A 562,681-nucleotide genomic window follows, 5' to 3' on the forward strand; every position below is an offset into this window, starting at 1 on the left:
GGGCCGGCTGAACTGGGGCAGGGCCTTGATTCTGAAGCGCCTGCACCTGTGCCGGATCCTCAGGAGCAGGCACCAGGTGAATCCACTCTGGCTCCGGGGGTGGTTGAGGACTCAGTGCCTACAGGTGAGTCTCCCCCTGGGTCCAGTAACCCTTCAGCCTCTCCTGAACTGCAGAGGCTCAGGGCAGAGAGGCAAAGGGAACTGGTTTCTCCCAGGAGGAGTGCTCGCCTTAAGGCCAGGAGAGGCGGGTCTCCTGGGGGCCGGGACCGCCCCTGGCCTCAGAGAAGATAAAGGCCAGTCAGCCCGGTCGTTGAAGAGCTGTTTCAGCCAGCACCCAGTCCGGTTCCCCCAGAGTTCCTGTCCTTGCCCGGCTCCTTGCTGTGGACCCCGCTTCGCCCGTGGAGGACCCTCGACTCAGGTCCTAGACCTCACCCCATGGTAACCTCCCCCCTGGACCAGCACATTTATTCAGAGGCCAGAACAGAACTGAACTGAAGGGCTCAGTCAGCCTGCTTATATAGAGCTCCAGTGCAACGTTACTGTAGCAACTTTCAAAAACTATCCAATCACTGAACATCACTTTTGATCCTTCATTTGCATAACTATCTACAGTATCCCCCTGCTGCCCCAGGGTGAGAACTTCAGTACATAACACCCCTCCCCACCGAGATAAGGCGTTAGTTACAATCGTAATGCTTTCCTTATATACAGCATGGTTCAATTAGGTGCAAAAGCATTATCGGTTACATTTCACTTACTTAGACCAACAGTGATACATGTCCCACAACATAGTCCTTTAAATAAGTTGGGCACTTGGAAACTCTGCCAGACCGCCGGGGACTGGTAGCCAAGTCCGGGGGGCCACCCAATTCTTGCTGAGGCTGTGGTGCGACCCTAGGTGGCATTGAGACCAAGTCCCCTGGATCCGCTGCTGTGGGTGGAGTGGAGGAATGTCAGGCACAGCAGTGGTCTGAGTCTGTGGTAAGTCTGGCAGACCCTCTGAAGTGGGTAAGGTAATCAAGAGAGGGGTCCTGAACAGCTTGGTAGGTTTCCGGAGGAAACATCGACTTTAGATCCATTTCAGTCCGGTTTCCGTCCTGGTTTTGGGACCGAGACAGCTCTGGTTGCCCTAACAGACGATCTCCGTAGACAACTGGATCAAGGCGGGTCGGGGCTGCTGATTCTTTTAGATCTGTCAGCAGCCTTTGACATAGTCGATCATGATCTTCTGGACCACTGCCTCGCCGATGTGGGAATACAGGGCATAGCCCGTAACTGGCTGTGCTCTTTTATCTCTGGTCGGGGACAGAGGGTGGCACTAGGGAGGGAAATGTCGTCGCGCCACTCCTTGGTGTGTGGAGTGCCGCAGGGCGCAATCCTCTCCCCGATGCTTTTTAACATCTTTATGCGCCCCCTTGCCCAGATTATCCGGAGCTTTGGGCTGGGCTGTCACCAATATGCTGATGACACTCAGCTCTATCTGCTGATGGATAGCCACACTGACTCGTCCCCGGACACACTGACCAGATGCTTGGAAGCTGTGGCTGGATGGTTTCATGTGAGCCGATTGAAACTAAATCCTTCGAAGACAGAGGTCCTATGGCTGGGTTGGGATGGCATGGGGATGAGGGACCAACTCCCTTCTCTTGCGGGGGCCCAATTAGTGCCATTGCCTTCCGTTAAGAGCTTGGGTGTAATCCTTGACGCCTCCCTTTCCATGGAGGCGCAGGTTACAGCAACAGCTAAGGCAACATTTTTCCACCCTCACTGCATCAAGCAGTTGGTCCTTACCTTTCCCGCCCTGACCTGGCCACAGTGATCCATGCGACGGTCATCTCCAGGCTTGACTACTGTAATTCGCTCTACGCAGGGCTGCCCTTGAAGCTGTCCCAGAAACTCCAGCGGGTGCAGAATGCTGCAGCAAGGCTTCTCACGGGGTCCCTGCCATGGGAGCATATTCACCCAGTGCTTTTCCAGCTGCATTGGCTCCCGGTGAAGCACAGAGTCAGATTTAAGGTGCTGGTTTTGACCTTTAAAGCCCTTCACGGCCTAGGACCCTCGTACCTACGGGACCGCCTCTCCCGGTATGCCCCACAGAGAGCCTCAAGGTCCATAAATAGCAACACCTTAGAGGTCCTGGGCCCTAAGGAAGTTACAGTGGTGCCCCACAAGATGAACGCCTCGCAAGACGGAAAACCCACTAGATGAAAGGGTTTTCCGTTTTGGAGGCGCTTCGCAAAACGAATTTCCCTATGGGCTTCCTTCGCAAGACGAAAGCCCATAGGGAAATCTCTGGGACAGCGGGGAAGCGCAGCGCGTCTTCCTCACTGTCCTTGGACCTCCTCCGAAGCCGGGCGGTGGGGCGGAGACAACCTCCCCCCCCTGCCAGGCTTCGGAAGGCTGCTCCGAAGCCGGGCGGTGGGGTGGAGAGACCTTCTCCCCGCGCCAGCCTTCGGAAGGATGCTCCGAAGCCGGGCGGTGGGGCGGAGACGACCTCCCCCCCCCGCCAGGCTTTGGAAGGCTGCCCCGAAGCCGGGCGGTGGGGCGGAGAGACCTTCTCCCCGCGCCAGCCTTCGGAAGGATGCTCCGAAGCCGGGCGGTGGGGCGGAGATGACCTCCCCCCCCTGCCAGGCTTCGGAAGGCTGCTCTGAAGCCGGGCGGTGGGGCGGAGAGACCTTCTCCCCGCGCCAGCCTTCAGAAGGATGCTCCGAAGCCGGGCGGTGGGGCGGAGAGACCTTCTCCCCGTGCCAGCCTTCGGACGGATGCTCCGAAGCCGGGCGGTGAGGCGGAGAGACCTTCTCCCTGGGACGGAGAGACCTTCTCCCGCGCCAGGCTTCGGAAGGCTGCTCCGAAGCCGGGCAGTGGGGCGGAGACGACCTCCCCCCCGCGCCAGGCTTCGGAAGGCTGCTCCGAAGCCGGGCGGTGGGGCGGAGAGACCTTCTCTCCGCGCCAGCCTTCGGAAGGCTGTCCTGAAGACTTGCGGTGGGAGGAGGGTTTTCCTTCCCACCGCCAACATTCAGAATGCTGTTCTGAAAGTTGGCGGTGGGGAGGAAAAACCCTCCTCCCACCGCAAGCCCCGGGAACAGAGGAGAAGCGCTGCGCCCCTTCCCCTCTGTTCTCGTACCTGTCTTGAAGGCTTGCGGTGGGGAGAAAAGCCGTTCTCCGCACCGCCAGCCTGGCAAGCGGTCCCCATAGGAACGCATTAATTGATTTTCAATGCATTCCTATGGGAAACCGTGCTTCGCAAGACGGAAAACTCGCAAGAAGAAAAAACTTGCGGAACGAATTAATTTCGTCTTGCGAGGCACCACTGTAGATAGCTTCAACCAGAGGGCCTTTTCAACTCTGGCTCCGGCCTGGTGGAACGCTCTGCCTCATGAGACCAGGGCCCTGCAAGATCTGATTTCTTTCCTCAGGGCCTGTAAGACAGAGTTGTTCCGCCTGGCCTTTGGCTTGGTGCCAATTTGATTCCCTCCCTCTCTTTCTTTTTTCTTTTCCTTTCTCCTCCTGCGATGAGGCTACATTTTAATATTTTAATGTTTCAATATTTTAATGTTGTATTTTAATTTTGTTTTTAAGTTGTAATCATTCAACTTGTTTTTATTATTGCTTGTTAGCCGCCCTGAGCCCAGCCTCGGCTGGGGAGGGCGGGGTATAAATAAAAATTATGATTATTATTATTTCAGAACCCACCAAGCGTCTGAGGCTGAAAGCATCTCGCTGCCCCCTCAGTCATTCCTCATGCAGCACTGAGGTAAACGCCACTGGCGTGGTGGCAGCTCTACCAATGAAAGGCCAGGTGTTTTCACCTGGGGTCCGTGAAGTGTTGTCTTTTGAATTGAAGAGCAAAGTTGAGGTTGATGGAGGAAGGCAAACTTGGGTCAATTCGGTTTCATTGCGTAGACGTTTACTATAAAGGTAGGAGAAGGAAGTATAGTCCTATTTCTGTGGGGGGGATGAACCAATTCCTATACCCCACAAATAACCCAGAGATGCATTTTAAATAAAAGCACACATTCTACTCATGTAAAAACACCAGGCAGGGCCCATGAATAACCCAGAGGGCATTTTAGATAAAAGGACACATTATGCTCATGTAAAAACACGCTGATTCCCGAATTGTCTGCAGGCCAGATTGAGAAGACGATTGGGCCACATCCGGCCCCCAGCCCTTAGCTGCCTACCCCTGGCCTGGGGAGCCACATTCTGTTTGAAGGAGGCCAGGATTAGTGTCCAAGGCCTGGGATGTCCCTCCTCCCCAGCAGTAGGACTTGGAATCTGGGAGAAAACTCTTGGAATAGCCTTGCCAGGTGCTCAGGGACGGACTCACCTGTCCCCACGTCCTTCTCTTTGCAGATGTGCTGCGGTTGCACATCCCTCTCCCAGGGGTGAGTATTGGAGAGAACCAGAGCAGGGACTCAGATCTGCCCTCCTTGCCCCCCACTCTGCACTCTTGGAGGTGGAGAAACCCTCCCTTCGTGAGGAACTGACAGCCTTTTGCCTTTCACCTGCTGGAGGAAGATCAGCTGTACCTGCCGGAGGTTATTCAGAACTGCCAGGCAGCTCAGCTCAGGGGTCTCTGAACCCAGAAGTGCTCCAAGCAGGAGACGGCCCAAGCCATCCTGGTGAGTGATGGGAGGTGTGGGGGACCCCCATGGGGAAGTGGGGGAGGAAGGGGCTTTGGGGAAGGGGTTGTCCGTCTGCCGGAGAGGAGGACCCTACTGGCCTAGGGTCACGTATCCTGTTTAAAAGGGGAATCATCTTAGGGACTTCCTGTGAACATCTGGGTCAGGAATGCTGTTCCTGCAATGGACAAACACACAAGACGTAACCGGCTGTGCATTCACATAAACAATACTCTTCTATATAATCTTATCACAATATCAAATGTTTATGTTGCACATAAACAACACATAAAGTGCAATAATATAGACGGAAGTCCCCAATAAATCAGTTCATTCATAAAGACCAAATGTCTGCTAATTTCTGTTCCGCATGTGTTCATAAAGTCCAAATTGGAGCCTACTACAAGTTCCACAGTCTTGACAAAGAATCATAACTGTCAACTTTCAGATTTGAAAATAAGGGATCAGCAGCCTCACCTGTCCCAGGGACAGTCTACAGGATACCTACCAATCCGGGATATCAGCGGGAAGCAGCGGGAAACGGCGCTGGAATAAGGGAATTTCCCGCCAAAAAAGGGAAGGTTGACAGCTATGCAAGGATTTTCGGAATAATGCCTTGTTTCGCTCTCATGGACTTCATCAGTAGTACATAGTCTAAGTAACAGAAATGAATATAATGGGACTTCCGGCGAGGCAGCATGGCGGCTGCAACAGCAGAAAAGAGCTCCTGAAGCCAGCCAGAGTAAAAGGCTGTCTGGCCGTTTCCCCGGCTCCCAAGACTGCTGCCGCTAGCACTGCCAGCGGAGAGGAATCGGGGGTGCCCGGGAGTCTATCAAAGGAGCCAAAACACACACCCCCCAGGACTGAGATTGAGCCAGAAAGGCACCCGACCCCCCCCCAACAGCCCAGAGGAGCTCCAAAACCAGGAGAACAGTGGAGCTAAAGCAAAGAGGGAGAGAGGAAGAAAAAGATAGACAGAAAAAGGAGCCCCAAATTTACCGCTGCTGCCCCCATCTCTGCCGAAGGGGAAAAAAGAGGAGAGGTAGGTGAGCACCGGGAAGGAAAAGAGGCTCCGAAAAAACACGTGGCTGAGCCCGACCTGAGCTCCAGCGGCAAGGAAAACAGCGAAAAGCTGCATGACAAAGGAGATCACAGGAAGAAACTACCCTTCCCCCCCCCTTTTTTTTTTTTTAACCCCCTTTTTGTTAACCCCTTCCTCCTCCCCCCCTCTCTCCCTTTTTTTAAAAAAAAAAATTTTAAAAATCTTTTTTATCCCCCCCCCATATACCTACTTTTATCATTCTTCTTTTTAAAAGAGGAGCCACTGCTGCTGCAGCCACCCTTTACTTGAATTTTTATTGTTGTTTCTACCTTTTCTACACTATTTAAAGACACCCTTTCCCACACACACACCCCAACTTAAATCTCATTTTATTTTCACCTCAAACTCCCCTCTTAAGAATTAAAGTGGCAGTACCCAGAAAAGAGCCCTGAAACAACACAGGTCATTTCCTGGGACTGCCACTTCGCCCCAGACTTTCCATTCTCTTTTACCTATCCTCTTCGTACCTTACTCATTTTTAAAAATAAAATAACCTTATATATATATATATACACACACAAAAACACCTTTTTTTTTAAACCTTTAATTCTCATTTTTATCTTCTACCCGTACCACTTTAATTATTATTATTATTTATAAACAAAAGATCATAATAATAATTAGGGGGAAATAGTTTTTTTTAAAAAAACAACAACAACAGTCTACTCATCTTCTTACCTGCCCCCCACCCCCCCGCTTTGGCGGCACCGCTGAGGCAACTACAGAAGCCCTACAGAAGTTCTTAAAACACAGGCAGAAGTGACACAAATGACCACCTAATCCAAACGCTCTGCACAAGCCACCAGCCAGCAACGCCTGATCAGCTCAGCAACCCAACAACACCCAGGAACCACCACTGCCACAACTCCTAACCACCGCTCTACTCCAAGAGGATGCCAAGCCAACCTCAAACCAAAACCATTAGGGAGACTGAGATGACACCAACCAGGGAGATGGCAAACAAAGCTAAGACCGTAACTCCCCTTCAAGATGATGACCGCCCAGTAACGAAACGAGACCTGAGGGAAATGGAAGCAAGATTAGAAGCACGATTAGAAGAAACACTGAAGGCCACAATGGCTCCCATGCAGGTACTAATCAACAATCTAACCTCCAAAGTGGAAGCTCTAGAGAACAAGAACCAAATGCAAGAAAGAATAATAGAGCAATACCGGGAGGAGAATGCACGTGTGAACAAGAAACTGGACGAACTGGTAAACCAAATGGAAGCAGAACACAACGAGATGAAAATTAAGCAAGCGGACCTTGAAGACCGCAATAGACGTTGTAACATCCGCTTCCGCAACTTTCCTGAAAAAACAGAGGAGAAAAGCCCAGCAGACCTAATTATACGCTGGCTGAAAAACACAATCCCAAGCCTGAAACTTGAGGCAGATGACTTGGAGAGGGCTCACAGAGCCCTAAAACCTATGCCAAAACCCAGCGCCCCCCCGAGAGACATCATTGTATGCTTCACACGCTACAAAAAGAAGGAAGAGGTATGTAACAACATCAGAAACTTAACCAACCTTCGATACGGAGAAATCCCCATCCTGGCCTTACAGGACCTATCCCAGGATACCCTAAACCGGAGGAAAAGCCTGCGCCCATGCACCCAGCGTCTCCAACAAGCAGGGATCAAATACCGATGGGGCTTCCCCTTCCGCCTCATTGTAACAACCAACACAACACAACACATGGCTACCAACATACCTGAGGCCCTGCAACTACTAAAGAACCTTGAACTCGACCTCCCACCGGAATGGCAACCGACAAACCCACCAAGTGACAGCCCCAACCACGAGGAAACAACAGCAAACAACTGGACAACGGTACAGAAGAATAAGAAACAACAGAAGCGGCGCAACAACGCAAACCAATACAGGCAAGCATCATGCTCAGAACCGTCCCGCCGGCCATACGACACAAGAAACCAGACCAAGATTAACCAAACCAATTCATCGCAGATGGACAACCCTACAACAACAACAACAACCGCAGCTGAATGAAGAAACCAGGAAAAAACCACAAACTGAAGTACTGGTGATTTCCCCCCCCTTCCCCCCTCCCCCCCAAACATAGATTTAGTTAACACCATCAGCATCCCCCCCAACCCCGCACCCCCACAGAAATCCCCACCCCAACACCAGTCCAGACGACCTCAACCACATTCCCCACCACCCACACCTTCAACACCCCCATACTCCATACTAGGGAAAAACAAATCCTCCAACCTTAATAACACAACCCACAATCAGGCTAAAATCTGATACCCAACCAGCACTATGGTGGCACCAGAGCGTACCAGCACCCACATCCCCACCCCAACACACCAACAATGTTGCCCATAACACTGGCAACATTGCTTATGAACCTTATACCTGACAGTGACGCTACAAAGTCACTTCACACTGTCTCACTGATCACCCCCTATCGCAAACAACAGGGGGGAAGGCCTGTCCTTGAACACGGCCTTCCGCACCAGCTGAGACCTAGGACCAACTGGCTAAATGCCAGATGGCCTAAAATACCCCAAACAAACACCTATATGACTACATATAGGAAACTCTCTACAACTTACCCCCTACTCTTTAACCCAAATCTCACTCTACTCCCATTAGCCCCCCACCCACCACACCCTAGGTCAGCGCAACCCCACTGGTTCTTTAAACAACACGAAGAGAGAGACACAAGACAACCTGAATGGGTTGGCAGGGAATTGCCCCACATAATAGATAAGCAAGATGGCTAACCTAAAAGCAATCACATTAAATGTGAGGGGGCTGGGAAACCCCATCAAAAGGAAACGCATCACCTCATACATAACCACCATGAAACCACACATCACCCTCCTACAAGAAATACACAACCCACCCAAAGGCAGCAAACTCCTGAGTGACCCCCGCTTCAGTCAACAGTGGGTCGCACAAGGCTCAGGGAAAGCCCGCGGTGTAGCCATAATACTCAGTAGAGACCTGAACTTCACTGCCACAACAGTCCTCAAGGACAAAAAAGGCAGATTCATTTTCGCTAAAGGGACACTTGATGGCAAAATCAAACTGACAATCGGCTCCATATATGCCCCAAACACGAAACAACTAGAATTCTTCCAGAAGACACTAAACAAATTCCTCTCCTTCTCTGAAGGGGAAGCAATCCTAGGAGGGGACCTCAATCTAAATATGAAAGGTTTATCCCTGAAAGATATCCACCCCACAACCCCATGGGCAACCTTCCTCCGAAGGAAACCCCCAACAACTAGGAACTCTTACAAGTTACTAAAAATGCTTAAAAGCAGGGGTCTCTACGACATTTGGGGTGAGCAAAACCCGGGAGACATCAGCCATACATTCCAATCGGGACGCCATGATACAGTGTCCAGACTGGACAGCATTCTACTCACATAGGGTCTGATCCCCTCAGTAGAATCAACAAACATAGATAACATTAAAATCACAGATCACGCCCCAGTAGAAGTCATCATTAAAATAGGAGAAGGAACACAAACCACCCCATCATGGTCCTTCAGCCCCATCCTAACTACAAACAAACAAATTAGAGAGAGTCTCACAAAAACCCTCCAAAACTACTTCAAGGAAAATGATGTAAACAATATAACAACCCCCCTCCTATGGGACGCAATGAAAGCGGTCACCAGAGGAGCCTGCATAAAAGAGAAAACATTCCTTAAAAAACAAACCTCCTCAAAAATTAGCAAAATAGAACAAGACATCACAGTCCTCTCATCACGCTACAAACAAACAGGATCTAAAAAACTCCTCAAACTTATAGAACAAAAAAGGAGAGAACTAGACTCCCTAGAAATTAACAAAACAATGATCAACATTCTATACTCTAAACAACGCTTCTACGAATATGGAGGGAAAAACTCCAGATTACTAGCAAATAGATGTAGGAAAAAAGCACTCAAAACAAGAATACACTGCATCACCAAAAAAGACGGCAACATAACATTCTCCCCCAAAGAAATAATTTCAGAATTTGCAGAATTCTACTCCAACCTATACATCTCCCACAACCCACCAGAGAAGGAAATCAGAAAATTCCTAGCAGGACTGACCATGCCTACCCTAACTGATGAGGAACAGGAACTCATGGATAGCCCTATCACCCCAGAGGAAATAGATGCAGTCCTCAAAAAACTGAAACCACATAAAGCCCCAGGCCCAGACGGCTTCACAGCAGAATTCTATGGGAAATTCAAAGAACCCTTGATGCCCTACATGACCCGCCTATTCAACGACATCATAAAAGGGGGCCCCATCCCCAAAACCTGGACCCACTCCAAAATAGTCTCCATCCCAAAACCACTAAAAGACAGCCTCAAAGTAGAATCATACCGCCCAATCTCATTAATAAACCAAGACTACAAGATATTCACATCAATCTTGGCCAACCGCCTAAAAATCTTCCTACACAAGTTAATAGCCCCAGACCAGACTGGCTTTGTCCCTGGCCGCAATATAACAGACCCCATCAGGAAACTACTGAACCTGATCGAACACAGCAAGGCAACCAAACTCCCATTGACAATTATGTCCCTAGACATCCTCAAAGCCTTTGATTGCTTGGAGTGGAAATACATATTAGCAGTACTAACTAACATGAAATTTGGCCCCAACTTCCTACAAATCCTCAAACAAATATACTCCCAAGCCTCAGCAAAATGCAGAACCAACAATATGGATTCTAATACTATAGCTATCCAAAGAGGCACGAAACAAGGATGCCCACTGTCTCCCTTCTTATTTATCCTGGCTCTGGAACCCCTAGCAATCCGCATCCGAGCGGCCACAGACATCAAGGGAGTGGAAATAAAAGGCAGAACCTATAAATTAGGGCTCTTTGCAGATGACCTAATGGTCACAACACCAGACCCCATAAGCACAGCAACCTCCCTAATCAGAGAACTCAACACATTTGCAATGGTGTCGGGCCTACAGGTAAATTTCACAAAGTCAGAAGCTATGTGCTTCAACACCCCTCCTCACACCCAAAAAGAACTCACGAAGGTCACCAAAATAAAACTTTGCCACACCAAGTTCAGATACCTAGGGGTACAAATAACCAGAAACCTCAATAAATTGTACCTCCACAACTACAAGCCCCTGTGGCGACAAATTAACAAAGACCTAAAGAGATGGAATAACATGAATTTCACTCTCTCAGACAAAATAGCCATGATCAAAATGACCACACTCCCAAAACTAACCTACCTATTCCAAACCCTCCCAATCTGGATCCCCTCAACCCAACTTCGCAGTTGGCAGAGAAAACTACACTCTTTCATCTTCTCACATAAAAAACCAAGAATAAGCCCCAAATACCTGCACCTCCCCACCTCAGAAGGAGGATGGGGAATCCCCAACATAGAAGCATATTACATTGCCAACCAAATACGCCATATAATCCCATATATACTAGAAGATGAGACAAAACAATGGGTACACCTAGAGAGGGACACAATTGAAAACACCTGCACCACAACATACCCTCTCCTCCCACAACACTTAACAGGTACACACAGACCATGCTCAAAACATGGAGAACACAAATAGGCAAACTATCCCCAACCCCATCCCCACTAACCCCCCTGGCGTACCACCCATTAACCCACCATGCAGCACAAAACCTCCAGATAAAAACCTGGCGAGCCAAAGGCTTATATCGCCTAATAGACTTTTATAAAAATGACAAACCCCTGTCAACACAAGAAATACAAGACAAACTAGAAGACACCCAAATGCCCTGGTTAACACAACACCAACTACATGCCCTCTTAAACAACCCAACAGTAAAATCAGCAGCAACTAGGCCCCTGACAACCTTCGAAAACCTCCTCCTAACAACAAAGGGAAACGGTAAAGGGATGGTATCCGCAATATACAAAATACTGCTCCAAAATCTCGCAAATCCCCTAGACGCAATCAAAAATCAATGGGAGAATGACATAGGCTATGAGATAAACCCCACTCAATGGACCAGAATGTGGTCTAAACCCCCCTTTAAATCCATATCAACGAAAAGAAAAGAACTCACACTGAAACTCACCTACAGGTGGTACCTAACACCAAGGAAACTAGCGCTAATACACCCAGGAACCTCACCAAAATGCTGGAGAGGGTGCACCTCCACAGGCACATACCTCCACATGTGGTGGGAGTGTCCCAAAATCCAACTATTCTGGACAACAGCCGTACAAGAAATATGTACAATAACTAAGCAAGTAATAGACATCACCCCAGAATTGGCCCTACTAAACATCTTCCAAGACAACAATGCCCATTTACACCACAAAGAACTCATAACCCACCTGCTTTCAGCAGCCAGAAATACCATAACCAGACACTGGAGAGACCTGTCAGGAGTAAGCATGGACCAATGGTACCAAATAGTATGGGAAACAGCCCTACTAGAAAAATTAACTAATAAATTGAAACTGACACGGGGACAAACAGAAGAAGACACCTTCACCCCGGTATGGCTCCCCTTTATCACACACACAGCCCAACAGGACAATGACAATAATCCACCAACAGCATACAAATCAATATGGCTAACCTGATCCAAAGCACCCACCCACCTCACTCACACACAAAAACAAAGATCACCACAGCCAATCACAAGCAAACAATCACACCCTAGGCCAGTGTTTCCCAACCTTTTTTGGGCAAAGGCACACTTGTTTGATGAAAAAAATATCGAGGCACACCACCATTACAGCCCCGTGACGTCAGCGCGCAGCGTCACGCCGGGAGGGACGCACGAAAGTGTAACTTTCAATTTTTTCCCCTCCCCCTTGCCGGGGAACCTCCAAGCTTTGGGGGTGGGGGGGGGAGGAGGCAGCAAAGCGAGGGACTGAGGGACCCTAACCCTAACCCTAACCCTAACCCTCACCGATCACCCGGGAAAGCATGCGAACGAGGAGCCCCCGTGTCCTGCTCCCGGCAGCGGACGGCACAAAGCGAAGAGGCCTGGACAAGGCAGCACGCTCCCCGCTCTCGCTGCATCGGGGCTTTTCTCCTCCAGGCCGCTTTCAAAGTCCCCTTCTCCGCTCCCAAGAGCCGGAGCCGCTGCTTCCAGGCCCTGTCCGAGCCCCGACTTGTGGCCTCACTTCGAGGAGCGCCTGTTGCTGGGGACGGGGCTGCATCCCCCTCAGCCGCCGCCTCGCTTCCTTCCAGGAGACCCGATGGCTCCCCCTCTCCCGCTCGCCCTCCTGCGCCCGCAGCAGACCGAGACCTCCCCGCCCCCGCCCGGCTCGGCCCTACCTGGGCGCCTCCAAGCCCGGCCGGCTCCGCGTCGCGCTCCACGCCGGGCAGCTGCAGCAGGGTCTGCGCAGGGGTGCGCGGCGGCCCGGCTGAGCGCGCCCCGGAGCCGCCGCACCGTCGCTCGCGAGTCCCTCCGAGAGCCCGCGGGACTGACTCCGGAGTCGCGAGGCGGCGCGTCGCCCAGGGAAGGGGCGGCTTCCCACAAGCACGACGACCGAAAAGAGCCCAGCAGAGCGCGCGCCCCGGAGGACTTGGGGGGGGTCTGTAGGGCATCAGTGGCCCCCAGAATTCTGCCCGCCCCTCGCCCCATTTGATCCAGATTTACCCTCTGGGGAGAGCGAGCCCCGGCCCAGCAGGGGGCGCCCTCGCTCCGTCCTCCGGGAAGCAAACGCCCTCGCCCGCCTCCCTCCAGGCAACATCTCGCGGCACACTAGTGTGCCGCGGAACACCGGTTGGGAAACACTGCCCTAGGCCAACCCCAACCTCTCTCACCACCAAAGGAACACAAGTGAACAACACAAACAACGCTGACACCAAACTCTACACACATTAAACATAATAGAAACACCGCCACCCGACCCCACCCCCATCCATCTTCCCTCTCTCCACCCCCCTTTTCTTCCCTCTTTCTTTTTTCTTCTCCCCCTAATGCCTCAACAAATGAAATGGATTTGTAAAAATGTTACATGAAAGGAAAAAAAAGATACGAGGCACTACACTTCTGTAAAACAAGAAAATCCTTAATAAAATATTATTAAAAAAAAAAGCATGCATAAGAAAATATTACTCATTTATGATGAGAATAGGATTAATTTATTTTGAAATTTACTTGGTTCCTCCTTGGCAGCCAGTGCGATTGTTTCAGCAGGACTAGAACTCAGGACCCGCTGCCTTGAGGGACACCTAAGAGCAGTTGGGCAGGGGAAAGGTCTCCCTTGGGAGGTGGTGGACTCTCCTTCCTTGGAGGTTTCTCAGCAGAGATCGGACGGCCATCTGCCATGGATGCTTTAGCGGAGATTCCTGCATTGCTGGGGGTTGGACTAGATGACCCTGGGATCCCCTCCTATCTCTCCACCCCTGAATTCTAGGAGGAGCTTCCTTGCCTCCTGCAAAGCCCTTTTCCCTGCAAGCTTTTCCTCTGGTTTCCGGCCAAGGGAGGGAGATGCTCAGAGTCCAGCCAAGAGCCTCACCCCCAAAAGGATATCTGGGCATGGGCGTAGCCGGAGGGGCAGTTGTCCCCCTAAATCCTTAAAAAATAATAAGAATCTGAGGTTCTGCCAAGCGAGAAAGGGCTGAGCTGGAGGGACTCGGCATGGCAAGGGTTAAAGGGAAGTATGCTGCCTTCCTAGAGAGGACAGGAAGGGAAGTGAGCTGCCTTCCTAGAGAGGACAGGAAGCAAGGGGGGGCAGGTCCTCCAGAGCCAAGGCCCCTCCCTCCCCAGTCCTTTCCTGCTTCAGTGTCTCTCCTGCAAGGGCTGCCTCGCTGTCCCCTCCTGGGATCTGGTGAGTCTCCTCTCTCTCCCCCCAGAGGGTGCAGTGGGGAGACGGGGGGGGGGTCCCAGGGCTGCAGCAGGGGAGGGTGCCTGGGGGGTCTGATCAGGGAGGGGCCAGGTCCGCCATGCTCTCCTTCCTGGAGATCAGAGGATCCCAAACTCATCTGGCCCTCCGCCCCCCCCTTTCTGAAAAAATCTCCCTTCTTTAAACAAAGGAGTCCCTGGGACTTTAACTCTGTGTGACATCGCTCAGCCTCATTGCACAACAGAGGAAACATGTGCAAATGGTTTTGCAAAGCTGGACGAGGAGGTGGACTAGCCCCCCCCCCACCAAGAAAACCCCACGTGGAGGAAGGAAGGAAGGAAAGGTGAGAAAGAAAGGGCGGGAATAAAGAGAGGGATCCCAGCCCATAGTCTGGCTGCTGCATTGCGGACCAGTTTCCCAGTCATCTCCAAGGGCAGCTCCACATGGAGGCCACTGCAGCAATCCCCTCGCACCCAGAGCATGGCATCCCAGGACCACATCCTCTCTGTGCCAAAGGGATTGTTGCTGGCAATGCAGCCGGAAATGCTACTCACTGACCCTCCTGGGACCTTGGCATCAGTGGCTGTGTGTGTGTGTGAAGCTATCTAACAAAATAATAATAATAATAATAAATTACCCGCCTAAATGTCAATGGAGATGTTTTTGGCCCTGCCCACTTGGCCCTCAGGGGGTTGATCAGATACATACCTGGCCCTCAGAGCAAAGAAAAAGGGACCCCACCCCAGGAGTCTGTCTCGAGAGCGGCAGAGAGTCCAAGTGCAAGAAAACGAGACAGAAGCAGGGGAGTGGGGGTGGGGAGCAACTCCTGAGGACACCCAGGTGAGGACCCCACTAGAGCCAAGCATCCGTTTTTCACAAGATACAAATGACTCCCTTGTCAGTCGGTTCTGATTTCATGCATTGACTGGAAGGCAGCAGAAACCATGTTGATTAATCTGACAGAAATCCCTTCAGTTGCCTCCACATTTTGCATTGCTAGAAGGCTAGAGACTTAGTTCTTCTCCTCTTCCTGCTCTTTCTTTTCAAAAAGATAGCTCATGGTCTGGGATGCGGTGCAGTCCAGCCCTGGTTCCCAGCAAGACTCATCCGTGCTTCCTCAGGGAAACATTTCTTTTCCTGTCCTACAAATTTGTAACACAACAATGTATTTGCTTTGTAGGATTTGCTACAGCTTCTCATTTAGAAGGGCAGAACTTGGCAGAAGACCAAAGGGTTCCTTCCGATCTCTCAAAGGCTTCCTGACAGCACAAATGGATGAGCAAGATTCAGCTGGCCCTGAGGCAGGAAGAGGCCATGGCAGCCAAACTGGGAGCAGTGGGGGATTCTGGGAAAACCCAGTGCAGAAGATCCTGGGTGAGGAGGACACCCTCCGCTCAGAGGTGCAGAGTCAGCAGTTGAGGCAGTTCTGCTGCCAGGAGGCCAAAGGACCCCGAGAGGTTGGCAGCCGACTCTACAACTTTTGCCACCAGTGGCTGAAGCCAGAAAGGCACACGAAAGCTGAGATGCTGGACCTGGTGATCTTGGAGCAGTTCCTGGCTGTCCTTCCCCAGGAGATGGAGAGCTGGGTGAGGGACTGCGGAGCGGAGACCAGTTCCCAGGCGGTGGCCCTGGCCGAAGGTTTCCTCCTGAGTCAGGCAGAGGAGAGAAAGCAGGTGAGAGAGACTTCCCTCTGGATACTCCCAAGGGGCTCCAAACAGGACAGAGAACATCCCATAATGCTCTGCTGCTGGCCAATCCGTTTTCTGGGAATGCATCCATGGAATGAGATCTCACAGCCTTCAAGTCTTTGCCATTCTCTTTCTAATATTTCTCACCATTCTCTATTTTGAATCCTAATTTATTTTCAGGGAAAGGATCTCTTTGCAGAAATGGACCTGGATTCCTGTGAGGCAGAGAGGCCTCCGTTGGACACCAGAGAGAGGCCACTGGGTAAGGAGGAAGGTGGTTTTTCTCCATTTGGTCTCATTCTGTTTGTTTTCCAGCTCATCTGTGAGTTGTTTTCATCTTGTTTTGTGGGGAGACAGTTGGGAACAAGGGTCCAGAAGAGGGGAGATGTATTTCTGCACAACTAACATATGAAATGGGCACAAACGTCCAAATGTTCTCAGCAGGTAAAGCTTTCTCAAAGGCCCATCTGTAGTAAGAGATGCCCTGTTTCACCTGTGAGAGAAGCAGGCACTCCTGGCGTCCTGTTTACCTTTTATCTTTTGCAGGTGACAGAAGGATGCCAGCAAGACTTCCTGATCCGTCTTTTCATGGGGACAGAAGAGAAGCAGTGGCTGTGAAACCAGATCAGGTCAGGGGAAGCTGCCTTGTGGCGACAGATGCTGAGGAATGGAGCAATGTCATGGACTGGTTGGGCACAGAGGAATGGTGGGAGGAAGCAGCCGGGGAACCAGGAAGGGAAGACTGCTCAGAGCCGAAGGAGTGGAGGTAGAAGAAGGATGGGTAGTCAGAGGGGGAAGAGGGAGAAGCCTGGGAAGAGGAGGTGTCAGAAGATGAAGGTGTTACAGGGCTTAGTGAGCTGGGAGACTCTGTGGCAGAATGCAGTGCAGAATCAGAGGCAGAAGAGGAAGGAAGCGAGTGGGAGGAGGGAGGTCGAGAGGCAGTGGTGAGTCAGGAGAAGGAGGAGCCACAGGTGGCTCCCTCTCCTTTTGCCAGAAGCCACCCTCCCTGCTTGTCTCTCAGAGCCAGGAGACCCCCTGCAATGGAGGAATCTCTGCTAGATCACTCAAGACAGATGGCCATCCAAACTAGGCTTATTTTGTTTCTAGATTGATCACTGAATGCTCAGATTGGTTTCTAAGCAGTGGACAAATGAGAACAAATAGTGGCCTGGATTTACCTAACCAGCCCCATTGGCTGCAAAAAGGGGCCTGCCCCCCCCATTCCTCCCGCTCTCCATGCCCCCATGAACCCCTGGAATTTGGCTCTAGGGCATTGGGAGGGAACTCCCCAGAACAGCTCAGAAGGAGAGGAGAAAGTGGACCCTTCCATCGGGGAAACTGGAATTCTAGGCAGAATGACTTGGAAAACACAAGGTGGAGTGCCACCTATATGCACAAAGACGAATACCCATAATTAAAACTTAGAATAAAATAAGCATCCAGAATTAAAATGTGCAGCAAAGCAATCCTATTGAAACAACTCCCCTGCGTGAGTGCCTGAGGGCCCTGCTCCTGCCACTCACCACCTGGCCCAGGGCGGGGCCTAACAGGCCTCACAAGGATGGTTGCTGCTGCTGCTGCTGCTGCTGCTGCTGGCCAGGAGGACTCGGAGCAATGTTCTTTTTAAAGTGTTTTAAAAATTTCCTTTTTTCCCTTTTGATTACTTTTTTGTGTGGAGGGTGGCATGGATGTTTTTTTTTTTTTTGGGTTCGGGAATTAGATTTTTTTTTATAAGGGTTTTATTTTGTTCTTAAGGGGAGGGGTCAGGGCTGCCAGGGAGTGGGTCCCAGCCCACAAAATATCTGGGGCATGTTCCAAGGGGGGGATGCACTGGGACAACCGATCTCAGTGATCCCGGGTAGGAGGAGGAGGTAAGCTAAGACCAGACCATGTCATTACAGAGGAAGCAGGTTTAGTCGTTGTTTGAGGACTATCCCTGCCTCCAGGTCTGGTCCTGACTGGACGGATACTAGAATCAGCAAGGGATACATGACCTGAAGGTGCTGCTGTTCAATGCCAGGTCAATGATTCATAAAACCACTGCCATCCATGACTTGATCATGGATGGAGGACTTGACCTGGCATGTGTAACCGAGACTTGGTTGGATGAAGCAGATGGGCCCTCTTCGATTGCATGGAGCCTGGACAGCCCCATGGTTTTCCATGGATCTGAGGGCAATGAAACAATCGCTGAGATGGCTAGAGCGCCGGTGGCAGATAACTCATTCTGAAGCTGACCGGACATGGGTTAGAGCTCAATGTCGAGCCTACTAAGTGGCGGTAGTGACGGCGAAGAAGACTTTCTGCATCTGCAGAAAACAGCAGCAGGAGGCTTTTTCAGGTGGTTTGCAATTTAGCGGAACCACCTGCTACAACGGGGCCCAGTATGGGCCACATGATCTCCTGCAATGATTTTGCAAAGTTTTTTGCAGATAAAGTCGCTCAGATTCAGGAAGAGGTAGACTCCACCGTGGAGCAGGGCCGGGGCGGGAGAGTGCTAGTGTCCTGTCTAGTCAAGTTGCGTGGGATCAATTCCAATCTGTTACCTCCGAGGATGTGGACAGGCTGCTTGGACGAGTGAGACCAACCACCTGTCTCCTTGATCCTTGCCCATCCTGGCTTATAAAAGCTAGCCGGGAAGGGCTGGGTGATGGGCTTTGCGAGGTGGTGAATGCTTCTCTCTGTGAAGGAGCCTTCCCAGACCCTCTGAAAGAAGCGGTTATCAAACCGCTTATTAAAAAAACATCTTTAGATGCTGCCAATATGGCTAACTATTGCCCAGTCTCAAATCTTCCATTCTTGGGCAAGGTGATTGAGCGAGTGGTTTCTGAACAACCATAACATCCTTCTGGACCGTCTTGAGGGGCTGGGAGCTGGGGGCACTGTCATACAGTGGTTCCGCTCCTTCCTCCTGGGCCGTGTTCAAAAAGTGGTGGTGGGGGATGAGTGTTCAGACCCCTGGGCTCTCACTTGTGGGGTGCCTCAGGGTTCTGTCTTCTCCCCCATGCTTTTCAACATCTACATGCAGCCGCTGGGAGAGATCATCAGGGGGTTTGGGCTGGGTGCTCATCAGTATGTGGATGACACCCAACTCTACCTCTCTTTCAAATCGGAACCAGTGAAGGCAGTGAAGGTCCTCTGTGCGTGACTGGAGGCAGTTGGAGGATGGATGGCGGCTAACAGATTGAGATTGAATCCTGACAAGAGATAAGTACTGTTTTTGGGGGACAGGAGGCGGGCAAGTGTGGGGGACTCCCTGGTCCTGAATGGGGTAACTGTGTCCCTGAAGGACGAGGTGCGCAGCCTGGGAGTCATTTTGGACTCACAGCTGTCCATGGAGGCACAGGTTAATTCTGTGTCCAGGGCACCTGTCTACCATCTCCACCTGGTACGCAGGCTAAGACCCTACCTGCCCGCGGACTGTCTCGCCAGAGTGGTGCATGCTCTAGTTATCTCCCGCTTGGACTACTGCAACGCGCTCTACGTGGGGCTATCTTTGAAGGTGACCCGGAAACTGCAATTAATCCAGAATGCGGCAGCTAGACTGGTGACTGGGAGTGGCCGCCGGGACCACATAACACCGGTTCTGAGAGATCTGCATTGGCTCCCAGTACGTTTCCGAGCACAATTCAAAGTGTTGGTGCTGACCTTTAAAGCCCTAAACAGCCTCGGTCCAGTATACGTGAAGGAGCGTCATCACCTCCATCGTTCTGCCCAGACACTGAGGTCCAGCGCCGAGGGCCTTCTGGCGGTTCCCTCATTGCGAGAAGCCAAGTTACAAGGAACCAGGCAGAGGGCCTTATCGGTAGGGGCACCCGCCCTGTGGAACGACCTCCCACCAGATGTCAAAGAGAAAAATAACTACCAAACTTTTAGAAGACATCCAAAGGCAGCCCTGTTTAGGGGAGCTTTTAATGTTTAATAGATTATTGTATTTTAGTGTTTTGTTGGAAGCCGCCCACAAAGACAAATACCCATAATTAAAACGCAGAATAAAATAAGCACCCATAATTAAAATGTGCAGCAAAGCAATCCTATTGAAACAAAACCGCAATTAACAGGAAGGAAACAACAGAGCATTGTGTAGCAGATCATATTTCTGCTGTCTCAGAGGAGGACATTTCCCTTTTTCTTTTAGGGTCCAGTGTGCTTTGAAGATGTCGCTGTTCGTTTCACGGACGAGGAGTGGGCGTTGCTGGATCCTTACCAGAGAGCTCTGCATAAGGACGTCATGGAGGAGAATCGTGGGATCGTGGCCTCTCTTGGTAAGGCTCCCTGTGGGATCGTCATATGTGCCTGGAAATTCCAAAAATACCTCTATGGGACCAACCTCATCTATTTTCACAGAGCTCAACAGCGCCCCCTACAGCACCTGGGAACCTAACACCCCCACAATAAAGAGTAAATTACAGTTTTTTCTTTGAACAGTCTTCCTCAAATTATTCCTTTTTCTACCAGGATTGGGCTGGTCTGAACTTCTGAGGCCATCTTAAATGTCAGCTTCAAAATAGTTAGGAAAGCTAAGTAGCTTAAGGTTTTTGTTTTTGCTCCTGTCATTCTTGGGTTGACCAAAGAGATGACTAACATTGGAGATGGAGGGGATGCCATGACTGGGCCAAACAAAATTCATCCCAGAGAAACACTGGGCTTATGGAATCTCAGGTAGTAGTAGCAGTGATGAGGATGATGATGATGATAGTAATAGTAATACAGTGGTACCTCGGTTTACAAACTTAATCTTTTCCGGAACAGGACAGTTCTTAAATCGAGGTACCACTGTAGTAATAATAATAATAATAATTTTTATTTCTCCCTCCCATCTGGCTGGGTTGCCCCAGCCACTCTGGGCGGCTTCCAACACATATATCATCATGAAACATAAATAATAATAATAATCTGATGCCATATAAAAAGAACATTAATTTTAAAATGAACAACTTCTCCTAGTGGCTGAAATTGTGGAAACCTTTTGTGAAAAGTGTATTTCTGAGGTTTGATGGCTCCTAACACCACTTTTGTGTGGAGTAATACCATAAAATTATATAGCAATGGAAAGATAATTTAATGAAGAATGTAATGCAATGACTTTTATGAAGGAGTATTTATTAGAACAGCAGTCATAAAGAAAAAACGTGAAACCTTTGGTAACCATTGGTAACCTTTAGCTTTCATTACGGCCTTACAATTCCTTCCCATGAAGTGAACCAAGTTTTTAGTTCTTCGTGATCCCAGGGACCAGAGCACGCCAGGCACTTCTGTCTTCCACTGTCTCCCGCAGTTTGCTCAAACTCATGCTCGTAGCTTCGAGAACACTGTCCAACCATCTCGTCCTCTGTCATCCCCTTCTCCTTGTGCCCTCCATCTTTCCCAGTATCAGTGTCTTCTCCAGGGAGTCTTCTCTTCTCGTGAGGTGGCCAAAGTATTGGAGCCTCAGCTTCAGGGTCTGTCCTTCCAGTGAGCACTCAGGGATGATTTCCTTCAGAATGGATAGGTTTGATCTTCTTGCAGTCCATGGGACTCTCAAGAGTCTCCTCCAGCACCAGAATTCAAAAGCATCCTTCGGCGATCAGCCTTCTTTATGGTCCAGCTCTCATTTCCGTACATCACTACTGGGAAAACCAGAGCTTTAACTATATGGACCTTTGTTGGCAAGGTAATGTCTCTGCTTTTAAAGATACTATCTAAGTTGGTCATTGCTTTTCTCTCAAGAAGAGAAGAAGAAGAGTTTGGATTTGATATCCCGCCTTTCACTCCCTTTAAGGAGTCTCAAAGCGGCTAACATTCTCCTTTCCCTTCCTCCCCCACAACAAACACACTGTGAGGTGAGTGGGGCTGAGAGACTTCAAAGAAGTGTGACTGGCCCAAGGTCACCCAGCAGCTGCATGTGGAGGAGTGGAGACTCGAATCCCGTTCCCCAGATTACAAGACTACCGCTCTTAACCACTTCACCACACTGGCTCAAAAAGCAGGCGTCTTTAAATTTCGTGACTGCTGTCACCATCTGCAGTGATCATGAAGCCCAAGGAAATAAAATCTCTCACTGCCTCCATTTCTTCCCCTTCTATTTGCCAGGAGGTGATGGGTCCAGTGGCCATGATCTTCCTTTTTTTGATGTTGAGCTTCAGACCATATTTTGCGCTCTCCTCTTTCACCCTCATTAAAAGGTTCTTTAATTCCTCCTCACTTTCTGCCCTCAAGGTTGTGTCATCTACATATCTGATATTTCTTCCGGCAATCTTAATTTTGGCTTGGGATTCATCCAGCCCAGCCTTTCGCATAATGAATTCTGCATATAAGTTAAATAAGCAGGGAGACAGTATACAGCCTTGTCGTACTCCTTTCCCAATTTTCAACCAATCAGTTGTTCCATATCCAGTTCTAACTGTAGCTTCTTGTCCGACATAGAGATTTCTCAGGAGACAGATGAGATGATCAGGCACTCCCATTTTTTTAAGAACTTGCCATAGTTTGCTGTGGTCGACACAGTCAAAGGCTTTTGCATAGTCAATGAAGCAGAAGTAGATGTCTTTCTAGAACTCTCTAGCTTTCTCTATAATCCAGCACATGTTTGCAATCTGTTCTCTGGTTCCTCTGCCTCTTCTAAATCCAGCTTGCACTTCTGGGAGTTCTCAGTCCACATACTGCTTAAGCCTGCCTTGTAGAATTTTAAGCATAACCTTGCTTATGTGATTTGAGTGCAATTGTGCGGTAGTTGGAGCATTCTTTGGCACTGCCCTTCTTTGGGATTGGGATGTAGACTGATCTGCTCCAATCTTCTGGCCACTGCTGAGTTTTCCAAATCTTGCTGGCATATTGAGTGTAGCACCTTAACAGCATCATCTTTTAAAATTTTAAATAGTTCAGCTGGAATATCATCACTTCCGCTGGCCTTGTTATTAGCAATGCTTTCTAAGGCCCATTTGACTTCACTCTCCAGGATGTCTGGCTCAAGGTCAGCAACCACACTACCTGGGGTGTATGAGACATCCATATCTTTCTGGTATAATTCCTCTGTGTATTCTTGCCACCTCTTCTTGATGTCTTCTACGTCTGTTAGGTACTTACCACTTTTGTCCTTTATTATGGTAATCTGTGTACAAAGTGTTCCTTTCATATCTCCAATTTTCTTGAACAGATCTCTGCTTTTCCCCAGTCTATTGTTTTCCTCTATTTCTTTGCATAGCTTCTCTGAGTTATTCAAGTCCCTTCGCCACGGCAAGGCAGTGATCCATGAAGGGGATTTTGATCACTACTGTGTATCAAAGAAAGCAACATTCAACAATTCATCAGAATCCAATAATAAATTTGTTGGTTAATGACAAACAACACAGGTAATGAACACATACCCAATTTGACGCGCAGTGTAAATTAATAATGCTGAGTTTCTAAGTGAAAGAATAAGCTTTACTGAGTTAAAATAAACTTCTTCATAAAAACATGGTTCCAAACAGTTTGACTGAGATTACATACGGACTCTGCTCACAACTGAGGCGGACTGACTCTGACTGAAATCTTACAGAGAACACAGAGAGAAAATGGCTGCTAAGTCACATGTCAGTTTGACTCAACAGTTAGCAGTTAGACCTGAATGACTTTAGTAGACCCAAATTATTGTGCAGCCCTAGCACCTCCCAGCCTGTTTCCTGCTTCTGCTCTCATGTGTCTTTGTCATATGACACAACTCCCTTCAGTTCTTCTCCATTTATTCCGGAGGCTCTAATCCATTTTTGTCTCCATTGCAGATTCTGATGAATCGGAAATCGAGAACAAAGGTGACCGTGAAAAAATCCCCAGAGAGGAGAAGCCACGTAAAAATTTGGAGTGTGGAGAAAACTGCAGTGAGAGCTCCCATTACACTTACCATCAACAAAATCTTATTGGAAATAAACTCTATCAGTGCATGGAATGTGGAAAAAGCTTCAGTCACAGCCAGAATCTTGCTTCCCATCAAAGAATTCATACAGGGGAGAAACCCTATCAGTGCGTGGAATGTGGAAAGAGCTTCACTGATAGCTCCTCTCCAACTTATCAACAAAGGATTCATACAGGGGAGAAACCTTATCAGTGTGTGGAATGTGGAAAGAGCTTCTGTCACAGCCACAGTCTCACTTCCCATCAAAGAATTCATACAAGGGAGAAACCTTATCAGTGTGTGGAATGTGGAAAGAGCTTCACTGATAGCTCCTCTCTCACCTCCCATCAAAGGATTCATACAGGGGAGAAACCTTATCAGTGTGTGGAATGTGGAAAGAGCTTCACTGATAGCTCCTCCCTCACCTCCCATCAAAGGATTCATACAGGGGAGAAACCCTATCAGTGTGTGGTATGTGGAAAGAGCTTCAGTCAGAGCTCCCATCTCACTTCCCATCAAAGAATTCATACAGGGGAGAAACCCTATCAGTGTGCGGAATGTGGAAAGAGCTTCACTGATAGCTCCTCTCTCACCTCCCATCAAAGGATTCATACAGGGGAGAAACCTTATCAGTGCATGAAATGTGGAAAGAGCTTCAGTCACAGCCACAATCTCACTTCCCATCAAAGAATTCATACAGGAGAGAAACCCTATCACTGTGTGGAATGTGGAAAGAGCTTCAATCAGAGCTCCGCTCTCACTTCCCATAAAAGAATTCATACAGGGGAGAAACCTTATCAGTGTGTGGAATGTGGAAAGAGCTTCAGTCACAGCCACCATCTCACTTCCCATCAAAGAATTCATACAGTGGCCAAACCCTATCAGTGTGTGGAATGTGGAAAGAGCTTCAATCAGAGCTCCCATTTCAGTTCCCATCAAAGACTTCATACAGTGGGAAAACCCTATCAGTGTGTGGAATGTGGAAAGAGCTTCACTGATAGCTCCTTTCTCACTTCCCATCAAAGAATTCATATAGGGGCAAAACCCTATCTGTGTGTGGAATGTGGAAAGAGCTTCAGAAACAGCCGCAGTCTCACTTCCCATCAAAGAATTCATACAGGGGAGAAACCCTATCAGTGTGTCGAATGTGGAAAGACCTTCATTCAGAGCTCCTCTCTCACTTCCCATCAAAGAATTCATACAGGGGAGAAACCCTATCAGTGTGAGGAATGTGGAAAGAGCTTCACTGATAGCTCCTCTCTCACTTCCCATCAAAGAATTCATACAGGGGCAAAACCCTATCAGTGTGTGGAATGTGGAAAGAGCTTCCGTCAGAGCTCCCATCTAACTTCCCATCAAAGAATTCATACAGGGGAGAAACCCTATCAGTGTGTGGAATGTGGAAAGAGCTTCAGTCAGACCTTCTCTCTCACTTCCCATCAAAAAATTCATAAAGGGTTGAAACCCTATCAGTGTGTGGAATGTGGAAAGAGCTTCACTCATACCTCCTCTCTCACTACCCATCAAAGGATTCATACAGGGGAGAAACCTTATAAGTGCGTAGAATGTGGAAAGAGCTTCAGTCAGAGCTCCCATCTCACTACCCATCAAAGAATTCACATAGGGGAGAAACCTTATCAGTGTTTGGAATGTTGAAAGAGCTTCAGTAACAGCCGGAATCTCACTTCCCATCAAAGAATCCATACAAAGGTGGGAAAAACCATTATACAGCTTTAGAATCCAAGCTTTGGCTAATTGACGTGTATGAAGATCAAAGTATTATGGGCCTTAATTTATGATGAGTTAAAAAAAGTGTTTGGAATAACCTTTCTAAAAAGACCAGAGGGATTTCTGTTAAGTATTGTTGGCAGGGACATCCCGAATGCCTTTAGAGAGGTATTTTTATATGCAACGGCCACAGCTTGGACTTAGGTGGGAAAGGGGTGGAAGGAAGAAGAAGTCTCGACAATAACTGACTGGCATAACAAGCTACAAGAATTTGCTGAAATGGTGCAGTTGACAAATAGCCTGAGAGGCACTTCAAAACAAAAAAAAATTGGGATATATATATATGTTCAAAAATACAGTAAAGTTTCGCTATCTATGCTAGTATTCAATTGACGTTGGAAAGAGACTGAGTTGAGAAATAAGACCAAGGGTACATATTGATATAGGAATGTATTAGAAAAAAATGTAAAGAAATATACAATAATAAGAATACATTCATTTGTGAAAAAGGAATATACAACGGGATAGACAGGAAGTCCAAAGTGTTGGTACATATATGATTTTGGAATAATTTTTTGTCCTTGTTTTTTTTCTCTTTTAGCATGTAAACTTTGTATACATGTTGAAAATTATAGTAAAATAAGCCTTGTGATGTAACATGATCATGTTTACCAATGTAACATAAGAACATTAATAAATAATTTTTAAAAAGACATCTAATGCCCTTTTAACATGTGATGTTTTGTGTTTTTATGTTGTGTTTTTTTGTTGTAACCATCCTGAGGCCTTTGGGTATAGGGAATAGGCGCCAACTCTTAAAGGCCTAGGGGTCTTTGACCCATCCCCCAATAAAATATTTGAGGATGCCACCCCCCCCCCCCCCAGTTTTTGGTGTTGTTTTTTTCCGCAAAACAACCTTTTATCCTTCTCTTAAAAAATAAAAAAATAAACTCACAAAGGTCATGAGGAAAACAAAATACAAGAAAATAAAAACGTGGACAGGTCCCATCTTTGTGGGCAAAATGGAAAAGTTGTTTTGAAGGAGGCTTTCCCAAACTTGGGACCCCAGCAGCTCCTGGACTACAGTTCCCATCGTCTCTCCCCATTGGTTCTGCTAGCGAGGGATGATGGGAGTTGCAGTCCAAAACCAGCTGGAGACCCAAGTTTGCTTTAAAGGGAAAGTAGGCTGGCCCTGTGACACCCTCTGCTGGCCAAAAGCACTGCCCCAGAATCTCAACCAGCCCCAGTACTGCTAATTGGAATTTATAGAGCACAAAACTGAAGTTTGATCGGCACGTCAACCTCTTGGGAGCTTCTAGGCGCTTTCTGCGCCACCTAGAGTACGCACAGAATTGTGGCTTCTACTGGCAACACACATAGGAGAACAAATGAAAGACAAACACAAGGGGCAGGAAAAAACCTGGAAAGGGCCATACCAAATGGACATCCGGTGTGAAGAGGTCACTTTCCCCACTGCTGAACAATGCCACAGGTAGAGGAGATGGCATGCTAGAAGTGTCTCCGGGGCAAGGGGAGCTGCTGGGAAACTGAACTACGGGCTCAAAATATTACTTTTTTTAAAAAAATCGCTGCCATTATAGGCATTGCCATTCTAATGGTGTGCATGCATCATGTGATTGATTGTGCAAGGCATGCCTTACTTGCCCCCCCCCCCCAATATTTTATTCAAATCGGCACCACTGGGTCGGGTGGTTTCCAAATTAAATAAATACATAAATCTCCTTCTTTTGCACATGTTCCAGCTTGTCAATATCCTCATTTATTCTTTTTAAAATTTATTTGTGTTCATCTGAAGGTTTTACAATATAAATATACAGGATGAAAGCATTGCTTTCTCAAAAACAAGTCAAGCCAGAGAAACCTCTTTTCTTTTTTTGGATGGAGTTACAAAGTTTGTTGATCAGGGGACTGCTGTGGAAATTGTGCATCTCGATTTCAGTAAGGCTTTTGACAGAGTCCTCTGTGAGATTTATGTGAGGAAGCTGGTAAAATGTGGGCTGAATGAGATTTATGTCTTAGGACATCAAACTGGGAAAGTGTATTTTTTTTAAAAAAAATAATATTTATTAGTTTTCCAACAAATTGAACACAACACTACAAAAAACCAAAAAAGAAAAAACATACAATAATACAATACAATACAAAAACAAACCACTGCAAAACACTAACATACAACTAACAAAACAAAACAAAAACCATTTAAAACACAGTCCAATTTCAATATTTTATCCTTCTTTCACTAATTTCCACGACCTCCTCACACCTCCCTTTTTGTATTCCACTTCTATTAATTGTTTCAGCAATTCCTTTCCATCTTCCTCTATTTTCTATCCTATAATTGTTTTAACACATTCTAACCTTATTTTTCCCTTTAATGCTCTAATAATCTATTTATACTTAATTCCTTATAACATTTCTACTAAAGCCATATAACTTCATTCCAACATTTTTCTAACATTCATTAATTTTACAGTATTTCTGTAAATAGTCTTTAAACTTTTTCCAGTCTTCTTCCACCGACTCTTCTCCCTGGTCTCGGATTCTGCCAGTCATTTCCGCCAATTCCATGTAGTCCATCAACTTCATCTGCCATTCTTCCCTGGTGGGTAAATCTTGTGTCTTCCAATATTTCACAATGAGTATTCTTGTTGCTGTTGTAGCGTACATAAAAAAAGTTCTATCCTTCTTTAACACCAGTTGGCCGACCATGCCCAGGAGAAAGGCCTCTGGTTTCTTCAGGAAGGTATATTTAAATACCTTCTTCATTTCATTATAAATCATCTCCCAGAATGTCTTAATCCTTGGGCATGTCCACCAAAGGTGAAAGAATGTACCTTCAGTCTCATTGCATTTCCAACATTTATTATCAGGCAAATGGTAGATTTTTTGAAGCTTAACTGGTGTCATGTACCACCTATACATCATTTTCATTAAATTTTCTCTTAAGGCATTACATGCTGTAAATTTCATACCTGTGGTCCATAACCGTTCCCAGTCAGCCATCATTATGTTATGTCCAACATCTTGTGCCCATTTAATCATAGCTGATTTCACCGTTTCATCCTGAGTGTTCCATTTCAACAGCAAGTTATACATTCTTGACAAATTCTTAGTTTTTGGATCTAACAATTCTGTTTCCAATTTTGATTTTTCTACCTGGAAACCAACTTTTTTGTCCAATTTGTATGCCTCTATTATTTGATAGTAATGGAGCCAATCTCGCACTTTGTTTTTCAGTTTTTCAAAGCTCTGCAATTTTATTCTCTCTCCATCTTGTTCCAGAATTTCCCAATATTTCGGCCATTTGGCCTCCATATTGAGTTTTTTCTGTGCCTTCGCTTCCATTGGTGACAACCATCTTGGGTTTTTCCCCCTAACAAATCCTTATATCTTATCCAAACATTAATGCTTTTCTAACAATATGATTTTTAAATGCTTTATGTGCTTTTACCTTATCATCCCACAAATATGCATGCCATCCGAATACATTGTTAAAACCTTCTAAATCCAACACTTCAGTATTTTCAAGAAGCAGCCATTCTCTCAGCCAACAAAAAGCAGCTGATTCATAATAAAGTTTAAGGTCTGGCAGGGCAAATCCACCTCTTTCTTTAGCATCCGTTAATATCTTAAATTTTATTCGAGGCTTCTTGCCCTGCCAAACAAATCTAGAAATATCCTTCTGCCACTTCTTGAAACAATCCATCTTATCCAAAATTTGCGATGTTTGGAACAAAAATAACATCCTTGGCAGCACATTCATTTTTATCACAGTAATTCGGCCTAACAATGATAACTTCAAATTTGTCCATACTTCTTTTTCACTCCAGTCCAACATTTTTCATAATTATCCTTGAATAAGTTCACATTTTTAGCAGTCATGTTAACCCCTAAGTATTTCACTTTTTTGACCAATGTTAGTCCTGTCTCCTCCTGAAACTTCTCTCTCTCGTTCATAGTTAAGTTTTTCTCTAGAACCTTGGTTTTCATCTTATTCAACTTTTAATCCAAAAGTTTAATCAACCTGTCCAAATTCTTGAATCAGTTCCAATACCCTTTTAGTACTAGGTTCTGGCTCCTGTAAGGTCAATACTAAATCATCAGCAAATGCTTTCAATTTATACTGTTTAGCTCCCACCTGTATACCTTTAACCTCTTGGTCCTTTCTAATCATATTTAGCAAAACCTCTAGGACCGATATAAAAAGCAATGGAGAAATTGGGCAACCTTGTCGTGTCCCTTTTTCAATCTTAAACTCTTCTGTCATCACATTATTCACAATTAATTTTACCTTTTGTTCTGAATAAATTGCACCTATACCATTTTCAAAACCTTGTCCTACCCCCATCCCCTATAAATTCTTCTTCATAAAACTCTAAGAAATATTGTCAAAGGCTTTCTCTGCATCCACGAATATCAAGACTGCTTTAGTATTGATATTCACTTGTAGTTTTTCTAGGATATTAACTATATTCCTCGTATTGTCAGACAGATGTCTGCCTGGGAGAAAGCCCACTTGGTCTGTATGAATTTCTTCTGCTAACACCTTTTTTAGAAAGCACTGCAAATAACAAGGCCAGTGGAAGTGATGGTATTCCAGCTGAACTATTTAAAATTTTAAAAGATGATGCTGTTAAGGTGCTATACTCAATATGCCAGCAAATTTGGAAAACTCAGCAGTGGCCAGAAGATTGGAGAAGATCAGTCTACATCCCAGTCCCAAAGAAGGGTAGTGCCAAAGAATGCTCCAACTACCGCACGATGTTAGGATATTTCCGTTCCACCTTAAGAGAGAGCAGGCTTGTGAGTCACAGAGTCTGCGTATTTCCTGTTACAGGATGTTTATGTTTGCTGTTTCCTTTCGATTTCAGTCGGTCAGAGGCACTGACACAGAATGGTCATGTTTTTCCTTTGTTCTGTTCAACGCTAAATAAAGTCTGTAAGGAACCAAGGTCATCGTCTTTGCAGAGGCCGGAAGGCCGGAGGTAAACAAAGACAAGGAAGGCTTAAGCAGTATGTGGATCGAGAACTCCCAGAAGTGCAAGCTGGATTTAGAAGAGGCAGAGGAACCAGAGACCAAATTGCAAACATGCGCTGGATTATGGAGAAAGCTAGAGAGTTCCAGAAAGACATCTACTTCTGCTTCATTGACTATGCAAAAGCCTTTGACTGTGTCGACCACAGCAAACTATGGCAAGTTCTTAAAGAAATGGGAGTGCCTGATCACCTCATCTGTCTCCTGAAAAATCTTTATGTGGGACAAGAAGCTACAGTTAGAACTGGATATGGAACAACTGATTGGTTCAAAATTGGGAAAGGAGTACGACAAGGCTGTATTTTGTCTCCCTGCTTATTTAATTTATATGCAGAATACATCATGCGAAAGGCTGGGCTGGATGAATCCCAAGCTGGAATTAAGATTGCCGGAAGAAATATCAACAACCTCAGATATGCAGATGACACAACCTTGATGGCAGAAAGTGAGGAGGAATTAAAGAACCTTTTAATGAGGGTGAAAGAGGAGAGCGCAAAATATGGTCTGAAGCTCAACATAAAAAAAACGAAGATCATGGCCACTGGTCCCATCACCTCCTGGCAAATAGAAGGGGAAGAAATGGAGGCAGTGAGAGATTTTACTTTCTTGGGCTCCATGATCACTGCAGATGGTGACAGCAGCCACGAAATTAAAAGACGCCTTCTTCTTGGGAGAAGGGCAATGACAGGCCTAGACAGCATCTTGAGAAGTAGAGACGTCACCTTGCCAACAAAGGCCCGTATAGTTAAAGCCATGGTTTTCCCAGTAGTGATGTATGGAAGTGAGAGCTGGACCATCAAGAAGGCTGATCGCCGAAGAATTGATGCTTTTGAATTATGGTGCTGGAGAAGACTCTTGAGAGTCCCATGGACTGCAAGAAGATCAAACGCATCAATTCTTAAGGAAATCAGCCCTGAGTGCTCACTGGAAGGACAGATCGTGAAGCTGAGGCTCCAGTACTTTGGCCACCTCATGAGAAGAGAAGACTCCCTGGAGAAGACACTGATGCTGGGAAAGATGGAGGGCACAAGGAGAAGGGGGCAACAGAGGACGAGATGGTTGGATAGTGTTTTCGAGGTTACCAGCATGAGTCTGACCAAACTGCGGGAAGTAGTGGAGGACAGAGGTGCCTGGCGTGCTCTGGTCCATGGGGTCACGAAGAGTCGGACACGACTAAACGACTAAACAACAACAACAACACCTTTTTTAATCTTTTAGCCAAAATATCTGCGAAGATTTTGTAATCCACATTAAGCAGTGATATAGGGCGGTAGTTCTTGAGCTGTGTCTTTTCAGTCTCTGTTTTCGGTATAAGTGTAATGTAAGCTTCCTTCCACGATTCTGGTGCCTGTCTTCCTTCCAATATTTCATTGCAGACTTCCTTCAATGGTTGTATTAACCATTCTTTCAAAGATCTGTAATATCTTGAAGTCAAACCATCTAGTCCTGGAGATTTGCCTAATTGCATGTTTTGGATGGCCCCTTCCACCTCCTGGTCCAAGTAAGAAATTTTGCTCTGGCTCCAGCAAAAGTCAGGCTGTCAGTTCCTCACTGCTGAGAGTGCAGAGTGGGGGGCAAAGAGCCCTGGCAGCGGGAGGAAGGTCTGAGGGATCCTCTCCCTACTCTTGTTTCCTCCAATACTCACCATTGCTGGATGAAGAAAGCCTGTGGCACATCTTCAAGAAGAGAAAAACAATAAGAAGCGAAATAAGAAACTGAGAAAATAAGAATCCACTGATTGCCTCGCCTTGTCCTCCATCAACTGCCAGCAACTCCTCTCTTCTCCACTCACCTCATTACTAACCCAAAATGGCCGCCTGCAAGTCTGTGGTCCTTGTCACCATGGCAACCCCCCCCCCCCACGTGGACCTGGGCCCACCTGGCTCCACCTATTGGGAGATGATCTATAATGAAACGGGGGGGGGGGGGAAGGTTTAATATAACCTTTGTTAAAAGACCAGAAGCGTTTTTATTAGGTTTTTTAGGGCAGGATTTACCAAAAGAGAAGAAAAATCTATTCATGTATGTGACAACAGCCAGAATTTTACTAGTTCAAAGGTGGAAAGGCGATGAAATACCAGCGAAGGAACACTTAAATTTCTTTAATTCAGTTATTAAAAGTGGCTCCTCTTACTTAGGGCCCCAAAGACCTCATGGGACACCAGAGCAGATTCCCTTGTTGCTTTTTTGAGTCAACCAGCAATGGGGGTTGCATTTCCTTATTTACAGGAGGGCTGTTGCTAAAGCACATGACATGCTCTTCTCACTTAGTTATCTATTAGGAACACGGGCACAAATTATTGTGTTTGTATTTGCAAACTACCCCAGTCTCTGAGCGGTGAGATTCCAGGGGTCCCAGGCGCTTCCCCATCTTCGGTTTCCTTGGAACGAAAGTCAGCGGAGACTGTGGCGTCTTTATGATATCTAGTTTATTTACTCACATACACAACCGGAGTGTCGGACGGAGGGGCTCACAGCATCAACACCCGAACAGATCTTGCTTCTCTATTAGTCGCAGCTTTGGCTCCAGCACAGAGCAAGCTGGTTTCGGGGTTTCCCACAACTCTCTCTGGGTCTTGCTTTCCTACCTAGCAGCCAGGTAGATGGGAGGGGGGAGGACAGGCCTCCCCCATTAGCTGCAGCTCTTGCAACCCAGCTCCTTCGTTGGGGATGCTGAGGAGGACACTCTATGGCCAGGAAAGGCCCTTGTCTTGCCAAGAAACTTGTCTGTGGGAATCGTGCATCCATAATGCTATGGAAAGGGTGAATGTCTTCTAGAATTCTCTGGTGTCAACAGAAGAGAACGCCGTTCTTCTCAGTTAGGTCTGTTATCAACTGCAGAGGATGAGTAGCCTTGGGAGCCTTTTGGGGAGATGGAAGTGATGAAAGGACTGAATCCATGAGGGAGAGCTACTTGCTCTGAGATGGGGGAACTTCGGGCAAAGGCCAGCAGAGAAGGGATGCTGTTGGCTGCTGGTTTCTGTTGCTCCCCACTTTCCCAAAGGGCGTAACATCGGAGGTCCTGCGGGAGGAAAGAGCGTCTCGGAGTCAGGGGCCAGTCTGGGCCAAAGCGGCCCCCACTGCCCTCACCACGGAGTCCCTGGCACTCCTGGACCATGAGGGTTGTAGATTTTGGTCTTGGACCAAATTGGGGGCCAAACTGTCAGTATTTCATTCTCCCATTGCTAGTGTAACATAATATCCATGTTTACACCTTCTGTACTGTCTGTGTAAGAATGGAAGTCAGTCTGTAAATCACTTCCATCCTTTCTTCTCTTTTACTCTGACCGAGGAGGAGCCGGCTGTGGAAGACAGCTCACACCATGTTTCTTTGTTATTTTCTGCTGTAAATAAAGCTTGATGTCACATTTTAACACAGTTTGCAGGACATCTGCAAAGAGAAGGACGTGAGGACAGGTGAGTCTGTCCCTGAGCACCTGGCAAGGCTATTCCAAGAGTTTTCTCCTGGATTCCAATTCCTACTGCAGGGGAGGAGGGACATCCCAGGCCTTGGGGCCTAATCCTGGCCTCCTTCAACCAGAACGTGCCTCCCCAGGCTAAGGAGATGGTCAATATCCAGTTCCATTCCACCCTTTTAAAATTTAAATATCAAAATAGATCCCAACTTTTAGAGCATGTAATTCACAGGAGTGGAAAAACCGCTGCACTACTCATCGAAATAGGACTATACTTCCTTCTCCCACCTTCAAAGTAAACGTAAAGAAACCGAATTGATCCAAGTCTGCCTTCCTCCACCAACCTCAAGCTTCGCTCTTCATGCCAAAAGACAACACTTTCCCATCCCCGGGTGAAACTCCCTGGCCTTTCATTGGTAGAGCTGCCACCACACTTGCGGCGTTTACCGCAGCGGGACGCAAGGACTGACTGAGCGGGCGGCGAGATGCTTTCAGCCTCGGACACTTGGTGGGTTCTGAAAAGGCTGGGCAGGTCAGATTCATGACCCTGACAGGCTGGATTCAGGCCAGGGAACATAGATTGAGCACCCCTGGCCTACACTGACTGGCAGCTGCTCCCCAGAGTTTCAGGCAGGGATTTTGTCCGGCCCTTGCAGGAGATGTCAGGGGTTGACCCTGGGACATTCTGCATGCCAAGCAGATGCTCTAGGGGCTCCCCATATTTCCCTGCACTTTCAACGTTATGCTATTAGCAAGCGTGGAGATTCCACCTCCCTCTTTCGAAAGGAGAAAACTCACCTGATTTAATAATAATAATAATAATAATAATATATTTATACCCCGCCCACCTGGCTGGCTTCCCCAGCCACTCTGGGCGGCTTCCAACAAAATATTAAAATACAATAGTCCATCAAATATTAAAAGCTTCCCTAAACATAAAAATAACAACGATCCATTTTCAGTCCATTGAATTAGCAATTGAGCATTTCTGGAAAGGGAAATGGCATACTTTTGTATATTAGCATAAAAAGCATGCATGAGAAAGTATTACTCATTTATGATGAGAATAGGATTTATTTATTTTGAACTTTGCTGGGTTCCTCCTTGGCAGCCAGTGCGATTGTTTCAGCAGGGCTAGAACTCAGGACCCGCTGCCTTGAGGGACACCTAAGAGCAGTTGGGCAGGGGAAAGGTCTCCCTTGGGAGGTGGGGGACTCTCCTTCCTTGGAGGTTTCTCAGCAGAGATCGGACGGCCATCTGCCATGGATGCTTTAGCTGAGATTCCTGCATTGCTGGGGGTTGGACTAGATGACCCTGGGATCCCCTCCTATCTCTCCACTCCTGAATTCCAGGAGGAGCTTCCTTGCCTCCTGCAAAGCCCTTTTCCCTGCAAGCTCTTCCTCTGGTTTCTGGCCAAGGGAGGGAGATGCTCAGAGTCCAGCCAAGAGCCTCACCCCCAAAAGGATATCTGGGCATGGGCGTAGCTGGGGGGGGGGGCGGGCAGCTGCCCCCTAAATCCATAAAAAATAATAGAAATCTGAGGTTCTGCCAAGCGAGAGAGGGTGGAGCTGGAGGGACTCGGCTTGGCAAGGGTTAAAGGGAAGTGAGCTGCCTTCCTAGAGAGGCCAGGAAGCAAGGGGGGGCCAGGTCCTCCAGAGCCAAGGCCCCTCCCTCCCCAGTCCTTTCCTTGCTTTGGTGTCTCTCCTGCAAGGGCTGCATCGCTCTCCCCTCCTGGGATCTGGTGAGTCTCCTCTCTCTCCCCCCAGAGGGTGCAGTGGGGAGACGGGGGGGGGGGGGAGGTCCCAGGGCTGCAGCAGGGGAGGATGCCTGGGGGGTCTGATCAGGGAGGGGCCCAGTCTGCCACGCTCTCCTTCCTGGAGATCAGAGGATCCCAAACTCATCTGGCCATCCGCCCCCCCTTTCTGAAAAAATCTCCCTTCTTTAAACAAAGGAGTCCCTGGGACTTTAACTCTGTGTGACATCGCTCAGCCTCATTGCACAACAGAGGAAACATGTGCAAATGGTTTTCCAAAGCTGGACGAGGAGGTGGACTAGCACCCCCCCCCCCAGAAAACCCCACGTGGAGGAAGGAAGGGAAAAAAGGTGGGAGAGAAAGGCCAGGAATAAAGAGAGGGATCCCATCCCATAGTCTGGCTGCTGCACTGCGGACCAGTTTCCCAGTCGTCTCCCACGGCAGCTCCCCACGGAGGCCACTGCAGCAATCCCCTCGCACCCAGAGCAGGGCATCCCAGGACCACATCCTCTCTGTGCCAAAGGGATTGTTGCTGGCAAACCAACCGGAAATGGGCGCTGCTACTCACCGAACCTGCAGGGACCTTGGCATCAATGGCTGTGTGTGTGTTAAGCTATCTAACAGAATAATAATAATAATAATAATAATAATAGTAACAATAATAATTAATTACCCGCCTAAATTTCAAGGGAGATGTCGTTGGCCCTGCCCACTTGGCCCTCAGGGGGTTGGCCAGATACATACCTGGCCCTCAGAGCAAAGAAAAAGGGACCCCGCCCCAGAAGTCTATTCTGAGAGTGGCAGAGAGTCCAAGTGCAAGAAAAGGAGACAGAAGCAGCGGAGTGGGTGTAGGTGTGGGGGGCAACTCCTGAGGACCCCCACTAGAACCAAGCATCCATTTTTCACAAGATAGAAACGACTAGTTTGTCGGTAGGTTCCGACGTCATCAATTGACTGGAATGATGGAGAAACCAGGTTGATTAATCTTTCAGAAATCCCTTCAGTTGCCTCCACATTTTGCATTGCTAGAAGGCTAGAGACTTGTTTCTTCTCTTTCAAAAAGCTAGCTCATGGTCTGGGATGTGGTGCAGTCATGCTTGCTCAGGGAACCATTCCCCCCCCTGTCCTACAAATTCTGTAACAGAACAATGTATTTGCTTTGTAGGATTTGCTAGAGCTTCTCATTTAAACAGGCAGAACTTGACAGAAGACCAAAGGGTTCCTTCCGATCTCTCAGAGGCTTCCTGAGAGCACAGATGGATGAGCAAGACTCGGCTGGCCCTGAAGCAGGAAGAGGCCATGCCAGCCAAACTGGGAGAAGTGGAGAATTCTGGGAAAACCCAGTGCATAAGATTCTGGGTGAGGAGGACACCCTCCGCTCAGAGGGGCGGACCTGGCAGTTGAGGCAGTTCTGCTGCCAGGACGCCAAAGGACCGCGAGAGGTTTGCAGCCGACTCTACCACCTTTACCATCAGTGGCTGAAGCCGGAAAGGCACACGAAAGCTGAGATGCTGGACCTAGTGATCTTGGAGCAGTTCCTGGCTGTCCTTCCCCCGGAGATGGAGAGCTGGGTGAGGGAGTGTGGAGCGGAGACTAGTTCCCAGGCGGTGGCCCTGGCCGAAGGTTTCCTCCTGAGTCAGGCAGAGGAGAGAAAGCAGGTGAGAGAGACTTTCCTCTGGATACTCCCAAGGGGCTCCCAACAGGACAGAGAACATCCCATAATGGTCTGCTGATGGCCCATCCTATTTCTGGGAAAGCATCCATGGAATGAGATCTCACACCCTTCAAGTCTTTGTCATTCTCTTTCTAATATTTCTCCCCATTCTCTGGTTTGAATCATTGTGGTTTTTTCCAGGGAAAGGATCTCTTTGCACAAATGGACCTGGATTCCTGTGAGGCAGAGAGGCCTCCGTTGGACATCAGAGAGAGGCCAGTGGGTAAGGAGGAAGGTGGTTTTTCTCCGTTTGGTCTCATTCTGTTGGTTTTCCAACTCATCTGTGAGTTGTTTTCATCTTGTTTTGGGGGGAGATAGTTGGGAACAAGGGTCCAGAGGAGGGGAGATGTATTTCTGCACAACTAACATATGAAATGGGCACAAACGTCCAAATACTCTCAGTAGGTAAGGATTTCTCCAAAGCCCATCTGTAGTAAGAGATGCCCTGTTTCACCTGTGAGAGAAGCAGGCACTCCTGGCGTCCTGCTTACCTTTTTTCTCTTGCAGGTGGCAGAAGGATGCCGGCAAGACCTCCTGATCCGTCTTTTCATGGGGGCAGAAGGGAAGCAGCAGCTGTGGAACCAGATCAGGTCAGGGGAAGCTGCCTTGTGGGGACAGAGGCTGAGGGATGGAGCAATGTCATGGACTAGTTGGGGACAGAGGAATGGTGGGAGGATGCACCTGGGGAACCAGGAAGGAAGATTGCTGAGATTGCTGAGAGCCCAAGAAGTGGAGGTAGAAGAAGGATGGGTGGTCAGAGGGGGAAGAGGGAGAAGGCTGGGAAGAGGAGGTGTCAGAAGCTGAAGGGGAAACAGAGCTTAGTGAGCTGGGAGACTCTGTGGCAGAATGCAGTGCAGAATCAGAGGCAGAAGAGGAAGGAGGCAAGTGGGAGAGGAAGATGGAGAGGCAGAGGTGAGTCAGGATAAGGAAGAGCCACCGGTGGCTCCCTCTCCTTTTGCCAGAAGCCACCCTCCCTGCTTGTCTCTCAGAGCCAGGAGACCCCCTGCAATGGAGGAATCTCTGCTAGATCACTCAAGACAGATGGCCATTCAAAATAGGCTTATTTTATTTCTAGATTGATCACTGAATGCTAAAATAGTTTTCTAAGCAGTGGACAAATGAGAACAAATAGTGGCCTGGATTCACCTAACCAGCCCCATCGGCTGCAAAATGGGGCCTGCCTCCCATTCCTCCCCCTCCCCATTCCTCCATGAATCCCTTGAATTTGGCTCTAGGGCATTGGGAGGGAACTCCCCAGAAGAGCTCACGAGGAGAAGAGAATGTGGATCCTTCCATTGGGGAAACGGGAATGCTTGCCTAGGCAGAATGACTTGAAAAACACAAGGTGGAGTACCACCTATTTGAACAAAGACGAATACCCATAATTAAAATGCAGAATAAAATAAGCATCCATAAATAAAATGTGCAGCAAAGCAATCCTATTGAAACAACACCACAATTTACAGGAAGGAAACAACAGAGCATTGTGTAGCAGATCATATTTCTGTCTCAGAGGAGGACATTTCCCTTTTTCTCTTAGGGTCCAGTGTGCTTTGAAGATGTCACTGTTCGTTTCACGGACGAGGAGTGGGCGTTGCTGGATCCTGACCGGAGAGCTCTGCATAAGGACGTCATGGAGGAGAATCGTGGGATCGTGGCCTCTCTTGGTAAGGCTCCCTGTGGGATCGTCATATCTGCCTGGAAATTCAAAAAATACCTCAATGTGACCAACCTCATCTATTTTCACAGAGCTCAGCAGTGCCCCCTATAACACCTGGGAACCGAACACCCCCACAATAAAGAGTAAATTACAGTTTTTTCTTTGAACAATCTTCCTCAAATTATTCCTTTTTCTACCAGGATTGGGCTGGTCTGAACTTCTGAGCCAGTGTGGTGTAGTGGTTAAGAGCGGTAGTCTCGTAATCTGGGGAACCGGGTTCGCGTCTCCGCTCCTCCACATGCATCGTCATATCTGCCTGGAAATTCAAAAAATACCTCAATGTGACCAACCTCATATATTTTCACAGATCTCAATAATGACCCCTATAACACCTGGGAACCTAACACCCCCACAATAAAGAGTAACTTACAGTGTGCTTTTTTAGCAATCTTCCTCAAATTATTGCTTTTTCTACCACAATTGGGCTGGTCTCAACTACCCAGGCCATCTTAAATGTCAGCTTCAGAATTGTTAGGAAAGATAAGTAGCTTCAGGTTTTCTGCTTTTGTTTTTGCTGCTGTCAGTCTTGGGTTGACCAAAGAGACGACTGACATTGGAGATGGAGGGGATGCCATGACTGGGCCAAACAAAATTCATTCCAGAGAAGAGCTAGACTTATTGAATCTCAGGAAAAGTAGCAGTGGTGATGATGATGATGATGATGATGATGATGATGATGATGATACAGTGGTACCTCGGTTTACAAACTTTCCGGAACAGGACTATTCTTAAATCAAGGTACCACTGTAGTAATAATAATAATTTATATTTATACCCTGCCCATCAGGCTGGGTTGCCCCAGCCACTCTGGGCAGCTTCCAACACACATATAAACATGAAACATAAATAATAATAATCTGATTCCATATAAAAGAACATTAACTTTAAAATGAACAACTTCTCCTAGTGGCCGAAATTGTGGAAACCTTCTGTGAAAAGTGTATTTCTGAGGTTTGATGGCTCCTAACACCACTTTTGTATGGAGTAATACCATAAAATTATATAGCAATGGAAAGATAATTTAATGAAGAATGTAATGCGATGAATTTTATGAAGGAGTATTTATTAGAACAGCAGTCATAAAGAAAAAACGTGAAACCTTTGGTAACCATTGGTAACCTTTAGCTTTCATTATGGCCTTACAACGCCTTCCCATGAAGTGAACCAAGTCTTTAGTTCTGCAGCTGTAAGAATGTGAAACCAAGAATGAATTATTGTCTCTGTTAATTGGGCTTTATTGCTGAGTTGCCTCTTATTAACAAGTTTCTTTAGTCGGCTCCAAAGATTTCTGATTGGGTTAAAGTGTGGGCTATTCCCAGGCCATTCCAGCAGTGAAATATCATTATCTTGAATGCTCCTTTTGCACACAGCAGCAACACGACATGGAGCTGAATCCTGTTGAAAATATAAAAATGCTTCGGTATCTGGGAAATGATCACCTGGGCTCACATATTTCGTTTATGCATTTTTCTGCTTTTATATTCCCATTAATGACGCAAATTCTGCCCACACCTTTTGCTGCGATACAACCCCAGATCATCACACTGTCTGGGTGTTTCACGGTCAGTGTAATGCAAATAGGATGTAAATGTTATCTGATTCTTCTCCTCGGGTATTTCATGCCTTCACTACCAAGCAAGGAGATTTGGGTCTCATCGCTGCAAATAACACCGCCCCATTGTTCCACTGTCCAGTTAACATGGGTTTCATCTTTTCAACCTTTGCTTGAGAGATAACAATGGCTTTTTCTTAGAATTCTAATTTAGACCAGTCCTTGCACTCAACTTCCCATTACATTGCGCCATGTCATCTTGTATACACCCAGATGATTTTCTTCTGTCATGTAGGCACAGTCTCTCCACTCGTCCATCGTCACTTTTGTAGTGACTGAGTCTCCTTATACCTCTTCAAAAATATAGAAAGGCCAACTTTGGTTAAGTTTTCCCCAATCTCTCTTCTAATTTCTTCCTAACTGTAGCCTTGCTCACTTAATAGTACAATCTTACATCACTTTCTGGGGACCACTCAACTCCTTGTGCCATTTCTATAATTTTATTATGTCTTACACCCTCACTAAATGAAAGAACACAAAAAACCAACCAACTTGATAGCAATCACATAACACACTGACAAAAGTCAACCAAAGCAAGTTGTGCTTCCTTTTTCTGGTTATTTGGCTATAACGTTTGATAGAATACGGGTAATTGAACAAACTTTCTTGGATTGCATTCTTGATTGCATTCTTGATCGAATTATCTTTCCATTGATATATAATTTTATGACATTATTCCAAATGAAGTGGTGTTATAAGCCATAAAAACTCTGAAATACACTTTTTTCCAAAAGTCTTTCACAATTTTGACCACTGCTTTATATAAACAAAGCAACATTCAACAACTCATCCGAATCTCATATTAAACAAACAACACAGGTAATGAACACACACGCAACTCCCTTCAGTTCTTCTCCATTTGTTCCTGAGGCTCAAATCCCTTTTTGTCCCCAATGCAGATTGTGATGAATTGGAAATCGAGAACAAAGGTGACCACGAAAAAATCCCCAGAGAGGAGAAGCCACACAAAAAATTGGAGTATGGAGAAAGCTGCAGTCAGAGCTCCAATTCCACTTCCCATCAACAAAATCTCATTGAAAAGAAACTCTATCAGTGCATGGGATGTGGTAAGAGCTTCACTCAAAGCTCCTCTCTCACTTCCCATCGAAGAATTCATACAGGGGAGAAACCCTATCAGTGTGTGGAATGTGGAACAAGCTTCAGTCAGAGCTCCCATCTCACTTCCCATCAAAGAATTCATACAGGAGAGAAACCCTATCAGTGTGTGGAATGTGGAAAGAGCTTCACTGATAGCTACTCTCTCACTTCCCATCAAAGGATTCATACAGGGGAGAAACCCTATCAGTGTGTGGAATGTGGAAAGAGCTTCAGGAACAGCTCCAATCTCACTCAGCATCAGAGAATTCATACAGGGGAGAAACCGTATCAGTGTGTGGAATGTGGAAAGAGCTTCAGTCATAGTCCCCATCTCACTTCCCATCAAAGGATTCATACAGGGGAGAAACCCTATCAGTGTATGGAATGTGGAAAGAGCTTCAGTCAGAGCTCCCATCTCACTTCCCATCAAAGAATTCATACAGGGGAGAAACCCTATCAGTGTGTGGAATGTGGAAAGCGCTTCAGTCGGAGCTCCTCTCTCACTTCCCATCAAATAATTCATACAGGGGAGAAACCTGTATTCAAACCAATAAAAAAATACAAGAAAGTTTAGAAAATAAAAAGAAAGCAAAAAAATATTACCATTCAGATGAAAACGAACTTGACACAAAGACATCAGATTCAGAAAAGAATTATTATTAAATAATACAAGGATATTATCAAAACCACAGATTACTACTGGACTAAAAAAATGGGAAAACAATGGAAAAAGGCTTCAAATTCAGCATGTGCTATCTGATAAGTAGAACTTGATGAAAATGACTTTCAACATGTGATGGACATGTCCCCAAAGTAAAACACACACACACACAATGACCTATGAGGAACCAAAAATAAATAAATGCTAAGACACACAATTTTTAAGAAATCTGAAGTAACAATGAAAATAAAAGAGTGTTTCTTGATGTGACAACATCGGCTAGAATGTTAATAGCAAAATACTGGGAAATGACTTAATACCAAGAAAAAAATGAATGGCAATTTAAAGTTGTGCAAGTACCTTGAACTAGCCAAAATGACAGAATTACCATATTTTTCGCTCGATAACACGCACCTGACCATAACACGCACGTGGTTTTTAGAGGAGGAAAACAAGAAAAAAATATTCTAAACGAAACAGTAGATGTATGATTTTTGTGGTTCGTGCTGTGGCCACAGATATGTGATCTGATGGTGAGTTTGGGGTGACCCAGTGCAAAAATCCTGAGGATCCATGTGGATCCATGCTTTGTAACCACGTTTTAAGTGGGGAGGGAAGGAAAAGAACTCAAGGGACAAGAAGCACGCGTGGGGTGTGTGTGTGTGTGGAGAAGGAGCTTTTCGGGGAGCTGAGCGGGGAGGAGGGAGGGAAAGAGCACTGTTGCTTTAAAGGTATACTTAAGGTATTTGCCCTGTGCCTGGGTTTTTTTCCATTTAACAGTTTGCAGCCTTTTCCTTCTGCTCCTTGTTTTGAGGCAGAATAGATTTGAGCAAGTGAGGAGGACTTGGATTGCAGGGGATTCGCCATTAGCTGTGTAAAAGCCCTCCTCCTTGCAGCCTGAATGATAAGCAGCCACCAGCAGCAATAGAATGGAGCACAAAAAAGCGGTAGGGGCACTAGGACCCAGACAATGCTCAAATCTATCCTGCCTGAAAACAGCTGAGAAGCGGGGGATAGCCTTTTCTTTTACTTCCTGCTCTCCGTGGCCCAGAGCTCCAGGTTGGTTTTTTGTTTTTTGTTTGCTGCTGGTTGCTTAAATTTTATCCTTCCTGATCCAAGCCCTCCTGTCCTTCTGCAGCCTCATTGCTCCGTTTAGAGCTGAGGCTGCAGCAGCTGTTGCTGGCTACTTTAAAAGCGCCTGCTGGCTTTGAAGCGCCTGCCTTCTCCCGGCTCGCTATGGCTCCCGTCTGTCCCTCCTCCCGTGTAAGCGGCTGCTGCCCGCTTTGCTGCCATGGCTCTCCTTCCCTCCCTCCACCCCGGCCCCTCCGTAGGTTGCTTTAAAGCAAGCAAAGGAGCCCCTCCTCCTGGCTGTAAAGCAAGCAAAGTTAGAGCCGTGCAAAGCCCTGCAAGCGGCTCCCGCTTTGCTTGACTGACGGCAGCCACGGCTCCAATCCAGTGCATTCGCTCTGTAACACGCACACGCATTTCCCCTTACTTTCTAGGAGCAAAAAAGTGCGTGTTATGGAGCGAAAATTACGGTAATAAGAGATGCTCAGGCAAAAGGTAAACAAGTACCATTCCACAAACAATGTTTGGTTGTGCTTCGATTAACTTCATAGACATCATGGAAAAACAGATAAAATAAATGAAAACAGATTATTTGTAACTTAAAAAGTGTCAAAGCCACAAAGAGATGGAAGTCAGTAATATAGCAGGGATTCAGACTTGTTTCACAGAAGAGAAAGAAAGTTGCTACTATGGCAGGGATTCAGACTTGTTTCACAGAACAGAAAGAAAGTTGCTGTGGGAGGGGGGGGGAAAGGGACAAACACTTTGTTATTGGGGTTCACATATCCTGTTAAAAGGGAAAATTATTTCATGTGAGAAGCCTGTCAGGAAATGCTGTTCCTAAAATGCACACAAACAAAGTATGTGATTTAAATCACATTGAGGGGGGAATGCTTTGATATTTACCTGTGGAAAGAACTTGGCATGTTAAGATTTGGAACCTGGAAAGCTCTTGACTTTTGATGGGCTAGTTTTTTGTTTTTGTTTTTGTTTTTTAACCCTTTTGTCTTACGTAGCCCCTGGAGCAAAGACACATTAAGGGTGATTTCCCTCAATGGTTCTAAGTTTTTACATAGGTCTTGTGGAAACCTCCTCTCTCCACCCTACAGTTCCCCCTCCTTCCTCTCTCTCTCTTTCTCTTTTTTTTTTTTTGGACTGATCTAGCCTCTGTGTATGTGCAGAGTTCATGTCTCAGCAAACCTTTTATACTATTGAAAATGTTGCATCCTTTAGCTAAATTACCATTTGAATAAGGGAAGGGAAGGGTATGGAGTAGATTTTAAAAATAGGGTTAGATTTTTTTATTTTTATTTTTAAACAAAAAAAGAGAAACTGAGTAATTCAAGTATTCAATCAAGTTAGCAATTGTACCCAGGCAAAAAGGACTGCTTCCTTTATGTACAGGAAAGGGCTAATATCCCTCTGGCCATTCGCGGAACAATGCCACGCCCTTCTATATGGGGAAAATGGCCAGAGAGTCAGAATTCATAGGATTTATATATATATATATTAAATATTCTCAGTCATTTCAGCCTTACCATTTGCAGACAAAAAAATTTTCCTGCCCTTTATTTACAGGATTGGTCAAGGCCCCCATATGTATTTGTATGTGTTTAAACTTTGAATTGATTTTGAAGTCTGATTTTTTTCTTCTAATGATAAACACTGTAATCACTCAAATGCTTGATATTACCAGTTGTGCTTCAAAACATCACAGCTTCACCTCTCACCTTTTAAAACTAAAGAGCAAAGCTAGGCTGAATTTCAACTCCATCACCACACCAGAATTTAAGAATTACCCTCCAATGCTTGCAGACACATGTTCCTTCCACACAGCCACAAATTGGGAGAGTTGAAAGAGACCCTGGGGTCATCTAGTCCAACCCTCCAAAATATAGGGTTCACAGCAAGATTTCACAGCAAGATACTATCAAAGAGACATACACATTTAAGTACAGATTTACAACTGGGAAAGGAAACATCTATGCTCCTATCATGTACTAAGGAAGAGGAAAATAAAAGTACCCAACCTTACACAGAACCCTTTTAACAGATCTTGAGATAGTTTGAGTGAGTTTGCCTCCTTTGACTAAAGAATGCAAGTTCCTAGTGAAATGATATTTAAAGGAAGATTGAAGTGAGCAGTTTTTGTTGTTGTTGTTGTTTTTAAGATAGGGAGAGGATCTTTTATTAAGCATAGTTAAAACAGCCATAGATTTGATTTAAAGGGAGCACAAAAGTGAACAATTTTTCCTGAACTTGCAGAGGAATAGTAAGCCTAATCTATGCCCCCCCCTGCAGTTTCCTTTAAAGGAAGCTTACTCGGGAGTAAATGTACTTGGCACAGAAGTAAGAAGGGGAAGAAAAGAGAGAGGGGGGGAAACCTGAAAGAGACAGAATGAAACAAGGGGGGCATTTTCTAAGAAAAGAGGCGAAGAAGTCTTATATAGACTGATATTTGGACTGGACTCATAGAATTTTGCTGGCCATGGAAGCCTCTACATTTAATAACAATTTTCTTAGAAAGAACACCATACTTTCATAGGCATGTGCTTAATGAAATACATACACTGCATTTTAGCTTGAGAGAGCAGTTGGCTCAACTAGGCTTTTGCAGCAGAAACATTAGGGTTTTTTTTCACAGCACATTTCAAAATACTGGAACAAAAGACTGGAACATGGATGTAGACTCACAAACTCAAAAGTTACAACAAAACATCATTTACCACTAGACTTAAAATCACCCTCCTCACTTAAACTAGAGGAAGGAGGTGGGGTAATCCTCCTTTCAGAACACAGGTAGCATGTATACAGGATTTTACCACTTGGGAGGAAAACTCTCTTTTAGAGCTTTTCTCAAATAACAAACATTTGCACACTTCATTGTCCATTTTGTCTTGTTTAAGATTGATAAGGCCCAACATGGCTTCCTTAGATTTAAAATTTTTGAAGCAAGCTTGCAATTTAAAACTATGTGCATTTAAGAACAGTCTGTGGATGCCGAGGCCAATGTAAATACAAACCCTTGAAATATTTCTAAATCTGAGTACATCTCTTATTCATTTATTATTATTATTATTATTATTATTATTATTATTATTATTATTATTATTTTAATAACTAAGATCTCTAATGCGTGGGCTCTCAGGCTGGGCTGTTGTTATATCTACTGCCATCTGAGCACCATTAAGTTTACGGTTTTATGTTCTAGCTTTAGGTTATAGTTTAACAACACAAATTTGATGTTTTCAGCTCTCCCTAAGGGTTCACACCCGGATTTTGTTGAAGGATCCCTGAGGTGGCTGCTGTGCCCTGGATTCCAGGTGGTGGGCCTAAGCCACCCACTAAAAGTTACAACGGTCTCGTACTTTGTACTTGAAAGACCATATTGCCCCTTTATTTTATTTTTTCCCAATTGGAGATGCTGGAGGGGCATATTAGAATCCTCTCTGGGGCAAAAAGGCTTCATGGAAGCTTTGTTGCCAGGAGGAGTCCAGCTAGGGTGTTTAGTGAGCTCCCATTCTCTCATATGTTAAAGATAGAGGGGTAGAGACACACGCGAGGGGAAGAGGTGTGATGGGAAGAAAGGGGAATGGGGGAAAAAATATCCTTTTAGTATTTGGAATATACCTATCTTTAGTCTACAATTTCGTTTCCAGAAAATCTTATAAATGAACTCAAGGCTAATCACGGGTCTCCCTGCCCAAGAAACTTCTGCCACGGGTCTCCCTGCCCAAGAAACTTCTGCCACGGGTCTCCATGCCCGAGAAACTTCTGCCACGGGTCTCCCTGCCCGAGAAACTTCTGCCACGGGTCTCCCTGCCCGAGAAACTTCTGCCACGGGTCTCCTTGCCCGAGAAACTTCTGCCACGGGTCTCCCTGCCCGAGAAACTTCTGCCACGGGTCTCCCTGCCCGAGAAACTTCTGCCACGGGTCTCCCTGCCCGAGAAACTTCTGCCACGGGTCTCCCTGCCCGAGAAACTTCTGCCACGGGTCTCCCTGCCCGAGAAACTTCAATATTTCATTACCTCAGCGCTGTTTTACAAAGCTAGCCCTAGAGTGGGGCCCCAATTTGTGAACCACCCCTTCTACCCTCCACGACAGCCTCCTGCCTATCCTTTGAGACTAAGTTCAGAATTCCCTACTGAACGCTTGCGTAGTGCAATTCCAGATCGGGGTCCGAGAAGAACCAAAGTTTGAAAGGAAGCAAACGACCTTGCGTTCTCACGTACCCGGGTCATCCCTAACAAAGGTCGCCAGGCAGGAGGGGCGGCTTCATTTGCATAAACAGGGAAAGTAGAGAGAGGTTTGTAGGGACGCCCCTAGACGACTCCGAAAAAGGACGTCAGAGAAACAATAAGCACCACGTTTTCCCCGGCCACGCTCCGAGAGGAAAAACGGGGGAGAAAAGGAGAGAGAGAGATTTGTAGGGGACGCCTCTGGCCGACTCCGAAAAAGGACGTCAGAGAAACAATAAGCACCACGTTTTCCCCGGCCACGCTCCGAAAGGGAAAACGGGGAGAGAAAGAGAAAGGGAGATTCGTAAGGATAACGTTGGAAATAAAAGGAAGAAAGGTCTGGCTGTTGTGGGGACGTTACTTTCCACCCCCCTCCCAATGTAATTTATTTCAAACCATACTCACGTTCGTAGATGTCCCTCGCGGATCCCGGGATCCTCCCCCTTAGCCGGCTTAACCTTGCCTTTGCTTCCCCTGGTTGAGCTTTTGGTGACGATTGATTACCGCCCGCAAAGAGGAGGCAGGGAGAGGAAGAAGGATCCCTGGGCTAAGGTTGCCCAGTGGTGCCCGATCCCCTCTATCTCCCCCCTCACCTTCACAGGAGAACCAAGTGTCCCTGAGCATGGTCGCCAAAACTGTTACCGGAAAAATCCGAGGGCTCCCTTGGACAAAACAAAGACACCAACCAGGATAACTTGGAGCAAAACAGCAGCCTGTAGGCTTGGCCTTTATTGAACTGATGCATCAGGGAGTTCCCCTCACTTGCAGGAGAGAGGAAAGACCCAGAAAAAAAGTGTGCCAGGTCTTATAAAAACTTTTGAAATTCCCCTCCTCTAGGTCAAGCCCACCCCCCAGAAACATCATGCATATATTACAGAAAGGAGGGGTTGAGGGAGGAGTTGGTGGTAACCTGAGTATCTTGTCACCTGGCTGGTTCCTCCTTTCCCCCCTCCCCATGAGTCACTTCCAGGAGACAAAGGGGAGTTTGCAGTTTCCTGCCCCCTGAGGGAAGATCTGATCATTGTCCTTTGTTTCAGTCCATGCTGAATCCACTCCCATATGCAAGTTCTTTGTGATCTTGATTGCCTTCTGTCTGGGATCATCTGGGCAGGGCTCCTGCAGATGTGCTGAGATGTGCTGAGATGGTGAAGGCTGACCAGGACTAAGCCACCCCCCTTTGTTAGTTCTTGTCATATGGAGTAAAATAAAAATGGAACAGTGCAAATCTGATGTATGGTTGATTTTCTATGAATTTATAACAGAAATGTGGCGTATGTAGTGTGTGAGTGTGTGTGTGTGTGAAGTTTGTACAAGCAGAATGATTGGGGTGGGGGGGTTCCTGCTACACCTTCCTTCCACCACGTGGGGTTTTCTTGGGGGGGGGGGCTAGTGCACCTCCTCCTCCAGCTTTGGAAAACCATTTGCACATGTTTCCTCTGCTGTGCAATGAGGCTGAGCGATGTCACACAGAGTTAAAGTCCCAGGGACTCCTTTGTTTAAAGAAGGGAGATCTTTTCTGTAGGGGGGGGGGCGGAGGGCCAGACGAGTTTGGGATCCTCTGATCTCCAGGAAGGAGAGCGTGGCAGACCTGGCCCCTCCCGGATCAGGCCTCCCCCCCAGGCATCCTCCCCTGCACCCTCTGGGGGGAGAGAGAGGAGACTCACCAGATCCCAGGAGGGGACAGCGAGGCAGGAGAGACCCCAAAGCAAGGAAAGGACTGGGGAGGGAGGGTCCTTGGCTCTGGAGGACCTGGCCCCCCCTTGCTTACTGGCCTCTCTAGGAAGGCAGCTCACTTCCCTTTAACCCTTGCCAAGCCGAGTCCCTCCAGCTCAGCCCTCTCTCGCTTGGCAGAACCTCAGATTTCTATTATTTTTTACGGATTTAGGGGGACAACTGCTCCTCCGGCTACGCCCATGCCCAGATATCCTTTTGGGGGTGAGGCTCTTGGCTGGACTCTGAGCATCTCCCTCCCTTGGCCAGAAACCAGAGGAAGAGCTTGCAGGGAAAAGGGCTTTGCAGGAGGCAAGGAAGCTCCTCCTGGAATTCCGGAGTGGAGAGATAGGAGGGGATCCCAGGGTCATCTAGTCCAACCCCCAGCAAGGCAGGAATCTCAGCTAAAGCATCCATGGCAGATGGCCGTCCCATCTCTGCTTAGAAACCTCCAAGGAAGGAGAGCCCCCCACCTCCCAAGGGAGACCTTTCCCTGCCCAACTGCTCTTAGGTGTCCCTCAAGGCAGCGGGTCCTGAGTTCTAGCCCTGCTGAAACCATTCTGCTGGCTGCGAAGGAGGAACCCAGCGAAGTTCAAAATCAATAAATCCTATTCTCATCATAAATGAGTAATACTTTCTCATGCATGCTTTTTATGCTAATATACAAAAGTATGCCATTTCCCTTTCCAGAAATGCTTAATTGCTAATTCAATGAACTGAAAATGGATGGTGGTTGTTATTATGTTTAGGGAAGCTTTTAATATTTGATGGACTACTGTATTTTAATATTTTGTTGGAAGCCGCCCATAGTGGCTAGGGAACCCAGCCAGATGGGCGGGGTATAAATATTATTATTATTATTATTATTATTATTATTATTATTATTATTATTATTTATTATTATATTGATCAGGTGAGTGTTCACCTTTCGAAATAGTGTTTTCGAAATAGCTAATAGCGTAAGGTTGGTAATAGCGTTTCGTTAGCGTGGGGAGCCACATTCTGGTAGGAGGAGGCCAGGATTTGCCCCCAAGGCCTGGGATGTCCCTCCTCCCCTGTAGTAGGACTTGGAATCCAGGAGGAAACTCTTGGAATAGCCTTGCCAGGTGCTCAGGGACGGACTCACCTGTCCCCACGTCCTTCTCTTTGCAGATGTGCTGCAAACTGTGTTGGAATGTGAAATCAAGCTTTATTTACAGTGGAAAATAACAAAGAAACATGGCGTGAGCTGTCTTCCACAGCCATCTCCTCCTTGGTCAGAGTAAAAGAGAAGAGAAAAGAGAAGAAAGGATGGAAGTGATTTACAGACTGACTTCCATTCTTACACAGACAGTACAGAAGGTGTAAACATGGATATCATAGTACACTAGCAATGGGAGAATGAAATACTGACAGTTTGGCCCCCAATTTGGTCCAAGACCAAAATCTGCAACCCTCAGGGTCCAGGAGTGCCAGGGACTCCGTGGTGGGGGCAATGGGGGCCGCTTTGGTCCAGACTGGCCCCTGACTCCGAGACGGTCTTTCCTCCCGCAGGACCTCCGATGTTACGCCCTTTGGGAAAGTGGGGAGAAACAGAAACCAGCAGCCAACAGCATCCCTTCTCTGCTGGCCTTTGCCCGAAGTTCCCCCATCTCAGAGCAAGTAGCTCTCCCTCATGGATTCAGTCCTTTCATCACTTCCATCTCCCCAAAAGGCTCCCAAGGCTACTCATCCTCTGCAGTTGAGAACAGACCTAACTGAAAAGAACGGCTTCCTCTTCTGGTGACACCAGAGAATTCTAGAAGACATTCACCCTTTCCATAGCATTATGGATGCACGATTCCCACAGACAAGTTTCTTGGCAAGACAAGGGCCTTTCCTGGCCATAGAGTGTCCTCCTCAGCATCCCCAACGAAGGAGCTGGGTTGCAAGAGCTGCAGCTGATGGGGGAGGCCTGTCCTCCCCCCTCCCATCTCACCTGGCTGCTAGATAGGAAAGCAAGACCCAGAGAGAGTTGTGGTAAACCCCAAAACCAGCTTGCTCTGTGCCGGAGCCAAAGCTGCGACTAATAGAGAAGCAAGATCTGTTTGTGTGTTGATGCTGTGAGCCCCTCCGTCCTACACTCTGGTTGTGTATGTGAGTAAATAAAGCTAGATATCATAAAGACGCCAGTCTCCACTGACTTTCGTTCCAAGGAAACCGAAGATGGGGAAGCGCCTGGGACCCCTGGAATCTCACCCCTCAGAGACTGGGGTAGTTTGCAAATACAAACACAATAATTTGTGCCTGTGTTCCTAATAGATAACTAAGTGTGAAGAGCATGTCATGTGCTTCAGCAACAGCCCTCCTGGAAATAAGGAAATGCAACCCCCATTGCTGGTCAACTCAAAAAAGCAACAAGGGAATCTGCTCTGGTGTCCCATGAGGTCTGTGGGGCCCTTAAGTAAGCGGAGCCATTGCTTTTCTTTCTTTTTTTTTAAAAAAATATAACTTAATTAAATAAATTTTAACATAATCAAACATTCAAATTACATTTTACTATTTCAATTAACACCCCGCCCCCATGCGACTTCCCCCAACTTCCCTTCCTAGTTTATAACACCCCTGTTTCTTTTGCTTATAAATTTGTATTCCTTATATATTAAAATGAAGGTTATAACATTTGTCTCTTCCTTCTCATTTTTACCTCATAATTGAATTTTCTGTTTGTATTTGTCCACTGTAATTGTATTACTCAAATCCTGCCAGTGAGTTCATTTCTATGCACTGTTTCTCTATATACATCTTAAAAGGTTCCCAATCTTTTAAAAAGTCAGTATTGTCATTATCTTTAAGTCTCTCAGTTAGCTTCACCATTTCAGCGTATTTCATCAACTTTTCTTGCCAGTGTTCTTTTGCTGGTTTTTCATCGCCTTTCCCATCTTTGAGCTAGTAAAATTCTGGCCGCTGTTGTCACATACATGAATGGATTTCTCTTATCTTTTTAGTAAATCATACCCTAAAATACCTAATAAAAACGCTTCTGGTCTTTTAACAAAGGTTATATTAAACATTTTTTTTTCATTTCATTATAGATCATCTCCCAATAGGTGGAGCCAGGTGGGCCCAGGTCCAGGTGAGGGGGGGGGTTGCCATGGTGACAAGGACCACAGACTTGCAGGCGGCCATTTTGGGTTAGCAGTGAGGCGAGTGGAGGAGAGAGCAGTTGGTGGCAGTTGATGGAGGACAAGGCGAGGCAATCAGTGGATTCTTATTTTCTCAGTTTCTTATTTCGCTTCTTATTTCATTTATTACTTATTTATTTATTTTTTTCTTCTTGAAGATGTGCCACAGGCTTTTGTCATCCAGCAATGGTGAGTGTTGGAGGAAGCAAGAGTACGGAGAGCATAGCTGACAACGTTTCCCGTTTTTTAAAGGGAAATTCCCTTATTCCGAATAAGATCCTAGCAAGGAAAGGGAAAAGTTGACAGCTATGAGGGAGAGGATCCCAAAGACCTGCTCCCCGCTGCAAGGAAATGACAGCCTGACTTTTGCTGGAGCCAGAGCAAGATCTCTTGCTCCAGGTGATGCAGAGCTGACAGGCAGCTTCCCTGAGAGGCCTCCAGCCCTTCAGGTGTCCAAACACCGGACAGCAGAGGCCGTTCTGGGGAGGGACCCCCATGGGGAGGTGGGGGAGGCAGGGGCGTTGGGGAAGGGGTTGTCCGTCTGCCGGAGAGGAGGACCCTACTGGGCTAGGTTCACGTATCCTGTTTGAAAGGGGAATCATGTAGGGACTTCCTGTGAAATTCTGTGTCAGGAATGCGGTTCCTACTATGGAGGCATGAGCAACACTACTACACTGTGGAACTGTAGTAGGCTCCAATTTGGACTTTATGAACATATGTGGAACAGTAACTAGCAGACATTTGGTCTTTATGAATGAACTGATTTATTGCACTTTATGTGTTGTTTATGTGCAAGATAAACATTTGATATTGTGATAAGAATATATAGAAGAGCATTGTTTATGTGAATCCACAGCCGGTTACGTCTTGTGTTTGTTGAATGTATTTCATGTAACACAAGGTTTGATGTTGTTTTGCTAATTCCTAGAATGGAATCTTGGAAGTTGGACGTCCCTGCTATAATGCATAGGTAAAGGTAAAGGGACCCCTGACCATTAGGTCCAGTCGTGGACGACTATGGGGTTGCAGCGCTCATCTCGCTTTGTTGGCCGAGGGAGCCGGCGTACAGCTTCCGGGTCATGTGGCCAGCATGACTAAGCCGCTTCTGGCGAACCAGAGCAGCGCATAGAAACGGAAGGCGAAGGGATAGATTTAAGAGACCAAATTCCCAAGGGCATAAAACCTCTTCAGTCAGTTTAAAATCCACTTTCCCAGTTTGATGTCCTAAGACATATATCTCATTCAGCCCACATTTTACCAGCTGCCTCACATAAATCTCACAGAGGACTCTGTCAAAAGCCTCACTGAAATTAAGATGCACAATTTCCACAGCAGTCCCCTGATCAACAAAGTAATATTTTGAGCCCGTAGTTCAATTTCCCAGCAGCTCCCCTTGCCCCGGAGACACTTCTAGCATTCCATCTCCTCTACCTGTGGCATTGTTCAGCAGTGGGGAAAGTGACCTCTTCACACCGGATGTCCATTTGGTATGGCCCTTTTCAGGTTTTTTCCTGCACCTTGTGTTTGTCTTTCATTTGTTCTCCTCTGTGTGTTGCCAGTAGAAGCCACAATTCTGTGGGTACTCTAGGTGGTGCAGAAAGCACCTAGAAGCTCCCTAGAGGTTGAAGTGCAGATCAAACTTCAGTTTTGCGCTCTATAAATTCCAATTAGCACTACTTGTGGGAGAATCAGAACCTACAGGGTTAAGAGGTTCTGTGTGTGACGTCTTGCATCATGAGGCGTGGTCACAGACACTTACGGGAGTGGTTTGCTCAGAGTAAGTCTGTCTGCTTCTGGTCTCCCTCTGGTACGCTACGCAAGAGGGAAGAATGGGCGAAGTTTCGCCAGGTCTGATTTATGCTGTTACTCTACTTGATTAAAGGCTAAGAAGATAAGGAAAGCTTTGTGTCTGCGTTGAGTTATTCCCACACGCTGCATTTTTGCTTCAACTGCTGCGTTTTTCTCTGCTACCGGCTGAAGAGGCAGAGGGCTTTTGGAGCGGCACGGAGAGACAGCAGAGCTGCGCATGGAAGTGTGCCGGACGCCATGTTGAATCGTCCTTTCATGGCACTTCTGGCCTCTTAGCCGGCATAGGTCATGGGTGTTTGCCAACGCTTTGAAGCCTTTGCAGCAACGTCCCACGTGTGGGGGAAGCCAGCAACAGGGTGCTGGGACCAGCTGGAGCTCTGGAGCGTTCTTTGAGGCTGGAAGGAGCTAGCCGGAGGAGGCTGGTCTGCTGTACCGGGAGCTGGACGCTATCTATGTGAGTAGCTGGGGCCCCGGGGGAAGATGGCAGATAGCCAGGAGGTGTTTCAAGCTCCGTTTGAACAGCTTGAAGAGCTCACCGCCCAAGCGTGGAATACCTGGGCTAGAAGGGTGAGGGCGTGGTTCTTAGCCACGGAGATTTGGGACATATCCCAGAGAGAACCAGATGCTGAAACTGCAGAACTGGTGGTCAGAGATGACAGAGATGCAGGGGCACTGCAATCTGTTGTTCTGGAGGAGAAAATGCAGAGGGAGAGAGCTGCAAGAGCTGAGATCTGCATGTTAAGGGCAAGTGTGGATGCTAAGCTCCGGCACCACCTTGAAAGCGTTAATTCTGCGTGTGAGATCTGGCAAGTGCTGAAGGGTTTGTGCGATGACTCAGGAGGAGGCCAGGGGCAGGAGGAAGGCCCTGTTTTTACAGTCTTGCGAAGAGCAGACGGGGGGGCAGAGAAGCCCAAAAGTCAAGTTGGAAAAGTTTCCACTGTGTGTGTCGAGGAGGAGTGCCATTTGAGAAGGGGTGGAGCTGGTCCGGGAGCTTTGTTGGCTGAGAGCTCATCCCAGTACATTTCCACTCGTCGGTGTTATGTTTGTGGGTCCAACAATCATTTCAAAAGAGACTGCCCACAGAGAGCGAAGGCAGCTGGGCAGGAAGGTCCCAAGGTCGATTCGCATGGGAACCAGTCTCGGAGAGGAGGCCAGCGTGGGAACGCGAAGGAAAGACGTGACTCAGAGAAGGGAGACTGTTATCATCTCACGGCTTCTCTGGCGGCTTTGAAAAACAACTCCAGCAGGGACACAGCTGGGCAGTGGGTCGTGGATTCAGCAGCCAGTCATCACCTGGCGCCACCTACTGGGGAGCTGCGGAATTGCAGGGCTGTTTCAACTGGAATGACTGTTACGTTCGCAGATGGGACACAAAAATCAGTTTCTGCTGTTGCTAACATATATCTGTCCTTTTTACAGGAGGAGCTAGAAGTCTACGTTGTGCCGGGACTGAATTGTTGTCTGTTGTCTGTACCTGCTCTTGTGAAGCAGGGATACAGGGTTTGCTTTGAAAATGATGCCTGTTCCATTTTCAGAGGGGGGAGACAACTTGTCAACATGGAAAGCAAGAACAATCTTTGTTCTGGAATCACCTCTGGAGGGTGGTGGGAATGCCGGAACAGCACAGGCGCAGTGTGCTAAGGTTCCCAGCCATGATTCATGTGTTCATGTATGGCACAAGAGAATGTCACATGCTTGTTTGGAGGATGTTAAGAGGTTGCCCAGCTGCACCAAAGGTTGTAAAATCACACCATGTGAGGGATCCCTAGAGTGCAGGGTGTGCAAAGGGGCAAAGGTACATGGTTTTCCCAGGTTTGGGAGGATAGCCAAAGAGCCTTTTGAGCTTGTTCACACAGATCTGTCAGGACCCATGAGGTGTGAGAGTCTGGGTGGAGCCAGGTATTTGCTAACGCTGACAGATGACTACAGCCAGGTTGGCTGGTGTTTCTCTCTCAAATCACAGGGGGAGGCGGCGCAACTGATCCAGGATTGGGTTGCGGAGGTGGAACTAAGGTTCTCCACCAAGGTGCAAGGGTTCAGGAGCGACCGAGGGTCACAGTTTACTGGGTCTGCTCTGAAGGAGTTTTTCAAGGAAAAGGGAATACGTCACCAGGTGACGGGTGCAAAGTCTCCTCAAGAGAGAGGCGTGGCAGAGCACAGGAGTGAAACACTGGCTGAAGCTGTCAGGGTTCTACTGTGTGACTCTGGGCTGCCTCAGAGCTTTTGGAGTGAAGCTTGGAAAGCTGCCAGCTTTGTTTTTAACAGGTCCTATAACCACGTTATAGGGGACACACCGTTTTTTCTGTTACACCGGAAAAAGCCACAGGTGCGTTTCTTCCGTTCGTTTGGTTCAAGGGCTTCAGTCCCAATACCAGCAGCACAACGGAAGGAGGGTGGTCCAAGGTACCAGGACATGATCTTCTGTGGGTATGATCCTGCAACCAATGGGTGGAAGTTTGCATACCCAGAGGGTGATCAGACCAAGCTGCTGGTCAGCAAGCATGCTGAGTTCTATGAGCAGGGTGGTTGGTCACGGTCTAGGGATGGTCCTGATTTTCTCTCAGAATGTCTGTCTGATTCTGAGGAGGAAGGAGAGCCAGAGGCTGAACCCGGTGATGGGGACCAGGTCCAGGATCAGGGTTCAGGGCAGGTTTGGGCATCTCCAAGAGTTGTTAAAGGAGTGTCCAGGAGTGAGCCTTCATCTCCTGTCAGCGTAATGGAGAAAGCTCACAGACAGGTCGTCAAGTCAGAGGGGTAAGAGTCTGATGGAAAAGACACACTTGCTGGCCCCAGTGGGTCAGAGAGAAGTTCAGATGAAGCACCCCAGTTTGTGCCCAGGCGTTCATCTCGGACAACAAAGGGTGTTCCACCTGAGAGGTTTCAGGTCACCAGTGCGTGGGTTAGTTTCGCACAGTGTGATTCTGGGAGTGTTGAAGGGGTTCAACAGGTGCCTGGGAAAGATGCCAGGAAGGGGCAAAAGGCAATGGGGAAGGTGTTGAACTCAAAGAGGTCTGTAAAGAGGTGTGCACAGGTCCCCTCAGGATGCAAAACGAGAGGGGGTGTGGGAGAATCAGAACCTACAGGGTTAAGAGGTTCTGTGTGTGACGTCTTGCATCATGAGGCGTGGTCACAGACACTTACGGGAGTGGTTTGCTCAGAGTAAGTCTGTCTGCTTCTGGTCTCCCTCTGGTACGCTACGCGAGAGGGAAGAATGGGCGAAGTTTCGCCAGGTCTGATTTATGCTGCTACTCTACTTGATTAAAGGCTAAGAAGATAAGGAAAGCTTTGTGTCTGCGTTGAGTTATTCCCACACGCTGCATTTTTGCTTCAACTGCTGCGTTTTTCTCTGCTACCGGCTGAAGAGGCAGAGGGCTTTTGGAGCGGCACGGAGAGACAGCAGAGCTGCGCATGGAAGTGTGCCGGACGCCATGTTGAATCGTCCTTTCATGGCACTTCTGGCCTCTTAGCCGGCATACTACTGGGGGTGGTTCACATTCAGGGGCAGCGCATTTGTCCAGCAGAGGGTGTCACAGGGCCAGTCTACTTTCCCTTTAAAGCAAACTTGGGTCTCTAGCTGTTCTTGGATTACAACTCCCATCATCCCTAGCTAGCAGGACCAATGGGGAGTGATGATGAGAACTGTAGTCCGGGAGCTGCTGGGGACCCAAGTTTGGCCCGTAAAGATGGGACCTGTCCACAGGGTCCCCGGACGTTTGACGGTCTATTGATCCCTGTGCCACCACTGTGATCACTTCCCCGTTGCCACCAACCCATTTCTCTCGGGTGCACACTGAGTCCAGACAGTTGTTAACATTAAACCAAATAAAGAAGTTTATTTTATAAGCACTAACAAGTTTATGGTTTCAGATAATTTTTCTTGTCAGTTTCTTAACCTTAGTTTCTTTACCGGCCTATACCTTCCTAATACCTTCTAACTGATTATCCCAACTGTTTAACTGACTTCTCTTAACAGATTCTCTCACTCTCTCATATCAGACTAGCCCAGACTTATGCTCCCTCCTTCTCTAACTCCAAACTCACCTCTTAACAACTCTAACTCCTCCCCCTTGGGTTCCTATTGGTTAATCATTTTATACTTAGTTAACCCTTTCCTTATGACCCAGAATGATGTCACACGCCTAGGAGGGCAAACCCCACAGGCCTAGGTCTTTAAGCATTGGCGCCTATTCCTATACCTACAGGTCTCAGGATGGTTACAACATACAAACACAAAACACCACATGTTAAAAAGGCAGTAGATGTCAATCAGCCAAACGCCAGGTAATAAAGGTGCAGATTTCTTGGCTGCTAAAGCTGTATAATGGTTTTCCCGACGTTTGTATGGATTCTTTTATGGGAAGTGAGTTTGTCCTTCTTACTGAAGCTCTTTTCACATTCTACACACTGATAGGGTTTCTCCCCTGTATGAATTCTTTGATGGCAAGTGAGTTGGTCCTTCTTACTGAAGCTCTTTCCACATTCCACACACTGATAGGGTTTCTCCCCTGTATGAATTCTTTGATGGCAAATGAGATGGGAGCTCTTCCTGAAGCTCTTTCCACATTCCATGCACTGATAGGGTTTCTCCCCTGTATGAATTCTTTGATGGGAAGTGAGACTCTGGCTGTGACTGAAGCTCTTTCCACATTCCATGCACTGATAGCGTTTCTCCCCTGTATGAATTCTTTGATGGCAAGTGAGTTGGTCCTTCTTCCTGAAGCTCTTTCCACATTCCACACACTGATAGGGTTTCTCCCCTGTATGAACTCTTTGATGGGAAGTGAGATCGGAGCTCTTCCTGAAGCTCTTTCCACATTCCACACACTGATAGGGTTTCTCCCCTGTATGGATTCTTTGATGAGAAGTGAGAGTGTTCTTCTTACTGAAGCTCTTTCCACATTCCACACACTGATAGGGTTTCTCCCCTGTATGAATTCTTTGATGGGAAGTGAGACTCTGGCTGTGACTAAAGCTCTTTCCACATTCCACACACTGATAGGGTTTCTCCCCTGTATGAATTCTGTGATGGGAAGTGAGACTCTGGCTGTGACTAAAGCTCTTACCACATTCCATGCACTGATAGCGTTTCTCCCCTGTATGAATTCTTTGATGGGAAGTGAGATGGGAGGTCTTCCTGAAGCTCTTTCCACATTCCACACATTCATAGGGTTTCTCCCCTGTATGAATTCTGTGATGGGAAGTGAGACTGTGGCAGTGACTGAAGCTCTTTCCACATTCAAAGCACTGAAAGGGTTTCTCCCCTGTATGAATTATTTGATGGCAAGTGAGATGGGAGCTCTTCCTGAAGCTCTTTCCACATTCCACACATTCATAGGGTTTCTCCCCTGTATGAATTCTGTAATGGGAAGTGAGACTGTGGCAGTGACTGAAGCTCTTTCCACATTCAAAGCACTGAAAGGGTTTCTCCCCTGTATGAATTATTTGATGGCAAGTGAGAGAGGAGCTCTGAATGAAGCTCTTTCCACATTCCACACACTGATAGGGTTTCTCCCCCGTATGAATTCTTTGATGGGAAGTGAGATGGGAGCTCTGACTGAAGCTCTTTCCACATTCTACACACTGATAGGGTTTCTCCCCCGTATGAATTCTTTGATGGGAAGTGAGACTATGGCTGTGATTGAAGCTCTTTCCACATTCCACACACTGATAGGGTTTCTCCCCTGTATGCGTTCTTTGATGGCAAGTGAGATGGGAGCTCTGAATGAAGCTCTTTCCACATTCCACACACTGATAGGGTTTCTCCCCCGTATGAATTCTTTGATGGGAAGTGAGACTATGGCTGTGATTGAAGCTCTTTCCACATTCTACACACTGATAGGGTTTCTCCCCTGTATGAATTCGCTTATGGGAAGTGAGACCAGAGCTGTGACTGAAGCTCTTTCCACATTCAACACACTGATAGGGTTTCTCGCTTGTATGAATTCGCTTATGGGAAGTGAGACTGAAGCTGTGACTGAAGCTTTTTCCACATTCTACACACTGATAGGGTTTCTCCCCTGTATGAATTCTTTGATGAAATGTGAGAATGCGCTTCCTCCTGAAGCTCTTTCCACATTCCACACACTGATAGGGTTTCTCCCCTGTATGAATTCTTTGATGGGAAGTAAGACTTTCCTTCTTACTGAAGCTCTTTCCACATTCCACACACTGATATGGTTTCTTTCCAATGAGATTTTGTTGATGGGAAGTGGAATGGGAGCTCTGACTGCAGCTTTCTCCACACTCCAAATTTTTACGTGGCTTCTCCTCTCTGGGGATTATATCTTGGTCACCTTTGTTCTCGATTTCTGATTCATCACAATCTGCAATGGAGACAAAAAGGGGTTAGATACTCATGAACAAATGGAGAAGAACTGAAGGGAGCTCGGGGGGGTGTTCATTACCTGTGTTGTTTGTCATTAACCAACATAATTATTATGAGATTCTGATGTGTTGTTGAATGTTGCTTTGTTTGATATACAGTAGTGGTCAAAATTGCAGAAACCTTTTGGAGAAAAGTGCATTTCAGAGGTTTGATGGCTCAAAACTCTGCTTCTTTTGGAGTACTATCATAAAACTATATATCAATGGAAAGATAATTTTATCAAGAATGCAATTCAACAAAGTTTGTTTAATTATCCATATTCTATGAACCATTATAGCCAAATAACCAGAAAAAGGAAGCACAACTTGCTTAGGTTGACTTTTGTCAGTGTGTTACGTGATTGCTAACAGGTTGGTTGGTTTTCTGTCTTCTTTCATTTAGTGAGGTTGAAAAACATAATAAAATTATAGAAATGGCACAAAGAGTTGACTGGTCACCCAGAAAGCGATGTAAAATTGTACTATTAAGTGAACAGGGCTACAGTTATGAAGAAATTAGAAGAACGATTGGGGAAAACTTAACCAAAGCTGGCATTTCTATATTTTGGAAGAGCTATAAGGAGACTCAGTGACCATAAAATCATACCGATAAAGGTAGGAAAAGGTGCACAAAGGCAAGTGACAATTGAAGAATGGAGAGACTGTCCCTACATGACAGATGAATATCATCTGGGTGTATACAAGATTACATGGCACAATGCAAGGTGAAGTTGAGTGCAAGGACTGGTCTAAATGAAAAAGCCATTGTTATCTCTCAAGCAAAGTTTGAAAAGATTAAATAAGAAGAGGAAGAAGAAGAAGAAGAGTTTGGATTTGATATCCCACCTTTCACTCCCCTTCAGGAGTCTCAAAGCGGCTAACAATCTCCTTTCCCTTCCTCCCCCACAACAAACACTCTGAATGTCCGCTCTCTCGCCGGGCTGATTTATGAAGTTTTTCTTTTCATTAAAGGCTGTTAGAGATTAGCAAGAAGCCTGCGTTCAGTCTGATTTATTATCCACACACAAGGCAACACTGCATAACTCTGCTAAGAGCTTCAAAGAGAGCTCAAGTTTTTTCTATCGGCACAGGCGTCCATCGGCACAGGGGAAGTGTGCCGGGCGCCATCTTATCTCAGCATGTAAATGCCCAAAAACACATAAATGAAATACTTTAGCCCAAACTGAAGCCTTCCGCAGGTGATCTTTTCCCTGATACTGAAGCATATATATATATATATATTATCTATCTATCTATCTATCTATCTATCTATCTATCTATCTATCTATCATCTATCTATTTTTCTATTTCAACAAGATTCAGCTCCATGTCATGTTGCTGCTGTGTGCAAACAGTGCTTTCAAAATAATCCTATTCCACTGCCAGAATGTCCTGGGAATAGCTCAAACTTTAACCCAATCGGAAATCTATGGGGCCGACTAAAGAAACTTGTTAATCAAAGGCAACCCAGCAATAAAGCCCAATTAAAAGAGGCAATAATTCAGTCTTGGTTTCACATTCTCACAGCTGCAGAACTAAAAACTTCATGGGAAGGCATTCTAAGGCCGTAATGAAAGCTAAAGGTTACCAATGGTTACCAAAGGTTTCACGTTTTTTCACAAAAGGTTTCCACAATTTTGTTTTTTTAAAAAAATAATTTTTTATTGATTTTCCAACATAAATTTCAAACAATACACAACACAATACATAAACAAACAAACATATAAACACGTATGTCAGGGGTTCAGGGAGAGAGGCACAGATGAGGGAGGAGACTGGGAGCGAGGGGGAAGAATCACAGAACGACCAGGAAGAGGATGGAGATGACTGGAGGGATTCCATGAGTCTTTCAAGTGAATCAGAGGATTCCCAAAAGGGGGCGCCCGTGGTCAGGCCAAGGGGAGTTACAGGGGGGACTCGCCAGGAGCAAGGGAGCAGCAGGGGAACCCCAAGTGGGAGTTGGGAATCGGGACCAGCTTCTCTGCCGGAGCGGAGTGAAGGGGGTGGAGTTTCCAGTGTGACAGGCGAAGCAGAGCAGGAAGCCGAGAGGGGAAGGGGATCGGGGCAAGGCGTCCTCCCGGAAGGGGTGGAGAGTAGTACAGGGAGTAGTGTAACTGTCAAGAGGAAGGTCAGAGGTAGCGAACGCGCGCCAAGTTCAAATGTGGAGGCGCGCGGAAATGCAGAGAGCCCGGAGGAGGAGCCTGGTCCCAAAGCACGCAGGAGGGGGGAGCAGTTGTCTGGGGATTCAGCGTCAGGGGAATCCAGGAGGAGCGAAACCCCAGGGGGCAGAAAGACCCTGCGGAAAAGGAAGGACAGGAAGAGGTGGACCAGCACAAGCCTCTTAAACTGGTGCAGGGGTGGGACTGACTCAGAGGGGACTTCAGCGGTCTAAGCGTAACAGACGTGGGGCTGCGCGCCTCGGCTGTGAACTATACAATGTACTGCAATAAAGACCTTTGTATATAAAGTGGACTTGGCGTTGGTCTCTTGTGAGCTGGGACCTGAGGCGGCCCTGACAACGTATAATTTCATAACCTCTTTTTCATTAACCCTATTTCACCGACTTCCCCATGCCTCCCTTTTCTGCATCCCTATTTAATAATTTTCTTCAGCAACCCCTCACTTCTATTAACTTTTAAACTCTTTTCCTTTTCTTCTTCTTTTACCCAATCATTTACAGCTGGAATCTTATTTCTTTACATTACCCTTGACATTTTAGCATTCATTAATTTTATAATCGTTTTTAAGATAAGCTTTAAATTTCTTCCAATCTTCTTCCACCGTCTCTCTTCCTTGGTCACGGATTCTGCCGGTCATCTCAGCCAGTCCCATATAGTCAATCACCTCCGTCTGCCATTCTTCCAGTGTGGGTAGTTCTTGTGTCTTCCAATACTTTGCTAGAAGAACTCTTGCTGCTGTTGTAGCATACATAAAAAAACATCTTATCCTTCCTTAATACCATTTGGCCAACCATGCCCAAGAGAAAGGCCTCTGGTTTCTTGTGAAAGGTGCACTTAAGAACCTTCTTAATTTCATTATAGATCATTTCCCAGAAGACCTTAATCTTTGGGCACGTCCACCAAAGATGATAAAAAGTACCTTCAGCTTCATTACATTTCCAGCATTTATTATTGGGCATATGATATATTTTTGCAAGCTTGACTGGGGTCATGTACCACCTGTAGATCATTTTCATAATATTCTCTCTTAGGGCATTACATGCCGTAAATTTGATACCAGTGGTCCATAACTGTTCCCAGTCAGCAAACATAATGTCATGACCAATGTCTTGTGCCCACTTAATCATAGCTGATTTAACTGTTTCATCTTGTGTATTCCACTTCAACAGCAAGTTGTACATTCTTGACAAATTCTTAGTATTGGGTTCTAACAATTCAGTTTCTAATTTTGATCTCTCCACCTGGAAGCCAATTTTCCTGTCTTGTTTGAACACCTCATTAATCTGAAAATAATGAAGCCAATCTCTTACCTTGGACTTCAATTTCTCATAGCTCTGTAATTTCACTTTTCCGCCCTCTTGTTCTAAAATCTCACAGTATTTAGGCCATTTAGATTCCATATTAAGTTTTTTCACCTCTTTGGCTTCCATTGGTGACAACCACCTAGGGGTTTTGTTTTCCAACAAATCCTTATATCGAATCCAGACATTATATAATGCTTTCCTAACAATATAATTTTTGAAACCTTTGTGAATTTTTACCTTGTCATACCATATATACGCATGCCAGCCAAACCTGTTATTAAACCCTTCCAAATCTAAAATGTCTGTGTTCTCAAGAAGTAGCCAATCTTTCAGCCAGCAAAAAGCCGCTGATTCATAGTATAATTTCAAGTCCGGCAGGGCAAATCCCCCTCTTTCTTTCTCATCAGTTAATATCTTAAATTTTATTCTGGGCTTTTTGCCCTGCCAGACAAACCTAGATATGTCTTTCTGCCACCTCTTGAAACAGTCCATTCTATCCACAATCTGTAGTGCTTGAAACAAAAACAACATTCTCGGCAGAACATTCATCTTAATAACAGCGATTCGGCCTAACAAGGAGAGTCTCAAATTCGACCATATTTCTAAATCTTTCTTAACTTCTGTCCAGTATTTCTCATAATTGTCTTTAAATAGATTCACATTCTTAGATGTCAACTTCACCCCTAGGTACTTCACTTTCTTTGCTACCATTAAGCCAGTTTCACTATGAAGCCTCTATCTTTCAGCAACTGTTAGATTTTTCTCCAGTACTTTCGTTTTCTGCTTGTTCAACTTAAAACCTGCAACTTGACCAAATACTTGAATTAATTCTAAAACTTGTTAATCAAAGGCAACCCAGCAATAAAGCCCAATTAAAAGAGGCAATAATTCAGTCTTGGTTTCACATTCTCACAGCTGCAGAACTAAAAACTTCATGGGAAGGCATTGTAAGGCCGTAATGAAAGCTAAAGGTTACCAGTGGTTACCAAAGGTTTCACGTTTTTTCACAAAAGGTTTCCACAATTTTGACCACCAGTATAAGTTGTTCATTTTAAGTTAATGTTCTTTTTATATGGGATCAGAATATTATTATTTATGTTTCATGTTTATATATGTGTTGGAAGCCGCCCAGAGTGGCTGGGGCAACCCAGCCAGATGGGTAGGGTAGACATAAAAATGTCAGCTTTGTTCCGGAGCTGTCAGAGGCTGGAATGTATAAAAGCAGGCAAAGAGAGATAAGGACACTGGAATGTGAGATGGAATGTGAGAGAGAGGAGGGGCAGGCGAGTGGCAGAGCTTCAGAGAACAGAGAGCAGGCAGCAGATAGCAAAGATCCACAAAATACCAATCTTAGCTCAGAGACAGAAGGGGAGAGGCCAGGAATAGCTAGCCCAAAAACTCGAAGGCGCAAAAAGGTCAGTGAGATGAGGGGGAAAGAGCGGAAGTGAAAGGGTTTTTCCCCTCTTGGAAGAAGAGGAAGGGGCGGAGTTTAGACTTGGCAACTGCAAACTTGGAAGTCAGACACGGAGTGAAGGAGCTCCGGAGTGATTTATGTGTTTGAGCAATAAACCCGAGATAATTACTGCCGGTGTCTCGCTTCTGTGGGAGAGCCAAGCCATTACAAAAAATTATTATTATTACTGTCGGAAATCAAGCCCATATCAGGAGAAACTGGCAACTCTCCCAGGCACCCGGCTTGATCTCCTGTTGACCTCCCTGGCTGCATTCCCCAGCAAGATCCAGGCTAGGTCGCAATAGGCGATCCTTCTCAGCGTGAGAAGAACACACACCCTCTTTTTCCCTGCCCCCCCCCCCCGGCAGGAGAAAGAGATAGACAGAAACGTATTTACATGCCTTTATTTCTGTCTTTGCAGCGTTACAAAAAACATGACTGCTCTCTTCAAGCTCCAGCAGTCTACTGACAAAGACTTCCTGCACTTCCTGTACAGGAATAAACGGAAGAGCTCATATTACACTCTGAGCTAATCCCGGTGCTTCACACTGTGAATAGACTGTCCCTCTGTTTCCCACGGAACAGTCCTAACATTCCATCATGTTTTGTTTTCAAGCTAGCAGCTCGTAGCTGCATTGCTTCTATATCGTAACAATTACTACAGTGGTACCTGTTCTGGAAAAATTAAGTTTGTAAACCAAGGTACCACTGTATCATCCTCATCCTCATCACTGCTACTGCTACCTGAGATTCCATAAGCCTAGCTCTTCTCTGGGGTGGATTTTGTTTGGCCCAGTCATGGCATCCCCTCCATCTCCAATGTCAATCCTTAGTCTCTCCCACAAATGTGAGAGGACTCTGGCTGTTAATAATTTCAGATTTATTGCTAAAACAACAAACTTGGACGGAGCTCCTCTACTCACCATCCTCCCACAAGATGGAGTTGCCCGGACTGAGCTCCTCCCCCTTCCCCAGCACGGAAGCCCCCACCTTCTCTTCCAGTATCTTTAGAGCCTCTCGACCACTTTTCAGATCCTACGAGATTTGGCAGAGAATGCTTCCTGCATTCCAGCGTCTGACTCACTCCTGTAGCTCTCACACAGCTGTCTGTCACTCTCTCTCTCTTTTTCTTCTCCCCCTTGTTCAGAGCTCAGATGACAGTTCCTCTCCCCCTCCTCTCTGCCTTCCGCTGCTAACTCTCCTCTCCCTAGGCCTGCTTCTTCTCTGGTTGGCAGCACCTGAGCTTCGCTGCCAGTCGTCTCTTTGGTCAACCCAAGACTGACAGCAACAAAAACAAAAACCTGACGCTACTTATCTTTCCTAACAATTCTGAAGCTGACATTGAAGATGGCCTGGGAAGTTCAGACCAGCCCAATCATGGTAGAAAAAGGAATAATTTGAGGAAGGTTGTTCAAAGAAGAAACTGTAATTTACTCTTTATTGTGGGGTGTTAGGTTCCCAGGTGTTATAGGGGGCGCTGTTGAGCTCTGTGGAAATAGATGAGGTTGGTCCTATAGAGGTATTTTTTGAATTTCCAGGCAGATATGACGATCCCACAGGGAGCCTTACCAAGAGAGGCCAATATCCTACGATTCTCCTCTATGACGTCCTTATGCAGAGCTCTCTGGTCAGGATCCAGCAACGCCCACTCCTCATCCGTGAAACGAACAGCAACATCTTCAAAGCACACTGGACCCTAAAAGAAAAAGGGAAATGTCCTCCTCTGAGACAGTAGAAACATGATCTGCTACACAATGCTCTGTTGTTTCCTTCCTGTTTAATAATAATAATAATAATAATAATAATAATAATAATAATAATAATTTATTTATACTCTGGGTGGCTTCCAACAAAACACTAAAATACAATAATCTATTCAACATTAAAAGCTTCCCTAAACAGGGCTGACTTTAGATGTCTTCTAAAAGTTTGGTAGTTATTTTTCTCTTTGACATCTGGTGGGAGGGCATTCCGCAGGGCGGGTGCCACTACCGAGAAGGCCCTCTGCCTGGTTCCCTGTAACTTGGCTTCTCGCAATGAGGGAACTGCCAGAAGGCCCTCGGCGCTGGACCTCAGTGCCTGGGAGGAACGATGGAGGTGGAGACGCTCCTTCACGTATACTGGACCGAGGCCTTTTAGGGCTTTAAAGGTCAGTACCAACACTTTGAACTGTGCTCGGAAACGTACTGGGAGCCAGGCAGATCTCTCAGAACCGGTGTTATGTGGTCCTGGCGGCCACTCCCAGTCACCAGTCTAGCTGCTGCATTCTGGATTAATTGCAGTTTCCGGGTCACCTTCAAAGGTAGCCCCACGTTCAGCGCGTTGTAGTAGTCCAAGCGGGAGATAAGTAGAGCATGCACCACTCTGGCGAGACAGTCCGCGGGTAGGTAGGTCTTAGCCTGCGTACCAGGTGGAGCTGGTAGACAGCAGCCCTGGACACAGAGTTAACCTGCGCATCCATGGACAGCTGTGAGTCCAAAATGACTCCCAGGCTGCGCACCTGGTCCTTCAGGGGCACAGTTACCCCATTCAGGACCAGTGAGTCCCCCACACCTGCCCGCCTCCTGTCCCCCAAAAACAGTATTTCTGTCTTGTCAGGATTCAACCTCAATCTGTTAGCCGCCATCCATCCTCCAACTGCCTCCAGACACTCACAGAGGACCTTCACTACCTTCACTGGTTCCGATTTGAAAGAGAGGTAGAGTTGGGTATCATCCGCATACTGATGAGCACCCAGCCCAAACCCCCTGATGATCTCTCCCAGCGGCTGCATGTAGATGTTGAAAAGCATGGGGGAGAGGACAGAACCCTGAGGCACCCCACAAGTGAGAGCCCAGGGGTCTGAACACTCATTCCCCCACCACCACTTTCTGAACACAGCCCAGGAGGAAGGAGCGGAACCACTGTATGACAGTGCCCCCAGCTCCCAGCCCCTCAAGATGGTCCAGAAGCATGTTATGGTCAATGGTATCAAACGCTGCTAAGAGATCCAGCAGAACTAGGAAACAGCTCTCACCTTTGTCCCTAGCCCGCCGGAGATCATCAACCACTGCGACCAAGGCAGTTTCAGTCCCATGATGAGGCCTGAATCCCGACTGGAAGGGATCCAAATGGTCTGCTTCTTCCAGGAGTGCCTGGAGTTTTTCAGCAACCACTCACTCAATCACCTTGCCCAAGAATGGAAGATTTGAGACTGGGCGATAGTTAGCCATATTGGCAGCATCTAAAGATGGTTTTTTAATAAGCGGTTTAATGACCGCCTCTTTCAGCAGGTCTGGGAAGGCTCGTGAGCTGTGCTGGGGCATTCCCTCCCAATGCCCTAGAGCCATATTCCAGGGGTTCATGGGGGCATAGAGCGGGAGGAATGGGGGGCAAGTCTCATCTGCAGCCAATGGAGCTGGTTAGGTGAATCCAGGCCACTATTTCTTCTCATTTGTCCACTGCTTAGAAACCAATCTGAGCATTCAGTGATCAATCTAGAAATCAAAGAATCCTCTGTTGGATGGCCATCTGTCTCTAGCATGATCTAGAAGAGATTCCTGCATTGCAGGGGGTCTCCTGGCTCTGAGAGACAAGGAGGGAGGGTGGCTTCTGGCAAAAGGAGAGGGAGCCACCTGTGTCTCCTCCTTCTCCTGACTCACCTCTGCCTCTCGACCTTCCTCTGCCACTCGCCTCCTTCCTCTTCTGCCTCTGATTCTGCACTGCATTCTGCCACAGAGTCTCCCAACTCACTAAGCCCTGTAACCCCTTCGGCTTCTGACACCTCCTCTTCCCAGGCTTCTCCCTCTTCTTCCTCTGACCGTTCATCCTTCCTCCACCTCCACTCCTTGGGCTCTGAGCCATCTTCCCTTCCTGGTTCCCCGGCTGCTTCCTCCCACCATTCCTCTGTCCCCAACCAGTCCATGACATTGCTCCATCCCTCAGCCTCTGTCCCCACAAGGCAGCTTCCCCTGACCTGATCTGGTTCCACAGCCACTGCTTCCCTTCTGCCCCCATGAAAAGACGGATCAGGAAGTCTTCCTGGGATCACTCTGTCACCTGCAAGAGATAAAATGTAAACAGGATGCCAGGAGTGCCTGCTTCTCTCACAGGTGAAACAGGGCATCTCTAACTACAGATGGGCTGTTGAGAAATCCTTACCTGCTGAGAGCATTTGGACGTTTGTGTCCATTTCATATATTTGTTGTGCAAAAATACATCTTCCCTCCTCTGGACCCTTCTTCCCAACTGTCTCCCCCCAAAACAAGATGAAAAGAACCCCCAGATGAGTTGGAAAACCAACAGAATGAAACCAAATGGAGAAAAACCACCTTCCTCCTTACCCAGTGGCCTCTCTCTGGTGTCCAACGGAGGCCTCTCTGCCTCACAGGAATCCAGGTCCATTTCTGCAAAGAGATCCTTTCCCTGAAAAAGAAACAAGGATTCAAAACAGAGAATGGGGAGAAATGCTAGAAAGAGAATAACAAAGACTTGAAGGGTGTGAGATCTCATTTAATGGATGCTTTCCCATAAAACGGATTGGCCAGCAGCAGACCATTATGGGATGTTCTCTGTCCTGTTTGGAGCCCCTTGGGAGTATCCAGAGGAAAGTTTCTCTCACCTGCTTTCTCTCCTCTGCCAGACTCAGGAGAAAACCTTCGGCCAGGGCCACCGCCTGGGAACTGGTCTCCACTCCGCATTCCCTCACCCAGCTCTCCATCTCCGGGGGAAGGACAGCCAGGAACTGCTCCAAGATCACCAGGTCCAGCATCTCAGCTTTCGTGTGCCTTTCAGGCTTCAGCCACTGGTGGCAAAAGTGGTAGAGTCGGCTGCAAACCTCTCGGGGTCCTTTGGCCTCCTGGCAGCAGAACTGACTCAACTGCTGGCTCTGCACCTCTGAGCGGAGGGTATCCTCCTCACCCAGGATCTTCTGCACTGGTTTTTCCCAGAATCCCCCACTGCTCCCAGTTTGGTTAGCAGGGCCTCTTCCAGTTCCAAGGCCAGCTGAGTCTTGCTCATCCATCTGTGCTCTTCAGACAAGTTCTGTCTGTCGTAATGAAAAGCTCAAGGAAATCCTACAAAGCAAATAAATTGTTCTGTTACAGAATTTGTAGGACAGGAGGAAAATGGTTCCCTGAGCAAGCATGGATGAGTCTTGCTGGGAACCAGGGCTGGACTGCACCGCATCTGAGACCGTGAGCTATCTTTTTGAAAAGAAAGAGCAGGAAGAGGAGAAGAAATAAGTCTCTAGCCTTCTAGTAATGCAAAATGTGGAGGCAACTGAAGGGATTTCTGGGAGATTAATCAACCGGGTTTCTGCTGCCTTCCCGTCAATGCATGGAGTCAGAAACGACTGACAAGGGAGTCATTTGTATCTTGTGAAAAATGGATGCTTGGCTCTAGTGGGGGTCCTCACCCGGGGGTCCTCAGGAGTTGCTCCCCCCCACTCCCCTGCGTTTGTCTCCTTTTCTTGCACTTGGACTCTCTGCCGCTCTCCAGACAGACTCCTGGGGTGGGGCCCCTTTTTATTTGCTCTGAGGGCCAGATATGTATCCGATCAAACCCCTGAGGGCCAAGTGGGCAGGGCCAAAGACATCTCCCTTGAAATTTAGGCGGGAAATTTATTATTATTATTCTGTTTGATAACTTAACACACACACAGCCATTGATGCCAAGGTCCCTGGAGGCTCGGTGAGTAGCAGCGCCCATTTCTGGCTGCTTTGCCAGCTACAATCCCTTTGCGACAGAGAGGATGTGGTCCTAGGATGCCATGCTCTGGGTGCGATGGGATTGCTGCAGTGGCCTCCGTGGGGAGCTGCCCTTGGAGACGACTGGGAAACTGGTCCACAATGCAGCAGCCAGACAGTGGGATGGGATCCCTCTCTTTATTCCTGGCCTTTCCTGGGGAGGTGGCTAGTCCACCTCCTAGTCCAGCTTTGGAAAACCATTTGCACATGTTTCCTCTGTTGTGCAATGAGGCTGAGCGATGTCACACAGAGTTAAAGTCCCAGGGACTCCTTTGTTTAAAGAAGGGAGATTTTTTCTGAAAGGGGGGGGGGAGGGGGGCCAGATGAGTTTGGGATCCTCTGATCTCAAGGAAGGAGAGCGTGGCAGACCTGGCCCCTCCCGGATCAGACCCCCCCAGGCATCCTCCCCTGCTGCAGCCCTGGGACCCCCCCCCCGTCTCCCCACTGCACCCTCTGGGGGGAGAGAGAGGAGACTCACCAGATCCCAGGAGGGGACAGCGAGGCAGCCCTTGCAGGAGAGACCCCAAAGCAAGGAAAGGACTGGGGAGGGAGGGGCCTTGGCTCTGGAGGACCTGGCCCCCTCTTGCTTCCTGGCCTCTCTAGGAAGGCAGCTCACTTCCCTTTAACCCTTGCCAAGCCGAGTCCCTCCAGCTCAGCCCTCTCTCGCTTGGCAGAACCCCAGATTCTTATTATTTTTTATGGATTTCGGGGGGCAGCTGCCCCCCTGGCTCCGCCAATGCCCAGATATCCTTTGGGGGGGGGGAAGGCTCTTGGCTGGACTCTGAGCATCTCCCTCCCTTGTTCAGAAACCAGAGGAAGAGCTTGCAGGGAAAAGGGCTTTGCAGGAGGCAAGGAAGCTCTTCCTAGAATTCAGGAGTGGAGAGAGAGGAGGGGATCCCAGGGTCATCTAGTCCAACCCCCAGCAATGCAGGAATCTCAGCTAAAGCATCCATGGCAGATGGGCGTCCCATCTCTGCTGAGAAACCTCCAAGGAAGGAGAGTCCCCCACCTCCCAAGGGAGACCTTTCCCCTGCCAAACTGCTCTTAGGTGTCCCTCAAGGCAGCGGGTCCTGAGTTCTAGCCCTGCTGAAACAATCGCACTGGCTACCAAGGAGGAACCAAGCGAAGTTCAAAATAAATAAATCCTATTCTCATCATAAATGAGTAATACTTTCTCATGCATCCTTTTTATGCTAATGTACAAAAGTATGCCATTTCCCTTTCCAGAAATGCTTAATTGCTAATTCAATGGACTGAAAATGGATGGTTGTTATTTTTATGTTTAGGGAAGCTTTTAATATTTGATGGACTATTGTATTTTAATATTTTGTTGGAAGCCGCCCAGAGTAGCTGGGGAAACCCAGCCAGATGGGCAGTGTATAAATAAATTATTATTATTAATATTATTTATTGATCAGGTGAGTTTTCTCCTTTCGAAAGAGGAATGTGGAATCTCCACGGTTGCTAATAGCATAACATTGAAAGGCTAGTGAAATATCGGGGGCCCTAGAGCATCTGCTTGGCATGCAGAATGTCCCAGTCAGTGTAGACCAGGGGTCCTCAAACTGTGTCCTGCACGGCCATTTCAGAACCCGCCAAGTGTCCGAGGCTGAAAGCATCTCGCCGCCCGCTCAGTCAGTCCTTGCGTCCCGCTGAGGTAAACGCCACAAGCATGGTAGCGGCTCTACCAATGAAAGGCCAGGGAGTTTCACCCGGGGACGGGAAAGTGTTGTCTTTTGGCATGAAGAGCGAAGTTTGAGGTTGGTGGAGGAAGGCAGACTTGGATCAATTTGGTTTCTTTACGTTTACTTTGAAGGTGGGAGAAGGAAGTATAGTCCTATTTCGATGAATAGCGCAGCGGTCTTTCCACTCCTGTGATTTACATGCCCTGAAAGTTGCTTCCCAGGTGCTCAGGGTCGGACTCACCTGTCCCCATGTCCTTCTCTTTGCAGATGTGCTGCAAACTGTGTTGGAATGTGACATCAAGCTTTATCAACAGTGGAAAATAACAAAGAGACATGGCGTGAGCTGTCTTCCGCAGCCGTCTCCTTCTTGGTCAGAATAAAAAAGCAAAGAACAAAGGATGGAAGTGATTTACAGACTGACTTCTGTACAGAAGGTGTAAACATGGATATCATGGTACGCTAGCAAAGGGGGAATGAAATACTGACAGTTTGACCCCCAATTTGGTCCAAGACCAAAGCTGGCATCCCTCATGGTCCAGGAGTGCCAGGGACTCCGTGGTGGGGGCAGTGGGGGCCGCTTTGGCCCAGACTGGCCCCTTACCCCGAGACACTCTTTCCTCCTTCAGGACCTCCGATGTTACGCCCTTTGGGAAAGTGGGGAGGAACAGAAACCAGCGGCCAACAGCATTCCTTCGTTGTTGGCCTTTCCCCAAAGTTCCCCCATCTCAGAGCAAGTAGCTCTCCCTCATGGATTCAGTCCTTTCATCACTTCCATCTCCCTAAGAGGCTCCCAAGGCTACTCCTCCTCTGCAGTTGAGAACAGACCTACCGTAACTGAAAAGAACGGCTTCCTCTTCTGGTGACACCAGAGAATTCTAGAAGACATTCACCCTTTCCATAGCAGACAAGTTTCTTGGCAAGACAAGGGCCTTCGCTGGCCATAGAGTGTCCTCCTCAGCATCCCCAAAGAAGGAGCTGGGTTGCAAGAGCTGCAGCTAATGGGGGAGGCCTGTCCTCCCCGCTCCCATCTCACCTGATAGGTAGGAAAGCAAGACCCAGAGAGAGTTGTGGGAAACCCCGAAACCAGCTTGCTCTGTGCCGGATCCAAAGCTGTGACTAATAGAGAAGCAAGATCTGTTTGTGTGTTGATGCTGTGAGCCCCTCCGTCCTACACTCAGGTTGTGTATGCGAGTAAATAAAGCTAAATGTCATAAAGACGCCACAGTCTCCACTGACTTTCGTTCCAAGGAAACCGAAGATGGGGAAGCGCCTGGGACCCCTGGAATCTCACCGCTCAGAGACTGGGGTAGTTTGCAAATACAAACACACATACAATAATTTGTGCCTGTGCTCCTAATAGATAACTAAGTGTGAAGAGCATGTCATGTGCTTCAGCAACAGCCCTCCTGGAAATAAGGAAATGCAACCCCCATTGCTGGTTGACTCAAAAAAGCAACAAGGGAATCTGCTCTGGTGTCCCATGAGGTCTGCGGGGCCCTTAAATAAGAGGAGCCATTGCTTTTCTTTCTTTTTTTTAAAAAAATATAACTTAATTAACGAAATTTTAACATAATCAAACATTCAAATTTCATTTTACAATTTTAATTAACACCCCGCCCCATGCGACTTCCCCCAACTTCCCTTCCTGGTTTATAACACCTCTGTTTCTTTTGCTTATAAATTTGTGTTCCTTATATATTAAAATGAAGGTTATAACATTTGTCTCTTCCTTCTCATTTTTACCTCATAATTTCATTTTCTGTTTGTATTTGTCCACTGTAAGTGTATCACTCAAATTCTGCCAGTGAGTTCATTTCTATGCATTGTTTCCGTATATACATCTTAAAAGGTTCCCAATCTTTTAAAAATTCATTATTGTCCTTATCTTTAAGTCTCTCAGTTAGCTTCGCCATTTCAGCCTATTCCATCAACTTTTCTTGCCAGTGTTTTCGCTGGTATTTCATCGCTTTCCCATCTTTGAGCTAGTAAAATTCCGGCCGCTGTTGTCACATACATGAAGAGATTTTCCTTACCTTATCTTTTGGTAAATCCTGCCCTAAAATACCTAATAAAAACACTTCTGATCTTTTAACAAAGGTTATCTTAAAACCTTTTTTTTTCTTTCATTATAGATCATCTCCCAATAGGTGGAGCCAGGTGGGCCCAGGTCCAGGTGAGGGGGGGGTTGCCATGGTGACAAGGACCACAGACTTGCAGGCGGCCATTTTGGGTTAACAGTGAGGCGAGTGGAGGAGAGAAACAATCGCACTGGCTGCCAAGGAGGAACCAAGCAAAGTTCAAAATAAATAAATCCTATTCTCACCATAAATGAGTAATACTTTCTTATGCATGCTTATGCACGCAACAGAAATATGCTATTTCCCTTTCCATAAATGCTTAATTGCCAGTTCAATGGACTGAAAATGGATGGTTGTTGTTATTGTGTTTGGGGAAGCTTTTAATATTTGATGGACTATTGTATTTTAATATTTTGTTGGAAGCCGCCCAGAGTGGCTGGGAAAACCAGCCAGATGGGCGGGGTATAAATATTATTGTTGTTGTTGTTGTTGTTGTTGTTGAAATTGATCAGTTGAGTGTTCTCCTTTTGAAAGAGGCAGGTGGAATCTCCATGGTTGCTAATAGCATAACATTGAATGGCTAGTGAAATATGGGGAGCCCTAGAGCATCTGCTTGGCATGCAGAATATCCCAGGGTCAACCCCTGACATCTCCTTCAAGGGCTGGACGAAATTGCTGCCTGAAACTCTGGGGAGCTGCTGCCAGTCAGTGTAGGCCAGGGGTCCTCAAACTATGTCCTGTGGGCTGAATCCAGCCCGTCAGGGTCGTGAATCTGGCCTGCACGGTCATTTCAGAACCCACCAAGTGTCTGAGGCTGAAAGCATCTCACCATCCACTCAGTCCTTGCGTCACACTGAGGTAAACGCCACAGGCGTGGTGGCGGCTCTACCAGTGAAAGGCCAGGTGTTTTCACCTGGGAACGGGGAAGTGTTGTCTTTTGGCTCGAAGAGTGAAGTGCAGGTTGGTGGAGGAAGGCAGACGTGGGTCGGTTTCATTACGTAGACGTTTACTTTAAAGGTGGGAGAAGGAAGTATGGTCCTATTTCTGTGCGTGGAGCAGCGGTCTTTCCACTCATGCGGTTTACATGCTCTGAAAGTTGGGATCTGTTTTGAGATTTAAATTTTAAAAGGGTGGATTGCACCCAGCTATTGACCACCTTGTTAGCCTGGGGCAGCAACCTTTTTTTTTTTTTTTTTTTTTTATAATAAATTTTTATTAGTTTTCCATAAGTAAAGAAAAAACAAAACAAAAACATAAACATAAACAAACACAAAATCGACTTCCCCATACCACCCCTTTTCTGCATTCTTGTTTCAAGATTTTTCAGCAACCCTCTGATAATAAGCTTAATTATATTTCATATATTTAACTTCTGTTAGTTATTAATACAACTGTAGTTCTTTATCTCTTATAGCTCTGAGCCCCTAATTTTCCAAATTACAACAGTTTTTGAGATAAACTTTAAATTTGTTCCAATCTTCATCCACCGCCTCTTTCCCCCGGTCTCGAATTCTGCCAGTCATCTCTGCCAGTCCCATATAATCAATCACCTTCGTCTGCCATTCTTCCAACGTTGGTAAATCCTGCGTCTTCCAATACTTTGCTAGAAGAATTCTTGCTGCTGTAGTGGCATACATAAAAAATGTCCTATCCTTCTTTGGCACCATTTGACCCACCATGCCCAAGAGAAAGGCCTCTGGTTTTTTAACAAACGTTCTCTTCAGAACTTTTTTTATTTCATTATAGATCATTTCCCAGAAAGCCTTAATCTTCGGGCAGGTCCACCAAAGGTGATAAAAAGTTCCCTCCATTTCATTACACTTCCAACACTTGTTGTTGGGCAAATGATAGATCTTTGCTAACTTAGCAGGAGTCATGTACCACCTGTAGATCATTTTCATAATGTTTTCTCTTAAGGCATTACATGCCGTAAATTTAACACCAGTGGTCCATAACTGCTCCCAGTCAGCAAGCTCAATGTCATGCCCAATATCCTGTGCCCATTTGATCATGCTGGGTTTCACCATTTCATCTTGAGTATTCCATTTCAACAGCAAGTTGTACATTCTTGACAAGTTTTTAGTATTGGGTTCTAACAGTTCTGTTTCTAGTTTTGACTTCTCCACTTGGAAGCCTTTCTTTCTGTCCTGTTTGAATACTTCATTTATCTGTCGATAATGTAACCAATCTCTCACCTTAAACTTCAGTTTCTCAAAACTTTGCAATTTTACATTTTCACCATCTTGTTCTATAATTTCAAAATATTTAGGCCAATTAGAACCCATATTCAATTTTTTCACCTCTTTTGCTTCCATTGGTGACAGCCACCTGGGGGTTCTACTTTCAAACAGATCTTTATACCTTATCCAAACATTATACAGAGCTTTCCTCACCATATGGTTCTTAAAACCTTTATGCAATTTTACCTTGTCATACCATATATATGCATGCCAACCAAATCTGTTATCAAATCCTTCAAGATCCAAAATGTCTGTATTCTCGAGGAGCAGCCAATCTTTCAACCAGCAAAACGCTGCTGATTCATAGTAAAGTCTTAAGTCCGGCAGGGCAAAACCCCCTCTATCTTTCGCATCTGTTAATGTCTTAAATTTTATTCTTGGCTTTTTGCCCTGCCAAACAAATTTCGATATGTCTTTCTGCCACCTCTTGAAACAGTCCATCTTGTCTATTATTTGTAATGTCTGAAACAAAAATAACATTCTAGGCAATACATTCATTTTGATAACAGCAATTCTGCCTAACAAGGAAAGTTTCAGCCTTGACCATATGTCTAAATCTTTCTTAACTTCTGTCCAACATTTATCATAATTATCTTTAAAAAGATTCACATTTTTCGCTGTCAAATTCACCCCCAAGTACTTCACTTTTTTTGCTATCTCCAAACCTGTTTCATTCTGGAATGTCTCTTTTTCTTCATTTGTTAGATTTTTCTCCAAGACTTTAGTTTTTTGTTTATTCAATTTAAATCCTGCAACTTGACCAAATGTCTCGATCAGTTCTAAAACTCTTTTTGTACTAGTGATTGGCTGCTGCAAAGTCAAAACTAGGTCATCTGCAAATGCCCTTAGTTTATACTCTCTCACTCCGACCTGAATTCCTTTAACCAACTGGTCCTTTCTGATCATATTTAACAAAACCTCCAGGACCAGTATAAAAAGTAGGGGGGAAATAGGGCATCCCTGTCGTGTTCCTTTCTCTATAGCTATCTCTTCCGTTACCACATTATTCACAATTAGCTTTGCCTTCTGCTCAGAGTAAATTGCACCTATACCATTTTCAAAACCTTGGCCTACCCCCATCCCTTGGAGATTCTTTTTCATAAAACTCCAACAAATGTTGTCAAAGGCTTTCTCCGCGTCCACAAAAATCAAAACCGCTTTTCTGTTAATGTTCATTTCCAGCAGTTCCACAATGTCTATTATATTCCTCACATTGTCAGACATGTGTCTTCCCGGGAGAAAGCCAGTTTGGTCCTTATGAATCTCACCTATCAATACTTTCTTCAGTCTTTTTGCTAAAATGTCTGCAAAAATTTTGTAATCCACATTTAGTAATGATATCGGGCGGTAGTTCTTAACCTGGTTCTTTTCAGTCTCAGTCTTTGGTATAAGTGAGATAAAAGCCTCTTTCCACGTTTCAGGTGCCTTTTTCCCCTCCAGTATTTCGTTGCAGACTTCTTTCAATGGTTGCACTAAACATTCTTTCAAAGCTTTATAATATCTGGCCGTCAAACCATCTGGTCCTGGAGACTTTCCCAGTTGTGCCTTTTGAATGGCCTCCTCTATTTCTTGTTCTGTTATTTTCTCATTCAAAATCAACTTGCCCTGTTCTGAAATTTTCGGTAGTCCATGATTTTTAAGAAATTCTTCTATTTCTTGTTCGTTTACTGGCCCTTGTGTGTATAATTTCCTAAAAAAACTTTGAAAACAATTACTTATCTCATTTGGCTTATGAATATTCTTTCCCTCCATTTCCAAACAGGTAACTGTATTCAATTTTTGCCTCTTTTTCAATTGCCATGCAAGGAGCTTCCCACATTTGTCTGCAGACTCAAAAGTCCTTTGTCTCATTTGTTTAATTTTCCATTCTATCTCTTGATTTGTCAATTCCATATATTGCGTCTGGTAATATTTTATCTCTCTCAAAATTTCTTGAGACTTTGGTTTTGACCTCAGTTTCTTTTCTCCTTCCTTCATTTTTTCTAAAATTCTTTCTTTCCTTTCATTTTGCTTTTTCCTCTTGATTGAATTCTGTTGTATCAGGAAGCCTCTCATCACGGCTTTACTCGCGTCCCAAATTGTTCTTTTTTCAACATCTGTTCTCAAATTTATCTCAAAGTAATCTTTCAATGTCTTTAGGGCCTTTTTACAGAATTGTTCATCTCTAAATAAGGAGTCATTCATTCTCCATCTAAAGGATCCAGTTGTTGTCATTTTCATTTCCATCTTTACAGCATTATGGTCGGAGCAGGTTTTTGGGCAGATTTCTACTTTTTTAATCTTTGTAGCCATCACACTAGATACCCAGATTTGATCAATTCTTGTCCATGTCATTTTAGATTCCGAGAAAAAAGTTCCCTCTCTCTCGAGAGGATTCTTTGTTCTCCAAATGTCAATCAAGTCCATATTTTCCGTCATCTCGAAGAAAGTCTTTGGTAGTCTTCCTTCTTTAGATATTGTCTGTCTTTGAGCCTTGTCCATATTTGTAGAAACCACTCCGTTCATGTCCCCCATCATTATTATTTTGCAGTCGAGATAGTCTAGTAAAGTCTCATGCAACTTCTTAAAAAATTCTGCCTTCCCATCATTTGGTGCATATATTCCAATTATCAAATATTTTTCCCCCTGGATCTGTACTTCAATTGCCAGATATCTTCCTTCTTCATCCTTAAATTTTAATTTTGGGTCCAATTTTTCTTTTGCATAAATCACTACTCCTCTCTTTTTTACTTTATCGGAAGATATAAATTCTTGTCCCAATCTTTTGTTCACCAACAATTTCCTGTGTGCTCTGGTTATATGAGTTTCCTGTAGACATATCAGATCCAGTTGTTCCCTTTTCAAAATGTGGAAAACTTGTCGTTTTTTTCTGGGATGGTTCAAACCATTGCAATTCCAACTTAGAAGTTGCAGAGACATTTTGTTTGTTAGATGTTTGATCCTCCGACTGCTCCAAGCTTTTCTTCCTCTTCAGTTGGCGGTTGTGGTAGTCCAAATGATAGATTTGCAATGTCCGTTAGCCCTCTTCCTTCTGGTGTTAATCCTTGTCCTTCTTTTGCCGGATCCACCGTACCTTTCTGTAGGTCCTCTAGGTTTCTCTCCAAAAAGTACTCTTTCTCCTGTACTGTTCTTATTCTTACTTTCTTCCCTTTGTAGTTAAAGGACAACCCCTGTGGAAACTCCCACCTGAAAGGTATAAAGTTCTTCCTCAACAAATTGGCAAGGTCTCTGTAAAAAGTCCTCACTTCCAAGATGTATTTAGGGATGTCCTTAAAGATTTGGACTTGAATGTTTCCAATCACCAAAGCTTTTTGATAGTGAAGGTTCAGTATCTTGTCTCTTTCCTCTTTGGTTCTAAAGGTAATCAGACAATCCCTTGACTTCTTGCTTTGCTTTCTACCAAGTCTGAAAGCAGTTGTTATCTCCACTTCATCTTCCTCCAGATCTCCTTGCCAATTTTCCAGAATTGCCTCTGTGAGAAATTCCGCCAGATTGTCCTCTTCTTTCTCTGGGACCTGTCTAAATTTCAGATTCCGTTCTTTCCGTTGTAATTCCAGTAAGGAGAGGGCCGCTTCATGCTCATTCACCTTTTTCTCAATCGGCACAAGTCTTTCCTGTGTCTCACCTGCAACAGATTTCGCACTCTCTGCAATTTTCCTCGTTTCTGAAGATTCCTGAATCAGTCTATTTATAGATTCTGTATTTGTTGCCACTGATGTAGTGTTCAAGTCCAATCTTGCTGTAAGTTCTGTCAATTTCTTTGAGTTTTCTGTAGATTGCTTTGTTAAGGCCTCAAGGGATTGATTTATTTTAAGCAGTGCCTGTGTCATAGATTCCATTGATGCTGCTGTCACACTATCCGGTGCAGGCACTGTGTTGCCAGAGATTGAACCTCTTTTCTTTTGTGTTAGTTTAGCTTTAGATCTGGTTCTTATCTCCTCTGCCGTGCCACTCATATCCCAAGGCCGTTCTCACAGGAAAAACTTGCAATGGAAAATCCCACTATTAGTCAGTTACTTTGCAATTTTTTCCCTCTTAGCCCTCAAGAGGGAGCAATTAAAAGTTTCCAAGTTAGAGACAACAAAGAGAGAGAAAGCCGGATGTAAGAAATCTCAAGTCCGCCATTAAAGTTGTAAAACTTTTCTCCAGTTTAAATTTAGATAGTCCAATATCAATAACAAAGTCCCATTCAAATCTTAAGAGTCTTAAAACTTTTTCACCATTTAAGGTATAGTCTATATCCACTTCAAAGTTATTTTAAAGAACAGTTTTCCCGGTGTTAAGTCCTGGCAGATCTTCCCCGGGGATCAGAGCAGTGAAAAACTTTGTTTCCCTTTAAATTAAAAGTATCTTCACAAGACTGTCTTTTTTTTCCCCCTTCTCCTGCCGATCTGGAGGAAAGGGATACTTTTGACAGCTCAGGATTGACAGTTCGCAACTAAGTTTCTTATAACTGCAGCGAGGTCTTTCGTTGCTTTAAATTCCTGCAGTCCGGGGGGGGCAGACTTCCTTATTTTTTGCCCTCCCGTTTTCAGCCAAATTTTCTAATTTTAAAGGTTCCTGATTTTTTTCCCTTCTTACTCACGGGAATCCAGTCCAGATTTTCTTTTCAGGAAGGAATCGGCGCTCTCCGCTAATGGCGACGCGGCTTCACTCCGCAGGCTGGGTAGCGACTCTCAGCACCGCGCTCACTCCCGATGCCGCTCCGGAGCCTTTAAAAAGGCTCTTTCACAGTACCGGGGGGCGCAAAGGTGCCCACCGAGTCTCCTTGCTCTCAGGCTTCCGCGCCTGAGATTTTAGGGGTCCCCCACTCGCCGTAGCGGGTAAGACCCGAACTTGCGGAGCAGTCCTTCTCCGGAGCTCGGAGGTAGGACCGCCATTAAGCGCTGGCACCGACCGGAAGTAGCGGGGGCAGCAACCTTTTTCAGCCATGAGGAGGTCCACCATCCCTCAGACCATGTGGGGGGCCAGACTATTTTTTTGGGGGGGGGGAATGAACGAATTCCTAAACTCCACAAATAACCCAGATGAATTTTAAATAAAAGGGCACATTCTACTCAAGTAAAAACACGCTGATTCCTGAATTGTCCGCGAGCCGGATTGAGAAGGCGATTGGGCCGCATCCGGCCCCCCAGGCCTTAGCTTGCCTATCCCTGGCCTGGGGAGCCACATTCTGGTTGAAGGAGGCCAGGATTGGCCCCCAAGGCCTGGGATGTCCCTCCTCCCCTGCAGTAGGACTTGGAATCCAGGAGAAAACTCTTGGAATAGCCTTGCCAGGTGCTCACGGACGGACTCACCTGTCCCCATATCCTTCTCTTTGCAGATGTGCTGCGGTTGCACATCCCTCCCCCAGAGGTGAGTATTGGGGAGAACCAGAGCAGGGACTCAGTGTTTTTGAAGTTACCAGCATGAGTTTGACCAAACTGCGGGAGGTAATGGAGGACAGAGGTGCCTGGCGTGCTCTGGTCCATGGGGTCACGAAAAGTCGGACACGACTAAACGACTAAACAACAACAACAAAGAGCAGGGACTCAGACCTGCCCTCCTTGCCCCCCACTCTGCACTCTCGGAGGTGGAGAAGCCCTCCCTTCGTGAGGAACTGACTTTTGCCTTTCACCTGCTGGAGGAAGATCAGCTGTACCTGCCGGAGGTGATTCATCACTGTCAGGCAGCTCAGCTCAGGGGGCTCTGAACCCTGAAGTGCTCCAAGCAGGAGACGGCCAAAGCCATCCTGGTGAGTGATGGGTGGTGTGGGGGACCCCCATGGGGAAGTGGGGGAGGGAGGGGCTTTGGGGAAGGGGTTGTCCGTCTGCTGGTGAGGAGGACCATACTGGCCTAGGTACATGTATCCTGTTTGAAAGGAAAATCATCTTAGGGACTTCCTGTGAAAATCTGGGTCAGGAATGCTGTTCCTGGAATGGACAAACACACAAGACGTAACTGGCTGTGGATTCAAATAAACAATACTATTCTATATATTCTTATCACAATATCAAAGGTTTATCTTCCACATAAACAACACATAAATTGCAATAATATAGACGGAAGTCCCCAGTAAATCAGTTCATTCGAAAGACCAAATGTCTGCTAGTTTCTGTTCCACATAAGTTCATAAAGTCCAAATTGGAGCCTACTACAGTTCCACAGTGTTGACAAGGATTTCCGGAATACTGCCTTGTTTCGCTCTCATGGGCTTCATCCGTTGTACATATTCTAAGTAATATAAATGAATATAATGTCACAATTCAACATATTTTAACAAATTAACACACCTGTGAATGGATAAAGTTTGTTTTACATTTGTTGATTTACAGGGGTCACTTTAAGAAGAAAACCTTGCAGCTGCAGATTGCTGTCACCTGTAACTAAAATCAATGCTGCGCCTGTCTATATACATTGTAAGACTTGTTGTTCACTGCAGAAACCACTGTGTTAAAAGTTCCGTTATCTGGATACTTCATATATGGTATGTACTTTTATAGCTCAATTGTTTTTATAATTTTAATTTGTTAAATGATCTAGTGGTCGATCCACAACTCTGGTCACTGCTCCCCGAGAAAAGCTCAAGAACTCTGGGCAAAGACAATGGGTAGATCACTGGCAGGATTTTTATTACTGGGAGTAGATCTCAGTCTCTTGGAAGTTCTGGCATTGTGGCCATTTCAAGGTACAAGCACAACTTTAATTGGCACTCATCTATGGTTGATATTAACTCATTTTCCAGTATTTTGCTATTAACATCCTAGCCGCTGTTGTCGTGTAAAGAAACACTATTTTATTTTCATTTGGTATGCTTATTGTAAGAATATAAAATAGGAAAGCTTTGGTTTTCTTTAAAATAAATAGCATTTATTTTATTTTATTTTATTTTCCCTTTGGGGACATGTCCACCACATGTGGAATAAGGTTCCCTCATTTTGTCTGCATCTCCAACATTTATTGCTGATATTTATTTATTTTGACTGATTTGGATGGGGTCAGGTACCATCTAAAAATCAGATAGCATGTGGTGAATTTTAAGTCTTTTTTCATAATTTTCCCCATTTTTCATCTTCATTGGATAGCCACAATCGTGTGCCCATTTCACCACCAGCTCCTTCACCTCCTAGTCCTTAAGGTTCCAGTCCAGTAACAATCTGTGTGGTTTTGATATCTTTGTATTATTTAATAATATTATTTTTAAAAAACAACAACCCGTTGTTGTTCTGTCAAGTCCATTTATTTTTTGTCTGGAAAAAATTGTTTAGCTGGTAATCTATTTTTTTACTTTTGTTTTCCTTTTATATTTTTCTTTTTTGTATTTTTAGCATATAATAACAGTCGTAATTATATGGAAATGTGATAATAATATTGAAATGAATAAAATGCTTAACTCGCCAAGATTTTTATTGTTTGCGGCTTCCCAAGAAAACTCAAGGAGATTCTCTCCTTTTTGGCTTTTACCTCTTACCTTTATAACTGTGTCTTTACGTCCCAAAAGTCCTGCCCCACCCTCCCGCTTACAGGATATCCCTTCTACAGATGTCAACGCAGACCCAACGATGGAAAGCCCTCAGCCCAATTCCTCGTGACCACAAGACTATTTATTACCTGCAGCAACAACAACAAAAGACACCAGAGTGGCCACAGCTATCTCTTTCCAAAGGATATAGACAGGGAGGGGGCTGAGAAAAGGGGGGAAAGTTGAATTGCAAGCACATTCTCTTACCTCTTAAACCTCAAGACTCTGTGCCCCAGGATTGAAAAGATATGTAAAAGATCACGATTGCCTCAAGATATGCAACTGAGATTTCATTAGTATGTTGTGTGTTATTATGTAGGAATGCTGTGTCTGACAGTATGTTATTTCTGTGGAGTTTGGAACTGGCAGGGTTAAAACTCCGTGGTGCCCTGTATCTGGGAGGAGCTTGATGCAGGGAAATGCGTCACAGTGTGTGTCTGTGTTCAGATCTGCTTTCACTTCTGACTGAGACAGACACAGATCAGCTCAGAGGAGCTGTGAGGGTGCTTTTGGAAGCACGGAGAATGGCTAAAGTTTCCGATGGATGTTAATGGATTTATTGCTTTGTAAATAAAGCTACTACAGATAAGAACGAACTGCCTATGGACTTGATTTATCCCTATTCTCACACGGAAGCAGGACCGTTGCTGTTACTCTGCTATCTTGCCAGGTCATCTTTTTTTCCCAGAAGAGTCTGCACAGGGAAGAGTGACTGGACGGCAATTTTATATTTACCCGAAGGTAAATTTATCTTCACACGAAGAGGTTATGGAAGTTCCGTGTCTCCTGATAAGTGTGAGAAGGGAGGAAGGCTGCCAGCTTTGAGTTGCTGTGATCTCCTGCCAGGAAGGGCAGTGAGGAATGCTGGAGATCGGAGCCAAGAGCCAAGAGAGACGGCTGCTTCGGAAGGCCAGCTGCTGGCAAACTTGTGAGTACGTTTGAAGCCCCGGGGGGAGGAGATGGCTGCTCAGGCACAGCAAGACCATGAGAGCTACCCCTTTGAAAGGCTGCATGGAGCCAATTGGGAAGCCTGGAGTACACGCATGTACTACTGGCTGGCAGAAAGGAAGCTTTGGGACTGCACCCAGGCCGATCCAGTCTTTGCCCAGCCCAGTGAGAGGTCTGCAGGAGCAGTGGAAGCAGACGTGGCTGCTCTGAAGAGAGAGCAAAGGGTGCTAGCAATCCTGAGGGCCAGCGTTGCGGCTTGGCTGTTGCCTAAGCTCCAAGGGAGGAAGCCCTGGGTCGTGTGGCAGGCACTGAAAACGGCATGTCAGGCCGAAGTGGGAGCCATTCCAGAGAGAGCAGCAAGCCCAGGAGGGGCTATGGGAAGCCCAGAAAGCCCAGTGGGGGCTGGGACAGTGTTGTAAAGCTGTTTTTATGCTTCAACACATCTGTGTGATGGACTGTGTGCTGGAGAAAGGCTGAGAGCTGGCAAGAGGAAGGCAGTTGCAAGCTGTTCCTCAGGCAGACAGGCACCCAACAGTGGGGGTGCAGGCCAGGCAAGCCGATGCAAGAGCTCTGAGAAAGCGAAAGTCTCCAAGAGTTGTTTGTGCTCTGAGGCGACGTCCAACAGCGCTGGGAAGCATCCGCTGGAAGCCCAGGCTGTCAAGGACACCAGCTGGAGTGGAATGTCAACAAAGCAGGTTCCCAGAGCTAGACATGGGAAAGCTGCAGGCCAGGAGAAAAACAAAGACAAGGCGTCTTATCACCTCACAGTTGCGACGGTGTCTCTGAGAAAAGACAAAAGCCTCAGTCGGGGGGAGGCTGTGGCCATGGCAACCGGAAGGGCAGCAAGCAGCGCCATGGCAGTTTTGGAAGACAGCCAAAGAGACACTTTATCTTTTGTGGTGGACTCAGGAGCGACCCACAATCTCGTGAATTCACGGGAGCTACTGAGGAACTGCAAGACAGTTAAAACTGGACGTTATGTTGTTTTAGCAGATGGGTCAAAAAGACCACTGACTGAATCTGGGTCTTTATATTGTTCTTTTCTAGATTGTGAGGTGCAAGCCTTTTATGTTCCAGAGCTTGCCCATTCTCTTTTGAGTGTGTCAGCATTAATGGCTATTAGATACGATGTTCTGTTTTCTAACAATTTCTGCTCTTTTTACAGGGATGGAAAGAAGATCTACAGTGTTGAGAGAAAAGACAGGCTCTTTCTGGTGGAGCTGCCTATTGAAAATGGGGTTGGTGGAAAAATGGGACTGGTGGAAAATGGGGCTAGTGGAAAGTCCATTGAAGACGCACAAGTGCAGTGTGCTAATGTCCCACCACACAATGATTGTATTCATCTGTGGCACCGAAAATTTTGTCACGCTGGGTGGTCGTCTGTGCGAAAAGCCGCAGAGAACACCATTGGTTGTAGGTTCAAGGCATGTGACAGATACCTTGATTGTCAAGCCTGTAAGCAATCTAAGGTCACAACATGCTCATACCCCAGGTCAGAGAGGCGAACCAGCAAACCCTTTGAACTTGTGCATGCAGATTTGTCAGGACCCATGCCAACACCTTCTTTAGCTGGGTCAAAATGGGTTTTGGTTCGGATTGACGATTTTTCGAGGTTTTCTTGGGTTTTTGCACTTAAATGTAAGTCAGAGGCAGCTGCACTGATCAGAGATTGGATCACAGCGATAGAGCTGCAGTTCTCTACCAGGGTGATTTCCTTTCAATCTGATCACGGGGGGGAGTTCACAGGTTCTGCGCTGCAATCGTTTTTCAGGCAGAAGGGTATCAGTCATCGATTGACTGCCCCCTACAGTCCGCAACAGAATGGGGTTGCAGAGAGAAAGTTTCGCACACTACAGGAATCAGCAAACACAATGTTGGCAGATTCGGGGTTGCCACAGCGTTTTTGGGCAGAGAGTTATCGGACAGCATGTTTTGTACAGAATAGGGTGTACAATTCCAGTGTAGGCAACACACCGTTTTATTTGTTGCATCAGAAGAAGCCGAAGGTACACTACTTTCACATCTTTGGGTCTCAGGCTTGGGTTTTGATTCCAAAGGCCATGGGTAGAAAGGGTGAGCCGAGATCTAGGAAGATGATCTTTGTAGGCTATGAGCCGGGTTCAAAGGCGTGGCGTTTCGCATACCCTACTGGCAACCATTCTAAGCTGCTCATTAGCGGCAGTGCTGAGTTTTGCGAGCAGAGTGGGTGGAAACGTCTTCACGGGAACCCAGATGTTCTGTCAGACTCAAGTGAGGAAGAGGAGGAGGAAGAGGCTGAACCTGTTGCTGAGGTGCACAGTCCACAGCCACAGAGTCCAGAGTCGGGTTCTCCAAGGGAGAGGCTCCGTATCTCTCCAAAAGGGAGTCCCAGGACCCCTCCACAGGTTTCTGTCAAGTCTGAGCCAAGGAGTGAGCCATCCCCGCCTGCAGAACCAGTTGTGAGGCCAAAACGGCGCAGCAGGTCAGAGGGGGAGGTTTCTGACACAGGAGATGGTAGGGTTGATCCAGGTGAATCAGGCGCAGTTCCAGAATTCACGCTGAGGAGGTCAGCAAGATCAACGAAAGGAAAGCCACCTGAAAGGTATGAAGCCACTAGTGTTTGGGTTGGTGTGGCTAGGTGTGAACCTGAATCCTTTGAGGATGTTCAGAAGTTGCCTCAGGAAGAAGCCAGCAAATGGCGTGAGGCGATGCAGAAGGAGATGAACTCAATGGAGTCTCATGGTGTGTTCTCACTCACACAGCTGCCGGCTAACCAGCGAGCTGTTACTTGCAGATGGGTTTACCGATTGAAACCCACAGAAGCAGGAGAACCACAGTATAAAGCGAGATTAGTGGCCCGAGGATTCTCACAGAAAAAGGGGGTACACTTCACGGAAGTGTATTCGCCAACCTCGAGAGCAGAGACTTTGAGAACGCTTTTGGCGATAGCAGCACAGAGAGGTTGGAAGGTGAACCATTTTGATGTAGATGTCGCCTACCTGAATTCAGATCTCCAGGAGGAGTTGTACATGCTTCCTCCTCCAGGGTTTGAAGTCAGTGAGCCAGGCGTCGTGTGGCGGTTGCACAAATCCATCTATGGATTACGCCAATCTGCCAGGAATTGGAATATGTGTCTACATGAAGCCTTAGAAGAGCTAGGTTTTAAGAGATCTCTTGCAGACAGTTGTCTTTACATTAGAGGTTCAGGCTTAAAACAGCAAGTGGTGCAGGTGTTTGTTGATGATATCTTGGCAATGGCACAGACAGGTGAACAGGTGGAGAAGTTTGCTAAAGAGCTTGGAAAACGGTTCAAGCTGAAGCAGCTTGGAGATGTCAAATCTTACCTAGGCGTCCAGATAGCGAGGACTGAGGATGGTAGCTTTTTGCTTTGCCAGAAAGGTAAGATTGAACAGTTGCTTGAGAAGTTCAGGATGAGTGATTGTGCAGGAGTGAGAAGTCCTATGGAGACTAGTTTTGTGAAGGACAGTCAGCAAGTAGAACGCGCTGCGTTCGAAAATACTGAAGTGTTTCAGTCAGCTCTAGGGAGTCTGTTGTATTTGTCCCAGTGGAGCAGACCAGACATAGCATTTGCTGTCAATCTGCTCAGTAGAGAGGCTGCAAGTCCTAGTGTACAAGCCTGGAATGGCATCAAGAGAGTTCTGAGGTATTTGCAGGAAACCAAAGACTTTTGTCTTAGGTTGTCAGCTCAAGGAGAAGTCAAACTGACTTGCTTTGTGGACTCGGATTGGGCTAACTCTGAGGATCGCAAATCAGTGTCAGGCCTAGTGGTGAAGTTTGGGAACTCAGTAGTTGGGTGGAGGTCCCGGAAGCAAAGTCTCATAGCGCTTTCGTCTACTGAAGCTGAGTTCAGTGCGCTATCAGATGCTTGCAGAGAGCTGGAGTTCTATGTGTGTTTGGTCGAGGAAATCTGTGGAGAGAATTGTCTGCCCATTGTGGTGCATCAAGACAATCAACCGTGCCTTAAATTAGCTGAGACGGGGCAATTCAAGGCGAGGACCAAACATTTGGACATACGTTTCCGGAATGTATGTCAGAGCGTTCGTGAGGGGCTAGTTGCTCTGAAATACTGTCCCTCAACAAAGAACCTCGCTGATGGTTTCACAAAACCATTGACCTTCCAGAAGCACGAGGAGTTCTGTGAGGGTCTGTGTATGGGGAAAGCATTGTTGGCTATTGTCCCCAGATGCAGGACAAGAGGGGGTGGGGAGTTTGGAACTGGCAGGGTTAAAACTCCGTGGTGCCCTGTATCTGGGAGGAGCTCTGGGAGGAGCTTGATGCAGGGAAATGCGTCACAGTGTGTTCTGTGTTCAGATCTGCTTTCACTTCTGACTGAGACAGACACAGATCAGCTCAGAGGAGCTGTGAGGGTGCTTTTGGAAGCACGGAGAATGGCTGAAGTTTCCGATGGATGTTAATGGATTTATTGCTTTGTAAATAAAGTTACTACAGATAAGAACGAACTGCCTATGGACTTGATTTATCCCTATTCTCACACGGAAGCAGGACCGTTGCTGTTACTCTGCTATCTTGCCAGGTCATCTTTTTTTCCCAGAAGAGTCTGCACAGGGAAGAGTGACTGGACGGCAATTTTATATTTACCCGAAGGTAAATTTATCTTCACACAAAGAATTTCCACAAAGGGGGGATTCAATTTTTGTGTATAATTGTTTTTATGTTCAATGTATAGTATCTTATTGCCTACACCCCAATGGAGGATTCTCATGCATTTTAAGCTTTCTAATAGATCAGACTATTGTGGAGTCCAGTATTGAGATTAGATCAATTTATGACCACATTTCCTTGTTCCACCTGGCACTCTGCAGTGTGCCAACCTTCTCTATCCATTTTTAAATGGTTTCAAATTCACTTCGCCAAGACAAAGCTTCAGGAGCCATTAAACAGCAGATACATGAAGGTGTATATGCTTTGACTTAGCAGGAATGGTCCCTTATAGAGTTAAAATGACTAATTTGAACAACTGCCCTTTTTAGAATGGTTTTTCACAGACATAAAAGACAGAGTCGGTTTTGTCCTCCCAGACTTTAAATTATATTATGAAGCTGCATGCCTGATATGGATTAGGGACTGGGTGAAGTTGGAAAAGCAAGAAGCATTAGAATTGGAAGGACATGACAATAGATTTGGCTGGCACGCATATTTATGGCATGGGAAAGGGAAGGTACATAAAAGTTTTTATAACCATATAATTTTGAAATCACTAACGAGTGTATGGGAGAGATATAAAGATTTGTTAGAACAGCAACCCCCTTGGTGGCTTTCACCACATGAAGCTTTACTGCTCAAACCACTTGGAAAGAAAGGAAAATGGCTTACCTATGCTGACTTGTTAAAGGATCAAGAAAATGGAAACGAAGAGATTATGAGGAAATAAAAGACCATTTTCAGAGTTGGTTACAAGAAGACAATAAGAAATGATTTCACTACACAACATCTAGATTTCAAAAGGAAGTCGTAGAAGGGAAAGGGAAGTTGCTGAAAGGTGCATATAGTATTCTGCTAGAATGGGAAACAAAAGATGAAGAGGTGAAATCAGTCATGATTAAATGGGCACAAGATATAGGTCATAATATAATGTGGGAAGGGAGGTTTTCTTTCTGGGGGGGAGTGGGAAATGGGGGGAATGAGGATGATGTGTTTTTTATAAATTGCTGTTGAAATTCCTAATAAAAAATATTCAAAAAAAAAGTTGAGAACCAAGGGGCTATATAAATTCTAATTGGAATCAGTTTGAATTGGGCAAGTGTATCCAGGCTGCAATTATCTTTTTGGTCCCTTAGGAACTGTGGGGTTAGGCTCTGCGATCCAGAGCCTGTGGAGTCCGATACTCTTACACTGCAACTCAGCTTCCTGGACTTGTAGCAGAGAAACACAGCTTTGTGCTTGTGTGTGTAAGCATGCAGAAAACAGCATCTATACACAGCCACTTTCTAATCCAAGCAGCTTTATTTATGTACAGAAGCAAAAATAAATCATCCGTTCTGGGAGCGGCAGATATCGCTACTCCTTTCGTCTTGGTCAGAAAACGAAAGCAGAAAGACAAATAAGAGATCCCGGATGTAGGGATCTCCACCCCTCAGTGGGCACAACACAAGACTCTGAGCTGTTTTAACCCTGTAAGCTCTGATTCTCCTCACACCCCCTCTTGTCCTGCACTGCTGGGGCTCGTAAGCATCAACACTTACCCCCAAAACAACCCTGCACAGAATTCACTGTGCCTCTGGAAACTCAAAGGTTTAGTAAACCCATCTGCCAGATTCTGCTGGCTTGGACAGTACTTCAGCATCACCAAGCCTGACTGGACATTCCGACACACATTTTGGAAACGTATGTCCAAATGTTTGGTTCTGGCCTTAAACTGCCCAGACTCTGCCAACTTCATTATTTTTTTTTATAATATGTTTTTATTAAGATTTTCCAATACAAAGCATATTTAATAAAGCAACATTAGTTATTTAGCATCTTTTCAATAATACTTTGGACTCCCTCACACCTCCCGCACACACTTACATCGTTATGAAATTATATCCAAGCAAATTATCATTTTGTTCATAGTCTTAAATTCAGTCATTAGAATGTAATTGAACTTAAATCTAGTTTAGTGATAGACAATTATTTCTGCTCTGGCATCCCTGTCAACATTCAGCCAAATTACAGTACTTTTGTAAGTAAGTCTTAAATTTATTCCAGTCTTCCTCAACTCTCTCTTCTCCCAGGTCTCGAATTCTGCCGGTCATCTCAGCTAGTTGCATATAGTCCATCAGCTGCATCTGCCATTCTTCCAGGGTGGGTAGATCTTGAGTCTTCCAATTCTTGGCGATCAGTATCCTTGCTGCCGTTGTTGCATACATAAAAAATGTTCTATCCTTCTTTAACACATTCTGGCCGACAATGCCCAAGAGGAAGGCCTCCGGTTTCTTAGTAAAGGTATACTTAAACACCTTTTTTAACTCGTTATATATCATCTCCCAGAAGGCCCTCACTCTAGGGCAAGTCCACCAGAGGTGAAAGAATGTTCCTTCATTTTCCTTACATTTCCAACATTTATTATCAGACGAATGGTATATTTTAGCCAATTTAACTGGGGTCATGTACCATCTATATATCATTTTCATTACATTTTCCTTCAGAGCATTACATGCAGTGAAGTTCAGCCCAGTGGTCCACAACCTTTCCCAATCTTCAAACACAATATTATGTCCAATATCCTGTGCCCACTTTATCATTGCCGGTTTAACCATTTCGTCTTGTGTGTTCCATTTCAGCAGCAAATTATACATTTTTGAAAGTACTTTAGTCTTTGGTTCTAACAGTTCTGTTTCTAACTTCGATTTCTCCACCTGGAATCCTAACTTTTTATCATTCTTAAACACTTCTTTAATCTGAGCGTAGTGTAACCAGTCTCGCACTTTATCTTTCATTTTCTCTAAACTCTGCAATTTCCAATTGTCTCCATCTCTTTCTAATATCTCCCAATACTTTGGCCAATTGGCCTCCATATTGGCTCTTTTTTGGGCCTTAGCCTCCAGGGGTGACAGCCACCTCGGAGTTTTATTCTCCAGTAAGTCTTTGTATCTTGTCCAGACATTAAATACTGCTTTCCTAACAATATGGTTCTTGAAGGCCTTATTCATCTTAACCTTATCATACCATAAGTATGCATGCCATCCAAATGCATTGTTAAAACCTTCCAAATCCAACACATCCGTGTCCTCAAGAAGTAGCCAATCTTTTAGCCAGCAGAAAGCTGCGGCTTCGTAATACAACTTTAAGTCTGGCAGGGCAAAGCCCCCTCTTTCTTTCGCATCCGTTAGTATCTTAAACTTAATTCTGGGCTTTTTGCCCTGCCAGACAAATTTGGAAATATCTTTCTGCCACTTCCGGAAGCACTCCGTTTTGTCTACAATCTGCAATGTCTGAAACAAAAATAGCATTTTTGGCAATACATTCATCTTAATGGCAGCTATTCGGCCTAACAATGAAAGTTTTAATTTTGACCAACTATCCAAGTCTCTCTTAATTTCCAACCAACATTTTTCATAGTTATCTTTGAATAAACTCAAATTTTTTGCTGTTATGTTTACCCCTAGGTATTTCACTTTCTTAACCACAGTTAATTCTGTCTCTCTCTGAAACCGTTCCGACTCAGTATCTGTCAAATTTTCCCCCAAAACCTTAGTTTTTTGTTTATTTAGTTTAAATCCCGCCACTCGACCAAAATCCTGGATCAGTTGTAATACTCTTTTCGTACTAGATTCTGGCTCCTGTAATGTCAAAACTAGGTCATCTGCGAACGCTTTAAGTTTATATTGTTTCGCTCCGACCCAGACTCTGCCAACTTCAGACAGGGTTGATTATCCTCCCAAACAGTGACGGGCAAACAACAATCCCCGCAGATTTCTTGGACCAAACAGGTGTAAAACTCTAGTTCTCTGCAAAGCTCTGACAATGCACTGAATTCAGCTTCAGTAGAGGAAAGCGCAATGAGACTCTGCTTTTGGGACTTCCACCCAACTAGAGTGTCCCCAAACTTTATTCCCATCCCAGGCACAGACTTCCTGTCTTCCAGATTCGCCCAGTCGCTATCAGTGCAGCATTTAAGCTTGGTTTCACCCTTAGCCGACAGTTTGAGACAGAAATCGTTGGTATCCTGCAGGTAACCCAGCATCCTCTTGATACCATTCCAGGCACTCAAACTTGGCCTTGTAGCTTCCCTGCTGAGCAGATTGGTAGCAAATGCTAGCGTATGTCTGGTCTGCTCCACTGGGAGAGATACAGCAAACTACCCAGAGCTGACTGAAAGATCTCAGGGTTTTCTAACTCGGCACATCCCCCTAGCTGACTGTCTTTCATGTAGCTTGTCTCCATGGGTGTACTGACCCCTGCACATTCAAACATTCTGAACTTCTCAAGCAACTGCTCAATCTGGCCTTTCTGACTGAGCAAGAAGCTTCCGTCCTGGGACCTATCTATCTGGACGCCTAGGTAAACTTTCACTGGATCTAGGTTTTTGAGTTGGAAATGTTTTCCAAGCTCTGTGGCAAACCCTTGAACCTCTTTCCCTGTCTTTGCCACATAGATTGTATCATCCACAAAAATTAAGACCACCTCTTGTGACTCTCCTGACCCTTTCAGGTACAGGCAGCTATCAGCAAGACTCCTCTTGAAACCCATGCTCTCTAAGGCTTCATTCAGACACAAGTTCCAGTTCCTGGCCGATTGCTTCAGACCGTAAATGGACTTATGAAGCTTCCACACTGCATCTGGCCTATTGCTCTCAAGCCCTGGAGGAGCATGCATGTACAGATCCTCCTGGAGGTCTGAGTTCAAATAGGCTACATCCACATCAAAGTGATGCACCTGATGACCTCTCTGTGCAGCAATGGCTAAGAGCATGCACAGACTTTTACTCCTGGAAGTAGGAGCATACACCTCAGTGTAAGGCAGCAGTTCCACTGCGTAAACCCTCTGGCTACCAGCCTAGCCTTGTACTGCGGTTCTCCAGTTGCTGTGGGTTTAAGACGGTAAACCTGGCAGCTGCTCACGGCCTGCTTGCCTGCTGGCAGCGTCGTGATGGAGAACACACCTAGAGACTCCATTGAGTTCATTTCCTTCTGCATTGCCTCTTGCCACTTCCTGGCTTCCTCTTCAGGCAACTTCTGAACTTCCTCAATACTCTCTGGTTCACACTGAGCCACACCAATCCACACGCTAGTGACCTCAAACCTTTCAGGTGGTTTTCCTTTAGTAGTGTGAGCTGAACACCTCACCACAACCTCAGGTACCCCCTCTGACCCACTAGGGCCAACTAGTGTGTCCTTGCTCTCCCCTCTGACTTACTGCACATTCTGGATTTCTCAACTGGACTTCTGGGTGAGGAGGAGCACTCTTTGGCTCTAGCTTAACAGCTTTAGGAGATGCCCTTTCCTGTTCCTGCTCTGGGTTGGGACTCTGAGCCTCAGCAGCAGGATCAGTTTCTACCTTTCCTTCATCAGCAGAGTCAAGCAGACTCTCTGAAAGAATGTCTGGATTCCCATGTATGCATTTCCACCCACTCTGCTCACAGAACTCAGCACTCCTGCTGACTAGAATCCTAGACTGATTGCCTTCTGGATAGGCAAATCTCCACCACTTGGTCCCTGGCTCATACCCACAAAGGATCATTCTCTGGGACCTAGGGCCACCCTTTCTGTGTTTGGCACAAAGACCCAAGCCTCACATCCAAACACACGGAAGAAATGCACCTTGGGCTTAGAATAGAATCATAGAATCATAGAGTTGGAAGAGACCACAGGGGCCATCGAGTCCAACCCCCTGCCAAGCAGGAAACACCATCAGAGCACTCCTGACATATGGTTGTCAAGCCTCTGCTTAAAGACCTCCAAAGAAGGAGACTCCACCACACTCCTTGGCAGCAAATTCCACTGTCGAACAGCTCTTACTGTCAGGAAGTTCTTCCTAATGTTTAGGTGGAATCTTCTTTCTTGTAGTTTGGATCCATTGCTCCGTGTCCGCTTCTCTGGAGCAGCAGAAAACAGCCTTTCTCCCTCCTCTATGTGACATCCTTTTATATATTTGTACATGGCTATCATATCACCCCGTAACCTCCTCTTCTCCAGGCTAAACATGCCCAGCTCCCTTAGCCGTTCCTCATAAGGCATCGTTTCCAGGCCTTTGACCATTTTGGTTGCCCTCCTCTGGACACGTTCGAGTTTGTCAGTGTCCTTCTTGAACTGTGGTGCCCAGAACTGGACACAGTACTCCAGGTGAGGTCTGACCAGAGCAGAATACAGTGGCACTATTACTTCCCTTGATCTAGATGCTATACTCCTATTGATGAGGCCCAGAATTGCATTGGCTTTTTTAGCTGCCGCGTCACATTGTTGGCTCATGTCAAGTTTGTGGTCAACCAAGACTCCTAGATCCTTTTCACATGTACTGCTCTCAAGCCAGGTGTCCCCCATCTTGTATTTGTGCCTCTCATTTTTTTTGCCCAAGTGCAATACTTTACATTTCTCCCTGTTAAAATTCATCTTGTTTGTTTTGGCCCAGTTCTCTAATCTGTCAAGGTCGTTTTGAAGTGTGATCCTGTCCTCTGGGGTGTTAGTCACCCCTCCCAGTTTGGTGTCATCTGCAAATTTGATCAGGATGCCCTTGAGTCCATCATCCAAGTCGTTGATAAAGATGTTGAATAAGACCGGGCCCAAGACAGAACCCTGTGGCACCCCACTAGTCACTCTTCTCCAGGATGAAGAGGAACCATTGATGAGCACCCTTTGGGTTCGGTCAGTCAGCCAGTTACAAATCCACTGAGTGGTAGCATAGTCAAGACCGCATTTTACCAGCTTCTTTACAAGAATATCATGGGGCACCTTGTCAAATGCCTTGCTGAAATCAAGGTAGACTACATCCACTGTGTTCCCTTCATCTACCAGGCTTGTAATTCTGTCAAAAAACGAGATCAGGTTAGTCTGACATGACTTATTTTTCAGAAATCCATGCTGACTATTGGTGATCACAGCATTCCTTTCTAGGTGCTCACAGACTGTTTGCTTAATGATCTGCTCCAGAATCTTCCCTGGTATTGATGTCAGACTGACTGGGCGGTAATTATTTGGGTCCTCTCTTTTCCCCTTTTTGAAAATAGGGACAACATTTGCCCTCCTCCAGTCTGCGGGGACTTCGCCTGTTCCCCAGGAATTCTCAAAGATGACTGCCAGTGGTTCTGAAATCACATCTGCCAGTTCTTTTAATACTCTTGGATGCAGTTCATCTGGCCCTGGAGACTTGAATACATCTAGACTAGCCAAGTATTCTTGTACTATCTCCTTAGTTATTCTGGGTTGTGTTTCCTCTGCTGAATCATTTGCTCCAAATTCTTCAGGTCGGGCATTGTTTTCTTTATCGGAGAAGACTGAGGCAAAGAAAGCATTGAGGAGTTCAGCCCTTTCTGTGTCCCCTGTTTGCATTTCACCATCTTCTCCTCTGAGTGACCCCACGGTTTCTTTGTTCTTCCTTTTGCTACGAACATACCCATAAAAGCCTTTTTTGTTGCTTTTAACCTCTCTAGCAAGCCTGAGTTCATTTTGTGCTTTAGCTTTTCTGACTTTGTGTCTACACGTGCTGGCTATTTGTTTGAATTCCTCTTTGGTGGTTTCCCCCCTTTTCCATTTTTTGTACACATCCTTTTTTAATCTTAACTCAGTTAAAAGTTCTTTAGATAGCCACCCTGGCTTCTTTAGGCACCTTCCATGTTTCCGTCTCATTGGTATTGCCTGAAGTTGTGCTTTTACTATCTCCCTCTTAACAAACTCCCAGCCATCTTGAACTCCCTTTCCTTTTAGTATTACTGTCCATGGGATCTCACCCAGCACTTCCCTAAGCTTTATGAAGTCGGCTTTCTTAAAGTCGAGAAATTGAGTCCTAGTATGCTTGGCTGCTCCTTTCCGCTGTATAGTAAACTTCAGAAGAGCATGATCACTCGCGCCTAATGATCCTTCCACTTCTACCCCACTAACCAGGTCATCAACATTGGTTAGGACCAGATCTAAAATGGCTGTTCCTCTTGTTGCTTCTCCCACTTTCTGGACAATGAAGTTGTCTGCAAGGGCAGTGAGGAATCTGTTTGACCTTATGCTCTTGGCTGAGTTTGACATCCAACAAATATCCGGGTAATTGAAGTCCCCCATTACTACTATCTCCCTTCCTTTTGCATGCTTGGCCATCTGTTCCAGGAAGGCATCATCTATGTCCTCCGTTTGGCTTGGGGATCTATAGTAAACTCCCACAATGAGGTCACTGTTATTCTTCTCTCCCTTAATTTTCACCCAAATGCTCTCACTTTGGCTTTGAGGTTCTAAATCTTGGATCTCTTCACAGGTATACACATCCCTGACATATAACGCCACTCCTCCTCCTTTCTTGTCTGGTCTGTTTCTTTGAAATAGATTGTATCCCTCCATTATTACATTCCAATCGTGGGATTTATCCCACCAGGTTTCAGTGATTCCTATTATGTCATATTTAGTTTGCTGTACCAGGAGCTCAAGCTCATCTTGTTTATTTCCCATGCTTTGCGCATTAGTGTACAGACATTGAAGTCCATTAATCATTCCCCCGTGTCTCTTATTTAAGGATTTTTTCCTCCCACCACTAGGTCTGCATGCTCTTTGCTCCATTCGGTCTATGACATTTGGATGATCATCTTCATCAATTGATAGACTCCTACCTTCAGGAGCACTGTCTCCCTCCCCCACATTAGTCAGTTTAAAGCCCTCCTGATGAGGTTTCTGAGATTTTTTGCAAAAACATTCCTCCCAACCGTTGTGAGGTGCAGCCCATCGCTTGCCAGAAGTCCATCTTCAAGAAACTGCAGTCCGTGATCTAAGAATCCAAACCGTTCCTGTTTGCACCATTTGCGAAGCCAGTTGTTCACTTCCACTATTTTTCCCTCTCTCCCTGGGCCACGTCGTTCAACTGGGAGGACAGATGAGATGACAATCTGTGCATTTAATTGCTTCAATTTCCTGCCCAGAGCCTCGTAATCTCTTTTGATCTTCTGGAGGCTATTGCTTGCAGTGTCATTGGTTCCCACATGAACCAAGAGGAAGGGGTATTTGTCAGTGGGTTTTATGATTCTTTGCAGTCGTTCAGTTACATCTTGGATCTTAGCCCCGGGGAGACAGCACACTTCCCGAGACATCTTGTCAGGCCCACAGATCACTGCTTCTGTTCCCCTCAGTAGGGAATCCCCTATCACCACCACACGCCTCCTCTTAGGTCTGGTCGGGGTTCTTCTGTGAGCTGTCCGTTCCAAGGTCGCCTGGACATTCCCTGAGGACTGCCTTTGCTGCTCATCTTCATATACCTGATCGACTGTAATGAGGGAGAGATCCTCAAATGGAGTCTGCTCTTCGTCTTCCATGGTAGGGGAAAGGACCTCAAAGCGATTGCGTATTTCTAAACAATCAGAGCGAACCCTGGGCCTCCTACTTCTTTGAGTCACGTTTCTCCATATATCTGGCTCCTGTGTTGGTGAACTAGCCACCTTCTCAGGGGAGTCCCCTGTCTCTTCCTTGGTGGAGACGGTGTGCTCTGTTGCTTCCAAGAAGAGTTCCAGGTCTCTAATTCTTTGGAGCGTAGCTACACGTTCCTCCAGTTGCTGGACTTTGTCTTTTAAGAGGGCAATCAACATGCAATTGCTGCAGGTAAAGCTGCCTGCAACCTTTGGCAAGATGGCAAACATTGCGCAGGAACCACAGGCGACTGCAGCTGTTCCCTCACCCTCCATCTTGAGAACGTGTCGTTGGGGGTGACTACAGGACCCAAGCCTCACATCCAAACACACGGAAGAAATGCACCTTGGGCTTAGAATAGAATCATAGAATCATAGAGTTGGAAGAGACCACAAGGGCCATCAAGTCCAACCCCCTGCCAAGCAGGAAACACCATCAGAGCACTCCTGACATATGGTTGTCAAGCCTCTGCTTAAAGACCTCCAAAGAAGGAGACTCCACCACACTCCTTGGCAGCAAATTCCACTGTCGAACAGCTCTTACTTTCAGGAAGTTCTTCCTAATGTTTAGCTGGAATCTTCTTTCCTGCAGTTTGGATCCATTGCTCCGTGTCCGCTTCTCTGGAGTAGCAGAAAACAACCTTTCTCCCTCCTCTATGTGACATCCTTTTATATATTTGAACATGGCTATCATATCACCCCTTAACCTCCTCTTCTCCAGGCTAAACATGCCCAGCTTCTTGCTGTGCAGCAGAAAATAGGGCGTGTCCCCTACTACAGAACTGTAAGAACGGTTCAGTGAACAATGTAGATTTCCACGCTTCCACCCAAAACCGAAGGGGCAACCCTGTTTCAAAGAGCATGGCTTTGGTTGCCTCCTGCAGCATTCTCTACCTGCATTCTGCAAGTCCATTCTCCTGAGGAGAATTTGCTACAGTCAACCTGTGGTGTATGCCTTTCTGGCAGAAGAAGTTCTGCAACGCAGACCTGGTGAACTCTCCACCGTGATCTGATTGAAAGCCCTTGACCCGCAGTAAGAACAGTAGTTCTCACTGCCGTTATCCAGTCTTTCACCAAAGCAGCAGCCTCTCACTTGTGCTTCAGAAAGAAAATCCACCCATTTCTGGAATAATCATCCACCAGAGATAGCACAAATTTGGCCCCGCCCAGACTGGCAACTGGCATAGGGCTGCAAAGGGCTGCATGGACTAGCTCAAAAGGTTTTGTGGTTACTCTGTCAGACCTAGGATAAGAGCACGTCTGAACCTTGGCTTTCTTGAAGGCACCCTGCATTCCAGGTATTTGTCACATGCCTTCATCTTGCACCCCTCGGTGCACCCTTGGACCTTCTTCACGTACCCCCAGTTGATATGTGACATTCTCTGGTGCCAAACGCCATGATGGCACCGATCATGAATGGGAAGGTTACCACACTGTGCTTGTGCATCCTCAGTGGGACCTTTACCTGCAATAGGCAATTCTAGCACAAACAGCCTGTCTTTGCACTCAACACTGACCAGTTGTCGCCCACCTCTGGAAATGGAATAAATATTATTTTCAAAACACACTTTGAACCCAACATGGACAAGAGAGGAAACAGAAAGCAAACAGCACTGCATCTCTGGAATGACATAGGCCTCAATCTCCACCTGTAAAAAAAAACAATAAACAGAGCCAGACATAGCGCTTGGAACCATCTGCAAGAGTTACACTTCTTCCAGTTTTCACAGCCTTGCAGTTCCACAAAAAACCACTAGATACCGATGACATGAGGTGGTGACTGGCCCCACTTACAATCACCCAGCTCAGCACGTGGCCCTGGTCAGTTTTTCACTGTTGCCATAGCAGCAGCCAAATGATACTGTGACGACATGTCTCTGCCAGTTTCCTTGAGACCTTTTGAGGCTTCCCATACTTGGCAGCTCCTGTTATCTGGTTGCCAAAGAAAACGGCCTTGGAGACATCCTGTGGCTCCACTGGACAATTCCGGACCAGGTAGAATTCAGAGCTGCACCGGAAACGCATCGGGAAGAAAAAGCTTTCAGTCTCTTCACTTCTCCCTTCTCCCTTCACCCCCACTCTTGGGTGCAGCACAGCCTGGGCCTGCTCACCCTCCAGCTTTCTGCCTGTAATGCCTATAATGGCAGCAACTTTTTAAAAAAGTGATATTTTGAGCTTGTAGTTCAATTTCCCAGCAGCTCCCCTTGCCCGGGAGAACACTTCTAGCATTCCATCTCCTCTACCTGTGGCATTGTTCAGCAGTGGGGAAAGTGACCTCTTCACACCGGGTGTCCATTTGGTATGGCCCATTCCAGGTATTTTCCTGCCCCTTGTGTTAGTCTTTCATTTGTTCTCCTCTGTGTGTTGCCAGTAGAAGCCACAATTCTGTGGGTACTCTAGGTGGTGCAGAAAGTTGGCAACTATTCCCTACACCCACAGGTTTCAGGATGGTTACAACATAAAAAAGCAAAATAAAAACTCAAAACACCACATTTTAAAAGGGCATTAAATGTCAATCAGCCAAAGGCCTGGTTAAAAAAGTGTGGATTTGCCTGGCTCCTAAATCTGTACAATGGTTTTTCTAACCTTTGTATGGATTCTTTGATGGGAAGTAAGATTGGCCCTCTGACTGAAGCTTTTTCCACATTCCACACACTGATATGGTTTCTCTCCTGTATGAATTCTTTGATGTGAAGTGAGATTGTGGCTGTGACTGAAGCTCTTTCCACATTCCACACACTGATATGGTTTCTCCCCTGTATGAATTCTTTGATGGGAAGTGAGTTTGGAGTTCTGAGTGAAGCTCGTTCCACATTCCACACACTGATAGGGTTTCTCCCCTGTATGAATTCTCTGATGCTTAGTGAGATAGGAGCTCTGAGTGAAGCTCTTTCCACATTCCACACACTGATGGCGTTTCTCGCCTGTATGAATTCTCTGATGCTTAGTGAGATAGGAGCTCTGAGTGAAGCTCTTTCCGCATTCCACACACTGATAGGGTTTCTCCCCTGTATGAATTCTTCGATGGGAAGTGAGAGAGGAGCTATCAGGGAAGCTCTTTCCACATTCCACACACAGATAGGGTTTCTCCCCTGTATGAATTCTTCGATGGGAAGTGAGAGAGGAGCTTTCAGGGAAGCTCTTTCCACATTCCACACACTGATAGGGTTTCTCCCCTGTATGAATTCTTTGATGGTAAGTGAGACCGGAGCTCTGAGTGAAGCTCTTTCCGCATTCCACACATGGATAGGGTTTCTCCCCTGTATGAATTCTTTGATGGGAAGTGAGACTGTGGCTGTGACTGAAGCTCTTTCCGCATTCCACACACGGATATGGTTTCTCCCCTGTATGAATTCTTTGATGGGAAGTGAGACTGTGGCTGTGACTGAAGCTCTTTCCGCATTCCACACACAGATAGGGTTTCTCCCCTGTATGAATTCTTCGATGGGAAGTGAGATCGGAGCTCTTCCTGAAGCTCTTTCCACATTCGACACACTGATAGGGTTTCTCCCCTGTATGAATTCTCTTATGGGAAGTGAGATCATGGCTCTGAATGAAGCTCTTTCCACATTCCACACACTGATAGGGTTTTTCCCCTGTATGAATTCTCTGATGCTTAGTGAGATGGGAGCTCCGACTGAAGCTCTTTCCACATTCCACACACTGATAGAGTTTCTCCCCTGTGTGAATTCTTTGATGGGAAGTGAGAGAGGAGCTCTGGCTGAAGGTCTTTCCACATTCCATGCACTGATAGAGTTTATTTCCAATGAGATTTTGTTGATGGGAAGTGGAATTGGAGCTCTGATTGCAGCTTTCTCCACACTCTAAATTTTTACGCGGCTTCTCCCTGGGGATTTTATCGTGGTCACCTTTGTTCTCAATTTTCGATTCATCACAATCTGCAATGGAGACAAAAAGGGATTAGAGCCTCAGGAACAAATGGAGAAGAACTGAAGGAAGCTGGGCTTGTGTTCATTACCTGTGTTGTTTGTCATTAACCATCATATTTATTATTATGTTCTGATGAGTTGTTGAATGTTGGTTGGTTTGATATGCAGTAGTGGTCAAAATTGTGGAAGACTTTTGGGGGAAAAGTGTATTTCAGAGTTTGGATGGCTTATAACACCACTTCATTTGGAGTAATATCATAAAATAATATATCAATGGAAATATAATTTAATGAAGACTGCAATTCAACAAAGGTTGTTCAATTACCCATATTCTATCAAATGTTATAGTCAAATAACCAGAAAAAGGATGCACAACTTGCTTAAGTTGACTTTTGTCAGTGTGTTATGTGATTGCTGTCAAGTTGGGGGTTTTTTTTCTTTCATTTAGTGAGGTTGTAAAACATAATAAAATTATAGAAATGGCACAAAGAGTTGATTGGTCACCCAGAAAGCGATGTAAAATTGTAGTATTAAGTGAACAGGGCTACAGTTATGAAGAAATTAGATGAAAGATTGGGGAAAACTTAACCAAAGCTGGCATTTCGATATTATTGAAGAGGTATAAGGAGACTCAGCAACTATAAAATCAGACTGGTAAAGGCAGGAAAAGGTGCACAAAGGCAAGTGACGATCGAATAATAGAGAGACTGTCCCTACATGACAGAAGAAAATCATTTTGGTGTATACAAGATGACATGGTGAGATGTAATGTGAAGTTGAGTGCAAGGACTGCTCTAAATGTTAGAATTCTAAGGAAAAAGCCATTGTTATCTCTCAAGCATGAGTTTAACCAAACTGCGGGAGGCAGTGGAAGACAATAGGACATGGTGTGCTCTGGTCCATGGGGTCACAAAGAGTCGTACACGACTAAACGATTAAAGAAAATCTCTCATGCAAAGGTTGAAAAGATTAAACCCATGTTAACTGGACAGCGGAACAATGGGACAATGTTTTTGGAGGGATGTGACCCAAATCTCCTTGATTGGTAGTGATGGCATGAAATACGCAAGGGGAAGAATCAGAGAAGATTTACATGCTACTTGCATTACACCAACTGTGAAACACCCAGATAGTGTGATGATCTGAGGTTGTATGGCAGCAAAAGGTGTGGGCATAATTTTCATCATTAATGGGAATGGAAATGCCCCCAAATAAAAAATGAAATACTTTAGCCCAAACTGAAGCCTTCCGCAGGTGATCTTTACTCAGATACTGAAGCATTTATATATATTTATATAAATATATATTTATATATTTACTTTTTTAATAAAAATAAGAATTTTTATTAAGTTTCATATTACCGAATTAAACACATCAAACCAATTAGTCCAAATTATAACAATACATATCATGTAATCCAATTATTTTCCAAATTATAATTTTTTGTGGGGGGTACCCATGCTTCTTGATCGGCAGGAGTCCAATCCTTGAATATTTTCTGCTGCTTTCATATTAAGAATATTCCCAGTCCCTTCTTCTAAATCCTTGTCGTTACTCATTTTCCTTTCCATTTACCACCGAATTGCTCCGCAAGTGGGTTGAAAGAAACAGTCTTATCTGTATTTCTGTGTGAGCTTTGTACTGCTCTCTCGTAAATCCCAATAATCCAGGCATTTACGCTCGAGCAAGCAATCGCCATCTTGTTGTTCCGATGAAATACAGTCCAAAAGCTCGCTCTTTAACTTTCCCGACCTGTTGCGTTGTAAATTAGTCTTTTTCCAGGAGGGCTGCCCCTTCCAGTTCACAATCTCATCGAAAGTAATAAATCTTCGGCTTGCCCTCCCCAAGACCAAACCTCCTGCAACACAGGTCTCGTATCAAATCTCCATTCTAACTGCGTCACAAAGAGAGCCCTTCTTTCCAAATCCTTTACAGAGTAAAACCTTTAAATTCATATTATTCCCACACAGTTCCTTTTTAGTCCCATTTGCCAATTAGTTGCTGTGATGGATATTCTAAGAGGGAGGGTTATTAGTTAATCACATAGCGCAAAAAAAGATAAAAAGTCATCCCCCCCCCTTTAGTTCCGTTGCACTCCAATCCACATACCAGCATGTCTGTAGTTCTTTGATGTAATCTTCCGTCTCAGTCTTCTTCATTTCAGTGGTAAAATTGTTAGCAGATAAAAACCTCCTGCCTCTCTTGAAGCCTGTGCATTATCTTTCACCAATTTTTTTCCTTTTAAGTAACACAACTAGTTTCGCTCCTGGAAGTAGCTTCGGAGGAGTTCCGAGGCCCGCCGAGGGTTGTGCACCCAGTGCCTCACCCCCTCCTTCTTCTGAACTCGGGGGTGATTTATGGCAACAGCGGGTGAAAACTGCATCTCTCCCCCCTGGAGAGATGAGGGAGACTGATTTACTCCCCATAATCAGCCTCTAATTACCTCGTGCGAGCTGGATAGATGTTAATATCCGCCATCTTCCAAGGCGCCCCTAGCGGACCCCTCCTACTTATATATTTATTTTCTATTTCAACAGGACTCAGCGCCATGTCCTGTTGCTGCTGTGTGAAAAAGCTGCTTTCAAGATAATCCTATTCCACTGCCAGAATGGCTTGGGAATAGCCCAAACATTAACCCAATCAGAAATCTATGGAGCAAACTAAAGAAACTTGTTAATCAGAGGCAACCCAGCAATAAAGCCCAATTAACAGAGGCAATAATTCAATCTTGGTTTCACATTCTTACAGCTGCAGAACTAAAAATTTGGTTCACTTCATGGGAAAGCGTTGTAAGGCTGTAATTAAAGCTAAAGGTTACCAATGGTTACCAAAAGTTTCACGTTTTTTCTTTATGACTGCTGTTCCAATAAATACTCCTTCATAAATGTACATTACATTCTTCATTAAATTATCTTTCCATAGATATATAATTTTATGGTATTACTCCACACAAAAGTGGTGTTATGAGCCATCAAACCTCAGAAATACACTTTTCACAAAAGGTTTCCACAATTTTGGCCACCAGTATAAGTTGTTCATTTTAAGTTAATGTTCTTTTTATATGGCATCAGAATATTATTATTTCTGTTTCATGTTTATATATGTGTTGGAAGCCGCCCAGAGTGGCTGGGGCAACCCAGCCTGATGGGCAGGGTAGAAATAAAAATGTCAGCTTTGTTCCGGAGCTGACAGAGGCTGGAATGTATGAAAGCAGGCAAAGAGAGATAAGGAAACTGGAATGTGAGCTGGAATGTGAGAGGGAGGAGGGTCAGCCGAGTGGCAGAGCTTCAGAGAACAGAGAGCAGGCAGCAGATAGCAAAGATCCACAAAATACCAATCTTAGCTCAGAGACAGAAGGGGAGAGGCCAGGAATAGCTAGCCCAAAAACTAGAAGGCGAGAAAATGTCAGTGAGAGAAGGGGGAAGGGGCGGAGTTTAGACTTGGCAACTGCAAACTTGGAAGTCAGACACGGAGTGAAAGAGCTCCGGAGTGATTTATGTGTTTGAGCAATAAACCTGAGATAATTACTGCCGGTGTCTCGCTTCTGTGGGAGAGCCAAGCCATTACAAAATATTATTATTATTACTACAGTGGTACCTGTTCTGGAAAAAATTAAGTTTGTAAACCGAGGTACCACTGTATCATCCTCATCCTCATCACTGCTACTACTACCTGAGATTCCATAAGCCTAGCTCTTCTCTGGGGTGGATTTTGTTTGGCCCAGTCATGGCATCCCCTCCATCTCCAATGTCAGTCCTTGTTATGGCTTGGTCTCTCCCACAAACGTGAGACGACTCTGGCTGTTAATAATTTCAGATTTATTGCTAAAACAACAAACTTGGACGGAGCTCCTCTACTCACCGTCCTCCCCACAAGATGGAGTTGCCCAGACTGAGCTCCTCCCCCTTCCCCAGCATGGAAGCCCCCACCTTCTCTTCCAGTATCTTTTGCCAGTCTCGACCAGTTTTCAGACCTCTGAGATTAGGCAGAGAACGCTTCCTGCACTCCAGCGTCTGACTCACTCCTGTAGCTCTCACACAGCTGTCTGTCACTCTGTCTCTCTTTTTCTTCTCCCCTTTGTTCAGAGCTCAGATTACAATTGATCTCCCCCTCCTCTCTGCCTTCCACTGCTAAGTCTCCTCTCCCTAGGCCTGCTTCTTCTCTGGCTGGCAGCACCTGAGCTTCTCTGCCAGTCGTCTCTTTGGTCAACCCAAGACTGACAGGAGCAAAAACAAAAATCTGAAACTACTTAGCTTTCCTAAGAATTCTGAAGCTGACATTTAAGATGGCCTCAGAAGTTCAGACCAGCCCAATCCTGGTAGAAAAAGGAATAATTTGAGGAAGGCTGTTCAAAGAAAAAACTGTAATTTACTCTTTATTGTGGGGGTGTTCGGTTCCCAGGTGTTATAGGGGGCACTGCTGAGCTCTGTGAAAATAGATGAGGTTGGTCACATTGAGGTATTTTTTGAATTTCCAGGCAGATAGGACGATCCCACAGGGAGCCTTACCAAGAGAGGCCACGATCCCACGATTCTCCTCCATGACGTCCTTATGCAGAGCTCTCTGGTCAGGATCCAGCAACGCCCACTCCTCGTCCGTGAAACGAACAGCGACATCTTCAAAGCACACTGGACCCTAAGAGAAAAAGGGAAATGTCCTCCTCTGAGACAGAAATATGATCTGCTACACAATGCTCTGTTGTTTCCTTCCTGTAAATTGCGGTGTTGTTTCAATAGGATTGCTTTGCTGCACATTTTATTTATGGATGCTTATTTTATTCTGCATTTTATGGGTATTTGTCTTTGTTCAAATAGGTGGTACTCCACCTTGTGTTATTCAGGTCATTCTGCCTAGGCAAGCATTCCCAGTTTGCCTGATGGAAGGATCCACTTTCTCCTCTCCTCATGAGCTGTTCTGGGAAGGTTCCCTCCCAATGCCGTAAAGCCAAATTGAAGGGGTTCATGGAGGAATGGGGAGGGGGAGGATTGTGGGGCAGGGCCCCATTTTTCATCCGATGGGGCTGGTTAGGTGAATCTAGGCCACTATTTGTTCTGATTTGTTCACTACGTAGAAACCGATTTTAGCATTCAGTGATCAATCTAGAAATAAAATAGGCCTGTTTTGGATGGCCATCTGTCTTGGATGATCTAGCAGAGATTTCTGCAATAAACAGGGTCTCCTGGCTCTGAGAGACAAGCAGGGAGGGGGGCTTCTGGCATCCTTATCCTGACTCACCTCTGCCTCTCGACCTTCCTCTCCCACTCGCCTCCTTCCTCTTCTGCCTCTGATTCTGCACTGCATTCTGCCACAGAGTCTCCCAGCTCAGTAAGCCCTGTTAGCCTTTCAGCTTCTGACACCTCCTCTTCCCAGCCTTCTCCCTTTCCCCCCTCTAACCGCCCATCCTTCTTCTACCTCCACTTCTTGGGGTCTCAGCCGTCTTCCCTTCCTGGTTCCCCAGCTGCTTCCTCCCACCATTCCTCTGTGCCCAACCAGTGCATGACCTTGCTCCATCCCTTGGCCTCTGTCGCCACAAGGCAGCTTCCCCTGACCTGATCTGGTTCCACAGCCACTGCTTCCCTTCTGCTCCCATGAAAAGACGGATCAGGAAGTCTTGCCAGCATCCTTCTGTCACCTGCAAGACAAAAAAGGTGATCAGGACGCCTGGAGTGCCTGTTTCTCTCACAGGTGAAACAGAGCATCTCTAACTACAGATGGGCCTTTGAGAAGGACTTACCTACTGAGAGTATTAGGACCTTTCTGCCCATTTCATATGTTAGTTGTGCAGAAATACATCTCCCCTCCTCTGGACCCTTGTTCCCAACTATCTCCCCCCAAAGCAAGATGAAAAGAACCCACAGATGAGTTGGAAAACCAACAGAATGAGACTAAACGGAGAAAAACCACCTTCCTCCTTACCCAGTGGCCTCTCTCTGGTGTCCAACGGAGGCCTCTCTGCCTCACAGGAATCCAGGTCCATTTCTGCAAAGAGATCCTTTCCCTGGAAAAAAACACAATGATTCAAACCAGAGAATGGGGAGAAATATTAGAAAGAGAATGACAAAGACTTGAAGGGTGTGAGATCTCATTCCATGGATGCTTTCCTAGAAAACGGACGGGTCATCAGCAGACCATTATGGGATGTTCTCTGTCCTGTTTGGAGCCCCTTGGGAATATCCAGAGGAAAGTCTCTCTCACCTGCTTTCTCTCCTCTGCCTGACTCAGTAGGACACCTTCGGCCAGGGCTACCGCCTGGGAACTGGTCTCCGCTCCGCATTCCCTCACCCAGCTCTCCATCTCCAGGGGAAGGACAGCCAGGAACTGCTCCAAGATCACCAGGTCCAGCATCTCAGCTTTCGTGTGCCTTTCCGGCTTCAGCCACTGGTGGCAAAAGTGGTAGAGTCGATTGCAAACCTCTCGGGGTCCTTTGGCCTCCTGGCAGCAGGACTGCCTCAACTGCTGGCTCTGCACCTCTGAGCAGAGGGTATCCTCCTCACCCAGGATCTTCTGCACTGGGTTTTCCCAAAATTCCCCACTGCTCCCAGTTTGGCTGGCATGGCCTCTTCCTGCTTCGGGGAGAACTGAGTCTCGCTCATCCATTTGTGCGCCCAGGAAGCCTCTGAGAGATTGGAAGGAACCCTTTGGTCTTCTGCCAATTTTTGCCCTTCTAAATGAGAAGCTGTAGCAAATCCTAAAAGGCAAATACATTGTTCTGTTGCAGAATTTGTAGGACGGGGGGGGGGGGGGAATGGTTCCCTGAGCAAGCATGGATGAGTCTTGCTGGGAACCAGGGCTGGACTGCACCAGATCCCAGACCATGAGCTATCTTTCTGAAAAGAAAGAGGAGGAGGAAGAGGAGAAGAAATAAGTCTCTAGCCTTCAAGCAATGCAAAATTTGGAGGCAACTGAAGGGATTTCTGGGAGATTAATCAACCTGGTTTCTGCTGCCTTCCAGTCAATGCATGAAGTCAGAACCGACTGAGAAGTGAGTCATTTGTATCTTGTGAAACATGGATGCTTGGCTCTAGTGGGGGTCCTCACCTGGGGGTCCTCAGGAGTTGCTCTCCCCCACTCCCCTGCTTCTGTCTCTTCTTGTACTTGGACTCTCTGCCACTCTCCAGACAGACTCCTGGGGTGGGGTCCCTTTTTCTTTGCTCGGAGGGCGAGGAATGTATCTGAACAGCCAAGTGGGAAAAGCCAAAGACATCTCCTTTGAAATTTAGGTGGGTTATTTTTTATTTTAATATTATTATTACTATTACTATTATTATTCTGTTAGATAGCTTGACACACACACACACAGCCATTCATGCCAAGGTTCCTGGAGGCTCAGTGAGTAGAATCATAGAGTTGGAAGAGACCACAAGGGCCATCGAGTCCAACCCCCTTCCAAGCAGGAAACACCATCAGAGCACTCCTGACATATGGTTGTCAAGCCTCTGCTTAAAGACCTCTGAAGAAGGAGACTCCACCACACTCCTTGGCAGCAAATTCCACTGTCGAACAGCTCTTACTGTCAGGAAGTAGCAGCGCCCATTTCCGGCTTCTTTGCCAGCAACAATCCCTTTGGGACAGAGAGGATGTGGTCCTGGGATGCCATGCTCTGGGTGCGAGGGGATTGATGCAGTGGCCTCCGTGGGGAGCTGCTCTGGGAGACGACTGGGAAACTGGTCCGCAATGCAGCAGCCAGACTAGGGGCTGGGATCCCTCTCTTTATCCCTGGCCTTTCTCTCCCACCTTTCCTTCCTTCCTTCCTCCATGTGGGGTTTTCTTTGGGGGGGGGGGGAGGTTAGTCCACCTCCTCGTCCAGCTTTGGAAAACTATTTGCATATGTTTCCTCTGTTGTGCAATGAGGCTGAGCGATGTCACTCAGAGTTAAAGTCCCAGGGACTCCTTTGTTTAAAGAAGGGAGATTTCGTGGGAGTCAGGGATCCTCTGATCTCCAGGAAGGAGAGCGTGGCAGACCTGGCCCCTCCCGGATCAGGCCCCCCAGGCCCCCTCCCCTGCTGCAGCCCTGGGACCCCCCCGTCTCCCCACTGCACCCTCTGGGGGGGGAGAGAGGAGACTCACCAGATCCCAGGAGGGGACAGCGAGGCAGCCCTTGCAGGAGAGACCCCAAAGCAAGGAAAGGACTGGGGAGGGAGGGGCCTTGGCTCTGGAGGACCTGGCCCCCCCCTTGCTTCCTGGCCTCTCTAGGAAGGCAGCTCACTTCCCTTTAACCCTTGCCAAGCCGAGTCCCTCCAGCTCAGCCCTCTCTCGCTTGGCAGAACCTCAGATTTCTATTATTTTTTATAGATTTAGGGGGGCAGCTGCCCCCCCCAGCTATGCCAATGCCCAGATATCCTTTTGGGGGGGGAGGCTCTTGGCTGGACTCTGAGCATCTCCCTCCCTTGGCCAGAAACCAGAGGAAGAGCTTGCAGGGAAAAGGGCTTTGCAGGAGGCAAGGAAGCTCCTCCTAGAATTCAGGAGTGGAGAGATAGGAGGGGATCCCAGGGTCATCTAGTCCAACCCCCAGCAATGCAGGAATCTCAGCTAAAGCATCCATGGCAGATGGCCGTCCGATCTCTGCTGAGAAACCTCCATGGAAGGAGAGTCCCCCACCTCCCAAGGGAGACCTTTCCCTGCCCAACTGCTCTTAGGTGTCCCTCAAGGCAGCGGGTCCTGAGTTCTTGCCCTGCTGAAACAATCGCACTGGCTGCCAAGGAGGAACCCAGCGAAGTTCAAAATAAATAAACCCCATTCTCATCATAAATGAGTAATACTTTTTCATGCATGCTTTTTATGCTAATAAAAAAAGTATGCCATTTCCCTTTCCAGAAATGCTTAATTGCTAATTCAATGGACTGAAAATGGATTGTTGTTATTTTTATGTTTAGGGAAGCTTTTAATATTTGATCGACTATTATATTTTAATATTTTGTTGGAAGCCGTCCAGAGTGGCTGGGGAAGCCAGCCAGGTGAGCGGGGTATAAATATATTATTATTATTATTATTATTATTATTATTATTATTATTATTATTATTACTATTATTATTATTATTAACCAGGTGAGTTTTCTCCTTTTGAAAGAGGGAGGTGGAATCTCCACGGTTGCCAATAGCATAACATTGAAAGGCTAGGGAAATATGGGGAGCCCTAGAGCATCTGCTTGGCATGCAGAATGTCCCGTGGTCAACCCCTGACATCTCCTGCAAGGGCCGGACAAAACCCCTGCCTGAAACTCTGGGGAGCAGCTGCCAGTCAGTGTAGGCCAGGGGTCCTCAAACTATGTTCCCTGGCCTGAATCCAGCCCATTGTGAATCTGGCCTACACAGCCATTTCAGAACCCGCTCAGACTGGGGTAGTTTGGAAATACACACACACATACAATAATTTGTGCCTCTGCTCCTAATAGATAACTAAGTGTGAAGAGCATGTCATGTGCTTCAACAACAGCCCTCCTGTAAATAAGGAAATGCAACCCCCATTGCTAGTCGACTCAAAAAAGCAACAAGGGAATCTGCTCTGGTGTCCCATGTGGTCTGTGCGGCCCTTAAATAAGAGGAGCCACTTTTAATAACTGAATTAAAGAAATTTAAGTGTTCCGGGCCACAGAAAGTAATGGACATTGACCGATTATGACTAGTAATAATACCGCTGCTCCATGCACAAAAATAGGACTATACTTCCTTCTCCCACCTTTAAAGTAAACCTTTACGTAATGAAACCGAATTGATCCAAGTCTGCCTTCCTCCACCAACCTCAAACTTCGCTCTTCATGCCAAAAGACAACACTTTCCCATCCCCGGGTGAAACTCCCTGGCCTTTCATTGGTAGAGCCGCTACCATGCTTGTGGCGTTTACCTCAGCGGGACGCAAGGACTGAATGAGCGGGCGGCGAGATGCTTTCAGCCTCGGACACTTGGCGGGTTCTGAAATGGCCGTGCAGGACACAGTTTGAGGACCCCTGGTCTACACTGACTGGGACATTCTGCATGCCAAGCAGATGCTCTAGGGCCCCCGATATTTCACTAGCCTTTCAATGTTATGCTATTAGCAACCGTGGAGATTCCACATTCCTCTTTCGAAAGGAGAAAACTCACCTGATCAATAAATAATATTAATAATAATAATTTATTTATACACTGCCCATCTGGCTGGGTTTCCCAAGCCACTCTGGGCGGCTTCCAACAAAATATTAAAATACAATAGTCCATCAAATATTAAAAGCTTCCCTAAACATAAAAATAACAGCAATCCATTTTCAGTCCATTGAATTAGCAATTAAGCATATCTGGAAAGGGAAATGACATACTTTTGTATATTAGCATAAAAAGCATGCATAAGAAAATATTACTCATTTATGATGAGAATAGGATTAATTTATTTTGAACTTCGCTTGGTTCCTCCTTGGCAGCCAGTGCGATTGTTTCAGCAGGGCAAGAACTCAGGACCCGCTGCCTTGAGGGACACCTAAGAGCAGTTGGGCAGGGGAAAGGTCTCCCTTGGGAGGTGGTGGACTCTCCTTCCTTAGAGGTCTCTAAGCAGAGATCGGACGGCCATCTGCTATGGATGCTTTAGCTGAGATTCCTGCATTGCTGGGGGTTGGACTAGATGACCCTGGGATCCCCTCCTATCTCTCCCCTCCTGAATTCTAGGAAGAGCTTCCTTGCCTCCTGCAAAGCCCTTTTCCCTGCAAGCTCTTCCTCTGGTTTCTGGCCAAGGGAGGGAGATGCTCAGAGTCCAGCCAAGAGCCTCCCCCCCCCCCAAAGGATATCTGGGTATTGGCGGAGCCAGGGAGGCAGCTGCCCCCCTAAATCCTTAAAAAATAATAAGAATCTGAGGTTCTGCGAAGTGAGAAAGGGCTGAGCTGGAGGGACTCGGCATTGCAAGGGTTAAAGGGAAGTGTGCTGCCTTCCTAGAGAGGACAGGAAGGGAAGTGAGCTGCCTTCCTAGAGAGGCCAGGAAGCAAGGGGGGGCAGGTCCTCCAGAGCCAAGGCCCCTCCCTCCCCAGTCCTTTCCTGCTTCAGTGTCTCTCCTGCAAGGGCTGCCTCGCTCTCCCCTCCTGGGATCTGGTGAGTCTCCTCTCTCTCTCCCCAGAGGGTGCAGTGGGGAGACGGGGGGGGGGGGGGGTCCCAGGGCTGCAGCAGGGGAGGATGCCTGGGGGGCCTGATCAGGGAGGGGCCAGGTCTGCCACGCTCTCCTTCCTGGAGATCAGAGGATCCCAAACTCATCTGGCCCTCCGCCCCCCCCTTCAGAAAAGATCTCCCTTCTTTAAACAAAGGAGTCCCTGGGACTTTAACTCTGTGTGACATCGCTCAGCCTCATTGCACAACAGAGGAAACATCTGCAAATGGTTTTCCAAAGCTGGACGAGGAGGTGGACTAGCCCGCCCCCAAAGAACAACGGGGCGATAGGAAGGTAAAGTGGGGAAGAAAGGCCAGGAACAAAGAGAGGGATCCCATCCCATAGTCTGGCTGCTGCATTGCGGACCAGTTTCCCAGTCGTCTCCCAGGGCAGCTCCCCACGGAGGCCACTGCAGCAATCCCCTCGCACCCAGAGCAGGGCATCCCTCGACCACATCCTCTCTGTCCCAAAGGGATTGTTGCTGGCAAAGCAGCCGGAAATGGGCGCTGCTACTCACCGAACCTCCAGGGACCTTGGCATCAGTGGCTGTGTGTGTGTGTGAAGCTATCTAACAAAATAATAATAACAATAAATTACCTGCCTAAATTTCAAGGGAGATGTCTTTGGCCCTGCCCACTTGGCCCTCAGGGGGTTGATCAGATACATACCTGGCCCTCAGAGCAAACAAAAAGGGACCCCACCCCAGGAGTCTGTCTGGAGAGCGGCAGAGAGTCCAAGTGCAAGAAAAGGAGAGAGAAGCAGCACAGTGGGTGTAGGTGTGGGGGGCAACTCCTGAGGACCCCCACTAGAACCAAGCATCCATTTTTCACAAGATACAAATGACTCCCTTGTCATTTGGTTCAGATTTCATGCATTGACTGGAAGGCAGCAGAAACCAGGTTGATTAATCTCCCAGAAATCCCTTCAGTTGCCTCCACATTTTGCATTGCTAGAAGGCAAGAAACGTATTTCTTCTCCTCTTCCTGCTCTTTCTTTTCAAAAAGATAGCTCACGGTCTGGGATGCGGTGCAGTACAGCCCTGCTTCCCAGCAAGACTCATCCATGCTTGCTCAGGGAAACATTTCTTTTCCTGTCCTACAAATTTGTAACAGAACAATGTATTGGCTTTGTAGGATTTGCTACAGCTTCTCATTTAGAAGGGCAGAACTTGTCAGAAGACTAAAGGGTTCCTTCCGATCTCTCAAAGGCTTCCTGAGAGCACAAATGGATGAGCAAGATTCAGCTGGCCCTGAGGCAGGAAGAGGCCATGGCAGCCAAACTGGGAGCAGTGGGGGATTCTGGGAAAACCCAGTGCAGAAGATCCTGGGTGAGGAGGACACCCTCCGCTCAGAGGTGCAGAGCCAGCAGTCGAGGCAGTTCTGCTGCCAGGAGGCCAAAGGACCCCGAGAGGTTGGCAGCCGACTCTACCACTTTTGCCACCAGTGGCTGAAGCCAGAAAGGCACACGAAAGCTGAGATGCTGGACCTGGTGATCTTGGAGCAGTTCCTGGCTGTCCTTCCCCCGGAGATGGAGAGCTGGGTGAGGGAATGCGGAGCGGAGACCAGTTCCCAGGCGGTGGCCTTGGCCGAAGGTTTCCTCCTGAATCAGGCAGAGGAGAGAAAGCAGGTGAGAGAGACTTTCCTCTGGAAACTCCCAAGGGGCTCCAAACAGGACAGAGAACATCCCATAATGCTCTGCTGCTGGCCAGTCCGTTTTCTGGGAAAGCATCCATGGAATGTGATCTCACAGCCTTTAAGTCTTTGCCATTCTCTTTCTAATATTTCTCACCATTCTCTATTTTGAATCCTTGTTTATTTTCAGGGAAAGGATCTCTTTGCAGAAATGGACCTGGATTCCTGTGAGGCAGAGAGGCCTCCGTTTGACACCAGAGAGAGGCCACTGGGTAAGGAGGAAGGTGGTTTTTCTCTGTCTGGTCTCATTCTGTTGGTTTTCCAGCTCATCTGTGAGTTGTTTTCATCTTGTTTTGTGGGGAGACAGTTGGGAACAAGGGTCCAGAAGAGGGGAGATGTATTTCTGCACAACTAACATATTAAATGGGCACAAACGTCCAAATGCTCTCAGTAGGTAAGGCTTTCTCAAAAGACCATCTGTAGTAAGAGATGCCCTGTTTCACCTGTGAGAGAAGCAGGCACTCCTGGCGTCCTGTTTATGTTTTCTTTCTTGCAGGTGATAGAAGGATGCCAGCAAGACTTCCTGATCCGTCTTTTCATGGGGACAGAAGAGAAGCAGTGGCTGTGAAACCAGATCAGGTTAGGGGAAGCTGCCTTGTGGGGTCAGAGGCCGAGGGATGGAGCAATGTCATGGACTTGTTGGGCACAGAGGAGTGGTGGGAGGAAGCAGCCGGGGAACCAGGAAGGGAAGACTGCTCAGAGTCGAAGGAGTGGAGGTAGAAGAAGGATGGGTGGTCAGAGGGGGAAGAGGGAGAAGCCTGGGAAGAGGAGGTGTCAGAAGATGAAGGGGTTACAGGGCTTAGTGAGCTGGGAGACTCTGTGGCAGAATGCAGTGCAGAATCAGAGGCAGAAGAGGAAGGAAGCGAGTGGGAGGAGGGAGGTCGAGAGGCAGAGGTGAGTCAGGATAAGGAAGAGTCACAGGTGGCTCCCTCTCCTTTTGCCAGAAGCCACCCTCCCTGCTTGTCTCTCAGAGCCAGGAGACCCCCTGCAATGCAGGAATCTCTGCTAGATCATCCAAGACAGATGGCCATCCAAAACAGGCTTATTTTATTTCTAGATTGATCACTGATTGCTCAAATTGGTTTCTAAGCAGTGGACAAATGAGAACAAATAGTGGCCTGGATTCACCTAACCAGCCCCATTGGCTGCAAAATGGGGCCTGCCCCCCCATTCCTCCCCCTCTCCATGCCCCCATGAAACCCTGGAATTTGGCTCTAGGGCATTGGGAGGGAACTCCCCAGAACAGCTCAGGAGGAGAGGAGAAAGTGGACCCTTCCATCAGGCAAACTGGAATGCTTGCCTAGGCAGAATGACTTGGAAAACACAAGGTGGAGTACCACCTATTTGTACAAAGACGAATACCCATAATTAAAAGTTAGAATAGAATAAGCATCTATAAATAAAATGTGCAGCAAAGCAATCCTGTTGAAACAACTCCCCTGCGTGAGTGCCTGAGGGCCCTGCTCCTGCCACTCACCACCTGGCCCAGGGCGGGGCCTGAAGCCTCATAAGGACTGCTTGCTGCCCAGGAGGACTCCCCTGCATGAGTGCCTGAGGGCCCTGCTCCTGCCACTCACCACCTGGCCCAGGGCGGGGCCTGACAGGCCTCATAAGGACGGTTGCTGCTGCTGCTCCTGCTGGCCAGGAGGACTCGGAGCAATGTTCTTTTTAAAGTGTTTTAAAAATTTCCTTTTTTCCCTTTTGATTACTTTTTTTTTGTGGGGGGTGGCATGGATGGTTTTGGGTTTTTTTGGGTTCGGGAATTAGATTTTTTTTTATAAGGGTTTTATTTTGTTCTTAAGGGGAGGGGTTAGGGCTGCCAGGGAGTGGGTCCCAGCCCACAAAATAGCTGGGGCATGTCCCACGGGGGGATGCACTGGGACAACCGATCTCAGTGATCACGGGTAGGAGGAGGAGGTAAGCTAAGACCAGACCATGTCATTACAGAGGAGGCAGGTTTAGTCGTTGTTGGAGGACTATCCCTGCCTCCGGGTCTGCTACTGACTGGACGGATACTAGAATCAGCAAGCGATACCCACATGACCTGAAGGTGCTGCTGTGCAATGCCAGGTCAATGATTCATAAAACCACTGCCATCCATGACTTGATCTTGACCTGGCATGTGTAACAGAGACTTGGTTGGATGAAGCAGATGGGCCCTCTTCGATTGCATGGAGACCACTCAGCCCTGTGGTTTTCCATGGATCTGAGGGCAATGAAACAATCGCTGAGATGGCTAGAGCGCCGGTGGCGGATAACTCATTCTGAAGCTGACCGGACATGGGTTAGAGCTCAATGTCGAGCCTACTAAGTGGCGGTAGTGATGGCGAAGAAGACTTTCTGCATCTGCAGAAAACAGCAGCAGGAGGCTTTTTCAGGTGGTTCGTAATATAGCAGAACCACCTGCTACATCGGGGCCCAGTATGGGCCACATGATCTCCTGCAATGATTTTGCAAAGTTTTTTGCAGACAAAGTCACTCAGATTCAGGAAGAGGTAGACTCCACCGTGGAGCAGGGCCGGGGCGGGAGAGTGCTAATGTCCTGTCTAGTCAAGTTGCGTGGGATCAGTTCCAATCTGTTACCTCTGAGGATGTGGACAGGCTGCTTGGACGAGTGAGACCAACCACCTGTCTCCTTGATCCTTGCCCATCCTGGCTTATAAAAGCTAGCCGGGAAGGACTGGGCAATGGGCTTTGCGAGGTGGTGAATGCTTCTCTCTGTGAGGGAGCCTTCCCAGACCCTCTGAAAGAGGCGGTTATCAAACCGCTTATTAAAAAAACATCTTTAGATGCTGCCAATATGGCTAACTATTGCCCAGTCTCAAATCTTCCATTCTTGGGCAAGGTGATTGAGTGAGTGGTTTTTGAACAACCATAACATCCTTCTGGACCGTCTTGAGGGGCTGGGAGCTGGGGGCACTGTCATACAGTGGTTCCGCTCCTTCCTCCTGGGCCGTGTTCAGAAAGTGGTGGTGGGGGATGAGTGTTCAGACCCCTGGGCTCTCACTTGTGGGGTGCCTCAGGGTTCTGTCCTCTCCCCCATGCTTTTCAACATCTACATGCAGCCACTGGGAGAGATCATCAGGGGGTTTGGGCTGGGTGTTCATCAGTATGCGGATGATACCCAGCTCTACCTCTCTTTTAAATCAGAACCAGTGAAGGGGGTGAAGGTCCTGTGTGAGTGCCTGGAGGCAGTTGGAGGATGGATGGCGGCTAACAGATTGAGATTGAATCCTGACAAGAGATAAGTACTGTTTTTGGGGGACAGGAGGCGGGCAGGTGTGGGGGACTCCCTGGTCCTGAATGGGGTAACTGTGCCCCTGAAGGACCAGGTGCGCAGCCTGGGAGTCATTTTGGACTCACAGCTGTCCATGGAGGCACAGGTTAATTCTGTGTCCAGGGCAGCTGTCTACCATCTCCACCTGGTACGCAGGCTAAGACCCTACCTGCCCGCAGACTGTCTCGCCAGAGTGGTGCATGCTCTAGTTATCTCCCGCTTGGAGTACTGCAATGCGCTCTACGTGGGGCTATCTTTGAAGGTGACCCGGAAACTGCAATTAATCCAGAATGCGGCAGCTAGACTGGTGACTGTGAGTGGCCACCGGGACCACATAACACCGGTTCTGAGAGATCTGCATTGGCTCCCAGTACGTTTCCGAGCACAATTCAAAGTGTTGGTGCTGACCTTTAAAGCCCTAAACAGCCTCGGTCCAGTATATGTGAAGGAGCGTCATCACCTCCATCGTTCTGCCCAGACACTGAGGTCCAACGTCGTGGGCCTTCTGGCAGTTCCCTCACTGTGAGAAGCCAATTACAGGGAACCAGGCAGAGGGCCTTATCGGTAGTGGCACCCGCCCTGTGGAGAAAAATAACTACCAAACTTTTAGAAGACACCCAAAGGCAGCCCTGTTTAGGGGAGCTTTTAATGTTTAATAGATTATTGTATTTTAGTGTTTTGTTGGGAGCCGCCCACAAAGACAAATACCCATAATTAAAACGCAGAATAAAATAAGCACCCATAATTAAAATGTGCAGTAAAGCAATCCTATTGAAACAAAACCGCAATTAACAGGAAGGAAACAACAGAGCATTGTGTAGCAGATCATATTTCTGCTGTCTCAGAGGAGGACATTTCCCTTTTTCTTTTAGGGTCCTGTGTGCTTTGAAGATGTCGCTGTTCATTTCACGGACGAGGAGTGGGCGTTGCTGGATCCTTACCAGAGAGCTCTGCATAAGGACGTCATGGAGGAGAATCATGGGATCCTGGCCTCTCTTGGTAAGGCTCCCTGTGGGATCGTCATATCTGCCTGGAAATTCAAAAAATACCTCAATGTGACCAACCTCATCTATTTTCACAGAGCTCAACAGTGCCCCCTCTAACACCTGGGAACCGAACACCCCCACAATAAAGAGTAAATTACAGTTTTTTCTTTGATCAGTTGCCTCTGATTAACAAGTTTCTTTCATCAGCTGCATAGATTTCCGATTGGATTAAAGTTTGGGCTATTCCCAGGCCATTCCAGGAGTGGAATGGGATCATCTTGAAAGCACCGTTTGCACACAGCAGCAACAGGTCATGCAGCTGAATCATGTTGAAATAAATAAATAAATATGCTTCAGTATCTGGGGAAAGATCACCTGCGGAACGCTTCAGTTTGGAATGGAAAGATAATTTAATGAAGAATGTAATGCAATTGCTTTTAAGAAGGAGTATTTATTGGAACAGCAGTCATAAAGAAAAAACGTGAAACCTTTGGTAACCATTGGTAACCTTTAGCTTTCATTACGGCCTTACAACACCTTTCCATGAAGTGAACCAAGTTTTTAGTTCTGCACCTGTAAGAATGTGAAACCAAGACCGAATTATTGCCTCTGTTAATTGGGCTTTATTGCTGGATTGCTTCTAACAAAGAATTTTCTTTAGTTGGCTCCATAGATTTCTGATTGAGTTAATGTTTGGGCTATTCCCAGGCCCTTACGGCAGTGGAATGGGATCATCTTGAAAGCACCGTTTGCACACAGCAGCAACAGGTCATGCAGCTGAATCATGTTGAAATAAATAAATAAATATGCTTCAGTATCTGGGGAAAGATCACCTGCGGAACGCTTCAGTTTGGGCTCAAGCATTTCATTTATGTATTTGGGGGGCGTTTAAAGTTAAAGGGACCCCTGAGTGCTAAGTCCAGTGGCGAACGACTCTTGGGTTGTGGCGCTCATCTCGCTTTATTGGCCAAGGGAGCCTGCGTACAGCTTCCGGGTCATGTGGTCAGCATGACTAATCCTCTTCTGGCGAACCAGAGCAGCACACAACCTGTTAGCAATCAACCAACCAACTTGTTGGAAATCACGTAACACACTGACAAAAGTCAACCTAAGCATGTTGTGCTTCCTTTTTCTGCTTACTTGGCTATAATGTTTGATAGAACACAGATAATTGAACAAACTTTCTTGGATTGCATTCTTGTTTAAATTATCTTCCCACTGATAAATAACTTTATAATATTACTCCAAAAGAAGTGGGGTTATGAGCCATCAAACCTCTGAAATACACTTTTTCCCCAAAAGGCTTCCACAGTTTTGGCCACTGTTGTTGTTGTTTAATCACTTAGTCGTGTCAGACACTTCGTGATCCCAGGGACCAGAGCACGCCAGGCACTTCTGTCTTCCACTGTCTCCCGCAGTTTGCTCAAACTCATGCTGGTAGCTTCGAGAACACTGTCCCACCATCTCGTCCTCTGTTGTCCCCTTCTCCTTGTGCCCTCCATCTTTCCCAGTATCAGTGTCTTCTCCAGGGAGTCTTCTCTTCTCATGAGGTGGCCAAAGTATTGGAGCCTCAGCTTCAGGGTCTGTCCTTCCAGTGAGCACTCAGGGCTGATTTCCTTCAGAATGGATCAGTTTGATCTTCTTGCAGTCCATGGGACTCTCAAGAGTCTCCAGCACCAGAATTCAAAAGCATCCTTCGGCGATCAGCCTTCTTTATGGTCCAGCTCTCACTTCCGTACATCACTACTGGGAAAACCAGAGCTTTAACTATACGGACCTTTGTTGGCAAGGTGATGTCTCTGCTTTTAAAGATACTATCTAAGTTGGTCATTGCTTTTCTCTCAAGAAGAGAAGAAGAAGAGTTTGGATTTGATATCCCGACTTTCACTCCCCTTCAGGAGTCTCAAAGCGGCTAACATTCTCCTTTCCCTTCCTCCCCCACAACAAACACACTGTGAGGTGAGTGGGGCTGAGAGACTTCAAAGAAGTGTGACTGGCCCAAGGTCACCCAGCAGCTGCATGTGGAGGAGCGGAGACTCGAATCCCGTTCCCCAGATTACAAGACTACCGCTCTTAACCACTACACCACACTGGCTCAAAAAGCAGGCGTCTTTAAATTTCGTGACTGCTGTCACCATCTGCAGTGATCATGGAGCCCAAGGAAATAAAATCTCTCATTGCCTCCATTTCTTCCCCTTCTATTTGCCAGGAGGTGATGGGTCCAGTGGCCATGATCTTCCTTTTTTTGATGTTGAGCTTCAGACCATATTTTGCACTCTCCTTTTTCACCCTCATTAAAAGGTTCTTTAATTCCTCCTCACTTTCTGCCCTCAAGGTTGTGTCATCTACATATCTGATATTTCTTCCGGCAATCTTAATTTTGGCTTGGGATTCATCCAGCCCAGCCTTTCGCATAATGAATTCTGCATATAAGTTAAATAAGCAGGGAGACAGTATACAGCCTTGTCGTACTCCTTTCCCAATTTTCAACCAATCAGTTGTTCCATATCCAGTTCTAACTGTAGCTTCTTGTCCGACATAGAGATTTCTCAGGAGACAGATGAGGTGATCAGGCACTCCCATTTCTTTAAGAACTTGCCATAGTTTGCTGTGGTCGACACAGTCAAAGGCTTTTGCATAGTCAATGAAGCAGAAGTAGTAGCGTGTGAAATGAGTGCAATTGTGCGGTAGTTGGAGCATTCTTTGGCACTGCCCTTCTTTGGGATTGGGATGTAGACTGATCTGCTCCAATCTTCTGGCCACTGCTGAGTTTTCCAAATCTTGCTGGCATATTGAGTGTAGCACCTTAACAGCATCATCTTTTAAAATTTTAAATAGTTCAGCTGGAATATCATCACTTCCGCTGGCCTTGTTATTAGCAGTGCTTTCTAAGGCCCATTTGACTTCACTCTCCAGGATGTCTGGCTCAAGGTCAGCAACCACACTACCTGGGGTGTATGAGACATCCATATCTTTCTGGTATAGTTCCTCTGTTTATTCTTGCCACCTCTTCTTGATGTCTTCTACTTCTGTTAGGTACTTACCACTTTTGTCCTTTATTATGGTAATCTGTGTACAAAGTGTTCCTTTCATATCTCCAATTTTCTTGAACAGATCTCTGCTTTTCCCCAGTCTATTGTTTTCCTCTATTTCTTTGCATAGCTTCTCTGAGTTATTCAAGTCCCTTCGCCACGGCAAGGCAGTGATCCATGAAGGGGATTTTGATCACTACTGTGTATCAAAGAAAGCAACATTCAACAATTCATCAGAATCCAATAATAAATGTGTTGGTTAATGACAAACAACACAGGTAATGAACACATACCCAATTTGACGCGCAGTGTAAATTAATAATGCTGAGTTTCTAAGTGAAAGAATAAGCTTTACTGAGTTAAATTAAACTTCTTCATAAAAACATGGTTCCAAACAGTTTGACTGAGATTACATACTGACTCTGCTCACAACTGAGGCGGACTGACTCTGACTGAAATCTTACAGAGAACACAGAGAGAAAATGGCTGCTAAGTCACATGTCAGTTTGACTCAACAGTTAGCAGTTAGACCTGAATGACTTTAGTAGACCCAAATTATTGTGCAGCCCCAGCACCTCCCAGCCTGTTTCCTGCTTCTGCTCTCATGTGTCTTTGTCATATGACACAACTCCCTTCAGTTCTTCTCCATTTATTCCGGAGGCTCTAATCCATTTTTGTCTCCATTGCAGATTCTGATGAATCGGAAATCGAGAACAAAGGTGACCGTGAAAAAATCCCCAGAGAGGAGAAGCCACGTAAAAATTTGGAGTGTGGAGAAAATTGCAGTGAGAGCTCCCATTACACTTACCATCAACAAAATCTTATTGGAAATAAACTCTATCAGTGCATGGAATGTGGAAAAAGCTTCAGTCACAGCCAGAATCTTGCTTCCCATCAAAGAATTCATACAGGGGAGAAACCCTATCAGTGTGTGGAATGTGGAAAGAGCTTCACTGATAGCTCCTCTCTCACTTATCATCAAAGGATTCATACAGGGGAGAAACCTTATCAGTGTGAGGAATGTGGAAAGAGCTTCTGTCACAGCCACAGTCTCACTTCCCATCAAAGAATTCATACAAGGGAGAAACCTTATCAGTGTGTGGAATGTGGAAAGAGCTTCACTGATAGCTCCTCCCTCACCTCCCATCAAAGGATTCATACAGGGGAGAAACCCTATCAGTGTGTGGTATGTGGAAAGAGCTTCAGTCAGAGCTCCCATCTCACTTCCCATCAAAGAATTCATACAGGGGAGAAACCCTATCAGTGTGCGGAATGTGGAAAGAGCTTCACTGATAGCTCCTCTCTCACCTCCCATCAAAGGATTCATACAGGGGAGAAACCTTATCAGTGCATGAAATGTGGAAAGAGCTTCAGTCACAGCCACAATCTCACTTCCCATCAAAGAATTCATACAGGGGAGAAACCCTATCAGTGTGTGGAATGTGGAAAGAGCTTCAATCAGAGCTCTGCTCTCACTTCCCATAAAAGAATTCATACAGGGGAGAAACCTTATCAGTGTGTGGAATGTGGAAAGAGCTTCAGTCACAGCCACCATCTCACTTCCCATCAAAGAATTCATACAGTGGCAAAACCCTATCAGTGTGTGGAATGTGGAAAGAGCTTCACTGATAGCTCCTTTCTCACTTCCCATCAAAGAATTCATACAGTGGCCAAACCCTATCAGTGTGTGGAATGTGGAAAGAGCTTCACTGATAGCTCCTTTCTCACTTCCCATCAAAGAATTCATATAGGGGCAAAACCCTATCTGTGTGTGGAATGTGGAAAGAGCTTCAGAAACAGCCGCAGTCTCACTTCCCATCAAAGAATTCATACAGGGGAGAAACCCTATCAGTGTGTAGAATGTGGAAAGACCTTCATTCAGAGCTCCTCTCTCACTTCCCATCAAAGAATTCATACAGGGGAGAAACCCTATCAGTGTGTGGAATGTGGAAAGAGCTTCACTGATAGCTCTTCTCTCACTTCCCATCAAAGAATTCATACAGGGGCAAAACCCTATCAATGTGTGGAATGTGGAAAGAGCTTCCGTCAGAGCTCCCATCTAACTTCCCATCAAAGAATTCATACAGGGGAGAAACCCTATCAGTGTGTGGAATGTGGAAAGAGCTTCAGTCAGACCTTCTCTCTCACTTCCCATCAAAAAATTCATACAGGGTTGAAACCCTATCAGTGTGTGGAATGTGGAAAGAGCTTCACTCATACCTCCTCTCTCACTACCCATCAAAGGATTCATACAGGGGAGAAACCTTATAAGTGTGTAGAATGTGGAAAGAGCTTCAGTCAGAGCTCCCATCTCACTACCCATCAAAGAATTCACACGGGAGAAACCTTATCAGTGTGTGGAATGTTGAAAGAGCTTCAGTAACAGCCGGAATCTCACTTCCCATCAAAGAATCCATACAAAGGTGGGAAAAACCATTACAGTGGTGCCCCGCAAGACGAAATTAATTCGTTCCGCAAGTTTTGTCGTCTAGCGAATTTTTCGTCTTGCGAATCACGAAATCCCATAGGAATCCATTGAAAATCAATTAATGCGTTCCTATGGTCAAAAAAAGTCCAAACAAAGCCAAATTTGGTACAACAACAGTTTATTAACTGCTTTTTAAAGTCACACATACTGTAAAGAGCAGTTCAAAAATTGAAGGGAAAATAAATTAACTTTATAAACATGACAGAAAAACATTTAAAAATCAACCAAGTGCACAGTACATACATTTTCTAAGACTCTGGGGGACCACTCGAAGAAGGCTCCTCTTCCACTCTTTGCTTCTTGGTCAAGAACCTGTCCATAGTCTGCTGCTTCATCCGCCTTTTCAGCAGTTCCCTGAAAGGCGACATGACCCTCGTATCAAAAAAGTTCCCAACGTCATGTGCCACGTGCTTCTCAGGGTGGTGTTGCTCTGCAAAAGTCTGCACCTCCTACCACTTCAGGCAAATGTCCCTCAGTTTTTCGGAGGACAGCCGTTCCTCAGTTGCTTCCTCCTCTTCCAGTGAGGCCTGCTCCTGCGCAGCCTCTGCCTGCAGTTCGACCAGCTCCACGGTGGTCAGCTCGTCGTCGTGCTCCTCCACCAGCTCGCAGACGTCCTCCTCCATGACCTCCAGGCCCATGGTCCTCCCCAAGGCAACAATGTCCTGCACCACTGTTGACTCTGGTGCATCAGAGTCACTTGGTGCCACACAGTCCGGCCACAGGCTGCGCCAAGCGCAATTCAAATTTCTCTGGCTGATCCCGTTCCAGGCCGTGGTGATCATCTTCAAGCAGGTGACGATGTCGAAGTGGTCCTTCCAGAATTCCCGCAGGGTGATGGTGGTGCAGTCAGTCACCTCGAAGCATCGCCTGACAAGCTCCTTGGTGTAGAGTTTTTTGAAATTGGCGATGACCTGCTGATCCATCGGCTGCAGCAGTGGTGTGGTGTTAGGCGGCAGGAACATGATGTTGATGAAGCTGAACTCCTCCAACAAGTCCACCTCAAGGCCTTTAGGATGGGCAGGAGCATTGTCCATCAGAAGCAAAGCCTTCAGCGGCAGGTTGTTGTCCAGCAGGTACTGCTTGACAGCAGGGCCAAAAGCAAGATTGACCCAGTCCACAAACAGCACACGTGTGACCCAAGCCTTGCTGTTGGATCGCCACATGACACTCAGCCGCTCCTTGTCGATCTTGTGTCTCTTGAAGGCCCGTGGGTTCTCCGAGTGGTACACCAGCAGGGGCTTGATCTTCAGGTCGCCGCTTGCGTTGGCACAGAAGAGCAGGGTCAGACGGTCCTTCATGGGCTTGTGGCCAGGCAACTTGGACTCCTCCTGAGTGATGAAAGTCCTTTTGGGCATCCTCTTCCAAAACAGCCCGGTCTCGTCGCAGTTGAAGACCTGCTGTGGAATGTAGCCCTCCGTCTTCACAACCTCCAGGAACTCCGCTGCAAAGTCTTCAGCCGCAGGAACATCAGAACTGGCAGCCTCTCCATGCCTGACCACGCTGTGGATGCCAGATCTTGTCTTGAACCGTTCAAACCAACCTCTGCTAGCCTTGAAGACTTCTGGCTCGGCTGAGGTTCCTGGCTGTTCCCGGATGAGGTCAGCGTGCAAGGCCTTGGCCTTCTCACAAATGACGGCCTCAGACACTGTGTCCCCTGCACGCTGCTTCTCTTCTATCCAGATGAGCAGCAACTTCTCGACCTCCTCCAGAACAGCTGGGCGGTTCTTCACGATCCTGGTGACTCCCTTGGCTGCATCAGTCACCAGGATCTTCTCCCTCATCTTCAGGATGGTCCCGATGGTTGATGGATTCCTCCCGTACTCCCTGGCGATGTCCGTCACACGCATTCCGCCGTCGTGCTTCCGGATGATCTCCTTCTTCATTTCCAGCGTCACCTTCTCCTTCTTCCTCTCGCCGGCCACCGCAGCAGCAGTCTTCTTGGGTCCCATGGCAGCACAGCTCTTACCTTCGTAAACTCAGAAAAAGAAAAAGAAATCAGTGATGTGCTTCAAATCCAAAAAATACAAAAGCACCCAGCCACCCACCACACAGAAATTAAAACCCAGAACCAAGGCCTTGAATCCCAAACACCCCAACCCAAAATCCAAAACCCCCCAAAAAAGTTTTAAAAGTTTAACTTACCAAATGGATGCAAGAGAAGTTCTGGAAAAGCTTCAACAATCAATCACCGAAGTCTTCAGAAACCTCAAATGGCTGCAAAATAAGTTTTGGAAAAGCTTCAAAAATCACCAATGTCTTCAAAAACCTCAACTGCTCCCACAGACACCCACCCACCCACAACACAGAAATTGCAAACCCCTCCCCAACTGCTCCCCCAGCCCCTCCCCAACTGCTGCAAACCCCTCCCCAACTGCTCCCCCTGCCCCTCCCCAACTGCTGCAAACCCCTCCCCAACTGTTCCCCCACCCAGACAAAAAAAAATTTCAAAAAATAACAACATGGTCCAATGGTCCCAGATTCCTGCAGAAACCTCCCCAACTGTTCCCTCAGCCAGCCAGCACTCAGAAATTCAAACTCAGAAGAAAAAAAAATTAAAAAAAACAACCTTGCCCAATGGTCACAGAAAATCATAAAAATTCCCAAAAAAGCCCCACAAGCTCCCAGATTCCTGCAGAAACCTCCCCAACTGTTCCCCCAGCCAGCCAGCACTCAGAAATTCAACCTCAGAAAAATTTTCCAAAAAAAACAACCTGGCCCAATGGTCACAGAAAAACATAAAAACTCCCAAAAAAGCCCCACAAGCTCCCAGATTATCGCAAACCCCCCCACAACACCAAGTCCTTGAATCCCAAACACCCCAACCCAAAATCCAAACCCCCCAAAAAAAATTTTAAAAGTTTAACTTACCAAATGGATGCAAGAGAAGTTCTGGAAAAGTTTTGGAAAAGATTAAAAAGTGAGCAAAGTCTGAGAAAAGGCTACCAAACCACGTGCTAACAGTTGCTCCTCGAAGTCAAGTCGCAACTGCAGCTGTTCAAGCTAAGCACCCTTGGTTTTAATGGTTTTTAGACAAAGGAAACAAAGTCGCGAGACGTTTTCGTCTTGCGAAGCAAGCCCATAGGGAAATTCGTCTTGCGGGGCAAATTGAAAACGGAAAAACCTTTCGTCTAGCGAGGCATTCGTCGTGCGAGGTACCACTGTATACAGCTTTAGAATCCAAGCTTTGGCTAATTGACGTGTATGAAGATCAAAGTATTATGGGCCTTAATTTATGATGAGTTAAAAAAAGTGTTTGGAATAACCTTTCTAAAAAGACCAGAGGGATTTCTGTTAAGTATTGTTGGCAGGGACATCCCGAATGCCTTTAGAGAGGTATTCCTATATGCAACGGCCACAGCTCGGACTTAGGTGGGAAAGGGGTGGAAGGAAGAAGAAGTCTTGACAATAACTGACTGGCATAACAAGCTACAAGAATTTGCTGAAATGGTGCAGTTGACAAATAGCCTGAGAGGCACTTCAAAACAAAAAAATATATTTAAAAATGGGATAGATATATGTTCAAAAATACAGTAAAGTTTCGCTATCTATGCTAGCATTCAATTGACGTTGGAAAGAGACTGAGTTGAGAAATAAGACCAAGGGTACATATTGATATAGGAATGTATTAGAAAAAAATGTAAACAAATATACAATAATAAGAATACATTCATTTGTGAAAAAGGAATATACAACGGGATAGACAGGAAGTCCAAAGTGTTGGTACATATATGATTTTGGAATAATTTTTTGTCCTTGTTTTTTTTTCTCCTTCTAGCATGGAAACTTTGTATACATGTTGAAAATTATAGTAAAATAAGCCTTGTGATGTAACATGATCATGTTTACCAATGTAACATAAGAACATTAATAAATAATTTTTAAAAAGTCATCTAATGCCCTTTTAACATGTGATGTTTTGTGTTTTTATGTTGTGTTTTTATGTTGTAGCCATCCTGAGGCCTTTGGGTATAGGGAATAGGTGTCAGCATCGCCCTTGAGCCAGTGCACCAACTGGACTCATGCACCTCAACCCCGACTGGGCTAGGCGAGCTGGGTAGCACCGCCAGAGACCTCCTTTCTCACAGGAACAGGTCACAGTGCTGTGGACTCACAGCTTAGAGCTGAGAGCACCGGATTCACTGTCTCAATAATACAGTCGTTGCGCAGCAGAGTTTTGCAGAGTCTTGCAGAGTATAAACCACTCGGAGAGCAGCTCTGTAAAGTATCTTCCTTTATTCTATAACTACAGCTATAATACAAACTATATACAGAGCTGAATATTCTGAGCATACATCAATGCTACTCTGAGAGTCTGCAGCTGCTCTTTGCAGCAATCTTATCTCTAGACACGATCTCTAACACTCTCTCTCTCTCCGATACACTGACTGACTGACACTCACTCACACATACACTGATATGTTGCTGGGCAGAATAAGTAGATAGGCAGGACACGCCTCCTTCTCTCTGGAGAGTCAGCAGAGACCATCAGGAGATGATCAGGAGATTCTTGGGTATGGGAGGGGTGAAATCTCCTCATCCTCCCCCATTTCATCCGACCATTTCAAGAATCTTCTACATAACTGCAACTTGCACATACACTCCAAAAGTTGTTCTCTGCTTACAACCTTGGTTAACATATCTGCAGGTATCTTTTTCCCCCCCGGCATATAACACACTGTGACAATGCAAATGAATAAGCAGCTTCTAGAAAAATCTTCACACACATTTCTTCCTCTCAAATGCAAATTGACATCTCTAATTAGGCAGATTTGAACAAACCACTTTTCAGAACTCAAATACATGCTTTCCTTCAAATATCAGGTAAGGAAATAAATAAAGCGTTTTGTGCTACTACTCTCAACACACTTCATGTCTGGTTTAAAAACCCCACCAGAGTTGCTCGTGACCGCAGTCTTGGCGAACTCTTCAGAAAACCTTTTCGGTGGTAAACCTTTGGTTGTTCTTTCGGATCTGCGCAAAACTCTCTGATCCTCTTGTTCTGGTGCTTCTTCCTCTTTGGGAGAATGGGGAGCTAAAGTATATGAAGCTGCTAAGTCTGAATCAGCGTCAGACTCACCTGAGGCTTTTGTGCTCTGATAATCTGTGCCATCATCTGGAACTACATTGGCATCAGGATTATCACTACCAACAACACTTGCCTCCCTCTTAACTTTCTTTGCCCCTTTTGCACCATCATCACAAATGGGATGATACTGAAAAACGCCAACTTTGTCCCATTGTGGATTGTCATCAATACTCCTGGTCAGCCTTATGGTTTTCGTGTCTGTGATCAGAACACGATAAGACCCTTTCTCATATCCTAGGAAAATACCATGTTCTCCACGCTTGCTCAGTTTGTCACCCTGCGAGGTGTGCACCCAAACCTCCGAACCAAAAATTTTAAAATGTTTTACACATGGCTTTCTTCCGTGAAGCATCTCATACGGGGTGCAATTTACACTAGACTGGTACCTCCTGTTATACACGTGACAGAAAAACGAAAGAGCTTCGGCCCAAAAGGGATTGGGCAACCCCGAATCATGTAATAGTGTTCTGATTCCTTGCTGCAGGGTCTGGTTTACTCTCTCACATAAACCATTCTGCCAGGGTGATCTGGGCATGGCGGTCCTATGCTCAATGCCCTGTTCAGAAAGAAAACTCTCAAACTCTTCTGAACAAAACTCTCCACCCCTGTCTGTGAAAATACAACGTACATTCTCATTATGTACATTTCTGAGCCATTTACAAAACTGGCGAAACTTAGTAAAGGCTTCAGACTTTTTCTGCAACATATAGACCCAAACATACCTCGAATAGGAGTCTATCAAAACCATGAAAAACCTTGAATTGCCTCTAGAGAGCGCTAGAGGCCCCACTAAGTCTGCATGAATGACTTCGTATGGTTTCTTGGCCTCTCTCCCAGACTCTGTACCTTTGGGAGCTTGCCTTGCCTTACTCTCAGCACAAGAAACACATTTCATGTGGTAGGGACATTCTTTCAACTTCATACCCTGAACCATATAAGGCATTTTTGCCACAGCCTGGAAATTCAAATGACCATAAACACGGTGGTAATGATGAATACATTGGTCATGTAACTTCTCATTCTTTTCAACAGATAAATTGCAACACTCTTTCTCAGTTGCTTCTGCAGTACCTGTACCTGTAACAAAAGGCAATTGGTATAAACCATTTACACATTTTGCATATAGAATGAGCTTGCCATCTCTAAGAATTTCACAGCGAGATTTAGCAAACACCACCTTAAACCCCTGACGATCAAGCTGGGAAACACTCAACAAATTGTCCTGAATATCAGGTGCATACAGGACATTCTTAATTGTTGCATTCAGGCTCTTTAAGAACACAGTTCCCTTTGCCACACTCGTGAGAACTGTCCCATCTGCTTGATGAATTTCTTTCTCTTGCTTCTCAAGCTGAACAAAGAGATCCTTATCTTTGGCCACGTGGTTTGAACAGCCAGAGTCGATCACGAAGAAACTCCGCCCACGTTGATTGGAACAGCGAGAGATCAAGGCCTTTGAAGTAGCAGGTGCTTGGGGATTTCTTCCTCCTCCCCCTCTGCCTCTGAAGTTTCCCTTCTTTTTCGAAGATTTCTTGCACTGGAAACTCAAATGGCCTTGTGCTCCACACGAAAAGCACCGCTTCAACTTCAAAGCTTTAACAGCAGCAGTTTCACTTTCACTTCCCCCTGCTGAAGACTCAGGCACATTTTCAAGCACATTTTTAACAGCACCATTGTCCCGGCTTTCTCTAACAGCCTGTCTGCGATCCCACTCATTCAAGAGCACGCTAGACACATAATCTTCTGTTAGCCGGTCTGAAGGCATTGTGGAAATCTGGGCAGCTACTCCATCATAAGACTCATCTAGGCTATTTATCATTAGCATTGCAAACACAGCCTCTGAAATAGCCAGGTCTCACTGAACAAGGTCCTGTCTGAGACGCTTTAACTGAGATAGATGGCTAGGCAAATCACCACCTTTCTCCAACTGAAGTCTGCACAGCTTCTTGAAGAAAATCACACTGGAACCAGCATTCTGCCTCAGATGCATATCTCTCAACTTATGCCAAACAGCTTGTGCAGTCTCTTGACCCTCTAAGTTTACCAGCAAGTGGTCTGAAACACTCAAAACAATTGTCCCTCGGGCTTTCATGTCTGCAGCATGCCACTCAGCCCAATCATCATCATCCTTCTCGGGAGGGTCATCTTCTATCGTGTGAAATAGCTTTTCCCTCTGTAAAAGCGCTTTCATCTTTACTTGCCAAACGGCGTAGGTTTCAGGCGTGAGGAGAGGAAAGGACAGAGCCATCTGGCCAGGATGTGCACAGGCCATGTCTGCTATTACTTAGAGCAAGACACTTCCCTCGTGCAACACAGATAGAGCCTTGACTCCTTCAGCCACTCTCTCTCCCACTCAAAGCGCAATTAACAGGCAAACAGGGATGCTATCTTCTTTCTTTGGCAGTCAGCAACATACCTCCATAAATCAAGCAGCAGCAACAGCAACAGCGGCAGCTTGAACACTCTGCTCCAAAACAGCTCTGCTTCTAGGCACCGCAACTCAGTCCAGCATGCAGCCTCCGTTCCGCCGTCCAGCGATCAGCAACAGAAACCTCTGGCGACTGGGACGACTGGTATGACTGGAACAACGTCAGGTCAGACGACTGGAACAACGACTGGGCCCATAACCGATGTCAGCATCGCCCTTGAGCCAGTGCACCAACTGGACTCATGCACCTCAACCCCGACTGGGCTAGGCGAGCTGGGTAGCACCGCCAGAGACCTCCTTTCTCACAGGAACAGGTCACAGTGCTGTGGACTCACAGCTTAGAGCTGAGAGCACCGGATTCACTGTCTCAATAATACAGTCGTTGCGCAGCAGAGTTTTGCAGAGTCTTGCAGAGTATAAACCACTCGGAGAGCAGCTCTGTAAAGTATCTTCCTTTATTCTATAACTACAGCTATAATACAAACTATATACAGAGCTGAATATTCTGAGCATACATCAATGCTACTCTGAGAGTCTGCAGCTGCTCTTTGCAGCAATCTTATCTCTAGACACGATCTCTAACACTCTCTCTCTCTCCGATACACTGACTGACTGACTCTCACTCACACATACACTGATATGTTGCTGGGCAGAATAAGTAGATAGGCAGGACACGCCTCCTTCTCTCTGGAGAGTCAGCAGAGACCATCAGGAGATGATCAGGAGATTCTTGGGTATGGGAGGGGTGAAATCTCCTCAATAGGCGCCAACTCTTAAAGGCCTAGGGGTCTTTGACCCATCCCCCAATAAAATATTTGAGGATGCCACCCCCCAGTTTTTGGTGTGTGTTTTTCCGCAAACACAACCTTTTATCCTTCTCTTAAAAAATAAAAAAATAAACTCACAAAGGTCATGAGGAAAACAAAATACAAGAAAATACAAACGTGGACAGGTCCCATCTTTGTGGGCAAAATGGATAAGTTGCTTTGAAGGAGGCTTTCCCAAACTTGGGACCCCAGCAGCTCCTGGACTACAGTTCCCATCGTCTCTCCCCATTGGTTCTGCTAGCAAGGGATGATGGGAGTTGTAGTCCAAAACCAGCTGGAGACCCAAGTTTGCTGTAAAGGGAAAGTAGGCTGGCCCTGTGACACCCTCTGCTGGCCAAAAGCACTGCCCCAGAATCTGAACCGCCCCCAGTACTGCTAATTGGAATTAATAGAGCGCAAGACTGAAGTTTGATCGGCACTTCAACCTCTAGGGAGCTTCTAGGTGCTTTCTGTGCCACCTAGAGTACCCACACATAGGAGAACAAATGAAAGACAAACACAAGGGGCAGGAAAAAACCTGGAAAGGGCCATACCAAATGGACCTCCGGTGTGAAGAGGTCGCTTTCCCCACTGCTGAACAATGCCACAGGTAGAGGAGATGGAATGCTAGAAGTGTCTCCGGGGCAAGGGGAGCTGCTGGGAAATTGAAGTACGGGCTCAAAATATTACTTTTTTAAAAAGTTGCTGCCATTATAGGCATTGCCATTCAAATGGTGTGCATGCATCCTGTGATTGATTGTGCAAGGCGGGCCTTAAATGGCCCCCCACCAATATTTTATTCAAGTTGGCACCACTGGGTTGGGTGGTTTCCAAATTAGATAAAGACATGAATCTCCTTCCTTTGCACATGTTTTAGCTTGTCAATATCCTCATTTATTCTTTTTTAAATTTATTTGCGTTCATCTTAAGATTTTACAATATAAATATACAGGATGAAAGCATGGCTTTCTCAAAAACAAGTGAAGCCAGAGAAACCTCTCTCTCTTTTTTTTTTGGATGGAGTTACAAACTTTGTTGATCAGGGAACTGCTTTGGAAGTAGTGCATCTTGATTTCAGTAAGGCTTTTGACAAAGTCCTCTGATATTTATGCGAGGAAGGTGGTAAAATGTGGGCTGAATGAGGTAACTGTTAGGTGGATTTGACTGACCGAACCCAAAGAGGACTCCTTCATGGTTCCTCCTCATACTGGGGAAAAGTGACCAGAGGGGTGCTGCAGGGTTCTGTCCTGGGCCCGTTGTTGTTCAACGTCTTGATAAATGACATGGATGAAGGAATTGAGGGGATGCTCATCACATTTGCAGACGACAGCAAACGGATCATAATGGTGTCCTCTCTCTTCTTTAGCAACAGACAGGGAGACAAAGAACAGTGCAAAAGCACAGCAGAGCAGAAGAGATAAGACTGACTTCTTTTCTGACACTTTCCAAGCCTAGGAAAGTAAACAGGTTCATGTTCAAAATGAACTTTCTTAAACACCCTTTTTGTTAAGTAGAATCATAGAGTTGGAAGAGACTACAAGGGCCATCGAGTCCAACCCCCTGCCAAGCAGGAAACACCATCAGGGCACTCCTGACATATGGTTGTCAAGCCTCTGCTTAAAGTATCCCAAACCAAGAGCTGTCAAAAGAAAAATGGATATTATTTATGTATGCTACAACAGCGGCCAGAATCTTGATTGCACTATATTGGGAGAGGAACATCAAAGGAACAATGGCAAGAAAAACTGATGAACTATGCAGAGTTGGCTAAGCTAACACATAAACTATGAAAGAAGGACAAAAAGGACTTCAAAAGAGTCTGGGAACCATTTACAGTCTGTTTGCAGAAACAACAAAATGGACTGGATTCACTGGCAGGGTTTGAATAAACGTTCACAACTTTATTTCAGTAACAGATACTTTAGAGAAATGATTTGGGAAATTGCTTTTATATAAGAAAAGCAGGATGCAACAAATAAAGCTAAATAACTCAGCAGAGGGGAAGTTGAGGGAAGTTCAGAGGAAGGGAGGGAAAACAATGGCAAATAACATGATGATTGAGATCTGTATTTTTATTTGTTATAAAATTCAATAAATATTCAATAAAAAAAAGTAAAGAGAGACATGTGACATACTAGCCACATATCCAGCAACGGGAGGAGTGAATTGCTAACACAACACACATGATTGCAGGTGTTACGGAAATGACATGGGGTGGCACATCTTTAAAGTTGTCACAATGTGAATTCTGGGCATCACCGAAGGAGAAGGGACGTGTCTGCAAGCATTGGAGAGTGAATTTTAAGTTATGGTGGGGTGGGGTGATGGGCTGAAATTCAGCCAAGCTTTGCTCTTTGGTAGAAAAAGATGGAAGGATTGGTTTTCAGAGTTTGGAATAGAGTGTTAAGAAGTGGGAGGTGAAGGAAGTGATGTTTTGAAGCAGAGCTGGCAATATCAAGCATTTGAGTGATTATCTGGGTATTTTCATCACTTTGTTTGTTATTCAAATCAGACTTCAAATAGGCTAAAGTCAAGCCAAAGTTTAAAGCACATACAAATTCATAATTAGGTGGAATGTGCCTTGACCAAACTTTTATTCCCGGCTTTTGGTGGGAAAGTTGAGTTGTCTGAATGTTGAAGTTCTGATCTATTTAAAGTTTCAGATCTATAAGCCTGCTTGCTAAGCAAAAAGAAACAGGAAAGCATACGTATCAGAAATGTCTTAGGACATCAAACTGGGAAAGTGGATTTTAAACTAACTGAAAAGGTTTTATGCCCTTGGGAATTTGGTCTCTTAAATCTTAAATCTACCCCTCCGCCTTCCTTGAGTCCCTGGTAAGACAAGCCAATCATGGCTTTATTAAAATGGTAATTTAGTCAGGTGATGCCACACTTCAAATGGTATAATAGATTGCTGAATCATGAACCCTGTACATGTACAGTGGCTGCGTTAGTTTTAAAAAAGAAGAAAAGAACAGAAAAAGTAGGTTTAAACCAAGAGGTGACAAAGCTATGCTCTGCACATGAAACTTGATTCAAATTAAGGGAACTGCAGTGAGAAGTACCCCTTTTGTGTGTTTGTGTAAAATGGTTGGTTGCCCCAAATCTTTGCCCCAGGGGGTCCCAAAGGGGAAATAATGGTGAAGTACATCAACAATGGAAGAAAGGTTGCCAAGGTCCAAATCTAACATGCAAGATTCTTTCCACAGGTAAATTTCAGAGTTCTCCCACTCTGAATTGTCTCTGAGTAGTTTGTTTTTTTAATGGATTTTTATGAATTTTATCAGGTTTTGTTTTGTGTGTATATACCTATGCATTATAGCAGGGGCGTCCAACTTCCAAGAGACGCTACTAACTCCCAGTAATAAAAAACCTGCCAGTCACCTACCCATCGTCTTTGCCCAGAGTTGTTGAGCTTTTCTCAGGGAGCAGTGATCAGAGTTGTGGATCCACCAGTATATCGCGACTGACCTGTTGCACATACCTCCATTCTAGGAGCAGCATCCCTGACGCAGAATTTCACAGGAAGTCCCTAAGATGATTCCCCTTTCAAACAGGATACCTGAACATAAGCCAGCAGGGTCCTCCTCTCCGGCGGCCCCAGAACGGCCTCTGCTGTCCGATGTTTGGACACCTGAAGGGCGTGGAGTCTTCTTAGGGCAGCTGCCTGGCAGCTCTGCATCACCTGGAGTAAGAAATCTTGTTCTGGCTCCAGCAAAAGTCAGGCTGTCAGTTCCTCTCAACTGAGAGTCCTGGCAGGGGGGACCAGGTCAGGGATCCTCTCCCTCATACCTGTCAACTTTTCCCTTTTCTTGCAAGGAATCCTATTCAGAATAAGGGAATTTCCCTTCAAAAAAGGGAAACGTTGACAGCTATGCTCTCCCTACTCTTGTTTCCTCCAATACTCACCATTGCTGGATGATGAAAGCCGGTGGCACATCTTCAAGAAGAGAAAAACAAGTAAGAAATGAAATAAGAAGCGAAATAAGAAACTGAGAAAATAAGAATCCACTGATTGCCTCGCCTTGTCCTCCATCAACTGCCACCAACTGCTCTCTCCTCTACTCGCCTCACTACTAACCCAAAATGGCCGCCTGCAAGTCTGTGGTCCTTGTCACCATGGCAACCCCCCTCACCTGGACCTGGGCCCACCTGGCTCCACCTATTGGGAGATAATCTATAATGAAATGGAAAAAAAACCTTTGTTAAAAGAACAGAAGCATTTTTATTAGGTATTTTAGGGCAGGATTTACCAAAAGATAAGGAAAATCTATTCCTGTATGTGACAACAGCGGCCAGAATTTTACTAGCTCAAAGATGGAAAAGCGATGAAATACCAGCGAAAGAACCCTGGCAAGAAAAGTTGATGGAATACGCTGTAGAGTGTGGTGGTTAAAGAGGAAACCTCCTTGTGCTTCGTGCCTGAGGGAGGGACTCCTAAGGGAAGTCAGTCAGGATGTCACATCACAGTCCTTTGTTCTGTGAGTCTGATTTCGATTTCAGATCGGAGTGTGTCGGAGTTATGCTTTGAGATGGAGAAGATGTCTGAATCTTCCGATGGTGTAATTTACTGCTTGTAAATGAAGCTATTAGATTTGAAGAAGCCGTGCCTGGACTATTTTTCACTCCCTATTCTACTTCACGACAGCAAATCTCTGCTGTTCCTGCCTTAGGTGAGGTTTTCCCAGAAGATTGCACTGAGAGCAAAGCAGTGTTTTGTACGCAGGGGAAACGCACTGGACAGGCAGAAGTTCAAGAGGTTATGGGAGCCAACGTTTTGGTTGCTAAGTGGTGAGAAGGGAGTGCAAGGAGACGCTGTGCCAGCTGGATCTCCTGATGTCTTCGGAGCCTGGTTTGGCAGGAGAGTGAGTAGTCCTCTGTAGTCCTGGCAGGAGATCCAGCTGGCACAGCGTCTCCTTGCACTCCCTTCTCATCACTTAGCAACCAAAAGTTGTGAAAGCGGACTCACAGAACAAAGGACTGTGGCATCCTGACTGACTTCCCATAGGAGTCCCTCCCTCAGGCACGAAGCACGAGGAGGTTAACTCTTTCACCACCACACTCTACACCCCCTCTTGCTTCGCGTCTGAGGGGAAACACATACCCACTGTTATCCCAAACCCAGACCTTCGCAGAACTCTCCATGCCTCTGGAAGGTTAGTGGTTTCGTGAAACCATCGGCGAGGTTCCTAGCTGAGGGACAGTACTTCAGCGTAACTAACCCCTCCTGAACACTCTGACACTGGCAAGAAATGTTGATGGAATAGGCTGAAATGGCGAAGCTAACTCAGAGACTTAAAAATAAGGACAATAATGACTTTTTAAAAGATTGGGAACCTTTTAAGATGTATATACAGAAACAATGCATAGAAATGAACTCACTGGCAGGATTTGAGTAATGGAAAAATACAAACAGAAAATACAATTATGAGGTAAAAATGAGAAGAAGAGACAAATGTTATAACCTTCGTTTTAATATATAAGGAATACAAAATTATAAGCAAAAGAAACAGAGGTTTTATAAACCAGGAAGGGAAGTTGGGGGAAGTTGTGTGGTGGCGGGGTGTTAATCCAAATTGTAAAATGTAATTTGAATGTTTGATTATGTTAAAATTTCTTTAATTCAGTTATGAAAAGTGGCTCCTCTCACTTAATGGCCCCACAGACCTCATGGGACACCAGAGCAGATTCCCTTGTTGCTCTTTTGAGTCAACCAGCAATGGGGGTTGCATTTCCTTATTTCCAGGAGGGCTGTTGCTAAAGCACATGACATGCTCTTCACACTTAGTTATCTATTAGGAACACAGGCACAAATTATTGTGTTTGTATTTGCAAACTACCCCAGTCTCTGAGGGGTGAGATTCCAGGGGTCCCAGGCGCTTCCCCATCTTCGGTTTCCTTGCAACGAAAGTCAGCGGAGACTATGGCGTCTTTATGATATCTAGTTTTATTTACTCACATACACAACCGGAGTGTAGGACGGAGGGGCTCACAGCATCAACACCCAAACAGATCTTGATTCTCTATTAGTCGCAGCTTTGGCTCCGGCACAGAGCAAGCTGGTTTTGGGGTTTCCCACAACTCTCTCTGGGTCTTGCTTTCCTACCTAGCAGCCAGGTGAGATGGGAGGGGGGAGGACAGGCCTCCCCCATCAGCTGCAGCTCTTGCAACCCAGCTCCTTCGTTGGGAATGCTGAGGAGGACACTCTATGGCCAGGAAAGGCCCTTGTCTTGCCAAGAAACTTGTCTGTGGGAATCTGCATCCATAATGCTATGGAAAGGGTGAATGTCTTCTAGAATTCTCTGGTGTCAACAGAAGAGAAAGCCGTTCTTTTCAGTTAGGTCTGTTAACAACTGCAGAGGATGAGTAGTTTGGACTTTGATTTGCGCGAAATGTGGTTGCTGCTTGTAGTTATTCAATTGCGGTGTTTCATCGGCTGGTGTCTTGAGCAGCAACCTCTGGAAACGAAGGGCTAAAAACTGGCGCTGCTCTCCAAAATTATCTGGTCCCTTTTAACTTCATATTTCAGCTGGTTGACTAAAATTCCTTATTCTGGCTGCTGGTCCCTTATTTTCAAGGCTGCTGGTCGCTTATTTTCAAATCTGTAAGTTGACAGCTATGGCTTGATGTCACATTTTAACACAGTTTGCAGCACATCTGCAAAGAGAGGGACATGGGGACAGGTGAGTCCGTCCCTGAGCACCTGGCAAGGCTATTCCAAGAGTTTCCTCCTGGATTCCAAGTCCTACTACAGGGATCCTACTACTAAATCACAAGAGTGGAAAGACTGCTGCGCCACTCACAGAAATAGGACTACACTTCCTTCTCCCACCTTTAAAGTATACGTAAGGAACCTCAACTTCGCTCTTCAAGCCAAAAGACAACACTTCCGCGTCCCCGGGCAAAATCCCCTGGCCTTTCATTGGTAGAACCGCCACCACATTTGTGGTGTTTACCTCTGCGGGACGCAAGGACTGACTGAGCAGGCGGCGAGATGCTTTCAGCCTCGGACACTTGGCGGGTTCTGAAATGGCTGTGCAGGCCAGATTCATGACCCTGACAGGCTGGATTCGGCCCACGGGACATAGTTTGAGGATCCCTCGTCTACATTGACTGGCAGCTTCTCCCCAGAGTTTCAGACAGGGATTTCGTCCAGCCCTTGTAGGAGATGTCAGGGGTTGACCCTGGGACATTCTGCATGCCAAGCAGACGCTCTAGGGCTCCCCATATTTCACTAGCCTTTCAATGCTATGCTATTAGCAACTGTGGAGATTCCACCTCCCTCTTTCGAAAGGAGAACACTCACCTGGTTAATAATAATAATAGTAATAATAATAATAATTTATACCCCACCCATCTGGCTGGGTTTCCCAGCCACTCTGGGCAGCTTCCAAAAAAATATTAAAATACAATAGTCCATCAAATATTAAAAGCTTCCCCAAACATAACAGCAACCATCCATTTTCAGTTCATTGAATTGGCAATTAAGCATTTCTGGAAAGGGAAATGGCATACTTTTGTATATTAGCATAAAAAGCATGCATGAGAAAGTATTACTCATTTATGCTGAGAATAGGATTTATTTATTTTGAAATTCGCTGGGTTCCTCCTTGGCAGCCAGTGCGATTGTTTCAGCAGGTATAGAACTCAGGACCCGCTGCCTTGAGGGACATCTAAGAGCAGTTGGGCAGGGAAAGGTCTCCCTTGGGAGGTGGTGGACTCTCCTTCCTTGGAGGTTTCTCAGCAGAGATCGGCCATCTGCCATGGATGCTTTAGCTGAGATTCCTGCCTTGCTGGGGGTTGGACTAGATGACCCTGGGATCCCCTCCTATCTCTCCACTCCTGAATTCCAGGAGGAGCTTCCTTGCCTCCTGCAAAGCCCTTTTCCCTGCAAGCTCTTCCTCTGGTTTCTGGCCAAGGGAGGGAGATGCTCAGAGTCCAGCCAAGAGCCTCACCCCCCCAAAGGATATCTGGGTATTGGCGGAGCCAGGGGGGCAGCTGCCCCCTAAATCCATAAAAAATAATAAGAATCTGAGAGAGGGCTGAGCTGGGTGGACTCGGCTTGGCAAGGGTTAAAGGGAAGTGAGCTGCCTTCCTAGAGAGGCCAGGAAGCAAGGGGGGACCAGGTCCTCCAGAGCCAAGGCCCCTCCCTCCCCAGTCCTTTCCTTGCTTTGGGGTCTCTCCTGCAAGGGCTGCCTCGCTGTCTCCTCCTGGGATCTGGTGAGTCTCCTCTCTCTCTCCCCCCAGAGGGTGCAGGGGGGAGACGGGGGGTCCCAGGGCTGCAGCAGGGGGAGGAGGCCTGGGGGGCCTGATCCGGGAGGGGCCAGGTCTGCCACACTCTCCTTCCTGCAGATCAGAGGATCCCAAACTCATCTGGCCCTCCGCCCCCCCTTCAGAAAAAATCTCCCTTCTTTAAACAAAGGAGTCCCTGGGACTTTAACTCTGTGTGACATCGCTCAGCCTCATTGCACAACAGAGGAAACATGTGCAAATGGTTTTCCAAAGCTGGACGAGGAGGTGGACTAGCCCCCCACCCTCAAAGAAAACCCCACATGGAGGAAGGAAGGGAAAAAAGGTGGGAGAGAAAGGGCGGGAATAAAGAGAGGGATCCCATCCCATAGTCTGGCTGCTGCACTGCAGACCAGTTTCCCAGTCGTCTCCCAGGGCAGCTCCCCACGGAGGCCACTGCAGAAATCCCCTCGCACCCAGAGCATGGCATCCCAGGACCACATCCTCTCTGTCCCAAAGGGATTGTTGCTGGCAAAGCAGCCGGAAATGGGCGCTGCTACTCACCGAACCTGCAGGGACCTTGGCATCAATGGCTGTGTGTGTGTTAAGCTATCTAATAATAATAATAATAATAATAATAATAATAATAATAATAAATTACCCACCTAAATATCAAGGGAGGTGTCTTTGGCCCTGCCCACTTGGCCCTCAGGGGGTTGGCCAGATACATACCTGGCCCTCAGAGCAAAGAAAAAGGGACCCCGCCCCAGAAGTCTATTCTGAGAGTGGCAGAGAGTCCAAGTGCAAGAAAAGGAGACAGAAGCAGCGGAGTGGGTGTAGGTGTGGGGGGCAACTCCTGAGGACCCCCACTAGAACCAAGCATCCATTTTTCACAAGATAGAAATGACTAGTTTGTCGGTAGGTTCCGACGTCATCAATTGACTGGAATGATGGAGAAACCAGGTTGATTAATCTCTCAGAAATCCCTTCAGTTGCCTCCACATTTTGCATTGCTAGAAGGCTAGAGACTTGTTTCTTCTCTTTCAAAAAGATAGCTCATGGTCTGGGATGTGGTGCAGTCATGCTTGCTCAGGGAACCATTTCCCCCCCTGTCCTACAAATTCTGTAACAGAACAATGTATTTGCTTTGTAGGATTTGCTAGAGCTTCTCATTTAAACAGGCAGAACTTGACAGAAGACCAAAGGGTTCCTTCCGATCTCTCAGAGGCTTCCTGAGAGCACAGATGGATGAGCAAGACTCGGCTGGCCCTGAAGCAGGAAGAGGCCATGCCAGCCAAACTGGGAGAAGTGGAGAATTCTGGGAAAACCCAGTGCATAAGATTCTGGGTGAGGAGGACACCCTCCGCTCAGAGGGGCGGACCTGGCAGTTGAGGCAGTTCTGCTGCCAGGACGCCAAAGGACCGCGAGAGGTTTGCAGCCGACTCTACCACCTTTACCATCAGTGGCTGAAGCCGGAAAGGCACACGAAAGCTGAGATGCTGGACCTAGTGATCTTGGAGCAGTTCCTGGCTGTCCTTCCCCCGGAGATGGAGAGCTGGGTGAGGGAGTGTGGAGCGGAGACTAGTTCCCAGGCGGTGGCCCTGGCCGAAGGTTTCCTCCTGAGTCAGGCAGAGGAGAGAAAGCAGGTGAGAGAGACTTTCCTCTGGATATTCCCAAGGGGCTCCCAACAGGACAGAGAACATCCCATAATGGTCTGCTGATGGCCCATCCTATTTCTGGGAAAGCATCCATGGAATGAGATCTCACACCCTTCAAGTCTTTGTCATTCTCTTTCTAATATTTCTCCCCATTCTCTGGTTTGAATCATTGTGGTTTTTTCCAGGGAAAGGATCTCTTTGCAGAAATGGACCTGGATCCCTGTGAGGCAGAGAGGCCTCCGTTGGACACCAGAGAGAGGCCACTGGGTAAGGAGGAAGGTGGTTTTTCTCCGTTTGGTCTCATTCTGTTGGTTTTCCAACTGATCTGTGAGTTGTTTTCATCTTGTTTTGTGGAGATACAGTTGGGAAGAAGGGTCCAGAGGAGGGGAGATGTATTTCTGCACCACAAACATATGAAATGGGCACAAACGTCCAAATACTCTCAGCAGGAAAGGCTTTCTCAAAAGCCCATCTGTAGTAAGAGATGCCCTGTTTCACCTGTGAGAGAAGCAGGCACTCCTGGCGTCCTGTTTACCTTTTATCTTTTGCAGGTGGCAGAAGGATGCCGGCAAGACCTCCTGATCCGTCTTTTCATGGGGGCAGAAGGGAAGCAGCAGCTGTGGAACCAGATCAGGTCAGGGGAAGCTGCCTTGTGGGGACAGAGGCCGAGGAATGGAGCAATGTAATGGACTGGTTGGGCACAGAGGAATGGTGGGAGGATGCACCTGGGGAACCAGGAAGGAAGATTGCTGAGATTGCTGAGAGCCCAAGAAGTGGAGGTAGAAGAAGGATGAGCGGTCAGAGGGAGAAGAGGGAGAAGCCTGGGAAGAGGAGGTGTCAGAAGCTGAAGGGGAAACAGAGCTTAGTGAGCTGGGAGACTCTGTGGCAGAATGCAGTGCAGAATCAGAGGCAGAAGAGGAAGGAGGCAAGTGGGAGAGGAAGGTCGAGAGGCAGAGGTGAGTCAGGATAAGGAAGAGCCACCGGTGGCTCCCTCTCCTTTTGCCAGAAGCCACCCTCCCTGCTTGTCTCTCAGAGCCAGGAGACCCCCTGCAATGGAGGAATCTCTGCTAGATCACTCAAGACAGATGGCCATTCAAAATAGGCTTATTTTATTTCTAGATTGATCACTGAATGCTAAAATAGTTTTCTAAGCAGTGGACAAATGAGAACAAATAGTGGCCTGGATTCAACTAACCAGCCCCATCGGCTGCAAAATGGGGCCTGCCTCCCATTCCTCCCCCTCCCCATTCCTCCATGAATCCCTTGAATTTGGCTCTAGGGCATTGGGAGGGAACTCCCCAGAAGAGCTCACGAGGAGAAGAGAATGTGGATCCTTCCATTGGGGAAACGGGAATGCTTGCCTAGGCAGAATGACTTGAAAAACACAAGGTGGAGTACCACCTATTTGAACAAAGACGAATACCCATAATTAAAATGCAGAATAAAATAAGCATCCATAAATAAAATGTGCAGCAAAGCAATCCTATTGAAACAACACCGCAATTTACAGGAAGGAAACAACAGAGCATTGTGTAGCAGATCATATTTCTGTCTCAGAGGAGGACATTTCCCTTTTTCTCTTAGGGTCCAGTGTGCTTTGAAGATGTCGCTGTTCGTTTCACGGACGAGGAGTGGGCGTTGCTGGATCCTGACCAGAGAGCTCTGCATAAGGACGTCATGGAGGAGAATCGTGGGATCGTGGCCTCTCTTGGTAAGGCTCCCTGTGGGATCGTCATATCTGCCTGGAAATTCAAAAAATACCTCAATGTGACCAACCTCATCTATTTTCACAGAGCTCAGCAGTGCCCCCTATAACACCTGGGAACCGAACACCCCCACAATAAAGAGTAAATTACAGTTTTTTCTTTGAACAATCTTCCTCAAATTATTCCTTTTTCTACCAGGATTGGGCTGGTCTGAACTTCTGAGCCAGTGTGGTATAGTGGTTAAGAGCGGTAGTCTCGTAATCTGGGGAACCGGGTTCGCGTCTCCGCTCCTCCACATGCATCGTCATATCTGCCTGGAAATTCAAAAAATACCTCAATGTGACCAACCTCATATATTTTCACAGATCTCAATAATGACCCCTATAACACCTGGGAACCTAACACCCCCACAATAAAGAGTAACTTACAGTGTGCTTTTTTAGCAATCTTCCTCAAATTATTGCTTTTTCTACCACGATTGGGCTGGTCTCAACTACCCAGGCCATCTTAAATGTCAGCTTCAGAATTGTTAGGAAAGATAAGTAGCTTCAGGTTTTCTGCTTTTGTTTTTGCTGCTGTCAGTCTTGGGTTGACCAAAGAGACGACTGACATTGGAGATGGAGGGGATGCCATGACTGGGCCAAACAAAATTCATCCCAGAGAAGAGCTAGACTTATTGAATCTCAGGAAAAGTAGCAGTGGTGGTGATGATGATGATGATGATGATGATGATACAGTGGTACCTCGGTTTACAAACTTTCCGGAACAGGACTATTCTTAAATCAAGGTACCACTGTAGTAATAATAATAATTTATATTTATACCCTGCCCATCAGGCTGGGTTGCCCCAGCCACTCTGGGCAGCTTCCAACACACATATAAACATGAAACATAAATAATAATAATCTGATTCCATATAAAAGAACATTAACTTTAAAATGAACAACTTCTCCTAGTGGCCGAAATTGTGGAAACCTTCTGTGAAAAGTGTATTTCTGAGGTTTGATGGCTCCTAACACCACTTTTGTATGGAGTAATACCATAAAATTATATAGCAATGGAAAGATAATTTAATGAAGAATGTAATGCGATGAATTTTATGAAGGAGTATTTATTAGAACAGCAGTCATAAAGAAAAAACGTGAAACCTTTGGTAACCATTGGTAACCTTTAGCTTTCATTATGGCCTTACAACGCCTTCCCATGAAGTGAACCAAGTCTTTAGTTCTGCAGCTGTAAGAATGTGAAACCAAGAATGAATTATTGTCTCTGTTAATTGGGCTTTATTGCTGGGTTGCCTCTTATTAACAAGTTTCTTTAGTCGGCTCCAAAGATTTCTGATTGGGTTAAAGTGTGGGCTATTCCCAGGCCATTCCAGCAGTGAAATATCATTATCTTGAATGCTCCTTTTGCACACAGCAGCAACACGACATGGAGCTGAATCCTGTTGAAAATATAAAAATGCTTCGGTATCTGGGAAATGATCACCTGGGCTCACATATTTCGTTTATGCATTTTTCTGCTTTTATATTCCCATTAATGACGCAAATTCTGCCCACACCTTTTGCTGCGATACAACCCCAGATCATCACACTGTCTGGGTGTTTCACGGTCAGTGTAATGCAAATAGGATGTAAATGTTATCTGATTCTTCTCCTCGGGTATTTCATGCCTTCACTACCAAGCAAGGAGATTTGGGTCTCATCGCTCCAAATAACACCGCCCCATTGTTCCACTGTCCAGTTAACATGGGTTTCATCTTTTCAACCTTTGCTTGAGAGATAACAATGGCTTTTTCTTAGAATTCTAATTTAGACCAGTCCTTGCACTCAACTTCCCATTACATTGCGCCATGTCATCTTGTATACACCCAGATGATTTTCTTCTGTCATGTAGGCACAGTCTCTCCACTCGTCCATCGTCACTTTTGTAGTGACTGAGTCTCCTTATACCTCTTCAAAAATATAGAAAGGCCAACTTTGGTTAAGTTTTCCCCAATCTCTCTTCTAATTTCTTCCTAACTGTAGCCTTGCTCACTTAATAGTAGAATCTTACATCACTTTCTGGGGTCCACTCAACTCCTTGTGCCATTTCTATAATTTTATTATGTCTTACACCCTCACTAAATGAAAGAACACAAAAAACCAACCAACTTGATAGCAATCACATAACACACTGACAAAAGTCAACCAAAGCAAGTTGTGCTTCCTTTTTCTGGTTATTTGGCTATAACGTTTGATAGAATACGGGTAATTGAACAAACTTTCTTGGATTGCATTCTTGATTGCATTCTTGATCGAATTATCTTTCCATTGATATATAATTTTATGACATTATTCCAAATGAAGTGGTGTTATAAGCCATAAAAACTCTGAAATACACTTTTTTCCAAAAGTCTTTCACAATTTTGACCACTGCTTTATATAAACAAAGCAACATTCAACAACTCATCCGAATCTCATATTAAACAAACAACACAGGTAATGAACACACACGCAACTCCCTTCAGTTCTTCTCCATTTGTTCCTGAGGCTCAAATCCCTTTTTGTCCCCAATGCAGATTGTGATGAATTGGAAATCGAGAACAAAGGTGACCACGAAAAAATCCCCAGAGAGGAGAAGCCACACAAAAAATTGGAGTATGGAGAAAGCTGCAGTCAGAGCTCCAATTCCACTTCCCATCAACAAAATCTCATTGAAAAGAAACTCTATCAGTGCATGGGATGTGGTAAGAGCTTCACTCAAAGCTCCTCTCTCACTTCCCATCGAAGAATTCATACAGGGGAGAAACCCTATCAGTGTGTGGAATGTGGAACAAGCTTCAGTCAGAGCTCCCATCTCACTTCCCATCGAAGAATTCATACAGGAGAGAAACCCTATCAGTGTGTGGAATGTGGAAAGAGCTTCACTGATAGCTACTCTCTCACTTCCCATCAAAGGATTCATACAGGGGAGAAACCCTATCAGTGTGTGGAATGTGGAAAGAGCTTCAGGAACAGCTCCAATCTCACTCAGCATCAGAGAATTCATACAGGGGAGAAACCGTATCAGTGTGTGGAATGTGGAAAGAGCTTCAGTCATAGTCCCCATCTCACTTCCCATCAAAGGATTCATACAGGGGAGAAACCCTATCAGTGTATGGAATGTGGAAAGAGCTTCAGTCAGAGCTCCCATCTCACTTCCCATCAAAGAATTCATACAGGGGAGAAACCCTATCAGTGTGTGGAATGTGGAAAGCGCTTCAGTCGGAGCTCCTCTCTCACTTCCCATCAAATAATTCATACAGGGGAGAAACCTGTATTCAAACCAATAAAAAAATACAAGAAAGTTTAGAAAATAAAAAGAAAGCAAAAAAATATTACCATTCAGATGAAAACGAACTTGACACAAAGACATCAGATTCAGAAAAGAATTATTATTAAATAATACAAGGATATTATCAAAACCACAGATTACTACTGGACTAAAAAAATGGGAAAACAATGGAAAAAGGCTTCAAATTCAGCATGTGCTATCTGATAAGTAGAACTTGATGAAAATGACTTTCAACATGTGATGGACATGTCCCCAAAGTAAAACACACACACACACAATGACCTATGAGGAACCAAAAATAAATAAATGCTAAGACACACAATTTTTAAGAAATCTGAAGTAACAATGAAAATAAAAGAGTGTTTCTTGATGTGACAACATCGGCTAGAATGTTAATAGCAAAATACTGGGAAATGACTTAATACCAAGAAAAAAATGAATGGCAATTTAAAGTTGTGCAAGTACCTTGAACTAGCCAAAATGACAGAATTACCATATTTTTCGCTTGATAACACGCACCTGACCATAACACGCACGTGGTTTTTAGAGGAGGAAAACAAGAAAAAAATATTCTAAACGAAACAGTAGATGTATGATTTTTGTGGTTCGTGCTGTGGCCACAGATATGTGATCTGATGGTGAGTTTGGGGTGACCCAGTGCAAAAATCCTGAGGATCCATGTGGATCCATGCTTTGTAACCACGTTTTAAGTGGGGAGGGAAGGAAAAGAACTCAAGGGACAAGAAGCACGCGTGGGGTGTGTGTGTGTGTGGAGAAGGAGCTTTTCGGGGAGCTGAGCGGGGAGGAGGGAGGGAAAGAGCACTGTTGCTTTAAAGGTATACTTAAGGTATTTGCCCTGTGCCTGGGTTTTTTTCCATTTAACAGTTTGCAGCCTTTTCTTTCTGCTCCTTGTTTTGAGGCAGAATAGATTTGAGCAAGTGAGGAGGACTTGGATTGCAGGGGATTCGCCATTAGCTGTGTAAAAGCCCTCCTCCTTGCAGCCTGAATGATAAGCAGCCACCAGCAGCAATAGAATGGAGCACAAAAAAGCGGTAGGGGCACTAGGACCCAGACAATGCTCAAATCTATCCTGCCTGAAAACAGCTGAGAAGCGGGGGATAGCCTTTTCTTTTACTTCCTGGTTTTCACTGCTCTCCGTGGCTCAGAGCTCCAGGTTGGTTTTTTGTTTGCTGCTGGTTGCTTAAATTTTATCCTTCCTGATCCAAGCCCTCCTGTCCCTCTGCAGCCTCATTGCTCCGTTTAGAGCTGAGGCTGCAGCAGCTGTTGCTGGCTACTTTAAAAGCGCCTGCTGGCTTTGAAGCGCCTGCCTTCTCCCGGCTCGCTATGGCTCCCGTCTGTCCCTCCTCCCGTGTAAGCGGCTGCTGCCCGCTTTGCTGCCATGGCTCTCCTTCCCTCCCTCCACCCCGGCCCCTCCGTAGGTTGCTTTAAAGCAAGCAAAGGAGCCCCTCCTCCTGGCTGTAAAGCAAGCAAAGTTAGAGCCGTGCAAAGCCCTGCAAGCGGCTCCCGCTTTGCTTGACTGACGGCAGCCACGGCTCCAATCCAGTGCATTCGCTCTGTAACACGCACACGCATTTTCCCTTACTTTCTAGGAGCAAAAAAGTGTGTGTTATGGAGCGAAAATTACGGTAATAAGAGATGCTCAGGCAAAAGGTAAACAAGTACCATTCCACAAACAATGTTTGGTTGTGCTTCGATTAACTTCATAGACATCATGGAAAAACAGATAAAATAAATGAAAACAGATTATTTGTAACTTAAAAAGTGTCAAAGCCACAAAGAGATGGAAGTCAGTAATATAGCAGGGATTCAGACTTGTTTCACAGAAGAGAAAGAAAGTTGCTACTATGGCAGGGATTCAGACTTGTTTCACAGAACAGAAAGAAAGTTGCTGTGGGAGGGGGGAAAAAGGGACAAACACTTTGTTATTGGGGTTCACATATCCTGTTAAAAGGGGAAATTATTTCATGTGAGAAGCCTGTCAGGAAATGCTGTTCCTAAAATGCACACAAACAAAGTATGTGATTTAAATCACATTGAGGGGGGAATGCTTTGGTATTTACCTGTGGAAAGAACTTGGCATGTTAAGATTTGGAACCTGGAAAGCTCTTGACTTTTGATGGGCTAGTTTTTTTGTTTTTGTTTTTGTTTTTTAACCCTTTTGTCTTACGTAGCCCCTGGAGCAAAGACACATTAAGGGTGATTTCCCTCAATGGTTCTAAATTTTTACATAGGTCTTGTGGAAACCTCCTCTCTCCACCCTACAGTTCCCCCTCCTTCCTCTCTCTCTCTCTTTCCCTCTCTCTTTTTTTTTTTTTGGACTGATCTAGCCTCTGTGTATGTGCAGAGTTCATGTCTCAGCAAACCTTTTATACTATTGAAAATGTTGCATCCTTTAGCTAAATTACCATTTGAATAAGGGAAGGTAAGGGTATGGAGTAGATTTTAAAAATAGGGTTAGATTTTTTTATTTTTATTTTTAAACAAAAAAAGAGAAACTGAGTAATTCAAGTATTCAATCAAGTTAGCAATTGTACCCAGGCAAAAAGGACTGCTTCCTTTATGTACAGGAAAGGGCTAATATCCCTCTGGCCATTCGCGGAACAATGCCACGCCCTTCTATATGGGGAAAATGGCCAGAGAGTCAGAATTCATAGGATTTATATATATATATTTTAAATATTCTCAGTCATTTCAGCCTTACCATTTGCAGACAAAAAATTTTTCCTGCCCTTTATTTACAGGATTGGTCAAGGCCCCCATATGTATTTGTATGTGTTTAAACTTTGAATTGATTTTGAAGTCTGATTTTTTTCTTCTAATGATAAACACTGTAATCACTCAAATGCTTGATATTACCAGTTGTGCTTCAAAACATCACAGCTTCACCTCTCACCTTTTAAAACTAAAGAGCAAAGCTAGGCTGAATTTCAACTCCATCACCACACCAGAATTTAAGAATTACCCTCCAATGCTTGCAGACACATGTTCCTTCCACACAGCCACAAATTGGGAGAGTTGAAAGAGACCCCGGGGTCATCTAGTCCAACCCTCCAAAATATAGGGTTCACAGCAAGATTTCACAGCAAGATACTATCAAAGAGACATACACATTTAAGTACAGATTTACAACTGGGAAAGGAAACATCTATGCTCCTATCATGTACTAAGGAAGAGGAAAATAAAAGTACCCAACCTTACACAGAACCCTTTTAACAGATCTTGAGATAGTTTGAGTGAGTTTGCCTCCTTTGACTAAAGAATGCAAGTTCCTAGTGAAATGATATTTAAAGGAAGATTGAAGTGAGCAGTTTTTGTTGTTGTTGTTGTTTTTAAGATAGGGAGAGGATCTTTTATTAAGCATAGTTAAAACAGCCATAGATTTGATTTAAAGGGAGCACAAAAGTGAACAATTTTTCCTGAACTTGCAGAGGAATAGTAAGCCTAATCTATGCCCCCCCCCCGCAGTTTCCTTTAAAGGAAGCTTACTCGGGAGTAAATGTACTTGGCACAGAAGTAAGAAGGGGAAGAAAAGAGAGGGGGGGAAACCTGAAAGAGACAGAATGAAACAAGGGGGGCATTTTCTAAGAAAAGAGGCGAAGAAGTCTTATATAGACTGATATTTGGACTGGACTCATAGAATTTTGCTGGCCATGGAAGCCTCTACATTTAATAACAATTTTCTTAGAAAGAACACCATACTTTCATAGGCATGTGCTTAATGAAATACATACACTGCATTTTAGCTTGAGAAAGCAGTTGGCTCAACTAGGCTTTTGCAGCAGAAACATTAGGGTTTTTTTTCACAGCACATTTCAAAATACTGGAACAAAAGACTGGAACATGGATGTAGACTCACAAACTCAAAAGTTACAACAAAACATCATTTACCACTAGACTTAAAATCACCCTCCTCACTTAAACTAGAGGAAGGAGGTGGGGTAATCCTCCTTTCAGAACACAGGTAGCATGTATACAGGATTTTACCACTTGGGAGGAAAACTCTCTTTTAGAGCTTTTCTCAAATAACAAACATTTGCACACTTCATTCTCCATTTTGTCTTGTTTAAGATTGATAAGGCCCAACATGGCTTCCTTAGATTTAAAATTTTTGAAGCAAGCTTGCAATTTAAAACTATGTGCATTTAAGAACAGTCTGTGGATGCCGAGGCCAATGTAAATACAAACCCTTGAAATATTTCTAAATCTTTGAGTACATCTCTTATTCATTTATTATTATTATTATTATTATTATTATTATTATTATTATTATTATTATTATTATTTTAATAACTAAGATCTCTAATGCGTGGGCTCTCAGGCTGGGCTGTTGTTATATCTACTGCCATCTGAGCACCATTAAGTTTACGGTTTTATGTTCTAGCTTTAGGTTATAGTTTAACAACACAAATTTGATGTTTTCAGCTCTCCCTAAGGGTTCACACCCTGATTTTGTTGAAGGATCCCTGAGGTGGCTGCTGTGCCCTGGATTCCAGGTGGTGGGCCTAAGCCACCCACTAAAAGTTACAACGGTCTCGTACTTTGTACTTGAAAGACCATATTGCCCCTTTATTTTATTTTTTCCCAATTGGAGATGCTGGAGGGGCATATTAGAATCCTCTCTGGGGCAAAAAGGCTTCATGGAAGCTTTGTTGCCAGGAGGAGTCCAGCTAGGGTGTTTAGTGAGCTCCCATTCTCTCATATGTTAAAGATAGAGGGGTAGAGACACACGTGAGGGGAAGAGGTGTGATGGGAAGAAAGGGGAATGGGAAAAAAAATATCCTTTTAGTATTTGGAATATACCTATCTTTAGACCAGTGTTTCCCAACCTTGTGCCTCCAGCTGTTTTTGGACTACAATTCCCATCATCCCTTGCCACTGGTCTTGCTAGTCAGGGATGATGGGAGTTGTAGTTCAAAAACAGCTGGAGGCACAAGGTTGGGAAACACTGCTTTAGACTACAATTTCGTTTCCAGAAAATCTTATAAATGAACTCAAGGCTAATCACGGGTCTCCCTGCCCAAGAAACTTCTGCCACGGGTCTCCCTGCCCAAGAAACTTCTGCCACGGGTCTCCCTGCCCAAGAAACTTCTGCCACGGGTCTCCCTGCCCAAGAAACTTCAATATTTCATTACCTCAGCGCTGTTTTACAAAGCTAGCCCTAGAGTGGGGCCCCAATTTGTGAACCACCCCTTCTACCCTCCACGACAGCCTCCTGCCTATCCTTTGAGACTAAGTTCGGAATTCCCTACTGAACGCTTGCGTAGTGCAATGCCAGATCGGGGTCCGAGAAGAACCAAAGTTTGAAAGGAAGCAAACGACCTTGCGTTCTCACGTACCCGGGTCATCCCTAACAAAGGTCGCCAGGCAGGAGGGGCGGCTTCATTTGCATAAACAGGGAAAGTAGAGAGAGGTTTGTAGGGACGCCCCTAGACGACTCCGAAAAAGGACGTCAGAGAAACAATAAGCACCACGTTTTCCCCGGCCACGCTCCGAAAGGGAAAACGGGGAGAGAAAGAGAAAGGGAGATTCGTAAGGATAACGTTGGAAATAAAAGGAAGAAAGGTCTGGCTGTTGTGGGGACGTTACTTTCCACCCCCCTCCCAATGTAATTTATTTCAAACCATACTCACGTTCGTAGATGTCCCTCGCGGATCCCGGGATCCTCCCCCTTAGCCGGCTTAACCTTGCCTTTGCTTCCCCTGGTTGAGCTTTTGGTGACGATTGATTACCGCCTGCAAAGAGGAGGCAGGGAGAGGAAGAAGGATCCCTGGGCTAAGGTTGCCCAGTGGTGCCCGATCCCCTCTATCTCCCCCCTCACCTTCACAGGAGAACCAAGTGTCCCTGAGCATGGTCGCCAAAACTGTTACCGGAAAAATCTGAGGGCTCCCTTGGACAAAACAAAGACACCAACCAGGATAACTTGGAGCAAAACAGCAGCCTGTAGGCTTGGCCTTTATTGAACTGATGCATCAGGGTGTTCCCCTCACTTGCAGGAGAGAGGAAAGACCCAGAAAAAAAAGTGTGCCAGGTCTTATAAAAACCTTTGAAATTCCCCTCCTCTAGGTCAAGCCCACCCCCCAGAAACATCATGCATATATTACAGAAAGGAGGGGTTGAGGGAGGAGTTGGTGGTAACCTGAGTATCTTGTCACCTGGCTGGTTCCTCCTTTCCCCCCTCCCCATGAGTCACTTCCAGGAGACAAAGGGGAGTTTGCAGTTTCCTGCCCCCTGAGGGAAGATCTGATCATTGTCCTTTGTTTCAGTCCATGCTGAATCCACTCCCATATGCAAGTTCTTTGTGATCTTGATTGCCTTCTGTCTGGGATCATCTGGGCAGGGCTCCTGCAGATGTGCTGAGATGTGCTGAGATGGTGAAGGCTGACCAGGACTAAGCCACCCCCCTTTGTTAGTTCTTGTCATATGGAGTAAAATAAAAATGGAACAGTGCAAATCTGATGTATGGTTGATTTTCTATGAATTTATAACAGAAATGTGGCGTATGTAGTGTGTGTGTGTGTGTGTGAAGTTTGTACAAGCAGAATGATTGGGGTGGGGGGGTTCCTGCTACACCTTCCTTCCACCACGTGGGGTTTTCTTGGGGGGGGGGCTAGTGCACCTCCTCCTCCAGCTTTGGAAAACCATTTGCACATGTTTCCTCTGCTGTGCAATGAGGCTGAGCGATGTCACACAGAGTTAAAGTCCCAGGGACTCCTTTGTTTAAAGAAGGGAGATCTTTTCTGTAGGGGGGGGCGGATGGCCAGACGAGTTTGGGATCCTCTGATCTCCAGGAAGGAGAGCGTGGCAGACCTGGCCCCTCCCGGATCAGGCCTCCCCCCCAGGAATCCTCCCCTGCACCCTCTGGGGGGAGAGAGAGGAGACTCACCAGATCCCAGGAGGGGACAGCGAGGCAGGAGAGACCCCAAAGCAAGGAAAGGACTGGGGAGGGAGGGTCCTTGGCTCTGGAGGACCTGGCCCCCCCTTGCTTCCTGGCCTCTCTAGGAAGGCAGCTCACTTCCCTTTAACCCTTGCCAAGCCGAGTCCCTCCAGCTCAGCCCTCTCTCGCTTGGCAGAACCTCAGATTTCTATTATTTTTTACGGATTTAGGGGGCAGCTGCCCCCTGGCTACGCCCATGCCCAGATATCCTTTTGGGGGTGAGGCTCTTGGCTGGACTGTGAGCATCTCCCTCCCTTGGGCAGAAACCAGAGGAAGAGCCTTCAGGGAAAAGGGCTTTGCAGGAGGCAAGGAAGCTCCTCCTAGAATTCAGGAGTGGAGAGATAGGAGGGGATCCCAGGGTCATCTAGTCCAACCCGAAGCAAGAGGGGGCCGGGTCTAGTTCCCTAAACAGGCAGCCCTGTTTAGGGAAGCTTTCAATGTTTAATAGGTTATTGTATTTTAGTGTTTTATTGGAAGCCGCCCAGAGTGGCTGGGGAAACCCAGCCACATGGGCGGGATATAAATTATTATTATTATTATTATTATTATTATTATTATTATTATTATTATTATTACAACCCCCAGCAATGCAGGAATCTCAGCTAAAGCATCCATGGCAGATGGCCGTCCCATCTCTGCTTAGAAACCTCCAAGGAAGGAGAGTCCACCACCTCCCAAGGGAGACCTTTCCCCTGCCCAACTGCTCTTAGATGTCCCTCAAGGCAGCGGGTCCTGAGTTCTAGCCCTGCTGAAACAATCACACTGGCTGCCAAGGAGGAACCAAGTGAGGTTCAAAAGAAATCCTATTCTCATCATAAATGAGTAATACTTTCTCATGCATCCTTTTTATGCTAATATACAAAAGTATGCCATTTCCCTTCCAGAAATGCTTAATTGCCAATTCAATGAACTGAAAATGGATGGTTGTTGTTCCTATGTTTAGGGAAGCTTTTAATATTTGATGTACTACTGTATTTTAATATTTTGTTGGAAGCCGCCCGTAGTGGCTAGGGAACCCAGCCAGATGGGCGGGGTATAAATATTATTATTATTATTATTATTATTATTATTATTATTATTATTATTATTATTTATTATATTGATCAGGTGAGTGTTCTCCTTTCGAAATAGCGTTTTCGAAATAGCTAATAGCGTAAGGTTGGTAATAGCGTTTCGTTAGCGTGGGGAGCCACATTCTGGTAGGAGGAGGCCAGGATTTGCCCCCAAGGCCTGGGATGTCCCTCCTCCCCTGTAGTAGGACTTGGAATCCAGGAGAAAACTCTTGGAATAGCCTTGCCAGGTGTTCAGGGACGGACTCACCTGTCCCCATGTCCTTCTCTTTGCAGATGTGCTGCAAACTGTGTTGGAATGTGAAATCAAGCTTTATTTACAGTGGAAAATAACAAAGAAACATGGCGTGAGCTGTCTTCCACAGCCATCTCCTCCTTGGTCAGAGTAAAAGAGAAGAGAAAAGAGAAGAAAGGATGGAAGTGATTTACAGACTGACTTCCATTCTTACACAGACAGTACAGAAGGTGTAAACATGGATATCATAGTACACTAGCAATGGGAGAATGAAATACTGACAGTTTGGCCCCCAATTTGGGCCAAGACCAAAGCTGGCATCCCTCATGGTCCAGGAGTGCCAGGGACTCCGTGGTGGGGGCAATGGGGGCCGCTTTGGCCCAGACTGGCCCCTGACTCCGAGATGCTCTTTCCTCCCGCAGGACCTCCGATGTTACGCCCTTTGGGAAAGTGGGGAGAAACAGAAACCAGCAGCCAACAGCATCCCTTCTCTGCTGGCCTTTGCCCGAAGGTTCCCCCATCTCAGAGCAAGTAGCTCTCCCTCATGGATTCAGTCCTTTCATCACTTCCATCTCCCCAAGAGGCTCCCAAGGCTATTTATCCTCAGCAGTTGAGAACAGACCTAAATGAAAAGAACGGCTTTCTCTTCTGGTGACACCAGAGAATTCTAGAAGACATTCACCCTTTCCATAGCATTATGGATGCACGATTCCATATGTTTCTTGGCAAGACCCGGGCCTTCGCTGGCCATAGAGTGTCCTCCTCAGCATCCCCAACGAAGGAGCTGGGTTGCAAGAGCTGCAGCTAATGGGGGAGGCCTGTCCTCCCCCCTCCCATCTACCTGGCTGCTAGGTAGGAAAGCAAGACCCAGAGAGAGTTGTGGGAAACCCCGAAACCAGCTTGCTCTGTGCCGGAGCCAAAGCTGCGACTAATAGAGAAGCAAGATCTGTTCGGGTGTTGATGCTGTGAGCCCCTCCGTCCTACACTCCGGTTGTGTATGTGAGTAAATAAACTAGATATCAAAAAGACGCCACAGTCTCCGCTGACTTTCGTTCCAAGGAAACCGAAGATGGGGAAGTGCCTGGGACCCCTGGAATCTCACCGCTCAGAGACTGGGGTAGTTTGCAAATACACACACAATAATTTGTGCCCGTGTTCCTAATAGATAACTAAGTGAGAAGAGCATGTCATGTGCTTTAGCAACAGCCCTCCTGTAAATAAGGAAATGCAACCCCCATTGCTGGTTGACTCAAAAAAGCAACAAGGGAATCTGCTCTGGTGTCCCATGAGGTCTTTGGGGCCCTAAGTAAGAGGAGCCACTTTTAATAACTGAATTAAAGAAATTTAAGTGTTCCTTCGCTGGTATTTCATCGCCTTTCCACCTTTGAACTAGTAAAATTCTGGCTGCTGTTGTCACATACATGAATAGATTTTTCTTCTCTTTTGGTAAATCCTGCCCTAAAAAACCTAATAAATACAAACACAATAATTTGTGCCTGTGTTCCTAATAGATAGCTAAGTGTGAAGAGCATGTCATGTGCTTTAGCAACAGCCCTCCTGGAAATAAGGAAATGCAACCCCCATTGCTGGTTGACTCAAAAGAGCAACAAGGGAATCTGCTCTGGTGTCCCATGAGGTCTGTGGGGCCCTTAAGTAAGAGGAGCCATTGCTTTTCTTTCTTTTCTTTTTTTTAAAAATAACTTAATTAAATAAATTTTAACATAATCAAACATTCAAATTTCATTTTACAATTTCAATTAACACCCCGCCCCCATGCGACTTCCCCCAACTTCCCTTCCTAGTTTATAACACCTCTGTTTCTTTTGCTTATAAATTGGTATTCCTTATATATTAAAATGAAGGTTATAACATTTGTCTCTTCCTTCTCATTTTTACCTCATAATTGCATTTTCTGTTTGTATTTGTCCATTGTACGTGTGTCACTCAAATCCTGCCAGTGAGTTCATTTCTATGCATTGTTTCTGTATATACATCTTAAAAGGTTCCCAATCTTCTTTAAAGTTATTATTGTCCATATCTTTAAGTCTCTGAGTTAGCTTCACCATTTCAGCGTATTCCAGCAACTTTTCTTGCCAGTGTTCTTTCGCTGGTTTTTCATTGCTTTTCCATTTTGAGCTAGTAAAATTCCGGCCGCTGTTGTCACATACATGAAGGGATTTTCCTTATCTTTTGGTAAATCCTTCCCTAAAATACCTAATAAAAATGCTTCTGATCTTTTAACAAAGGTTTTTTTTTTCCATTTCATTATAGATTATCTCCCAATAGGTGGAGCCAGGTGGGCCCAGGTCCAGGTGAGGGGGGGTTGCTATGGTGACAAGGACCACAGACTTGCAGGCGGCCATTTTGGGTTAGTAGTGAGGCGAGTGGAGGAGAGCAGTTGGTGCCAGTTGACGGAGGACAAGGCGAGCCAAACAGTGGATTCTTATTTTCTCAGTTTCTTATTTCGCTTCTTATTTCATTTATTACTTGTTTTTCTCTTCTTGAAGATGGGCCACAGGCTTTCGTCATCCAGCAATGGTGAGTATTGGAGGAAACAAGAGTAGGGAGAGCATAGCTGTCAACGTTTCCCTTTTTTGAAGAGAAATTCCCTTATTCTGAATAGGATTCCTCGCAACAAAAGGAAAAAGTTGACAGCTATGAGGGAGAGGATCCCTCAGACCTGCTCCCCGCTGCCAGGACTCTCAGTTGTGAGGAACTGACAGCCTGACTTTTGCTGGAGCCAGAACAAGATCTCTTGCTGCAGGTGATGCAGAGCTGCCAGGAAGCTGCCTTTTAAAACAGTAATATTTTGAGCCCGTAGTTCAATTTCCCAGCAGCTCCCCTTGCCCTGGAGACACTTCTAGCATTCCATCTCCTCTACCTGTGGCATTGTTCAGCAGTGGGGAAAGTGACCTCTTCACACCGGATGTCCATTTGGTATGGCCCTTTCCAGGTTTTTGCCTGCTCATTGTGTTTGTCTTTCATTTGTTCTCCTATGTGTGTTGCCAGTAGAAGCCACAATTCTGTGGGTACTCTAGGTGGTGCAGAAAGCGCCTAGAAGCTCCCAAGAGGTTGAAGTGCCAATCAAACTTCTGTTTTGCGCTCTATAAATTCCAATTAGCAGCACTGGGGGCGGTTCAGATTCTGGGGCAGTGCTTTTGGCCAGCAGAGGGTGTCACAGGGCCAGCCTACTTTCCCTTTAAAGCAAACTTGGGTTTCCAGCTGTTTTTGGACTACAACTCCCATCATCCCTAACTAGCAGGACCAATGGGGAGGGATGATGGGAACTGTAGTCCAGGAGCTGCTGGGGACCCAAGTTTGGCCAGTAAAGATAGGACCTGTCCACATTTGTATTTTTCTTGTATTTTGTTTTCTTCGTGACCTTTGTGCGTTTATTTTTTTTATTTTTTAAGAGGGCAAATTGAAAGAGAAATTGTATGGCAAGTTGCAGAAGAATAAAAGGTTGCGTTTGGAAAAAAACCCAAAATAACCTGGGGGGTGGCCTTGTGGCGACCACACAGGGTCCCCAGACGTTTGACGGTCTATTGATCCCTGTGCCACCACTGTGATCGCTTCCCCACTGCCACCAACCCATTTCTCTCGGGTACACACTGAGTCCAGACAGTTGTTAACATTAAACCAAATAAACAAGTTTATTTTATAAGCATTAACGAGTTTATGGTTTCAGATAATTTTTTTTGTCAGTTTCTTAATCTTAGTTTCTATACCTTCCTATACCTTCTAACTGATTATCCCAGCTATTTAACTGACTCCTCTTAACAGATTCTCCCACTCTCTCATATCAGACTAGCCCAACCCACAGACTTATCTTCCCTCTCCCTTCTCTAACTCCAGACTCACTTCCTAACAACTCTAACTCCTCCCCTTGGGTTCCTATTGGTTAATCATTTTACACTTAGTTAACCCTTTCCTTATGACCCACTATGATGTCACACGCCTAGGAGGGCAAACCTCACAGGCCTCCTTAAATATTTTATGGGGGGGAGAGACGCCTAGGTCTTTAAGCATTGGCACCTATTCCTATACCTACAGGTCTCAGGATGGTTACAACATGAAAACACAAAACACCACATGTTCAAAACACATTAGATGTCAATCAGCCAAAGGCCAGGTAATAAAGGTGCAGATTTCGTGGCTCCTAAAGCTGTATAATGGTTTCCCCGACCTTTGTATGCATTCTTTTATGAGAAGTGAGTTTGGAGCTTTGAGTGAAGCTCTTTCCACATTCTACACACTGATAGGGTTTCACCCCTGTATGAATTCTTTGATGGCAAGTGAGTTGGTCCTTCCTCCTGAAGCTCTTTCCACATTCCGCGCACTGATAGGGTTTCTCCCCTGTATGAATTCTTTGATGGCAAGTGAGTTGGTCCTTCTTCCTGAAGCTGTTTCCACATTCCACACACTGATAGGGTTTCTCCCCTGTATGAACTCTTTGATGGGAAGTGAGATCGGAGCTCTTCCTGAAGCTCTTTCCACAATCCACACACTGATAGGGTTTCTCCCCTGTATGAATTCTTTGATGGGAAGTGAGATAGGAGCTCTTCCTGAAGCTCTTTCCACATTCCACACATTCATAGGGTTTCTCCCCTGTATGAACTCTGTGATGGGAAGTGAGACTCTGGTTGTGACTAAAGCTCTTTCCACATTCCATGCACTGATAGCGTTTCTCCCCTGTATGAATTCTTTGATGGGAAGCGAGATGGGAGCTCTTCCTGAAGCTCTTTCCACATTCCACACATTCATAGGGTTTCTCCCCTGTATGAATTCTATGATGGGAAGTGAGATTGTGGCTGTGACTGAAGCTCTTTCCACATTCAAAACACTGATAGCGTTTCTCCCCTGTATGAATTATTTGATGGGAAGTGAGATCGCAGCTCTTCCTGAAGCTCTTTCCACATTCCATACACTGATAGGGTTTCTCCCCTGTATGCATTATTTGATGGGAAGTGAGAGTGGAGCCCTGACTGAAGCTTTTTCCACATTCTACACACTGATAGGGTTTCTCCCCCGTATGAATTCGCTTATGGGAAGTGAGACTGGAGCTGTGACTGAAGCTCTTTCCACATTCCACACACTGATAGGGTTTCTCCCCTGTATGAATTCGCTTATGGGAAGTGAGACTGAAGCTGTGACTGAAGCTCTTTCCACATTCCACACACTGATAGGGTTTCTCCCCTGTATGAATTCTTTGATGAAATGTGAGAATGTCCTTCCTCCTGAAGCTCTTTCCACATTCCACACACTGATAGGGTTTCTCCCCTGTATGAATTCTTTGATGGGAAGTAAGACTGTCCTTCTTACTGAAGCTCTTTCCACATTCCACACACTGATATGGTTTCTTTCCAATGAGATTTTGTTGATGGGAAGTGGAATGGGAGCTCTGACTGCAGCTTTCTCCACACTCTAAATTTTTACGTGGCTTCTCCTCTCTGGGGATTTTATCTTGGTCACCTTTGTTCTTGATTTCCGATTCATTACAATCTGCAATGGAGACAAAAAGGGGTTAGACACTCATGAACAAATGGAGAAGAACTGAAGGGAGCTCGGGGGGGGGGGTTCATTACCTGTGTTGTTTGTCATTAACCAACATATTTATTATGAGATTCTGATGTGTTGTTGAATGTTGCTTTGTTTGATATACAGTAGTGGTCAAAATTGCAGAAGCCTTTTGGAGAAAAGTGTATTTCAGAGGTTTGATGGCTCAAAACTCTGCTTCTTTTGGAGTACTATCATAAAATTATATATCAATGGAAAGATAATTTAATCAAGAATGCAATTCAACAAAGTTGGTTTAATTATCCATATTCTATCAAACATTATAGCCAAATATCCAGAAAAAGGAAGCACAACTTGCTTAGGTTGACTTTTGTCAGTGTGTTACGTGATTGCTAACAAGTTGGTTGGTTTTCTGTCTTCTTTCATTTAGTGAGGTTGAACAACATAATAAAATTAAAGAAATGGCACAAAAAGTTGACTGGTCACCCAGAAAGTGATGTAAAATTGTACTATTAAGTGAACAGGGCTACAGTTATGAAGAAATTAGAAGAAAGATTGGGGAAAACTTAACCAACTTAACCGGTAAAGGCAGGAAAAGGTGCACAAAGGCAAGTGACGATAGAAGAATAGAGAGACTGTCCCTACATGACAGAAGAATATCATCTGGGTGTATACAATATGACATGGCGCAATGTAATGTGAAGTTGAGTGCAAGGATTGGTCTAAATGTTAGAGTTCTAAGGAAAAAGCCATTGCTATCTCTCAAGCAAAGCTTGAAAAGATAGAAGGAGGAGGAGGAGGAGGAGGAGGAGGAGGAGGAGGAGGAGGAGGAGGAGAGTTTGGATTTGATATCCCACCTTTCACTCCCCTTCAGGAGTCTCAAAGCGGCTAACAATCTCCTTTCCCTTCCTCCCCCACAACAAACACTCTGTGAGGTGAGTGGGGCTGAGAGACTTCAAAGAAGTGTGACTGGCCCAAGGTCACCCAGCAGCTGCATGTGGAGGAGTGGAGACGCGAACCCGGTTCACCAGATTATGAGTCTACCGCTCTTAACCACTACACCATGCCATGACTAAACCCTTGTTAAGTGGACAGTGGAAGAATGGGACAGTATTATTTGGAGGGATGAGAGCCAAATCTCCTTGCTTGGTAGTGATGGCATGAAATACGCGAGGAGAAGAATCAGAGAAGATTTACATCCTACTTGCATTACACCGACCGTGAAACACCCAGATAGTGTGATGATCTGGGGTTGTATGGCAGCAAAAGGTGTGGGCAGAATTTGCGTCATTAATGGGAATGTAAATCCTCCAAAATACATAAATAGAATACTTTAGCCCAAACTGAAGCATTCCGCAGGTGATCTTTCACAGATACTGAAGCTTATTTATTTATTTATTTATTTATTTTTCTATTTCAACAAGATTCAGCTCCATTTCCTGTTGCTGCTGTGTGCAAACGGTGCTTTCAAGATAATCCTATTCCACTGCCGTAAGGGCCTGGGAATAGCCCAAACATTAACTCAATCAGAAATCTATGGAGCCAACTAAAGAAAATTCTTTGTTAGAAGCAATCCAGCAATAAAGCCCAATTAACAGAGGCAATAATTCGGTCTTGGTTTCACATTCTTACAGGTGCAGAACTAAAAACTTGGTTCACTTCATGGAAAGGTGTTGTAAGGCCGTAATGAAAGCTAAAGGTTACCAATGGTTACCAAAGGTTTCACGTTTTTTCTTTATGACTGCTGTTCCAATAAATACTCCTTCTTAAAAGCAATTGCATTACATTCTTCATTAAATTATCTTTCCATTGATATATAATTTTATGGTATTACTCCACACAAAAGTGGTGTTATGAGCCATCAAACCTCAGAAATACACTTTTCACAAAAGGTTTCCACAATTTCAGCCACTAGTATAAGTTGTTCATTTTAAGTTAATGTTCTTTTTATATGGGATCAGAATATTATTATATTATTATTTATGTTTCATGTTTATATATGTGTTGGAAGCCGCCCAGAGTGGCTGGGGCAACCCAGCCTGATGGGCAGGGTAGAAATAAAAATGTTCCGGAGCTGACAGAGGCTGGAATGTATGAAAGCAGGCAAAGAGAGATAAGGACACTGGAATGTGAGAGGGAGGAGGGGCAGCCGAGTGGCAGAGCTTCAGAGAACAGAGAGCAGGCAGCAGATAGCAAAGATCCACAAAATACCAATCTTAGCTCAGAGACAGAAGGGGAGAGACCAGGAATAGCTAGCCCAAAAACTCGAAGGCGCGAAAAGGTCAGTGAGAGGAGGGGAAAGAGCGGAAGCGAAAGGATTTTTTCCCCTCTTGGAAGAAGAGGAAGGGGCGGAGTTTAGACTTGGCAACTGCAAACTTGAAGTTAGACATGGAGTGAAGGAGCTCCGGAGTGATTTATGTGTTTGAGCAATAAACCCGAGATAATTACTGCCGGTGTCTCGCTTCTGTGGGAGAGCCAAGCCATTACAAAAAATTATTATTACTACAGTGCTACATGTTCTGGAAAAAATTAAGTTTGTAAACCGAGGTACCACTGTATCATCCTCATCCTCATCACTGCTACTGCTACCTGAGATTCCATAAGCCTAGCTCTTCTCTGGGGTGGATTTTGTTTGGCCCAGTCATGGCATCCCCTCCATCTCCAATGTCAGTCCTTGTTATGGCTTGGTCTCTCCCACAAATGTGAGACGACTCTGGCTGTTAATAATTTCAGATTTATTGCTAAAACAACAAACTTGGACGGAGCTCCTCTACTCATCGTCCTCCCCACAAGATGGAGTTGCCCAGACTGAGCTCCTCCCCCTTCCCCAGCACGGAGGCCCCCACCTTCTCCTCCAGTATCTTTAAATTTGGCAGAGAATGCTTCCTGCATTCCAGCGTCTGACTCACTCCTGTAGCTCTCACACAGCTGTCTGTCACTCTCTCTCTCTTTTTCTTCTCCCCTTTGTTCAGAGCTCAGATGACCATTCCTCTCCCCCTCCTCTCTGCCTCTCTGCCTTCCGCTGCTAACTCTCCTCTCCCTAGGCCTGCTTCTTCTCTGGCTGGCAGCACCTGAGCTTCGCTGCCAGTCCTCTCTTTGGTCAACCCAAGACTGAAAGGAGCAAAAACAAAAACCTGAAGCTACTTAGCTTTCCTAACAATTCTGAAGCTGACATTGAAGATGGCCTGGGAAGTTCGGACCAGCCCAATCCTGGTAGAAAAAGGAATAATTTGAGGAAGGCTGTTCAAAGAAAAAACTGTAATTTACTCTTTATTGTGGGGGTGTTAGGTTCCCAGGTGTTATAGGGGGCGCTGTTGAGCTCTGTGAGAATATATGAGGTTGGTCACATAGAGGTATTTTTTGTATTTCCAGGCAGATATGCCGATCCCACAGGGAGCCTTACCAAGAGAGGCCAATATCCCACAATTCTCCTCCATGACGTCCTTATGCAGAGCTCTCTGGTCAGGATCCAGCATCGCCCACTCCTCATCCGTGAAATGAACAGCAACATCTTCAAAGCACACTGGACCCTAAAAGAAAAAGGGATATGTCCTCCTCTGAGACAGCAGAAATATGATCTGCTACACAATGCTCTTGAATAACTCAGAGAAACTATGAGCTATGCCATGCTGGGCCACCCAAGATGGACAGGTCATAGTGGAGAGTTTTGACCAAACGTGATCCACCTGGAGCAGGAACCGGCAAGCCACTCCAGTATCCCTGCCAAGAAAACTCCATGGACAAAGGCTACAGGCATATAAAAGTTATGACGCTGGAAGATGAGCCCCTCAGGTCGGAAGGCGTCCAACATGCTACTGGGGAAGAGTGGAGGACAAGTACAAGTAGATTCAGAGCTGATGAAGCGGCTGGGCCAAAGCCGAAAGGACGCTGAGTTGCGGATATGCCTTGAAGCGAAAGGAAAGTCCAATGCTGTAAAGAAAAATACTGCATAGGAACCTGGAATGTAAGAACTATGAACCTTGGTAAGTTGGATGTGGTCAAAAATGAGATGGCAAGAATATTGACATCCTGGGCATCAGTGAACTAAAATGGACGGGAATGGGCGAATTCAGTTCGGATGACTATCATATCTACTACTGTGGGCAAGAATCCCGTAAAAGAAATGGCGTGGCCTTCATAGTCAACAAAAGAGTGGTGAAAGCTGTACTGGGATGCAATCTCAAAAATGATAGAATGATCTCGATACGAATCCAAGGCAGACCTTTTAACATCACAGTAATCCAAGTTTATGCACCAACCACTGGTGCTGAAGAAACTGAAATTGACCAGTTCTATGAAGACTTACAACACCTTATAGAAATGACACCAAAGAAGGATGTTCTTCTCATTATAGGGGATTGGAATGCTAAAGTAGGGAGTCAAGAGATAAAAGGAACAACTGGCAAGTTTGGCCTTGGAGTTCAAAATGAAGCAGGGCAAAGGCTAATAGAGTTCTGTCAAGAGAACAAACTGGTCATCACAAACACTCTTTTCCAACAACACAAGAGACGACTCTACACATGGACATCACCAGATGGGCAGCATCGAAATCAGATTGATTATATTCTCTGCAGCCAAAGATGGAGAAGCTCTATACAGTCAGCAAAAACAAGACCTGGAGCTGACTGTGGCTCAGATCATCAGCTTCTTATAGCAAAATTCAAGCTTAAACTGAAGAAAGTAGGAAAAACCACTGGGCCGGTAAGATACAATCTAAGTCAAATCCCTTATGAATATACAGTGGAAGTGGGGAACAGGTTTAAGGATTTAGATTTGGTGGACAGAGTGCCTAAAGAACTATGGATGGAGGCTCGTAACATTATACAGAAGGCAGCAACTAAAACCATCCCAATGAAAAGGAAATGCAAGAAAGCAAAGTGGCTGTCCAACGAGGCCTTACAAATAGCGGGGGAGAGAAGGCAAGCAAAATGCGAGAGAGATAATGAAAGATACAGAAAATTGAATGCAGACTTCCAAAAAATAGCAAGGAGAGACAAGAAGGCCTTCTTAAACGAGCAATGCAAAGAAATAGAGGAAAACAATAGAATGGGAAAAACCAGAGATCTGTTCAAGAAAATTGGAGATATGAAAGGAACATTTCGTACAAAGATTTCCATAACAAAAGACAAAAGTGGAAAGGACCTAACAGAAGGAGAAGACATCAAGAAGAGGTGGCAAGAATACACAGAGGAATTATACCAGAAAGATATGGATGTCTCGTACGCCCCAGATAGTGTGGTTGCTGACCTTGAGCCAGACATACTGGAGAGTGAAGTCAAATGGGTCTTAGAAAGCATTGCTAATAACAAGGCCAGTGGAAGTGATGATATTCCAGCTGAGCTATTTAAAATTTTAAACGATGATGCTGTTAAGGTGCTACACTCAATATGCCAGCAAATTTGGAAAACTCAGCAGTGGCCAGAGGATTGGAGATCAGTCTACATCCCAATCCCAAAGAAGGGCAGTGCCAAAGAATGCTCCAACTACCGCACAATTGCACTCATTTCACATGCTAGCAAGGTTATGCTTAAAATTCTACAAGGCAGGCTTAAGCAGTATGTGGACCGAGAACTCCCAGAAGTGCAAGCTGGATTTAGAAGGGGCAGAGGAACCAGAGACCAAATTGCAAACATGTGCTGGATTATGGAGAAAGCTAGAGATTTCCAGAAAGACATCTACTTCTGCTTCATTGACTATGCAAAAGCCTTTGACTGTGTCGACCACAGCAAACTATGGCAAGTTCTTAAAGAAATGGGAGTGCCTGATCACCTCATCTGTCTCCTGAGAAATCTCTATGTGGGACAAGAAGCTACAGTTAGAACTGGATATGGAACAAAATTGGGAAAGGAGTACGGCAAGTCTGTATATTGTCTCCCTGCTTATTTAACTTATATGCAGAATTTATCATGCGAAGGGCTGGGCTGGATGAATCCCAAGCTGGAATTAAGATCGCCGGAAGAAATATCAACAACCTCAGATATGCAGATGACACCAACCTTGATGGCGGAAAGTGAGGAGGAATTAAAGAACCTTTTAATGAGGGTGAAAGAGGAGAGCGCAAAATATGGTCTGAAGCTCAACATCAAAAAAACGAAGATCATGGCCACTGGTCCCATCACCTCCTGGCAAATAGAAGGGGAAGAATTGGAGGCAGTGAGAGATTTTACTTTCTTGTGCTCCATGATCACTGCAGATGGTGACAGCAGTCACGAAATTAAAAGACGCCTGCTCCTTGGGAGAAACGCGATGGCAAAGCTAGACAGCATCTTAAAAAGCAGAGACATCACCTTGCCAACAAAGGTCCGTATAGTTAAAACCATGGTTTTCCCAGTAGTGACGTATGGAAGTGAGAGCTGGACCATAAAGAAGGCTGATCGCCGAAGAATTGGTGCTTTTGAATTATGGTGCTGGAGGAGACTCTTGAGAGTCCCATGGACTGCAAGAAGATCAAACGCATCCATTCTTAAGGAAATTAGCCCTGGGTGCTCACTGGAAGGACAGATCCTGAAGCTGAGGTTCCAATACTTTGGCCACCTCATGAGAAGAGAAGACTCCCTGGAAAAGACCCTGATGTTGGGTAAGATGGAGGGCACAAGGAGAAGGGGACGACAGAGGACGAGATGGTTATACAGTGTTCTTAAAGCGACAAACATGAGTCTGACCAAACTGCGGGAGGCAGTGGAAGACAGGGGTGCCTGGCGTGCTCTGGTCCATGGGGTCACGAAGAGTTGGACACGACTAAACGACTAAACAACAACAAACACAATGCTCTGTTATTTCCTTCCTGTTAATAATAATAATAATAACAATAATTTATTATTTATACCCCGCACATCTGGCTGGGTTTCCCTAGCCACTCTGGGCGGCTTCCAACAAAACACTAAAATACAATAATCTATTAAACATTAAAAGCTTCCCTAAACAGGGCTGCCTTTAGATGTCTTCTAAAAGTTTGGTAGTTGTTGTTCTCTTTGACATCTGGTGGGAGGGCGTTCCACAGGGCGGGTGCCACTACCGAGAAGGCCCTCTGCCTGGTTCCCTGTAACTTGGCTTCTCACAGCGAGGGAACCGTCAGAAGGCCCTCGGCGCTGGACCTCAGTGTCTGGGCAGAACGATGGAGGTGAAGACGCTCCTTCAGGTATACAGGACCGAGGCCGTTTAGGGCTTTAAAGGTCAGTACCAACACTTTGAATTATGCTCAGAAACGTACTGGGAGTCAGTGTAGGTCTTTCAAGACCGGTGTTATATGGTCTCGGTGGCAGCTCCCAGTCACCAGTCTAGCTGCCACATTTTAGATTAGTTGTAGCCCCACATAGAGCGCACTGCAGTAGTCCAAGCGAGAGACAACTAGGGCATGCACCACTCTGGTGAGACAGTCTGTGGGCAGGTAGGGTCTCAGCCTGCGTAACAGATGGAGCTGATAAACAGTGATAAACAATTGACCTGTGCCTCCATGGACAGCTGTGAGTCCAGAATGACTCCCAGGCTGCACACCTGGTCCTTCAGGGACACAGTTACCCCATTCAGGACCAGGGAGTCCCCCACACCTGCCCGCCTCCTGTCCCCCAAAAACTGTACTTCTGTCTTATCAGGATTCAGCCTCAATCTGTTAGCCGCCATCCATCCTCCAACAGGACTTTCAAACAGGACTTTCACCGCCTTCACTTCATTTGAAAGAGAGGTATAGCTGGGTATCATCCGCATACTGATGAGCACCCAGCCCAAAGCCCCATATGATCTCTCCCAGCGGCTGCATGTAGTTTTTGAAAAGCATGGGGGAGAAGACAGAACCCTGAGGCACCCAGAAGTGAGAGCCAGGGGTCTGAACACTCATCCCCCCCCACCACTTTCTGAACACGGTCCAAGAGCAAGGAGCGGAACCACTGTATGACAGTGGCCCCAGCTCCCAGCCCCTCAAGACGGTCCAGAAGGATGTTATGGTCGATGGTATCAAACGTTGCTGAGAGATCCAGCAGAACTAGGAAACAGCTCTCACCTTTGTCCCTAGCCCGCCAGAGATCATCGACCAGTGCGACCAAGGCAGTTTCAGTCCCATGATGAGGCCTGAATCCCGACTGGAAGGGATCCAAATGGTCCGCTTCCTCCAGGCGTGCCTGGAGTTGTTCAGCAACCACTCGCTCAATCCCCTTGCCCAAGAATGGAAGATTTGAGACTGGGCGATAGTTAGCCATATTGGCAGCATCTAAAGATGGTTTTTTAATAAGCGGTTTGATAACCACCTCTTTCAGCGGGTCTCGGAAGGCTCCCTCACAGAGAGAAGCATTCACCACCCCGCGAAGCCCATCTCCCAGCCCTTCCCGGCTAGCTTTTATAAGCCAGGATGGGTAAGGATCAAGGAGACAGGTGGTTGGCTTCACTCGTCCAAGCAGCCTGTCCACATCCTCGGAGGTAACACATTGGAATTGATCCCACGCAACTTGACTAGACAGGACACTAGCACTCTCCTGCCCCGGCCCTGCTCCCACGGTGGAGTCTACCTCTTCCTGAATCTGAGCGACTTTATCTGCAAAAAACTTTGCAAAATCATTGCAGGAGATCATGTGGCCCATACTGGGCCCCGATGTAGCAGGTGGTTCTGCTATATTGTGAACCACCTGAAAAAGTCTCCTGCTGCTGTTTTCTGCAGATGTAATAGAGGCGGCCAAGAAAGTCTTCTTCGCCGTTGCTACTGCCACTTGGTAGGCTCGGCATTGAGCTCTAACCCGTGTCCGGTCAGCTTCAGAATGAGTTTTTCTTTTCTTTTCTTAAATGTTTTTGCCTTTAAGATGTTTTTGTTTTCGTTTTTTATTGTATTTTCTTTATTGCTTGTTTTTCTTTTTTCTGTATTTGTTAAACCCTAATAAATATCTTTTTTTAAAAAAAAGAAAAAAAGAATGAGTTATCCGCCACCAGCGCTCGAGCCGTCTCAGCGATTGTTTCATTGCCCTCAGATCCGTGGAAAACCACAGGGCTGTCCGGGCTCCATGCAATCGAAGAGGGCGCTTCGGAGCCAAACAGTCAACAGCCCTGGTTAACTCCACATTCCAGCGGGCCACCAGGGAATCAGCTGAAAGGCCATCAACATGGGATAAAACATCCCCTACCACTCTCTGGAAACCATTTGGATCCATTAAGTGGCGGGGGTGGATCATCCGAATCGGTCCCACCTCCCTGCAGAGGGGAAGGGTCGCGGAGAAGTTCAGTTGCACCAGGAAGTGATCTGACCATGGCACTGCAACCCCCCCTCCCCGCCCACAAGGCCATAGCTGTCAACTTACAGATTTGAAAATAAGGGACCAGCAGCCAAAATAAGGGACCTGCAGCCTCACCTGTTCCAGGCACTCCAGTCTTCCTGTCCTCCTGCAGTCTGGTCAAACTCATGCTGGGTAGGTTCGAGAACACTGTCCAACCAACTTTGTAACCAGAGGTTCAACTGAATTGAATCTGAATCACATGCACCACAAGGCCTATGCAGCCTCAACTTAAAATGGCTCCGCAGCCTGGCTTTGCACTGTAAAGTTTGCAGCAGCACGTGCAACAAAATGGCGTTCAGCATTCAAAAACACCCCCAGCTTGCATTAACTAGCCACACACAAGGCATGCAAGCTCCACCCCCCCCCGTCGTTCTTAGACTTCTTATTGGGTGAGCAACACAGCCAAGCAACACAGTTGGAGCCTCTCTCCTCCCTGGCGGAAAGGGAGGGAGGGAGAGGAGCTGCTTCCTTTGAAATTTAAGGGACATCATTTAAGGGACATTTAAGGGACATCTATCAATAAGGGACAGCAGCGGGACATGGCGCTGGAATAAGGGACTGTCCCTTCAAATAAGGGACACTTGACAGCTATGTGCAAGGCCTGGGTTGCTGTGTAAGAGAAACCTGGTGGGCAAGCAACTGCAAGGACAGGCCCATCTGCTTCATCCAACTAAGTCTCTGTTACACATGCCAGATCAAGTCCTTCATCCATGATCAAGTCATGGATGGCAGTGGTTTTATGAATCATTGACCTGGCATTGCACAGCAGCACCTTCAGGTCATGTGGGTATCGCTTGCTGATTCTAGTATCCGTCCAGTCAGGACCAGACCTGGAGGCAGGGATAGTCCTCCAACAACTAAACCTGTCTCATCTGTAATGACATGGTCTGCTCTTAGCGTACCTCCTCCTCCTACCCATGATCACTGAGCTCGGTTGTCCCAGTGCATCCCCCCCATGGAACATCCCCCAGCTATTTTGTGGGCTGGGACCCACTCCCCGGCAGCCCTTACCCCCCCCTTAAGAACAAAATAAAACCCTTAAAGAAAAGAAAGAACCCACAATAAAACAATACAAACAAAAAACTGTAAAAATTACAATCAAAATCAAACAAATTCCCGAGCCCAACAAAACATCCACCCTACCCCCCACAAAAAAAGTAATCAAAAGGGAAAAAGAAAAATTTAAAAACATTTTAAAAAGAACATTGCACCGCTCCGAGTCCTCCTGGCCAGCAGGAGCAGCAGCAGCAACCGTCCTTATGAGGCCTGTCAGGCCCCGCCCTGGGCCAGATGGTGAGTGCCAGAAGCGGGGCCCTCAGGCACTCACGCAGGGGAGTTGTTTCAATGAGATTACTTTGCTGCACATTTTAATTCTGGATGCTTATTTTATTCTAAGTTTTAATTATGGGTATTCGTCTTTGTGCAAATACGTGGTTCTCCACCTTGTGTTTTCCAAGTCATTCTGCCTACGTAAGCATTCCAGTTTGCCTGAAAGGGTCCACTTTCTCCTCTCCTCCTGAGCTGTTCTGGGGAGTTCCCTCCCAATGCCCTAGAGCCAAAATCCAGGGGTTCATGGAGATATGGAGAGGGGGAGGAATGAGGGGCAGGCCCCTTTTTGTAGCCGATGGGGCTGGTTAGGTGAATCCAGGCCACTATTTGTTCTGATCTGTTCACTGCTTAGAAACCAATCTGAGCATTCAGTGATCAATCTAGAAATAAAATAAGCCTGTTTTGGATGGCCATCTGTCTTGGGTGAGATTCCTGCAATGCACGGGGTCTCCTGGCTCTGAGAGACAAGCAGGGAGGGTGGCTTCTGGCAAAAGGAGAGGGAGCCACCGGTGGCTCCTCCTTCTCCTGACTCACCTCTGCCTCTCGACCTTCCTCTCCCACTCGCCTCCTTCCTCTTCTGCCTCTGATTCTGCACTGCATTCTGCCACAGTGTCTCCCAGCTCACTAAGCCCTGTTACCCCTTCAGCTTCTGACACCTCCTCTTCCCAGGCTTCTCCCTCTTCCCCCTCTGACCGCTCATCCTTCCTCCACCTCCACTCCTTAGGCTCTGAGCCATCTTCCCTTCCTGGTTCCCCGGCTGCATCCTCCCACCATTCCTCTGTCCCCAACCAGTCCATGACATTGCTCCATCCCTCGGCCTCTGTCCCCACAAGGCAGCTTCCCCTGACCTGATCTCGTTCCACACCCGCTGCTTCCCTTCTGCCCCCATGAAAAGACGGATCAGGAAGTCTTCCTGGGATCACTCTGTCACCTGCAAGAGATAAAAGGTAAACAGGACGCCAGGAGTGCCGGCTTCTCTCACAGGTGAAACAGGGCATCTCTAACTGCAGATGGGCCTTTCAGAAAGCCTTAGGTGCTGAGAGGATTTGGGCATTTGTGTCCATTTCATATATTTGTTGTGCAAAAATACATCTCCCCTCCTCTGGACCCTTCTTCCCAACTGTCGCCCCCCAAAACAAGATGAAAAGAACCCTCAGGTGCGTTGGAAAACCAACAGAATGAGACCAAACGGAGAAAAACCACCTTCCTCCTTACCCAGTGGCCTCTCTCTGATGTCCAACGGAGGCCTCTCTGCCTCACAGGAATCCAGGTCCATTTCTGCAAAGAGATCCTTTCCCTGAAAAGAAACAAGGATTCAAAACAGAGAATGGGGAGAAAGGCTGTGAGATCTCATTCCATGGATGCTTTCCCAGAAAACGGATGGGCCATCAGCAGACCATTATGGGATGTTCTCTGTCCTGTTTGGAGCCCCTTGGGAGTATCCAGAGGGAAGTCTCTCTCACCTGCTTTCTCTCCTCTGCCTGACTCAGGAGGAAACCTTCAGCCAGGGCCACCGCCTGGGAACTGGTCTCCGCTCCGCATTCCCTCACCCAGCTCTCCATCTCCGGGGGAAGGACAGCCAGGAACTGCTCCAAGATCACCAGGTCCAGCATCTCAGCTTTCGTGTGCCTTTCCGGCTTCAGCCATTGGTGGCAAAAGTGGTAGAGTCGACTGCAAACTTCTTGGGGTCCTTTGGCCTCCTGGCAGCAGAACTGCCTCAACTGCTGGCTCTGCACCTCTGAGCGGAGGGTGCCTTCCTCACCCAGGATCTTCTGCACTGGGTTTTCCCAGAATCCCCCACTGCTCCCAGTTTGGCTGCCATTGCCTCTTCCTGTATCAGGGCCAGCTGAATCTTGCTCATCCATCTGTGCTCTCAGGAAGCCTTTGAGAGATCGGAAGGAACCCTTTGGACTTCTGCCAAGTTCTGTCTGCCGTAATGAAAAGCTCAAGGAAATCCTACAAAGCAAATACATTGTTTTGTTACAGAATTTGTAGGTCAGAGGAAGAAAAAGCTTCCCTTAGCAAGCAAACCATGAGCTATTTTCTGAAGAAGAAGAAGAAGAAGAAGAAGAAGAAGAAGAAGAAGAAGAAGAAGAAGAAGAAGCTCTCCTAGAAAGAAGATTGCAATGCAAAATGTGGAGGCAACTGAAGGGGGGGAATGGTTCCCTGAGCAAGCATGGATGAGTCTTGCTGGGAACCAGGGCAGGATTTCACCGCATCCCAGACCATGAACTATCTTTTTGAAAAGAAAGAGTAGGAAGAGGAGAAGAAATAAGTCTCTAACCTCCTAGCAATGCAAAATGTGGAGGCAACTGAAGGGATTTCTGGGAGATTAATCAACCTGGTTTCTGCTGCCTTCCAGTCAATGCATGAAGGCAGAACTGACTGACAAGGGAGTCATTTATATCTTGTGAAAAACAGATGCTTGGCTCTAGTGGGGGTCCTGACCTGGGTGTCCTCAGGAGTTGCTCCCCACCCCCACTCCCCTGCTTCTGTCTCGTTTTCTTGCACTTGGACTCTCTGCCGCTCTCCAGACAGACTTCTGGGGTGGGGTCCCTTTTTCTTTGCTCTGAGGGCCAGGTATGTATCTGATCAACCCCCTGAGGGCCAAGTGAGCAGGCCAAAGACATCTCCCTTGACATTTAGGCGGTAATTTATTATTATTGTTACTATTATTATTATTATTATTCTGTTAGATAGCTTAACACACACACAGCCATTGATGCCAAGGTCACAGGAGGCTCAGTGAGTAGCAGTGCCCATTTCTGGCTGCTTTGTCAGCAACAATCCCTTTGGCACAGAGAGGATGTGGTCCTGGGATGCCCTGCTCTGGGTGCGAGGGGATTTCTGCCGTGGCCTCCGTGGGGAGCTGCTCTGGGAGACGACTGGGAAACTGGTCTGCAGTGCAGCAGCCAGACTCTGGGCTGGGATCCCTCTCTTTTTTCCTGGCCTTTCCTGGGGTGGGGGGCTAGTCCACCTCCTCGTCCAGCTTTGGAAAACCATTTGCACATGTTTCCTCCGTTGTGCAATGAGGCTGAGCAATGTCACACAGAGTTAAAGTCCCAGGGACTCCTTTGTTTAAAGAAGGGGGATCTTTTCTGAAGGGGGGGGGCGGAGGGCCAGATGAGTTTGGGATCCTGTGATCTCCAGGAAGGAGAGCGTGGCAGACCTGGCCCCTCCCTGATCAGGCCCCCCAGGCCTCCTCCCCTGCTGCAGCCCTGCCCCCCCCCCGTCTCCCCACTGCACCCTCTGGGGGGAGAGAGAGGAGACTCACCAGATCCCAGGAGGGGACAGCGAGGCAGCCCTTGCAGGAGAGACCCCAAAGCAAGGAAAGGACTGGGGAGGGAGGGGCCTTGGCTCTGGAGGACCTGGCCCCCTCTTGCTTCCTGGCCTCTCTAGGAAGGCAGCTCACTTCCCTTTAACCCTTGCCAAGCCGAGTCCCTCCAGCTCAGCCCTCTCTCGCTTGGCAGAACCTCAGATTTCTATTATTTTTTATGGATTTAGGGGGCAGCTGCCCCCCCTGGCTACGCCCATGCCCAGATATCCTTTTGGGGGTGAGGCTCTTGGCTGGACTCTGAGCATCTCCCTCCCTTGGCCAGAAACCAGAGGAAGAGCTTGCAGGGAAAAGGGCTTTGCAGGAGGCAAGGAAGCTCCTCCTGGAATTCCGGAGTGGAGAGATAGGAGGGGATCCCAGGGTCATCTAGTCCAACCCCCAGCAAGGCAGGAATCTCAGCTAAAGCATCCATGGCAGATGGCCGTCCGATCTCTGCTTAGAAACCTCCAAGGAAGGAGAGTCCACCACCTCCCAAGGGAGACCTTTCCCCTGCCAAACTGCTCTTAGGTGTCCCTCAAGGCAGCGGGTCCTGAGTTCTAGCCCTGCTGAAGCAATTGCACTGGCTGCCAAGGAGGAACCAAGCGAAGTTCAAAATAAATAAATCCTATTCTCAGCATAAATGAGTAATACTTTCTTATGCATGCTTTTTATGCTAATATACAAAAGTATGCCATTTCCCTTTCCAGAAATGCTTAATTGTCAATTCAATGAACTGAAAATGGATGGTTGCTATTATTATGTTTAGGGAAGCTTTTAATATTTGATGGACTATTTTAATATTTTGTTGGAAGCCGCCCAGAGTGGCTGGTAAAACCCGACGGGCGGAGTATTGTTTGTTTGTTTGTTTATTAGATTGATCAGTTGAGTGTTCTCCTTTCGAAAGAGGCAGGTGGAATCTCCATGGTTGCTAATAGCATAGCGTTGAAAGGCTAGTGAAATATGGGGAGCCCTGGAGCACCTGCTTGGCATGCAGAATGTCCCAGGGTCAACCCCTGACATCTCCTACAAGGGCTGGACGAAATCCCTGCCTGAAACTCTGGGGAGAAGCTGCCAGTCAATGTAGACCAGGGATCCTCAAACTATGTCCCGTGGGCCGAATCCAGCCTGTCAGGGTCGTGAATCTGGACTGCACAGCCTTTTCAGAACCCGCCAAGTGTCCAAGGCTGAAAGCATCTCGCCGCCCGCTCAGTCCTTGCGTCTCGCTGAGGTAAATGCCACAAATGTGGTGGTGGTTCTAGCAATGAAAGGCCAGGGGTTTTTGCCAGGGGACGCGGAAGTGTTGTCTTTTGGCTTGAAGAGCGAAGTTGAGGTTCCTTACGTATACTTTAAAGGTGGGAGAAGGAAGTGTAGTCCTATTTCTGTGAGTGGCGCAGCAGTCTTTCCACTCTGAAAGTTGGGATCTGTTTTGATATTTAAATTTTAAAGGGGTGGAGTGGAACCGGATATTGACCATTTCGTTAGTGTGGGGAGCCACATTCTGGTTGAAGGAGGCCAGGATTACCCCCTCTGAAGGCCTGGGGTGTCCCTCCTCCCCTGTAGTAGGACTTGGAATCCAGGAGGAAACTCTTGGAATAGCCTTGCCAGGTGCTCAGGGACGGACTCACCTGTCCCCATGTCCTTCTCTTTGCAGATGTGCTGCAAACTGTGTTGGAATGTGACATCAAGCTTTATTTACAGCAGAAAATAACAAAGAAACATGGCGTGAGCTGTCTTCCACAGCCGTCTCCTCCTCGGTCAGAGTAAAAGAGAAGAGAAAAGAGAAGAAAGGATGGAAGTGATTTACAGACTGACTTCCATTCTTCCACAGACAGTACAGAAGGTGTAAACATGGATATCATGTTACACTAGCAATGGAGAATGAAATACTGACAGTTTGGCCCCCAATTTGGTCCAAGACCAAAGCTGGCATCCCTCATGGTCCAGGAGTGCCAGGGACTCCGTGGTGGGGGCAGTGGGGGCCGCTTCGGCCTCCACTGGCCCCTTTTGTGCCTGTGTTCCTAATAGATAACTAAGTGTGAAGAGCATGTCATGTGCTTTAGCAACAGCCCTCCTGGAAATAAGGAAATGCAACCCCCATTGCTGGTCAACTCAAAAAAGCAACAAGGGAATCTGCTCTGGTGTCCCATGAGGTCTGTGGGGCCCTTAAATAAGAGGAGCCACTTTTCATAACTGAATTAAAGAAATTTTAACATAATCAAACATTCAAATTACATTTTACAATTTCAATTAACACCCCCCCCTCCATGTCTTCCCCCAACTTCCCTTCCTGGTTTATAACCCCTCTGTTTCTTTTGCTTATAAATTTGTATTCCTTATATATTAAAATTAAGTGTTCTTTCGCTGGTATTTCATCGCCTTTCCATCTTTGAGCTAGTAAAATTCTGGCTGCTGTTGTCGCATACATGAATAGATTTTTCTTATCTTTTGGTAAATCCTTCCCTAAAATACCTAATAAAAATGCTTCTGGTCTTTTAACAAAGGCTATCTTAAACCTTTTTTTTTCATTTCATTATAGATCATCTCCCAATAGGTGGAGCCAGGTGGGCCCAGGTCCAGGTGAGGGGGGGTTGCTATGGTGACATGGACCACAGACTTGCAGGCGGCCATTTTGGGTTAGCAGTGAGGCGAGTGGAGAAGAGAGGAGTTGCTGGCAGTTGATGGAGGACAAGGCGAGGCAATCAGTGGATTCTTATTGTCTCAGTTTCTTATTTCGCTACTTATTGTTTTTCTCTTCTTGAAGATGTGCCACAGGCTTTCTTCATCCAGCAATGGTGAGTATTGGAGGAAACAAGAGTAGGGAGAGGATCCCTCAGACCTTCCTCCCGCTGCCAGGGCTCTTTGCCCCCCACTCTGCACTCTCAGCAGTGAGGAACTGACAGCCTGACTTTTGCTGGAGCCAGAGCAAGATCTCTTGCTCCGGGTGATACAGAGGTGCCAGGCAGCTGGTGTCCAAACACCGGACAGTGGAGGCCTTTCTGGGGAGGGACCCCCATGGGGAGGTGGGGGAGGGAGGGGCTTTGGGGAAGGGGTTGTCCGTCTGCCAGAGAGGACCCTACTGGCCTAGGTTCATGTATCCTGTTTGAAATGGGAATCATTGTTGGGGCTTCTTGTGAAATTCTGGGTCAGGAGTGCGGTTCCTACAATGGAGGCATGTGCAACACTACTACACTGTGGAACTGTAGTAGGCTCCAAATTGGACTTTATGAACATATGTGGAACAGAAACTAGCAGACATTTGGTCTTTATGAATGAACGGATTTATTGCACTTTATGTGTTGTTTATGTGCAAGATAAACATTTGATATTGTGATAAGAATATATAGAAGAGTATTGTTTATGTGAATCCACAGCCGGTTACGTCTTGTGTTTGTCGAATGTATTTCATGTAACGCAAGGTTTGATGCTGTTTTGCAAATTCCTAGAATGGAGGCATGTGCAACAGGTCAATCGCGATCTACTGGTCCATCCACAACTCTGGTCACTGCTCCCTGAGAAAAGCTCAACAACTCTGGGCAAAGACAATGGGTAGATGACTGGCAGGTTTTTTATTACTGGGAGTAGATCTCAGCATCTTGGAAGTTAGACGTCCCTGCTTTAATGCATAGGTAAAGGTAAAGGGACTCCTGACCATTAGGTCCAGTCATGGCCAAATCTGGGGTTGCGGCGCTCATCTCACTTTATTGGCCGAGGGAGCCGGCGTACAGCTTCCAGGTCATGTGGCCAGCAGGACTAAGCCGCTTCTGGCGAACCAGAGCAGCGCACAGAAACAGAAGGCGAAGGTGTAGATTTAAGAGACCAAATTCCCAAGGGCATAAAACCTCTTCAGTCAGTTTAAAATCCACTTTCCCAGTTTGATGTCCTAAGACATATATCTCATTCAGCCCACATTTTACCAGCTTCCTCACATAAATCTCACAGAGGACTTTGACAAAAGCCTCACTGAAATCGAGATGCACTATTTCAACAGCAGTTCCCTGATCCACAAAGTTTGTAACTCTATCAAAAAAAAAAAGGAGAGATTTCTCTGACTTGACTTGTTTTTGAGAAAGCCATGCTTTCATCCTGTATGTTGTAAAATCTTCAGATGAAGGGCGAATAAATTTTAAAAATAATAAATGAGGATCTTGACATATGCAAAGGAAGGCGATTTATGTATTTATTTAATTTGTAAACCAACCAACCCAGTGTTGCCGACTTGAATAAAATATTGGTAGGTGGCCAATGCCTAGAATGGCAGTAACTTTTTAAAAAAGTAATATTTTGAGCCCGTAGTTCCATTTCCCAGCAGCTCCCCTTGCCCTGGAGAACACTTCTAGCATTCCATCTCCTCTACCTGTGGCATTGTTCAGAAAGCACCTAGAAGCTCCCTAGAGGTTGAAGTGCCAATCAGACTTCTGTTTTGCGCTCTATTAATTCCAATTAGCAGTACTGGGGGTGGTTCACATTCAGGGGCAGTGCTTTTGGCCAGCAGAGGGTGTCACAGGGCCAGCCTACTTTCCCTTTAAAGCAAACTTGGGTCTCCAGCTGTTTTTGGACTACAACTCCCATCACCCCTAGCTAGCAGGACCAATGGGGAGGGATGATGGGAACTGTAGTCCGAGAGCTGCTGGGGACCCTAGTTTGGGAAACCTTGCTTTAAAGCAACTTTTGCACTTCACCCGCAAAGATGGGACCTGTCTACGTTTGTATTTTCTTGTATTTTGTTTTCTTCATGACCTTTGTGCATTTATTTTTTATTTTTTAAGAGGGCAGATTGAAAGAGAAATTTTATGGCAAGTTGCAGAAGAATAAAAGGTTGTGTTTGGGAAAAAAACACAAAAAACCTGGGGGGTGGCCTCCTCAAATATTTTATTGGGGGGTGAAGAGTTGGCACCTATTCCCTACACCCACAGGTCTCAGGATGGTTACAACATAAAAACACAAAACATCACATGTTAAAAGAGCATTAGATGTCTTTTTTTAAAAAAAATTATTAATGTTCTTACGTTACATCGGTAAACATGATCATGTTACATCACAAGGCTTATTTTACTATAATTTTCAACATGTATACAAAGTTTATATGCTAAAAGAAAAAGAAAACAAGGACAAAAAATTATTCCAAAATCATATATGTACCAACACTTGGGACTTCCTGTCTATCCCGTTGTATATTCCTTTTTCACAAATGAATGTACTCTTATTATTGTATATGTCTTTACATTTTATCTAATACATTCCTATATCAATATGTACCCTTAGTCTTATTTCTCAACTCAGTCTCTTTCCAACGTCAATTAAATGATAGCATAGATAGCGAACCTTTACTGTATTTTGGAACATATATCTATCCCACTTTTAAATAATTTTTTGTTTTGAATTGCCTCTCAGGCTATTTGTCAACTTCACCATTTCAGCAAATTCTTGTAGCTTGTTGTGCCAGTCCGAGCTGTGGCCGTTGCATATAAAAATACTTCTCTAAAGGAATTTGGGATGTCTCTGCCAACAATACTTAACAGAAATCCCTCTGGTCTTTTTAGAAAGGTTATTCCAAACATTTGTTTCAACTCATCATAAATTAAGGCCCATAACACTTTTATCTTCATACACATCAATTAGCCAAAGCCTGGATTCTAAAGCTGCATAATGGTTTTTCCCAACTTTGCATGGATTCTTTAATGGGAAGTGAGATTGGAGCTATCAGTGAAGCTCTTTCCACATTCCACACACTGATAGGGTTTCTCTCCTGTATGAATTCTTTGATGGGAAGTGAGATAGGAGCTATCAGTGAAGCTCTTTCCACATTCCGCACACTGATAGGGTTTCTCCCCTGTATGAATCCTTTGATGGGAGGTGAGAGAGGAGCTATCAGTGAAGCTCTTTCCAAATTTTACACACTCAAAGGGTTTCTCCCCTGTATGGATTCTTTGATGTGAAGTGAGATTTCGACTGTGACTGAAGCTCTTTCCACATTCCTCACACTGATAGGGTTTCTCCGCTGTATGAATCCTTTGATGGGAAGTGAGAGAGGAGCTATCAGTGAAGCTCTTTCCACATTCCACACACTGATAGGGTTTATCCCCTGTATGAATTGTTTGATGGGGAGTAAGGCTGTCCTTATTACTGAAGCTCTTTCCACATTCCACACACTGATAAGGTTTCTCCCCTGTATGGATTCTTTGATGGGAGCTGAGAGATGAGCTATCAGTGAAGTTCTTTCCACATTTCACACACTGATAGCTTCTCCCCTGTATGAATCCTTTGATGGGAAGTGAGATTCTGTCTGTGACTGAAGCTCCTTCCACATTCAAAGCAATGATCGGGTTTCTCCCCTGAATGAATTCTTTGATGGGAGGTGAGGGAAGAGCTATCAGTGAAGTTCTTTCCACATTTCACACACTGATAGTTTCTCCCCTGTATGAATCCTTTGATGGGAAGTGCGATTGCGGCTGTTTCTGAAGCTCTTTCCACATTCCACACACGGATAGGGCTTCTCCCCTTTATGAATCCTTTGATGTGAAGTGAGAGAGGAGCGCTGACTGAAGTACTTTCCACATTCCACGCACTGATAGGGTTTCTCCCCTTTATGAATTCTTTGATGGGAAGTGAGACTGTAGCTGTGACTGAAGTTCTTTCCACATTTCACACACTGATAGGGTTTCTCCCCTGTATGAATTCTTTGATGTGAAGTGAGATTCTGACTGTGACTGAAGCTCTTTACACATTCCTCACACTGATAGGGTTTCTCCCCTGTATGAATCCTTTGATGGGAGGTGAGAGAGGAGCTATTAGTGAAGCTCTTTCCACATTTCACACACTGAAAGGGTTTCTTGCCTGTATGAATTCTTTGATGGGAAGTGAGATTCGGGCTGTGACTGAAGCTCTTTCCACATTCAAAACAATGATAGGGTTTCTCCCCTGTATGAATTCTTTGACGTGAAGTGAAAGAGCTCTGACTGAAGCTCTTTCCACATTCCACACACAGATAGGGTTTCTCCCCTGTATGAATCCTTTGATGGAAGCTGAGAGAGGAGCTATCAGTGAAGCTCTTTCCACATTTCACACACTGATAGGGTTTCTCTGATGGGAAGTTTTGTTTCTGCACATGACTTTGGCAAACCACTCTAAGCTGAAGCATTCCTTCCTACCCTAGAATGTTCAGTTCACATTGAGTTCATGAAACATCGTACCCTGACCTGTTCTTAATGCATGGTTGACCACATCTACGGAATACAATAGTTATGCTCTGTTAAGTTTTGCTATATCAATCACTAGTAATAGTTTATATGCTCCTTTAAGTTCTGCTATATCAATCACTAGTTATAGTTTAATAAGGAGGTTTTCATGCCTGTCCAATTCTGTGTTCCCTTTCCCAACCTTTAATCTATTGATGATTAATGTCTATATGCAACCCTTGTATTGTATTTGTGTTAACCAATCAGCAACAAGCACATATGTGGCAATGCTGTAATATTCAATAAAAGGGACTCCCCGAGACATGCTCGGTAGATGCCTCCCATATGACACTTGCCATTCATCTGTCGTTTATTTCAACCCAACATTTCTCCCCTGTATGAATTCTTTTATGGGAGGTGAGGGAAGAGCTATCAGTGAAGCTCTTTCCACATTCCACACACTGATAGGGTTTCTCCCCTGTATGAATTCTTTGATGGGAAGTGAGATTCTTGCTGTGACTGAAGCTCTTTCCACATTCCACACACTGATAGGGTTTTTCTCCTGTATGAATTCTTTGATGGGAAGTGAGATTGTTGCTGTGACTGAAGCTCTTTCCACATTCCACACACTGATAGGGTTTCTCCCCTGTATGAATTCTTTGATGGGAAGTGAGATTGTTGCTGTGACTGAAGCTCTTTCCACATTCCACACACTGATAGGGTTTCTTCCCTGTATGAATCCTTTGATGGGAAGTGAGATTGCGGCTGTTTCTGAAGCTCTTTCCACATTCCACACACGGATAGGGTTTCTCCCCTTTATGAATCCTTTGATGTGAAGTGAGAGAGGAGCTCTGACTGAAGCTCTTTCCACATTTCACACACTGATAGGGTTTCTCCCCTGTATGAATTCTTTCATGGGAAGTGAGATTGTTGCTGTGACTGAAGCTCTTTCCACATTCCACACACTGATAGGGTTTCTGCCCTGTATGAATCCTTTGATGGGAACTGAGAGAGGAGTTCTGACTGAAGCTCTTTCCACATTCCACACACTGATAAGGTTTCTCCCCTGTATGAATTTTTTGATGGGAACTGAGAGAGGAGTTCTGACTGAAGCTCTTTCCACATTCAAAACAATGATAGGGTTTCTCCCCTGAATGAATTCGTTGATGGGAAGTGAGAGAGGAGCTATCAGTGAAGCTCTTTCCACATTCCACACACTGATAAGGTTTCTCCCTTGTATGAATTCTTTGATGGGAACTGAGAGAGGAGTTCTGACTGAAGCTCTTTCCACATTCCACACACTGATAAGGTTTCTCCCCTGTATGAATTTTTTGATGGGAACTGAGAGAGGAGTTCTGACTGAAGCTCTTTCCACATTCCACACACTGATAGGGTTTCTCCCCTGTATGAATTCTCTGATGGGAAGTGAGATTCTGTCTCTGACTGAAGCTCTTTCCACATTCCACACACTGATAAGGTTTCTCCCCTGAATGAATTATTTGATGGGAAGTGAGAGAGGAGCTCTGGCTGAAGCTCTTTCCACATTCCACACACTGATAGGGTTTCTCCCTTGTATGAATCCTTTGATGAGAGGTGAGAGAGGAGCTCTGGCTGAAGCTCTTTCCGCATTCCACACACTGATAGGGTTTCTCCCCTGTATGAATTCTTTGATGAGAAGTGAGAGAGGAACCCTGACTGAAGCTCTTTCCACATTCCACACACTGATAGGGTTTCTCCCCTGTATGAATTCTTTGATGGGAAGTAAGACTGTTCTTATTGAAGCTCTTTCCACATTCCACACACTGATAATGTTTATCCCCTGTATGAATTCTTTGATGGGAAGTGAGAGATGAGCTATCAGTGAAGCTCTTTCCACATTCAACACACTGATATGGTTTCATCCCTGTATGAATTCTTTGATGGGAAATAAGGTTGACGCTCCGACTGAAGCTCTTTCCACATTCCACACACTGATAGGGTTTCTTTCCAATAAGATTTTGTTGAAGGGAAGTGGAATGGCAGTTCTGTTTGCAGCTTTCTCCACACTCGAAATTTTTATCCGGCTTCTCCTCTCTGGGGACTTTATCGTGGTCACCTTTGTTCTCGATTTCAGATTCATCACAATCTGCAATGAAGACAAAATTAGAGCCTCAGGAATAAATGGAGAAGAACTGAAGGGAGTTGTGTCACATGACAAAGACACATGAGAGCAGAAGCAGCAAAGCAGGCTGTGAAGTGCTGGGACTGCACAATCATTTCGGCCTACTCAAGTTATTCAGGCCTAACTGCTAACTGTTGAGTCACTCTGACATGTGGCTTGGCAGCCATTTTCTCTCTGCGTTCTATGTAAGATTTCAGTCAGAGTCAATATGCCTCAGTTGTGAGGAACAGAGTCAGTATGTAATCTCAGTCAAACTGTTTGGAACCATGTTGTTTATGAAGAAGTTTATTTTAACTAAGTAAAGCTCTTATTCTTTCACTTAAAAACTCTGCATTATTAATTTACGCTGAGTGTCAGGTTATGGGCCTTGTGTTTTATGGATGGCGAATTGCTAAAGCTGGAGAATCAGGGTACTGTCGCTGAGGACCTCAAAGGGACTGAAGGTCCAGTGGTGAGACTGCGTACCAAAGAAGCAGACTCGATGCAGCAAGAGCAGAAGCCATGCCAGCTCAGTAACCTACGCAGTTTATTAATCTTGGCAACACTGCCCAGATGGAATGTCTGAATGGTAAGAACTACCTGACTTGGGCTCTCAAGCTTGAACTGGTTCTAAAACGTGATAGACTTTGGCACTGTGTGGAAACTGGTTTGAAGCCACAACCCTCTGAGCAGGAAGGTGAAGAAGATGATAGAGCCAGAGCGCACATTTTGTTGGCTCTAGAGGAACCACAGGTCCTGCACATTGCAGATTTGTACTCTGCCAAACAATACTGGGATCGTCTACGTCAGATACACCTGTCTGACAGTGCTTGTTCAATAATTGGATTAACTGCGGGAGGTAGTGGAAGACAGGAGTGCCTGGCGTCCTCTGGTCTATGGAGTCACGAAGAGTTGGACATGACTAAATGACTAAACAACAACAACAACAACAACAACAACAGGAGACTGTACAGAACTGTGCTACCTGAAGGTGGATGTTTAGTCACACACCTCCAGACTTTGCACATTATTCCTCTAGTTGCAAAGGAGAGGTAAAAGATTTGTAGACCTGGATCAAATCTATATCCTGCTATCCAGTCTCCCACCAAGCTTTAATATTGTGATAGCCTCTCTTGAAAGCATGAGGCAAGAAGATTTATCGATGGCGTATGTAACAACCCGTCTACAGGAGGAATCTGAAAAGTGCGTGGAAAAGCTGAGTGAGAAGGCAGACTGGTGGAGTTTGAGTCGCCCTGCTAACCAGAGACCCAGATTCTCATGAGAAGATGGGACCGAAGAACGCTCCACAGATCGTGCCATGTTGGCAAAGAAATGCTATCGGTGTGGCAAGCTCGGGCACATGAAGAAAAATTGCTGTGTGAAAATCCCAGGAAAAGCGAGCGATCCATGTGAGACAGAAAAGTGGATACATTTCGTCTCGGCCGCCGCAAGAAAAGAAAAGAATTTTTTTCCAGACAGCTACATTTTGGACTGGCTCTGCTAGAATCATAATGAACAACCCTGACTGCTTTACAACACTCAGCAAATTGCCAAAAGGCAAGGACAGCATTTATCTTGCTGATGGGCAGAATTGCCCAGTCTCAGGTATAGCTATGTGCTATTTGCCATGCCTAGACGCAGAATTGAGGGATATATTGTTGTTGAAGAACTAGAATTTTCTTTATTGTCAATTTCATACCTTACAAATGTTGGTTTTGAATTTATTTTTGAGGGTGATGAGTGTTTTATTAAGAAGCAGGGCAAGGTAATTGCTTCTACAAAAATGGTGGATGGCTTGTATTCTTTACAGCATTCTCCGCCCAGTGACGGGGTCACAGAGAGACCAAAAGATGGAAAAAATGATGTGTTAATAACTGAACTATGTCAGCAAAACTCTAATTGCCCGCATAAAAACTGCATCCATGCTTTGCATAGAAAAATGGGGCATGCAAGTTTCAAATATCTGGAGAACATGCAAAAAATATGTAAAGATTTAAATGTCAATCAGTGCAGCACATACCTTGAATGTGCTATTTGCAAGCAAGCAAAATCAAAGTTGCAACCAATACCAGGTAGAAGTGATAGAATTTCTATACATTCTTTGCAACTTGTTCATTCTGACTTAATTGTTCCTTTTCCAGAGAGTGAGGGAGGATCTAGATACTGCCTAATTATTGTGGATGATAAAACAAGGTATTCATGGCTATATCTATTGAGAAACAAATCAGAATGTGCTGATGCTTTTAAGTCCTGGAAGGTATGGGCAGAAGGACGTTTTCAAAGGCCAGTTATTCAACTCCAAACCGACCGAGGAGGTGAATATTTAAGTAATCATTTAAGTAATCATTCCAGGCATGGCTTAAACGCCATGGAATAACGCATCGTCTTACATGTCCAAATAGTCCCTGGGAAAATGGAGTTGCAGAGAGACATGTGGGTGTCATACAAATTGTAAAGGACAGCTTGTTAACTGAAGCTGGATTGCATCAAAATGATGCAAAGCTCTGGAGAGAAGCTCTCCTGATTGCAAATTTTCTAGTGAACCATACTTTCACTACTGTCACGGGTGATATTCCCAACAGAATGCTTTGCTGAACAGGATAGGTGGGAACAGGTTGATGCCAATCCTAGTATTTTAATTCCTCTCTCAGTACAGCCACAGGAGCCTCTCAGGCAGCCAGCTGCTGAAGAAAAGCTAGAAAGTGGGGAAAATTTGCCCTCAGACACTGACACTTTGCAAAGTGCCAGAAGCAGTGAATCAGAGGAACAACAAAATGATGAACTGGAGGAGCAACAAGAGAAGGAAAGCCCAGTGGTTATTCCTAGGAGGTCCACACAGACTACCAAGGGTATCCCTCCAGATAAATTGACTTTTGGTGCAACAAAAGGGTGTCATGTTAATTGTACAGAGCCGCAGGACTTTGCTCAAGTTCTGAAACTACCTTCTAAGGAACAAACCCAATGGTTTGACGCCATGAAAGAAGAGTTGAGATCATTCAAAGAAAATAAGGTTTACACACTAGCCAAATTGCCACCAGGTGAAAAGTGAATTTCTAGCAGGTGGGTCTTTAAAGGAAGATTCAGGTGTCTGGTGACACATGTTTTAAAGCTAGACTGCTAGCAAAAGGTTTTGCACAAAAACCAGGAATTCACTATGGTGAGCTTTTTGCGCCCACTGCCAAGGCGGAATCGGTGAGGCTTGTTTTGTCTGTTGCAGCCGACAAGAAATTGGAAGTGAGTCATTATGATATTACTTCTGCATATCTAAATGCTCCTCTGGACTAGATGATATACATGGGACAACCCCCAGGGTTTGAGGAGGGGAATGATTTGGTGTGAAATTAGACAAAGCTGTCTATGGTCTTAAGCAAAGTGCTAAATGCTGGAACGATTGTATAAACACACAACTCAAATCTTGGATTTAAAAGGAGTATTGCTGACCCTTGATTGTATATGAAAGGATCAGTCAACAATTACATATTGGTTTTGATCTTTGTAGATGACTTGATGGTGGCAGGTAGTCCCACAGGTAAAATTCAAAAGATAGCAAATCAGTTGGAAAAACATTTCAAACTAAAAGACCTAGGACCAATAAGTCACTATTTAGGGGTCCAAATATGCAGAGAAGCAGGTGGAAGTTTCTTAATATGCCAACAGCAAAAGATTAAAGGTCTGCTTGAACAGCTAGAAATGCAGGATTGTAATGCTGTGCAAACCCCTATGACTGTAGATTTTCAAAAGACTGAAAATGATGTTTCGTTTGATCAACCAGATTTATAGGTAAAGGTAAAGGTACCCCTGCCCATACGGGCCAGTCTTGACAGACTCTAGGGTTGTGTGCTCATCTCACTCTAGAGGCCGGGAGCCGGCGCCGTCCGCAGACACTTCCGGGTCACGTGGCCAGTGTGACATCGCTGCTCTGGCGAGCCTGCACCAGAGCAGCACACGGAACGCCATTTACCTTCCCGCTATAAAGCGGTACCTATTTATCTACTTGCACTTAAAGGTGCTTTCGAACTGCTAGGTGGGCAGGAGTTGGGACCGAAAGATGGGAGCTCACCCTGCCGCGGGGATTCAAACCGCCGACCATACGATCGGCAAGTCCTAGACACTGTGGTTTTACCCACAGCGCCACCCGCGTCCCTAACCAGATTTATACCAATCGGTAATAAGATCTCTTCTGTACCTGAGCCTGATATTTCATTTTGTGTAGGCATTCTAAGTAAGCCTAGTGTAAATTAAGCCAGAAAAGTAAGTAAGCCTAGTGTAAATTATTGGGCTGCTGTGAAGCAAATACTGAGATACCTGAAGGGTACACAGAGTAAGTGTATAAAATTATCTGCATCTAATTCAAGTGATTTGCAGGTGTTTGTGGACAGTAACTTCGCAAATTGTCCACCCACGAGAAAATCAACCAGCGGTCTAGTGGTCATGTTTAGAAATTCACTAATTGGTTGGAAATCCAAAAAGCAAGGTTTTGTTGCCACATCTACATGTAAGGCAGAATTTCCTGCATTATCTGAAGAGTGTAATGAAGTCACATGGTACACCCAGGTATTAAATGATTTGGGATATGAAGTGCAACAGCCTGTGACAATCTATGAGGATAATCAAGCTGGTATCACAATCGCTAATTCAGGGAACACTTCAGCACGTGCAAAACACATGGCCACCAAATTTTGCAATGTTAAAGACTATATACAATGTAATGTGATTAAGTTGGTTTATTGTCAATCACAGGATAATTTGTCTGATTTATTTACAAAACGTTCCCTAGGGTGCAACATGTTGAATTGATTGCAAAGCTGAATCTTGTGGACAAAGTATATGAATAAGTTAATTTTTCATGTTTATGCTTCTGCTCTCTAGGTCTTTGGGGGAGTGTCATGTGACAAAGACACATGAGAGCAGAAGCAGCAAAGCAGGCTGGGAAGTGCTGGGACTGCACAATCATTTGGGCCTGCTAAAGTCATTCAGGCCTAACTGCTAACTGTTGAGTCGCTCTGACATGTGACTTAGCAGCCATTTTCTCTCTGTGTTCTCTGTAAGATTTCAGTCAGAGTCAGTCTGCCTCAGTTGTGAGCAGAGTCAGTATGTAATCTCAGTCAAACTGTTTGGAACCATGTTTTTATGAAGAAGTTTATTTTAGCTCAGTAAAGCTCTTATTCTTTCACTTAAAAACTCTGCATTGTTAATTTATGCTGCGCTTCAAGTTGGGTGTGTGTTCATTACCTGTGTTGCTTGTCGTTAACCAACATATTTATTATTAGATTCTGATGAGTTGTTGAATGTTGCTTTGTTTGATACACAGTAGTGGTCAAAATTGTGGAAGCCTTTTGGAAAAAAGTGTATTTCAGAGGTTTGATGGCTCATAACACCACTTCTTTTATAGGAATAACATAAAATTGTATATCAATGGAAAGATAATTTAATCAAGAATGCAATCCATCAAGAATGCAAGTTTGTTCAATTACTCATATTTTATCAAATGTTATAGTCAAATAACCAGAAAAAGGAAGCACAACTTGCTTAGGTTGACTTTTGTCAATGTGTTATGTGATTGCTATCAAGTTGGTTGGTTTTTTTTGTGTTCTTTCATTTAGTGAGGTTGTAAAACATAATAAAATTATAGAAATGGCACAAAAAGTTGACGGGTCACCCAGAAAGCAATGTAAAATAGTAGTATTACGTGAACAAGGCTACAATTATGAATAAATTTGAAGAGAGATTGGGAGAAACATAACCAAAGCTGGCATTTCTATATTTTTGAAGATGTATATGGAGACTCAGTCACTACAAAATCAGACTGGTAAAGGCAGGAAGAGGTGCACAAAGGCAAGTGACGATCGAAGAATGTAGAGACTGTCCCTACATGACAGAAGAATATCATCTGGGTGTATACAAGATGACATGGCGAGATGCAATGTGAAGTTGAGTGCAAGGACTGGTCAAAATGTTAGAATTCTAAGGAAAAAGCCATTGTTATCTCTCAATCAAAGGTTGAAAAGATTAAACCCATGTTAACTGGACAGAGGAACAATGGGACAGTGTTATTTGGACGGATAAGACCCAAATCTCCTTGCTTGGTGGTGATGGCATGAAATACACAAGGAGAAGAATCAGAGAAGATTTACATGCTACTTGCATTACACCAACCATGAAACACCCAGATAGTGTGATGATCTGGGGTTGTATGGCAGTAAAAGGTGTGGGCAGAATTTGCGTCATTAATGGGAATGTAAATGCCCCCAAAATGGGAAGCGGGTGGTGCTGTGGTCTAAACTACAGATCCTGGGGCTTGCCAATCAGAATGTTAGCGGTTTGAATCTCCACTACTGAGTGAGCTCCCGTTGCTCGGTCCCTGCTCTTGCCAACCTAGGAGTTCGAAAGCACGTAAAAGTGCAAGTAGATAAATAGGTACCACTCCAGCGGGAAGGTAAACGGTGTTTCGGTGCCCTGCTCTGGTTCGCCAGAGCGGCTTAGTCATGCTGGCCACATGACCCAGAAGCTGTACGCTGGCTCCCTCGGCCAATAAAGTGAGATGAGTGCCACAACCCCAGAGTCGGTCACGACTGGACCTAATGGTCAGGGTTCCCTTTACCTTTAAGACCTTAAAATTATTATCACAGAACCTAGTGTGAAGGGCTGGGGGCTTTAAGCCTCTGTCTCTATCCAGACCAAGGGCCCTGGCCCACCTTGCATGGCTGTTGTAGGACTACAGTGTTGGACCTCCACTGTATGAGGCAATATGCTTCCGAATGCTGGGAATCTCAAATGGGCATCCGATTGGGACCAGGATGCTGAACTATATGGACCTCATATGGATCCAGCAAGACTCTTGGATTCTTAGGTTCTTACATTGCATCAGCCTTTCAGGGTCATGCAAGGTGACCTTGGTGGCTCACCAGGAGACCAGCTGCGCACACAGATCAATCTCCTGTTTCCAGGACGCCTTTCGTCTGATCATTACTTATTTAACACCAATACTGCAGCGCCACAACCCAAGAGTCGTTCGCAACTGGATTTTAAACACCCCCCAAATACATAAACGAAAAGCTTGAGCCCAAACTGAAGCGTTCCGCAGGTGATCTTTACCCAGATACTGAAGCATTTATATTTGGTTTTTTGTTTGTTTGTTTGTTTTCTATTTCAACAGGATTCAGCTCCATGTCATGTTGCTGCTGTGTTGAAAAAGTGCTTTCAAGATAATCCTATTCCACTGCCGGAATGGCCTGGGAATAGCCAAAACTTTAACCCAATTGGAAATCTATGCAGTCGACTAAAGAAACATTTTAAACAGAGGCAACCCAGCAATAAAGCCCAATTAACAGAGGCAATAATTCAGTCTTTGTTTCACATTATTACAACTGCAGAACTAAAAACTTGATTCACTTCATGGGAAGATGTTGTAAGGCCGTAATGAAAGCTAAAGGTTACCAATGGTTACCAAAGGTTTCACGTTTTTTCTTTATGACTGCTGTTCTAATACATACTCCATCATAAAAGTCATTGCATTACATTCTTCATTAAATTATCTTTCCATTGCTATTTAATTTATTGCATTATTCCACACAAAGGTGGAGTTATGAGCCATCAAACCTCAGAAATACACTTTTCACAAAAGGTTTCCACAATTTTGGCCACTAGTAGAAGTTGTTCATTTTAAAGTTAATGTTCTTTTTATATGGAATCAGATTATTATTATTATTATTATTATGGGCATTTGTAAACCGAGGTACCACTGTATCATCCTCATCCTCATCACTGCTACTACTACCTGAGATTCCATAAGCCTAGCTCTTCTCTGGGATGGATTTTGTTTGGCCCAGTCATGGCATCCCCTCCATCTCCAATGTCAGTCCTTGTTATGGCTTGGTCTCTCCCACAAACGTGAGACGACTCTGGCTGTTAATAATTGCAGATTTATTGCTAAAACAACAAACTTGGACGGAGCTCCTCTACTCATCGTCCTCCCCACAAGATGGAGTTGCCCAGACTGAGCTCCTCCCCCTTCCCCAGCATGGAGGCCCCCACCTTCTCTTCCAGTATCTTTCTTGTCTTGACCTGTCTTGAGCTGGCCTGTCTTGACCACTTTTCAGATCCTATGAGATTTGGCAGAGAATGCTTCCTGCATTCCAGCGTCTGACTCACTCCTGTAGCTCTCACACAGCTGTCTGTCACTGTCTCTGTTTTTCTTCTCCCCTTTGTTCAGAGCTCAGATGACAGTTGATCTCCCCCTCCTCTCTGCCTTCTGCTGCTAACTCCCCTCTCCCTAGGCCTGCTTCTTCTCTGGCTGGCAGCACCCGAGCTTCGCTGCCAGTCGGCTCTTTGGTCAACCCAAGACTGACAGGAGCAAAAACAAAAACAGAAAACCGGACGCTACTTATCTTTCCTAACAATTCTGAAGCTGACATTTTAGATGACCTGGGAAGTTCAGACCAGCTCAATCATGGTAGAAAAAGGAATAATCTGAGGAAGATTGTTCAAAGAAAAAACACTAAATTACTCTTTATTGTAGGGATGTTAGGTTCCCAGGTGTTATATGGGGCACTGTTGAGCTCTGTGAAAATATATGAGGTTGGTCCCATAGAGGTATTTTTTGAATTTCCAGCAAATACGACGATCCCAGAGGGAGCCTTACCAAGAGAGGGCACAATCCCAGGATTCTCCTCCATGACATCCTTTTGCAGAGCTCTCTGGTCAGGATCCAGGAATGCCCACTCCTTGTCTGTGAAACCAACAGCAACATTTTCAAAGCACAATGGACCCTAAAAGAAAAAGGGAAATGTCCTCCTCTGAGACAGCAGAAATATGATCTGCTACACAATGCTCTGTTGTGTCCTTCCTGTTAATTGTGGTGTTGTTTCAATAGGATTGCTTTGCTGCACATATTAATTCTGGGTGCTTATTTTATTTTCCGTTTTAATTATGGGTGTTCATCTTTGTGCAAATAGGTGGTACTCAAGCATTCCAGTTTCCCCAATGGAAGGATTGACTCCGCCACTTGCAGCTGCTGGGTGACCTTGGGCCAGTCACACTTCCTTGAAGTCTCTCAGCCTCACTCACCTCACAGAGTGTTTGTTGTGGGGGAGGAAGGGAAAGGAGAATGTTAGCCGCTTTGAGACTCCTGAAGGGGAGTGAAAGGCGGGATATCAAATCCAAACTCTTCTTCTTCTTTTCCCTCTCCTCCTGAGCTGTTCTGGGGAGTTCCCTCCCAATGCCCTAGAGCCAAATTCAAGGGATTCATGGAGGCATGGAGAGGGGGAGGAATGGGGGGCAGGCCCCATTTTGCAGCCAATGGGGCTGGTTAGGTGCATCCAGGCCACTATTTGTTCTGATTTGTTCACTGCTTAGAAACCGATTTTAGCATTCAGTGATCAATCTAGAAATACAGTAGTGCCTCGCAAGTCGAAATTAATTCGTTCCGCGAATTTTTTCGTCTAGCGAATTTTTCGTCTTGCGAAGCACGAAATCCCATAGGAATGCATTGAAAATCAATTAATGCGTTCCTATGGTCAAAAAAAGTCCAAACAAAGCCAAATTTGGTACAACAAGAGTTTATTAAGTGCTCTTTAAAGTCACACATACTGTAAAGAGCATTTCAAAATTCAAACCCAGAATTTTTTTAAAAAAAACAGCAGAGTTGCCCAATGGTCACAGAAAATCATAAAAATGCAGAAAAAAACACACACAAGCTTCCAGATTCTTGCAAACCCCTCCCCAACACCAAGTCCTTGAATTCCAAACACCCCAACCCAAAATCCAAAGCCCCCCCAAAAAAGTTTTAAAAGCTTAACTTACCAAATGGCTGCAAAAGAAGTTTTGGAAAAGCTTCAAAAATCACCAAAGTCTTTAAAAACCTCAAAAAAGGCTACTATGTACACTGCGTTCTATGAGTTGCTCCTCGAAGTCAAGTCGCAACTGTATTAACAGTGTTAAGAAAAAGGAAACAAACTTGCAAGACGTTTTCGTCTTGCGAAGCAAGCCCATAGGGAAATTTGTCTTGCGAAGCAGCTCAAAAAACAGAAAACCCTTTTGTCTAGTGAGTTTTCCGTCTTGCGAGGCATTCGTCTTGTGGGGCACCACTGTAAAATAAGCTTGTTTTGGATGGCCATCTGTCTTGGATGATCTAGCAGAGATTCCTGCATTGCACGGGGTCTCCTGGCTCTGAGAGACAAGCAGGGAGGGTGGCTTCTGGCAAAAGGAGAGGGAGCCACCGGTGGCTCTTCCTATCCTGACTCACCTCTGCCTCTCGACCTTCCTCTCCCACTCGCCTCTTTCCTCTTCTGCCTCTGATTCTGCACTGCATTCTGCCACAGAGTCTCCCAGCTCACTAAGCCCTGTAACCCCTTCAGCTTCTGACACCTCCTCTTCCCAGCCTTCTCCCTCTTGCCCCTCTGACCGCTCATCCTTCCTCCACCTCCACTCCTTCAGCTCTCAGCCATCTTCCCTTTCTGGTTTCCTGGCTGCTTCCTCCCACTACTCCGCTGTGCCCAACCAGTCCATGACATTGCTCCATCCCTTGGCCTCTGTCCCCACAAGGCAGCTTCCCCTGACCTGATCTGGTTCCACAGCCGCTGCTTCCCTTCTGCCCCCATGAAAAGGCGGATCAGGAGGTCTTGCCGGCATCCTTCTGCCACCTGCAAGAAAAAAAAGGTAAGCAGGACGCCAGGAGTGTCTGCTTCTCTCACAGGTGAAACAGGGCATCTCTAACTACAGATGGGCCTTTGAGAAAGACTAACCTACTGAGAGCATTTGGACATTTGTGCCCATTTCATATGTTAGTTGTGCAGAAATACATCTCCCCTCCTCTGGACCCTTGTTCCCAACTGTTTCCCCGCAAAACAAGATGAAAAGAACCCCCAGATGAGTTGGGAAACCAACGGAATGAGACCAGACAGAGAAAAACCACCTTCCTCCTTACCCAGTGGCCTCTCTCTGGTGTCCAAGGGAGGCCTCTCTGCCTCACAGGAATCCAGGTCCATTTCTGCAAAGAGATCCTTTCCCTGAAAAAGAAACACGGATTAAAAACACAGAAAGGTGAGAAATATTAGAAAGAGAATGGCAAAGACTTGAAGGGTGTGAGATCTCATTCCATGGATGCTTTCCCAGAAAACGGATGGGCCATCAGCAGACCATTATGGGATGTTTTCTGTCCTGTTTGGAGCCCCTTGGGAGTATCCAGAGGAAAGTCTCCCTCACCTGCTTTCTCTCCTCTGCCTGATTCAGGAGGAAACCTTCTGTTTGTCGTAATGAAAAGCTCTAGGAATTTCTACAAAGCAAATACATTATTCTGTTACAGAATTTGTAGGGCAGCGGAGAAAATGGTTCCCTGAGCAAGCATGGATGAGTCTTGCTGGGAACCAGGGCAGGATTGCACCGCATCCCAGACCATGAACAATCTTTTTGAAAAGAAAGAGGAGAAGAAATACGTCTCTAGCCTTCTAGCAATGCAAAATGTGGAGGCAACTGAAGGGATTTCTGGGAGATTAATCAACCTGGTTTCTGCTGCCCTTCCAGTCAATGAATGAAGTCAGAACTGACTGACAAGGGAATTGTTTGTATCTTGTGAAAAATGGATGCTTGGCTCTAGTGGTGGTCCTCACCCGGAGGTCTTCAGGCAGGAGTTGCTCCCCCCCACTCCCACTCCCACCCCACCCCCCTGCTTCTGTCTCTTTTTCTTGCACTTGGACTCTCTGCCGCTCTCCAGACAGATTCCTGGGGTGGGGTCGCTTTTTCTTTGCTCTGAGGGCCAGGTATGTACCTGACCAACCCCCTGGGGGCCAAGTGGGCAGGGCCAAAGACATCATAAAAATAATTTATTATTATTATTGTTGTTGTTGTTGTTATTCTGTTAGATAACGTAACTCACACACAGCCGTTGATGCCAAGGCTTGGTGAGTAGCAGCGCCCATTTCCGGCTGCTTTGCCAGCAACAATCCCTTTGGGACAGAGAGGACGTGGTCCTGGGATGCCATGCTCTGGGTGCGAGGGGATTGCTGCAGTGGCCTCCATGTGGAGCTGCCCTTGGAGATGACTGGGAAACTGGTCCGCAATGCAGCAGCCAGACTATGGGCTGGGATCCCTCTCTTTATTCCTGGCCTTTCCTGGGGAGGGGGCTAGTCCACCTCCTCGTCCAGCTTTGGAAAACCATTTGCACATGTTTCCTCTGTTGTGCAATGAGGCTGAGCGATGACACACAGAGTTAAAGTCCCAGGGACTCCTTTGTTTAAAGCAGGGAGATTTTTTCTGAAGGGGGGGGCGGACGGCCAAGTGAGTTTGGGATCCTGTGATCTCCAGGAAGGAGAGCGTGGCAGACCTGGCCCCTCCCGGATCAGGCCCCCCAGGCATCTTCCCCTGCTGCAGCCCTGGGACCCCCCCCCCCGTCTCCCCACTGCACCCTCTGGGGGGAGAGAGAGGAGACTCACCAGATCCCAGGAGGGGACAGCGAGGCAGCCCTTGCAGGAGAGACCCCAAAGCAAGGAAAGAACTGGGGAGGGACGGAGGGGCCTTGGCTCTGGAGGACCTGTCCCCCTTGCTTCCTGTCCTCTCTAGGAAGGCAGCTCACTTCCTTTTAACCCTTGCCAAGCCGAGTCCCTCCAGCTCAGCCCTCTCTCGCTTGGCAGAACCTCAGATTCTTATTATTTTTAATGGATTTAGAGGGGTATCTGCCCCCCTAGCTACGCCAATGCCCAGATATCCTTTTGGGGGTGAGGCTCTTGGCTGGACTCTGAGCATCTCCCTCCCTGGAAGAGAGGAAGAGCTTGCAGGGAAAAGGGCTTTGCAGGAGGCAAGGAAGCTCCTCCTTGAATTCCGGAGTGGAGAGATAGGAGGGGATCCCAGGGTCATCTAGTCCAACCCCCAGCAAGGCAGGAATCTCCGCTAAAGCATCCATGGCAGATGGCCGTCCGATCTCTGCTTAGAAACCTCCAAGGAAGGAGAGTCCACCACCTCCCAAGGGAGACCTTTCCCCTGCCAAACTGCTCTTAGGTGTCCCTCAAGGCAGCGGGTCCTGAGTTCTAGCCCTGCTGAAACAATCGCACTGGCTGCCAAGGAGGAACCCAGCGAATTTCAAAAGAAATAAATCCTATTCTCATCATAAATGAGTAATACTTTCTTAAACATGCTTTTTATACTAATATACAAAAGTATGCTATTTCCCTTTCCAGAAATGCTCAATTGCTAATTCAAAGGACTGAAAATGGATGGTGGTTGTTATTATGTTTAGGGAAGCTTTTAATATTTGTTGGACTGTTGTATTTTAATATTTTGTTGGAAGCCGCCCAGAGTGGCTGGGGAAACCCAGTCAGATGGGTGGGGTATAAATTTATTATTATTATTATTATTATTATTATTATTATTATTATTATTTATTGTATTGATCAGGTGAGTGTTCTCCTTTCGAAATAGCGTTTTCGAAATAGCTAATAGCGTAAGGTTGGTAATAGCGTTTCGTTAGCGTGGGGAGCCACATTCTGGTAGGAGGAGGCCAGGATTTGCCCCCAAGGCCTGGGATGTCCCTCCTCCCCTGTAGTAGGACTTGGAATCCAGGAGAAAACTCTTGGAATAGCCTTGCCAGGTGTTCAGGGACGGACTCACCTGTCCCCATGTCATTCTCTTTGCAGATGTGCTGCAAACTGTGTTGTAATCTGAAATCAACGTTTATTTACAGTGGAAAATAACAAAGAAACATGGCGTGAGCTGTCTTCCACAGCCGTCTCCTCCTCGGTCAGAGTAAAAGAAAACAAAGGATGGAAGTGATTTACAGACTGACTTCCATTCTTACACAGACAGTACAGAAGGTGTAAACATGGGTATCATGTTACACTAGCAATGGGAGAATGAAATACTGACAGTTTGGCCCCCAATTTGGTCCACAACCAAAGTTGGCAACCCTCATGGTCCAGGAGTGCCAGGGACTCTGTGGTGAGGGCAGTGGGGGCCGCTTTGGCCCAGACTGGCCCCTGACCCTGAGACGCTCTTTCCTCCCGCAGGACCTCCGATGTTACGCCCTTTGGGAAAGTGGGGAGAAACAGAAACCAGCAGCCAACAGCATCCCTTCTCTGCTGGCCTTTGCCCGAAGTTCCCCCCATCTCACAGCAAGTAGCTCTCCTTCATGGATTCAGTCCTTCCATCACTTCCATCTCCCCAAGAGACTCCCAAGGCTACTCATCCTCTGCAGTTGAGAACAGACCTAACTGAAAAGAACGGCTTCCTCTTCTGGTGACACCAGAGAATTCTAGAAGACATTCACCCTTTCCATAGCATTATGGATGCACGATTCCCACAGACAAGTTTCTTGGCAAAACAAGGGCCTTCTCTGGCCATAGAGTGTCCTCCTCAGCATCCCCAACAAAGGAGCTGGGTTGCAAGAGCTGCAGCTAATGGGGGAGGCCTGTCCTCCCCCCTCCCATCTACCTGGCTGCTAGGTAGGAAAGCAAGACCCAGAGAGAGTTGTGGGAAACCCCAAAACCAGCTTGCTCTGTGCCGGAGCCAAAGCTGCGACTAATAGAGAAGCAAGATCTGTTTGGGTCTTGATGCTGTGAGCCCCTCCGTCCTACACTCCGGTTGTGTATGTGAGTAAATAAAACTAGATATCGTAAAGACGCCACAGTCTCTGCTGACTTTCGTTCCAAGGAAACCGAAGATGGGAAAGCGCCTGGGACCCCTGGAATCTCACCGCTCAGAGACTGGGGTAGTTTGCAAATACAAACACACACACAATAATTTGTGCCTGTGTTCCTAATAGATAACTAAGTGTGAAGAGCATGTCATGTGCTTTAGCAACAGTCCTCATGGAAATAAGGAAATGCAACCCCCATTGCTGGTTGACTCAAAAAAGCAACAAGGGAATCTGCTCTGGTGTCCCATGAGGTATATGGGGCCCTTAAGTAAGAGGAGTCATTGCTTTTCTTTCCTTTTTTTAAAAAAAATATAACTTAATTAAAGAAATTTTAACATAATCAAACATTCAAATTTCATTTTACAATTTCAATTAACACCCCGCCCCCATGCGACTTCCCTCAACTTCCCTTCCTAGTTTATAACACCTCTGTTTCTTTTGCTAATAAATTTGTATTCCTTATATATTAAAATGAAGGTTATAACATTTGTCTCTTCCTTCTCATTTTTACCTCATAATTGCATTTTCTGTTTGTATTTTTCCATTACTCAAATCCTGCCAGTGAGTTCATTTCTATGCATTGTTTCTGTATATACATCGTAAAAGATTCGCAATCTTTTAAAAAGTCATTATTGTCCTTATCTTTAAGTCTCTCAGTTAGCTTCGCCATTTCAGCGTATTCCATCAATTTTCTTGCCAGTGTTCTTTCTCTGGTATTTCATCGCCTTTCCATCTTTGAGCTAGTAAAATTCTGGCCGCTGTTGTCACATACATGAATGGATTATTCTTAATTTTTGGTAAATCCTGCCCTAAAATACCTAATAAAAACGCTTCTGGTCTTTTAACAAAGGTTATCTTAAAACCTTTTTTTCATTTCATTATAGATCATCTCCCAATAGGTGGAGCCAGGTGGGCCCAGGTCCGGGGTGGGGGGGTTTGCTATGGTGACAAGGACCACAGACTTGCAGGCGGCCATTTTGGGTTAGCAGTGAGGCGAGTGGAGGAGAGCAGTTGGTGCCAGTTGACGGAGGACAAGGCGAGCCAAACAGTGGATTCTTATTTTCTCAGTTTCTTATTTCGCTTCTTATTTCATTTATTACTTGTTTTTCTCTTCTTGAAGATGGGCCACAGGCTTTCGTCATCCAGCAATGGTGAGTATTGGAGGAAACAAGAGTAGGGAGAGCATAGCTGTCAACGTTTCCCTTTTTTGAAGAGAAATTCCCTTATTCTGAATAGGATTCCTCGCAACAAAAGGAAAAAGTTGACAGCTATGAGGGAGAGGATCCCAAAGACCTCATCCCCACTGCCAGGACTCTCAGTTGTGAGGAACTGACAGCCTGACTTTTGCTGGAGTCAGAACAAGATCTCTTTCTCCAGGTGATGCAGAGCTGCCAGGAAGCTGCCTTTTAAAACAGTAATATTTTGAGCCCGTAGTTCAGTTTCCCAGCAGCTCCCCTTGGCCCAGAGACACTTCTAGCATTCCATCTCCTCTACCTGAGGCATTGTTCAGCAGTGGGGAAAGTGACCTCTTCACACCGGATGTCCATTTGGAATGGCCCTTTCCAGATTTTTTCCTGCCCCTTGTGTTTGTCTTTCATTTGTTCTCCTCTGTGTGTTGCCAGTAGACGCCACAATTCTGTGGGTACTCTAGGTGGTGCAGAAAGCGCCTAGAAGCTCCCTAGAGGTTGAAGTGCCGATCAAACTTCTGTTTTGCGCTCTGTTAATTCCAATTAGCAGTACTGGGGGTGGTTCAGATTCTGGGGCAGTGCTTTTGGCCAGCAGAGGGTGTCACAGGGCCAGCCTACTTTCCCTTTAAAGCAAACTTGGGTCTCCAGCTGGTTTTGGACTACAACTCCCATCATCCCTAGCTAGCAGGACCAATAGGGAGGGATGATGGGAGCTGTAGTCCGGGAGCTGCTGGGGACCCAAGTTTGGGAAAGCCTACTTTAAAGCAACTTTTGTGTTTGGCCCGCAAAGATGGGACCTGTCCACATTTGTATTTTCTTGCATTTTGTTTTCTTCGTGACCTTTGTGCGTTTATTTATTTTTATTTTTTAAGAGGGCAAATTGAAAGAGAAATTGTATGGCAAGTTGCAGAAGAATAAAAGGTTGCGTTTGGGGAAAGAACAAAATAACCTGGGGGGTGGCCTTTTGGCGACCACACAGGGTCCCCAGACGTTTGACGGTCTATTGATCCCTGTGCCACCACTGTGATCGCTTCCCCGCTGCCACCAACCCATTTCTCTCGGGTACACACTGAGTCCAGACAGTTGTTAACATTAAACCAAATAAACAAGTTTATCTAATAAGCAGTAACAAGTTTATGGTTTCAGATAATTTTTCTTGTCAGTTTCTTTTTTCTTTTTTTTTATAAATGTTTTATTAGGTTTTCAAACATAAAGCACATATAAAACACACAACTACATCAACATTGTACATATAGAAAGAAAAAAGTAATAGAAAAAGAAAAACTTTTCATAACTTTTTTATATAACTTATAGGACTTCCTCACATCTCCCTTACCCTGCATTCTTAACAATAAAAATTATTAGCAAATTATTACCTTGTGTCGTATCTTAATTTGTACTTCTCAAATGTTAAGTTTCTTAGCCTAAAATGGTTATTATCCATTAATTGTAACCTGAATTTACCATAAATTTGCTGGAACCATATTTTCCTAAATCACGCAATTTCTTAAGATTCATACAACTTAAACTGTTTTTGTAGATAGTCTTTAAACTTTTTCCAGTCCTCTTCCATTGTTTCTTCTCCCAAATATCGGATTCTGCCAGTCATTTCCGCCAATTCTATGTAGTCCATCAATTGCATCTGCCATTCTTCCAGTGTGGGTAAATCTTGTGTCTTCCAATACTTCGCAATAAGAATCCTTGCTGCTGTAGTCACATACATAAAGAAGGTTCTGTCTTTTTTCAACACTTTCTGGCCGACGATGCCCAAGAGGAAGGCCTCCGGTTTCTTCATAAAGGTATATTTAAATACCTTTTTAAACTCATTATAGATCATTTCCCAAAAGGCCTTCACTTTTGGACAGGTCCACCAGAGATGGAAAAACGTTCCTTCAGCCTCCTTACATTTCCAACATTTATTATCAGACAGGTGATATATTTTTGCTAGCTTGACTGGGGTCATGTACCACCTATATATCATTTTCATAATATTCTCCTTCAAGGCATTACATGCTGTGAATTTTATTCCGGTGGTCCATAACCTTTCCCAGTCCTCAAACATGATGTTATGCCCAATATCCTGAGCCCATTTTATCATGGCTGATTTAACTGTCTCGTCCTGAGTATTCCATTTAAGCAGCAAGTTATACATTCTCGAAAGTACCTTAGTCTTTGGTTCTAACAGTTCTGTCTCTAATTTCGATTTTTCCACCTGGAATCCTATCTTTTTGTCCAAATTAAAAACCTCTTTAATTTGAGCGTAATGTAACCAATCTCGTACCTTACTCTTTAATTTCTCCAAGCTCTGCAACCTCCAATTTTCTCCAGTTTTTTCTATTATTTCCCAATATTTCGGCCAACTGGCCTCCATATTGGGTCTTTTCCGGGCCTTGGCCTCCATTGGTGATAACCATCTCGGAGTTTTATTTTCCAATAAGTCTTTGTATTTTGTCCAGACAATAAATATTGCTTTTCTGACAATATGGTTTTTAAACCCTTTATGAACCTTTGCCTTGTCGTACCACAGATATGCATGCCACCCAAAAGCATTATTAAACCTTTCGAGATCTAGGACATCAGTGTTCTCCACAAGTAACCAATCTTTCATCCAGCAGAAAGCCGCAGCTTCATAATATAACCTTAAGTCCGGCAGGGCAAACCCCCCTCTTTCTTTTGCATCAGTTAATATTTTAAATTTTATTCGGGGCTTTTTGCCCTGCCAGACAAATTTAGAGATATCTTTCTGCCACTTTCCAAAACATTCCACTCTGTCCACAATCTGAAGGGTTTGAAACAAAAACAACATCTTTGGCAATACATTCATCTTTATAGCAGCAATTCGACCCAACAAGGAAAGTTTCAATCTTGACCAAATTTCTAGATCCCTTTTGATCTCTGACCAACATTTTTCATAATTATCCTTGAATAAGTTCAAGTTTTTAGCAGTCAAATTAACCCCTAAGTATTTCACTTTTTTAACCACATTTAACTCTGTCTCTTTCTGAAACCTTTCTGATTCCAAAGGTGTCAATTTCCCCCCCAAAACCTTCATTTTTTGCTTGTTCAATTTAAATCCCACCACCCGACCAAACTCATTAATCAGTTCTAAGACTCTTTTTGTACTAGATTCTGGCTCCTGTAATGTTAAAACCAGATCGTTTGCAAACGCTTTTAATTTGTATTGTTTCGCTCCGACCTGTATTCCTTGCACCAGCCGGTCCTCCCTAATCATGTTCAAAAGTACCTCCAAGACTGAAATAAATAATAGAGGGGATATAGGGCAACCTTGTCGTGTTCCCTTTTCAATTTTGAACTCTTCTGTCACCACATTGTTAACTATCAGTTTAGCTTTTTGCTCAGAATAGATTGCCTCTATTCCATTTTCAAACCCCCGTCCCACTCCCATCCCTTCCAGATTTTTTTTCATAAACATCCAAGAAATATTGTCAAAGGCTTTCTCAGCGTCAATAAAAATCAACACTGCTCTTGTATTCATGTTTGTTTGTAAAAGTTCCAAAATGTCAATAATGTTTCTAGTGTTGGCAAACAAATGCCTACCTGGGACAAAGCCGGCCTGGTCCTTATGAATTACTTCATTTAATACTTTTTTGAGTCTACTTGCCAAAATGTCCGCAAAAATTTTGTAATCCACATTTAGGAGAGAGATGGGACGGTAGTTCTTAAGTTGTGTCTTTTCAGTTTCCAATTTAGGTATCAATGTGATGAAAGCTTCTTTCCACGATTCCGGTGCCTTCTTCCCCTCCATAATCTGGTTGCAAACCTCCATTAGTGGTTGTATCAAAAAATCTTTCAGTGTCTTGTAGTACTTGGAGGTAAGTCCATCAGGCCCTGGAGATTTACCTAGTTGCATGTTCTGAATAGCACCCTCAATTTCTTGTTGTGTTATCTTATAATTCAGGATTGTTCTCTTTTCCTGGGATAATTTTGGTAATACATTAGTTTTTAAAAATTGGTCTATCTCAGTCTCTTTCTGCGGCCCTTGCGTGTAAAGTTGTTTAAAGTATCTTTGGAAGCATTTTCTAATTTCCTCGGGTTTCTAAATATTTTTCCCTTCAATCTCTAAATTTGTAACCGTATTCAGTTTTTGTCTCTTTTTCAACTGCCATGCTAGCAGTTTCCCACACTTATTTGCTGATTCAAATGATCTTTGTTTCATTAGTTTGATTTTCCACTCAACTTCTTGATTTATCAATTTAGCGTATTGTGCTTGGTGGAATTTAATTTCCCTCAGAACCTCCTGTGATTTGGGTTTTGATCTCAATTTTTTCTCACCATCTTTTATCTTCTCTAAGATCTTATCCTTCTTTTCATTCCAAAGTCTTTTCTTTATCGTATTCTGTTGTATCAGAAACCCTCTCATAACGGCTTTACTTGCGTCCCAGATTACTCTTTTTTCCACTGTGGTGTTCAAGTTTATTTGAACAAGTTTATTCTTGTCAGTTTCTTAACCTTAGTTTCTTTACCGGCCTATACCTTCCTAATACCTTCTAACTGATTATCCCAGCTGTTTAACTGACTCCTCTTAACAGATTCTCTCACTCTCTCGCATCAAACTAGCCCAACCCACAGACTTATCCTCCCTCTCCCTTCTCTAACTCCAGACTCACTTCTTAACAACTCTAACTCCTCCCTTGGGTTCCTATTGGTTAATCATTTTACACTTAGTTAACCCTTTCTTTATGACCCAGTATGATGTCATACACCTAGGAGGGCAAACCCCACAGGCCTCCTTAAATATTTTATGGGGGGGAGACGCCTAGGTCTTTAAGCATTGGCGCCTATTCCTATACCTACGGGTCTCAGGATGGTTACAACATACAAACACAAAACACCACATGTTAAAAAGGCATTAGATGTCAATCAGCCAAAGGCCAGGTAATAAAGGTGCGGATTTCTTGGCTACTAAAGATGTATACTGGTTTTCCCGACCTTTGTATGGATTCCTTTATGGGAAGTGAGTTTCGAGCTTTGACTGAAGCTCTTTCCACATTCTACACATAGCGTTTCTCCCCTGTATGTATTATTTGATGGCAAATGAGATGGGAGCTCTGACTGAAGCTCTTTCCACATTCCAGACACTGATAGGGTTTCTCCCCTGTATGAATTCTTTGATGGCAAGTGAGTTGGTCCTTCTTCCTGAAGCTCTTTCCACATTCCACACACTGATAGGGTTTCTCCCCTGTATGAATTCTTTGATGGCAAGTGAGTTGGTCCTTCTTCCTGAAGCTCTTTCCACATTCCACACACTGATAGGGTTTCCCCCCTGTATGAACTCTTTGATGGGAAGTGAGATAGGAGCTCTTCCTGAAGCTCTTTCCACATTCCACACACTGATAGGGTTTCTTCCCTGTATGAATTCTTTGATGGCAAGTGAGATGGGAGCTCTTCCTGAAGCTCTTTCCACATTCCACACATTCATAGGGTTTCTCCCCTGTATGAACTCTGTGATGGAAAGTGAGACTCTGGCTGTGACTAAAGCTCTTTCCACATTCCATGCACTGATAGGGTTTCTCCCCTGTATGAATTCTTTGATGGCAAGTGAGATCGCAGCTCTTCCTGAAGCTCTTTCCACATTCCACACACTGATAGGGTTTCTCCCCTGTATGAATTCGCTTATGGGAAGTGAGACTGAAGCTGTGACTGAAGCTCTTTCCACATTCTACACACTGATAGGGTTTCTCCCCTGTATGAATTCGCTTATGGGAAGAGAGACGGAAGCTGTGACTGAAGCTCTTTCCACATTCTACACACTGATAGGGTTTCTCCCCTGTATGAATTCTTTGATGAAATGTGAGAATGTCCTTCCTCCTGAAGCTCTTTCCACATTCCACACACTGATAGGGTTTCTCCCCTGTATGAATTCTTTTATGGGAAGTAAGACTGTCCTTCGTACTGAAGCTCTTTCCACATTCCACACACTGATATGGTTTCTTTCCAATGAGATTTTGTTGATGGGAAGTGGAATGGGAGCTCTGACTGCAGCTTTCTCCACACTCTAAATTTTTACGTGGCTTCTCCTCTCTGGGGATTTTATCTTGGTCACCTTTGTTCTCGATTTCCGATTCATTACAATCTGCAATGGAGACAAAAAGGGGTTAGACACTCATGAACAAATGGAAAAGAACTGAAGGGAGTTGGGTGTGTGTTCATTACCTGTGTTGTTTGTCATTAACCAACATATTTATTATGAGATTCTGATGTGTTGTTGAATGTTGCTTTGTTTGATATACAGTAGTTGTCAAAATTGCGGAAGCCTTTTGGAGAAAAGTGTATTTCAGAGGTTTGATGGCTCAAAACTCTGCTTCTTTTGGAGTAATATTATAAAATTATATATCAATGGAAAGATAATTTAATCAAGAATGCAATTCAACAAAGTTGGTTTAATTATCCATATTCTATCAAACATTATAGCCAAATAACCAGAAAAAGGAAGCACAACTTGCTTAGGTTGACTTTTGTCAGTGTGTTATGTGATTGCTAACAAGTTGGTTGGTTTTCTGTCTTCTTTCATTTAGTGAGGTTGAAAAACATAATAAAATTATAGAAATGGCACAAAGAGTTGACTGGTCACCCAGAAAGCGATGCAAAATTCTACTATTAAGTGAACAGGGCTACAGTTATGAAGAAATTAGAAGAAAGATTGGGGAAAACTTAACCAAAGCTGGCATTTCTATATTTTGGAAGAGGTATAAGGAGACTCAGTGACTACAAAATCAGACTGGTAAAGGCAGGAAAAGGTGCACAAAGGCAAGTGACGATCGAAGAATGGAGCGACTGTCCCTACATGACAGAAGAATATTATCTGGGTGTATACAAGATGACATGGCGCAATGTAATGTGAAGTTGAGTGCAAGGACTGGTCTAAATGTTAGAGTTCTAAGGAAAAAGCCATTGCTATCTCTCAAGCAGAGCTTGAAAAGACAGGAGGAGGAGGAGGAGGAGGAGGAGGAGGAGGAGGAGGAGGAGGAGGAGAGTTTAGATTTGATATCCCGCCTTTCACTCCCCTTCAGGAGTCTCAAAGCGGCTAACAATCTCCTTTCCCTTCCTCCCCCACAACAAACACTCTGTGAGGTGAGTGGGGCTGAGAGACTTCAAAGAAGTGTGACTGGCCCAAGATCACCCAGCAGCTGCATGTGGAGGAGTGGAGACGCGAACCCGGTTCACCAGATTACGAGTCTACCGCTCTTACCCACTACACCACGCCATGACTAAACCCTTGTTAAGTGGACAGTGGAACAATGGGACAGTGTTATTTGGAGGGATGAGAGCCAAATCTCCTTGCTTGGTAGTGATGGCATGAAATACGCAAGGAGAAGAATCAGAGAAGATTTACATCCTACTTGCATTACACCGACTGTGAAACACCCAGATAGTGTGATGATCTGGGGTTGTATGGCAGCAAAAGTTTTGGGCAGAATTTGTGTCATTAATGGGAATGTAAATGCCCCAGAATACATAAATGAAATACTTTAGCCCAAACTGAAGTGTTCCGCAGGTTATCTTTCAGAGATACTGAAGCATATTTATTTATTTATTTTTCTATTTCAACAAAATTCAGCTCCATGTCATGTTGCTGCTGTGTGCAAACGGTGCTTTCAAGATAATCCTATTCCACTGCTGTAAGGGCCTGGGAATAGCCCAAACATTAACCCAATCAGAAATCTATGGAGCCAACTAAAGAAAATTCTTTGTTAGAAGCAATCCACCAATAAAGCCCAATTAACAGAGGCAATAATTCAGTCTTGGTTTCACATTCTTACAGGTGCAGAACTAAAAATTTGGTTTACTTCATGGGAAGGCGTTGTAAGGCCGTAATTAAAGCTAAAGTTTAGCAATGGTTACCAAAGGTTTCACGTTTTTTCTTTATGACTGCTGTTCCAATAAATACTCCTTCATAAAAGTCATTGCATTACATTCTTCATTAAATTATCTTTCCATTGATATATAATTTTATGGTATTACTCCACACAAAAGTGGTGTTATGAGCCATCAAACCTCAGAAATACACTTTTCACAAAAGGTTTCCACAATTTTGGCCACCAGTATAAGTTGTTCATTTTAAGTTAATGTTCTTTTTATATGGGATCAGAATATTATTATTTCTGTTTCATGTTTATATATGTGTTGGAAGCCGCCCAGAGTGGCTGGGGCAACCCAGCCAGACGGGCAGGGTAGAAATAAAAATGTCAGCTTTGTTTAGGAGCTGACAGAGGCTGGAATGTATGAAAGCAGACAAAGAGAGATAAGGAAACTGGAATGTGAGAGGGAGGAGGGGCAGCCGAGTGGCAGAGCTTCAGAGAACAGAGAGCAGGCAGCAGATAGCAAAGATCCACAAAATACCAATCTAAGCTCAGAGACAGAAGGGGAGAGGCCAGGAATAGCTAGCCCAAAAACTAGAAGGCGCGAAAATGTCAGTGAGAGGAGGGGAAAGAGCGGAAGCGAAAGGGTTTTTTCCCCTCTTGGAAGAAGAGGAAGGGGCGGAGTTTAGACTTGGCAACTGCAAACTTGGAAGTCAGACACGGAGTGAAGGAGCTCCGGAGTGATTTATGTGTTTGAGCAATAAACTTGAGATAATTACTGCCGGTGTCTCACTTTTGTGGGAGAGCCAAGCCATTACAAAAAATTATTATTATTACTACAGTGGTACCTGTTCTGGAAAAAATTAAGTTTGTAAACCGAGGTACTACTGTATCATCCTCATCCTCATCACTGCTACTACTACCTGAGATTCCATAAGCCTAGCTCTTCTCTGGGATGGATTTTGTTTGGCCCAGTCATGGCATCCCCTCCATCTCCAATGTCACTCCTTGTTATGGCTTGGTCTCTCCCACATACGTGAGACGACTCTGGCTGTTAATAATTTCAGATTTATTGCTAAAACAACAAACTTGGACGGAGCTCCTCTACTCATCGTCCTCCCCACAAGATGGAGTTGCCCAGACTGAGCTCCTCCCCCTTCCCCAGCACGGAGGCCCCCACCTTCTCTTCCAGTATCTTTCGCCAGTCTCGACCAGTTTTCAGACCTCTGAGATTAGGCAGAGAACGCTTCCTGCATTCCAGTGTCTGACTCACTCCTGTAGCTCTCACACAGCTGTCTGTCACTCTGTCTCTCTTTTTCTTCTCCCCTTTCTTCAGAGCTCAGATTACAATTGATCTCCCCCTCCTCTCTGCCTTCCGCTGCTAAGTCTCCTCTCCCTAGGCCTGCTTCTTCTCTGGCTGGCAGCACCTGAGCTTCGCTGCCAGTCGTCTCTTTGGTCAACCCAAGACTGACAGGAGCAAAAACAAAAACAGAAAACCTGAAGCTACTTATCTTTCCTAACAATATTGAAGCTGACATTTTAGATGGCCTGGAAAGTTCAGACCAGCCCAATCCTGGTAGAAAAAGGAATAATTTGAGGAAGATTGTTCAAAGAAAAAACTGTAATTTACTCTTTATTGTGGGGGTGTTTGGTTCCCAGGTGTTATAGGGCGTGCTGTTGAGCTCTTTAAAAATATATGAGGTTGATCCCATAGAGGTATTTTTTGAATTTCCAGACAGATATGACGATCCCACAGGGAGCCTTACCAAGAGAGGCCACGATCCCACGATTCTCCTCCATGACATCCTTATGCAGAGCTCTCTGGTCAGGATTCAGCAACGCCCACTCCTCGTCCGTGAAATGAACAGCGACATCTTCAAAGCACACTGGACCCTAAATGAAAAAGGGAAATGTCCTCCTCAGAGACAGCAGAAATAAGATACACAATGCTCTGTTGTTTCTTTTCTGTTAATAATAATAATAATAATAATAATAATAATAATAATAATTTATACCCCGCCTGGTCTGGGCACTAAAATACAATAATCTATTCAACATTAAAAGCTTCCCTAAACAGGGCTGCCTTTAGATGTCTTCAAAAAGTTTGGTGGTTAATTTTCTCTTTGACATCTGGTGGGAGGGCATTCCCCAGGGAGGGCGCCACTACCAAGAAGGTCCTCTGCCTGGTTCCCTGTAACTTGGCTTCTTGCAGGGAACCGCCAGAAGGCCCTTGGCGCTGGACCTCAGTGTCTGGGCAGAACGATGGAGGTGGAGACGCTCCTTCAGGTATACTGGACCGAGGCCATTTAGGGCTTTAAAGGTCAGCACCAACACTTTGAATTGTGCTCGGAAACATACTGGGAGCCAATGCAGGTCTTTCAGGACCAGTGTTATGTGGTCTCGGTGGCCACTCCCAGTCATCAGTCTAGCTGCCGCATTTTGGATTAGTTGTAGTTTCCGGGTCACCTTCAAAGGTAGTCCCACATAGAGGGCATTGCAGTAGTCCAAGCAGGAGATAACCAGAGCATGCACCACTCTGGTGAGACAGTCTGCGGGCAGGTAGGGTCTCAGCCTGCGTAACAGATGGAGCTGATAAACAGCTGCCCTGGACATACAATTGACCTGCGCCTCCATGGACAGCTGCGAGTTCAGAATGACTCCCAGGCTGCGCACCTGGTCCTTCAGGGGCACAGTTACCCCATTCAGGACCAGGGAGTCCCCCACACCTGCCCGCCTTCTGTCCCACCAAAACAGTACTTCTGTCTTGTCATGATTCAACCTCAATCTGTTAGCCGCCATCCATCCTCCAACTGCCTCCAGACACTCACAGAGGACCTTTAGTACCTTCACTGGTTCCAATTTGAAAGAGAGGTAGAGTTGGGTATCATCTGCATACTGATGAACACCCAGCCCAAAGCCCCTGATGATCTCTCCCAGCGGCTGCATGTAGATGTTGAAAAGCATGGGGGAGAAGACAGAACCCTGAGGCACCCCACAAGTGAGAGCCCAGGGGTCTGAACACTCATCCCCCCCCCCACTTTCTTAACACGGCCCAGGAGGAAGGAGCGGAACCACTGTATGACAGTGCCCCCAGCTCCCAGCCCCTCAAGACGGTCCAGAAGGATGTTATGGTCGATGGTATCAAACGCCGCTGAGAGATCCAGCAGAACTAGGAAACAGCTCACACCTTTGTCTGTAGCCCGCCGGAGATCATCAACCAGTGTGACCAAGGCAGTTTCAGTCCCCATGATGAGGCCTGAATCCCGACTGGAAGGGATCCAAATGGTCCGCTTCTTCCAGGCGTGCCTGGAGTTCTTCAGCAACCACTCGCTCAATCACCTTGCCCAAGAATGGAAGATTTGAGACTGGGCCATATTAGCCATATTAGCAGCATCTAAAGATGGTTTTTTAATAAACGGTTTAATGACCGCCTCTTTCAGCGGGTCTGGGAAGGCTCCCTCACAGAGAGAAGCATTCACGACCCCTCAAAGCCCATTGCTCAGCCCTTCCCGACTAGATTTTATAAGCCAGGATGGGCAAGGATCAAGGAGACAGGTGGTTGGCTTCACTCGTCCAAACAGCCTGTCCACATCCTTGGAGGTAACAGATTGGAATTGATCCCACGAAACTTGACTAGACTGGACACAAGAACTCTCCTGCCCCGGCCCTGCTCCCACGGTGGAGTCTACCTCTTCCTGAATCTGAGCGACTTTATCTGCAAAAAACTTTGCAAAATCATTGCAGGAGATCATGTGGCCCATACTGGGCCCCAATGTAGCAGGTGGTTCCACTAAATTGCGAACCACCTGAAAAAGTCTCCTGCTGCTGTTTTCTGCAGATGCAATAGAGGCGGAGAAGAAAGTCTTCTTTGCCGTCGCTACCGCCACTTGGTAGGCTCAACATTGAGCTCTAACCCGTGTCCGGGTTAAAAAAAAAAGAACCCACAATAAAACAATACAAACAAAAAACTGTAAAAATTACAAACACATCAAAATCAAATAATTCCCAAGCCCAACCAAACATCCATCAAAAGGGAAAAAAGAAAATTTTTAAAAACATTTTTAAAAGAACATTGTGCCACTCCGAGTCCTCCTGGCCAGCAGGAGCAGCAGCAGCAGCAACCGTCCTTATGAGGCCTGTCAGGCCCCGCCCTGGGCCAGGTGGTGAGTAGCAGGAGCGGGGCCCTCAGGCACTCACGCAGGGAAGTTGTTTCAACAGGATTGCTTTGCTGCACATTTTATTTATGGATGCTTATTTCATTCGCCTCTCGACCTTCCTCTCCCACTCGCCTCCTTCCTCTTCTGCCTCTGATTCTGCACTGCATTCTGCCACAGAGTCTCCCAGCTCACTAAGCCTTATTACCACTTCAGCTTCTGAAACCTCCTCTTCCCAACCTTCTGCCTCTTCCCCCTCTGACCGCCAGTCCTTCTTCTACCTCTACCTCTTGGGCTCTCAGCCGTCTTCCCTTCCTGGTTCCCCAGCTGCTTCCTCCCACCATTCCTCTGTGTCCAACCAGTTCATGACATTGCTCCATCCCTCGGCCTCAGTCCCCACACGGCAGCTTCCCCTGACCTGATCTGGTTCCACAGCCGCTGCTTCCCTTCTGCTCCCATGATAAGGTGGATCAGGAGGTCTTGCCGCCATCCTTCTGCCACCTGCAAGAGAAAAAAGGTAAGCAGGACGCCAGGAGTACCTGCTTCTCTCACAGGTGAAACAGGGCATCTCTAACTGCAGATGGGCTTTTGAGAAAGACTTACCTGCTGAGAGCATTTGAATGTTTGTGCCTATTTAATATGTTTGTTGTGCAGAAATACATCTCCCCTCCTCTGGACCCTTCTTCCCAACTGTCTCCCCCCAAAACAAGATGAAAAGAACCCTGAGATGAGTTGGAAAACAAACAGAATGAGACCAAATGGAGAAAAACTACCTTCCTCCTTACCCAGTGGCCTCTCTCTGGTGTCCAACGGAGGCCTCTCTGCCTCACTGGAATCCAGGTCCATTTCTGCAAAGAGATCCTTTCCCTGAAAAAGAAACAAGGATTCAAAACAGAGAATGGTGAGAAATGTAGGAAAGAGAATAACAAAGACTTGAAGGGTGTGAGATCTCATTCCATGGATGCTTTCCTAGAAAATGGATGGGTCATCAGCAGATCATTATGGGATGTTCTCTGTCCTGTTTGGCGCCCCTTGGGAATATCCAGAGGAAAGTCTCTCTCACCTGCTTTCTCTCCTCTGCCTGACTCAGGAGGAAACCTTCGGCCAGGGCCACCGCCTGGGAACTGGTCTCCGTTCCGCATTCCCTCACCCAACTCTCCATCTCCAGAGGAAGGACAGCCAGGAACTGCTCCAAGATCACCAGGTCCAGCATCTCAGCTTTCGTGTGCCTTTCCGGCTTCAGCCATTGGTGGCAAAAGTGGTAGAGTCGACTGCAAACTTCTTGGGGTCCTTTGGCCTCCTGGCAGCAGAACTGCCTCAACTGCTGGTTCTGCACCTCTGAGCAGAGGGTGTCCTCCTCACCCAGGATCTTCTGCACTGGGTTTTCCCAAAATCCCCCACTGCTCCCAGTTTGGCTGGCATGGCCTCTTCCTGCTTCGGGGAGAACTGAGTCTCGCTCATCCATTTGTGCGCCCAGGAAGCCTCTGAAAGATTGGAAGGAACCCTTTGGTCTTCTGCCAATTTCTGCCCTTCTAAATGAGAAGCTGTAGCAAATCCTAAAAGGCAAATACATTGTTCTGTTACAGAATTTGTGTGTGAGGAGGGGGAATGTTTCCCTGAGGAAGCATGAATGAGTCTTGCTGGGAACCAGGGCTGGACTGCACCGCATCCCAGACCGTGAGCTATCTTTTTGAAAAGAAAGAGGAGGAAGAGGAGAAGAAATAAGTCTCTAGCCTTCTAGCCACGTAAAATGTGGAGGCAACTGAAGGGATTTCTGGGAGATTAATCAACCTGGTTTCTGCTGGTTTCCAGTCAATGCATGAAGTCAGAACCGACTGAGAAGGGAGTCATTTGTATCTTGTGAAACATGGATGCTTGGCTCTAGTGGGGGTCCTCACCTGGGGGTCCTCAGGAGTTGCTCTCCCCCACTCCCCTGCTTCTGTCTCCTTTTCTTGTACTTGGACTCTCTGCCACTCTCCAGACAGACTCCTGGGGTGGGGTCCCTTTTTCTTTGCTCGGAGGGCGAGGAATGTATCTGACCAGCCCCTGAGAGCCAAGTGGGAAAAGCCAAAGACATCTCCTTTGAAATTTAGGTGGGTTATTTTTTATTTTAATATTATTATTACTATTACTATTATTATTCTGTTAGATAGCTTGACACACACAGCCATTCATGCCAAGGTCCCTGGAGGCTCGGTGAGTAGAATCATAGAATCATAGAGTTGGAATAGACCACAAGGGCCATCGAGTCCAACCCCCTGCCAAGCAGGAAACACTATCAGAGCACTCCTGACATATGGTTGTCAAGCCTCTGCTTAAAGACCTCCAAGGAAGGAGACTCCACCACACTCCTTGGCAGCAAATTCCACTGTCGAACAGCTCTTACTGTCAGGAAGTAGCAGCGCCCATTTCCGGCTGCTTTGCCAGCAACAATCATAGAATCATAGAATCATAGAATCATAGAGTTGGAAGAGACCACAAGGGCCATCGAGTCCAACCCCCTGCCAAGCAGGAAACACCATCAGAGCACTCCTGACATATGGCTGTCAAGCCTCTGCTTAAAGACCTCCAAAGAAGGAGACTCCACCACACTCCTTGGCAGCAAATTCCACTGTCAAACAGCTCTTACTGTCAGGAAGTTCTTCCTAATGTTTAGGTGGAATCTTCTTTCTTGTAGTTTGGATCCATTGCTCCGTGTCCACTTCTCTGGAGCAGCAGAAAACAACCTTTCTCCCTCCTCTATGTGACATCCTTTTATATATTTGAACATGGCTATCATATCACCCCTTAACCTCCTCTTCTCCAGGCTAAACATGCCCAGCTCCCTTAGCCGTTCCTCATAAGGCATCGTTTCCAGACCTTTGACCATTTTGGTTGCCCTCCTCTGGACACGCTCTATCCCTTTGGGACAGAGAGGATGTGGTCCTGGGATGCCCTGCTCTGGGTGCGAGGGGATTGCTGCAGTGGCCTCCGTGGGGAGCTGCCCTTGGAGACGACTGGGAAACTGGTTTGCAATGCAGCAGCCAGACTAGGGGCTGGGATCCCTCTCTTTATTCCTGGCCTTTCTCTCCTACCTTTCTTTCCTTCCTTCCTTCCTCCACGGGGGGTGTTTTCTTTGGGGGGGGAGCTAGTCCACCTCCTCGTCCAGCTTTGGAAAATCATTTGGACATGTTTCCTCTGTTGTGCAATGAGGCTGAGCGATGTCACACAGAGTTAAACTCCCAGAGACTCCTTTTTTAAAGAAGGGAGATTTTTTTTTGACAAGGGGGTGGCGGCGGAGGGCCACATGAGTTTGGGATCCTCTGATCTCCAGGAAGGAGAGCGTGACAGACCTGGCCCCTCCCGGATCAGGCCCCCCAGGCATCTTCCCCTGCTGCAGCCCTGCGACCCCGCCCCCCGTCTCCCCACTGCACCCTCTGGGGGGAGAGAGAGGAGACTCACCAGATCCCAGGAGGGGACAGCGAGGCAGCCCTTGCAGCAGAGACCCCAAAGCAAGGAAAGGACTGGGGAGGGAGGGGCCTTGGCTCTGGAGGACCTGGCCCCCTCTTGTTTCCTGGCCTCTCTAGGAAGGCAGCTCACTTCCCTTTAACCCTTGCCAAGCCGAGTCCCTCCAGCTCAGCCCTCTCTCGCTTGGCAGAACCTCAGATTTCTATTATTTTTATGGATTAAGGGGGCAGCTGCCCCCCTGGCTGCGCCAATGCCCAGATATCCTTTTGGGGGTGAGGCTCTTGGCTGGACTCTGAGCATCTCCCTCCCTTGGCCAGAAACCAGAGGAAGAGCTTGCAGGAAAAAGGGCTTTGCAGGAGGCAAGGAAGTGCCTCCTAGAATTCAGGAGTGGAGAGATAGGAGGGGATCCCAGGGTCATCTAGTCCAACCCCCAGCAATGCAGGAATCTCCGCTAAAGCATCCATGGCAGATGGCCGTCCGATCTCTGCTGGGAAACCTCCAAGGAAGGAGAGTCCACCACCTCCCAAGGGAGACCTTTCCCTGCCCAACTGCTCTTAGGTGTCCCTCAAGGCAGCGGGTCCTGTGTTCTATACCTGCTGAAACAATCGCACTGGCTGCCAAGGAGGAACCGAGTAAATTTCAAAATAAATAAATCCTATTCTCATCATAAATGAGTAATACTTTCTTATGCATGCTTTTTATGCTAATATACAAAAGTATGCCATTTCCCTTTCTAGATATGCTTAATTGCTAATTCAATGGACTGAAAATGGATTGTTGTTATTTTTATGTTTAGGGAAGCTTTTTATATTTGATGGACTATTGTATTTTAATACAGTGGTACCTCGCAAGACGAATGCCTCGCAAGACAAAAAACTTGCTAGACGAAAGGTTTTTCCGTTTTCGAGTTGCCTCGCAAGACGAATTTCCTTATGGGCTTGCTTCGCAAGACGAAAACGTCTCGCGACTTTGTTTCCTTTGTCTAAAAACCGTTAAAACCAAGGGTGCTTAGCTTGAACAGCTGCAGTTGCGACTTGACTTCGAGGAGCAACTGTTAGCACGTGGTTTGGTAGCCTTTTCTCAGACTTTGCTCACTTTTGAATCTTTTCCAAAACTTTCCCAGAACTTCTCTTGCATCCATTTGGTAAGTTAAACTTTTAAAACTTTTTTGGGGGGTTTTGGATTTTGGGTTGGGGTGTTTGGGATTCAAGGACTTGGTGTTGTGGGGGGGGGGGTTGCGATAATCTGGGAGCTTGTGGGCCTTTTTTGGGAATTTTTATGATTTTCTGTGACCATTGGGCCAGTTTGTTTTTTTTTTTGAAAATTTTTCTGAGTTTGAATTTCTGAGTGCTGGCTGGCTGGGGGAACAGTTGGGGAGGTTTCTGCAGGAATCTGGGAGCTTGTGGGGGTTTTTTGGGAATTTTTATGATTTTCTGTGACCATTGGGCAAGGTTTTTTTTTTCAAAAATTTTTTCCCCTGAGTTTGAATTTCTGAGTGCTGGCTGGCTGGGGGAACAGTTGGAGAGGTTTCTGCAGGAATCTGGGACCATTGAGCCATGTTGTTATTTTTTGAATTATTTTTTTTTGTCTGGGTGGGGGAACAGTTGGGGAGGGGTTTGCAGCAGTTGGGGAGGGGCTGGGGGAGCAGTTGGGGAGGGGTTTGCAATTTCTGTGTGGTGGGTGGGTGGTTGTCTGTGGGAACAGTTGAGGTTTTTGAAGGCATTGGTGATTTTTGAAGCTTTTCCAAAACTTATTTTGCAGCCATTTGAGGTTTCTGAAGACTTCGGTGATTGATTGTTGAAGCTTTTCCAGAACTTCTCTTGCATCCATTTGGTAAGTTAAACTTTTAAATTTTTTTTGGGGGGTTTTGGATTTTGGGTTGGGGTTTTTGGGATTCAAGGACTTGGTTCTGGGTTTTAATTTCTGTGTGGTGGGTGGCTGGGTGCTTTTGAATTTTTTGGATTTGAAGCACATCACTGATTTCTTTTTCTTTTTCTGAGTTTACGAAGGTAAGAGCTGTGCTGCCATGGGACCCAAGAAGACTGCTGCTGCGGTGGCCGGCGAGAGGAAGAAGGAGAAGGTGACGCTGGAAATGAAGAAGGAGATCATCCAGAAGCACGACGGCGGAATGCGTGTGACGGACATCGCCAGGGAGTACGGGAGGAATCCATCAACCATCCGGACTATCCTGAAGATGAGGGAGAAGATCCTGGCGACTGATGCAGCCAAGGGAGTCACCAGGATCGTGAAGAACCACCCAGCTGTTCTGGAGGAGGTCGAGAAGTTGCTGCTCATCTGGATAGAAGAGAAGCAGCGTGCAGGGGACACAGTGTCTGAGGCCGTCATTTGTGAGAAGGCCAAGGCCTTGCACGCTGACCTCATCCGGGAACAGCCAGGAACCTCAGGCGAGCCAGAAGTCTTCAAGGCAAGCAGAGGTTGGTTTGAACGGTTCAAGACAAGATCTGGCATCCACAGACAAGATCTGGCATCCAAGTGGAAGGAGGTGCAGACTTTTGCAGAGCAGCACCACCCTGAGAAGCATGTGGCACATGACGTTGGGAACATTTTTGATACGAGGGTCATGTCGCCTTTCAGGGAGGTGCTGAAAAGGCGGATGAAGCAGCAGACTATGGACAGGTTCTTGAGCAAGAAGCAAAGAGTGGAAGAGGAGCCTTCTTTGAGTGGTCCCCCAGAGTCTTAGAAAATGTACTGTACACTTTGTTGATTTTTAAATGTTTTTCTGCCATGTTTATAAAGTTAATTTATTTTCCCTTCAATTTTTGAACTGCTCTTTACAGTATGTGTGACTTTAAAGAGCAGTTAATAAACTGTTGTTGTACCAAATTTGGCTTTGTTTGGACTTTTTTTGACCATAGGAATGCATTAATTGAATTTCAATGCATTCCTATGGGATTTCGTGATTCGCAAGACGAAAAATTCGCTAGACGACAAAACTTGCAGAACGAATTAATTTCGTCTTGCGGGGCACCACTGTATTTTGTTGGAAGTCGCCCAGAGTGGCTGGGGAAACCCAACCAGATGGGCAGCGTATAAATAAATTATTATTATTATTATTGAAATTGATCAGGTGAGTGTTCTCCTTTCGAAAGAGGCAGGTGGAATTTATATGGTTGCTAATAGCATAACCTTGAAAGACTAGTGAAATATGGGGAGCCCTAGAGCTGAAAATGGATGGTTGCTGTTATTATGTTTTGGGAAGCTTTTAATATTGGATGGACTATTGTATTTTGATATTTTCTTGGAAGCTGCCTAGAGTGGCAGGGGAAACCCAGCCAGATGGACGGGGTATAAATATATTATTATTATTATTATTATTATTATTATTATTATTATTATTATTATTATTAGATTAAATTGATCAGGTGAGTTTTCTCCTTTCAAAAGAGGCAGGTGGAATCTCCACGGTGGCTAATAGAATAACGTTGAAAGGCTAGTGAAATATGGGGAGCCCTAGAGCATCTGCTTGACATGCAGAATGTCCCAGTCAGTGTAGACCAGGGGTCCTCAAACCATGTCCTGCACGGCCATTTCAGAACCCGCCAAGTGTCCGAGGCTGAAAGCATCTTGCCGCCCACTCAGTCAGTCCCCGCACTGCACTGAGGTAAACGCCACAGGTGTGGTGGCGGCTCTACCAATGGAAGGCCAGGGGGTTTCGCCCGGGGACGGGGAAGTGTTGTCTTTTGGCTTGAAGAGTGAAGTTGAGGTTGGTGGAGGAAGGCAGACTTGGATCAATTCGGTTTCGTTACGTAAAGGTTTACTTTAAAGGTGGGAGAAGGAAGTATAGTCCTATTTTTGTGCATGGAGCAGCGGTATTTCCACTCATGCGGTTTACATGCTCTGAAAGCTGGGATCTGTTTTGATATTTAAATTTTTAAAGGGTGGAATGGAACCGGATATTGACCACCTTGTTAGCCTGGGGCAGGGGTCAGCAACCTTTTTCAGCCATGGGCAGTCCACCGTCCCTCAGACCATGTAGGGAGCCAGACTATATAGGACTATACTGGATTATTGTAACTCGCTCTACGTGGGGCTGCCCTTGAGACTGACCCAGAAACTCCAGCGGGTGCAGAATGCCGCGGCGAGACTCCTTACGGGGTCTTCGCTACGAGATCATATCCATCCGGTATTATACCAGCTGCACTGGCTCCCGGTGGAGTACAGGATCAGGTTTAAGGTGCTGGTTTTAACCTTTAAAGCCCTATACGGCCTAGGACCCTCGTACCTACGGGACCGCCTCTCCTGGTATGTCCCACAGAGAAATCTACGGTCTGCAAATAAAAACATCCTAAAGATCCCAGGCCACAGAGAGGTTAGGCTGGCCTCAACTAGAGCCAGGGCCTTCTCGGCCGCGGCTCCAATCTGGTGGAACGCTCTGTCACAAGAGACTAGGGCCCTGCAGGACCTGACATCCTTCCGCAGGGCCTGCAAGACAGAGCTGTTCCACCAGGCCTTTGGTCAGGGCGCAGCCTGACCCCCTCCTCTGGCAATCGGCAATCTGCACAGAATTTTGCTTGATGGTTGCCATTAATTTGACTTTAATTTGATTTGATTAATTTTATAATGAATGTTTTAGAATGTTGTTAGCCGCCCTGAGCCCAGCTTCGGCAGGGGAGGGCGGGATATAAATAAAATTTATTATTATTATTATTATTATTATATATTTTTTGCGGGGGATGAACGAATTCCTATGCCCCACAAATAACCCAGAGAGGCATTTTAAATAAAAGGACACAATCTACTCATGTAAATACACACTGATTCCCGAATTGTCCGCGAGCCGGATTGAGAAGGCGATTGGGCCGGATCTGGCCCCCAGGCCTTAGTTTGCCTACCCCTGGCCTGAGCAGCCACATTATGGTTATAGGAGGCCAGGATTGGCCCCCAAGGCTTGGAATGCCTCTCCTCCCCTGCAGTAGGAACTTGGAATCAAGAGAAAACTCTTGTAATATCCTTGCCAGGTGCTCAGGGACGGACTCACCTGTCCCCATGTCCTTCTCTTTGCAGATGTGCGGTTGCACATCCCTCCCCCAGGAGGGAGTATTGGAGAGAACCAGAGCAGGGACTCAGACCTGCCCTCCTTGCCCCCCACTCTGCACTCTCGGATGTGGAGAAGCCCTCCCTTCATGAGGAACTGACTTTTGCCTTTCAGCTGCTGGAGGAAGATCAGCTGTACCTGCCGGAGGTGATTCAGAACTGCCAGGCAGCTCAGCTCAGGGGGCCATCCTGGTGAGTGATGGGAGGTGTGGGGGACCCCCATGGGGAAGTGGGGAGGGAGGGGCTTTGGAGAAGGGGTTGTCCGTCTGCCAGAGAGGAGGACCCTACTGGCCTAGGTTCACGTATCCCGTTTGAAAGGGGAATCATCTGAGGGACTTCCTGTAAACATCTGGGTCAGGAATGCTGTTCCTGGAATGGACAAACACACAAGACGTAACCAGCTCTGCATTCACATAAACAATACTCTTCTATATATTCTGATCATAATATCAAAGGTTTAGCTTGCACATAAACAACACATAAAGTGCAATAATATAGACGGAAGTCCCCAATAAATCAGTTCATTCATAAAGACCAAATGTCTGCTAGTTTCTGTTCCACATACGTTCATAAAGTCCAAATTGGAGCCTATTACAGTTCCACAGTCTTGACAAGGATTTCCGGAATAATGCCTTGTTTCGCTCTCATTGTACATCCATTGTACATATTCTAAGTAATATAAATGAATGTAATGTCACAATTCAACATATTTTAACAAATTAACAAACCTGTGTATGGATCAAGTTTGCTCTACATTTGTTGTTTTAAAGGGGTCACTTAAAGAAGAAAACCTTACAGCTGCAGATTTCTGTCACCTGTAGCTAAAATCAATGCTGCGCCTGTCTATATACATTGTAAGACTTGTTGTTCTCTGAAGAAACCACTGTGTTAAAAGTTCTATTATCTTGATACTTCATATATGGTATGAACTTTTAAAGCACGATTGTTTATGTAATTTTAATTTGTTAAATGATCTAGTGGTCGATCCACAACTCTGGTCACTGCTCCCTGAGAAAAGCTCAAGAACTCTGGGCAAAGACAATGGGTAGATCACTGGCAGGATTTTTATTACTGGGAGTAGATCTCAGTCTCTTGGAAGTTCTGGCATTGTGGCCATTTCAAGGTACAAGCACAACTTTAATTGCCACTCATCTTTTGTTGATATTAACTCATTTTCCAGTATTTTGCTATTAACATCCTAGCCGCTGTTGTCGTGTAAAGAAACACTCTTTTATTTTCATTTGGTATGCTTATTGTTAGAATATCAAATAGGAAAGCTTTGGTTTTCTTTAAAATAAATAGCATTTATTTTATTTTATTTTATTTTATTTTATTTTATTTTCCCTTTGGGGACATGTCCACCACTTGTGGAATAAGGTTTCCTTCATTTTGTCTGCATCTCCAACACTTACTCCTGATATTTATTTATTTTGACTGATTTGGATGGGGTCAGGTACCATCTAAAAATCAGATAGCATGTGGTGAATTTTATGTCTTTTCCCATAATTTCCCCCATTTTTCATCTTGATTGGATAGCCACAATTGTGTGCCCATTTCACCAGCACCTCCTTCACCTCCTAGTCCTTAAGGTTCCAGTCCAGTAACAATCTGTGTGGTTTTGATAATATCTTTGTATTATTTAATATTTAATAATAACTTTTTAAAAGATCTGCTATCTTTGTGTCAAGTCCATTTATTTCTTATCTGGAAAAAAATGTTTAACTGGTAATCTATCTTTTTTACTTTTGTTTTCTTTTTATATTTTTACTTTTTTGTATTTTTAGCATATAATAACAGTAGTAAATACCGTTATATGGAAATGTGATCCCAATATTGAAATGAATAAAATGATTAACTTTCTAAGATAATCATAGTGTAATGAATAAAATGCCTGCAGCTTCCCAAGAAAACTCAAGGAGATTCTCCCCTTTTGGGCTTTTACCTCTTCCCTTTATAACTGTGTCTTTAAGTCCCAAAAGTCCTGCCCCCCCCCCCCCCCGCTTACAGGATATCCCTTCTACAGATGTCAACGCAGACCTTGTCACCACAAGACTATTCATTACCTGCAGCAGCAACAACAAAAGACACCAGAGTGGCTGCAGCTATCTCTTTCCAAAGGCTATAGATTGACGGGGGGGGGGGGCTGACAAAGGGGGGGGGGAGTTGAATTGCAAGCACATTCTCTCACCTTTTAAACCTCAAGACTCTGTGCCCCAGGATTGAAAAGATACAGTGGTGCCCCGCAAGACGAATGCCTCGCAAGACAGAAAACTCGCTAGACGAAAGTGTTTTCCGTTTTGGAGGTGCTTCGCAAAACGAATCTCCTATGGGCTTGCTTCGCAAGACGACAATGTCTTGCAAGTTCCTGCTGGTTTCCCCCCCTTCCCCCCCTTTTTCTAAGCTGCTAAGCCGCTTATCAGCTGATCCGATCAGCAGATAAGCCGCTAAAAGCTGCTAAAAGCCGCTAATAGCGCTAATCCTTCAATGGGCTTGCTTCGCAAGACAAAAAAACCCGCTAGACGAAGAGAATCACAGAACGGATTCTTTTCGTCTTGCGAGGCACCACTGTATGTAAAAGATCACAATTGCCTCAAGATAGGCAATTAATATTTAATTAGTATGTGGTGTATTGTGTGATATTATGTAGGAATGCTAACATATGTCTGACAGTATGTTATCTCCACAAAGGGGGGGACCCAATTTTTGTGTATAATTGCCTTTATGCTCAATGTATAGTGTCTTATTGCCTACACCCCAATGGAGGATTCTCATGCATTTTAAACTTTCAAATAGATCAGGCTATTGCGTAGTCCATAGCTGTCAACTTACAGATTTGAAAATAAGGGACCAGCAGCCTTGAAAATAAGGGACCAGCAGCCAAAATAAGGGACCTGCAGCCTCACCTGTTCCAGGCACTCCAGTCTTCCTGTCCTCCTGCAGTCTGGTCAAACTCGTGCTGGTAGCTTCGAGAACACTGTCCAGCCAACTTTGTAACCAGAGGTTCAACTGAATAGAATCTGAATCACATGGACCACAAGGCCTATGCAGCCTCAACTTAAGATGGCTCCCCGGCCTGGCTTTGCACTGCAAAGTTTGCAGCAGCACGTGCAACAAAATGGCATCCAGCATTCAAAAAACCCCTCAGCTTGCATTAACTAGCCACACACAAGGCATGCAAGCTCCACCCCCCAGTCATTCTTAGACTCCTTATTGGGTGAGCAACACAGCCAAGCAACACAGTTGGAGCCTCCCTCCTCCCTGGCCAGCAGGGAGGGAGGGAGAGGAGCTGCTTCCTTTGAAATTTAAGGGACATCATTTAAGGGACATCCATCAATAAGGGACAGCAGCGGGACATGGCGCTGGAATAAGGGACTGTCCCTTCAAATAAGGGACACTTGACAGCTATGGCGTAGTCCAGTATTTAGATTAGATCAATTTAAGTGGTTAAAATGAATGTTCTGCCAAAAATGCTATTCCTCTTTCAATCAGTCCCAGTAATTGTGAAAGATGAATGTTTCAAAAAATGGCAGAAAGAAATTTCCAAGTTTATTGGGGGAAGGGGCTAAAGTCCAAGGATAAAACACAAGATACTTACAGACATAAAAGACAGAGGTGGTTTTGCCCTCCCAGATCTTTCATTATATTATGAAGCTGCATGCCTGGTATGGATTAGGGACTGGGTGAAGTTGGAAAAGCAAGAAGCATTAGAATTAGAAGGACATGACAATAAATTTGGCTGGCACGCATATTTATGGCATGGGAAAGGGAAGGTACGTAAAAGTTTTTATAACCATATAATTAGGAAATCACTAATGAGCATATGGGAGAGATACAGTGGTGCCCCAGGTTAAGTACTTAATTCTTTCCGAAGGTCCGTTCTTAACCTGAAACTGTTTTTAACCTGAAGCACCACTTTAGCTAATGGGGCCTCCTCCTGCTGCTGCGTCCCTGGAGCCTGATTTCTGTTCTTATCCTGAAGCAAAGTTCTTAACCTGATGCACTATTTCTGGGTTAGCGGACTGTGTAACCTGAAGCGTATATAACCTGAAGCTTATGTAACCCAAGGTACCACTGTATAAAGATTTGTTAGAACAGCAGCCCCCTTGGTGGCTTTCACCACATGAAGCTTTACTGCTCAAACCACTTGAAAAGAAAGGAAAGTGGCTTACATATGCTGACTTATTAAAAGGATCAAGAGGGAAAATGGAAACGAAGAGATTACGAGGAAATAAAAGATCACTTTCAGAGTTGGTTATGCTATCGGCAACTACATGAAATATACAAAGAAGACAATAAGAAAGGATTTAGCTACACAACATCTAGATTTCAAAAGGAAGTCGTAGAAGGGAAAGGGAAGTTGCTGTAAGGTGCATATAGTATTCTGCTAGAATGGGAAACAAAAGATGAAGAGGTGAAATCATGATTAAATGGGCACAAGATGTAGGTCATAATATAATGTTTGAAGATTGGGAAAGATTGTGGAAAACTGATTTAAAATTTAAAGACTGCTCTTTGCTGAAAGAAAATGACATGAAAATGATGTATAGATGGTATATATCACCAGTGCAGATAGGAAGAATCTATAAAACCGACTCAAATATATGTTGGAAGTGTAAGGAAAAAGAAGGGACTTTTTACCATATGTGGTGGGATTGTAATAAAATTAAAAAATTCTGGGAAATGATATACAATGAGTTGAAGGAAATGTTCCAATTAACTTTGTAAAAAAAGCCTGAAGCATTCTGTAGGAAAAGAAGAAGAAATGCACCTTGGGCTTCTTGCCATGCAGCAGAAAATAGGGCGTGTCCCCTACTACAGAACTGTAAGAAAGCTTCAGAGTGAAGGACGCAGATTTCCACGCTTCCACCCATAACTGCTGGGGCAACCCTGTGTCAAAGAGCATGGCTTCGGTTGCCTCCTGCACCATTCTCTACCTGCATTCTGCAACTCCATTCTCCTGAGGAGAATTTGCTACAGTCAACCTGTGGCGTATGCCTTTTTGGCAGAAGAAGTTCTGCAACGCAGACCTGGTGAACTCTCCACCGCGATCTGATTGAAAGCTCTTGACCCGCAGTGAGAACTGTAGTTATACTGCCATTATCCAGTCTTTCACCAAAGCAGCAGCCTCTCACTTGTACTTTAGAGAGAAAATCCACCCATTTCTGGAATAATCATCCACCAGAGATAGAACAAATTTGGCCCCGCCCAGACTGGCAACTGACATAGGGCCGCAAAGGTCTGCATGGACTAGCTCAAAAGGTTTTGTGGTTACCTTGTCAGACCTAGGATAAGAGCACGTCTGAACCTTGGCTTTCTTGAAGGCACCCTTCATTCCAGATATTTGTCACATGCCTTCATCTTGCACCCCTCAATGCACCCTGGGACCTTCTTCACGTACTCCCAGTTGACATGTGACATTCTCTGGTGCCAAACACTATGATGTCCACCATCATGGATGGGAACGTTAGCACACTGTGCTTGTGCATCCTCAGTGGGACCTTTATCTGCAATAGGCATTTCTAGCACAAACAGCCTGTCTTTGCACTCAACACTGAGCAGTTGTCGCCCACCTCTGGAAATGGAATAAACATTATTTTCAAAACACACTTTGAACCCATCATGGACAAGAGAGGAAACAGAAAGCAAACAGCACTGCAGCTCTGGAACGACATAGGCCTCAATCTCCGCCTATAAAAAAGAACAATAAACAGAGCCAGACCTAGTTAGTTGGCACTTGGAACCATCTGCAAGATTTACACTTCCAGTTTTCACAACCTTGCAGTTCCACAAAAAAACACTAGATGGTGATGGCATGAGGTGGTGACTGGCCCCACTGTCAATCACCCAGCTCAGCCCATTTTTACTGCTTTCTGCCTGTAATGCGTATAATGGCAGCAACTTTTTAAAAAATATTTTGAGCCCATAGTTCAATTTCCCAGCAGCTCCCCTTGCCCCAGGAATGCTTCTAGCATTCCATCTCCTCTACCTGTGGCATTTTTCAGCAGTGGGAAAAGTGACCTCTTCACTCCAGATGTCCATTTGGTATGGCCCTTTCCAAGTTTTTGCCTGTTCATTGTGTTCGTCTTTCATTTGTTCCCCTATGTGTGTTGCCAGTAGAAGCCACAATTCTGTGGGTACTCTAGGCGGTGCAGAAAGTTGGCAGCAATTCCCTACACCCACAGGTCTCAGGATGGTTAAAACATAAAAAAACAAACAAAAAAAAACCACACAAAACACCACATTTTAAATGGGCATTAAATGTCAATCAGCCAAAGGACTGGTTAAAAAAGTGTGGATTTGCCTGGCTCCTAAATCTGTATAATAGTTTTTCCAACCTTTGTATGGATTCTTTGATGGGAAGTGAGATTCTGACTGTGACTGAAGCTCTTTCCACATTCCACACACTGATATGGTTTCTCCCCTGTATGAATTCTTTGATGTGAAGTGAGACTGTGGCTGTTACTGAAGCTCTTTCGACATTCCACACACTGATAGGGTTTCGCCCCTGTATGAATTCTTTGATGGGAAGTGAGATCGGAACTCTTCCTGAAGCTCTTTCCACATTCCACACACTGATAGGGTTTCTCCCCTGTATGAATTCTTTGATGGGAAGTGAGAGAGGAGCTATGAGTGAAGCTCTTTCCACATTCCTCACACTGATAGGGTTTCTCCCCTGTATGAATTCTTTGATGGGAAGTGAGACTGTGGTTGCGACTGAAGCTCTTTCCACATTCCACACACTGATAGGGTTTCTCCCCTGTATGAATTCGCTTATGGGAAGTGAGATCGGAGCTCTGACTGAAGCTCTTTCCACATTCCTCACACTGATAGGGTTTCTCCCTTGTATGAATTCTTTGATGTGAAGTGAGATTCTGACTGTGACTGAAGCTCTTTCTGTTGGGAAACTGCCAGGGAGATATTGTCCATCATAGCCCCAAGCCGGCTGCCGAACGTCCATCAATCTCCCGTAGCCAGGCAGATCCAGCAGTTAGCGACACAAAGCCTCAGAAATAGATTGCCACATTCCAGGCTTGTGCACACTGTTCTTTATCAGCAGAAACCACAGCCAGAAAGCTTGCACCGCAGAAGAGAGCATAATTTACAGACTTTATTTAGCGTTGAACAGAACAAAGGAAAAACATGACCGTTCTGAGTCAGTGACTCCGACCGACTGAAATCGAAAGGAAACAGCAAACATAAACATCCCGTGACTAGGACATGCGCAGACTCTGTGACTCTCAAACCTGCTCTCTCTTAAGGTGGAACGGAAATATCCTAACATCCTCCCCCTTTCCGTGTAACCTGTAGTACCTGTGGTTCACCCAATTGCAACCTCTGTGTGTAAACCTTTAGTTGTTCTTTGTTAACAACCTTAGACAACAGATCAGCAAGAATTTCATTTCCTGCCATGTAGGACACCCGAATCAGTCCTTTCTGAATACACTCTCTTGCACGATGTAGCTTAATCTGCAAGTACTTGGTTCTTTGCTTGCAACTCTCGGAGTTCAGCAAAGCCAAACACGATCTATTGTCTTGATACACTTGTATAGGACATTTCACAGAAACCCCGATGTCCTTAAACAGTTGCATCAACCATTCACAATCCATGAGTGAAAATGACAGAGCATTGAGTTCTGCTTCACAGGAACTTAGGCTCACTGTTGTTTGCTTCTTGCACAACCAGTCAAACAGGCAGTGGTTGTACATGTAGCATACTCCAGAAGTGCTTGTACCATCTGTGGTGTCACTTCCAAAACTTGCATCTGCAAAGATTTCAAGACCTCCAGTCTTCTGACTGGTGAACCTCAGCCTGTAGTGCATAGTCCCTTTCAAATAGCGGGCTATGCGCTTCAGAGCTTTCCAATCCTGAACCGTAGGATTGTTGGCATGTCTGCTAAGCAGATTACAGCTTACAGCTATGTCAGGTCTTGAACATCTGGCAATGAAATTCAGCTTGCCTAGAACGCATCTGTATAGCGTTGTGTCAGAAAACGCTTCAGCAGTACTGTCTACCTGGTAACCTGTCACCATCGGTGTGTCTGCTGGGTTTGCATCAACCAAATTCAACCTGGTCAATACATCAGCAATTTTCTGTGTTTGGTGTACCAGAAAATTACCTGCTTGGTCCTTCTCCACCTGCAGAGAAAGATAGTTGGATACCTCACCAAGATCCTTCATGTCAAAGTGCTCCTTCAGCTGAGCTAGGGTGCTTTGATAGAAAGCCTGATTCTTCCAAAACATCAGAAGATCATCAACAAAACATAAACAATACAGTTTGTTTTGCCCCTCCTCCTTGACAAACACACATGGATCAGCTTTGCCCTGGTGAAAACCTAGAGAAAGCAACGTTTCAGTGAGTTTTGTGTTCCAACACCTAGCACTCTGCTTGAGACCATATAAGGATTTCCGCAGTTTACAGACCATTCCCTTCTGTATCTGCATCCCGTCAGGTGGAAGCATAAACAGCTCCTCGTTCAAAATCCCGTACAAAAAAGCTGTATTACTGTCATGATGAGAAACATGCAGTTTCTCCTCCGCAGCGATCTTGAGCATCAGCCGAATGCTCTCATATTTGACTGTGGGTGAGTAGGTCTCGTGGTAATCCTGTCCTGGTACCTGTGAAAAACCTCTGGCAACCAATCTGGCTTTGTGTCTGACTACCTTGCCATTCTGGTCTGTCTTGGCCTTGAAGACCCATTTGCTGCCAACCAGTCTCATACCTGGGACTACCGGTACCAGCTCCCAAGTTTGGTTCCTGTTCAAGGAATCAACTTCAGCCTTCATGGCATTAAGCCAAGGCTCAGCATCTTCAGAGGTTAACTCCTGAACCTCTTTGAAGCTTGAAGGTTCCCACACCTTCTCTGAGCTACTAAGAACAGCAGTTGCAGTCTTAGCAAACTCATCAGCAAATCTCTTAGGAGGTCTGCCTTTGGTCGCCCTTTCAGACCTGCGAACCAGACGCAAGTCTTCTGGACTCATCTCCTCTTTCTTAGGAGAAAAATGACCAATGGTGAACAGTGGTTCTTCCAGTTCATTGTCAGACGCATCAGATGGTCTGACTGAGGCCTTTGCGCTCTGGTAGTCTGCTGTGTCATCACTCTCACTGACATCAGCAGCAGCGCCGCCCACTGAACTGGAATCCGAACTCTGATCATCATCATCCTCATCATCATCATCCTCAGCAGCTTCCTCAGCTTTAGCTGCTTGCTTGACATCACCTTCATCCTCCTCTGGGTAACTCTGGAAAATTCCCACATTTTCCCCCCACTTAGGATTGTACTCAACACTCCTTGTGAACTTAATGGATTTGGAGTTAGTCATCCATACCCTGTATGCACCTTTTTCGTACCCCATGAACAAACCATGTGCCCCACGCTTCCCAAGCTTGTTGGTTTGTGGGGTGCGTACCCACATGTCAGAACCAAAAATTCTCATGTGTTTGGTGTTGGGTTTCTTGCCAAACATCTTCTCATAGGGGGTACAACCAATGGGTGATGACAATCTGCGATTAACGGAGTAAACCAGATTCCCTAAAGCCTCCCCCCAAAACTTATCAGGGAGATTGGCATCATGCAACAAGGTTTTCATTCCTTGCAGCAATGTTTGATTTGCTCTCTCCGCAAGCCCATTCATCCATGGCGATCTGGGGGTTGACATGTCATGCTGGATTCCCTTCTCAGTCAGGAAAGCTTCAAACTGCTGAGAAGTGAATTCCCCGCCCCGATCGGTAAAAAGACAGGAAATACGTTTACCGTGAGCATTCTCCAACCAAGCACAGAATGCCTTAAACTTCGGAAACGCTTGCGATTTCTGTTCGAGCAAAAACACATGAATGTACCTAGAAAAAGAATCAATTAGAACCATGAAGAACCTTGCTCCTCCTAAAGAGGGCGTAAGTGGCCCAACTAGGTCTGCGTGCACTAGCTGGTAGGGCTTGGAAGCCTGCCTGCTAGACTCTTTGCCTTTTGGAGCAACCTTCACCTTGTTCTCAGCACAAGATACACATTTCATGTGATATTTACAGGGTTTGATGTTCAAACCCTCAACCACCTCTGGCATCTTGGCCAGTGCCTTCCAAGAGAGGTGACCAAACCTTCGATGCGCTTCATGAATGCAACCTGCATGAAGAACTTTGTTAGTTTGTGCAACACAACAAGAATTAGCATTAGATACAACAGCAGTGTCATCATAAGTTATATGGAACAAACCATCCATAAACTTTGCATGCAAATAGTCCTCTTTGCCTTTACTGATGACACAGACGCTCCTCTTGAAGGAAATCTGAAAACCACGTCCAGTAAGCTGCGGGACGCTCAACAAATTGCTTGCAGCGCCTGGAACATATAGTACCCCGCTGATGGTTGTGTGCAAACTTGCAAGTTTCACAGTCCCTTCTCCTGCAATTTGCAACGTCCTTCCATCAGCCAGGTGGATCTCACCTTCCTGAGGCTTGAAGGAGATAAAGAGGTGGCGATCCTTCGAAATATGGCGGCTGGCACCTGAATCGATAATAAACCTGCCTTTGGCTGTTGGAGCAGTCTTTACAGCAAGCAAACCCTTGTTCTCCACTGGCTTGGGCTTTTGCAGCTTGCCCCCCTGCCGCTCCTGGCCAGCAGACGTGCCTTTAGCCTTTGGTGAAGCTGTGCCAGCAGACATAGCCTTGTCTTCCACTGGCGTGGGCTTTTGCAGCTTGCCCCCTGCTTCTGGTCAGCAGACGTGCCTTTAGCCTTTGGTGAAGCAGTGCCAGCTAACAAAGCCTTGTTTTCCACTGGCGCGGGCTCTTCACCCCCCTTCTGCTTCGGGCCATCTGCAGACGCCTGTTTACCTTTGCCTTTCCGGCCTCTGCAAAGGCGATGACCTTGGTTCTCACGAGAAACAGAGCTCTCAGCTGCCGACTCCTTGGCTCCCTCTGGAGGCTGGAATGCTGCCTGGGATGACATCACAGTCTGCTCCCCCTGCAGCTTGCAACCGGTGCCCTCAGCATCCCTGCATTCACTCGCATTCTGGGAAACAGCCAGGACCTCCGATGCAGTCAAACTCTGGGCTGGGATGACTGACTTGTGAGCTTTCATCAAAGCATACCACATTCCACGTGCAGTGGTGTTGCCAGCCAGCGTCTTAATTTCCTCAAGAGATACGGATAAGACTATTACGTCAATCGCCTTCGAATCATCGGCTTTCCATCTCTCTGTCAGAGGAACTGGGGGGGCCTCACTCACGGTATGCCACACCCTAAACTGACGCAGCAAACTCTCACACCATTTTGCCCAGGTTTCATAATTCTGCCCATGTAACTTAAGGCATTCAGCATTTGCCTCAGAAGCTTGGAAAAACTCCATTTCCAGCTTTCTGCTTTAGCCGTGAGTCGTTTTTAACTGCAGAGACTCCTTATCTTGGCAGCCATTAATCACGATGCCTTTTGGCTCGGCTCCCAGGCCAATTAAGCCTTGCCGGAGTTCAAAGGCTCCGTCCGAGGTAAAACAGAAAAGCCTCCCTTTCTTTCGCTTTTCCCACTTCATACCTCTCAAACGCAGTCTGTTGCAGCTTTACTCTCCTGTAGGTGCTGTGAATCTGGGCCCGAAACCTTGTTGTTGGGAAACTGCCAGGGAGATATTGTCCATCATAGCCCCAAGCCGGCTGCCGAACGTCCATCGATCTCCCGTAGCCAGGCAGATCCAGCAGTTAGCGACACAAAGCCTCAGAAATAGATTGCCACATTCCAGGCTTGTGCACACTGTTCTTTATCAGCAGAAACCACAGCCAGAAAGCTTGCACCGCAGAAGAGAGCATAATTTACAGACTTTATTTAGCGTTGAACAGAACAAAGGAAAAACATGACCGTTCTGAGTCAGTGACTCCGACCGACTGAAATCGAAAGGAAACAGCAAACATAAACATCCCGTGACTAGGACATGCGCAGACTCTGTGACTCTCAAACCTGCTCTCTCTTAAGGTGGAACGGAAATATCCTAACACTTTCCACATTCCACACACTGATATGGTTTATCCCCTGTGTGAATTCTTTGATGTGAAGTGAGACTGTGGCTGTGACTGAAGCACTTTGCACATTCCACACACTGATAGGGTTTCGCTCCTGTATGAATTCTTTGATGGGAAGTGAGAGAGGAGCTCTTCCTGAAGCTCTTTCCACATTTCACACACTGATAGGGTTTCTCCCCTGTATGAATTCGCTTATGGGAAGTTAGATCGGAGCTATCAGTGAAGCTCTTTCCACATTCCACACACTGATAGGGTTTCTCCCCTGTATGAATTCTTTGATGCGAAGTGAGATGGGTGCTCTGACTGAAGCTCTTTCCACATTCCACACACTGATAGGGTTTCTCCCCTGTATGAATTCGCTTATGGGAAGTGAGATCGGACTTTTGACTGAAGCTCTTTCCACATTCTACACACTGATAGGGTTTCTCCCCTGTATGAATTCTCTGATGGGAAGTGAGATTGGAGTTATTCTTCAAGCTCTTTCCACATACTACGCACTGATAGGGATTCTCTTCTGTATGAATTCTCTTATGGGAAGTGAGATCGTGGCTGATTCTGAAGCTCTTTCCACATTCCACACACTGATAGGGTTTCTCCCCTGTATGAATTCTTTGATGGGAAGTGAGATGGGAATTCTGACTGAAGCTCTTTCCACACTCCACACACTGATAGGGTTTCTCCCCTGTATGAATTCTTCGATGGGTAGTGAGTTTGGAGTTGTGACTGAAGCTTTTTCCACATTCCATGCACTGATAGAGTTTCTTTCCAATGAGAGTTTGTTGATGGGAAGTGGAATGGGAGCTCTGACTACATCTTTCTCCACACTCCAAATTTTTACGTGGCATGTCCTCTCTGGGGATTTTTTCGTTGTCACCTTTGTTCTCTATTTCTGTTTCATCACAATCTGCAATGGAGACAAAAAGAGATTAGAGCCTCAGGAACAAATGGAGAAGAACTGAAGGGTGTGTGTTCATTACCAGTTGTTTGTCATTAACCAATATATTAATTATGAGATTCTGATGTGTTGTTGAATGTTGCTTTGTTTGATATACAGTAGTGGTCAAAATTATGGAAGCTCATAACACCACTTCTTTTGGAGTGATATCATAAAATCATATATCAATGGGAAGATAATTTAATCAAAAATGCAATTCAACAAAGTTCATTTAATTATCCATATTCTATCAAATGTTATAGCCAAGTAACCAGAGAAAGGAAGCACAATTTGCTTAGGTTGTAAAACATTATAAAATTATAGAAATGGCACAAAACATTGACTGGTCACCCAGAAAGCGATGTAAAATTGTAGTATTAAGTGAACGAGGCTACCTTTATGAAGAAATTAGATGAAAGATTGGGAAAAACTTAACCAAAGATGGCCTTTCTATATTTTTGAAGAGGTATAAGGAGACTCAATCATTATAAAATCAGACTGGTAAAGGCAGGAAAAGGTGCACAAAGGCAAGTGATGATCGAAGAATGGAGAGACTGTCCCTACATGACAGAAGAAAACCATCTGGGTATATACAGGATGACATGGAGCAATGTACTGTGAAGCTGAGTGCTAGGACTGGTCTAAATGTTAGAATTTTAAGAAAAAAGCCATTGCTATCTCTCAAGCAAAGCTTGAAAAGATTAAACCCATGTTAACTGGACAGCGGAACAATGGGACAATGTTATTTGGAGCATTGAGACCCAAATCTCCTTGCATGGTAGTGATGGCATGAAATACGCAAGGAGAAGAATCAGAGATTTACATCCTTCTTGCATTACACCAACCGTGAAACACGCAGATAGTGTGATGATCTGGGGTTGCATGGCAGCAAAAGGTGTGGGCAGAATATGCGTCATTAATGGGAATGTAAAACGCATCACCATAAAGAAGGCTGATCGCCGAAGAATTGATGCTTTTGAATTATGGTGCTGGAGGAGACTTTTGAGAGTCCCATGGACTGCAAGAAGATCAAACCTCTCCATTCTTAAGGAAATCAGCCCTGAGTGCTCACTGGAGGACAGATCCTGAAGCTGAGACTCCAATACTTTGGCCACCTAATGAGAAGAGGAGACTCCCTGGAAAAGACCCTGATGTTGGGAAAGATGGAGGGCACAAGGAGAAGGGGACGACAGAGGACGAGATGGTTGGACGGTATTCTCGAAGCTACAAACATGAGTCTGACCAAACTACAGGAGGCAGTGGAAGACAGGAGTGCCTGGCGTGCTCTGGTCCATGGGGTCACGAAGAGTCGGACACAACTAAACGACTAAACAACAACAGAACGCATCAATTAAATACTTGAGCCCAAACTGAAGCGTTCCGCAGGTGATCTTTACCCAGATACTGAAGCATTTATATTTGATTGTTTGTTTGTTTGCTTTCTATTTCAACAAGATTCAGCTCCATGTCATGTTGCTGCTGTGTGCAAAAGGTGCTTTCAAGATAATCTTATTTCACTGCGGGAATGGCCTGGGAGTAGCACAAACATTAACCCAATCAGAAATCTATAGAGCCGACTAAAGAAACAACCCAGCAACCCAGCAATAAAGCCCAATTAACAGAGACAATAATTCATTCTTGGTTTCACATTCTTACAACTGCAGAACTAAAAACTTGGTTCACTTCATGGGAAGGCGTTGTAAGGCCATAATGAAAGCGAAAGGTTACCAATGGTTACCAAAGGTTTCACGTTTTTTTCTTTATGACTGCTGTTCTAATAAATACTCCTTCATAAAAGTCATTGCATTACATTCTTCATTAAATTGTCTTTCCATTGCTCTATAATTTTATGGTATTACTCCACACAAAAGTGGTGTTATGAGACATCAAACCTCAGAAATACACGATTCACAAAAGATTTATACAAGTTTGGCCTCTAGTATAAGTTGTTAATTTTAAAGTTAATGTTCTTTTAATATGGGTTCAGATTATTATTATTTATGTTTCATGATTATATATGTGTTGGAAGCCGCTCAGAGTGGCTGGGGCAACCCAGACAGATGGGCAGGATAGAAATAATAATTACTATTATCACCACAGTGGTACCTCAATTTAAGAACAGTCCTGTTCCAGAAAAGATTATGTTTGTAAACCGAAGTACCACTGTATTACTATTACTATTACTATCATCATCATCATCATCATCACTGCTACTACTACCTGAGATTCCATAAGCCCAGTGTTTCTCTGGGATGAATTTTGTTTGGCCCAGTCATGGCATCCCCTCCATCTCCAATGTTAGTCGTCTCTTTGGTCAACCCAAGACTGACAGGAGCAAAAAAACACACCTGAACTACTTATCTTTCCTAACAATTCTGAAGCTCCAGTTACAGATAGGTAGCCGTGTTGGTCTGCCATAGTCAAAATAAAAAAAATCCTTCCAGTAGCACCTTAAAGACCAACTAAGTTAGTTCTTGGTATGAGCTTTCGTGTGCAAGTGTATCTGAAGAAGTGTGCATGCACACGAAAGCTCATACCAAGAACTAACTTAGTTGGTCTTTAAGGTGCTACTGGAAGGATTTTTTTAATTCTGAAGTTGACATTTAAGATGGACTCAGAAGTTCAGACCAGCCCAATCCTGGTAGAAAAAGGAATTATTTGAGAAAGATTGTTCAAAGAAAAAACTGTAATTTACTCTTTATTGTGGGGGTGTTAGGTTCCCAGGTGTTATAGGGGGTGCTGTTGAGCTCTGTGAAAATAGATGAGGTTGGTCACACAGAGGTATTTTTTGAAGTCCCAGGCTGATATGACGATCCCACAGGGAGCCTTACCAAGAGAGGCCACGATTCCACGATTCTCCTCCATGACGTCCTTATGCAGAGCTCTCTGGTCAGGATCCAGCAACGCCCACTCCTCGCCCGTGAAGCGAACAGTGACATCTTCAAAGCACACTGGACCCTAAAAGAAAAAGGGAAATGTCCTCCTGAGACAGCAGAAATATGATCTGCTACACAATGCTCTGTTGTTTCATTCCTGTACATTGTGGTGTTGTTTCAATAGGGTTGCTTTGCTGCACATTTCAAATATGGATGCTTATTTTATTCTGCGTTTTAATTATGGGTATTTGTCTCTGTGCAAATACGTGGTTCTCCACATTGTGTTTTCCAAGTCATTCTGCCTACGCAAGCATTCCAGTTTGCCTGATGGAAGGATCCACTTTCTCCTCTCCTCCTGAGCTGTTCTGGGGAGTTCCCTCCCAATGCCCTAGAGCCAAATTCAAGGGGTTCATGGGGGCATGGAGGGGGGAGCAATGGGGGGCAGGCCCCATTGTGCAGCCGATGGGGCTGGTTAGGTGAATCCAGGCCACTATTTGTTCACATTTGTCCACCGCTTAGAAACCAATTTTAGCATTCACTGATCAATCTTGTATATGGTTACCAGATTTTTTTCAATAAATCCGGGGACACTAAGTATAAATAAATAAATAAACAATACTACATGTGATGCTGCAGCGATGGAGGTGGCAGAGGGGCGGCCACCACCTTGACCTCAACCGCCACGTTTCTCCTTCCTCTGAGGCTTCTATCTCCTTTCTTCATGAGCTTGGGTAGCCCCTGAGTTGTTGGTTCTTCGGTGGTGGTGATGGGGAAGCGCTGTGCGGTGGGTCAGGCATGGAAGGCGAAGAAGGAAGGCCAAGAGCAGGCGCAAGGCTCAGGCAGCGCGATGCCTCCCTTCTCATCGGAGCAACGCCAATTCCATTCCTATTTTGAATGGCCATCTGTCTCTAGCATGATCTAGCAGAGATTCCTGCAATGAACAGGGTCTCCTGGCTCTGAGAGACAAGCAGGGAGGGGGGCTTCTGGCAAAAGGAGAGGGAGCCACCGGTGGCTCTTCCTTATCCTGACTCACCTCTGCCTCCCGACCTTCCTCTTCCACTCGCCTCCTTCCTCTTCTGCCTCTGATTCTGCACTGCATTCTGCCACAGAGTCTCCCAGCTCACTAAGCCCTGTAACCCCTTCAGCTTCTGACACCTCCTCTTCCCAGGCTTCTCCCTCTTCCCCCTCTGACCGCCAGTCCTTCTTCTACCTCCACTTCTTGGGCTCTCAGCCATCTTCCCTTCCTGGTCCCCCAGCTGCATCCTCCTACCATTCCTCTGTCCCCACAAGGCAGCTTCCCCTGACCTGATCTGGTCCCACAGCCGCTGCTTCCCTTCTGTCCCCATGAAAAGACAAATCAGGAAGTCTTGCTGGCATCATTCTGTCACCTGCAAGAGAAAAAGGGTAAACAGGATGCCAGGAGTGCCGGCTTCTCTCACAGGTGAAACAGGACATCTCTAACTGCAGATGGGCCTTTGAGAAATCCTTACCTTCTGAGAGCATTTGGACATTTGTGCCCATTTCATATGTTAGTTGTGCAGAAATACATCTCCCCTCCTCTGGACCCTTGTTCCCAACTGTCTCCCCCCAAAACAAGATGAAAAGAACCCTCAGATGAGTTGGAAAACCAACAGAATGAGACCAAATGGGGAAAAACCACCTTTCTCTTACCCAGTGGCCTTTCTCTGGTGTCCAACGGAGGCCTCTCTGCCTCACAGGAATCCAGGTCCATTTCTGCAAAGAGATCCTTTCCCTGAGAAAGAAACAAGGATTCAAACCAGAGAATGGGGAGAAATATTGGAAAGAGAATGGCAAAGACTTGAAGGGTGTGAGATCTCATTCCATGGATGCTTTCCCAGAAAACAGATGGGATATCAACAGACCATTATGGGATGTTCTCTGTCCTGTTTGGAACCTCTTCGGAGTATGCAGAGGAAAGTCTCTCTCACCTGCTTTCTCTCCTCTGCCTGACTCAGGAGGAAACCTTCGGCCAGGGCCACCGCCTGGGAACTGGTCTCCGCTCCGCATTCCCTCACCCAGCTCTCCATCTCCGGTGGAAGCACAGCCAGGAACTGCTCCAAGATCACCAGGTCCAGCATCTCAGCTTTCGTGTGCCTTTCTGGCTTCAGCCACTGGTGGCAAAAGTGGTAGAGTCGGCTGCAAACCTCTCGGGGTCCTTTGGCCTCCTGGCAGCAGAATTGCCTCAACTGCTGGCTCTGCACCTCTGAGCGGAGGGTGTCCTCCTCACCCAGGATCTTCTGCACTGGGTTTTCCCAGAATCCCCCACTGCTCCCAGTTTGGCTGGCATGGCCTCTTCCTGCTTCGGGGAGAACTGAGTCTTGCTCATCCATTTGTGTGCCCAGGAAGCCTCTGAGAGATCGGAAGGAACCCTTTGGTCTTCTGCCAAGTTCTGTCTGTCGTAATGAAAAGCTCAAGGAAATCCTATAAAGCAAATACATTGTTTTGTTACAGAATTTGTAGGTCAGAGGAAGAAAAAGCTTCCCTTAACAAGCAAACCATGAGCTATTTTCTGAAGAAGAAGAAGAAGAAGAAGTAGTAGTAGAAGAAGAAGAAGAAGAAGCTCTCCTAGAGAGAAGATTGCAACGCAAAATGTGGAGGCAACTGAAGGGGGGGGGGATGGTTCCCTGAGCAAGCATGGATGAGCCTTGCTGGGAACCAGGGCTGGACTGCACCGCATCCCAGACCATGAACTATCTTTTTGAAAAGAAAGAGGAAGAGAAGAAGAACTAAGTCTCTCGCCTTCTAGCAATGCAAAATGTGGAGGCAACTGAAGGGATTTCTGGGAGATTAATCAACCTGGTTTCTGCAGCCTTCCAGTCAATGCATGAAGTCAGAACCGACTGAGAAGGGTGTCATTTGTATTGTGAAAAGTGGATGCTTGACTCTAGTGGGAGTCCTCACCCTGGGGTCCTCAGGAGTTGCTCCCCACCCCCACCCCCACTCCCCTGCTTCTGTCTCCTTTTCTTGCACTTGGACTCTCTGCCGCTCTCCAGACAGACTCCTAGGGTGGGGTCCCTTTTTGTTTGCTCTGAGGGCCAGGTATGTATCTGATCAATCCCCTGAGGGCCAAGTGGGCAGAGCCAAAGACATCTCCCTTGAAATTTAGGCGGGTAATTAATTATTATTCTGTTAGATAGCTTCACACACACACACACACACACACACACACACAAACAGCCATTGGAGGCTCAGTGAGTAGCAGTGCCCATTTCCGGCTGCTTTGCGAGCAACAATCCCTTTGGCACAGAGAGGACGTGGTCCTGGGATGCCATGCTCTGGGTGCGAGGGGATTGCTGCAGTGGGCTCTGTGTGGAGCTGCCCTGGAAGACGACTGGGAAACAGGTCTGCAATGCAGCAGCCAGACTATGGGCTAGGATCCCTCTCTTTGTTACTGCCCTTTCTCCCCCACTTTTCCTCCCTTCCTCCACGTGTTCTTTTTTGGGAGGGAGGGGGCTAGTCCACCTCCTCCTCCAGCTTTGGAAAACCATTTGCACATGTTTCCTCTGTTGTGCAATGAGGCTGAGCGATGTCACACAGAGTTAGTCTCAGGGACTCCTTTGTTTACAGAAGGGAGATATTTTCAGGGGGGGGCGGAGGGCCAAATGAGTTTGGGATCCTGTGATCTGCAGGAAGGAGAGCGTGGCAGACCTGGCCCCTCCCGGATCAGGCCCCCCAGGCATCTTCCCCTGCTGCAGCCCTGGGACACCCCCCCCCCCGTCTCCCCACTGCACCCTCTGGGGGGAGAGAGAGGAGACTCACCAGATCCCAGGAGGGGACAGCGAGGCAGCCCTTGCAGGAGAGACCCCAAAGCAAGGAAAGGACTGGGGAGGGAGGGGCCTTGGCTCTGGAGGACCTGGCCCCCTCTTGCTGTCTGGCCTCTCTAGGAAGGCAGCTCACTTCCCTTTAACCCTTGCCAAGCCAAGTCCCTCCAGCTCAGCCCTCTCTTGCTTGGCAGAACCTCAGATTTCTATTATTTTTAATGGATTTAGAGGGGTATCTGCCCCCCTAGCTACGCCAATGCCCAGATATCCTTTTGGGGGTGAGGCTCTTGGCTGGACTCTGAGCATCTCCCTCCCTTGGCCAGAAACCAGAGGAAGAGCTTGCAGGGAAAAGGGCTTTGCAGGAGGCAAGGAAGCTCCTCCTAGAATTCAGGAGTGGAGAGATAGGAGGGGATCCCAGGGTCATCTAGTCCAACCCCCAGTAATGCAGGAATCTCAGCTAAAGCATCCATGGCAGATGCCCGTCCGATCTCTGCTGAGAAACCTCCAAGGAAGGAGAGTCCACCACCTCCCAAGGGAGACCTTTCCCCTGCCAAAATGAGTAATAATGAGTAATAAATAAAATGAGTAAATGAGTAATAATTTCTTATGCATGCCTTTTATGCTAATATACAAAAGTGTGCCATTTCCCTTTCCAGGGATATTATTTTTTATGGATTTAGGGGGCAACTGCCCCCCTAGCTACGCCAATGCCCAGATATCCTTTTGGAGCGCGAGGCTCTTGGCTGGACTCTGAGCATTTCCCTCCCTTGGGCAGAAACCAGAGGAAGAGCTTTCCCCTGCCCAACTGCTCTTAGATGACCCTCAAGGCAGCGGGTCCTGAGTTCTAGCCCTGCTGAAACAATTACACTGGCTACCAAGGAGGAACCAAGCAAATTTCAAAATAAATAAATCCTATTCTCATCATAAATGAGTAATACTTTCTTATGCATGATTTTTATGCTAATAAAAAAGTATGCCATTTCCCTTTCCAGAAATGCTTAATTGCTAATTCAATGGACTGAAAATGGATTGTTGTTATTTTTATATCTAGGGAAGCTTTTAATATTTGATGGACTATTGAATTTTAATATTTTGTTGGAAGCCGCCCAGAGTGGTTGGGGAAGCCAGCCAGGTGGGTGGGTATAAATATATTATTATTATTATTATTATTATTATTATTATTAATTGATCAGGTGAGTTTTCTCCTTTCGAAAGAGGCAGGTGGAATCTCCACGGTTGCTAATAGCATAACATTGAAAGGTTAGTGAAGTATGGGGAACCCTAGAGCATCTGCTTGGCATGCAGAATGTCCCAGTCAGTGTAGACCAGGGGTCCTCAAACCATGTCCCATGGGCCAAATCCAGCCTGCCAGGGTCCTGAATCTGGCCTGCACGGCCATTTCAGAACCCGCCAAGTGTCCGAGGCTGAAAGCATCTTGCCGCCCGCTCAGTCAGTCCCCGTGAGGTAAACGCCACTGGCGTGATGGCGGCTCTACTAATGAAAGCCCAGGGGTTTTGCCCGGGGACGGGGAAGTGTTGTCTTTTGGCTTGAAGAGAGGAGTTGAGGTTCCTTATGTTTACTTGAAAGGTGGGAGAAGGAAGTATAGTCCTATTTCTGTCAGTGGCACAGCGGTCTTTCCATGCATGTGGTTTACATGCTCTGAAAGTTGGGATCTGTTTTGATTTTTAAAATTTAAAAAGGTGGAGTGGAACCGAATATTGACCATCTTTTTAGCCTGGGGAAGGGGTCAGCATCCTTTTTCAGCCGTGGGCCGGTCCACCATCCCTCAGACCAAGGAGCGTCTCCACCCCCATCGTCCAGCCTGGACACTGAGGTCCAGCTCCGAGAGCCTTCTGGAGGTTCCCTCATTGCGAGAAGCGAGGTTACAGGGAACCAGGCAGAGGGCCTTCTCGGTAGCGGCGCCCACCCTGTGGAACACCCTCCCTTCAGATGTGAAGGAAATAAGCAGCTATCTTCTCTTTAAAATACATCTGAAGGCAGCCCTGTTCAAGTTTTTAATATTTAACGCTGTCCTGCTTTTAACACTTGACTTTGAGCGGCCCAGAGTGGCTGGGGAAACTCAGCCAGATGTGCAGGGTAGAAAAAATTATTATTATTATTATTATTATTATTATTATTATTATTATTATTGGAGCCAGACTATGGGGGGGGATGAATGAATTCCTATGCCCCACAAATAACCCAGAGAGGCATTTTAAATAAAAGGACACATTCTACTCATGTAAAAACACACTGTTTCCCGAATTGTCCGCAGGCCGGATTGAGAAGACGATTGGGCCGCATCTGGCCCCCAGGCCTTAGTTTGCCTACCCCTGGCCTGGGGAGCCATATTCTGGTTGAAGGAGACCAGGATTGGCCCCCAAGGCCTGGGGTGTCCCTCCTCCCTTGCAGTAGGACTTGGAATCCAGGAGAAAACTCTTGGAATAGCCTTGCCAGGTGTTCAGGGAGGGACTCACCTGTCCCCATGTCCTTCTCTTTGCAGATGTGCTGTGGTTGCACATCCCTCCCCCAGAGGTGAGTATTGGAGAGAACCAGAGCAGGTACTCAGACCTGCCCTCCTTGCCCCCCACTCTGCACTCTCGGATGTGGAGAAGCCCTCCCTTCGTGAGGAACTGACTTTTGTCTTTCAGCTGCTGGAGAAGATCAGCTGTACCTGCAGGAGGTGATTCACAACTGCCAGGCAGCTCAGCTCAGGGGGCTCTGAACCCAGAAGTGCTCCAAGCAGGAGACAGCCAAAGCCATCCTGGTGAGTGATGGGTGGTGTGGGGGACCCCCATGGGGAAGTGGGGGAGGGAGGGGCTTTGGGGGAGGGGTTCTCCATCTGACAGAGAGGAGGACCCTACTGGCCTAGGTTCACGTATCCCGTTTGAAAGGGGAATCATCTTAGGGACTTCCTCTGAAAATCTGGGTCAGGAATGCTGTTCCCGGAATTGACAAACACACAAGATGTAACCGGCTGTGCATTCACATAAACAATACTCTTTTATACATTCTTATCACAATATCAAAGGTTTATCTTGCACATAAACAACACATAAATTGCAATAATATAGACGGAAGTCCCCAGTAAATCAGTTCATTCAAAAGACCAAATGTCTGCTAGTTTCTGTTCCACATACGTTCATAAAGTCCAAATTGGAGCCTATTACAGTTCCACAGTCTTGACAAGGATTTCCGGAATAATGCCTTGTTTCGCTCTCATTGTACATCCATTGTACATATTCTAAGTAATATAAATGAATGTAATGTCACAATTCAACATATTTTAACAAATTAACAAACCTGTGTATGGATCAAGTTTGCTCTACATTTGTTGTTTTAAAGGGGTCACTTAAAGAAGAAAACCTTACAGCTGCAGATTTCTGTCACCTGTAGCTAAAATCAATGCTGCGCCTGTCTATATACATTGTAAGACTTGTTGTTCTCTGAAGAAACCACTGTGTTAAAAGTTCTATTATCTTGATACTTCATATATGGTATGAACTTTTAAAGCACGATTGTTTATGTAATTTTAATTTGTTAAATGATCTAGTGGTCGATCCACAACTCTGGTCACTGCTCCCTGAGAAAAGCTCAAGAACTCTGGGCAAAGACAATGGTTAGATCACTGGCAGGATTTTTATTACTGGGAGTAGATCTCAGTCTCTTGGAAGTTCTGGCATTGTGGCCATTTCAAGGTACTAGCACAACTTTAATTGGCACTCATCTTTTGTTGATATTAACTCATTTTCCAGTATTTTGCTATTAACATCCTAGCCGCTGTTGTTGTGTAAAGAAACTCTCTTTTATTTTCATTTGGTATGCTTATTGTAAGAATATAAAATAGGAAAGCTTTGGTTTTCTTTAAAATAAATAGCATTTATTTTATTTTATTTTATTTTCCCTTTGGGGACATGTCCACCTCATGTGGAATAAGGTTCCCTCATTTTGTCTGCATCTCCAACATTTATTGCTGATATTTATTTATTTTGACTGATTTGGATGGGGTCAGGTACCATCTAAAAATCAGATAGCATGTGGTGAATTTTAATTCTTTTTTCATAATTTCCCCCATTTTTCATCTTCATTGGATAGCCACAATCGTGTGCCCATTTCACCAGCACCTCCTTCACCTCCTAGTCCTTAAGGTTCCAGTCCAGTAACAATCTGTGTGGTTTTGATAATATCTTTGTATTATTTAATAATATTATTTTTTTTTAAAAACAACCCGCTGTTGTTCTCTCAAGTCCATTTATTTTTTGTCTGGAAAAAATTGTTTAGCTGGTAATCTATCTTTTTTACTTTTGTTTTCCTTTTATATTTTTCTTTTTTGTATTTTTAGCATATAATAACAGTCGTAATTATATGGAAATGTGATAATATTGAAATGAATAAAATGCTTAACTCGCCAAGATTTTTATTGTTTGCGGCTTCCCAAGAAAACTCAAGGAGATTCTCTCCTTTTTGGCTTTTACCTCTTACCTTTATAACTGTGTCTTTACGTCCCAAAAGTCCTGCCCCACCCTCCCGCTTACAGGATATCCCTTCTACAGATGTCAACGCAGACCCAACGATGGAAAGCCCTCAGCCCAATTCCTCGTGACCACAAGACTATTTATTACCTGCAGCAACAACAACAAAAGACACCAGAGTGGCCACAGCTATCTCTTTCCAAAGCATATAGACTGACAGGGAGGGGGCTGACAAAGGGGAAAAAGTTGAATTGCAAGCACATTCTCTTACCTCTTAAACCTCAAGACTCGGTGCCCCAGGATTGAAAAGATATGTAAAAGATCACGATTGCCTCAAGATATGCAACTGAGATTTCATTAGTATGTTGTGTGTTATTATGTAGGAATGCTGTGTCTGACAGTATGTTATTTCCACAAAGGGGGGATTCAATTTTTGTGTATAATTGTTTTTATGTTCAATGTATAGTGTCTTATTGCCTACACCCCAATGGAGGATTCTCATGCATTTTAAGCTTTCTAATAGATCAGACTATTGCGGAGTCCAGTATTGAAATTAGATCAATTTTTGACCACATTTCCTTGTTCCACCTGGCACTCTGCAGTGTGCCAACCTTCTCTATCCATTTTTAAATGGTTTCAAATTCACTTCGCCAAGACAAAGCTTCAGGAGCCATTAAACAGCAGATACATGAAGGTGTATATGCTTTGACTTAGCAGGAATGGTCCCTTATAGAGTTAAAATGACTAATTTGAACAACTGCCCTTTTTAGAATGGTTTTTCACAGACATAAAAGACAGAGTCGGTTTTGTCTTCCCAGACTTTAAATTATATTATGAAGCTGCATGCCTGATATGGATTAGGGACTGGGTGAAGTTGGAAAAGCAAGAAGCATTAGAATTGGAAGGACATGACAATAGATTTGGCTGGCACGCATATTTATGGCATGGGAAAGGGAAGGTACATAAAAGTTTTTATAACCATATAATTTTGAAATCACTAACGAGTGTATGGGAGAGATATAAAGATTTGTTAGAACAGCAACCCCCTTGGTGGCTTTCACCACATGAAGCTTTACTGCTCAAACCACTTGGAAAGAAAGGAAAGTGGCTTACCTATGCTGACTTGTTAAAGGATCAAGAAGGAAAATGGAAACGAAGAGATTACGAGGAAATAAAAGACCATTTTCAGAGTTGGTTACAAGAAGACAATAAGAAATGATTTCGCTACACAACATCTAGATTTCAAAAGGAAGTCGTAGAAGGGAAAGGGAAGTTGCTGAAAGGTGCATATAGTATTCTGCTAGAATGGGAAACAAAAGATGAAGAGGTGAAATCAGTCATGATTAAATGGGCACAAGATATAGGTCATAATATAATGTGGGAAGGGAGGTTTTCTTTCTGGGGGGAGGGGAAAATGGGGGGAATGAGGATGATGTGTTTTTTATAAATTGCTGTTGAAATTCCTAATAAAAAATATTCAAAAAAAAAAGTTGAGAACCATGGGGCTATATAAATTCTAATTGGAATCAGTTTGAATTGGGCAAGTGTATCCAGGCTGCAATTATCTTTTTGGTCCCTTAGGAACTGTGGGGTTAGGCTCTGCGATCCAGAGCCTGTGGAGTCCGATACTCTTACGCTGCGACTCAGCTTCCTGGACTTGTAGCAGAGAAACACAGCTTTGTGCTTGTGTGTGTAAGCATGCAGTAAACAGCATCTATACACAGCCACTTTCTAATCTAAGCAGCTTTATTTATGTACAGAAGCAAAAATAAATCATCCGTTCTTGGAGCGGCAGATATCGCTACTCCTTTCGTCTTGGTCAGAAAATGAAAGCAGAAAGACAAATAAGAGATCTCGGATGTAGGGATCTCCACCCCTCAGTGGGCACAACACAAGACTCTGAGCTGTTTTAACCCTGTAAGCTCTGATTCTCCTCACACCCCCTCTTGTCCTGCACTGCTGGGGCTCGTAAGCATCAACACTTACCCCCAAAACAACCCTGCACAGAATTCACTGTGCCTCTGGAAACTCAAAGGTTTAGTAAACCCATCTGCCAGATTCTGCTGGCTTGGACAGTACTTCAGCATCACCAAGCCTGACTGGACATTCCGACACACATTTTGGAAACGTATGTCCAAATGTTTGGTTCTGGCCTTAAACTGCCCAGACTCTGCCAACTTCAGACAGGGTTGATTATCCTCCCAAACAGTGACGGGCAAACAACAATCCCCGCAGATTTCTTGGACCAAACACGTGTAAAACTCTAGTTCTCTGCAAAGCTCTGACAATGCACTGAATTCAGCTTCAGTAGAGGAAAGCGCAATGAGACTCTGCTTTTGGGACTTCCACCCAACTAGAGTGTCCCCAAACTTTATTCCCATCCCAGGCACAGACTTCCTGTCTTCCAGATTCACCCAGTCGCTATCAGTTCAGTATGTAAGCTTGGTTTCACCCTTAGCCAACAGTTTGAGGCAGAAATCTTTGGTATCCTGCAGGTAACCCAGCATCCTCTTGATACCATTCCAGGCACTCACACTTGGCCTTGTGGCTTCCCTGCTGAGCAGATTGGTAGCAAATGCTAGCGTATGTCTGGTCTGCTCCACTGGGAGAGATACAGCAAACTACCCAGAGCTGACTGAAAGATCTCAGTGTTTTCGAACTCGGCACATTCCCCTAGCTGACTGTCTTTCACGTAGCTTGTCTCCATGGGTGTACTGACCCCTGCACATTCAGACATTCTGAACTACTCAAGCAACTGCTCAATCTGGCCTTTCTGACTGAGCAAGAAGCTTCCATCCTGGGACCTATCTATCTGGACGCCTAGGTAAACTTTCACTGGACCTAGGTTTTTGAGTTGGAAATGTTTTCCAAGTTCTGTGGCAAACCCTTGAACCTCTTTCCCTGTCTTTGCCACATAGATTGTATCATCCACAAAAATCAAGACCACCTCCTGTGACTCTCCTGGCCCTTTCAGGTACAGGCAGCTATCAGCAAGACTCCTCTTGAAACCCATGCTCTCTAAGGCTTCGTTCAGAAACAAGTTCCAGTTCCCGGCCGATTGCTTCAGACCGTAAATGGACTTATGAAGCTTCCACACTGCATCTGGCCTATTGCTCTCAAGCCCTGGAGGAGGATGCATGTACAGATCCTCCTGGAGGTCTGAGTTCAAATAGGCTACATCCACATCAAAGTGATGCACCTGATGACCTCTCTGTGCAGCAATGGCTAAGAGCATGCACAGACTTTTACTTCTGGAAGTAGGAGCATACACCTCAGTGTAAGGCAGCAGTTCCACTGCGTAAACCCTCTGGCTACCAGCCTAGCCTTGTACTGCGGTTGTCCAGTTGCTGTGGGTTGAAGACGGTAAACCCGGCGGCTGCTCACGGCCTGCTTGCTTGCTGGCAGCGTCGTGATGGAGAACACACCTAGAGACTCCATTGAGTTCATTTCCTTCTGCACTGCCTCTTGCCACTTCCTGGCTTCCTCTTCAGGCAACTTCTGAACTTCCTCAATACTCTGGTTCACACTGAGCCACACCAATCCACACGCTAGTGACCTCAAACCTTTCAGGTGGTTTTCCTTTAGTAGTGTGAGCTGAACACCTCAGCACAACCTCAGGTACCCCCTCTGACCCACTAGGGCCAACTAGTGTGTCCTTGCTCTCCCCTCTGACTTACTGCGCATTCTGGATTTCTCAACTGGATTTGTGGGTGAGGAGGAGCACTCTTTGGCTCTAGCTTAACAGCTTTAGGAGATGCCCTTTCCTGTTCCTGCTCTGGGTTGGGACTCTGAGCCTCAGCAGCAAGATCAGTTTCTACCTTTCCTTCATCAGCAGAGTCAAGCAGACTCTCTGAAAGAATGTCTGGATTCCCATGTATGCATTTCCACCCACTCTGCTCACAGAACTCAGCACTCCTGCTGACTAGAATCCTAGACTGATTGCCTTCTAGATAGGCAAATCTCCACCACTTGGTCCCTGGCTCATACCCACAAAGGATCATTCTCTGGGACCTAGGGCCACCCTTTCAGTGTTTGGCACAAGGACCCAAGCCTCACATCCAAACACACGGAAGAAATGCACCTTGGGCTTAGAATAGAATCATAGAATCATAGAGTTGGAAGAGACCACAAGGGCCATCGAGTCCAACCCCCTGCCAAGCAGGAAACACCATCACAGCACTCCTGACATATGGTTGTCAAGCCTCTGCTTAAAGACCTCCAAAGAAGGAGACTCCACCACACTCCTTGGCAGCAAATTCCACTGTCGAACAGCTCTTACTGTCAGGAAGTTCTTCCTAATGTTTAGCTGGAATCTTCTTTCCTGCAGTTTGGATCCATTGCTCCGTGTCCGCTTCTCTGGAGCAGCAGAAAACAACCTTTCTCCCTCCTCTATGTGACATCCTTTTATATATTTGAACATGGCTATCATATCACCCCTTAACCTCCTCTTCTCCAGGCTAAACATGCCCAGCTTCTTGCTGTGCAGCAGAAAATAGGGCGTGTCCCCTACTACAGAACTGTAAGAACGGTTCAGAGTGAACGATGTGGATTTCCACGCTTCCACCCAAAACCACTGGGGCAACCCTGTGTCAAAGAGCATGGCTTTGGTTGCCTCCTGCAGCATTCTCTACCTGCATTCTGCAACTCCATTCTCCTGAGGAGAATTTGCTACAGTCAACCTGTGGTGTATGCCTTTCTGGCAGAAGAAGTTCTGCAACGCAGAACTGGTGAACTCTCCACCGCGATCTGATTGAAAGCCCTTGACCCGCAGTAAGAACAGTAGTTCTCACTGCCGTTATCCAGTCTTTCACCAAAGCAGCAGCCTCTCACTTGTGCTTCAGAGAGAAAATCCACCCATTTCTGGAATAATCATCCACCAGAGATAGCACAAATTTGGCCCCGCCCAGACTGGCAACTGGCATAGGGCTGCAAAGGTCTGCATGGACTAGCTCAAAAGGTTTTGTGGTTACTCTGTCAGACCTAGGATAAGAGCACGTCTGAACCTTGGCTTTCTTGAAGGCACCCTGCATTCCAGGTATTTGTCACATGCCTTCATCTTGCACCCCTCAGTGCACCCTGGGACCTTCTTCACATACCCCCAGTTGATATGTGACATTCTCCGGTGCTAAACGCCATGATGGCACCCATCATGAATGGGAAAGTTACCACACTGTGCTTGTGCATCCTCAGTGGGACCTTTACGTGCAATAGGCGATTCTAGCACAAACAGCCTGTCTTTGCACTCAACACTGACCAGTTGTCGCCCACCTCTGGAAATGGAATAAACATTATTTTCAAAACACACTTTGAACCCAGCATGGACAAGAGAGGAAACAGAAAGCAAACAGCACTGCATCTCTGGAACGACATAGGCCTCAATCTCCGCCTGTAATAAAGAACAATAAACAGAGCCAGACATAGCGCTTGGAACCATCTGCAAGAGTTACACTTCTTCCAGTTTTCACAGCCTTGCAGTTCCACAAAAAACCACTAGATAGCGATGACATGAGGTGGTGACTGGCCCCACTGACAATCACCCAGCTCAGCACGTGGCCCTGGTCACAGTTTTTCACTGTTGCCATAGCAGCAGCCAAATGATACTGTGACGACATGTCGCTGCCAGTTTCCTTGAGACCTTTTGAGGCTTCCCACACTTGGCAGCTCCTGTTATCTGGTTGCCAAAGAAAACGGCCTTGGAGACATCCTTGGCTCCACTGGACAATTCCGGACCAGGTGGAATTCAGAGCTGCACCGGAAACGCATCGGGAAGAAAAAGCTTTCAGTCTCTTCACTTCTCCCTTCTCCCTTCACCCCCACTCTTGGGTGCAGCACAGCCTGGGCCTGCTCACCCTCCAGCTTTCTGCCTGTAATGCCTATAATGGCAGCAACTTTTTAAAAAAGTAATATTTTGAGCTCGTAGTTCAATTTCCCAGCAGCTTCCCTTGCCATGGAGTACACTCCTAGCATTCCATCTCCTCTACCTGTGGCATTGTTCAGCAGTGGGGAAAGTGACCTCTTCACACCGGGTGTCCATTTGGTATGGCCCTTTCCAGGTTTTTTTCTGCCCCTTGTGTTTCTCTTTCATTTGCTCTCCTATGTGTGTTACCAGTAGAAGCCACAATTCTGTGGGTACTCTAGGTGGTGCAGAAAGTTGGCAGCTATTCCCTACACCCACAGGTCTCAGGATGGTTACAACATAAAAAAACAAAATAAAAACACAAAACACCACATTTTAAAAGGGCATTAAATGTTAATCAGCCAAAGGCCTGGTTAAAAAAGTGTGGATTTGCCTGGCTCCTAAATCTGTACAATGGTTTTTCTAACCTTTGTATGGATTCTTTGATGGGAAGTAAGATTGGCCCTCTGTCTGAAGCTTTTTCCACATTCCACACACTGATATGGTTTCTCCCCTGTATGAATTCTTTGATGGGAAGTGAGATTGTGGCTGTGACTGAAGCTCTTTCCACATTCCACACACTGATATGGTTTCTCCCCTGTATGAATTCTTTGATGGGAAGTGAGTTTGGAGTTCTGAGTGAAGCTCGTTCCACATTCCACACACTGATAGGGTTTCTCCCCTGTATGAATTCTCTGATGCTTAGTGAGATAGGAGCTCTGAGTGAAGCTCTTTCCACATTCCACACACTGATGGGGTTTCTCGCCTGTATGAATTCTCTGATGCTTAGTGAGATAGGAGCTCTGAGTGAAGCTCTTTCCGCATTCCACACACTGATAGGGTTTCTCCCCTGTATGAATTCTTCGATGGGAAGTGAGAGAGGGGCTATCAGGGAAGCTCTTTCCACATTCCACACACAGATAGGGTTTCTCCCCTGTATGAATTCTTCGATGGTAAGTGAGACCGGAGATCTGACTGAAGCTCTTTCCGCATTCCACACACTGATAGGGTTTCTCCCCTGTATGAATTCTTTGATGGTAAGTGAGACCGGAGATCTGACTGAAGCTCTTTCCGCATTCCACACACTGATAGGGTTTCTCCCCTGTATGAATTCTCTTATGGGAAGTGAGATCGTGGCTCATTCTGAAGCTCTTTCCGCATTCCACACACTGATAGGGTTTCTCCCCTGTATGAATTCTTTGATGTGAAGTGAGATCGGAGCTCTTCCTGAAGCTCTTTCCACATTCGACACACTGATAGGGTTTCTCCCCTGTATGAATTCTTCGATGTGAAGTGAGAGAGGAGCTCTGAATGAAGCTCTTTCCACATTCCACACACTGATGGGGTTTTTCCCCTGTATGAATTCTTTGATGGGAAGTGAGATGGGAGATCCGACTGAAGCTCTTTCCACATTCCACACACTGATAGAGTTTCTCCCCTGTGTGAATTCTTTGATGGGAAGTGAGAGAGGAGCTCTGGCTGAAGGTCTTTCCACATTCCATGCGCTGATAGAGTTTATTTCCAATGAGATTTTGTTGATGGGAAGTGGAATTGGAGCTCTGATTGCAGCTTTCTCCACACTCTAAATTTTTACACAGCTTCTCCTCTCTGGGGATTTTATCGTGGTCACCTTTGTTCACAATTTTCGATTCATCACAATCTGCAATGGAGACAAAAAGGGATTAGAGCCTCAGGAACAAATGGAGAAGAACTGAAGGAAGTTGGGCTTGTGTTCATTACCTGTGTTGTTTGTCATTAACCATCATATTTATTATTATGTTCTGATGAGTTGTTGAATGTTGGTTTGTTTGATATACAGTAGTGGTCAAAATTGTGGAAGACTTTTGGAAAAAAGTGTATTTCAGAGTTTTGATGGCTTATAACACCACTTCATTTGGAGTAATATCATAAAATAATATATCAATGGAAAGACAATTTAATGAAGACTGCAATTCAACAAAGGTTGTTCAATTACCCATATTCTATCAAATGTTATAGTCAAATAACCAGAAAAAGGAAGCACAACTTGCTTAGGTTGACTTTTGTCAGTGTGTTATGTGATTGCTGTCAAGTTGGTTGGTTTTTTTTTTTTTTTTTTTGTTCTTTCATTTAGTGAGGTTGTAAAACATAATAAAATTATAGAAATGGCACAAAGAGTTGACTGGTCACCCAGAAAGCAATGTAAAATTGTAGCATTAAGTGAACAGGGCTACAGTTATGAAGAAATTAGATGAAAGATTGGGGAAAACTTAACCAAAGCTGGCATTTCGATATTATTGAAGAGGTATAAGGAGACTCAGCAACTATAAAATCAGACTGGTAAAGGCAGGAAAAGGTGCACAAAGGCAAGTAACGATCGAAGAATAGAGAGACTGTCCCTACATGACAAAAGAAAATCATTTTGGTGTATACAAGATGACATGGCGAGATGTAATGTGAAGTTGAGTGCAAGGACTGCTCTAAATGTTAGAATTCTAAGGAAAAAGCCATTGTTATCTCTCAAGCATGAGTTTAACCAAACTGCGGGAGGCAGTGGAAGACAATAGGACCTGGTGTGCTCTGGTCCATGGGGTCACAAAGAGTCATACACGACTAAACGACTAAAGAAAATCTCTCAAGCAAAGGTTGAAAAGATTTTTTTTAAAAAAATAAATTTTATTAACCGGCCAATCACATCAAATCAAACCACATCACATAAATTCCAAATTACAGAGCCGAATTTTTAAATTTTGTTGGGGGGTCCCATACTTCCAGATCCGAGGAAGTATTCTGATCTAATCCTTACTTCTGCATTAATGTCCAAATCAGTACAAATAAGTCCAAATAGATGTTCAAACAGTCCAAACACATATTCATAGTTCTTTCCAATCTTATCTTGCTGTTTCCACATCACTTCTTAATCATATATTTTCTCTTTGTCCTTTATGGTGTCTTCTGATGGTCTCCTTAAGCCGATAAACTCCGATAATACTCCTGTGTGGATTTCCCGTCGTCAATCCTCAATTCCAGATGGTTCCCATAAATCGTCACCTTCGGAGATAAGATCACTTTTTCCCTTGTAAATTATAGCTCTGTCGCTCTTAAGACCTCTTTGAGGAGTTTCTCCCATGATGTAAGAACGCTCTCTTTCACTCTTCCTCCTCCCGGACTTAGTCCTCCGACAGAGCTTCCCAAAATGGCGACGGGATTTTTGACTGCGTCAGAACAAAGCTCTTATACATTCCACAGTCTCCTAGAAACATGCTTTGGTTCGAAAGTTTATCTCCACACAGCCTTAGATTCACAGCTTAAGTCCTTAAAACCTCATTTCTGGCTTTTGCCTCTTTTCCCCTCCCCCTTCAGTCCTTTGCCATACCGTATCTTGAAGTGTCTTCTCATAATTTAAATCTTATTTTTCCAGAGACCTCTTCTGTTGCAGTCTTCACTCCTCCTCATTTCCTGAAGCATGTGCATTCCTTCGTGCCAAATTGTTTCTTTTGAAGTTCTTGCAGCTAGTGGCGCAGGTCAGAGACAGCGTCCAGGAGTGCCGAGATCCCACAGGAGGGTTTTTGTGCCTAATGCCCCCATCCCTCTCAAAAATTCGGGTGTGGTATCGGGCACAGCAGGCAAACGGCCCCACTCACCGTCTTGAGTGGGTAGGGAGCCTAATTACTCCCAACATAGCCTCCAAATTACCTCCTGTGGGTCGGAGAGATGTTATTGTTGGCCATCTTCCTATGCGCCCCCTAGTGGCCCCCACAAAGGTTGAAAAGATGAAACCCATGTTAATTGGACGCGGAACAATGGGACAATGTTTTTGGAGGGATGTGACCCAAATCTCCTTGCTTGGTAGTGATGGCATGAAATACACAAGGGGAAGAATCAGAGAAGATTTACATGCTACTTGCATTACACCAACCGTGAAACACCCAGATAGTGTGATGATCTGAGTTTGTATGGCAGCAAAAGGTGTGGGCATAATTTTCATCATTAATGGGAATGGAAATGCCCCCAAATAAAAAATGAAATACTTTAGCCCAAACTGAAGCCTTCCGCAGGTGATCTTTACTAAGATACTGAAGCATTTATATATATTTATATAAATATATATTTATGTATTTACTTTCTTTTTTTAAAAAAATAATTTTTATTAAGTTTCATATTACCGAATTAAACACATCAAACCAATTAGTCCAAATTATAACAATACATATCATGTAATCCAATTATTTTCCAAATTATAAATTTTTGTGGGGGGTACCCATGCTTCTTGATCGGCAGGAGTCCAATCCTCGAATATTTTCTGCTGCTTTCATATTAAGAATGATATTTCCAGTCCCTTCTTCTCAATCCTTGTCGTTACTCATTTTCCTTTTCATTCACCTCCGAATTGCTCCACAAGTGGGTTGAAAGAAACAGTCTTGTTTGTACTTTTGTGTGGGCTTTGTACTGCTCTCTCGTAAATCCCAATAATCCAGGCATTTCCGCTCGAGCAAGCAATCGCCATCTTGTTGTTCCGATGAAATACAGTCCAAAAGCTCGCTCTTTAACTTTCCTGACCTGTTGCATCGTAAATTAGTCTTTTTCCAGGAGGGCTGCCCCTTCCAGTTCACAATCTCATCGAAAGTAATAAATCTTCGGCTCGCCCTCCCCAAGACCAAACCTCCTGCAACACAGGTCTCGTATCAAATCTCCATTCTAACTGCGTCACAAAGAGAGCCCTTCTTTCCAAATCCTTTACAGAGTAAAACCTTTAAATTCATATTATTCCCACACAGTTCCTTTTTAGTCCCATTTGCCAATTAGTTGCTGTGATGGATATTCTAAGAGGGAGGGTTATTAGTTAATCACACAGAGCAAAAAAAGATAAAGTCATTCCCCCCCTTTAGTTCCGTTGCACTCCAATCCACATACCAGCATGTCGGTAGTTCTTTGATGTAATCTTCCGTCTCAGTCTTCTTCATTTCAATGGTAAAATTGTTAGCAGATAAAAACCTCCTGCCTCTCTTGAAGCCTGTGCGTTATCTTTCACCAATTTTTTTCCTTTTAAGTAACACAACTAGTTTTGCTCCTGGAAGTAGCTTCGGAGGAGTTCTGAGGCGCGCCGAGGGTTGTGCACCCAGTGCCTCACGCCCTCCTTCTTCCGAACTCGGGGGTGATTTATGGCAACAGCGGGTAAAACTGCATCTCTCCCCCCTGGAGAGATGAGGGAGACTGATTTACTCCCCATAATCAGCCTCTAATTACCTCATGCGAGCTGGATAGATGTTAATATCCGCCATCTTCCAAGGCGCCCCTAGTGGCCACCTCCTACTTATATATTTATTTTCTATTTCAACAGGATTCAGCTCCATGTCCTGTTGCTGCTGTGTGAAAAAGGTGCTTTCAAGATAATCCTATTCCACTGCCGGAATGGCTTGGGAATAGCCCAAACATTAACCCAATCAGAAATCTATGGAGCCGACTAAAGAAACTTCTTTGTTAGAAGCAATCCAGCAATAAAGCCCAATTAATTCAATCTTGGTTTCACATTCTTACAGGTGCAGAACTAAAAATTTGGTTCACTTCATGGGAAAGCATTGTAAGGCCGTAATGAAAGCTACAGGTTACCAATGGTTACCAAAGGTTTCACGTTTTTTCTTTATGACTGCTGTTCTAATAAATACTCCTTCTTAAAAGCAATTGCATTACATTCTTCATTAAATTGTCTTTCCAGTGCTATATAATTTTATGGCATTATTCCACACAAAAGTGGTGTTATGAGCCATCAAACCTCAGAAATACACTTTTCACAAAAGGTTTCCACAATTTTGGCCACCAGTATAAGTTGTTCATTTTAAAATTAATGTTCTTTTTATATGGAATCAGATTATTATTATTATTACTATGGGCAGGGTAGAAATAAAAATTATTATTATTATTACTACAGTGGTACCTGTTCTGGAAAAGATTAAGTTTGTAAACCGAGGTACCAATGTATCATCATCATCATCATCCTCATCACTGCTACTACTACCTGAGATTCCATAGCTCTTCTCTGGGATGGATTTTGTTTGGCCCAGTCATGGCATCCCCTCCATCTCCAATGTCAGTTCTTGTTATGGCTTGGTCTCTCCCACAAACGTGAGACGACTCTGGCTGTTAATAATTTCAGATTTATTGCTAAAACAACAAACTTGGACGGAGCTCCTCTACTCATCGTCCTCCCCACAAGATGGAGTTGCCCAGACTGAGCTCCTCCCCCTTCCCCAGCACGGAAGCCCCCACCTTCTCTTCCAGTATCTTTAAATTTGGCAGAGAATGCTTCCTGCATTCCAGCGTCTGACTCACTCCTGTAGCTCTCACACAGCTGTCTGTCACTCTCGCTCTCTTTTTCTTCTCCCCTTTGTTCAGAGCTCAGATGACAGTTCCTCTCCCCCTCCTCTCTGCCTTCCGCTGCTAAGTCTCCTCTCCCTAGGCCTGCTTCTTCTCTGGCTGGCAGCACCTGAGCTTCGCTGCCAGTCGGCTCTTTGGTCAACCCAAGACTGACAGGGGCAAAAACAAAAACCTGAAGCTACTCAGCTTCCCTAACAATTCTGAAGCTGACGTTGAAGATGGCCTGGGAAGTTCAGACCAGCCCAATTGTGGTAGAAAAAGGAATAATTTGAGGAAGATTGTTCAAAGACAAAACTGTAATTTTCTCTTTTTTGGGGGGTGTTAGGTTCCCAGGTGTTATAGGGGGTGCTGTTGAGCTCTGTAAAAATATATGAGGTTGGGCCCATAGAGGTATTTTTTGAAGTTCCAGGCAGATATGACGATCCCACAGGGAGCCTTACCAAGAGAGGCCATGATCCCATGATTCTCCTCCATGACGTGCTTATGCAGAGCTCTCTGGTCAGGATCCAGCAACGCCCACTCCTCGTCCGTGAAACGAACAGCAACATCTTCAAAGCACAATGAACCCTAAAAGAAAAAGGGAAATGTCCTCCTCTGAGACAGCAGAAATATGATCTGCTCAGTTGTTTCCTCCCTGTAATAATAATTATTATTATTATTATTATTATTATTATTATTATTATTATTATTTATACCCTGCCCATCTGGCTGGGTTTCCCCAGCCAGAACTCTGGGCGGCTTCCAACAAAACACTAAAATACAACAATGTATTCAACATTAAAAGCTTCCCTAAAGTGGGCTGCCTTTAGATGTCTTCTAAAAGTTTGGTAGTTATTTTTCTCTTTGGCATTTGGTGGGAGGGCATTCCATAGGGCGGGTGCCACTACCAAGAAGGCCCTGGGCCTGGTTCCCTTTAACTTGGCTTCTTGCAGCGAGGGAACCGCCAGAAGGCCCTTGGCGGTGGACCTCAGTGTCCGGGCAGAACGATGGAGGTGAAGACGCTCCTTCAGTTATACTGGACCGAGGCCGTTTAGGGCTTTAAAGGTCAGCACCAACACTTTGAATTGAGCTCGGAAACGTACTGGGAGCCAATGCAGGTCTTTCAGGACCAGTGTTATGTGATCTCGGCGGCCACTCCCAGTCATCCGTCTAGCTGCCGCATTTTGGATTAGTTGTAGTTTCGGGGTCACCTTCAAAGACAGCCCCAGATAGAGGGCATTGCAGTACTCCAAGCGAGAGATAACCAGAGCATGCACCACTCTGGTGAGACAGTCTGCGGGCAGTTAGGGTCTCAGTCTGCGTACCAGATGGAGCTGATAAACAGCTGCCCTGGACACACAATTGACCTGTGCCTCCATGGACAGCTGCGAGTCCAGAATGAATCCCAGGATGTGCACCTGGTCCTTCAGGGGCACAGTTACCCCATTCAGGACCAGGGAGTCCCCCACACCTGCCCGCCTCCTGTCCCCCAAAAACAGTACTTCTGTCTTGACAGGATTCAACCTCAATCTGTTAGCCGCCATCCATCCTCCAACTGCCTCCAGACACTCACAGAGGACCTTCAATGCCTTCACTGGTTCCGATTTGAAAAAGAGGTAGAGTTGGGTATCATCCACATACTGATGAGTACCCAGCCCAAAGCCCCTGATGATCTCTCCAGCGGCTGCATGAGATGTTGAAAAGCATGGGGGAGAAGACAGAACCCTGAGGCACCCACAAGTGAGAGCCCAGGGGTCTGAACACTCATCCCCCACCACCACTTTCTGAACACAGCCCAGGAAGAAGGAGCAGAACCACTGTATGACAGTGCTCCCAGCTCCTCAAGACGGTCCAGAAGGATGGTATCAAACGCCGCTGAGAGATCCAGCAGAACTAGGAAACAGCTCTCACCTTTGTCCCTAGCCTGCCGGAGATCATCAACCACTGCAACCAAGGCAGTTTCAGTCCCCATGATGAGGCCTGAATCCCGACTGGAAGGGATCCAAATGGTCCGCTTCTTCCAGGCGTGCCTGGAGTTCTTCAGCAACCACTCGCTCAATCACCTTGCCCAAGAATGGAAGATTTGAGACTGGTCCATATTAGCAGCATCTAAAGATGGTTTTTTAATAAACGGTTTAAAGACCGCCTCTTTCAGCGGGTCTGGGAAGGCTCCCTCACAGAGAGAAGCATTCACGACCCCTCAAAGCCCATCGCCCAGCCCTTCCCGGCTAGATTTTATAAGCCAGGATGGGCAAGGATCAAGGAGACAGGTGGTTGGCTCACTCGTCCAAACAGCCTGTCCACATCCTCAGAGGTAACAGATTGGAATTGATCCCACGCAACTTGACTAGACAGGACACTAGCACTCTCCCGCCCCGGCCCTGCTCTACGGTGGAGTCTACCTCTTCCTGAATCTGAGCGACGTTATCTGCAAAAAACTTTGCAAAATCATTGCAGGAGATCATGTGGCCCATACTGGGCCCCAATGTAGCAAGTGGTTCCACTAAATTGCGAACCACCTGAAAAAGTCTCCTGCTGCTGTTTTCTGCAGATGCAATAGAGACGGAGAAGAAAGTCTTCTTTGCCGTCACTACTGCCACTTGCTAGGCTCAACACTGAGCTCTAACCCGTGTCCAGTCAGCTTCAGAATGAGTTATCCGCCACCAGCGCTCTAGCCGTCTCAGCGATTGTTTCATTGCCCTCAGATCCGTGGGAAACGACAGGGCTGTCCGGGCTCCATGCAATCGAAGAGGGCGCTTCGGAGCCAAACAGTGCTTGACATTGCTCCATCCCTCGGCCTCTGTCCCCACAAGGCAGCTTCCCCTGACCTGATCTGGTTCCACAGCCACTGCTTCCCTTCTGTCCCCAGGAAAAGACGGATCAGGAGGTCTTGCCGGCATCCTTCTGCCACCTGCACGAGAAAAAAGGTAAACAGGATGCCTGGATTGCCGGCTTATCTCACAGGTGAAACAGGGCATCTCTAACTACCGATGGGCCTTTGAGAAAGCCTTTCCTGCTGAGAGCATTTGGACGTTTGTCCCCATTTCATATGTTAGTTGTGCAGAAATATATCTCCCCTCCTCTGGACCCTTCTTCCCAACTGTCTCCCCCCAAAACAAGATGAAAAGAACCCTCAAATGAGTTGGAAAACCAACAGAATGAGACCAAACAGAGAAAAACCACCTTCCTCCTTATCCAGTGGCCTCTCTCTGGTGACCAACGGAGGCCTCTCTGCCTCACAGGAATCCAGGTCCATTTCTGCAAAATGATCCTTTCCCTGAAAAAGAAACAAGGATTCAAAAGAGAGAATGGTGAGAAATATTAGAAAGAGAATGAGAAAGACTTGAAGGGTGTGAGATCTCATTCCATGGGTGCTTTCCCATAAAACGGATTGGCCATCAGCACATCAGTATGGGATGTTCTCTGTCCTGTTTGGAGCCTCTTGGGAGTATCCAGAGGAAAGTCTCTCTCACCTGCTTTCTCTCCTCTGCCTGACTCAGGAGAAAACCTTCGGCCAGGGCCACCGCCTGGGAACTGGTGTCCGCTCCGCATTCCCTCACCCAGCTCTCCATCTCCGGGGGAAGGACAGCCAGGAACTGCTCCAAGATCACCAGGTCCAGCATCTCAGCTTTCGTGTGCCTTTCTGGCTTCAGCCACTGGTGGTCAAGGTGGTAGAGTCGGCTGCAAACCTCTCGGGGTCCTTTGGCCTCCTGGCAGCAGAACTGCCTCAACTGCTGGCTCTGCACCTCTGAGCGGAGGGTGCCCTCCTCACTCTGGATCTTCTGCACTGGGTTTTCCCAGAATCCCCCACTGCTCCCAGTTTGGCTGCCATGGCCTCTTACTGTTCCAGGGCCAGCTGAGTCTTGCTCATCCATCTCAAGAAGCCTCTGAGAGATCGGAAGGAACCCTTTGGACTTCTGCCAAGTTCTGTCTGTCGTAATGAAAAGCTCAAGGAAATCCTACGAAGCAAATACATTGTTTTGTTACAGAATTTGTAGGTCAGAGGAAGAAAAAGCTTCCCTTAGCAAGCAAACCATGAGCTATTTTCTGAAGAAGAAGAAGAAGAAGAAGAAGAAGAAGAAGAAGAAGAAGAAGAAGCTCTCCTAGAAAGAAGATTGCAATGCAAAATGTGGAGGCAACTGAAGGGGGGGAATGGTTCCCTGAGCAAGCATGGATGAGTCTTGCTGGGAACCAGGGCTGGACTGCACCGCATCCCAGACCATGAGCTATCTTTTTGAAAAGAAAGAGGAGGAAGAGGAGAAGAAATAAGTCTCTAGCCTTCTAGCCACGTAAAATGTGGAGGCAACTGAAGGGATTTCTGGGAGATTAATCAACCTGGTTTCTGCTGGTTTCCAGTCAATGCATGAAGTCAGAACCGACTGAGAAGGGAGTCATTTGTATCTTGTGAAACATGGATGCTTGGCTCTAGTGGGGGTCCTCACCTGGGGGTCCTCAGGTTTTCCTCCCCCCCACTCCCCTGCTTCTGCCTCCTTTTCTTGCACTCTGCCGCTCTCCAGACCGACTCCTGGGGTGGGATCCCCTTTGCTCTGAGGGCCAGGTATGTATCTGACCAACCCCCTGAGGGCCAAGTGGGCAGGGGCAAAGACATCTCCCTTGACATTTAGGCGGTAATTTATTATTATTGTTACTATTATTATTATTATTATTCTGTAAGATAGCTTCACACACACACAGCCATTGATGCCAAGGTCCCTGCAGGTTCGGTGAGTAGCAGTGCCCATTTCCGGCTTCTTTGCCAGCAACTATCCCTTTGGGACAGAGAGGAAGTGGTCCTGGGATGCCATGCTCTGGGTGCGAGGGGATTGCTGCAGTGGCCTCCGTGGGGAGCTGCCCTGGGAGACGACTGGGAAACTGGTCCGCAGTGCAGCAGCCAGACTATGGGATGGGATCCCTCTCTTTATTCCTGGCCTTTCTCTCCCACCTTAACTTCCTTCCTTCCTCCATGTGGGGTTTTCTTTGGGGGGGGGGCTAGTCCACCTCCCCGTCCAGCTTTGGAAAACCATTTGCACATGTTTCCTCGGTTGTGCAATGAGGTTGAGTGATGTCACACAGAGTTAAAGTCCCAGGGACTCCTTTGTTTAATGAAGGGAGATTTATTCAGAAGGGGGGGGGGGGCGGAGGGCCAAATGAGTTTGGGATCCTCTGATCGCCAGGAAGGAGAGCATGGCGGACCTGGCCCCTCCCTGATCAGGCCCCCCAGGCATCCTCCCCTGCTGCAGCCCTGGGACCCCCCCCGTCTCCGACCTGCACCCTCGGGGGGGGGGGGGAGAGAGAGGAGACTCACCAGATCCCAGGAGGGGACAGCGAGGCAGCCCTTGCAGGAGAGACCCCAAAGCAAGGAAAGGACTGGGGAGGGACGGAGGGGCCTTGGCTCTGGAGGACCTGGCCCCCTCTTGCTTTCTGGCCTCTCTAGGAAGGCAGCTCACTTCCCTTTAACCCTTGCCAAGCCGAGTCCCTCCAGTTCTGCCCTCTCTCAGATTTCTATTATTTTTTATGGATTTAGGGGGCAGCTGCCCCCCTGGCTACGCCAATGCCCAGATACCCTTTTGGGGGTGAGGCTCTTGGCTGGACTCTGAGCATCTCCCTCCCTTGGCCAGAAACCAGAGGAAGAGCTTGCAGGGAAAAGGGCTTTGCAGGAGGCAAGGAAGCTCCTCCTAGAATTCAGGAGTGGAGAGATAGGAGGGGATCCCAGGGTCATCTAGTCCAACCCCCAGCAAGGCAGGAATCTCAGCTAAAGCATCCATGGCACATGGCCGTCCCATCTCTGCTGAGAAACCTCCAAGGAAGGAGAGTCCACCACCTCCCAAGGGAGACCTTTCCCTGCCCAACTGCTCTTAGATGTCCCTCAAGGCAGCGGGTCCTGAGTTCTAGCCCTGCTGAAACAATCGCACTGGCTGCCAAGGAGGAACCCAGCAAAGTTCAAAATAAATAAATCCTATTCTCATCATAAATGAGTAATACTTTCTCATGCATGCTTTTTATGCTAATATACAAAAGTATGCCATTTCCCTTTCCAGATATGCTTAATTGCTAATTCAATGCACTGAAAATGGATTGTTGTTATTTTTTTGTTTAGGGAAGCTTTTAATATTTGATGGACGATTGTATTTTAATATTTTGTTGGAAGCCGCCCAGAGTGCCTTGGGAACCCAGCCAGGTGGGCAGGGTATAAATATATTATTATTATTATTATTATTATTATTATTATTATTATTATTTGATCAGTTGAGTGTTCTCCTTTCGAAAGAGGCAGGTGGAATCTCCACGGTTGCTAATAGCATAACATTGAAAGGCTAGGGAACTATGGGGAGCCCTAGAACGTCTGCTTGGCATGCAGAATGTCCCAGGGTCAACCCCTGACATCTCCTTCAAGGGCTGGACGAAATCCCTGCCTGAAACTCTGGGGAGCTGCTGCCAGTCAGTGTAGGCCAGGGGTCCTCAAACTATGTCCCGCGGGCCGAATCCAGCCCTCCAGGGTCGTGAATCTGGCCTGCACGGCCATTTCAGAACCTGCCAAGTGTCTGAGGCTGAAAGCATCTCGCCACCCGCTCAGTCAGTCCCCGTGCTGCGCTGAGGTATAACACCAGTCTTGAAAGACCTACATTGGCTCCCAGTATGTTTCTGAGCACAATTCAAAGTGTTGGTGCTGACCTTGAAAGCACTAAATGGCCTCGGTCCTGTATACCTGAAGGAACGTCTCCACCCCCATCTTTCTGTCTGGACACGGAGGTCCAGTGCTGAGGGCCTTCTGGCAGTTCCCTCATTGCGAGAATCAAAGCTACAGGGAACCAGGCAGAGGGCCTTTTCGGTAATGGCGCCCACCCTGTGGAACGCCCTCCCATCAGATGTCAAAGCGATAAACAACTACCTGAGATTCAGAAGACATCTTAAGGCAGCCCTGTTCAGGGAAGTTTTTAATGTGTGACATTTTAGTGTATTTTTGGTCGCTGTGGAAGCCGCCCAGAGTGGCTGGGAAAACCCAGCCAGATGGACGGGGTACAAATGATAAATTATTATTATTATTATTACTATTATTAGGTAAATGCTACCAGTGTTGGCACTGCTTTCCCCCACTGCCAGCCTCAAAACCAAGTCGGGGAGTAGCGCGAAGGCATTGCACGCCTTCCCACTGCCCCCCCCCCCCAGTCTGTGGGGCTGGCGGTGGGGGTAAGCGCTGCTTTCCCCCACCGCCAGCCTCAAAGACCAGACTCTCCTGGCTTCAGCGAAAGCAACTCCAAGCCTCCGGAGCGCAGGCTTCAGAGGCTTCGGGTTGCTTTCGCTGAAGCCAGGGAGCCTGCATTCGCTCCATAGGACGCACACACATTTCCCCTTAATTTTGAGAAGTTGAGAAGAACTGACAGTCTGACGTTTGCTGGAGCCAGAACAAGGCCTCTTTCTAGGAGGGCTAACGCCACATACCTCCCCCCTCAAGAAGATTGACTCAGGAGGGATAACTTAACCTACCGTATTTTTCGCTCTATAACACGCACCTGACCATAAGACGCACGTAGTTTTTAGAGGAGGAAAAGAAGAAGAAAATATTCTAAACGAAACAGTGGATGTATGATTTTTGTGGTTCATGATGTGGCCACAGACATGTGATCTGATGGTGAATTTGGGGTGACCCAGTGCAAAAATCCTGAGGATCCATGTGGACCCGTGCTTTGTAACCACGTTTTAAGTGGGGAGGGAAGGAAAAGCACTCAAGGGACATGCGTCGGGTGGGTGGAGAAGGATCTTTTCGGGGAGCTGAGCGGGGAGGAGGGAGGGAAAGAGCACTGTTGCTTTAAAGGTATACTTAAGGTATTTGCCCTATGCCTGGGGTTTTTTCCATTTAACAGTTTGCCGCCTTTTCCTTCCACTCCTTGTTTTGAGGCAGAATAGATCTGAGCAAGTGAGGAGGACTTGGATTGCAGGGGATTCGCCATTAGCTGTGTGAAAGCGCTCCTCCTTGCAGCCTTCTACTTTGTACACGTGGCTACTGGTATCAGGTTCAGTTTGAGTGATGAGCAGCCACCAGCAGCAATAGAATGGAGCACAACAAAGCAGTAGGGGCACTAGGACCCAGACAATGATCAAATCTATCCTGCCTGAAAACAAGCTGCAGAAGTAAAAAAGCACCTCCAGCTGAAAAGGATCTAGGAGTCTTGGTTGACCACAAACTTGACATGAGCCAACAGTGTGACGCGGCAGCTAAAAAAGCCAATGCAATTCTGGGCTGCATCAATAGGAGTATAGCATCTAGATCAAGGGAAGTAATAGTGCCACTGTATTCAGCTCTGGTCAGACCTCACCTGGAGTACCGTGTCCAGTTCTGGGCACCACAGTTCAAGAAGGACACTGACAAACTGGAACGTGTCCAGAGGAGGGCAACCAAAATGGTCAAAGGCTTGGAAACGATGCCTTATGAGGAACGGCTAAGGGAGCTGGGCATGTTTAGCCTGGAGAAGAGGAGGTTAAGGGGTGATATGATAGCCATGTTCAAATATATAAAAGGATGCCACATAGAGGAGGGAGAAAGGCTGTTTTCTGCTGCTCCAGAGAAGCGGACACGGAGCAATGGATCCAAACTACAAGAAAGAAGATTCCACCTAAACATTAGGAAGAACTTCCTGACAGTAAGAGCTGTTTGACAGTGGAATTTGCTGCCAAGGAGTGTGGTGGAGTCTCCTTCTTTGGAGGTCTTTAAGCAGAGGCTTGACAACCATATGTCAGGAGTGCTCTGATGGTGTTTCCTGCTTGGCAGGGGGTTGGACTCGATGGCCCTTGTGGTCTCTTCCAATTCTATGATTCTATGATTCCCATCCCCAGCGGATCAGCTGAGACAGCGGGGGATTTGCATAGTTTTCCCCTCTCCCTCATCCCGTGCCTTCCCCAGCTTTTTTTTTTACTTCCTGGTTTTCACTGCGCTAGTGGCTCAGAGCTTGAGGTTGGGTTTTTTTGGCTGCTGGTTGCTTAATTTTTTTCCTTCCCGATCCAACCCCTCCTGTGCCCTGCCGTCCCTCTGCAGCCTCATTGCTCCGTTTAGAGAGCGCACAGAACTTTGCTAGCTGAGGCTGCAGCAGCTGTTGCTGACTACGCAACGCTTTTAAAAGCGCCTGCTGGCGTTTAACTGCCTGCCTCCTTCCGGCTAGATATGGCTCCCGTCTGTCCCTCCTCCTGTGTAAGCGGCTGCTGCCCGCTTTGCTGCCATGGCTCTCCTTCCCTCCCTCCTCCCCAGCTCCTCCGTAGGTTGCTTTAAAGCAAGCAAAGCGAGGACAGACGCTTTGCTTGACTGACGGCAGCCAGGCCTCCAGTCCAGTGCATTCGCTCCGTAACATGCACAAAAGTGCATGTTATGGAGCGAAAATTACAGTAGTTATTCTCCTGATCAATCAGCATTACATATCTAATGCAAATAAACATTAATAATCTGTTATTACACCCTTCACATCCCACATAACATTGGTACATCAATTACTTTGTTCTGGCAAAATGTACACTTATTCATAAAACCTGATATATCTTAGGTATTCAGTTAACTACAGAAAAATTATAACTGTGCACTGGTTAACTTTCAACCGCAGGTTGGCAAGGCATTCCTTCTCGATGGTCGAAAATGTCTTTCCTTCGGAAGTAATTTCTTGCTTATGAAGGTGATTGGATGCAGGTTGTCCTTCTCTCCCTGCTGAAACAGTAGGGCCCCGATCCCGGCATTGGAGGCATCGGTGAAGACGGTGAACTCACAATCATAATTAGGAGCAACAAGAACTGGTCCTGACGTCAAGGCGCTATTTAAGGCATCAAAGGCCTGCTGACAGGGACTTCCGGTCGGCGCCAGCGTTTAATGGCAGTCCTCCCTCCGAGCTCCGGAGGACTGCTCCGCGAGTTCGGGTCTGGCCCGCTACGGCGAGCGGGGGACCCCTAAAATCTCAGGCGCTGAAGCCTGAGAGCAAGGAGACTCGGTGGGCACCTTTGCGCCCCCCGGTACTGTGAAAGAGCCTTTTTAAAGGCTCCGGAGCGGCATCGGGAGTGAGCGCGGTGCTGAGAGTCGCTACCCAGCCCGTGGAGTGAAGCCGCGTCGCCATAAACGGAGAGCGCCGATTCCTTCCTGAAAGATAAATTGGACTGAAGCACCCGTGAGTAAGAACGAAAAAAGGAACGGGACTTTTAAAATTAAACTGGAAAATTGGCTGAAAACGGGAGGGCATAAAATAAGGAAGTCTGCCCCCCCCCGGACTGCAGAGAATAAAGCAACGAAAGACCCTGCTGCAGTTGTAAGAGATATAGCTGTGAACTGTGAACTGTCAAACTCTGACAGCTGAACGTATCTCCCCCCCGATCAGCAGGAGAAGGGGGGGGAAAGACAGTCTTGCGAAGATACTTTTAACTGAGAAGGAAACAAAGTTTTCCATTGCCCTGATCCCCGGGACGACCTGCCAGGATTAAACACCGGGAAAGTGATTTGTCCTTTAAAAAGTGGATACAGAGTGGATACAGTGTGTACTTTAACTTGTGATAAAGTTACAGGACTTGGATGGGATTTCTTTATTGAAGCTTTGACAGTAAAACTAATTTGGAAAAAGGTTGTAAACAACTTTAATGGCGGACTTTAGACTCTTTGCATCCGGCTTTGTGTTTCTTTGTTTCCCTTAACTTGGATACTATTAACTGCTCCCTCTTGAGTACTAAGAGAGAAAAAGTTGTAAAGGGACAGGCTAACAGTGGGATTTTCCATTTGCAAGTTATTTCCTGTGGGAACGTCCTTGGGACATGAGCGGCCAGGGAGATGAGATAAAAACTAGATCCAAAGCCAAAGCACCACAAAAGAAAAGAGGCTCAATCTCAGGAATTACGCCAGCTGTACCGGAAAAAGTGACAACAGCATCAATGGATTCCATGACACAGGCATTGCTTAAAATAAATCAATCCCTAGAAGCTCTAACAAAGCAATCTACAGAAAACTCAAAGAAACTGACAGAACTTACAGCAAGATTGGACCTGAATGTTAGAGGACATTCGGCACAGAAACGTGTGTGTATACCTTTAAGAAGTTTCTGGGATTAATTGGCTGCAGGTGACCGTTGCTATAAAGGAAAAAAGCTGAGTTTTGTTGCCTGCCTGCAGGAATAACACCCACCAGAGTTTGTGTTTATTTGCTTAGTAATAAAGTCTTCGTTTTAGTTTGGGTTTTTACACCTATGTCTCCTGGAGTCACTCTGTCCTCTGCCACCGGCTGGAAATCCCCCTCCAACAGGTTATGGGCCCAGTCCCCAGTCCTGAGTGGGCAGAGACAGAGCGTGAAAAGAACCCAGAGACTGGAAGCAACTCAGCGTTTCTCAAGCAGCTGGCTGTGTGAAGGCATCGGCAGGGAGTGTCTGTTTGGGACCAGGACAGGAGCCGAACTTTTTTTCAAGCCACGTGTGAGTAAGGACTGAGTGGAAAGCTGAAAGCTGGGTGGTGCCATGGCTGGACTTGGAGCTGGAGCTCAAGGGGGAGCTTCCTATTTTCCAGTAGAGAAACTGGGAGAGTCCAATTATATGTCATGGAGTTTACAGATGCAGGCGTTTTTAAAGAAAGAACAATGTTGGACTGCTATTGTTAACCCTCCTGTAAAAGAGGAGGATGAAGAAGTAGATGAAGCAGACCAAAGGCTGGAGGACAAAGCCTATGCCAATTTAATTTTGAGTTTAGAGAAGTCTCAGTTATCTCATGTGCGAGACCTTGAAACAGCAAGTGAGATTTGGCAAGCACTGAGAGCGATACATATTAGAGACACTGCTGGCAGCAAAATTACTCTAACGAGAGCTCTGTACCGAGCCAGACTAAGTGAGGGTGAATGTGTTTCAACACATCTTCAAAGAATGCGTGATTTATTTTCACAGTTAAATGAACTTGGGGAACATTTTTCTGAACAGAGAAAGGTTTACATTGTGCTGTCTTCACTTCCTGAGTCATGGGACAATTTAGTGATGACTCTGGAAGCAATCCCAGAAAGCCAATTAACAATGCATTTCTTAACTGGGCGTTTGCTTGATGAGGAGGAAAGACGCCATGAGATGAAGGCCACAACCCCTCACCGTAACTCCAGAAATGGGAGGCAGTCCAGTAAAAGATATGCAACTGATGAGGAGCGGCAACCTAAAGAGGTTGTAAACCACAGAGAGGAAGCAGCGTTCACAGTTAGAAGATGCTATCGTTGTGGGTCAACCAAGCATTTAGTACGACAATGCACTGTGTCTGTGGGAGAAAATACAAGACAAGGGCGGCCTGCGTTTGCTGGGAAGCGAGGAGGCAGGAAGAGTCAAGTCCAGTATGTTTCTGCAGCAGTTCGAGGCACCAGTCACGACGATGGACAAGACTGGATTTTAGACTCAGCAGTGACAAACATTTTTGTTAAGTCTGCACAAACCCTTGTAGAAAAGCAGCCTTGTAAATCTGTAAATGTAGTACTAGCTGATGGAACAGTGCATGAGTCAGCTGGAAAGGGTAGTGTGAATATCAACTGTTTAAGTACCAAGTTTACCAATGTTTTATGTGTACCAAGTTTAGAAAATAATTTGCTTTCAGTTACAAGTCTTGTTAAGCAGGGATTTAAAGTAACCTTTTCTGGTTCAGGCTGTAGAATAGAGAAAGCTGGAAAAGTGGTTACAGCGTCACTACAAAATGGTTTGTTTGTTTTGAAAGACCAGCTAGTAAGTGAGTCTGGGGCATGTGTTAAAGCCTGTAATAGAGCCTTGCATGATGAGTGCCAGCATCTGTGGCATCGTCGTTTGGGGCATGCCAATTTCCGCAGTATTGCAAAAATGCCAGAATTAAGCAAGGGAATTAAAATGAAAAAATGTTCAGTTTTTCTAGACTGCAATACCTGCAAGGAGTCTAAAAGTAAGCGAGGGTCTTATCCTGAAAGTACTAGAATTAGCAAGAGGCCATTTGCTTTAGTACATTCAGACCTTTGTGGGCCATTTGCAGAGTCTGAAGGAGGAGCAAAGTTTTTTTTGGTTCTTGTGGATGATTATAGCCGGTATACTTGGGTATATTTGTTAAAACACAAAAGTGAAACTGGTCAACTGATTAAGAATTGGATCAACTATATAGAAAGGCAGTTTCCCTACAAAGTTACCCAGTTGCAAAGTGACCGTGGAGGCGAGTTTATGTCTGAAGCCCTCCAAGTTTGGTTGAAAAAGCGTGGTATTAGTCACCGTAAATCGTGTCCTTTTTCGCCTGAAGAAAATTCAGTTGCAGAACGCAAGATAAGATCTTTACAAACAATGCTAGATTCAATGCTATGTGATTCTGGCCTATCCAGGAAGTATTGGGGGGAAGGAATTCTGTGTGCTAACTACATACAGAACAGATTGTTTCATTCTACCATAAACAACACCCCTCATTTTTTGCTTTATGGAAAAAAACCCTTTTTGGACCATGTTAAAACTTTTGGTTGCTGGGCTTGGGTTCACGTCCCAAAAGGACAGAGAAGGAAAGGAGAGCCCAAGGCAAAGAAACTTAGGTTTGTTGGCTATCAAACTTGGTCAAAGGGGTATCGTTTTGCACTAGGGCGTGGCAGAGTTGTAATATCAAGACATGCAGAGTTTTGTGAGCAAGATGGTTGGGTTCGTTTACATGGAAATTCAGAAGTTGTGTTATCTTCTGATGATACAGATAAATTTGTGAAATCTGAGGAAGAAAAGCCACAAATTAAAGAAAGTTCTGAAAGTGACAGTGATGAGGATTCAGGGGATGAGGATCCCAGTACACAATCTCCTAAAGCTGAACCAATTTCTCCTGAGCAGGATAAATCAGAAGGGGAAGATAGTTCAGAGGGGGAGAGTGTTCAAGTTAGAAGGTCACAAAGAAGCAATAAAGGGGTACCTCCAGAAAGGTTTACTATACAAGAAGCTAAAACTGTTGATATGAAAAAGGAACCTTGTGATTATGAGGAAGTTTTAAAGTTACCACACCAGGAAATAGTAAGGTGGAAAAATGCAATGAAAGCAGAAATGAAATCTTTAGCAGAACACAATGTCTTTACCATTGAGCCATTACCTGAAGGAAAAAAGGCAGTGGGCTGTAGATGGGTGTATAAAATAAAACACTTGGCAGATGGTGATGTTAAGTACAAAGCCAGACTGGTAGCACAAGGCTTTACTCAAAGAAAAGGTGAAAGCTTTGATGAAACCTTTTTCTCCTACTGCAAGGAGTGAAAGTGCATGCTTATTGCTAGCTCTTGCAGCACAACGTGGGTTTAAGGTAAACCATTTTGATATTGAAACAGCTTATCTTAACGCAAATCTGCAAGAAGAAATTTTTATGAATCAAGCGCCAGGTTTTGAGGCAGGAGAACAGAATTCTGTATATAGGCTGAACAAAGCAATTTATGGGCTCAAACAGTCAGCTAGAAATTGGAACGAGTGTCTTGATAATGCTTTAAAAAATCTTGGTTTTAAAAGAAGCTTAGCTGATAACTGCTTGTATACTAAAGGAAAGGGTGATAAACAAGAATTGTGTTTGTGTTATGTTGATGATTTGCTTTACTCTACAAAAAGAGACAAGCAAGTGGAAAAATTTGCAGAACAACTAAGAAAGGAATTTAAAGTAAGAGATTTGGGTCCAGTAAAAAATTATCTCGGTTTAGAAATTCAAAAAACATGCACGACTGGTAGCAAAGTTGGGAGTTGCTGTGTGTGATATGTAAATATGTTCTGTTCTGTTTAAAATACTATTGTTTCTGTTTGAATGAGAGGGGGTGTTAGAGGACATTCGGCACAGAAACATGTGTGTATACCTTTAAGAAGTTTCTGGGATTAATTGGCTGCAGGTGACCGTTGCTATAAAGGAAAAAAGCTGAGTTTTGTTGCCTGCCTGCAGGAATAACACCCACCAGAGTTTGTGTTTATTTGCTTAGTAATAAAGTCTTCGTTTTAGTTTGGGTTTTTACACCTATGTCTCCTGGAGTCACTCTGTCCTCTGCCACCGGCTGGAAATCCCCCTCCAACACTGAACACCACGAGTGTGACCTCTAACACAGAATCTATAAATAGACTGATTCAGGAAAATACAGAAACTAGAAAAATTGCAGAAAGTGCGAAATCTATAGCAGATGACACACAGGGGAAACTTGCACCGATAGAGAAAAAAGTGACTGAGCACGAGGCAGCCCTCTCCTTATTGGAACTTCAGAGAAAGGAAAGGAATTTGAAATTGAGACAGGTCCCAGAGAACGAAGGGGACAGTCTGGCGGAATTCCTCACACAGGCAATTCTGGAAAATTGGCAAGAGGATTTGGAGGATGAAGAAATTGAGATAACAACTGCTTTCCGACTTGGCAGAAGGCAAAGCAAGAAGTCAAGGGATTGTCTGATCACCTTAAGAACCAAAGAGGAGAGAGACAAAATATTAAACTTACATTACCAAAAAGCCTTGGTAATTGGGAATATTCAAATACAAATTTTTAAAGACATCCCTAAATATATTTTGGAAGTGAGAACTTTTTACAGAGATTTGGCCAACCTACTGAAGAAGAATTTAATACCTTTTAGGTGGGAATTTCCACAGGGACTGTCCTTCAACTATAAAGGAAAGAAGGTGAGAATAAGAACAGTACAAGACAAAGAACATTTTTTGGAGAGAAACCAAGAGGACCTACAGAAAGGAACATTTGACCTAGCAACACAAAGAGAAGGACTAACATCAGGAGGAGGAGGACTAACGGATATCGCAAATCTATCATTTAGACTACCACAACTACCAACTGAAGAGGAAGAAAAACTTGGAGCAGTCGGAGGGATAAGTACCCACTAAACAAAATGTCTCTGCAACTTCTTAGCTGGAACTGTAATGGCCTTAACCTTCCCAGAAGAAGACGTCAAGTCTTCCATATCTTGAAAAGGGAACAGTTGGATCTGATATGTTTACAAGAAACTCACATAACTAGAATACACAGAAAATTGCTTGTTAACAAAAGATTAGGACAAGAATTCATTTCTTCAGATAAAGTAAAAAAAAGAGGAGTAGTGATTTATGCAAAAGAAAAATTGGATCCTAAAATGAAATTTAAGGATGAAGAAGGAAGATATTTGGCAATTGAAATACAAATTCAAGGAGAAAAATATTTGATAATTGGAATATATGCACCAAATGATGGGAAGGCCGAATTTTTTAAGAAGTTGCATGAGACTTTATTGGACTATCTTGACTACAGAGTGATATTGATGGGAGACATGAATGGAGTGGTCTCTACAAATATGGATAAAGCACAAAGACAAGTAATTTCTAAAGAAGGAAGATTACCAAAGACTTTTTTTGAAATGACTGACAACATGGACCTGATTGACATTTGGAGAACTAGGAATCCTCTCTCTCGAGAGGGAACTTTTTTCTCTGAAGCAAAAATGACCTGGACAAGAATCGATCAAATTTGGGTATCTAGTGTGATGGCACCAAAGATAAAAAAAGTAGAAATCTGCCCAAAAACTTGCTCCGACCATAATGCGGTAAAGATGGAAATGAAACTGACAACAACTGGATCCTTTAGATGGAGAATGAATGACTCCTTATTTAGAGATGAAGAAATTTATAAAAAGGCCCAAAATACATTGAAAGATTACTTTGAGATAAATTTAAGAACAAAAGTGGAAAAAAGAATAATTTGGGACGCAAGTAAAGCTGTGATGCGAGGCTTCCTGATACAACAGAACTCGATCAAGAGGAAAAAACAAAATGAAAAGAAAGAAAGAATTTTAGAAAAAATGAAGGAAGGAGAAAAGAAATTGAGGTCAAAACCAAAGTCTCATGAGATTTTGAGAGAAATAAAGTATTATCAGATGCAATACATGGAATTGACAAATCAAGAAATAGAATGGAAAATTAAGCAAATGAGACAAAGGTCATTCGAATCAGCAGACAAATGTGGGAAGCTTCTTGCATGGCAACTGAAAAAGAGGCAGAAGATGAATACAGTGACCAGTTTAGAGGTGGATGGGAAAAATATTTATAAGCCAAATGAGATAAGTAATTGTTTCCAAAGTTTTTTCAGGAAATTATACACACAAGGGCCAGTGAATGAACAAGAAATAGAGGAATTTCTTAAAAAATATGGACTGCCTAAAATTTCAGAACAAAGTAAATTGACATTGAATGAGAAAATAACAGAACAAGAAATAGAGGATGCCATTCAAAAAACACAACTGGGAAAATCTCCAGGACCAGATGGCTTGACGGCCAGATATTATAAAGCTTTGAAAGAATGGTTAGTGCAACCATTGAAAGAAGTTTGCAATGAAATACTGGAGGGGAAAAAGGCACCTGAATCGTGGAAAGAAGCTTTTATTTCACTTATACCAAAAACTGAGACTGAAAAGAACCAGGTTAAGAACTACCGCCCTATATCATTACTAAATGTGGATTACAAAATATTTGCAGACATTTTAGCAAAAAGACTGAAGAAAGTATTGGTAGATGAGATTCATAAGGACCAAGCTGGCTTTCTCCCAGGAAGACACATGTCAGTTAATGTGAGGAATATAATAGATATTTTGGAACTGCTGGAAGTGAACATTAACAGAAAAGCGGTTTTGATATTTGTGGACGCGGAGAAAGCCTTTGACAACATTTGCTGGAGTTTTATGAAGAAGAATCTCCAAGGGATGGGGGTAGGCCAAGGTTCTGAAAATGGTATAGGTGCAATATACTCTGAACAGAAAGCAAAATTAATTGTAAACAATGTGGTAACAGAAGAAATATCCATAGAGAAAGGAACACGACAGGGATGCCCTATTTCCCCTCTACTTTTTATATCGGTCCTGGAGGTTTTGTTAAATATGATTAGAAAGGACCAGTTGGTTAAAGGAATTCAGGTCGGAGTTAAAGAGTATAAATTAAGGGCATTTGCAGATGACCTGGTATTGACCCTACAACAGCCAAACACTAGTACTAAAAGGGTTTTAGAACTGATTGAGATATTTGGTCAGGTTGCAGGATTTAAACTGAACAAACAAAAAACTAAAGTGTTGGAGAAAAATCTAACAAATGAGGAAAAACAGAGATTCCAGAGTGAAACAGGCTTGGGGATAGCAAAGAAAGTGAAGTACCTGGGGGTGAACTTGACATCAAAAAATGTGAACCTATTTAAAGACAATTATGATAAATGTTGGACAGAAGTTAAGAAAGATCTAGACACATGGTCAAGGTTGAAACTTTCCTTGTTAGGCAGAATTGCTGTTATCAAGATGAATGTATTGCCTAGAATGTTGTTTTTGTTTCAGACATTGCAAATAATGGACAAGATGGACTGTTTCAAGAAGTGGCAGAAAGACATATCTAAATTTGTCTGGCAGGGCAAAAAGCCCAGAATCAAATTTAAGACACTAACAGATGCAAAAGATAGAGGGGGTTTTGCCCTGCCGGACTTAAGGCTTTACTATGAATCAGCAGAGTTCTGCTGGTTGAAGGACTGGCTACTTCTTGAGAATACAGACATTTTGGACTTAGAAGGGTTTGATAACAGATTTGGATGGCATGCATATATATGGTATGACAAGGTAAAATTGCATAAAGGCTTTAAGAACCATATGGTTAGGAAAGCATTGTATAATGTTTGGATACGTTACAAAGATCTATTGGAAAGTAAAACTCCCAGGTGGTTGTCACCAATGGAAGCTAAAGAGGTGAAAAAACTTAATATGGGGTCTAAATGGCCCAAATACTCTGAAATTCTAGAACACGAAGGTGAAAAAACAAAACTGCAGAGCTTTGAGAAACTGAAGGATAAAGTGAGAGATTGGTTACATTACCGTCAGATAAATGAAGTATTTAAGCAGGACAGAAAGAAAGGCTTCCAAGTGGAGAGGTCAAATCTAGAAACAGAATTGTTAGAACCCAACACTAAAAACTTGTCAAGAATGTATAATTTGCTGTTGAAGTGGAATACTCAAGATGAAATGGTGAAATCAAGTATGATTAAATGGGCACAGGATATTGGACATGACATTGAACTTGCTGACTGGGAGCAGTTATGGACCACCGGTGTTAAATTTACGGCATGTAATGCCTTAAGAGAAAACATTATGAAAATGATCTATAGGTGGTACATGACTCCTGCTAAGTTAGCGAAGATTTATCATCTGCCCAATAACAAATGTTGGAAATGTAATGAAACGGAGGGAACCTTCTACCACCTTTGGTGGACCTGCCCGAAGATTAAGGCTTTCTGGGAAATGATCTATAATGAAATTAAGAAAGTTCTTAAGAGAACCTTTCCCAAGAAACCAGAAGCTTTTCTCTTGGGTATGGTGGGCCAAATGGTGCCAAGGAAGGATAAGACATTTTTTATGTATGCCACAACAGCAGCAAGAATTCTTCTAGCAAAGTATTGGAAGACACAAGAACTACCCACGTTGGAAGAATGGCAGACGAAAGTGATTGACTACATGGGACTGGCAGAGATGACTGGCAGAATTCGAGACCGGGGGAAGGAGGCGGTGGAAGAAGATTGGAACAAATTTAAAACATATCTTAAAAACTGTTGTAATTTGGATGAAAATTAGGGGTCAGGGAGATAAGAAACAAAGAACTACAGCTGTTACTAATAAGTTAAGGAAGTTAAATATATGAAATGAGTAAAATATGCTTATGACTAAAGGGTTGCTGGAAAAATTTGAAATAAGGATGCAGAAAAGGGGTGGTATGGGGAGGTCCATTTTATGTTTGTTTATGTTTTTGTTGTGTTTGTTTTTACTTATGGAAAATTAATAAAATTTTATTAAAAAACAAAAAACAAAGGCCTGCTGACATGCTGCTGTCCATTTAACCTTATCTGGCTCCTTCTTCTGAGTTAGGTCAGATAAAGGCGCTGCTAACTCACTAAATTTTGGAATAAATTTTCGATATAACCGGCTAGTCCTAGGAAAGCTCTGACTTTCTTCTTGGAGGTAGGGGTAGGCAATTTTGAAATGGCTTCTACCTTTGTCTCTAAAGGTTTCATCACTCCTCCTCCCACCATGTGTCCCAGGTATTGAATAATCGAGCCCCCTATCTGACATTTGCTAGCTTTGATGGTTAAGCTCGCCTCTTTAATTCGCTGTAGCACTATCCCTAAGTGCTCTTTGTGTTTATCCCAAGTTGGACTGTACACAGCAATATCGTCTAAATAAGCAACTGTGAACCCTCGCAATCCGTTCAGGATTTTGTCCACCAGTCACTGAAAAGTGGCTGGCGCATTCTTTAAACTCAAACAGCCCTAAGCGACTTCTAAACACAGTTTTCTCCTGGTTCCTAGGCTCCATTTTTACTTGATAGTATCCCTTTGTTAAGTCTAGGCAGGTGATGTAATGACACTGGCCTATAGCTTCGATCAGGTCATCTAAACGCGGCATTGGATATGCATCTGCTTTAGTGACATGGTTCAGCTTCCTATAATCCAGGCAAAATGTGATAGATCCCTCAGGTTTGTCTAACAACACTTTGGATGCTACCCAGGGGCTTTCCAAAGGGGTTATGATCCCTGCCTTCAAGATCTCCCTTACCTCATTGCTAACTTTCCCCACATATTCTCCTGTTATCCTATAGGGGGTTACAGCAATGGGCTCGGCATCCCCGGTGTCGATATGATGTACAACTCCCTTAGCTCTACCTGGAGTATTACTGAAAATTTCCTTATAATCTTGTAGGATCTGCTTAACCTCCACCTGCTGATTAAGGGTTAATGTAGGAGCTATCTTAATTTCTTGTAGATTGCACAATTGCTCCCCTCTCCCTTCCCAGCATGTTCTATCGGCTTCGTCTGGATCTTCACGTATTGCATACACTGTCCAGCCTTCTAGTCTAAGATAAGGCTTTAACATGTTCACACGAACCACCTGACGCCCTTCTTCCCCTTGTTGGATTACGTAATTTACATCACTCATTTTGGACACGATTTTGTATGGTTCCTTCCATGCTAGTTGCATTTTATTTCCTTTGGTTGGTCTCAGTAGCAACACTTCACTATTGGGTTCAAAAGTTCTTAGTCTGGCCTTTTTGTCGTACCAGGTTTTCTGCTTTGTTTGGGCTGCCTCAAAACAATTAATTAAATCAGCATCCTCTTTCTGTTCTTGGGCAAAACTAGGTTTTTGGTTTTTTGTAAAAGGAACCAGCAGGGCTTCATTTCTCCCCTCAGAGATCTGTTCCTCAGCTCTGTCTCCTTTGACAACACTAGCTTTCCCCTCAGCATCGGGTGACTCTTGGAGTGAGTAACTACAAAAGAACTCTGTTCATGCTCTAAGAGATCCCATCCGATCAGCACAGGAGTGGGAATCTCCTCAGAAATGGCAACCTGCCACTGTCCTGACCAATCTTGGAACTTAACATGGATCTCTGCAACGGGTAATACCTCAGGCTACTTTGAAATTCCTTTTAATCGCATAACTTTCCTTGGAATTATTTTGGTGGGACAGATTATCTCTGGGTGGACAATAGTGATTTGCGAGCCTGCATCTTTTAACCCTAGAAATCTCCTCCCTTCAATCCAAATAATTTCCCCAGCGTTTTTCAAAAAAAGATTGTCTTGTTTAATGGCATAGCAATGTGCCACTTTAGCCTCCACCACTTCAGCAGGCTTCGGCCTATCCTGACTAGCTTGGCTCTCCTCAGCTGCTTTGATACAATATGGTGTTTTTTTTGGAGGGCTAACATTTCCCCTCCAGCTCTACGATTAAAATGTTTGTGGCCAAATTTTCCACATCCCCAGCATTTCGGTTCTTTGGGATTTGTATAATTTGTTTTCCACTCTTTTTTTCTTTCTTCAAATATATTTATTGAAATTTTCAAAGAATTACAAAAGTGTAAAAAGAAAGAAAAAAAGAGAAAAAACACAAAAAGCAAAATACAAAAATAAAACAGTGATTAAAAACAATTGCACCTTCTTTCACTTAACTTTCATTTACTTATTTCCCAGACTTCCTCGCCTCTCCCTTTTTTGTATTCCAATTCCATTTGTTGATTCAGCAAATCCTTTCCCACTTTCCTTATCTTAATCTTTCATTGTCTTAATCTATTTTCATCATTATCTTATTCCATAAAGAAGAAGAAAAAAACCTTAAAATTCAAAACTTGAAACTTATTTTTACTAATTTCTCATATCCATTATATTCTTACCTAATCCTATAAACATTTATACTAAAGCCAAACCATTTCCTTTCAAACATCCTTCTAGCGTTCATCAAATATATAAAACAGTCCTACTAGTCCAATAAAGAGAATGAAACAATCCAATCTTCATCCAGCGTCCCCTCCCCCTGGTTCCGGATTTGTCAGTCCATTTTATCTCATAGAACTAGCACATTAACCTGGTAACCTTATATCCAAGGCCCTTAAGTCTCTTCCCTGTCCCTTCCACAATTTTTCTTCCGGGTCTCCTTTCCCTCGTGTGAACTCCAACTTAGTAATGTTATTGCCCCTTTTCAACAAGTCAGCCCTTTTCCCACAGTCCATATTGAACTCCATAGAAGATTTAAAGTCATATTTCAAAGTCTTTCCAAAATTGGGAGCCCCCATATCTCCAGCCCTCCCATTCCCAGACTCGGAAAGTCCATAAATTCCTGCTCAGGGGGGTCAATCCAACCCCCCCCCCATTTCCAGACCAATCCAAACTTTATCTTTCCAGGTCTGATTTTTCCGACAATCGATTGGTAAATCCAAAAGCTCATGTTCCTGCTGGGCCGCAACTTCCTCCATCTCTGACTCCATCTCTGGCTCCCAAAATTCCACATCCTCCTCTTCTTTCATCTGTTCTATTACGGCAGACTCCTGACTTGATTCCTGGGTAAGCTCCGTTCTTTTTCCCACTGCCTGGTCCAAATTTTCCACTGTCTGCTTAAGTTTCCCAACCAAGTCAGTCGTCAAATTCGTTTCCTCATGCAATTCTTCCAGTAGGGCATTTGTTTTTTAAAAAAACACACACAATAGTGCTTCTGAATACATTGTGCTTCAAGGACACCAGTCAAATTCCCACGAGATAGTCTGCAGCAGCTGGAAATTCCCTGTAAGCAGCTATAATTTCCCGTTCTCCCTCTAGGCGGTAAACTTCTATTGCAGATCCAGCCGCAAAGTTACTTTTTTTTTGTTTTGTTTTGATACTTTTATCCAAATTTGTTCCTTTAAAATGCGAAAGGACACAGTGGAATCACAATGTTTCTCTTCATTTAGCTAGCTGTCAAAGCTTCTGTCTCTGGTCAATGAGCTTTGAATATCAGTCCTGACACCCGCTCCAGGGTTAGGACGGTGGACGCTTACTTTACTTTAAGCTTACTTCGGCAGTTTTAGACGTTCCAAAGAAAAGCTCCCCCTTCTCCTGCCAAAAGAAGGGGGGTCTAACTTTTTAGATGATGAAGTCCAGTCTTTTGGTAATAATTTTCCAGACTCTAGCTTACTCTGTCTTTGCTTTGTACGGTCTACAAAGAAACGGAAGGCTGACATCCTATTTGGACCTTTCCGTTTCAGTATCAAATTAGGTTAAAATTTAAGTTCAATTCCTCTCTACCGGCCAATCCTTGTTTAAAATCTCCCCTCTGAGGATTTCCATTCTCCTCTCCTTCAGAACTTTCAGAAGTTGTTTCCCTCACAGGGTTTCTTATCTTTTTAGGCGGCATAATGTGTGAGTGAGAATTGTCAGTAAATTAACAAAATAAGAGAAATTTCCTCTCAGTACCGTTCTCTCTGGCTAGGCTTCTCTCAAGACTCTGGTCCCAAAGTTCTGCTATGGGTTTTCTCTCTAACCCTTCAAGCTTACTTCCTCTGACCATGAGCCTAAACCCTCTGCCAGAACAGATTTTGAGCTCTCTTTTTCCTTGTTATTTTGGCTTTGTGGCTTACCTTGGGTATTTTACAACTACACACTCAGGCTAGGTAATCACTTCACAGATTTACCCTTCCCCCTCCAAGTGTATTGTTTTCCGCAACACAGGCGTATCTATCTGATCCCGCCTCAAACATATTGATTTGGATCCCACTGCTGCTGTCGCTTTTTTGGTGACTAGGCGCAACAATCTAAATATCCCACCACAGGGTATTGAATGGATCTCACAGGCGTATTGATGTTATCCCACCGCTGCCAACACTTTTGTGGTGTTCACACAGGGTCCCCGGACGTTTGACAGTCTATTGATCCCTGTGCCACCACTGGATCGCTTCCCCGCTGCCACCAACCCATTTCTCTCAGGTACACACTGCATCTAGACAGTTGTTAACATTAAACCAAATAAACAAGTTATTTTATAAGCATTAACAAGTTTATGGTTTCAGATAATTTTTCTTGTCAGTTTCTTAACCTTAGTTTCATTACCGGCATATACCTTCCTAATACCTTCTAACTGATTATCCCAGCTGTTTAACTGACTCCTCTTAACAGATTCTCTCGCTCTCTCGCATCAAACTAGCCCAACCCACAGACTTATCCTCCCTCTCCCTTCTCTAACTCCAGACTCACTTCTTAACAACTCTAACTCCTCCCCTTGGGTTCCTATTGGTTAATCATTTTACATTTAGTTAACCCTTTCCTTATGACCCAGTATGATGCCATACACCTAGGAGGGCAAACGCCACAGGCCAAATTAAATATTTTATGGGGGGGAGACGCCTAGGTCTTTAAACATTGGCGCCTATTCCTACACCCACAGGTCTCAGGATGGTTACAACATAAAAACACAAAACACCACATGTTCAAAAGGCATTAGATGTCAATCAGCCAAACGCAAGGTAATAAAGGTGCGGATTTCTTAGCTCCTAAAGCTGTAAAATGGTTTTTCCGACCTTTGAATGGATTCTTTTATGGGAAGTGAGTTTGGAGCTTTGACTGAAGCTCTTTCCACATTCCACACACTGATAGGGTTTCTCCCCTGTATGAATTCTTTGATGGGAAGTGAGAGAGGAGCTATGACTGAAGCTCTTTCCACATTCTACACACTGATAGCGTTTCTCCCCTGTATGAATTATGTGATGAGAAGTGAGACTATTGCTGTGACTAAAGCTCTTTCCGCATTCCATGCACTGATAGGGTTTCTCCCCTGTATGAATTCTTTGATGAGAAGTGAGACTATTGCTGTGACTAAAGCTCTTTCCGCATTCCATGCACTGATAGGGTTTCTCCCCTGTATGAATTCTTTGATGGGAAGTGAGAATGAATTTCTTCCTGAAGCTCTTTCCACATTCCACACACTGATAGGGTTTCTCCCCTGTATGAATTCTTTGATGGGAAGTGAGATGGTAGTTCTTCCTGAAGCTCTTTCCACATTCCACACACTGATAGGGTTTCTCCCCTGTATGAATTCGCTTATGGGAAGTGAGATCGGAGCTCTGACTGAAGCTCTTTCCACATTCTACACACTGATAAGGTTTCTGACCTGTATGAATTTTTTGATGGGAAGTGAGATGGGAGCTCTTCAGGAAGCTCTTTCCACATTCCACACACTGATAGGGTTTCTCCCCTGTATGAATTCTTTGATGGCAAGTGAGATCGCAGCTCTTCCTGAAGCTCTTTCCACATTCCACACACTGATAGGGTTTCTCCCCTGTATGAATTCTTTGATGGGAAGTGAGATGGGAGCTCTGACTGAACCATTTTCCACATTCCACACACTGATAGGGTTTCTCCCCTGTATGAATTCTCTGATGGGAGGTGAGACTGTGGCTGTCACTGAAGCTCTTTCCGCATTCCACACACTGATATGGTTTCACCCCTATATGAATTCTTTGATGTGAAGTGAGACTGCGGCTGTTACTGAAGCTCTTTCCACATTCCACACACTGATAGGGTTTCTCCCCTGTATGAATTCTTTGATGGCAAGTGAGATCACAGCTCTTCCTGAAACTCTTTCCACATTCCACACACTGATATGGTTTCTTTCCAATGAGATTTTGTTGATGGGAAGTGGAATGGGAGCTCTGACTGCAGCTTTCTCCACACTCTAAATTTTTACGTGGCTTCTCCTCTCTGGGGATTTTATCTTGGTCACCTTTGTTCTCGATTTCCGATTCATCACAATCTGCAATGCAGACAAAAAGGGTTAGAGCGTCAGGAACAAATCGAGAAGAACTGAAGGGAGTTGGGTGTGTGTTCATTACCTGTGTTGTTTGTCATTAACCAACATATTTATTATGATATTCTGATGTGTTGTTGAATGTTGCTTTGTTTGATATACAGTAGTGGTCAAAATTGCAGAAGCCTTTGGAGAAAAATTTCAGAGGCTTGATGGCTCAAAACTCTGCTTCTTTTGGAGTAATATTATAAAATTATATATCAATGGAAAGATAATTTAATTTAATCAAGAATGCAATTCAACAAAGTTTTTTTAATTACTCGTATTCTATCAAACATTATAGCGAAAAAACCAGAAAAAGGAAGCACAACTTGCTTAGGTTGACTTTTGTCAGTGTGTTACTTGATTGCTAACAAGTTGGTTGGTTTTCTGTCTTCTTTCATTTAGTCAGGTTGAAGAACATAATAATATTAAAGAAATGGCACAAAGAGTTGATTGGTCACCCAGAAAGTGATGTAAAATAGTACTATTAAGTGAACAGGGCTACAGTTATGAAGAAATTAGAAGAAAGTTTGTGGAAAACATAACCAAAACTGTCCCTACATGAAAGAAGAATATCATCTGGGTGTATACAAGATGACATGGCGCAATGTAATGTGAAGTTGAGTGCAAGGACTGGTCGAAATGTTAGAATTCTAAGGAAAAAGCCATTGTTATCTCTCAAGCAAAGCTTGAAAGACTAAACCCTTGTTAAGTGGACAGTGGAAGAATGGGACAGTGTTATTTGGAGGGATGAGACCCAAATCTCCTTGCTTGGTAGTGATGACATGAAATACGCGAGGAAAAGAATCAAAGAAGATTTACATCCTACTTGCATTACACCGACCGTGAAACACCCAGATAGTGTGATGACCTGGGGTTGTATGGCAGCAAAAGGTGTGGGCAGAATTTGTGTCATTAATGGAAATGTAAATGCCCCCAAGGGACGCGGGTGGCGCTGTGGGTTAAAGCCTCAGCGCCTAGGACTTGCCGATCGAAAGGTTGGCGGTTCGAATCCCCGCGGCGGGGTGCGCTCCCGTCGTTTGGTCCCAGCGCCTGCCAACCTAGCAGTTCGAAAGCACGTCAAAGTGCAAGTAGATAAATAGGTACCGCTTACCAGCGGGAAGGTAAATGGCGTTTCCGTGTGCTGCGCTGGCTCACCAGATGCAGCTTGTCACGCTGGCCACGTGACCCGGAAGTGTCTCCGGACAGCGCTGGCCCCCGGCCTCTTGAGTGAGATGGGCGCACAACCCTAGAGTCTGTCAAGACTGGCCCGTACGGGCAGGGGTACCTTTTAAATGCCCCCAAATACATAAAGGAAATACCTTAGCCCAAACTGAAGCGTTCCACAGGTGATATTTTCCCTGATACTGAAGCGCATATATATATATATATATATATATATATATATATATATATATTTGCTTTCGTAGATTTTCACGGGTACAGGAATGCAGGTTTTGGTGTCCTCGGGTGTCTTCCCGTGTAAAAGTTTTACACGGGAAGACACCCGAGGACACCAAAACCTGCATATATATATATATATGCAGATGACGAGTGAGACCTCGTCGAAACGTCGCCTAGACACCCCAACTTTTACACGGGAAGACACCCGAGGACACCAAAACCTGCATTCCTGTACCCGTGAAAATCTACGAAAGCAAATTTATTTATTTTTCTATTTCAACAAGATTCAGCTCCATGTAATGTTGCAGTTGTGTGCAAGCGGTGCTTTCAAGATAATTCTATTCCACTGCCAGAATGTCCTGGGAATAGCTCAGATTTTAACCCAATCGGAAATCTATGGGGCCGACTAAAGAAACTTGTTAATCAAAGGCAACCCAGCAATAAAGCCCAATTAATAGAGGCAATAATTAAGTCTTCGTTTCACATTCTCACAGCTGCAGAACTAAAAACTTCATGGGAAGGCATGGGAAGGCCGTAATTAAAGCTAATTAATTAATTATGTTAATTAATTAATGTTAATTAATTAATTAAATTAATTAATTTTATTTAATTAAAACCCCTTCATGGATCACTGCCTTGCCGTGGTGAAGGGGCTTAAATAACTCAGAGAAGCTATGAGCTATGCCATGCAGGGCCACCCAAGATAGACAGGTCATAGTGGAGAGTTTTGACCAAACGTGATCCACCTGGAGCAGGAACCGGCAAGCCACTCCAGTATCCCTGCCAAGAAAACTCCATGGACAAAGACAACAGGCATATAAAAGTTATGACCCTGGAAGATGAGCCCCTCAGGTCGGAAGGTGTCCAACATGCTACTGAGGAAGAGCGGAGGACAAGTACAAGTAGATTCAGAGCTGATGAAGCGGCTGGGCCAAAGCCGAAAGGACGCTGAGTTGCGGATATGCCTGGAAGCGAAAGGAAAGTCCAATGCTGTAAAGAAAAATATTGCATAGGAACCTGGAATGTAAGAACCATGAACTTGGATGTGGTCAAAAGTGAGATGGCAAGAATATTGACATCCTGGGCACTAAAATGGAAGGGAATGGGCAAATTCAGTTCGGATGACCATCATATCTACTACTGTGGGCAAGAAACCCATAAAAGAAATGGAGTGGCCCTCATAGTCAACAAAAGAGTGGTGAAAGCTGTACTGGGATGCCGGGTTAGCGCCATCGCCTAATGGCGGATTCCCTCAGAGCTCCGGAGGGAATCAGCTCAGCAGGGGTCGGGTCCTGCCGTGGCGACGACGCGGGGACCCTTAAAAACCACGGGCGCGGAAGCCTGTGGACTTGGTGACTCGGCGGGCACCATTTGCGCCCCCCCGACCCATGAAGGAGCCTTTTTAAAGGCTACAGAACGGGGGACAGGGAGCGGCGCGGTGCTGAGAGTCCTCTGCTTCCCCTGCTGAGTGAAGCCACATGCCATGGACGGAGAGCGCTGACTTCTTCCTTTGAACATTCAGATTAAAAGTAACAACCTGTGAGTAATACGGAAATTGGACTTAAAAGGGAAATTTTCTTTTTGGATTTGGCACGATCGGGGAAGGCGCAAAGAGGAAGTCTGTCTCCCCGCCTTGTAAACAACTTAAAGCAAGGACTAGATAACTAAGGTTGAGTGAATAGCCTTTTCTTTACTGGATAAAAGTTATTAATTTCACGATTGGAAAGTACAAGTAATTTTGCTGGAGGATAAGAGTTGATTTTGAGAGCTGAAGTGCAACCCCCCCCCCCCCGGGAACCGGGAGTGATCTGCGAGAGAGCCTGTTGAAGAGATACAGAAGATTTTGACAGCTGTCAAATTAGCTGTCAAAGTTGGGGAATAAAAAGAGAACTTTGTTTCTGGTGCCTTTGCTGGTTAGATTTGTTACAATTTGGATATAAATTGTTGAAAACAAGGAAGAACAAGTTTTGGGTTGGAACTGGAAGGATATTAAGTAACCATAATCCCTCTAGAGGGGGTTTTGGGACAAGGGCCACTACACTGAATGAAACAGTAAATAAATTTACTGATACTGGAAGGGACTTGACTCAAGTCTTTGTTCCTGAACAAAAAGTCCTTGTAGCGGAGTTAAAAGTTTTTGCAGCTGAGCAGGAAAAGAAACCTGAAAAATCTGAGAAAGGGGAACAAGAGACACATGTTGATCTGGAAGAGAATGAAGGAGGAGTTACAATGCCGCAGAAGATTAAGGAAGGCCAGAGGCCTGTTAGGAAGGACATAAAGGAAAACAAGAATTGGATGATGGAAATTTGGTTTGAATTGGACAATGAAGATTGGAGAGATCTCCTGATGTGGAGATCTGAAGACCTATGGATTACAAATTTGATCAAGATGGAAGTTGGAGCTTTTGGGACACTCAGACTCAAAAGGATTAAGAAACAAGATTTGAGCTCCACTTTCAAATATAGAGGTCTGGATGGAAGAAAAATGGACATTTTCGAGACAGAGCTTCTCCGAGATTTGGTGTTTGATATAAAGGGCTATCAAAAAAACCGGCAAAGAGGAACTGAGAGAGAATTAAGAGCCTCGGACGTGAGGTCTCCAGGCTGATAGCAGATAGACTGATGGACATTGGGGATCGAAACCGGGAAAGGGGGGTTGGAGCTTGGGAATCCAAAGGGTGTATAATTATATTTTGAATTTTTCTTCTCTTTTTATTTTGTTTTGCTATGAGTACAAAAATGGGGATTTCGTGGAAGGGAATTGGGGTCGACCTTAGAAGAAGATTCTAATGTATAAAGACTGTGGATTATAAGGTGAAAGTGGCTATATAAAATGAACTAAATTGAATAATGAATTAAATATAATAAGGTCAAAAATTGGGGATAAGAACTTGTTGAACCAAATAAATGGAAATGGAATACAAGAAGGGGAGGTGTGGGGAAGTCTTGGAAAGATGTCAATGAAAATAAGGTTTAAATGGTAAATGTTTTCTTTTTTCTTTTTTCTGGATTTTTTGAAAATTTCAATAAATATGTTATTAAAAAAAAAAGAAAGCTGTACTGGGATGCAATCTCAAAAATGATAGAATGATCTCGATACGAATCCAAGGCAGGCCTTTTAACATCACAGTAATCCAAGTTTATGCACCAACCACTGGTGCTGAAGAAACTGAAATTGACCAATTCTATGAAGACTTACAACACCTTATAGAAGTGACACCAAAGAAGGATGTTCTTCTCGTTATAGGGGATTGGAATGCTAAAGTAGGGAGTCAAGAGATAAAAGGAACAACTGGCAAGTTTGGCCTTGGAGTTCAAAACGAAGCAGGGCAAAGGCTAATAGAGTTCTGCCAAGAGAACAAGCTGGTCATCACAAACACTCTTTTCCAACAACACAAGAGACGACTCTACACATGGACATCACCAGATGGGCAGCATCGAAATCAGATTGATTATATTCTCTGCAGCCAAAGATGGAGAAGCTCTATACAGTTAGCAAAAACAAGACCTGGAGCTGACTGTGGCTCAGATCATCAGCTTCTTATAGCAAAATTCAAGCTTAAACTGAAGAAAGTAGGAAAAACCACTGGGCTGGTAAGATACAATCTAAGTCAAATCCCTTATGAATATACAGTGGAAGTGGGGAACAGGTTTACGGATTTAGATTTGGTGGACAGAGTGCCTGAAGAACTATGGATGGAGGCTCGTAACATTATACAGGAGGCAGCAACTAAAACCATCCCAATGAAAAGGAAATGCAAGAAAGCAAAGTGGCTGTCCAATGAGGCCTTACAAATAGCGGGGGAGAGAAGGCAAGCAAAATGTGAGGGAGATAGTGAAAGATACAGGAAATTGAATGCAGATTTCCAAAAAATAGCAAGGAGAGACAAGAAGGCCTTCTTAAACGAGCAATGCAAAGAAATGGAGGAAAACAACAGAATGGGAAGAACCAGAGATCTGTTCAAGAAAATTGGAGATATGAAAGGAACATTTCGTACAAAGATTACTGTAATAAAAGACAAAAGTGGAAAGGACCTATCAGAAGCAGAAGATATCAAGAAGAGGTGGCAAGAATACACAGAGGAACTATACCAGAAAGAAATGGATGCCTCGTATACCCCAAGTAGTGTGGTTGCTGACCTTGAGCCAGACATCCTGGAGAGTGAAGTCAAATGGGCCTTAGAAAGTGTGAAGGAATCAGAACCTACAGGGTTAAGAGGTTCTGTGTGACGCCTTGCATCATGAGGCGTGGTCACAGACACTTAGAGGAGTGGTTTGCTCTGAGTGTCTCAGTCTGCCTCTGCTATGCGAGAGGGAGGATGGGCGAGGTTTCGCCAGGTCTGATTTATGGTGTTATTCTACATGATTAAAAGCTAAGAAGATAAGCAAAGCCTTGTATCTGCTTTGAGTTATTACCCATACGCTGCAATTTGCTTCTGACTGCTGCGATTTCTCTGCTACCGGCCAAAGAGGCAGAAGGACTTTTGGAGCGGCACGGAGTGTTTGCGAGGTACGCAATGGAAGTGTGCCGGACGCCATGATTGTTCTTTCTTGGCACTCTTGGCCTCTTGGCCGCATAGGTCATGGGTGTTTGCCAACGCTTTGAAGCCTTTGCAGCAACGTCCCACGTGTGGGGGAAGCCAGCAAGCCGGCTGAAAGGTTGCTGGGACCAGCTGGAGCTCTGGAGCCTTCTTTGTTGCTGAGAGGAGCTCGCTGGGGGGAGATCTGATCTGCCGGAGCCGGAGCCGGAGCCGGAGCCGGAGGAGGCTAGGAGGCTGGTCTGCTGTACCGGGAGCCGGACGCTGTTGTGAGTACGCTGGGGGCCCCGGGGGAAGATGGCAGTTAGCCAGGAGATGTTTCGAGCTCCATTAGAACAGCTTGAAGAACTCACCGCCCAAGCGTGGAATACCTGGGCCAGAAGGGTGAGGGCGTGGTTTTTAGCCACAGAAATTTGGGACATATCCCAGAGAGAACCAGTAGATGCTGGAAATGCAGAACTGGTGGACAGAGATGACAGAGATGCAGGGACACTGCAATCTGTTGTTCTGGAGGAGAAAATGCAGAGAGAGAGAGCTGCAAGAGCTGAGATCTGCATGCTCAGGGCAAGTGTAAATGCTAAGCTATTGCATCACTTGAAAAGCGTTAATTCTGCGTGTGAGATCTGGCAAGTGCTGAAAAGTTTGTGCAATGACTCAGCAGGAGGCCAGGGGCAGGAGGAAGAAGCCGAGTGCGTCAGGGAGAGCAGGGCTGGCACAGGGACCCTACCCGGTTGCAGGGGGGGCAGAATGCCAGCGGAGAGCTCTGTCCAGTACATTTCCACTCGTCGTTGCTACTTTTGTAAGTCAGCTGACCATGTACGTCGCTGCTGCCCACAGAGAGCGAAGGCATCTGGGCAGGAAGGTCCCAAGGTCGCTTCCCATGGGAAGCAGTCTCGGAGAGGAGGCCAGCGTGGGAACGCAAAGGAAGGACGTGACTCAGAGAAGGGAGACTGTTATCATCTCACGGCTTCTCTGGCGGCTTTGAAAAACAACTCCAGCAGGGACACTGGGCAATGGGTGGTTGATTCCGGAGCCAGTCACAACTTGGTTGGGGCGCCACCTGCTGGGGGGCTGCGGAATTGCAGGGCTGTTTCAACTGGAATGACTGTTACGTTCGCTGATGGGACTCAAAAGTCAGTTTCTGCTGTTGCTAATATCTTTTTTCCCCCTTTACAGGCGGAGCTAGAGGTCTACGTTGTGCCGGAAATGCATTGTTGCCTGTTGTCTGTACCTGCTCTTGTGAAGCAGGGGTACAATGTTTGTTTTGAAAATGATGCCTGTTCCATTTCCGGGGGGGGAAGCTGCTTGTCAACATGGAAAGCAAGAACAATCTCTTTGTTCTGGAATCACCTCTGGAGGGTGGTGGGAATGCCGGAAAAGCACAGGCGCAGTGTGCTAGTGTTCCCAGCCATGATTCTTGTGTTCATGTATGGCACAAGAGAATGTCACATGCTTGTTTGGAGGATGTTAAGAGGTTGCCCAGCTGCACCAAAGGTTGTAAAATCACACCATGTGAGGGATCCCTAGAGTGCAGGGCATGCAAAAGGGTTCAAAGGTGCAGTTTTCCCGGGATAAAGAGGGTAACCACAAAACCTTTTGAGCTGGTTCACACAGACCTTGCAGGACCCATGAAGTGTAAGAGTCTGGGTGGGGCCAGGTTTGTGCTGACGGTGACAGATGATTTTTCTCAGAATTCATGGTGTTTCTCTCTCAAATCGCAGGGGGAGGCGGCGCAACTGATCCAGGATTGGGTTGCGGAGGTGGAACTAAGGTTCTCCACCAAAGTGCAAGGGTTCAAGAGCGACCGAGGGTCAGAGTTTACTGGGTCTGCTCTGAAGGAGTTTTTCAAGGAAAAGGGAATACGTCACCAGGTGACGGGTGCAAAGTCTCCTCAAGAGAGAGGCGTGGCAGAGCACAGGAGTGAAACACTGGCTGAAGCTGTCAGGGTTTTGCTGTGTGACTCTGGGCTGCCTCAGAGCTTTTGGAGTGAAGCTTGGAAATTTGCCAGCTTTGTTTTTAACAGGTCCTACAATCACGCTGTAGGTGACACACCGTTTTTTCTGTTGCACAAGCAAAAGCCACAGGTGCATTTCTTCCGTTCGTTTGGTTCAAGGGCTTCAGTGCCAATACCAAAAGCACAACGGAAGGCGGGTGGTCCAAGGTACCAAGACATGATCTTCTGTGGGTATGATCCTGCAACCAATGGGTGATCAGACCAAGCTGCTGGTCAGCAAGCATGCTGAGTTCTGTGAACAGGGTGGTTGGTCACGGCCTAGGGATGGTCCTGATTTTCTCTCAGAATGTCTGTCTGATTCTGAGGAGGAAGGGGAGGCAGAGACTGAAGTCTCTGGTGAGGACCAGGTACAGGATCAAGGTCCAGAAAAGGTCTGGGCATCTCCAAGGGTTGTTAAAGGTCTCTTGGCCGCATAGAAAGCACTGCTAATAACAAGGCCAGTGGAAGTGATGGTATTCCAGCTGAACTATTTAACATTTTAAAAGATGATGCTGTTAAGGTGCTACACTCAATATGCCAGCGAATTTGGAAAACTCAGCAGTGGCCAGAGGATTGGAGATCAGTCTACATCCCAATCCCAAAGAAGGGCAGTGCCAAAGAAAGAACTACCGCACAATTGCACTCATTTCACACGCTAGCAAGGTTATGCTTAAAATCCTACAAGGCAGGCTTAAGCAGTATGTGGACCGAGAACTCCCAGAAGTGCAAGCTGGATTTAGAAGGGGCAGAGGAACCAGAGACCAAATTGCAAACATGCGCTGGATTATGGAGAAAGCTAGAGAGTTCCAGAAAGACATCTACTTCTGCTTCATTGACTATGCAAAAGCCTTTGACGGTGTCGACCACAGCAAACTATGGCAAGTTCTTAAAGAAATGGGAGTGCCTGATCACCTCATCTGTCTCCTGAGAAATCTCTATGTGGAACAAGAAGCTACAGTTAGAACTGGATATGGAACAACTGACTGGTTCAAAATTGGGAAAGGAGTACGGCAAGGCTGTATATTGTCTCCCTGCATATTTAACTTATATGCAGAATTCATCATGCAAAAGGCTGGGCTGGATGAATCCCAAGCCGGAATTAAGATTGCCGGAAGAAATATCAGATATGCAGATGACACAACCTTGATGGCAGAAAGTGAGGAGGAATTAAAGAACCTTTAATGAGGGTGAAAGAGGAGAGCGCAAAATATGGTCTGAAGCTCAACATCAAAAAATTGAAGATCATGGCCACTGGGCCCATCACCTCCTGGCAAATAGAAGGGGAAGAAATGGAGGCAGTGAGAGATTTTACTTCCATGGGCTCCATGATCACTGCAGATGGTGATAGCAGTCACGAAATTTAAAGATGCCTGCTTCTTGAGACAAAAGCAATGACAAACCTAGACATCATCTTAAAAAGTAGAGACATCACCTTGACAACAAAGGTCTGTATAGTTAAAGCTATGTTTTTCCCAGTAGTGATGTATGGAAGTGAAAGCTGGACCATAAAGAAGGTTGATCGCCGAAGAATTGATGCTTTTGAATTATGGTGCTGGAGGAGACTCTTGAGAGTCCCATGGACTGCAAGAAGATCAAACCTATCCAATCTTAAGGAAATCAGCCCTGAGTGCTCACTGGAAGGACAGATCCTGAAGCTGAGGCTCCAATACTTTGGCCACCTCTTGAGAAGAGAAGACGCCCTGGAAAAGACCCTGATGTTGGGAAAGATAGAGGGCACAAGGAGAAGGGGACGACAGAGGACGAGATGGTTGGACAGTGTTCTCGAAGCTATGAGCATGAGTTTTACCAAACTGCGGGAGACAGTGGAAGACAGGAGTGCCTGGCGTGCTCTGGTCCCTGGGGTCACAAAGAGTCGGACACAACTAAGCGATTAAAAAACAACAACAACATTACTCCACAGAAAAGTGGTGTTATGAGCCATCAAACCTCAGAAACACACTTTCCACAAAAGGTTTCCACAATTTTGGCCACCAGTATAAGTTGCTCATTTTAAGTTAATGTTCTTTTAATATGGGATCAGAATATTATTATTGATGTTTCATGATTATATATGTGTTGGAAGCCGCCCAGAGTGGCTGGGGCAACCCAGTCAGATGGGCAGGATAGAAATAAAAATGTGAGCTGGAATGTGAGAGGGAGGAGGGTCAGCCGAGTGGCAGAGCTTCAGAGAACAGAGAGCAGGCAGCAGATAGCAAAGATCCACAAAATACCAATCTTAGCTCAGAAGGGGAGAGGCCAGGAATGGCTAGCCCAAAAACTAGAAGGCGCGAAAAGGTCAGTGAGCGGAGGGGAAAGAGCGGAAGCGAAAGGGTTTTTCCCCCTCTTGGAAGAAGAGGAAGGGGCGGAGTTTAGACTTGGCAACTGCAAACTTGGAAGTCAGACACGGAGTGAAAGAGCTCCGGAGTGATTTATGTGTTTGAGCAATAAACCCGAGATAATTACTGCCGGTGTCTCGCTTCTGTGGGAGAGCCAAGCCATTACAAAAAATTATTATTATTACTACACTGGTATCTGTTCTGGAAAAAATTAAGTTTGTAAACCGAGGTACCACTGTATCATCCTCATCCTCATCACTGCTACTACTACCTTAGATTCCATAAGCCTAGCTCTTCTCTGGGGTGGATTTTGTTTGGCCCAGTCATGGCATCCCCTCCATCTCCAATGTCAGTCCTTGTTATGGCTTGGTCTCTCCCACAAACGTGAGACGACTCTGGCTGTTAATAATTTCAGATTTATTGCTAAAACAACAAACTTGGACGGAGCTCCTCTACTCATCGTCCTCCCCACAAGATGGAGTTGCCCGGACTGAGCTCCTCCCCCTTCCCCAGCACGGAGGCCCCCACCTTCTCTTCCAGTATCTTTTGCCAGTCTCGACCAGTTTTCAGACCTCTGAGATTAGGCAGAGAACGCTTCCTGCACTCCAGCGTCTGACTCACTCCTGTAGCTCTCACACAGCTGTCTGTCACTCTCTCTCTCTTTTTCTTCTCCCCCCCCCCCCCCTGTTCAGAAGTCAGATGACAGTTGCTCTCCCCCTCCTCTCTGCCTTCCGCTGCTAACTCTCCTCTCCCTAGGCCTGCTTCTTCTCTGGCTGGCAGCACCTGAGCTTCGCTGCCAGTCGTCTCTTTGGTCAACCCAAGACTAAAAGGAGCAAAAACAAAAACCTGAAACTACTTAGCTTTCCTAACAATTCTGAAACTGACATTTAAGATTGCCTCAGAAGTTCAGACCAGCCCAATCCTGGTAGAAAAAGGAATAATTTGAGGAAGGCTGTTCAAAGAAAAAACTGTAAGTTACTGTTTATTGTGGGGGTGTTAGGTTCCCAGGTGTTATGGGGGCGCTGTTGAGCTCTGTGAGAATATATGAGGTTGGTCCCACAGAGGTATTTTTTGAATTTCCAGGCAGATATGACGATCCCACAGGGAGCCTTACCAAGAGAGGCCAATATCCCACGATTCTCCTTCATGACGTCCTTATGCAGAGCTCTCTGGTCAGGATCCAGGAACTCCCACTCCTCGTCCGTGAAACGAACAGCAACATCTTCAAAGCACAATGGACCCTAAAAGAAAAAGGGAAATGTCCTCCTCTGAGACAGCAGAAATATGATCTGCTACACAATGCTCTGTTGTTTCCTTCCTGTTAATAATAATAATAATAATAATAATAATAATAATAATAATAATAATAATAATAATTTATTTATTTATACCCCGCCCATTTGGCTGGGTTTGACCATGGGATCTGACCATGGCACTACAACCCCCCCTCCCCGCCCACAAGGCCTGGGTTGCTGTGTAAGAGAAACCTGGTGGGCAAGCAGCGGCAAGGACAGGCCCATCTGCTTCATCCAACCAAGTCTCTGTTACACATGCCAGGTCAAGTCCTCCATCCATGATCAAGTCATGAATGGCAGTGGCTTTATGAATCATTGACCTGGCATTGCACAGCAGCACCTTCAGGTCATGTGGGTATCGCTTGCTGATTCTAGTATCCGTCCAGTCAGGACCAGACCTGGAGGCAGGGATAGTCCTCAAACAACGACTAAACCTGCCTCCTCTGTAATGACAGGCTCTGGTCTTAACATCCACCCCACCCCACCCCACAAAAAAGTAATCAAAAGGGGGGGAAGGAATTTTTTTAAAAGATTTAAAAAAATTTTAAAAACATTTTAAAAAGAACATTGCGCTGCTCCAAGTCCTCCTGGCCAGCAGGAGCAGCAGCAGCAACCGTCCTTATGAGGCCTGTCAGGCCCCGCCCTGGGCCAGGTGGTGAGTGGCAGGAGCGGGGCCCTCAGGCACTCATGCAGGGGAGTCCTCCTGGGCAGCAAGCAGTCCTTATGAGGCTTCAGGCCCCACCCTGGACCAGGTGGTGAGTGGCAGGAGCAGGGCCCTCAGGCACTCCTCAGGCACTCATGCAGGGGAGTTGTTTCAATAGGATTACTTTGCTGCACATTTTATTTATGGATGCTTATTTTATTCTAAGTTTTAATTATGGGTATTCATCTTTGTGCAAATAGGTGGTACTCCACTTTGTGTTTTCCAAGTCATTCTGCCTAGAATTCCAGTTTGCCTGATGGAAGGGTCCACTTTCTCCTCTCCTCCTGAGCTGTTCTGGGGAGTTCCCTCCCAATGCCCTAGAGCCAAATTCAAGGGGTTCATAGGGGCATAGAGCAGGAGGAATGGGGGGCAGGCCCCATTTTGCAGCCAATGGGGCTGGTTAGGTGAATCCAGGCCACTATTTGTTCTGATCTGTTCACTGCTTAGAAACCAATCTGAGCATTCAGTGATCAATCTAGAAATAAAATAAGCCTGTTTTGGATGGCCATCTGTCTTGGGTGAGATTCCTGCAATGCACGGGGTCTCCTGGCTCTGAGAGACAAGCAGGGAGGGTGGCTTCTGGCAAAAGGAGAGGGAGCCACCGGTGGCTCTTCCTTATCCTGACTCACCTCTGCCTCTCGACCTTCCTCTCCCACTCGCCTCCTTCCTCTTCTGCCTCTGATTCTGCACTGCATTCTTCCACAGAGTCTCCCAGCTCACTAAGCCCTGTAACCCCTTCAGCTTCTGACACCTCTTCTTCCCAGGCTTCTCCCTCTTCTCGTTCATCCTTGTTCCACCTCCACTCCTTGGGCTCTGAGCCATCTTCCCTTCCTGGTTCCCCGGCTGCATCCTCCCACCATTCCTCTGTCCCCAACAAGTCCATGACATTGCTCCATCCCTCTGCCTCCGTCCCCACAAGGCAGCTTCCCCTGACCTGATCTGGTTCCACAGCCGCTGCTTCCCTTCTGTCCCCATGAAAAGACGGATCAGGAAGTCTTGTCGGCATCATTCTGGCACCTGCAAAAGATAAAAGGAGTGCCGGCTTCTCTCACAGGTGAAACAGGGCATCTCTAACTGCAGATGGGACTTTGAGAAAGCCTTACCTGCTGAGAGCATTTGGACGTTTGTGTCCATTTCATATGTTTGTTGTGCAGAAATACATCTCCCCTCCTCTGGACCCTTCTTCCCAACAGTCTCCCTCCAAAACAAGATGAAAAGAACCCCCAGATGAGTTGGAAAACTAACGGAATGAGAGAAAAAACACCTTCCTCCTTACCCAGTGGCCTCTCTCTGGTGTCCAACGGAGGCTTCTCTGTCACACAGGAATCCAGGTCCATTTCCGCAAAGATATCCTTTCCGTGAGAAAGAAACAAGGATTCAAAACAGAGAATGGGGAGAAAGGCTGCGAGATCTCATTCAATAGATGCTTTCCCAGAAAAAGGATGGGCCATCAGCAGACCATTATGGGATGTTCTCTGTCCTGTTTGGAGCCCCTTGGGAGTATCCAGAGGGAAGTCTCTCTCACCTGCTTTCTCTCCTCTGCCTGACTCAGGAGGAAACCTTCAGCCAGGGCCACCGCCTGGGAACTGGTCTCCGCTCCGCATTCCCTCACCCAGCTCTCCATCTCCGGGGGAAGGACAGCCAGGAACTGCTCCAAGATCACCAGGTCCAGCATCTCAGCTTTCGTGTGCCTTTCTGGCTTCAGCCACTGGTGGCAAAAGTGGTAGAGTCGACTGCAAACCTCTCGGGGTCCTTTGGCCTCCTGGCAGCAGAACTGCCTCAACTGCTGGCTCTGCACCTCTGAGCGGAGGGTGCCCTCCTCACCCAGGATATTCTGCACTGGGTTTTCCCAGAATCTCCCACTGCTCCCAGTTTGCCTGCCATGGCCTCTTCCTGTTCCAAGGCCAGCTGAATCTTGCTCATGCATTTGTGCTTTCAGGAAGCCTCTGAGAGATCGGAAGGAACCCTTTGGTCTTCTGACAAGTTCTGTCTGTCGTAATGAAAAGCTGTAGGAAATCCTACGAACCAAATACATTGTTCTGTTACAGAATTGTAGAAGGGGGGGGATTGGTTCCTTGAGCAAGCATGGATGAGTCTTGCTGGGAACCAGTGCTGGACTGCAGTGCATCCCAGACCATGAGCTATCTTTTGAAAAGAAAGAGGAATCATAGAATCATAGAGTTGGAAGAGACCACAAGGGCCATCGAGTCCAACCCCCTGCCAAGCAGGAAACACCATCAGAGCACTCCTGACATATGGTTGTCAAGCCTCTGCTTAAAGACCTCCAAAGAAGGAGACTCCACCACACTCCTTGGCAGCAAATTCCAAGAAGAGGAGAAGAGGAAGAGGAGAAGAAATACGTCTCTAGCCTTCTAGCAATGCAAAATGTGGAGGCAACTGAAGGGATTTCTGGGAGATTAATCAACCTGGTTTCTGCTGCCTTCAAGTCAATGCATGAAGCCAGAACCGACTGACAAGCAAATCGTTTGTATCTTGTGAAAAACGGATGCTTGGCTCTAGTGGGGGTCGTCATCTGGGGGTCCTCAGTAGTTGCTCCGACCCCACTCCCCTGCTTCTGTCTCCTTTTCTTGCCCTGGGAACTGGGCCAAAACAAACAAGATGAATTTTAACAGGGAGAAATGTAAAGTATTGCACTTGGGCAAAAAAAAAATGAGAGGCACAAATACAAGATGGGGGACACCTGGCTTGAGAGCAGTACATGTGAAAAGGATCTAGGAGTCTTGGTTGACCACAAACTTGACATGAGCCAACAGTGTGACGCGGCAGCTAAAAAAGCCAATGCAATTCTGGGCTGCATCAATAGGAGTATAGCATCTAGATCAAGGGAAGTAATAGGGCCACTGTATTCGGCTCTGGTCAGACCTCAGCTGGAGTACTGTGTCCAGTTCTGGGCACCACAGTTCAAGAAGGACGCTGACAAACTGGAACGTGTCCAGAGGAGGGCAACCAAAATGGTCAAAGGCCTGGAAACCATGCCTTATGAGGAATGGCTAAGGGAGCTGGGCATGTTTAGCCTGGAGAAGAGGAGGTTAAGGGGTGATATGATAGCCATGTTCAAATATATAAAAGGATGTCACATAGAGGAGGGAGAAAGGTTGTTTTCTGCTGCTCCAGAGAAGCGGACACGGAGCAATGGATCCAAACTACAAGAAAGAAGATTCCACCTAAAAATTAGGAAGAACCTCCTGACAGTAAGAGCTGTTCGACAGTGGAATTTGCTGCCAAGGAGTGTGGTGGAGTCTCCTTCTTTGGAGGTCTTTAAGCAGAGGCTTGACAACCATATGTCAGGAGTGCTCTGATGGTGTTTCCTGCTTGGCAGGGGGTTGGACTCGATGGCCCTTGTGGTCTCTTCCAACTCTGGGATTCTATGATTCCATGAATGCATGAAGTCAGAACCAACAGACCAGGGAATCGTTTGTAGCTTGTGAAAAATGGATGCTTGGCTCTAGTGGGGGTCCTCACCCGGGGGTCCTCAGGAGTTGCTCCCCCCCACTCCCCTGCTTCTGTCTCCTTTTCTTGCACTTGGACTCTCTGCCGCTCTCCAAACAGACTCCTGGGGTGGGGACCCTTTTTATTTGCTCTGAGGGACATGTATGTATCTGACCAACCCCTCAGGGCCAAGTGGGCAGGGCCAAAAACATCTCCCTTGAAATTTAGGTGGGTAATTTATTATTACTTTATTATTATTATTCTGATAGATAGCTTAACAAACACACAGCCATTGATGCCAAGGTCCCTGCAGGTTCGGTGTGTAGCAGCGCCCATTTCCAGCTGCTTTGCCATCAACAATCCCTTTGGGACAGATTGAAGCCTTAATTACTTGGGATCCATTTGCCTGCTTGCCCAGGACCGAGGAGAGAACAAAAGCACCAGGGAAGCAACTTCTTCGGAGAAAAGAGTTTTGTTGAGATCTGCGCAGAGGCAGCCAGTGGATTATCTTCCAAAGACTGGCGGCCCCTATACATTCGTCTCCCCAATCAGCTGGCAAGGTTACAACTTATTACCTTATATGGCATATGGCTATATGGCTAACTAAGCTCCCCTCCCTCCCTTCTATGTTTGTTCTTCTTCTCTTGCATTACTGAAGCAGAAAGCATGAAACAGGAAGCAGCTTCTGGCCTACATAGCTGAAGCAATTGCGGTTTTAACCACAGCTGCTGCTGGCTGCTTAACCACAACTGCAAAAGTTAGCTTGGGTCCAGATATTATTGGGATTAACCCTTCCCTCTCCCTTCAAGATAGGATGTGGTCCTGGGGTGCCCTGCTCTGGGTGCGAGGGGATTGCTGCAGTGGCCTCCGTGGGGAGCTGCCCTTGGAGACGACTGGGAAACTGGTCCGTAATGCAGCAGCCAGAATATGGGCTGGGATCCCTCTCTTTGTTCCTGGCCTTCCTCTCCCACCTTTCCTTCCTTCCTCCCCGTTGTTCTTGGGGGTGGGGGGCTAGTCCACCTCCTCGTCCAGCTTTGGAAAACCATTTGCACATGTTTCCTCTGTTGTGCAATGAGGCTGAGCAATGTCACACAGAGTTAAAGTCCCAGGGACTCCTTTGTTTAATGAAGGGAGATCTTTTCTGAAAGGGGGGGCGGATGGCCAGATGAGTTTGGGATCCTCTGATCTGCAGGAAGGAGAGCGTGGCAGACCTGACCCCTCCCTGGCAGGACCCTCTCCTCCCTGACTTGTGGTCTCCCCCCCCCCACATGAGCAGATCCGGCCCCCCAGGCCTCCTCCCCTGCTGCAGCCCTGCCCCCCCCCCGTCTCCCCCCTGCACCCTCTGGGGAGAGAGAGAGGAGACTCACCAGATCCCAGGAGGGGACAGCCATGCAGCCCTTGCAGGAGAGACCCCAAAGCAAGGAAAGGACTAGGGAGGGAGGGGCCTTGGCTCTGGAGGACCTGCCCCCCTTGCTTCCTGGCCTCTCTAGGAAGGCAGCACACTTCCCTTTAACACTTGCCAAGCCGAGTCCTCCCTCGCTCTGCCCTCTCTCGCTTGGCAGAACCTCAGATTCTTATTATTTCTTATGGATTTCGGGGGGGCAGCTGCCCCCCTGGCTACGCCCATGCCCAGATATCCTTTTGGGGGTGAGGCTCTTGGCTGGACTCTGAGCATCTCCCTCCCTTGGCCAGAAACCAGAGGAAGAGCTTGCAGGGAAAAGGGCTTTGCAGGAGGCAAGGAAGCTCCTCCTGGAATTCAGGAGTGGAGAGATAGGAGGGGATCCCAGGGTCATCTAGTCCAACCCCCAGCAAGGCAGGAATCTCAGCTAAAGCATCCATGGCAGATGGCCATCCGATCTCTCCTGAGAAACCTCCAAGGAAGGAGAGTCCCCCACCTCCCAAAGGAGACCTTTCCCCTGCCCAACTGCTCTTAGATGTCCCTCAAGGCAGCGGGTCCTGAGTTCCAGCCCTGCTGAAACAATCGCACTGGCTGCCAAGGAGGAACCCAGCAAAGTTCAAAATAAATAAATCCTATTCTCATCATAAATGAGTAATACTTTCTCATGCATGCTTTTTATGCTAATATACAAAAATATGCCATTTCCCTTTCCAGATATGCTTAATTGCTAATTCAATGGACTGAAAATGGATTGTTGTTATTTTTTTGTTTAGGGAAGCTTTTAATATTTGATGGACGATTGTATTTTAATATTTTGTTGGAAGCCGCCCAGAGTGCCTTGGGAACCCAGCCAGGTGGGCAGGGTATAAATATATTATTATTATTATTATTATTATTATTATTATTATTATTATTATTTGACCAGGTGAGTGTTCTCCTTTTGAAAGAGGGAGGTGGAATCTCCATGGTTGCTAATAGCATAACGTTGAAAGGCTAGTGAAATATGGGGAGCCCTAGAGCATCTGTTTGGCATGCAGAATGTCCCAGGGTCAACCCCTGACATCTCCTGCAAGGGCTGGACGAAATTGCTGCCTGAAACTTTGGGGTCCTGCTGCCAGTCAGTGTAGACCAGGGGTCCACAAACTATGTCCCGTGGGCCAAATCCAGCCTGCCAGGGCCGTGAATCTGGCCTGCACGGCCATTTCAGAACCCGCCAAGTGCCCGAGGCTCAAAGCATCTCGCCACCCGCTCAGTCAGTCCCCGTGCTGCGCTGAGGTAAACGCCACTGGCGTGGTGGCAGCTCTACCAATGAAAGGCCAGGGGGTTTCGCCAGGGGATGGGGAAGTGTTGTCTTTTGGCTTGAAGAGCGAAGTTGAGGTTGGCGGAGGAAGGCAGACTTGGATCTATTCGGTTTCGTTACGTAGACTTTTACTTTAAATGTGGAAGAAGGAAGTATAGTTCTGTTTCTGTGAGTGGCACAGCAGTCTTTCCACTCATGTGGTTTACATGCTCTGAAAGTTGGGATCTGTTTTGATATTTAAATTTTAAAAGGGTGGAGTGAAACCGGATATTGAACATCTCGTTAGCCTGGGGAGCCACATTCTGGTTGAAGGAGGACAGGATAATCCCCCAAAGGCCTAGGCTGTCCCTCCACTGTAGTAGGATTTGGAATCCAGGAGAAAACTCTTGGAATAGCCTTGCCAGGTGCTCAGGGATGGACTCACCTGTCCCCATGTCCTTCTCTTTGCAGATGTGCTGCAAACTGTGTTGGAATGTGACATCAAGCTTTATCAACAGCGGAAAATAACAAAGAAACATGGTGTGAGCTGTCTTCCGCAGTCGTCTCCTTCTTGGTCAGAATAAAAGAACAAAGAACAAAGGATGGAAGTGATTTACAGACTGACTTCTGTACAGACTGACTTCAGTACAGAAGGTGTAAACATGGATATCATGGTACACTAGCAATGGGAGAATGAAATACTGACAGTTTGGCCCCCAAAAGGGAGCTGGGTTGCAAGAGCTGCAGCTAATGGGGGAGGCCTGTCCTCCCCCCTCCCATCTACCTGGCTGCTAGGTAGGAAAGCAAGACCCAGAGAGAGTTGTGGGAAACCCCGAAACCAGCGTGCTCTGTGCTGGAGCCAAAGCTGCCACAAAAAGAGAAGCAAGATCTGTTTGGGTCTTGATGCTGTGAGCCCCTCCGTCCTACACTCCGGTTGTGTATGCGAGTAAATAAAACTAGATATCATAAAGACGCCCCAGTCTCCGCTGACTTTCGTTCCAAGGAAACCGAAGATGGGGAAGCGCCTGGGACCCCTGGAATCTCACCCCTCAGAGACTGGGGTAGTTTGCAAATACAAACACACACAATAATTTGTGCCTGTGTTCCTAATAGATAACTAAGTGTGAAGAGCATGTCATGTGCTTTAGCAACAGCCCTCCTGGAAATAAGGAAATGCAACCCCCATTGCTGGTTGACTCAAAAAAGCAACAAGGGAATCTGCTCTGGTCTCCCATGACGTCTGTGGGGCCCTTAAGTAAGAGGAGCCATTGCTTTGCTTTGCTTTCTTTTCTTTTACCCAACAACTCAACTTTCCAACCAAAAGCCGGGAATAAAAGTTTGGTCAAGGCACATTCCACCTGATTATGAATTTGTATGTGCTTTAAACTTTGGCTTGACTTTAGCCTATTTGAAGTCTGATTTGAATAACAGACAAAGTGATGAAAATCCCCAGATAATCACTCAAATGCCAGCTCTGCTCCAAAACATCACCGCTTTCACCTCCCACTTCTTAACACACTATTCCAAACTCTGAAAACCAATCCTTCCATCTTTTTCTACCAAAGAGCAAAGCTTGGCTAAATCTCAGCCCATCACCCCACCCCACCCCACCCAAACTTAAAATTCACTCTCCATTGCTTGCAGACACATCCCTTCTCCTTCGGTGATGCCCAGAATTGAAAACATTGTGACAACTTTAAAGATTTGCCATCCCATGTAATTTCTGTAACATCTGCAATCATGTGTTGTTAGCAATTCACTCTTCCCATTGCTGGATAAGCGGCTACTATGTCACATGTCTCTCTTTACTTTCTTAAAAAAAAAAAAGAATATTTATTGAATTTTATAACAAATAAAAATACAGATCTCAATCATCATGTTATTTGCCATTGTTTTCCCTCCCTTCCTCTGAACTTCCCTCAACTTCCCCTCTGCTGAGTTATTTAGCTTTATTTGTTGCATCCTGTTTTTCTTATATAAAAGCAATTTCCCAAATCATTTCTCTAAAGTATCTGTTACTGAAATAAAGTTGTGAACGTTTATTCAAACCCTGCCAGTGAATCCAGTCCATTTTGTTGTTTCTGCAAATAGACTGTAAATGGTTCCCAGACTCTTTTGAAGTCCTTTTTGTCCTTCTCTCGTAGTTTATCTATTAGCTTAGCCAACTCTGCATAGTTCATCAGTTTTTCTGGCCATTGTTCCTTTGAAGTTCCTCTTCCAATATAGTGCGATCAAGATTCTGGCCACTGTTGTAGCATACATAAATAATATCCATTTTTCTTTTGGCAGCGTTTGGTTTGGGATACCTAATAAAAAGGGTGTTTAAGAAAGTTCATTTTCAACATGAACCTGTTTAGTTTCCTAGGCTTGGAAAGTGTAAGAACGGAAGTCAGTCTTATCTCTTCTGCTCCGCTGTGCTTTTGCACTGTTCTGTGTCTCCCTGTCTGTTGCTGAAAAAGAGAGAGGACACCATTATGATCCCTTTGGTCTCGTCTGCAGATGTGGTGAGCATCCCCTCATTTCCTTCATCCATGTCATTTATCAAGACCCGGCAGCACCCCTCTTGTCACTTTTCCCCAGGATGAGGAGGACCCATGTAGGAGTCCTCTTTGGGTTCGGTCAGTCAAATCCACCTAACAGTTACCTCATTCAGCCCACATTTTACCACCTTCCTCACATAAATATCACAGAGGACTTTGTCAAAAGCCTTACTGAAATCGAGATGCACTACTTCCAAAGCAGTTCCCTGATCATCAAAGTTTGTAACTCCATTCAAAAAAAGAAAAGAAAAGGAGAGATTTCTTTGGCTTCACTTGTTTTTGAGAAAGCCATGCTTTTATCCTCTATGTTTATATTGTAAAATCTTCAGGTGAAGGGCAAATAAATTTTAAAAATAATAAATGAGGATACTGACATGTGCAAAGGAAGGCAATTTATGTCTTTATTTAATTTGGAAACCACCCAACCCAGTGCTGCCAACTTGAATAAAATATTGATGGGGGGCCATTTAAGGCCCGCCTTGCACAATCAATCACATGATGCATGCATGACATTTGAATGGCAATGCCTATAATGGCAACAACTTTTTAAAAAAGTAATATTTTGAGCCCGTAGTTCAGTTTCCCAGCAGCTCCCCTTGCCCCAGAGACACTTCTAGCATTCCATCTCCTCTACCTGTGGCATTGTTCAGCAGTGGGGAAAGTGACCTCTTCACACCGGAGCTCCATTTGGTATGGCCCTTTCCAGGTTTTTTCCTGCCCCTTGTGTTTGTCTTTCATTTGTTCTCCTTTGTGTGTTTCCAGTAGACGCCACAATTCTGTGGGTACTCTAGGTGGTGCAGAAAGCGCCTAGAAGCTCCCAAGAGGTTGAAGTGCCGATCAAACTTCTGTTTTGCGCTCTATTAATTCCAATTAGCAGTACTGGGGGCGGTTCAGATTCTGGGGCAGTGCTTTTGTCCAGCAGAGGGTGTCACAGGGCCAGCCTACTTTCCCTTTAAAGCAAACTTGGGTCTCCAGCTGTTTTTAGACTACAATTCCCATCATCCCTACGTAGCAGGACCAATGGGGAGGGATGATGGGAACTGTAGTCTGGGAGCTGCTGAGGTCCCAAGTTTGGGAAACCCAGCTTCAAAGCAACTTTTCCGTTTTACCTGCAAAGATGGGACCTGTCCACGTTTGTATTTTCTTGTATTTTGTTTTCCTCATGACCTTTGTGCGTGTTTTTTTTTTTTTAAGAGGGCAAATTGAAAAAGAAATTGTATGGCAAGCTGCAGAAGAATAAAAGGTTGTGATTGGAAAAATACACACCAAAGTTGGGGGGTGGCATCCTTAAATATTTTATTGGGGGGTGGGGCAAAGACCCCTAGGCCTTTAAGAGTTGGCACCTATTCCCTACACCCAAAGGCCTCAGGACGGTTACAACATAAAAAGAAACAAGAAACAAACAAAAAAAACCTATTAAAAAGGGCATTAGATGTCAATCAGCCAAAAGCCTGGTTAAAAAGGTGTGTCTGCCTGGTTCCTAAAGCTGTATAATGGTTTTTTCGACCGTTGTATGGATTCTTTGATGGGAAGTGAGATTGGAGCTCGTCCCGAAGCTCTTTCCACATTCGACACACTGATAGGGTTTCACCCCTGTATGAATTCTTTGATGGGAAGTGAGACTGTGGCTGTGACTGAAGCTCTTTCCACATTCCACACACTGATAGGGTTTCTCCCCTGTATGAATTCTTTGATGGGAAGTGAGAGAGGAGCTCTGACTGAAGCTCTTTCCACATTCCACACACTGATAGGGTTTCTCCCCTGTATGAATTCTCTGATGCGAGGTGAGACTGCGGCCGTCACTGAAGCTCTTTCCACATTCCACACAATGATAGGGTTTTTCTCCTGTATGAATTCTTTGATGGTAAGTGAGAGAGGAGCTCTGACTGAAGCTCTTTCCACATTCCACACACTGATAGGGTTTCTCCCCTGTATGAACTCTTTGATGGGAAGTGAGAGAGCAGCTCTTACTGAAGCTCTTTCCACATTCGACACACTGATAGGGTTTCTCCCCTGTATGGATTCTTTGATGGGAAGTGAAAGCGGAGCTAACACTGAAGCTCTTTCCACATTCCACACACTGATAGGGTTTCTCCCCTGTATGAATTCTCTGATGGGTGGTGAGACTTTGGCTGTGACTGAAGCTCTTTCCACATTCCACACACTGAAAGGGTTTCTCCCCTGTATGAATTCTTTGATGGAAAGTGAGAGAGGAGCTCTGACTGAAGCTCTTTCCACAATCCACACACTGATAGGGTTTCTCCCCTGTATGAATTCTTTGATGGAAAGTGAGAGAGGAGCTGTGACTGAAGCTCTTTCCACATTCGACACACTGATAGGGTTTCTCCCCTGTATGGATTCTTTGATGGGAAGTGAGAGAGGAGCTATGACTGAAGCTCCTTCCACATTCGACACACTGATAGGGTTTCTCCCCTGTATGGATTCTTTGATGGGAAGTGAGAGAGGAGCTATCAGTGAAGCTCTTTCCACATTCTACACACTGATAGGGTTTCGCCCCTGTATGAATTCTTTGATGGGAAGTGAGATGGTGGCTGTGAATGAAGCTCTTTCCACATTCCACACACTGATAGGGTTTGTCTCCTGTATGAATTCTTTGATGGGAAGTGAGATTCTGACTGTGACTGAAGCTCTTTCCACATTCCACACACTGATAGGGTTTCTCCCCTGTATGAATTCTTTGATGGGAAGTGAGATCGCAGCTCTTCCTGAAGCTCTTTCCACATTCCACACACTGATAGGGTTTTTCTCCTGTATGAATTCTTTGATGGGAAGTGAAAGCGGAGCTAACAATGAAGCTCTTTCCACATTCCACACACTGATAGGGTTTCTCCCCTGTATGAATTCTTTGATGGGACGTGAGAGAGGAGCTATCAGTGAAGCTCTTTCCACATTTGACACACTGATAGGGTTTCTCCCCTGTATGGATTCTTTGATGGGAAGTGAGAGAGGAGCTATGACTGAAGCTCTTTCCACATTCGACACACTGATAGGGCTTCTCCCCTGTATGGATTCTTTGATGGGAAGTGAGAGAGGAGCTATCAGTGAAGCTCTTTCCACATTCGACACACTGATAGGGTTTCTCCCCTGTATGAATTCTTTGATGGAAAGTGAGAGAGGAGCTCTGACTGAAGCTCTTTCCACATTCAACACACTGATAGGGTTTCTCCCCTGTATGAATTCTTTGATGGGAAGTGAGTTCGTAGCGTGTCCTGAACCTCTTTCCACATTCCACACACTGATAGGGTTTTTCTCCTGTATGAATTCTTTGATGGGAAGTGAGTTTGTCCTTCTTCCTGAAGCTCTTTCCACATTCCACACACTGATAAGGTTTTTCTCCTGTATGAATTATTTGATGGGAAGTGAGTTTGTCCTTCTTCCTGAAGCTCTTTCCACATTCCACACACTGATAGGGTTTCTCTCCTGTATGAATTATTTGATGGGAAGTGAGATGGGAGTTCTTCCTGAAGCTCTTTCCACATTCCACACACTGATAGGGTTTCTCCCCTGTATGAATTCTCTGATGGGAGGTGAGACAGTGGCTGTGACTGAAGCTCTTTCCACATTCTACACACTGATAGGGTTTCTCCCCTGTATGAATTCTTTGATGGGAGGTGAGACTGTGTCTGTGACTGAAGCTCTTTCCACATTCCACACACTGATAGGGTTTCTCCCCTGTATGAATTCTTTGATGGGAAATTAGATTGGAGCTGTGACTGAAGTTCTTTCCACATTCCATGCAGTAATAGAGTTTCTTTCCAATGAGATTTTGTTGATGGGAAGTGGAATGGGAGCTCTGACTGCAGCTTTCTCCACACTCCAAATTTTTACGTGGCTTCTCCTCTCTGGGGATTTTATCGTGGTCACCTTTGTTCTCGATTTCCGATTCATCACAATCTGCAATGGAGACAAAAAGGGATTAGAGCCTCGCAACTGATAGACTATATGGAATTAGCAGAAATGACTGGCAGAATCCGCGACCTGGGAGAAGAAGCAGTGGAAGAGGATTGGAAGAAATTCAAGGACTACCTACAAAAACATTGTAAATTGTATGAGTGTTAAGAAAGATGCAAGAATTAAAATAACATGGCATCAGTAAGCTAGTTGAAAGGAATATGAGAATAGATGAAATTTGAGAAAAAGTTAAATTTTGGGTTAATATTATGCCTAAATTAAATATTTAAGCTTTTGGTTAAAGTATTTAAAACTAGAGACATAATATTGGAAAAATATAAATTAAGAATTGAAACAAGGTGATAAATTGCTGTTTATAAATTTGGAACGCAGGAACGAGAGACATGAGGAAGTCTAAAAAGGTGAAGAAAGTATGGTTATCACGGATTTGAATTTGATGTTGTATGTCTTTTGTATTAGGTGTTAAATTTTTCTTTTTCTGTGTGTGTTTCTTTGTTTATTGCACTTTGGGGATGGGTTTATATGTGTTTGGTGAGTATAATGTCTAAAATCTTTAATAAATATTATTTAAAAAAAACAAAAATGGATTAGAGCCTCAGGAACAAATGGAGAAGAACTGAAGGAAGTTGGGGGGGTGTTCATTACCTGTACTGTTTGTCATTAACCGACATATTTATTATTAAATTCTGATGAGTTGTTGAATGTTGGTTTGTTTAATATACAGTAGTGGTCAAAATTGTGGAAGACTTTTGGGAAAAAGTGTGTTTCAGAGGTTTGATAGCTCATAACACCACTTCTTTTATAGGAATAACATAAAATTGTATATCAATGGAAAGATAATTTAATCAAGAATGCAATCCATCAAGAATGCAAGTTTGTTCAATTACTCGCATTTTATCTAATGTTATAGTCAAATAACCAGAAAAAGGAAGCACAACTTGCTTAGGTTGACTTTTGTCAATGTGTTATGTGATTGCTATCGAGTTGGTTGGTGGTTTTTTGTGTTCTTTCATTTAGTGAGGTTGTAAAACATAATAAAATTATAGAAATGGCTCAAAGAGTTGACGGGTCACCCAGAAAGCGATGTAAAATAGTACTATTAAGTGAACAAGGCTACAATTATGAAGAAATTTGAAGAGAGATTGGGGAAAACATAACCAAAGCTGGCCTTTCTATATTTTTGAAGAGATATAAGGAGACTCGGGCACTACAAAATCAGACTGGTAAAGGCAGGAAGAGGTGCACAAAGGCAAGTGATGATCGAAGAATGGAGAGACTGTCCCTACATGACAGAAAAATGTCATCTGGGTGTATACAAGATGACATGGCGAGATGCGATGTGAAGTTGAGTGCAAGGATTGGTCTAAATGTTAGAATTCTAAGGAAAAAGCCATTATTATCTCTCAAGCAAAGGTTGAAAAGATTAAACCCATGTTAACTGGACAGCGGAACAATGGGACAGTGTTATTTGGAGGGATGAGACCCAAATCTCCTTGCTTGGTAGTGATGGCATGAAATATGTGAGAAGAATCAGAGATTTACATCCTACTTGCATTACACCGACCGTGAAACACCCAGATAGTGTGATGATCTGGGGTTGTATGGCAGCAAAAGGTGTGGGCAGAATTTGCGTCATTACTGGGAATGTAAATGCCCCCAAATACATAAATGAAATACTTGAAAGAAACATATTAGTCAGAAGTAACCCAGCAATAAAGCCCAATTAACAGAGGCAATAATTAAATCTTGGTTTCACATTCTTACAGTTGCAGAACTAAAAACTTGGTTCACTTCATGGGAAGGTGTTGTAAGGCCATAATGAAAGCTAAAGGTTACCAATGGTTACCAAAGGTTTCACGTTTTTTCTTTATGACTGCTGTTCTAAAAAAAACTCCTTCATAAAAGTCATTGCATTACATTCTTCATTAAAATATCTTTCCATTCCTATATAATTTTATGGCATTATTCCACACAAAAGTGGTGTTATGAGCCATCAAACCTCAGAAATACACTTTTCACAAAAGCTTTCCACAATTTTGGTCACTAGTATAAGTTGTTCATTTTAAATGGAATCAGATTATTATTATTATTATCGGCAGGGTAGAAATAAAAATTATTATTATTACTACAGTGGTACCTGTTCAGGAAAAGCTTAATTTTGTAAACCGAGGTACCGCTGTATCATCCTCATCCTCATCACTGCGACTACTACCTGAGATTCCATAAGCCTAGCTCTTCTCTGGGATGGATTTTGTTTGGCCCAGTCATGGCATCCCCTCCATCTCCAATGTCAGTCCTTGTTATGGCTTGGTCTCTCCCACAAACGTGAGACGACTGTTAATAATTTCAGATTTATTGCTAAAACAACAAACTTGGACGGAGCTCCTCTACTCATCGTCATCCCCACAAGATGGAGTTGCTCAGACTGAGCTCCTCCCCCTTCCCCAGCATGGAAGCCCCCACCTTCTCTTCCAGTATCTTTCGCCAGTCTCGACCAGTTTTCAGTCCTCTGAGATTAGGCAGAGAATGCTTCCTGCATTCCAGCGTCTGACTCACTCCTGTAGCTCTCACACAGCTGTCTGTCACTCTCTCTCTCTTTTTCTTCTCCCCTTTGTTCAGAGCTCAGATGACCGTTCCTCTCCCCCTCCTCTCTGCCTTCCGCTGCTAAGTCTCCTCTCCCTAGGCCTGCTTCTTCTCTGGCTGGCAGCACCTGAGCTTCGCTGCCAGTCGTCTCTTTGGTCAACCCAAGACTGACAGGAGCAAAAACAAAAACCTGAAGCTACTTAGCTTTCCTAACAATTCTGAAGCTGACATTTAAGATGGACTCAGAAGTTCAGACCAGCCCAATCCTGGTAGAAAAAGGAATAATTTGAGGAAGGTTGTTCAAAGAAAAAACTGTAATTAACTCTTTATTGTGGGGGTGTTTGGTTCCCAGGTGTTATAGGGGGCGCTGTTGAGCTCTGTGAAAATATAAGAGGTTGGTCACATTGAGGTATTTTTTGAATTTCCAGGCAGATATGACGATCCCACAGGGAGCCTTACCAAGAGAGGCCAATATCCCACAATTCTCCTCCATGACGTCCTTATGCAGAGCTCTCTGGTCAGGATCCAGCAACGCCCACTCCTCATCCGTGAAACGAACAGCAACATCTTCAAAGCACAATGGACCCTAAAAGAAAAAGGGGAAAGTCCTCCTCTGAGACAGCAGAAATATGATCTGCTACACAATGCTCTGTTATTTCCTTCTTGTTAATAATAATAACAACAACAACAACAACAACAACAACAATAATAATAATAATATACCCTGCCCATCTGGCTGGGTTTCCCTAGCCACTTTGGCCGGCTTCCAACAAAACACTAAAATACAATAATCTATTAAACATTAAAAGCTTCCCTAAACAGGGCTGCCTTTAGATGTCTTCTAAAAGTTTGGTACAGTGGTGCCCCCGCAAGACGAATGCCTCGCAAGACGAAAAACCCGCAAGACGAACGGGTTTCCCGTTGCGGAGGCGCTTCGCAAGACGAATTTTCCTATGGGCTTGCTTTGCAAGACGTCCCCCCCCCGCTTCCCCCCCTTTCAAAGGTGCTAAGCTGTTAATAGCCTTTTAACAGCTTAGCCGCTAAGCCTTTAATAGCCGCTAAGCCGCTAAATCGCTAATAGCGCTAATCCGCTTAGACGCTAATGGGGTTGCTTCGCAAGGCGAAAAAACCGCTAGACGAAGAGAACCGCGGAACGGATTCTTTTCATCTTCCGAGGCACCACTGTAGTTATTTTTCTCTTTGACATCTGGTGGGAGGGCGTTCCACAGGGTGGATGCCACTACCGAGAAGGCCCTCTGCCTGGTTCCCTGTAACTTGGCTTCTCGCAGCGAGGGAACCGCCAGAAGGCCCTCAGCGCTGGACCTCAGTGTCTGGGCAGAACGATGGGGGTGGAGACGCTCCTTCAGGTGTACTGGACCGAGGCCTTTTAGGACTTTAAAGGTCAGCACCAACACTTTGAATTGTGCTCGGAAACCTCCTGGGAGCCAATGCAGGTCTTTCAGGACCAGTGTTATATGGTCTCGGCAGCCACTCCCAGTCACCAGTCTAGCTGCCACATTTTAGATTAGTTGTAGTTTCCGGGTCACCTTCAAAGGTAGCCCCACATAGAGTGCATTGCAGTAGTCCAAGCGAGAGATAACTAGAGCATGCACCACTCTGGTGAGACAGTCTGAGGGCAGGTAGGGTCTCAGCCTGCATAACAGATGGAGCTGATAAACAGCTGCCCTGGACACACAATTGACTTGTGCCTCCATAGACAGCTGCGAGTCCAAAATGACTCCCAGGCTGCACACCTCGTCCTTCAGGGACACAGTTACCCCATTCAGGACCAGGGAGTCCCCCCACACCTGCCCGCCTCCTGTCCCCCCAAAACAGTACTTCTGTCTTGTCAGGATTCAGCCTCAATCTGTTAGCCGCCATCCATCCTCCAACAGGACTTTCAAACAGGACTTTCACCGCCTTCACTGGTTTGAAAGAGAGGTATAGCTGGGTATCATCTACATACTGATGAGCACCCAGCCCAAAGCCCCTGATGATCTCTCCCAGCGGTTGCATGTAGATGTTGAAAAGCATGGGGGAGAGGACAGAACCCTGAGGCACCCCACAAGTGAGAGCCCAGGGGTCTGAACACTCATCCCCCACCACCACTTTCTGAACACGGCCCAGGAGGAAGGAGCGGAACCACTGTATGACAGTGCCCCCAGCTCCCAGCCCCTCAAGACGGTCCAGAAGGATGTTATGGTCGATGGTATCAAACGCTGCTGAGAGAGCCAGCAGAACTAGGAAACAGCTCTTACCTTTGTCCCTAGCCCGCCAGAGATCATCAACCAGTGCGACCAAGGCAGTTTCAGTCCCATGATGAGGCCTGAATCCTGACTGGAAGGGATCCAAATGGTCCGCTTCTTCCAGGCGTGCCTGGAGTTGTTCAGCAACCACTTGCTCAATCACCTTGCCCAAGAATGGAAGATTTGAGACTGGGCGATAATTGGCCATCGTGGCCGCATCTAAAGATGTTTTTTTAATAAGTGGTTTGATAACCGCCTCTTTCAGCGGGTCTGGGAAGGCTCCCTCACAGAGAGAAGCATTCACGACCCCTCAAAGCCCATCGCCCAGCCCTTCCCGGCTAGCTTTTATAAGCCACGATGGGCAAGGATCAAGGAGACAGGTGGTTGGTCTCACTCGTCCAAGCAGCCTGTCCACATCCTCAGAGGTAACAGATTGGAATTGATCCCACGCAACTTGACTAGACAGGGCTCTAGCACTCTCCCGCCCTGGCCCTGCTCCCACAGTGGAGTCTACCTCTTCCTGACTCTGAGCGACTTTGTCTGCAAAAAACTTTGCAAAATCATTGCAGGAGATCATGTGGCCCATACTGGGCCCCGATGTAGCAGGTGGTTCTGCTATATTGTGAACCACCTGAAAAAGTCTCCTGCTGCTGTTTTCTGCAGATGCAATAGAGGCGGCCAAGAAAGTCTTCTTCGCCGTTGCTACTGCCACTTGGTAGGCTCGGCATTGAGCTCTAACCCGTGTCCGGTCAGCTTCAGAATGAGTTATCCGCCACCAGCACTCGAGCCGTCTCAGCGATTGTTTCATTGCCCTCAGATCCGTGGAAAACCACAGGGCTGTCCAGGCTCCATGCAATTGAAGAGGGCGCTTCGGAGCCAAACAGTCAACAGCCCTGGTTAACTCCACATTCCAGCGGGCCACCAGGGAACCAGCTGAAAGGCCATCAACATGGGATAAAGCATCCCCTACCACTCTCTGGAAACCATTTGGATCCATTAAGTGGCGGGGGTGGACCATCTGAATCGGTCCCACCTCCCTGTAGAGTGGAAGGGTCGCGGAGAAGTCCAGTTGCACCAGGAAGTGATCTGACCATGGCACTGCAACCCCCCCTCCCCGCCCACAAGGCCATAGCTGTCAACTTACAGATTTGAAAATAAGGGACCAGCAGCCTTGAAAATAAGGGACCTGCAGCCTCACCTGTTCCAGGCACTCCAGTCTTCCTGTCCTCCTGCAGTCTGGTCAAACTCATGCTGGGTAGCTTCGAGAACACTGTCCAACCAACTTTGTAACCAGAGGTTCAACTGAATTGAATCTGAATCACATGCACCACAAGGCCTATGCAGCCTCAACTTAAGATGACTCCGCAGCCTGGCTTTGCACAGTAAAGTTTGCAGCAGCACGTGCAACAAAATGGCGTCCAGCATTCAAAAACACCCTCAGCTTGCATTAACTAGCCACACACAAGGCATGCAAGCTCCGCCCCCCAGTCGTTCTTAGACTTCTTATTGGGTGAGCAACACAGCCAAGCAGCACAGTTGGAGCCTCCCTCCTCCCTGGTGGGAAGGGAGGGAGGGAGAGGAGCTGCTTCCTTTGAAATTTAAGGGGCATCATTTAAGGGACATCTATCAATAAGGGACAGCAGCGGGACATGGCGCTGGAATAAGGGACTGTCCCTTCAAATAAGGGACACTTGACAGCTATGCACAAGGCCTGGGTTGCTGTATAAGAGAAACCTGGTGGGCAAGCAACTGCAAGGACAGGCCCATCTGCTTCATCCAACTAAGTCTCTGTTACACATGCCAGATCAAGTCCTTCATCCATGATCAAGTCATTGCACAGCACAGGGTATCTCTTGCTGATTCTAGTATCCGTCCAGTCAGGACCAGACCTGGAGGCAGGGATAGTCCTCCAACAACGACTAAACCTGTCTCCTCTGTAATGACATGGTCTGCTCTTAGCGTAACTCCTCCTCCTACCCGTGATCACTGAGATCGGTTGTCCCAGTGCATCCCCCCCATGGAACATGCCCCAGCTATTTTGTGGGCTGGGACCCACTCCCTGGCAGCCCTGACCCCTCCCCTTAAGAACAAAATAAAACCCTTAAAGAAAAGAAAGAACCCACAATAAAACAATACAAACAAAAAACAGTAAAAATTACAATCAAAATCAAACAAATTCCTGAGCCCAACCAAACATCCACCCTACCCCCCACAAAAAAGTAATCAAAAGGGAAAAAGAAAATTTTAAAAACATTTTAAAAAGAACATTGCGCCGCTCCGAGTCCTCCTGGCCAGCAGGAGCAGCAGCAGCAACTGTTCTTATGAGGCTTCAGGCCCTGCCCTGGGCCAGGTGGTGAGTGGCAGGAGCAGGGCCCTCAGGCACTCACACAGCGGAGTTGTTTCAATAGGATTGCTTTGCTGCACATTTTAATTCTGGATGCTTATTTTATTCTAAGTTTTAATTATGGGTATTCGTCTTTGTGCAAATAGGTGGTACTCCACCTTGTGTTTTCCAAGTCATTCTACCTACACAAGCATTCCAGTTTGCCTGATGGAAGGGTCCACTTTCTCCTCTCCTTGTGAGCTGTTCTGGGGAGTTCCCCCCCCCCCAATGCCCTAGAGCCAAATTCCAGGGGTTAATGGGGGCATGGAGAGGGGTAGGAATAGGGGGCAGGCCCCATTTTGCAGCCAATGGGGCTGGTTAGGTTAATCCAGGCCACTATTTGTCCTCATTTGTCCACTTCTTAGAAATCAATCTGAGCATTCAGTGATCAATCTAGAAATAAAATAAGCCTGTTTTGAATGGCCATCTGTCTTGGATGATCGAGCAGAGATTCCTGCATTGCAGGGGGTCTCCTGGCTCTGAGAGACAAGCAGGGAGGGGGGCTTCTGGCATCCTTATCCTGACTCACCTCTGCCTCTCAACCTTCCTCTCCCACTCGCCTCCTTCCTCTTCTGCCTCTGATTCTGCACTGCATTCTGCCACAGAGTCTCCCAGATCACTAAGCCCTGTAACCCCTTCAGCTTCTGACACCTCCTCTTCCCAGGCTTCTCCCTCTTCTCCCTCTGACCACCCATGCTTCTTCTACCTCTACTCCTTCGGCTCTCAGCCATCTTCCCTTCTTGGTTCCCCGGCTGCATCCTCGCACCATTCCTCTGTGCCCAACCAGTCCATCCCTCGGCCTCTGTCCCCACAAGGCAGCTTCCCCTGACCTGATCTCGTTCCACACCCGCTGCTTCTCTTCTGTCCCCATGAAAAGACGGATCAGGAAGTCTTGCCGGCATCATTCTGTCACCTGCAAGAAAGAAAAGGTAAACAGGACGCCAGGAGTGCCTGCTTCTCTCACAGGTGAAACAGGGCATCTCTAACTGCAGATGGGCCTTTGGGAAATCCTTACCTACTGAGAGCATTTGGACGTTTGTGCCCATTTCATATGTTTGTGGTGCAGAAATACATCTCCCCTCCTCTGGACCCTTCTTCCCAACTGTATCTCCACAAAACAAGATGAAAACAACTCACAGATGAGTTGGAAAACCAACAGAATGAGACCAAACGGAGAAAAACCACCTTCCTCCTTACCCTGTGGCCTCTCTCTGGTGTCCAACGGAGGCCTCTCTGCCTCACAGGAATCCAGGTCCATTTCTGCAAAGAGATCCTTTCCCTGAAAAAGAAACAAGGATTCAAAACACAGAATGGGGAGAAAGGCTGTGAGATCTCATTCCATGGATGCTTTCCCATAAAACGGATGGGCCATCAGCAGACCATTATAGGATGTTCTCTGTCCTGTTTGGAGCCCCTTGGGAGTATCCAGAGGGAAGTCTCTCTCACCTGCTTTCTCTCCTCTGCCTGACTCAGGAGGAAACCTTCGGCCAGGGCCACCGCCTGGGAACTGGTCTCCGCTCTGCATTCCCTCACCCAGCTCTCCATCTCCGGGGGAAGGACAGCCAGGAACTGCTCCAAGATCACCAGGTCCAGCATCTCAGCTTTCGTGTGCCTTTCTGGCTTCAGCCACTGATGGTCAAGGTGGTAGAGTTGTCTGCAAGCTTCTCGGGGTCCTTTGGCCTCCTGGCAGCAGAATTGCCTCACCTGCTGGCTCTGCACCTCTGAGCATAGAGTGTCCTCCTCACCCAGGATCTTCTGCACTGGGTTTTCCCAGAATCTCCCACTGCTCCCAGTTTGGCTGGCATAGCTTCTTCCTTCCTCAGGGCCAGCTGAATCTTGCTCATCCATCTATGCTCTCAGGAAGCCTTTGAGAGATCGGAAGGAACCCTTTGGTCTTCTGCCAAGTTCTGCCCTTCTAAATGAGAAGCTGTAGCAAATCCTACAAAGCAAATACATTGTTCTGTTACAAAATTTTTGGGACAGGAAAAGAAATATTTCCCTGAGGAAGCATGGATGAGTCTTGCTGGGAACCAGGGCTGGACTGCACCGCATCCCAGACCGTGAGCTATTTTTTTGAAAAGAAAGAGGAGGAAGAGGAGGAGAAATAAATCTCTAGCCTTCTAGCAATGCAAAATGTGGAGGCAACTGAAGGGATTTCTGGGAGATTAATCAACCTGGTTTCTGCTGCCTTCCAGTCGATGCATGAAGTCAGAACCGACTGAGAAGGGAGTCATTTGTATTTTCTGTTAACGGATGCTTGGCTCTAGTGGGGGTCCTCAGGAATTGCACCCCCCCCCCCCCCACTCTCCTGCTTCTGTCTCCTTTTCTTGTACTTGGACTCTCTGCCGCTATCCAAACAGACTCCTGGGGTGGGGTCCCTTTTTCTTTGCTCTGAGGGCCAGGTATGTATCTGACCAATCCCCTGAGGGCCAAGTGGGCAGGGCCAAAAACATCTCCCTTGAAATTTAGGCGGGTAATTTATTATTATTATTCTGATAGATAGCTTAACAAACACACAGCCATTGATGCCAAGGTGAGTAGCAGTGCCCATTTCCGGCTGCTTTGCCAGCAACAATCCCTTTGGGACAGAGAGGATGTGGTCCTGGGATGCCATGCTCTGGGTGCGAGGGGATTGCTGCAGTGGCCTCCGTGGGGAGCTGCCCTTGGAGATGACTGGGAAACTGGTCTGCAATGCAGCAGTCAGACTAGGGGCTGGGATCCCTCTCTTTGTTCCTGGCCTTTCTTCCCCACTTTACCTTCCTATCGCCCCGTTGTTCTTTGGGGGCGGGCTAGTCCACCTCCTCGTCCAGCTTTGGAAAACCATTTGCACATGTTTCCTTTGTTGTGCAATGAGGCTGAGCGATGTCACACAGAGTTAAAGTCCCAGGGACTCCTTTCTTTAAAGAAGGGAGATCTTTTCTGAAGGGGGGGCGGAGGGCCAGATGAGTTTGGGATCCTCTGATCTCCAAGAAGGAGAGCGTGGCAGACCTGGCCCCTCCCTGATCAGGCCCCCCAGGCATCCTCCCCAGCTGCAGCCCTGGGACCCCCCCCGTCTCCCCACTGCACCCTCTGGGGGGAGAGAGAGGAGACTCACCAGATCCCAGGAGGGACAGCGAGGCAGCCCTTGCAGGAGAGACCCCCCCTTGCTTCCTGGCCTCTCTAGGAAGGCAGATCACTTCCCTTTAACCCTTGCCAAGCCGAGTCCTCCCTCGCTCTGCCCTCTCTCGCTTGGCAGAACCTCAGATTCTTATTATTTCTTATGGATTTCGGGGGGGCAGCTGCCCCCCCAGCTACGCCCATGCCCAGATATCCTTTTGGGGGTGAGGCTCTTGGCTGGACTCTGAGCATCTCCCTCCCTTGGCCAGAAACCAGAGGAAGAGCTTGCAGGGAAAAGGGCTTTGCAGGAGGCAAGGAAGCTCTTCCTAGAATTCAGGAGTGGAGAGATAGGAGGGGATCCCAGGGTCATCTAGTCCAACCCCCAGCAATGCAGGAATCTCAGCTAAAGCATCCATGGCAGATGGCCATCCGATCTCTCCTGAGAAACCTCCAAGGAAGGAGAGTCCACCACCTCCCAAGGGAGACCTTTCCCCTGCCAAAATGAGTAATAATGAGTAATAAATTAAATGAGTAAATGAGTAATACTTTCTTAGGCATGCTTTTTATGCTAATATACAAAGTATGCCATTTCCCTTTCCAGAAATGCTTAATTGCTAATTCAATGGACTGAAAATGGATGGTGGTTGTTATTATGTTTAGGGAAGCTTTTAATATTTGATGGACTATTGTATTTTATTATTTTGTTGGAAGCCACCCAGAGTGGCAGGGGAAAACCATGGGTATAAATATATAATAGAGAAGCAAGATCTGTTTGGGAGTTGATGCTGTGAGCCCCTCCGTCCTACACTCCGGTTGTATATGTGAGTAAATAAAACTAGATATCATAAAGACAACACAGTCTCCGCTGACTTTCATTCCAAGGAAACCGAAGATGGAGAAGCGCCTGGGACCCCTGGAATCTCACCCCTCAGAGACTGGGGTAGTTTGCAAATACAAACACACGTACAATAATTTGTGCCTGTGTTCCTAATAGATAACTAAGTGTGAAGAGCATGTCATGTGCTTCAGCAACAGCCCTCCTGGAAATAAGGAAATGCAACCCCCATTGCTGGTTGACTCAAAAGAGCAACAAGGGAATCTGCTCTGGTCTCCCATGAGGTCTGTGGGGCCCTTAAGTAAGAGGAGCCATTGCTTTTCTTTCTTTTCCTTTTTTAAAAAAATAACTTAATTAAAGAAATTTTAACATAATCAAACATTCAAATTAACACCCCGCCCCCATGCGACTTCCCCCAACTTCCCTTCCTGGTTTAGAACACCTCTGTTTCTTTTGCTTATAAATTTGTATTCCTTATATATTAAAATGAAGGTTATAACATTTGTCTCTTCCTTCTCATTTTTACCTTATAACTGCCTTTTCTGTTTGTATTTGTCCATTGTAAGTGTATCACTCAAATCCTGCCAGTGAGTTCAGTTCTATGCATTGTTTTTGTATATACATCTTAAAAGGTTCCCAATCTTTTAAAAAGTCATTATTGTCCTTATCTTTAAGTCTCTCAGTTAGCTTCGCCATTTCAGCCTATTCCATCAACTTTTTTGCCAGTGTTCTTTCGCTGGTATTTTGTCGCTTTTCCATCTTTGAGCTAGTAAAATTCTGGCCGCTGTTGTCGCATACATGAATAGATTTTTCTTATCTTTTGGTAACATACCTAAAATGCCTAATAAATACCTAATAAAAACGCTTCTGGTCTTTTAACAAAGGTTATCTTAAACATTTTTTTCATTTCATTATAGATCATCTCCCAATAGGTGGAGCCAGGTGGGCCCAGGTCCAGGTGAGGGGGGGGGTTGCCATGGTGACAAGGACCACAGACTTGCAGGCGGCCATTTTGGGTTAGCAGTGAGGCGAGTGGAGGAGAGAGCAGTTGCTGGCAGTTGACGGAGGACAAGGCGAGGCAATCAGTGGATTCTTATTTTATCAGTTTCTTATTTCATTTATTACTTGTTTTTCTCTTCCTGAAGATGTGCCACAGGCTTTCTTCATCCAGCAAAGGTGAGTATTGGAGGAAACGAGTAGGGAGAGCATAGCTGTCAACGTTTCCCTTTTTTGAAGGGAAATTCCCTTATTCTGAATAGGATTCCTCGCAAGGAAAGGGAAAAGTTGACAGCTATGAGGGAGAGGATCCCAAAGACCTCATCCCCGCTGCCAGGACTCTCAGTTGTGAGGAACTGACAGCCTGACTTTTGCTGGAGCCAGAACAAGATCTCTTGCTCCGGGTGATGCAGAGCTGCCAGGCAGCTGCCCTGAGACTCCTCTATAATTAATAATAATAATAATAATAATAATAATAATAATAAAAATAATAAATTTTATTTATATCCCGCCCTCCCCAGCCGAAGCCGGGCTCAGGGCGGCTAACAACAATAAAACAGCACAACAGTACAACACAACACTCTAAAATCATTCACTATAAAATTAATTCAAATCAAACCGATGGCAACCATTGGGCCAGAGCTCTGCAAAGATTGCCGAGGAGGGAGTCAGGCTGTGCCCTGGCCAAAGGCCTGGTGGAACAGCTCTGTCTTGCAGGCCCTGCGGAAAGATGTCAAGTCCTGCAGGGCCCTGGTCTCTTGGGACAGAGCGTTCCACCAAGTCGGGGCCACAGCTGAAAAAGCCCTGGCTCTGGTTGAGGCCAGCCTAACTTCTCTGTGGCCTGGGACCTTCAAGATGTTTTTATTTGAGGACCGTAAGTTCCTCTGTGGGGCATACCAGGAGAGGCGGTCCCGTAGGTACGAGGGTCCTAGGCCGTATAGGGCTTTAAAGGTTAAAACCAGCACCTTAAACCTGACCCTGTATTCCACCGGGAGCCAGTGCAGCTGGTATAGCACCAGGTGAATGTGATCCCGCAGCAAGGACCCCGTAAGGAGTCTCGCCGCGGCATTCTGCACCCGCTGGAGTTTCTGGGTCAGTCTCTCTTTTTTTAAAATAATTTTTATTAACAAACCAATCAAATCACATTAATTCCAAATTATACCAATACATAATAAACGCCAAATATTTCCAAATATTTAGCCGAATTTTAAATTTTTGTTGGGGGTACCCATGCTTCAAGCTCAGAAAGCTCTCATATTTCTGCTGCTTTGATGTTCACAGTTCTATCTTTCCATCTCTTTGTTATTATCCTTTACAAATTGTCTTCCAATCTTCTTGTTGTTATCGTTTTTTGTCCCCCCCCTTTCTTTATAACCTCTGAGAGTCTCCACAAGCAAGTTGAAACAAACATTGTTGTAGTCCTGTGTGGATTTTAACATTAATCCAAAGGTCCTGTTTGAACGGCAGGTGCCATTTCAGCATTTCCCGTAAAATACAGTCTAAGCGTCTGCTCATTAACTTTCCCAGACCTGTTGCTCCAACATCAGTCTTTTCAGGGGAGTTCTTGCCAGAACAAACGTAGAATTCAGATATAATAGCAAAGCCGTGGCTTCCTCCCCCTCTTGACCGTAAATCCTGCAACAAAGCCTGTCTCAATTCCTTTCCAGATCTTCCACAAAACAAAGCCTCTGGTTAATAATTCATTTCCACACAGTTTATTATTCCATCTCATTTGCTATCGGTTGTGCGACGGTTCTTCTTAGGGAGGGGTTGTTAGGTAAATCACACAGAGAAAAAAAGAAAAGTTTCCCCCCTCCTTTCCGCTCCATTTCACATACCGACATAGCTGTGCTTCTTTGATGTAGTCTTCTTTTGATGTAGTTTTCTGTTCAATCCAACCCGTCACTCAGCTTATCAGAGGTCGATTCAATTAGCAATCAATACTCCCTTTCTTTCGCTTGAAGCATGTGCATTTACTCTTCTCCAATTGTTAATCTTGAGTCATGCAACTAGGGTCGCGATCAGAAGCAGCGTCCAGGAGAGCCAAAAACTCACACAAGGGCTTTCCGTCCAGTGCCCTCACCCCCTCCTTTTTTCAAACTCAAGGGTGATTTATAGGCATCCGCGGACGAGGCAGCGTTTTCCCATTCTCCCTGGGAAAAGCCAGGAGGCTAATTACTCCCATATTACCCTCTTAATTACCTTGTGTGAGCCAGAGAGATGGTATTGTTGGCCATCTTCCAATGTGCCCCTAGCGCGCCCCCCCCCCCCCCGTTTCTGGGTCAGTCTCAAGGGCAGCCCCACGTAGAGCGAGTTACAATAATCCAGTATGGAGGTGACCGTCACGTGGATCACAGTGGCTAGGTCAGGGCGAGAGAGGTAAGGAGCTTACACCCACCCTTCAGGTGTCCAAGCACCCGACAGCAGAGGCTGTTCTGGGGAGGGACCCCCATGGAGAGGTGGGGGAGGGAGGGGAGGGGCTTTGGGGAGGACCCTGCCGGCTTAGGGCATGGGGTTGCCAATTCCATAAAGGAGCTGACTTTTGTTGTCAACAAAAATTGCCCTTTTCCCTTGTGGGATATCCAAGAGCCCATATAGAGTCTTTACATAGGTTCCCTATTGGTAGGAGAAGATAACAGAGGCCAACCAGAGAATACTGAGAAGCAAAGCAGCTCGCAATCCTGACTTTATTGAACTGTTGCAACAGGGTGCTCCCCTCACACGCAGGAAAGGAGGACCCAGAATCAAGGTGTGTCCGCCCTTATATAGACATTTTAAATTGCTCACCTTGGAGTCAAAGACCACTCCCAGAAACATCATACATGTATCACAGAAGGGGTGTAACCTAAGACCATCTCTCAGATATATCATACCTACATCACAGAAAAGGTGGTCTAAAACAGAAATTTGAATGTTGTTTTTCTCCTGTCGTTGTTTATCTCCTGTCTGGCAGGTTACTTGACTGGATTGCCTGGGGAGCCTGGCCATTCTTTTGTAGTGATAAATACTTAGCTCCTGGGCCAGGTCACAGGCTCACACCCTATTCATATCTTAAATGCGCCCTTAAGACAGGATTTGTGAGGAAAGAAACAATGGGGAGGTTTCCCACTTTGACCTTGCAGAGAAAACATTTGCTCAGTTTAGGAGTCAAAATGGTTCCAGGTCGGTCTTCCTGTGCTGATCTATGTACATGCTTGGTTGGTACGCTTATGAACATTACCATATATCTAAGACCTCAAAATTCCTATCACACTTTCCTCCTCTGCTCTCTTCCAGGACATCTTGGGGCACTTTGAGTGCTTCAGGGATCAATCCCTGACCCTGACCCTGGCCTTGGAGGTCCTCCTCCAGCTGAGGTGAATGGGGTCTTTGGGATGGACAGGGTGGGGGGCAGAACTCCAGGGGGAGCTCTGGGTGGGGAAGAGCAAGCAGGAAGGAGAAGGGGACAAGGGAGACTCAGAGGAGGCAGCGTCTAACCCTCTCCCCTTCATCTCTGCAGCATCATGAGACCCCAATTTCTTTTCTTCTTGTTTAATTGTTTTATTCACATATCAATAGATTTTATTGCGTTAGCCGTGTGGCCATAGCATGATATACATAGAAATAACAACATAAAATGGGGGTGGGGAGATAAAGGTAGATATCGTCCTGGGCGAGTACTTAAAGAAAGGGAAAAAAGAAAAAGAAAAAAGGGGGGGATAACAAAAGGGACAGGGGATTTAAAACATCGAGTGACAGATAGTACAAAAACAGAAAGACAAAAAACTGCTGAGGCTGGCGGAGGATCATTAAAGGGTCCTTCGGCTCCTCAGATTTGTCCTAGCTCCATTATCCTTGTATAATAAGGCTACTTGGAACTTTGTTCGGTTGTGCGGCATATCGACTGCAGCTGTGGTGTTAAAGAAGAAGTTAGTGCCGCTTTCCTCTTCATCACACTGAGCAGGAAGTTAGCTCCCATCTTGGTAATCCAACAATCAGAATCCTGCAAAAGAAGGGACACTATCCAGGGCTGGATTGGGAGATGAAGCTTGTTCATGAGAGGAGTTAAAAACCGAGATCTTTCATCTGTCCAGTTGGGACAGAAGAGCATTACATGTTCCATAGTCTCCAGAGCCGTGTCATTACAGGTGCATGTTCTATTTGCGATGGGAACTCTGGAATAACGACCCGACAGAACTGCTGTAGGAAAACAGTTGAGACGGGCACAGGTAAAGGCCCTTCGCTTAGCCTCCGAAGAAATTGTGAAGCAGTATAGAGGGATCCCTTCAGGGGGTGGAATAGCTAGGGCTAGGCCTGAACACGGCCCTCTTGCATGGGCAGCTGTATTAGAGAAGTCAAGTTGCTGTAGCTTCTTTTTAATTGGAGGTAGGGCCGCCGGACTGATACACTCTAAGTTAAGAACAGTTTTGCAATTCAGATTGAGAAAAGAGCGGAGTTTGAGGTTAATTGTAGTTTTCCAGGGGGAATTATGAATATCTCTTAGGATCAGATTGGAAAAACCACCTCTAATTCGAGCATCCGATGCTAATAGGTGGGAGCTATAGGAAATGGCTCGACTCCATGCTCGTTCTACAATTGAGGGCTGGGCGAACTCAAGTCGTAGGGCTGCACCTGAGACACATCTCGGGACGCCGGAAAGAGATCTCAGAAACATATGAAGTGGGCGATCCAAGTTACCTGATATTGCTGTAGTCCATACTTCACAGCCATATAATAATTTAGGGACAACTTTGGCATTAAATATTTGAATTGCTGCTGGAAGGTGTTTGCTGCCCATATTCACATATTCACATATTCACATAATGTACATTCTTTACAACAAAGCACTTCAGATCCAGAATAAAATCATTTATAACAAAACCTTAAGCCTCCTGTTTTCATTTACACTGATCTTCTCTCCAACACCTTTCTTGCTGTTTCTTCCCTTGTTTTCATTCCTTATTTTAAATCTCCTCAGTCCTGTACAATCTTTAACAATTTCAGTTTCAATTAATACCTTCATCTCCCTCCCCCTAAACCCGATGCATGGGAGACTTGGAGGAGGCAGCGTCTAACCCTCTCCCCTTCATCTCTGCAGCAACATGAGACCCCAATTTCAGCTGCGATATGGGAAGTGTGATCCTGCACAGGACCATGGAGGCAGTTCTTGGGGGCGCAGAAAAGGATGGCGACAGAGAGGTATGTCCTCTGTCTTGACTTCCCTTCATTACAGCTCTTTCTTCTTCACACAGTTACGGAAATTACCGGGGGGGGGGGGGGACATCTTTAAAGTTAAATATTACAAATATTATGCCTGAATGTATCCTTTCAACTTGACAGCTCAGGGAAGTTACCTAGCTTTAAAAATAATATAAAATCATCTCCTTTGCCAGTTTCCTCCATTCCAAAGCTATTTTCCCCTTGAAAAAGGACTTCAGGAAGTTCCCAGAGGTGACAATTGCTGGGCTCATTGTTAGCCAAAGGAAGCCAAATCTCATCACCTGACTCGCCTCAGGCTCCAGACATGCAAAGGAACTTCTATTGTACTTTTGGGTGGTGGGTAAGGTAAAGGTAAAGGTACCCCTGCCCGTACGGGCCAGTCTTGACAGACTCTGGGGTTGTGCGCCCATCTCACTCTAGAGGCCAGGGGCCAGCGCTGTCCGGAGACACTTCCGGGTCACGTGGCCAGCGTGACAAAGCTGCATCTGGCTAGCCAGCGCAGCACACGGAAACGCCGTTTACCTTCCCGCCAGTAAGCGGTCCCTATTTATCTACTTGCACTCAGGGACGCGGACTTATAAAAAATATTGGGGGGGCCCGGGAAAGCTCATGAATAATAAATAAGCTCATGAATATGCAAATAAAGTGGCTCCGGCCCTAAATAGGGCAAGCCACGCCCCCCAGCCAGCCAATCGGCTGGCTGGGAGGTGTGGCCAGTCGGGATTCCCCTGTTCTCGCGGGGGCCAGGAGGAAGGAAATTCCCCCCGGCAGTGCCTTGGCAGTGGCGGTGGTGCTGCGAAGCAGCGAGGCAGGAGCCCCCGCCCCCGGGGATTCCCTAATCTCGCGGGGGACGGCCGGGGCTCTCCGACTAGGGCGCGCGGCTGGCTGGCTGGCTGGCGAGGGAGCAGGTGGGGAGGAGGCGGGGGACGGCGGCGGCGCTCTGCTGGAAGGGCGCCCGAGATTATTGGGGGGGCTGAGCCCCCCAAAAAAATTTTTTGAGGGGGCTCGAGCCCCCTCAGGCCCCATGGAGTCGGCGCCTATGCTTGCACTTAAGAGTGCTTTCGAACTGCTAGGTTGGCAGGCATTGGGACCAAGCAATGGGAGCGCACCCCGCCACGGGGATTCGAACCGCCGACCTTTTGATTGGCAAGCCCTAGGCGCTGAGGCTTTTACCCACAGCGCCACCTGTGTCCCTTGGGTGGTGGGTACTTAAGACATATTTGTCCATGCTAATCTTATCCCCGAGTCTTGCCCTGCCATGTCTGCTTATGCTAATCTTGTACCAAGGACTTGTCTGGACATGTTTGCCAAGGTTAACCCCTCCCCTTTTGTGACATGTCGATGATGTAGCAATGATGCTGTACGAACTGTATTCTGGGATATGGTGGGAAAGTTTTAAAAGTCTTTGTCACCCCATCCTCGGGGTTCAAATTTGCTCTTTGAACCTATTGTGCAATAAACTTTGGTCTACAGCTATTTGCTGCGGTTCGCTGGACTCCTTCTTTTATTCCGCAGGGACCTGCGAGCTCTGCCCGACGAGCTGGGTGACTGAGCAGCCTCACACCTAGATTTTCCATAACATTACACTTGCAAAATTTAACCCAGCACTCCCTTCTCTCTTTTCCCACAGGCACTTCAAGCACTTGCTGTGGGGTCTCCTTCTGGAAGCCCCCAATGCTGCCACCCTCCTCCAGCTGCTCAGCGTCAGTGTCCTGATGGCATCAGGAATGGTTTTAGCCCCCCCCCCCCTTACTCAACGGACTTTGCCATTTCTGGGACACGGAGTCCCCTGTCCCGTTTGGCTCCCGTTTTTGAAGTCATGTTGGAAATGCACTAAACAAAAAAAATTCCTTCCAGTAGCACCTTAAAGACCAACTAAGTTAGTTCTTGGTATGAGCTTTCGTGTGCATGCACACTTCTTCAGATACACTGAAACAGAAGTTGCCAGATCCTTCTATATAGTGAGAAGGTGGGGAGGGGTATTACTCAGAAGGGTGGTGGGAATGGGTGATTGGCAGATAGCTGTGATGAGCCTGTTGGCGGCTCTTAACGACTGCAGTAGGTCTTACAGGAAAAAGCAAGGGGTGAGAAGGTGAAAAATGGCTTTGTCATGTATAATGAGATAAGAATCCAATGTCTTTGTTCAGACCAGGTCTCTCCATGGTTTTAAGTTTCGTAATGAGTTGCAAAAACTTAAAACCAGAAACTTAAAACCATGGAGAGACCTGAAAAAAATGTTGAAATATACATTTATAAAGAAACCAGAGGCCTTTCTTCTTGGAATAACAGGTTCGGAATTGCCCAAGAAAGATGTTAATTTATTTTTGTATGCCACAACTGCGGCTCGTATTTTGTTAGCTAAAAAGTGGAAAACTCAAGAATTACCAACAGTAGAAGAATGGCAGATAAAGATGATGGATTTTATGGAGCTAGCAGATCTAACCGGAAGAGTCCGCGACCAGAAGGAGGAGGAACACCATGAAGAATGGAAGAAATTTAATGATTATTTAGCTAAATTTGTTAAGCTAAAATAATTGGAAATAGCTTCCAGATACTTAATGGGTTTAGGATTGTATTTATGTTAACTGATAAAATAATATGTCTAATACAAGAAGGAGAAGACTTAAAGATGTTAATGTTTAATTTAAAGGGTATTAAAATTGGGATTTGGAAAACCGTTATAAGGATATGCAATGAAATTCAACTAAGGGGAAACGAGGAAGTCGTTTTACAAAGTAAATAACTGTTATTTTCAGTAAGGTTATGATTTATGTTTGTTATGTTTTGTTTGTTTTGTGGTTTTGTTTGTTGTTGATATTATAAAAACTAATAAAATTTTTGTTTAAAAAAAGAGAGATAGAAAACTGTACATAAATGAAGACACTCACAGGACTGGAATAAAACTCATAACGTTTATTGTAAACATTTGGTTAGACCACAAGATGTAATGCTATAATAAGGAATGTATGTCTAAAGTATAATACAATTTTTTTTAAAGGAATTATAGACATTTATAGAATGTATATATAGTAATCACGCTTAAGTAAGAGCAATGTGGAGAAGCCGGAAGAGGGGTGGAGGGAAGTTAATTCGGATAAGATATAGATTGAAAGGAGAATAATATTATTATTGTGTTTACGACATTTGGGAAAAAATAATAAAAATTATTGGGGGGGGGGAGAAAACAGAAATTGGCCCTTGTGGGCTGCCCCCCAACTTGCTCAGTGCTCAGGCCCTTTAGCCTGCCCTCCTCTCCAAAGCCGGCCGGCCGATGGACGCTTCAGGCCAGCCCAAAGTGGAGCAGCAGCCTTTTCCAAGCGTGGAGAAAGAGTTTATTCTCCACATCAATGAAGGACGTGGCCAGGCATCTGGGGGTGGAGCTTTCTTTGTCTTGATCTGCGACCTTTCTTTTGCAGTGGTACCTCTGGTTAAGTACTTACTTCGTTCCGGAGGTCCGTTCTTAACCTGAAACTGTTCTTAACCTGAAGCACCACTTTAGCTAATGGGGCCTCCTGCTTCCTGAGCACGATTTCTGTTCTCATCCTGAAGCAAAGTTCTTAACCTGAGGTACTATTTCTGGGTTAGCGGAGTCTGTAACCTGAAGCATCTGTAGCCTGAGGTACCACTGTATTAGAGTTTTCTCCCGGAAACAGCAGCTCTGGTGCCTGTGAAAATGAGGGATCTTGGATCCTATATTAATCCTGCCCTGTAATTGTTTTGGAAATATGTTTTCCCTCTTGTCGAACTAAATGCAGATTTTAGAATGCCATATGTCATCTGCCATTGTTACAACTGATTGTGGGGTATTTTTTATTATTATTAAAAAACCCTTATTTTTCAGCACTTCTTAGGTAAAAGTAAAGGGACCCCTGACCATTAGGTCCAGTTGTGGCCGATTCTGGGGTTGCGGTGCTCATCTCGCTTTATTGGCCGAGGGAGCCGGCGTACAGCCAGCATGACTAAGCCGCTTCTGGCGAACCAGAGCAGCGCACGGAAACGCCGTTTACCTTCCCGCCAGAGTGGTACCTATTGATCTACTTGCACTTTGACATGCTTTCAAACTGCTAGGTTGGCAGGAGCTCATCCCGTTGCAGGGATTCGAACCGCTGACCTTCTGATAGGCTTTTTATTTATCTACTAGCACTTCATGCTTTCGAACTGCTAAGTTGGCAGGAGCAGGGACCAAGCAACAGGAGCTCACCCCGTCACGGGGATTCGAACCGCCGACCTTCTGATCGGCAAGTCCTAGGCTCTGTGGTTTAACCCACAGCACCACCCGCGTCCCACTTCAGCACTTCTAAACCCCCCGTATTGCAGACCCACCTTGTGACCCCTTATATTACAAACGCAGGGACAGGAAGCAGAGACTGGCAGAATCACTAGAACTTTAGTGACTTTCCTTTAGGCCAATGCGGAAACTCCAAATGGTGACCCTGCTCTGGGAAGATGTTCCTGTCTGTCTGCTTCAATAGGCAGGATGGGGTTGGCCCAAGACCAAAACTTGCAGCCTTCATGGTTCAGGAGTGCCAGGGACTCCGTGGTGGGGGCAGTGGGGGCCGCTTTGGCCCAGACTGGCCCCTGACTCTGAGACACTCTTTCCTCCCGCAGGACCTTCAAGGCTGCGCCCTTGGGGGAAGTACCGGCCAGCAACATTTCTGAACTGCTGGCCTTTGCGCAGAGATTCCCCTACCTCAGAATAAGTAGCTCTCCTTCCTGTATTCATTTCTTTGGTTGCTTCCATCACTCCCGAGAGCACACCCCCAAACAACTTTCAACACAGATGATGCAGTATGTGTCCCTGGGTAGCATGATGAGGCCAGAGGCTTTCCTGCCCCCTTTCCTGATGCTGCCCTTCCACCTCTGCCCAGGAGGCTGTGGGGCCCAAGGAGGTCCTCTGGGGCAAGGGATTGGGTCCAAACCAGGGGGAGGCCCATCCATCCTGGCTTGGGGCTGCTTCTGTGCTCTCTTGAAGCCATCCAAGGTGGGTTTTGTGGTGTCATCTGACCCAGATTTTTCTTTCCTCTTCAGAACATAATACAGGTGAAACTCGGAAAATTAGAATATCGTGGAAAAGTTCATTTATTTTAATAATTCAACTTAAAAGGTGAAACTAATATATGAGATAGACTTATATAACCCTGGCTGCCCTGTTGCCTCCCTGGGTCCATCAGGGAGCCACAAGCAAGGCTGCATCTAGACTGCAACCCCACACACAGAGCACAGAAGACAAAATTCATCTGCCTCACAATTTGGTTTTAATTAGAAACAAACAAGCATTTGAGTCTCTGTCCAGAGAGCCCAGGAAATTATCTGGTCACCAAGACCCCCCCCCCCCCCGCAGCACTTTTCAAAAGCTGGAGAAACAAAGACACAGAAGAACACTTCTACAAGGAGAACGTTTTATTAACTTAACACTTTATTCAACTAAACCCACTTCATAATCCAGACACAAAAAAATACTTCCAACAGAATCAAAGTGCAAATTTTCAGTCCATATTGATAATACACCCATTGTCTCTTAGGCAGAAAAGCACATCTGAAATGAAAGAAGGGTAATGAAAAGCTTGCCTGGTACCAGTCTTTAGATTCAGTTGAAGGGCAGTCCAAGATGGTGACTACCCCGGTTAAAGCAACAGTCCTGAAAATGAAGTCAAGTAGGATACATAAAAAGGAAGCTGGAGGTTGGGCTGGGCAGGTGCTAAGTGCATCACCTCCTTCCAAGCTAAGGGGGCTACCAAACGAAGGCAGGCACAGTAAGGGGCGAAGCCTCGCTTTGCTTTTTGTACTCCGTGTTTTGTACTACACACACCCTGTCTTGTGGGAAGGGTACACCTATGTAAACTTAGGACATGCGCATCTTTCAGAACAAAACAAAAAGAAGAGACATGGAATCTTAACAGTTGTAAGAATCACACCCTCAACTCCTACCATTCCAGCTTTTGAGTGGCAGATAACGCTGCAAGGTCCCAGAGGGAACACACAAGGTCTCTCACTATGGCACATAAGATGTGTATTTCCAATAAAGGGCAAAACACGCTCTCTCTCTCTCTCTCTCTCTCTCTCTCTCTCTCTCTCTATATATATATATATATATATATTCTTGAAGCCTCTCAACAGTTTGGAGCTTTGAGAAAAGAGGAAGAGGGTGGTGCCACATTATAGCTTGGCATGTTGCTGGGTTGGGACAGCCAAACAAGTATTCCAACCGAGTCTCATCTCAGTTGGCATTCCTGCTGCACTTGGGCTGTCTGCAATAAAAAGCCCAGAAGAAGCGGTACACATTTCTGAAAAGTCTCAGTACACACTGAACAAAAATTATGAAGGAAGGTCTTGCTTTGAGTCAAACATCTATGGACTATGAATGGTCATGCCCCACCTGCAAAAAACTGAATTATCTTCACACTGATCAACAGAATGCTTTATGGCCTTAAGTTCTACACAAGCTCCAGTGCTTGTTTGCGCAAGCGCACATTGCAGAGCATGACTCCCCATGCCCTGAAAGCATCCTTAAGTGAGATGAAATTGGATGCAGTGAGGCACAGGTGAGCTACGAAGCTCCATTCGCCAGAACCAATGTGTCAGTCAAAGAGACTCATCTCCGCTTGACCAATTATTGCAGTGATTCTCCCTATTTGGCCTAGGAGAGTTCAGCTCCCCAAGATGTTGCTGGGCTCCCTCTCAGCGCAAATCACAGCTGCTCAGGCAGCAGTCAAGGCTGAAAGACATGCAGGAGACTTGTAAACCTGGCACAGGGAGTGGCAGGAGCTGGAAGAAACTGAGGCAGGGAACTGGATGTGCCCTGCCAGTTTCGAAAGGTTCTTTCAACACACTCTGTTGGCATGAGGACTTAAAAACTTACTGAGTGTGATTTGGAGCTCCAAGTATACAGAGCCCACTATAGAACTGGACTCTGCTGATAATGGAAAAAATCGTGCTTGCATGTGCGGGGCTTCTTCTTTATGGGGTGTGATTCATCAAGTGCAAGGCTGCACCAGAAAGGGAGTCTTCTCCATAATAAAAATGAGACCAGATTTTAGGCTCTTCCTTTGAGGTTGATATTGCAAGGGAAAGTCTGTTCTCTCCCTCACCTATTCCCAAAACAGTGGTTGCCATTTATTGTCGTAACAGACGATTAAGACGATGAAGACCATTAAGACGTTTTCTTATTGGATAGGAAAGGGGACCTTTTCTCAAAAGCATGCTCAAGTAAACCAAGTAGCCAAAGTGAATTATAAATATTCTCAACTAGCAAACTTCGTGTGTGTGTGTGTGTGTGTGTGTGTGTGTGTGTGTGTGTTGCTTTTTCAAAGCCTGCATTTTAAGCTGCAAACCTATACTCTTTTAGCTTGGAGTAAGTCCCACTGTATTCAATGAGATTTACTTCTGAGGAGACATGCACAGAGACCATGCTACAGAATTTCAGGAGACGAAAGTGCTTTCAGCAAATCATTTCAAGATTTGAAAGAGCAAAACAACAAACCACCCCCCACCTTAACAAATCATCATACAACAACCTGGTGATATCGCTCCACACCAACATCTTAGAAGGGAAGAGGCATCTTAAACAAACCACAGTGTGTTTCTGAAGTGGTTTCAAATACTTTTGCCTGTCATGCCACATTATAAATGTTCCTGGCATCAGTCAAGAGAAACCCCACAGGGAAGGAGGGTGGGAGCAGAAGGCCAAAGGACCTCCATGTTGCTCATTGGTGAGGTAAGAGGAGGAGGTGATCTTTCACAGTTAAGAAAAGCAGGGAAGAGAAGAAAAAGAAACTTCCCCCAATGGAATAGGATGGATTTTCAAGCTTTGTGAACAATTGGGGGGAAAAACAAAAACCACCGATAGCAGCGGTTCCAGCAGAAATAATCAAATCCTTAACAAGTCAGCTTTCTCAGGACACTAAACAAAACTGGAGCCATAGCCCTCTTTCCCATACATTTTGGGGGTAGGGAGTATATGCTCCCTCTCTCTTAAACTCTTGTCCCAGGACAGAATCAATCCGATAGTGATCCCTAAGCTACTCACCCCATCATGTGAATAGGGAGGACCTAGGCTGCCGCCTCTGCTATCCTCTCTACAAGTAGAAAACTTGTCAATAAACATGTTGCGTTGTTCTTCCATGACTTATGTTTGTTCAAACTAAACCAGAGAAAGAGGGTTCTTTCCCCCCAAATCAGCAAAGGATTCAGAAAGAGCCTCTTAAGGCCTGCTCTCTCTGTTCCAAACAGCAACACTTTTAACGAGATGGGAATTGGATTCTTAAAGGATGACAAAACTCCCACGAGGCAAACATTTGCCCCCACTGTCTTTGGATGCCTTCTGGCACGTAGGTTGGGGCAGCTCTGTCGCTTTAATTGCCCCCTCGTAATTTCTCCTCGCTACGCTGCAGCACTTTCAAATATACAGTAAATGAAAAAGAAAACAAAGAGTAAAAAATAAAATAAAAAGGAAGGTTTTTTGGCATTCAATACATTTCACTCAGATATATACGAACAACCTGGAAGGCATTTAAGCATTAAATAATAAAAATAATAAATAAATATTGCATGTAAATCAATGGCAAAACACAACAGGAATACGCACGGGACGAGTTCCTGGTGGATTTTGCCCCAAAAGCCTCGTGCAATACAAGCAAGTTCCTGCTGTCCACATACATTCAGATACCACGGAGGTACTTTGTTATGCCACAGAGCAAAAGCTTCAGTTGGCATCAATCCCCCTCTTTCCCCCCAAAACCCCCAACCCAGATGTACAAGAAATGGAGTTTCTTGTCCCTGTGGCCTAAAGCTGGGTCATCAGGACAGAAGTCACCTGCACCACCTTATCAGATCCAACTCACAAAGGGAGTAAGGAGAAAGAGGAGGACAAAGTCAAGCAACAGTGGCAAAGCTATATCAGCTGGGCTACCGAAACTCAGCTTTTCCAGAAGAAAAAAATCTGCTTGGAAACTTTGGTAGTGCCAGATGGGGAAACGGATGGGACTTCTCCCTCTTTCAAATATATACTTGATCAATTTAACCAAGTGGCAATATGTCTAGTTCTGAGGTGGCAAAGCTGTGTCTGGGCTGTACCATTTCGCATTGCAGCTTGGAGGCTCCAATGACCAAATGCTCCATTTGGGCCTGGGTCAAGCAAGATCTGTGGTCAGGCAAAGAATCATGGATACAGAGAGACAACAGGACTGCTTGAGGTCCCCCAATTATATAATTGCAGACAATGAGAGATATGTTGCGGCCCCGGCAGTATACCTCTACTTTCTCACATCAAGAAACACAAGAAGGGCTTTTAATCTAGCCAGAAGCTCGGCCTTGCCCTCGCCAGTTTTGGAAGGAACAGTTGGAAAAGTCTTGCCCCACCCTCCAGCCCTCTCTGGGAGCCTTTCCATGACTTTGAGAACAGCAGAACCAGCTGGGAAGAGAGGCGTTCAGGGATATTAAAAAAAAAAAATAAATATTAGTTGTGTGTCTCTGTTTCTCCATTTGACCCTTTTACATGGTTTTGTAGGCTTTGTGGTATTTTACGCATTGCGATTTGGTGTTATCTTTATTGATTATAGATTAGTAATTCTTTGTTGTAACTGATAGGTGCAAACTGCTTAGTTATTATTCGCTGATGCTTTACTGTTTACTCTTAGATTTGGATGGATTATTGAATATTGCTTTATTTGATGTAGGTTGTTTATTTTAAAGATACTGCGACTTTAAAATAGTGGCAGGGGCAAAGCTGGTATGTCTAGACTAGAAGGATTTCTAATGGTGGCAGGTGAAGGCAAAGCAGGCACAGCAATGATCAATTTTGTATCCCCTTGAGCCAAGAGGTCTGCATTCTGTCTTGCTTCCTAACTTCCAAGAAGCCCAGTAGGCAGTCCGAGGGCCAAAAGAGGAATGAGGTGGTCCATCATACATGCTTTGGCCCCAGGGCTAGATAGCTACACCTCATATGATATAGCTTGCCACTACTGCTTAACTGTCGAGTAAACTTCAGCAAATACACAGACAGATAAGAATACAATGCACAAAGAGCACCTTTCAAAAGAAGAGATTTAAAGAGCTGGAACCTTTATGACTTCTAAACAACTTCTGCACTAGAAAACCCGAAGTACTGAATTCTACTGAACAGACTGATTTTTTAAAAAAAGGTAAGACTCAACAGTACAGTAAAGATACCTACACTCAAAACAGCTACGAGGAAGCAGGGCCATTCTGCCAGCCCGATATGATCATCCAGGCCAGCTGCCAAGGGACTGAGCAAGTTGAAGACTTCAGATACCCAACACTGGTTTACTACAAGGCGGCAGCCAGGAAAGCATTTATTTCGTTTTTGAGGTGCGGCGGTAGAGGAAGTCCCTTTCACCAATCACTCCTGGCAAATTTGCCAGAAACTGCTCAGCCCTTTCCTTTCGGCTTGATGGATCCATGTGGGAGCCCAAAGCTGTCTGGTAATCTGCTTCTCATTTTGGAAAGAAAGCTGACAAAATGATACTGCTTCCATATAAATATGCTGGCTAAGGAACATATATATCTATATATAAAACACACACACACAGAGGCATTCATATATATATATAGTATATATATAAATGCAAACAGGAGTTATCATCTTGGTTCCTTTGTTCCACATTACGCAGTGCATGGAGTGACTGCTATCACAGCCAATGGCAGCAGCAGCAGCAGGAGGAAGGCTACACCGAACGCCAGATCAGTCCATTCTTACTAGGCTCCAGAAAATTCTCAATCAGGGCATCAATGAGGTTCTGTAGATCCTCTTCCAGGAAGACCGTGTCGCTAAAAGGGAAGAGGAGTCAGAGGTTATTAAGATACCCCTCCACAATCCAAAATGCCAACTCACATTCTAAAAAGAAACGTTCTATCAGACTTCCATTCATTTTCTTCATGCCAAAGCTACTCTGCTGTCATAGAATCACAGAACTATAGAGTTGGAAGGGACTAGGGTCATCTAGTCCAAACCCCTGCAATGCAGAAATCTTTTGCCCAATCCACAACTCTGAGATTAAGAGTTTCATGCTCTAGCTTTCAGAAGACCATGCACGCTCTGCCTGGCTGGAGAGATAAGTGGCTTGCAGAGATCAAGTGAGAAGTTAGGAAGGCAACTGCACAGCCTGCCTCCAATGGCAAAGGGTCTCTCCTGCTTGTACATTTCCACTAGCTTCAGCAAAAAAAGTGTCAGTTCAGGCACATGTCTTATATGCCATGAGTGGTGGGCTGAATAGGAGAGACACAGTCTCAGCTGGCAAACAACTATTGCGTCAGCTACAAGATGTGAGAGAGTAGTCCGTGAGAAAGGGACCACTGTGATGATGGTCTTAGACTCGGCCCAGTATACCTGAAGGAGCGTCTCCACCCCCATCGTTCTGCCCGGATGCTGAGGTCCAGCGCTGAGGGCCTTCTGGCAGTTCCCTCATTGCGAGAAGCAAAGCTACAGGGAACCAGGCAGAGGGCCTTCTCGGCAGTGGCGCCCGCCCTGTGGAACGCCCTCCCATCAGATGTCAAAACGATAAACAACTACCTGACATTCAGAAGACATCTTAAGGCAGCCCTGTTCAGGGAAGTTTTTAATGTATGATATTTTAGTGTTTTTTGGTTTCTATGGAAGCCGCCCAGAGTGGCTAGGGACACCCAGCCAGATGGGTGGGGTACAAATAATAAATTATTATTATTATTACAGAAATACCAGAGCCATGAATTTCACTACGTGACCTTGGGCCAGTCATTCTCTCCCTCAGTTTAATCCGCCTCACTGAGTTGTTGTGAGGATACTGGGGGGAGAGAAGAGAAGAGACCACGCACGTTGCCCTGAGTTCCTTTGAGGAAGCGTGGGATAAAAGAAGAAAAAGGAAATGAAAATCCCTACTAGCTGCCCTGCAGCTTGGCCGTTCGGCAGCAACGATGTGTCCAGATCAAGCCACAAAGAGACACCTCCTGCTCTCTAAGTGCTTGGTTCAGGCAAGATTGTTCACAGGACCACTTGCAAGCATAAAAACCTAACCCATGGGAGTGATGGCACAAACAGAATTCCCCACCTCTGTTCCGGTGGTGCGCACATCTCTGCATAATATTTTATCTTTGGTTCAGTTCCACTTGTCCGAAGGGTGGCGACACAGCCATTCTGAAAGGTGAAGGTGATCATCTGACTGTTTTTACTCACAGGCAGTACCTGCAGCGACAACAACAAGAGCAGCAGAATATCAGGAGAAAAATCATTGTGGAATTGATGTAGGGGTTCCTGCAGCCTCTCCCCACCCACTAATTAAATACCAAGTGCTCCCAGTTAAGTGTTTTGTGGACAAGTTTCAACCCAAAGACTAAAAACACTGCATTATGATGGTGATAGTCATAGTATCTGTAGACCTGAATTTACTCTCTAAAGCACTGATGGCATGGTACAAATAAATCTGGCACATGTTCGTTGCTGTTCTGAGATTTTAAGTTACAGAATTGTGCAAATGAACCCATCAATGAACTAATTAGACCTCGTTCAAAGTATATATAACAGCATTCATCAACTACTGTTTATTTATAGAGAGGTTCCTTTGATTCTTAAGTTAGGAATGGTAAATTCCTCAGCCAGTTCTGGCAGGAGGAAAAAATTATTTGAACACTGCAAGAAGAGTCCTCTTAAAGGATTTTGAATCCAGTTAGCCTGTTTTACATTTACATTTGCAACCTTGTGCCCTCCAGATGCTTCAAAGTGCATCGGCTATTGGCTGAGGCTCATGGAAGTTGTAGCTGAAATCATCTAGGGGGCACCAGGTTGGGGAAGGCTGTTCTGTATATAGGCTAACAATTTCATATTCTGCTCTGAGAATTTGGTGTCAGGTATCTTTGAATAACTGGGACGTGGGTGGCGCTGTGGGTAAAAGCCTCAGCGCCTAGGGCTTGCCGATCGAAAGGTCGGCGGTTCGAATCCCCGCGGCGGGGTGCGCTCCCGTTGCTCGGTCCCAGCGCCTGCCAACCTAGCAGTTCGAAAGCACCCCCGGGTGCAAGTAGATAAATAGGGACCGCTTACTGGCGGGAAGGTAAACGGCGTTCCGTGTGCGGCTCTGGCTCGCCAGATGCAGCTTTGTCACGCTGGGCACGTGACCCAGAAGTGTCTCCGGACAGCGCTGGCCCCCGGCCTCTTAAGTGAGATGGGCACACAACCCCAGAGTCTGTCAAGACTGGCCCGTACGGGCAGAGGTACCTTTACCTTTACCTTCATCTTTGAACCAGACTCAGTCCTGACCGGAGTTTACTTTTCGTTGAGGGAACATGGGATGTGGATGTAATTTTAACACGCAGGCTTGCGATCGAAGCACACAAAACTCTGCACTGTGCTCAACTACAACTCAACACATAAGGCAGCTGAAGTTTATGTGAACCATCATAAGTATCTGCATGTCAATATGATCTTTTATGGGTTTCCTCCTTTAAGGTGGCAACCCACCTGCTGAGAGGTGGTCAGCCTGACAGGACCTAGGCCAGTGTGTCCCCAACTTGGGTCTCCAACTGTTTTTGGACTACAATTCCCATCATCCCTTAACACTGGTCTTGCTAGCTAGGGATGATGGGAGTCGTAGTCCATAAAGAGCTGCAGCCCCAAGGTTAGGAAACACTGGCCTAGACTGAAATGACGTACTCGCCTCTCCTTCTCAACATCCAAGCCTACAATCTACCGTAATTACCGATTTCCTCCAAGCAACACCTCTGTTACTTGAAAACTCTGCAAAGGGTTGCAAGCAAAAGGGTTCAGATTAAAGCTATTATGAGAATGATCTGCAACAGCTTCCTAACAAGAGTCGCACAACTCACCGACTTCTTATTTGGCTGGCTGCTGTCATACCCAGTGGTCACATCCCGGATGTCCAATATACTGAAAGTGCCACAAACTGCTGGGTAAGAATTAGGCGATGTAAAGTTTCGGAGTCTTTCAAATATCCTTTTGATAGTAGGAGGATCATAACACAGGAAATACGAGGTTTTTGAAATGTGGTAGCCATACCTACACAAAAACAATATATAGTCAGCCACGGTAATCTAGATCTCTAAATTCAGTCACTGGAAAAGAAAGGAAAGCTAAGCACAAACCAGAGTCCTTCATATCACTAAACGTATCTATGATGTCTCTACAAATGGTGGCACAGAAAAGGGATAAAGTTAGGCCCTGCCAGAAGTTCTTTTTCGAATGCTACCCCTTCAGCCACTTCCAACATTTCTGAGTTATCTCACAGGCAAAAACACAGGAAAGACAATTCCTACTCTTTTCCATTCAGATTTATTTACTGAAAGCATTTTAACGTCACCCTTTGGCCAAAAAGGCTCCCAGAAAGGCTTACAAAAATCAGTACCAGAAGACACTCCCTACCTCACACTTATAATCTAAAAAGGCACAACACACAAGGAAACAACGTGGGGGAGGAGAAAAGCAAGATCAAGCTTTAAGTTACAGATCTAGTAATGACTAAACTTATTTTTCACCAGCTGGAATTGATGCAACCAGCTCCATGAGTAATTTCCGTGATGGAAAGTTGCTTTAACTGTCTTCGGCATTGTGATTTAATGTTGTAACCTGCCCGGGACTTCAGGCGAAGGGCGGGTAATAAATCAGAATAGCGATGATGACGCACAGAACTTACATTTTATATATTTCTGTTAGTTGGGATGCCAGCATTTGGCTCTTGGTATCTAGATAAGCAGCCATTTCTGCGATCACCACAGCTGCGCTGACGCCATCTTTGTCCAGCACGGAAGTGCCACACATGAAGCCTGGAAAACAAAAATTTGCAAAACAGCATTTTGTTTCATTTTATCCACATGTCGCCTTAAATCCACCATCTTAACATTTCTGTACAACAGAACCAAACACAAAGAGTAGATTCCTAGAAATTTCCTTATCCAGCTCATCCGAGCATCTAATACGCAGAAATCTCAGCTCACGTTGGTAGGCCTGGGGGTTCAAGTTTGTCGTTACAGAATAGGTCCCTTTTTACATCAAAGTGGAGGCAAAGCGGTAAGTGATCATTCACCCTGCATTCAAGGGATCTATTCAGAAGGTTATATGATGCTAGAACCAAACACAAAGAGTTTGAGAGTTAGACCATGCAGTGGAGTGATGGGAAACAACAGCCTGAAGGGAGAGGCCAGATTCTAGGACTGGGCTCTGGTTCTGGCCCCTACTTCTGCCTGGCATAGCACCCAACACTTGCTGTGCTTACCAATGGACTCTTCAAAGGCAAAAAGGACTTCTTTGCCGCTGTCCAGGAGGTTTTTAACTCTGCTGCCAATCGATTTGAAGCCAGGGAGTGTATCCTGAAAGACAGGAAGGTGCCTTCACTTAATACAGATCGTTCTCATGGAACATGCCAACTGCACGCAAATTCACCAAGCTGCTCATTCTAGGAGGCCTTCTGAGAGCAACTTTCTTTTAAGTATGCAGCCCTGAGTGGGCTTAGAATTGCAGCTGGGTCACCCAAGATTGGGAAAAGGTGACTCAGAAGAGAGTCCTAAGCATGGCTCCTAAGGGAGCATTCCTGATCTCCCTAGCCAACCAAGTGTACTGCCTCTGCTCTCTAAATGGGCAAAAAAGAGTTCCTTCTTATATGCCAGCACATTGTAGAATGGTACCCAAATTAAAAACAGTCCTCTGGCCCAAGATCAGCGGTCCTGGAAGACGTGACTCAAGTTTCCTTTTCTCAAAAGTCTACCATAACTAAACAATTTCTTTTGACCATTAGAATAATAGTCTGCCCTGTTTAAACTGCACACAAGGACAGTGCTGCAAATCAGAAACTGAAGGCTTGAAAGGCCTAACAAACAAAACAGATTTTCTCAGAAAGACGCCACAACAGCTGTGCTCCAGAAGGGGCACTAGAGGGCAGTATGAGTTGCAATAATGAAAAGGAGTCAGTGCTCTCTCTACAGCTTTAATCATCTCAGCCCTTGCAATCTAGTCACATTGCACTCTATAAATTCATTATATATCACATTGAAGCTGACCAGAGCTAGGTAAATTGCCTGCAAGAAGCAAGAGACAGATCCTGCCCGAACCCAAATTTGTACATTTGCACACCATCTGGATCAACTTGATACTCCCCCCACAAAAATTTTATTCAGAGTAAACCCATTGAAATAAATGGGTCTAACTTAAGTCTTCTACATTAATTTCAATGGGTCCCCTCTGAGTATAACTTATTACATGTCAAAGGCATAAGTGGGGGGGGGGGTGCTCACTGCTTCATTCCTTCTAACATCTTGCGTGTCCTTTTAAAAGACCTCTGAATTCCACCCCAAACGCTCAAAAGTTTCCCCTTCTGCCTGGAGCTCCTTCCCAGAGCAGCTTCAGTTCTCTCCTTCAGCTCATAATGAATGTAGTAATATTCCATACCCCACCATGGTCAGATGCACCCTGTACAGTAGTATCTCGGGTTACAAACACTTCGGGTTGCAAACTTTGCTCCAGGATGAGAACGGAAATCGTGCACTGGCGGCGCGGCGGCAGCGGGAGGCCCCATTAGCGAAAGCGCACCTCAGGTTAAGAACGGTTTCGGATTAAGAACGGACCTCTGGAACGAATTAAGTTCATAACCCGAGGTACTACTGCTCAAAGACGGCTGGGATTTACTCAGCCAAACCACAACCCTAAACGCCATTCAGCTCTTACTTCAAAGTGAAATCCTTCTTTTTGTGCAATGGCCTTCAGGATCTTAGAGGAGACCGTGGTGGCCAGCATGTAAACATTCTTGACGTCGGCATCTTTGGAACAATTCTCCTTCCAACAAGTAAACATCCACCACCCAAACAACGCTGCCAGCTCATTGCCAGTGAAGACCTTCCAGCGGCCACTGCAGGAGGAGGCGGAGGAGGAGGAGGAGGAGAGGACCAGAGGTCAAAAGGAATACGCACGAGAATCCAAAACACAGAGGAACGCAACCACAAACACAACGGTTGCTTTAAAAGTTTCTTCTGTGCAGAAGAGGAGACTTGTCCACCAGCAGGGCTTCTTAAATGGCACCCCATCGTTTTCAGAACGGTCCAGGAAGCAGAGTTTCCCAGGTGACTGAAGCTCCTCCCCTGCACTCATTTCACTGTGGCTGGCTTGTGGACTCATTCATTTGAAAGGCACTCAAGGGACTTTCAGGTTGAGGCTTAATTTTTCAAACAATTCAGACTTTGCCAGCAGGTGATTTTTTTAAAAAAAGTTTTTGGATTTTTCACAGGATGGGTAAATTGAGATTTATTTTTAATTGAATTTATATACCACCCTATACCCGCAGGTCTCGGGACAGTTCACAGAATAAAATCAAAATACAAAACCACAAAATATATAATCAAAACATGATCATGATATAATCATAATATATAATCAAAATAAAAACAACCCAATAGGTGGATATGGGAATATGGGTAGGAATCCTGATGGTGACAACAATGTGCGGATGCTGCAAAAAACCTGCAGGTATGTGAATCACCCATCCCTCAACACAGACTTGTTTGGAAGTGGCCTGAGAACTAGCGGCGGAAGGAGAGGCAGGGAGAGTACTAGGAGAACTCAGAAGAATAAGTTGTGGCAGAAAAGTCTTCCAGTTGGAAGGTTTATGGAGAAGGAAACAAGAGGAGTAAAGGAAGGAAGAGAGGGCGATATCGGGGAGAACAAGCTGGTAGCAAAGGGGAAATGAGATGGGCCAGGACAGAGAGAACAAGAACAGCTCTACATTTTTATGCAATTTTTGCTACTTATAGGCACACTGGAACCTTTGGGCATTTCCCTAAGCACTCCCTGCTCCCAAACTGGGAGCATCCTTGCCAGTGCTTTTTTTCTAGAAAAATAGGTGCCTGTACTCACCATAAAGTTGTTGAAGTGCCACACTTTTTAACAACTACAAAAAAGAAGTGCTGGCACCAAGTACCCCTGAGTACCCCCTGAAAGGAAAAAGCCCTGATCCTTGCTGTGTACAGTATAGAAACAATCTAAGAGCTTGCTAACTGGAATGGAGCCATGGGATAATGGTGTGGTAGGGAGGGGATGGAGATGGTGGCAGAAGGGAAAACAGAAACCAGGCTGTTTTTATGCGTTGGTGCTGTGTATCTGTTTGTTTCTCTTCTGATGTGGCCTGAGAGAGGCAGGTGCAGATATATTCCTGGACTATAGAGGGATCTGAGGATTTTCATGTCCCTTCCAACCCTTTAATTCAATTTCTTGGAATATCTGAAGCACAGGGAACTTCAGCTATATGTGCTTTTAGTGGCACTGTGGGTTAAACCACAAAGCCTATCAGAAGGTCAGCGGTTCGAATCCTTGCAACAGGATGAGCTCCTGCCCACCTAGCAGTTTGAAAGCACGTCCAAGTGCAAGTAGATAAATAGGTACCACTCTGGTGGGAAGGTAAACGGCGTTTCCGTGCGCTGCTCTGGTTCGCCAGAAGCGGCTTAGTCATGCTGACCACATGACCCGGAAGCTGTATGCCGGCTCCCTTGGCCAGTAAAGCAAGATGAGCGCCGCAACCCCAGAGTCGGTCACGACTGGACCTAATGGTCAGAGGTCCCTTTACCTTTACCTTACCACCACCCCACTTACAATTACTGGTTCATTTTTAAAACAAAAGTTTAGATATTCAAACATTAGTCAGTATGGGCCTGCATCTCAAGGAACACCCACAAGACTTGCCCGTCTTTTCCCCTTCACAGGGTAAACTCTCTCTCACATACAAACACACACTTACTTCTTCTGCAGTTCTGCCACAGCTAATCTGTCTGCATCAGGGTCAGTTGCCACCACCACCCTGGCACCTTCCTTCTCCGCAAGCCTCAAAGACAATTCCTGGAAGAGGAAAGTTATTATTTTTACTCAACACAAAACAGCCAGTCGGTTTCGCCCGCCCTTATTTACATACAGAACCGTTGACACAATCGCCTGCCAAACTTACTAGCACAGATTCTCCTTCTTCAGGATTTGGACATTTTACAGTGGAGAAATCTGGATCTGGGTCTTTTTGTTCAGGAACTGGAATGGGAGGCTGAAAGCCAAATGCCTGAAAAGCCAACTGCACATAGTCGTGCCCAACCCCATGAAAGGACGTGTGAACAAATTTCAAGCTGCTCTTTGTGTTCAGCTCCCTATAAAGAAAACAACAGAATGGATTAATAGGAGACCTATTGTTCCCAAAAGGTGGTGTGGCATCACATGAGATGGTGACTTGCCCAGATGCCAAAGCAGACTTCATATAAAAACAGCTCACAGCACCTGTCCAGCATTTGCAGAATGAGCCAGGCTTTCATGGGACACTGCAACTAAAAATGATAGACATGGATAACCAGCAAATCTTATGTGGGCTCAGCCATTACCTTTGCCCTTCTCCTAGACTTCAAGTGCGCTGTCTGGTAAAGTTCTCTGGGTGGCTTACAGCAAATAAGGGGGGGAAGCCAAAGTAAATACAAAACTAACCATAAAATCTGAGGGAGGTGCAGAAGGTGGCCGTATGAGAATGAGCCTTTTCAGTGGAATGTTCTCCCCAGGGAAATGTGGCCTGGTTCCATTGTTCTCAATTTTCAGGCACCAGGCTACGTCAGTTTTATTCAGTTAACCTTTGGTAACTAAGTTTTCCTCTACAGTGGTAGCCATCTTTCAGTAGTCTTTGTCCAGAAAGGTGGTCTTATAAACAAAAATTTAAAAATACACACTCTTCTTCTGCTCTTGTTCAAATATCTACGCCCAAGACAAACAATTTGCATCTTACCTGCTTCCAGTTCTGAACCTCCACCTTTGAGGGCTTCTAACATATGGAATTGATGCTTACAGGAGTTGTGCTTTGATTTTCTTACCTATGGTAACAGATCTTTTTCAGGTCCTCCATGTAGCTTGCACAGATTTCCTTCAAGGGATCTCGCATAAGAGGGCTGCTTTCTACCAGATTCTCATTCCAGGAGTCGTTCCACGGCTCAACACATTCTTCTATACACTTCAGGATTTCTTTGTCATGAGGAGATGTGATCTGAGCGCCATTTTCCCAGTATACCTAACGTGAGAGTTGGGAAAGGGTAAGAGCTCAATCACTGCAAGACCTCTGGGCAGGGTCTGAGCACTCCTAAATTTAAATGCCAAACGTTCAGCAACTACAGCACGAGAATGCATGTGGTGATGTTTAAAGAAACATTCACATCTTTATTGATAAAGAACAATTAACGTGATGAAGGAATGATATAGTGGATTGTATAAAACAGCGGTATAATAAGGAGGCAATAAATCAGAAATGGAAGCTGAGGGAAGTCCGGGAGGGAGGGGGTGATGATGTGTAATATGTATGTCATTGATATGAGATGTTTTTAAATAATAGAAAAGAAAATTAATTTAAAAATTCTTTAAAAAAGAAGAAAAAGAATGCATGTAGTGATGCAAGCTCTACGAGAAAAGTGAGGAACCTGAGGCCTAGGGGCCAATGTGGCCCCTCAGCCATTTATACTTGGCTCTCAGAAGTCTCACCAGACCACGGCTCCTTAGAAGCCCTCCTCAAGTGCTTCTGTCCAGCTAATACCTCCTGCTTGCCTGGAGAGAAATGTGGGTGGGCGGGCTTGCAGGGCTAGACTGTAGCCTGCTGTAAGAAGCTAAGCGTCATATCTGCTGTTCTGCCTGCTTTGACTTCATGTGGGCTGAAAAAGCCTCGATCTATAAAATGCAACAGCAGCACACTTTTTCAAAAGCGGTGCTGGTATATCACTTTTCTATGTAAGTATTCTCCACTTGGTTTGTATTTTTGAAAACAAAATTGAAATGATCAATAAACATACATGCTCATTTAGCAATACAGAACTAAGTTCCAGTTTAGAAAGAACTCTGAAGGGCAAATAAGTCAATATTTGATAGTCTGATGTATCAGAATAATAAAAAGCTGTGGTTGGTGTTTTATTATCTACTTTTAGAAATTCATAGTAAAGACAGTAATTCATTATATCCCAAACTGGGAGGATACAACAATCCATGGATTGTATTCAACCAACTTTTACTCTGCATAGATCCACTGAAATCAACAAGCCTAAGTTATTTATAGCCATTAAGTTCAATGAGTCTGCTCCAAGTAAAAGTTAGTTGAATACAACCCTAGTATTTGTAAAGGCCAGGGGCTATTTGGAAAGAGGGGGTTTCTTGTTGCTCTGTGCTGATCATTCAGACAGGTTCCCTTTAAAGTTGTGTTAAAATGATACCTGATGACATGGAAATGCACCTACAATGCCAGCTTTCAATACTTCTGGGGGTGTCAAAATAAAAAGTCTTTTCACCAAAGTGTGAAAAACTCCATTCACTCTCCCTTGGAGCAGAGCTCGGCAGATGGACCAGGCCAAAGGTCCATTTAGCCCAGCATCCTTGTTCTTACAGTGGACAGGGAAGTTTTTAATGTGTGACATTTTAATGTATTTTTAATCTTTGTTGGAAGCCGCCCACAGTGGCTGGGGAAACCCAGCCAGATGGGCGGGGTACAAATAATAAATTACTATCACATCTGTTTGTCTATGGGAAGCCTGCAAGTAGCACTGAGCTCTCCCCACCTGCAAGTCTCAGCAACCAAGTTTTAGCAGATGTTTTACGTATAAACACAGAAATAAGAACAATTTATTGCAGGGGTTGGCAAGGTTTACCTCGCCTGGGTTGGTTCACTCCAGTGGAGATCCCTCTGTGGGCCGGACTGTGCGCGCCAGCGACTTCCGGCGTCTGCGCAGACATGATTTCCGCTGTCTGTGCATGCACAGGCACGATTTCCGGCGCCACGGAAAAGAGTCCCTGCACCGCGCTGCACCAGTTTAACGCAGCGTGCGGGGACTCACCGAGCAGTCTGTTCGGTTCAGGGGCGGCTAGTGGGCCAGTTAAATGACCCCTGTGGGCCGCTTGTGGCCCATGGGCCTTAGGTTGCCTACCCCTGATTTACGGTCTGCGCAAACCAGTAGGGGCCAAAGAACCAAAGCAGAAAGCATGCGTTTATTTTCATTAAAAGGCAATTATTCCACTAACAGAACATACAGTATGTGGTGTTCCATTCTTGAGCATTTTCCAGAATATTACAGTCTGGAAACTTCCTGACATCAGGTCAGACCATTGGATCCATCCACAAGGATGGAAGAATGAGGAAACCCCAACTAAAGAACTATGGCAAGAGAAACTGATGGACTATGCAGAACTGGCAAAACTGACACATAAACTACGAGACTAAGGATAAACTAAGGATAACTGTGACTTTAAAAATGAATGGGAACCTTTTACAAAGTATTTAAAGAAGCAACAAAGTGAACTGGACTCCTTGGCAGGCTTTGAATAAACACTCACAAACTTTTTATTGATAATAATCAGTCAGCTAAATTAAGGATTTATACAATTTTGTAACAGGCAGAGAATAGCATCTATAGAGAAACCAGAGTGGAACTGAGGGAAGTCGGGGGGGGGAGGGGGTTGTTTTATTGGGGGGAGGGGGGAAATGGGGATGATATGTTTTAAAATACCGTATTTTTCGCTCTATAACACGCACCAGACCATAACACACATGTAGTTTTTAGAGGAGGAAAACAAGAAAAAAATATTCTAAACGAAACAGTGGATGTATGATTTTTGTGGTTCATGCTGTGGCCACAGACATGTGATTTGACAGTGAGTTTGGAGTAGTTCAATGCAAAAATCCTGAGGATCCATGTGGATCCATGCTTTGTAACCACGTTTTTGCACTACTGCAGCCCCAGGCAACAGTGGGTGCGTGATTTTTTTTGGTGCAAGATGTAGCCATGGACATGCTATGCGATCTGATGGTGAATTTGGGGTGACCCAGTGCAAAAATCCTGAGGATCCATGTGAATCCATGCTTTGTAACCACGTTTTAAGTGGGGAGGGAATGAAAAGCACTCAAGGGACAAGGAACACGTGTGGGGTGGGTGGAGAAGGATGCTGCTTATAATGAAGAAGAGGGGTATAAGGGGAGAAGGCTCCTCTCCTCTCCCACTTTGCTCCTTTAAAGCAAGCAGGCTCTGCTTTTCTCTCTCCTCCCCGCTCCTCCCCGGCTTATCGAGCTGAAAAACTTTGCTGCTATTTAGCGAGCTGAGTGGGGAGGAGAGAGGGACACAGAGCCTGCTTGCTTTAAAGGAGCCAACCGGACAGGAGCCGCTTACACTCGTGTAAGCGGCCCCTCTCCTCTCCCGCTTTGCTCCTTTAAAGCAAGCAGGCTCTCTGTCCCTCTCTCCTCCCCACTCAGCGGCTCTTCTCCCGCTTTGCTGTTTCAAAGTGAGCCACGGAGGAGGGAAGGAAGGGGAACCATGGATCCTCTGCTCACGACTGCAGCAGATCCCCCCCGCCACCCATAGGCATTCGCTCCATAACACGCACAGACATTTCCCCTTACTTTCTAGAAGGAAAAAAGTGAGTGTTATGGTGCAAAAAATACGGTAATATGTTTTGTTTAAATTCATTCACACACACACACACACACACACACACACACGCACACACACACACACATATACACCATTGAATCCATTTAGCTCAGTACTGTCTACACTGATTGGCAGTGACTCTTGAGGGTTTCATACAGGAGTTTTTTCCAGCCCTATCTAAATATGCCACTGGGGATTGAACCTAGGACCATCTGCTCTACCGCTGATTTATGACCTTTCCCCAAACAATTCCAGTATCTAACACAGATCTTTTCTTAGACTCTTGATTTAAAGGATTGTTAAAAGCTAGCAGGCATCTAGAGAGTTCTCCGACGTACCTTGTAGCCATTGTCTTCCTTACGGTTATGGGAAGCAGTAATCATCACCCCAGCTACAGCTCTGAGCTGCTGAACTGCGTAGGGCTGCAAGACAAAAATCACATTCACTCTCCAGCATGCCAGAATTTCCGAAACAGCCCAGACAGGAACTCAGGATATTCCAAGCGCCTGGACAACTGATGCAAGAAGAATATGTGGACCCTTGAATGACAACTGCCAGTAGGACCTTTGAGTTAAGCAGCGTTTTTGGCTTAACAATGCTATTAAACAAAAGAAGAATCCCTAGATATTTCCCAAGTCACATCCTCTAAACAAGCAAGTTATTGTAAGTGCTCAGAGCTGTTCATAAGCTTAGTGCCAAAGATACAGGAAAATCAATATGCCTAACTGAGCCCAAGATGGTGTTGTGTCCTGGAAGACATGCACATTCCAATGATATCAAAAGGCCTGAAAACATGTTCAGCTCTCTCTGTATTGCACCCAAGGCTGCAGTCCAGAAAGCCCCAGGCACATGAAAGCAAAGGCTTCGGGTCTTGCTTCTAAGCGCAAGCCACGCCATACCCAAGGGAAGAGTTCAAACGTCTACTGCGCATGCTGAGATGGGTTGGGGCCCAGGATTTTGACCTTTCACGACTCTGGAAAGCAAGTGCTACAAATGGTAATAATGGTAATCCATACATTTGAGGAGCACACCTGCCATAAGTCGAGATATGTTCAGTGGGCAGACCTTCCGCAATGTTATTTGTGCAATTTCTGGTCTGAGAAAGAATTGCAGCTCCAAGAGACTTCAAGTAACACATATTCACCCCCCTCATTTAATTATTTGATTGATCAAATTTATATACCACCCTTCACCCAAAGATCTCAGGGTGGTTGGCAAGATAAAAATACAGGGTAAAAGCACAAAATAAATAGTGAAAACAAAAAGAAAACAAAAAATAACCCCCCCAAGCATCTGACATATAGATGTCGATGTTGCAACAGATTTCAAATGGTTTTGAAACAGGGGTTCAAGCCACCTATTCCGACTCTAGCAAAGGATCACCAGAGGATATGTACCGGTAATTTCATCAAGCCAAGGCCTGACATTATTCAGAATTCTATTTTCTACTTTAAGTATCAAGCACACCACTGCTCCATTACCGTATGTAAATGCTAGCCCTTACAGCAAGCAAACTAACTGTGATCAATCCAATCATTCATTTCTTACCCCAGGGACTGCTGTGCCACAACATTCAATAAGGTTTCGCACTAGAGATGTGGATCCAGTTTAGGACCTGATGGCCATGTTCCCAATAATAGTATAAGGATGGACTTACCACAAAAGGAGTGGGAACATATCTTGAGAACAGGTAGACAGGTACACCCTTAGCAAGCAGGACTGCTGCTGTGAGCTTTGCAAGTCTGTGGAAGACAAAGAATGATAATGCTCCTGTCCATTGCACTCTCCCCAAAATCCTAAGACAAGACAAATTCCCATTTCCTTTTTAAAAAGAAGAAGAAGAAAGTGGCAAATGGAGAAATAAATGGGTAATGTCACCTGACCCAATGTAGGGCAGCTGTGCAAAGGGTAGCTTCCCTGTTAAGAATCATTACGAAAGGGATCAACAATAAACTGCAAATATCACTATGCTTTTATAGGCATCTATAGTATTGATCTATAGTATCTAAGTATCTACAGTATCTAAGGGACACAGGTGGCGCTGTGGGTTAAACCACAGAGCCTAGGTCTTGCCGATCAGAAGGTTGGCGGTTCGAATCCCCGCGATGGGGTGTGCTCCCGTTGCTCGGTCCCTGCTCCTGCCAACCTAGCAGTTCGAAAGCATGTCAAAGTGCAAGTAGATAAATAGGTACCGCTCCGGCGGGAAGGTAAACTGTGTTTCCGTGCGCTGCTCTGGTTCGCCAGAAGTGGCTTAGTCATGCTGGGCACATGACCCGGAAGCTGTACGCCGGCTCCCTCGGCCAATATAGCGACGCCAGAGTCGGCCACGACTGGACCTAATGGTCAGGGGTCCTTTATAGTATTGCCATACCTGGAATACTATGCACGGTTCTAGTTGCCACATCTCAAAAAAAGGATATTGTAGAGCTGGAAAACATGCAGAGACAGGCAATCAAAATAATCTGGAGTCTAGATCTACTCTCACACAAGGAAAGAGCGCACTGTTGGGGGCTTCTTAAGGTGCGTAAGGGGAAATATGACAGAGAAATATAAAATTGTGCCTGGTGCAGAGAAAGTGGATAGGGAGGATTTTCTCCCCCTCATCTAATAAGACTATAATTTGGGATCATCTAATGTAGATAAATAGTGGGGGTCAGTTCAGGACAGAATGCAGGGAAGTCCCACTTGATGACAATCAACTTGGACAGCTTTAAGAGGGGATTAGTTGAATTCATGGCAGAAAAGGCTATCAGCAGCTGCTGGTCATGGCAGCACTATGCCACCTCCAGGATCAGAGGCAGGCAGCATGTGCCTCTGGATGTGGCACTGGGGAAAGAACAGCAGGAGGGCTATGGTGTTCATGTGGGCTTTTTGAGGGCTTCTGGCTGGGCAATGTGGGAAACAGGATGCTGAAGCAACTAGGCTTTTGGTCCAATCCAGCAGGGCTCCTATTGTGTTATGCTTGAGACGGAGAGCTGAGTCAGCATTCAGTTCACTGGTACAAACACCTGTGATTTGAGTTGCAAGGCAAGAAGGAAGCTAGGCTGACTATGTTCCTTATACAAAACAAAAAAATTCCTTCCAGTAGCACCTTAAAGACCAACTAAGTTAGTTCTTGGTATGAGCTTTCATGTGCATGCACACTTCTTCAGATACACTGTGCATCTGAAGAAGTGTGCATGCACACGAAAGCTCATACCAAGAACTAACTTAGTTGGTCTTTAAGGTGCTACTGGAAGGAATTTTTTTGTTTTGACTATGGCAGACCAACACGGCTACCTATCTGTAACTGGAACTATGTTCCTTATACTTACACTATGTTTGTCTGCACTCTAAATCTACTATGGTTCTCTCCCTCCAGGGGGCACAATTTGATGTCTGTAATGTGCCAAACATGGGACATATCTGCTCTCTAATTCTAAACTACTGAAACTCAAAGAAAATACAATAATACACACACACTGCCAGAAGGTCTCTCTTGAACTGTCCTCATATTAAATAGTTCAGTGGCTTTTGAGAGAAGTTTTTAAAGCATCAGGGAGGCTTGGGCAGAGGTTCTGCAAATCTGCCTGATCCTAGGTCTTATCTGTAGGACCTGACACAAATTATGCATTTAATGAAAAGAGCCAGGCCTGTGCAACAGGTGTAACGCCTAAGTATCAAATCCATGGCTTGAGTTACTCTGTGCCTGACTTCATCCACCAAACTGCCCCTTATGACTGAAATGAGATCTGTAATGTGGCAGAACGGAGGCTACGCCTTCGTGACGCTTTCAGATACAAAAGTTCACATTCAAAAAGAACTGATATATCGTCCATGTTTCTTCTTATCTTCAAATTTTAAAAGTTTGATTTCTGCTTAGTGCAAAGGGGACTTAGTCATTCCATGGCAATCTTGTTTCTACTCCCAACAAAGCCCATACCTTAAGCTGCTGCAACTGCTGGTTATCTGGCCTCGCGTGTCATATCCAACAACAAAACCACGTTGCTTGAAGTCTGGAAACGATTTCTCAAGGTATTTGTACATCCCCTGCAGCAAAGTAAACAGAGAAGTCCCATGCATAAAGCCTCCTATTTGATTAGGTTTTCAGACCTTCCCTATTCCCCTGGCACAGGGAAGTTGTAATAAAGAATTCTCTGTCCCAATTATGTAATCTGAATTTGTCATGGTGGACAAATTATATTATCAATTAGAGTTGTTTCCTTCTTTATTGAGCAATCTCAGGAGAAGCTATAGTACAATGTTTTCTCATTTGTAACTTCACATCAGTCCTGCCACGTTGGCTACACCAAGTTAATTACCCAAAGCCTCCTAGTTGGGGAGCAGGTGGAACATCTGAACCTTGGCCAACCATAGTCTCAAATCGGGCACTGATGACTGCCATCAGCAAGGCAAGAGAAACAAAAGGAAATCCATAAATTTGACTTTAATTCACCCTTACCAACTGTCTCCAGTGCTATTCAATGAAAAGGTTCCCTCCATAGTAAGCCAGGTATGAGGAATCTTTCTGGCCCAGAAAGCCAAATCTTTAGCTTCCCCCAATCCATGGGCCAACTCTGACAGATGGGTAAGGCCATCCACCTATCAATCATCTGATGTCGCAATTATGCCAGGCGACTGAAAGATGGGTGGTACCATGGGGGTTCTCTAAAGGCGACCCACGGGGAAAGGGTCTGCTTCACTAGCAAAGCAGCAGCCAAGCAGGACTGAACTCCACACATCAACTGACATCACCCAGTGATGTAAACAGATGGTCAGGAGGGTGTGGTTTGGGGAAAATAACCTTATGGGACAACCTTGGCAGCAGGTCAAGACTGGCCCACAGGCTGGAGGTTCCCCACCCCTGTTAGCAAACCTTCACAATGAATGGTACAGTGGTACCTCGTGTTACAGAGGCTTCAGGTTACAGACTCCACTAACCCAGAAACAGTACCTCGTGTTAAGAACTTTGCTTCAGGATGAGAAAGGAAATCGCTCAGCGGCGGCAGCGGGAGGCCCCATTAGCTAACGTGGTACCTCAGGTTAAGAACAGTTTCAGGTTAAGAACGGACCTCCAGAACAAATTAAGTTCTTAACCCAGGGTACCACTGTATTTACTCAACAGTAAAGCAAATTATTCTTCACATAATAATGGCTATTACTTATTCATACAGTCTCCAGCAAACATGGCATCTGCAGTTGTAGAACACTGTGGCCCAATTCAAACCACCATAGCTCAGTTTATTTAGCTAATATGAACAAATATTGTGTCTATACTCATAGACCCTTTCCCACTCAGGGAAAATATTTAAAATATGGTTACCAGGCTTGGAATAGGCCAGGATAGTGAGCCATCTTCAACCCATGTTTTAAGAACCAGCCTTTTCCCAAAGTTGGTAACCATGGTGGCCCTGTTTAGACATTAACAGGAAATTATGGTTAACTGAAGACTTCCTGGTTTATTATAGCACTGTGAGAATTGGTGTGATCATTTATTTATTTCTAAGCAGTGTACAAATTGACATTAAAAACACTACCATACGGAAATCCATTGGTTTTTTGCATGAGGATGACATGCATGGGCAAACGGATCATGCTCATCCAGCTTATTCAGCTGTGGTATGAACATCCAATGGTCTTCCCAGTAGTGATGTATGGAAGTGAGAGCTGGACCATAAAGAAGGCTGATCGCCGAAGAATTGATGCTTTTGAATTATGGTGCTGGAGAAGACTCTTGAGAGTCCCATGGACTGCAAGAAGATCAAATGCATCCATTCTTAAGGAAATCAGCCCTGAGTGCTCACTGGAAGGACAGATCGTGAAGCTGAGGCTCCAGTACTTTGGCCACCTCATGAGAAGAGAAGACTCCCTGGAGAAGACACTGATGCTGGGAAAGATGGAGGGCACAAGGAGAAGGGGGCGACAGAGGACAAGATGGTTGGATAGTGTTTTCGAGGTTACCAGCATGAGTTTGACCAAACTGCGGGAGGCAGTGGAAGACAGGAGTGCCTGGCGTGCTCTGGTCCATGGGGTCACGAAGAGTCGGACACGACTAAACGACTAAACAACAACAACAACAACAACAACAACAACATGAACATCCAAACTAGACCTCTGCCATGGACTCTCCAAGGAGTCCCTAGGACTTGGCATCAGAAATTATGCTTAGTGCAAAATGCAACTGATGCCAGCCCCAGCATGTTTTGTAGCAGTCTGCACTTGAGGTCTCTGATTAAGAAGATGGTTCCACAGGGTAGCAAGCAACACCTCGCCCTTTCCAAATGCAATGCCACAGTTTGTAATTTTACTTGGTCTGGGAGAACTTTTAGTACCAATTTCACTTTCAGAATGGTTGAAATAATGGAGCTGCTCATATCGAAAAGCCCTTTTTCTTCAGCTTCCCGCAAATCCAGCATGGTTGTGGCTCAGATTGTGTACCACATAGGACACCTCTTCTCTTGATTCAGCACAAAGCCAACATAGAGAGAGGCTCAAAACCTGAATGCTGATTAAGCTCCTGGCACTTCAGCCACGGCCAGCAGAAATCTCAGTCATGAGATTGCTGACCAGCTAGTTAGCATGCTTATCTGAGGCTCAGTATGACTGCACTGCAAAGCCTTTCCCCCATCATGCTGACTTTGATAGAGATTTAGCTGGGACACCATGAAGGGCTTGGGGGTCTGCAAATTCATGCAAGGAGAACGGTGGACATAGTTTCATACTGCCTCTTTCCCCCACAAAAGCGTAAGAACAGGGAGCTCCAGAATCTGAGCTGTAAGGTGCCAAAGGTGGCCAACTCCCCATTCCCATGCCAGCCTGCCAGATGCAACCCAGGCGGGTGTGTGCCAAAAGAGGAGAGCAGCTGCACCACAGTAAGCGCTTGATTAGCAAATAGTTCCAAATGGTATTAGCAAGCCAGCCAGGATACGATACAGGAGGGCATATGCAACCCAAGGCCATTAACCAGTCTGTCCTAAGGGGAATAATCTTCCCAATCTAAATATTTCATTTCATTTCACTTTTAATTTGTATACCGCCTTTCTACATTACTACCTTCTACATTACTATACACAAGTTGGTTTACAAGCTGAAGAAACAACAAAATAGACAACAAAGATGGTTTTATAACACTCTGATCCAATACAAAAAAGTAATAATAAAAACATAACTTTAAAATAAACAACTTATATCAAATAGTTATATTCAATTATCTAAGGTATACCTGTACAGTGGTACCTCGGGTTAAGTACTTACCGTATTTTTCGCTCTATAGGACGCACCGGACCATAGGACGCACCTTGTTTTAGAGGGGGAGAACAAGAAAAAAAATTCTCCCCCTCTCTGCTCAGCGCCCCTTCAGCGAAGCGGCAGGAGAAACGGAGCCCCTTCCATTTCTCCTCCCGCTTCACTGAAGGGGTGCTGCGCAGCTCTCCCTCTCTGCTGAAGCCGGGAGAGCAAGACTCTCCTGGCTTCAGCAAAAGGAACCTGAAGCCTCCGGAACACAGCGGGAACGCGTGCTGTGCTCCGAAGGCTTCAGGCGGTTATCCCTGAAGCCCGGAGAGCAAGAGGGAAGGGTGCGCACCGACCCCTCTTGCTCTCCAGGCTTCAGCGAAAGCAACGCATAGCCTCCGGAGGCGGAGGGAGCGCTCCCTCTGCGCTTCGGAGGCTTCGCGTTGCTATCGCTGAAGCCAAGGAGCCTGCATTCGTTCCATAGGACGCACACACATTTCCCCTTAATTTTTGGAGGGGGGAAAAGTGCGTCCCATAGAGTGAAAAATATGGTAATTCGTTCCAGAGGTCCGTTCTTAACCTGAAACTGTTCTTAACCTGAAGCACCACTTTAGCTAACGGGGCCTGCTGCTGCTGCTGTGCTATCAGAGCACGATTTCTGTTCTCATCCTGAAGCAAAGTTCTTAACCCGAGGTACTATTTCTGGTTTAGCGGAGTCTGTAACCTGAAGCGTATGTAACCTGAAGCGTATGTAACCCTAGGTACCACTGTATTTGGCATGGCAAAGCTGGACCAGCCCTGTACTTATTTATTTTCTAGTCAATGCAAAATGCAAAAGTTTAGTCAAAACCTGCAATGTAGCTGGCAGCCTCCCAAAATGATTTCCCAGTCTTAGCCTTCACCAAAATGCAAATATAAACCTGAAACAAAGGGCTTGAAGAAGACAAACAAGGATTTTCAAGAACTCCTGAAGTTCAGGGGAACTTGCCTTAACCCACTTGTCAAAGAATGCTGTCTTATGCAACAAGAAATCATTACCGAAGAAAATAACCACCAGTAAGGGAGATAACCTGCAAAGCTAGCACAACAGTGTTCGCAGAGACTTCCTGGTATCTGAACTGAAGTCTTCTGCCAAGAATGCTTATTATTACTTAGCAGCCAATCCAAAGTTCCTCGTGCTTCCAGCAGACCAAAACACAAAGCCGGCACGTGCTCTTCAGGCTGTCACAGCATGAACACTTTCAAAGTGAACAAAACAGAGAGGTCAGAAAGTACAAAGCTGTGTTTGCTTCCTCAGCAGTTGAGCAAGGCCCATGAGCACGTTTAGTTCCTTAAAGCCTGCCCTATAGTAAAAGTGCTTTGGTACTCCTCATATGCACATATTAATTCGGTAATCATTTATAGTTGAAGGCTTTCAGCTTGTCAGCCGCTCATGTTCAGCAAAGGGATTTACATCGACCATATGCACAGGGGAAGCTCAAATTTATATAGCAAGGTAGCTGACTTTGGTGTGAAACAGCTCTCTTCTGGAGCTTCTGAAATTTCAGCAAAGCCAACATAAACCCCCAAAAGAGGAGCCACACTGATGTGTTGTTCAGCTCCTTGGGCACAGCTTTGCACAACTGGGTTCCTGCTTAGGGAGGCAGCAATTTGTTTCCTCTGAATATACAGTGATACCTCAGGATGCGAACGGGATTTGGAGCCCCGTTCGCATCCTGAATGGAACGTAAGATGCGACAGCACGTCTGTGCATGTCGTTTTTCACTGCTTCTGCGCATGCGTGTGACGTCATTTTGAGCGTCTGCGCATGCGTGAGCGGCGAAACCCAGAAGTAACGCGCTCTGTTACTTCCGGGTTGCCGCGGAGTGCAACCCAAAAATGCTCAACCTGAAGCACATTCAACCACAGACACTGAAGATTTTTTAAAATGTAATGAATAAAAAATTTTTAAAACCGTAAGGCGGCAGTTCAGGGAGGCATTTGACTGCTCCACCCGGTCTTTTTAACTGCACAATAACCCTGTGAGGTAGATTAAGTTGAGAGCTAGAGACTGGCCTTACCTAACTGCTCTTAACAGACAGACAAATTTGTTCCCCTGAATTCCCTGTGCAGACTCAATTAGACAAAGCTTTTGTTCACCCTCCATTGTCCAGAGGTCTGCTCCCTCAAAGACTCTGCCCTTTCTCCCTTGCTACCCTGTTTGCTCAGAACTCCTTCCCAGAACACCAATATGATGCCATCTCTCTTCCTTGCTATCCCTCAAGGCCCACCTTTACCATGAAGGTTTCGTTATAACCTGCTATTTCCTTGCAGGTTATTTTGTTTTGGTTTTGTTTTGTTGTTGTTTTAAAATTCCTTTGAATTTTTTGTAAGTGGGGGGGTGGGGGTGGGATGGATGTTTACTGGGCCTGGGAATCTGTTTGATTTCATGTTTTTGTAATTTTTACTGTTTTTTGTTTGTATTGTTTTATTGGTTGTTTTTTTTAAGGTGTTATCTTGTTCTTAAGGGGAGGGGTCAGGGCTGCCGGGGAGTGGGTCCCAGCCAACAAAATGGCTGGGGCATGTTCCACAGGGGAGGATGCACTGGAACAACCGATCTCAGTGATCATGGGTAGGAGGAGGAGTTACGCTAAGACCAGACCATGTCATTACAGAGGAGGCAGGTTTAGTCGTTGTCTGAGGACTATCCCTGCCTCCGGGTCTGGTCCTGACCGGACGGATACTAGAATCAGCAAGGGATACCCACATGACCTGAAGGTGCTGCTGTGCAATGCCAGGTCAATGATTCATAAGACCACTGCCATCCATGACTTGATCATGGATGGAGGACTTGACCTGGCATGTGTGACAGAGACTTGGTTGGATGAAGCAGATGGGCCTGTCCTTGCCGCTGCTTGTCCACCAGGTTTCTCTTACGCACAGCAACCCAGGTCATGTGGGCGGGGAGGGGGGGTTGCAGTGATTTTTAGGAAGTCATTAGTTTGCACCAGGCGTCCTATTGGGAAGACCCAGTTTTCCGAGTGCATGTTCTGGAAGTTGGGCAATAGGGGCAGTACAGGATTCCTACTGGTGTACCGACCTCCCCGCTGCACCAAGGATTCCCTGCCCGAGCTGCTTCAGGTCGTGGCGGATGTCCTCCTGGAGACACCTAGCTTGGTTGTCCTAGGGGATTTTAACATCCATGCCGACACGACCTTACAAGGGGCTGCTCGGGACTTCGTGGAAAGCATGGCCTCCATGGGGCTGTCCCTGAATAAGTCTGGCCCAACCCATAGCCGCGGACATGCCTTGGACCTGGTGTTTACCTCTATGGATGTTGGTGATCTGACACTAAGTAAAAGCGAAACGAAAGAAGTGCCATGGTCAGATCACTTCCTGGTGCAACTGGACTTCTCTGCGACCCATCCCCTCTGCAGGGAGGTGGGACCAATTCGGATGGTCCGCCCCCGCCACTTAATGGATCCAAATGGTTTCCAGAGAGTGGTAGGGGATGCTTTATCCCATGTTGATGGCCTTTCAGCCGATTCCCTGGTGGCCCGCTGGAATGCGGAGTTAACCAGGGCTATTGACTGTTTGGCTCCAAAGCGCCCTCTCCGATTGCATGGAGCCCGGAGAGCCCCGTGGTTCTCCACGGATCTGAGGGCAATGAAACAATCGTTGAGACGGCTAGAGCGCCGGTGGCGGATAACCCATTCCGAATCTGACCGGACACAGGTTAGAGCTCAACGTCGAGCCTACCAAGTGGCGATAGCGACGGCGAAGAAGACCTTCTTCGCCGCCTCTATTGCATCTGCAGAAAACAGCAGCAGGAGACTTTTTCAGGTGGTTCACAATTTAGCGGAACCACCTGCGACATCTGGGCCCAGTATGGGCCACATGATCTCCTGCAATGATTTTGCAAAGTTTTTTGCAGATAAAATCGCTCAGATTTGGGAAGAAGTAGACTCCACCGTGGGAGCAGAGCCAGGGCGGGAGAGTGCTAGAGTCCTGTCTAGTCAAGTTGTGTGGGATCAATTCCAACCTGTTACCTCCGAGGATGTGGACAGGCTGCTTGGACGAGTGAAGCCAACCACCTGCCTCCTGGATCCTTGCCCATCCTGGCTTATAAAAGCTAGCCGGGAAGGACTGGGCGACGGGCTTCGTGGAGTGGTGAATGCTTCCCTCCGTGAGGGAGCCTTCCCAGACCCGCTGAAAGAGGCGGTTATTAAACCGCTTCTTAAAAAACCATCTTTAGATGCGGCCACGATGGCCAATTATCGCCCAGTCTCAAATCTTCCATTCTTGGGCAAGGTGATTGAGCGAGTGGTTGCTGAACAACTCCAGGCACGCCTGGAAGAAGCGGACCATTTGGATCCCTTCCAGTCGGGATTCAGGCCTCATCATGGGACTGAAACTGCCTTGGTCGCACTGGTTGATGATCTCCGGCGGGCTAGGGACAAAGGTGAGAGCTGTTTCCTAGTTCTGCTGGATCTCTCAGCGGCGTTTGATACCATCGACCATAACATCCTTCTGAACCGTCTTGAGGGGCTGGGAGCTGGGGGCACTGTCATACAGTGGTTCCGCTCCTTCCTCCTGGGCCGTGTTCAGAAAGTGGTGGTGGGGGATGAGTGTTCAGACCCCTGGGCCCTCACTTGTGGGGTGCCTCAGGGCTCTGTCCTCTCCCCCATGCTTTTCAACATTTACATGCAGCCACTGGGAGAGATCATCAGGAGGTTTGGGCTGGGTGTTCATCAGTATGCGGATGATACCCAGCTCTACCTCTCTTTTAAATCAGAACCAGTGAAGGCAGTGAAGGTCCTATGTGAGTGCCTGGAGGCGGTTGGAGGATGGATGGCGGCTAACAGATTGAGGTTGAATCCCGACAAGACAGAAGTACTGTTTTTGGGGGACAGGAGGCGGGCGGGTGTGGAGGATTCCCTGGTCCTGAATGGGGTAACTGTGCCCCTGAAGGACCAGGTGCGCAGCCTGGGAGTCATTTTGGACTCACAGCTGTCCATGGAGGCACAGGTCAAATCTGTATCCAGGGCAGCTGTTTACCAGCTCCATCTGGTACGTAGGCTGAGACCCTATCTGCCTGCGGACTGTCTCGCCAGAGTGGTACATGCTCTGGTTATCTCCCGCTTGGACTACTGCAATGCGCTCTACGTGGGGCTACCTTTGAAGGTGACCCGGAAACTACAACTAATCCAGAATGCGGCAGCTAGACTGGTGACTGGGTGCGGCCGCCGAGACCATATAACACCGGTCTTGAAAGACCTACATTGGCTCCCAGTAAGTTTCCGAGCACAATTCAAAGTGTTGGTGTTGACCTTTAAAGCCCTAAACGGCCTTGGTCCAGTATACCTGAAGGAGCGTCTCCACCCCCATCGTTCTGCCCGGACACTGAGGTCCAGCTCCGAGGGCCTTCTGGCGGTTCCCTCACTACGAGAGGTCAAGTTACAGGGAACCAGGCAGAGGGCCTTCTCGGTAGTGGCGCCCGTCCTGTGGAACGCCCTCCCATCAGATGTCAAAGTGATAAACAACTACCTGACATTCAGAAGACATCTGAAGGCAGCCCTGTTCAGGGAAGTTTTTAATATGTGACATTTTAGTGTATTTTTTATCTTTGTTGGAAGCCGCCCAGAGTGGCTGGGGAAACCCAGCCAGATGGGCGGGGTACAAATAATAAATTATTATTATTATTATTATTATTGCCCTACTGTAACTCCTTCTGCAACTATACCTTGGCATGTGCCAGTGCCACTGAAACAGCTGTACACGGGGCTCCACGTGCCTCCACTCCCTGCACTGTTGTTTCTGTTGTGCTGTATTAGATTGCAAGCTCCTCGGGGCAGGGATCTGCCCTCTTGTGCACACAGGTGACAATAAATAACAGTAATTTTTGATTTCCTCTACTAATTGACTCCACGGCGTCTGTACTCTATGGGGCAACTACCGCACACCAGAAGGGCTCAGGACTGGAAAGTGAAATGTGTGTATTTGTAAAACACAAATTTTTGTATTTGCAAGTTACTCGGAGAAGAAGAGGGACAGACAGTAGCATATAGATTTCCTGCCTGCACACTGTTGCCTGGAACTCACCTGTGTTGACTGGATCACAGTAAGATCATTGATGTAGCAAAAGCCGGCCCCCATAGCAGAGCGGAGCCCGGCAGTTCCAAAGGTAAGCCGATGACATAAACGGTCCCGCAGCTCCTTATTCTTCCCATTTCGTAGCAAGTTTTCAATTTGCTCTTTCGTTTTCGGATTCTGCAAATAAAACACACAATAGGGTTATGTTTTACAAACACAAAACTCAGAACTGGACGGCATTTATGCTGCATGAAATCATGTACCATAGATTCCGGCGTAGTAGGCGACTGGGCGTATTAGACAACCACCCAAATTGGCAGCTGCAATTTCGGGGTTCGTCTTATAAGCCCAGTCTTATACGCTGGGCGGCAGCAGCAGGCGGTGGGCTCCGCTCCGGGCAGCTTCGGAGCCGCCACCGCAGCAGTGGGCGGCGGGCTCCGCTCCACGCCGGGTGGCTTTCTCCCAGTGCGGAGCCTGCAACCCATACCTGGCGTACAAGATGACTCCCGACTTTTTAACCTCTTTTCCGGGATTAAAAAGTTGTCTTATACGTCGGAATCTACGGTATGTTTGGGTTATATCTGAGGACTAAGTCTCACAGCCTTTTCAGCACATAAAAGTCACAATTGTAACGTCAGAATCTGCAGTAGCACACCAAAGCAAGGCCAAGTACAGAGCACGTGCCCTGCTGCCTTGTCACAACCTGACATGGTTACACACCAACATGAGCCCAGGGTGGGTGGGTGGGTGGGTGTGCGCGCGCGAGCGAGCGCAGAATCTCTGTTGCTGTGGACAGGGAGAGGTTTGGGTGAATCAACCCTAACTGTTTTTCATCTGATTATGTATTTACCCCTCTAGGGAGGTGAGTAAATGTGGCCCAAGTACCCCAAACCAAGCTGATGTCAGTAGATAGCATCTTAATAAACCTCATGGCTGACTGCAAAGTCCGAACACTAGGATATAAGGTGGTCAAGGGCATTAACAGATCATACAGATCATAGCATGCAGGACCCACTCCCTTCAAAACAAAACAAAGCAGATAGACTTGTGTAAATTGTGCCAAGAAACATTTTCAAGCCAGAGAACATGTAGCATAATTAGGTACACTGCCCAGTTAGTCAGTATGGAACACAAGGCAACAAAACAGCCACTTGTCAATAAAATATCATTAAAAACAGAGAATCAAATAAAATACAATAAGCAGCAGCGATAGTATCTGTAGCAACCCGCCCCCAATAATTACTACATGGTGCAGGATGACGATCTAGTTCACAGCTTTCCAAACCAAAGGGTTGTTGTGAAATAAAAAGAAGAGGAGGGGAAGTGTGTATGCCAACTTGAGCTCTTTGGAGAAAATGTGTGATATAAATAATAATAATAATAATAATAATAATAATAATAATAATAATAATAATATGTCTTCATTTAACCGATTCCAGTTCCCCCCACCTTTTCAATGTCTATTTCCCATTCAGGTGTCCCCAGGGCACACGTATGAAGCACCAGCAACTCATTCCAGTCATATTCACTAAATGCTAAGAACAAGACAAAACCTGTTCTGAGGTTAGGGGGAAATTCCAAGGTGATTTGTGGGAGCCTTGTACATATGCAAAGATTTGTTCCGCCAGACTCTCTGAAGTGGATATGTAATCACAGCAACCTTTGCTAGTTATTGCTTTCGTGCTTCAGCCAGAACTTGGAGCTGGCTGGCTGACAGCACGGAATGATCTTAACTGCAATTTGTACTACATAATAAAACCAAACTACTTTTGATAACGTAGAGTCGCTCAACAATATGCAGGTCTCTGAAGCCATTCTCCACAGTGAGCAGAGTAAACAGGACTCCTCAGCAGGGGTTTAAAAAAGGCAATGGAATCTGAAGTCTCAAGGGTGAGTGAGCAACAGTGACATTTACCACAAAGAGGTCAGCCAGCTTCTAGGTCCAGCAACTGCAAGGCACCAATCAGCTTTTGAAGACAGAATAATATTTATTTCAGAATGAGGAAAACACCCATGGTGCAGTTTTAATGTTATTCGGTCTCCAGATCTAGCATTGCAAGCAGTTCGACAGAAGAAAGTCCTGAGAGTCACAGGGGGAAACTTAAAAAAAGTTTCATTTCCTGTTGAAACCAAAGCAACTATGCAGCACCATGGAAATGAGTATCAACAAACGGTTCTTCGTGTCTGTTTTTTAATTATTCTTCATCTGAAGATATCAAGGCGGTTTACAATATAATGACAAAAATACACACTGTAATAACAACCTGCCACTAGTTAAAGAGTTTAATAGAATGCAAAAAAATAAAAAATCTATACGAAGAATCAAAGTGTTCAAAGTGTTGGTGCTGACCTTTAAAGCCCTAGACGGCCTCAGTCCAGTATACCTGAAGGAGCGTCTCCACCCCCATCGTTCTGCCCGGACACTGAGGTCCAGCGCCGAGGGCCTTCTGGAGTTTCCCTCGCTGCGAGAAACCAAGTTATAGGGAACGAGGCAGAGGGCCTTCTCGGTGGTGGCACCCGCCCTGTGGAACGCCCTCCCATCAGATGTCAAAGAGAAAAATAACTACCAAACTTTTAGAAGACATCTAAAGGCAGCCCTGTTTAGGGAAGCTTTTAATGTTTAATAGGTTATTATATTTTAGTGTTTTGTTGGAAGTCACCCAGAGTGGCTGGGGAACCCAGCCAGATGGGCGGGGTATAAATAAATTATTATTATTATTATTATTATTATTATTATTATTATTATTATTACCAACATCCAGATCACACACCCATATTCTGGAACACGAGCATTTGGTGGGTGGTGGAGCAGATGCACTGACTGCTTTAGTCCTCACCCACTTCATTTAGTCCTCACCCACTACTGCCAGCTTTATAACCCAAGTTCCCCTGATTCAAAACTATTTCTATCAGTCTCCATGAATTTATCGACAGATGCTCTATGCCACTGGCACCTGGCGGCCAGCTTTTGCAGGGCTTCAAGCCAATGACTTGGCTCTGATCAGGGTTGTAGGCAATCTGCCATTCTACAGCTGCATCATGCAGGGACTGGAATTTTATTAATAAATAAATCAGTAACAAATGCAGCTGACTCCATGGCAATGAATATAGGACAGCAGCAAAGCTACCACACTCCCCGACTGCCCACTCCTGAGCAGCTCCTGCTTTGCGCATCTGCTGCAGGTGCCTGTTCTCCAGTGCTGTAGCTTCATCCCACTCCACTCCGTCAGCAAGACAAAAGGGGCAGAGGCTGCTGAAAATGGACCAGGATGTTGCTTAGGCCCAGCGCCAGCTGCTCTCCCCACCAATTAGAGGGCCTCGGAACTGGTTAGGCAGAGACGTAGTGCCACTATTATTATACTTCTTTCTGCACGAATGGGGTGGGGAATTGAATCTTGCCGAAAGGGTAAGATGTGAGCGACTGCAAATAATGAACAAAGCAGAGGGATGATTCATGGACTGTGGGAAATTAACCTTGGTTGAACTCTACTATTTTCTAGGAATTAATGCTCCTTTCACCACTGTGGCCTGGAAAAGCAGAATCTTGCGTCCCCAACTATCTCTTCTACAAACAACGCCAGGTCTAATTTTTGCTCTGAACTCTATTTGTAAAACAGGAGGATAGGAAAAATAAATTAAATATCATAGAATGAGTAATAAAATGAAAAGGAGGTAGAAACTGTGAGCGGAATTCATGTTATGACGAATGTTGTTTGTGCAGGCATTGCAGCTGGCCAGACAGAATGACCCTCCTCTCCACCAGCCCCCCCCCACTGTTCTGTGGGTTCTCCCAACCCCCCTCCTGCTGTTTTGGGGGCACATGGGGGGAGGAGGGCAGGGAAAGCACCAATGTACAAGCTTATGTCCTTGCACAGAGTTTTTGCTGATGGGATTTGATAGGTGAATCCCACCCTGTAGATTTATATCTCTAAATAACACTCAATGGAAGGTAAGCATTTATTGGTAAATGCCATTTTGCATTTTCTTTTGCAGGGAAATTAAGGGCTAGACTCATGCATGGCTGCGCATCGGGAGGTGAGCTGTAACAGTCACTCAGTATAACTCCTTGTACTAGCACTGTTTTTCAAACCTTGACTGGATCTGCTGGCAGGGTTAGTAAAGAGTTTAGCTAAGGACGATTTGAAGTTTGCTTAGTCAAAATTTGTCCACTACTTTTTGTCGAAGAAACAGAAAATTTTAAGTGGGCGCAAAACCCATTTGCAACTGATGTCACAAAGTTGTCTTTATGCAAAAAGAGCGCATTTTTAAAAAATATTTATTTATTGCCTTTCATAAATATATTATTTTATTTATTTATTGCAATATAAAATGCTTGCTCTTCAAGCACAATATTCCATTACATTCAGAGCTGTCTTATTGCTGCATTTTAAATATTCTCCCCTGCCCCACCCACTCTTTGCATCTCAACTTGCAACTCTGTACAGTGGTACCTCGGGTTACATACGCTTTAGGTTACATACGCTTCAGGTTACAGACTCCGCTAACCCAGAAATAGTACCTCGGGTTAAGAACTTTGCTTCAGGATGAGAACAGAAATCGTGCTCTTACAACCTGCTTGTGAAAATCAGAGATCGCAAAGAAAGGAATTTATGATAACAACAAGAAGAGAAAGGAAGTGATAAAGGACTATCCAGATAAAACTGGACAGAACTGTCTAATGAAAGCAGTAAGAAAGTGATGCTGTTTTGGACTCGAGCGGAGTTTGATGTATGGGCACCCCCAATAAAATTTAAAATTTGGCTGTATAATTTGGAACTAATGTGATATGATAATGTGATGTGATTGGCCTGTTAATAAAAATTATTTTTTTTTTAAAAAAAGAGAGAACAGAAATTGTGCTCCGGCGGTGCAGCAGCAGCAGGAGGCCCCATTAGCTAAAGTGGTGCTTCAGGTTAAGAACAGTTTCAGGTTAAGAACGGACATTCAGAATGAATTAAGGACTTAACTCGAGGTACCACTGTAATGACAGGTCATGACAAGGAGAGGGAAGGCTGGGTAATGAAAGGCTCTTGAAAATGTGTAGAGTGGTCACTTTCTTCCTACGGCTACCATATCAGAAAGTGGAACTCTAGCAAACTCTTCAAACACCCCACCCCACCAGCTTAGGAGAAGAAAAAGACAACATACTACACACATTTTCCCATAGTGCTCACTAGTAGCTAGAAACTACTTGCTTTTCCCCCCAGGTACAAATTATAAGCGTGCTTTTTATTTTATCGATTTGGGTTGCATCCAACGATTCTGTCCAGCGCTACGTCTTCCAGGGAGGGAGGGAAGCAATTTCCAGCAATTCTCCCTCTCGCTGCTGCCCCCCCCCCCCGCATTCCGGAACCCTCCAGACAATTTTAAGAAGGGGAGATGGGGAATTACTGAAAATTATTTCCTTCCCCATTCCGATGACAGAAACCTGTCAATTGAACAATGCTGTTTGATACAACCCTTTATAGCTCACCTCTCCTGATTTGTCAGACACAAGACTACAACAATTGAACTCTGATAAATATAAAACGGTAAAAGAGGCACAAACACAATGCAATATCCTCTAGGCATGCAAAGGAACAGCACCAGCGCAAGCTTTCGAAAGCCAAAGGAACAGGTTTCTTCTGCTTTTCCAAGAACCAACTTGATGATTTACTGTCATCTATCCTCTGGAAAGAAGAGAGGAGGCGGCGAGCACTAGAATGCAAAGAAATTTAAAGACCAACACCACCTCTCCTACTATTTTTTAAATTTATTAAGCAAGGTATTCAGCAAAGCTTTAATCAGAGTAAAGGTAAAGGTAAAGGTAAAGGTATAGGGACCCCTGACCATTAGGTCCAGTCGTGCCCGACTCTGGGGTTGCGGCGCTCATCTTGCTTTATTGGCCGAGGGAGCTGGTATACAACTTCCGGGTCATGTGGCCAGCAGGACTAAGCCACTTCTGGCGAACCAGAGCAGTGCACGGAAACACCGTTTACCTTCCCGCCGGAGCGGTACCTATTTATCTACTTGCACTTTGACGTGCTTTCAAACTGCTAGGTTGGCAGGAGTTAACCAGAGTAGACTCAGTTAAATGGACACGACTAAGTTAGGCCCATTAATTTCAATGGGTCTGAGTAAAACTTAGCTGAATAGCATTCTAAGTTTATATCCTGCCCTTGATCCCAAAGGAGCTCAGGGTGGCAACTGGACCTGGCGAACAGCTGCCTGCCACTGTGTGTGGCTGAATATGACCCCATCTCCCCACACCCAGGAGGCAGGCTGGAGCATTCTGCACCAGCTGAAATATGTGGAATGTTTCAAAGGGCAGCCCCACCTGGAGCACCTCCTATAGTCAGTAAGCCCTGGAACCAATGCAAGGACAAAAGGACCGGAGGCTGAAGAATCAATAAAGGGGCTGGGACTGATCCTCCCTTCTAGGGAGTCATGACGCTGTTTTTCAGAGCAAGACAAATGGTGCAGATATGCTCTCTGGGCTCTTCCGCCATCCAGCAACAGGTTGGATTACTTAAGATCAAGGCAATTCAGGTTTTGACCTGAAATAGCCAATCAAAATATATGTGATGGTGATGATGATCAATTAAATATGTATACCACCCTTCATCCAAAAATCACAGGATGGTTCACAACATTATAATACAAAATGAGAACACAAAATACATCATAATAAAAATTTCAAAAAACAATAAGCCCCATCCCACTCCCATTATCATCTTGCCCATAACATTTTATTTATGTATAGCCATACTTTCTAAATCAGCATGCATACCCAAAATAAAATTAGCACATGCTAATCTTAAAAAGACCTGAAAGATATGAAAGTAAGCCTAATTCAACTGAATGGGTATATCTTTGAAAGATCTGAATTATTTCTACGTGAAATTTAGTGATGTGGGTGGAAGATTTTCCAAGATGTGGAGTTTTCCAGTGCTTATTTTTTCTGCAGAAAATTTTCCATTAATAAGTTCAGCTTTAACCATGAATGGATGCCAAATGCAAAGACACTATTAGGAAAGCTTGGCAGGTTCAAGGTTTTTAGCACTGTTCACTAAATACAAGTAAAATAAACAAGAGTATAAGAATTTTTTTCCAGTGAAAGGGTTCCTATGCAAAATTACCATAAAAAATTTTTTCTGAAAAACCCACACCGCCAGTTAAAATGGTGTAGAGTTTTTCACACTGTAAAATTGCATCCCTATTCTCTAACCAGTCCTTCTGCACCCTGCACGCTATGCTGGAAGTTTTACTGAGCAAGCCAGATTAGATCTTACATCCCTAGGCTGTTATTTTCACAGCCACACAGCACCTGAGCATGCACAATACTGATTCACCAAGCTCCAGCATAACTCTTTGCTCTACACACCACCATCTTCAACAGAAATCAGACATTCACAATGCAAACCAAATGAAGAAAGTTGTTTAGTGTAATCTGAGACACATTTAAGTACCGTATTTTTCGCTCTATAAGACGCACCTAGTTTTTGGAGGAGGAAAACAAGAAAAAAAATATTCTGAATCTCAGAAGCCAGAACAGCAAGTGGGATCGCTGCACAGTGAAAGCAACAATCCCTCTTGCTGTTCTGGCTTCTGGGATAGCTGCGCAGCCTGCATTCGCTCCATAAGACGCACACACATTTCCCCTTACTTTTTAGGATGGAAAGGGTGAGTCTTATGGAGCAAAAAATACAGTATCTTCTTTATAACACCAGAGAACAAGCTGCAGTTACGCACATATCTCAAATGGTCAGCTTCACAAGAGTACATTTTTTGTATATTTTTAAAACTGAGAAGTGATCTCATTTGTGCAAAATTCCAAGCATGAGAAAGGGCAGTAGAGCATTTGTGTTTTGCCTGCAGAAGGTCCCAGGTTCAATCCCTGGTATCTTCAGGTAAGGTTGGGAGAGATACCTGCCTGCCAGAAACCCTAAAAAGCCACTGTTAATCAGAGTAGACAATGTGGAACTAGATGGACGGCCCATCTGACTGAGTACTGTATAGGGCTGCTTCCTATGTTCCACTTAGAAGAGCGAGCTGATAAAGATGAGGCAGATCTGTGTTTTTCCACAATTTGAAAAGTTTCCATAGTGGGTGCAGAATCAAAAGCCTGAGATAGGAGCCAAGCAGAGAGAGCCCTGCTGTAAAACAGGGCTAAAAACAAGGGATTAAGCCCTTACACTAGACAATCCTGATGTGATTCATATTGTTGTTTCCTAAAACCTTTACAGTGGTACCTTGGGTTACAGATGCTTCAGGTTACAGACACTCAGGTTACAGACTCCGCTAACCCAGAAATAGTACCTCAGGTTAAGAACTTTGCTTCAGGATTAGAACAGAAATCGAGTGGCGGCAGCGGAAGGCCCCATTAGCTAAAGTGGTACTTCAGGTTAAGAACAGTTTCAGGTTAAGAACGGACCTCCAGAACGAATTAAGTTCTTAACCCGAGGTACCACTGTATATAGATTTATATTTGCCTTATCTAAATGCATAGCCAGTGCCCTATAGGACTAATCCCCTTTACAGAGTGTTCATGACTTATCAGCGCAGACATCCCTGCCCAACTATCCATAAACCTATAAGCCTAAGAATTTGATGTACTGTAAATTATATTCACCTCCTCCTAACTATGGCTCATTAAATATGACAAAATACTAGGCCAGCAAGAAGTTACAAGGAAGCAGCAGTTTTACTGTCTTCATGGACGCAGTACATTAAGCTTCAGTTTAATTATATGCCGCTTTCCACAAGAAACTGTGCCCGCAGTGGTTCACAATACACAATAATTTACCAAAATTCCGGCAAAAAAAAGGTTCCCTGCCATACATTCCTCCTTCATAATTCCCCTGACATTCCCAGTGAATTGTGGCAGCAATTAAGCTCTTCAAAATGCAGCTGCCTGAGGTGAAGTGAATTCAGTTGCATTACGTCTACATTTTAGAGGCTTGCTCACCTGGATCAGACCCTGGCACAGAAATCAACATGCCAAAGATGAAATCCAGGATCATTTGAGAGAGGCTTCAGAGAGCTTGCGTGGAAGCAATCTACAGCCTGTTAACTGATGTGCCAAAATAAATACACGCATGAACTTCATTCCTTACAAGATTCCATTAAGAGCCAGGCCTTGTATGGGCTTTAAGTAGGGAGGTAAAAAGTCGCTTCGAGTTATCCAAATAATAATATGAATACATTGTATGTGGTATCCAGCTGGGTCATTCTCACAGCAGACCCACATAAATCAATTTCAGTGGAATGACTCTGAAGGTGACTGTCAGATATGTAATCCTATAAAATAATTTATCCATGGCAGGTCTAATTCCAAGACCTACAGCCTTATCAACTATGCACATTTATTATGCATGCTTTTTGCTTATGACACCATAAAATATCATATACAATCAATTTGCTAGATAAATAATACATCCCACTATCATCATTCCCTGAAAAGTGTGCATATAATTGCAGTTTTAGTCTTACTAGTTAATATATTATTTTGTTTTCTCTCTTTTAGTTGTCAATTCATTTTAAAGTTCTAACATTGTCAAGTCTTCAAACCATGTTTTTCTTATTCCTAACTCTTAAAAGAAAGCAATATTTATTTCACTGGAAGACAGGCCCAGATACCAAAACACTACAAGCTCTTATTCAGCTAAATCAATCTGTTATAGCCGCTTTAAGGTGAAAGTAAAAAATATTAGTTTTGTGTAAGTCTGTGCATGTTCACCCACAACTGAGTCCCACTCTGCTCAATAGGAACTATGTTACGGGGGAAAGAGTTACAGTATTCCCTTCTTCCAATATTGGGAGTGGATGTCTTGCAGACAAGCATCCAGCTACACATCAAGTACCAAGGCCCCAAATAGACCCTATTTTATCAGCATCTTTTAATCCTCTAGAGGCTAATTTGGTGATGGTTTAGTAAAGCATGTGTGGGGCACTGTAGATGGCAGGTCCAGACACCTTGATTCCTATTGAAACCATGGCAGGAGCAAAAAGTTGAAGTTTCCCTTCCCCGTGGTGGTCTGGATGGGGACACTTGTATTTATATATTTAAAACCCCAAACACTCAAGGGCTAAAAACATAAATAATGTGACTTTTAGTTCGGCCCTGAAAACCAGAGATTCTAAGCTGGCTCCAAGCATCTGGGCAACTCAAGTCAGCTACCTGCGGTACAACTCCTGTAAATAAACTCTGCCCACCATAGTTCTAGGTTTCCAAATACTGGACAGAGCTTGATTCTAATTTCTAGAAGTCAAATCCCAAAGAGAAAGGAGGCAAGAATGTAAAACCATTTTCAACTTATCTTCTGAATTATTGGTTTTGTTTGACAGTTTGTCAGTAAACCAAAGATAAAAAAGCAGTAGTGAATTGCCAGAATTATGTATGCACTTCTGCTACAACAAAACTTAAATCTTACCTAAAAAGTCCCAATTTCATGGCCTAGCTTTCACATACATTCAGAAAGAGAGAGAGAGAGAAACAGACGCACATACAACTTGTTTTATTTGTACAAGCTCATCTGTTTCTAGAATAAGACGACATAGGTTGCAAAAAAGTATTTTGACATTTCTCCAAATGTGATATCAATTATCATGTAATGCTCCAAGTCTACATCTCATGCCTGAATAAGATAAATGTTACAGAGCTTATGTGGGTCACCATGATTACACCTTTAAAATTACACCTTTATTCCGCTTGATCCAATTAAGCAAAGTACTTCAATTTAAATTGGATGTGAATCTAGCCATTTGTTGATCTCCTGTAACTCAAGGTAATTTCAAGACATAGGCAAGTACATTTAGGAGCACAGGAAGCTGGGTTGATCCTGGGTTGATTCACTCACCTAGCCCAGAACGGCTACTCTGACTGGCAGCAGCCTTCCAGCATCGCAGGCAGGGCTATTTCGCATCACCTGCTACCTGACCCTTTTTTAATCTGGAAATTTTAGGGATTCAACCTGGAATTTTCTGTAAGCAAAACATTTCCTCCATCACTGAACTCCCCCCCCCCACTGTATCCTTCACATTTCAAATGCAGGATGATTATTTTTTTTACTAACTTTCCTCACTTATACAATTGGTGGCATGCATTATTAATCACTTGCTACATCCAACCTCAGAGGCAACAGTTCCTAAAAATAGGCCCCAAGCCAACCTGCAGCATCAGCAAGCTGCACAGATAATGAAATATTTATGTATGGCCATTGTTACCAAAAAGAAAAGGAAAAAAAGAGCTGCAGTACCTGGGTACAATTTTGACGTCACATACTGGGGCTCAGGTGCCACCTGCCCCTTTGTAAGATTTTGCATTAACAAAGGAACAATTAAGCTCAAAATGAAGCAATGACCCATGTAGGCTGCCATCTACATCACAAGCCCAGGTTAACTGCTGGAAGTGACAAGAGTGGAAAAACTGAAATATGTGGAATTACGTAAAGCTGTTGAAGAGCATGGAATAAAATGTTGAAACATCAAAGAGATGCAAGGTTTGGAGAAGCACATTTTAAAATCCCTAGAATTCCCATAGACAACCATAGTCATCTAAGGATCTAACTATGGAGCACCTGGAAGCAGTAAAACACGTTAAGCTTCTTTTACATATTATACACTAAATTTTAGAGTGTGATAATGCACATAGCCACATCAGTCCCATCTGCAGTAAGGCAAGATCACCCTTTTGCATTAATGTAGAAACTGTTGGTTTCCCGAGTTTATTTGAAAAATGCAGACACCAAAATGTCCTCCTTCCCCTTGAAAAAATACATCCGTAGTCCACCTGCAAGATGACATGTTCTTTTCCAATATTTCAGTTTTATTTTTGTGCTAAATATAAAAGCTATTTTACAGAGAACCTTCCAATACTGAGAATTCAAAAAATAAAATTGTCTATTTCCAAATTACTGATTGTTGCCTTTCAGACAGCTCTCACCCCCTAGACCACTTCAAAAGGTTCCCTCTGCACAATGCTAATCAGACTCTGTATGACATCACCAAGCAAGCAGGAGGAGGAAGAGTAAGACATCAGGGAACCAGATCAGCTATAACTGGCCAAAAGACCTACACGCTACCGATAACCAAGTACAAAAGCAAATTTGATGCCAGACTGAAATAGCTTCCCGGAGAAAGCAGAACAGTGCAAAACAAAACAGGCAACAAAGCAAAGCCACACAGTTTGCAGCACTGCCTAGTTTAAAAAAAAAGAAGAGGAGAGAGAGAAAAGGGAAGTGTCTTAAGAGAGTAACACACAAATTGTGACTTGCAAATTAATTTGTATTCTGCAACGTCATACCTTTCCAAGAATGATAGTGTCAAAGGCACTTGTGGGGCACTTACGGCAGAACAGCCCAGCCAAGAAAGTTGTTTAAGCTTGGTCTTAGAATTGCACAGCGTTGCAAAAACAAAATGAAATCAAAATAGCAGAGCTGCCCTCTGCTGAAAACAGAAATTTCAAAGCAGGAAAGTGCAAAACATCCAGCTCTCAGAAACACTTTCCTTTGTCTACAACATAGATGAGTCACTGCTCTACATTGCATCACTGTTTATTAAGCACTACTGCTTAAGGACAGCAGTACATGGTGCTGAAATAAGGGAGAAGCATCTTTTTTGAAGTGAGGGGATGCATTAATTTCTTTCTTCCAGAGCCACATGAGCCCCCTACTCAGAGAGGGGCTTCACCCCAATTTTAAACTATGGTCTTCTGCCTAATTACATGGACCAAAAGCCCTATTTTAAGGGAACATGAATGCAAAGGTTTGCTGGACACTAAGGAATCCCTCGCAATATGAGTAGCCATGTTAGTCGTTTGCAGAGAGTATTTGGCAACTTAAAAGACTTAACAAATCTATTATGGCGCAAGCTTTTGAGGACTACAGGTCTTCAGATGCATGAAACGTTATGCCGCAGGGCTTCGTTTTGGAGAGGGGGGAGAAATGGCAGTGAGAAGGGAAAACACGCACACCGATCTCGATCGCACATTCACAATTAAAAGCAATCGATAACGGTGTATTTCTTTCCAGCGCCGAAAATTCACCTACGCTGCAAAAAAGGAGGGAGATGTGAGTTTCCCCGAAGCCTTCCCACCCCCCCAGCAAGCCTCTCAAGCACGCTAACGTGCGCACGATTTTCCAGCAGTGCCCAGCGCAGCAACCTCCTATTTCTGGCGTTGGCAAAGCCCTTTAACTGCACGAGGAGCGAAATGTATAGTATCGCCCCCCCTCTCTCTTTCTGGCAGCTACTTAACAGATCCTGGAGGCTTGGTGGGGGGCTATTGGGAAGGAGAGCCCGACCCACCTTGTCCCAGGTCAGCCACTGCCAGATGGCCTTGTCCAGCTGCAGGTCCCCCGTGCTGAAGGTGATGAGCAGGTTCGAGTTGACGTCGCCGGCCTCTCGGTGGTCCCCCATCGCCTCCCCAGGGGTCCCGGTGGGCGCCAGCAGCAGCAGCACTTCGAGCGATGCAGCGAGGGGCGAGCGTGCAGACGGGCGCCGATCTCGCAGGGACACGCGTGCGTGTGTGTGTGTGTGTATGCGCGTGCAAAGGCTCACCCCCGCCCCCTCCCACGCCCCCACCCCACCTGCTGGCCGGCCGGGTGGGCGGGGCTGCCGCTGGCACGGAGACCGCCCAGCAGCCCAGCCAAGGGCATGGAGGCGCTCACTGCCCCCACCCGGCGGGGGGAGGAGGGGCTGGTCCAAAATTGGTCGAGGGGGGGCGTGGAAGGGAGGAGGGGCCTGTCAATCTCCCCCCATAAGCCCTCAGGGGTGGGGGAAGCCCCTCCTCTCACGCACAGAGAGAAGTCGCCGGGAGCGGGGAGGCGGCAAATATTTGGGGTGGGGGTTTTTTTTTGTCGAAAAAAGGCACCCCTCCCCCTCACGCCCCCCTTTTCAGGCCAAAAGAAGCCCCTTCCCTCACAGGGAGGGAGACCTTCCCCTCACTTTTCCCTCACGGAGAAGGTGCTCCCCGCCCCCTTCAAGTTTCCCCTCAGAGGAGCTGCGCGCGCAACCGAGCGCGCTCGCGAACTTCCAAAGCAGGCGCACCGAGCCGGCCTCGACCACCGGGCGCCCGCCGTAAATAAGAGAAGAGACGCGTTAAGCCCCGCCCCCGCCAGGCCCCGCCCAAGGAGCCGGCAGGCCCCGCCCTCGCGCTCAACCGCCGCCCGCACACGCCCAACGGCCAGGACTTAATAATAATAAGGAGCAGGAGGAGGAGGGGGCGGGAACCACCCAAGCCCCGCCCCTCAGGCTGAGTAACGCGCTGCGGCAGGCTTGGGTTGCGCGCGCAGCTTTCCCTAAGGGATTGTCCCGAGGGCTGATGGGGCGTGTAGTCTTCTCGCTCTTTTGCTCTCTCCCTCTTGGGGGCGTTGTCGTCCCCGACAGGTGCCCTTGAGAAATGGGGAAGGAGGGCCGGATTTAGGTTTGATGAGGCCCTCAGCTCCTGAAGGTAATGGGGCGCTTTATATGTCCATCTGTCATTTGTCAACAAGAAATTGTTGCTGCTTTTTGTCCTGGATATACGCTATATGGTAATTTATGGACCTAATGTATTGAAAGCCATTGGCACATATTGCCTTGCAAACAGTCGATGCAGAATGTAGGCACCCTATATATAGAAAGTAGCAAACCAGGGATATTTTAGGGAGCAGGCTAGCAGGCGGGGCCCATGACTTCCATCACAGGAGCCTACACAACACAAAGCACTGTTGCTGCGTGTAGGTTTTATTTTATTTGTTTTTTTATCTTATATTTTGGAAATGAACATCCAGTTGCTTTTTTCATTACATTTTTTGTGGGGCCCTCAAGAGAGTGGGGCCCTAAGCTATAGCTTGTTTTGTTGTTGTTTAGTCGTTTAGACATGTCCGCCTCTTCGTGACCCCATGGACCAGAGCACACCAGGCACTCCTGTCTTCCACTGCCTCCCGCAGTTTGGTCAAACTCATGCTGGTAGCTTCGAGAACACTGTCCAGCCATCTCGTCCTCTGTCATCCCCTTCTCCTTGTGCCCTCCATCTTTCCCAACATCAGGGTCTTTTCCAGGGAGTCTTCTCTTCTCATGAGGTGGCCAAAGTCTTGGAGCCGCAGCTTCAGGATCTGTCCTTCCAGTGAGCACTCAGGGCTGATTTCCTTCAGAATTGAGAGGTTTGATCTTCTTGCAGTCCATGGGACTCTCAAGAGTCTCCTCTAGCACCAGAATTCAAAAGCATCCATTCTTTGGCGATCAGCCTTCTTTATGGTCCAGCTCTCACCTCCATACATCACTACTGGGAAAACCAGAGCTTGAACTATACGGACCTTTGTTGGCAAGGTGATGTCTCTGCTTTTTAGGATGCTGTCTTGGTTTGTCTAGCTTGTTTAGCTTATACCTAACTCCGGCACTGGCTGGAAGGGACCCTGAGGTTCAATATGCAGTCACAGGGAATCAAACCTGTAACCTTGGCGTCATCAGCACCATGCTGCAACCCACTGAGCTGCCCGGGCTGACTGCGTATCCTGAAGAAGGAGCTTGCACGCTTCTAAGGATTCTTCGCGTGCAGTGCAGGCTGCATCTGGAAACTGTAGCAGGGATTCCCACTGCCTGCCACTGCCACCAGGCATCTCTTATCACGCCCCCCCCCCCTTTTTAATTACCTGTTTTGCATTCAAAAGGAGCAGCAACCATTGCCAGGAGGGGGAAAGGGAAACTGCAAGTCCGTTAAGTGGCTTCTTGTTCCAGTGAAAGCATCTCACTGCCGTGCGGCTTAATAATGGATTTCTCATAATAACTCTTTCCTGTCGTCATACAGCCCTGGTTAGATACCAGCGCTGGAGATTCTTCCCCATCTGCCCTGCGTTGCCTTCATTTTCCTTGCTATCTCCCACTTGCGAACTAGCTTCTGGAACAAAATGCGTTTAGCAAACTGAACCTATTCATTCGATAGTATGGAGTCTAAAATTAAATTGCACCTGGATGTAAATTGCAGTTATTTATTTTATATCTCACTTTCCAGCAAGGAGCTGGAGGTGGTGTACCTGGTTCTCTCCCCTATTTAATGCCCACAACAATGCTGTGAGGTAAGGTAAAGGTAAAGGACCCCTGGACAGTTAAGTCCAGTCAAAGGCGACTATGGGGTTGTGGCGCTCATCTCGCTTTCAGGCTGAGGGAGCCGGCGTTTGTCCGCAGATAGCTTTCCGGGTCATGTGGCCAGCAGGACTAAACCATTTCTGGCGCAACTGGACACCATGACGGAAACCAGAGTGCACGGAAACGCCATTTACCTTCCCGCTGGAGCGGTACCTATTTATCTACTTGCACTGGCGTGCTTTCGAACTGCTAGGTTGGCAGGAGCTGGGACAGAACAACAGGAGCTTATCCCGTCATGGGGATTCGAACCACTGACCTTCTGATCAGCAAGCCCAAGAGGCTCAGTGGTTTAAACCACAGCGCCACCAGTTAGGCTGAAAGGCAATGACTGGCCCAAAGTCCCCCCTTGTGAGATTTTTCTCTCTGGTATTGGGAGAATCTTTTTTTATATATATAAATTTTTTATTTGCGTTTTTACAATATTACAAAATAGAAAAAGAAAAAAGAAAAAATACAAATAAAAACAGTTAAAAACAGTCAATCTTTTCATCACTTATTTTTCATTTACTTGTTTCCTGGACCTCCTCATACCTCCCTTTTTTGTATTCCAGTTCTATTTATTAGTTCAGCAGTTTCTTTCCCTCTTTATTTTACCCTGATCTTTAATCTTAAATTATTATAACCTTGAATTTTTACTTATAAAAAACCATTTTTTCATATTCTTTTATACCATTACAGCTAGAAACCACTTAATTTCAATCCAACATCATTCTAACATTCATTAATTCTACAATATCTCTGTAGATAGTCTTTAAATTTCTTCCAGTGGTATTGGGAGAATCTTATGAATGCAAAGCCCCGCTAGATCAGGCCAGATACCTCAAAAGGAAACCCACAAGAAGATCGCAAGACCACTCTCTTCTCCATCTGCTTCCAGCAACTGTTATTCAGAAGCGTTACTGCCTCCTTCCATGGAAGAAACATCTAGCCATCCTGGCAATATTAGTAGCCATAGATAGACTTAACCTGCTGTCTAGTTCTTCTAGGGCAAAGCCCACAAATAGATCAGTCCTGGATCTGTGCCAGACATTTTGAACTGCAGACCTCAATCAGGGTAAACAACAGCAGCTTTGAGAGACCAATAGTTTCACCCAGGGGAAGGCATTAAAAAATATAAGAGCCTGCTGGATCAGGCCAGTGCCCTGTCTAGTTCAACCAGGTGTCTATGAGAACTGCCCACAAGCAAACTGTAACCTTCAGAAATCCAGGTTTCGTGTAAACACATCCCCCCCCCAAAACCCAAAGGCGACTTCCAAAGGTTTAGACTAATTTGTGGATCCCTTAATAAGAACGTCTTTTACAGATGTATAAAGTTGTGGTGTATGTAATGGAATATAGGTTTTCATAATGTATTTTGGAGGACAGGGGTCTCAGGGGAAATTTAAAGAGCACAATTAAAAAATGATAACCCCAATTACATGTGTAAAACAAATATCAACATTTTAATAAGACGTCCTTCAAGGACAAAAACGGGGAGGCTGATATACAGGGTGGGGAGTGGCTGCCCCGATATACAGAAGATGTGCATGGAACTTAGATATCTGAAATATGTTCTGAGGCTGGACTCTGACTCAAAAGCTCAAATAAAGGAATTTTCACAGTATGTCTGGAGCTGGCCTTCCCCTTAAGGCCTGCTGCTAGAGAAGGAAGCAAAGGCATCCCTGAATCCATTCTCCAGTCTTCGGTTGCCATGGTGACCACAGGCACTGCAGAGAAATCTGGATCATCTGTGGCAATGGAGCTGTTTGCTGTCTCTGGGTGCTGGAGGGGCACCCCACCCCTGAAGCAATGGATGCCCATCTCCCCCAGAAACACAAGCAGTGGGTCCGGACCCTCATAAATCCCCCTTTTGTATAAACACAAAAATGATGGTCACAAAGCAGGGGTGACAGATGACGGAATTTTATCCTGCACAGGGCTTGGCACAATTGCTCTTCATTCCTTTCACTCTTTTCATATCTGTAAAGAGGTTTCACTGGTTTTCAGACAGGTGCGGCTTCCATCTGTAAATTAAATTACATTTAATCAGATGCCATCGTTTTGCTGTTTATCAATACGAGCCACGTTATCGTAAAATTGCACAAGGGAAAAAGAATAAATGCGTTTAGCTCTGGGACGAGTGAAACCCTAAAGAAAAGTGTGTCTCACGAGCAGATGGGGACTGAACTCCTAAACCTGCTTTCCTGAGAAGAAGCCTCAATGGACCGGCGGGACTTCCTTTTGTGTAAACCCTTAATTGCACAATGGAAACCTGTGTGCTTACTGGGGACTAAATTGGATGATACATTTGCTCTGCATCCGTGCCCATAGGTGCAAGGTTTTCTTTAAACAAACAAACACAAATTGTCAACCCAGGGGCCTGATCTGAATTGGGAACTGTTGTATACAAAAAAAATCTGCCCTTTTTTCCCTTATGGGGTATCCAAGAGCCCATATAGAGTCCTTACAGTACGTAGGTTCCCTATTGGTAGGAGAAAATAACAGAGGCCAACCAGAGAATATTGAGAAGCAAAGCAGCTAGTAAGCCTGATCTTTATTGATCTGTTGCAACAGGGTCCTCACTCACCACACACCGGAGGGAGGAGGAACCCAGAACAATGGCGCACAAGGCCTTATATAAACATTTTAAATTCCCTGCCCTGGAGCTCAAGACCACCCCTCCATACATCATACATACATCACAGAAGGGGTGGTCTACAGCAGAAATCTGAGTGGTTTGTTTACCTCCTGTCTGCCAGGTTACCTGTTTAATGGTCACTTGATTGGATTGCCTGGGGAGCCTGGCCAGTCTTTTGTAATGATAAATACTTAGTTCCTGAGCGAGGTCACAGGCTCACACCCTATTCATATCTTAAATGTGCCCTTAAGACACGATTTGTGAAGGAAAAAGACAATGGGGAGGTTTCCCACTTTGACTTTGCAGAGAAATAATTGAGGTCAATTTGTTCAGGACTTTTTTCCATGGGGTTTTCAGACATGTGGTTTATATATTTATGTATGTGTTTGCTTGGTACATTTATGAACATTTATTACATATCTAAGGGACGCAGGTGGCGCTGTGGGTTAAACCACAGAGCCTAGGACTTGCCGATCAGAAGGTCGGCGGTTCGAATCCCCGTGACGGGGTGAGCTCCCGTTGCTCGGTCCCAGCTCTGCCAACCTAGCAGTTTGAAAGCACGTCAAAGTGGAAGTAGATAAATAAGTACCGCTCCGGTGGGAAGGTAAACGGCGTTTCCATGCGCTGCTCTGGTTCGCCAGAAGTGGCTTAGTCATGCAGGCCACATGACCCGGAAGCTGTACGCCGGCTCCCTCGGCCAATAAAGCGAGATGAGTGCCACAACCCCAGAGTCGGTCATGACTGGACCTAATGGTCAGGGGTCCCTTTACCTTAAGACCTTAAAATTCTTATCACAGAACCTAGTGCGAAGGGCTGGGGGCTTTAAGCCTCTGTCTCTATCCAGACCAGGGGCCCTGGCCCACCTTGCATGGTTGTTGTAGGACTACAGTGTTGGACCTCCGCTGTATGAGGCAATATGCTTCCGAATACCACTTGCTGGGAATCTCAAATGGGCATCCCATTGGAGCATGTGGTTGGTCCCTGAGATAAGACCAGGATGCTGAACTATATGGACCTCATATGGACCTATATGGACCTCATATGGACTATATGGACCTCATATGGACCTATATGGATCCGGCAAGACTCTTGCATTCTTAGGTTCTTACATTGCATCAGCCTTTCAGGGTCATGCAAGGTGACCTTGGTGGCTCTCCAGAAGACCAGCTGCGCACACAGATCAATCTCCTTTTTCCAGGACGCCTTTTGTCTGATCATTACTTATTTAACACCAATACTGCCCTGCTTTATCTGGACGTCTCAGATTACGAGGCACTGATACCCTGGGGGCTGGATGTTTCGCTTTGTCCCTATTAAGCTGGTGTGTGTGTGTGTGTGTTCACTCCCAACCTCTGGCAAACCTTAAACTTGGGTTTTTTTAAAATGAAAGCATCTTCAATGCTGGCTCACTGCAGGAGGAGCAACAAAGAAGCATAGCTGTCAACTGTCCCTTATTTGGCGGGAAACTCCCTTATCCCAGCGCCGTGTCCCGCTGCTGTCCCTTATTGATGATGTCCCTTAATTTCCTGTGTTTCAAAGGAAGCAGCTCCTCTCCCTCCCTCCCTGCCGGCCAGGGTGGAGGGAGGCTCCAACTGTGTTGCTTGGCTGCATTGCTCACCCAATAAAGAGTCTAAGAATGACTGGGGGGTGGAGCTTGCATGCCTTGTGCTGATCAAATCGGATGCATTGCCTGGGGACTCGCCTTTGCTCAGCGCTTCCCAGCGGAGAGGTGACGGTGGTTTTCCTTGCTGCAACCCCTTTGTCGGGTTGCTACGCTGTGGGAACCACCACTTGAGGCTTTGTTTGGCTGCTGACTGGGCTTTCTGCCTTTGGTTTGGAGGGGCTCAGAAGTTAAACATACCTGTGCCCTGAAAATCCCTTATTTTGGCTGCTGGTCCCTTATTTTCAAATCTGTAAGTTGACAGCTATGCGAAGAAGTGAAGCGGCGAGAATGTACAGGATTAGTAGTAAGACATGTTGGAAATGCAAAGATAAAGATGGAGATTTTTACCACATGTGAGAAAATGAAAGAGTTTTGGGAACTGATTTATAACGAATTGAAAAATATATTTAAATACACTTTCCCGAAAAAGCCAGAAGCTTTCTTTCTAGGCTTGATGGGAGAGGAAATAGAAAAAGCAGATCAAAGGTTATTTATGTATGCTACGACTGCTGCCAGAATTTTGTTAGCCCAAAAATGGAAAGTACCGGAATTACCAACAAGAGAGGGGTGACAGACTTGATTATGCGGAACTAGCAAAACTGACCTGTAGAACCAGAAATCAGGAGGAAACGAAATTCCAAAAAGATTGGAGTAAATTTATGGAGTACATAAATAATAATTGTAGAAATTTGAAGACTCTGGCAGGACTGAAATAAATCTTACGACATAGATAGGACTGGATACAATAAGAAACTGTGGAAAATTAACTGACATTAGAAAACCTGTTGAAGGGAGGGGTAAATGACTGTTGAATTTTACTGTATTTTGTTTGTATTAAATGAAACACCAATAAAAAGCTTTTTTTTAAAAAAAGGTGAAGCGGCTTGGTCCTGAGCTGAGTCGCTCGTCTGACCTGGGGTCACAGCAGCTGAATGTTTTTGTCCCATTCAACCCAAAGGTTAAGAATGTAAGAAGAGGCCTGTTGAATCCGGCCATTGACCCATCTAGTCCAGCATAATACAGTGGTGCCCCGCAAGACGAATGCCTCGCAAGACGAAAAACTCGCTAGACGAAAGGGTTTTCCGTTTTTTGAGTCGTTCCGCAAGACGAATTTCCCTATGGGCTTGCTTCGCAAGACGAAACGTATTGCGAGTTCTTGCGAGTTTGTTTCCTTTTTCTTAAAGCCGCTAAGCCGTTAATAGCCGCTAAGCCGCTAATAGCCGTGCTTCGCAAGACAAAAAAACCGCAAGACGAAGAGACTCGCGGAACGGATTAATTTCGTCTTGCGAGGCACCACTGTAATTATTATTATTATTATTATTATTATTATTATTATTATTAATACCCCGCCCATCTGGCCGAGTTTCCCCAGCCACTCTGGGTGGTTTCCAATCGAGTGTTAAAAACAATACAGCATTAAATATTAAAAACTTCCCTGAACAGGGCTGCCTTCAGATGTCTTTTAAAGATAAGATAGCTGCTTATTTCCTTCACATCTGGTGGGAGGGTGTTCCACAGGGCGGGTGCCACTACCAAGAAGGCCCTCTGCCTGGTACCCTGTAACTTGGATTCTCGCAGGGAGGGAACCGCCAGAAGGCCCTCGGCGTTGGACCGCAGTGTACTGGCTGGATGATGGGGGTGGAGATGCTCCTTCAGATATACTGGACTGAGGCCGTTTAAGGCTTTCACGGTCAGCACTGACACTTTGAATTGTGCTCGGAAATTTACTGGGAGCCAATACAGGTCTTTCAGGACCAGTGTTATGTGGTCTTGGCAGCCGCTCCCAGTCACCCGTCTAACTGCTGCATTCTGGATTAGTTGTAGTTTCCAGATCACCTTCAAAGGTAGCCCCATGTAGAGCGCATTGCAGTAGTCAAAGCGAGAGATAACTAGAGCATGCACCACTCTGGCGAGACAGTCTGCAGGCAGATAGGGTCTCAGCCTACGTACCAGCATAAGATGGAGATAGCAGCCAGGTTTTAGCAACATGCGACGAGGATTCGTGAATGTTAATATACAACTTAAGTGTTAGATGCAGGTTTTTGATGAGTGTTTTCATTGAGCTGAACCCTCCTGGAATCTTGTATATATGCCAATAAAAGTTTGAAAGTTTGAACTGAATTTGCCTCCTGAGTTGCACAGTATAACTACGCACAATGTGAAGGAGTCCTTCTTTTTATCTGCTCTGAATCTTCCAGCCTTCCGCTTTGTTGGATGCCCACGAGATCAACGCCAGGCAGGCAGCTGTGCTGCGGAGTCATAGTCCCTAACCTCCAGTGGGCACCGGGTTGGGGAAGCCCGTTCTGTAGCAAAAGCCTTGCTATGGAGATGGTGGGGCGATGCTTTGGAATTCTGCAGCGTCCCTCTGATTGGCTGCCGGTGATGTCATCCCCTGGCCCACACCATTCAGGTTGACTCTGCTGTTCCTTGATCACAATGGTAAAAATCTCTCCCCGGTTTCATTGAATGCAAAGTCAGATGCAGCCCTAGCAGAATTTGCAAAGGTTTTGCTGGCTCTCTGTCCCACCACTTTATCATCATCAATGCAACAGAGGCATCACCCTTCTCCTGACGACATGTTTCCTTCCCTAGGTCCCATGTTTGGGTCCCAAAAGCTGCTTCCAGCCACGGTATACCTTACCGGGTCCATACTTTCAACCTGAATAGAACAGATTTACTTTTTCTTTTGCTGCATATTTGCATCATGCTCTGTCATCAGTGGGACACGGGTGGCGCTCTGGGTTAAACCACAGAGCCTAGGACTTGTCAACCAGAAGGTCGGCGGTTCAAATCCCCGCAACAGGGTGAGCTCCCGTTGCTTGGTCCCTAAAAGCACACATTCTGCTCATGTAAAAACACCAGGCAGGCCCCACAAATAACCCAGAGAAGCATTTTAAATAAAAGCACACATTCTACTCATGTAAATACACGCTGGTTCCTGGACCGTCCGCCGGCCGGATTTAGAAGGCAATTGGGCCGGATCTGGCCCCCGGGCCTTAGTTTGCCTTCCCATGGATTAACAAGTACAGTCGTACTTTCTTTTATCTGCCCTGAAATCTTCCCACCATGGGTTGTAGCATGATGAGAGAGGGAGGAAAACCTTTTCTCTATCCCCTTTCTCCCATCCATCCCTAATTTTATAAACTCACCTGAGCTCAACATTGAGAAAAGCTTCGTGAGCCCAGGGACCACATCGCCGGGTCAGCACACACCTTGGTCCACCCTTTATTACCTGTGTGTTTTCATAGCAACTCTGCCTTGCCGTTTCCCGGGTGACCCCATCCAGCTGCAGTGTAAACCCTCCACCCAGTGAATCCCCCCCCCTCCCCAGCACTAGTTGCCCTTGTTGCGATGTAGGGCTGAGTTTTGCCTCTTGAGCTGCTTGCCTGGAGAGAACCGAAGATCAAATCTACTCTCAGCCAGACAGTAAGTGCTACAGATCTGTGGTCCTTCTTTTCTGGAGGAATAAGCTGCTTGCATCATCTCAGTTTGTTAGGAAAGGTGAAATCACACAGTGCATCTACAACACAGATAAATTAAGACCCTCTCCTTCCCTGGAGGTTTCCAAGCAGAGATTGGAGGGCCATCTGTCATGGATGCTTTAGCTGAGATTCCTGCATTACAAGGAGGTTGGAATGGGGTTCCATTGCAACTCTATGATTCTATGATTCCAACTCTATGATTCTATGATTCTAAATAATGATGGAATCATTATTTTACCCTCTTGATTCGCACCACCACCAGCTCACCAGCAGCATCCACATTACAGATGCAGGAACCTTTCAATTTCATAAAAACTTCTCACAATATACACATTTTTGTATGTGCTTTTTGCCAAAAAGGGCACCTTTTTGTAAGAAATACAATGCATTTTGTTTTTTTTTTTTTTTAAATAATATTTTATTAGAGTTTCAAATAATACAAAAAACAAAAAGAAAAAGAACAAGGAAAAAAAATAATAAAAAAATAATTCATCCTTTACAATCCCATTTTCAGTCACTTTTTTTCCGCGACTTCCCCTCACCTCCCCTTCTTGTATTCCATGTCCAAATATTTATCCAACAAGTTCTTATCCCTAAATTCTTAACCTTAATTTGTTATTATATTTATTATATTATATTTTTAACCTTAATTTGTTATTATATTTGATTCAATTTATATATCAACTTTTAATTTATATACCTCAATCCTTTACACTTGAGAACTTTTTCTAAGGTCGACCCAATTTCCCTTCCACGAATTCCCCATTCTTATAGTAATAACAACACAAAATTAAAAACAGAGTAAAAAGAATCAAACACCCTTTGGATTTCCAAACCCCACCCTCCCTTCCCCGGTTTCGATCCCAGAACCATTGTCCATTAGTCTGCCTGGCAACCTCACGTCCGAGGCCCTTAAGTCTCTCTCAGTCCCTCTCTGTCGGTTTCTTTGAAAATCCCTTATAATTAACACCAAGTCTCAGAGGGGCACTCTCTCTATAATGTCCATGTTCCTTCCAGCCAGACCTCCATGTTCAAAAGTGGGGCTCAAATCTTGTTTCTTAATCCTTTTAAGTCCAAATGTCCCAAGAGCTCCAGCTTCCACCTTGATCAAACTTAAAATCCAAAGATCTTCAGATCCCCACAAAAGGAGATCTTTCCATTCCTCATTTCTAAGTTCAAACCAAGTTTTCCTCTTCCAGTCCTTATTTTCTTTTATATCCATCTTGACAGGCCTCCGGCTCTCATTTGCCTTCTGCAGCATTGCAGCCCCTCCTTTCTGCTCCTCCTGTTCAGCATATATCTCTTCCTCTTCTTCCTCAATTTCCTCTAGTTTTTTTTCTTGTTCAGCTGCCTGGGTTTTGTACATCAAGTCCTCTTCCGACTCAGTAGATACATTTGTTGTTGACTTCAAATTTATGGCACTTGTAGACAAAACATGACCTTGCTCATACATCCTTCGCAACTTTCCCATGAGAAAAGCAACCTCATCCAGGTCAGCCAGTATTTTCCGACCTATTTCCATTCTTGTAATGTCCCTGAACCCCCTCTAGAGGGATTCTGGTTATTTAGTATTCCTTTCACTTCCAATCCAAAAGTCAAGTTAATTTGTTTCAGTCCTTCTTTATTTTCAGCAACTTGTAGCTATATTGTATCTAATATAACCGGCAAAAACATCAAAAGTAAAGTTTTCTATTTTTTCCGACTTTGACAGCTAATTTGACAGCTGTCAAAATCTTCTGTGTCTCCTCAGCAGGCTCCTCTCGCAGATCGCTCCCGGTCCCGGGAGGGGTGGCACTTTAATCAAAAAGTTAGCTCTTATCCTCCAGCACAGTTACTTATACTTTCAATCCGTGGAATTAATAACTTTTATCCAAAAAGTAAAAGACTCTTCTCTCGACCTTAGTTGTCAAATCCTTGCTTTAAAATGTTTACAATGGGGGGGGGGGAGACGGACTTCCTCTTTGCACCTCCCCCCGCTCGTACCGAATCCAGAAAAAAAAAGTTTATAGTCCAATTTCCAAATTACTCACGGGTTGTTGTTCTTAGTTTTAAGTCCAAATTTTCAGAAGAAGAAGTCAGCGCTCTCCGACGAATGGCATGCGGCTTCGCTCGGCAGGGGAAGCAGTAGACTCACAGCACCGCGCCACTCCCCGTCCCCCGCTCCGTAGCCTTTAAAAAGGCTCCTTCGCGGGTCGGGAGGGCGCAAACGGTGCCCGCCGAGTCACCAGGTCCACGGGCATCCGCGCCCGTGGTTTTTGAGGGTCCCCGCGTCACCGGCGCGGCAGGACCCGACCCCTGCTGAGCAGATTCCCTCCGGAGCTCGGAGGGAATCCGCCATTCGGCGATGGCGCCAACCCGGAAGTCAAATACAATGCATTTTGTATGTTGTTTTCATGAGTTTATGTGTTTTTAGGCACGCTCTCACCTAATATATACATCGCGGTGCCCAAATTTTCTTTGAAGAGCTGCATCTCAAGAATAGATTTGAGAAAAGGAGAATTTCAGCAGGTTTCGGTTGGTGTATAGTTTCAGGAAGAGCAAATTGGGCTGGGTCATACTAAAATGCAAACGGAACCGGTTTTCTCCTTTACCTTTGCATCCATAACTAGGACTGTGATTTTTTTATATATTTGAGAAGCTCCTGTCCATATATGTTTGCTTAAGCTACAATAATGGGGTCCCTGAATGGCATAACAACATTAGAAGAGTCTGTCTGGATCAGGCCAGTGGCCCATTTAGTCCATCATCTTGTCCTCTCATTGGTCTCTTTCGGGGAACCTGCAAACATGATCTGAGCACAAAAGCAATTCTCTCCCTTCCTGTAGTTTCCAGCAGCTGGGATTCAGAATCACTGCTGCTTCCAGCTGTAGAGGCAGAGCATAGCTATTGTGGCTAGCAGCCATTGGTAGCCTTATTCTTCATGAATTTCTCCGGTCCTCTTTTAAAGCCATCACTGTTTCCAGTGGGGGTGAGTTCCATAGTTGAATTATGCACTTTGTCAACCCTAATACAGTAAGGAAGGCCGCCAAATGAAAAGCTCCAACAGGACAGCCTAGCTGCCTAACTAGTGGCGCTGCGGTCTAAATCACTGAGCCTCTTGGGCTTGCCGATCGGAAGGTCGGCGGTTCGAATCCCCGTGACAGAGTGAGCTCCCGTCACTCTGTCCCAGCTCTACCTCTCTTTCAAATCAGAACCAGTGAAGGCGGTGAAGGTCCTGTGTGAGTGTCTGGAGGCGGTTGGAGGATGGATGGCGGCTAACAGATTGAGGTTGAATCCTGACAAGACAGAAGTACTGTTTTGGGGGGACAAGAGGCGGGCGGGTGTGGAGGACTCCCTGGTCCCAGGGGGTAACTGTGCCCCTGAAGGACCAGGTGTGCAGCCTGGGAGTCATTCTAGACTCACTACTGTCAATTCTGTGTCCAGGGCAGCTGTTTATCAGCTCCATCTGGTACACAGATGAGACCCTCCCTGCCCGCAGACTGTCTCACCAGAGTGATGCATGCTCTAGTTATTTCCTGCTGGGACTACCGCCATGTGCTCTGCATGGGGCTACCTTTGAAGGTGACCCGGAAACTACAACTAATCCAGATTGCGGCAGCTAGACTGATGACTGGGGGCAGCTGCCAAGACCATATAACACCAGTCTTGAAAGACCTACATTGGCTCCCAGTACGTTTCTGAGCACAATTCAAAGTGTTGGTGCTGACCTTGAAAGCCCTAAACGGTCTCAGTCCAGTATACCTGAAGGAACGTCTCCACCCCCATCGTTCTGCCCGGACACTGAGGTCCAGCGCTGAGGGCCTTCTGGCGGTTCCTTCCCTGCAAGAAGTGAGGTTATAGGGAACCAGGCAGAGGGCCTTCTTGGTGGTGGCACCCACCCTGTGGAATGCCCTCCCACCAGATGTCAAAGAGAAGAACAACTACCAGACTTTTAGAAGACATCTGAAGACAGCCCTCTTTCGGGAAGCTTTTAATGTTTAACAGATCACTGTATTTTAGTGTTTTCTTGGAAGCCGCCCAGAGTGGCTGGGAAACCCAGCCAGATGGGCGGGGTATAAATAATAAATTCTATTCTATTCTATTCTACTCCTTTACCTTTACCTTACCTTTTGTTTCTGTAAACACAACCTGAAGTGTCCCTTCTTCCTGTCTGTTACAGAATGGATTTGAGCAACTACCTGGGAGACTATGAAGACGACATCTTCCGAGGGTCTTCCCCCCTGGGGTGGGAAGATTCTGAAATTTTTCTGGGTAGCCAAAGTGGGACAGATCTGAGCCAAGGGGACTTGCAGGATGACACAACCGAGTCTATCACGGATGAAAGCGGGCCGCTGCTTCGATGCCTCAAGAAAATCTACCGGAAGGGAAAGAAAGAAAAGACGAGGCGACGAAAAACCATGACTTCAGGTAAAGCGAGGTCTCTGCGCCTCAGATTGCATTGGAATTGTGGATGCGAGGAAAAACAAATACATATGAAAGGATAATTCCTAGATGCCAAGTTCCAGGTTTGGGGCTAGTGCTCTTTGGTGACAGAATCCCAGCAGAGATTTATAATATGCAGCAAAGTGAAACAGGCAGCAATATCGGCTGTTAGGCCTTTAAAATATGCCTTTCTGAGTAACCGAACAGTCCCTGCTGCCCCAAGCATAGGAAAAGAGCACAGGTTTGGTAAGTTAAAAATGGGTTTACTTACAAACTCTTCAAAGGTCAGGTTCATGTGCTTTTCCACACATCCATCAGAAAAGTTGCACAGCCAGTAAAACCTGGCTTAGTTACAGTGGTGAGAGTTCCCAAATTATTGGTATAGGAATTCAAGTGTGGCTTGTAAGAGCCATGTGGTCTGAGCTGCAGCAACCAGCTCAGTGCAGCTCAGACTCAGGGCCAGATTTAGGTTTGATGAGGCCCTAAGCTACTGAAGGTAATGGAGCCCTTTATATATGTCCAGCTGTCCTTTGTCCACAACAAATTGTCGCTGTTTTTTGTGCTGAATTTATGCTATATGGTAATTTATAGACCTAAGAGGTATCTAAAGCCATTTGCGCATAACAAAATATGTATTTTATCAAAGTAATTTGTTTTTTATCTTATATTTTGGAAATGTACATCCAGTTTTTTCCCCCTTTAAATTTTTTGGGGGCCCCCAAGAGAGTGGGGCCCTAAGCTATAGCTTGTTTAGCTTATATGTAAACCCAGCACTGCTCAGACCTCCTTACACGTTTCTCTGGTAGAGCCAGCACCCCAAGTTCTTAATTCTATATCACATGCACACACAGAAGTTGAGGAAAGCTTTCATGGATCCTGCAAGCCAAGGCTGGGAGATCGTTTGCGGACTGAGGGCTGCCCTCCCTTCTGGGGGCCACTTGCCATTGGTGGGCGGGGCCAATGGCAAAAGTGGGCGGAGCAATGAACAAGATGCTTAGCTTTGCAGCATAGGCTGATTTCACTCCCCTCTATTCTCCATCCAGGGCAGGTGACCTAGAGAGGAGGGGTGGGTGGCCTGGAGAAAGACCTGCAGGCCAGGGAGAGGTGCCAAGCAGGCTGAATTTGGCCCCCGCGTTTGCATAGCTGTCAACTTACAGATTTGAAAATAAGGGACCAGCAGCCTCGAAAATAAGGGATCAGCAGCCAAAATAAGGGATTTTCTGGGAAGAAAGCCCAGCCAGCAGCCAAACAAAGCCTGAAGCGGTGGTTCATACAGTGCAGCAACCCAGCAAAGGGGATGCACAAGGAAAACCACCGTCACCTCTCCGCTGGGAAGCGCTGAGCAAAGGCAAGTCCCCAGGCAATGCGGCCGATTTGATCAGCACAAGGCATGCAAGCTCCACCCCCCAGTCGTTCTTAGACTCCTTATTGGGTGAGCAACACAGCCAAGCAACACAGTTGGAGCCTCCCTCCTCCCTAGCCGGCAGGGAGGGAGGGAGAGGAGCTGCTTCCTTTGGAACCTGGGAAATTTAAGGGACATCATCAAAAAGGGCAGCAGCGGGACACGGCGCTGGGATAAGGGACTTTCCCGCCAAATAAGGGACAGTTGACAGCTATGCGCATTTGGCCCACCCCTGCTACAGGCAAACTACCTCTGGAGCAAGCTGTTAGATCCTTACTCATCAAGGGACCCTGAATCCCCATTAGGAGAGTACAGTGGATGCTCGGGTTGCGAACATGATCCGTGCAGGATGCACATTCGCAAACCACAGCATCCACAACCCACAGCGGCGCATCTGCACATGCGCGGGTTGTGATTCGGTGCGTCTGTGCATGCGCAAAGCGCGATCTAGTGCTTCTCTGCATGTGCGACCGCCGAAACCCAGAAGTAACCTGTTCCGGTACTTCCAGGTTTCGGCGGTCTGCAACCCCAAAAAATGCAACCTGAAGCATCTGTAACCCAAGGTATGACTGTACAGTGGTACCTCTGGTTAAGAACTTAATTTGTTCTGGAGGTCCGTTCTTAACCTGAAACTGTTCTTAACCTGAGGTACCACTTTAGCTAATGGGGCCTCTCACTGCCACCGCTGCACAATTTCTGTTCTCATCCTAAAGCAAAGTTCTTAACCCGAGTTACTATTTCTGGGTTAGCGTAGTCTGTAACCTGAAGCGCCTGTAAGCCGAGGGACCACTGTAATTGATTTCTCCTTTCCCTCTTCTTCCCCGGCGCTTTTAGTCCCTGATCTCTCTGCTATGGCAACCATCTGGGAAGAAAGCGAGAACCCTGGTTCTGCTCAGGAACCTGAGCTCCTGCTGAACTCCTGGAGGAGCACCATAGATTACTTCAACAGTAAAAAAGAGGTAAGGGGGCACGACTTAGGAACAGGCTACCTGAGGGACCGTACTGTCCCATACTAGCCCGCCCAGGCTCCAAGGTGTTCAGTAGAGGTAGAAGGCAGGGCAACAAAGAGGGAGTAGAATGGACTCCCTCAGGACGTGCGGGCTCTTCTTGTACAGTGGTACCTCACAAGACGAATGCCTCGCAAGACAAAAAACTCGCAAGACGAAAGGGTTTTTGGTTTTTTGCTGCTTCGCAAGACGATTTTCCCTATAGTCTTGCAAGTTTGTTTCCTTTTTTTTAACACCGTTAATACAGTTGCGACTTGACTTCGAGGAGCAACTCATAGAACGCGGTGTGGTAGCCTTTTTTGAGGTTTTTAAAGACTTTGGTGATTTTTGAAGCTTTTCCAAAACTTTCCCGACACCGTGCTTTGCAAGACGAAAAAAATCTAGGACTCAAGGCAGCTTACACAAATTAAAAGAACAGAGGTAAAATACACACAGCTAAGAACATATAAAAGATAATGGCGACAAAACTTGCGGAACGAATTAATTTCATCTTGCGAGGCACCACTGTATTGTTTTCAAGCAGAGTTTGGATGGCCGTCTGTCATGGATGCTTTAGCTGAGATTCCAGAATTGCACGGGGATGGACTAGATGACCCTCGGGTTCCCTTTTTACTTTTTAACCATTATCTTTTATATGTTCTTAGCTGTGTGTATTTTACCTCTGTTCTTTTAATTTGTGTAAGCTGCCTTGAGTCCTAGACTGGGGAAAAGGTGAGATATAAATAATAATAATAATAATATAAGAACAAAATTTTATTATTTATATCCCGCCCATCTGGCTGGGTTTCCCCAGCCGCTCTGGGTGGCTCCCAACAGAACACCAATAACAATAATAAAAAAAGTGACAAAACATCAAACATTAAAAACGTCCCTAAACAGGGCTGCCTTCAGATGTCTTCTGAAAGTCAGATGGTTGTTTATTTCCTTGACATCTGAAGGGAGGGCATTCCACAGGGTGGGCGCCACCACCGAGAAGGCCCTGTGCCAGGTTCCGTGTAGCTTCACTTCTCGTAAGGAGGGAAGCATCAGAAGGCCCTCGGAGCTGGACCTCAGTGTCCAGGCAGAACGATGGGGGTGGAGACACACTCACTCTCTCTCTCTCTCTCTCTCTCTCTCTCTCAACCACAATGTAGGGTTATCAACTGCCAGCCTAAGCATCCAATCCGGCCTCCAGGGGGCTCCCCATCTGACCCCCATTCTGGATCCAAAGGATCCCCCATCTTTATACACTGTCTACTTTCTCCTCCATGGGCACAGGACAAAGAGAGCCAGTGTGGTGTAGTGGTTAGTGTCGGACTAGGACATGGGAGACCAGGGTTCGAATCCCCACTGGGCCATGAAGCTCACTGGGTATATGACCTTGGGGCCTGTCCCTGTCTCTTTCAGATTGGCCTCCCTCACAGGGTTGTTGTGGGGCTTAAAAGAGCAGAGGGAGAACCCTGTGCTCCACCCCAAGCTCCCCGAAGAAAAAAGGCAGGATAGGTCTGCAATAAATCCATAATAATAAGAAATACTTCTGTCTCACACACACCCAATTTCCTTTAGGAAGATGTCATGAAGAAAAGTTTTTTCAGGTTCTTATCCATCCTCAGCAAGACAATCAACTGGAGCAACATGACTGATTTTTTTATGGATAACTTTACCTCCGATGTTGTGGGAGTCTTAACAGTGAGTTTCTCTATTTGCTTGTTTTCAATCTGAGCCCGCTCTTGAAAATACTTACCCAACCCTTCCTTTTTTCCTGTGCATGCAGAGCCCTCCTTGTACCTTAACTGGAGTTAAGGTTCCTCCTGTTACCAATCTTGTGGTCAGGCTGACACTGACCTCACTGTTGATGAGTTTTGCAGGATTTCTACCTCACTGACTGAGGATATCCCACTTCTCGTTTACAGGAGATGATTAAGAGAGACTTTCCAGAATCCAGCGTCGTCTGTCTTCATGCTATGGCCACCGTTATTGACTTGAGGTAGATTCAATTCCTTAGCTCCCTTCCTGGGTTGACCTCTAACTCCTGACCCACCGCGGCAACTGCGTTGAAGCTTTCCGCTGTGCAAAAGGAATCTGTTTTACACTTGTGGCCGAGGGTTTCAAACGAAGTGACGCCTCATAGATTAGGAGGAGATATAACATGGTGCCCTCCAGATATCATTGGGCCTCCAACTCCTATCAGCCCCAGCAATCATAGCCAATGGCCAGGGATCATGGGAATTGTAGTCCAAAACATTTGTAGGCTGCCACATTGGTGAAGGCTAGGCCCAGCACTATCTAAAGGGTCATTTTCTTCCACTCGAACCTATCCCTCAGTAAATATGTTCTTCAGAGACCTGTCTTCTAATTCCCCTGCCTTCTGAGATCTAGCAGGAAGCTGCTGGAGAAGAGGGCCTTCTTCTTGGTGGCACCCAAATGATGGAATACTCTCCACTGAGGTTTGCTTGGTCACCTCTCTGCATAGCTGTCAACTTTTCCCTTTTCTTGCAAGGAATCCTATTCGGAATAAGGGAATTTCCCTTAAAAAAAGGGAAACGTTGACAGCTATATATCTCTACCATCCTTTGGGCACCAGGCACTGCCCGTCCTGCTCTCTTGGGCTTTTAATGGTAGATGAGATCTTTTAACGCCCTTCTGTGTTACCCTGTTGCTCAGGACTCTGCAGTTACTTTTTCTAGGAAAAAAGGGATGCCAGAACTCACCACGAACATTTCCCTTGTTGTCTTATAATGGCAATGGCGCCCACCTGAGAGGTGCCAGAATTGACTTCTGGTGACTTCTGGCTGGAAAAAAAGTCCAGCAACAATGTCTGCTAACTAACTAACTAATCAGTTGCAATCCTTTATTGTTTCTATAATAATAATAATACTTTATTATTTATACCCCGCCCATCTGGCTGGGTTTCCCCAGCCACACTGGGCGGCTCCCAACAGAACACTAAAAACACAATAAAACATCACACATTAAAAACTTCCCTAAACAGGGCTGTCTTCTGATGTCTTCTAAAAGTCAGATAGTTGTTTATTTCCTTGACATCTGATGGGAGGGCGTTCCACAGGGCGGGTGCCACTACCGAGAAGGCCCTCTGCCTGCTTCCCTGCAAACTCACTTCTTGCAGGGAGGAAACTGCCAGAAGGCCCTCGGAGCTGGACCTCAGTGTCCGGGCAGAACGATGGGGGTGGAGATGCTCTTTCGGGTCTACTGGGCCTTTGAGGCCATTTAGGGCTTTAAAGGTCAGCACCAACACTTTGAATTGTGCTCAGAAACGTACTGGGAGCCAATGTAGGTCTTTCTGCATTATTGTCCTAAAATTTGAAGAAAAACGAAAGGGTCAATCTGTGAGATCAACGGTCAAAAGACTGGGTTGAAATCTTAAAAGTAACACGAGCGAGTCATTCCCCAGCCAGACGCCCACCAGAATTTTCAGACTCCATCTTGCATCATCCCCAGCTGGCAAAATGCTATTTTCTGACTCCCGTTTCTTCCACCAGCAAGGCGAACGTCACAAAAACGATGGGGTCCTACAAGAAGGGGATATTGCTCCGCACCTTTTTCAAGAGTGTCTTTGCCCTGTCACCCCTGAAGGCGGGACAAGAGGAAGGAACAGCCAATTCTGCCAATGCCCAGTACGCAAAGGTAGTTTTGTCTTCCTCTCTGGCTTAGAACATAAGGCAAGGCTGCTGGATCAGGCCAATGGCCCAGCATCCTGTCACCTCAGCGGCCAACCAGATGCTTCAATGGGGATCCTGCAAGCACAAGAGCCTTCTTCCCTCCTGTAGCCTATGACAGCGAGTCACATAGTTCAACTATCATAAAATCATAGAACTGCAGAGTAACTTAAGGTAAAGGGACCCTGACCATTAGGTCCAGTCGTGGCCGACTCTGGGGTTGCGGCACTCATCTCACTTTATTGGCCGAGGGAGCCAGCGTACAGCTTCTGGGTCATGTGGCCAGCATGACTAAGCCGCTTCTGGCGAACCAGAGCAGCGCACGGATACACCGTTTGCCTTCCCGCCAGAGTGGTACCTATTTATCTACTTGCACTTTGACGTGCTTTCGAACTGCTAGGTTGGCAGGAGCAGGGACCGAGCAACGGGAGCTCACCCCGTCGCGGGGATTCGAACCGCCGACCTTCTGATCGGCAAGTCCTAGGCTCTGTGGTTTAACCCACAGTGCCACCCGCGTCCCGCAGAGGAACTTACAACAAGACTAAACCTTAACACTAAGCATACTGTGTACAGAACACCACACCAGAAAGGGAGATAGAAAGAGAAAGTGAAACCCAGTCTCCTTCTGGCCTTACTTTTATAGCCAACATGAGTTTGTCAGAAAGCGATAACAGAACCAGTTTAAGCCCACTGTACTCAGCTTCTCGGAAGGAATAACCCAAACATCATGATACATGATACATGCTTGTTTCTTTCACACAGAGAAGCTTCCAGAACCCTCTTGAATTAAGTAGAATAGGAAAGATATCTGCACATCATATCAATACTATCTGTACCAAGAAATGCAATTTGACAGTTAACCTGTGGCACTTCAGATATTGCTGGACTCCAGTTCCCATCAACCTTGACCACTGGACGTGCTGGCTAGGGATGATGGGAGTTGCAGTCCAACAAACTGCTTAGCCACCCCAGTTTAGTAGACTTTTTATGCAGCCGTGATATAAAGAAGGGGTTTCATGTATGGGAATCCCCCCAGATCCTGGAGCTCACCAGCCCAGCCAGCCTAATATTCCATCATAGAATCATAGAATTGTAGAGTTGGAAGGGACCCGAGGGTCATTTAGTCCAACCCGCTGCAATGCAGGAATATGCAGCTGTCCCATACGGAGATCGAACCTGCAACCTTGGCGTTCTCAGCACTGTGTTGGTAACCAGCCGAGCTATTCTGGCATTATGTGTGCTGCATGAAGAAATGCTTGCTTTTGTCTTTCCTGAATCTTCCAATGTTCGGCTTCATCGAATGTCCACGAATTGTAATGTTACAGATCTATCTATGTATCATCTCTGTTCCCACACTGCTCCAGTGGGAAGTTTGTGGCTTGGATCCTGACAAGGAACTAATCTACACTTCCAGCTCAGCCAGTAGGGCACGAAACTCTTAATTTCATCGGTCATGGGTTCAAGCCACACATTGGGCAAAAGATTCCTGAATTGCAGGGACGGGGTTGAACTAGATGACCCTTGTGGTCCTGAGCAGTAATCTAGGCAGGGCATTCAGCTCTCCTAGTTTCCAAGGTCATCCTTTCCTGGGCCCTTAGTGAACTGGTCTCCTTCAACATTCCTCCCCGCTCCTCCAGAACCTCTTCATCAGAACATACCAGACCTTCAGTGAGATGCTCCAGCAGCTAATGGTGGAAAACCCAATTCCTTCGGAGTTGGAGAGGATCTTGCAGGTAAGAGGAAAGGAGTAATAATAATAATAATAATAATAATAATAATAATAATAATTTTTTATTTATACCCCACCCATCTGGATGAGTTTCCCCAGCCACTCTGGGAGGCCCCCACAGGCTAAAAACATCAAACATTAAAAACTTCCCTAAACAGGGCTGCCTTCAGATGTCTTCTAAAAATCTGGTAGTTGTTTATTTCTATGACATCTGGTGGGAGGGCATTCCACAGGGCGGGCGCCACCACCGAGAAGGCCCTCTGCCTGGTTCCCTGTAACCTCACTTCTCACAGGGAGGAAACCGCCAGAAGGCCCTCGGAGCTGGACCTCAGTGTCCGGGCAGAATGATGGGGGTGGAGATGCTTTTTTGGGTATACTGGGCCAAGGCCGTTTAGGGCTTTCAAGGTCAGCACCAACACTTTGAATTGTGCTTGGAAACGTACTGGGAGCCAAGGTAGGTCTTTCAGGCTCAGTGTTATATGGTCTCGGTGGCCGCTCCCAGTCCCCAGTCTAGCTGCTGCATTCTGGATTAGTTGCAGTTTCCGGGTCACCTTCAAAGGTAGCCCCACGTAGAGCGCATTGCAGTAGTCAAAGCGAGAGATAACTAGAGCATGCACCACTCTGGTGAGACAGTCCGCGGGCAGGGAGGGTCTCAGCCTGCATACCAGATGGAGCTGAGAGACAGCTGCCCTGGAGACATAATTGACCTGCGCCTCCATGGACAGTATCTTCAGATTGTCAGGATTCCATCTTACTGCCCATGGGTTTGGTTGCTGGCCAAGTGGGAGTTCCTGCTCAACCTCTATATATTTTATGTATGCAATGTCTGCTCCACCTAGATAATTTTTATGGGACCACATTCAAAATGTATGGTACGTATTTCTCATGGACACTGACCCCAGAGTCCTCTGCACTTTCTGGTACTTTGGGAAGACAAGTGAATAGACTGGATGACTGTAGATTTTTTCTCTCTCTGTTGCATTTCCCCTCCCCAACAGCTGATGGCTCCTTGGCTACAGTCCTCAGAGACCGACCTGCGAGAGAGGGCTATCTGGACCAGTGCGTCGCTGCTCAACTTTGTGGCCAGCAAATTACAGCTGGATGTGAGTAGACAGTGAAATAACCTCCTCCTCTTCCTCCTCCTCTCTCTGAACTGCTTTCTCTATGGTTGCCCTCGCTCTCCTCTCAAGGCTCCTCAGCAATTCATAGACCATGCCAGGCTGCCCATCTCATTCGGGTCCTTCAGCGGCACAGCCGCAGAACGGCCTAGCGGGAGCGGGAGCGGCGGTGACGGGCAGAGGGGAAGCCCCAGGCAGAGACGCTCAGTTCGGCGGCCACGAGGAGGATGGTGGCAGAAGGGCCCAAGGCTCCCACCAATCCCGGCAGGGAGGGGTTCCCGGGGGCCGAGGCTGGTGAGAGGAGGCTGGAGGGGGGCGAGCCGGACAGCCAAGCAACACAGTTGGAGCCTCCCTCCTCCCTGGCCGGCAGGGAGGGAGGGAGAGGAGCTGCTTCCTTTGAAATTTAAGGGACATCATTTAAGGGACATCTAAGGGACATCTATCAATAAGGGACAGCAGTGGGACATGGCGCTGGGATAAGGGACTGTCCCTCCAAATAAGGGACGGTTGACAGCTATGAGTTGTAGTCCCAAAACAGCTGGAGGGCCGAGTTTGGGGATGCCTGCTCTAAAGTTCCAAATGCTGCAAGCTTTCCTCATAAGACAGCCTCTCCATCCCCTTGATTATTTGGGTCGCTCTTTCTTGAACTCATGGGGCTCCCTGAGACTCCTTCCTCATGCCCAGCACCGCTGCGCCCCCTTTAACAGCATGGGAAGAACTATGGAGAAAGAACTGGAAATTTGCAGCCTGTGAAGTATTGAGGGAAAATCTAATCAAGATGTTTTATATATGGTTCTTAAAGGTAAAGGGACTCCTGACCATTAGGTCCAGTCGTGGCCAACTCTGGGGTTGTGGCGCTCATCTCGCTTTATTGGCCGAGGGAGCCGGCGTACAGCTTCTGGGTCATGTGGCCAGCATGACTAAGCCGCTTCTGGCAAACCAGAGCAGCGGATGGAAACGCCGTTTACCTTCCCGCCGGAGCGGTACCTATTTATCTACTTGCACTTGACGTGCTTTCAAACTGCTAGGTTGGCAGGAGCAGGGACCGAGCAACGGGAGCTCACCTCGTTGCAAGGATTCGAACCGCCGACCTTCTGATTGCCAAGTCCTTGGCTCTGTGGTTTAGACCACAGCGCCACCCGCGTCCCACATGGTACTTAACACCTACCAAAATAGCTAAAATGTATAAGACAAAAACAAATCTTTGCCGTAGGTGTGGTAAAACAGAACGGACACTTATACGTGTTTGGTGGACCTGTGGAAAAAATCAAAAGCTTCTGGAACATAGTATATGACGAGCTTAAAAAAATGTTTAAGTATAACTTTATGAAAAATACAGAAGCTTTTCTACTAGGGATAACGGACACAGGTATAGCAAGAGAAGATCAGAAAATATTCCTCTATGCCACAGGAGCGGCAAGGATCCTAACTGCCAAAAACTGGAAAAAAGGAACTGTGCCAACGAAAAAGGGAATGGCAAGATAAACTGTTAAGAGTATCTTGAACTGGCTAGATTAACAGAGGCAATTGGAGATCACACTAGACAAGCGTTTCAAAAAGCATGAGGAAAATGCAGAGAATACTTCACAAAACAGTGCCCTAAAATACATACCTGGACTTGTTTCGATTAATGTCTGCAGGAGACTCTGTGGATATTTAAGTTATAATTAGAAAAATCTCAATAATTATTCATAAAGGAAACAGCTTATAAGAAGTAAATAAGGAGGCCAGATACAGGATAAAGGAACTGCTAAAAACTGGAAAAAAGAAACTATGCCAACAAAAAAGAAATGGCAAGACAAACTGTTAGAGTATCTTGAACTGGCTAGATTAATGTATGTTATGTTCACATTTAATGAGGGTGGATTTCTGTATTGGAGTGGGTGGGGGGTTTATGTTATGTTGTAAATAAAATTTCCAATAATTTTTTATTATTTTTTTAAACACTACTGTGCCCCCTTTCCTCTGCCAGACGCTGTCCAAATTCTCCCGGCTGGGCCACCTCGTCGCGGTGCTGGGGATCTGCTGCGGAGACGCCGTCAAGTCCATCAGCTCCAAGGCAGCCAAGAGCGTCCACCTCCTCCTGGCGATCGTGCTTGGCCAGAAAAGTAAGAAACGGGCGGCAAAGCCATCCTTGAGCATGTGCAGAGTGCGAGGGGGGGCCATAGCTCAGCTGTAGAGCCTCTGCCTCGCAAGCAGAAGGTCCCAGGTTCAGTCCCTGCCATCTCCTGCCTGAAATCTTTGGAGAACGGCTGCCAATCATTGCATGCAACACATCCGCCTTCCTTTTCCCTTTCATCCCAGGGCCGGCTCACCCATGAGGCAGGGTGAACCAATGGCCATAGGGTGGCCAGCTCAGAACCACTAAGAAGGATATCAGACACCGGCGAGAGGGGGGATTATTGGTTTGTTTTTGTTCTTATTTTTATTGTGTTTTTTATATTGTGATTTTATGTTGCGAACCACCCTGAGATGATGATGATGATAATAATAATAATAATAATTATAATAATAATAATAGTAATAATAGTAATAAATTTTATTTATACCCTGCCCTCCCCAGCCAAGACCAGGCTCAGGGCAGCTAACAACCAGTAATAAAAACAGGTTGATTAAAATACAATTTAAAAACAAGATTAAAATACAACATTAAAACATTAAGATGCAGCCTACAGATGAAGGGCAGTAAATAATAATAATAATAATAATAATAATAATAATAATAATAGATGGTAATAATAATAATAATAATAATAATAATAATAATAATAATAATAGATGGTAATAATAATAATAATAATAGATGGTGATGGCGGTAACAACAACAACAATTATTATTATTGTTACCATCACCATCTATTATTATTATTATTATTTACTGCTCTTCATCTGTAGATCTCAGGGTGGTTAGCAACATAAAATCACAACAATAATTATTATTATCACCATCACCATCACCATCTGTTGTTGTTGTTGTTGTCACCATTATTATTATTATTATTATTATTATTATTATTATTATTATTATTCCCCACCCATCTGCAAGCAGCCACTCTGGGCGGCTTCCAACAGATTACACAAAAACACAGCAAAACATCAGGCATTAAAAACTTCCTGATACAAGATGTCTTTGGAAAGCTGTGTAGTTTTTTGTTTCATTGCTATCTTTACTTACAGATTCCATTCAATGAGATTTATATACCGCTTGATTTTTTAAAAATCAAGCTTATTGCAAAAATATTTTTTAAAAGCAAGAAAAATCGCAATACCTTAAAACACACAAAAAGTTAAAAATACTAAAGGCAGCTTAAAATTCACACCGGTTTTTGAAGCATCTGGGTAGGTTTGCCTAAACAAGAATGTTTCTAATTATTCATTTCTCATTATGATATGTACATTGGTTTTTAATCACGGTGGTCTCACGTATTACTTGTTTTTAACTGGAGTGTGAATTTTTACCTGGGAAGCTTTTCTGATCAAATGGCTTGTAAGTCTTCAAAATAAATAAATGCGAGATTAGTATAGCTTCCTAGTAACTTTGTGCACCTAATTAATATGCCCAATAGGTAGGTCCCCATTGTGTATAGAAATATTCATCTCCTTACGGGAGATGGTCTGTTCCGCAGAGGACCTTAAGGTCCATGAATAACCATAGTTTAGAGGTCCCGGGCCCTAAGGAAGCCAGACTATCCTACACCAGCGCCAGGGCCTTCTCAGTGATGGCTCCAACCTGGTGGAATGTTCTGTCCCATTGTAGCACCCTGCTTGTGGTTAACGCTTAGCTGGAATGAAATATTCAACGCAGCAACAGAGAAATTAAAATAATAATTTATTTGTCAGACAAATAAATGAGAGGCACAGTGGTATATGGTTACCAAGCTCTGGCCTGGCCTCCTGCCATTATGGCCAGCACTTATATTCCCTTAATCCAGCCCCCTTTGCTCCTCCTTGGGCTGCATCTGTCCCATCAGCCTGGTTGAAATTCCTATTGGCTGATTGGTATAACCAATCCTAAAAGATACACCCATTTCCTATTGCCTTTTAAGGGAGACAAAGAGCTATATATAAATGACAAATAAGTAATAATATATCTTACATGTGTCTCAACAAGGAATATTAATTACCAGCTCACCTCTTGCCCTCTTCGCCCTATTGCCTTCTAAAACAAATGGTTAATCTTAAATTTTTATCTTGAACAGATGTCAGAGACCTTGGGTTCATATTCTCATGCATCATCAATGAAATATCTCCTTTTGGAGGTCTTTAAACAAAGGCCCGACAACCATCTGTCATATGGCCCTCATATGGGCCCGCTGGCGTCTTTCTGTCTTGCAGGGGAGCCGGGCTCGTTTTGCCCCCCTGGTCCCACAGCAATATGACTCTATGAAATAAGAATTTAGCATTTCTTTCTTTCTAGATCCTTTGCATAATTACATTTAAGCCAGCATATTTCATACATAACATATATAGCTTTTTAGAAGGATAAATCTCCTCAAAGTAAAAGGAAGGAACAGTTTACAGCCTCAAAATAAAAGTGAAGAAAAAAGTCTATTCCCCTGTTTACACTCCCCTCCTTCTCCAGCCAGTTGCTTGTTTTCCGTGTGCCCTTGGCCTTTTGTCCTGTGGCTCAAGTTTAAGAGAGGCCCATGGTATCATTTTACTGTTTACCCACTCTTAATTATGTAGGGTCTGTGTAACCTTGGTCTTCAGCCTGTAATTCCAGCTTTTACGACTTTGAGAATTGTTTTCTGCTATAAATCAAGGGGCCCCCTTGTCTAGGAGGAAAACATTGCCAGTGTTTTCTTAAGCAGCTGGTCTGCCTGGCATGAAACATTTGTGAATTTAAGCCCATTTTAGACTTTATGAACCTGATCAAAATATAAGTCAATATAGACCTTGATTAAAAATGCAGTCTATATTCAGATGCCACATTCCCCCCTTTCAAGCTCAAGGACCTTGCTTCACACCAAGGTCCTTGATAGCTTGATCTTATGCCACATTCCTGAGGTAAGGCTCTGTATAGGGCCATGATATGAGGTAAAGTTTCATTTGAAACCATCTTGCTAATTGTACTTCTAAAACATGAAATGATACATGGCATCATACATAAAACCATTACCACTACTGTCAAGAAAAACAAGCAAGACAATAGTATCCCTTTGAGTCCTGTGACATTAGGTAACCAATTGGTGAGCCATCCCATATCCCATCCTTCCTTGTGGCCAACACACGGATTGCCTCACCATTATCAGAAATGTTAAAGCAACAGGCATTCCCTGTCAAGTTCAAGACTCCACATAGACCTCCCTGCTTGGCAAGTACATAATCCATTCCCATTTTCAGCTGCAAAATGGGGCTCTACTTTCATCCAACTGTTGTGCAATAAGTCTCAAACTCTGGGCCGTTGCATTGGTTACAAGTTCCTCTACTGCTTGTAATTGAATTATTCTGTTTAGATTATAAATAGGATCCCGTGCCCCTTGTATGAGCTCACCAGGATTCCAGGAGGCAGGATCATAATAAGCTATAATGCGCTCTGGTGGCCAATCATCAGTACCGCTCCAACTTTGGGTACTTCCTCCTGCTATATGAGAAATATCAGCGTTTCTTCGTGTTCGCTTAGCTGAACTAGTGGGCATAATCCGGTAATACCCATCCCAGGAAACAAGTCCCACTCCATTTGGAAGGGAGTTTCTTGTATGCCCATTCTCCACATATCCACCACAACCATCGGGTCTGAGGTTTTTGGTACGTGGAGTACAGAAGGCGAAAATATCAAAAGAGGCAGAGAGTTCACAGTGCAGTATGTTAGATTGCCTTTTTCTGTCACAGTTATGTTCCATACCACTTTCCATGCATGAATAAAAGGAGGTGCACAGGGCAAGGTATTCCGAGTTCGATAGGTAGTACCGTGTGCCCAGGTATGACTATTCTTAATATAATCCCAAGTATAGTGACAATGAGAAGAGCCTATCATGGTAGAATCAGCTGCATCTGATGATTTATGTACACAGAATTCCCCTTGTACAGGTATAACTCGTAATGGTTTAGTTGAGTTCCATCCGGGGAAATTCTGTACTTCTGTTTGGTGTGGCATTTCGCTTACCATACCAATGGCATCTAATGGTATCGGTAATAAGGGCATACCTCCCTCTGAATCATCTGGCCCAAGAGAGCAAACAAGGCAATTGGTCCTATTTGCAACATTGGCTACCATTTCAGCTAAACCTACCCACATATTGTGGTCATGGCTGAATCCATATTTAGCAAATTTGGTCAGATTCAAGGACCCTTCCCCTTCCCAAGGGATCAGGATTAATAATAAAATCATGTTGATGTCTAGCATATGCATTCCTTCCACAAAAGATTACCTTATTGTGATAGCATAAAACTATTAGTCCCAATATAATTCCCCCAGTGACAGAAATGGGGAACCACCAAGACCAAAACATATATCCCAAGGATCCCCAATGTGTAATATCTCTGATAATTGTTCCACAAGGGGGCAGTCAATCAATTGTATAAGAGAATCTTCCCTTTCACAATCGCTGGTTCAGATGCTCCTCAAGCTTCAGGCGTGCGCAGGTCAGCCAGCTTCCAGATTGTGGCTGCAGCAGGCCGGTCGTCTAATGTTGCCCGTGACCTAGCCCGTTCCCCGTAGGGCTAGATACAGGGGTTTTTGGAGAGAGTTAGTTTTAAAGGATTAGAGGGGTCACCTTTGCACGTCCAACTGCCTTCGGACTTCTTCAAACGGGAGTGATGAATCCAGGGGGTCACCTCAACTACCTTCACCGCTGTTGGAGTAGAGAGCAAGACGGTGTAAGGTCCACGCCACTTAGGTGCAAGTGGATCACGTTTCCACTCTTTCACCCATATGCTATGCCAGCCTGGAGCTGATGAATCTGCTCAGCAATGCTGCACGGCGTGTGCTTGAGGGCCCACCTGTTAAGATAAAAAAACAAACAAACACGGGAGAGAGACAAAAACACGGGAGAGAGATTGCACTTGTCCCTGTGTCTCATGGTCTCCTATTTGTTTGAGGTCAGTTGGAATATCCTGAACAAAGGAGGGCGGCCTCCCATACAGGAGCTCAAAAGGTGACAACTTAAGTCTTTTTGTGGGTGCACACCGAACACGAAACAGTGTTATGGGTAACACATCTACCCTCCTGAAACTTTAGACATATTAGTGGGCTTCTGGCATGCCCTGCAGATACCTTGCACAAGCGTCTGGCGGTAGGTGGTAAGCCTGGCCAGGTGAATTGCATTGTTTGGATCCCAATTAGGATCTTCCAAGGGAAAATTGTCCTGGAGATGACGGTCAATATTATAAATATTTCCCACTCTGGCCTGCTCACGCAAATATATCTGTGCCTTTTCAATTACGTCTCTCCTTTCCTCAGTGGTGAACAGAGTATTCAGAAGCTGGCGACAATCTGTCCAAGTAGGACTATGAGTATTTACTATTGAGGTCACCAAGTCCATCATAGCCTGAGGTTTTTCTGCGAAAGATGGGGCGTTTTCCAATTCATCAGACTGTAGTTGTGAATGGAATACATTGCAGGGTCGAAGTTCGAGGTGGCCGTGGTCCAGGTTGCCCATTAACCAGCACAGGCTCCTCAAGTGCATCAAATACTCTTCTAAGAGGGGCTACTACGTGACCTTTTTCTTCACTTTGCTCTAGGGGCCTCAAATCATAGGGGATGGTATTTGTCCCAAGGCGTTCTTTTAGCAGCTTAATACGCCTGGCTGTATTGCTTGCTGACCGATTAAGGTCTCCCTGTAACTTCTGTAATAATTCTCTAGGACTTGGATGTACAGGGGTTTGGGGTAGGCAATCAGTTGTTCCACTAAAAGAGACTGTAGATGGAGTTCTACTGGGACTCACAGGTGGAATAACCACTTCTGCTTGGGCTTCATTATAGGACTCCAATGCCTCCTGAAGATATTTATCATAATCTATCAAGGAATCAAGTTCTGTGTCTCTACCCCCATTATTCGTTCCACTTTCTTGCCTTGGGGTTACAACTGGTGGAGGGTTTGAATTAGGCTCCCTTCGATGTGGAGCATAGAGTGGAGGTGGAAACACCTCTTCCTCTGGTCCCTCAAAAATGGGTTTGAGTTTATTTGGCAAGATTCCTTTCCTAGCTTCGGCTTTTACAGCCAATAATTTGCATCGTTGGACTTTGCATTCCCTTATCCATGGAGGATTTTTATTTAATGTGCTCAGCCAGGAATCTATATATGAAAATTGTTCTGGGCACCCTCCAGTTTCTTTGGTGATTTTAGACCAAAGTTTGCTTACTAAATTTATATCAAAGGTTCCCTGAGATGGCCATTCAGTATTTTGTTTTGGCCATTCTAGTTCTCAAGCGCTCTGGCGTCATTTTGACTCCATATGCCCCTGAGAAGGCTTTCTTAAAATTATTTAACATACATTCAAGAGGTGTATTTCCCCCCTTTGAACCCCCAACTCCCATTGTATGGCCCTGTGAAGTATCCACTCAGTCACTCACACACACACCTTACTGGGAAACGAAGTAGTACTCACTCCACACTTAGGTCAGTTACACATTGTACTTTCTCACACATGCAATGCGCTAGATACTTCAACCACACTCTACCTCCCAATCTTCCCTTTTGCCCTACACCAGATCACCATCTGATGTACCCAGCCACCTAGCGTACTCAGTTCCCCTTTACTGAGACGCAGAAGTTTGATCAGGACTTCTCTTCCTCCCAATTAATTGGAGGGCCAAAACCCTTTAGTGCACTTACCCTTAGCTGGTTCCGTTTCCCCCCGGTCCGTCGCCGTCGGTGGGCAGGGTATCAGACAGACGAGACTGCTGCGTTCCCCTGGAAAAATTTTTTCCATTGCGCGCTGGGTAGGCAGTGTGGTCCTCTGTCTTGTACCCCGTCCAGTAAGGCGAAGGGGCTGCGTTCCAGCAGACCACTGATCCGAGTCGCAGGCACCATAAAATGTAGCACCCTGCTTGTGGTTAACGCTTAGCTGGAATGAAATATTCAACGCAGCAACAGAGAAATTAAAATAATAATTTATTTGTCAGACAAATAAATGAGAGGCACAGTGGTATATGGTTACCAAGCTCTGGCCTGGCCTCCTGCCATTATGGCCAGCATTTATATTCCCTTAATCCAGCCCCCTTTGCTCCTCCTTGGGCTGCATCTGTCCCATCAGCCTGGTTGAAATTCCTATTGGCTGATTGGTATAACCAATCCTAAAAGATACACCCATTTCCTATTGCCTTTTAAGGGAGACAAAGAGCTATATATAAATGACAAATAAGTAATAATATATCTTACATGTGTCTCAACAAGGAATATTAATTACCAGCTCACCTCTTGCCCTCTTCGCCCTATTGCCTTCTAAAACAAATGGTTAATCTTAAATTTTTATCTTGAACAGATGTCAGAGACCTTGGGTTCATATTCTCATGCATCATCAATGAAATATCTCCTTTTGGAGGTCTTTAAACAAAGGCCCGACAACCATCTGTCATATGGCCCTCATATGGGCCCGCTGGCGTCTTTCTGTCTTGCAGGGGAGCCGGGCTCGTTTTGCCCCCCTGGTCCCACAGCAATATGACTCTATGAAATAAGAATTTAGCATTTCTTTCTTTCTAGATCCTTTGCATAATTACATTTAAGCCAGCATATTTCATACATAACATATATAGCTTTTTAGAAGGATAAATCTCCTCAAAGTAAAAGGAAGGAACAGTTTACAGCCTCAAAATAAAAGTGAAGAAAAAAGTCTATTCCCCTGTTTACACTCCCCTCCTTCTCCAGCCAGTTGCTTGTTTTCCGTGTGCCCTTGGCCTTTTGTCCTGTGGCTCAAGTTTAAGAGAGGCCCATGGTATCATTTTACTGTTTACCCACTCTTAATTATGTAGGGTCTGTGTAACCTTGGTCTTCAGCCTGTAATTCCAGCTTTTACGACTTTGAGAATTGTTTTCTGCTATAAATCAAGGGGCCCCCTTGTCTAGGAGGAAAACATTGCCAGTGTTTTCTTAAGCAGCTGGTCTGCCTGGCATGAAACATTTGTGAATTTAAGCCCATTTTAGACTTTATGAACCTGATCAAAATATAAGTCAATATAGACCTTGATTAAAAATGCAGTCTATATTCAGATGCCACACCATGAGACCAGGGCCCTGCAGGATTTAACCTCCTTCCGTTGGGCCTGTAAGACGGAGCTATTCCGCCTGGCCTTTAATTTGAATTCAGCCTGATCTTTTATTTCCCTTCTCTTCCCTCCCCTTCCCCTTTTATGAAGACCACCCGCTCTGAGACCCCACAGCTAATTCTCCCCTGGGCTCCTCGCTGGCCCAAGTAGGACCAATTCAGCCAGCTAGCCCTGGGGATTATCTAATGCTTATTTCCCCTAAACTGATTTCTGAATTTTGAATTTTATTGTTATTCATGTTTTTATACTGTCTTTTATGCTGCTTTTACAATGAAGTGTTTTAAATTTGTTCTTAGCCGCCCTGAGCCCAGTTTTTGAACCGGGAAGGGCGGGTTATAAATACAAAATTATTATTATTATTATTATTATTATTATTATTATTATTATTATTATTTCATATTTCTTACATTTCTTTCCTCGTGATTTTATTCCTCCCCTTTTGCTCCTCACAACAGCCTTGTGAGGTAGGTTAGGTTGAGAAGGCAGCGACTCTCACCCAGCGAGCTTCATGGCTGAGCAAGGATTTGCACCCTCGCCCAGCGCTCTAACCGCTACACCGCACTGCCCTAAAACTGACATGTGTGTTCTTGTTTTTTAAAATTTCCGGGGTGTGTCAGTTGCGAGGCTGGATGAGAAGAACGTCCACACGGAAGCCATCAAGCGCAAGCATAAGGAGTTCTTGGAATCTTGGAATCCGGCCGTATTTCTCAAAAACCCCTCCAGAGTTGCAGAGGTAAATGTTGTTGTTGTTGTTGTTTAGTCGTTTAGTCTACTCCTATTGATCCAGAGCAGAACTCCATCGTATAGTTTTTTTATTTTTAGTATTAAAATTTTTATTTTTTACCAACAACCAAACACAAACAGTGAAACCCTCCAGGCAGCTGATAAATTGGGTATTGTTGTTGTTTAGTCGTTTAGTCGTGTCCGACTCTTCGTGACCCCATGGACCAGAGCACGCCAGGCACCTCTGTCCTCCACTACCTCCCGCAGTTTGGTCAAACTCATGCTGGTAACCTCGAAAACACTATCCAACCATCTCATCCTCTGTCGCCCCCTTCTCCTTGTGCCCTCCATCTTTCCCAGCATCAGTGTCTTCTCCAGGGAGTCTTCTCTTCTCATGAGGTGGCCAAAGTACTGGAGCCTCAGCTTCACGATCTGTCCTTCCAGTGAGCACTCAGGGCTGATTTCCTTAAGAATGGATGCGTTTGATCTTCTTGCAGTCCATGGGACTCTCAAGAGTCTTCTCCAGCACCAGAATTCAAAAGCATCCATTCTTCGGCGATCAGCCTTCTTTATGGTCCAGCTCTCACTTCTATACATCACTACTGGGAAAACCATGGCTTTAACTATACGGACCTTTGTTGGCAAGGTGATGTCTCTACTTCTCAAGATGCTGTCTAGGCCTGTCATTGCCCTTCTCCCAAGAAGCAGGCGTCTTTCAATTTCGTGGCTGCTGTCACCATCTGCAGTGATCATGGAGCCCAAGGTAAATAGAAGGACACAACTGGGGGGTGGACAAATTTATGCTTGGATATTGCTCACTACAATATCTGTGGCTCGATGAATCCCCTTGGTTACTTTCAGGTTGGGATATTAAGTTTCCCACCTTTCTTTTTTATATATATAATAATTTTAATTAATTTTAACATATAAATTATAAATCGTACCACAAAACTTTGTCACTTATACAGTTTTTTGGACTTCCATCAGCACCTCTGATGATCCACCATTTTAACCACTTCTTATGCATTTCTTAAATTTATATTACCTTTAAATATCTTAGCGAATCATTCTCCCCCTTATCCATTTTTGCAATAATTCCAATGATACTCCTCACAAAACTTCTTGCAAACCTACAAACGTCGTCTGATCTTCACAAATACTTTTCAAATAATCTGTAAATTTACTACAGTCTTCTGTGAATTCCTGGTCCCGCCGATTTCAAATCCTTCCTGTTAGTTTATCCAGTTCTGCATAGTCCATTAATTTCGTCCTCCATTCTTCTTTCGTCGGTAATTCTTCTTGCTTCCATTTTTGGGCCAATAATGTTCTTGCTGCCGTTGTTGCATATAAAAAGAGCTTGCATTCCTTTCTATTTATATCACTCCCTACGATGCCCAATAGGAATGCTTCTGGTTTCTTTAGAAATGTATATTTCAACATTTTTTTCATCTCATTATATATCATCTCCCAGAAGCTTTTCACCTTTTTACATAAGTTTCCCACTGTTCTGGCCATCCTGGATGGGGGGAAAAGGCTCACCTCTTAGCTGAGATGGCAAAATTGACATGTTTAATCGGAGAGAAGTCCTCTCACAGACTTTTTGCGTGAAAAAGAAATAGCAATATCTGGATTTGAGGATATTTTTAGTATTTGTTTATAGAAAACAGCTAGCTTTGTTGGAAGTGAATATTGTTTTTACATAGCGGACAGATGAAGAATCAGAAATTCTTTATTTTCTGAGTCTTATTTTTCTATTTTCTTCTTTTAAACTCTTTCCTATTCTTTTAAAATTTCTGTCTTTTTCTTTCTCTAGTTCTCTCTCCCCCCCGCCCTTTTAGTGCCCTTACGGTATCTAGATAAAAGTCTTGGTTTGGTTTAAAATAAGGGGAAAGATATTAAGCTTCAATTTTTTTCTCTACAAACCTTAATAGAATTTATTTTAAGAAAATGAAAAAAGCGGGGGCATCTCTGCACAACCCGCCCCAGCCAACCACACGCCAACAGCATTCCTCCCTTCCTCCCCTTGTGCTCCAGGTCTTTGGCGTCTACTTCAGCCCGAGAGAGAAGACCGACTTCATCCTGACCGCTTTGGACGGCTTGACGGTGCAGTGCACCACCCATTGCTGCGCCACCACAGAGGGGCTCCTTGCCAGCATGGCGAGGCACTGCGGCGCCGAGATAGAGAAGGTGGGGCAGGTCTGAGGCAGCAGGTGGGCATCCTGAGGATGCTGATTTGGCAGGTGGGGAGAACTTGCAGTGGCGTAGCAATGCTTGCTGGTGCCCGGGGCGTGGAGGGTGAACGGAGCTCACCGCACCAGCCCAATCCCCACTGCCACCGCAGGAGCAACGCCAGCCCTACGTCGCTTTGCCAAGTGCACAATGCCCCCTTAAAAAATGTGTCTGCCCCCCCCCCACTGTACCCCTGAGTCCTTCTTGCAGCGGGGCTGAGCTTTTCTGAACTTCACAATAGCCTCTCCACTAGGTGACTACAACCTACAGAAACCTACCCATCACTCAAGACTCTGGCTGAAGGTTTTCTCCTCCTCCTCCTTTTCCTTCCTCCTCCTCCTCCTCTTCTTCATTTCCCCCTCCTCCTCCTCCCCCCTCCCCCCTCTCCTTCTCATCCATCTCCTCCTCCTTCTTCCTCCTTCCCTATCTCCATCTCATTCTTCTTCCTCCTTCCCCCTCTGCTCCTCCTCCTTCCTCCTCCTTCCCCCTCTCCTTCTCCTCCATCTCTTCCTTTTTTCTCCTTCCCCCTCCTCCCCCCTCTCCTTCTTCTCCATCTCCTCCTTCTTCTTCCTCCCCTATCTCCATCTCATTCTTCTTCCTCCTTCCTCCTTCCCCATCTCCTCCTCCTTCCTCCTCCTTCCCCCTCTCCTTCTCCTCCATCTCCTCCTCCTTCTTCCTCCTTCCCCATCTCCCCCTCCTCCTTCCTCTTCCTTCCTGCCCTCCTGCCTCCCAACCCCTTTCCCCTTCCAGGTCTCGGACATTGTGGACGGGATCTGCAGCCGCCTGGACCTGATCCACCAGCCCAGCGCAAGGAGGCTCGTGATGAAGCTGGTGGGCTTGCTGGCAGGCAGGACCGAGCACTTGGACACGGTCATCTCCAGCCTCCTGGAGCATTCCTTCCCACCAGACAGGTAACAAGTTCCTCGCTTTTCTCCCTTGAGAACCGAACCCTAGGCAGCAAGTCTCCGTCCACATGGGAAAAACTGGTGCCCCTGGTTTTTAGCATGGATGGTACTCAGCTAGATGGATCGGTGGTCAGACTTAGTATAAGGCAATTTCCTATGTTCATCAGGTGCATCCATAGCTCAGTCCAGGCACCTACTTTGACGAAGGTCTTGGGTTCAATCCTCAGGGGCATTTTCAGGTACGATTTGGTTTCAGATTGGATGTATTGGATGTGAGCAACTATCTATGCAAATGGGATGCGGGTGGCGCTGTGGGTTAAGCCACAGAGCCTAGGACTTGCCATTCAGAAGGTTGGCGGTTCGAATCCCCGTGATGGGGTGAGCTCCCGTTGCTCGGTCCCTGCTCCTGCCAACCTAGCAGTTCGAAAGCGTGTCAAAGTGCAAGTAGATAAATAGGTACCACTCTGGCAGGAAGGTAAACGGCGTTTCCGTGCACTGCTCTGGTTCGCCAGAAGAGGCTTATTCATGCTGGCCACATGACCCGGAAGCTGTACGCCGGCTCCCTCGGCCAATAAAGCGAGATGAGTGCTGCAACCCCAGAGTCGTCCGAGACAGGACCTAACGGTCAGGGGTCCCTTTACCTTTACCTAAATAAAGAGTGATAGATTAGAAGCACTGGTGTCGAGCTGAGTTATTGAAGACACCACGCAGACACAGACAAAGCCATTATACGCTGCGTGTGAACTCTGCTACTATCCGACAACTGAGAAGAGAGGCAGCGCACGAGTGGAAACCTGTGGGTGCCGTTGAAGTTTGTCAGAGTGCCAATAAATCAGATTTATTGCAGTGCCATTGCAGCAGACACTGTGGGTCAAAGGATTTACGACCCACAAACTTTAACACTCCCTCTTGTGTGTGACACCCCTGTAGGAAGTTGAATATGGCTCTCCTATCTCCTCTCAGTCTCCTCTTTTCCAGGCTAAACATACCCAACTCCTTCAACCGTTCCTCATCAGGCTTCATTTCCAGACCCCTGATCACCTTGGTCACCCACCTTCCAGCTTCTCAGCATCCTTCTTAAATTGTGGTGCCCAGAACTGGACACAGGACTCCAGGTTGGGGGTCCGACCAAGGCAGAGCAGAGTGGGACGATGAGACACGTTTCAGAGGCCCTCCGCTGTTGATGTTGCTCCATCCTCTTTTGGCCCTTTGCAGCAATTCGTCCGAGTTGTGGCAGTCCCTCTCTACTGAGGAAGTCGTGGAGGAGCAGCTAATGGAGAATTTGCTGGCCAGGCTACAGGACCACCACAGCACTGAGCTGCAGACCTCCGCTGCCTCTATTGCCGTGAGTCTTGCCATATCTTTGGAGATAACAGAGCTATGGGTCTCTCTGAACATCCCACCCGCTCTAAAAGGCCATCGATAGTTAAAAGCCAAAGGCCTGGTTAACAAGAAAGGTTTTTCCCTGGCACCTAACGCTATATAATGACGGTGCCAGGCGAGCCTCCCTGGGGAGAGCGTTCCATAAGCAGGGAGCCAATACCAAAAAGGCCCCGTTCTCGTCTTGCCACCGTCTGAGCTGGCCTGGGCAGAATGAAGATTGGGATCTAATTGGCAGATCTCTGGGTGATTTCAGCAGATTGGTAAAAGTTCCCAGTTCCCCATTTCTTAACAAGAGGACTGCCCTCAGTTACACTATGAATATTAGGCACTAGATTGCTTTAGATTGCCTGCTGAAAAGGATTTATTTTTTCCAGCAAGCCAGTCGAGGCATATAATTTTATTACTTATATCTGTTTTAAAATATTTATTAGTTTTGTATTTGCTTTTAATGACAGTGGTTCTGTATATATTTTGTTTAGCTGCGAGTGTTCATTTCTGAAGCTTATTTTATGTTTAGTGACAATTTGGGCATTTCAAGGGGTTGGACTAGATGACCCCTGCGGGTCGCTTGCAACTCTACAGTTCTATGAAGCTGCCTGTCAACATAATAAGCATTTGTTTAAATGTTTGTGTGTGTTTGCTCAATGATGATCTTACATATTGTTTTTCATTGGACTGTGGGTTTTAGTCGCGTTTCGTCTCCCGTTTTATTTGCAATCCGATTGGAGAGATTTTTCTAAATCAGTTTTCTAAAGCAGTTTCTAAATCAAAATAAATCAATACTGCTGAATTGAAGAAAGGGAGGCGGTGGTAACCAGGAGGCACATCTTGTGTGGAAGGACTGGGTGCCCCATTTAGTCAAGAAACAGATTCCTGGACTTCATAATAAATAATAATAATAATAATAATAATAATAATAATAATAATTTATTTATACCCCGCCCATCTGGCTGGGCTTCCCCAGCCACTCTGGGCGGCTTCCAAAAAAATATTAAAATACTATAATACATCAAACATTATAAGCTTCCCTAAACAGGGCTGCCTTCAGATGTCTTTTAAAAGTAAAATAGTTGTTTATTGCCTTGACATCTGCTGGGAGGGCGTTCCACAGGGCAGGCGCCTGTGGTAGTTGTTGTTCTCTTTGACATCTGGTGGGAGGGCGTTCCACAGGGAAGGCGCCACTACCAAGAAGGCCCTCTGCCTGGTTCCCTGTAACCTGGCTTCTTGCAGTGAGAGAACTGTCAGAAGGCCCTCAGAGCTGGACCTCAGTGCCAGGTAGAACGATGGGGGTGGAGAAGCTCCTTCAGATATACTGGACCAAGGCCGTTTAGGGCTTTAAAGGTCAGCACCAACACTTTGAATTGTGCTCGGAAACGTACTGGGAGCCAATGTAGGTCTTTCAAGACCAGTGTTATGTGGTCTCTGCGGCCGCTCCCAGTCACTGGTCTAGCTGCCGCGTTCTGGATTAGTTGTAGTTTCCGGGTCACCTTCAAAGGTAGCCCCACGTAGAGCGCATTGCAGTAGTCCAAGCAAGAGATAACTAGAGCATGCACCACTCTGGCGAGACAGTCTGCGGGCAGGCAGGGTCTCAGTCTGCGTACCAGATGGAGCTTATGGTGCCTCTATGGACAGCTGTGAGTCCAAAATGACTCCCAGGCTGCGCACCTGGTCCTTCAAGGGCAAAGTTACCCCATTCAGGAACAGGGAATCCTCCACACCTGCCCACCTCCTGTCCCCCAAAAACAGTACTTCTGTCTTGTCAGGATTCAACCTCAATCTGTTAGCCACCATCCAACCTCCAACTGCCTCCAGACACTCACCTGGCATTGATGACAAAACAGATCTTGCTTCTCCATTAGCACAGATCAAGCATGGCTAGCTACCAACCTGCTTCCAGCTCAGATCACACACCCTGCCCTGGCTATTGTTCTCCTACCTAGCAGCCAGGTGACAGTGGTGGATGAAAAGCCCACGCATTAGACTGGAGGGCATCATCCCTTAGTTTTAGTTCTTGTCAGGATTCAGCCTCAATCTGTTAGCCGCCATCCAACCTCCAATCGCCTCCAGGCACACACATAGGACCTTCACTGCCTTCACTGGTTCTGATTTGAAAGAGAGGTTTGAAGACTTTCGCACCAGGGTCCCTGACACAAGGGAGAATTGTCCTCATGGCCTCCACACCCACTCTTTTCTCCTGCCTCCCCTTTCAGATCACGCAGGCTCTCTACGAGCTCATCTCGGTGCCTGAATCCAAGTAAACTGGCAAAAATGTATAAATTTAAATCAAACAAATGCTGGAAATGTAAAAAGAAGGTTCCTTTTATCATATGTGGTGGTCTTGTAGGAAGGTTAAATTTTATTGGGAAATAATATATAATGAATTGAAAAGGATGTTCAAAATAACTTCGATAAAAAACCCAGAAGCTTTCCTTTTGAGAATTATAGGGACAGAACTACCTAAATTGTATAGAAACTTATTTATGTATGCTATTACAGCAGCAAGAATTTTCACTTGCCCCAAAATGGAATAAGCAGAAGTCCCAATAAAGGAAAAGTGGATACAAAAACACGTGGAATATGGCAGAGATGGCGAAACTTACCGGAAGGATAAGAAACCAAGATAACAAACTTCTTATAAAAGAATGGAAATTGTTTATTGAATCTTTACAGATAAATTGTAAACAGATAAAAACATGGGCAGGATTAATGTAATAACCTGCAGTTTCATAAGAGTATATATTTAAAGCAGATGGATAAAGGAGCAAGTTGGATATGCAGAAGATATTAAAAAATTAAAATAAGCAACTGCAGAAAGAGGAGGAAGGAAGTCAAAGTTTGGAAATGTTAAATTGATTGTAAAATTAATGAAATATATAAATTTGAAAAATATAAATAAAAAACTACAGTGGATGCTCGGGTTGCGAACATAATCCGTGCGGGAGGCACGTTTGCAACCTGCAGCTTTCGCAACCCGCAACACTGCATCTGCGCATATGCGGGTAGCAATTCGGTGCTTCTGCGCATGCACAAAGCACAATTTAGCGCTTCTGCACATGCACGACTGCCAAAACCTGGAAGTAACCCGTTCCGGTACCAGGAGGCACCAGGAGTTTCGGCGGGTCCATAACCCGAAAAAATGCAACCTGAAGCGTCTGTAACCTGAGGTATGACTGTATTTTAAAAAGACACAAGAGAATTGTCCTCAAAGCCTCCCCACCCACTGTTTTCTCTCCTCCCCAATCAGATCACTCAGGCTCTCTACGAAGTAATCTCAGTGCCTGAATCTAAAGACACCATCCAGAGACTTTATCCAGACCTTCTGACTGCTCTGCTCATCGAACTCTACTTCAGCAACCAGGCCGAAGCTCTGCCGGATATGAATTTCCTCCGGAAGCAATGTGGTCGTGGGGAAAACCTCGCGAGGTGGGTACCTCAGTTGCCCGGTGAGGGCATTCAGTGTCAGGAGTTCAGCCTACACTTGAGTAGGACCCTGGCAGAGACACATGCCCAACTGGCATATTCCCTCCCTCCTGGGCAATCGTTCAGGAGCTTCTAAAGCTTTCTTCAGCCTGAACATCACAGCGACCAATGCCAACCGACACTGGCACACTTAGGGATCTGCAGAGTTTGCACAGCTTTGTGTAACAGACCTCAGCAACTCAGCATTTTGGCTAATCTTCTTTATTTACATATACAGTGGTACCTCGGGTTACATACACTTCAGGTTACATACGCTTCAGGTTACAGACTCCGCTAACCCAGAAATAGTACCTCGGGTTAAGAACTTTGCTTCAGGATGAGAACAGAAATCGTGCTCCGGCGGCATGGCAGCAGCAGGAGGCCCCATTAGCTAAAGTGGTGCTTCAGGTTAAGAACAGTTTCAGATTAAGAACGGACCTCCGGAACAAAATAAGTACTTAACCCGAGGTACCACTGTGAACACACACGGAGCACTGCAACATGGCTCCCTCTCTCTCTAGCACCAGACAGCAAAGAGAGAAAGAACAAAGGACAATAGCCCCATTTCACGGAACACAGTAACACAAACATCCTGTCTCCGTCACTTCCCACTCTGTGGAGTGAAAACACATACTATCATGTGAAAGACAACAATCCCATGACTGCAATCATGGAGCAGGAATTCTAACATTCAGATTAGCAAATGTCGCTTTTTAACCTGAAAGTGTTAAAAGAGTATTGGGAAATAATTTATAACGAATTGGAAAAAAGAATGTTTAAAAGTACTTTTCCAAAGAAACCCAGAGTCCTTTCTGTTGGGATAATTCAGACTGAAATTCCCAGGTGTCAAAAAAAGACTATTTATGTATGCCAATACCATGGCCAATGTTTTGTTAGCCCCAAAATTGAAAACAAGCGAAGTCCCAACCAAAGAAGAATGGCAACATAAGCTGACAGAATATGCGCAGCTTGCAGACTTAACATATAGAATAAGAGAACAAGAAGAACATACGTTCAGAGAAGACTGGAAAGCATTTATTGACTATATAGGTGGAAATTGTGTATGTTTGAAAATGTAGGCAGTGTTAAGATAAATTCAACAGTGTAAACAAGTTTTGATGGATGTAATAATGGAATACTGAATGGTTTAGTTTATGTAAAATATGCAGGGATTTGTGTTATGTACAATGAACCATGGAAAGAGGAGGAGGGAAGTCATTGATATTTTAAGGTTGCTTAAATGAATATTCTAAAATGCATAATAGAAGAACTTAATAAAAGTTATATATTTTTAAAAAAGATTAAGAAATGTAACCTGGTTAGTCTCTCTGCAGTCTGATAGCTATCCATTTTGTTATAACACAGAGCTGGGCTTTTTCACTGGTAGCCCCATTGTTATGGAACATGCTCCCTGCTGAAATAAGAGAGGCATCCATCTGCATTGGCATACCGCCGGCTTTTGAAGACAGGCCTGTTTACCAAGGCATTGCCTTGATCTCTCAACCCACTCAAGTGTTAAAATATAAGCCAGGCACCTATGTCGCTGGGCACCCACAGTCTGAGGCCTGACCTGGGTCCTCTGCTAGTGGGTGACAAGGAGAGAACGCTAGAATTCGTAAACAGCTGTATGTTGGAAAATTCAGGACAGTTAAAAGCACTTGTTCATGCAGCACATAGTTAACTCCCACAGGAGGCAGTGATGACCAACAACCTGGAAGACTTTAAAATGGGATTGGACAAATTCATGGAGGGCTTTGGGGGGCTATTAGCCAGGATGGCTCTGCTCTGCCCTCTTGTTGCTCTTGTGTTCGAATCCTGCTTGCGGGTTTCCCACAGGGATCTGGTTGGCCGCTGTGGGAAAAGGATACAGTCATACCTCGGGTTGAGCATGTTCAGGTTGCGCTCCGTGGCAACCTGGAAGTAATGGAGCGTGTTATGGAGCGGAAGCGGCAAAACGCGACCCACGCGTGCGCAGACATGCTGTCGCGTCTTACGTTATGTTCAGGATGCGAACGGGGCTCTGGAACAGATCCCGTTCGCATCCCGAGGTACCACTGTACTAGATTAGATGGGCCATTGGCTGGATCCAGCAAGCCCTTATGTTCTTACATTATTCTGAAAGTGACTTCTCCATTTCTACCCAGACTAATATTATTATCAACGACAACAACAATATTTATGTATTGCTTGCTATGAATTATGTCAAGGCAATTTCACAATGCAAATAATAATAATAATAATAATAATAATAATAATAATAATAACAATAATAATAATAATAATAATTTATTATTTGTACCCCGCCCATCTGGCTGGGTTCCCCCAGCCACTCTGGGCGGCTTCCACAAATACCAAAAATACACTAAGATGTCAGACATTAAAAACTTCCCTGAACAGGGCTGCCTTAAGATGTCTTCTGAATGTCAGGTAGTTGTTTATCTCTTTGACATCTGGTGGGAGGGCGTTCCACAGGGCGGGCGCCACTACCGAGAAGGCCCTCTGCCTGGTTCCCTGTAGCTTTGCTTCTCACAGTGAGGGAACTGCCAGAAGGCCCTCGAAGCTAGACCTCAGTGTCTGGGCAGAACGATGGGGGTGGAGACACTCCTTCAGGTATAAAGACATGCACAAAACAATTGCAGGTATAAAAATGGTTAAAACAATTAAGAGCCTGCTGGGTCAGGCCAAATGCCTATCTGGCTGAGCATCTTCACGGCCTGATCCTGCAGAGCTTCACTTATGTCCTTATGTAACCAGGCCGTCCTCTTGGCTTAGCTTTTCAGTGGAGGCCCTCAAGTTGCTCCTGATTCGCACTGGCTGCCGCTACGAGGTCACGTTCATGGAGAGGTCGCGGGGCTGGAGCATGCTGCAGAGTGCCAGGGAAGTGCTCCAAGGGGCCACGCTGCTGGCAAGGTGAGGGCCCTGCTGTTCCGTCGACTTCGCCCCTGGCCAAGGAGAGGCGCCCACCAGCACCCAGGCTGCCACGCTGGCTCTGCCGTTTTGAAAACCATCACAGCTCTTCTCCAAGGGAGCCAAGGCCCTAGGCCCAGAAGGCTGGTGTCAGGTTTCAGGGAATCGGCTCCACCACCACCCCGGGGGGAGGTAGATAAGCAGAACAAAAGAAAAGGAGTCTTCTTACCAGTTAGAAACTTTAATAACCACAGCGAGAGAACAGGGAGTCTTCTCTTCTCATGAGGTGGCCAAAGTCTTGGAGCCTCAGCTTCAGGATCTGTCCTTCCAGTGAGCACTCAGGGCTGATTTCCTTCAGAATGGAGAGGTTTGATCTTCTTGCAGTCCATGGGACTCTCAAGAGTCTCTTCCAGCACCATAATTCAAAAGCATCAATTCATAGAATCATAGAATCATAGAATCATAGAGTTGGAAGAGACCACAAGGGCCATCGAGTCCAACCCCCTGCCAAGCAGGAAACACCATCAGAGCACTCCTGACATATGGTTGTCAAGCCTCTGCTTAAAGACCTCCAAAGAAGGAGACTCCACCACACTCCTTGGCAGCAAATTCCACTGTCGAACAGCTCTTACTGTCAGGAAGTTCTTCCTAATGTTTAGGTGGAATCTTCTTTCTTGTAGTTTGGATCCATTGCTCCGTGTCCGCTTCTCTGGAGCAGCAGAAAACAGCCTTTCTCCCTCCTCTATGTGACATCCTTTTATATATTTGAACATGGCTATCATATCACCCCTTAACCTCCTCTTCTCCAGGCTAAACATGCCCAGCTCCCTTAGCCGTTCCTCATAAGGACCAGCCTTCCTTATGGTCCAGCTCTCACTTCCATACATCACTACTGGGAAAACCAGAGCTTTAACTATACGGACCTTTGCTGGCAAGGTGATGTCTCTGGTTTTTAAGATGCTGTCTAGGTTTGTCATCGCTTTTCTCCCAAGAAGCAGGTGTCTTTTAATTCTGTGGCTGCTGTCACCATCTGCAGTGATCATGGAGCCCAAGAAAGTAAAATCTCTCACTGCCTCCATTACTTCTCCTTCTATTTGCCAGGAGGTGATGGGACCAGTGGCCATGATCTTCGTTTTTTTGATGTTGAGCTTCAGACCATTGGCAAGATGGTCTGCTGCAATTTGCATCTTAGTTTCTTCAGGTTTTATCCTTCTTGAACCCACGTGGATTCAAACTTAGAAACCAATCAGTTCTTTGGATTAATTAGCAATTTGCCAATGGTTACGTGGAGGAACAATAACTCAGGCTTGTTAGCTGAATTCTGTTTATCAAAAGGGCCTTGAAGATTAAAGCATTCCCAGAGACAGACCAAATTCTTTGAGTTGTAAATTAGCCAGTTAACCCTCTCACACTGAATCTACGTCCCAGAAACCCAGGTGTCAAAACCACAAATCAGTTAGAAACTTTATTCTTATGAAGGGAAAGAGATAATCCTGTTCACACTTTTAAAGTCGAAAGTCTGTAATTGAGACCCAGATACGCATTCCCAACATTCTACAGTCTGGTTCTCCCAGCATGCTCCTCTTCTACATGAACCAAAGTTTTTTACCTACTGAGATTTCCCAATATCACAACAAGAGGGGTGCTGCATTATTCAGCTGTGGCCGCCTCGCAGGGGTGGCGTCACCTTCCTTCCTTCCTTGTAACAACATGGCGCCTTCCCACTGGTGTCTTCCAGAGCCATGCTGCACTTTGCTTGTCCCGAAACAATGAGGATCCTGGACATGATGTTCTCTCTGCTCAGCAAAGGCAGCAAGAAACTCAAGCCGACCACCATTGCTTTCTTCGTAGAGGTAAGAGATGCGCAGGACAGGTAGAGCGACAACCTGGGACCAGGTGACCTGAGAGAACGCCTTCTCCCATACAGGGCCAGGTGGGGAAACAGAGCCATCTTTCTTGTTGGGCTTACTGGCGCGTTGCGCCAGGGCGCTGGCCTCTCAGGGGCGCCCCAGCGAGTGGGGGAGCTGCGTGGCTTTGCCGGCGGCCTCCCCTTTCCCTACAAGCCCGCCAGCTGTGCCCCATCAACCATATGGCTGGCGGGCATGCAGCTTGGCTCCCAAGCCTCCGCAGGAGTAATAATAACAATATTTTTTTATTTGTACCCCGCCCATCTGGCTGGGTTTCCCCAGCCACTCTGGGCGGCTTCCAAGAAAGATTAAAAATACATTAAAATGTCACACATTTAAAAATTTGCCTGAACAGGGCTGTCTTCAGATGTCTTCTAAATGTCAGGTAGTTCTTTATCGCTTTGACATCTGATGGGAGGGCGTTCCACAGGGCGGGTGCCACTACCGAGAAGGCCCTCTGCCTGGTTCCCTGTACCTTTGCTTCTCGCAGTGAGGGAACCACCAGAAGGCCCTCAGCTCTGGACCTCAGCATCCGGGCAGAACAATGGGGGTGGAGACGCTCTTTCGGGTACGCTGGACCGAGGCTGTTTAGGGCTTTCAAGATCAGCACCAACATTTTGAATTGTGCTCGGAAACGTACCGAGAGCCAATGTAGGTCTTTCAAGACCGGTGTTATATGGTCTCAGCGGCCGCTCCCAATCACCAGTCTAGCTGCCGCATTCTGGATTAATTGCCGTTTCCGGTTCAACTTCAAAGGTAACCCCACGTAGAGCGCATTGCAGTAGTCCAAGCGGGAGATAACCAGAGCATGCACCACTCTGGCGAGACAGTTTGCGGGCAGGGAGGGTCTCATCCTGCGTACCAGATGGAGCTGGTAAACAGCTGCCCTGGACACAGAATTGACCTGCGTCTCCATGGACAGCTGTGAGTCCAAAATGACTCCCAGGCTGCACACCTGGTCCTTCGGGGGCACAGTTACCCCATTCAAGACCAGGAGGAGAGCGATCCCCGCAGAGGCTTAGGATGGCTGCTGTGCCCCAAAGGCCATCGTTCAGGGCTGGAGCATCTTCTTGGCATGCAGAACCTCTCCAGGTTCAATCCCCGGGCAGGTCTAGAAAGATTCTGGTCCGAAACCCTCAGACGCCTTCTCTGAGCCTATCCTACCCCAGAGGGTTGTTGTGGAGATTGAATGAGGAATGGGAGAACCTCGCACACACAACCTTGATCTCCGTGGGGAGAGAGGTGGAATAAAAATGCAATAAGGAAATAAGAAACGCGCCGTGTGCTTAAAATGTGCAGTGAGGAGAACGTCACCTCGCAAGTTTGAAGAGAGACTGAACCGTGGTCTTCCTTCCCTCTTCACAGGCAACCCCATTCGGAGTCTGTGTGTTTAAGGGGTTAAAGACATTTTAATTTTTGGAAGCTATTTTGATTCCTCCTGTAAGAAATGTGGAGGGGGGGGGGGAGAGAAAGACTGTATCCTAAGGATGAGCTCAGCTCATCGATTTAAAAGACATTTAAATCGAATGGAATTAAATGTAACGGATTAATGAGTTAACTAAATGGCTAATTTTGAGGTGAGTACTTAGTTGATTAAGGTCTGTTTAAACAGCAGACAGGCCTAATGAATTGATTGAGGATTTATTTATTTTTTAATTTGCTTGCCTCTTTATCCTTCCAGTCTTGCACCCTGGGCTGATTACATGCAGCTCAGTCAACCTAAGTAAACATGTAATAAAGATATTGTATGGTAAAGGGTTAAGACCTGGCTCCCCAAATTAATGTTTGGGCTAAAGGCAGGTCCTGGGTCTGAAAAGGTAGAAAACTCCTGCCCTAAACCACCTTGTTGTTTTGCACGCAATGAGAAGCAGATGGGAGGAGAGTTCAGGGATAGTTTTTTAAAAATAATAATAATTTTATAAGTTGTGCATCCTTGTTTCTCAATTTAATCCGTTTACATCGTCTTGCATGATTTGTCGCATTTCATGCATTGTGATTTTCTGCTGTTTTTATCCATTGTGGATGAGTAATTCTTTATTGTAATTGATAACTGTTTAATTATTACTAGCTGGTGTTTCATGTTAGTGTTTACTGTTGGATTATTGCATATTGCTTTATTTGTTTACTTTAAAGTTATTGTGACCTATTTTGTGTAGGATCTGATTGTTACTATTAATGTTTGATGTATTCTTATTATTTTTGTGTGCTGGAAGCAGCCCAGAGTAGCTGGGAATAATAATAATAATAATAATAATAATAATAATAATAATAATAATAATAATAATAAACCACACATACACAAACACGGAGCATTTTGGAGAGTTAATGCAGACGTTTTTACGGCTGTTAGCCCTGCTTGTCTAGGCAAGCTCCATCCCAGGGAAAGAGGTGGTCGCATCCTGCCCTTTCCTCTCTCACGTGGCCGATGGTCCTTTCTTCTTGCTCAGCTTCTCCACTACCAGGAGATTGAGCAGCTGCCGGCGGATCAGATCTTTGAGAGTCTGGAGGAGTGGACCAGAAATCCCAGCCCGGACGTCCGTTCCCTTGGCCTGAGAGCTCTGGGCATCTTAGCCATCCACCCTGATAAGGTGAGGAAGGAGGGGGCGGGGACAACCCCTCTGTTCTCTCACATGAATCGAGAGAATGGTGGAGTTGGAAGGGCCCTCCAGGGTCATCTAGTCCAACCCCGCTTCAAGGAAGCTGCTTTATACTTTGGTTCACCGAGCCCAGGGATGAGGGACGAGGATGAAGATGCCGGGCCGGCAAAGGGTAGTACGGAGAATGTAACGACAGCCTTCCTGGATCAGGCCAGAGAGCCCTCAAGTGCATGAGATGCTGCCTTCTGCAGGAAGGCTGGTGGCGACAGGTTGAAAGTGACTTTTCTGCAATGCTGCCCCACCTGCGGAACTCCCTGCCACCGCCTCTTTATCTGCCTTCCGTCAGCAATTGAGAATATTGCTGTCTAAAGAAGTTTTCTGCTTAGGGTGTTGATCCCCGATTATCTTTGTGCTTCGGTCTTTCCCTGCTGTTTTCCCGCTCGACAATTTGTGATCTTGGCGAATGGATCATGGCCCCTTTCCTGCTTGCTCTCCTGGTCTCACAAGCCACTTTCAGCAGCTCCATCACGGAGAGGGGAAGCAGGGTATAATTTTAAAAAGGTAAATGACCCCTGACAGTTAAGTCCAGTCAAGAACGACTCTGGGGTTGCGGCGCTCATCTCGCTTTACTGGCCGAGGGAACCAGCGTTTGTCTACTTCACAGACAGTTTTTCTGGGTCATGTGGCCAGCATGACTAAGCTTCTTCTGGTGAAACCAGAGCAGTGCATGGAAACGCCGTTTACCTTCCCACTGGAATGGTACCTATTTATCTACTTGTAGTTCATACTTTCGAACTGCTAGGTTGGCAGGAGCAGGGACCGAGGAACAGGAGCTCATCCCGTCGTGGGGATTTGAACCGCTGACCTTCCGATCGGTTTAGTCATGCTGACCACATGACCCGGAAGCTGTCTGCGGACAAACGTCGGCTCCCTCGGCCTATAGAGCGAGATGAGCACGCAACTCCAGAGTTGTCCACGACTGGACTTAACTGTCAGGGGTACCTTTACCTTTATCTGTGGGAATATTGTGGATAGTAGGCTATATTGATTAAATATTATCCTTCCTCACTCACGGTAGTGAGCTGGTAGCAGAGCACATTCTCCTATATATTGCAGGAAGCAATTTGGTAGATTCGTTTGAATCTCTTGAGTTAAGCAAACCAGTCTGGCTTGTCCAGATGTGATTTGTCCCTGGTAAATAAAATAATAATAATAATAATAATAATAATAATAATAATAATAATTCCCATTTAATCCCTCTTTAAAAGAATAAAGACACAACAGTCTTCTCTTAAAAGTAATAAGAAGTTTACTTACATTCACTTCACAGTATGATCCTGAAGGCAGGCTTTAGCTTGTAGTTACAGAAGAGAGTTTGAGTCCATCCCAACCGTCAAGAGACTTTCAGAATTAAAAACTGGCAGTGATCTACCGCCAGTTTGGTGGGTTCAGCTCAAAGTTGTTGAGGAAAGCCCAGTTCGGTGGGGGGTTAAAAAAAAGCTTTTTTGGGGGGAAGTTCCATTTTTGGGGGGTGTTAAAAGCAAGGGACAAAGGGGTAAAGTCACTCACACAAAGATCGCTATGGATCAAAACAGCAGCACAGAGAAAGCTCCGTCTTCCATTCCAGAGATCATACAACAATGGAGGGTGGGACGAGGGGGCGGGGCAGGAGTCAGTTTTAGCGACGCTAAGGAAAGGGAGCCAGAGATCGACCGCAATCTACCAAAACCTCGTATCTACCAGTAGATCGCGATCGACCTGTTGGACATCCCTGCCATATGGGAATGAGCCTATGTGCTGCTGGCTGAGAGCCAGCAGACAGCAAAAGGAATCAAGATGGAATAAAGCAAGGAAGAAGGAAAGATGGCTGCGTGAACAGCCCATTTATGGGGTCTCCCAGGGTCACGCCCATGCAGTGGCGTAGCGTGGGGGGTGCAGGGGGGGGGCCGGCCGCACTGGGTGCAACATCTGGGGTTAGGGCAAATCCACGGGTTAGGGGGCGCAAATTACTTGCCTTGCCCCGGTGCTGACAACCCACGCTACGCCACTGCGCCCATGTACCTGGTCACATGTGGGGGGGGGGGAGGATGCTCCAGACCAGGTGTGACAGGAAGTCCTCCTGGCTGGAGCAACATTCCCCTGTGTGTCCACTTTGGGCAAACAGGAAGTGTTGTACTTGTCTGCTACAGTGATGACACACCCCACATTATCTAGAGACCCAAGAATCAGCTTTCTGTCCAGAAGAAGCTTGGGGAAGGGAGCGATGTTCAGCTGCTTCCTGTTTGCAGGTGGAGGAGGTCAAGACCCTCATGCCAACGCTCCTGGGCAGCTTAGAAGAGGCAGACGGCGTGGTTGTTGCTGAGGGCATCACGGCCATCCAGAACCTTCTGAAGTTCATGCAGAGGAGCGACATTGTCAGCCTGGCTGAGAAGCTGCTTCCTTTGTTCAGCAACGTAAGAAATTGGAGGAGGCTTCCTTCCAATCCGGGGTGCACCTCCCACCGCCCCGTGACCCCAGAACTCTCCATGGTCCCATCGTGCCCCCTACTTCTGTTTTCAGGGCTCCCTGCACCCCCTTCTCCCTCCAGTCCCTGGTGGCTTGGCTATGTCCCCTCCATTAGCCCTGAAAATGGAGAGGCTGGGTCAGTGCGAGACCCGTAAGGTGCGGGAATGTTGTGGGTAACAGGAGAGGATATATTGATGAATATTATCCTTCCTAACTCGCGCTAGCAAGTAGCAGAGCGCATTCCCCTATTACAAAGCCAGAAGCTGGTTGCAGACTCGTGTGAGTCTCTTAAAACAATAAACAATTCAATCTGGCTTGCCCAGATTGGGATATGTTCCTGGTAATATCCCTCCTAAAAGAATAAAGAAACAACAGTCTTATTCATAAGTAACAATAAGAAGTTTACTCACGATCAGGCAGAGCACAGTGTGATTGATCTCTGAAGGCAGGTGTGGCGATCACACAGGGTCCCCGGATGTTTGACGGTCTATTGACCCTGTGCCACCACTGTGATTGCTTTCTTCGCTGCCACCACCCCGTTTCTCACGGGGACACATGGAGTCCAGACAGTTGTTAACATTAACAAATAATTTAGTTTATTGCAGGAACAAGCTTATGGTTTCAGTTAATTTTCCTTGACAGTTTCTTAATCTTAGTTTCTTACTGACCTATCTGTTCCTAACAACTTCAAACTGATTATTCCCAACTATCTATCGGACTCCACCTAACAGATCCTCTCACGCAGTGGCGTAGCGTGGGGGGTGCCAGGGCGGCCGGCCGCACCGGGCGCAACATGGGCGGGGGGCGCGCTCGCACTAGCAGCTCTCTGCCCCTACTAAAATCCACGGGTTAGGGAGCCCGCGCTCGCTCGGCTTGGCGAGGAGGTCGCGGAAGGGGGAGAGCGAAGCCTTCTGCCGCGGGCAAAAAAAAGGAGAGGAAGCCGGGCGGGCGGGCGGACTGGCTGGCTGGCGGGGGTCTGGCTGTGCCTGCTGCTGCCATTGCCGCTGCTGCCGGGCTTTGACAGCTTGGCAAGCGGAGGGAGAGGAGCTTTATGGTAATTGCGGCTCTCTCTCCACTGGCCACCTGGGTAGTGAGCCGAGCAGGGAGTCTGGCGAGGGGGCGGGAAGAGACTTTCCCCCCTTTTTTCCACCTCGCCTGGTCAAAAAGGAGAGCGGAGTCTCCTCAGGGTGCCCTCAGGCAGGGCAGGGCAAGGCAAGCAGAGCGAGGAGGAGAGAGAGGGGAAGGGGGGGGGGAAGCAGCCAGGAAACGCCGCGGTGTGGAGGAGGAATCAGTTAAGGAGAGAAAGCGAAAAGCCTTGGAGAAAGGGAAAAAAGGAAAGAAAAGAGGCAGCTCCAGGAGAGCGCGGGGGAAAGAGAAGCCTCGCTGCTGCTGCTGCTGCTGCTGCTGCTTGGGAGAGTAAATTACTGTACTTGCCTTGCCCCGGGTTAGGGGGCGCAAATTACTTGCCTTGCCCCGGGTGCTGATAACCCACGCTACGCCGCTGCTCTCACTCTCTCACAGTACAACTCGACCAACCCACAGACTAATCCTCCCTTCTCCAACTCCCAACCCTCAACTAACTTTCAAACAACTCCAACTCTCGCTCTTACTCCTTCCCTTGCATTCCCACTGGCCAATCACACCACACTCATTTAACCCTTTCCTTATGACCCATCCTAGGAGGCAAACGCCACAGCAGGCTTTAGGGTTAAGGTTACAAATATGTACAAATAGGTTTACCCCGTATGGGAGATAACCCAGGGACCCAGGTGAAGCAGGAAGCAGGCAGGACGAAAAAGAGAAGGAAAGGGAAGGTGGTTAAGTGACTTGGCCTTTTACCAGGTCTGGAAAGGTCACACCCACCTACCAGTCACATGCAAAGGAAGGATGCTCCAGCCAGGTGTAACAGGAAGCTCGACTGGCTGGACCAACATCTCCTGCATGTCCACTCTAGCAAAACAAGGAATGTTGTACTTGACTGCTCCAGTGGATTACATCCCACATACAGCCAGGCTGGGGAATGGGTTGAGGGCAAGGGTGGGAAGAAGGCAGAGCTAAACTCCTCCCCTGCTCAAAGATCTGGGCAGTGGGGGTCAAATAATGAGGTTCAGATGGTTGGTCAGTGAGGGTGAAATGTAGGAATTAAAGGCTGGAGACATGGTCGGTGTTATGTACTGAGCTGAATACTAGAACAATAGGATCCAGAATGCAGCAGTCTGGTTGGTCTGCAGAAGCAGCCAATTAGGCTCCTGGATGAAATGAATCAGCAACTGGATTGGCCTGCAGATGCAGCCAATCAGGCTCCTGGAGAAAGTGAATCCGCAACCTGATTGGCCTGCAGGAGCAGCCAATCAGGCTTCTGGAGGAAGTGAATCCGCAACCTGTTTGGCCTGCAGGAACAGCCCGGAATTAGTCAATCACACGGGGCCGATTGTTTAAATAATGTGTATATATAGCTAGACGTTTTAGGGAAAGTTTCATTCATTGCTGCTACGAGCTGAAGAAAGAGCATGAAATTTATTAAGCAGTGGGTGAACAAAGCAGACAACACAGAGATTTCTCCAAGTAGTTCTTTATTAGTAAGCTGGAACTGAACTGAACTGAACAGCTCAGCTGGCCTGCTTTCATAGGCAGTCAGCTGTCAACATTGTAACAATAACAGCCCAGGGTTTCCTGCCTAAATTAACTTATGTGGACCTGAGTGAGAACTATATACACAACACCCCCTGGTGGCCAGGGTGAGAACTTCAATACATAACAAAATCCACACGCAACTTCGGGTATATTTCAGTCAGCAAGAGCTAGGGGCAGCCAGAGTGGCAGGTTTCTCCCTTCTCAAGGCTTGTGGGACCTCCCCATTTGATCAACCCGTGCTTTCAGCCAAACTCTGAAGTTTTAAGACTCACCCACATGAAGCAGCCTCTTGTTGCCCACAGGCAGAGGCCAGGACCCGCAATTCCGCCATTGCCCTGTTCGCTGAGCTGCCCAACGTGGTCAAGAAGAAGGAGAAGTACCTCATCCAAGAGCAGGTGACCCAGAGTCTGCTCCCGCTGCTCCTCCACCTGCAAGACGAGGAACCCGAGGTGGTGAAGGTGAGTCTGGAACAGAGGATGCAGTTGCCTTACCCTGAGTCAGGACCTTGGGTCATAGTTGTCAACCGTCCCTTATTTGGCGGGAAACTCCCTTATCCCAGCGCCGTGTCCCGCTGCGGTCCCTTATTGATGATGTCCCTTACATTTCCCGGGTTTCAAAGGAAGCAGCTCCTCTCCCTCCCTCCCTCCCTGCCGGCCAGGGAGGAGGGAAGCTCCAACTGTGTTGCTTGGCTGCCCGGCCCCCTCCGGCCTCCTCTCACCAGCCTCGGCCCCTGGGAGCCCCTCCCTGCCGGGACTGAGGAGCCTTGAGAGGAGAGCGAGGGCAACCATAGAGAAAGCAGTTCAGAGAGAGGAGGAGGCGCGGGCAGGTGTTCCAAGGGCTAACCATATTGGGGGAAAGCGGAGGAAGGACCGCAAGCGCTTCTCCCATAGCTTTGTAGTGGTAGACTAGCATAGATGGTCTGATCTGCGGGTTTACTTCGGGCGCTATTTCCCTCCCCCCTTCTTCCCGCCCTGCCTGATGGAACTGAGAGCTGCAGATGGAGCACGAGAGAAAAGATACAGACCTGCAGCAGCATCTTCATAGCTTGGACTTCGTTTTGCGCAAAAGGTGGTTGCTGCTTGTAGTTATTTAATTGCAGTGTTTCATCGGCTGGTGTCTTGAGCAGCAACCTCTGGAAACGAAGGGCTAAAAACTGGCGCTGCTCTCCAAAGTGACCTGGTCCCTTTTAACTTCGCATTTCAGCTGGTTGACTAAAATCCCTTAGTTTGGCTGCTGATCCCTTATTTTCGAGGCTGCTGGTCCCTTATTTTCAAATCTGTAAGTTGACAGCTATGCCTTGGGTCCATCTAGCTCAGTAATGTCTGCACTGGCAGGCAGCAGCTGTCTTAAGATCTCAAACAGGGGACATTCCTAGTCTGACCCAGAGATGCTGTCAAACCTGGGACCTTCTGCATGCCAAGCAGGTGCCCTACCACTGAACCCAACCTTCCCTTGTTCTGAGTTTGCAGAATCTGATTTCCCTGTGCTTCATGGACCAATGTATCATATTTTTAATATTTTGTTGGAAGCAACCCAGAGTGGCTGGGAAAACCCAGCACGATGGGCAGGGTATAAATAATAAAAAAAGATTTTAATTTTTAATTTTTAGTTTTTAATTTTTAATTTTTAATTTTTAATTTTTAATTTTTAATTTTTAATTTTTAATTTTTAATTTTTAATTTTTAATTTTTAATTTTTAATTTTTAATTTTTAATTTTTAATTTTTAATTTTTAATTTTTAAATCCAAAGCTAACTTTTTAATTTTGTAAATTTCATATTTCATATTTCATATTTCATATTATTAGAAATACATATGGAAGGATGCAGGAAGTGCTTTTCGACTTCTCCTCCTGGATCTTAATGTTACATATAATTTCTATGCTCTCCCTCCCCCAAATGATTTTTAATAAATGTGTGTTCAATTTCCCCCCGGTCACAATTTACAAATTTTAATACAAACTGAAAATTAAAATGAGGAAGACGACTTAGGGGATGGAAGTGGAGATCAGGATGCTTGTGAGCAGAGGCAGAGGTTGCCAGCTTGGTGGTCGCTGTTGCCATTGACCTGCCCTCTCCCTGACTGACCCTTGGCGCCCCTTTTGACTCCCCATGGCAGGGTTGCCAGGATGCCCTCGCCAGGTGCTTCCGCTTCCTGGGCTGGTCCCTCCCGAAGAAGATTAACAGCAAGAAGGCTTGGCATGACCACCCCCAGATCGCAGAGACCCTCTGCCGGCAAATCGTAAGTCACCAGCCTTTGTCTAGCAACGGCTTGGCAGGGTATGCTCCAAATTTCCCCCCGAAGGGCCAGGTGGGAGACAAGTCAAAAAATGGCAAGTAGCCCCATTTCAAGTTGGGATTCCACTTCTGCAAATCCCCTCGAGGCTTTCTGGATCCCACAATTTTTGGTATTCAGTTTCTAGGATTCCGGGTTTGGAATCAAATATCTTCGGAGCCGGCTTTTCAAATATTTCAACCGCACGTTCCAGATTTTGTAAAAACTCTCAAGTTCACTGATTCCAGTTTATGCCTCTAAATACTAGTTGCTGGGAATCTCATGGAGGCAAAGGGGTCTTGTGTTCAAATCCTGCTCGCAGGTTTCCCCTTGAGGCTGCATTTCCTAGTGCAGAAAATATTGAACTGATGTGTAGAGACCTTTCCTATTCTACTTAATTTAAGTGGGTTCTGGAAGCTTCTCTGTGTGAAAGAAACAAGCAGAAGGTTCATGATTCTAGATTCAGGTAGGTAGCCGTGTTGGTCTGACGCAGTCGAAATAAAAAATTAAAAAATGTCCAGTAGTTCCTTTTGTTGTTGTTGTTGTTTAGTCATTTAGTTCTGTCCGACTCTTCGTGACCCCAATGGACCAGAGCATGCCAGGCACTCCTGTCCTCCACTACCTCCCGCAGTCTGGTCAAACTCATGCTGGTAGCTTCGAGAACACTGTCCAACCATCTCGTCCTCTGTCGTCCCCTTCTCCTTGTGCCCTCCATCTTTCCCAACATCAGGGTCTTTTCCAGGGAGTCTTCTCTTCTCATGAGGTGGCCAAAGTCTTGGAGCCTCAGCTTCACGATCTGTCCTTCCAGTGAGCACTCAGGGCTGATTTCCTTCAGAATGGAGAGGTTTGATCTTCTTGCAGTCCATGGGACTCTCAAGAGTCTCCTCCAGCACCAGAATTCAAAAGCATCCATTCTTCGGCGATCAGCCTTCTTTATGGTCCAGCTCTCACTTCCATACATCACTACTGGGAAAACCATACCTTTAACTATATGGACCTTTGTTGGCAAGGTGATGTCTCTGCTTTTTAAGATGCTGTTTAGGTTTGTCATCACCTTTCTCCCAAGAAGCAGGCTTCTTTTAATTTCATGACTGCTGTCATCATCTGCAGTGATTGTGGAATCCAAGAAAGTAAAATTTCTCACTGCCTCCATTTCTTCCCCTTCTATTTGCCAGGAGGTGATGGGCCCAGTGGCCATAATCTTCGTTTTTTTGATGTTGAGCTTCAGACCATATTTTGTGCTCTCCTTTTTCACCCTCCTTAAAAGGTGCTTTAATTCCTCCTCGCTTTCTGCTATCAAGGTTGTGTCATCTGCATATCTGAGGTTGTTGATATTTCTTCCAGCAATCTTAATTCCGGCTTGGGATTCATCCAGCCCAGCCTTTCGCATGATGAATTCTGCATATAAGTGAAATAAGCAAGGAGACAATATACAGCCTTGTCGTACTCCTTTCCCAATTTTGAACCAATCAGTTGTTCCATATCCAGTTCTAACTGTAGCTTCTTGTCCCACACAGAGATTTCTCAGGAGACAGATGAGGTGATCAGGCTAAGTTTGTTCTGGGTACGTATAAGCTTTTGTGTGCATGCAATCTGATTTCGTGGTATCTGAAGAAGTGTGCATGCACACGAACGCTTATACTGTACCCAGAACAAACTTAGTTGGTCTCTAAGGTGCTACTGGACATTTTATTATTACTATTATTTCAAGGTTCATGGTGTTTGGGTTATACCTTCTGAGAAGCTGAGTATAGCGGGCTTAAACTGGTTCTGTTATCTTTTTCTGTCAAGGTCATGCTGACTATAATAGGCCAGAAGGAGCCTGGGTTTCACTTTCTCTGATCTCTTTTCCTTCTGGTGTGATGTTCTGTATATAGTGTTAAGGTTTAGACTTATAATAAGTTATTGTAAGATTTAGCTAAGTCTGCGGCAACTGGATTTCTTATGGCCAGTGCCTATCCTGAATGTTTTGGATTTGTAACCATTATGCTCATCTGCCTTCAGGAGCAGTAAATCTCTCCCGGATGAAATACAATTGCCTCTGGTCTGTTTTTTGGGGGAATCCTGCAACGTGTTTAAGTTTTTACTCTGCTAACTATACGCTGGAGTCATATGTGGTGGGATTGCCCGTTAGTTAATGAATCTTGGAAACAGATTGGTATAGAAATTTCGGGAATTGTGGGTGGGAATATCTAAATTAATGGTTCTTATTCGTCTGAGTAGCACCGAGTTAAAAACAAAAGAGGAGTGTAAATGGGTAAAATTGATGGTATCTGCAGCCAGACAGGTTATAGCGAGTAATTGGAAAAATGCAGAAGAGCTAGGGATGAACCAATGGAGGAAAAAACTGAATAATATTATAATTTTAGAATATCTAACTGTGAAGATACACAGAATGGTTTGAGAAGATATTGAATTATTTGGGTAGGTTTGAACAATTTGCAGCAATTAAAATGTTAAAAGTTACCGTATTTTTCACTCTATAAGATGCACCAGACCACAAGACGCACCTAGTTTTTGGAGGAGGAAAACAAGAAAAAAAAATCTGAATCTCAGAAGCCAGAACAGCAAGAGGGATCGCTGTGCAGTGAAAGCAGCAATCCCTCTTGCTCTTCTGGCTTCTAGGATAGCTGCACAGCCTGCATTCGCTCCATAAGATGCACACACATTTCCCCTTACTTTTTAGGAGGGAAAAAGTGAGTCTTATAGAGCAAAAAATACAGTAAATAAACCTTGTAGATGGAAGAGTGTCAACATGTATAAAATTGTACATATGGTTGATTTAAATATGTTATTATTGATTATGTATACCCAATGATTTCCTTAAGAACGCATCCATTCTTAAGGAAATCAGCCCTGATCGCTCACTGGAAGGACAGATCGTGAAGCTGAGGCTCCAGTACTTTGGCCACCTCATGAGAAGAGAAGACTCCCTGGAGAAGACACTGATGCTGGGAAAGATGGAGGGCACAAGGAGAAGGGGGCGACAGAGGACGAGATGGTTGGATAGTGTTTTCGAGGTTACCAGCATGAGTTTGACCAAACTGCGGGAGGTAGTGGAGGACAGAGGTGCCTGGCGTGCTCTGGTCCATGGGGTCACGAAGAGTCGGACACGACTAAACGACTAAACAACAACAATACCCAATTTATCAGCTGCCTGGAGGGTTTCACTGTTTGTGTTTGGTTGTTGGTAAAAAATAAAAATTTTAATACTAAAAATAAAAAAACTATACAATGGAGTTCTGCTCTGGATCAATAGGAGTAGAATTCCACGACAGAGGCATTGTGTCGGCCACTGTGAGGACAGACGGCTGGTCTAGATGAACCATTGGCTTGATCCAGCAGGCTCTGCTTATGTTCTTAACGTTCCTCTTTGCTAGTCCTGGAAGGTCAAGACCATCCCTGTCATCTTGCTCCAATGTCTGGACCACCTTCAGTGCCCGCAGGTCTCGATCCGGAGAGCGGCTGCCATCTTTCTTGGTGAGCAAAATAGTGCCCCTATTCCTTTATCACCCTGTGATTCATCGCACTAGTTGGAGGCGGTTGGAGATGGATGGTCCTAACAGATTGAGGTTGAATCCTGACAAGACAGAAGTACTGTTTGGGGGGGACAGGGGGCAGGCTGGTGTGGGGGATTCCCTGGTCCTGAATAGAGTAACTGTGCCCCTGAAGGACCAGGTGCGCAGCCTGGGAGTCATTTTGGACTCACCACTGTCCATGGAGACGCAGGTCAATTCTGTGTCCAGAGCAGCTGTCTACCAGCTCCATCTGGTACGCAGGATGAGGCCCTCCCTGCCCGCAGAGTGTCCCGCCAGAGTGGTGCATGCTCTGGTTATCTCCCGCTTGGACTACCGCAATGCGCTCTGCATGGGGCTACCTTTGAAGGTGACCCAGAAACTACAACTAATCCTGAATACGGCAGCTACACTGGTGACTGGGAGCGGCCGCTGAGACCACATAACACTGGTCCTGAAAGACCTGCATTGGCTCCCAGTACGTTTCCGAGCTCAATTCAAAGTGTTGCTGCTGACTTTGAAAGCCCTAAACGGCCTCAAAGGTCCAGTAGACATGAAGGAGCGTCTCCACCCCCATCGTTCTGCCCGGACACTGAGGTCCAGCTCCGGGGGCCTTCTGGCGGTTCCCTCACTGCGAGAAGCCAAGTTACAGGGAACCAGGCTGAGGGCCTTCTCGGTAGTGGCACCCGCCCTGTGGAACGCCCTCCCACCAGATGTCAAAGAGAACAACAACTATCAGACTTTTAGTAGACATCTGAAGGCCGCCCTGTTTAGGGAAGCTTTTAATGTTTGATGCATTACTGTATTTTAATATTTTGTTGGAAGCCGCCCAGAGTGGCTGGGGATACCCAGCCAGATGGGTGGGCTATAAATATTATATTATATTATATTATATTATATTATATTATATTATATTATATTATATTATATTATATTATATTATATTATTATATTATATTATATTATAATATACTGCGGGAGGCAGTGGAGAACAGAAGTGCCTGGCGTGCTCTGGTCCATGGGGTCACGAAGAGTTGGACACGACTAAACGACTAAACAACTAAACAACAACAACATTATATTATATTATATTATATTATATTATATTATATTATATTATATTATATTATATTATATTATATTATTATATTATATTATATTATATTATATTATATTATATTATATTATATTATATTATATTATATTATTAATGTTCTCCTTTTTCCTCTTACCTGATGCTATATACCTGCCGGAACAAAATAAACCATTTAAAATTACAGTAAGAGGGAAAACAAGAGTGAATTGTTTGAGGTCCCACAATGAGTCCGTGGTCTAGGCAGACCTTGGGCTGCCTCTCCTCTCTGTCCCTGGGGTCTTTCTCGTCCCGGTGCAAAGGGGGCGGGATGTCGATGCTCACGGGAAAGGTGTGACTTCCTGAGAGGCTCACGGACTTCCTGTCTTTCAGGTTGTGTTGCCCAGTGTGCAGAGCCAGTTGCGATCACTCAGGAAAAAAAGGACTTGATATTCCTCTGTAAGTAACAACACCGCGGGACTCAAGCCGCTTTGCATGGTGACGACATGAACTCCCAGCTCCAGGGAGACTTACAAATTAAAGACCGTCTCACGCTAGTAAAGGGAGAAGGTTCTATGCCGTACGTTTTGATTTGATATCGTTTACGAATAAGGAGGCGTACGGTCCCTCCAGCTTACACTGAAGTGCAAAAATACAATCCATAAGATGCCACGCACCCAATCTCTTTTATTTTATCTGATTGTATCACATTTTATTCTCACCATGTCTCCGTTCATATGGTGTACGCATGATGAGAAGGGAGTTAAGATTAACATAAATTCTAAAGCAGATTTAAAGCAGGGTTAGGGTTAGGGTTAACAGTAGGGGTTAAGGTTAGGGGTTAGGGTTAGAGGGTTAGGGTTATTGTCAGAGTTAGGCTTAGGGTTAGGTTTGTGTCAAGGTTAGGATTAGGGTTGGGTTAGGGTTGGGGTTGGGGTTAACAGTAGGGGTTAGGGTTGGATTAGAGGGTTAGAGTTATGGTTGGGGTTAGGCTTAGGTTTATGTCAGGGTTAGGGTTGGGTTAGGGTTAGGGTTAACGGTAGGGGTTAAGGTTAGGGGTTAGGGTTAGAGGATTGGGGTTAGAGTTATGGTTGAGGTTGGGTTAGGGTTAGTTTGTGTCAGGGTTAGGGTTGGGTTAGGGTTAGAGTTATGGTTAGGGTTGGGGTTGGAGTTAGAGTTGGGGTTAGGGCAGAGGGTTATGGTTAGAGTTATGGTTAGGTTTAGGGTTAGGTTAGAGTTAGGGTTGGGGTTAGAGTTAGGGTTGGGGTTAGGTTGAAGTTTCGGTTTGTGTCAGGGTTCGGGTAAAGGCCTGGGTTTGGGATTCGCATTCTCAATTCTTATAAAAATGAAGCAAAACCAGAGGAGAGACAAAAAAGCAAGCAAAACCAATGGCAATTTAAGTCGGGCAGCCATGGGCTTTATCTCGCTGGGTTCATTCCATTTCTGCTTTTGTCCAAAGCGTGTCCTCCTCCCTCACGGGCCTGCCTTTCTCTCCCTTGCTCCAGCGCTCTCCAAACTGCGGCAGGATCCTGACCCCTCCGTCCGCCTGACGGCCTTGCAAGCCACCCGGATGGTGCAGGAAGCCTGTGGCGTCTCGGCTGCCGTCTCGCCCCGATTTTCTGGCTCGGAGGGGGAAGACAGCCTCTCCTCTGACCGGGGCCACTGGGACATGCCGGATCCTGCCCTGACGCACCGCTGGAACCCAGCTTCCCCCACCTCCCACCGGTTGGTGCCCAGCGCTGCCAGGAAGAGAGGATTTGGGCCGACCCGGCAGGCCTGATCCTACCTACCCAGACACCCTGCGCTCCCTTGGGAGGCGCTCGACGTAAGCTCAGGAGACCTGCAGACAACGTCCAGTCGAAAAGGCACCGGAGCCACAGATGATGGGAGAGGACCAGAAAGGAAGGAGCGGGAGAAAGGAGGCGGCGGGAGAAGGATGCTCAGCGTGCCTGGATTCGGCCAGCGTCCGCAGCAGGACAGGAACTGGGAACGTTCTGGGAACCATCAAGACTTCCTCTTGCATTCCTCCATAGAACCAGGATGGCCTTGCATGGTGAGTGTCCATTAAGGGGAGGAGAGAGTGAAATGGAGCCATGTATTGACCCATTTATTTTCATTCCGTTTACAATGCTGTGCACCACCCTGAGATCTACGGGTATAGGGCGATATACAGATAAAAGATTATGATGATGACGTACCACCCACTTTGAGAACCATTGCCCTAAACCAACTTTCAGCCATGGAATAATACCCTCTAAGATTTCTCAGTTGAAAATAGGGACATCCTATTCCAGGCACGTCCAACAGGTAGATCGTGATCTATTGATAGATTGCTAGACGCCTGTGGTAGATAGCTGGTAGATCACTGGCTCCCCCATAGAAGCTCAACAACATTGGCTCCCCTAAGAAAGCTCAACATTTTTGCCTTGGATCCCCCAAAACAGGGCTCACCTTCCTAAAAATAGCTCAACAACTTTGACCTGAACCCCCAAAAAGAGGGTAGATCATTGCCAATTTTTAACTCTGTGAGTAGACTGCAGTCTCTTGGGAGTTGGCCACCCCATTCTAATTATTATTATTATTATTATTATTATTATTATTGTCATACCTTGGGTTACAGGTGCTTCGGGTTGCACATTTTCAGGCTGCGCACCGCGCCGAACCCAGAAGTACTGGAACGGGTTACTTCTGGGTTTCGGCGCTTGTGCATGCACAGAAATGCTAAACCGCACTTTGCACATGCGCATGCACAGAAGTGCCAAAATGCGACCCACGTGAATGTGCCTCCCGCACAGATCATGTTCACAACCCAAGCACCCACTGTTTTATTATTATTATTCCCCACCTATCTGGGTGGCTTCCCACCTATATAAAAACATAATGAAACATTAAACTTTTTTTTTTTTAAAAAAAATAAAATTCCCTCGACAGGGCTGCCTTCAGATGTCTTCTAAAGGTTGTCTAGTTACTTATCTCCTGGTCTCAGAAGTCACATAACTCCAAACCCTCCAACATTCCTCCGATGAGAATAGGGACATCCTAAGGGAAAGTGGGACATTCCGGGATCAAATCATAAACCTGGAATACAACTCCCATCATCCTTGCAACATTGGCCAATGAGGGCGCCATGTTGGCCACCTCTGAGATAGACATTTGGCCCGGCCCACCTGGGCTCTTTTTACACTGTGTCACTCCTCCTTGAGGACTGGGAGCTTAGGCCCCAAACCCAAGGAGCCTGCTTCCATGCTCAACGCTTATAAGAACACAGCGCCCTCGGCCGTAATGGCCAGGACTGATGGGAGTTATAGTCCAAAACACCTGGAAGTCGCAGAGTTAAGGAAGCCTGTTCTCCACTAGAATATTCACTAAAGGTAAAGGTACCCCTGCCCATACGGGCCAGTCTTGCCAGACTCTGGGGTTGTGTGCCCATCTCACTCTAGAGGCCGGGGGCCAGCGCTGTCCGCAGACACTTCCGGGTCACGTGGCCAGCGTGACAAAGCTGCATCTGGTGAGCCAGCGCAGCACACGGAAACGCCGTTTACCTTCCCGCTAGTAAGCGGTCCCTATTTATCTACTTGCACCTGGGGGTGCTTTCGAACTGCTAGGTTGGCAGGCGCTGGGACCGAGCAGCGGGAGCGCACCCTGCCGCGGGGATTCGAACCGCCGACCTTTCAATCGGCAAGCCCTAGGCGCTGAGGCTTTTACCCACAGCGCCACCCGCGTCCCCGGAATATTCACTAGCTTTTTTTAAAAAAAATGCAGAGCTGCCCTCTTGTGGCAAATGTGGAAATCAGCCTTACCTGGGAGATGCCAGGGATTGAATCTAACGCCTTCTGCACGCGAAACAGAAGAACTTTTGCCCCTTCAGATCTTGCTGAACTACATCTCCCATCATCCATGACACTGCCCATGGGTTGTTGGGAATTGCAGTTCAGTGCCACCTGGAAGGTTGCAAGTTTCTCCCTCCCCCCCTTCAGATTTTTGAAGATGACTCTCCTATCTTCTCTCAGTCTCCTCTTTCGCAGACTAAACACACCCAGCTCCTTCAACCGTTCCTCATCAGGCTTGGTTTCCAGACCCTTGATCATCTTGGTCGCCCTCCTCTGCCCACCTTCTAGCTTGTCAACATACTTCTTAAATTGTGGTGCCCAGAACTGACACAGTATTCCAGGCAGGGGCATCTTACCCATAGTTCTGGAGGGTGCCAGGGAAAAGGCAGAGGCTGGACGCAGCCCCTCCCGGCACCAGTTCCCTGCCCTCGCCCGCCTCTGCCATGCCGCCCACGCCACACCCGGAGCCTCCGTCTGCCATGGCCACCGCGGCACAAAGTGGCCAGCTGAGCTGGGAGGTGCTGCCCGCCTCCTCCAGCCCTGCGGGCAGCGCCATCCTCCCTTAAAAAAGGTTGTCAACTCTGGGAAATGGGGGGGGGGGGCTTTGCACCACAGCGGCAGATATGCTTAAGACGGCAGAATAGAGCGGGTGGCGCTGTGGTCTAAACCACAGAGCCTAGGACTTGCCGATCAGAAGGTCGCCGGTTCGAATCCCCACGACGGAGTGAGCTCCCGTTGCTCGGTCCCTGCTCCTGCCAACCTAGCAGTTCGAAAGCACGTCAAAGTGCAAGTAGATAAATAGGTACTGCTCCAGCAGGAAGGTAAACAGTGTTTCCGTGCGCTGCTCTGGTTTGCCAGAAGTGGCTTAGTCCTGCTGGCCACATTACCTGGTAAAACTCTCTGCGGACAAATGCTGGCTCCCTCGGCCTGTAAAGCGAGATGAGCGCTGCAACCCCAGAGTCGTCTGCGACTGGACCTAATGGTCAGGAGTCCCTTTACCTTTATGACTTCCCTTGATCTGGACACTTGACTTCTGTTGATGTAGCTTAGATTAGCTTTGTTTGTTGCTACATCTCACAGTCAAGCCAGTTGTCCACCTTCCCTGTACAGTGGTACCTCGGGTTAAGAACTTAATTTGTTCTGGGGGTCCGTTCTTAACCTGAAACTGTTCTTAACCTGAGGTACCACTTTAGCTAATGGGACCTCCCACTGCCGCCACGCGATTTCTGTTCTCATCCTGAAGCAAAGTTCTTAACCCGAGGTAATATTTCTGGGAGAGCGGAGTCTGTAACCTGAAGCGTCTGTAACCTGAAGCGTCTGTAACCCGAGGTACCACTGTATTCAGGCTCCCAAGACCTTCTGCTTCCTCCCCCCCCCCCCCCGCACAGATCAGCAACCACAAGAGGGCGTTCTGTCCTTTCTTTCTCTCTCTCTCTTTCACCAGGAGCTTTCTGGCTGCAGGAGGACAGAGCCAGCGGTGGCTGCAGGAGAAGCCTCAGTCGAAGGATGAAGATGAGAAACCCAAAATGTGGTGGATGCAAGCCGGCGGTTCTTGCTTGCTGAGGAACCCTTACCGTAAGGGCCTTCACACTGCTTGCAAAATGCAACTTCCTGCATCAAGATAGAATTTGCAAGCAATATATAGCAATGTTCTCATGTATATATATTTTTTTATGCACGTATACCTTGAGGACTTTAAGCCAGTAAATTTGTGTTTTCCGATTTATTTTTAAACATCGGTTTGTGTTTCACAAAAGTGGAATAGATTTCTCTTTGTATGTGTACCTAACTGACTCTCTGGACCTGTTTGTTGAAGTCTGTGTGTGCCTCCAGATTTGCCACTATCTTGCAGAATATTAATAATAATAATAATAATAATAATAATTAATTCAAGTGCATGCCAGAGATGTAGGCTTGTGCAATGAAAGTGGATTAAAGCGCTCTATTGTCCTAGTACAAGAAATCCTCTTTTTCATTTAAAAAATAAATAGATTTTATCCGGTTGAGGAAGTACACTAGGGAAAAGTGTGGAATTAATGGGGAAACGTATACAAACAAATTGGGGCGAATTGTAGGATGGATTATCGTCCATTAGGGTCATCTAATCAGAGCCCTTGCAATCACATGTGCTGCGTGTGATTTCTCTAAAAGTTTTGGTGTCCTCGTAGGCTTAGAAGTCCTTGCTGGCCTTGTCCTTGGAAGGGCCATGTTCAAATTCCAAAGCTGCGTAGGTTTTCTTTTCAAAAATCCATAGGATCAAGTTAAATATGGCAGCCTTATATATATGGGTGTGGGGTGCCTGCTATCACATTGGAGACATCCCTGAGCCTACAGGAAGCAGGAACAAACCAATCTGGTCAGACTTTATCCAAACTGGTAGCTTCTAGGCCATGGGTAGGCAACCTAAGGCCCAGGGGCCAGATCCGGCCCAATCACCTTCTAAATCCGGCCCGCGGACGGTCCGGGAATCAGTGTGTTTTTACATGAGTAGAATGTGCCCTTTTATTTAAAATGCATCTCTGGGTTATTTGTGGGGCATAGGAATTCGTTCATATTTTTTCAAAATATGTTCCGGCCCCCCACAAGCTCTGAGGGACAGTGGACCGGCCCCCTGCTGAAAAAGTTTGCTGACCCCTGTTCTAGGCATTTGGGGCTACAATTCCCAGCAATGGCCTGTGCCAGCTTCACAGAAATCTCCCATTCTGAACAGGGACTTGCACCAAATCCAAACCTGGCACCGCACCCAACGCAAGGCAGGAAACGATCCTTGTTAATGTATACACCCAATATTTTGTTTTACGTCTCTATCCTAACTTTCAACAAAGGTCTGTATAGTTAAAGCCATGGTTTTCCCAGTAGTGATGCATGGAAATGAGAGCTGGACCATAAAGAAGGCTGATCACCGAAGAATTGATGCTTTTGAATTCTGGTGCTGGAGGAGACTCTTGAGAGTCCCATGGACTGCAAGAAGATCAAACCTCTCCATTCTTAAGGAAATCAGCCCTGAGTGCTCACTGGAAGGACAGATCCTGAAGCTGAGGCTCCAATACTTTGGCCACCTCATGAGAAGAGAAGACTCCCTGGAAAAGACCCTGATGTTGGGAAAGATGGAGGGCACAAGGAGAAGGCGACGACAGAGGACAAGATGGTGGGACAGTGTTCTCGAAGCTACCAGCATGAGTTTGACCAAACTGCGGGAGGCAGTGGAAGACAGGAGTGCCTGGAGTGCTCTGGTCCACGGGGTCACGAAGAGGCGGACACGACTAAACGACTAAACAACAACAACAAATCCTAACTTTCTGCCAAGCTTAGCCCACCTTCCAGAGTTGTTGGTTTTTTTGGAAAACGGGACGAACCAGAGGCTGCCGTCCATGTTTAAATCTCAGCACGATATAGGAAAGAAAAACAAATCCGTTAAGCATGCGTGTGGTTTAAGAGCGGATTTCGCAAGCTCACTGAGTAAACATATTTCACCGTGTGGCGGAGGGTGGGGAGGAGAAAGGACGACTGACGTTCTCAGGCTGGGAAGAACGAATCCTTTATCCTATTGTGGGATTATATTGCCCCATAAAAATGATCTCTTTCTAGCGCTGCAGGAAGTGTTTGAAGATGTTATGAAACCACCAAGGAAGGGGAGAATATGGGGGCGGGTAGTCCAAGAAGAAAGACAGATTTACCTGCTTCAGGGCCGATGCCCAATATCCTGTTGGCATAGAAGTTTTTTCTTATCAAGTCCGCTTTCAAGCGAAACAAAAGAAGAATTCATGGGGCTTGCCTTGACTGCCACTGGGGTGAATTTGCCTTGGCTGGTTCTCAGAACAGATAAATCAGGTACCCTAAGCGAATTCACTAGATGGTTTGGATCCCTTCCAGTCGGGATTCAGGCCTCATCATGGGACTGAAACTGCCTTGGTCGTGCTTGTTGATGATCTCTGGCGGGCTAGGGACAAAGGTAAGAGCTGTTTCCTAGTTCTGCTGGCTCTCTCAGCAGCGTTTGATACCGTCAACCATAACATCCTTCTGGACCGTCTTGAGGGGCTGGGAGCTGGGGGCACTGTCATACAGTGGTTCCGCTCCTTCCTCCTGGGCCGTGTTCAGAAAGTGGTGGGGGGGGGGTGAGTGTTCAGACCCCTGGGCTCTCACTTGTGGGGTGCCTCAGGGTTCTGTCCTCTCCCCCATGCTTTTCAACATCTACATGCAGCCGCTGGGAGAGATCATCAGGGGGTTTGGACTGGGTGTTCATCAGTATGCAGATGATACCCAGCTCTACCTCTCTTTTAAATCAGAACCAGTGAAGGCGGTGAAGGTCCTGTGTGAGTGTCTGGAGGCGGTTGGAGGATGGATGGTGGCTAACAGATTGAGGTTGAATCCTGACAAGACAGAAGTAATGTTTTTGGGAGACAGGAGGCGGGCAGGTGTGGAGGATTCCCTGGTCCTGAATGGGGTAACTGTGCCCCTGAAGGACCAGGTGCGCAGCCTGGGAGTCATTCTGGACTCACAGCTGTCCATGGAGGCACAGATCAATTCTGTGTCCAGGGCAGCTGTTTATCAGCTCCACCTGGTTCGCAGGCTGAGACCCTACCTGCCCGCAGACTGTCTCGCCAGAGCAGTGCATGCTCTGGTTATCTCTCGCTTGGAGTACTGCAATGCGCTCTATGTGGGGCTACCTTTGAAGGTGACCTGGAAACTACAACTAATCCAGAATATGGCAGCTAGACTGGTGACTGGGAGCGGCCGCCGAGACCACATAACACCGGTCTTGAAAGACCAACATTGGCTCCCAGTACGTTTCCGAGCACAATTCAAAGTGTTGGTGCTGGCCTTTAAAGCCCTAAATGGCCTCGGTCCAGTATACCTGAAGGAGCGTCTCCACCCCCATCGTTCTGCCCAGACACTGAGGTCCAGCTCCGAGGGACTTCTGACGGTTCCCTCGCTGCGAGAAGCCAAGTTACAGGGAACCAGGCAGAGGGCCTTCTCAGTAGTGGCACCCACCCTGTGGAACACCCTCCCACCAGATGTCAAAGAGAAAAATAACTACCGAACTTTTAGAAGACACCTGAAATCAGCCCTGTTTAATAGGTTATTGTATTTTAGTGTTTTGTTGGTAGCCGCCCAGAGTGGCTGGGGAAACAGGGTATAAATAATAAATTGTTATTGTTATTATTATTATAAAAATACTGGGTGTGAATTTGTTAAACCTGTCAGACCAGATATTAGATATTAGATGAATCAGGTATCCTAGACCCTGTCCAACCCTCTTCTGCGACCTCCACTGGATTATCAACCTTAGGCACCAGAACATCTTCCATAGCTCCTGAACGCTAGTAATTTAATTCTCAGGGTAGGAAACTGATCTGTTTATTGTGTACTGGGGGCAGGGAAAGAGGAATCAATCAAACGGATACTTTTAATATATATATATATAAAAACCCTCTTGATAATCTGCGATTTGAAGGCACCCCCACCAGTCCAAATTTCTTTGAAAACCGTGTTTCCTCTCACCGCATCTTAGATTTCCACCCATCAGCACATAGTTCTGCCACGGTTCCAGAAGGGGGGATATAACTGGAATCAGGAAAAGCAAGATTCATCAACCTGGTGCAGGAACTACAACTCCCATCAGCCACAGCCATGCTGGTAGGATGACCCCTACTGGTTAGAAAAGGTACTGCCCCATTGAGATATCATCTGTATTGTATCTGCAGCGCTGACTTTAGGGAGGCTTACTCCCAGGTAAGTGAGAATAGGTTTGGAGCTGAAGGCTTTGGATCTTGGCAAAATTTAAAAGGCAGCTCATGAGGCAGAACCGTTTTTAACCAGTAGGGGTCGTTTGCAGCCCAGTGTGGCCCTGGATGATGGGAGTTGTAGTCCAACACATCTGGAGGGCGCAGGTTGGCGAATAAAAGGCTATAAAAGGTGTGTTGTCTTCTTGCAAAGCATGCACCAAGGATTTCTGCCCTGAGGCATCTCAAGTCCTTCCTGCCTTGGTCCTCCTCCTCATATCATGGACACCCGATTCTTGATGTAAACATGATAGGGGTCGCTCTGCTTGTCCACCTCCTTGCGGGATCTGGTGTAGCCGAGGATCAGGCTCCCGACTAACGCGGCAAAGAGGATCATCACGAAGAGGATGTAGATGCAAGCGTAGTTGTCCTTCTCCTCCTCGACGGGCTTCGCATCCTGGGGGCAAGCGTGAGAGAGAGTCTGGTTCAGGGCCCGCATCATCGAGTCCAGCTTCTGAAGCCAGGTCTCCGTCCGGTTCCCCAATGCGGAGGCCATCGTCCGATCCCGGGGGGTGCCGTCGCTGCTGCCAAAAACAGAAACAGGAACCGTTTCAGAACAAGCAGGCCTCTGAAAGCACATGGGGCGGCCTCATTCGCACTCAGAGCCAGCCCAAGATATTCAGCTGCCCCAGGAAGCACAGGAAATAGAGCGTAGGCACCCTCAGGCACACAGATGTTGTTGCTGTTGTTGTTGTTGTTGTTGTTGTTGTTGTTGTTAATAATAATAATAATAATAATAATAATAATAATAATAATAATACAGTGGAACCTTGGTTCTCGAACTTAATCCATTCCGGAAGTCTATTCGACTCCTGGAATGTTCGAAAACCGAGGTGCGGCTTCCGATTAGAATAGGCACCCTGGAAACAATAGCTGATAGCCGCACCGGACGTTCAGCTTCCGAAAAATGTTCAAACACTGGAACACTTACTTTTGACTTTTCGGCGTTCGGGAGCCAATTTGTTCGTCAACTAAGCCTTTCAAGAACCAAGGTTCCACTGTAATAATAATACAGCGGTACCTCGGGTTACAAACGCTTCAGGTTACAGACTCCGCTAACCCAGAAATAGTACCCCGGGTTAAGAACTTTGCTTCAGGATGAGAACAGAAATTGAGCGGCGGCAGTGGGAGGCCCCATTAGCTAAAGTGGTGCTTCAGGTTAAGAACAGTTTCAGGTTAAGAACGGACCTCCAGAACGAATTAAGTTCTTAACCCGAGGTACCACTGTAATAATAAATTATCATTATCATTTTGATTTGTATACTGCCCTTCATCAGATTATCCCAAGGCGGCGTCCAACATTAAAAACACATTACAGAACACCAATGATAAAAACATAATAAAAAGCAGACAGTTGGTTCATCTACTTCAGTACTGACTACACTGGCTGGCAGCAGCTCCCCAAGATTTCAAGGAGTCTCTCCCAAGCCTGAAGTGAAGGCCCAAGACAGGAGTTGATCATCATGTGAGCTGCGCACAGGTGGTCTGAAGCAAGCTGCTGGCCAGTCCTGTGGAGCCTCCTTTTATTGAGACAAATATGCAAGCCAGGCAAATACATTTTGGGCTGTGACCTTTACACATCTTCCGCCCCAAGATCGTGGGGTGGTACAATGCTATTTTGGCACCTGCCCTGCGGCATCCAAAGCGTCATTTTCCCCTTGCACAGTGTATGACGAATGGAGACAAAAGGTCCAGTGGCGTAGCGTGGGGGGTGAAGGGGGGGCCGGCTGCACCGGGCGCAACATCTGGGGGGGGCGCGCTCGCACTCACAGCTCTCTGCCCCTACCTGGCTCACTCAGGGTTAGAGGGCGCAAATTACTTGCCTTGCCCCGGGTGCTGACAACCCACGCTACGCCACTGAAAAGGTCTCAGGGACAAAAGGTTACAGACAGGGCACCGCTGACTGCTGCGACCGCAAAAGGTCAGACGTAGGGGACGATGTTCCGACAGCCGTGGCTTGTCTGAGGGGGGGGGGGTTTCCCGGCACCCCAGGGTCACGCGTGCAGGCAGACTGTGGCTGCCTGCTGGTGGAGAGTGGGCTCCCTCCGGACCCCACACCCCACTCCGCGATATCCCTACACAACCCTATGTGGCAATGCCTTTGAGGATTGAATTTGGGAACTCCTGCTTGCAAAGCAAGCACTCTACCATGGAGCTATTGCTCCACCCTCTCCAGTGGTCCATTTAGCTCAGTATTGCCTACACGGACTGGCAGTGGCTCTCCAAGGTTTCTGGCAGCCTTACCTGAAGAATCCAGGGATTGAACCTGGGGCATGCAAAGCTGCTGCCCCATCACTGAGCTGCTGCCCCACCCTCTCCATTGCTCCAATTACCTCAATAGTGCCTGCACTGGCTGGCAGCAGCTCCCCAGGATTTCAAGCCGGAGTCTCTCCTACCATTGGGGACTGACCCTGAAACCTGCTGTGTGCATAGCAAGCACTCTGCCGCAGAGCTACACCATTTCCTGGTTTAAAAAGTAGACCAGGGATGAGGAACCGGTGGAATTTTGCAGGTGAATGCAGACACAATATTACACAATGCTGGACAGTTACTCATTCACTTCACAACCCCAGCTTCAGAAGCCAGCGTGTTAGTAAACAGACCGTAGCCATCTCCTTATCTTGACCCTTAAGAGGTTCGCTGGAGAGATTATCACGGCCCAAGATACAGCAGGAGGGGGCAGGGATCTCTCTTTCCATCGGAGCAGCTCAGCTGGGAAGGGAGGCTTCCCGTTGCCTAACTGAGAGATCCCGGCCCCCTCCTGCTTGCACGCAAGCTCTGACAGGCAGTGTGAAGCCTCCCTTCACAGCTGAGAGATCCTGCTTGCACGCAAGTAGGAGTTTGGAGGCTGTTCTGATAGGCAGCATGAAGCCTCCCTTCACAGCATAGTTGCGGGGGTCAGGGAAGGTGGAGTCAGCCCGGAAGCTGCATCTGAGAGTCCCTGCACCACCATCTCATGGGGACTTCCGAGCAGCTCCTGAAGCCAGCCAGAGCCAACTGCTCCGGGCTGCTGAGACTGCCGCTGCTGCGTTTCCCGGGGACATTAGATGAAATCCGGGGATGGAATTTGTCTGGGGACTTATTCGCATATCCGGGGACTGTCCCTGGGAAACGGGGACGTCTAGTAACCCTACTCCAGACATAGAATCATAGAACTGTAGAGTTGTAAGGGACTACGTGGATCATCATTCTAGTCCAACTCCCTGCAATGCAGGATTTTATTTTATTTTTGCTTAAGGTGGGGCTTGAACCCACAGCCCTGAGATTACGACTCTGACGTTCTACCAGCTGAGCTTGTTTTGAACTACAAGACTGATTCCTTTTCGAGGTGGAACCGGCACCCATAACAGGGCCAGTTCCTTTGATCGAAGCAATCAAGAAAGCATGTACAGTGGTACCTTGGGTTAAGAACTTAATTCGTTCCGGAGGTCTGTTCTTAACCTGAAACTGTTCTTAACCTGAAGCACCACTTTAGCTAATGGGGCCTCCTGCTGCCGCCATGCCACCGGAGCCCGATTTCTGTTCTTATCCTGAAGCAAAGTTCTTAACCCGAGGTACTATTTCTGGGTTAGCGGAGTCTGTAACCTGAAGCGTCTGTAACCTGAAGCGTATGTTACCTGAGGTACCACTGTACAACGTAAGGCGATCTCGCAAGCAAACTGGTCCCAAGTTGTTAAGGTCTTTGTAAGATAAAGTACCCCTGGACGGTTAAGTCCAGTCGCAGACCACTCTGGGGTTGCAGTGCTCATCTCGCTTTCTGGCCGATAGAGCCAGCATTTGTCCACAGACAGCTTTCCGGGTCATGTTGCCAGCAGGACTAAACCGCTTCTAGAGCAACGGGACACCGTGACGGAAACCAGAGAGCACGAAAACGCTGTTTACCTTCCCGCCACAGCAGTACCTATTTATCTACTTGCACTGGTGTGCTTTCGAACTGCTAGGTTGTCAGAAACTGGGACAGAGCAACAGGAGCTCACCTCATCCTAGGGATTCGAACCGCTGACCTTCCGACTGGCAAGCCCAAGAGGCTCAGTGGTTTAGACCACAGCACCAGCCACATCCCTAAGGGCTTTAAAGATAAAGGTAAAGGGACCCCTGACAGTTAAGTCCAGTTGCAGACGACTCTGGGGTTGCACCGCTCATCTCGCTTTACAGGCCAAGGGAGCCAGCGTACAGCTTCCGGGTCATGTGGGCAGCATAACTAAGCCACTTCTGGCAAAACCAAAGCAGCGCACAGGAACACCGTTTACCTTCCCGCCAGAGCGGTACCTATTCACCTACTTGCACTGGTGTGCTTTTGAACTGCTAGGTTGGCAGGAGAAGGGACCGAGCAACAGGAGCTCACCCCGTTGCAGGGATTTGAACTGCCGACTTTCTGATCGGCAAGCCCAAGAGGCTTTGGACTACAATTCCCATCATCCTTGACCACTGGTCTTGCTAGTGAGGGATGATGGGAGTTGTAGTCCAAAAACAGCTGGAGGCCCAAGGTTGGGGAACACTGGTTTAGACCACAGCGCCACCCGCATCCATAAGGGCTTTACCTAAGGGCTTTGCATACAGTGGTACCTCGGGTTAAGTACTTAATTCATTCCGGAGGTCCGTTCTTAACCTGAAACTGTTCTTAACCTGAAGCACCACTTTAGCTAATGGGGCCTCCTGCTGCTGCTGCGCTGCCAGAGCACGATTTATGTTCTCATCCTGAAGCAAAGTTCTTAACCCGAGGTATTATTTCTGGGTTAGCGGAGTCTGTAACCTGAAGCATATGTATCCCAAGGTACCACTGTACTAATAGTAGCACCTTGAACCTGAAAAGGCTCTTCAGAGTTGTGTCTGGGAAGGACTCCTAACTCCTCAGCCCCTCACTCTCCTTTTACCCCCTCCCTTGAAGGCCCCATATAGATGTCCTGGGTTTCTTGATTGAAAATGCCTCAATCTTCCCTGATCTGATGCAACATCTGTACAGACCCAATTTTGCTTTGCCGCGACAGAAGCCCTGTTGTGTCCACATAATAAGTGACGGGTGGCATCTACCAACCCTTCGGCTTTTATGCTACCAGCTGACCTTCAGCTGATCTCCCATGGCCATTGCAAAGAAAGGTAATTAGCAGGATGGTGCCAGTTACGTGCTGGCAGGAAGGCGCAAATCCTTTGCTAGCCAGGCAACAGGACCTGATTCATGCGACTTGGCACGGTTTCCATACTCTCACTTACAGTGCAATCATCATTTGCCCTGCAGAGCTCAATGAGATTTACTCCCAGGGAAATGTGTACTGCAGCCTCTTTTCTCATTGCCATGCATCCTTCCTCAACCTGAATGTTTTTGACTACAACTCCCAGAAGCCCCCAGCCAGCACTTCATTCCTAGCACAGCCTTTCGCCAACCCGGCACCGTCTACTCTAGACAATCTGAACTACAATTTCCATCTGCCACAGCTAAATAGCCCTCAAATAGCTCCCTATCCTCCCCATCTAAAACAAAGCCTAAGAACACGTAACTATTTTTGCACACACGCACTCATCCTTTGTTAACTTTCTCTCTCCTCCTTCCCTTTCTCTCCACCACTATCACAATTTTTGATTGTAATGCCTTTGGGAGCAGGGACCTATTTTTTCAGCACTGTAGGATTTAGGATAGTACCAAAGCTGATTTGCAGAGATAATTTTTTAATGAACAATTATTAGGTTTCAAGATTTCATCCACCGCACAATGAGGGCTCGAAACTTTGTATTATTATTAGAGTGGTACCTTGATTCTCAAACGCCTTGGTTCTCAAACGCCGAAAACGCGGAAGTGAGTGTTCCAGTTTTCGAACGTTTTTCAGAAGCCAAACATCTGATGCGGCTGTCGGCTGTTGTTTCCGGGGCGCCTGCACCAATCAGAAGCTGCGCCTTGGTTTTCGAACATTTCAGAAGTCAAATGGACTTCCGGAATGGATTAGGTTTGGCGCTTTTGTTTTTGCTATTTATTTCGCATTTTTGAGGCTTTTTTGGTTAATTTGTTTTTGTGACTGTGTGGAACCCAGTTCAGCTACTGATTGATTGATTGATTGATTGATTGATTGAATGGTTGTGTGACTGTGGAAATGAATAAAAGCCCCCCATCCAAACAATGACTATCATCAGTGCAGGTAAGAATTATTATTTATTTTTTTAATTTTTATCATCTACAGAACATTGATTACTGCTTTCATTTTATGGCTCAATGGTCTCGTTAGATAGTAAAATTCATGTTAAATTGCTGCTTTAGGGGTTGTTTTTAAAAGTCTGGAACAGATCACTCCCTTTTGCATTACTTTCTATGGGGAAGCGTGCCTTGGTTTTGGAACGCTTTGGTCTCGGAACGGACTTCTGGAACGGATTAAGTTTGAGAACCAAGGTACCACTGTATTATTATTTATAATGGAGCACACATCTGCAGAATGGCAACATTCCTGCTAAGTAAGTATAAAGCAGCTCTGCGGTGGAACATCGCAGCTCTGCTTGCTCAAAGATTTTCGAGGGCTTTGCAAACATGAATGAATTATGCTTCAATGCCCTTCTGGAAAAGCAAACAAACATTACCTACATGTGTGGGAATGGTAAACTCAGTCGAGAAAAAACGGTTTGCTGTGAGGCTGTGTTATCGCTCTAGCATTATTATCTTCCTGCCCTGAGAGTTTTCCCTTTTTTTTAAGGACCTTGGGAAGTTGGAAAACATTCAGACGGGGAAACCCAAATGATCAAGAGCGGGGTGCAACTCCCCAATGAAGAAAGTTTGCAACGTTTGCAGGGCTGCCACACGCCTGGATTGTTGTTGTTGTTTAGTCGTTTAGTCGTGTCCGACTCTTCGTGACCCCATGGACCAGAGCACGCCAGGCACTCCTGTCTTCCACTGCCTCCCACAGTTTGGTCAAACTCATGTTCATAGTTTCGAGAACACTGTCCAACCATCTCGTCCTCTGTCGTGCCCTTCTCCTTGTGCCCTCCATCTTTCCCAGCATCAGGGTCTACCTGATGCCCGGATTACCCCAGACATTTCCGGGATTAGTAAAGGTAAAGGGACCCCTGACCATTAGGTCCAGTTGTGACCGACTCTGGGGTTGCGGCGCTCATCTCACTTTACTGGCCGAGGGAGCCGGCATACAGCTTCCGGGTCATGTGGCCAGCATGACTAAGCCGCTTCTGGCGAACCAGAGCAGCACACGGACACGCCGTTTACCTTCCCGCCGGAGCGGTACCTATTTATCTACTTGCACTTTGAAGTGCTTTTGAACTGCTAGGTTGGCAGGAGCTGGGACCGACCAACGGGAGCTCACCCCGTCGCGGGGATTCGAACCACCAAACTTCTGATCGGCAAGCCCTAGGCTCAGTGGTTTAGACCATAGCACCACCTGCGTCCAGGATTACAAAGGTGGAATTGACATCCGAGGGAAATTTCTGAAAGGCAGCGCTTTGTCCTGGATCTTAGGCGAGTCAATCGAAAAACAACTCCCCAGTTTTTGGGGTGTCCCAGTTTTTACTTTTGGAAAGATGTCAACCCTAAGCCGTTTATGCCCTTTCAGTTTAGAGAAAAAGCGAAATACAGTGGTACCTTGGGTTAAGAACTTAATTCGTTCCGGAGGACTGTTCTTAACCTGAAGCACCACTTTAGCTGATGGGGCCTCCTGCTGCTGCTGCTGCGCCGCCTCATCCTGAAGCAAAGTTCTTAACCTGAGGTACTATTTCTGGGTTAGCGGAGTCTGTAGCCTGAGGTGTATGTAACCTGAAGCGTATGTATCACTGTAGAAGTTGATGAATGCATGGAATGGAGAAAGTGGGGTGTGAATGTTTTCTTCACTCTGCCCATAGTTAAGCAGAAGGCAGTGACAGCCACCAAGTTCTATCATGTCTCCTCTGACTCGCCTTTTCTCTCCCTGGAAAAGACCCTGATGTTGGGAAAGATGGAGGGCACAAGGAGAAGGGGACGACAGAGGAGGACGAGATGGTTGGACAGTGTTCTCGAAGCTACCAGCATGAGTTTGACCAAACTGCAGGAGGCAGTGGAAGACAGGAGTGCCTGGCGTGCTCTGGTCCAGGGGGTCACGAAGAGTCGGACACGACTAAACGACTAAACAACAACAAAGAAGGCCCAATTGCAGCAACCTTTCCTTGTAGGGGAGCAGTTCCATCGCCTTGATCATTTCCTTTGTCCTTTTACAATATGATAATCTTTATTGCCATTGTCCCACACAGAACAACAAAATTTAAAAAATCTACCTTAGACATTCAGAAACCAACAAGCCCGCTATCCCAGCTATCCCAGCCTCGTTAGCCCCCTAAAAACTCTGATACCCCATAATTAAATACAATATACTCCCATAGAGACTACCTTACACTGCGTTTAAAACCAAAATCGCATTTGGATAGAAACTGTTTCTCAGGCGGCTAGTCCTAGTCTTTATAACCCTGTACCTTCTTCCAGAAGGCAGAAAGAGATCATTTCCGGGGTGCGCAGTATCCTGCGCTATCTCTGCCGCTTTCTTATGGCACCTGGAAGCATAGATTTGATCCAAGGTGGGAAGAGTGCACCCAATTATTCTCTCTGCAGTCTTTACAACCCTGGACAGCATTGTTTTTTCCCTGACCGTGCAGCTCCCAAACCACACGCATAGACCATACTTTAATATACTATCAACAGTGCACTGGTAAAATGCCACCAACAGGTCCTTTGAGAGATTGTTTTCCCGGAGGATTCTCAGAAAATATAACCTCTGCTGTGCTCTCTTCATCAGCTCTTTGCTGTTTTCTCCCCAGGTTAAGGAGAAACCTTCTCCAACTCTACAATATCCTTTCTGAGATGAGGCGACCAGAACGGTACATGATATTCCAAATGTGGTTGCACTACAGATTTGCACAATGGCATGATGGCGTTGGCGGTACTATGGCTCTACATGATTCTATGATTCTATAATATGATTCTATGATTAGCTGAGATTCCTGTGTTGCAGGCGGTTAGACTAGATCAGGGGTCTGCAACCTTTAAGACAAAAAGAGCCACTTGGACCCGTTTCCGAAGAAAAAAACAACTGGGAGCCGCAAAACTCGTCATTATAAAAATAACTTTTTTGTCACTTTTTATTATTTCTTTGTTTGACCCCTCAGAATTCCTCCTCCTCATAGAAATAAACGTTAAATTAACAAGTTACCTTTTTGTGTGTGTGTGTTCTTCACTCCCCTTCAAAACAGTGACCAGCGTACATGCCCCCTTTCAATGCGGTGACCAGCGTACATGCCCCTTACAGTGTAGCGGGCGGGCGGGAAAGTGACGTCGGGACGGTGCGTGACTAACGCACACACCGCCCCCATGCGACGTCACAGCCAGTACAGTGCCCGCCACAGTGGGGAGTGTCGGGGCGCACAATGCGCCTCCTCCAATCGCTAGTATCCGCCCCGGATCCACGGCAAAGGTGTAAAAGAGCCACATGCGGCTCTGGAGCCGCGGGTTGCAGACCCCTGGACTAGATGACTCGTTCCAACTCTACAATTCTTTGACTCGAACCTCCACTGATTCCAGCTGACATATTTGACTTCCTGGTCTTGCCTGGGTGCTGCAGTTCCAGGCACCCTTCCCACCCACCCCTTTTCTGTTTTGTGAAAGCCGCTATTGTTCGGAGAAGGGGAAAGACTGATAAGCCCCTGGCCGAGAGCTCAGTGGTCAACCAAAAAACCGGGCCGTCCACAATTCCATTGTGCCTGCCCGGCTGAGCTTGCCAAACTCCCTTTCTGCAAAAAATGAGGAATGCAAATAAGAAACCACTTCCTTGCTGGCTGCGGGCGCAGGACAGAAACATGATCCAAGATCCTGGCACAATCAGACAGCAGTACCAAGTACAGAGAGTCAGTGTGGTGTAGTGGTTAGAGCACTGGACTAAGACCTGGGAGACCAGGGTTCGAATTCCCCACTCAGCCCACTGGGTGAGCTTGGGCCAGGCACTCGCTCTCAGCCTAACCTGCGCTCCGGACCCTAACACTGTTGCTGTATGTAGGTTTTATTTTATTTGTTTTTTATCTTATATTTTGGAAATGCACATCCAGGGTTTTTTCCCTTTAAATTTTTTTGGGGCCCCCAAGAGAGTGTGGCCCTAAACTACAGCTTGTTTAGCTTATACGTAAATCCGGCGCTGCCTGCAAAGCATCCCTCCTCGGTCGCACACCTACGGCGATGCTGAGACGTCTCTGGCGAGGCCCATTCAGGTTTGAGGAGCAAGAGGGTTCGGCGAGCAGTGGCGTAGCGTGGGGGGTGCAGGGGGGGGGGCAGCTGCACCGGGCGCAACATCTGGGGTTAGGGCAAATCCACAGGTTAGGGGGCGCAAATCCACGGGTTAGGGGGCACAAATTACTTGCCTTGCCCCAGGTGCTGACAACCCACGCTACGCCACTGTCAGCGAGGCCTCCCTCATTCCACACCCTTCAGTATTTACACTGGGGAATTAGCTGCATATTTCCAAGGACTGCTTGGGCTGTGTGCTTTTACAGATTTGCGCAAACAAAGTTCTCCAGTTTCATGACACCTGCAGCGGGCGTGTGTTATACTCAGAAGCCCGGCACTGCACCTGAAAGCATCATCAGACACTGTATGTTTTGGCAGGGCAAAACAGCGCCGTCCCGTCCCGTCCCGTCCCGAAAAGGCAGGAAGACAGCCAGATCCTCGAATGGGGGTCACATCCAGACTGAGTGTGGGAAACCTTAAACCCTCCAGATATCGCTGAACTATAGCTCCCATTGTCTTACACCATAATAACTTTTATTAAATGTTCTGTTTTACAATTTCAGATAAACCTTGTACAGTCATAAAGGTAAAGGTACCCCTGCCCGTACGGGCCAGTCTTGCCAGACTCTAGGGTTGTGCGCTCATCTCACTCTATAGGCCGGGAGCCAGCGCTGTCCGCAGACACTTCCGGGTCACGTGGCCAGCGTGACAAGCTGCATCTGGCGAGCCAGCGCAGCACACGGAACGCCGTTTACCTTCCCGCTGGTAAGCGGTCCCTATTTATCTACTTGCACCAAGAGGTGCTTTCAAACTGCTAGGTTGGCAGGCGCTGGGACCGAACGACGGGAGCGCACCCCGCCGTGGGGATTCGAACCGCCGACCATGTGATGGGCAAGTCCTAGGCGCTGAGGTTTTACCCACAGCGCCACCCGCGTCCCTTCAAGGTACAGTCATACCTTGGGTTAAATATGCTTCAGGTTGAGCGTTTTCAGGTTACGTTCTGTGGTGACCCGGAAGTAACGGAGTGCATTACTTCCGGGTTTCGTCGCTCGCGCATACGCAGATGCTTAAAAATGACATCATGCGCATGCGCGGAAGTGGCGAGACGCGACCCACGCACACGCAGAAGCGTGTTACATTCAACTCAGGATGCGAACGGGGCTCCAGAACGGATCCCGTTCGCATCCAGAGGTACCACTGTACAAACTTTAAAATATCCAATGACTTCCCCCTTCTTCTCTTTCCGTGGTTCGTTTTACATATCTTACATCCCTGCGTACTCTACTATAACCATTCAAATCAATTTTCCACTATTACATCCATCAAGAATTATTTACTCTTAATGCTACCAGTGTTTTCAGCTGTACACAGCTATTTTCCATATGCTCAATAAACGTTTACCATACTTCTTTAAACATATGTTCTTCCTGCTCTCTTATTCCATATGTTAAATCTGCAAATTGTGCATATTCTTGAGTTGACAATCCTCTTGAGTTGGGACCTCGCTCACTTTCCATTTTGAGGCTAACAAAACACAGGCTGCAGTTGTTGCGTACATAATCTTTTCTGACACCTGGGAATTTCAGTCTGGGTTATCCCCAGCAGAAACGACTCTAGTTTTCAGGGGGGAGGGGAGTAATTGAAAACATTTTCCTCAGTTCATTATAAATTTTTTCCCAATACTCTTTTACCTTTTTACATGTCCACCACATGTGGAAGAATGTTCCCTCTACATTTTTACACTTCCAGCATCTTGGCCACTCTTGCTGGGACTGAACTCCAACCGCCTTTGGAGGGCCACAGAAGAGATTTCTCTTTTCACTTTTACAGTAATATCTTATTTTATTTCAAGATTCAGAGTTACACTCTATCACTCAACAGCTATAATCCCATTTCACAACACCGGCAACTTCCCGCTCAACCAAAATTACGATTACAGTGGTATCTCAGGTCACAGACGCTTCAGGTTACAGACGCTTCAGATTACAGACTCCGCTAACCCAGAAATAGTACCTCAGGTTAAGAACTTTGCTTCAGGATGAGAACAGAAATCGTGTGGTGGCAGCAGGAGGCCCCATTAGCTAAAGTGGTACCTCAGGTTAAGAACAATTTCAGGTTAATAACGGACCTCCGGACCGAATTAAGTTCTTAACCTGAGGTACCACTGTAAAAATAAAACAACAAACCAATAGCCCCCCCCCAAGGAAAAACACTTTTTAAAAGGGCATAGGATGTAAATCAAATCAGCCAAAGGCCTGGTTGAAAAGGAACGTTTTTGCCTGGCACCTAAAGGTGTCTAATGAAGGCGCCAGGCAAACGTCCCTGGGGAGAGCATTCCACAGACGGGGAGCCACTGCAGAGAAGGCCCCGTTCTTGTGTTGCCACCCTCCAGACCTCTCGAGGAGCAGGCACACGAATTAAGTTCTTAACCCAAGGTACCACTGTACATGCAATTGCATTTTTAAAATTCCATCATCTCCAGCTTCGTCCTTTTTAATAAATTTCTTACCATGTTCTGCATTGCTGACTCTAACTGTGGAGGCAGAGTATGGTCGGCGTGGCCATTAGCGAGCCTGCAAGTCTGTCTACGTTGGGCATGTGGAACATTTGGCCCTCCAGATGTGGCTGAACTACAACTCCCATCAGCCCCAGCAAGGATGGCCAGGGACAATGGGAGTTTAGTTAAGTAACAGGAGGAAGGCCACCTGTCTTGGATGATTATTTGAGATTCCTGCATTGCAGGGGGTTGGACTAGATAACCCTGGGTGTCCCTCCCGCCACTACAATTCTATGATTCTACAACCTGAACACAAGAGTGATCTCCTCTCAAAGAATGCCCTCTGAGGAAGAATGGCGGAGGAGAACCACGGAATTCGCAGAGATGACAAAACTGATGGTGCAGATGAGAGACCCAAGTTTAGAATCTTTTGAGGAGGACTGGAAACTTTCTCCGGTCTTCTAAATAAAGTAACTTCTCATATGCAAAGTCCACAGCGGGGTTGGCATGGCTAGCAGCCGGAACCAAAATCCTAGTAAATATACAGTGGTACCTCGGGTTAAGAACTTAATTCGTTCCGGAGGTCCATTCTTAACCTAAAACTGTTCTTAACCTGAGGTACCACTTTAGCTAATGGGGCCTCCCACTGCCACTGCGCCACCGCTGCACGATTTCTGTTCTCATCCTGAAGCAAAGTTCTTAAGCCAAGGTGCTATTTCTGGGTTAGTGGAGTCTGTAACCTGAAGCGTCTGTAACCTGAAGCATCTGTAACCCAAGGTACCACTGTATAAGGAACTGTTTGCCCGCTGAACTGTTCTGTGTTAACACAAAAGCTTGCACATGATCCACAATCCTTTGGCTGCCTGAGGAAAGTGTGGCGGGGTCCAGGGATTGGTGGACATGGGCGCCATTGTGCTTTTGACAAAGGCGCAAAACCCCCAAGATACCGAAGGTGTGTTGTGGCATGGCAAAAACGGCTTAATTTGAGCCGAGAGGCAATTGGAGCCCTGCAATAGAGCCGGGGACCCTGCCAACCAGGTTTCAAAGGTACCCTTCCCGGCTGTGTGGACTCTTCCCCCAGGCCAAATCTCTCGCTAGTCCCGTCTCACGACCTCCTCACACGATTTCAATCACCTGGAAAACGTTCTTGAACTGTGACGGTGCCTTTGGTTTGTCTGGATGGAAGATACAGAGATTTGCGTCGGTAGAAACCTCTGCTTTTTGCGTAGCTGGAATGCAAGGTGAAGAGTCACATCCATTGCTCCGCCCCCTTTAGTGTTTGGCCACGCCCACTGCTTGTGCCCTGCCCCCCCCCGAAACTTGCCCATGAGTGATTGTGGCCCTCAGACTGGAAAGAAAAAGATTCCTCTCCCTGGGCGTCCAGGAACCCTTCCCCCGCCCCCCCAATGCCAGTATGGAACACAGAATGTAATAATCATTTGCTTTCTGAGCATGTGCAGAGTGCTTTCCCCCCATGAATCTCGATCGGCCTGCAAATACCTGGATTTGAGATGGGAATTCCCAGCAGAAGTTTCTTCTGCTACCAACCAACCTGCCTTTTTGTATTAGACATTTCATCAAGGGCCTTTCATACAATGATAATTCGCAATTCTATATTGTTCCAGGGGTGCCACTTGATCACAAAAGTCACCAAATCCAGTGCGGAAGGAAAACAGAAGCTGGAACTCTAATCCACAAACAGATACACACAGGGCCGGATTTAGGTTTGATGAGGCCCTAAGCCAGGGGTCAGCAAGCTTTTCAGCAGGGGGCCGGTCCACTGTCCCTCACCTTGTGGGAGGCTGGACTATATTGGGGGAGAATGAACAAATTCCTATGCCCCACAAGTAACCCAGAGATGCATTTTAAATAAAAGCACACGTTCTACTCATTTAAAAAGATGCTGATTCCCGGCTGGATTGAGAAGACGATTGGGTCGGATCTGGCCCCCAGGCCTTAGTTTGCCTAAAGGTAAAGATACCCCTGCCCATACGGGCCAGTCTTGACAGACTCTAGGGTTGTGCGCCCATCTCACTCTATAGGCCGGGGGCCAGCGCTGTCCGGAGACACTTCCGGGTCACGTGGCCAGCGTGACAAAGCTGCATCTGGCGAGCCAGCGCAGCACACGGAAACACCGTTTACCTTCCCACCAGTAAGCGGTCCCTATTTATCTACTTGCACCCGAAGGTGCTTTCGAACTGCTAGGTTGGCAGGCGCTGGGACCGAGCAACGGGAGCGCACCCCGCCACGGGGATTCAAACCGCCGACCTTTTGATCGGCAAGCCCTAGGCGCTGAGGCTTTTACCCACAGCGCCACCCGCGTCCCTTTAGTTTGCCTACCCATCCCCTACCCATCCCCTAAGCTACTGAAGGTAATGGGGCCCTTTATATGTCCAGCTGTCCTTTGTCAACAACAAATTGTCACTGTTTTTTGTGTTGAATATATGTCATATGGTAATTTATGGACCCAATAGGTATCTAAACCCATTTGCACATAACAAATAGGAGCTGTATGTAGGTTTTATTTTACTTGTTTTTTATCTTATATTTTGGAAATGTACATCCAGATTTTTTTTTCTTTAATTTTTTGGTGGCCCCTAAGAGACGGGGGCCCAAAGCTATAGCTTGTTTGGCTTATATGTAAATCCAGCACTGGATAGACACACTCAGCCTTAATTGGAGGGTTTGCAGAACAGAAAAGGATGCACAGCCAATGAAAGGGTCAGATCATGGGTAGGCAAACTACGGCCAGGGGGCTGGATCCGGCCCAATCACCTTCTCAATCCGGCCCGCAGACGGTCTGGGAATCAGCGTGTTTTTACATGAGTAGAATGTGCCCTTTTATTTAAAATACATTTCTGAGTTATTTGTGGGGCCTGACTGGTGTTTTCTCATGAGTAGAACGTGTGTTTTCATTTAAAATGCATCTCTGGGTTATTTGTGGGGCATAGGAATTCGTTCATCCCCCCCCAAAAAAAAAATATAGTCCGGCCCCCCACAAGGTCTGAGGGACAGTGGACCGGCCCCCTGCTGAAAAAGTTTGCTGACCCCTGATCCAAACACTATTCATCAGGAAATTTAAGTTTTTCATGTGTGCTAAAACTCAGTCTAAGTTTTTTAAATTTATTACTGTTTAACCACTTCAGTTAACAAACATAGATGCATATGCTATCATGTTACTGTTTCAGTTAAATAAATTGTTTAGTTATTCAGGAAACAATTGTTTTGTCTCCTTCCGATAAAGCACAGCGGAAAAGTTGTCCAAATATAAACAGTCAACTTATTAAACATCACCAGAATTTCATAATGATCGGTCTATGTTTTTCTAATCATATAACCAAACCAGTCACTGTAAAAACTAATCTGAAAATTTAGTATTCGGAAAAAAGGAAACCTTCATCTGGTTGTAAATATTAAGATGATACCAGCAAGAACGAGTCTGTAAAAAAAAAAATGATCTAAATCAAGGCTTACCGACTAGCAATTTAAATCGTGCAGCGCTAACCAAAGGGTCAGAAAATCAGATGGAGAATTTGGAGTACTGTATGAGCTTGATCAAGGCTGCCCCAAAGGAGGGTGGCATCCATTCATAGAATTGTAGAATTGTAGATACGCAAGGGAACCCCAAAAGTCATCTAGCATGTTCTGGGGGGGGGGGCACCCTCTCCTTCGTAAGGAGCTGCCTCGGACGGATTGGGACCCAAACCCAGCCTCCCCCGTCCCCAGAGAAGTTTGCAAGAAAGCAGGGTGGATAAAAAAAATCAATGATTTTTAATATATTTATACAGTATATATAAAATTGGGTTTTTTTATTTAAAACAGATTTTTTAAAATTTAAATTGGATTCTTAAAATAAAATGCTTTTGGAGGGAAAAACTTTCTAAAGATAGTTTTCTATTTAAGTTACATTATAGTCCAAAGGGTATAATATCAGGAAATAAGGATTTGTTTTACGTTTCTCATGTGTGCTAAAACTCAGTCTAAGTTTTTTTATTTTTAAATGTTTAACCACATCAGTTAACAAACATGGATGCATATGCTATAATGTTACTGCTTCAGTTAAATAAATTGTTTAGTTATTCAGGAAACGATTGCTTTTCTCCTTCCGATAAAGTACAGCGGAAAAGTTGTCCAAATATAAACAGTTAACTTATTAAACTTATTAAATCAGGCTGCCCCAAAGGAAGGTGGCATCAATAATAGCATCTTAGAAATGTAGATACGCAAGGGAACCCCAAAGGTCATCTAGCTCAACCCCCCTGCAATGCGGGAATCACAGCTCAAGAATCCCTTGACACGTGTCCAGGAGGCAGCTCCATCAATTGGGGGCTGTTGGGGCTTTCTAAGAAGGTGAGGTTGGGCTCTGACGCGCGAGAGGTCTCAACACGTGTCTGCATGTTCTGGGAGGGTGCACCCTCTCCTTCGTAAGGCGTTGCCTCGGCCGGATCGGGACCCAAACCCGCGACTCGCGTGTCCCCAGAGAAGCGCTTTCACACGAGACAGTGGGTCGCGTGTCCCAGCCAGCGCTTCGCCACAGCTAGGCAAACGGTTCGGGCGCTGAATCCGGGGCTGGTGATGATCCTCCCCGCGCCCGGCCTCAGTTTCCCCTGCGCGCTGCACCGGACTCACCTCCACCTGCTGCTGCTGCTCCAGCGGCGCCGGCTCACTCGCCTGCGGGATTCTGCGGCGGAGCGTCTCCCGGCAGCAGCCGCCTTGGGCGAGGCGAAGCCGGCCCTCCCCTTGGGCAGGGGCCGTCCCTTCCTCCCTCCCTGGCGGGCAGCCCAAGCCGAGGCCGCCACCTGATCTTGGAGGCAGCCCTTTCCTGGGCAGAAATCCAACAGGTGGGACGTTAAATTAATTGGAAACAGCTTGCAGATACTGAATTGGCTTAGGATTTTAGATAAGTTATTTTTTTTATATATAAGATATTTATTAGGATTTTTTGAAGTATTGCAATAAAAAATGGAAAATAAAAAAAAAATACAAAAAAAAAATGGTTAAAAACACTCAAGTTTCTCATTGCTTATTTTTCTTTAGCTTGTTTCCCGGACCTCCTCATACCTCCCTTTTTTGTACTCCAGTTCAGTTTGTTGGTTCAGCAAATCCTTACCCTCTTTATTTATCCTAATCTTTGATCTTAAAGGATTTTAGATAAGTTAAGTGATGAATTAATAGGTTTAATGTCAAATGAAAAGGCTTAAGGGTGTTAATGTCCAAGTTAAATTTTAGAAGAACTGTGATTTGGAAAACCATTAAAAGGATATGCATTGAAATTCAACCAAGTGTTAAGTCACTTAACAATGTTAATAAGTGTAATTTTTAATAAGGTTATGATTTTGTTTGTTTGTTTGTTTATAATTTTGTGAAAATCAATTAAAAAAATTGGAATAAGAAGTCCAACAGGTGGGGCTTCACCTGTTGAACTTTTGCCTGCCGTGCGCTGCAAAACGACAACAACAAACCTATGGTTACCTGTAACATAAACACACAGGACGTAACCGGCTGTACTTTTGATTAAATAAGGTATACCATTCATTGTATCAGATACGCGTGCTTATCTGAAATATGCATGTATGTATGTATTTGCAATATTTTGCTTATACAGTGGTACCTCGAGTTACATATGCTTCAGGTTACATACGCTTCACGTTACAGACTCTGCTAACCCAGAAATAGTGCTTCAGGTTAAGAACTTTGCTTCAGGTTGAGAACAGAAATCATGCTCTGGCGGCACGGCAGCAGCGGGAGGCCCCATTAGCTAAAGTGGTGCTTCAGGTTAAGAACAGTTTCAGGTTAAGTACGGACCTCTGGAACGAATTAAGTACTTAACCCGAGGCACCACTGTATTTTGTAATAGTTATGTTAAATAATTGTTTAAAAAAACAACAATAAACGTTTTCCAACCTTCTCTAAAAAAGATAAAAATAAAAAAAAAATAAAAGAGGATTAGACAAACTCCAGGAGGAGAATTCTGCCAACGATGGCTCTGTTCTGCGCTCCACAGCGCAGCGATGCTTCAGAATCCCAGTTGATGGAAATCCACAGGGAGACGATTGCTCTGGTGCCCGGATCCTGCTAGCTGGTTTTCCACAGAAAACTGTTCGGCCGCTGTGAGATCAGGATGTTGGACTAGACGGGCCATTGGCCTGATCCGGCAGGCTCTTCTGATGTTACGATACGATCAGTGGCGTAGCTTGGGGGGTGCAGGGGGGGCCGGCCGCACCGGGCGCAACATCTGGGGTTAGGGCAAATCCACAGGTTAGGGGGCGCAAATCCACGGGTTAGGGGGCGCAAATTACTTGCCTTGCCCCGGGTGCTGACAACCCACGCTACACCACTGGATACGATACGATAATCATTATTGTCATTGTCCCATACAGAACAACGAAATTGGGGGGGGGGGAATCTACATCAGACATTCAAACCAACAAGCCTGCTATCCCAACCTGGTTAGCCCCCTAAAAACTCTGATACCACATAATTAAATACAATATACTCCCATAGAGACTACCTTACACTGCATTTAAAACCAAAATCGCATTTGCATAGAAACTGTTTCTCAGGCGGCTAGTCCTAGTCTTTATAACCCTGTACCGTCTTCCAGAAGGCAGAAGCTGAAAGAGATCATTTCCGGGGTGCGCACTATCCTGCACTATCTCTGCAGCTTTCTTGTGGCACCTGGAAGCATAGATTTGATCCAAGGTGGGAAGAGTGCACCCAATTATTCTCTCTGCAGTCTTTACAACCCTGGACAGCATAGCTTTTTCCCTGACCGTGCAGCTCCCAAACCACACACACAGACCATAAGTTAATACACTCTCTGCAGTACAATGGTAAAATGCCATCAACAGGTCCTTTGAGAGACTGTTCTCATACTTTGCAACGTGCTTCTGGTCTCACTCCTATTTGCAACACAGCAGGGTCCACACCAGGCTCGCCCTCGTCGGAGTTTCACTTGATTGACATTCGTGCAGACATGTCCTAAGCCACCGCCTCAGTCCTTGTTTTATTTTTTCCTCCTGCAAGATGGCAGGGCTAAATTACTGCCTGGATTTATGAGTTAAATCTGCAGTTGCGGTGCATATTTCGGGCTACATACCTGGGACGACTTATGCAATTGTGGGGCATGTCTCAGCTGTGCTGGAAGATCCTGACCTCATCTTCCCTCTGAACAGGAGCAGCCGCTCCCGTTCCTAGAAGCCATAAATGTGGCGCAATGGCAAGGGTGGGTTATTTTGCAATGGAGCAGAGGTCGAGAGACTGCCGGCTGTTTCGCTAAGCAACAATAGTGGCACATCTCAATCCTCAGAAACCACTAGCTCCACTAGCTGAGAAAAATGGGGTTGATAAATGAAAGTGATTTGAGGTTGAGTTAAGTTTTTTTTAAAAAAAAATAATATTTATTAGGCATTTCCAATTATAACAATATCAAAAACAAAACATCCCAATTTAGAGTCTTATTTTCCATATCATCTTTCCAGGACTTCCCCTCCCCTCCCCCTCTTGCATTCCAATTCTTACAAATAAGTTCAGCAATTTCTTATTCCAGATTTTAAACTTAGTGTCATTATCCCAATTTAAAAATATTAGCCCACCTCCTAAAATCGACTTAGTCCCTTCCACGCGTTCTCCCCTTTAATATACATAATAGATTAAAATATAATAAAATAAAATGTAGTTTTACACCCTTTAGATTCCAAATTTCCCTCCCCCTTTCCCCGGTTGCGTCCCCAATATTTCTCGAATCTGATGTCTTCCTGTAGCTCCCACATTTTTTTTTAAAACCATAGTCCTTTACCAGTCATTTTTAATTTTGTATATCCAATCTTGGAAGGAGTCTATCTCAAAAGGGCCCATTTTTCCCATCCAGACTTTTTTATACTTGGGAGTGAAAACTCCAGTTTTACTTCTTTATACTTTTTCTGGATGTTCCAAATGTTCCCGCTTCCAGCTTTATCCAGTTGTCGATTGTTCTTGTTGTTCTTGTTGATCTGTCTCTTCTTTTTCCCCTCCTTTTCTTTTCCTATTTTCCTGCACAGATGTTCCAATTCAAAAAGTCTCTAAATTCCTCTGCAAAGGCTCTGTTATTCAGGAACCAAACATGATGCCAAATCCCTTCCATTCTTCGGTAGATAAGTCCATTGTCTGCTTTACATGTGTAAGCCTCTGTAGCCAAAATAGTGTTCCATTTCTGCAGTTTCCCAGGAGATAAAGAGTTCTGTTCAAATTCAGTGCTGACAACTTGTAATATCCCTCAGCTCCTCTAGGTGAATTGCAATAACTCAGTTCCCTTCCAGATCACAACCAGCAATCATAGTAACTTAGTATTCCTTGTTTTAAACATTCTAAGTCCAAATTATAACAAATGTAACCGGTAAAGTCCTTGGAACAAAGTTCTTTTTTGTTCTTCTGCTTTGACAGCTCTTTGACAGCTGTCAAAACCTCTCCTTGTCTTCTCCGGGCGCTCTAGCTAAAACGCTCCCAGGTTCCGTGGGGGGGTTGCTTTTTAATTCACTTCCACTATTCTCCTCCAGCTCAGTCTTATAATTTTCCATCGCAAAATTTAATAACTTTTTCAGAATAGGGTTGCACTCGATCTTAGATGTTAAGTCCTTTGCTTTAACTCCTCTACAACAGGGGGGGGGGGCTGACTTCCTTTTTACGCCCTCCCCGCTCGTTCCAAATTTTTTATAAATTTTGTCCTTTTTAATCCAAGTTCCAATTACTCACGGGTTATACTTTAAGTCCGAATTTCCAATGGAAGAAGTCAGCGCTCTCCGTCGAATGGCATGCGGCTTCGCTTGGCAGGGGAAGCGGAGTACTCAAAGCACCACCACCCCCTGTCACCCGTTCCGCAGCCTTTAAAAAGGCTCCTTCGCGGGTCGGGGGGGGGGGGCTTAAAAGGTGCCAGCCGAGTCACCATGTCCATGGGTTTCAGCGCCCATGGTTTTTGAGGGTCCCCGCGTCGCCGGCGCGGGAGGACCCAACCCCTGCCGAGCCGGCTCCCTCCGGAGCTCGGAGGGAGTCCGCCATTCGGCGATGGCGCCAACCCGGAACCCAGGTTGAGTTAAGTTAGACCGAAAGCAGGAACCCCTGCAACTGTTTGGGGGTGCCTAGCCAGATCAGAGACATATGGTCCAATCCCAGATTTACGTAAAAGCTAAAGAAACTATAGCTTAGGGACGCACTCTCTTGGGGGCCCCCAAAAAATTTAAAGGAAAAAAATGGACGTACATTTCCAAAATACATTTCCAAAATAAAACCTACATACAGCAGCAATGGGACGCGGGTGGCGCTGTGGTCTAAACCACTGAGCCTAGGACTTGCCGATCAGAAGGTTGGCGGTTGGAATCCCCATGACGGGGTGAGCTCCCGTTGTTCGGTCCCTACTTCTGCCAACCTAGCAGTTTGAAAGCACGTCAAAGTGCAAGTAGATAAATAGGTACTGCTCCAGCGGGAAGGTAAACGGTGTTTCCGTGTGCTGCTCTGGTTTCGCCAGAAATGGCTTAATCATGCTGGCCACATGACCCAGAAAAATTGTCTGTGGACAAACGTTGGCTCCCTTGGTCAGTAAAGCGAGATGAGCGCCGCAACCCCAGAGTCGGCCACGACTGGACCTAATGGTCAGGGGTCCCTTTACCTTTACCTTTATATACAGCAACAGTGTTTTGTGTTGCGTAGGCTCCTATGCTGTTAGTCATGGGCCCCACCTGCTAGCCTGCTCCCTAAAATATCACTGGTTTGCTCATTATCATTGCTCTATATATAGGGTGCCTACATTCTGCATGGACTTCTTGCATGGCAACACGTGCAAATGACTTTCGATACCCATTAGGTCCATAAATTACAATATAGCATATATTCAACAACAAAAAACAACAACAGGGACAATTTGTTGTTGACAAAGGACAGCTGGACATATAAAGGGCCCCATTACCTTCAGTAGCTTAGGGCCTCATCAAACCTAAATCTGGCCCTACATGCATATTTAGAATCATTGAATTGTAAAGTTGGAAGGGAAACCAACCCCCTGCAAGGCAGGAATTTACTTGGCAGTAAAGCCCACTTTTTTCAATGACGCTTACCTCCAGGTAACTGTGCACAGGACACGGGTGGCGCTGTGGTCTAAACCACTGAGCCTTGGGCTTGCCGATTGGAAGGTCGGCGGTTTGAATCCGCACAACGGCGTGAGCTCCCGTTGCTCTGTCCCAGCTCCTGCCAACTTAGCAGTTCAAAAACACGCCAGGGCAAGTAGATAAATAGGTACCACTGCGAAGGGAAGGTAAAAAAACAAAAAACTGTGCACAGGGTTGTAGCACCCATGAGGCAAACAGGGACTGACCTCAGGCATCTTCTGAAAGATCTGCTGCTTATAGACAGGCCTTCACAATGAGTTTCTCCTTTTTAACCAACTCGTAATGATCTTCTGAGAGCCAGTGAGGTGTTGTGGTTAAGAGCGGTAGTCTCCTAATCTGGGGAACCGGGTTCGCGTCTCCGCTCCTCCACATGCAGCTACTGGGTGACCTTGGGCCAGTCACACTTCTTTGAAGTCTCTCAGCCCCACTCACCGTACAGAGTGTTTGTTGTGGGGGAGGAAGGGAAAGGAGAATGTTAGCCGCTTTGAGATTCCTTAAAGGGAGTGAAAGGCGGGATATCAAATCCAAACTCTTCTTCTTCTTCTTCGTTATGTTTTATGGACATTTGTATGAACTGATTATATGGCCACACTGCAAGCTGCAGTGATACACTTTATAAAAGTGTGGCTCATATATATTTAAATAAATGATGCTACTTTTTACTCAGGGAACCCTTGCAAATTGCTTGGATTATTTCCCACATTCCTGTGGGAAATTGATGATGAGCCTAAATGCCACTAACTCAAGAATCCCCAACTTTCTCTCAACAGAAGAAGCCTCAAGGAAACTGCTGAAAGCTTTAAAAAGAACTCCACAAAAAAACAAAAACCACCATTGTACTCTTCTACTGGCTATATGCCATGATTCTCTGGCCAAGCCTGACCTGGTATTAAAAAAGCCAAACCCATATAATTCATTTCATAAATAACGTCAGATAAATCAAAGTGTCAAATGGTAGAGATGGGAAGGACAGAAAGAGAGCATTCTTCACTGGAACGACATTTAGCTCCAGTTAAGGAGCAGAAGTGAAAGAAAGGGAAAGGCTTTTTAATCGGGGTTTTTGAACAAATGTTGACTTTGGACCTCTTCACCTCCATCTTAATACTTGTACACACATATTTTAAGAGTCACCTTCTGATTGAGAAGCGATGCTCTAACATTCACAAGCTAGCCAGGTTTTTGCAGAGCTGAAACCTGTGAAGTTATAAAGGTTTGTAGCGATTCTTCAACACTTTAAAAAATATTTTTAGACCCTTCAGAAAAGCCCACTGTGAACTGTTTGCAAGGCAGCTTGAGTGTCACTTGCCTTCATAGCAATCTTCATGGCGATCCACGTTCCCGGCTGTCTCCAATGAGGTGTCCAGTGGCGTTTGCTGCAAGTTCATGGGATTGGTTTCAATCAATGACGTGGCCTAGTTCCTCGCAACGATGTGGCTAGCAGTGTGTCTGTTCTCTTGACCCTTTGGGCTTATTAAAACTTGCCAAGAGCATGTGACCAAGTGGGTCCGGCATGCAGTCAATGTGTTAGGGCAGGAATGGTCTCAGCTGTCCCGAAAGACACCATGATCTCACCACTCCAGAAAATCTGTTGGTTGGTGATGACCTTTAAAGCCCTAAGCGGCCTCGGCCCAATATACCTGAAGGAGCGTTTCCACCCCCGTCGTTCTGCCCAGACACTGAGGTCCAGCTCCAAGGGCCTTCTGGTGGTTCCCTCCCTGTGAGAAGGCAAGTTACAGGGAACTAGGCAGAGGGCCTTCTTGGTAGTGGCACCCGCCCTGTGGAACACCCTCCCATCAGATGTCAAGGAAATCAACTATCTGACTTTTAGAAGACATCTGAAGGCAGCCTGTTTAGGGAAGCTTTTAATGTTTGATGTTTTATTGTGTTTTTAATATCCTGTTGGAAGCTGCCCAGAGTGGCTGGGGTGTTTACCAGCTCCATCTGGTACGCAGGCTTAGACCCTACCTCCCCACAAACTGCCTTGCCAGAGTGGTGCATTCTCTGGTTTTGTCCCGCTTGGACTACTGCAATGCGCTCTACGTGGGGCTACCTTTGAAGGTGACCTGGAAACTGCAATTAATCCAGAATGCGGCAGCTAGACTGGTGACTGGGAGCGGCCACCGAGACCATATAACACCAGTCCTGAAAGGTCTTCATTGGCTTCCAGTATGTTTCTGAGCATAATTCAAAGTGTTGGTGCTGACCTTGAAAGCCCTAAACAGTCTAGGACCAGTATACCTGAAGGAGCGTCTCCACCCCCATCGTTCTGCCCAGACACTGAGGTCCAGCGCTGAGGGCCTTCTGGCGGTTCCCTCCCTGCGAGAAGTGAGGTTACAGGGAACCAGGCAGAGGGCCTTCTTGGTAGTGGTGCCCGCCCTATGGAATGCCCTCCCATCAGATGTCAAAGAGATAAACAACTACCTGACATTTAGAAGACATCTGAAGGGAAGTTTTTAATGTGTGACATTTTAATATATTTTTAATCTTTGTTGGAAGCCGCCCAGAGTGGCTGGGGAAACCCAGCCAGATGGGCAGGGTACAAATAAATTACTACTACTACTACTACTACTACTACTACTACTACTACTACTACTACTACTGCCTAATCCCAAAGACCCATTTCAGGAAGGCGGTTGACAGGGTTGTGTGCCAATACTTGCCAAGTACTCTTGGAACAGATTGTCTCGACGTATTTCATGCCTAGTTATAGGGCCAAATTGGCTTTGGTTGCCTTGATGGATTACCTTTCTCGAGAAAAGGATCGTGTCTTTGTGACATGGCTCCTTTCTGCACCATTTGGGGAAATATCAGACACCCAGAGCCACATGAGAAGTATTGCTGTGCCTCTTCTCCCCACAGCACTGTTGCCTTTCCAGAAGGGAAGCAGTACAGTGGAACCTTGGTTTAAGAACAGCTTAGTTTATGAACAACTTGGATTAAGAACACTGCAAACCCGGAAACACGTGTTTTGGTTTGTGAACTTTGCCTTGGAAGCAGAACACGTTCCGCTTCCTGTTGAGTGTGTTCCATTTGTAAATCGAGTCCCCCGCTGCAATGGGGAAGCACGCCTTAGTTTAAGAACGGACTTCCGGAAGAGATTAAGTTCATAAACCAAGGTACCACTGTACTGTGTTCTCCTGCCTTATGGGCTGGGGGGGGGATTCCCTTGTTATCTCCCCAAAAGGCAACATACATAAAGCAGGAAAAGTTTCCCACCCCATTCCTCTACCTGTACACAGGTATTTCTTTATTATCCAGGAGGGATTCAGAAGTAGAGCTGGGAAAACGTTTTGCCGTTAGCCAAAAACATTTTTGCTCTGCCAAGCATTTTGAGAGAATACATTTTATTCGTTGTTGGGTCATGTGATCTTGTACGCTACCATTTTATGTTGTATGGTATGATTTTTGTTGTATGTTTTCAATTTTATTTCTTGTGTGCTGCCACAGTATTATGAGCTACTACGGCTCATAAATACCTTTACAGATAAAGTAAAGAATGAAACACTTGAGTGTCGACCATCAAACTTAGTTAGAACCTCCTATCCTTCCTGCTGCCAGACTGACCCAAATTTCCTTTTCCTCATACACTAATATTTGTCAGGTTAGGCTGCAGCATCTGAATCCCAAAACATGTCTAGACAACCACCAGGGCTTCATCTGGCACCACCCAGCTATTATGAAAATCATTTTATTCTGGATGCGGGATTCTAGAATATCTCTTAGCCCTTGCAGATCAGAACTGCAATGACATTCGTAAGAATGCTGTCAAGTAGTCAAACTAATCTACTTATCTAGCATTCTTTAACCACCTCAGTTGTGACCACAGAAAGGGGACCTGAAAGCATGTTTCAGGTGTCCCAGAAGAAATATATATATGGCAGCCACTGGCTTTTCAATTAGAACAATGAAAATATTTCATATTAACTTGTCTCAGAAAGCTGTACATACTCTTAAGGCTGCAATCCTAAACCCATTTACTAGAGGAAGTCCTGTGGTTTACTTCTAAGTAAGCATTTTTCGGATCACATTGTATCGCCAGAATATAAATTTACCCTAGTGAATAAAGAGTGGAAATATTTGACAAGAATACCTGCAGGAACAGTTGAATGTCACCCACTGAAAAACCACCTAACAAAGATGGCTTTATAGATTATTTATTCTGTTAGTTTACTGGGTGTGGGGAGGAGAGGCGATTGGGAAAATTCAAAGTGTCTTAATCCATGTTAAGCGATCTCCAAACATTTGGGGGAAAAACCTTCCACATGTTATCACAGTGAACCCTGTTCCACTTCTACAATCAGCTCTAAAATCATGAGGTCTATATTCTTTCTCTGTATACTGGATTCTGACCAAACTAAACCTCCTGAGGTATTTTTTGTTGCAGGAGACTTAGCTGGGTCAGAACCGAGTATACACTTCTGGTCAATGAGCCACCATATCTGCGAGAGGGCTGTGAAAATTTGTCTCCAGGACTTTTTAGACTCGTCTACCCAGGTACTATCTGAAAATCTGAAACCAGAGGGGAACGTTGTGTTGCCAGATGTGAAATATATTGGCATTATCTTCAGCTCTCCAGGTCCGCTATTTAACGGAAACAACTGAACAGAAACCCCATTACACCACAAACTGTGAACACCTTTAATACCATCACGGCTTCCTGGGAACTGTAGTTTTTTGAGACGCTGAACATTCCGTTGGAAATTCCTTGGGACTCGGCCAAGGGATGGAAAGATCGCGAGGCCCCAAAAATAACAGATTGGCAAATCAAATTACAGGAATTGGTGGAGACGGCTCAACTGACTAGTAAACTCAGAGGAAACTCAAAGCAAAAATTTGCGGAAAAATGGGATGGTTAGAGAATATATGTTCAAAAATACAATAATAGTTTTGACTCCGTGCTAGCATTTGAGTGATAAAGGAACTAAAAGGAGGTGGACAACAATTAAGGATTTATTATGTTTTCAGAATGTATTAGAAAAATTATATAGAAAGGTTCATTGTTTTGTGTACATTCAAATGTAAGATAAAACACATGCAAAGGGACTTGACAGGAAGTCAAAGTTGAAGAAAAGATTTTGGAAGATAAAAGGGGAAAAAATATTTACTTTCATTATAATCATTTTGTGTGCGGGTGTGGGTGTGTGGGTGTCTGCACATATGTGTGTTGTTGTATGCAATGTTTGGGAGGAAATAAGACAGTAAATAACAAATAACAAACTAAATATCGATGTATGTAATTTTTATTTCTTAATTATATTTAGTGGTAGTATGGCTGTATTGTTTTTTGTAACATAAAACCATTCAATAAAAATTATTTTTTAAAAAAGGAAATTCTTTGGGACTCTCCTTTCACAAAAAGGCAAAATTCCCAGGACTGGCTGGGAAAGGAAACTCCAACATTTCAAGCCTATGCAGCAGAACTGGGTTGGCCCAGTCTCTCCAGATGTCGTTGAACTCCAATTCCTATCATCCCCAGCCCTCACGGCTAATGGGATAATGGGAGCTGTAACACAGTAATATCTGAAGGCAACACATTGGCAGCAGAAGACAAACCTCATACACAAAGGCATACAGTGATTTTCATGATTCAGTAGATCTTCCGTTAGGAACAGCACTGTGTGTTCCTAAGGAGCAGGCGGATATTAGGACAATTCATTCTCCCAAACTCCTAATTCTCTGTTGGAGATCCTTCCATCAAAGTGCACTTGAACACCTCTTGAAAGGCAGCCAGAAAAGGCTCTGTGGCTTCTTCAACCGAGACGTGTCTCTGGAGTTCTCTGCTCAGAGAGGTCACCTCCTTCCCCTCCAGCCCACAAGGAACAATGTGGTCAAACCACGTCAAGTCGGTGCAGCAGTTCAGAGCCAAACCGTGCGAGGTGATATGCCTTCCGCAGTGAATGCCTGGAGAGCGAGACAAGAGAGATGCATTAAACTTACTGGGAAGGGAGAGCCGCCGTCCATTTATCAAGTGCTGTGCCGCAATACAGTGGTGACAGCAGCCACGAAATTAAAAGACGCCTGCTTCTTGGGAGAAGGGCAATGACAGGCCTAGACAGCATCTTGAGAAGTAGAGACGTCACCTTGCCAACTAAGGTCCGTATAGTTAAAGCCATGGTTTTCCCAGTAGTGATGTATGGAAGTGAGAGCTGGACCATAAAGAAGGCTGATCGGCGAAGAATTGATGCTTTTGAATTATGGTGCTGGAGGAGACTCTAGAGAGTCCCATGGACTGCAAGAAGATCAAACGCATCCATTCTTAAGGAAATCAGCCCTGAGTGCTCACTGGAAGGACAGATCGTGAAGCTGAGGCTCCAGTACTTTGGCCACCTCATGAGAAGAGAAGACTCCCTGGAGAAGACCCTGATGCTGGGAAAGATGGAGGGCACAAGGAGAAGGGGGCGACAGAGGACGAGATGGTTGGATAGTGTTTTCGAGGTTACCAGCATGAGTTTGACCAAACTGCGGGAAGTACGGTAGTGGAGGACAGAGGTGCCTGGCGTGCTCTGGTCCATGGGGTCACGAAGAGTCGGACACGACTAAACGACTAAACAACAACAACAACAAAGATATGATATATATATATATATATATAGAGAGAGAGAGAGAGAGAGAGAGAGAGAGAGAGAGGTATAGAGATAGATATGGTTATAGATATGGCCCTAGGTAGGTATGATATGATTTATATAGGTAGGTAGGTATAGAGATAGATATGGCTATAGATATGGATATAGCCCTAGATATATGACATATATAGATATAGATATAGATATAGACTGTATAGATACATATAGATAGATATGGATATAGATGTGGATATGGGTATAGCCCTAGGTACATATAGATAGCCATAGACATATATACAAAGAGAGAGAGAGATGGGTATATGGATAGATATTATACACACACACACACACATATATATATATATACACATATACAGGTATAGCAAGATACATATATACACACACACACACACACACACACATACATACATATACAGGTATAGCAAGATACATACATATATATATACACACACACACACACACATACATATATATATATATATATATATATACACACACACACACACACACAGGTATAGCAAGATATATATATATATATATATATATATATATATATATATATGCGCGCGCGCGCACACACACACACATATATATATATATACAGGTATAGCAAGATACACACACACACACACACACACACACACACACACACTCTGGAGGACGGAGATTTCTCTCCTCCTCTCACCCACCGATGGCGCAGACCTTCCTCCCTCGGAGCCAGACGCCGGTGCAGGGCGGCGGCAGGGCGGCGGCTTGCGGGAGGCCGAGCCTTCGGCAGGCGGCCACGGCCACGCTCTCCAGGGCGGCCACGTAGCCCCGCACGGGCAGCCCGAAGCGCCGCAGGTCCAGCACCGGGTAGGCCACCAGCTGGCCGGGCCCGTGGAAGGTGGCCAGGCCGCCGCGGGGGACGCGCTCGAAGCCGGCGCCCAGCGCCCTCAGCCGGCGCTCCTCCTCCGCCGAGGCCGCCCGCCGGGCGTCCAGGCCGCGCAGCCCCACCGTGAAGACGGGGCCCGAGGGCTCCCACAGCAGCAGCCGGTGCGGCGCCTCAGGGGAGGCCGAGGCCTCGCGGTGGCGCCTCACGCAGCGGCCCTGCGCCGCCAGGGAGTCCAGGTAGGCCGCGCGGCCCAGGCGCAGCACAAGCACCGGGGGAGGCCGCATCCGGCAGCCGGGGTCCGGCGCCACGGGCACGCCAGCCGGGAGGAAGAGAAGGGCAGAGGCTTCGGAGGAGGAGGAAGGAAGGAAGGAGAAGTTCTGGCTCAGGCCGCGAGAGGGCTCCTGGGCGCGTGCAGAGTGCACACAACGACGCCTGGGGCGGGGCTGGGGGGTTTATTTTGGCTGCGGCTGCTACTGGTGGTAGTAATAAACTAATGATAATAATGTAGTATAGTTTCACAACAGTGTTGTTGTTGTTGTTGTTGTTGTTGTTGTTGTTAATATTAATATTATTAGAATAAATATTATTATCAGGTGGCGTATAAATTATTAATAATAATAATAACAGCTGCTACTGATGATGATAATAAGTTATTATTATTATTAATATAATATATAGTATAATAATAGTGTTGTTACTATTATTATTATTATTATGAATATATGAATAAATATTAGGTGGTGTATAAATTAATAATAATAACAGCTGCTACTGATGATGATAATAAATTATTATTAATAATAATATAATATAATATAATATAATATAATATAATAATAGTGTTGTTATTATTATGAATATATGAATAAATATTATTATTAGGTGGCGTATAAATTAATAATAATAACAGCTGCTACTGATAATAATAAATTAATAATAATATAGTATAGTATCATTATAGTATAATAATAATAATAATAATAATAATAATAATAATAATAATAATAATAATATAGTATTATTAATGGGTGATTATTATCATTATCATTTTTTTTAATTATTATTACACCGCCCGTCTGGCTGGGCTGCCCCAGCTACTCTGGGTAGCTTCCATCACATATAAAAGCATAATAACAAAAAACATCAAACATTCAAAGCTCCCTGATACAGCATTGCCTAAAGGGGAATCCCTTTGCAGAAATATTGCAAAAGAAAAACCACACGCATCTGATTCAATTTGGTGACTTTCAGCAGTTTTAGTTCATTTAAATTGAATCAAGTATAATGCTCCTCGGAACTATTCCTGGGCCTGCCCCATCAGTAAACTAACAGGAGCAAAGTAATTGCCTGCCTAAACGCTCCCATTGCACAAATAGTGTGAAGTCAGAGCTGGTTAAACCAGGGGTCAGCAAACTTTTTCAGCAGGGGGCCGGTCCACTGTCCCTCAGAACTTGTGGGGGGCCGGACTATATTTTTGGCGGGGGGAAATGAATGAATTCCTATGCCCCTCAAATAACCCAAAGATGCATTTTATATAAAAGCACACATTCTACTCATGTGAAAACACGCTGATTCCCAGACTGTCTGTGGGCCGGATTGAGAAGGTGTTAGTTTGCTTACCCATCGGTTAAAGAGTAAAGGTAAAGGGTAAAGGGACCCCTGACCATTAGGTCCAGTCGTGGCCGACTCTGGGGTTGCGGCGCTCATCTCGCTTTACTGGCCGAGGGAGCCAGCATACAGCTTCCGGGTCATGTGGCCAGCATGACTAAGCCGCTTCTGGGGAACCAGAGCACTGCACGGAAACGCCGTTTACCTTCCTGCCGGAGCGGTACCTATTTATATACTTGCACTTTGACGTGCTTTCAAACTGCTAGGTTGGCAGGAGCAGGGACTGAGCAATGGGAGCTCACCCCGTCACAGGGATTCGAACCGCCGACCTTCTGATCGGCAAGCCCTAGGCTCAGTGGTTTAGACCACAGCGCCACCCGCGTCCACAGTGTTGTTGTTGTTGTTTAGTCGTTTAGTCGTGTCCGACTCTTTGTGACTCCATGGACCAGAGCACGCCAGGCACTTCTGTCTTCCACTACCTCCCGCAGTTTGGTCAAACTCATGCTGGTAGCTTTGAGAACACTGTCCAACCATCTCGTCCTCTGTCGTCCCCTTCTCCTTGTGCCCTCCATCTTTCCCAACATCAGGGTCTTCTCCAGGGAGTCTTCTCTTCTCATGAGGTGGCCAGAGTATTGGAGCCTCAGCTTCAGGATCTGTCCTTCCAGTGAGCACTCAGGGCTGATTTCCTTAAGAATGGATGCGTTTGATCTTCTTGCAGTCCATGGGACTCTCAAGAGTCTCCTCCAGCACCAGAATTCAAAAGCATCCATTCTTTGGCGATCAGCCTTCTTTATGGTCCAGCTCTCACTTCCATACATCACTACTGGGAAAACCAGAGCTTTAACTATACGGACCTTCGTTGGCAAGGTGATGTCTCTGCTTTTTAAGATGCTGTCTAGCTTTGCCATCGCGTTTCTCCCAAGGAGCAGGCGTCTTTTAATTTTGTGACCGCTGTCACCATCTGCAGTGATCATGGAGCCCAAGAAAGTAAAATCTCTCACTGCCTCCATTTCTTCTCCTTCTATTTGCCAGGAGGTGATGGGGCCAGTGGCCATGATCTTCGTTTTTTTGATGTTGAGCTTCAGACCAAATTTTGCACTTTCCTCTTTCACCCTCAATAAAAGGTTCTTTAATTCCTCCTCACTTTCTGCCATCAAACGTCCACAGTAGGTGGCCTTTTTTGAATTAATTTTAACAAGTCTGTTGAAAACTGGGTAAAACTGAGTTGGATACTGCCCCTTTCTCCTGGGAAAATGCGTGCCGCGGTTGCAGATGCCCTGTGTATGTATATATGGGTGTAAGCTCCGTTAAATTAGCTGTGATTCCTGCATTGCAGGGGTTGGACTGGATGACCTTTGGGTACCTCGCCAACAAGTTCTGTGTTTCCATGAATTTAGCAGGGCTTAATTCCAAGTAAACAAGCCTGGGAGTGCATTGTAAAGCTGCAGTCCCTGTTGCACCTACGGAACAGTAAACCCGACTAAACTCTCTAGAATTTATTTATAAGAAACATTTAGAGTGTCCAAACTTTTTTCAAAGAGGGCCAGATTTGATGAAGCGAAGGGCTGTGGGGGCCGACCAAAGTTGTTGACATTTTTTTAGGATTGAAGTTGTTCAGCTTTTTTCAGGGTTGGAGTTGTTGAGCTTCTTTTAGGATTGAAGTTGTTGATTTTTTTTTAGAATTTTTACCCCAGGAAATAAACTGCCGCAGGGGCCGGATCCTGGAAACGGACTTTGGACATGCCTGATTTAGGGGGTTCAATATGCTCTCTGTTCCTGTTTTTGAAAATGAAATTAAAAAATAAAAATAAAAAATTGAACTTTTTTTTCTGTTTAAAAACAATTATATGGTGTCTTTCTGTGTGAGACTCTGTTTGAGAGGCACTAGCATAAGCTTATCTGTTAGGGTTGGTGGGCAAAGACATACCACATATGGAAAAAAAATCTTTTTATATGCAACAACAGCTGCCAAGGTAGTGATTGCTACCAAATGGAAATCTCAGGACACACCAACAAAGGAAGAGTGGATTTGTAAATTAAGTGAGTATATAGAATTGGCAAAATTAACTTCAATTATAAGATATCGATCAAAGCAAAAGTTAAGAATGGAGTGGAAGTATTTCAAATATTATATGTCCAAATATTGTTCTAAAAATGACATGTTAATAGGCTTAGAATAAAAATGTAAGCAGTAACAAAACAAATAAAGAAAGAAGGAAAAATCAGAATTTAACAAAAATTATTATAGAATGCAAGGGGGGAAAGGTAGAAAGAAATATAAAGAAGTTGAATTGCTGTGGAGGGGTTGGGGGTGGGTTTTCTAATTAAGTGTATAATTATGCAGCTGTTGTAATTTAGATATTATATTTTATGTGAGGGAATCGTTGGGAATTTTGGTTATGTATATATGTTAAGTTTCAATAAAGATCTTTGAAAATTTAAAAAAAGAGAGAGAGGCATTAGCAGGTCTTTGTTCAGCTGGAGCTTACAAGAACTCAGCTCCAGCAACCAGTGGCAGAGCTTCATGCTCTGGCTCGGGGGGGGGGGGGGGGGCGAGGAGAGCAGATGGGGGCGTGACTGGGGCTTGGCATGCTGCCTGCGGGGGTGTTGCGCCCAGTGGGGGGGGGGCAGCCGCGATGGCACCCCACCCCTCTCTTCCTCCGCCAGCGCCTCTCAGATGGGTGCCAATTCCATTCTAAGAGAACAAGGAAGAATTTCATTGTGAGCTCCAGCACCTCTTTTTCAAAGAAAAAAACAGCACTGGTCATTAGGATATTATTTTTCTCTGAGACAGCTGCAGTGATAGAAGATCTTTGACATGATAGAAGTTTATAACATTATACATGGATAGATAAAGGTGTGGGGGGGAAATTCCCTCGCAACACTAGTAATTGGGGACATCGAATTTTGTGTTTGTTTTGGGTTTTCCCAAAAAATCAGTGCAGAACTTCGCAGCCTTAAAACAAGTTATGGGGATCTGTTATGCAAAAGCTCATTGAAAGTCCACGTGTATCCTTCACGATGGGTGTTTACTTGCTTCTGCTTACTACAAACTTTTATATAGCTCCAAAACTTCTAAAACTCTTACAGTGCCTTTAGGGAACTAGCCAAGCGGCTTGCAGCGTTTTAAAAGGCCTAAAACAATAATAAAATGATCTAAAAGTAGCTTTTACTGATGACTTTCCAGATAATAAAACTTCACCTGCGGAACTTCCAGCCTAAGCTGGTTCTCGGTTGAGCCTGACGCATGCCGTGATGGTGCTTCTTTCAAGAGATTCACACCGCGCACTCCAAGATATAACAAACAGGAGCTAAGCCAGGGGTCAGTCACCTTTTTCAGCCGTGGGCCAGTCCACTGCCCCTCAGACCATGTGGGGGGGCTGGACTATATTTGGGGGGGGGGGTGATCGAATTCCTATGCCCCACAAATAACCCAGAGATGCATTTTAAATAAAAGGACACATTCTACTTGTATAAAACACACTGATTCCCGGACCGTCTGCTGGCTGGATTTAGGAGGCGATTGGACCAGATCCGGCCCCCCGGGACTTAGTTTGCCTACCCATGAGCTAAGCAGTGTTCATTATCCCATGCGGTACAGTGGCTCTCTGGGTCCCGTTGATTCTTTCAGTCTGCAGATAGTGCAGATTGAAGAAGAAGAAGAAGAGTTTGGATTTGATATCCCGCATTATCACTACCCGAAGGAGTCTCAAAGCGGCTAACATTCTCCTTTCCCTTCCTCCCCCACAACAAACACTCTGTGCGGTGAGTGGGGCTGAGAGACTTCAGAGAAGAGTGACTGGCCCAAGGTCACCCAGCAGCTGCATGTGGAGGAGCGGGGAAGTGAACCTGGTTCCCCAGATTACGAGACTACTGTTCTTAACCACTGCACCACACTGGCTCACCATAGCTCAGTGGGACCTTCTGCATCTGCTTTGCAGGCAGAAGTTCCCAGGTTCAGTGCGTGGCATTTCCAGGTAGGGCTCTATTGTTCCCTGTCTGAAATCATGGAGCCCTGTTGCCTGTCAGTGTTGACAGTACTGAGCTACATGTAAAAGGTAAAGGACCCCTGAATGGGGTTCATCTCGCTTTCAGGCCTTCCACAGACAGCTTTCCGGGTCATGTGGCCAGCAGGACTAAACCGCTTCTGGCACAACAGAACAGCATGACGGAAACCAGAGTGCACAGAAACGCCGTTCACCTTCCCGCTGCAGCGGTACCTATTTATCTACTTGCACTGGCGTGCTTTCGAACTGCTAGGTTGGCAGGAGCTGGGACAGAGCAACAGGAGCTCACCCTGTTACGGGGATTCGAACCACCGACCTTCTGATTGGCAAGCCCTAGGCTGTGTGGTTTAGACCACAGCGCTACCCACATCCCCTGAGCTAGAGGCATCAACAGTCTGATTCAGTATGAGGCAGATTATTACGTTTCCCTATACATCTGTCCTGTGCCACTAGGAGGATTGCTTGCATCATAGAAGCCATAGGATTGGAAGGGACCCCAAGCTTGGTTTAGTCTAGCCCCTAATCACAGCTAAAGAATCCCTGGCAGATAGCCATCTAGCCTCTGCATGAAAACCCGCAATGAAGGAGCGTTCACCACCTTCTGAGGTATGTAGTCGGTTCCACTGTTGAATGGCTCTTACTGTCGGACAGTTCTTCCTAAATTTTAGTCAGAATCTTCTTCTTTGTAACTTGAATCCACTGAAGCAGCAGAAAACAAGCTTGCTCCATCTTCCATCTTTGAAATATATGAAGATGGCTATCCTATCACATGGGACACGGGTGGCGCTGTGGGTTAAACCACAGAGCCTAGGACTTGCCAATCAGAACGTCGGCGGTTCGAATCCCCGCAATGGGGTGAGCTCCCATTGCTCGGTCCCTGCTCCTGCCAACCTATCAGTTCGAAAGCACGTCAAAGTGCAAGTAGATAAATAGGTACCGCTCCGGCAGAAAGGTAAACAGCATTTCCATGCGCTGCTCTGGTTCGCCAGAAGCGGCTTAGTCATGCTGGCCACATGACCCGGAAGCTGTACGCCAGCTCCCTTGGCCAATAAAGCGAGATGAGCGCCACAACCCCAGAGTCAGTCACGACTGGACCTAATGGTCAGGGGTCCCTTTACCATTATCCTATCACATCTCAATCTTCTTTTCAGGCTAAACATACCCAACTCCCTCAACCGTTCCTCATAATGCCTTGTTTCTAGACCCTTATATCTTGGTCACTCTCTTCTGCACATATTCCAGAGGTATCCTCTTGAAAATGTGGTTCCCACAACTGGACACAGGACTCCAGGTGTGATCTGACCAAGGCATAATACAGTGGTACCTCAGGTTAAGTACTTAATTGGTTCCAGAGGTCCGTTCTTAACCTGAAACTGTTCTTAACCTGAAGCACCACTTTAGCTAATGGGACCTCCTGCTGCCGCTGCGCCGCCGCAGCACAATTTCTGTTCTCATCCTGAAGCAAAGTTATTAACCTGAAGCACTATTTCTGGGTTAGCGGAGTTTGTAACCTGAAGCGTATGTAACCTGAAGCATATGTAACCCGAGGTACCACTGTAGAGCAGGACTATTATTTCCCTTGATCTGGACGCTAGACTTCTGTTGATGTAGCCTAGAATCACATTAGCTGTTTTTTGTTGCACTGTTGACTCACCTAAACCTGTGGCCCACCAAGACCCCTAGATCCTTTGACAGGTTCTGCTGTCAAGCCAGGTGTCCCCCATTTTATATCTGTGCAGCTGGTTCTTCCTGCTCAAGTCTCCTGGAAGCTGCACATGCGGCAAGGGAACCTTTGAACATCACAACCCCCGCATGTGACGTCAGCAAGACAAAGTCGGCGCTTTCACGTGGAGTCTATAATGTCTCATCGTTTCCACTACAGTGGTACCTCGGGTTGCAAACACCTCGGGTTACAAACACTTTGGGTTACAGACTCTGCAAACCTGGAAGTAGTACCTCGGGTTAAGAACTTTGCCCCAGGATTAGAACAGAAATTGTGCGGCGGCAGTGGGAGGCCCCATTAGCGAAAGTACGCCTCAGGTTAAGAATGGTTTCAGGTTAAGAATGAACCTCCAGAACAAATTAAGTATGTAATCAGAGGTACCACTGTACTTCCTAAAAGTACATTGCAACAAGCATAAAGGAATGTGCTGCTGTCCGTTGTTTACTTTCTCACTCATTAAAAAAAGTAGGGGAGAAAGGACCATAAGAAAGACTGTTAACTATGTTTATGAGAAAAGCGTTGTCCAAGACAACACTGGTAAAACTCATTGTTCCTAGTCAAATCTCACATAATACAACCAGGGCAAGGCCTCAGATACATCATTTGACTCCCTGTTCAGTTATGGATCCAGATAATGTTCGTCAGTGTTTCTCACAATAAAGCTTGAAGACCTTTGTGCCAAAAGACAAATTGCCACCCGCCCTGCAGAAGTCCAAGCTACCGGGTGTTGGGCGAAAGGAAACTCTTCCAAAGGAATTTTTGCCATTCATTTATGCGCACCCCTTTCCTTTTATCCTGGTTTCTGCTTCTTGGTCAGGCTGTAAGCAAGATGGGGGCCTTAAACATCTCTCCACCCGGGGGTGGGGGCAAGGTCTGCTCAGCACCAGCTTTGGACAGATAGTGATGGTTGCGCAGGGCCATTCAAGAGGGTCACCTTGGCTTTACGTGATTTTGCTTATACGCAGGATAGCTAGGAGTATAACCTCCACGTAAGATGAGATCTACCTATAATAAGGTGTTGGATGGCCACAGCTCTTGGCTGAGACACCTTCTACGTTCTGCTTAGTAGGAGCAGTATGGGATGGGGGCATTGCCTGGGAGCTGTCCAGGGTCCTGATCTGCTTTGTGATCTGCCCTGTTTGTCTTGTTTCCACTTCTCCTGGGAACCCCAGGGCAGCCGGGGGCCAATTAACTGCTATCATGAATGAATAACACTTTGTACATCAGCCCATGGAACACAGCAGATTGAAACAAAAAAAACCCCCAAGTGTTCGATCCCCCCCCCCCAAAAAAGTGCAAGGGTTGCTCTAAAATGAATATATAAAATGTATACATATCCTTAAGGGACGCGGGTGGCGCTGTGGGTAAAAGCCTCAGCGCCTAGGGCTTGCCGATCGAAAGGTCGGCGGTTCAAATCCCCGCGGCGGGGTGCGCTCCCGTCGTTCGGTCCCAGCGCCTGCCAACCTAGCAGTTCGAAAGCACCCCCGGGTGCAAGTAGATAAATAGGGACCACTTACTAGTGGGAAGGTAAACGGCGTTCCGTGTGCGGCTCTGGCTCGCCAGAGCAGCGATGTCACGCTGGCCACGTGACCCGGAAGTGTCTCCGGACAGCGCTGGCCCCCGGCCTCTTGAGTGAGATGGGCGCACAACCCTAGAGTCTGTCAAGACTGGCCCGTACGGGCAGGGGTACCTTTACCTTTACCTTTTATACATATCCTTAGAATAAACAGAACTTTTAAAACAGATAAGCATTGCTATTGCATTAAAAAAACAAAAAAAAGTGCAAGATCAGGTGGCATTCGGGAATTGTTTCCAGGACAGAATTCATACTCTCATTTTCTACTGCCAGTTTGCAGAAATGGAGTCCCAATAATTTTCCCGTTATCTGGTGGCCTTTGCTGCAAATGAAGTAAACGAAGCGTATCCCAGCTTGTTGCTTGCAACAGAAAGCCCACTTTCTCCTTCCCTCCCCAGCACTTCATTCTCTTTCAAAAGGACCCCAGAACCTGTTCCCTAATATCAGCCCAAACACACAAGTTGCTGTGCTGTGGAATCTTCCCGACTGCCCTCATTGATAACATTCGTTCGGAATGTCATTTCGTTTGAAAGCTTTTCCATATTCCATTGCCATGGGGAATAGCAAGTTTTTTTCAAATTGATGCTGGCGTAAGGCACCTGCTCACCATTTCGCTGTTCCTGAGAGTGCGAGGGCAAACAACTGCTATCAAAACCACACATATTTTTTTAAATGGCAAAATTTCATATTTATATAAAGTGTTACCTCGGGTTAAGTACTTAATTCGTTCCGAAGGTCCGTTCTTAACCTGAAACTGTTCTTAACCTGAAGCACCACTTTAGCTAATGGGGCCTCCTGCTGCCGCCGCGCCGCCGGAGCACGATTTCTGTTCTCACCCTGAAGCAAAGTTCTTAACCCGAGGTACTATTTCTGGGTTAGCGGAGTCTGTAACCTGAAGCGTATGTAACCTGAAGTGTATGTAACCCGAGGTACTACTGTAAATTTATATAAAAATGAAGGCTGGCACCAGGACTGAGTCTGGGCAAGGATCCCTGCTTCCAGCAAGCATAGCAAGTGGTGGTCCAGGGCAGGCACCCCTATTTTTCCTCTATCCCAGGGGTCAGCAAACTTTTTCAGCAGGGGGCCAGTCCCCTGTCCCTCAGAACTTGTTGGGGGCCAGACGATAATTTGAAGAAAAAAAAAAATGAACGAAGTCCTATGCCCCACAAATAACCCATAGATGTGTTTTAAATGATGGACTCAAGGGCATCCTGATCAAATTTGCAGATGACACCAAACTGGGAGGGGTGGCTAACACCCCAGAGGACAGGATCACACTTCAAAACGACCTTGACAGATTAGAGAACTGGGCCAAAACAAACAAGATGAACTTTAACAGGGAGAAATGTAAAGTATTGCACTTGGGCAAAAAAAATGAGAGGCACAAATACAAGATGGGGGACACCTGGCTTGAGAGCAGTACATGTGAAAAGGATCTAGGAGTCTTGGTTGACCACAAACTTGACATGAGCCAACAGTGTGACGTGGCAGCTAAAAAAGCCAATGCAATTCTGGGCTGCATCAATAGGAGTATAGCATCTAGATCAAGGGAAGTAATAGTGCCACTGTATTCTGCTCTGGTCAGACCTCACCTGGAGTACTGTGTCCAGTTCTGGGCACCACAGTTCAAGAAGAACACTGACAAACTGGAACGTGTCCAGAGGAGGGCAACCAAAATGGTCAAAGGCCTGGAAACGATGCCTTATGAGGAACGGCTAAGGGAGCTGGGCATGTTTAGCCTGGAGAAGAGGAGGTTAAGGGGTGATATGATAGCCATGTTCAAATATATAAAAGGATGTCACATAGAGGAGGGAGAAAGGTTGTTTTCTGCTGCTCCAGAGAAGCGGACACGGAGCAATGGATCCAAACTACAAGAAAGAAGATTCCACCTAAACATTAGGAAGAACTTCCTGACAGTAAGAGCTGTTTGACAGTGGAATTTGCTGCCAAGGAGTGTGGTGGAGTCTCCTTCTTTGGAGGTCTTTAAGCAGAGGCTTGACAACCATATGTCAGGAGTGCTCTGATGGTGTTTCCTGCTTGGCAGGGGGTTGGACTCGATGGCCCTTGTGGTCTATTCCAACTCTATGATTCTATGATTCTAAATAAAAACACACATTCTACTCATGTAAAAACACACTGTTTCCCGGACCAAACACGGGCCAGATTTAGACAAGGATTGGGCCGAATCTGGCCCCTGGACCTTAGTTTGCCTACCCATGCTCTATCCCCCCCCCCTTTTTTTTTTACATTTTTACTCAAGCAGCATGTGCTGTAAACATTTAATGTTGTAGGGGTTTTTTTTTGCCGGGGCGGGTCAGTTCAATGACACCCTTAATCCCTTCCAGTACCTGGGGTCCTGTGCCCAGTAAGGGTTGGAATCTAATTGAGGAGGTTGCTTGACTGGTCAGGCAATGACCTTAGCTGGCCATCAGCATCTCGAAATAATCTCAGTTGCAAGAACTAAAACTAAGGGATGATGCCCTCCAGTCTAATGTGTGGGCTTTTCATCCACCACTGTCACCTGGCTGCTAGGTAGGAGAACAATAGCCAGAGCAGGGTGTGTGATCTGAGCTGGAAGCAGGTTGGTAGCTAGCCATGCTTGATCTGTGCTAATGGAGAAGCAAGCTCTGTTTTGGCATCAATGCCAGGTTAAATGTAAAAAAGGTAAAGGCAAAGGACCCCTGGACTGTTGAGTCCAGTCAAAGGCGACTCTGGGGTTGTGGAGCTCATCTTGCCTTCAGGCCAAGGGAGTCGGCGTTTGTCCACAGACAGCTATCCAGGTCATGTGGCCAGCAGGACTAAACTGCTTCTGGCACAACGGAACACCATGGCAGAAACCCCCTTTACATTCCCGCCGCAGTGGTACCTATTTATCTACTTGCACTGGCGTGCTTTCAAACTGTTAAATGTATGTGCAAATCAAACCATATATCCTAGACACCACAGTCTCCGCTGACCTTCATCCCAAGGAAACCAAACCTGGGTAAGTGCCTGGAACCCCTGGAGTCTCTCGCCGCTTGGAAATAGGGTTCACATGTAACATTATTTGCAGTGGTACCTCTAGATACGAATGGGATCTGTTCCGGAGCCCTGTTCGCATCTAGAAGCAAACGTAACTAGCGATGGCACGTCTGCGCGTGCGCGCGTTGCTTTTTGCCGCTTCTGCGCATGCGCGTGACGTCATTTTGAGTGTCTGCGCATGTGCAAGCGGCGAAACCTGGAAGTAACACGCTCCATTACTTCCGGGTTGCCGTGGAGCGCAACTCGAACGCGCTCAACTCGAAGCGTATTCAACCCGAGGTATGACTGTACATGATTTATAGCCCCCCAAAAGGTGGCTTACAGTAAAAACAAGTAGATCAAGAATACATAACATCCATAACAGGGAAAAACATAGCTTGTTGCATTGAAAATGCACAACAATGACTAATAGCGGCAAAAAAGTTGCGTCTTGTTGACCAACTTCCTGAAGCCAGGAGGAGATGAGGCCACACACACCTCATTAGGCAGAGAGAGTTCCACATGCAAAGAGTTTGTTTTCTCCTGTGCTACACCAGCTCAGCTAAGGTTTGTGAACACGCACAGATACGAGCCAACCCGCCTCGTTTCATTTGCGTGTGTTTATCGCCCAGTTATTTTCCTCCTTTCTGGAGGAAGCACCACATTTCACTTCCAAATATCAAAGGCCAACGTTTTTCCTCTCTGGCCGGCCGTGGGGAAGCAAGGACCGGACGCAGCGGCAGGAAGGTTGCGTGATCCAAACAGGTCAGGGTTCCTGTTCAAAATAGGAAGAGGGGAATGTTGTGGTCAGTTTATTGCCAACATCCTGCTTGTTATGCAGAGAGAGGTCTTGGTTCCAAGTCCTGCCGCGAAAGAGGCCGTTTGTTGTTCCTACAAATACAAAGGCGCAGATGGGGCTGTGATGTGTCCCTCCATTTAGATAATTTTTTTTTTAAGGCATCAAGGAGAGGCAAGTTCCAAAGATGACTTGGTATACATTCTGCAGCCTGCTTTCCCCGTACCTTTTATTTCTAATAAAAGTTTCACTATTTGATCACCAAAGTGTGTACAATTGCCAGCGTCAGGGTTCTCAATTAGGAGCCAGTGTGGTGTAGTGGTTAAGAGCGGTAGTCTCGTAATCTGGGGAACTGGGTTCGCTTCCCCGCTCCTCCACATGCAGCTGCTGGGTGACCTTGGGCTAGTCACACTTCTCTGAAGTCTCTCAGCCCCACTCACCTCACAGAGTGTTTGTTGTGGGGGAGGAAGGGAAAGGAGAATGTGAGCCGCTTTGAGACTCCTTAGGGTAGTGATAAAATGGGATATCAAATCCAAACTCTTCTTCTTCTTCTCCTCAATTCCTTGCCTGTCTAGATGCTTGAAATCCAGCTTACGGAATGAAATATACTCTGAGTTGAGAGTGGATTTCATGCTCTTTATTCAGCTCATAGTGGTGAGGAGGAATGGAAGTTCCCCCAGAATGTCTGCCTTATATACATTATTCAGACAATGTACCCCACGTGATTGGCTAATTCTGGGATTCTCCTGCAGGCCAATCAGGTTGCGGATTCCTTTCCACCTGGAGCTGGATTGGGTGGCTCCTGCAGACCAACCAGACTGCTGCATTCTGGATTCTATTGTTCTGGGACCAATCAGACTGCTGCATTCTGAATCCTATTGTTCTAGGACCAATCAGACTGCTGCATTCTAATCCTATTGTGGTAGAACCAATCAGACTGCTGCATTCTGGATCATATTGTTCTAGGACCAATCAGACTGCTGCATTCTGGATCCTATTGTTCTAGGACCAATCAGACTGCTGCCTTTTGGATCCTATTCAACTCAGTACATAACACTGAACATATAGGATCAGAGTTGTGGGACACCGGCATGCTCTCCTGAGCTCTGGACGAGACTTGGGGAACATGGGCTGCCTTTACATTCTGTGTAAACTATCTGGGAGCTGTCTGGAAAAACTCCAAACAACTCCCAGTTCCCAGGATTCTTTGGGAGAAGCTACGATTGTTGAAAGCAGCGCGGCACTGCTTTAAATGTCCCGTGCAGATGGGGCCACGCCAACAAGGATTATCCATGAGAAAAATGTACTTGGCACCTTCTGTAGAAAACAATATGGGCCAAGGAGCATCTGAGGCTATGAGCCAACATGAACCATGCAACTGTGGCCTCCATGCCTTGCCAGACCACCAGGAGGAATTCTGGATCAACTTCCTTCATGGTTCTTACAGGGCATGAAGATGAGAAGTCGGACGCAAACACGAACTTCCTCGCATTTCCTCTCTTCCCATCACTGTCTCAGGAGTGTAATTTGGGGTCAGCAAATACGCACATGGACCAGGGGGCATGGTGGAGAGGAGCAAAATCATCATTATTATTCTAGTAAGGAATCCAAGGGCTTCCGCAGGCCAGAGAACCTAATGACCCTTCTCTACCCAAAGCAGAACAGCATGATGCACAAGGCATTGGCAAAACGGTGTGACACCCCTCCTTCCGCCTAGCTCCGCCAAGCAGATGGTTATCTTGAATGGCAAGGTGCCATTTTGCTGGTATTTCTCAAGCTAGTTTGCTGAGAGAGAGTTTTAGAAGATGCAAACGATTGCTACAAAGTTAAGTACGTTTCTATGCACAATTCAAAGTACTAGTGCTGACCTTTAAAGCGCCAAATGTCCTTTGCCCTGTATACCTGAAGGAACATCTCCATCCCCATCATCCAGCCTGGACACTGAGGTCCACCTCTGAGGGCCTTCGGTTGGTACCCTCAGTACGTTTCTGAGCACAATTCAAAGTATTGGTGCTTACCTTTAAAGCCCTAAACGGCCTCAGCCCAGTATACCTGAAGGAGCGTCTCCACTCCCATCGTTCTGCCCAGACACTGAGGTCCAGTGCAGAGGGCCTTCTGGCAGTTCCCTCACTGCGAGAAGTGAGGTTACAGGGAACCAGGCAGAGGGCCTTCTCAGTAGTGGCACCCGCCGTGTGGAACGCCCTCCCATCAGATGTCAAACAGATAAACAACTACCTGACATTTAGAAGACAACTGAAGGCAGCTCTGTTCAGGGAAGTTTTTAATGTGTGACATTTTAATGTATTTTTAATCTTTGTTGGAAGCCACCCAGAGTGGCTGGGGGCTGGGGAAACCCAGCCAGATGGGGGGGTACAAACAAATTATTATTATTATTATTATTATTATTATTATTATTATTATTATTATTATTGCAAGAAGTGAGATTACAGGGAACCAGGCAGAGGGCCTTCTCAGTAGTGACGCCTGCCCTGTGGAACACCCACCCATCAGATTTCAAGGAAATAAACATCTACCTGACTTTTAGAAGACATCTGAAGGCAGCCCTGTACAGAGAAGTTTTTTATGTTGTTGATGTTGTTTATATTTTGCTGGAATCCACGCAGAGTGGCTGGGGCAACCCAGTCCGTTGGGTGGCATATAAATAATAAAATGATGATGTGCTTTGTCGGACACAACCTACACAATCAGGGCCGGCCCAACACACTTTGCTGCCTGAAGCAAAGAACAAGGTTTCAAGCACATGACTTCCCCCCCAGAGAATCCTGCGAACTGGAATTCATTGAGGGTGCTGGGAACTGTGCTTCTGTAAGGGGCAGGTGACACTTCCTGGAATTCTCTAGGGGAAGCCATGGGCCTTAAAAGCACCATGCGGATGTAACCTGAATCTCACCAGCATCTTCCATTGGCTCTGAGGGGAGCTTAAGGGGCCCAGGAAAGACTTCATGGCACACACTCAAGAGCTCTGTCCCCTCGCCACCCTTCAGCATTGGCTGCCTGAGGCAGCTGCATCACTCGGCCTCCTGGTAGGGCCAGCTCCATCTACAAGTTAGGAGAGCACCTTGGCGGACTTGGACCACATTCTCCATGCATCTAAAGTGATACAGGATGAGACCACAGAATTGTAGAGTTGGAAGGGACCCCAATGCAGGAATCTCAGCTAAAGCATCCAGAACAGATGGCCATCCAACCACCTGAAACTGTCGTGCCCCCCCCCCATCCTCAAGGATGCCAAAAATTGTTAGGAGACTTCCTATTCCCCTCGCAGAGCTAAAGTTCCCAGAATTGCCTGGGTAGAGAGATTGCCTATTCAACCATAAAGGCTTCGGGTGGTGCAACTGGGCAGGTGCCCCAGATTCTGAGCTTTTGCTTTGAAAAAAGTATGTTTGTAGCCCTGCGAGAAATAAAAATTTGGGGCAAAGTGTGCAGCATCTTCTAGGCCGTATCTGTGAAAGGAGTGTGGTGTGGGAACGTTGTGATTTTTTCCTGGTGCTGAGGAATGTTCCCTGTTGTTATTATATACACAAAGTATCAACTTTGGTGACAGTAATAATGATACAACAAAAGAACACCACCACAAACTGGCTTATAAGTATAAAACCAAATTTACTAGAATAATAGCTAGAAGAGAGATAGACTTGTAAGCATTCAAACAACAAACATACTAAGGTGCCATGTGCAAGACAAAGCCTGGAGATACTGTAAACATGGAGTGGATAAATGTACAACTCTATCTTAACAAGTTACATGTGCAGTAAACGTTATACAGACTGGGTAAATGAACCATTCAATTAGTAGCGCAAGTCCAGTCACAGAACGGCAACCCCGTGCCGCCACGATGGAAAAGAAAAACTGCTTTGAAAAACTTTTTCATATTCTCCAGTGTGCTAGCCTTGCCGTTGTGGCTTTGTCTAGTTATTATTCTAGTAAATTTGGTTTTATACTTATAAGCCAGTTTGTGGTGGTGTTGTTTTGTTACCCTGTTGTTCTTAGATAGCAACATCATCTATGTGTGTGTGTGATCTCCATAATCAGGACATAGCTGTCTTCCCATGGTAAATATAAGGCTGTCAAGAGTGGTTGTCTCTCTCATTTTGGGTTACGCCGTTCCCCACAGCCAGCCATTTTGCATTGTGCCATGCCTCCTCTGTGGAAGCTATTGTGTGAGTGGCACATCCAGCAATCTCAAAATTCAAAATGTGTCCGCTCTTCCAAAAAGTTGGCAGCCCTTGGGCTGATCCATAGGGACTTTAGTGTATGTCGTTAACACTAATTGAAATCCTTACCCGCCGAGTCAGGCGAAACCTCTTCATTTCCTGACCCCATACAGGGGTTCTCTTCAGAAGTCTCCAATAGGTTTCTTGTGACCAGGCCGATGGGCCAGCTTTTTAATTTCATTAACTGTGTGTCATAAGATACGCCACCCGTCATTGACTCCTAAATCTATACAGCTCTTTCCCCCTCTACACACTACAGATTTGCTCTCTGAGGGACTCCCTTGTCCTGTGGGAATATCAATTCAAAGGGATCCCATTGAACGGTGCAATTGTCCCCTGTGGATTTCTAAGCAGAAGGAGTTTGTGGAGCCAAGTCGGTCTGCTTCATCTTGAATTCTCTCCAAGGAAATGGCTGCCTTTGTGAACCTTAATTTCTTTTTGTTGGTGCTGTTGCTGACTATAGCTGCTGCTGTCTGTGAGTATGGGGCAATATCCCTCATCCCTTAATTTTTAGAGGGGTAACTATCAGTATCCTTTATCCCTTGACCTTAAAAACAATAACAAATCAATCCCCTTTCCTCAAAGGAACTGTGGCAGCCGTTCAGAGGCTGGTAGACCATCTGCCAGGGATGCTTCAGCTGTGATTCCCTAGGACCCTTAGGGATAGCTTCCCACTTGACAATTCTATGATTCTGCCATTCCTATTTTATCCCCACAATGTGAGATAAGTGAGGCTGAGGTGGTAAGTGGCCCAGGTCACCCAGTGAGCTTCACCGCTGTCTAGATGCAAAGATTGTATTGATTTGAAATATTTTAAGAGGGCATTCATGTGCTTGGTTTTTCCTTTCTGCTGTTGCCGTTCACAGGTCTGGATGTTCGCACTGGAGAATGGGGTTGCGGAAACTACCGAGGCTACTGCCGGAAGGACTGTTTCCCCCAGGAAAAATCTCTGGGGCCCGAAGACTGTGCTGAAGGCTTGGTGTAAGTCTCCTTTCTATGCCCCCTTCCCTGTTCTGATCTTTCTGTTGTCGAGATGATAAATAATTCTCAGAGCGCAACAGCCTGGTGGGAAATAAGGGAAACCAAACTTAAATGGAAACTAGGCAACAGAACCAAACTTCTGTAACGCGATGGCTGAAATGTTCTTTATTTGTTACTATTTATTTCTTGTGTTTATAGTCCAACTTTTCTCTAAGGATCTCAAGGTGGTGTACGTAATTCTCCCCCACCCTCTTTAATCCCCACAACAACCCTGAGAGGTAGGTTAGGCTGAGAGTGAGTGACTGGCTCATGACACACTGAAAACCAATTTTCAGTTTCTCCCAACATCCAAAAATCTACAGAATTGGGTAGAACTTATTAAATTGCATGTGACTTGGTGGTAACGGAAATCTAAAGTTCTGTGAACCACCCTGAGACCTCCGAGTATAGGACGGTATACAAATTCAATAAATAAATAAAATAAAATAGTAGTTGCCCATCAATAGTTTGCAAGTGACCTGGGTCGTCTTCCCCAGTATGGTGAGATGCATCATATGCAGTTTTAAATCCTAGCAATTATTTCTAAATTTGCATCTATCTATCTATGAATTAACATGTGCAGAATATATGCAAATCTGTAAATCTTTTGTCCTCCTTTTTGGCAAACTCACAGGTGACCACCCTAAACTCCTGCGATGTCTCAGTGTGGTTTTGTTTTAAAAATTCATGCACCAGAAAACCATCTTTTGTCACTACTAGCTGTGCGCACACACCATTCCTTTAAAGCACATTCTTTCCCTCACAGAATTCTGGGCACTGCAGTTTGTTCAGGGTTGGTGGGAACTGCAACTCTGTGAGCGCTAAACTACGGTGCCCAGAATTCTTTGAGGGAAAGAATGTCATTTGATTGAGCTTTAAAGGCATAGTACATACACAGTTTTCTTAGTATTGTGTATTGTGTTTTTAATATCCGGTTGGGAGCCGCCCAGAGTGGCTGGGGAAACCCAGTCTTAACCATTTATTCTTTCTGTTTACAGCTGCTGCATATCAGGCATGTTGGGATAGCAATTTGGATTAATAACCGAGTGACTGGGCTGTGAAGAGAATTTATTGAGGATGGTTGCAGGCAACAAAGAGCAGAAAACGGCAGCCCCTTCAGTGCAGCAAACAGCGTGCAAACAATAAAATTATTTCTCCTCGGCTTTTGCTCTGACTTCTAATGAATCGTTTCATTTCTTTATCATTAGTTATGGCAGCTTCACTATCCAGACCTAGGAGCGGGCAGGAAAAGACAAGATGGGCGGGGTGTGTGTGTGTCCCTTCTGCCGCACTTCTGAGCTCAGGGCACCTACGGGTGCCTCCAGATTTATCAGTGTTTTGCAGGACAAACTCGGGTGCATGGCAGCACTCTAGATTTGCACATTTAAAGTGGATTAAAGCAGTCTAGCACAATAAATACAGTTTTTTAAAGGTGCCCCTTTTTTGCTGTCTGGAAAGTAGCAGGGAAGTGCATTGAAAAGTATGAGTCGAACGAAAGATTAACAGGAAGATGTGCAAACACTCCCACAGAGAAATCAGAATGGATGACTGCTCCGCCCTTTGCACTGGGCCGTTTTTTCAACCTTTTCCGATTGTACATCCTTTAAAAAATAAATAAATAAAATTATGCAATTTCCATAGTTTGATACATCCACTTTATAATCACTTATCCTACATTCTTTTACTTCCCCACACATCCCTCCATGGGTTCATATTTAATCCTTGTTGAGCTGCATTTCCTTATATCTTGTCCTACTTGGGAATTTATCTGGCTACTGTAATTATTTAAGTATTCTCCATTTTATTCCCACTCCTCAGACTCATCCTGATTTCTTATATTTACAGTCAACACTGCTAGCTCCGCATATTCTATTCACTTATTTTGCCAGTCTTCTTTTGTCCTTCCATCTTTGTGCATAGATTATTCTGGCTGCTGCCGTTACACATCCTTTTGTAGGCGGGGCGACTGGAACGGTACACAGTACTCCAGATGTGGTCACACCACCGATTTACACAATGGCATCATGATATTGGCATCTTTATTTTTGATTCATCTCGGACACTGAGGTCCAGCTCCGAGGGCCTTCTGGCGGTTCCCTCACTGCGAGAAGCCAAGTTACAGGGAACCAGGCAGAGGGCCTTCTCGGTGGTGGCACCCGACCTGTGGAACACCCTCCCACCAGATGTCAAAGAGAAAAACAACTACCAGACTTTTAGAAGACATCTGAAGGCAGCCCTGTTTAGGGAAGCTTTTAATGTGTGAGGCATTACTGTATTTTAATATTGTGTTGGAAGCCGCCCAGAGTGGCTGGGGAAACCCATCCAGATGGGTGGGGTATAAATAATAAATTATTATTATTATTACATTATTTCCTAATGATCCCTAGCATGGGGTTTGCCTTTATCATAGCAGCGTTTACAGCTTCACTGAGCTCTCTTCTGTGACCCAAAGGTCCCACTCCTGGACTACAATTCCTACCATCCCTTATCAATGGTTGGGACTGATGCAAATTGGAGTCCAACAACATCTGAGCCCCAGTCCTGGGAAAAGGCTAATAGTGGTACCTTGAGATATATAAAAAAAATGTCCAGTGGCACCTTAGAGACCAACTAAGTTTGTTCTTGGTATAAGCTTTCGTGTGCATGCACACTTCTTCAGATACGTACGTACCTTGGTTTTCAAACATAATATGTTCCAGAAGTCCGTTTGACTTCCAAAATGTTCGGAAACCAAGGCGTGTCTCTCAATTGGCTCCCAACTGCACAGGGGCACAGGAAACAATAGCGGAAGCCGCATCAGACGTTTGGCTTCCAAAAAAAAGTTTGAAAACCAAAACACTCACTTCTGGGTTTTGATCATTCGGGAGCCGAAACGTATGAGTACCAAGGCTCTAGATTCAGGTAGGTAGCCGTGTTGGTCTGATGCAGTAGAAATAACTAACTAAATAAATAAAATGTCCAGTAGCACCTTAGAAATCAACTAAGTTTGTTCTTGGTATGAGCTTTTGTGTGCATGCACACTTCTTCTGAAAGTGCTACTGGATAATTTTTTTAATATATACCAAGGCGTTTAGTGATGTATGGAAGTGAGAGCTGGACCATAAAGAAGGCTGATCGCCGAAGAATGGATGCTTTTGAATTATGGTGCTGGAGGAGACTCTTGAGAGTCCCCTGGATTGAAAGAAGATCAAACCTCTCCATTCTGAAGGAAATCAGCCCTGAGTGCTCACTGGAAGGACAGATCGTGAAGCTGAGGCTCCAATACTTTGGCCACCTCATGAGAAGAGAAGACTCCCTGGAAAAGACCCTGATGTTGGGAAAGATGGAGGGCACAAGGAGAAGGGGATGACAGAGGACGAGATGGTGGGACAGTGTTCTCGAAACTACGAATATGAGTTTGACCAAACTGCAGGAGGCAGTGGAAGACAGGAGTGCCTGGCATGCTCTGGTCCATGGGGTCACGAAGAGTCGGACACGACTAAACGACAACAATCAAAAGTGGAATGCCATGCAACTGAGATGGCTTCTGGCCACAATGGCTCGGTTCGGAGGCAGGAGTCCTCGAAATACCAGCTGCTCGGAGGGGAAATACCAGCTGCTTTCTCACTCAGGTCCCACTTGCCCGATTGCCATCAGGGCATCTGTTTGGCCAGAACAAGATGCTGCATTAGATACCTCTGGCCTGATCCTGCAGGGCCTTTCCTGAGACAGGAAGGCCTGGCTTGCTCTGGTCCATGGGGTCACGAAGAGTCGGACACGACTAAACAACAACAACCAAGGCATTTGACAACCAAGGTACAACTTATACGCCATCCATCTGTCTGGGTTGCCCAGCCACTCTGAGCAGCTTCCAACAATATAAAAACACAGCCAAGCATAATAAACTAAAAGCTTCCCAATACAGGGCTTCCTTTAGATGTCTTTCGAAAATTGCGTAATCAGATGTCAGAGAGGCAGGGATGGAGTTCCACATTGGAAGGCACCAGGCTCCTCACCTGTGTTTTTTGATGCTTTTGAATTCTGGTGCTGGAGGAGACTCTCGAGAGTCCCACGGACTGCAAGAAGATCAAACCTCTCCATTCTTAAGGAAATCAGCCCTGAGTGCTCACTGGAAGGACAGATCGTGAAGCTGAGGCTCCAATACTTTGGCCACCTCATGAGAAGAGAAGACTCCCTGGAAAAGATCCTGATGCTGGGAAAGATGGAGGGCACAAGGAGAAGGGGGCGACAGAGGACAAGATGGTTGGATAGTGTTCTCAAAGCTACCAGCATGAGTTTGACCAAACTGCGGGAGGCAGTGGAAGACAGGAGGGCCTGGCGTGTTCTGGTCCAGGGGGTCACGAAGAGTCGGACACAACTAAACGACTAAACAACAACAACTAAGGTGTTTGACAACCAAGGTACGACTTATACGCCATCTATCTGTCTGGGTTGCCCTGCCACTCTGGGCAGCTTCTAACATACAGTGGTACCTCGGGTTAAGTACTTCATTCGTTCCGGAGGTCTGTTCTTAACCTGAAACTGTTCTTAACCTGAAGCACCACTTTAGCTAATGGGGCCTCCTGCTGCCGCCGGAGCATGATTTCTGTTCTCATCCTGAAGTAAAGTTCTTAACCCGAGGTACTATTTCTGGGTTAGCGGAGTCTGTAACCTGAAGCGTACGTAACCCGAGGTATCACTCACAAGGCTTCCTTCAGATGTCTTTGGAGAATTGCGTAATCAGATGTCAGAGAGGCAGGGATGGCGCTCCACATATTATTATTATTATTATTATTATTATTATTATTATTATTTTGTATGCCGCCCTTCATCTGCAGATCACAGGGCCCTTCTCAACATATAGCACGGGCTGCATCCTGTGGAGGAAATGGCCATGGGGATTCCTTGGCTGTAAGAGCTGCCGAATGGAGCCTCCATGTCCAGAGGCAGTCTACCTCTGAATTACTCAGGGAGGGACAAAGCAGCAAACCTCTTGGGAAGCCATTATGGCCTGCCCTAGCGGGGGCAAAAATCGACGCCAGCATAACGCCACAACCTCGATACAACGACGGCCACCTTCCCCAGAGACCTGGCGCTCTCCCTGGACCTTCTGGACTACAACTCCCGTCAGCCCCCGGGAGAGCGGCCGAAACACGCGCGGGAATTGGAGGCGCCTCAGCTGCCTTTGGCCCAGTGCGGCTTCCGTCACGCGCGCGCGAGAAAGAGAGAGCGTGTCCCCGCGCGGCCGCCGTAGCGCGCTCTTTCGAGGGAGGCCTCAGGTTGCCATGGCGGCGGCGGCAGTGGCAGTGGCGGTTTCCTTCGCCTCCGCTCGGCGCCTGTGAGGGGGAAGTGGGCGAGTGGGGCCTAAGTTGGCGCTGCCGACCCGGCCGGCCATGGAGGACGAGCTGTACCTGGAGAACATCGACGAGTTCGTCACGGACCAGAACAGAGTCGTGAGTGGGGGTGGGGAGGGGTGCGGAAGCGGGGGGGGGGTCTCGCAGGTGCTTCGGAGGGGGAGGGGAGGGGGCTGTTGGGGGGGAGGGGGGATTGGGCGGAGCGGGGGGAGGCCCGAACTCACAGAATATTTTTTATTATTTTTATATGTAATTATTATTTTTTTAAACATATCATTTTCAACAGTAATTCAACATACTTTTACATCTTATTCAAATTTTTTGACTTCCATCAATCCTGTCTGAAAACATTCCAATCTAATCTCTCAGTATGCATTTCTTATCTTCAATATTACAGTGGTACCTCGGGTTACATACGCTTCAGGTTACATACACTTCAGGTTACAGACTCCGCTAACCCAGAAATAGTGCTTCAGGTTAAGAACTTTGCTTCAGGATGAGAACAGAAATCGTGCTTCAGCAGCAGCAGGAGGCCCCGTTAGCTAAAGTGGTGCTTCAGGTTAAGAACAGTTTCAGGTTAAGTACAGACCTCCGAAACGAATTAAGTACTTAACCTGAGGTACCACTGTACATCTTATTCAAATTTTTGACTTCCATCAATCCTGTCTGAAAATTTTCCAATCTAATCTCTCAGTATGCATCTCTTCTCTTCCATATTACAGTGGTACCTCGGGTTACATACGCTTCAGGTTACAGACTCCGCTAACCCAGAAATAGTGCTTCAGGTTAAGAACTTTGCTTCAGGATGAGAACAGAAATCGTGCTCCAGTGGCGCGGCGGCAGCAGGAGGCCCCATTAGCTAAAGTGGTGCTTCAGGTTAAGAACGGACCTCCGGAACCAATTAAGTACTTAACCCGAGGTACCACTGTACATTTCAAACTCATGACCAATATCTCTATCTTTTTCTGCTTTGTAACACTTTGTATATTTCTCCCTACAAAACTTCTTGTAGTCCTACTAGCATAATTTGTTGATTACAGTTGCTCTTCAAATAGTTCATATACTTCTTCCAATCTTCTGTAAATCTCTGGTCCCGCAGGTTTCGAATCCTTCCTGTCATTTTGTCTAATTCTTATTAATTTTGTCTAATTCTTATCCATTAATTTCATCTGCCATTCTTCTTTCGTCAGAATTTCTTCTTGCTTCCATTTCTGGGCTAACAATACTCTTGCCGCAGTTGTTGCATATAAAAACAATTTAACATCTTGCCTATTAATGTCCTGACCTATAATACCAAGTAAAAATGCTTCTGGTTTTAAAAAAAATGTAAATTTCAACATCTTTTTCATCTCATTATATATCATTTCCCAGAAGTTCTTTACTTTTTTACATTCCCACCACATATGATAAAATGTTCCTTCTTTTTCTTTACATTTCCAACATTTATTATTTGTCTTATACATTTTAGCTAATTTCACTGGTGTAATTTGCCATCTATACATCATATTCATCATATTCATACGAACTCACAGAATAATCATAGACTTTGAAGGGACCCCGAGGGTCATCTAGTCCAGCCCCTAGGGGGTAGGGCCCACACTCACCAGCCCTACTATGTTAAATATGTATTCTGTACAGCGGTACCTCGGGTTAAGTACTTAATTCGTTCCGGAGGTCCGTACTTAACCTGAAACTGTTCTTAACCTGAAGCACCACTTTAGCTAATGGGGCCTCCTGCTGCCGCTGCACCTCCAGAGCACGATATCTGTTCTCATCCTGAAGCAAAGTTCTTAAACTGAAGTACTGTTTCTGGGTTAGCGGAGTCTGTAACCTGAAGCGTATGTAACCTGAAGCGTGTGTAACCCAAGGTACCACTGTAGTTGACCTCCTTTCTAGTGTTTTCTTTTGAAATCTTTAGGATAATATCTTAGTTTTCTGTTATGTTGCTTTGACTGTATACCCTGCTTACTTCAGATTGTTTTATCTGTGTTTTATGGATTTAATATGCTGTAAACTGCTTTGAGGTTTTTCTTTAAAATATGAAGCGGTATAGAAAGTTCAAAAATAAAATAAATAAAATACAGGAATCTTTTGCCCAGCGTGGCGCTCGAACCCACGACCTTGCGATTATGAGTCTCGTCTAGCATGAGTGCCAGATTTACATATAAGCTAAACAAGCTATAGCCCAGGGCCCCACTCTATTGGGGACCCCCAAAAAAATTAAAGAGGGAAAAACTGGCTGTATATTTCCAAAATATAAGATAAAAAACAAATAAAATAAAACCTACATACAGCAACAGTGTTTTGTGTTGTGTAGGCTCCTATTTGTTATGTGCAAATGGCTTTAGATACCTATTAGGTCCGTAAATTACCATATAGCATATATTCAACACACAAAAACAGCGACCATTTGTTGTTGACAAAGAACAGCTGGACATATAAATGGCCCCATTACCCTCAGCAGCTTAGGGCCTCATCAAACCTAAATCCAGCCCTGCATGCTCTACTGACTGACTGAGTTAGTTATATAAATATATTTATATTTATATCTAAATGTATTTAAATATATTGTTGTGTATTTATTTGTAGCCTGCCTGCCCCCCCCCCGACAAGGAATCAAGGTGGCTTACAGATAAAAGTAACAGCTTGAAAACATGGGGGGGGGGTGTTAATTACAAAAACCCAATTGAACATTAATAGAATATATATCTTGTGTGTGTGGCAAAAACATGCAAATAATTACAAGGAAAACAGTGTGGCAATTGCCCTTTCTTTAAAAGCAGTCCATTCCCAAAAGTCTGTTGGGACAAGCAAGTCTTCTCACCTGCCAGGCAGAGCTAATCCATCTCCATCAGGGAGGGAGTCCTAGAGTCTCAGATCAGCTGCAGAGAAGGTTGTTTATTGCAGCTATATCCTACCTTGAACCCAATGGCAGTGGGTTAAAAGAAAACTGGCGCAGAAATGATGGGCTTGGCTATCTATGGGCGATTGCAGTAACGATGGTCGGCAGTTTTTGGGGGGCTGCTGGCACTTGTTGCATGTTGAAATTGGATTGTTCTCCATTGCAGGTAACATACAAATGGCTGAGCTATACACTAGGTGTTCACGTCAACCAAGCCAAGCAGTAAGTATTGATATACAGTCATACCTCTTGTTATGTTTGCTTCAGGTTAAATATTTTCAGGTTCCAACCTGGAAGTACCGGAAAGGGTTACTTCCGGGTTTCACCGCATGCGCAGACGCTCAAAATGACGTCACGCGCATGTACAGAAGCGGCGAATCGCCACGCGCAGACGTGGGTTGCATTCTGCTCATGTTGCGAACGGGGCTCTGGAACGGATCCCTTTCGCAACCAGAGGTACCACTGTATTGATAAAAAGAGGAGCAAGTCTTCTCAACTGTAGCTTCAGTTCTCCTCTTAAGGCTAAATAATTCTCGGTGGGATTTTTTAAAAAAAAGATTGAGTAGAATAATTCTTTATTGGAAGCGGACTGCCTTCACTAATAATAACTTTATCAAGGAACTTAAGGGATTTATCTTCATTTTAGTGTCTCTCTCTCTCCCCCCCCCATTTGCGCAGGATGTTGTATGACTATGTGGAAAGAAAGCGGAAGGAGAATTCGGGAGCCCAGTTGCATGTCACCTATTTAGTGGCTGGAAACCTCGTTCAGAATGGACACACAGTGAGTGCACAGCTTCTTCCATTACAAGTACAAATGCCTTACACCTCGGGGGTTGTTGCCCATAACGTATGGGCAAAGGAGTTCAGTGGGATTATAAAGGGAAAGAGAGCAGATGGGGCTTGTCAACCTGGGAAGGTAGCCCAATCAGGAGAAGGAAGACTCTGATCCTAAACATCCACCGCCTTCTGGGATATCTTTGGGAGAAGAAAAGGCTAAGGAACAAACCCTACACAAATCTGTAGTGCAGCTTGTGCACCTCCTTCCCAAAACTCCTGCAGCCAAGCTGGTGCCAAACGGATTGCTCTTCTTTTCTTAGGACCCCATCAATGAGGGTGTGTGTGTCTTGCCATACACACAGCCCAGGCGTGTCACCTCAGTGACAAGGACGAGGAGGTCACCTCAGTGCTGCTAATGCAGCGGTTTGACCTCACCCTCAGAGGCACACTCCATTGTTAAGACAACGGGCTAAAGAAAGCGGACAGTGCTTCTGTAGTCAGTAACAGTTATTGAAACTGTCTTTTTGAAGCATTAAGTGTTTGGGTTGAAACCAAAGTGACTAAAAATATTTGCATTTCCAACCAACTTCGTTCAGTGTGTTGGGTGTGCTACTTTCCCGTACATTCTAGAGCAGTGTTCCTTGCAGAAAAAGTACAAACGCTGTCATGTCTCTACAGCAGGGGTAACCAACACAGTGCCCTCCAGATCAGGCACCTCCAAACTCGGCCCTCCAGCTGTTTTTGGGACTACAACTCCCATCATCTCTATCTAACAGGACCAGTGGTCAGGAATGATGGGAATTGTAGTCTTAAAACAGCTGGAGGGTTGAGTTTGCCTATGCCTGCTCCAGATGATGCTGGACTACAACTCCCATCGTCCCTCACCATTGGCTGTGCTGGCAGGGGCTGATGAGAGTTGTAGTCCACAACGTGGGAGGGCACCCCACTGGCTGCTCTTACTCTACAGCATCTGAGGTCCATGGTGATAATAGAATCATAGACTTGTAGAGTTGGAAGGGACCCCAGAAGTCATCTTTTTTTATATATATATATAAATTTTTGTTGGGTTTTCACATTTTTTAAAGACATCACACACAAAAAAAGGACAAAGACAAAAACATGTATAATTTCAGATCCATGCTTTCTTAACCTTGTTCCTTGACTTCCCCCACCCCCCTTCCTACATCCCAGTTCCCATAATTCAGTCAGCAAGTTCTTATCTCTCATCCTTACCATATAGTATTATTTTTTAACTAAACTCTTCTTGGTTAGCCAAATTCCATTATCAGCCTCTCTTATAACAATTAAGTTCTTTCCTAAGGTAGACCCAAATTCTCTTCCACAGATTTCCCACTCTTAATTAGATATAGATCATACTACCTGAACCCAAAAGTCATAAACATTTATAAAAATCTTTTCTTTTTTCCCCTTCCCCGGTTTCAGTCCCCTCCTAAATACATGTCCATCATAACCCCAGAAGTCATCTTGTCCAACCCCTTCTGGTGCAGGAATCTCAGCTAAAGCATCTATGACAGATGACCAACCTCTGCTTAAAAACCTCCAAGGAAGGAGAGTCCATCTCTTGTGGGAATCTGTTCTTATTGTCAGAAAGTTCTTCCTGATGTTTAGTCGAAATCTTCTTCCTTGTCACTTGAAGCCATTGGTTCAGGTCCTCTCCTCTGGAGCAGCATAGTAGCCCTCTTTAGACTTCATGCAATCAGATGATTTATTATTTGTGAGAGGGCAGCAGGCAAGAGCGTGTCCTCTGTGTGTGTCTGTTTTCATTGCCTTCCAGCAATGAGTCTTGTATCCGAAGGCTTTCCACACATTTTGGAATCCTGGACAATGAATGAGCAGAAGGTGATGAAAATGGGCACTGGGGCCAGGGGCCAGATCCGGCATGCTTACTCGGCTGCCCTCCTCATGAGTTGTTAACTGAAGGAAGAAATAAATGAAATAGCAACTCTCTTGTAGTAATGAGCTTGGTCCAGCAGAGGGCACTAATGTGCTGCGAAAGGGACATTCCTGAGCATTGGGTGTTTGAAATAAAGGCTTTTCAAGGTTGTGGGAGGTGTTGAGCTGATACTGTTGTCTGTGATGATTTATAACTGATAATTTCAATTGTTTCGTACAATACATTTTGCAGTATGTTGTAACCCACCCTGGGACCATAGGGTGAATGGTGGATAGTTAATAATAATAATAATAATACATATTATTTTGCTGAAAGCTTTTTGGATATTTGGTCTGGCATGCTCTATGAGAGGGCAGCCCCACCCCCAGTAGGATCACTGCCTAGTACTACAATGCTGGGCAAGGGAAACCAGAGTTTATTATTCATACAACAAGAGAAATTCACACAAGTCCTTTTGAAATACTTAAGCTAGAAGTTGGGGGACAAGAATGAGGCTGCAGTCCTAAGTTGCTTTCTTAAAAGTGAGTTTTGCTGAGATCTAAAAGATTTTGTTGCAGGTTAAACATGGTAAGGATCAGAATACAGTGGTGCCTCGCAAGACGAAAAGAATCCGTTCCGCGATTCTCTTCGTCTAGCATTTTTTTCATCTTGCGAAGCAAGCCCATTAGCGGATTAGCGCTATTAGCGGTTTAGCGGCTTAGCGGCTATTAAAGGCTTAGCGGATTAGCTGCTAAAAGGCTATTGGCGGCTTAGAAAAAGGGGGGGGGCGGAAAAAAAATCGCAAGACTAGCAAACATTTCGTCTTGCGAAGCAAGCCCATAGGGAAAATCGTCTTGCGAAGCAACTCAAAAACGGAAAACCCTTTCGTCTAGCGGGTTTTCCGTCTTGCGAGGCATTCGTCTTGCGGGGCACCACTGTATTGCTTTACTAGCTAGAACAAAGATCTCAGGGTCATGAGTTTCAACCCCACGCTGGGTGAAATATTCCCGCATTACAGGGGGTTGGACTGGATGGCCCTTGTGGCCCCTTCCAATTATATTATTTTATATTTTGCTTCTTTAACAAGTTGCCATTTCTTTACAGTGCCACAAGGTTGCAGTAGTGAAAGAAGAAAAGCTAGAAGGTAGGTCCATTGAGAGCTGTGATTCCAAAGAAGCTTGCTCTGTCTTTGTAAATAATCCTAACATCACTTTTTTCCGTTTGCAAATTTATGAGTTTGGGTAGTGTTGCTAGTTTGTCTGGAACACCTTGCTTCCATGCTATGTTCTAAGGATGTTCCCACATTTGTTGCTAACTCACCTCTGTGTCGTCGTAATGCCTCTAGAGTGAGGAACGGAAAACACAGCATTTAACATTGGTTTGGAATACTTAATGCAGCTATGGTGTGAGAGTGATGAAGAGAAAATAGACAAAGCTACACAGGACTTCACATACCTTTGGAAAGGTGTCTGAAGCAGCATACTCCCATATCTAGCTTTGTATTTATGCACTTTGTATCTGGGGGAAGAACTGTAGCCTAGTTGTAGGGCAGTCCCCAGGCACCTCCAGATAGGGCTGGTTTTTAGATCGCTGTCTGGAAACCTGGAGAGTCTCTGCCAGCCAGTATAGAAAATACTGAGCCAGGGGGACCAGTGTTCCTACTCTGTCTAAGGCAGTTTGCATGCAGGTGAGGGAGTGGACCAGAAAATAATGCAAATAGCCACCTTCCCCCACTGGCCCTCTGATTGCTCTTGGCGTGGAGATTGGTTGGCTGAAATGTGAGAGGGTTAAGGGAGCTTGTACCTGTTGGAAGTAAATTATAATAAAGAGGTGGGATGAAGCTTACCTCTGGAGAGGCTCAGCATGTCTTGCCTTATATACTTAACCATTAACTAAAGGTAAAGGGACCCCTGGCCACTAGGTCCAGTTGTGGACGATTCTGGGGTTGCGGCGCTCATCTCGCTTTATTGGCTGAGGGAGCCGGCGTCCAGCTTCCGGGTCATGTGGCCAGCATGACTAAGCCGCTTTTGGCGAACCAGAGCAGCGCACCAAAATGCCGTTTACCTTCCCGCCGGAGTGGTACCTATTTATCTACTTGCACTTTGACGTGCTTTCAAACTGCTAGGTTGGCAGGAGCAGGGACCGAGCAATGGGAGCTCACCCGTTGCGGGGATTTGAACCGCTGACCTTCTGATCGGCAAGTCCTAGGCTCTGTGGTTTAACCCACAGCACCACTTGCATCCCGTGAACCATAAACTACTGTATCCCAAAGACTTGAGGGAAATAACTTAAAAGAGCACAAACCCCTTCAATGCAGAATAGAACTTAGTCTGAATGTTAACAATCCACATACCTGGTTTAAACTCTAATTTCTGAATGCTCAGTCCTTTTTCATTCTTAAGGGGACATTGCCTACGTGTCAACTTTCCCCTACCCTGTTCTACTTTTCCTTTCATCCAGTTAAACCTCTGTGTTGTCTGACCTTTCTCAGGGGGAGTTGTCATGCTTCCTGTCCCCTCCTGCCTTTCCCTCTTGACGGGCTCCCCTTTCCCTGCTCAAGCAACGCAAACAGTATTCAAGGACCAGAATCTCAAACAACTGCCCAACAATTTTGGTGCTCCAGTTGCTGCAGTCCCTGAGGTCAAACGAGGAGACAGATGATCAGGTGTTCCCTGAATGAGTTGTCCTGAAGCACTCTCCTTGGAAGTCTCCTCTTCCTGGTTTGAGCACATGCTATTTTCACTTGCGGTCAGGACAATATCCCTCCCTGCTTTGAGGACTATGACAAGCACCAGACCCAGGCCTGGGTGGAGAGCCAGGCTTGGCTGCGTTGTGCTGTGCTGTCCTTTGCAGGCACATGAAGCACTTCTGAAGCACAGCGTGATTGCGGGGAGAATCCTGCCCCATCTCCAAACACAGGCAGTTAGAGCTTCAGAAGCGTGGTGCAATGCGTACTAGTCCCAGCCCTCGTCCTGAGCTTGGAAAAGTTGATCTGTTCCCAGTCTTGCACTCTGCTCCAGAAGCACTTAGACAGCCTCTGAGATCCAGCGCGACACCAGAGATAAAGATCTCATCCCAGGCAACAATTCTGGCCAGAATCAATGTGCTTCTGGATGCAAGTCTGTGCTTCAAAAATTGTGCAACCTCAGCCAGTTGTCCGCATGGGGTTGGGGGGGAAGTGTGATGCAGAAGCGAAAGCATCTGAGATTACAGCCAGCTACTGTAGAGGTGAGGCAGACATTCCTCCAAACTTCTGTTTCGACCAAACTCTGCTTCGTGTGATCTGATACAGCCTTGGCAGAAGCGCTTGGGCTGCAAGCCCTCAGATTGTTATCGCAGGTCTAATGTTTCTGCTTCTCAGGGGAGAGGCGTGTGGGCTAGACATTTTGACTACAAATGCTTTTGTAGCCATAATTCAGCTGTATGGTAGACAGTCTTACATTGTGAGTCTCTTGACAGCCAAACGTTCAGCTGCCAAGAGCATGATAGTTTCAGAATAGTCGCTTTAGGTACTGAGTGAAACTGGCAAGGAGCAATGCAGGCTTCTCAAGAGAGTCTTCTAAGGTGTCCTGGGATCAGTTCGTTTGTTGGGTGTCCATTCTCGATTTTAAGAGTTACCGTATTTTTCGCTCTATTGGACGCACCGGACCACAGGACGCACCTAGTTTTTAGAGGGGGAAATCAAGGAAAAAAATATTATTCCCCCCCCCCAGCCCCAAAGAGCAACGGACAGGCTGCACGCAGCCTATCCACTTCTCCCAGAGCTTCTCGGGGCTGCGGGGGAAGCCCGGGTTCCCCCCCCCCCAGCCCCAAAGAGCAAAGAAGCCAAGACAGCGCGCGGGGTCCATAGCCGCGCAACCTCTCCAGCCAGGAGCTAAACCTCTCCAGTGCAGCTAAAGAAAAAGACAAGGCAGCAAGCGCAATCCATCCCGCTCGCTGCCTTGGCTTCTTCTTTAGCCTTGCGCAGCATCTTTAGTCTTGCGCAATGGGATGGATTGCGCCTGCTGTCCACCGGGGCTGGACTAGATGACTCCTGGGGTTCCCTTCCAACCCTGCAATTCTATGACCTCGGAAGGTGTTTGGGGTCTCCACCACTGGAGGCTTTTAAGCAGCAGTTGGGGGACCATCTGCCTGGCGTTCTTTAGATGTGATTCCTACATTGTGAGGGGGCTGGGCTAGATGACCCTCGGGTGGCCCTCCCAACTCTATACAGTCCTACAGTTCTGCGGCAGGGGATCCACAGCCACTTCACACAATGCCCACTCCCAATTTTCATTGGAGAGACATGTGGCTTCACTGTCTAGGTAGGTACCCCCCTACCTGCCACACTTCCCCCACCCCACTTAAGCTGGGGGGGGGGGGGAATCCGCTGAAGCCTCCAGCAGCGGAGGATCCATGGTCCCCTTCCTTCCCTCCTCCGTAGTTGCTTTGAAGCAGGAAAGTGGGAGAGGAGCTGCTTACACGAGTGTAAGCTGCCCCCCTCCCACTTTCCTGCTTCAAAGCAATCACGGAGGAGGAATCCGCTGCAGCCTCCAGCAGCGGAGGATCCATGGTCCCCTTCCTTCCCTCCTCCGTAGTTGCTTTGAAGCAGGAAAGTGGGAGAGGAGCTGCTTACACGAGTGTAAGCTGCCCCCCTCCCACTTTCCTGCTTCAAAGCAATCACGGAGGGGGGAATCTGCTGAAGCCTCCAGCAGCGGAGGATCCATGGTCCCCTTCCTTCCCTCCTCCGTAGTTGCTTTGAAGGAGGAAAGTGGGAGAGGAGTTGCTTACACGAGTGTAAGCTGCCCCCCTCCCACTTTCCTGCTTCAAAGCAATCACGGAGGGGGGAATCTGCTGAAGCCTCCAGCAGCGGAGGATCCATGGTCCTCTTCCTTCCCTCCTCTGTAGTTGCTTTGAAGGAGGAAAGTGGGAGAGGAGCTGCTTACACGAGTGTAAGCTGCTCCCCTCCCACATTGCCGCCTCAAAGGGAGCCCGGGAGGAGGGAATCTGCTGCAGCTTCCCCCACCTCCCGCAGAAGCCGCACGCTCTTTAAAGGGGCGGTGCGGCTTCTCCTGGCTTTTCTGGGAGGTGGGGGGATTCCCCCACCTCGTAGAAAAGCCTGCAGGAGCCGCACAGCCTTTAAAGAGGGTGCCGCTCTTGGGGGCTTTTCCCCCAGGAGGGAGAAGGGACTGCTACAGCCAGTCAGTCCCTTCTCCCTCCTGGAGAAAAGCCCGCAAGAGCGCACGAAGCTTGTGTGCGGCTCTTGAGGGCTTTTCCCGCCTGCCTCCCCCCTGCATTCGCTCCATAGGACGCACACACATTTTCCCTTGCTTTTTAGGAGGGAAAAAGTGCGTCCTATGGTGCGAAAAATACGGTATCCCCTCCCAATATTTCCCCCAGTTTTGTGCCATGATCATACACATATTGCCATTGCCACATGTATATGGAGGCACCAGTTTGCACAAGCTTCACCTGAGCATACAAGTGTGGCCTCCCAGCAGCCCAGTGCACTCCCAGATCGCTTGTCGAGTTGCGAACCACCCCACTGAGAAATGGTTGCTTTTTATAAGGTCCTTTCCATTTCACAGACCCGTCTTCCTTTTCAGCAATGAAGTCAAAGCTGTCCACCATCGCCAGCGTGCACGTCTACAGCATCCAGAAAGCCATGCTCAAGGACAGCAGTCCGCTCTATAACACGGACTACGATGTCATCAAAGCAAACCTGCAGAACTGCAGCAAGTGAGTTCTGTCTTGGTAACTGATCTGCTGGTCATCCAGATAAGCCCACCTTTATCTTGCCATCATTGCAGATTGTGATCAGGCTGTAAGCGATCTCCAGAACCCATCTCAGAGGGTTCCTTATTGTGCCCCTTTCCCCCCACTCTGCTAGGAAAGGTTTTGAGCTGTTTCTCTCCCCCCCCCCCCCCCCCCGTGCTGGTTTTTCTTTTGCTTGCTGTTTCAATTCAGAGTTGGCAACATGCAAAGTGTCCTAAACTTTTCCTTTCTGACAGTCCGTACCAGTTTAATTGCTATGTTCTCATTTACCGTATTGGCCCGAATATAAGCTTCACTTTTTTTCCCTAACTCGGACTGTGAAAAGCTAAAGTGCGGCTTAAATTCACGACCTTACAAAAATGGGCTTTTTTACAATATCGCTCCTGAAACAGACAGATGGTAAAACGGAACGGGTGTGAGTGCCTGTGGAATTTTAAGGGAGTGGCTTATATTCGGCTATTGCCTTTTTTTCTTTTTTCCCTCTTGAATTTTAAAGGTGCGGCTTATATTTGGGCTGCCCAAGTAAAGTATTGCTTTACTTGGATTGTCTGAATGATTATTATTTATTTAATTCATAAAAAATTGAATGTATCTTAATTGTAAAAAAATACCTCAAAGATGTTTACAAAAGATGAACAGTAAAATCAAGAAAAATTTACACCCCTGCTTTAAGACATGCAAAAGCTAAAGTATAAAACAGGCTAAAATCACCTCAACTTTCTAAGCAGCTGAGTAGGCTTGTCTAAACAGGAATGTTTTTAGCAGGTGCAAAAAGAATACAGTGAAGGCACCTGCTTGATCTCAATAGGCAAGGAGTATTTCATATATTTATATCCTGCCTTTCCCCCAAGTTGGCATGAAAATATATTTGTTCTTCTGGCCAGTTCTCTTCAGTGAAAAGAGATTCCCTTGCTTCCTGTCCACACTGCTGTGCTTGGGCAAGTGACTCTTAGGACAAGTTTAAAAGACATTTGTATAAAAAGGAGCAGAAACCTTTCTTGGTCTGCTCCCATCTTATTGGTCAGTATGACATAATGTTGTTGTCGCACATGTTTAAGGAATGCATGAGAAATGAAACAGGAATTGTTTTCTCAGGAAACACCTTTATCCCAAGGCTCTTTGAGAGTGTTTGGCATGGACGTCAGATGATAAAACTCCCAAGTCGCGCTAACTGAAGTTTTTCCCCTCCTGCTACCCAGGTTTAGTGCTATTCACTGTGCTGCTGCAGTTGCCAGGACAGCCGCTGAAATGTCTCGCGCCGAAACCCCGGCCCAGGTGGATCGCCAGCCACCTCATGGCGTGGATAAAGCCGCTACTCCTGTGGTCAACGGCCATGCCCCAAGCGCTTCTTCAAAGCAGACCTCCCAGCAGCCCAAGGGCATTATGGGAATGTTTGCAGCCAAGTCTTCCACCAAGTCCCAGGAGACCCCGAAAGAGACCAAAGTGGAAGCTAAAGAGTCACCAAATGTAAGTTTCCAGGCTTTGGCACCCTTTGTCATCAGCTACCCTTCCCCCCCCCCCCCGGGACGCGGGTGGCACTTTGGGTTACACCACAGAGCCTAGGACTTGCCGATCAGAAGGTCGGCGGTTTGAATTCCCGCGACGGGGTGAGCTCCCGTTGCTCGGTCCCTGCTCCTGCCAACCTAGCAGTTTGAAAGCATGTCAAATTGCAAGTAGATAAATAGGTACCACTCCGGGGGGAAGGTAAACGGCATTTCCATGTGCTGCTTTGGTTCGCCAGAAGCAGCTTAGTCCTGCTGGCCACATGACCCGGAAGCTCCCTTGGCCAATAAAGCGAGATGAGCGCTGCAACCCCAGAGTTGTCCGTGACTGGACCTAATGGTCAGGGGTCCCTTTACCTTTTTACACTCCCCCCCCCCCAACTTAATCCCCGGGCTGCACTGTAAAGTGCAATTTTGGACACAAAGGCATGAAAGGGAGAACAAATAGAGTTCGCTTTGAATATGTTCATTGCTTCCAGGCCTCCACAGCAAGTAGCAAGGCACCTGCTAAAGGAAATCTGCTGAACAACTTCTTTGGAAAAGCTGCTCTGGGTAAGGATTGTCGAGCCCTATTGTCAAGGGCTAAATACAGCTTATGGCATTTACATTCAAATCCTTGGCTCCAAAGGGCTTATTATAGCTAGATAAAGGATAAACTAGCAATTTGTTCCTAAGCATGCCTCTTCATTTGCAAATCTTAAGGAGTTCAGCGGGGAAATATAGGTAACAAAGGCTTGCTGAAACAAAACGTTTTCAGCAGGCTCGTTGAGGATGCCAGCATAATGTTAATAGGCAGGGATTTCCACGCCACAGGTGCTGCAATATTGTGGCTCCTCCACTGAAGGTCTGGAGGGTGGCAACACGAGAAGAGGCCTTTTCAGTGTTGGCTTCTCACTTGTTAAGTGCTCTACCCAGAGGCTCACTTGGTGCCTTCATTACTTATCTTTAGGCACCAGGCAAAAAGATTTAATTTCCCCAGGCCTGTGGCTTTTAGTTATCTGTGGGTAGGATGTTATTGTTGTTGTTTAGTCATTTAGTCGTGTCCGACTCTTCGTGACCCCCTGGACCAGAGCACGCCAGGCACCTTCCACTGCCTCCCACTGTTTGGTCAAACTCATGCTGGTAGCTTCAAGAACACTATCCTCTGGCATCCCCTTCTCCTTGTGCCCTCCATCTTTCCCAGCATCAGAGTCTTTTCCAGGGAGTCTTCTCTTCTCATGAGGTGGCCAAAGTCTTGGAGCCACAGCTTCAGGATCTGTCCTTCCAGTGAGCACTCAGGGCTGATTTCCTTAAGATTGGATCGGTTTGATCTTCTTGCAGTCCATGGGACTCTCAAGAGTCTCCTCCAGCACCATAATTCAAAAGCATCAATTCTTCGGCGATCAGCCTTCTTTATGGTCCAGCTCTCACTTCCATACATCACTACTGGGAAAACCATGGCTTTTACTATACGGACCTTTGTTGGCAAGGTGATGTCAGGATGTTATAGTCCTACCTTTAAAAAATATGAATGCGTTTTATATTTTTATCTTGTTTCAGTTTTATGCTGGTTTCAATGTGTGTGTTACTGATTTCTTGTTGTAAGTCACTTTGAATTATTCTGTTGAAAAAAGCGACAAATAAGTCTGCTTAAAAAAAATAAAATCCTGTTGTACATGCAGACCAGGCCTGAGTATGCATACTGTCTTGTGTGTGATTTATTACATTGCTCCAGTAGCATCTGTCCAGTTTTTCTTTGGTAGTTTTGCCACATACTTCTATCCCTTCCCCACCCTTTGTTGAGAACGGAGCCCCTTCTTGTAGCCAGATCCTACCATAGGGAACAAACTGGTAAACTGCAGCCTTCCTGCTTTCCCTTGTGACAAATGCAGGCAAAGCGAGTCCTGAATCCGAACAGCGAAAGGAAGAGAAAGCTGCAGCCAAGTCCCCGGTGGAACCCAAATCGCTTCCGGGTGCGCCAGAACGTGAGAAACCCAGCAAGAAATCTGACCCTGCAAGAGGACAGCAGAAGGACAAAAAAAGGTAGCCCTCCCATTTAAGTTTATGGTTGTCTAAGGCTTTGGGGGTATAAATGGCCAGCTTGGCTCATTCATTTGCAGGAGTTCATTGTACTGTAACGGAGTGCCTGGAAGGGGAGGAAGGAGGCACACAGATTTTTAAAAGGCCGAGTCAAGCACTGAATTGCATAAGAAGTCTTGAACTCCATTGACTTTCTTCCAGACTGATTGCACTTCTAAATGCTCAGAAACTGGAGGCAGGGTTGCAAATGACGTCAGTATTAAAGCTGGGGCTTGTTGCTGTTTTCCAGCCTAATTTTTCCTTTTAAAAGCCACTCAAGTAAAATGTGCACACACATTGCAGTATTGCAGTATTATTTGAGTATTACACAAATAGCACAAACAATCCAGTGATTCAGCTTTAAACTAGCTGCAATTGTCGTCACTTCTCTGATTCTGATTTTGAGAGCAGCAGAGCAAAAGCTGCTAGATATTCTGTGACTGCTAAACCTAAATTTGTGTCCAGAATTTTTTTTACCAATATTGCAGGCTTCTGTGAGTTTCTGGAGCTCAGATACTTCTCTTCAGCGCTAGATTTGTACGTGTATAGAGTGTCTGGAAGGACTGAGGTGCAGGTGGGGAGCATTGTAAGGGGCGGGGCGCAGAAAGGAATGGGTTGTTGAAAGACAGTGCAAGACAAGAAAAACGCATGCATGCATGCACACACCCCATATTGCATTTGTATACTTTAGCTTGGTGCCTAATAGAAATCTATCACAGGATGACAGGAATAGCTGCTTCACCAGAATCATATAATAGCAGAATTCTGGATTGGAATCCTTCTGTGCTTACTTTTAATTTTAGCTCAAACATTTGTCTGCAGCCTGGTGTGGGCAGTTTCCTGTTGTGGAGGCCCCCTCCCCGCTCGACTTTTTGCCAGTCAGCTGATTCTAACTAGCTGCCTTGTTTTTAGCCCCAGAGGCCTGGAGAAAAGGATGCCCCTTTGGCAGAAGAGCAGAGGCCGCAGTGCCCAGAGTTGTCTCTGCCACCAGTGCTAGCTCGCTGGCACCTTCCCATCAGTGCTGAAAGAAGCCATTAAATTAATTTTTTTTCCACTAGTAAAAATATGATCATGCTAAAATGTATTTCAAAGCCACACCAGACATCTGAGACACTACCTCATAGCGACTCCACTAAAAGAGTATTGATTGGCCGTTTGGGACGTGATTTCTTGTAAAAACTGTGCTTTGGGGACAAACTTGTTTAGACCCCCTGAGGCAGGATGAGATCCCAGGTCTGGGGGATATTAGCTTTCACAGCTCTGCAGTCGCTTTCGTAACGTGGCATTTTGCATCTGAGGTGTCATTGACTTTTACATCCTGCCCTGTTCAAGGGTTCAGAACAAGTTGATTCGTTTTGGGGGATCTTGGGTGGGCTGGTGGTCGTTGCTGTTTTTAATAACACATTGTTTTGTTGGCCTCAAGTCAGAGGGTGCTGGCTGGTAGTTACCATGGTGACACTGAGGTGTAAACCACTGAGCCTCTTGGGCTTTCCGATCGGAAGGTCGGCGGTTTGAATTCCCGCGACGGGGTGAGCTCCCGTTGCTAGGTCCCAGCTCCTGCCAACCTAGCAGTTTGGAAGCACGCCAAAAAGTGCAAGTAGATAAATAGGTATCGCTCTGGCGGGAAGGTAAACAACTTTTCAGTGCACTGCTCTGGTTTCAATGTTCCATTGCACCAGAAGCGGCTTAGTCATGCTGGCCACATGACCCAGAAGCTGTACGCCGGTTCCCTCGGCCTGTAAAGTGAGATGAGCGCCACAACCCCAGAGTCGGTCACGATTGGACCTAATGGTCAGGGGTCCCTTTACCTTTACCTTTTCCAATTGCTAGGAAACCAGCAAGTGCCCCCCCCTTAGCCCAACGGCTCCTGTGTTTCCCTTCTTACTCAGGCTTCTTGAGCGCTGTTAATGGCATGGCATACATATCTGCACACAGGTGATTGTGGTTCCTGATATCTGGACTGCTGTTTGGCTTGCACTTGTCTTCCTCCGGATAGAATCACTACCTCGGATCGTTCTGTTCGTTTTTGATTGCAGAACATACATGACCCTGGGAGCATCTTTTCAGCTCGCTTCTTCCTCTTAGAGTTCAGCGTATGCAGCCGTCTTTAATTATAGGTGGTAGAAGAGGAAAAGCCTGCTGCTATTGTTCTTTGCTCCAGATTAGCAGTCGCGCGTTTTGCGTTTGGAGAAGTTGTTCTCTTTCTGCCTGTTCCACACCCCCAAATACATTTGAGGTGACGAGCCTTATTTGTTTGCAGAACAAAGAGGCTGGAGATGTCAGACGAGGAGGAGAAAGAGGTTGAGAGCCTGAAGAGAAAGAGGCGTCGGATCAAACAGCCTCAACCCGACAACAGTGAAGACGAGGGTAAATGGAAGATGGGGGGGGGGGTGGAGGTTTGATGAGATCGCAGTTACATTGAAGCCAGTATCTCTAGGAGATCCTGGTCTTCTTGGAAGTAAGTGGGTACAGCAGTGCTAAGCATCTGCCCTGGATAAGTGCAAAGTCCCGTCCGACGAGGCTTCTCTTTCTCCTTATGTCTTTGCTATAAATGGTTGTTCTTTCTGCCCAGGCATACGACCCTTCGTCTTACCACTAGGGAAATACAGACTTCTGTGCTGAAAAGAGATCGCCTCTTTGCAGGTGTTTTATTTATTTTTGAGTTGCAGAATTCTTCCCCATCATATTGGTTTCAAATGAAACAAAGAGCTTCCAATAAAACGCAGCTCATGAAAAGAAGATGCCGCAGAAAATAAAAATCAAATATATACGATATGTGATTAACAAAGCAGGCTTAATTTGGATTTGGGTTTGATATCCCGCCTTTCACTCCCCTTCAGGAGTCTCAAAGCGGCTAACAATCTCCTTTCCCTTCCTCCCCACAACTCTGTGAGGTGAGTGGGGCTGAGAGACTTCAAAGAAGTGTGACTGGCCCAAGGTCACCCAGCAGCTGCATGTGGAGGAGCGGGGAAGCGAACCCAGTTCACCAGATTACGAGACTACCGCTCTTAACCACTACACCACACTGGCTCTCTAATTTCTGCTGAAATTAACAGAAATTAAATCTGCTTTGTTAATCAAAGCCTGATCCCTCTCTCTGATACAGTGGCAACAGAGAGGTTGTGGCAATGAGAAGTCTGTTGTAACCAACTAAGTTCTGCTCTTGACTAGACCTATTGAAAGGAATGGATTTAAGTCGTAACCACAAATATAAGTGGATCTGCTCTTGAGTATGACTAATGTTGGAGACAACCCTTTGTCATGCAAGATACACAAATACCCATAATTCAGTTTCTCTTTGGAAACCATGGCATTTCTTTTGCAAGAAACTTTGATCTTTTTCTTTTTAGCATAACCTTGATAATAAGTAATCGAAGGGCAGCAGGAACTGTGTATGGAAGACAGTGTCCCAAATGAAAGGCAGGATGTAATTTAAACATAAGTAAGGAGAGACAGGAAGACAAGCATAGCACACTAGCTCCCACCCCAAATACTGACACCCTCTGCAGGTATCAGCAGTCCCTCTTTCAAATGCAGATCCACAGCCCTCTGGACCAGCAGCTTTCTGGGCGATTTTTTTAAAAGAAAGGTAAGATTTTTTAAAAGACATTTCTTGCAGAGTGAGACTAGTTGGCTCCCTCTTGGAGCTGAGTTCTGTTTCTTGGCAAGAGCCTGCTGCCACGAGTCTCCCCAAAGCTTTTGTTCTGTCTTCTGGGAGCAGCAGCACCTAGCCAGGCTCTCGTAACTCACCACAGCTACCTTGTCTCAGTGAATAAGCCGGGGTTTGTTTTGTGGAGAGTTGTAGGATTCAAAATTGTTTCTAAAATGGTCTAAGTGATGGCACTGAAAGCCAAGCTGGCAAGACAATGGATACGTCTCCAGGATGCTCACCTGTAGCAAGGACTTCCGTGTTCCCATTTGGGCAGATACTGGGCTGCTGTCTGTAATAAATCGCCATATCATAAGTTGCGAACCAGATGCAGCGGGAGTAATAATACTAATAATAATTTATTATTTATAGCCTGCCCATCTGGCTGGGTTTCCCCAGCCACTCTGGGCGGCATCCAACCGAATATTTAAAAAAATACAGCGTCAGACATTAAAAACTTCCCTAAACAGGGCCGCCTTCAGTTGTCTTTTAAAAGTAAAATAGTTGTTTATTGCCTTGACATCTGCTGGGAGGGCGTTCCACAGGGCAGGCGCCACTACCAAGAAGGCCCTCTGCCTGGTTCCCTGTAACCTCATTCTGAACCTGCGCTCTGAACACAACAGGCATCCAGCAAGCCAGGCAGAAGAAGAACTTGGGAGTCCACAGTTAAAGTGTAATTAGCAGCATCACAGAAGAAAACAAAACCAGATACTGTGTTGGTTTGTCCCAGGAAGGCCAAGAATACACAGTTAAAGCTGTTCCTCTGCCTTAAAGGCTGCATGGTGGAGATGGTCATCATAACCTTTGCTGCTGCCGTTTAGTATTCGTGTACCAACATCAAGGTACAAATGGTACCTTGTCACCTTTTCCAGTTCAGGTATATGAGCACCTGCTGGACAGGCTGTACTTTTTCAGTAGCACCTTGCAAGTTACAAAGGGTCTTGCTGGAGGGGTGAACCGGATTTTTCACCTCGACCCCAACTGCATTTATTCTCACAATCGGATAACTGCGAGAATTTGGGATTTAAGCCCTTAAAGGAACCTTTTGGTTGCTGCATCAGTCCTCATCAATACAAGGACAGCACACCTTGGCTGCTGCCGCTGCTTGATCTGACTGGGCGACTTGAGGTGTGTATTTTTGTGCGATGCCCCATGCACTGCCTCTACGTCGCTGCTCATGTTTCCACTCCTCCCCTAACAGAAGAACGCAATTCATTATTCCGTGGTTGGAAGCCGTCCACCAGTAGATCTCAGCCCTGCTTAACCTGCGAAAGGTCGCTTGGCCTGATGCCTGGCCCAGATGCAGCATTCCTGGTATTGACCTAATAAGCTGGGCTGGTTTCATGTCCAAAAAAATACAAGTCACAACTACGTTATGAGCACAGAGCTGCCGCCAGCCAAAAGTGGATTGAAAGGGAAGCTTGGCAGGTGTTCTGTCCAACATTTCCGTTGTTTCTATTAAGCAAGCAGGTTAGCAGGGCAAGTCCCTTCTCTGCTTGCTTACTTACCCCGAGAGAGGCTCCCCATGGCAGTTGTTCTCCTTGAACTCAGCAGGGCTTCCTTGCAACCTTTCAACTAGTCAGGGTGACGCAGCGGGGGGTTGAATGATACAGGTGCCGCTGCTAACGCAGTTTCCGCATTCCTGTCAGCTCAGGGGAGCATTGAAATGAAATCTGCCTTGTGATCATCAATGGCTTTCGCCATTCTCTTTGGCAGAACAACAACAGGTTGTAACTTGCTGCCGTAGCTGAACCCAAATAGCACAGAGTACTCAACGCGAAATGCCCAGGGTTTAGTCAGGAAAGGATCTGAGGACCAAAACATTTTTGAAAGCGTCTTGTGGAATTGAGGAGAGGTTAGTAACCTCTGTATTGACGTGGTTTTTAGACTGCTTGATTGTATCAGGGGTTTTTTAAAGCCACCTCCAGCCATTAGAAGGGACGTGGATGGCGCTGTGGGTTAAACCACAGAGCCTAGCCGATCAGAAGGTCGGCGGTTTGAATCCCCACAACGGGGTGAGCTCCCGTTGGTCGGTCCCAGCTCCTGCCAACCTAGCAGTTCGAAAGCACACTAGTGCAAGTAGATAAATAGGTACCGCTCAGGCGGGAAAGTAAACGGCGTTTCCGTGCGCTGCTCTGGTTCACCAGAAGCGGCTTAGTCATGCTGGCCACATGACCCGGAAGCTGTACACCGGCTCCCTTGCCCAATAAAGCGAGATGAGCGCCGCAACCCCAGAGTCGGCCACGACTGGACCTAATGGTATGGGGTCCCTTTACCCTTTACCTTTACCAGCCATTAGAGATGCATTTTCCCAAAGCTAGTGTCGATGCTTCCAGTTGAGAGCCAGTGTGGTGTAGTGGTTAAGAGCGGCAGTCTCATAATCCGGTGAACCGGGTTCACGTCTCCGCTCCTCCACATGCAGCTGCTGGGTGACCTTGGGCCAGTCACACTTCTTTGAAGTCTCGCAGCCCCACTCACCTCACAGAGTGTTTGTTGTGGGGGAGGAAGGGAAAGGAGAATGTGAGCCGCTTTGAGACTCCTTAAAAGGGAGTGAAAGGCGGGATATCAAATCCAAACTCTTCTTCTTCTTCTTTCGTACATTAAACATGGATGGTTCAAGAGGAGCACACTTTTGATAGGTTTTGGATTCCGGTAAACTGAGAATGGTCTGGTGCAAGGACTGGTGAGAGAGTCAAGTTGCCAAGAACTTACCTAATGGCACAGCAGGCCTGAGATGTAGTGAGTATATCACAAGGGAAAGCGGAGTATATCTGGGAGCCTTTAGGAATTCGTCTTCTTATGATCCAGCTCATATAACGCAGCTCCTGCAAAATATCAAATCAGAGCTTTCAGTACTGAAGGATAAGTTTTTATTGGTGCTTGTGGCAGAGAACGTCTTAAATGTGTGAATTTACAGGAGTGTTGGGCTGTAATGTGAGTTTTGCCAAGGGGGTTTGTTAGAAAAGTTGCTTTTGAGTCCATCCTACCACATGTCTCTGTACCCTCTCGCCCAAAGAATCAAACACATTTAAGAGCCTATATTGGCTGACCAAAATGGAGCGTGTACACTTTTGCTTTTGAAAGGTGCCTCACTGCTTCATTTTCCAAGCTGTCATCAGGGGCCCTTATGAAGATCAGGCCTCAAATACGCATTTCAGTGGCTGATTTAGAAATGAGGCAGGTTTGCCCTGGCTTGAACTAGACAAGCAGTCATAAATATCCAGTGTGCCATGTGGAGGCACACGAGGCTGCTACCGTTCCTTGGGTTCTGTGATGGAAGCAAGGCAAAATGCAAAGGTAGGAAAATAAATGAATAGAATGACACAATGATGCTGCAATCTCTCATTGGGCCATGGTTCCAAAACTGCAACTTAACTCCTCTTTCCCCCTGCAGATGTCCCGGAATCGCCTGTAACTCCTGAAGTGAAAGACCTTTCTCCTGAGCCAGACCTGAACCCAGAGCCGGATCCTCTGCCCATGGAGGTAAAGACTGGTTTTGCAGGCATGTTTCAGACAGTGGGAAACCCCACATTCTGAACATGGGGTTGTCTTTTATACAAACGTCCTTCGCTTGCTTGGCTTACGTAATTTTATGGAGTGGGGAGAGTTTTTGTGGGGTTGGTAAAAAAAAAGGTAAAGGGACCCCTGATCGTTAGGTCGTATTGTGGCCGACTCCGGGGTTGCGGCGCTCATCTCGCTTTACTGGCCGAGGGAGCCAGCCTACAGCTTCCGGGTCATGTGGCCAGCATGACTAAGCCGCTTCTGGCGAACCAGAGCACCGCATGGAAACGCCGTTTGCCTTCCCGCCGGAGCAGTACCTGTTTATCTACTTCACTTTGACGTGCTTTTGAACTGCTAGGTTGGCAGGGGCAGGGACCGAGCAACGAGAGCTCACCCCATCACGGGGATTCGAACCGCTGACCTTCTGATTGGCAAGTCCTAGGCTCTTAAGCTTCTGATTGGCAAGTCCTAGGTTTAACCCACAGTGCCACCCGCGTCCCTTCTTGTGGGGTTGGAGGCAGAAGGAATTAAGGAGGAAGTCTTACCTGGGTCTAAACTATATTTCTAAGGTCTCAGTAGAAGCTTCATTTGCTTCTTAATCTTGCTTAAAAATATTTATATAAATGTATCTCAAGCTGTTGCTTCTCATATACTAGATCACTGGCCCAAAGTGGCAGAATTGGGAATGTAATGCAAGATGAGTGATTCTCAGTTCAGCTGTAATTGCTTTCATTGCCTTCTTTGTGACCGATGGGCTTAGTGAGAAGTGAATTCTTCGTGGCCACAGCCTCCATTAGAGATGATCCGACCCAGTCATGCAATCACAAGCAGATGCCACTTTGCTCTTAACGCTTGGCTGAAAACCCAAAATTTGGCAAAGAGACAAAACCTATTTGTGTTATTGTCGGAGTCTGTTAACATCTCCAAAAGCCCAAAAGGTTTCACTTCAGAATCAATTCACCAAACTTCTCTCTTCAAAGTGGGGTGAATGAAGAAATTGGATGTATTCTGGTTGTTATAAAACGCCACCCAACTTCCAACTTTCCCCAGCTACGCACTTTGATTTTAAAAGCTGAACTGATTTTTTTTTTCTTTTCTTTTTAGGGGTGCTTATTTCTGAGTAAATATGCATAGATCCAACTTGTAAAATACACCTCTCCGCTTTTGGAGGCAGAGGGAATTACAAGTGGGGAGGGTGCTGTTGCAGTCAGGTCCTCCTCGTGGGTTTCCCAGAGGCCTCTGGGCAGCCATTGTGAGAATAATGATTGATGATGAGGATAATAATAATAATTTATTATATGCTGCCCCTCGGACTGCGTTGCTCAATTCACTCTGGGCGGCTTCCAACAAATCAAAACATCAAACACAGCAAAACATTGAAATCTTCCCTGCTTTCCGACCGGAGGAATGGCCTCTTCCATTGGTAGCACATTGAGCCCCTCCCCTGGTCCGTGGCAGCCACTAGAAAGGGGCAAAAAAGTAGATGCTGTTTGTCGCAACGTTCACTGCACACCATCTTCACAGTCTGCAATGTCCTCTTTTTTAGGCATCGGCAGGAGAGAAAAAACGGAAGCGGAAGCGAGTGCTGAAATCCAAAACGTTTGTCGATGAGGAAGGCTGCATAGGTGAGGCTTAGCTGTGGGGCTGTCCTGGGATTAGCCAATGAACCGTGTTCGTTTTAACTGACCGATTAAGTAACGTAAACAGTAGCAAAAACAGCGAGCTGCTGTTGGATACGGGAGGGCAAATCCCTTTGGGCTCTGTATTAACGGGTGCGGTGCAATTTGCGTAGCATCCTAAGTTACCCTGCCAAGCTCGGGACGCGCTGGCATTTTGTGTAGGAGCCCTTTCTCAAGACCCGTTGGAAGTGGGGGCCTTGGGAGCCTGGAGGAAAGTGGGGAAGTCTGTCCGTGTGTTGATGAGAAACCCTTGGTGCGCATTCATCATGCAAACCTCTAGCCTGGGTTTTGTCAAGTTAGAAATGGATTAAGGATCTGACTTTTCAAGTTTGGCCAAGTGTTCTGGCCTCCACTTCAGGCGCCTCCGAAGAAACAGGCTCTTTCTTTTCTGTCTATCCTCAGCCAACCTCCCCCCCGCCCCCGTCCCCCACCTCTCCGAAAGGATGCATCCAGAGCTTGCAATAACAAAGATGGACCCCCCTCTCCCCTTCCAAAGAAAGTGTGGGTTTTACTCTTTAACTTCAGTCTTTTCTAAACATGTCAAGAGTGGGAAGCTTTCCTTCACCACTTGGAATAAATAGTCCTCTCTGGAATGCTGACATTACCGATTTGCAGTCCAGATCCGGCCCAGTTCATTGCTACCCGCACCTCTGGTGTGTTCTTGGCAGACGGTCTGGTCTAGCAAAGAAAGAACGGAACGGAATCGTGGTGAGAATTGTTTGGGTGGGAGAAGAGGCCTAGCCATACATTCAAGTCGGAGATCTGAATGTTGCCTTTGCCGAACTCCCAGAATGTTTGTATTTGTATATGCACATCTGTCAGGGGTTGGGATGAGGGGCATTTGGGTCGTAGGTATGTAGAGGATTTCTAGGTGTCCAATCCAGAGAGATTTCCCACTCCTCCCATGTTTAGCTTTGGGTTCCTGTTGCGAGCCAAGCTATTATGGCTTGCGTCAGGGGTTTCATACTACAGTCATACCTTGGGTTGAATATGCTTCACGTTGAGCGCATTCGAGTTGCGCTCCGTGGCAACCCAGAAGTAACGGAGCGCGTTACATCCTGGTTTCGCCGCATGCACAGATGCTCAAAATGATGTAACGCGCATGCGCAGAAGTGGCAAAAAGCGGTGTGCAGAGGTATGCCGTCACTAGTTCTGTTTCCTTCTGGATGCGAACAGGGCTCCGGAACAGATCCCGTTCGCATCGCAAGGTACCACTGTATATGGATTCAGTCTAAGGCAGTGTTTCCCAACCTTGGGCCTCCAGCTGTTTTTGAACTACAATTCCCATCATCCCTGGTCTTGCTAGCTAGGGATGATGGGAGTTGTAGTCCAAAAACAGCTGGAGGCCCAAGGTTGGGAAACACTGGTCTAAGGGTGAGGAAAGGCCAGCAGGCCCAGGAATATAGTTCTCCAGGAGAAGAACGGTGAAGGCAAGATGGGAGTTGGGTTGGGCAGCAATCAGGAGTCCGTGCCATGCTTGCCTCCTTTGGTGGCCTTCAGAATTGGGGGGTTGATCTGGGGCCGTTTTAAGAGACTGTTGGGTAACCCAGAGGCTGCAAGAATCAGGGACTTTCCAGTGGTGCAACCGGTTCATGCCGCCCTTTTGTTTCCAGTGACCGAAAAGGCTTATGAGAGCGAGTCCTGCACAGACAGCGAAGGCGACTTCCGCTCCAAGCCCTCTGCGGCTCGCAAGCCGCCTGCCGGGGCTGCCAAGAAAGAGCCCAAGGAGGAGAAGAGAGGCGCAAAGAGAGCCACAAAGGCCAACAAGCAGGCTTCCATCATGGGCTTCTTCCAGAAGAAATGAGCTCCAGCCACTGCCTGGTTTGCAGAAGCTGCGTCAGAGGAGGCCGCCACCCTTTTTGAGGCACAAATACTTACCGTGTAAGTGGGCTTTCTCCGGAACCGGGAAACGAGACTCGCCACACGTGGGAACCTTTCGGTGCCAAAGCTGCTTAGAAAGCAGCCACTAGAGGCAACAGAGTCGCTGTTTGAGAATCAAATTAATTTGCTTTGTGCGGGCCTCTGAAATATATATCTCTATATGTAAAGGCCAATTGTTTCTTTTAGCCGCCCCGTCCTGCGGCAAGCCCCGCAGGTGGGCTGGCCTCTCCCACTGGCTCAGGTCAACGAAATGTGACGCGTCTCAGTATCCCCACCAGCTATCGCTGTCCCACCTCCAACCCTTTCCTCTCCACAGTGGTGCCTTCAGAGAGCTTGATGGAGTCTTCAAGGTTTCTCTGCGGCCAGGCAGCTATTTGGAAGGGAAATCTCGCGGGCCCTTCACACGGTTGCCTGCTCTTGTAGCTATGCGGAAGGGCAGCGATAGCTTAAGAACGTTGGTGGGTCTTTTTCCTTGTCTCAACCAAACGCTGTGAAAGGCGGGAGAAGCAATGGCAGCTTTAGAAATGTCGAAAAGAGTATTCTGGCCGTGAATCTTGACGCAGGCTGCCTCTGTTATGATAAACACTGGAAATGAGAAACAATTCGGAACCAGCCCGGACTGCCCTCTTCGCTCCATCTGTTTGTATGGAGCTTTTCCCCAAATAATCTTTTGCCCTTCTCGTCTTCCTCCTGTCATTCGGAAGGGGAGCCCAACCAAAGACCGCCTGTAGCTGCTGCCTTGCATGGGGTTTGCATCAGTTTTAGCATAAACAAGGTGGGTTGGGGTCTCTGACTGGTTGGCTTCCTTGATCAACTGCCAAGCAGGGTGTGTGTCCCCCCCCCACACTTTAATGGAGAAACCATTTGTTAATGAGGAACCAAATGACGAGCAACCCCGTTTCGGAAGATCCAACTCTTTTTTTAAAAGTTAGAATGAAAGGAAAGGAGCAGGGATGGAGACCGGCCATTCTTCTCACAATGCTGCAGTTTGGACAGATCCGTTCAATGAAACATTAAGAGAGGGCAAGAACTCCATTCTGGTTTGGTTTAGGTCTAGCGGTGGAGTGGGCGGTCTTCCACAGCCACTCACTAAACCACAACCAAAATAGAGTAGCAGGTAGAGCTGCTGGTGACGTTAAAAAGAAAAGAAAAGTCATTTGCCTATTATAGATGGTGCCCAGGCCGAAGGAAAAACAAAAGGGGTTCATTATTCAAACCCCCTATTACAGAAATAATATTTTTATTTTGAGGCTTAGCCGTGGAGGTTTCTCAACCTCCCCAAGCCTCCACTGAAACTAGTCTGGTTTCTGAAATCCATTATTTGAACAATCGGAATCCGTTCACGGCTGTGGCAGATGCACGAACCGGCCTGCCCCTCTGGCTGGCGTCCTTGGGGGTTTCACGTTCAACATGGTGTTCTTGTAGTTGCTGATTTTATAATGAAGTGCATTCAGTCCTTAGCCCAGGCCTGCAGGCTGGCCTTCCTGACAGACAAGCCTGCTTGGCCGCCTCATCCCAGCTTTCCCCTACGCTTGGGAAGGTGGGTTTGGCAGCATCCTCGCCTACGACCATTCCTTCCCCAACCTGGTGCCCTCCAGATGAATTTGACTATTAACTCTCACCAGACACAAGCAGCAGGGGTGTTCTGGTGAGAGAGTTACAGCCCAAAACATGGAGGGCACAATGTTGAGTGAGACTACTCTTAAGGAGTTCAGGCCAACAGCTGAGTAAGGCTTCACATCCTTGGGTTAGCGTTGGTTATTTTTTAATATGAAATAGGAGGCCTCTGCTGGAAAGCCTTAGTCCATTTTTTGCCAATCTTTTTTTTTTTAACTCTTTCCCAATAAAATAACACTTTCCCCTTCCTCCTTTGTGTGCTCAGATGTTTATGTTGGGGCAAAAAAGCAAAATGTTAAATAAAGATGCGGTCTTCTGCTAAACATCTTTTTTTTAATAAATAAAAAAATCTTGCTGAAGAGATGTTTTTGTGTCTGAACTTGTGCTACTACCGCTTGGCTGAAGCATTTTCATTGAGCTTTGAAGGTTTTTCCATGCAACCGAATACTTAAGGATGAAGTCGTCCAAGAACTCTCTCTATCATGTTCAGAAGTACAAATACACATATAATTTAAAAGCCAGCTGGAATTCCTCACCTATTGCAGGGCAGCCAGGGATTTCAGAAGGGGCTTTTGAGCTGCTGAGTCTGCTGTCGACCCTTTCCTTTGGATGGAGGAAGCAGTCACATGACAGCTGGGCTCATCTTGCTCACCCATCAGCAACATGCAAGCTGGGGCTGATGGGAGTTGTGGTCCAAAACATCTGGAGGGGCACCAGGGGGGCATAGGTGCCCCAGAACCTGTACCACTCTGATTGGACGGGGGTGGCACTGTGGTCCAAACCACTGAGCCTCTTGGGCTTGCCAGTCAGAAGATCAGCGGTTCGAATCCCCGCAACGGAGTGAGCTCCCTTGCTCTGTCCCAGCTCCTGCCAACCTAGCAGTTCGAAAGCATGCTGGTGCAAGTAGATGAATAGGTACCACTGTGGTGGAAAGGTAAACGGCGTTTTCGTGCACTCTGGTTTCAGTCATGGTGTCCCGTTGTGCCAGAAGTGGTTCAGTCACGCTGGCCACATGACCCGGAAAGCTGTCTGTGGACAAACGCCGGCTCCCTTGGTCTGAAAGCAAGATGAGCGCCACAACCCCATAGTCGCTTTGACTGTACTTAACCGTCCAGGGGTCCTTAGCATTGCATCCACTTGTTTTTGGTTGTTGATTCCACCAAAAGAGATGGATGGAGTAAGAACTGACCAGTTGGTTAAATAAACTCTGAATTGGGTGGGTTGCAAAACATGAAACAGTCTACTTTTTGTTACAGATGGGTAGCCGTGTTGGTCTGCCATAGTCAAAACAAAAAAAATTCCTTCCAGTAGCACCTTAAAGACCAACTAAGTTAGTTCTTGGTATGAGCTTTCGTGTGGTATGAAGAAGTGTGCATGCACACGAAAGCTCATACCAAGAACTAACTTAGTTGGTCTTTAAGGTGCTACTGGAAGGAATTTTTTTTGTTTCTACTTTTTGTGTGTGTGTGTGTACATAATTTTTATTAGTTTTCAGTTACAAAATAGCAAAAACAAAAGCGCCAAACATACTCAGTTCTGGAAGTCCATTTGACTTCCGAAATGTTCAGAAACCAAGGCACAGCTTCTGATTGATGCAGGTGCCCCAGAAATAATAGCCAACAGCCGCATTGGATGTCCGGCATCCAAATAACATTCGAAAACTGGAACACTCATTTCCGGGTTTTCAGAGTTTGAGAACCAAAGTGTTTGAGAAGCAAGGTACCAGTGTATTTACTTAGCAAGAGGAGCTATTGTCTGGTGGCAAACTTTGGTAGTCCCCACAATAGTGAGACTTAAATGACAGCCTTCCGCAATCTGCCGCTCTGCAGATATTTTGGACTCGTGCTAGGGCTGATATACATAGTCCCAAGACATCTGCATCTCTTGAGGCTGAGAAAGACTGCTGCAAATAAAGTGCTGGGTTGCATTTATACTGATGGCAGCTTCCGTACGTTCAGCTTCACCATACATGTGGCGTTTCACAACATTTTTGTGTGCAGAGGCAGTAGCGCTCTAACCTTTCACAGTGGTCACACAGATGAATGAGCATGTGCAGTTATCTGCCCTCTGGCTTTGCTCGGGATGAGGATTAAGGAGTTAAGTCTAAATCTTAGGAGAAAATTACGGGCTTGAATCAGGAGAGAATTGAAGTAACAGAGATGGAACAGCGGAAGGGAGTTATTGTAACAAGGTGCAGCTAATGCTAAAAAGTGTGGCGTTGTGAAAGTTTTAAAAAGGTCTCCAGTAATTCTTGTAGAGGCAGGGACATCACAATGGGGAAGTGTGATAAAGGATTCCAGTTCAAAGGAACTTCTCCAGGAAAAGCAGCAGTAAATCTGGGGCAGTGGATGTGGCCTTTAAAGGATAAAAGTAACCTCCCATCGTTTCCCTCCCAAAGTGCTCTTCCACATTCCCTGAGAGCAGCAATTATTATTATTATTATTATTATTATTATTATTATTATTATTATTATTATTATTATTACCTCGCCCATCTGGCTGGGTTTCCCCAGCCATTCTGGGTGGCTCCCAACAGAAAAAAACGTTATAAAACATCCAACATTAAAAAGCTTCCCTATACAGGGATGCCTTCAGGTGTCTTCTAAACGTCAGATTTAGGGAGGGAGGGAACAGCCAGAAGGCCCTTGGAGCTGGACCTCAGTGTCCGGGCTGGACGATGGGGGTGGAGATGCTCCTTCAGGTATACTGGGCCGAGGCCGTTTAGGGCTTTAAAGATCAGCACCAACACTTTGAATTGTGCTTGGAAATGTAGCAGATGGAGTTGGTAGACAGCTGCCCTGGACACAGAACTGACCTGCGCCTCCATGGACAGCGGTGAGTCCAAAATGACTCCCAGGCTGCGGACCTGGTCCTTTAAAGCCTTGGTTTAGGGCTTTTAAGGTCAGCACCAACACTTTGAATTGTGCTTGGAAACATCCTGGGAGCCAATGTAGGTCTTTCAGGATCAGTGTTATATGGTCTCGGTGGCAGCTCCCAGTCACCAGTCTAGCTGCCGCATTCTGGATTAGTTGTAGTTTCCAGATCACCTTCAAAGGTAGCCCCACATAGAGCACATTGCAGTAGTCCAAGCAAGAGATAACTAGAGCATGCACCACTCTGGTGAGATGGTCTGTGGGCAGGAAGGGTCTCATCCTGCGTACCAGATGGAGCTGATAAACAGCTGCCCTGGACACAGAACTGACCTGCCCCTCCATGGACAGCTGTGAGTCCAAAATGACTCCCAGGCTGCACACCTGGTCCTTTGGGGGCACAGTTGCCCCATTCAGGACCAGGGAGTCCCAGGGAGACTTCAAATGTGGTCCAAAATGATTTGACTGCATTTTCTCCCTGTAATGCTGCGCATTATCTCTAGAGGGAGTTGTGCCTTTATTTGCCTTTGCATCCTGTTCACATCCACTCAGTGCTACCTGCAGCTGGAACATAGGAAACTGCCTTTGCTGAGCAAGACCATCTCGCAGGATGGGCCCTGAAAGCCAGTCTCCGAGCAAAGAAGGTTCCTGCATTCTTGCTGCTCAGAATCAAAACTGTTTCGGTTTGCAGGCAAGTCTTTAGAACTCAGGACATAATAACATTTCAATCCACAGCTCTGCCCTAGGGCATGTGGAGCTACAGAGTGCCTCTGAGCCTTTGGGGGTCCCTTTGCAGGCAGCCAGGAACCTGTAAAATGATGTATTTTGCGCTTTTCTGTTGCAAACCGCCCTGCGATCTTCTGATGAAGGGCGGCATCTAACTTTAATTAGCAATTAGAAGAAGAAAAAGCATTCAAACTTTGGCGCTTGCTACATCCAGGCCTGCAAGGAAGCTGGCTTTCTCGTTAGCAGAAAGGTCAAGCTGTTTTGCTGCTTTGAGGTCTGGGAATGGCTCCAAATTAACCTCTGTGCATGATATTAATAAGGAGAGCGCGAAAGGCCACCATTTCAAAGGGGAAGGAAAAACGGCAGGCTGGCAGCTTCTGAACCCCAGGCTGGGAGCAGCAGGTGGCTGGCTCCCTGTTGGTGTCGCGATTGACGTACGCCGACCTTGGCTGCCTGCTTGTGCCTGCAAGAGCAGCAGGGGCTCCGAGGTCAGGGTTGAGGTGTGTCGTCAGGCCAGGGCGGAGGTATTGGGTCACAGATAGGTACCCAGGTGGGTCTTGGGTCAGATCCAGCTCTGGTGCTGATGGGAGGTCAGAAGCGATGCACGTTAGCAGACGTAAACTTGATGTAAAGGGGGGGGGGAGGGATCTATTGGTCCAGGTGATGAGAGGTGCCTTGGAGGAACTGCGGGGTCGCAGGTGGGAAGGCAAATAGGGACGAATAAATTTGGCAGCAGCTCCTCCTGATACTGTTGTTGTTGTTTAGTTGTTTAGTCGTGTCCGACTCTTCGTGACCCCTGGACCAGAGCACGCCAGGCAATTCTGTCTTCCACTGCCTCCCGCAGTTTGGTCAAACTCATGTTTGTAGCTTCGAGAACACTATCCAGCCATCTCGTCCTCTGTCGTCCCCTTCTCCTTGTGCCCTCCATCTTTCCCAACATCAGGGTCTTCTCCAGGGAGTCTTCTCTTCTCATGAGGTGGCCAAAGTATTGGAGCCTCAGCTTCACGATCTGTCCTTCCAGTGAGCACTCAGGGCTGATTTCCTTAAGAATGGATCAGTTTGATCTTCTTGCAGTCCATGGGACTCTCAAGAGTCTCCTCCAACACCAGAATTCAAAAGCATCAATTCTTAGGCGATCAGCCTTCTTTATGGTCCAGCTCTCACTTCCATACATCACTACTGGGAAAACCATAGCTTTAACTATACAGACCTTTGTTGGCAAGGTGATGTCTCTGCTTTTTAAGATGCTGTCTAGGTTTGCCATCGCCTTTCTCCCAAGAAGCAGGCTTCTTTTAATTTCATGACTGCTGTCACCATCTGCAGTGATCATGGAGCCCAAGAAAGTAAAATCTCTCTCTGCCTCCATTTCTTCCCCTTCTATTTGCCAGGAGGTGATGGGACCAATGGCCATGATCTTAGTTTTTCTGATGTTGAGCTTCACGCCATATTTTGCGCTCTCCTCTTTCACCCTCATTAAAAGGTTCTTTAATTCCTCCTCACTTTGCAAACCCAGAATACAGTTATGCAGGATAAGAAAAGCCAGGGAGAATCTGCTGAATTTGCATCACTGATGCAGGGTGCAGAATACTGTAGAACAGGGATGGGGAAATCGCGAGGCTCCTCTGTCTTGGGACACCCCCAGAACACTCTCCCCTGAGGCCACACCTCTCCTTCCTTCCTTCCTTCTTCCTTCCTTCCTTCCTTTTTTTTAAAAAATAGTGTTTATTAAATAGCTTCTTCTGTTACAAAACAAACAAACAAGGAAAAGTACACATTGCGTCTCCATTTTTTATTCATAGTCTTTTTCACCGTTTGTGTTCGGTATTACACAAGGTTACCTAGGAGGAAAGGTTGAAAATCGTCCCCCCTGCCACCCTCCTGCTGTAGGATTTGTGCTCCACGACTGCGAGATTTTCACTCTAGCGCTGACCGCAGACAGCTGTGGCTACAAAGCGCCTCTGTCTATCGTGGATTAGACAGCCGTGCTGTTTAAAAATAAGTTTTGCACTGTCATACAATAAAGTCCTGCCCATACCTTGGATGCGAGAAGGGATTGTTTTCTTTCAGGGGCATAAATACATAAATCATTCTCCTCCGCCGCCAATTGCCCGATAAGTCATAAACCCAAATCTCCGAATGGTGTTTGGCCAAGTTTTTAGCAAGTCTCCCCAGAGAACGAGTCATCTCAATGGGGTCCCTCAGTTTTATATCCCCGCTCCCCGGTTTTACAGTCCTGAGAGGTCAAGCTAATATTTGCTGAACAAATAAGGTTTCTGTCTTCGGTTTAATAGACTGACACTCGGGTGAAAAGTGTCAGTTCTGATGAAGAAATCAGGTAATGGCTCATGTCTGGGGAAGCGAGAAGCCGCTGGTGAATGTGCAGAGAAAATATCTCGCGTCGAGCCAAGGAAAACACGGAGGGCTATTAAAGGGTGAGTAATTGAGTGGCACAACAGCCATGCAGAGATGTAACCTTTCATGAAAAAGGAGTGGACCACTTTTCTAGGATTTCTGAGCACCTTGTTATTTCTGATTGGCTTCTTATAAAGTTTTGTGAAACAAGAAGAAGAGGGGAAAGAAATGGAGCAATTGGGAGCTAATTGAGTGACAGGATCGTCCAAAGTTATTAGTGGAGATTCAACATGGTCCTGTTTTCTGTGGCCTCAACAGCAAGCATTTGGCACCCACTGAGCATGCTCAGTGCTGGACTGTTTTGGGTGGCATCTACCCCTTTACGGTGCCCCATCTTTATTATGCCAGGGGTAAGCAACCTAAGGCCCAGGGGCCGGATCCCGCCCAATCGCCTTCTAAATCCGGCCCACAGACGGTCCGGGAATCTGTGTTTCTACATGAGTAGAATGTGCCCTTTTATTTAAAATGCATCTCTGGGTTATTTGTGGGGCATAGGAATTCGTTCATTTTTTTCTTCAAAATATAGTCCGGCCCGTCACATGGTCTTAGTGACGGTGGACCGGCCCACAGCTGAAAAAGGTTGCTGACCCCTGACTTATGCAAACCTTGATGTTTCCCTGAGCCAGTTGATCCCTTCCGCTTGTCCATGAAATACCATGTTGATTGGCAATGGCTGATTTATCGACGTGTGTGGCCGAGCAATTTTCAGCAATCCCCCTAGAAAAAGCTCAACAACCCTGGGCACAATCCTCTGCCAAAAAAAGCTCAACAACTCTGTGTCATCTCGCCTCATTTTCTTAAATTAGAGTCCCCCAAAATAGGGGGCGTCTTATACATGGAGGCGTGTTATAGACTGAAAAGTACGGTATATTGTTTTGGTTCTATAAGGATCCACATATATAGGGCTGGATTCAGCTAACCTGGCAGAAGTTAGCACAAGGAATCCTGCTATCTCAAAAGAGCTTTCCCCCTCCTCACCCAAAGCCTTCCCTAAATCCACTCTAGAAGGTTGGGAGAACCCCCAGGACAGTATATGGGGGTTCCCATCCATTAGGCAAGCAGAACAATCTCCTTTGCCTCAACTGGATTCCACCCTTCGGATGAAATGGGGTCCAAATGTCTCCTGATTCACTCCTGTCCTCTCCATCCTTCAAACCTCCCAAGAGCTACCTTCATCTTTTTTTGAAATAATTTTTACAGTCATACCTCGAGTTGAATGTGCTTTGAGTTGAGCGCATTCGAGTTGCGCTCCGCAGCAACCCAGAAGTAACAGAGCGCATTACTTCCAGGTTTCGCTGCTCACGCATGTGCAGTCACTCAAAATGACATCATGTGCATGCGCGGTAGTGGCGAAACGCAATCTGTGCACGCACCGCCGTGCCGTCGCATCTTGCGTTCCGTTCAGGATGCGAATGGAGCTCCGGAACAGATCCCGTTCGCATCCCGAAGTACCACTGTCTTTGATTTTACAACTATAAAATTTTGACAGTACAAAATACATAACCACCTTCAGAGATTTCTCCGAATCTAGAGACCCCGCCATGGGTCCAATTGTCAACCTTTTCAACTGCATATTATTTTGTCACCCAAACTTTATATCTCTCCATTTTCATCCACAATATTTTCTACATTCCAAGTGTCACTTTGAATTGGGCCCGGAAACTAATTTTTAGCCAGTGCAGTCGGTGTGATATGCTCAGATTGTCTTGTTCTGGTGAGCAACCTGGCCGCTGAATTCTGCACCAGCTGACGTTTCCGAACCGTCTTCAGAGGCAGCCCTACGTAGAACACAATGAGAGATTGAGATCCATCCATGAACCAAAGGTCTGGTTCAAGTTCAAGCGGTCGCAAGAATGCAAGGAGAACTGTACAACTTCAGTTTCCTCAGGGTCAGAGGTCCTTAAGGTGGTTCTGCCAGGTTCTGTGAGTCATCTGAATAACTCCCAAGAAGACCACCTGGATCCTTTGCTCACGACATCCCTTCCCAGCCGGCCATAAAACCCCGTTCCGGCAGCCAAACTCTCAGCGCCTTTACAAGCTACCCTGACCATGGTCCATCGAGCGGCAGACAGGCCCTTCCCCTCACAGCCTCTGCCCAACCTGTTGGGTCTTCTCATTTATCTTTGTCACACATGCACAAAGACATCCCTTCCAAAATCTGGTTGCTTCTCCTTCGTGGAAACGTTCCAGGCCACAGACCCCCCCCCCCCGTTCCACCTCAAGGCTGACATTCTCAGCTTGCTTCCAAAGGCCCATTTTGTGCTGGGAGCCCGACTCTCGCTTGGCGTGCGATTTTAATTAGACTCTGGTTACGCCGCCTGGCAGATGTGGAATGTGGCGTGCTCTCTCTGTCCAGGTGGGGTAGAAAAACAACGCGACCCTCTTATTAAATCCTCCTGTCGTAAATGGGGAGGAAAGTGTGTGGGGGGTGAGAGAGCTCTTGTTCCCCAAGCTCCTTAAACACAACCACCTTTCTTAAGTGCTTAAAGGTAAAGGGACCCCTGACCATTAGGTCCAGTCGTGACCGACTCTGGGGTTGCGGCGCTCATCTCGCTTTATTGGCCGAGGGAGCCGACGTACAGCTTCTGGGTCATGTGGCCAGCATGACTAAGCCGCTTCTGGCGAACCAGAGCACTGCACGGAAACGCTGTTTACCTTCCCGCCAGAGCGGTACCTGTTTATCTACTTCAGTGTTTCCCAACCTTTTTTGGGCAAAGGCACACGGAGGTAGGCTGGTGTGCCGTGGGAGGGAGGCGGGCGAGTCGGGCGGCGAGCACACGCGGGGCGGCGAGCGAGCTCCCTCCCACATCCCATCGCCGCTCGCTTCGGCCGGCCTACTGGGCTGTCGCAGGCGGAAGGCCTGCGCATGCGCGAGGTTTTCGCGCCTTCCTCCAGTAGGCCGGCCGAAGCGAGTGGCGATGGGATGTGGGAGGGAGCTCGCTCGCCGCCCCACGTGTGCTCGCCGCCGCCGCCCCGCCTCTCGCCGCCCGAGTCGCCCGCCTCCCTCCCACGGAACACAAGGCAACGTTCCGCGGCACACTAGTGTGCCGCGGAACACCGGTTGGGAAACACTGATCTACTTGCACTTTGACGTGCTTTCGAACTGCTAGGTAGGCAGGAGCAGGGACCGAGCAACGGGAGCTCACCCCGTCACGGGGATTCGAACTGCCAACCTTCTGATCGGCAAGTCCTAGGCTCTGTGGTTTAACCCACAGCGCCACCCGCGTCCCTCTTAAGTGCTTAGTGCCTTTTCATTTGATTATACATCCCGTTTGCCACGTATAAGGCCCAGAAGCTGAGACACAGCTGTATTTGACAGGCAGATGGTTGGTTTGCCATCCTAAAACTGGCAGAGAACAACCCAAAGGGGAGTTAAGGTGCTGCCCATCATTGATGGCAAGGGTGCGAAAGTCACTCTCCTCCTCTCTGCATGCGGGTGCGTCCCAGTATTAGAGGTTACTGCCCACACACTTCCGCTGCGCTTTCTGCTTGTGTGGTGACACCTCAGCAAAACCACTTTTTACCATTTTCTAGAGTTTTCCCTGGAGGCAGAGGACAAGAACAGGAGTCACACTCAAATTCACAGTCAAAAGCTTCTTTATTGCTTGACTGGTTGCACAATCATTTCTGTTACTATAATATACAAGCTATTTACGTTCCTTCTTTATCTGGTCTGCCCCGCAGAGGACCTTAACGTCCATGAATAACCATAGTTTAGAGGTCCCGGGCCCTAAGGAAGTCAGACTATCCTCCACCAGCGCCAGGGCCTTCTCAGTGATGGCTCCAACCTGGTGGAATGCTCTGTCCCACGAGACCAGGGCCCTGCAGGATTTAACCTCCTTCTGTCGCGCCTGTAAGACAGAGCTATTCCCCTGCAGGATTTAACCTCCTTCTGTCGGGCCTGTAAGACAGAGCTATTCCACCTGGCCTTTAATTTGAATTCAGCCTGATCTTTTATTTCCCTTCTCTTCCCTCCCCCTCCCCTTTTATGAAGATTACCTGCTCTGAGACCCCACAGCTAATTCTCCCCTGGCTTCCTCGCTGGCCCAAGTAGGACCAATTCAGCCAGCTAGCCCTGGGGATTATCTAATGCTTATTAGATGGATTTCCCCTAAATTGATTTCTGAACTTTGAATTTTATTGTTATTCATGTTTTTATACTGCTTTTACAATTAAGTGTTTTAAATTTGTTGCTAGCCGCCCTGAGCCCGGTTTCTGAACCGGGAAGGGCGGGGTATAAATAAATTATTATTATTATTATTATTATTATTATTATTATTATTATTATTATTATTATCTCTCCAGCATGGTATAATCTCAGTCCAGTAATTAACAATCCTGACGCAGCAAAACTCACAGTATCTGTGTGGCTGTTCCATGCTGTTTTATCAACCTGTGGTTGAAGCCAAGGGTGGCCAGAAGGGGGCACTGCCGCCACCCCTTCTGTCCCCGCGGTGGGGGCGCCCTGCCCCTCAAACACAAGCCCTGCACCCCTTTGCCAACCGAGTCAAAGCTTTCCATTCCCCGAGGGCTCCTGTCAATGATAGCAAGAATTCTGTTTCCTCCGGGCAAGTTCCAACTATTGGAAAATTAAAAACCCACCCAACAGAATGAAATTAAATTAAAACATGCCAAGGGTTTGTGATTGCACAGTGCGGGAAGATGCTGGTTGAGAGGTTCCAAGAAATTAGAAAGAAGAGCGGCAGGTGCCAAAAACATTAAAGGAAGAATCCTGTCTCTCTCCTGCTTAGCATTACACAACCAGCTAGGGGTTGGCATCTCTGGAGGGCGCAGGTATCATGAGAAAACCTCGTGGTCGCATGCCTAAGGCCCAAACCAGCCGCAAAGCCTTGCAGACCCCAAAATTTCTTGCCTTCCTCTGCCATTGCCATTCATAGCTGTCAACTTACAGATTTGAAAATAAGGGACCAGCAGCCTTGAAAATAAGGGGTCAGCAGCCAAAATAAGGGATTTTCCAGGCACAGGTATGTTCAACTTCTGAGCCCCTCCGAGCCAAAGGCAGAAAGCCCAGCCAGCAGCCAAACGAAGCCTCATCAATAAGGGACAGCAGCGGGACATGGTGCTGGAATAAAGGACTGTCCCGCCAAATAAGGGACGCTTGACAGCTATGTTGCCATTGGATCCCTTCCAGTCGGGATTCAGGCCTCACCATGGGACTGAAACTGCCTTGGTCGCGCTGGTTGATGATCTCTGGCGGGCTAGGGACAAAGGTGAGAGCTGTTTCCTAGTTCTGCTGGATCTCTCAGCGGCATTTGATACCATTGACCATAACATCCTTCTGGACCGTCTTGAGGGGCTGGGAGCTGGGGGCACTGTCATACAGTGGTTCCGCTCCTTCCTCCTGGGCCGTGTTCAGAAAGTGGTGGTGGGGGATGAGTGTTCAGACCCCTGGCTCTCACTTGTGGGGTGCCTCAGGGTTCTGTCCTCTCCCCCATGCTTATCAACATCTACATGCAGCCGCTGGGAGAGATCATCAGGGGGTTTGGACTGGGTGTTCATCAATATGCAGATGATACCCAGCTATACCTCTCTTTCAAATCAGAACCAGTGAAGGCAGTGAAGGTCCTGTGTGAGTGCCTGGAGGCGGTTGGAGGATGGATGGCGGTTAATGGATTGAAGTTGAATCCTGACAAGACAGAAGTACTGTTTTGGGGGGACAGGAGGTGGGCGGGTGTGGAGGACTCCCTGATCCTGAATGAGGTAACTTTGCCCCCCAATTACCAGGTGCGCAGCCTGGGAGTCATTCTGGACTCACAGCTGTCCATGGAGGCACAGGTCAGTTCTGTGTCCAGGGCAGCTGTTTACCAGCTCCATCTGATATGCAGGATGTGACCCTCCCTGCCTGCAGACTGTCTCACCAGAGTGGTGCATACTCTGGTTATCTCCCGCTTGGACTACTGCAATGCACTCTACGTGGGGCTACCTTTGAAGATGACCCGGAAACTACAACTAATCCAGAATGCGGCAGCTAGACTGGTGACTGGGAGCAGCCACTGAGACCATATAACACCAGTCTTCAAAGACCTACATTGGCTCCCAGTACGTTTCCAAGCACAATTCAAAGTGTTGGTGCTGACCTTGAAAGCCCTAAAACGGCCTTGTCCCTGTATACCTGAAGGAGCATCTCCACTTCCATCATTCTGCCCGGACACTGAGGTCCAGCTCCGAGGGCCTTCTGGCGGTTCCCTCGCTGTGAGAAGCCAAGTTACAGGGAACCAGGCAGAGGGCCTTCTCGGTGGTGGCACCCGCCCTGTGGAACGCCCTCCCACCAGATGTCAAAGAGAACAACAACTACCAAACTTTTAGAAGACATCTGAAGGCAGCCCTGTTTAGGGAAGCTTTTAATGTTTGATGTATTACTGTATTGTAATATTTGGTTGGAAGCCGCCCAGAGTGGCTGGGGAAGCCCAGCCAGATGGGCAGGGTATAAATTATTATTATTATTATTATTATTATTATTATTATTATTATTATTATTATTGCCAGCTTTCTCGGGCTCCAGCTGGGTCCTGTCGCAACGTTGCCAACATTATCCATTCCAAGGTGTTCCGATCACACGCGATATTGTGGGTCTGTCCAGGCTCAGGTTGGCACCTCAGGTTCTTCTGTTTTCGTTACGAATTTTGTGCTTTTGCATTGTGCTTTTATGTTGTAACTGCCCCAAGACCTGTGGTTTAATCTAGGTCATTCGACATGCCTAACCTCTTACGTATCGCCCCAATCCTTGTACGTGTCATTACAACGTTTGGCATGACTCAGAAGGGCACGACGGAGGTCTGTAAAACCATTAGCCATGCAAAGCGAAGGCGTCAGAAAGAAATTCCTCTCTGTGCGCGTTCATAGAGTCGTATAATTCTCATACCTGCAAGATCGCCTTACCCAACATGTGGCCCACACAACCACTTCAGTGTGCAGAACCGGCAGAACTCTTATAGATGCCACATGATTCCTGTTCTGCATTTGTAAAAACTGGATATTTTAATGTGGCAAAACCTGCCCTCTGGAACTCCCTGCCACTTGACACCTTCACTGTACTCTTTTCAGCACTCAAGAGGGAAAAAACTTGTTTAGCCATGCCTGCCCAGGTCTATGTTTTAATCTCTTTTTCATTGTTTTTTGTTTGCTTCTTCTCTTAAATTGCTTTTAAATTATTGTTTTTTGAAATATTTTTAATATATATATTTTATGGTGTTATAACTGTCTTTAACCTACATCCTGTGCCTCTTAAAATGTGTTGGGCAAGATTTGGGTTGTTGTTGCTCTTATTTGATTACGTACTTTGTGGATTCCGAATCTGACCGGACACAGGTTAGAGCTCAACGTCGAGCCTACCAAGTGGCGATAGTGACAGCGAAGAAGAATTTCTTCACCGCCTCTATTGCATCTGCAGAAAACAGCAGCAGGAGACTTTTTCAAGTGGTTCACAATTTAGCAGAACCACCTGCAACATCGGGGCCCAGTACGGGCCACATGTTTTTGCAGATAAAATCGCTCAGATTCGGGAAGAAGTAGACTCCACCGTGGGAGCAGGGCCGGGGCAGGAGAGTGCTAGAGCCCTGTCTAGTCAAGTTGCGTGGGATCAGTTCCAATCTGTTACCTCCGAGGATGTGGACAGGCTGCTTGAACGAGTGAGACCAACCACCTGTCTCCTTTATCCTTGCTCATCGTGGCTTATAAAAGCTAGCCGGGAAGGGCTGGGAGATGGGCTTCGCGGGGTGGTGAATGCTTCCCTCCGTGAGGGAGCCTTCCCAGACCCGCTGAAAGAGGCGGTTATTAAACCGCTTCTTAAAAAATCATCTTTAGATGCGGCCACGATGGCCAACTATCGCCCAGTCTCAAATCTTCCATTCTTAGGCAAGGTGATTGAGCGAGCGGTTGCTGAAGAACTCCAGGCACGCCTGGAAGAAGCGGACCATTTGGATCCCTTCCAGTCGGGATTCAGGCCTCATCATGGGACTGAAGCTGCCTTGGTCGCACTGGTCGATGATCTCCAGCGGGCTAGGGACAAAGGTAAGAGCTGTTTCCTAGTTCTGCTGGCTCTCAGCGGCATTTGATACCATCGACCATAACATCCTTCTGGACCGTCTTGAGGGGCTGGGAGCTGGAGGCACTGTCATACAGTGGTTCCGCTCCTTCCTCCTGGGCCGTGTTCAGAAAGCGGTGGGGGGGGGATGAGTGTTCAGACCCCTGGGCTCTCACTTGTGGGGTGCCTCAGGGTTCTGTCCCTGGTCCTGAATGGGGTAACTGTGCCCCTGAAGGACTAGGTGCGCAGCCTGGGAGTCATTTTGGACTCACAGCTGTCCATGGAGGCACAGGTCAAATCTGTGTCCAGGGCAGCTGTTTACCAGCTCCATCTGGTACACAGGATGAGACCCTATCTGCCTGCGGACTGCCTCACCAGAGTGGTGCATGCTCTAGTTATCTCCCGCTTGGACTACTGCAATGCACTCTACGTGGGGCTACCTTTGAAGGTGACTCGGAAACTACAACTAATCCAGAATGTGGCAGCTAGACTGGTGACTGGGGGCGACCGACGAGACCATATAACACCAGTCTTCAAAGACCTATATTGGCTCCCAGTACGTTTCTGAGTACAATTCAAAGCGTTGGTGCTGACCTTTAAAGCCCTAAACGGCCTCGGTCCAGTATACCTGAAGGAGCGTCTCCTCCCCCATCATTTTGCCCGGACACTGAGGTCCAGCTCCGAGGGCCTTCTGGCGGTTCCCTCATTGCGAGAACCAGGCAGAGGGCCTTCTCGGTAGTGGCACCCACCCTGTGGAACGCCCTTCCAGCAGATGTCAAAGCGATAAACAACTACCTGACATTCAGAAGACATCTTAAGGCAGCCCTGTTCAGGGAAGTTTTTAACGTGTGATATTTTACTGTATTTTTGGTTTCTATGGAAGCCGCCCAGAGTGGCTGGGCGGGGTATAAATAATAAATTATTATTATTATTATTATTATTATTATTATTATTATTATTATTAAATTCTGATTTCATCCTGTGAATGGTCCTGATACCTGCAGGTATAGGGGGTAATAATAATAATAGTAATAATAATAATAATAGTTTTATAGAGCATTTTTAACAATTTTATTGTTTTACTGTCTTGCTGTAAACCGCCTTGTGTGTAGTTTTTTAAACAAAATATCTTTATTGAAAGTTCAAAAAGTACATAATTATATGTGCACTAAACATGGTGAGATGTAAATAAAAGAGAGAGAGAAAAGGAAACAGAACTCATGTAGAAGGAAAAATAAAGGAGACCCCAAAATTGTTTATTTTACGAGGTTGTAATTGTAGTTCACCAGATCTTAACCTATTACAGTATTTGAAAGAATGGATTCCGAATAACACTGAATTTGTCCATGGCAAGTCTGTGTTTATATGCAAGTTGTTCAAGTTTGTATAAGTCTTCTATCCAATCGTAGAAGGGAGCCGCATTTTTCTTTTTCCAATTCATCAGCATCAGTCTTTTTGCTGTGGTAAACTGCCTTGTGCGTCGTAATATAGAAAAGGTAAAGGGAGCCCTGACCATTAGGTCCAGTCGTGACCGACTCTGGGGTTGCAGTGCTCATCTCGCTTTATTGGCCGAGGGAGCCGGTGTACAGCTTCCAGGTCATGTGGCCAGCATGACTAAGCCGCTTCTGGCGAACCAGAGCAGCGCACGAAAACGCCGTTTACCTTCTCGCCGGAGCGGTACCTATTTATCTACTTGCACTTTGACGTGCTTTCGACCTGCTAGGTTGGCAGGAGCAGGGACAGAGCAACGGGAGCTCACCCCGTCGCGGGGATTTGAACGGCCGACCTTCTGATCAGCAAGTCCTAGGCTCTGTGGTTTAGACCACAGTGCCACCCGCGTCTTTGCTGTGGCAAACCAACTTGTGCGTAGTAATATAGAAAAGCAGTACACTACAGTGGTACCTCGGGTTAAGTACTTAATTCATTCCGGAGGTCCGTACTTAATCTGAAACTGTTCTTAACCTGAAGCACCACTTTAGCTAATGGGGCCTCCTGCTGCCGCCGCACCACCGGAGCACAATTTCTGTTCTCATCCTGAAGCAAAGTTCTTAATCTGAAGCACAATTTCTTGGTTGGCGGAGTCTGTAACCTGAAGCGTATGTAACCCGAGGTACCACTGTAATCAAAAGTGGAATGCCATGCAACTGAGATGGCTTCTGGCCACAGTGGCTCGGTTCGGAGGCAGGAGTCCTTGAAATACCAGCTTCTTGGAGGGGAGAGCATTGCTGCTTTCTCACTCAGGTCCCACTTGCCCGATTCCCATCAGGGCATCTGTTTGGCCAGAACAAGATGCTGGGTTAGATGCCTCTGGCCTGATCCTGCAGGGCCTTTCCTGATCTCTCAGGGGTGATGCCATTTCTGCAAAGCATGCGCCAGGGCTGCTTTCTCTTTCCTGTATCTTTGTAGTATCTTGCAGTGGTTTGTTGTTGTTGTTGTTTGAGGGCACGACAATCCCTCCTTTTCAGTTTCCAGGATCTTTCATCCCTGGCACCGCGAAAACCTTTTGACGCTCACCATACGGCAGGATATTGCTGTGCTGGGCTCAGGAATGACGGCAGAAGCCGAAAGCAGTTCCCTGGAGGGGGGAGGCATTCCAGAAACAGCCACCCACTCGGTGCCAGAAACGGCTCAAAGCGCCCACGGCCAGGCGAGGGCTTCCAGCACCCAAGAGCTGTCTTTTCTCATCCCACCCACCCACCTCGGGCTGCCAAGCGTCTTGCTGGTGAGACGCAGTCGGTTCGGGGGAAATCAAAAGGTTGGAGCCGCTTATTAAAAACTGGGTTCCAGGAAGGAGTGACAGCTCAGCGAAAAGGTCAATTCCCCGGAAGGGGGAGAACAAATAATCCAAGGATAGGAGCAGTGCCGGATTGACGTATAAACTAAACAAGCTATGAAGGGATGCGGGTGGCGCTGTGGGTTAAACCACAGAGCCTAGGGCTAGCCGATCAAAAGGCCAGCAGTTCGAATCCCCGCGACGGGGTGAGCTCCCGTTGCTCGGTCCCTGCTCCTGCCAACCTAGCAGTTTGAAAGCACGTCAAAGTGCAAGTAGATAAATAGGTACCACTCCGGCGGGAAGGTAAATTGTGTTTCCGTGCACTGCTCTGGTTTGCCAGAAGCGGCTTAGTCCTGCTGGCCACACATGACCCAGAAGCTGTACGCCGGCTCCCTCGGTCAGTAAAGCGAGATGAGCGTCGCAACCCCAGAGTCGGCCACGACTGGACCTAACGGTCAGGGGTCCTTTTACAGGGAATTGCGGGCGGGTGGCCATTGCCCAGTTTTTTTAAAACCTCTGCGCATTTATGTTTCACAGGGTGCGAAAGAAGGGCTTTGCACCTTTATACAATATGCACGTGTGCTTGGGCCCAGGGTCTTTCGCCTCACCATCCCCACTACTGACTCCCTGTTGCTACTCAGCTTCCAAAAAATAAAATAAAAAAGCATCCCCAGATTCATTTTTAAAAATCTGGTAACCATACCATGAATGCAATGAAGGAATAAATAAACCCTGCAGTGAAAGGGGATGATGCAGAAAGGGAGCTGTTCCTGTCTCGGTTTTCCCTGGAAGCAGAGGAAAAATCCACTTGGCAACCTTCTCTAACCCACCCCCTGCCCCAGGCCCTGTGTTCCGTTTTTTTATTTGCAGGTGCAATGTTGCATAATGGACCCCTTCCTTGCTCTGCCAGGCTGCACTGTAGATGGTCAGCATATTGGGATAAGCCAGCAGGAGAACACTTCAGTCTCCCAGGACATTCAATACAGGATCTCAAAGCAGTGGCCTTACTACAAAAGAATTTCAGAAATAGACTTGAAAGAAAAGTTGCTGATTTGGGAAATGATATACAATGAACTGGACACGGGTGGCGCTGTGGGTTAAACCACAGAGCCTAGGACTTGCCGATCAGAAGGTCAGCGGTTCGAATCCCCGCGACGGGGTGAGCTCCCATTGCTCGGTCCCTGCTCCTGCCAACCTAGCATTTCGAAAGCACGTCCAAGTGCAAGTAGATAAATAGGTACCGCTCTGGCGGGAAAGTAAACGGTGTTTCCGTGCGCTGCTCTGGTTTGCCAAAAGCGGCTTAGTCATGCTGGCCACATGACCGGGAAGCTGTACGCCGGCTCCCTTGGCCAGTAAAGCGAGATGAGCGCCGCAACCCCAGAGTCGGCCACGACTGGACCTAATGGTCAGGGGTCCCTTTACCTTTACCTTTATACAATGAACTGGCCTCCACAGTCATTTATGGACTCCCCAAATGTGTTTATGGAAGACAATCTTAGCAGGCGAAGAATGATCGCCAAAGAGAGAAGAAAGAGACCTGTTCAGGCACCTTTCGGCACCTGAAAGCCTGGCCAATTAAACCATGCGGAAAACCCGCAATGAGGTGGCCCGTTTTACGAAGAAAAAGTTTGCATAATGATTAGCAACATGACCTGTGATGTCAATACTGCTGGCGATGACTCACCATTGTTCAGAAAAGTAAATTTGGGAACATGAGAACAGCAGGGAACGTTCTTTCATAGGTGGCGGACTTGGAAAAGGGTAAAAGGGTATTGTGAAATGATCCATAATGAATTGGAAAAAAAATGTTTAAAAGTACTTTCCCCACCAAAACCAGAGTCCTTTCTGCTGGGGGTAATTCAGACTGAAATTCCCAGGTGTCAAATAAGGTTGTTTATGTATGGCACTACCACGGACTGTGTTTTGTTATCCCAAAAAAGGAAAATGAGTGAGGTCCTAACCAAAGAAGAAAGGCAACTTAAGCTGACAGAATATTCACAGCTCGCAGACTTAGCATATCGAATAAGAGACTGAGAAGAACATATATTTAAGAGAGATTGGAAAACATTTATTGAATATATGGGAAATAATTGTGTATGGCTGAAAACGCTGGCAGCATTAGGAAAAATTCAACAGGGTAATCAAGTTTTAATTTGATGCAATAACGGAATACTTAAAGGTATAGTTTCTGTAAAATATTCAGGGATTTATGATATGTAAAATGAACCATGGAAAGAGAAGAAGGGAAGTCACTGATATCTTAAGGATGTAAAATGAGTATTTGAAATTGTAAAACAGAAAACTTAATAAAACTATATACAACAACAACATGAGACGAGCCTGCTGGATCAGGCCAGTGAGCCATCTAGTCCAGCATCCTGTTCTCACAGTGGCCAACCAGAGGCCCGTAGGAAACCCACAAGCAGGATTCGAACACAAGAGCAACTCTCCCCTTCCGTGGTTCCCAACAACTGGTACCTGGAAGCATTGCTGCCTCCAACTGTAGAGTCAGAGCTTCTTCTTCTTCTTCTTCTTCTTCTTCTTCTTCTTCTTCTTCTTCTTCTTCTTCTTCTTCTTCGATCCCTTGTAGCCAAGTAAGATTGTCTTCCATAAACATGGTTTTAACAGTGAGTCCATAAGTGACTGTGGAGGCCAATTCTGGATCCACACGTCCTTCCACAGTGGGGACATAGGTTACCAGGTGGGAGTTGATCACAGTGAGGGTTTGCCAAGCCTGCCTTCCTCTTAGCACATTTCTCCCTTGCGTCCTGAGTTCGAGCGTCTTCAAAACCCATGACACCTTTGGTCAAGGCTGTTCTCCAACTGGAGCACTCACAGGCCAGTGTTTCCCAGTTGTCGTTATTTATACTACATTTTTTTTAGATTTGCCTTGCGAGAGCCTTTAAACCTCTTTTGTTGACCACCAGCATTACGCTTTCCATTTTAAAGTTCAGAGTAGACTAGTTGCTTTAGAAGACAATAATCAGGCATCCGCACAACATGACCAATCCAACAAAGTTGATGTTGAAGAATCATCACTTCAGCACTGGTGATCTTTGCTTCTTCCAGTACACTGGCATTAGTTCGCCTGTCTTCCCAAGTGATGTGTAGAATTTTTCGGAGACACCGTTGATGGAATCTTTCGAGGAGTTGGAGATGGCGTTTATAAGTGGTCCACGTTTCACAAGCGTACAGTAAGGTTGGTAGTACAATAGCTTTGTAGCCCTCTTCTCCTCCAAGAATTTGTCTAAGCCTCTTTTAAAAGCCATCTAGGTTGGCGGCTGTCTCTGCTGCTTCCTGTGGAAGAGAGTTCCATTGTTTAACTACGCTCTGCATGATGAAGTGGAAATTAAATGCCATCAGGGCCTTTCCTGCTGAAATCCCGTAACATTTTGTATAGGCAACATTCTTTCTTTCTTTCTTTTTTGCACTTAATTTATTTATTATTAATGTTGCAATACATATATGAAATCTTTACATATTGATACATATACATTATATTCGTAAATTCACATTTTCACATTTCATTATGTACCAACATTTATCCATTTCTTATTTCTTGCCCTGTGTCTTCCCTCCACCCGTACGTGATTTCCTTGTTATTATTTTGTAACTTTATTATTGAGATTGTAATTTTGTATCTTAATAATTAAACATTCAGTCTTATATATCTGCTTAGCTTAGTTTAGCTTAACTTAACTTTGTGAAATCAGTCTATACATATCAATACATATCTATACATATCAATAAACTTGTTGGAGCATCTTTTGGCCATGTATTCATCCACACATTTCCATTCCTGTTTGAGATTCTGATTGGATTGCATTCTAACTGTTGCCGTCATTTTTGCTAATTCAATCATTTCAAAAAAATTATTTTGCCAATCTTTCAATGTTGGTACTTCTTCTGATTTCCAATTTTTTTCAATCACTAACCTTGCAGCAGCTGTTGCATATACAAATATTCCCTTCATTTCTTTTGGGGTGTCATTTGTTATAATTCCTAAAGGGAATGATTCCGGCTTCTTACCTATCGCTGCTTTAAACATTTTTTTCAGTTCCTCATGTATATTTCCCCAAAATTTCTTACTTTTATCACATCCCCACCATACATGATATAAGGATTCCTCTGATACCTTACATCTCCAACACAGATTCAATGTTAGTTTATAAATTTTAGCCAGTTTTACAGGGGTTAAGTACCAACATTAGCCAACATTCATACCTAGAACTTGGCTCCGATGATGATGGCGATTGCCAAAACCCTGAGAAACATGCCGTAACTTAAAAGCATAGAACAAAACCGCTTTTGAAGTCTGGTTCTGGCAAAATTTGGAGATTGTGCCTGCTGTGCCAGCTTTTGTAAGGATACTAAATTTGATTGAATTGTGTGTTTTTCAAACGTTCTGTGCCTAATGGCAGTTCCTGGTACCTGTAGGGGCCGTGGCGGGGGGGGGGGGGCATTGAAAACCTTGCCTGGCGTTCTTCTTTTCTTTTGCAAAGGTGCCACCCCCATCCTCGACATTTACTGGCAAAACCATCAGAGAGGATGCCAGACTCACAGGTGCAAGCAGATCAATAGAGACTCCTGGTTGGTGTTTTTTGATCACACAATTCACCATGGGCAAAAAAGAAAAAAGGGGGAGGGAGAAAAGGAAATCGCAGGGAGGGTGAGTAATGACTGCAGAACTGGAAGCGACTCCAAAGGAGAGGTTCAAGGGCCTTCACAAAGCAAGGCTGTTGTTTGGCTGGCAAATCTGGCTCCAAATTCCTCCTGGCAGCAAATCAGATACAGAGGAGATATCTGGGGCAGGTGTTATAGCTCTGCTTTACGGAAGACACTCCTCTGTTTGAAGGGCTGTTGGAGGCAATCCTCATTTGAAAGCAGCATTAACACATTAGCTTAAGTAAAGGTAAAGGTACCCCTGCCCGTACGGGCCAGTCTTGACAGACTCTAGGGTTGTGCGCCCATCTCACTCAAGAGGCCGGGGGCCAGTGCTGTCTGGAGACACTTCCAGGTCACGTGGCCAGTGTGACATCGCTGCTCTGGTGAGCCAGAGCCGCACATGGAAACGCCATTTACCTTCCCGCTAGTAAGCGGTCCCTATTTATCTACTTGCACCCGGGGGTGCTTTTGAACTGCTAGGTTGGCAGGCGCTGGGACCGAACAACGGGAGCGCACCCCGCTGCGGGGATTTGAACCGCCAACCTTTCGATCGGCAAGCCCTAGGCGCTGAGGCTTTTACCCACAGTGCCACCCGCGTCCTTTAACACATTAGCTTAGGGCCCTCGTATTTACCGGACCACCTCTCCTGGTCCACCCTGCAGAGGACCTTAAGGTCCATGAATAACCATAGTTTAGAGGTCCCGGGCGTTAAGGAAGTCAGACTATCCTCCACCAGGGCCAGGGCCTTTTCAGTGATGGCTCCAACCTGGTGGAATGCTCTGCCCCATGAGACCAGGGCCCTGCAGGATTTAACCTCCTTCTGCAGGGCCTGTAAGACAGAGCTATTCCACCTGGCTTTCAATTTGAATTCAGCCTGATCTTTTATTCCCCTTCCTTCCCTCCCCCTCCCCTTTTTATGAAGATTACCCACTCTGGGATCCCACAGCTAATTCTCCCCTGGTCTCCTCGCTGGCCCAAGTAGGACTAATTTAGTCAGCTAGCTCTGGTGACCATCTAATGTTTATTGGATGGATTCCCCGCCCCCATTGATTTTTGAATTCTGAATTTATTGTTATTCGTATTTCATACTGTATTTCATGCTGTTAAGTGTTTTAAATTTGTTGTTTTAATTAAGTGTTTGTTGTTTAAATTAAGTGTTTTAAATTTGTTGTTAGCCGCCATGAGCCCTGTTTTCTGAACCAGGAAGGACGGGGTATAAATAAAAAATTATTTATTATTATTATTTATTAACATGCAGTTGCTGACCAGATTACCCCAAGGGGAAGCCAACAAGCAGGATTCAAACTGCGGAGGCGGATCATAGCCAAGACGATAAGTCTGCTCACCTCCCTTGGTGCGGGGGGCGTTGTGGGACGGAGTAGGTTTCACTGGGGCCCCGACGGTGGAATACAAACTGCAGTGCCCTTCCTGATCAGGAACTGGATCCTAGCCTGCACCCTGCATTGGAGAATGCTTGGGAACGTACTGGGAGCCCTTGTAGGTCTTTCAGGACGGGTGTTATGTGGTCTTGGCAGCCGCCCCCAGTCACCAGTCTAGCTGCCGCATTCTGGATTAGTTGCAGTTTCCAGGTCACCTTCAAAGGTAGCCCCACGCAGTGGCGTAGCGTGGGTTGTCAGCACCCGGGGCAAGGCAATTAATTTGCGCCCCCGCTCTCCGCAACGCACGCCTGGCACCCCCACCCCACAGTGGGCAGTGACCCGGCGGCTCGGATCGGATTCGCACAGCCAGCACTGCAGTGAGAGAGAGTGAGTGAGCCAGGCAGGTAGGGGCAGAGAGCTGCAAGTGCGAGCGCGCCCCCCCAGATGTTCCACCTGGTGCGGCCGGCCCCCCCTGCACCCCCCACGCTACGCCACTGGCCCCACGTAGAGCGCATTGCAGTAGTCCAAGTGAGAGATAACCAGAGCATGCACCACTCTGGCGAGACTGTCCGCGAGCAGGTAGGGTCTCAGCCTGCGTACCAGGTGGAGCTGATAAAGAGCTGCCCTGGATACAAAATTGACCTGCGCCTCTATGGACAGCTGCGAGTCCAGAATGACTCCCAGGCTGCGCACCTGGTCCTTCAGGGGCACAGTCACCCCGTTCAGGACCAAGGAGTCCCCCACACCCGCCTACCTTCTGTCCCCCCAAAACCATACAGTGGTACCTCTGGTTGCAAACGGGATCCGTTCCAGAGGCCTGAAAAGAACGCAACCCGTGTCTGCGCATGCGCAGGTCGTGATTCACTGCTTCTGCGCATGCACGTGACATAATTTTGCGTGTCTGCGCATGTGTGAGCGGCGAAACCCAGAAGTAACCCTTTCTGGTACTTTCGGGTCGCTGCAGAACGCAACCTGAAAACACTCAACCTGAAGCAAACATTACATGAGGTATGACTATACTTCTGTCTTGTCAGGATTCAACCTCAATCTGTTAGCCGCCATCCATCCTCCAGTGGCCTCCAGACACTCACAAAGGACCCTCACCGCCTTCGCTGGTTCTGATTTAAAAGAGAGGTTGAAAACATGGAGGGGGGGGGGGAGAGATGCTGACTCCTTTTACCTGAGAGTTATTGATTTTCTTCCAGAGGAAATTGGGTGGAGCAGCGAAAGCAACCCAGCCTGTGTTGCCTCCCTCCCTTTGGGCCTTGCTAGCAGGGTGGCAACATTCACCAGTCATGTTCCTTCTCCCCTGATCGATATGTTTGCTTCTGTGCTTTTATGTTCTTGCTGGGGCAGGGAACAAGCCCTGAGAGGCATATGCAAACCCAGCGCGTGATTCTCCTCTTGGATCTTCCCAAGAGGACTCCGCATGATAAGACGGTTGTTCGCACCTCTGGGGGCGCAGCTGGCTGTGGCTGGCCCTGTGCCTGCTTCGAACTATAAAGCACTGGAACCTAGAAAGAGGAGAGAAACAAATTATTATCTATCATTTCACGCGGTGCCTCCCGCCATGGTTTTTGATCGTGGGCTTTCAACATTACATAACATTGCACCTTTGATATTAAATGAGCTCTGCTGCAAAATAGCAAAACGCCTTTCTAAGGTTGGAGCCGATTTATTTGGTGGAGCACTGAACTGCCGTTATATAGTTCCTTTTGGGGCCGACCAGAAGAAGGTAAAAAAGTAAATGACCCCTGAACGGTTAAGTCCAGTCAAAGGCGACTATGGGGTTGTGGTGCTCATCTCGCTTTCAGGCCGAGGAAGCCGGTGTTTGTCCACAGACGGCTTTCCAGGTTGTGTGGCCAGCAGGACTAAACCGCTTCTGGCGCAACGGGACACCGTGACGGAAACCCAGAGCGCATGGAAACACCATTTACCTTCCCACCACAGTGGTACCTATTTATCTACTTGTGCTGGTGTGCTTTCAAACTGCTAGGCCGTCAGGAGCTGGGACAAAGCAAAAGGAGCTTTGTCTTTCTGTTATAGTGCAGAACATCAAGAACTTTAAAGCCCTAAACAGCCTTGGCCCAGTATACCTGAAGGAGCGTCTCCATCCCCATCGTTCAGTCAAGACACTGAGGTCCAGCTCCGAGGGCCTCCTGGCGGTTCCCTCCCTGTGAGAAGTGAAGTTTCAGGGAACTAGGCAGAGGACCTTCTTGGTGGTGGCACCCTCCCTGTGGAACGCCCTCATCATTAGATGTCAATAAACAACTACCTGACTTTTAGAAAACATCTGTTTAGGGAAGTTTTTAATGTTTGTTGCTTTATCGTGTTTTTAATATTCTGTTGGGAGCTGCCCAGAGTGGCTGGGGAGGCCCAGCCAGATGGGCGGGGTAAGGGTAAAGGTAAAGGGACCCCTGACCATTAGGTCCAGTCATGACCGACTCTGGGGTTGTGGCACTCATTTTGCTTTACTGGCCGAGGGAGCCGGCGTACAGCTTCTGGGTCATGTGGCCAGCATGACTAAGCCACTTCTGGCGAACCAGAGCAGGGCACGGAAACGCCATTTACCTTCCCGCTGGAGTGGTACCTATTTATCTACTTGCACCTTGACGTGCTTTCGAACTGCTAGGTTGGCAGGAGCAGGGACCGAGCAACGGGAGCTCACCCTGTCGTGGGGATTTGAACCGCCGACCTTCTGATCGGCAAGTCGTAGGCTCTGTGGTTTAACCCACAGCACCACCTGCGTCCCAAATTATTATTATTATTATTATTAGAGTTGAGCTTCTTAGCTGCGTTTCTGCTACCCTAAGTGCAACAATCCTTTCGTCAGAGGGGAGTCATTTCAATGGTATCTCATTTCCACCCCTCCTGCAAAGTGTGCCCTGATCCAAATTGACAGGTCAACATGCCAAGGGTGGTGCTGCTAACCCAAACCCTTTTATGGGAGGGGAGGCAGGTCGGTCCATGATTAATGGGCCCACATAGGTGGCGTGTCCTTCGCTGGCCTTGCCTCAGCGTCCGCTGCCAAAGGAACGTCAGCCAAAGAGGAGCAGTTTTCCTGCTGAAAAGCATTTCAAGGTAATGGCAACAGGATTCGGAAAAATGGAAAGCAGATCACAGACACCAAAGTCTAGGCAGGAGAGTTGCTGGGGCACCAGCAATGACAATGTGCTTTTTTATTTTTTATTTTTTTTGCTGCAGCAGGGGGTGGAATCGAGCGGAAATTAGAGGCAGGAAGAATTTGGAGAGCAGGGAGATGTAGAAATGAAGATCTGGGAGGAGATAAAGAGAAGCCTGGCCATAAATGGGAAAGGCAGGGAAGGAGATGTCAGTTCAGGGAAAGAGATATTGCTGGGGATTGTGGGGGGCAAGATTTGGGCATTTGGGGGTCATCCAGACTGGATGACATTTGCTTTCAGCTGTGCTCCGCATGCCTTCCTTCCATCTTGAAACAGGAGAGTTAAGCGGGGACTTTTCTTCTGGCTTCAGGGCCACCTCCCCGCCTAAGCAAAGTATTGTTATAAGAAAAATACTGCTCCTTTTCCCTTATGGGGTATCCAAGAGCCCGTATAGAGTCCTTAGGTGGGTTCCCTGTCGGAAGGAGAAAACGTCAGAGGCCGACCAGAGAATACTGAGAAGCAAAGCGGCTACAGTGGTGTCTCAGGTTACATACGCTTCAGATTACAGATTCCGCTAACCCAGAAATAGTACCTCGGGTTAAGAACTTTGCTTCAGGATGAGAACAGAAATCACACGGCGGCAGCGGGAGGCCCCATTAGTTAAAGTGGTGCTTCAGGTTAAGAACAGTTTCAGGTTAAGAACGGACCTCCAGAACGAATTAAGTACTTAACCCGAGGTAACACTTTATATCGGGTTAAGTACTTAATTCGTTCCGAAGGTACTTAACCTGAGTACTTAACCCGAGGTAACACTTTATATAAGGGACGCGGGTGGCGCTGTGGGTAAAAGCCTTTGATAACATCTCATGGAGGTTCATGAAGAAAAATTTGGAAGGGATGGGAGTGGGACGGGGGGTTGAAAATGGTATAGAGGCAATTTATTCAGAACAAAAGGCTAAATTGATAGTTAACAATGTGGTGACAGAAGAGTTCAAAATTGAAAAAGGAACACGGCAAGGTTGCCCTATCTCCCCTTTGCTGTTTATCTCGGTCCTGGAAGTGCTTTTGAAGTACTGTCTATATCTATCTATATCTATCTATATCTATCTATCATCTATCTATCTATCTATCTATCTATCTATCTATCATCTATCATCTATCTATCTATCTATCTATCTATCTATCTATCTATCTATCTATCTATCTATCATCTATCTATCTATCTCTATTTATTTAAAATTATTAAACCATTTCAACATACCAAATTATCAAACCATATAACCACATACATTATTTGGTGAACTTCCAGCTGCTTTGACTATAATCCCATCATTCCCAGCCAGCACAGTCAAATGCATCTGGCCGTGGCAGACCCTGAAACTTCAACTGCCATGGGGGCCCCTTCGCAACCAGCAACATTGGGTACCAGCAATATTGTCTTCAGTGGAGTTGTTCCACGACAGATTGCCACCCCCTTTACAACTGCTGTTCTGCAGCCCCGTTTAGGGAAGTTTCTAATGTTTGATGTTTTATCGAGATTTTTAACACTCGATTGGAAGCCGCCCAGAGTGTCTGGGGAAACCCAGCCAGATGGGCGGGTTATATTTAAATAATAATAATAATTATTATTATTATTACCGTTGCACGAGAAGCAATGTCTGCAAAAGGCGGAGGTTTCTACATCTTCCCGAAGCATCTCCCCGCCATCCCTCCAGACGATATTGCAAGTGGCGCTATCCCACATCCCAGCCTGCCAAAAGCCAGTCTGCAGTCTGTAATCCCTGCCCACCGGGCAAGCTTAGTGCTCATCTGGCTGGTTTGCCAATTCTCTCTTGTTTGGGGGTTTCCCCACCACCCACTCCATTTTGTTTCTGCACCGACTGTCGATCCGAGCTGCATTATAATATTGGATTTCTCCTCCATTAATTTCCATGGGCAGCTCCATTGATTTCCATCCCTGAAGTCATAAAGGTAAAGGTGAAGGGACCCCTGACCGTTAGGTCCAGTCGCGGACAACTCTGGGGTTGTGGCGCTCATCTCGCTTTACTGACCGAGGGAGCCGGCGTACAGCTTCCAGGTCATGTGACGAGCGTGACTAAGCCACTTCTGGCGAAACCAGAGCAGCGCACGGAAACGCCGTTTACCTTCCCGCCACAGTGACACCTATTTATCTACTTGCATTGCATGCTTTTGAACTGCTAGGTTGGCAGGAGCAGGGACCGAACAATGGGAGCTCACCCCGTCACGGGGATTCGAACCTTCTGATCGGCAAGCCCTAGGCTCTGTGGTTTAACCCACAGCGCCACCCGTGTCCCTATCCCTGAAGTCATAAATGGGTCTAAAAAAGGATGGGACGTAGGTGGCGCTGTGGTCTAAACCACTCAGCCTCTTGGGCTTGCCATTTGGAAGGTCAACTGCTCAAATCCCCACAACAGAGTGAGCTCTCCTTGTTCTGTCCCAGCTCCTGCCAACCTAGCAGTTTGAAAGCACACCAGTGCAAGTAGATAAATAGGTACTGCTGTGACAGGAAGGTAAACAGCGTTTCCATGCACTCCGGCTTCCATCACAGTCCTCCGTGAGCCAGTAGTGGTTTAGTCCTGCTGGCCACATGACCCGGAAAGCTGTCTGTGGACAAACGCCAGCTCCCTCGGCCTGAAAGCGAGATGAGCGCCGCAACCCCACAGTCGCCTTTGACTGGACTTAACTGTCCAGGAGTCCTTTACCCTTATCGTACCCTGACATACTTGACAGGTGTGGTGGCAACTTGATGTTGTGGATGTGGGAGTCAGGATGATGCCCTGCATCCCTCCCCAATTCTTGAGGTTGTGGAATCTAGGAGAGGTTTCTTTTACTGAGCTGGTCTGACAAGTGAGAAGTCAATGACCTCAGCTGGCCACCTGCATGTCCTCATCAGCATCCCAGAAAGATGAGCCAGGTTGGGAGAGATACAGCTAAGAGAGGGTGGGCTAATGGGTGGGCTTTTCCTCCAGCCCCCTCACCTATCTGCTGGGTAGCAGAACAAGAGCGAGAGAGTTGTGTAAGAGCCGAGTTGAAGGAAGGATGGGAGCTGGAGACACAGAGTCCTGCTTGTCTGTGCTGGACCCAAAACTGCGACTAATGGAGAAGCACAACCTGTTTTAGTGCTGACACTGTGAGCCTCTCCATCTTATGCTCAGGCTGCTTATACCAGAGGTAGGCAACCTAAGGCCCGTGGGCCGGATGCGGCCCAATCGCCTTCTAAATCCGTCCTGCGAACGATCCGGGAATCTGTTTTTACCTGAGCAGAATGTGTGCTTTTATTTAAAATGCATCTCTGGGTTATTTGTGGGGCATAGGAATTCGTTCATTTCTCCCCAAAAAAATATAGTCCGGCCCACCACATGGTCTGAGGGACAGTGGACCAGCCCCTGCTGAAAAAGGTTGCTGACCCCTGGTTTATACAGTGGTACCTTGGTTCTCAAATTAAATCGGAACAGATTAAGTTCCAAAACCAAACTCCGTTCCAAAACCAAAGCATTCCAAAACCAAGGCCCATAGAAACTAATGCAAAATGGATTAATCCGTTCCAGACTTTTAAAAACAACCCCTAAAACAGCAATTTAACATGGATTTTACTATCCAACGAGACCATTGATCTATAAAATGAAAGCAATAAACAATGTACTGCCGTCACACAATCAATCAATCAGTAGCTGAACTGGGTTCCACTCAGCCACAAAAACCAAACAAAAAGAGCTGCAAAAACACAAAATAAATAGCAAAAACAGACAGACCTCAACGTAACACTCAAAACGGAAGCGTAACACTCAAAACGGAGCACGTTTGGCTTCTGAAAAAAGTTCGCAAACCGAAACACCTCCTTCCAGGTTTGCAGTGTTTGGGTTCCAAGTTGTTTGAGTACCAAGGTGTTTGAGAACCAAAAAGAGCCATGTGCCGTAAAGGTAGCGCCGTCTCTGCTAACCTTCATTCCATTGATCTGAAAGCTGCCGTTGATGCAATCTCTGTGGTAAAGCAAATAATTTACCGTATTTTTCGCTCCATAAGATGCACCTGACCATCAGACGCACCTAGTTTTTAGAGGGGGAATGCAAGAAAAAAATTTTTTTTAAAGGGAGCGCTGAGCAGAGCCTGTATGCATCCTAGGCTCTGCTCAGCGCTCCCTTTCACGAGCCGCGTGGAGCGTGTGTGCAGCACTTGCAGGTTTTTTCCGCCTGCCTCCTGCCTGCATTCTCTCCATAAGATGCACACACATTTCCCCTTACTTTTTAGGAGGGAAAAAGTGTGTCATAATTAAACAGCGCCTATTTGATATTGAGCGACAGAATAATCTGGTTGCAATAAGGAAGTTTCCCCCATGCTATTATTCTTTCCCACCTAATCATTTTGACACTTTGCCACCCGATTTGCAAAATTTGACAGTTCCAAAATACAGGCGCTCTTTCGCAAGATTGAATATACAGCCTTCGGCCGTACTTGAGGGTCAATTTCAAAAAATTCCACTAGAAAAGCGGTTATGTCCCTTATGGAGGTGGCAGTATTGAGTCAGTGGCTCATGTGCTTCTGGCTTGGACCCATTATAAAGATTTGAGGAGTGGGGTTATTACCCCTCTACTATTGTCCATGCTGGGTTGCTCAACCATTGCAATTGTGTCCTTTCTTTTAGCAGATCAAGATGATCAGGTGACAGCAAAAACGGCAAGGTTTTTAGCGGGGCAATTAGAATAAGATCTATTATTTGATTATTGCTGTAAACCCCCAAAATGTATTTCCTATAGTTAAGTTTTTACCTCTATCTTCGGTACATTTTATTTTATCGCGACGGCTAGTGGCTGATGCACATAAATATTATTCTGCTTCTTCATTTCAAGGAAACTAAACATGCATAAGCACCTGAAATCCCAGAGATCAGGGTGGTGTGGTAAAATATGATTAAGGAAGACATTATTTTTACCCCCCCCCCCCCCCCAGTTTTATATTCTTTAATATACAACCACAGTATAAACAGTATAATGAGAATGATTGGAAGACTTGTTTTGTTAGAAGTCTTTTTTATTTAAGTGTTTAATTACGTATTAATTAGGAAGATTAAAAAAAATGTACGTAAATTTGCTTTTTCTTCTTTCTTTTTTCTCTATTTTCTTCTTTCCTTTTTTCTTAATTGTTTTTCTTTGATTTTCTTTTTGTAGTATGAGTTTGTAAATTCTTTGTATAAGTGTGTAATTTAAATTAATAAAGATTATTATTAAAAAAAGGAAGACATTATATATATAAAATAGCAAGAGGAGAATGCTTGGCTTCAGAAACCAGTTTATTCCGATCTATGAGACAGAGATACGCATCTCCAAATAAATAGATTTCTCCCCAAACACCCCCAATCAAAACAGGCATAAATACATTTATCAGATTGTGAACCTTTCCCCCCAAAAAAGGGAAAGGGGCGAGTGCAAGTCCCTTTGCACGCTCTCCTCTTGTGACAAATGGACCACATTTGGTTCTTGGGAAGATGCATCTTTCGGCTGATCTGAGTGCAGCGAAGAACGGTGTGAGATACATTATAAACGTGATATAACCATGTACTAAACCACTACCGTAGTGCACAGTGTAGACAGTCTGCGCGAGACCCGTGGCGCCAAAACCGCCATCATTCCAGGCACAGGCGAGTGATGGGGGAAAGTCTGGTTTTAAACACAGGGACAGCTGGAAGGGTTTTCTAGCAGTCACGAAATTAAAAGATGCCTGCTTCTTGGGAGAAAAGCAATGACAAACCTAGACAGCATCTTAAAAAGCAGAGACATCACCTTGCCAACGAAGGTCCGTATAGTTAAAGCCATAGTTTTCCCGATAGTGATGTATGGAAGTGAGAGCTGGACCATAAAGAAGGCTGATCGCCGAAGAACTGATGCTTTTGAATTATGGTGCTGGAGGAGACTCTTGAGAGTCCCATGGACTGCAAGAAGATCAAACCTCTCCATTCTTAAGGAAATCAGCCCTGAGTGCTCACTGGAAGGACAGATCCTGAAGCTGAGGCTCCAAGACTTTGGCCACCTCATGAGAAGAGAAGACTCCCTGGAAAAGACCCTGATGTTGGGAAAGATGGAGGGCACAAGGAGAAGGGGACGACAGAGGACGAGATGGTTGGACAGTGTTCTCGAAGCTACCAGCATGAGTTTGACGAAACTGCGGGCGGCAGTGGAAGACAGGAGTGCCTGGCGTGCTCTGGTCCA

At 46.1% G+C, this 562,681-nt stretch overlaps 14 protein-coding genes, 3 long non-coding RNA genes and 1 pseudogene across 25 annotated transcripts; 7 read left to right on the plus strand and 11 right to left on the minus strand.

Moving 5' to 3' along the window:
- The first annotated feature begins 14,690 nt into the window (after positions 1-14,690).
- Positions 14,691-152,869, plus strand: LOC144327638 (uncharacterized). Of its 2 annotated transcripts, XM_077928046.1 has the most exons (7): positions 14,733-14,876; positions 15,714-16,206; positions 16,402-16,483; positions 38,248-38,330; positions 39,281-39,407; positions 124,979-126,642; positions 149,394-152,869. In XM_077928046.1, the coding sequence occupies exons 1-7, from the start codon at positions 14,785-14,787 to the stop codon at positions 150,021-150,023; spliced, it is 3,171 nt and encodes a 1,056-aa protein (XP_077784172.1). In that variant the 5' UTR covers positions 14,733-14,784; the 3' UTR covers positions 150,024-152,869. The 2 variants fall into 2 exon arrangements, with proteins under 2 accessions (XP_077784171.1, XP_077784172.1); XM_077928045.1 differs by lacking the exons at positions 38,248-38,330; positions 39,281-39,407; positions 124,979-126,642; positions 149,394-152,869 and adding exons at positions 16,768-16,850; positions 20,360-20,486; positions 23,964-26,140 and having other exon boundaries at positions 14,691-14,876.
- Positions 58,809-71,148, minus strand: LOC144327637 (uncharacterized). The gene is made up of 5 exons (XM_077928044.1): positions 70,700-71,148; positions 70,422-70,503; positions 70,055-70,137; positions 67,669-67,795; positions 58,809-61,122 (listed from the first exon to the last, which is right to left on the minus strand). Exons 1-5 carry the CDS (start codon positions 71,099-71,101, stop codon positions 59,108-59,110), a joined length of 2,709 nt encoding a protein of 902 aa, XP_077784170.1. The 5' UTR covers positions 71,102-71,148; the 3' UTR covers positions 58,809-59,107.
- Positions 116,442-117,494, plus strand: LOC144327420 (zinc finger and SCAN domain-containing protein 31-like). Its single transcript, XM_077926759.1, has 4 exons — positions 116,442-116,929; positions 117,125-117,206; positions 117,260-117,266; positions 117,491-117,494. The coding sequence occupies exons 1-4, from the start codon at positions 116,528-116,530 to the stop codon at positions 117,492-117,494; spliced, it is 495 nt and encodes a 164-aa protein (XP_077782885.1). The 5' UTR covers positions 116,442-116,527.
- LOC144327647 (zinc finger protein 213-like) lies at positions 143,221-146,841 on the plus strand. The gene is made up of 5 exons (XM_077928073.1): positions 143,221-143,317; positions 144,480-144,972; positions 145,170-145,251; positions 145,536-145,618; positions 146,569-146,841. Exons 2-5 carry the CDS (start codon positions 144,571-144,573, stop codon positions 146,797-146,799), a joined length of 798 nt encoding a protein of 265 aa, XP_077784199.1. The 5' UTR covers positions 143,221-143,317; positions 144,480-144,570; the 3' UTR covers positions 146,800-146,841.
- Positions 152,870-159,771: 6,902 nt separating the features above from the next.
- Positions 159,772-218,405, minus strand: LOC114595412 (uncharacterized). Of its 3 annotated transcripts, XM_077928062.1 has the most exons (7): positions 218,219-218,344; positions 215,841-216,333; positions 197,918-197,999; positions 197,551-197,633; positions 195,635-195,761; positions 185,239-186,978; positions 159,782-163,545 (listed from the first exon to the last, which is right to left on the minus strand). In XM_077928062.1, the coding sequence occupies exons 2-7, from the start codon at positions 216,240-216,242 to the stop codon at positions 162,425-162,427; spliced, it is 3,555 nt and encodes a 1,184-aa protein (XP_077784188.1). In that variant the 5' UTR covers positions 216,243-216,333; positions 218,219-218,344; the 3' UTR covers positions 159,782-162,424. The 3 variants fall into 3 exon arrangements, with proteins under 3 accessions (XP_077784187.1, XP_077784186.1, XP_077784188.1); XM_077928060.1 differs by lacking the exons at positions 185,239-186,978; positions 195,635-195,761 and adding an exon at positions 167,186-167,312 and having other exon boundaries at positions 159,773-163,767; positions 218,219-218,405; XM_077928061.1 differs by lacking the exons at positions 185,239-186,978; positions 195,635-195,761; positions 197,551-197,633; ... (1 more) ...; positions 215,841-216,333; positions 218,219-218,344 and adding exons at positions 167,186-167,312; positions 175,214-175,296; positions 175,581-175,662; positions 175,829-176,316 and having other exon boundaries at positions 159,772-163,767.
- Positions 182,531-185,216, minus strand: LOC144327644 (uncharacterized; annotated as a pseudogene).
- Positions 202,664-331,171, plus strand: LOC114595519 (uncharacterized). 2 transcript variants are annotated; one of them, XR_013392750.1, is made up of 3 exons: positions 202,664-202,767; positions 327,709-327,809; positions 329,461-331,171. It is a non-coding gene; the product is annotated as an uncharacterized LOC114595519 (long non-coding RNA). The 2 variants fall into 2 exon arrangements; XR_003706292.2 differs by lacking the exon at positions 202,664-202,767 and adding an exon at positions 321,400-322,811.
- LOC144327650 (uncharacterized) lies at positions 226,804-243,049 on the minus strand. The gene is made up of 7 exons (XM_077928079.1): positions 242,870-243,049; positions 241,039-241,531; positions 240,761-240,842; positions 240,395-240,477; positions 239,045-239,171; positions 235,256-236,183; positions 226,804-230,173 (listed from the first exon to the last, which is right to left on the minus strand). The coding sequence occupies exons 2-7, from the start codon at positions 241,438-241,440 to the stop codon at positions 229,588-229,590; spliced, it is 2,208 nt and encodes a 735-aa protein (XP_077784205.1). The 5' UTR covers positions 241,441-241,531; positions 242,870-243,049; the 3' UTR covers positions 226,804-229,587.
- LOC144327643 (uncharacterized) lies at positions 245,842-262,501 on the minus strand. The gene is made up of 3 exons (XM_077928069.1): positions 262,401-262,501; positions 260,034-260,160; positions 245,842-254,899 (listed from the first exon to the last, which is right to left on the minus strand). Exons 1-3 carry the CDS (start codon positions 262,470-262,472, stop codon positions 253,641-253,643), a joined length of 1,458 nt encoding a protein of 485 aa, XP_077784195.1. The 5' UTR covers positions 262,473-262,501; the 3' UTR covers positions 245,842-253,640.
- Positions 262,706-264,930, minus strand: LOC144327421 (zinc finger and SCAN domain-containing protein 31-like). Its single transcript, XM_077926760.1, has 3 exons — positions 264,878-264,930; positions 263,046-263,531; positions 262,706-262,849 (listed from the first exon to the last, which is right to left on the minus strand). The coding sequence occupies exons 2-3, from the start codon at positions 263,445-263,447 to the stop codon at positions 262,706-262,708; spliced, it is 546 nt and encodes a 181-aa protein (XP_077782886.1). The 5' UTR covers positions 263,448-263,531; positions 264,878-264,930.
- LOC114595276 (uncharacterized) lies at positions 281,645-320,557 on the minus strand. The gene is made up of 7 exons (XM_077928078.1): positions 320,461-320,557; positions 319,151-319,643; positions 318,902-318,983; positions 318,535-318,812; positions 313,535-313,661; positions 308,071-310,474; positions 281,645-285,451 (listed from the first exon to the last, which is right to left on the minus strand). The coding sequence occupies exons 2-7, from the start codon at positions 319,550-319,552 to the stop codon at positions 284,329-284,331; spliced, it is 4,416 nt and encodes a 1,471-aa protein (XP_077784204.1). The 5' UTR covers positions 319,553-319,643; positions 320,461-320,557; the 3' UTR covers positions 281,645-284,328.
- Positions 331,172-333,212: 2,041 nt separating the features above from the next.
- On the minus strand, positions 333,213-378,277 carry PGM2L1 (phosphoglucomutase 2 like 1). Its single transcript, XM_028725816.2, has 14 exons — positions 377,793-378,277; positions 364,518-364,685; positions 355,150-355,256; positions 352,885-352,969; positions 351,566-351,649; positions 347,646-347,839; positions 346,751-346,940; positions 346,547-346,644; positions 344,488-344,668; positions 343,043-343,136; positions 342,464-342,593; positions 341,640-341,829; positions 339,872-340,005; positions 333,213-338,615 (listed from the first exon to the last, which is right to left on the minus strand). The coding sequence occupies exons 1-14, from the start codon at positions 377,901-377,903 to the stop codon at positions 338,513-338,515; spliced, it is 1,869 nt and encodes a 622-aa protein (XP_028581649.2). The 5' UTR covers positions 377,904-378,277; the 3' UTR covers positions 333,213-338,512.
- A 14,257-nt stretch (positions 378,278-392,534) lies between these two features.
- LOC114595521 (maestro heat-like repeat-containing protein family member 7) lies at positions 392,535-446,406 on the plus strand. The gene is made up of 23 exons (XM_077926865.1): positions 392,535-392,781; positions 395,033-395,157; positions 396,751-396,873; positions 397,098-397,171; positions 398,685-398,829; positions 400,499-400,594; positions 401,589-401,693; positions 403,681-403,816; positions 412,532-412,647; positions 414,672-414,824; positions 415,617-415,777; positions 416,987-417,116; positions 420,399-420,577; positions 423,386-423,523; positions 425,259-425,373; positions 427,875-428,015; positions 430,313-430,477; positions 433,466-433,621; positions 435,281-435,403; positions 438,817-438,916; positions 440,417-440,482; positions 441,529-442,076; positions 445,298-446,406. The coding sequence occupies exons 1-22, from the start codon at positions 392,535-392,537 to the stop codon at positions 441,801-441,803; spliced, it is 3,069 nt and encodes a 1,022-aa protein (XP_077782991.1). The 3' UTR covers positions 441,804-442,076; positions 445,298-446,406.
- Positions 407,320-411,223, minus strand: LOC144327447 (uncharacterized). The gene is made up of 2 exons (XR_013392491.1): positions 410,486-411,223; positions 407,320-408,650 (listed from the first exon to the last, which is right to left on the minus strand). It is a non-coding gene; the product is annotated as an uncharacterized LOC144327447 (long non-coding RNA).
- A 2,789-nt stretch (positions 446,407-449,195) lies between the features above and the next one.
- On the minus strand, positions 449,196-467,111 carry KCNE3 (potassium voltage-gated channel subfamily E regulatory subunit 3). Of its 5 annotated transcripts, none has more exons than XM_028725818.2 (3): positions 466,991-467,027; positions 463,496-463,590; positions 449,196-450,160 (listed from the first exon to the last, which is right to left on the minus strand). In XM_028725818.2, exon 3 carries the CDS (start codon positions 450,130-450,132, stop codon positions 449,851-449,853), a length of 282 nt encoding a protein of 93 aa, XP_028581651.2. In that variant the 5' UTR covers positions 450,133-450,160; positions 463,496-463,590; positions 466,991-467,027; the 3' UTR covers positions 449,196-449,850. The 5 variants fall into 5 exon arrangements, with proteins under 5 accessions (XP_028581651.2, XP_077782993.1, XP_077782992.1 ...); XM_077926867.1 differs by having other exon boundaries at positions 449,196-450,157; positions 466,991-467,009; XM_077926866.1 differs by lacking the exon at positions 463,496-463,590 and having other exon boundaries at positions 466,991-467,111.
- Positions 467,112-477,721: 10,610 nt separating this feature from the next.
- LIPT2 (lipoyl(octanoyl) transferase 2) lies at positions 477,722-480,400 on the minus strand. The gene is made up of 2 exons (XM_077926870.1): positions 479,771-480,400; positions 477,722-478,398 (listed from the first exon to the last, which is right to left on the minus strand). Exons 1-2 carry the CDS (start codon positions 480,237-480,239, stop codon positions 478,166-478,168), a joined length of 702 nt encoding a protein of 233 aa, XP_077782996.1. The 5' UTR covers positions 480,240-480,400; the 3' UTR covers positions 477,722-478,165.
- A 10,046-nt stretch (positions 480,401-490,446) lies between these two features.
- On the plus strand, positions 490,447-499,094 carry LOC144327448 (uncharacterized). The gene is made up of 4 exons (XR_013392492.1): positions 490,447-490,785; positions 497,160-497,375; positions 497,767-497,881; positions 498,919-499,094. It is a non-coding gene; the product is annotated as an uncharacterized LOC144327448 (long non-coding RNA).
- A 4,050-nt stretch (positions 499,095-503,144) lies between these two features.
- On the plus strand, positions 503,145-530,826 carry POLD3 (DNA polymerase delta 3, accessory subunit). The gene is made up of 12 exons (XM_077926871.1): positions 503,145-503,352; positions 506,322-506,377; positions 506,834-506,936; positions 509,931-509,970; positions 514,412-514,544; positions 515,780-516,047; positions 516,562-516,634; positions 517,954-518,104; positions 520,401-520,507; positions 525,184-525,272; positions 526,837-526,915; positions 528,583-530,826. Exons 1-12 carry the CDS (start codon positions 503,293-503,295, stop codon positions 528,771-528,773), a joined length of 1,350 nt encoding a protein of 449 aa, XP_077782997.1. The 5' UTR covers positions 503,145-503,292; the 3' UTR covers positions 528,774-530,826.
- The last annotated feature ends 31,855 nt before the right edge of the window (positions 530,827-562,681 follow it).

This window comes from Podarcis muralis, chromosome 4 (genome assembly GCF_964188315.1).
Source record: "Podarcis muralis chromosome 4, rPodMur119.hap1.1, whole genome shotgun sequence".
NCBI lineage: Eukaryota > Metazoa > Chordata > Lepidosauria > Squamata > Lacertidae > Podarcis > Podarcis muralis.

What these genes read in the sequence shown, in the direction of transcription:
- LOC144327638 (XM_077928046.1), top strand. Translation starts at nt 14,785, where the DNA reads ATGTGCAAATGGTTTTGCAAAGCTGGACGAGGAGGTGGACTAGCCCCC. An exon ending in CACCAGAGAGAGGCCACTGG is followed by an intron (nt 16,484 to 38,247) that starts GTAAGGAGGAAG and finishes TTTCTCTTGCAG; the next exon opens with GTGGCAGAAGGATGCCGGCA. An exon ending in CAGCTGTGGAACCAGATCAG is followed by an intron (nt 38,331 to 39,280) that starts GTCAGGGGAAGC and finishes TTTTTCTCTTAG; the next exon opens with GGTCCAGTGTGCTTTGAAGA.
- LOC144327637 (XM_077928044.1), bottom strand. Translation starts at nt 71,101, where the DNA reads ATGGATGAGCAAGACTCAGCTGGCCTTGGAACTGGAAGAGGCCCTGCT. An exon ending in TGGCAGAGGAGAGAAAGCAG is followed by an intron (nt 70,504 to 70,699) that starts GTGAGAGAAACT and finishes TTTCTTTTTCAG; the next exon opens with GGAAAGGATCTCTTTGCAGA. An exon ending in CACCAGAGAGAGGCCACTGG is followed by an intron (nt 70,138 to 70,421) that starts GTAAGGAGGAAG and finishes TATCTCTTGCAG; the next exon opens with GTGACAGAGTGATCCCAGGA.
- LOC144327420 (XM_077926759.1), top strand. Translation starts at nt 116,528, where the DNA reads ATGGATGAGCAAGATTCAGCTGGCCCTGAGGCAGGAAGAGGCCATGGC. An exon ending in AGGCAGAGGAGAGAAAGCAG is followed by an intron (nt 116,930 to 117,124) that starts GTGAGAGAGACT and finishes GTTTATTTTCAG; the next exon opens with GGAAAGGATCTCTTTGCAGA.
- LOC144327647 (XM_077928073.1), top strand. Translation starts at nt 144,571, where the DNA reads ATGGATGAGCAAGACTCGGCTGGCCCTGAAGCAGGAAGAGGCCATGCC. An exon ending in CACCAGAGAGAGGCCACTGG is followed by an intron (nt 145,252 to 145,535) that starts GTAAGGAGGAAG and finishes TATCTTTTGCAG; the next exon opens with GTGGCAGAAGGATGCCGGCA. An exon ending in CAGCTGTGGAACCAGATCAG is followed by an intron (nt 145,619 to 146,568) that starts GTCAGGGGAAGC and finishes TTTTTCTCTTAG; the next exon opens with GGTCCAGTGTGCTTTGAAGA.
- LOC114595412 (XM_077928062.1), bottom strand. Translation starts at nt 216,242, where the DNA reads ATGGATGAGCGAGACTCAGTTCTCCCCGAAGCAGGAAGAGGCCATGCC. An exon ending in AGGCAGAGGAGAGAAAGCAG is followed by an intron (nt 198,000 to 215,840) that starts GTGAGAGAGACT and finishes TTTCTTTTTCAG; the next exon opens with GGAAAGGATCTCTTTGCAGA. An exon ending in CGGCTGTGGAACCAGATCAG is followed by an intron (nt 195,762 to 197,550) that starts GTCAGGGGAAGC and finishes TTTTTCTTTTAG; the next exon opens with GGTCCATTGTGCTTTGAAAA.
- LOC144327650 (XM_077928079.1), bottom strand. Translation starts at nt 241,440, where the DNA reads ATGGATGAGCAAGACTCAGTTCTCCCCGAAGCAGGAAGAGGCCATGCC. An exon ending in CGGCTGTGGGACCAGATCAG is followed by an intron (nt 239,172 to 240,394) that starts GTCAGGGGAAGC and finishes TTTTTCTTTTAG; the next exon opens with GGTCCAGTGTGCTTTGAAGA. An exon ending in CAGTGTGTGGAATGTGGAAA is followed by an intron (nt 230,174 to 235,255) that starts GTGTTAGGATAT and finishes GTTTCCCAACAG; the next exon opens with AAAGAGCTTCAGTCACAGTC.
- LOC144327643 (XM_077928069.1), bottom strand. Translation starts at nt 262,472, where the DNA reads ATGCCGGCAAGACCTCCTGATCCGTCTTTTCCTGGGGACAGAAGGGAA. An exon ending in TGGCTGTGGAACCAGATCAG is followed by an intron (nt 260,161 to 262,400) that starts GTCAGGGGAAGC and finishes TTTTTCTTTTAG; the next exon opens with GGTTCATTGTGCTTTGAAGA. An exon ending in TGGGATCATGGCCTCTCTTG is followed by an intron (nt 254,900 to 260,033) that starts GTAAGGCTCCCT and finishes TCTCCATTGCAG; the next exon opens with ATTGTGATGAATCGAAAATT.
- LOC144327421 (XM_077926760.1), bottom strand. Translation starts at nt 263,447, where the DNA reads ATGGATGAGCAAGACTCAGCTGGCCCTGGAACAGTAAGAGGCCATGGC. An exon ending in AGGCAGAGGAGAGAAAGCAG is followed by an intron (nt 262,850 to 263,045) that starts GTGAGAGAGACT and finishes TTTCTTTTTCAG; the next exon opens with GGAAAGGATCATTTTGCAGA.
- LOC114595276 (XM_077928078.1), bottom strand. Translation starts at nt 319,552, where the DNA reads ATGGATGAGCAAGATTCAGCTGGCCCTGAGGAAGGAAGAAGCTATGCC. An exon ending in AGGCAGAGGAGAGAAAGCAG is followed by an intron (nt 318,984 to 319,150) that starts GTGAGAGAGACT and finishes TTTCTTTTTCAG; the next exon opens with GGAAAGGATCTCTTTGCAGA. An exon ending in CACCAGAGAGAGGCCACAGG is followed by an intron (nt 318,813 to 318,901) that starts GTAAGGAGGAAG and finishes TGTTTTGTGGAG; the next exon opens with ATACAGTTGGGAAGAAGGGT.
- PGM2L1 (XM_028725816.2), bottom strand. Translation starts at nt 377,903, where the DNA reads ATGGGGGACCACCGAGAGGCCGGCGACGTCAACTCGAACCTGCTCATC. An exon ending in GCCAGCCAAATAAGAAGTCG is followed by an intron (nt 340,006 to 341,639) that starts GTGAGTTGTGCG and finishes TTGTCGCTGCAG; the next exon opens with GTACTGCCTGTGAGTAAAAA. An exon ending in TGCGCACCACCGGAACAGAG is followed by an intron (nt 338,616 to 339,871) that starts GTGGGGAATTCT and finishes CTTCCCTTTTAG; the next exon opens with CGACACGGTCTTCCTGGAAG.
- LOC114595521 (XM_077926865.1), top strand. Translation starts at nt 392,535, where the DNA reads ATGGATTTGAGCAACTACCTGGGAGACTATGAAGACGACATCTTCCGA. An exon ending in ACGAAAAACCATGACTTCAG is followed by an intron (nt 392,782 to 395,032) that starts GTAAAGCGAGGT and finishes CGGCGCTTTTAG; the next exon opens with TCCCTGATCTCTCTGCTATG. An exon ending in CATTCCTTCCCACCAGACAG is followed by an intron (nt 415,778 to 416,986) that starts GTAACAAGTTCC and finishes GGCCCTTTGCAG; the next exon opens with CAATTCGTCCGAGTTGTGGC.
- KCNE3 (XM_077926866.1), bottom strand. Translation starts at nt 450,132, where the DNA reads ATGGCCTCCGCATTGGGGAACCGGACGGAGACCTGGCTTCAGAAGCTG.
- LIPT2 (XM_077926870.1), bottom strand. Translation starts at nt 480,239, where the DNA reads ATGCGGCCTCCCCCGGTGCTTGTGCTGCGCCTGGGCCGCGCGGCCTAC. An exon ending in GAGGAAGGTCTGCGCCATCG is followed by an intron (nt 478,399 to 479,770) that starts GTGGGTGAGAGG and finishes CTCGCTCTCCAG; the next exon opens with GCATTCACTGCGGAAGGCAT.
- POLD3 (XM_077926871.1), top strand. Translation starts at nt 503,293, where the DNA reads ATGGAGGACGAGCTGTACCTGGAGAACATCGACGAGTTCGTCACGGAC. An exon ending in TCGTTCAGAATGGACACACA is followed by an intron (nt 506,937 to 509,930) that starts GTGAGTGCACAG and finishes ATTTCTTTACAG; the next exon opens with TGCCACAAGGTTGCAGTAGT. An exon ending in CTTTGGAAAAGCTGCTCTGG is followed by an intron (nt 516,635 to 517,953) that starts GTAAGGATTGTC and finishes TGACAAATGCAG; the next exon opens with GCAAAGCGAGTCCTGAATCC.